Genomic DNA, 497500 nt, shown 5'->3' on the forward strand with positions numbered 1-497500 from the left:
ATTCCTTATGAATCGCTATTAAAGACTCGCAAAACGGGTCTTTGATGAATCTACCTGTTAGTCTCCCTGAACCTCCCTAAGCTCTCTGGAAAGGAGAGCTCCTCACTAGGTTCCCCCTTCACTGCCAAAGAAACCTCTACCACGATCAAATGCCTCAAGTGCAACAAAGCCCCGGGACCGGACGACTTCTCGGCAGGCTTCTACAAAGCATTTGACGCACCGCTTAGCCCCATACTATTGAAACTCTTCAACTCAATTGCCTCCACAGGAAGCGTATCTGACTCGATGAGTGAAGCTACAAATATTGTTGTCCCCAAGAATGGTAAAGATCCCCTCTTAACAAAAAATTACTGCCCCATCTCGCTTATAAATCTGGACTGCAAAATCTATGCAAAAATTTTAGCCACTAGACTCAACGCCATTCTCCCTAAATTAATCAGCAACTCTCAGGTTGGCTTCCTTTAAGACCGTATGTCCAACGGAAAAGCCAAAATTACCCCCGCTCCTTCTGTTGCCATCACCCTCGACGCGGAAAAAGCGTTCAATAGGGTGTCTTGGTCCCTTTTAAAACACTGCATGACAACCTTCAATCTGGGTGATCCCTTTATCGACATGGTAATGGCCCTATACTCCGCTCCATCCACCAGGATCGCCATAAATGGAGCCCTATCTGATTAATTCAAACTAGAGCAGGGTACAAGGCAGGGATGTCCCCTATCGCCAGCATTATTCCTCCTTGCTCTCGAACCTCTCATAACAGATATCAAACAAAATGAAGCCATCACTGGAGTTCTCTTTGGGGACTCACAGGTGAAACTGGGGACTCACAGGTGAAACTGGCGGCTTCCGCTGATGACATCCTGGTGGTCACAGAAAAACCGGAGACATCAATCATGGCACTCATGTCCACGATAGAGGAATATTCAACACACTCTGTATATAAATTAAACAGAGATAAATCGGAGGTAAACCCCTAAACATCTATGGTACCAGCGACATGATGGGTGACTTGGGCTTATCATGGCAGACCGGCTTCATTAAATACTTAGGCTTTGAATTTGCCAGCACTCTACTTGTAACACTTCACCGCAACTAGTCCCTCACATTAGACAAAATTAAATCACAACTCAACGGATGCTTCCCCCCTTTATTACCTGGTGGGGAAGGATTGAGACCATTAAAATGGTGATCTCCCCCCAAGTTAATTATCTTATTACTATGCTCCCTCCCATCCTCTCCCAGGACAAACTTGATGCCCTACTGAACAAATTCCTATAGAAGGGTAAGAGGGCGAGAATTAATCTGAATAAGCTCCGCCTTGACAGATCCTTGGGTGGAATCAACCTAGCGGACTTTGAATCGTATCAGACCGCCTTCCTCGCTAAGCAAGGCTCATATTGGCTCTCCCCCCGCTTTAGAATACTTTCCGGTTTGGCTAACCATAGAAAAAGCTCTCTTCAAAAATCTCACCCCAGCGGCCGCTCTAACTGCTAACCCTACTACTGCCTCCTGCTCTCAATCCATCTTCCGAAACACAAAACAGCACTACTAAAAATTGACAAGTCCCTGGATCATAGAATGAGACACTCACAATGGGAATCACTGTTGTACAACAATAGACTACTTTACAAAGGGAACCCACTACTTAACGAAACATGGATCAAAAAGGGCATATTATTCTCTCACTAGCTCCTCAGTGAGCAGTACCCCCTCACCTTCAAGGAGCTACAAACCAAATTTGACCTGGACCCTTTAGAATGTTATAACTTTTTGAGTTTCAAGGCAGCAATATCTAAAGCCAAGCTATCCTCTACACCCCCATCGGGGTACCTTGCTAATCTGAATAAACTGGGTCATCAGGTATCCAGACTATACAAGTTACTACGCCCACAACACTCATCTCTCAACAAAAATCTTACACAGTTTTGGGTTTCACACTCCTCAGTACCTATTTCGGACTTGGATTGGTCCAAAACCTGGGAATCAACCACAAGACACAAAATAAGCCCTATGCTCTCCCAGACAAAGTTTTGGCTTCTCCACAATGCTTTTTGGACACAGCGCGCCTCTTCTCACATAAGATATGGGACAACGCAACCTGTTGGAACTGCAACGATAAGCATGGAGATCTAGAACACCTCTTAATAAGTTGCGATTGTGTTGCTCCCTTTTGGGATGAGATTTTTGCCTTTCTTTCCACACTTTTCCACATCTCGCCCACCAGAGAGCTCTCCATCTTGGTATTCGGATTCCTACGAGACCCTACCCTTACGGACAACGACAAGGCCCTCCTAGATTTACTCCTCACTGCCACAGTAAAAATCGTTCTTCGTAATTGGAAAGACACTAGAAAAGCCTCTTTTAAATACTGGATGAACTCGATCACCAACTTGAGAGGTGCTGACATCTCCCTTCAAAACACCCCCTGGGCCCCCTCACAGACAAATGTGGGCCATTCTTGATCACTATTTCAGTTCCCATAAACTACCTTGAACCGCACCCCCATCACGCTGCCTCTAGATGCACACCCCTGATCGCAGCAGTTCCTACATACACGCCTATTTTTCTACTCACTGTACCTATTGCGCTGCTTATTTATTACACGTTGTAGGGGACTGCAACATGTGCCCACTGGTAACCTCAGTATCTACGGGATGATGCATACTCAGGACTTTAGTCTGCATTGATCATATTTAGCTTTCCCCTCTTTCCCTTATTCTTTATTATTCCTTTCACTGCGAACAAGCCGTCGTTGGACTGTTACTTTCATTCATTTATGATATGTTAGTTTTATTCTTGCTTATTGTCGACCAATAAAAACTTTTGAAATACAACAACAAACTGCAAATATCCGGGCCCAACACTAGGTGGCGATCTATGCACAGCGTGCAACTCTGCAGCTCTACATGCCAAGAACAGATGCATACTGGTAAGTAGCATTTTCTTTTTAGGTCGCAGCCTACCAGATAGCGCAACTGTGCGGTATGCAAAAGATCTTTGGGAGTTTCAGTAGTTGAAATGCATTCTGTTCATTGCTTGCCATTGGCTTTGTGGTTTGTAACTCAAGTTTTCTTGCTTTTTCATTACCATCTTCGGCGGTTCAGGATCATTTCTTCCCTCCCATGCTAAAAGCTTATTTACCTGTATCCCTCTGAGAGCTCTCTATCTGTAAATAGGCTTGTAAAACTTGTTCTTTTATTTGTCACATTTACTGTGCATTCAAAGACCAAGACTGACTTCAAAGTGAGAGGGTTTACAGACGGAATGCAGATTGCTTTACCCCATGGAGTAGGGGTTTCATGTCGTCGGAAGATAGATTGGGGATTATTTGAAGTTGGGCCGTCCTAACCTGTAGCTGTACTGGCGAGCCTTCCAGTTGTGTATGGAAGGCTTGTTTTTGTGTAGGCGGGTCCATTTTCTTATTTTGCAGTTTTACATAGTGCAAACTCAACCTGAAGGTGCTGGAGTGCTTTATATGAGCACCGGCTACATTACACAAGAACACATTAATTTTTGGTAGGCACAGGGAGATTAAGTCATTTGCCCAGAATCACAGGATGTTTAGTGGATGCCAAGACTCGAAGCTGGTTCCCCAGTTACAAAGTCGGCAGCTCTGGCCATTATGCCACATCATCTCCTTGAGTGCCACCCATACACCTTAGACCTTTTGCCCTGTTCCCATTTAACTAGCAACATAATTGTAAGCGAGTGTGTGCGGAGCAGCTCATGGGTGACAACGGCAGCAGCTAGCAGTGGATTTGGGCAGAGAACGCCTGGCACAACATCACGTTCCTGCCTTAAATTTATCGTACTCTCTCTAAGAGCATGGACTCTATTTCGAGTGGAGCAGCAATCCTGCTTCCAATCGCCCTTGTACAAGGGCTCCTCATGCGCCATCAAGGTATCTTAAATCTTCACGCTAATGGAAGCTTTTTCAATAGAGCAGTAAGTGCAGTGGCACCAGGGGCTGCAGTTTAGGGGTCTACTGCATCCCATTGCAGGTAGTATTTTACTATCCAGTTGATGGCAGGGGACCTACTCTTGTCTCCTGTACCAGGCAACTTGTTGTGAATCATTGTCTGGATACTAAAGCCACGGGAAGAGCGGGGGAGGGAGGAGCACTGTGTACACTGATAACGAATGGCAGTGTGGTGTGAGAGATCTTTGAGGGCCATCAGGGTCACAGGACATAGGAAAGAGGCACGCAAGATCAAATGCGCAGCTCCATTTCTAATTCTGGGGGCGGGGTGTGGGGGGACGCTGAGGTGTCCCATCTCTGTAACAGCCCACTGAAAACACCAGACAGTGCACACCTCCTTTTTCTTATTTTTCCCCCCCAGTTTTATACAGCGCAAACTCGACCCAAAGGTATTGGAGTACTTTACATGAGCACCAGTTACAATACAAAACTAATTTTTTTGATTTTGTGAGATTGATTTGCCCAATATCACAGGATGTTGAACAGACCCCAAGGCTCTAACCTTTTTCCCCAGTTCCAACGTGTCCGCTCTGACTGTTATGCCACATCCTCTCCCAAAGCCTTCAGCTTCTTTTTTCCAAATTCACCAGAGTATACGTTCTAAAGCACAGACCGCTCTTGTCAATTTGGCCTTCACTGAACAAGTTAATACTAGGTTCTCCCTCCTCATGTGGGCAAGCGAAAGGTTAAGTATTGGAACTTGGTATTTGAAGCATACTTCCACCGTGCATCCTCGAAGTACTGTGGCTTAGTGGAGTTTGCACTTGAACCAGATTATGGCATTTCCTGAAGAGTGGACTTTACTTAGAAGGCTGAAGTTTCCCTTGTCGTGTGCTTGTCCTTCAGCCCATGTCCTCATCTCTGCCTTCCTCTGTGTCAGTGCCTTAATGGCTCTCAAAACACATGCCAGTTTCCCTAACTTCCAGAGTCAGGTCATCTGTGTCTTGCTGCCCTTGTGTTGTTGCCAGTCTATCCATTTTTTCTGTGACTGTGCCTCTGTCTCTGTCTTTTAATTCTAGTTCGCGATATTCACATCTTGGTGCTCTATTTCCATGTCTATAGCTTCTGGTGTCTGTGTCTACACGCCTTTCTTCCCAGAATATATCTCTCCAAGTTTTAGTGTCCCTGCTTCTGTCTAATTCTCTACCTTCCAGTGTCCGTGCATCTGCTTCTGTCTGTCATGGTAAATGTGTGTCTAAATTCTTCTATCTGCGTCTTTATGACACATATCCTAGTTCTATATACTGGTGTCAGTGGCTCAATGACTTTCTCTCCTTTGGCTGATTCTCTGAGTTTCAGGGTCCTTATGACTTTCAGCCCACATACTGTAATTGTCTGTGCCAATCTGCCCCTGTCTTTATGCCCCATTTATGTGCCCTACATGTTGGTGTCAGTGTCTGTGTCCACATTAAGTTCCAGTGGCTGTCTGTCAAGTATTTTTGCCTCTGTGTCAGTAAATCCCAGTGCTTGTAACTGTACCTGTGTGTCTAAATGCCAGGGTCAGTCTATCTGTGCCCGTTACTGTATCTGTGTATCCTTAGTCCCATTCTCAGTCTAGCCATGCTGTACCTCCATGTGTAATTCCCAGTGTCCATACAGCTGAGCCTGTTACTGTACCTGTCTAAGTCCCATTACCAGTCTATCCGGGCCTGGTAATGTACCTGTGTGTCTATGTCCAGGTGTCCATGCATCCTCGCCTTTTGCTGTACTTGTGTGTCTGTCAGTGTTTCTACAACCATGTTTATAGCCGTACCCGTGTGTTTAAGTCCCAGTCTGTTTGCGCCTGTTACTGTACTTGTGTGTCTACCTCTCAGTGGCAATCTATCCATGCATGTTACTGTAACTGCGTGTTCAAGTTCCAGTGTCTGTGCATCTGCGCCTTTTACTGGACCTGTGTATCGAAGTCCCAGTGTTAGTTTATCCCTGTCTGATCTGTTCCTACTACAGCAAACAGGAATTGTGTTAAAAATGTGTTGCAGGGATTCCGCACATACACAGAACTATGTGCAGGATTATGGGACCTTGGTGTAGGAGGCTAAGCCTTCCTACTGCTTTAGTGCCCACGACCGACTAGCTATATTGTCTCACTAGCTCTCCTACTCGCTGAGAAACCAATGATTAGACACGCCAGAACACATCACTCCTGTATCTCTCAGGAATCGCGATAACAAGAGACACCTTTTCGCTCACACTCTCGTACTTGTCCACAATAAGATCTGACAGAGACACAAAGATAGTTTAAAATATTTATTTTAACTAACTTGCTCTAAAATGCAGTATACGTGCCACAACCATATGCATAATATCAATACAATTAGCATAGCAGAAAGGCCATATATCATAGAGAGATGTAATTTTATAAAGACAATGGATAAAGGACTATAAAGCCTAACCACCCTCCCCTTGGTAAGCAGAAGTATTATTATATAATAGAAGATCTCTGGGCTTTGTCAGGAGACCCCATACCTCCGGCCATAGATTGTATTTCTACATCACAGGTGCGTGTTGCTCTTCTCCCCGGAAAGGTCCCTCTCCAAGTGTGTGGGACATCCCCATAATATCAAAGTACGAGCTTCCAGCAAACCAGCTGCATTGGTATGTTTTGTCTAAGTGCTAGGGCCTGACCAGAACAGAATAACAAGAGTCTGTGTTTATCGACCTTCCTCACAATGTTCAGACTAAACTCCAGGAACAGACAGAGAACGAGCACTGCAGAGTTCTCATGTGTGAGGCATAACCAGAGCTTTGTAAAAAATAAGATATGTAGAGTTGTGTGCAAAATCAGCATCATGGCTACCTGCTCATGCTAACTTAACCCCTTCGCTGCGGCGGCAATTCCGCCGCAGCGCTCGTATGCTCGTGACGGAGCCGCTCCGTCCCAAGCCGTGGTTGCGCTGTGCTCATGATGGAGCGGTTCCGTCATGGCCCCACCCGCTCAATGGAACGTCCAGCGCAGGCGCGGAATTCGCGCCAAGCGGTCCACGACGGAACCGCTCGTCATGAGCACAGCTCAACCGAGGCTCATGACGGAGCAGCTCCGTCATGAGCATGGAAGCGGTTAAAGATGTCCACAATGACTTCAACCATGTGACTAATGTTAACACGTAAATGTAGGAGTTTGAAAATATTGTGGCAACACATCCTGAACTGCGATTTAGAGACAACAATGCATATGCACTCTCTCACCCTCGAGAGATGTGCCCGGGCCTATACTCTTGCCTGCCAAAATGGGATAAGCACAAACAGCCCTAGTACTTAACAAGCATTAGCAAAGCCAATAGGTCCGCCTCTGTGAGATCTGTTGGCTTCAATCAATCAATCAATCAATGACATTTATAGAGCGCGCTACATACCCGTAGGGTCTCAAGGCGCTTGGGGGAGGGGGGTGCCGCTACTGCTCGAACAGCCAGGTCTTCAGCTTCTTCCTGAAGGAGAGGTGGTCTTGGGTCAGGCGCAGGTCGGTCGGGAGGGAGTTCCAGGTCTTGGCGGCCAGGTAGGAGAAGGACCTTCCTCCTGTAGTCGCTCTTCGGATGCGGGGGACGGCGGCGAGGGCGTGGTTGGCTGATCGGAGGTGGCGTTTGGGAGCGTAGAAGTTGATCCGGTTGTTGAGGTAGCTTGGTCCTTGGTCGTGTAGGGCTTTGTGTGCGTGGGTGAGGAGGCGGAAGGTGATTTTTTTGTTGACGGGGAGCCAGTGAAGGTCTCTCAGATGTCCGGAGATGTGGCTGGTTCGTGGGATGTCGAGGATGAGTCTGGCTGAGGCGTTCTGGATCCGTTGGAGTCTCTTCTGGAGCTTGGCGGTGGTCCCGGCGTAGAGGGCGTTGCCGTAGTCCAGTCGGCTAGTGACGAGGGCCTGGGTGACGGTCTTCCTGGTCTCGGTGGGGATCCACCAGAAGATCTTCCGTAGCATGCGTAGGATGTTGAAGCACGCCGAGGAGACGTTGTTGACTTGCCTGGTCATGGAGAGGGAGGAGTCCAGGATGAAGCCCAGGTTGCGTGCGTGGTCTGTCGGTTTGGGTGCGGTGCCCAGGGCGGGAGGCCACCAGGAGTCGTCCCAGGCGGAGGGTGAAGAGCCCAGGATGAGGACCTCCGTCTTGTCCGAGTTCAGTTTCAGGCGGCTGGTCGTCATCCACTCGGCTACCTCTTTCATCCCTTCGTGCAGGTTGGCTCTGGCGGTGGCGGGGTCGTTGGTCAGGGAGAGGATCAGCTGGGTGTCGTCGGCGTAGGAGATTATGCTGAGGTTGTGTTGACGTGCGATGGCCGCGAGGGGGCTCATGTAGACGTTGAAGAGGGTGGGGCTCAGAGAGGATCCTTGAGGGACGCCGCAGATGACTTCGGTGGCCTCTGACTTGTACGGTGGTAGGCGGACTCTCTGTGTTCTTCCGTCGAGGAAGGAGACGATCCATTCCAGCGCCTTGTCCTGGATTCCGGCGTTGCTGAGGCGCTGTACTAGGGTGCGGTGGCAGACAGTGTCGAATGCCGCGGAGAGGTCTAGGAGGATGAGGGCCGCTGTTTCTCCGTTGTCCATCAGGGCTCGGATGTCATCGGTGGCGGCGATGAGGGCGGTCTCGGTGCTGTGATTGGCTCGGAAGCCGGACTGTGAGGGGTCGAGGGATCCATTCGTCTCGAGGAAGGCGGCCATCTGCTTGTTGACGGTCTTCTCGATGACTTTCGCTGGAAACGGGAGGAGCGAGATGGGGCGGTAGTTCTTGAGTTCGGTGGGGTCCGCTGTTGGTTTCTTGAGTAGAGCGCTGAGTTCGGCGTGCTTCCAGCTCTCAGGGAAGGTGGCGGTGTCGAAGGATGTGTTGATGATGTCTCGTAGGTGGGGTGCGATGACAGCGTCGGCCTTGTTAAAGATGTGGTGAGGGCAGGGGTCGGTCGGAGATCCGGAGTGGATGGAGTTCATCGTGCGGATGGTGTCTTCGGTGCTGATCGGGGTACAGGCGTGGAGGGTGGTGGTGGGGGGTGGTTGTTCGGTCATGGTGTGCGTTGGTTGGTTGTTGAAGCTGTTGTGTATGTCCGCGATCTTGTTGTGGAAGTAAGAGGCGAGGGAGTCGCAGAGGTCTTGCGATGGGGTGATGTCGTTGTTTCCTGCGCTTTGCCAATGTTTCTTAGCCATATTACAACATGGCAGACGGTAAGGAAAAAAAAGCTCTTACACACCCAGCTTTGACCACGTCATAGCACTTTTTAATTATTTTTTTTAATATATTTTCAGCCATGCTGCAATGAAGCCAGCGCTGCGTACTATATGGCTGAAAAACACTGACAAAGCCAATAGATCTCACTTAGGTGAAATCTATTGACTTTGCCAATGCTTGTCCATTATTATAAGATCCCCTAGGGTCGGCCCTAAAGGCTCATAGAGCAGGGTGCATGGTATTTAAAAAGTAGGATATGTGGGTTTAAGTTTTACATTTCCTGGTAGTGAAAAACTCCATAAGTCATTTTTCACTACTGTAAGGCCTAGCTCTCCAATTGGCTAACACTGGGTTCCCTTATTGCATTTATTAAGTGCTAACTTTAGATTTACATATAGAAGTATGCTGTTTGGACTCAAATAAATAGCAATTTGAAATTATCTTTAATGATAAAGTTGGATTTCAAATCAAAATTTTAAAAATGTCACTTTTGGAAAGTTGGCATTCTTGTTTCAATCATTTTGCGTGGAGTGAGTTCTAACACCTCAAGTGGTGCCCGCCCCCAGACCCTGGACACTTGGAAGTGGTGCTAGTGGTACCTGCCTAACTCTGAAAGCTGAGACTTAAAAACTTTTTTTAGGAAAAACTACTTGGAGAACTGGCAGACCAGAACGTACCTGCCAGCTGATCTCCCTAAGGTGCATCACCGGTTGGCCTGACTTTGTGGTAGCTCCTGCTACGTTCTTCTCCGCAGAGGCAAATCCTTTTACAGCAGGACCTCTTAATGAAGGTATATTGTGGAGTCCTGTTTGGCCATAGTCTGCAGCTTTGTACCACAGGAGGAGTTGGATTTCCAAAAATCAGCTAAGGTCAAAGGTCAAAATCTTCCCCACAGCCTCCTCCTGTGACTCTCCTATGAGGAGGACTCCTCCTCGGACACAGCCTGCTGTCTTGCCCCACTGAAGACTACCTTCTCCAAGAACGTTTCTGAAATTTTTCTAAGTGTGAAGGTAAGCAGAGACTGGGCCCAATCCAGCCCTTGTGTCTGACATTTGCACCATTGTGGTCAGCCTCAACGTTTGACGTTGACCTGGTCTTTTGTTACTAGATACCAGCAGTTGTCACTTTGACCTTTTAGGCATTAGATGCTATTAACATTTTTTTACATTCATTACTTGGTTCCAACTGATTGAATTTAATTTGTTTTGGTGTCATTTTATTTATTAATTAAATAATGTATCTTTCTAAATTAGTTTGGGTTTTCATATGTAGTTTACACTTTATTACTGTTTGTGTCCTGCAAAACTAGTCATTTTCTCATTTCAGTCATGTTCTGATGTATTATCTTGCTGTGGGTCTTGGCACTCCTGTAATTATAGATAAAGCACAAATCTAAGAAATCTCAATTTGTTACTTAATACCCACATTTTGCAGCACAATATGAACATATTTTTTTTAAGAGCTAACTGCCAATGATAGTCCCATTTAATAAAAACATAAGATTCAAAATAAAATACATGTTTCATATAACCATATGTGATATGTAGTAAAAGCATAGTCGTTCTGTCTTCTATGGGTATATAATGATGATATACTAGTTAGTTGGTAAGTGCACAGGAACTGCTTAGTTGTTGTTGGTTTGTTGATCCTTACAAGTACTGGTAGATGCTATGTTGCTGAACTCTACTGTAGCTGACCCATGGTTCCAGAGTGTGCAACGAGATTGTTATACAGAGTTACCATCAAAGCAATCTCCTAAAATATATGTTCAAGGCATATAAGCTGTAGATCATACGCGTTCGCATTGATTGCCATCTGGTGTTGGACTCGGATGTTTGCACTTTGTTTTTCTTCGAAGAAGTCTTCCTAGTACCGAGGTAGGTGACTCCTCCTTACAGTGATGTTAGTGCGCATGGGTATCAACTCCATCCCTGGATTGTTTTTTCCGCCATCGGGTTCGGATGTGTATTGCGCCGCGACTGGATCGTCTTCTAACCTTTTCAACGCGCAATCCTTACCCGTTGACGGTATTGTTTTCGGTCGCGGTTTCCCTTTCGGGGCGCATCGTAAAATCCAACTACTTCGATAGACGCTTTGACCCAGGTTGTGATGCCTACCCGCGCCGACCACGCCATCAGTCCATGGAACGGACTTCATTTAATAAATGCCCCATGTGTGGTGCTACGTTCCCACACATGGACCTGCACGAGATCTGTAACCTCTGCCTCTCCCCGGAGCACGAAGAAACCAACTATGTTGTTCATTCCGATCAAAGAAAATGATTTGTGCCCTTTGGGTTCGACGTCACGAGATGAGACGCGGCACTTGTTCTGTCCCAGACATCTTCGGAGAAGTGTTGGAATTCCAACCTGGCGCAGAAGAAGAGGAAGAACACCTCTTTGTGTCTGAAGCTGACGACTCTGACATGAAGGAGGACTCTAACATCATTCTGGCTCAACGAACTGCAAGTAACGAGCCCCAACAGCCCACAAAAACACCAAAGACTCCTGTTACACCTTCGCCCCCTGGCTCAGGTCAACACTGTGATACCATTTCAGATGCCCCGCCCTCGGGCCCAGCTATGAAACATGAATTCTAGTCCTCCGGCTTGGGATCGAGCAGACCCCACTCAGGTACCGAACCCACATCTTCGGCACTGAAACCAAAGACCAAGCCTGACGCTGCACTGCCATTACTGAAGAAATCTTCGGCACTGAAAGAGTCGGATCTGAAACCGCAAAAAAGCCAAGGCTTCGAAGCTGACACCAGCTAAACCAAAGGCTTCGGAATCAACACCTGCTAAACTGAAAGCTTCAGAGCTCAAACCAGTTACAGAAAAAGCTTCGGAACCAAAAACACATAAAGAGAAACCTTCGGATCCGAAATCAGGAAAAACAAAACCTTTGGAGCTGAAACATCCCAATGAAGAGCGCAGCGCCCAAAAAGCATGGCAGTCCTCTTAAACCCTCTGAATATAAACAAAGGGACAAAAACACTCCGCCCATCAGATTCTTTGGATCAAAAACAGTTCCATATTGACCCTGAAACTGGGAAACTTCGAGCAGCACTTCCTAAAAAAACTGAAGCTAGGCCTCCTCTTAAGAAAAAGGACATGGGTACTAACCCCTCTCCCCCTTACATACCTCCCTCTCCTCACATACCTCCCTCTCCTCCACCCTTTAATCCAAATTTACTGATTTCACCTGCAAACTCACCACCACCACGTTTCTCACCTGAGCCACAGGATGATAATGATGGGGATGATACTGAGGATACCATTCCACAGGACACGGACCCCCTGGGATGATTATGATAACGACCCGGATCATACTAATTACCTCTATCTTTATCTCTCCAGACCATCACCACTCGATGACAAAATTAGTTTGGCACAGCTTATCAATAGAGTGGCTCAATACCATGTGGTGGAACTTTATACTGATCCCTTAGAGCAAGATTTCTTAGTGGAAACTTTTGCTCCCTCCCGAAAAACCACGAACAATTTGCCCATGCTCAAAGGTATGATACAACATGCCAGCGAGTTATTCAAGGACCCTATTAGAGCTAGAATACTTTCGCCAAGGGTAGATAACAAATATAAAGCCGCTCCTACCGACGCAATTTACATCAGGGTTCAGGAACCATTAAACTCTCTTGTCGTTTCAAATGCACGAAAGAGGGCAAATTCTCAAACTAAAAGTACCGCCCCTCCTCCTGAAAAGGACGCTTCAGGCAAGAGAATTGCATCACAAGCATGCCAATGCACAAGCTCTCCTGGCATGATACGTTATTCAAGAGGGTAAGCGTATTACAAACACTTCTATCAAATTTGCCCTCGATGCGGCTGATAGAGCCTCGCGTGCCATTAACACCAGCGTTTTGCTACGCTGACACGCTTGGCTTCGAATCTCAGGATTCAAGCAGGAAGTACAATCAGCACTACTTAATCAGCCGTTTGACCAGGAACATCTTTTTGGCCCCACAGTCGATTCCTCATTAGAAAAGATGAAAAAAGACACAGACTGCTAAGTCCGTGGGGGGCCTTACAACTGCCTTCTAGTAGGATTTCTTTTCGTCGCTCCTTTGATAGGGGTGGCTCAAAGACAACTGCTTCAGAACACACATTATCCTCTTATAAAAGTCCCAAACAATCTTCCTCATCCAGAGGATATTTTCTGGGAGGATACAGAGGAAATAACAATAGAGGAAGATGCAGAGGTAACTCCACCTGCACTTCCCGATGCCGCCAAATAGTGACTTCCCTCCACTACCCCTGATCATTCCACTCCTGTCTGGGGACGTCTTTTACAGTTCTTACCTGTCTGGAATTCCATCACAACAGACAAGTGAGTAAGACAAAATATCCAATATGGTTATTGCCTGGAACTTACCTCCACTCCACCAAACATTCCTCCCAAACATCGTGCGATGTCCTCAGAACATCTTACTCTCCTAAATCGAGAAGTTCTCTCCCTGTTACAAAAACATGCAATAGAACCAGTCCCCCTGACTCATCAGGGCACAGGGGTTTACTCACTCCATTTTCTAATTCCAAAAAAGGACGGCTCTCTCAGACCAATATTGGATCTCAGACAGCTAAATCTCTCCATTCAGTCCGATCATTTCCACATGGTCACCCTCCAACAGGTGTTCCCGCTAATTCAGCAAGGCAACTTTCTTTCCACGTTAGATTTAAAAGACGCCTACTTCCACATTCCCATTCACCCAGCTCACATGAAATATCTAAGGTTCGTGGTGGACGGTCAACACTACCATTTCAAAGTCCTCCCATTCGGGGTAACCACAGCACCCAGAGTTTTCACCAAGTGCCTAGCACTAGTTGCAGCTCACTTAAGAAGACAACACATTCACGTGTTTCCTTATCTGGACTATTGGCTCATAAAAACCAAATCACAACAAAGCTGTGTTCAACACACCCACCAAACAATTCAGTTGCTTCACCGCTTGGGATTCACTGTAAACCTCACCAAATCCCACCTCCAACCGTCCAACACACACGTTTATCTAGGAGCTGCAATAGACATTTGCAAAGCTCTAGCATACCCTAACCCAGTCAGGATGCGTAACATACAGGCTCTAATATCACAATTTCAACCTCTGCGCTCACTATCCGCTCGAGTGTTCATGCAGCTAATCGGAATGATGGCCTCTTGCGTTCTAATAGTCCCTTATGCAAGACTCCAGATGTGTCCTCTACAGGAATGCTTAGCACGTCCGTGGAACTAAGCTCAAGGCCAGTTGACAGATCTGGTGTTGGTAGACTGCCACATCAATCGCTCTCTGCAGTGGTGGAACACATAAAACCTTTCCAAAAGGCAGCCGTTCCTCCAGTCCGTTCCACAGATAGTGCTAACTGCAGACGCATCGCTCTCCGGCTCGGGAGCTCATCTGCAAAATCCTACCATTCAGGGCCTATGGACTCAACAACAAACAGTTCCACATAAACCACCTGTAACTTCTAGCAATTTTTCTGGCGTTAAAAGCCTTTCAAGTCCATCTAGTCCACAAAGCTGTGCTAGTTCGTACAGACAACTTGACAGCAATGTACTGTATACAAAAGCAGAGAGGTACACACTCCCTACAGCTCTTGCGTCTAGCTCAAAGCATATGGAGATGGGCCATTGCTCAAAAGATATATCTCCTTGCGGAGCACCTTCCAGGAGTAGTTTGAAGTTTAGTTTATTATGCATAGTTAATTAAAACCTTTGCAGTGCGTATTACAAAATTCTTAAAACATCATTATTTAAAACCATTAAAATATATCATAAAATTGGAACTTCGTTACAAAGTAACTCAATAAGACTGATCAACACACTTTTTACACTGAGTGGTAAGCAGTGCAGATCCTCATATTAGATTGTTCCCATCCTGTTTGGCCGTGTGCTATTTTACCCACTAGCGTTTTGCATTTCTCAAGAATTACCCTCTAGTGCTGGATGAACATGTGCACTGAATGTCCCCTTAGGTACTATTGTCCGTCTGCTGATTGACCTGAGACTGTAGCGTTGTCCCCTAGTTTCGGCAGACTTGGTATTCTTCGTTCAGCCGTTGCCAGAAATTTCACCAGTCTGCAGTTTAGTTTGGTGTTTAACGGATTCAGGCAGGCGAACACCGCTTGCCTTCGAGTGTTGATCCCTTTTTGCTTAAGTTGATCTTTAAGAAGCAGTTGGTGTGCTTGTTGCAGTTCTGTGCATGAGCAGATTACATGAAGAATATCACAATTTTTTGAGTTGCATAGCATGCAGGTTTCTTTTCCGTCTTTCCTGAGCCATTGCGGTTGGTGCTCTGAAGTATATTTGTGGTGTTGACGATTTATAAGAATTTAGGGTCATCCATGCATGCGATCTTTTTGAGAGTAGTGCCTTGTCCTCCAGTAAGGGGAGTGATTTAACATTTTTCCCGACTAGTTTTTTTAAAGTACTATGCAAGAGTTGTGTGTCCTAGAGCTCTGAGAGTTTGGTGGCTTCCAATGCTGCTTGAAGATAAATTCTTGCCTCAGAAGCATCCCCACAAATCTTGGAGAAACTGCTGATCCCCTATGTCCCCTCTCGCACTCTTAGATCGCTAGGCCAGAACTTAGCAGTGGTCCCGCGTTTTAAGTTGAGCAGAATTGGTGGCCACTCCTTTCGAGTCCTGGCAGCGAGCTGGTGGAATTCTCTTCCTCCACAAATCCGGGCCATCGAGCTCCTTCAGTTTAGACGGGCTATCAAGACCTTTTTATTTGTTTAGCTCATCTGTTGTGTCTCTTCTCCTTTCTGCCCGCTTTTAATGCTGTGTTGTGTTTACCTTCTCAAAGCGCCAGGACGCCCCTTTGCTGGGGCAGCTGTGCGTGGTACAAATAAAAATAACATAACATCCCAGCTTTGTATATCCTGCCATAGCAGAGAGTTTAGTGTATCTGTAGTGGCGCTTCTAAGTTTATGCAAGCAAATGATGTATGCCCCATTCCTGGCTAGATCTTGCATTTGCAGGCCAAACTCCAGTCTTATTTGAGCCGGAGATGTATAAGACTGGAGTGAGAACATTGTTCTGTAAGCTTTGACCTGTATGCTATCCAGGTCTTTGGAGTCTCTTCCCCGCATTGCCTCACTGCCATAGGTGATCGAGGGAAGCAGCTTTGCCTTGATTACTTTCAAGAACGGGGTCAGAGTCTGGCCCATCAATTGAGTTGCCAGGTTTTTCATCGTCCAAGCAATCAATGAACCTCCTTATTTTCTGCTTCTGGGGCGTGAAAGCGCCTTCTTTGTCTAAGATGACTCCCAGATATTTGTACTCGCAAGCTTGCTCAATTTTTAAACCACAGAGACCAGCTCTTCTGTTGTTTTTTTGCTGTTGATTGACATTGTGCTGGTCTTACTGAGGTTTATTTTTAGGTTGTTTTCCATGGTATATTTTTTCATTTCAGTCAGAAGACGTTGAAGACCAATGTAGGTGTGGCTGAGTAGCACTACGTCATACAGGAGATTGCTCAGTTTTCCCTCCTATCCTTGGTGAGTGGGAGTTGCAAGCATCGAGCATTCTCGGCAGATCCGCCATAAAAAGGTTAAACAGAATTGGCGCAAGCACACACCCTTCTTTAAGTCCTTTGATAGTTCATACTTTTGAGGACAGGTGAGTGCCGCTACCTAGTTTCACCTGCACCCAGGTGTCCGTATGGAGGAGCCTCAGCATGTGTAGGGTCGACTGCAGTAGGCCCCATTGTGCCAGTTTCCCCCCATAATCTACCTCTCTCGATGTTATCGAATGCCGCGCTGAAATCGATGTAACGCAAGTGTAGCGGAAGCTTGGAAGATTTTGCTGCGTCAATGATTAGTGAAATAGCGAGGATGTTTGTTGCTGTTCCAGTTTTTTTCCGAAAGCCAGTCTGATTCAGGATATAATCAGATTAGACTCAGCCCAAAATGCGATCTCCTTTAGTATGGTGCCGGCAAAGTATTTCGCCTTGTTATCAAGAAGGTCTACTAAGCGGTAGTTGTTTGGGTCAGCCTTGTCTCCTTTTTTGTAAATAGGAACAATCGTCGACCCCCTCCAGGATTCTGGTATTCTGTTTAGTAGCCTGATATCCACAAATAAAAGTTGCATGATGTCCGCCCACTCTTTGTTCTTTGCTTTGTAGAGGGCAGGTAGGATGCCATTTGGTCCCGGGGCGCCTTCTTTCCTGCCTTTGGCTATCTGCTTTTTAATTAAGGCTGTCTGCTGGATTCTCAAATTCTCTGAGGGATTGATGTTTATGCCTAAAGAGGCCTTACCCAGAGTCTCTAATGTACGCGTTTCACAGTTTCTCTCTATCATCTTATTGGTCCTCGTTTGCGCTCCTGGATGTGCCGTGTGGTCATTGAAGTGACTGGAGAGGTATTTGATCCAAATCTCTTCAGTGATGTGAGATCCTATTTATTTATACTGTGGGCGCATGATCCCATTCACTGTTTGCCTTCCAGGAGTAGACAATCAGATTTGCAGATCTGCTCAGTCGTCTGCGACAACAGATCCACAAATGGGAGTTGCATCCTCAAGTTCTCCTTTCATTCTTTCAAATGTGGGGCTCCCCAGAAATCGATCTGTTCACCACACACCAGAACACAAAATGCACAAACTTCGCGTCCAGGTATTCAAACCCATTGTCCAAAGGCAATGCGCTATGGATGAACTGGTCAGGAACATATGCTTACGCTTTTCTGCCTCTCCTGCTCATTCCATTAGTGGTTCAGAAGCTCCAACTGCATTCGCTCAAAATTATCCTGGTTGCTCCCACATGGGCTCGACAACCGTGGTTCACAACCAGGTTGTAACTATCTGTAGTTACTCATCAAAAACTACACCTCTCACCCAAGCTTCTCACTCAGAACCGTGGAGAGATAAGACAGCCAGATCCTAATCAACTCAACCTTGCGATCTGGCACTTGATATCATAGAGTTTGGCTACCTCAATCTCCCGCCAGACTGTATGAACGTCATTAAGGAGTTAGACGTCCACAAGAGCATTCTACGCATCAAAGTGGAAACAATTTGCAATTTATTGTACAAACAATCAAACCAATCCACTAGATGCTTCCATTCAAAACATCATTTGCTATCTTTTACACCTACAACGCTGTAACTTAGCATACACATCTGTACGAGTGCATCTCGCTGCAGTAGCCGCTTATCTACAGAACAGACAACACTTGTCTTTGTTTAGAGTTACCGCTATCAAAGCATTCATGGAATGACTCAAAAGAAGAATTCCCCCTAGGGTTCCACCCTTTCCAGTTTGGAACCTTAACATTGTCCTTACAAGACTCATGGCCCCGCCGTTTGAACCTATGCACAAACGTGAACTAGAGTTCCTCTCTTGGAAAGTAGCCTTCCTTATAGCTGTCACATCTCTTAGAGTTGGTAAGCTCCAGGCACTAAACACACAAGAACCATTTTTACAAATTCATCATAACAAAGTGCTTCTTAGGACCAATCCAAAATGTTTACCTTAATTTATTTCTGCCTGTCACCTCAATCAGTCTGTTGAACTACCAGTGTTTTTCCCTCAACCAGACTCAGTGGCAGAACATGCTCTTCACACACTACATGTGAAAAGAGCAAAAATCTATTACATTGAAAGAACTAAATCTTTTAGGAAAACCAAACAACTCTCTGTTGCTTTTTCACCACCGCACAAAGGCAATCCCATTTCAAAAACTGGTATTGCACGATGGATAGTTAAATGCATCCAAATATGCTACATTAAAGCTAAACACACATTAACTATTCCCCCTAGAGCGCATTCCACACACAAACTATGGGCTTCTATGGCATTTTTAGGGAATATACCCTTGGATGACATCTGTAAGGCTGCAACTTGGTCTACACTTCACACATTCACAAAACACTACTGTGTAGATGTACAAGCAAAACAACAAGCTAGTGTGGGGCAGGCTGTCTTAGGAACACTATTTCAAACTGCTGCAACAGATGCAGGTCAGCCACCGCTGGGAAAAAAACTGCTGTATAGTCTATGCTAATGCACATGATCTACATTTCATATGCCTCGAACGGAAAAAGCTAATTACCCAGTATGCATCTGTTCTTGGCATGTAGAGCTGTATATTCATATGCTCCCACCCGCCTCCCCGGGTACCTTTATCTGCTGCAGTATTTATTCTCTTACTTGGATACAACACACATGGACATCTTTCAATTCTTACTAACTCCATCACCCTTTGTGGCGAAAACAATCTGGGGATGGAGTCTATGCCCATGCGCACTATCACCGTAAGGAGGAGTCCCCTACCTCGTGACTAGGAAGACTTCTTCGAAGAAAAACAAAGTGTGAACATCCGAGCCCAACAGCAGATGGCGATCTATGCTAACACATATGAATCTACAGCTCTACATGCCAAGAACAAATGCATACTGGGTAAGTAGCAATTTCCTTCTTAGTTTGCATCCACAGTAAATTGTGAATTCTTGGTATTTTATTGTATGGAAATACAAAACTTTAGAGTGTGAAAAGAAGTCTTAACACAGCCTTTACATGTGCAGGCTAATAACATCGTTTTATGCTGGTGTGCCAGTACAGTTTAGCAATAAAAGTAAAAACGTTAAGGACCATCTGATCAGGGCCGCACTACCATGTCCGCCAAGTACAGGCACACTCCACGATCACTGGGTGCTCCCAAGACTTAATAGGACACGCTAAATTCTGAAACTGCACTGTCTGTAGATTTTGCCCCTGCAACATGATTTATATAGGACAAACAACACAAAAAATCCGGATCAGGATCTTCCAGCACAGGAGCAGGCTTCGCTGTAAAACACCAAATGCCCCGCTGGTAGAACATTTTGAGACTTTTGGTCACAGTGAATATGATATTCGTTGGACAATAGTGAGTGTGGTAAAATTGCCCCCGAGAGGAGCTGGCCTCTCCCAACTGCTCAACAAAGAGGAATTAAAAATTTGCAGAAGCCGTTCAATATGTATTATTGTTACGTTCCGAATCGTATCAAGCCTTGGTTACCCTCATGATTTCATCACCATAAGTCACTAAACTGTTTTATTAATTTATCTAGTAATGATTTCACCTTCTGAATATCAACAGCAAGTCCTTTGATCTTTTATTCACAAAACGTCACTTAATATGGATTAAAGTTACGTCCTTAATCATACCTACCATTCATGCTAACTCCCAATATTCCAACACTTATTCCAGGTTTTTCCCTTCAGGCCCATTAACTGCCGACCCGGAAACTCTCTACATTATCAGTATAGCGAGCATCGCTCTCGCTTAGGTGGGAATCGTCTATTTCTGATCTCACATTGGCCGCACCGCACCTATGCCCATTTCTAATCACTTTTCCCTCCCCTGTAGCCTTTCACCATGCCGCGAGAAGTAAGCTTTATCATCCCGATCTTCTTTCACTAAGACGCTGATTCTGCGTTGTTATCTCTTCAAACTACTTATGCTCCGTTCTCCCAGGGTAAGGACACTTCAGACCTTTTTACCCCATTTCCCTTGCTATTTCCCCATGCCCGCTAACTGTTCATCTTTAGGTCTTCAATCCGCGCTTGCAATCCAGATACACATAAGACTGCCCTCAACCATAGGGCTACACTACAGGTACAGAGTTTGATGGATACGTCGCCGCTAGAGCGCACAGGCACTGGCTGTTCCCACCTAGTTTATCACTAAGTCAAACACCGGCTTACTATGTTCACCACCTTTTTGCCACTACGCTTCGTTGCGATACCTGCTCATTGCTATATGTACGAGCTTGCACAATGCATGGACACAACACCTAATACCTAATGCATTGACCTCACCACTACCCCCACAGACACCCTGGATTTCCAGACTATAGACCCCACGCCATTCCTCATTCACAATCCTAACCAGCGACTGCTATCTGGTCGCTGTGACATTTAGAGTGATCTGTGTTTATTCTGCAATTTTAATCCCCGACTCCCCACCATTTGTTTTTCTCCCCCTCTTTTTCCTCCTTATTTCCATCATATCTGTACAGTAAATTACAGGCAAATGTTTTCAGGCACTTTATTTGATAGTCCTGGTGATGATCCAGTATCTCACAGATAAGGATCGAAATGCCGTCGACACAGTTGCCACCTAATACAAAGTGATTTGTGCATTTAATATTGACCGCTTGATATTTGTTGCTTCACAATTTTTGCATTCCTGGATAGAAACAACCACACACTGTGAACCCTTTTACTTTGTTTGTCTGTTTTATAGGTGGGTCCATGGATACAGGCTTGTATCCCTCTGTTATCTGACTCGCAATTTTGTTCTATTTTTCAACTATTTTGCATATTAAAATTGCCTTTATCCAGCTGGATATTGGCACAAATATAGTACTGACTGGGGCTATATTCATTGTATATACATCCCTCACTGTCGCAGGGACCATTCTCTTTTGAAACGTACAGATTAGCAAGGCAAAAGTCATAATAAAGTATTCCTTTTGTTCAGTTCATATTAACGAATTACAAGTTGCTCTCCGTTTGGTCGTGTAGAATAACCATATTCTTTATCCGTCCTTGCTTTGGAGGTAATTCTTCTCTCTACACATTCCAGACAATCTCTGTCTTACCATTTTGGCTCTGTTGAAGATTTATGACTGGTCCTTTCTAAATGTGAAAAACAAATATTTGTGCAGGGTTGACTAATGATCAGTGCTTCAGTCATTTGATTGAGTTTTATTGAGCTCCCACTTTCCAAAAGGAAACTTGTTTTACTCGACTGGCAATGCATGTCACTTTTTTTTATTATATTTTTTAGAGTTTTATATAGCGCAAACTAGACCCGAGGATATCGGGTATCAGAGCGCTGTACATGAGCACCAGTTTTGTTACAGATGAATACATTCATTTTTGTTATGCTCAAGGAGATTAAGTGATTTGCCCAGAATCACAGGATGGTGAGCGTCATTGTCCATACTCTAACCGGGCTCCCCAGCTTCGAGATTGACAGCTCTAGCTGTTAAGCCACACCCTCTCCCACTTGCTTGAATTTCAAATGTGTCAGTGAATAGAAAGGAGGGAAATAGATGGTGGCTATGCAGTGGTAACTTTAAGCTGTTGAAAAATTGTGACAGTTTTTACATTAGAAAAAGTACAACCATTGAAAAAGGCCAATTGCTCTTGACAGTAAAAACTTCTAACATTTGACTTTGCCAATATTTTTATGTTGGATACCACCGTAGATTTTTGCAGATCTGCAAGGGCCATTTTTTTTCTTCACAACAAATTTTATTAAATGTCTGCAATCCTGTTGTCCAGTGGACTACATCTTTACTCACAGGTATATAAACATAGTGTCATATAATATAGTTATAACAATGCAACTTTACAACAATTCATCCCCAATGCATTAGTACCATATCAGTGGCATACAATATATCTATATCTAGACCATTGTCTAGTGATCATGTCTCAGAATGTGTATCACTTCTGTGCATCATATGTCCGAATTTCAGAGTCAATTGCATCCGACATTGTTGTCTGCTGTGGTAAGGCGAGAACCTGGTAATCCGCCCATCTCTGCCAGATTTTAGAGTGTTTTCTGTGTCAGAAAAACCAGTACGTCTAGCGCCATACAGAAGTCTATTTTGTTTTCCCATGCCCTAACAGTAGGGGGTATTTTGGATTTCCATAGCCTAGCTATGTCTCTTTTAGCCAGGGTGAGGCCGAGCCATAGGAGAGGACGTTTATACCTGTTGCCACCAATCTCATACGTTATATGAAGCATTGTGAGTCTCGGGGATTTAGAAAGTTCCCTCCCAAGGATTTCCGGTAAGCATGCAAGTGCACTGGACCAAACTGTGTGTAAGAATATACCTTCGCCGTTCTGGCATCGTAATCATACCGGGGAGTTAATCTGACCGGCTCTTCATAATCTATGGTGTGCATAGTATTCCCTATGGAGTACTAAAATTGGATGACTCGTAGGCGTGAGGAGATTGCAGCTCAACGGGGGGGACTCCAAAGCCTCGGTCCAGTCATCCGTGTCTAGGGGGCCTGTGTCTGTTTGCCAAGTGTCTTTTAATGTCTTGAGTGTTTTGGCGCTATGTGTGATAGGTAGATTTTGGATATCTTATGTTCACCTAGGTCTCCCATTAAGAGTTTGCCCTCTAGTGGATTGAGTTCTGGGAGTGACTCCAGCTTGTCTATGTGGGGTGTGATAGCCGAATATATCTCTTTACCTTGAATGCGCTACAACGCATTCCATTACAACGTGGTTGTTACAACAACTGTGTTGTTACAATGCAAACCATTACATCGCAAGTCGTTAGAACGACTTGCTGTAGGGGTGCGCTGGACCTAGGAATAGTATAATTTACTATTCCAACTTCATTTTGTGCAACAGCAGGGAAGGTGTTGGATTGTAAATCCAACACAGTCTGCCCCTTACAGCAAGTCATTGTAACAACTTGCGATGTAATGGTTCGTGTTGTAACAATGCGGTCGTTGTAACGACCGCATTGTAATCGAATGCGTTGTAGCGCATTTGATGTAAACGATGTCTCTCGTGATAGCATGACAGAGCTGTAAGTACTTATAAAATTGGGAGCTGTGCATGGAAAATTTGTCTTTTAGGTCCTCGAATGATTTGAGTACCATGCTGTGCCTAACATCCCCAGTGGTAGAAATTCCTATATAGTCCCATCCACGAAAACACTGTAGCTCTGCCATATAGAGATAATGGTAGTCCCACCCAGAGTTGTATGTTGGTTCACACCTTTTCGGTGACTGCGCCTAGATTCCGATCCCATGAGATTTTGGGGGTCTCTGACAGAAAGGCGCCTAGAATTAGTAGCCCCTCTGTGGCTCGTGTCAACAAATTCTCGGCCCAGTTGTTGCGGCTCAGGGTGCCCCGTAGTGGCCAGTCGATTGACTTCTGGATATTCATATAAAGGCCCGACGTTTCCCCGAAAATCCACATTATCTGCAGAATTCTAGGGCCAGTTTTATCTGGAGCTGTTAGGAGAAATAGTATATCATCCGCGTATAGTGCTATACGATCTGAGATATCCACTATCCATTCAAATCCCCAGATCAGTGCATCTTTTCGTACCCATATGCCAAATGCTCAATAGCCAGTGCAATAAGGAGGGGGGCCAGAGGACATGCCTGCCATGTCCCAGACCCAGCTGGGAAGGGAGCCGAGACACTGTTTGCGACTCGAACTGCGGCAGTCAAATTGGTATATAGTAGCTTGATATATACTATGAACTGTGGGCCAAAGTAATAACATGTTAAATGTGTGAGTAGGTAGGTCCAGCTAATGGAATCAAAGGCTTCGTCCATGTCCGCCAATATCAGAACAGCAGGTCTGTCTAAGCAGTCTACGGCTCCTATCGCCTTGTGAGCTCTCCCAATGCTATGACTGGTGGAGTGGTGAGGCATAAAACAAGCTTGATCTAGGTGGACTATGTCTGACATGTGTGGTATTAGTCTATTCACAAGGATTTTGGCGAGTATTTTCCTCAGTTTTTAGAAGGGATATAGGGTGGTAGGAAGTGTGGTGTTCAGGTGGTTTTCCAAGCTTGGGTAACACTACTATTTAGGTGTGTCGCTTCAGGGGCCCATTTAATATAATTGTATTATTTTAACAAATCTATTTGAAACTGGCTGCAGTGGATGCTTGTGTATTCAGTTCGTCAATTGTAATTGGATTTCACACCGATTCTTGGTGCCTGCCTCTCATGCATGCACACTTTTCAGCAGCCAGGTTGAAATGCGTATTCACCTTTTTTAAAACGGACAGCCACTGACAGAGCAAAAAGGTCAAAAAAGTTTAAAATAAAAAAATAGAGTTGGGGAGGAGCGACAAGCAGGGTACAGTACGGGAACAGAGGAGCCAGGGAAGGGGATATATTGTTTTTTTTTTTTTTAAAAGAGGAAAACAAGGATGGAGAGGAAAGGGGAAGCATCGGTGAGTTGGGGGGAATTGGGGGAAACAGCAGGACAAGGGTGAGATGGGGACAAAGCGAAGGTGGAAGAAGCCAACAGGAGAGGGAACGAAAACCACATACAGGGAGTGCTTAAAGGTAAAGAAAAAAGTAGTTCCCTGAACGCAAGGAATGTCAGCAGTGGAAGTATACAAGTCAACCATCAATATACTGAAATGGCTCCTGGTCCGGACAAACAAGAACAGGGAAGAAGACGGTTGATTCAGGAGGCAACAACTAAAATAGACAACAAAACTCTGCAATCATGAGAAAGGGACTCTCCCAGAGCCTAATTTGTGTATTGAAAACAATTGGTCTGGCTAACAGACCGCTGAAGTGGTCTGTAGCATTTACCTAAAAATGAATGGTTGATTCTGAGAGTATTTGTTTTGGGTCATTCAAAAGAAAAAACATGTTCGACTGATAGTTCCTTTTAGATTTGACTTGTAATGGTACTTGTGCTTGTCTTGGCAAACGTATTCTGTTCTATGCAGTCAGGGTGAACCCTTCCACTGCCCTCTTCAAAAAAGAATTCAAAGATATCCTGATGAAGAAATTTCTGCCTCAGTCTGGCGAATCAATTAGATTCTGAGGCCTCAGCAGTTCATTTTTTGCCCAGCTGCTGGAGCCACGAGAATGCCGAACTTTATAAGACCGTATTTTTTCGCTTTGTTGATTCTGTTTTGTTTGCTTGCACCCTTCTTGATGGATAAACTGTAAAGCGCTCTCATACTCTCGGTGGTCATGTTCGCACTATATAAAACGTTCTAAATAAATGTATATAACCTATGGGGCTTTGGTTCAGCATCCTTCAGACATTTACTTCTGCTCAGATACCTTTTGCCACAGGTAGAGATATTCTCAGTCACATCTTGAATCAAACCACAGGAGTGTTTAACCATGCCTTCTTTTTATTGACTGCCTCCTTTGGAATGCATATTCTTCACACATTTGTTTCTCATTCTTGTGTTGTATTCACAAAGCAGTCTTTCTTCAATTGCTTTTCTTTACTGCTGTCAAATTATAATTGCTTTCGTCCGCATTCAAGTGCTAGCATCAAACCTTTTCACCTTACCAGTGCTTGCTAAATATTAGGCTACACAATGTCTAGGACCAGAGGACACTGGTAGATGGTTACTTACTGGCGTAAGTAGACAGAAATTTGAAGACTTTCTCGGCCAGAGACAGTGGTTTTACGTTTTTATGTCTGCACACGAACCACAAATAAGCACAACACAGACACTTGCTCTCTGCTTTGCTATTTCATTAGGAAGTAGTTTACCTAACGATTGATATCTATAATTTATGTGAGCAAATAGAAATATAAACACTAGAAGTTTCATTTATTTGTTTTCAGAATCCTTAATAACGAGAATTTTTAACTTTTATAGATTCGAATGGAGATGGATTCCTGGATGAACAAGAATTGGAAGCGCTTTTTACCAAAGAGGTAAACAGAAAGAAAATGTTTATCAGAATGTATTCTATTACAGGCTAGCTTTACTAAAATATCCTCTTTCTTCTGTCCACTATAACACACGTTTAATCAAAACAGGTCGGTGGAGCGTACCCTAATAGTTAAATTCATATTAAACTTTGACTTTAGTAAAGCTGCAGACATATAACAACGCATCATGCAAAAGATTGTTGGCAGTGTAGACAAAGCAGCATTTTGACAAAACCTCCCCTGGCAAAGTGGCTATATTTGATGATCTGAAATAGACACGTTAGTGATAGGTTCCTTACCTTAGTATATCCCCAGGCGTCAGACTGGATCCGGAAAGTTTTGCTTAGCAGTACCATTCCTCATCAGCAGGTGGCGTCCTGCGCTCCGCATCAGTCAATGGCGTTGTCATCACCGGGATGACATCATGGAGAGTATTTAGGCCCCACCCATGCGCGTTGTAGTCTGTTCTTTATTCTTCCGCGCCAGTAAGCGCAGATCCGGATTGAGTACGTACCTTGGTCTCTTTTTGACCACTATTTTGAGACTTTGTCTACCCACTTTTCTCTTGGTGCACGTAGGGATGCCCGGGTTCAAGTCCTGTGGGATCTGTCGCCGAAACATGTCTGTAGCGGACCCCACGATGTTTGCCTCTACTACCTGGAGGCCGACCAAGACTCCCGGGACTGCCGTGATTGCTGTGCCATGGCCCCCAAGGCCTTGCGAGAGTGGCGTCGGAAGTTGCTGGAGGTCCAGCATTCGTCTCGTTGCCGCTCCCGGTCTAGGGGCCGTTCCCGGGACCGCTCGCGTTGCCGGAGCCGACGCTCCTCGGATTCCAATGCTTCTCCTTCGGATTCTGGTAAGCGTCTCCATAAAGAAAGTCAAAGAAATGTGTTAGCTCTCCGACGTCCCCCCGTCGCTCCTCGGAAGCGGACGAGGGAGACAGGGGCCTCGCCCCTACAGCTCCTCTGGAGTCAGAGTCCCATAGCCTACCCACCATACCAGGGTCTGTCGGCGACTCCCGAACAGATGCAAGAATTCCTTGCTGCTTTGGACCACCTGTACAGGCCTCGGACTCCCGCTGGTGCGCCTTCGGGCCCTGCAGTCACGTGTCCAGATCCTGCTGGCCCGGCAGCTCCGCCATCGGCTCCAGCCCCGGCGCCACAGGATTCTGTGCCAATGGCTTCGGCCCCGGCGCCACAAGGTGCGGAGTTGCCGGCTCCGGCGCCACCCTCGGTTCCCAGACCATTTTCTCCTGGCCTGGGATCTGCATTGGGAGCCGGCGCCGTTCCCGACACCGTTCGTCCCATCTCCGGCTCTGCCGCCTCGACCGGCCCCGTCTACTCCAGAGGCGGGCGACAACTGGGAAGGGTCCGAGGACCTGCTTGCTCGGCAATGTGACTCCAAACTCGATTGGGTGGACGACTTGGAGGATGCAGGCAACCTCTATGTCTCTTCTGTCCCGGGGTTCGCCTCTCCCCCGCCTACCATGGAGGAGGGTGCCTCCTATATGATAGTCCTCTGTTGGGCTGCTGAGGCCCTCAATTTTGACCTCCCCACGGTGGCCCTCAAGACAAACCTCACCAGAGCCGCTAATTTCCTTTAATGAGGCCCTTACAGAGGTCCTCTTGGGCACTTGGTCACGGGGGTCCCGGTGGATAAAAACGTTGCCAGACTCCACCGACCGGCGCCCGGTGACCACGCTTTCTTGACCACTCACCCTACGCCTGAGAGCCTGGTCATTCAGGCCTCGATGTGGACATGCCCTTTGATGGCACCCACCTGTTTGGAGACAAGGCTGACCATGCACTGGAGCGCTTTAAAGACTTGTGGGCTACGGCCAAGTCCCTGGGTCTTTCTACTAAGACCTCGGCCACTCCTGGTTTTCGTTCCTTTCGTAACCAGGGTCGAGGCGCCCTGGCGCGCACTTCCACCAGGCCTGTGCAGAACCAGCCACAGCGAGGCCGCATTCGCGGTTTCTGCAGGGTTGGGTCGGGAAACCATTGTGTGGGTCCTGACACCTCCACCCCTGCTGCTTCCACCTCTAAACTCTCCTAATCTGAGCTTCAAGGAGCGCCCCACGCTGGTTGGTGGCAGGATCCGCCACCACCTCCCCCGCTGGCGCGAAATTACGTCAGACAAATAGGTGCTGCTGATAATCTGCAAGGGTTACTCCCTTCCCTTTCAGTCCCCACCTCCAGCCATGCCACCTCGGTGCCACCGCACGTCGGATCATTTGGCTCTTCTCCAACAGGAAGTTTCGGCCCTCTTGGCCAAGGGGGCTATGGAGTGCGTTCCTGGACCAGAAGTAGGGAGTGGTTGCTATTTCCACTAGTTTCTGGTCCCCAAGAAGGACAAGATGCTAACCCTGGCTCAGGTCTTGACTGCCCTCGACCCTGGAGACTAGATTGTAGCGTTGGACTTGCAGGACGTATATTTTCACATCCCCGTCCTGCCGGCCCACTGGTGTTACCTGAGGTTCACAGTAGGCCAGGAGCATTTTCAGTTCACTGTTCTCCCCTTCAGCCTTACAAGCACCCCTTGAGTGTTCATGAAATTGATGGCGGTGGTCGCAGCTCATCTGCGCAGGTCAGGGGTGTCAGTCTTCCCCTACCTCGACGACTGGTTGTTTAAGACGGGCATGCTCCAGGCCGTCGTCACCCACCTTCAGACTACGGTCGACCTCATGCATTTGCTGGGGTTCTCCCTCAACGTGGCGAAGTCGCACCCGAGTCCCTCTCAGGACCTCCTCTTCTTTCGAGCGGTTATGGATTCAACGCAGTTTCGGGTTTATCCTCCCGAGCAGCGAGTCCTGGATATTCAGGCTATGATTCCGATCTTTCAGCCTCTATCCCGGATTTTAGTCACGATGACTCCGGCTCCTGGGCCTGATGGCACCTGCATCCTGCTAGTGCGACATGCCACATGGGATATGCGGGCTCTGCAGTGGGGCCTGAAGTTCCAGTGGGCACAGCATCAGGGCAACCTGCCCTATCATGTCCAGATCTCGGAGGGCACTGCACGACAACTGCAGTGGTGGCTCACGAATTGCGATTGGGTCAATGGCAGATCCCTCTCCCTTCCCCAACCGGAGCACACAGTGGTGACTGATTCGTCCCTCCTGGGAGGGGGAGGCCACTTGGGAGAGGCGGAGATCAGATGCCTCTGGTCTCCGGCGGAGTCCTTGCTCCGTATCAACCTTCTGGAGCTGCTGGCGATCTGACTTGCACTGAAGGCATTCCTTCCCTCTGTCCGGGGAAGTGTAGTGCAGTTGTTGAAGGATAACACCACAGCAATGTGGTATTGCAACATACAGGGCCGGGTGGGGTCCTGGACCCTATGTCAGGAGGCTTTGTGCCTCTGGACATGGCTGGAACATCAAGGCATAACCTTGGTGGTTCAACGCCTGACAGGCTCTCTGAACGCCAGGGCGGACAAACTCAGCCGCCGGTGCTTGATGGATCACGATTGGTGTCTGAACTCTGACGTCGTGCAAGGTCTCTTTCTGCAGTGTTTGCAGACTCACCACCGGGTTTGGTATTGCTGGGGTATCTATTCTGAGGTAAGGAATCTATCACTACCGTGTCTCTTTCAGATGCACAAGTTACTACTTGGGTAACGATCAAGAGACATTAGTGAGTGATAGATTCCTTACTGCCCCACCCATCCTCCCCATTCTGTGAACTGATTACTAGGGTTAAGGTCATCCCCTTTTAGGGCCCTAGTTTTATGCACTAATGGTCAGTATCTTGCATGGCTCTGCTTTTCTGGCGCGGAAAGTCGCGTACAGAACTGACGTCCACGCGCATGGGTGGCGCCCAAGTACTCTCCGTGAGGTCATCTTTGTGGAGCCGCAGGACGCCACCTACTGACACGCAAGGGTACTGCTAAGCAAAACTTGCCGGATCCAGTCTGGCGCCTGGGAATATTCTAAGGTAAGGAATGTATCACTAACTAATGACAGATATATCGGTACACAAGTAGTAACTTTTGCTTTTTGTGGGCTTCTCTTGTGCTCAGCATCTGGTGTCAAAGTAGGTGTCCGTGCAGAATCTTCTCTCCATAGAACATGCTCTTCTCAATATGATTGTGGAAGCATGTGAATGCAAATATGTATTTAAGTAACAACCACACAATTGCAATAGAAAATTATCTTGAATTGACGGCCCTTGTTTTTCCTACTTCAAAAATGAGAAAAGAGAGCACCTTAGTGCAGTACTAAGAAGACTAATATGACTTCTTCCAGTAACCAGAACAAAAATGAGCATCATTTCATTAATGCCTTTATCTGTATTTGGACACTTTCTGGCCTTTCCCTAATATGGCAAATCAGCTCTTTGAGGTGTGGGCGATTTTTATTTTGTCTGGGGCTGCAACTGACAGATAAAGGTTGTCCCAGAATTAATAGGCATCTTCAAAAATCTGCCCCTGGTTTCCGGTCAAAGTGATTATTCCAAGCTATTTCCAATGTTGCATGTCACAAATTAGCAGGGTCTAGCACGTCTTAAGCAATTCCTATCGCTTTGATCCTGAAGTGTAAAGCTAACTCTCTGGATGTTGAACAAGACCAACCATAGTACTGAGGATAATACTAGGTGTTTTGAGTGTATTTCTTGACTCCACATTGTCCCCACTCTTTGGAGTCCAGTGAGGACAAATACCCAAGGCATGCTTGTCTGGATATCATCGGCTGTACCTTGCCAAACTGATACTGCCATTCACCCACCCCACTATCCCATTGGACCCATGGAGAAGCATGAAAACGCTAAGCAACATGTGTTGCCTGTAGATACACATGATAAGCATACTTATGCCATCTAGTGTTGGGCCTGGACTCTTCAGGTTAGTTTTCTCATGGAAGCTTTAAGATCTGTGCTGTGCCTTGTCTCTCCTCCCCTCTCTGTATTGCTCATGTCAAACGCTTTGTTCCTCAAAGTTTTTTTCCGCCATTGGTCTCGGACGAAATACTTTGAAGCTGTTCAGAATGCGACGCCACAAGGCCTACGGGAACACCAGAACAACAGGAATCAACTTCTACACCGGGATAGGACTTCCTGGAATCCAAACATAGTCAACCTTCGAATGATCATCTCCTGGTGATGGAGACAAAGAAATTACTTTTCAGACGGGCCCTTGGTGCGGAGCCAGGTACGCACTCTCCGAAAACCCAACACTTGTAACCTGTGCCTCTCTCTGGAGCACAAGGAAGAACAGTACACAACTTGCACACTGTTCAGAAATAAGACTCTTCAGACACGACAAGATCGACGTCTCGCACACACAATGGCGCTCGCAGCCAAGGCAGAATTCAGCCACAACAGTGATGCAGACAGCGAGACCAGCGCTCCAACAGGAGGAGGTATCGTCCTAGCCAGCCCACACTATACCTCATCCAAAATCTTCTAGGGAAGGACAGCTCCGGTGCAGCCTGATAAGACTCTGGACCGAGGACCAAGATGACGCCATGTCTTGCGAGTACTACTACTCAATCACAACTGATGCCTCACTCCTAGGATGAGGAGCTCATATGAAGGACATTGTCATTCAGGGACACTGGACAACAAAACAAGAGTTGCTACACATCAACATGTTAGAACCACTAGAAATGGCTCTCAAAGCTTTTCTCATTCACGTCCTCTCACAGTACATACCAGGTGAGGAGAACAAAATAGTGTACCTTCTCCGCAGAAAACACCAGCAGGTTCAGGAATGGGACATGCACAGTACCTTACTACAAACATATTTCCAAACATGGGTAGCACCCATAATAGATCTGTTTGCAACAAAAGGAAAACTCAAAATGCTAAAGGTTTGCATCCAAACATTCACACCCACAGTCCAAGGGCAATGCTCTATGGGTGAATTGGTCTGGGATGTTTGCGTATGCTTTTCCTCCTCTCCCACTAAGGCCCTTTGTGGTCAGGAAAATCAGACTTCAATGACTCTGATTCTGATCACACCATGGTTGTGTACCATGGCTGTTGTCTGCCATGGTACACAACAGTATTGGAGCTCTCCCTACAACCTCACGAGAAGCTACCCAATTATCTAAATCGTTTAACACACAGCAATGGCAGGGTGAGATATCCCAACCATCAAAAGTTTAATCTTGCAATCTAGCTCCTGAGGTAATAGATTTGGATACCTCAATCTGCCTGAGGAATGTATGACTATTCCGAAGGAATCAAAAATACCTAAAAGAGCTTGCTATGCAGCAAAATGGAAGCGTGTGTGCATTACTGTGCAACACAACACATTAACCCCTCTTCTCCAACAATTGATATGCTACCTGTTACATTTACAAAAATCACAGTTCACATACACATCAATAAGACTACATTTAGCAGCTATTGCAGTATATTTACAAAACAGAAAGCACCAGTCAATTTTCCGTATTCCTGTAATCAAACCATTCATGGAAGGATTAAAGAGTCATTCCCCCATGTACACCTCCAATACCAGCGTGGAATCTAAACATTGTCTTAACACGACTTATGGGTCCACCATTTGAGCCGCTACATAATTGTTAAATACAATTCTAAACATAGAAAGTAGCTTTCCTTGTAGAAAGAACATATTTATGAAGGGTCAGTGAAATACATGCCCTAACAGTTGAAGAACCTTCTTTTCATGACTTTTCAGCCAAAGTGTGTTTACACACTAATCCTAGATTTTTACTAAAGGTTATCTTGCCATTTAACTTGAACCAAACCTTGGAATTGCCAGTTTTCTTTCCAAAACCAGAAACTGTTGCAGAATGTTCATTGCATAGATTAGATGTTAAAAGGGCACTTATGTACTATGTGGAACGTACTAAACCCTTCAGAAAAACAAATCCGCTTTTTGTCTCTTTTTGTCTCTTTTTCTAATCTAACAAAGTGAAACGTTATATCAAAATAAAGTATATCAAAGTGGATTGTTAAACTCATAAAAATGTGTAATGTAGAAGCAAAGACCACTAAATGTTCCAAAAGCCCATTCTATAAGGAAAAAAGGAGCAACCTTGTGGATGTTCAATCAAGACCACAAGCTCTAGTTGGAGAAACAGTCCTTCACACATTATTTCAAACGACTGCACCATCTTATGCCTAACGCCACTGCGTGGAGGGGTACTGCTTTACAGTCTATGCATAGCATGTGTATCTGCAGCCAACACATGCCACTAATGAGTTATGCTACTTATCCTGTAAGCATCTATTCACAGCGTGTAGTGCTGCAGATTCACTTGCACCGGCCCACCTTCCGACAGGTATTAGATGTTGACAAAATTCCTAGAAAGCAGATTGTCTACCAAAAACGCTTACTACAAACACTATATCCTCACTCCTTCTATGGCAAAATACGTCAAGGGGGAGGAGAGATGACTAACGACGGCGATCATTAAGCTTCCTTGAGAAAAACAATTTTCAGAGACTGGGCCCAATACTAGATGGGAGAAGTATGCATAACATTTGAATCTGCAGCACTACACGCTACGAAGACATGCTTGCAGGGTTACCTAATCCTTCTTCGCACATTAAAAAAAGTCTGCAAACGGAATGGTTGTAAAAACCTGTTTGAGGCATGTGTGCTGTAGATTCACATGCTTTGCATAGTCCTGCCATCTAGTGTTGGGTCCGGATGTTTGCAAGTCATTTTTCTTCTGAGAAGTATTTCCCAGTCATGAGGTAAGGTGACTCCTCCTTTCGGTGATAGTGCGCATGGGATTGACTCTATTGTTATATCGTTTTCTTTCCCGTCATCGGGTTCGGATGTGTATTGCTGCACTCGGTATGAAACCATCCTTCAGGTTCCCCTCAGTGCTTTATCCACTGTACCCTCGACAGTATAGTTATCGTACGCGTTTTCCTCTCTCGAGTAGTCATTTGATTGGGAAAGTGTCTCTCCTTCAGTCGAAACATCGTGGGTGGCTTTCGGGCTAGCTGCGTTGATCTACAACTCTACAGATGGAACGGACTCCGTTTCCATTCTGACCTCAATGCCGCTCCAAGTACCCTATCACTGATCTACTCCAGCTCTGCAACTTGTGTTTATCTCTGGAGCACAAGGAAGAAGACTGCAATGCCTTTCGTTTTTTCCGGTTGAAAAAGACTCTTCGAGGTCATCAGGCTCGACAATGGGAAATGCAGGGCCAAGACACACAACAGACCCCGGACATCTTCGGAGAAGAATCCGAACATAAAGCGACAGCTGCGGAAGAAGTGAGGCCTTCTCGGTCCCAGAATTGGATTCTAACCTCCAGATCAAGTTGGAGTCAGAAGACATTCCAGCAGGACAGGGTGTTGTGAGTACTAAAACTCCCTTACCCCATAATCTATCTTTTACTAAACATAAGGCTGACGTTTCTGATGCCTTGGGCTCGTCACCAAAACAAGAGATCAAGCCTTCCGGCTCGGGATCTAGCTGAGACAGATAGTCTTCAGACCAGAAACATTCCACCCCAAAAGACAAATCTGGTTCAGAGCCAAAGTCCTCCAGTTCAAAACAAAAGCCAGTTTCGGAGCCGAAATCTTCTTCTTCCAAGGACAAGTCTGGTTCGGCACGGACACTTTTGGCGCTGACATCTAAAGATGATGTTTCAGAAGCTCCCAAACCAATCTTAGACATTATGAAGGACAGATTGGATCCAAAGCAGAAAAATCTGTATATTGATTCAAACTGGACATATATTAGCCAAAACTCCTTCCAAAAGGAAATTCAGTTCAGAAGATACTGGATACAAGATCCCCCTTAAGAAGAAGGACATTGCTACAAAATTACAGTTTTCTCAAAATACAATATTATCTTAAGTTATATATTATGTATGCCTTGGTCTTAGTTACATGCTGACAGATTTTTTGAATTTTTTTTTTTTAATTTAACAGTTTGGAAAAAAAGAAATCCTGACTTTCCATATGCTCCAATAAAGCATTTTTCTGATGGATACATCTGCCTGTGGATTCCTCACCTTTTGAATTACCCGAATGCACAGCATTCAACTGAAACTTTTCTCCTCAGCTCTCCCATGTCGACGAGGACGTCACAATGGAACTGCTTCGCTCGCGACTGCTCATGACGTCATCAGATCCACAAGACCTAGTCTGCATGTTTAGTCAGTTCCACCCCTTTTTTCTTTGCCATTGAGGTGTAACGTTTTTTTTTCAGGCTCTCCATTTCTGGGAGTTTTTTCTGCTAGTGTCACAACTTTGTTGCTGAACGAAGATAGCTACTCTGAGGAATTCGGATTTCAACCCATGCATAGAATGTGGGGGCCAGATGTCGATCACTCACCCCCAATGAAGGTTGTTTGTGGTGACTCTTGTCTGACCACGCCGGAGGGACATACACTTTTTGCAAGCACATGAATCCAAAGGCGCTGAAGGAAAGGGAGGACAAATTATTTATGGCTAAGGCAAAGAAGCAGGAGAGTGGTCGCAGGAGGGCAAGGACCCGCTCGAAGGGTCAGACTCCGCACACTTCGAGGTCTTTGAAGAAACCCAACACTAAGCACCACCATGGTTCGAAGGATGCATCTCCAAAGTCGGTGTCCCTGATTCCCAGAGGTCATCGCAGGGATGAGATCTCTTTGACTCAGTTACCGGGGGTGAGATTGCCCCGACTCCGGCTCTGAGAGCAGTGACTCCTCTGGCTCAGAGATCCAACGCCTCCACCGTTGCCGAAGTCAGCCACTCCACCTCTGGCTCCAGGGTCTCCGGCGCCGCAACCGGAACGGAATTTAGCGCCTCCCCAAATGTCGTCAAACCCTATGATACCGGATGCAATGTATACTGCTTTCCCGGCTCAGGGATCGGATCCGTCTCATTTTTTTAATGCAATGTTTGGCTTATTCGCCAGAGTGGCAAACCCTACTGGTGTTCCAGTTGGCCCCATGGGTCCATTGGTATATTCCCTGGGGGGCTTGCCACCTCACTTTCCCCAGGCACCACTCATGCTTGTCATGCCTATGGCTCCAGGGAGTTGGTCTCTTCTGACGCTGGGATTTTCGAAGCCGATGCAGTCCTTGGAGGGTTGAGCTAGTGAATCCTCTGCTACGTCTGGTTCCGAACTAGCGCCTACTCGATCGGCTTAGACTTCTGTTCTTGTGGACATCCCTTAGACGCCGATCCAGAAGTCACCAGAGGTTGCGTCTGGCACCGCCGATGCCGTGGCTGTTGGAGGAAGAAGAGAACCAGGAGGAACATGGAGGGTCTGAGGAAGGAGAGATGTTGATCCTGATCTGGATTTTGAGGGTTTGCAGGAAGCTAGTGGTCTGGACACTTCTCCTGAGTAGGAGCTTTCTTCTCCAAAAGGCTTGCCTATGCAAGAGGTGACCACTTATGCTGTATTCAGACTGCAGACTGCTTGGAGTTGCCCCTTCCTAAAGCTGTGTTGAGGTACGATATTCTGACGGAGTTGCTCCATTCCCCTTCCTCCATTTCAGAGCCTATACTTCCCCTCAGTGAGTCATTGACCGAGCCCTTCCTCAATGTGTGGCAGAAGCCAATGTCCACTTCAGCAGTTTCCAGGTTTGTGACTAGGAGGTACAAGGTGGCGCTATTAACACTAGCGTCATGCTTCGTAGACATGCATGGCTAAGGATATCTGGGTTCAAGCCGGACATTCAAACTACCATCTTGAACCAAACGGTCAACCCAGATCACCTGTTTGGCCCTGAGGTTGATACCACCCTTGAAAAGTTGAAGAAGGCCACCGACACCGCAAAATCTATGGGTGCCTTGCAATCCCAGCAGTTTCGGAGTGGGTCCTTTCGTCGCTCCAATACTAGGGGCACCTCAAGGGGTCAACTCTCGCAGTCAGCGCAGTTCTACAAAAGCAACACCCAAACTTCTTATATCAACAAGAGTCGAGGTGGTTACCGCGGCAACAACACCAAGGGCAGAGGACGTGGCAACAACCGCTCCAGGTCCTCCGCCGCCAACAAACAGTGACGCCTTGTCACTGCCCCCCGACCACGCAACACCGGTCGGGGGGAGACTCCAGCAGTTCCTGCCCGTGTGGAAGTCCATCACCACGGACAGGTGGGTCAGGACACTTGTCCAATTCGGTTATTGTCTGGAGCTCACATCCACCCCACCCAACATACCCCCAAGGCACCGTCCTATGTCCGGCGAGCACTTGCACTTATGCAGGTCACAGTCATGCTGCAAAAAGGGGCAATAGAGCTCGTGCCCTTGCAGAAAAGGGCACAGGAGTTTACTCCCTGTACTTTCTTATTCCGAAGAAGGACGGATCCCTCAGACCCATCCTAGATCTCAGGCCCCTCAACTTTTACGTCCTATCAGAGCATTTCCACAGGCTCACACTGCAGCAGGTTCTCCCACTGCTTCAACAGGGGGACTTCCTGGCAACTCTGGACCTGAAGGATGCGTACTTCCACATTCCACTACATCCTTCACACAGAAAATACCTCAGGTTCACCATACAAGACCAGCACTACGAGTTCAAGGTTTTGCCTTTTGGTGTCACCACGGCACCCAGGGTTTTCACAAAATGCCTGGCGACGGTGGCGGCACATCTCAGACGTCAAAACATTCACGTCTACCCCTATCTGGACGACTGGCTCATTCAGGCGAAGTCGGCCCAGCAGTGTGCCGACCACGTGTCCCACACCATTCACCTTCTGCACGATCTGGGTTTCTCACTGAATTATCCAAAATCCCATCTCCAGCACGCCCACATACGGCAGTATCTGGGTGCGACTATAAATACTCTGGCGGCCACAGCACAGCCGAATTCAGTGAGTCGACAGCATTCAGTCGCTGATCCAAAGATTCAGACCTCAACACTCGCTTCCAGCGAGAGTGTTCATGCAGTTGATAGGCAGGATGGCCTCCTGCATCTCCATTGTCCCGCACGCGAGACTACATATGCGTCCGCTTCAGGAGTGCTTGGCACGTCAGTGGACTCAGGCTCACAACCAGTTGAAAGACCTAGTGTTGGTGAGCGGTCGGGCGTACAACTCTCTGCATTGGTGGAATCCAAGAAACCTTTGCAAGGGCCAACCGTTTCAGGAGCCTGTGCCACAGATTATCCTGACAACGGACGCTTCTCTCCAAGGATGGGGAGCGCATGTACTCCAATACACTGTGCAGGGACTATGGACGCAGAAACAGGGGAAGATGCACATCCATGTTCTGGAACTGATGGCAATCTTCATGGCACTAAAGGCTTTCAAAGTACATCTATGCAACAAGGTCGTGTTGATCCGGACGGACAACATGACGGCGATGTACTACATTCAGAAGCAGGGAGGCACACACTCTCCGCAGCTGTCTCATCTGGCTCAGAGCATGTGGAAGTGGGCCATTCAGAGGAACATCTTCCTCATGGCGGAGCATCTCCCAGGCAAAGACAATCAGATGGCGGACCTGCTCAGCAGGCACAGCCACCAAATGCACGAGTGGGAGATACATCCATCAGTACTCCAGCCGTACTTCCAAAGGTGGGGTCATCCAGAGATCGACCTGTTCGCCACTCAGGAGAACGCAAAATGCCAAAGCTTCACCGCCAGATTCCCACACCCACTGTCGCAGGGCAATGCGATATGGATGAACTGGTCAGGCAAATTTGCGTACGCTTTTCCCCCAGCACCACTGATACCGCTGGTGGCACGCAAACTCAGGCAACACTCGATGACTCTCATCCTGGTTGCTCCAACATGGGCTCGTCAACCATGGTACACCACGTTTCTGGAATTGTCCGTGGTACCACATCAGAGGCTACGTCTCACCCCCAGCCTTCTGACGCAGAGCCATGGCGACATTCAGCACCCAGATACGCAACAGCTCAACCTGGCGATCTGGCTCCTGAAGTCCTAGAGTTTGGCTACCTAAACTTACCTCCCAATTGCATGGACATCATTCGGGAGGCAAGGAATCCAACTACTAGAGCCTGCTACGCGGCAAACTGGAAGCGGTTTGCCATTTATTGTACAAACCACAACATTAACCCGCTTGATGCTTCCATTCAAGACATCATCTGTTACCTGTTCCATCTGTACAAATGTAATCTGGCCTATACTTCCATTCGCATTCATCTGTCTGCGATGGCCGCGTATCTCCAAAATAGACAACACATTTCGCTCTTCAAGGTGCCTGCCATCAGCTTTTTTGGAAGGTCTCAAACGAGTCATTCCGCCACGGACTCCACCAGCTCCTGAGTGGAACCTCAATGTGGTTCTTACCAGACTGATGGGCCCTCTCTTTGAACCACTGCATTCCTGCGAGATTCAGTTCTTAACGTGGAAAGTGGCTTTCCTCGTAGCAATTACATCGCTACGGCGGGTCAGTGAATTGCAAGCCCTCACAATCCAAGAGCCTTTTATCCAAATTCATTCCAACAGGGTGGTGCTCCGCACTAACCCTAAATTACTGCCCAAGGTTGTGTCTCAGTTCCACCTCAACCAAACAATCGAATTGCCTGTTTTCTTTCAAAATCCTGAGTCACTGACAGAGCCGATGCTCCACACCCTTGACGTTAGACGGGCCCTATTGTATTACATTGATAGGACCAAGGATTTTAGAAAGACTAAACAACTCTTTGTCGCCTTTGCGCCACACCACAAAGGTAACCCTATTTCCAAGGCTGGTATTGCTAGGTGGATCGTTAAATGTATCCAGATCTGCTATGCAAAAGCAAAACGCACTCTTACCATTCCGCCAAGAGCCCACTCCACCAGAAAGTTGGGGGCCTCTATGGCTTTCCTTGGAAACATTCCCTTGGAGGACATATGTAGAGCAGCAACATGGTCTACCACACACACATTTACTAAACATTACTGTGTTGATGTGCACTCCAAACAGCAGGCAGCTTTAGGGCAGGCTGTTCTCAAGACACTTTTCCAAACTGCTGCAGCTGGCACGGGCGGCCGCCGTTAATGGAGGGACTGCTATGTATTCTATGCACAGATATGAATTCAGCAGCCCACATGCCTCGAACTGAATATGCTACTTACTAGTATGCATCTGTTCTTGGCATGTAGGGCTGCTGACATTCATATCGCCCGCCCTCCTCCCCGGCGCCTGTAGCAGCTGCAGTATTCACATATATACTCATAGCATGGTCATCATTCACTGAGTTTCACTCCATCTTGCCCACAATGGCTAAAAACAATCTGGGGATGGAGTTGATGCCCATGCGCACTGTAGTCCAGGGGAGGAGCCACCTTTCTCGTGATACTTCGAAGACTCTTCCAGGACAACAATGTGCAATCATCCGGACCCAACACTAGGCGGCGATCTATGCACAGATATGAATGTCAGCAGCCCTACATGTCAAGAACAGATGCATACTAGTAAGTAGCATATTCATTTTATTAGATCTGACATTCCTAGGACACATTCGATATACAAGTACAAAAAATTCAATAGATAAAACAGGAAGGGATGTTTCATATAATATTAAGGGGAAAAAGCATTTCAGTAATTGTCAGTATTCCACTCACTCCTGGACAGATCTAGGGACTTCACAAGCACACATATATTCAGGGGATTAATCACATTCACATGCATTCACACAGTTCTATCATATATGTACAGCATAGCCTGCAACAAAAAGATAGAATTATGGTTGCATGGACGTGGGTGCAGACATAAGAAGGCAGGTTAGATGGAAAACCGTTGTCCTCAAGGACTAGGGTGCTGCCATTCTTATAGATAATGCCTACAGGGGAAAGGGCAGAGGTCTTCTGTGGGGTGCAACACAACCACAGGTCTTCTCCTCCTCTTCTGACCTTCCAGCTGTTGTGGTGGGGCAGCAGCTCTAGCTCTACCATCCTAGCGCATACTTGTCCAGTGGGAAGACAGGTGTCCCATTTTCGACAGCATTGGAGTACTGTTACTATGGATCTCTGAGTGTTGAACATCTTAGAGAATGGGTATGCCCTACCCTTCCGGGAGTTCTCCCCTCCTTTCTCTCCCTGTTGGGGCTTTTGCTCGGAAGAGCATCTTCTGCTTCTCCAGCAGGAGTTAGTCATTATTGCAAAAGGGTGCGATCAAGGTGGTTCCGGCACTTCCTGATTCCCAAAAAGGACAGTCGACGACTGATCCTTTACCTTTTTTTCCTCAACCAAGAGAAATTCTAAATGTTTACCCTGGCTCAGCTTTGTCTTCTGCTGGAGAAGGAAGACTGGATGGTATCAATCGATTTATAGGATGCATATTTTTGCATTCCCATACTGAAATTGCATCTGAAGTATCTTCGTTTTACAGTGGGGTCTCAACACTACCAGTTTGAGGTCCTTCCGTTCGGCCTTACTTCCGCAACTCGGGTTTTCACAAATGTGATTGTGTTGGTGGAGGCACATCTCAGAAGGTCGGGGAGTGGCATCTCCATCCGGAGGTGGCCCTTAACATTTTCAGGATGTGGGGGCTTCCTCCATTGGACAGATCTGCCCCTCACAGGAAACGCGCACTATCCTGCTTTCTGCAGTCTCCAGTATCCGACAAGGGGAGCATAGGAGACTCATTTCAGTTAATTGGGGCTCACGGCTTCCTACGCATTTCCTCCCACACCCTTGATTCCTCGAGTTCTGAGGAAGATTTGCCTAGAACCGGTCCAAGTCATATTGGTCACCCCGGATTGGCCACAAAGGGTATGGTACGCAAATCTCCTTTGCCTCCAATTGCACCCTCTGCTCAGCTCCCTCTCAGGGCAGACCTCCTTTTGCAGTCGCAGGGGCAGGTTCTACACCCCCCACCTCCAGAGCCTGCACCTTCATGCCTTGAGATTGAACGGGGCAACCTGAGTTCTTTCTCTCTGCCACCGGATGTGGTGGACGTTATATTGTCCGCCAGAAGACACTCCACCAAATCAGTCTATTCTGGTTAAGTGGGCCAAGTTTGCTAAATGGTGTGGAGAGAGATCGATTGATCCTTTGCAGGCCCATTTATCTGAATTTCTGCGTTACTCTCTTGTCCTAGCACAACAGGGTTGTACAGTAGTTACTGATAAGAGCTACTTGCCTGCCTTGTCGACTTTTCTCTGTTTACCAGATCAGCCCTCGTTGTTTAAATCGCCCATTGTTATGTGATTCATTAAGGGTCACACGAATAGGTTTCCTCCCACTTCTTTTATCATGTCTCAGTAGGATATGAATTTGTTTCTCACTTTTTTTTTAAAGAATCTTTGTATTAAACTTTTCGTCAGTTGCAGTATACAGTGCATTATGTACAGGAGACTTGGTGTCGTAGGACCGGAACATGAACCAGCGTTAGCAACAATCATACAATGTTTGTTACAGGGGCACGTACCTGTGTCTCTAGGAGTACTTTAGAAATCTGCCTTCCGGTGATCGTACATACATTTAAAAAATCTATTGTGCAAAACCAATTCCGAATTGTATACAACTGTCCCCCCCCCCCCCCCCCCCCCCCCTGGATTCCAGTTACCTCCCGTCCTCACCCACCATATTCCCACCATATTCCGAAGGCCACTGTCATTCAGCTGTTCCATATTTTTCCTTCCCCTCTTTTGGGTGGCAGCCTCTGCTTTCATACACTATTTTGTCCATAGCGCTGCACCAATCGAAGTCAGACTTCCACTGTCCTGTCTTCGGGGGGAGGTTGGCCAAAAATGCTCGAGCAATATTTCTCTTAGCTACCATTACTGCCACCAGTAATCGGGTCTTTTGGTATCTTTGCCAAGACTGATTGCTTGTCGCACATAGTATATTCCATCTAGCCTCAGCTGGAATCTCCTGCCCCAGGACCTCTGACATCACTCTGATTACCTTTCCCCAATTCTGCTGTATGACCAGGCATCCCATTATAATATGGTAGAAGGTGCTTCTTTGATTACAGCACTGATACACAAATCTTTTGGAACCTGCCTAGCCTGCACAGCCACACCCCGGTAGAGATAGATATATGTAGGATCTGTAACTGGACCAAGCGAAATGTCGCGCTTATCGCGACTTCCCTGGGGCTTCGAATTGCCTCGACCCAATCATCGAAACTCCAGAAGCCCGACATCTGTCTCCCAAGCTTCTCACAATGCCCCCAGTGGGTCTGGTGCATCATTAATTATCTTTCTGTAGATCTCAGGTGTGGCTTTTTCCTGGATTGGATCCAGCAATACGCGGTCCTCCAGGGGACTGACTATATTTATACCTTTCCGAGGCTGCTAATTGATATTCTCTCTAAGTCCTCAAATGGGATTATTGCCGAGCCTCCCCACACATCACCCAGATGGACTATATCTATTAATTTCCATTTTTGGAATCCCTGCAGTGTTCCCACTTCTCGAAGCATATTACTATCCCATAGTGTGGTCCTTTGTGTTAATTTATTGTCCCATAGCAGAAAGTTTTTGGCCTTCTGCCATGCGTTTATTGCGGCTTGCGTGTGTGGGGGCATGCTCTTGACCGCAGTTTTATAGTACAACGCCCCTGTGTAAGCCCGGAGGGCCATCCCCAGGTGATCTGCTCTGTACGCTGGGTCGTTCCGATCTGTGTAAATCTTCTCATTTATGAATACCAATGGAGATGTCCAATAGTATTTTTGAATTAGTTTTCTCAAAATACAATATTATCTTAAGTTATATATTATGTATGCCTTGGTCTTAGTTACATGCTGACAGATTTTTAGAAAAAAAATATTTAAATTTAACAGTTGGAAAAAGAGAAATCCTGACTTTCCATATGCTCCAGTAAAGCATTTTTCTGATGGATACATCTGCCTGTGGATTCCTCACCTTTTGAATTACCCGAATGCACAGCATTCAACTGAAACGTTTCTCCTCCGCTCTCCCATGTCGACGAGGACGTCACAATGGAACTGCTTCGCTCACGACTGCTCATGATGTCATCAGATCCACAAGACCTAGTCTGCATGTTTAGTCAGTTCCACCCCTTTTTTCCTTGCCATTGAGGCGTAACGTTTTTTTTCCAGGCTCTCCATTTCTGGGAGTTTTTTCTGCCAGTGTCACAACTTTGTTGCTGAACGAAGATAGCTACTCTGAGGAATTCGGATTTCAACCCATGCATAGAATGTGGGGGCCAGATGTCGATCACTCACCCCCAATGAAGGTTGTTTGTGGTGACTCTTGTCTGACCACGCCGGAGGGACATACACTTTTTGCAAGCACATGAATGCAAAGGCGCTGAAGGAAAGGGAGGACAAATTATTTATGGCTAAGGCAAAGAAGCAGAAGAGTGGTCGCAGGAGGGCAAGGACCCGCTCGAAGGGTCAGACTCCGCACACTTTGAGGTCTTTGAAGAAACCCAACACTAAGCACCACCATGGAATGGGCCGTCCTTCCTCATACACACTCCTGAAGTTTAGCTAAGGCTATTCTGCCCCCGCCCCCATCCCGAAGAAGCTTCCTCAACTCACTATCGACCTCCCTGAAAAATGTATCTAGGATCCTGTAAGGGGTATTTTGTAGGATACAGCATGCGTGGTAGTCATTATTTTGAAAAGCACTGTTCTTCCCATCAATGAAATTGATAAAGCCCTCCAGTGTATCACATCCCATTTGAATCATTCCAATTGGGGCATTAAGTTGTCTTCTAGGAATTGTGGATTCTATTTTCCCAATCATAATACTGTAGTACTTGAATTTGTCTTCAGGTTGTAGCTGGACCTGTCCCGGTAGTGCGGGCATCGGCCTGCCCGTTAATTAGAACAGAAGCGACTTGTCCCAGTTAATTTGGTACCCTGAGTATCCGCCAAATAAGCTAAATATCTGCAGTAGTCTGCTTATTGTGAATTAGGGGAACCTTACTAACACCTAAAGAGAAGAGAGATGGTTCCTTGCAGAGGATGATTTGCGAGACCACGTTCCCCACACGGAGTAATGCCATTAGGAAGGTGATCAACAAACACTGGGGTTTGGTGTCTGAGAATATTAAACAACCCAACCTACTAATGCACTCTTTTAAGAACGCTAAGAGTGTGAAAGAGCACGTGGTTCGCTCCTTTCTTGACACTCCAGAGGCACCATCACTTCAATCCCTTTGGAATTTACCAGCTACACTGGGTCATTTCAAATGTGGCCAGTGCAAGGCATGTGAGACAAATATTCAAACCAAGAAGTTAATCTACACTGCTAACATTGACAGGATCCTGGTGGCCGCGAAGGCGGAAATGGATCGATGGCGACAACTCCCACTCACCATCCTGGGCAGGGCCGCCCTGTATAAAATGATCCTTTTACCGAAATTCTTATACGCCCTCCAAAACGAATATTACCCGCTGCCAGCTGCAACTACATCGAAAATACACGCTGACCTCCGCTCCTTCCTGTGGCTGGGGAAACAACCGAGAGTGGCACTAACGACTTTGCAGCGGCACCAATACAGCGGGGGCATCTCGCTACCCAACTTAGAGGCATACTACTGGGCTGAACACCTGGCCCCGGTCAACGAGTGGATACATGCCCCCGCAGATCACCCGACCTATGCGCTAGAAAAATCCAAATGGGGCGCAAAGACGGTGCTACACTTCCTATACGGGGGTAAGGGGGGTCGTAGGCTTCTCCCGGCAACTAGAATCACCCTAACGGCGTGGCGTAGAGCTACGGTGAAAATGGGATGGCAAAATAGACCCACCCGGCAAACCCCCCTGTGGTCCTGCAGCTGGCTGACCGAACTCCACAAACTGAGGGGTTTCAAACAGTGGGATGACATTGGCATCTCTACGATCGGGGATGTCGTGGCGAGGGGGGAGCTGAAAACCTTCCAGGCACTGCAACAGGACTTTGGTCTTCATAACACACAATACTTCCGATACCTGCAATTGCGACATGCGTGGGGCGCACAGAACATCTCCCTTACTGACATTCCCCAGTATGCACCACTTGAGGGGCGCCTGCTCCAGGAGCGGATACACAGGGGGGCGGTATCCATGATCTACAAAACACTGACAAACAATATGCTAGGTGACCTACAGGTTTTGAGGGAGAGATGGGAGGGTGATGTGGGCACATTTGAAACCCTGGATTGGGAACTCATCCTCATGCACCCTAGGGAGGTGGCCATCAAATCACGGCTTCGCCTCATCCAATTCAAGGTTCTCCACAGGGCCTACTTTGATAGGACACGACTCTTCCGGATGGGGAGGGCCGCTGATGCCTCCTGCCTGAGGTGCCAACATCCTCAGGGTGATTTTTACCATATTATTTGGGGTTGTTCCGTGATTCAGGGGTACTGGAATGAGGTCTTCACAGAATTATCAGCAGTTCTGGAGGTTGGCGTCCCCAGGGACCCTAGGCTGGCACTCCTGGGCTTGTCGACTGAGGTGGATGTCACACGATACTCACTTATCTTCCTGTTGTTGGCGCTGGTAGTCGCCAAGAGAGATATAGCTAGAATGTGGGGGGCACCAGGACGGCCGAATCTGGATGACTGGAGGCGAGGCTTAGACATGTACATGGCAGCTGAGAGGGTTACGTATAAAGCGAGGGGGTGCCCGAGGAAATTTCGAAAAATATGGGCCAAGTGGAGGCACTATCACGGACTCGAATAGGGGGGTGCACTGTGGAGGGGGGGGGGGAAATTGAGGGTTAAGATATGGCCCACAGAGGTGGTCTCATGTACGAATGTTTTGCACCTGTTGAACCTGGAGGACCCGGAGGATGAGTCGAACTAATGCTTGCGGCTTCTGCCATGTGGGGTGTGTAAGACATGAGATCCGGGGGGTGGGGGGAGGTATGGGGGACGAGCTGTTTGGGAGGGGGGGGAGGTGAAGGGCGGGAAGGGGGACCTCGGATAGAGGCCTCTCAGTTGCCCGGGGATGTTCAGTGTGGAAGTTGGGAGGGGGGGTTTGGGGTGAAAAGTTGGAACACGAAATGATCTTATCATGATAAATAACGTATGCTACTGTGTTCAAAAGTTGCGTATAACCGGGGGTTGCGGAATGTTGACGCCCCCCCCGGATTGCCACACTGCTTTTCTTGATGATCCGTATGGTGCAACAATAAAAAGAAATTTACAAAAAAAAAAAAAAAGAAGTTAATCTACAAACATCATACGATTGACTTGAAATCCTTTAGAAATTGCAATGCTACCAATGTGATTTATGGAATTGTTTGTCCCTGCATACGATTATATGTGGGCCAAACACAGCAAAAAAATAACAGCTCGCATACTTCAGCATTGCAGCCGAATACCATTTGGTGTACAAGGGGCACCACTCGTCGAACACTTCAGAGCTGTCGGACATACCCCAGATAAGCTCCAGTGGGTTGTTCTTGAGAAAGCCACCTTGAGCTTAAGAGGGGGTAGTATCGGCTTAATCCTCAACACAAGGGAGTGTAAATGGATGTCCCGCCTAGACTCAATACAAAATGGTTTAAACGAGTTAGATTCTAGCCATGCCCAACTAGCCTGCCTCTTAAAGCGACACTTGCCATTATGTATGCCTACAACTACTCTGTATGAATTTCCTGTTACTGACTTACAACATAAATCTTCACTTATGGACGGAGTATGCTATGATATACAATGCACCCATATTTTGTGACACACAGCGACCACACTATCTTTCATATGATGGACATTATGCTTACATTGTGAATATCTACCTCAAAAATGCAGATTCCTCCAATCTTGTATATGACGTTTGTGTCACGAACAGGTTTGGTTTTTATACCTACTATGTGAATATCTACCACAGATGTGTACAGAGTCCTCCAATATCGTGTATGATGGTTGTGTCACTAACATGTTTGAATTCTAATCCCCGGTTTGACTACATTGTGACTCCCTTAGGGGTTTGTTGACAAATTGAGAAATCTATTACTCTTTGCTGGCTTTTTAAACAAACCTTCTGAGCTGCGCGCTCTCAATATTATTTGTAGACCCTCCTGCGAGAGGGGTATTTGTGTCATATAGTGGTTTGTATTCGACTTCATTATATTAATTCTCTAGAGCAGTGTAATACACTTTTAACCTACGATTTATTAGTAGGCCCGTTATTTTTATCTCATTGGAGCAAATGGAAGCCTATTTTCCCCTTTCTTTGAAGACACACGATGCTCTGACACGTTTTTGACGAGCATCCAGCGTCTGCTGGCCCACGTCACGCACACGTCGTGATGATGAGTTGTCCTATTTAAGCCGTAGACTGGGCATTGCACCGGTTCCCTCCCCATACCCAGAGTCATCCCTGCGAGTAGCGGTGAGTACTTGGAATGTGCGCCTCTCGTCTTTTCCTTTGTGAAATAGTTATGAGCTTTGACCATACTCCTTTTTCAGGGCATTGTTAAACTGCAGCCTTTGCTTTATCTTGGTCTAACTGTAGATAATGCACCGCCGGGTCGCCTGATTGCTCCTTGGCATCCCCATATGTAGCGGTGAGTGTTTTTTCCTTTTTAGAGCTTCAAGTCATTGGACAGATTATTGAGTTCCTGTACCCGTGTTATTAGGCAGGCTTGTAACACTTGAATTTCTTTTTCTCTTTCACCTCATTTTCAGACTGTGCGCCAAACGGGCTTTTTCAGTAACGTGAGGAACCCCACAGGTGGTACTTCACATGGCTCATGGTGCTGTGGTTTTTTGCTATCACGCATATGCTGGTTTCAGGGTCAACAATAGTACTAGTTTTCTGTCCTCTGTTTTTTCAGATTATGTAAATTATGTGGGAATTCTGTATTTCACAATTCTTCTCTCTGTCTCTCTTTTCTAGCCACGCAATCATTCTGTTTGCTGTGTCCCCAAAATCGTATAACCTCCTTTGCGTCGCTAGCACTAGGGATCTTGCTGTATCGTTCGCTAGGTCTCTCATTTCTCTTTGTTTAAGCCGTATTTGATGTGAGATTGGCAGATCACTTTTTCCCCTGATAGCGCTCTCGCTTCCAGGTTAAGTACTTCCCTTTACAGGCTGTCCCATTGGATATGTTTTTCTTTTTTACGCTTCCCACCCAACAATAGTGCTTGCATATTCCCTTGTATCACCGGTTTAAATGCTTCCCAGGGAGTGCATGCTCACTCTACAGACCCTTCATTTTCCTGGAAGTATTGATGTGTCCTTTTCCCTTACCTGCTCAACTATATCTTTGTTCTTAAAAACCCAAGGGTCTATTCTAGGGGGTAACACCGCTATCCACTTCCACTGGAGAATAGTCCGAAATCCCTCTCGCTTTGATATGTGCATTCTGGAACACTCCGTTATTCTCAGTGTGCATCAGGATGTTGTTGAGGCGGGAATAGCTACCATGTATCGCTGAATAAAAAGTATATTGCCGTTCTCTACGATTGTGCAGGCACAATAGGTCCATCAGCGCCATTTCATGCACAGTGGCTCCTCCCCCCTTCCCCTAGTCACTCTGGAGTCCCTGTCTCGCTCTGGCGCCATAGTTTCATTCATATCCCCCAAAGTATTAGGATTCACAGCGATAGATCCACAAGCAGGGAGCCTAGTCTCACCATTGTGTCAGAGTGTAGGTCCGGTGGTACGTAAACCAAAATGATGTTCAGGACCCGCCCCTCCCATGTCCCGGAGAGTGCCACGTATCACCCAAGTGGGTCATGCTTAATTTTTTTAATGGCAGGAGGAAGGGCAGTCTTTGCAAATATTCCAACAGCTCTCGATCCCAATGTATAACCTGCATGTGGCACCAATTTATATCCATACTAGTCTAGCACCTTGTAATGGTTACCCTTTAGGTGTGTTTCTTATAATAGTGACAGATCAGGAGAGTGCCTATGTAGGTATTGTAGTACCACTGTGCGATTGATTCGATTACCCAACCCATTGACATTCCAAGTGAGGATCTTCATTCTACTATCACTGAGCCCCCTGTCTGATTCGGAGTTCCTAGAGTCAGATCTTCCTTTCTTCTGTTTCGGCCATCCTGCTGAGTGGAGCACCATGCCATGTATTGAGCCCTGTAAAGTGTTTGCATTTTTAAGATAAAGTAACATATAACAAACCATCTCTTTTAACTTATAACAATATCTCATCCCCAGTAGCTATAGAACTCCCCCCTCCATGCTACCCTGCTAGGCGGGTTCAATAACCACCCACCTCTCAAACTTGCAGAGCGCGTGCCGCCCTTTAACTGTGTTCACTAAATAGGGGTAGGCCGGTGCCTGTCTGTATGGATGGCCTTCCTCAACAAATCCCATCCCCACTGGTTTTTGGTCCAAAAAAGTGGGATCACTCCTGCGACTAGCAACAGTGTTCAGTTGGATGACTGTCCTCCATAACCACATAATTCTTCCCCAACTTTTACTTAAAGGATATATTTGACAATGTCATTCAAACACTGAAGGTGGTTTGTGGCCCCCAGTGCCTTTTCGATTATGCTCCTGCCCGGGGTATCCAGTCTTTGCTTTCCCGCTATCCATTTCCATCGATTGAGGTTGCCCCGACTTCTGTTGGACTAGGCAGCTGTCCTGTCTGCTTTCCTCTTTTATGGTCTCTTTGTGCGTTGCCTCCCAAGGTCCGCCATCCCTCTAACCAGTCCCATGCTTCCTCCGCTGTGTTAAAGTCCCTTCTGCAATAACCCATAGTCTTGCCGAATAGAACATCATGTATTTGATTTCGTATTCGAGGTCACCATGCACACGTGCAGCCTGTTCAATGGCATCTCTGTCGTGATAGTTAAGTATCCGGCTATTATCATTCTGGGTGGCGGGCCTGGTTTTGGCTTAGGAATAGGGGTTCTGTGCGCCCCCTCTATTGTGAAGTAGTTGGACAGTCTCTTTGGTTTAAGATGTTGTAGTATTCGGTCTTCCAGGAATAAGTCTATGCTAGGCCCTTTTATGCCTTCCGGGGCCCCTACCACACTGGTATTTCTTCGGGCCCTCCCTTCCTGGCCCTCCAGTCTCACAGCCATGGTCTCTTGTTTCTTCATAGGGTCTAAAACTGTTCCTCAAGGCACTTTGTGTTGGTTTGTAGCTTCGCCACTTAAGTTTCTGTCGTCGCAACTCAAGGGTGCTCATCGCCAGTTTCGGGACTGCATATAAATACATGTTATTGGTCTTGGACCCTGTCTGACTTCAAATTTGGGATGCGCACTTACTGCCCGTCTCTTTTGCCTCTTGATGGCCAGGTAGGCCTCCCTTCTCGGCCGCAAACCTTGATGGTGTCAGCGGGCTGTTGGATTGGCCCCGGGTCTGAATGTGCACCTTGAGGATGGCAGCCGGTTGCTTACTCCTGCTTCATGCCCTGGGTTTGAATTAGTGTGCGCTCACCGCTCCCCCTTGGTGCCCATATACTGCCCGCTATATCCAGGCTTTTTTGATCATGCGTTGGTGCCTGAAGAACCAGCATTAATTAATTCCATGTGCAGAAATCTTCTTCGAGACGAGGGAGTTGAGGCCTGACTCTACGATTGAACCAGTGCCTGGGCTGGCACAGAGCCTTCCAGAGTTTCCAGTAGCCATAGCGACCCACGCCCAATTGAGAGAATTTTATGAGGCTCTGCACCTCCTATTTGGGCAGCTCGTTCCCTCTGATGCTGTCCACGCCGTCAACTCTAGCCGCGGTGGTAGTTGAGGCACAAGGATGTACAGATGGATCGACACCGGTCATGCCATCTCGATCTTCCCCGGCGCTGGTCTTGAGACCTAACTCTCCTGGCAGCACCGTCCCCATTTATATCACTGATTCTGACAAGGAGCCGGAGGGACGTCGCCCAATGCATATTTGAGCAATGCCTCCGAAGCCACAGCCTGAGCCCTATTCTTATAGGATACAATTCTGGGAGGCATAGAAGGTGTAGCTGGACCATTAAGAATACCAACCATAGGATACCAACATGGACTGGTGTGAGGATTTCGCGGACGCCAGCGGCATGGTACCTATCCAGGTACTGGCATGCTTTCTTCTCCTAACATGGCTACGAAAGAGGGACTATCATTTGCAGTGGTGGTGAGGGATGCTTCTAAGTTCACCATTAGATGTGGACTGGACACCACCCACTCACTGGGCAGAGCGGTTTTGTTGACGGTGGCCCTGCGGCGTCATTCCTGGTTGAGGATAACTGGCTTTTTTGTAGATGTCTAAACATCACTTATGGAAATGCCAATTGATGAGTCCCCTTCTTTTTGGAAATAAGGCAGATTCAGCCCTGGAGTGCTTTAAGGACAGCAGGGTTACTGCCAGATCCTTGGGCCTTTTTCATGACCCCTTGTCACACCCATTCGCCTTTTGCTACTTTTGTTGCCTCTGAAGGGCCAACCAGCTGTGTCTCTTCCCTCCCAGCCAATGTGGTGCACAAGCTTCTCAGCTTCTGCATGGCCGAGGATGTGGTACCACAGATTTGGTGGATTGACCAGCCAGAGAAATAGGGCCAGTCCACGAGTCCCCTGGCGGCCGCAGACTCCAAACCTTCATGGTCTGTCCTCTTATCACCACTAACCGACTGAATTGGCCATCACCTGCCCCACTGGTGGGTTTTGCAGATCGAACAAAGGGGCTTCTCTCTCCCCTTCGAGACTACTTATCTCGCCATGCCACCAAATTACAGGCTGATGAAGAACCGCCTCTCCCTTCTCCGCCAGGAAGTGATGACTCTTTTGGCCAAAGATCCATAGAGAGAGTGATGGTGCCAGAAGTAAGACATGGTTGCTTTTCCTTCTACTTTCTGGACCCCAAGAAGGACCAAGGTCTTCATCCTATCCTCGACCTGCACTCTCAAATTCTGCCTCAAAAAGAAGTTCAAAATTCCCACTCTCACTCCGGTCCTATCTGCCCTGGACCCAGGAGTCTTGATGGTAGTGTTGGAAGTATATTTCCACATTCCCATCCTGCCTGCCCACAGCGTTACCTACGGTTCAGGGTGAACCTCGAGCACTTCCAGTCATGCTCCCTTTTTGCCTTACCAGCGCCCCTCAGGAGTTCACTAAGTTAGTGGTGGTGGTTGCAGCTCATCTGCAGAGATCAGAGGTGCCAGTCTTCCCCTATCTTGATGATTGACTGTTGAAAGTAAGCTCACCCGATGCTGTTGTCTTCCACCTCCAGACTACAGGGTACCTCCTGCATTCACTGGGGTTAACTAACAACGTGCCGAAGTCACACTCCGGCACTTCCTTTCATCTGAACTGTTCAGGACACTGTGCAGTTTCAGGACTATCCTCCCGAAAGCGAGCCCAGGATATTCAGGCTATGATACTGATATTTCAGGCTCTATCCTGGATTTCGGTGAGACTTGACTCATGGCCTCCTGTATCCTGCTTGTGATGCATGCTCGCTGGCATATGCAAGCTCTGCAGTGAGACCTTGAAGCTTCAGTGACCGCAGCATCAGGGGAATCTCTTCAACATGCTCCAGATCTCAGAAGAAACTGCAAGAGATCTTCTTCAACCAGAACTGATGGTAGTGACAGATGCATCACTCCAGGGATGGGACGGCAATCTCTGAGGTGGAGATCAGAGGCCTCTGGTGTCCAGTGTAATCCAGAATCCACACCAACCTGTTGGAGCACCGGGCAATCCGTCTGCCACTGAAAGTCTTTCTAACCTCCATCAAGAGAAGGCTAGCCTGGGTGTTCACTGACCACACCCCCGGCATGTAGTTCTGCAACAAAAAGGCTGGGGTGGGGTTGTGCATCCTTTGTCAAGCGGCTCTACGTCTCTAGACATGGCTGGGACATCTGGGCATTTCACTGGTAGTTCAACATCTGGTGGGCTCTCTGAATGCCAGAGCGGACAATCTTAGCTGAAAATGCCTAGTGGATCATGAATGTCGTAGTCATCGGTGGTTGTGCAAGATCTCTTTCAGTAGTTGGTAGAGCCATGATTAGATCTGTTCACCACTGCTGAAAGTGCAATGTCAGTAGTTCTGCGCGCTGGAGTTTCCAAGGTGGCTCTCGCTCCGAGACAGTTTTCGACTCTAGTGGAACGCGGGCCTCCTGTGCACCATCCCACCCATACCACTCCTGTCCAGAGTTCTCAAGAAGATTAGGTACAACCGGGCCCAAGTCATCCTTGTGGCACCGGACCCTGTGAGGAGAGTCTGGTATCCTGAGCTCTTTGGAGGACTGATGCCCATGCTGATCAGTCTGCCCCTTTTGGAGGATCTTCCATCGCAGCAGCAGGGGAGGGTTCTCCATCTGAGCCTGTCAATGCTTCGCCTTCTTGGGAGAGATTGAGCGGCAACAGTTGACATCCTTTGACCTTCTGCCCAAAGCCTCCACATGTTATTCTGGCAGCCAAGTGTCCCTCTGCAAAAACAGCATACGCCTGTCGGTGGAGCAAGTTTGTGGCATGGTGTGCAGAGAAACAAGTTGACCCTCTTTCTACTCCCCTCTCTCAGGTTCTTCTGTTTATTTTTTCACTTGCCAAACCGGGGTCTGCTCTGGGCACTGTTAAGGGCTATTTTTCAGCTATTTCTGCTTTCCTGCGTTTGCCTGATCAACCCCTTTCTCTTCCAGTCCTCTGTTGTACATAGGTTCTTAAAATGTTTGCAACGTGTTTCCTCCTTCTCCCTTTATTAGGCCTCAGTGGGACCTTAATCTGGCCCGGAAGCTCCTGATGTGCGCTCCATTTAAGCCTTTGCGCAACTGTCCTCTCAGGCTTCTTAACATCAAGACGGCCTTCCTGGTGGCAATAACATCTGCCTAGAAGATTAGTGAGCTTTAGGTCTTGTCATCCAAGCCTCCATACCTTAACATCTACCCAGACAAACTGGTGATTCGTATGAGGGCTTCCTTTCTCCCAAAAGTGGTCACTCCCTTTCACGTAGGCCAACCCAACACTCTGCTTACTTTTTATGCTCTGCCTCATACCTCCAAGGCAGATGAGTCTTCACTGTCAATACCCCAAAAGAGCGTTGTCTTCATACCTTGACTGCCTACAAGAGTTCCTTGTGGATGACAAACTCTTCGTAGGGTATGTCAAAGCGAAGCAAGGACAGGCCGTACTGAAGAGGACCATCTCGTGATTGATCGCGCTCTGTATGAAAATCTGCTACGCTTTGGTTAAGAAGCAACCCAGTGAGTGTTTGCATGCCCATTCCACCAGGAGTAAAGCTTCAACCACTTGGTTAGCAAGCAGAGTTCCATTCCTGGACATCTACCAGACTCCTGGTTGAGGACTACTGGCTTTTATGAGGATGTCCAAAAATAACTTAAGGACATTTCCTTTGGTTCCCATCTCTTCCGAGACCAGATTCAGCGTTGGAACGCTTTAAGGACAGCAGGGCTACAGCCAGTTTCTTCGGTCTTTCCATGGCCCCTCATCACCTCCAGTCGGCAACGTGGGCTACCTTGCTTTTATTTACCAAGCACTACTGCCTGGACAGTCTGGTCTGTAGGGATGGCCACTTTGCCTGTTCGGTCCTACTTGAATTTCCTTATCTGAAATCGGTCCGCAGACCAACCTCCGGAGAGGTATTGATTGAGTATTGATTCAAAGGAAGAAATCTGTGGCTAGAAGCTTCTATCAGATGAACAAGTTACTCACCTTCGGTAATTCCTTATCTGGTACAGACTCTGTCTATCCGCAGACTCCTTACCAACCCACTCATCCTCCTCACCAACCCACTCATCCTCCTCACCAACCCACTCATCCTCCTCACCAACCCACTCATCCTCCACCAACCCACTCATCCTCCTCACCAACCCACTCTGCAAACGCATTTCCAGGGGCGAGTCTTCCCCTTTAAGGGTACTAAAATTCCACACCAGTGGTCGGTGTGCTTTGTAGCTCTGCACTTCTGGCGTGGAAAGTCACAAAGTATCACTGACATCAGGTAGCGCCTGTATAGGCACAGTGCATGTCACTTCTGGAGCCTACATTGCCAACAACGCCACGTGGACCGGAACGACACCACCGGGAAACACGCAAGGGTACTGCTCATGAAAAATATCCAGATCCAGGTTGATGCCTGGGGATAATTCTAAGGTAAGGAATCTTCGGCTAGATGTACCCTTCACCAGATAAGGCGTTATTGAAGGTAAGTAGCTTGTTCTATGTGTCCAGAAGAAGCACATGTACTACAAAATTATGACCGAATGGTATATGACAATATAGGCTGCATGCAGTGTACCCTGGGTTTCTAGACTGTATTGGTGAAATCATGAATGCCCCCCACCCCCATTCTTGGTGTGCATTCCCCAACATAGAACTACTGAAAATTAGTGCTGTTTGTCATCAAGTGCAATAAATTATTCACTGTGCATGTAGATTATGGGTTTGTAATACTGAAATTTGATCGGATACTCTGTAGGTCACTAGGAGGCACTCGAATGTGATTTGGTGTTGCAGGTGAAACAACCTTGCTTTATCTACAAATCATTGGCCATACAGTTTGTGAGCGATGCTCATGTGAGACGCTGTACAGCGGGCTAATGTTAGGTTACCGGACCAATTAAGACACTATAATATAGCATACCTATAATGTCAAGTCAAACATGCTTTATTCGAGTTTTTCTCATAAAGGCAGATACAATCACAAATATAAAAACATCGCTAAAAAAAGCACCAATACCTTCAAAAACCATTGATACATATATAAAATGTTCACAGTATATGCAGATAAAATAAAATACAGACGTTCCCTGCATACAATAAAACAATCAGTTGCCTAAAACCCTCTGTCTGATAGTCCATGCCCATCCAGGATATTTAGCTGTAGCTATGACTAAAGGCAACAAAGTGCTAGTGCAAATAATTCTTAAGGCTACTACCACTTCTAGTGGTACCTAGGTTGTTGCACACTGGTGTTAACCAAATGCGCCTGGGTTCAGCATAGGATTTGCAAGCAAGCAAACAGAAAATGACCAATTGTTTCCTTGTTTGATCCACAGGCTGGGCAGTTGCTGTTGGTTGTCCCCCCCCACCTGCCTGTTAAAGACCTAAGGGGGAGAGCACCAGCTCTAGTTTGAAAAAAGAGCTTCCTGTCCCTGGGCGAGGTTATAGTATCCCAATAAAGTTCTAGGCTGGGGTACAATTTAGCTTCTAAAAAACCTTCTGGCATAGAACCAGCCTTGGTGGCTCTCCAATTCCGGGTAGCCACATATTCCCAATAAATTTCTTTTAAAGCTTTTTTACTTGGGAACGGGACACCTGCCGGGTCATCCCAGAGTGGTTGGAGACCAAGATCACCCAGCATGGTTCTAAGGACTTTTAGCCAGCCTATTTTGTGGAACACATCCGCTTTAATTATAGCTCGAAGTCCCTCCGCATAATGATGGAGGTCAGGAGTGGTCCAGAGCCTCCTCCAGTATAGAATTGGACGGAGCCTCGCTAGATCTACTACAACCTTTCTACCCAAATCGTACCTAAGTGGGAGTAAAGGAACCTTTTGGGGAGACCTGTAATTGCCCTGAGAAACTTGTTTTCTGATTGTAGCGGCCCAAGCTTCTCGAAGCCCCACAACTCGGCACCATATAGTGCAGAGCCAAGGGCCTTGACCTCGTAGACCTTCAGAGCTGGCTTAACTGGTTTGGTCCTAGATTTTCTGTGCTCTGAGCCAAGAGCACCGGCCAATTGTCTATGTCTTAAGACTGCAATATTTATGTGCTGAGACCATTTAAAATCATCTGTTATAAAAATACCTAGATACATAAAGGCATTGACTATCTCTAGAGGGCGATCGTTTATACTCCGCTTTGATCTAAATCCTCGATGGGAATTAAAGGCCATTAGTTTAGTTTTCGCAACATTGACTTCTAAACCATGCTCCCCACAAAAGTTATCAAAGATGAGTAATGCACGCTGCAGGCCGCTTGGAGTCTTAGATAAAATCAGGGTATCGTCTGCAATTATTAAAATCTGTATCTTAGTACCAGCCAAAGAGGGGGCATCCACGTTTGCAGACAACATGCGGGTTACTACACCGTTAATAAACAGGGAAAAAAGTGTGGGGGCCATTGAGCATCCTTGCCGGACTCCCCGCTCCACTGGGAAGTCTGTGGTGACTACGCCTTGCCGCTCCCCCATCCTGGATCTTGTCAAGATTCACTTTGTGCAATCGCATTCTCATTGTCAGTAGATCTTCCGGTAGACCCAGGTTCCTCAGTACCGACCACAGTTTAGTCCTTGGCACCAGGTCGAAGGCAGCCCGTAGGTCGACAAAAGCCGCGTACAGGCCTCCCTCGCCCAGCAACACAGTTCTCCACTGCAGTAAGGTAAATCTGAATACCTGGTCCATCGTACTAGTGCACTTCCGAAACCCGGCCTGGAACGGAGACAGGACGTTGTTCTCCTCCACCCAAATCAGAAGCTTATTGACAACCATCCTCCCCACCACCTTTTGGATGGTGTCTATTAGGCTTATAAGCCTATAATTCCCGGGTTTGGATCGATCTCCCTTCTTGAATACAGGTATTATGATTGCACCTTGCCAGGATGTCGGGACAGGAGCACCCTGTGCCACTGCATTAACGAGAAGAAAGATATATTTACACCACAGCTCTTTGTCATTGGTGAAGAGATCCGCAGGGACCCCATCCAGGCCTGGGGCTCTGCCACTAGTCACTGAGCTGAGGGCCACCATTACTCTAATCTTACTAAAGGAGATGTCTTTAAAATAAACCGGCCTAAACCCAGCCATCTCCCTACCGACTTGTATTTCAGCGTACTGGGGCTTAAAGTAGTTAACCCAGTCCTCCTCCGAAACATTATTTTTGGGAGGTTCAGGAACTCCACCCCTGCCCCATTTAACAATGTTCCAAAAAAGCCTGGAGTCTTTCTTCTCACTCGCTTCCTTTAGCTCTTTCCAGTGGAGCTTGTCCCACAATTTCTTGGCTGCAAATCTGTTATCCTTATAAGTCTTTCTAGCAATGCGAATAGCCGTCAAATCTCTCCTCTTAATTGCAGGGCCAAAAGCCAGACTGGCATTCCTACACTGAGAATTATAACAATTTGCCGGCTTTATAGTCATCCTACTAATCCCCTTAACTGATTTCAGAAAATGTTTCCTAATTTCGGAAAAACAATTATCATGGATTTCCGTTACTGTATTTAAACATGGAATATTTGGATTGACCTGCTCCATGGCCATTATCGCTTTAACTGCCTCAGCCTTAATGAGATCCATAGACCGTTGATTGTTAACATTAGGCCATTTTAGTCTACGCATGTCATTTGTAGGGACAACCGAGGGAGCACTATCCCCCCCTGAGGTCAAGGTTTCATTATCAGGTGTCCACCATTTATGCTCAACACACAGCGGGTTATGGTCACTTTCAATCCTCCATTTGACTTCCATGTTGCACACCAGTGTCCAACGTCTCAGGCTGCACAGGATGTAGTCTATTCTACTCTTGTGGCGCCCATTATCAAAGGTACATGCCCCCGCCCTGTCGCTCTTGGTCCTCCCATTTAGTGCCCTTAAGCCCCTTTCGAGGCAAATGGCATTTAAATGGACAATATCTTCAGACCATCGGGTGACAGGGTTCAGTTCTAATTTGGGGACCCCCATTGCCTGTCCTCTTCCTCTCCTGCAAAGTCGTCGCAAATGGCCAAAGGTTCAAAAGTGCGGTTCATGTCATCGGCTATGATAATATTATTGTCCGGCGAATGGGTTTCAAGGAGGTGGGCCAAGGCCACTAAAACCTCTGACCACCCCCGCCCCCCATGTTGCCTCTTGTATAGACATTATAAATGTCAAGCCAGCCTAAGGAGCCCAAATCCACTTTAATATGTTGAATGTCTTTACTTCCAACTTCGACCACCTTGATAGATAGCGACATACTTTGCCTGACCCAGATAGTCATACCACCCATAGGGCGACCCTTAGGGCCTTTCGTTGCTGGGAGTAATTCAAATACCCCAGGGCGAAAGAGGGTTCGCACAACCACGTCTCCTGAAAGATACACACGTCAAAGGTGTTAATGAATTTTAACCAGTCCTGTGATTCCTGTTTAAGGCGCATGCCAGCTATGTTCCATGAAACTAGTTTTCCCACACCGACCCTTTCACCATAGGAGAATCCAAATTGGATATCTACAGGGGGCATAGGAAAAGCAGTTTCATTGCCAATGACTGCAACAGGATAGCTGTTTCCTTTTTGTTGTATCAACCCCGCTTGAAGAGTAAACATCAAGGGGATTAAAGTCTTCCTGCGAGTGGCTGCTAGCTTGCTTATTACGCAGTCAGTCGCAGTCATTGAGGCCTGAGAGGATGTTGAATCTATTTGTAACCTCAAGATCTGAAATATGTCCTGGGTCTCCACTATACCAAGTTCTATTTAATTTCATGGGTATTGCATTCCACCCTCCTGTTCACAAAGGAAAGGGAAAATTGTTTACAGACATCTTATTCATGAGGTTCCAGTGGTTAAATTTACCCTCGTTTCTGGGTCTGTAAAAAAAAAACCAAAGGCAGGATTTCTATCCCCTGTCCATTTGTACTTCGCTCTGATTCCCTAAGGATCCTAGCTACCGATTGTGGGCTATGAAAATTTATAACTATACAGTCGCCCTCTCGGTTTTTCCTGGAACTTCCCAGCCATGCAACTCAACGGGCCATAATTATATTATGGCCTACCATATGCCCGCCCTCAATATTTCGTGAGAACCAGTGGGTGACCTAATTTTTTAATTTAAAGTAGTCCTCTCTTTCCCCTTGGCGGAGGGGGGGGGACTTTAGCCAAAACCACCACTAGAGGAGTACTTTGAGAAGTTAGATCTAAAGTAGGTAGGTTGCCTATATCATTAGCCGACTTATTGGAGTAGATGGGGCCCATGGCTGGTTTGGTTGGCTGAGCACCGACTTCCTGATGGGACAGGAGATTCCCTGTGAGGCACTTGCTTACCTCGGTGCCCAGATCTCTACCCCTCTGGACAATTACTCTGTTAACACTGTTTATCATAGGCCCATTTGCTATATGCGGAGCAGTTTTGCAAGGTGATGTTAATTGGGGGTTGTTATGAACTTCCAGTTCGACTGTTTGTAGAGAATCAGCTCCCACCTTCTTATTAGCAGATATGGAGTGTAACATTTTTGAATTGTCGGTGGTGACTTGTTCCAACTTGCCTAAACTAACAGTGATTATTTTCAGTCTCTCTATTAAAGGCAGTATCAGGGATCTAATTGTGTGTTCTAGTTGCCCCAACAAAACCCCATCCCCTTGTGCAACGACTATTGGCTTAAACATCGGGTGAGGTTGCACTGGAGTAACAGGCTGCATATGAGTCGGGGAGCCCTGAGATTTACCCCCTTTATCCATTAACTTTGGGATTTTAGTTCTTTTACCTTTCTGTACACCTCCCCCTCGCTTTCTTTTGCCTGTAGGTAAGTTGCATGGAGGTGGAGAATCAACTATATGGCTGACAGGAATAATCGGGGGAGGAGTTAGAGGGGACAGTCAGCACCTGAATAGCTCTAGCTGTCTGTGAATTTTGGGAGCTATTTCGCAAGGAAATGTTACTGAGCGAGTCTAACTCTATACTAGTCTGTGGGAGTCCCAGGTCACTTAAACGTTGGCTTATTCGATTCTCTGGGGTAGTGCAGTGCTGGATTAGACCCAGAGACGACCTTTTGGAAAAAATTTCAGTCGACAGTCTTTTTTCAGCGTCAACTATTTCTTGATCCAGAACAGCTGCAACCCGAGTGATGTAATTATCTAAAGTTCCCATTAGACTTCCACTGGTTGGTTTCAGGCCAGTCTTACCCCCTTTATCCGACTGAGCAGCCATGTTGGTAAGACAAGACTCTAGTTAATGGATTAACGTGTAGGGAATTTGTACACACAACAACAAATTAACCCGTAATGGTTAGCAAAACAATTAGTACCCCTAGATATGGGAGAAAATATTAGGCAAGATCTTAAGGGGGTGGCCCAGCCCGGCCTCGACCGGCCCCGGACGGCCATAGACGGCCCACCCTTTGCCTGGGCTTAGCCCGAGCGTCCCGCGTGCTGCGGAGATGGGCGTGTCTAAATAGGCAAGGGAGGAAACGGGAAGAGGCCCCCAGCTGCGGCAGATGACGAGCCGCTGTGCGAGCTGGTCCTCGAAGTCCCGTATCAAATGCGATAGTAAGTATGAGCCCCAAATCAGCAGCAATCGCCCTTTCTTTCAGCAATCCTGGCGAGTGGCTAAGAAAACAACCAGAGTCCTTGCCTACGAGCGGCATACCAATAATGATTGATATGATATGAGATGATATGACTAATGATCTTTGACTGTGTCGAATAAATAATGGATAGTCTGATTTCTGCTATTTTCATGCAAGTTGAATTTGAGATACTATCCTGAATATTGCCTTTAGAAGGTCCATGTTGGTTCGAAGCATTTAGACTGTTAATGAGTTGTCTGACATGGACAAACAGGTTACTGGATTCTAAAAAGAATAATGAAGGACTGAAATTTAATCTACCTTGATTCCATGGAGTGCTTATAGACTTTTGTTATTTGGAAAAATACACATCTCGTTACTGAGTGCATGCTAAAGAAGATAAGACTGTATTTTTTCGCTTTGTTGATTCTGTTTTGTTAGCTTGTACCCTTCTTGACGTATAAACTGTAAAGCGCTCTGATACGCTCGGTGGTCATGTTCGCGCTCTATAAAACCTTCTAAATAAATTAAATATTCTAACTTTGTTGTAAAAATACTGACAACGCCTCACAGTGGAACAAAGAGGGTGGAACAAAGTTTAGGCATCAGGGAGGTTAGAAAGAGATTTAACAATTTAGATGATTTCTCTGTTATTGTCAGAAGCTGTTTTAATATGCATGGCATGAACATTTGCTCAAACAACTTGAATTTATTTTTTATAATTGTGAAGAGTGAAGCGAAACAGTCATCACTTGGATGGGGATAAATGCCTCTGCCAGTCCTTTTCGTCTTGATTTCAGTGAAGTTTAAAGTTGCGAAGATCTTGATTTAAACCTAGGGGCTGTAGGCAGGTGGTGATGGCTGATTCAATGCTTTAAAGGGTGAGTGAGGTCAAAGAATTTGAAATCCAATTATTAGTCTACTCTTCTTTCTCAGACATAGGTAGGCAGGAAGAAGGTTGATTTCTTATGGCGCAAATCTTCCAGGTGTGTTGGGTTACGTTTAGACCAGAGTCTTTTTAACAATGAATAGGAGGAGGAGGGGACCTATGACTAGACAGTGGTTGCTTCCAGCTGAATACAGTGACATACCAATCAGACTAAATCAGAGGTGCAAAGTAGAGAAAGGTGAGTTTGTCAAGTGGAGCCACAATTAAATCTAATGCGTACAGTGCATGTTATAAGTCAAGCCCACCACATGTTGGGAAAGGCTGAGTGCAGTGCAGAATATTGTAGGCATCCAGATCCAATAACTATTAAACCTAGATGTTAAAATCACTTATTACAACAAGCAAAACCCTCAAAACAAGAGCCAGGTAGTCTATGAAACAAGATATAAATCAAGGTGCTGAACCAAGTGGAGTCCTTTAGGACCAGTGTGTACCAGTGTCATTTGCATCACAGGAGGGGCTGCAACCTCTTCTGTTAAAATAAAAAGTGCTTTGGGGGTGAAAAAACATTCCCACACACATGTTGTTGTGTTGGTACACGGTCTGTAATATGGTCCTTTATCTCCCTCTCCTATCCCCCCCTTGCCCCCCTAACCCCTCTCCACCCCGCATGCTGTGTGGAAACATACCTGTCATACCTGTCATAACTGTCTAATGGCCATGAAAAAGAAGTTTAACTCATCTGTAGATTTTAAATTGTTTACCTCGCTATACTCTAACATTAGCATGTGCACATACAACTGGGAAATTTTATAATTTTAAAGAATCTTGTAACATGAGTTTGCGTGGTGATGCTGATGACCTTCATCATGTGAAAATATTCATGTTTCTCACAATCTGTTAATTGTTGTAAGTGTCGACGGCTGATTGTCTTTTTTTTATTTTCAGTTGGAGAAAGTTTATGATCCAAAAAATGAAGAGGATGACATGGTAGAAATGGAAGAAGAAAGGCTTCGAATGAGAGAGCATGTCTTAAATGAGGTAAATTACTGACTGTTATGGTACCTACATAAAGGGGGCATATTTGTCAATTAAGCATTATTCTATTTGTAGCTAGAGCTCTAATACTGTTATGACCACTACCTACACCAAAATTCATAACCAGGGGCCCGATGTACAAAGATCAATTTACAAACCAGAATGCGCCATTTGCACGTGAACTGTCTGTAAATTTAAATGCATGTTGATATGTGATCTACATGCGATTGGAAATGCAAATTGCGATGTGAACTATGTGCAATTTGTACATTTGCAGGGAGTTGTAAATGGGCCTACCCAATAAATATAAATTGGGCAAGTTGCAATTATCAATCCCCTTTGAATGGCTGGGCATGCATTAATGGTTGCCTGCAAGGAATAGCAGGTCACCATCCTTCTGTTTGCTTTCCCAAACTGTTTTCTTCTTCTTAAAGCAGCCCACTTGTCTATTTGGGACCACATATTTAAGAACAAGCAGCGGTGAACTGGCCCCCTGCTTGCTCCTCACTGAGGTTGTTTGACATGATTCCCAAAGGGAAAGCTGTCCCACAGGGAAGACTTGATTTTTCTGAGTCACACACCTAAACTTTTTAGGTGTCTGTATCTGATGAATGGTTTTCAGTCACAAATGTGGTCTCAAAACATTGATACATTCGACTGGACTCACTCATGAGAGGGAGATGCTACTTTCATGACCCATCCTATATTAAATTTCTAAATGGTTGCACAACTCCTATTATAAGTCGACAAGAACTATCCCAACTTCTAACAATACAAATGTATGCTCGCCTGACTTTGTAACCACATCTATCATTTCCAACTCCTGGATCAATGCAAATCTGTTGTCCGCCCGGGCCATAGTACAGAATCAGCGTTAAATCACATTATGGATGATGCGCTAAGAATGTTGAACCATAATGAGTCGTGCCTACTGATCCTTCTTGACCTTCCGTCAGCATTCGATACTGTCAAACACGATAACCTAACTGACCTTCTGGAACACAGCATGGGACTGTCTGGGCCTGTACTAAACTAGTTCTCCTCCTTCCTTCATAACAAATCCCAAAGCTTCAAGGTGAACCAATCCCTGTCCCATCCTGTGCTGGTCACTCTGGGGTTTCTCAGGGCTTAGCGCTTTCACCCACACTCTTCAACCTGTTCATGGAGCCTCTGACAGAAATTCTGAAATCATCCAGCATTCACTATCACATGTATGCGGATGATACCCAACTATACCTGAAGATCGCCTCCCCTGAGGACATTCAGTCCCTCAACACAGTCTTTCTGGAAACACAAAGCTGGCTGACACGTAACCACTTGAAGTTAAATGCTCTAAAAACGGAATTCCTCCGAATCGCACCCCACAAGCAATCTCCGGTCATAGAACAATGGTTGAATCAGCTTACTGCTCTGAACTATAGACCTCACCTTATTGATTCGGCCACCTCTCTGGGTATTATGTTCGACAAAAGTTTGAACATGCAGAAGCACTTCAGTTACCTCACCAAAGGAGTGAACTTCCAACTCCGCATCCTAAGGAAACTCACACCTTATCTCCCTGCTCTTGACCTAAAGGTTGCAGTACAAGCATAAGTGATCTCAGAGCTAGTCTGTTAGCACACCGCTTTGCGGCTTGCCCAGAGTGAAGACCGCTCATCATAGGGTTGCCCTCAATTCTGCTGCTAGGCTCATAACTGGCACTAAATAATACAACCATATTTCTCCGGACCTGCTGGCTCTGAACTGGCTTCCTTATGAAGCTCGGATTCAGTTAAAAACTGCATGCATGGCACACAAAGGCATCCACTTCAATAAACTGCTGTACCTTTCTCAGAAACTGGAGCTCTCATGTGGTTTGAGAGCCTCCAGAAGCGCCAGTACCTTATTGCTCAAACCACAAAAATTCAAGAAAAGAAAAACCTACAATCAAGCATTATCCGGTATCGCTCCGAGGATTTGGTACTCCTTTCTCCTCGAAGTCAGGGTGAACTCTTCCACTGCCCTCTTAAAAAAAAAAAAAGTCAAAGTTCTCCTGATGAAGACATTTCTGCCTCAGTCTGGCGAATCCATTTGATTCTGAGGCCTCTGCAGTTGATTTTTTGCCCAGCTGCCGGGGTCACTAGAATGCCGAACTTTATAAGTCTGTGTATTTTTTTGCTTTGTTGATGTATAAACTGTAAAACGCTTTGATACGCTCGGTGATCACGTCCGCGCTATATAAACGTTTCTAAAAAAATAAATAATAATAATAAAATACTCTTTAAATGTTACAACCCCTTTTTCGTGATTGGCAGGGTTTGTTATCATAAGATTGTTTTCTACTTGAGTCCCATAGTTCCTTGCTACACACAGTGCTGGGAAACAGTGGACTAATACTTAAATTAGAGGACTCACGTGAGAAGTGCCTGTTATCCAACAATAGAGAATTATGATTTCATAGTGAACGGTGACATTTTACCTCACTTTGGCCCTCATTATTAGTGACCCAGAGCAGTGTCCCTAGAGGGGCTATTGCTCAGGGCCATTAGTAGAACTGTGGTATATCCAAGTCTGGGATTAGCAGGTCTCAAAATACCAGACCTGCTAATGCCAGGCGCATAGACACTGGAGTCTTGTGTGATTCTGCAGACAGCTGCTGCACCTGGCCCGTGCCTGCCTTGCTCCTGCACAACTGAGGAGCCGCAAGTGCTCTACCAAATCTGCCCTCCCCATAAAACTCACCACCCACATGCCGACATTTAATATAACACCTAGACCCATCAGTGTCACTCTGATATCCATGCATAATCACAGCATTCCTTTTCAATACTGGGGGACTTCCGCTGGTTCCGTTCTTTGGGCACTGAGATTCAAGAGTTGAGTAGAGTAAGATATTGTTATAATTCTATGACCTGTTGCTCCTCTTCTAGAAGCCTTACAGGTCTGAGGTGAAATCAGTAGTGGCAGATGAAACCCGCTGAATGACAGTTAGGTCTGTGGCAGTCCATGTCGATTCTCTCTAGACCCTTATAAAGTACATTTTATACACTGCTTTGAAAAGCAAAATTAAGGCTCACCCTCATTTAAATATGCAATTACCCAAGTCACTAAAATCTTTTTCTCTGCAAATCTGGTTGAAATTTGATGGCTAGACCATAACCTTTCCAAAATTGGAGTAAGCTAAAGTGTCCAGGGGGTGTGGCCAAGAAGTCGAACTCTATCTGAAGCTCCGAGGCAGTGGCGGCGCTGGGCCTGGCCAGGCTTGCTTGCTTCTGCCCCCCGAACCCCCTGTGGACAACCTGTCGGCCTCCCTGCTGGGGGGCTGACCTGGGGACTGGAGGCATGATCTGTGAGCCGGGACACCATCTTCGCCCGCAGGCGAGTGGAGCATGCTGCCCCCTGGGTCCTGGTTTCCCTCTGATGGCAGTCGCGGAGCTGATCATCAATCCAGCTGGCCCATACCATGAGCGTTCCTGTGCCTGGCTGATTTTCCTATGGTCCTCATCCGACTGTCACATGATGGACTAGGCCGCACATCCAGCTGCCTACTTCCTGACCTGGTCCTGTGGTCTCCCTTCAACTGCGAACTTACCTGCGTGTCTGGCTAAATGTATGTGTCTTGTAAAGCGCACTGCTGCCCTGAGGCGTTGTGGCGCTGTAGACCGCTGGGGAACCCGTCCTGGCTATCCCTGTGAGATGGTCCCTACTGGGTATCTCCAAGGTGAAACCAGGCATCCCCGGCAAATGTGGGGGGCCGTTGTAGAGATGAGGCAAGCTAATGCCCAGAGTTTCCGAGTGTGATCCCTGGTTAGAGTAGGCACCGAGGCGAGAATTATCGAGTACGCTGACCCTGGTCCATGACCCTGCCGCGTCGGGAATTGAACCCTGGTCCCGGGCCGTTCTCTGCTTCCGGGTCTGCCGCCTCTAAGCAGTGAGCCACACCACTCCTATCTCTGGCGTATCCAATTCTGCGCACTTGCCGCTGTTCACAGCCCGCTATATGCTTTTTCTGTGACTCTTGGCGCTGCCAACTCCGAGATCCGGCCCCCCTGCAGTGTTCCTTGGCCCTCAGTTTCTCCGGCTGCTGCACCCATGCTGGTCACCCACTTGACCGCTCTTCTCTGGCTGCATCACGGGGAAAAAGAACCCAAACCAGCGCAAACTACAGTTTGATAAGGCCCCTGGCTCCACTACAGATGGCGCTTTGTGCGCCACCAGTACGGATACCCCTGCTGCATTGACCACGGCCATGCTAAGCGAAATGAGGGCTGGCTTTAAGTGCCTGGATAACAGATTTGATGACCTGGACAAGAAATTAGCGGATATGGGGGCAAAGATTCAAGTACATGATCGGAGACTTGATGTGGTGGAATCCAGGGTATCGGACATTGAGGACGGTTCCTTTAATACGCTGAAGAGGCTGGACAGGCTGGAAAAGATCCGTAAGGATTTGGCCATCAAGAATGAGGACCTGGAAGCCCGTAGTCACAGAAACAACATCAGGATTGTGTTATGTTATGTTATACTTTATTTTTATAGCGCACGGCTACTCCAACTGAGTGTCCCGGCGCTTTATTTTGGCAACTCAACAAGAGAAACATAGCAGAAGAAAGATTTCCAGAGCAACAAAATAACATAACTAAAGAGTAAAAAGCCAGGTTTTTAAATTTTTTCTGAAGAGCAACAGATCCGAAGTACCACGTAGAGCTAGTGGCAAAGAGTTCCAGAGCTGGGGCGCCCTCACACTAAAGGAGCGTCCCCCCACACGGGCCTTCCTGACCCGGGGTACCACCGCAAGAGACAAAGACTCTGAGCGAAGAGCTCTAGTTGGACAATAGAAGGCAAGTCTGCGCTGAAGGTATTTATCTCCCGAGCTAAAAAGCGCCTTATGGGCCAGCGTCAGTGCCTTAAAAACTATCCGCTTCCGGATAGGCAGCCAATGAAGTGACTGTAGCAAGCCAGACACTGTCTCGCCTGCGGAGGCCAAAAATGGCGCGCGCCGCCGAGTCCTGCACAACCTGGAGCCGCTGCACCAGATAATCCGGGAGACCCAGGTAGAGAGCGTTGGCATAATCTAATCTAGAGCCAATCAAAGCTTGTGGGCGTTGGCGAGACAAGATCCACAGGACGCATGGACATTTTTGTTGAAAAACTCCTCATAAACTGTTTGGCAGGGATACTTTCACACACAGCTTCGTGATTGAGCTGGCGCATCGATCGTTGGGTCCCCGGCCTCTGCCGGGCCTTCCCCCACGCCCTATAATCGCTAGGCTTATGAACTTTAGGGATAGAGATGTCGCTCTCCAATCGGCTCGCGACATGGGAGATATCCAGTGGCAGGGGTCCAAGCTGTCCTTTTACCTTGACTTTACCCTCATGGTCCAAGACGCCTGTCGCAAGTTTAATGGGGTGAAGGCTACTATGAGGAACTTGGGACTTAGATATGGCATGTTATGTTATATCCGGCACGTCTGAGGGTCGACGTCAATGGTAGAGCTCGCATCTTCGACACCCCTACTGAGGCGCAGGAATTTTGTCGGTCCTACAAAGGGAGTCGCTCTGGAACTCCTGCTGAACCGAACTCTGAATCCCCGCCTCTGGGAGATTCGCAGGCCAGTGTGGAATTATTTTCGGAGCCTGGGACAGGTTGATCGCCAGGATATATTGTCATTGCATTCTGCTGTGTTGTTTATTGTTCGCACCGTATGAATTGCATTCTGATGCTACATTGCTCGTGCCTGACCGGCATCGCGTTGCCTCGTCCTACGGTGAACACCACTGGTTTTCTGCTTATTGTAATGTTTTTGTTTTGTGCTTATCAATCTCCTATTGTGAATGGTGTATTCACTTTGCTTTATTGTTGCTTCATGACAAACAGGGTTTGCCTCTTTGTGGTTAATTTGAGGCTGGGAGGTGGGTGGTGGGGGGGTTATTTGTTTTATTTCATTGCACGACTAGTACCATTGCTTATGTTGTCAGTATATGGCGAGGAAAACGCATCTACATTGCATTTCAGTTTTTCTTATGTTAATTTGGGTCATCAGCCCGGACCGTCCAGACCATCTTTGATGTCTTGGAATGTCAGGGGGCTGAATCACACTAAGAAATGTAGACAAGTCCTCAATTACATAGTCCGACACAACATTGACATTGTATTTATGCAGGAGACGCACCTGTCCGTTCAGATCCTTCCCCTGTCGCTAAAAGCTGGGGGGTCTCACAGATTTGTATCCAAATACAGCCGCTATGCTAGAGGGGTGGCCATTTTCATACACAAACGTGTCCCTTTTGCATTGCACAAGACGTTCACTGATGGTGACGGTCAGACGCTGATTGTCACTGGTACACTTTTGGGGCATAAAGTTTTGTTTATTGGGTTTATGGACCAAACACAGACTCCCCCCCCCCCCCCCCTCCTTTTTCCACGACCTACATGTTCAGCTTCTTTCACTTGAGCCTGGATTATTGATAATGGGGGGGCGACTTCAATTTGCTACTGGACCCCTCTAGGGATAGCACCTCCACTTCCTCTGACGTCAAAACACGCTCCCGGCAAGCCCTACGTGACCTATGCACTCATTTCTCCCTGATAGACATTGAGAGACAACTACACCAGAGTCTTCCTGCATTTACACATTACTGGGGGTTCCACAATACTTGGACTAGGATTGTTTATTGGTTGGTCTCACTGGGACTCTCGGGCTGGGTGGATGGTCTTCTCACCCTTCCTCGTACGCTTTCAGACCACTCCCCAGTTGTTCTTACGTTAAATATTCCCAGGCCGGGTGGCTTTGAACGGCAGTGGCGTTTCCCTGGGAAGGCATTAGCAGACCCGGTTTTTCTTGAGGGAGTCCGTGAATCCATTGAAGAATATTTTGAACTCAACACTGGCTCTGTGGAAACCCGGGCGGTGCTCTGGGAGGGGTTCAAGGCCTACATCAGTGGTTTTTGCATTGCCAAACATGCTGGAGTGCTCCGTGAATTGCGCGCAACGTTAAATCGCTTTGAAACAGATATAACCGCTCTAGACCAGGAGCTACTTACTGCCACCTCTGATATTCTCCAGTCTAGGCGACTGGACTTGATGACTGAATTTCGTGACACATCTGAACGCAAATGACTATTTTTGCAGAGACCGATCACAGTGCGGCGGTATGGGGAGGGCGAGAGGCCTGGAAAGTTATTGGCTCAGACTCTTCGGCCCCCCCAGGGACTCCTCTTACATCACGGAGCTCATCGGCCCTAATGACACCTTGTTACATTCGACCCCGGACATACGCGATTCCTTTCTCAAGTTTTATAAGGAGCTATATACTTCCAGAGATATGCGTGAGCAAGGTGAATATTTCGCTGAGATAGCACTGGTCTATTTAGAGAAATATATGCAGGATTTTCTCGCAGTCCCCATTACCCAAGATAGCGTTCTGGAGGCTATAGAGGCTTTACGGGGCTTGTCTGCTCCCGTCCTTGACTGCTTCTCAGCAGACTTTTATAAAACTTACAAATACATCTTGGCTCCCCGCTTGATCGAGGTTTACGCGGAGGCATTGGAAGTGGGCTGGCTTCTAATAACATTCAGGGAAGCGGTCATTATCCTCTTGCCTAAACCTGGCAAAGATCCCAATTTATGTAGTTCTTATAGGCCATTGATTGTCCTTGTTGAACCTTGATTAGAAAATTCTTGCTAAGGTTATTGCGATACGCCTGTCCTTGTTGATGGAATCCATCATTTCCCCAGTACAATCAGGACTTGTGCCACATCGCTCCACTTCCCTCAACTTGTAGACCCTCTTTACTGTTTTGCATCGGATTGACCCAGACACGCCTGCCGTTGCTGTTCTCCTGGATGCAGAGAAGGCATTTGACTCCCTAGAGAGGCCTTTCATGATGCGTATGGGTATGCCCGAATGCTTTGTCTCCACGGTGGCCTTTCTCTACACTCTGCCTACTGCTAGGCTACGGCTGAACGGCACCATTTCTGTCCCTTTTTCTTTGACCCGGGGCACACGTCGGGGCTGCCCCCTGTCCCCTCTGCTTTTCATTTTGGCTGGACCCACTGGTGCGCCACTTTCAAGAAAAACATTCACACCATGGCATTCAGTTTCGCACGGGCCCTCTGTTGGTCTCGCTCTATGCTGATGACACTATTTTATATGTTAGGTCACCTCGGCTTAACCTTGAACCACTCGTATTCGAAATTATCCGCTTTGGTAAATTTTCTGGGCTTCAAATTAATTGGCATTTTTCCGCTTACTGCCAGCACCACTGCCTGGAGCTGCACGTTCCCACTTGAATGGTGCCATGATTTGGTTAAATACCTTGGTGTCCATATCCATCTCGATACTCCCACTATGATCCGACTAAACTATGGTAGTGCAATTAGTGCTCTTGAGCCGCAGATCGCAAAGTGGCTGCGCCTGCCGTTATCCATGGCCGGGAGAGTTGCAATTATTAAAATGGTGGTCCTTCCGCGCTTTTTATACCTGTTCAATAACATCCCTGTCCCGCTTACCAAAACTTTCTTTTCTCAGCTGCGCTCGCTGTTGCTACGCCTGGTTTGGGCGATAGGCGCCTAGGGTTAGCTGGCGGACTCTGACTCTGCCATATGCTAGAGGGGGCTTCACAGTCCCAGACTTTTATTTGTATTATCTGATAGCGCAGTGCTGCTACGCCCACGCATGGTTTCATCCAGACGCCCGTATCCCTTATTTGAAACCTGAAGCAGACTTGGTACTGCCTTGCCTTCTCTCCGAACGTCTACCTACGGGATTTCCCCGGGATCCCCAGGACATTCAAACAGTATCGACTACATGCTGGGCATGGGATAGATTGCGTAGACTGTTGGGCCTTGAACGTTTGTATTCTCCGGCACTACCCCAGCCCAATCCCTCACTGTTCCCCATCTCAGGGGAGACTCTGATTCGACGCACTCTAGTAAAATTCCACTTATGCAGTGTTGGCGACCTATTTCCTGAAGGCCATGTTTTTTCAGTGTTAGAGGATACCTGTTTTTCTGAACGCACATTCATGGATGCCTTCATTTTGACTCCCTTGCACTCCATGCTTCGATCTTCGTTTTCTTCCTACTGAAATGCCCTAAACCTACTCCACCATTGACATTGCTGATTCAATCCACTAATGGCGTGCACTTGGTCTCCAAGTTATTTAGGCAGTGCAGTGAATCCATCCCCTTTTCGGACGTCTGGGTGCGAGCGGCATGGGAGGTGGACCTGGGTAATCCCATAACAGATGACCAGTGGGAATACTACTGCAGGGCGACAGGGGAGGTTTCTTTGAACAGTAGACACAAACTCCTACATTTTAAATTTCTTTGTAGAATTTACTTTACTACTGCGCGCTCACACAGAATCGACCCCAGTAGACCCCATCACTTTCAGAAATGTGGAGCTCCTTTCGCTGATTTTGCCCACCTATCTTGGACCTGCCCGAGGATGCACCTCTATTGGTCTGCGATTCATGCCACGCTTGGCGACATGCTTTCCATGCGGCTGGAGCCTGTCCCAGACATCGCATTGCTCGGGTATGTGGCTAACTTTCCTCGAGCTGTCAGAAAATTTGCTGCACTGGGTTTCCTGCTAGCCAAAAGGGAAGTGGCCATTCTGTGGGGCAGTAGTAGGTCCCCAACTCTGGCGTCATGGCTGCGTAGTTTGTCATGCTGCAATGTGAGTAGCGAGGAATATTCCACCATGATGGCTGGCCCATCCAGTGGATATTTGGGGCCCATATAGGATCTACATTGCTAGGGCCAGCACTGTTCAGCCTTCACAGACTTCGCAGGGGATTACTGCAGAGGGGATAGGCTAGATAAGTGGCTCCCCTTTTTGTTATCATTTATTTCATATGCTATTATGCGTATTTGCACCCTTTCCTAGGAGTTCACCACTGGTGTAATGGTGGTTGGTGCATTATATGAGTTTCTCAGAGGAATAAGTCATTTAATTGTTGCTGATTCGCGTTTGACATATATTGGATGCATTATTGAGTATTGTCTGCTAAACATCATTCATGTTGCAATCAACAAAAATGGACACTTGTTACACTGTTCGACTTTTGGTTCAGTGCAAATAAGGAAACCCTCATAGAAGTCAATGTATATTTGAGATTAGCGGTATATTAGCTTCATCCGCCCCACATTGACATTCATGCAGTTATCATCGGGTTTTTCCTCTTGGTGTGTACTGCTAGCCTCATCCAGAGGCACCTCCAGTCTCGAGTGCAGTGTCCAGAGACAAAAAGGATTTTCCAAAAGGATTGGATAAAAATGAAGAAAGAGAGCCCGAATTTTTTTTTAATATTGGGCAAACTTCACATTATTAAAAAAAAATTTAATACTCATTCATAAGCCAAGTTACGGGGCTATATAGTATTACTGGGGTGATATTGTTGACATGTTTCAGCTCTAATGGGCCAGGCGGTCTGTAGAGCTTTCGTCAGGACTTACAAAGGGGTTGATACAAACAAACATATAAAAAGTTACTCACACGAATTGTGCGGTAATCCCACAACTCAATGCTTTGATTTGAGTATTGTATTCTTCTTGATCTATAAAAGAATATACATATATAAGCTATGTTAAGCTGTGAGCAGTGAATCCTTAAGGGGGGGGAGTGCAGTAACATAGATAGTGATTAATAGTGACACTAGTGTAGGTCATGATAGGATTTTATCATGCAAGTGAGCGTTTTGAATTTTCGGGAAATAATTACTTTCCACTGAAAATCGCTCTTGAACTGTGGAAACAGGAAAGTGGCTATCGCTATAAATGCTTTTACGTTTATAGGTGCAGGCGCTGATCAAAATATGGCTCAACTGGAAAATCATAGATAGTCAGAAAGTTTTCTCAGCCTCGCGTCATATGTCATAGTGCAGATCGTTCACATTCAACAAAGTTACCCTTTCATGCCATTTGTAATATTTGTTATAAACCATGGTTGATGCTAAAGCTCTCGCTAGGATGAAAGCGGCATCATGGCTGGTATTCACATTAATTAGTCCGGGAAGGCGCTTTGTAAAGATCGAGGAAACAAAGTCGGCTATTACAGCATACTGTTGGATCTTACCTGTTGATTAAGTTACAAACATCATTCATGTACACATGTATCTGCTCTCCTGAATGTATATTACTATGTTTGCTACTTTTCGCCATTGCTGATATTCTTCGATGCAATGTACTGCACCTCTTTGTACTCCTGTATGTAAAATTGGGAAAATAAAGTTAAACAAAGTGTCCAATGGAAAACCTGCTGATTCTTAGAATTGTTTTTACATATATTTCACTTAAAACAGAACTTGCATATGAATGATCTCAAGACGGTCATCTCAGTGATATACGGGGAACCTGAAGTTAGCCCCAAATGAATAAATGACGTTACAACGCAAAACATTACATTTCATGCTTTTAGAATGCAGTTTTTACAACACAAGTACAATTCCATCGCATGTTTTGACAACGCATACCATTACAATGCAAAATTCTATTTCGATTCCATGTCCCATAATCCATCGCTGAAAATCCATCTTGAAAAAATGTAATTCGCACATCCAAAAAGAGGATGTAGGAATATCAAATCATCTATTTTCCAAAATGGAAATCTTTTTTTTTTTTTTAATCATATTAAAAATACTATCTAACCGCAACGACGGTGAATCCTTTTTTTTCTTTTTTTAACTGTTGCAAAAAGAAAAATGTGCACCTTTTTTGAAAAACTTTGGTTTATGGAAGTTTTTAATGTATATATTGTTAGTAACTTTATTAAACAAAACTTGTTTCCTAAAAACCAGACCGGACTTGGGCCTACTACTGCAACCTGTAATGGAGTGAAATTGTTGGTTAACACACAACAAAAGTACCTAAAAGACATTTACTACATCGATCTACCTCCCTCCTCTCTCCTTAAAATAAACATTACTACTACACTATGTATTTTAATAATTTACCTTGATGGAGCGCTCCCTTGCATCTGGTCCGTAGCTCAAAGATCCCCGTAATAACGAAAGTTACATTTACGCGGCAACGTCATATCTTTATGTAAAAATGAAAGAAGGAAATTTTCTACCATTGACTTCAATGCGAAAGCATGGGGAAAATTATCAAAAAATGTGTTAAATAATGTAAATGTACATAATCAATTGGCAATTTATTTTTGTTAATTATTTAAGTATTTAAACTATTTTTTGAATATTTTTTTAAAATGTATGTGTGTAATATGAAAACATAAAAAACGTTATTATTTAATTACGTCTTGAATTTCTTTCTTCAGGTTGTATTGTATTGAATGAGTATAAACAGTACAAAATTTTTTCTTATACAGTCTTTTTTTATAATTTTTTTTAAACTTTATAAATAGTGTCTTTAATTTTAAAATATCTTTTCAAATATTAAATTCCTAATTTCATTATAACTTTTGATATATAATTTTGAATATTAATTCCTTACCAATAATTGCACAACAATTTAGTTATATTTTTCAAAAATCTTTAATCATTCACCCGTTTATATATTTATAAATTAATATCTTTTTTTGTATTATATAAATACTTTAATATTTACTTTAATACCCAAGTATTAAAATAAACAATGACAACCTTTTTTTGACATCTTAAATATTTTTTTAAATTACCGGAGTATTAAAATAAACATAAAAATAAACATTTACCACATTTTTTAAAAATTACTTTAGTATTTAATTTATTACCAGAGTATTAAAATAAACAATACCCACCTTTTTAAAACATATTACATATTTAAAAAACATTTACAAAATATAAAATAATATACATAAAAACAGATTATTAATTAAAAATGAATACAACTACCAAACAAATACTTACCAATGCGTTGTAATAGCATGCATTGTAATGGCTTACGTTGTAATGGTATATGCGTTGTAATGTCATGCGATGTAATGGTGTCTGCATTGTAATGGTTGCGTTGTAAAGGCATTGCGTTGTGATACCTGCATTGTAATGGATGTCTCCCACCCCTAACTATTCTGTAGTGGATAAAGCCTTGACAGAACACCTAGAGATGGAAAGCCCTTCCAAGTCGACACCAGATTAAAATCATTCTTTGCAACCTGAAGATGAAAATTTGGTAGATGTCAAGGTTACCTTTCTTGTGAATAGTCAGTTGTTCTAAAAAGTCCAAAGTCTGTACTGCTTTCCAGGAGGAAAGCAAGCAGTCACCATCTGAAGTCTTAAAATGCTTAGGCTGGTAAGATGTTTCCGTTGTGGATAGCAACCACCAAGCTTATGTGCAGAAACTTACAAATATCCAACAAAGTCCACTAGCTGCAGTGGTATGATGCAGTGCTAGCAAACAATATTGTCATTTGGAAAGCAGCAGAAGATGATATTTGTAATTAGTACTTGAATCATCCAGAAATTTTGGCAACATTTTTTTTTCAATTTGTCATCAATATAAAGGAATTAAAAAATATATAATAGTCCCATGGTTACGGAGAATGTCATTAGGATTTCAGCAATCACAATGCTGTTTCTAGTTTGGGATAGAATAGCTCGGTCATGCACATGGTTGGGGTGTTTTTGGAGTTAGCATGGAAAATACATGAGACGCCAAGATGCCAAAAAGTGATATGAGACGTTACCAATAGGGACTTTCGGATGATCATAAAATATTGCTTAAAGTTGTGTTTTTGACTATATACCCAATGTAATAAACAAGACCTGAGAAGGAGACCTACCACTCACCTTCACTGAGGACCTCAAATTTTAGAATCAAACATTTTTTATTATTTATTATTATGTGGTTAGAGTATTTTATACCCAAGCCCAGGTGCCTACATCTACTCGCCGGCAGGGCGGATGCTCATTAAAATAGAACACAGCTTCTGGGTCTACATCCCGTAGGCCGACCCCGCGCATGTGAGGAATCACCACCACCTCACCGGAAGCATAGAAACTGCATTTAGGGGAGAAAATCAAAAGGATAAAAAGAACAGGACCCCCCTTACCCTCCCCCCCCCCAACATACATCCCCCACCTCCCCCTCCCCACTCCCCCTCTGCATCAGCTCAACCAGGCGACATTTGCCCCCCATGTTTCAGACTCTCGCTGCTCGTTACAACTAGGAGGCCTTCAAGTGCGCGGGAAGGCCCCGGCAGGTTCCAAGGGAATAAGTTGTAGTGTCTGCAGATATTTCGGGCACATCACTTCCAGCAATTCTTTAGATACAATTGCAAGAACGGTACCCAGAGGGTAGCAAATTCAGAGCCTTTCCCATCAGTACTCCAGGAAAGGTGTTCTATAGCAAGGGTGTGCCACAATCGCTGAAACCAGTCCCTCACATAAGGCAGTGCCGGGGAGCCCCATTGTGCTAAAAGGAATTGCAGCGCTGCCAATAAGGCCAACGCTATTTGTTTGCCACTGAGGGAGCGCAAGGGAAAAAATTTAGGGTGTGGAAGCCCCAGCAGTGTATGTTCGGGCAGTGTAATCTGAAAAGCAGCATCAAGCTCGTCAAGGACTGTTGCCCAATAGCGTTCCAGGTTCGGGCACCTCCACAGAAGATGAACTAGGTTCCCCGACATCCCACAGCCCCTCCAGCAGACGCCCGACTTCGCTTTGTCCCAAGCTTCGACGCGCCCTGGGGTGTAGTATCAATAGGTCGCTGTTTTATAGGCCGATTCAGTTCCTGTAGTGTTAGAGGTAGTGTGCTGAGCCCGGTAGAGCACTTGTTCCCATTCCTTGGTCGATAATGGGCGCCCTAATTCTGTCTCCCACCATACTTGCGCCTTTGTACGCTGTTTTCGGGGGCCTCGCATAATCATGGCGTAGAGCTCTGAAATAAGGCTGCGATCGTCCTTTTTACAGACCAACCAACGCTCAAAGGACGTCAGTGGTCTCGACTTGAGGGCCGCATTAGCCGGCCGGGTTACCCAGTGCGCCACTAGCGCATGAGGGAACTCCTCTTCTGGACCCAGCGGAAAGTAGTCAGATCGTAGTGTCGAGAACGGGATCAGTCCTTCTAGGTCAAAAAGCATGCCCACCCGCTTACAACCCTGCGATGAAAGACGGAGGATGAACAACCCGGGGGGGGGGAGTCAGGATTATCCACTATTGGCGTCATTGGGGAGGGGAAGGAGGTCCAACCCTTGCGGAGCGCCAGTTGATCTCATGCTCGTAGCGTCGGGGACGTCACCGGGGAGGAGTACAACCCCCACGCTCTGCATTTGCGCGGCAGCCAAAGCTCCCTCCAAATGTTACAGCCGGCCACCGTATGATCCATAAACAGCCAATGTTTACTGGACATAGGCCTATTCCATTCCACCTCATATCTGAGACGGGACGCCTGGAAGTACGCAGCTAGTAGGGGGAAGCCCAGTCTGCCCATTGCTTTTGGAGAGGTGGTTACTGTGAGCGCAAAGCGAGGTCTCTTATTGTCCCATAAGAATTTATTAAGGCAACCCTACAGTAGTTTCAACATACCCGGCGGTGGTGTCAGGGGCAGCATCTGAAACAGATAGAGTATACAGGGAAGCACCGTCATTTTAATCGCGATTAGTCGGCCAAACCATGCCTAAGTAAGACGCGACCAGTCGGAGAGGGACTTAGCAACTTGCTCAGCCAGCGCAAATTAGTTTAGAGCAAGGGTTTTGGCGAGAGTCTGTGCTAAACGCACTCCCAGATAAGTAATAACCAAATGCACCCATTGAAAGGCAAAGTCTTTCTGTAAGTCTACTACGTCAGAGGCTGGTACCGAAATGTTAAGGATTTGTGACTTGGCGAAATTAACCTTAAACCCCGCCGCATCGTGAAAGGCAAGGAGTTCATTGGACAAGCACCGTAGGGAAGGATGGGGGTCAGTCAGTGCTAAGAAGACATCATCCGCATACATACTTATTTTATGGGCGTCCGCTCCAAAGCCGATACCCGAGATAGCGGCGTGGGCACGAACGCGCTGGGCAAAGGGCTCCATGTTGAGCGCCAAGAGCAGCGGGGAGAGGGGACACCCCTGCCGCGTTCCTCGAGCAATGGGAAAAGGGGCAGACCTACAACCATTCACCCTCACCACCGCTTTGGGCGCTGCATACAGGCACCGCACCCAGTGCAAAAAGTTGTCGCCAATTCCAAAGGCCTTCAGCCACTCAAACATGCAGCCCCAGTCCACACGGTCGAAGGCTTTCTCCGCATCTATAGACAGGAGAAAAGCCTGAGCCTTAGATCAGTGGACTAGGTCCAGCAAATGGAGCAGCCTCTTGGTGTTATTGGCCCCTTGCCTAGTTGGTATAAACCCAGCCTGGTCAGGTTCAATCACTCCGTCCATTAAAGGGCTAAGCCTTGCCGCTAAAACTCCTGCAAATAATTTGGCATCAATGTTAAGAAGCGAAATCGGCCTATAAGAGCCGCAGTCCGTCGGTTCTTTCCCAGGCTTGAGAATAACCGTTATGGCAGCCTCAGTCATGGACGGAGCAACCACCCCCGTATAAAGAAAGGAATTAAGGAGACCGGTCAAAAGGGGAGCCAGCTCCCCACAAAATGTTTTGTAGAATATAGCTGAGAACCCGTCTGGACCCGGCGCCTTAACCAGTTTGAGCCTGGAAATGGCCAATATAACCTCATCTATGCGGATCTCCGAGTAGCGCTTCTACCGAGTCCGGGTGGAAGGGAATGATGTGCGATGTTGCGAGGTATTGTGTTATGTTTTCATGCATTGTCCCCTCCCTTGTGTATAGTGACTGATAAAAGTGATGAAAGGGATCTATAATGGCAGAATCAGTGGTGTGGAGGTTCGCCTGATTAACTTTGATTTCAGTGATGGCGTAGGTCTGCACCCGCGCCCGAAGCCTATGTGCGAGCATTTTGCCCCCTTTATCACCACAGAGATAGAATTAATGCCGCAGACGCAGCAGGGCAAATGCCGCTCAATCTAGGTCCAGGTGCTTGAGCATGCGCCTCTTTGTCTCTAATTCTCACCACACTGGGGCCCCGTCCTCTTGTGGATCGCCTCCAAACCACAAACCTCTCCCTCCAACTCCTCGCGCTTCTCCCTACGCAGCTTAGCATGTGTGGCCGCAAGCGCAATGAAGTCCCCTCTGACCACTAACTTCAGGGCCTCCCATATTGACGCCAGCGCTGTGTCCCCCACACAATTTTCTGCGAGATAGTGGGTAATAGTGTCCCGAATCTTTTCCACCACGTCATCCGAGTGTAACATGGAGTCCCTAAGCCACTAGCCGGCCGACGGCGGTCTATCACCGAAGAACGATACCTTTACATATATAAGATATAAGATAAGATAAGTGAGGTAGGAAGGCTGATGTAGCTAAAAAGTGGTCAAGACGCGCATATGTCTTGTGTGCCGCGGAGTAGTACGTAAAATCTCGTTCCTGAGGGTGCTGAATGCGCCACACATCCTGCAACCCTCCCTCAGCCAACCACCGTCTCCCCTCTTGTGACCAGGAGCCAGTTTGGTGCGAGCGCTGCGCTGACCTATCCATCCCCCCCCTCCATCACAAGGTTAAAGTCCCCCCCCCCCCACCATAATCAACGCGTCCGGGGACGCAATTGACTTGCGCGAGGGCATCGCGCAGGAAGGGCTCTTGCTGGGCATTGGGCGCATACATGGACCCTATTATGAAGGTCGTTGCACCCCATTGAACCCGCACTGCCAAGAATCTCCCCCTGATGTCCACTACCTGAGATAGCACTTTGCAATTCATACGACTATTAAACAATAGCGCCACACCATTCTTCTTGTTAGGACCTGAGGCCCATAGCTGCAAAGGATAACGCTCGTCCTGCATGCGTCGGACATCTTTATTAAGTAGGTGGGTCTCTTGTAACAGACACACATCGCTATCTGCATTTTCCAGAAGCGACAGGATCGCAGCTCGCTTCACCGAGCTATTTAAACCACGCACATTCAGGCTCACCACTTTCAGCTCTCTAGTCATCACAGTCTAGTCGCACTCCGTCCGCTCCTGTGAGAGAAGACCAAACCCCTCTTGCCTCTAGAAGCCCCCCTTCAGCTGATGCGGAGCCCCCCCTACCAACCCTCTAACCCCCCCTATCCCTCCTTCCCCCAACCCCCCAACAAAAAGAAGACCAAAAAGTGTCAGAACTAAACAACACTAGAATTAGGGATAGACGACAGTCCATCAAACAGGCCCCAAAGGCAAGGGGAAACGGCACCCACCAACCCTATACCCGTTTCCTGATGCAGGACATACCCTTCGGCAACGACACTCACAAATGACGCTGGTGGTCCTCATCCGGACCCCTCCGGCGCCAAGCAGAGTCGCTAAAAGGCCCAGCTACAGGATGGGAGCTTCAGGCGTCCCCAGGAGCGTCCGTCACCAAGGCCACCGATGCCACTGCGTCTCCTCTCTCCTTCAGGCTTAACGACCGGTCCGGTTTCAATGCCGGCGCCCGACTGCCCACTTTCTGCCATTCCGCTGAGCTCCGTCGACGTCTATCAGGGGAGCTGCCGGTCTCAGACGGGGTAGCAGGTCTTTCCAAGCCCAGAATGGTACTAGCTGCATCCAAGGATCGAACCTGCACCAGTTTGGCCTTCCACTTGAAGATAAGCCTGAACGGGTGCCCCCAGGATTAGGGGACCCCTTGCTCCCTCAGGTAAGTAGTGACTGGCTTAAAGTCTCTCTGTTTGAGCAATGTGGAGGCTGCTAAGTCCTGGTACAACACAGGATGGTGATCCCGGAATTGAAGGGGAACGAGGTCGCGCGCCCGTCTCAGGATTCTCTCTTTAAGTTGAAAGTCATGCACACAGACCAGGATGTCCGGAACACACACGGTCCAACTTAATCTCCTGCATATCCTCCTCATTCAAAACATGCTTAAAGAGGGCCTCCACATACTCTCTAAGGTCTGCACCTTCCCCCTTCAACGGGACCGCCCTGATCAGAATGTTATTGCGCCGTGACCTGTTCTCCAGGTCCTCGGCATGGGACTGGAGGTCTAAGTTCTGTTCCGTGAGGCGGAGCACATCCTGTTGCAGCCGGTGAATATCCTCCGCCGTCCCCAAATCATGTTCCTCTAAGGTTGCGACTCGCTCCCCCACATCGTCTACATCCTGTCGCAGTTCTCTCATATCCGAGGCTAGCTGGGAACGTAGCTCCGTTATATCTCCCTTAATGGCCGCAAATAGCTCTTGCATGAATGCCTTGGTCGCTGGTCATCATTGTCATCCTGGCATGGAGATTTCTTAGTGGTTGGCGAGGCAGATTGCAGAGAGGACTTTTGAATGTTGTCCTTTGGTAGCTTATCTTTTTTGAGCCTGGCTGTCGCCATCTTAACTCCGCCTGTGGCTCACAACGGGGGCACTGACGTGTCTTGTACTTATCAATTATTCGCTTTTGGGGTGCCTAACGGCGTCGACAGCCAACTCCAGCCGAGTAGGCTGCTCCGCACCCTGTCGTTCCGCGGCAGCTCACCACCTCACTCGCCGTCAAGGGGGCCACAACCTCACAGAGCCAGGCAGCGGCCTTGCCGCCTCATGGTCAGGGCTCTCCGCTGGATCACCAAGCAGACACGCCTGCACAACGGTAGCCAGGAGCATGCATGGCACCACTTCCAAGTCCAGCCAGGCCCAGGTACTAGGGCGCAGATCTAGTTCCTTTGGCTAGCAGATATGCCTCATAGATCGCTACCGCGAAATGGAAGCAGCAGGACTTGCAACGGTCGGTGGCGCGGTTCCCGCCAAAATGCGGGCCGAGTAGAAACTCGCGCTCAGACAGTAGTGGGGGTTGGGGACGCCAAGGAGCACCTCCGGCCCTGCTAATGGTCAACCCCACCCGAGTTCAGGAAAGCTTCACGCCACAGACTCCGTCCTCCACTCAGTCGCGCTCCGCTCCAAGCCTCCCCATCCGCCGAAACGCAAACCGAGATACTGCAACCCCTCAGGGCCACCCACACGTCTCTCACCTTCACCGCTGCAGGCAATAGAGAGAAACTGCGAGGGAGCACTCACCCGAAAGCAGGGATCTCGACCACCGCAACCGCCCTGAGTTGGCAGCCCGCTACTCTCCGCACCTCCGTCTAGGCCGCTGTCACTGCTTCAGCGTCTCGGGGCAGCTCGCACCTCCCACCTCGCTCAGCACTGGCGTCCGGCGGAGCCCCTGGCTCGTCTCACGCCTAGGCCGTACTGCGCCGCTCCTCCTCACTCGGGCCTCTCGATATCTAAAAGGTTCCGCTCGCCTCCACACAGCACCCGGTGCCTCCCAGGCACAATTTCAGGCTTGGATGGGTGCAAAAGAAGGGGCTAAACAAAGCTACGAAGTTTTGGTGCCGGAGGGACCGAAGACACGTCCTACTCCGGCGCCATCTTGGCCACGCACAGGACCTCAAATTTTAGAGTGCAAAAATCATAGTTGTTAATTGCATTCTACTGTAATGAAGTATTTAAGGTATTGTAGGATTTAAAAATGCACATTTGAAAAGCCCCCTGTTCCTGCCAGAATAATATTAATTATGTGTTATGATCTTATACAGGTTTTTTTTATGTGTTTGTATAGCAAAAGTCATAGTGTTTAATCTAATCAAAAAGTTTCAATTTTTTTCACGCTATAATTGATGCACAAGTTGCAGTATTCACGAACTTGATTAGTGTTTGGTCTGAAAACTACTTGATCTGTGATTTGATTAATTAATAGTAGTTGGTCTCTACTCTTTATAGTACTGTTACACTGATCCAGTCATCCTTTGGGAAGCAAAGTACTTTGTACCCCGCAAGACTCTGGATATTAAAATAAATAAGTCTTTAACTTCTTTAGTGCGTAGAAAGAGATGAACACGTCCTCTGCACTACAAAAACAGTGTGAAGAACGTCAATGTCTCGTCTTACTGCTACAATGAGGTTGTCCCTCTGGTGCACACACCAAGGGGATTGCATTTTTTGACTTTCAGCTTGGGTTGCTTGGAAAAAGGTTCCCCAGGTGCCCGAAGCTTTCTTTTCTTAACAGTCAGATCACATGATGCGCTGATATCTGGAATATAGAAAATAAGCGCAAAAAAAGAACAGTTAGCCTCCTTTTGCTTTCACTGTCCGCTTACCCGCTACCCCGTGGCAACGATCATCAGATTTTCTCCTTTCCATTGATGCCTCTCCCTAATGGATCCCTGCTCTGTGTGCGCCACATGGGGGCTGTCACTGAGCATAGGCGGTGCCCCCCTGTTATGTTCCAAGTAGGTACCCAATATAGGCCCGGGTAATACTGTACCCCTTCACCTACATTACCTCCCCTACACCACACAGTAACAAGCCTATCTGAAAGAGACACGTTAGTGATAGATTCCTTACCTTAGAATATCGCCAGGCGTCAGACTGGATCCGGAAATTTTTGCGTAGCAGTACCATTGCGCGTCGGTAGGAGCCGTCTGCGGCTCCACGTCCGTCGTCAGCGTCGTGGGCGCCGTGATGACATCGTCGGAGTACTTAGACGCTTCCTCTGCGAGCTGATGTCCGTTCTTCTTTTTTCCGCGCCAGCAAGCGCAGATCTGGAAAAAGCAGTACTTTAGTCACTTTTTGACTAGACTTTTTTTGATCCCTTTTGATCATTTTTCTTGAGTCTTGCGACTCCGGCAGTGCCGATAGGGATGCCAGGCTTCAAGCGTTGAGGATTGCGACCGACTGATGTCGGTCACCGACCCTCACAGTCTGTGTCTCCACTGTCTCTGCGTCGACCACGACGACAAGACCTGCTCCGACTGCCGGGCCCTAACTTCGAAAGCTAGGCGGGAGTGGTCCTGCAAGCGACTCGAACTCCGGCAGTCGGCCACGCGCCGAGAGAGGTCCCGATCCCAACGGAGGTTCAGGGACAGGTCGCGGGGTAGGAGCCATCACAGCTCCGGGAGTCGACATCACTCCTCCGGGTCGAAGTCATCGTGAGGTAAGCACAAGAAGTCGAAGACACTTTTTCGCTCTTCCGACTGTGGTGTTGATGAGGGCAGCCAAGGCCTTTGACCTTGAGCTCCCCGTCGCGGCTGTGAGGACTAACCTCCTCACTGTGGTCCTTAAACCGCAGTCCAGCTCGGCCGAGCCTCTGCTGCCGTTTAATGAGGCCTTGACCGACGTTCTTTTGGGCACTTGGTCCAGGCCCGCTACGGGTTCGCCCGTAGATAGGAACGTGGCCAGACGCCACCGCCCGGCCCCGGGCGACCCATGTTTCCGGTCCACCCACCCCACCCCCGAGAGCCTGGTCATCCAGGCTTCAAATTCCCAGAACGCATTCCCGTCGGCCCCGCCGGACAGGGAATCCAAGAGGTATGAGCAGTACGGCAAAAAGGTATTCTCCTCTCTTAGTCTTGGACTGCGGTCTTCCAACACCGCATGCCTCTTGGGCCGCTACACCCACTCTCTGTGGGACACGGTCGCGGAATTGCTGCCCGAGTGTCCGTTGGAGGTACGGGCCAAACTCGGCCAAGCCCTTGTGGAAGGCCGGGATGCAGCAAAATATTCTATCCGGTGTGGGCTGGATACCACCGACTCACTGGGCAGAGCAATGGCAACGACGGTGGCGATTTGTCGCCATGCCTGGTTGAGGTCCGCCAACTTTTCGGCTGATGTCCAGAATACACTCATGGATATGCCGTTTGATGGCCGTCGCCTTTTTGGCGACAAGGCAGACCATGCGCTTGAGCGCTTTAAGGACTCCCGGGCTACGGCCAAGTCCTTGGGCCTCTCGGCCCCGCGCCAGCAAACGGGAGCCTTTCGCTCCTTTCGTGGCCAAGGAAGGGGCGCCCCACACGTGCTGCCAGCCACGCACCGCAGACTAACATCCAGGGCGGTGGCGGCCGTGGAAATCGCCGTGGAGATGGTCGGGGAAAACGGCGAGGCCAGTCCACACCTTCCCCCGCAGCATCCGCCTCAAAACCCTCCTAGTCCGTGCTTTCAGGCCCATGTGACGCCAGTGGGGCGCAGATTTCGCCATCACCACTCCCACTGGCACACTGTCACATCGGACAGGTGGGTGCTGCAAATCGTCCGAAGGGGCTACTCCCTCCCCTTCGAGACTACCCCTCCAGCCATGCCACCGCAATACCACCGCGTATCGGGGGAGCACTTGCGGCTTCTACAGGAGGAAGTTACGGCCCTCTTGGCCAAAGCGGCTATAGAGCGCGTTACTGGGCCAGAAGTAGGGTGTGGTTGCTACTCCCACTACTTTCTGGTACCCAAGAAGGGCAAAGGGGGCCTACGCCCTTTCTTGGACCTACGGAACGTCAACAGCTTCCTCCGGAAGGAGAAGTTCAAAATGCTGACACTGGCTCAGGTCTTAGCTGTCATGGACCCAGGAGACTGGATGGTAGCGGTGGACTTGCAGGACGCTTATTTCCACATCCCAATCCTGCCGCCCCATCGGCGCTACCTGCGGTTCATGGTAGGCCACGAGCACTTTCAGTTTACCGTGCTCCCCTTCGGCCTTACCAGCGCCCCACGGGTGTTCACGAAAGTGATGGTGGTGGTCACAGTTCATCTGCGCAGGTTAGGGGTTTCAGTCTTCCCCTACCTCGACGATTGGTTGTTGAAGGTGGGCTCGCCCCAGACAGTCATCAGCCAACTCTAGACGACGGCAGATCTCCTGCACCTGCTGGGGTTCTCCATCAACGTGCCGAAGTCACACCTGTGTCCCTCTTAACAGCTCCTCTTCATCGAGCGGTTCTCGACTCAGCGCTGTTTCGGGTTTATCCCCCCGAGCAGCGGGTTCGGGATATTCAGGCTCTGATTCCGATCTTTCAGCCTTTATCAGGTTGACGCTGCGGCTTCTGGGGCTGATGGCTTCCTGCATCCTTCTGGTGCATCACGCCCGTTGGCGGATGCGGGCTCTGCAGTGGGACCTGAAGTTTCAGTGGGCCCAGCATCAGGGCAACCTGTCCGACCATGTCCTGATCTCGGAGGGCACTGCGAGACAGATGCAGTGGTGGCTCACGGACCGCGATTGGGTCAGCGGCAGATCCCTCTCCCTTCCCCAACCGGAGCACGTAGTTGTGACAAACACGTCCCTCCAGGGCTAGGGAGGCCACATGAGAGAGGCGGAGATCAGAGGCCTCTGGTCTCCGGCAGAGTCCCCGCTCCATATCAACTTTTTGGAGCTGCTGGCGATTCGTCTAGCACTGAAGGCATTCCTCCCCTCTGTCCGGGGGAGTGTAGTGCAGGTGTTCACGGACAACATCACCGCCATGTGGTACTGCAACAAACAGGGTGGGGTGAGGTCGTGGACCCTCTGCCTGGAGGCTCTGCGCCTCTGGCAGTGGCTGGCACATCAGGGCGTGACCCTGGTGGTTCAATACCTGGCAGGTTCTCTGAACGCCAGGGTGGACGAACTCAGCCGCAGGTGCATGATGGATCACGAATGGCGTCTGAACTCTGACGTGGCGCAAGGTCTCTTTCTGCAGTGGGGAGAGCCTTGGTTAGATCTATTCGCCACCGAAGAGAACACGCAATGTCATCAGTTCTACGCGTTGGAATTTCCAAGGCGGCACTCGCTCAGAGACGCTTTTCATCACGAGTGAAGTTGCGGTCTGTTGTACGCCTTTCCGCCTATATCATTTCTGCCCAGAGTGCTGAAGAAGATCAAACGCGACCGGGCCCAAGTCATCCTTGTGGCTCCGGACTGGGCACGAAGATACTGGTATCCAAAGCTACTCAGTATGTCAGTCGATCCCCCGGTTCGTCTGCCTCTTCAGGAGGACCTTCTGTCGCAGCAACAGGGGACGGTCCTCCACCCGAACCTGTCCAGTCTCCACCTCCATGCTTGGAGATTGAGCGGCGACAGTTGAGGCCATTTGACTTGCCTCCTGAAGTCTGTAATATCATTCTGGCAGCCAGGCGTCCCCCCACAAAGTCGGTATACGCCTGCAGGTGGAACAGATTTGTGGCATGGTGCACAGCAAAGGCTGTGGATCCTCTCTCTGCCCCTCTTTCTGAGGTTCTTCTCTTCCTTCTTTCTCTTGCCCAGCAGGGCTCTGCTCTGGGAACTATCAAGGGCTATCTTTCTGCCCTTTCAGCCTTCCTGAGGCTGCCTGATCAAACATCTTTGTTCAAGTCCCCTATTGTAAATCGATTTCTGAAAGGCATGCCACCTGTTCCCTTCGTGATGCCTCAGTGGGACTTGAACCTGGTTCTTACTTTTCTGATGTGAGATCCCTTTGAGCCACTTCACAACTGTCCTATCCGCCTTCTTACTCTGAAGACTCCTTTCCTGGTTGCCATCACCTCTGCCAGGAGAGTGAGTGAGATCCAGGCTCTATCCTCTAAACCTCCTTTCCTTTCTGTCCATCCGGACAAGGTTGTGTTGCGGACAAAACCCTCTTTCCTGCCCAAGGTAGTCGCAGCCTTCCACATCGGACAGTCCATCACCTTGCCCACCTTCTTTCCGCCTCCGCAACCCTCAAAGGAGGAAGAGCGGCTCCACCGTCTGGACCCAAAACGTGCGCTTTCATTCTATTTGGATCATACACGGCAGTTCCGGGTGGATGACCAACTCTTTGTTGGTTATGTGGGCGCTAAGAAAGGACTAGCGGGGCACAAATGGACCATCTTGTGGTGAATCGTGTTGTGCCTCCAAGCGTGCTAATCTTTGGCTAAAAAGGAACCTCCTGTTGGGCTGAGGGCCCATTCCACTCGGGCCACGGCAACTACAACTGCCCTGGGCCGGGGAGGCCCCTTACAGGACATTTGTCAGGCAGCTACGTGGGCCTCGCTGCACACGTTTGCAAGAGACTACTGCCTGGACAGCCAAGTCCGGAGGGATGGCTTCTTTGGCCGTTCCGTCCTCCAGGACTTCTGGTGTGATTATTGGTTCGCAGACCCACCACCAGGGTAGGTATTGCTGGGGTATCTATTCTAAGGTAAGGAATCTATCACTAACGTGTCTCTTTCAGATGCACAAGCTACTACTTCTGTAAGAGACATTAGTTAGTGATAGATTCCTTACCGACCAACCCATCCTCCCTGTTCTGCAAACCGATATCTAGGGTTAAGGTCATCCCCTTTCAGGGCCCTAGTTTCAATGGCACCAGTGTTGGTTTTTAACATGGCTCTGCGTTACCGGCGCAGAAAAGCTGTGTCTAAGAACTGACGTCAGCACACAGAGGTGGCGTCTCAGTACTCCGACGACGTCATCACGGCGCCGACGACGGACGCGGAGCCGCAGACAACGCCTACTGACGCGCAAGGGTACTGCTACGCAAAAATTTCCGGATACAGTCTGACGCCTGGGGATACTCTAAGGTAAGGAATCTATCACTAACTAATGTCTCTTACAGATATATCGTTACACAAGTAGTAACTTGTGCTTTAGGATTGAACCTCATAAGGGTTTTTGGAAACCTGGCACGGGCTAAAACCACCTGCATAATATCTACGTACAAGGTTCATCCCATATCTCATCCTCCAATCCAACAATGGCTAATACAAGAAACAAGGGACAAAGGAACCCTAGATACTTTTTGTATAAATGCAGCACCTCTTGCTAGTGTTAGCTAAAGAGAACGGATACTTCAAGGCCGACACACTGCATGTAGGAGTCTCAGCGTCTCTGGTCAGACGCTCCAGCCGACAGTGGTCTGACACCTCGAGACCAGGACGGGGTCCCAGACTCTCTCTTGCTTCAGGTTATGGGTTTAGACTAAACCTAGAGGGATTATTTGCTTCACACCTACTCATATGCTAAGTACACTTAGGTACATCTAGATAGGCATCGTAGGAGTACGCGTGCTTTCTTTTATCATGCATTTTATATCCATGTACGTGTTCATGAGTATTGCAAAATGGTAGAACTGTACTATCCTTTTATATTCACTGTACTGCAGATCATATATATCTGCTACTGTCTAACGGTTGTTGCAGCACATCTATTTTACACTAGAAGAACAACTGTGCGATAAATTCTTATTGTAAAACGTCCAACTGTTTCTTCTGTGTTACTCTCTGACACCAAATATGTGAGCACGAGTGACTGAGCGAAAGGTAGTACATTGTTTCCACGATCCTGGGGGATCAGGGTTGTCCTGTTCTAAGGTTGCCAGAACCTATTCTCTCCCCGATAAGAGGAGATTCTAGTGGCACTGTGAGCTAGCTAATGCAAACAGGCAAACATGCTCGGTGGGGGTGCTCAGAGTTATTCGGCCACCAATCCTACAGTTGTTATCCAAACGTGCAGATCCTGTATGGGCAATGTAGGGACTACACGACATGGTGGCTCCAACGTTGGTTGGGTACTTATTCAACCGTAGTATCGGAGTACAGTCGTGCTATTCTCAGAGACCCCTACTCACAAAACGCCAGAGATTTCTGTAGTGGGTGGGCACAAACTCCACCGCAGCGGAGTAGGCGAAATATCCTATTCATTGGCTGCTGGTTAATCAAGCTTGAAGGACACTGTGTTCCTAAAATTGTGCAATTAAACCTTATCTTAGTTCCCTTGAACAAACTTCTTCTTGGTTACAAAATGACTGAGGGCGAAAATAACCCAGTAGTGGCTCGACGCCTCTCAACAGGATAAGAAGATGTGGGCGCAATACAGATTGCACATAAATTCAGACATACAATCGCCCTGAAACTATTAGAAATTGGATAACAAGCAAGGGGTGGATTAGTAGCTTTCTTGATTGAGGCACCCGAATCAAACAAAACAGAGGTATTTTATTCGTGGGTTACATTCCCAGCAGCAGATGTAAATGTAAATGTAAATGTAAGGTGTTTTGTAGCGCGCTCAATTACTACCGGAGTATCCTGGCGCGAATGACCGCTGGGGAACCCGTCCTGGCTTTCCCTGTGAGATGGTCCCATGGTGGGTATCTCCAAGGTGAAGCCAGGCATCCCCGGCGTCTGTGGGGGGCCGTTGTAGAGATGAGGCAAGCTTAATGCCCAGAGTTACCGAGTGTGATCACTGCCCAAAGTGGGCACCGAGGCGAGAATTATCAGTCCGCTGACCCTGGTCCTCGACCCTGCCGCGTCGGGAATCGAACCCTGGTCCCGGGCCGTTCTCAGCCTCCGGGTCTGCCGCCTCTAACCAGTGAGCCACACCTCTCCACAGATGCAAGAACACAGACATTTCACTACTATACAGATTGAGATGCACCATTGGAATATTGTTCGTTCGAGGCCATAGAGATTCAACTCACGTACCAGGAACACCAATACTGGTTTAAAGGCGCCCTACCCCATGTAGAAGGTGGAGTAAGGCTTGGTCCGTTAGGAAGACCTGGAGCAACATGGCCTATATGAGCAGCCTACACACCTCATCCTGACATTGAAACAATGCCACAAGGAGACTTACTTATCCAACACAAAGTTTAAATTAAAATCTACAGAAACTTGACACAATTAGTCATGAGGACGTTCACAGTCCAACCAGGAACAGTTGCAACAAATGGGAATCAATCTCAGAGTACAGCAACTAATATCACTCCACAAACGTTACACTCGGTAATGGTCAAAATGCCCATGAAACGCAAACAAATGCCATTCTGGGTAGTTCAGAAAATACCACTGTTCGAGGCAGTATTGCCTGATACTACCCCATTTGAAGAAACACTGAATGCTAACAATCTTCTTGCCCATGGTATAACACCACAATTGGAGGTTTACACCACTAGGGGTACAGTCTTTGCTGCCATTTATACCAGGACTCGTGGTATTCCTTCATTAGCGGTGATACCGGCTGTATTAAGACAAATACAGAACAAATATGGGCCAGAGCCTGCTCTGAACTTAGGGATGAAAGTACTAAATAACTATGACCAGAAATCAGCCAAAATACTTGCTAATATTAAAGGGAAAGCAGCGTCAGTGGCTATTCCTAAGGGAGTTCAGTCTGTTAGATCAACAACATGAACTTCCCAAAATAATTGAAACTGCGTATGCAGAATTAGGCAGAGACAGTTTGGGTGGAAAAGCTTTATAACCCCAACTGATGAGCAGTCCCAAAAAGGACACTTCTAAGCAGACACCTGCTCCTTCTAAAAAGAAATGGGATAATAAAAAACAACCCAACTTTACAGAAAACAGATCTAAGTCCTGAGGTAGATCTCCTGGACAGGAGCACTCTGAAAAGAGGTACAACCTTAGGAATAGGGATAACATTAGGAAACCTGACAGGTATCAGGATACTGATACACGTTCCTCCCATTCCTTACAGGGTTTGACGAAAAACTCGGAGAGAAGGACTGTTAAAACACAAAGAAGAGCGTTCTAAGTCCAGAGAAAAACAGCACGCTCATGAATATACTTCCAAGAAAGAAGAAAAGCCAAAATCAAAACCTCAGTTTAAAAAGAAGAAAGTTGCAGGCCTTAAAATCAGGCATGCCCAGAATTCTGAGGACACAACTTCTGAACAGGGAATGAGCTCAGTCGATGCTAGACAGTGCGGCAGAGGTAACAACAGCGCGCCAGAACCTGATGGAATTTCTGGTGACAGCAGACTTGAATGATTACATCACGGTGAAAACACCAGATACCAGAGTGAGCGTCCCACATAAGTTACATGGAATACCACTCCAGATGGAGGGGGACAAGCCCAGGAAAGTTAAAGGTCTCTTTTTGGAGAACCTGTCATCTGGTTATGACATCCTATTAGCTGAACAAGACTGGACGCTAGCATTCGTTATGGAGTACCCTAGGAGAGAAGATCAAATTTTTCCAGCCATCTCCATTCTCATTCCCATTCATATTAAACCCACATATGCCCGGAAGTGGGCATTCGCCCTAGCTCCAGCATTATACAAACATCATGCCGGATGGGATGAAAATTCAACCCACCACGTGATCCTGTTAAATGTTTTACCTTGGCTCAGAGGCAATATCCAATAAAGCAAGAAGCTGAAAAACAGGTCAGGGAGATTTTAGATCAACTTGAATATCAGGGGGTTATTCAAACATGCACCTCACCAATGAACAATCCTTTGTTTCCCGTATCAATACCGGACAACTCGTATCGTCTAGTTTTAGATTACAGACATTTAAACACCTGCACAAAGACATTCGCTGTCCAAAATGCACACAGTGCTGCATTAATGAATAACATTGTGCTGAAAAAATACAAAACTACACTTGATATCTCAAATGGATTTTCTGCCAAAATATAGCGCCTGAAAGCAGGTATTTGACTGCATTCTCAGCGTTAAGCTCCCAGCGTCAATTTTGTTGTCTCCCACAAGGGTATAAGAACAGCCCCGGGGTATTTTCAGCAAGAGTACCTGAGTTACTCCCAAATTTTGATGAAGAAGCATTGTCCTATGTGGATGATATTTATCTGACGGACAATGACTTCGAAAGGCACTTGACCAGGGTGAACACCATAATTATGGGATTTGCCTCTGAGGGTTACACGTTTTAACTTTCAGAAATCAAAAATCGCCCATCTCAATGTCATGTTTTTAGGATATGAGCTGTCAAGTGAAGGGATAATTCTGGCAGCTAACTATTTTATAAAAGTGTGCGCTGCTCCAACCTCCAAAATCATTTAAAAAATCTACAATCAATACTGGGATTCTTACATTTCAGCAGAACATACATTTTGGATTATGCAGAAAGAGTAAAACCTTTCCACGACTTGACAAAGCCTGACTCAGTTAGACAATGGACACAGGATCACACAAACATCCTACGTTCCATACAGGAAGACGTGATAGCTTAAAAACTCTTAGACACGTGTAAACATACGCAATTTAGTGATCCGTGTAATAGCGGGTAATGTGGGTACACTTACTTAACCTTCACCTTCAAAGAAGGCGAAAAAGTACCAATAACAAATCACACCTGTTCACAAATGCAGAGATGCGTTTTACTTCACCAGAGAAAATCCTGACAGCAGTTCAGACCTCTGTAGCAGGAGAAAGAGCACTGGCTCAGGGTAAAAGCATAATTGTCATAAACCCGGTACCAGCTTTAGAGGCTGTTACAAAGGCTAGCATGCCAAATGCAAAAGCCTCATATCCTAGATGGATACAATGGGCGAATTATTTTACTGTTGTGCACGTTGAATATAGAATTATCGAAGTCTAAAAACGCAAGCATTCCTGCAATACGAACAAGAATATCCTCTACCAAATGAAATCCTGTCTCTCGATCAGTATGAATACATAACCCACACTGAAGGATCTGCTCAACCGGCCATAAGGAAGTAAGTGCAGCAATTGCTATAGTTAGATATTGCATGCGGGATGGAAAGTTCTCTCTGAGTTGCACCAAGACGCAATATCTAGGAGACTGTGCGGCACAGTTGGCAGAGTTAAAAGCATTAATACTGGCACGGGTGAATACGGATCACGAATTCCCCACATCAATCGTGTGTGATTCCTTTTACTATGTGCAATCGTACAATGAATATTTATATCATTGGGAACAAAACGGGTTCAAAGACTCAAAAAGTGGCACAATTAAGCCTAAACTGCTATGGGAACAGGTAGTTGAGTTGAAAAACAAACTACCAAGTGCTCACGTGATGCATACACTGAGTCATCAACGTGATGACGTTCACGTTGAAGGGAATTTATTTGTTTGAGGAAGCAGCGAAGAGGGCTGTACGCACAGCTTCCGTAGCTGCAATCACTCGTTCAAATCGAGAATAGACGGTGATATTATGGTTGCTGTAATTGCGTTTCGCAAGGGCAGCTCAGCAGTACCAAAGAAATGTCCACTCAAGTACTCCTACAAGTTAGATGCAAACAGCATTCCATATGCTCAGATTCCTGGAGTGGGGGATAGGGTAATATCAAATATGGATCGTAGACCAGGTTTTATCGTTCCAGCACACAAGGGTTTGCGCTTTGCGTACACAGGCGTTACAGCGATAATTTCATTGTTGAAACAACGCTACTGATGGCCAGGTCTATCAAAACAGACTAAAGACTTTGTCCTGAAATGTGTCATCTGTCAGCAGATGAAAGGCTCCACCATAACACACCCGGCACAGACACCATTATTAAAATTAGACAAACCTCTTGCTTGTGTGTATCTGTACTACTGCAGCACCTTACAATTTGATGGGGCTTACAAGTATTTCTTGGTGGCAGTGGATTCATGCTCAAGATTCCTATGGGTTTGGCCTCTGCGCTCTGCTTACGCTTGAATTGTTATCAAAGATTTGCGAGTCTTTATAGGGACATATGCAGTTGGCACGTTACAGTCTGACCGTGGCCTGGTGTTTAGCTCTCTGGCTTACAAAGAAACCATGGGAAGTATGGGCATAGCATTGCGGTACTCCTCTCGATACCATCCTGAGGCAAATTTGGTTGTGGAGAGGAAAAACCAGGACTTCAAGCAATCTTTAACAGCTAGAGTATTAGGCAAGGGCGGTAGTTGGGTCAATCACTAGATCACTATATGGGGTACAGAGATCCCTCAACAACCAGCCAAGAAGTTCTCTAGGGGGTGTCACTCCTTACAAGGTTCTATTTGGGACAAGAATGTGGGTACCTGATCTTGATTGTGAAGGCGCAGTGGCGGATTAGAAACCATTTGATATCCATAACCGTTTGGCCGTTTTACAGGATTTAAATGAATCCAGGACACAATGTCCAAATGAAACAAACCGCCTCTGGGGAAGTCAAGGCAGTCACGGCAAGACCTGTCTGGATCCCAAAAATCGGTGATCTGGTCAAAGAGAATATAGCAGACATAAAAGAATTTGGACCATCATACAAAAAGCCTGTACCTATCCTAGCAATTCAAGGAACAAGAACTGTACTTTTGCCGGCTCTTGCCAGGAAAAAGGAGAAAAGATTTGTCTCAATCGACTTAATCAAACCACACTATGTGGCCTATAGGCCATGTGGACTCTAAAGTAGCAGAAACCCTCGCCTCTCTACAATTCAAGAAGTTCAAACAGAAAGACTCATCTTGTTTGAAGATCCTCCTGTACAGAATGAAGCACTATGCAACAATGCTATGGAACTCGTTCCCCTTGAACCCGAAGTTCAACTTCAAAATCAAACTCAAAATAACAACCAGGTTGCAATTAGACCTAATACAGACATCTACGTCAGCATGCCTCAACAAGAGCAAAATACGATTTCAACAAATCCCAATGCAATTCCAACAATTGATTGAACTGCTTCTGGCTACTTCATGAACTTTGATACGTTTTTCTTGTATCCAGGTGGACCAAAAATGAGGCCAGCTCAACAAACACGCAAGCAACAAGTCAAGAACTTTCTGCACTTTCTTAAAAAGACATACCTGGTATCGCCTAGGGTAGAACTCTGGGTAATTACTGGGATACTGTTTTTTCTTTTCTGGCTAGGCTTAGTTATAACTTTTAGCATGCTTATTAATGGACGATACCTTCAACAAAGCTCTACAGCCGAAAAGGTAAACCTGATTCTGAAGCCGCACCAATCCTCTCATCATGAGCAAAGAGGTTTGTCATCAGCGAACATTACAGCAGTTCCTATACTGGAAGGTGTAGTTTGGGATAAGGTTAATTTCAACATATTCGGCCCGACCAAACTTTAAAATATTTCTCATGTATTTAACATTTCTTTAAGTGATATCATTACCTCCAGTACATTTTCTGATGATTGGGACTCTGAAACCGTTAATAACATGTCTGATTTAGAGAAAACTGCTGCATTTCCAAATACTGAAATGTTAGAAGGTACTTCAGACTATGACACATTGTACTGTTGCCAACATTATGGTCATTATTTCCTGCACAAATCTATAACACCTAGAAATATTTTTGAGTACCATGAAGGGGAACATTGCCCTACACCACCAATAAGTAGTTCGCAAACATTTGCAGCAAAATTTGCATATTTTTCAGGGTTTAACACCACTGACCCGACCTCATATTATTATAAGGTTACACCAACATCGGCACTGAAAATATTGTCGACCAACACCAAACAGGTTTACTCTTCTTCCTTTATTACCCAATTGTCTGAACAGGGTTTTGACCTATGGAAGGACACAATAGACTTAAAATCAGTCTTGGGTTCTAGGGACTGGCAAGTTCAGGGAACAGAAGCGCTATTTATAGCATGCCTCATTCCACAGCAGATGATATTTCTACATGACACTGTGCAACAGACATCCTGTCTTGGACTAGCTAAGAACAAGGGCCTGAACACACCTCGGTTTCCACCACCATCACAGATGGAGGGGTGGCAAAATTCAACTTCAAAGGAAGGGGCAACAGTAGATGACATTTTACAGTACAATAGATCAGACCCTAATTGAAAAGAATGGTTGGTTTGGCCCTTAGACATGAACAGATATCAGAAAAGATTCTTGGATGTCACACTTGCTAGAAACCTCAACACTCACAAAAGTGAAACAACACTTATCCTTACTCACACAAGACCTGGATCTTAGGGATTTCTTTACAAGGCCCAAGGAAACCCCGTCCGAAACGTTTCATATATGCTGGTATTTATGCTGCCTATAACAAAATTTGGAAAATATCCCAACATGAAGCAGCTGAGAGAATACAGGAAATAGACCGTATTAACTTAGAAAAAGCGTTAACTGTGGTAGATAATGGGTTAACAACTTTGACCTCTAGGATATATTCCTTAGGCAACATTGTATCTTCAGCAATAGACATACTGGAACAAGATTTGGCCATATTACAACATCGGCAATCTCATTTACGTTCTATTATGTTATTAAGCTGGACTCTGCAATCATTGCGTAGAGGCTATTTGCCTTGGCGTTTTATCAACAATACATCTCTGTTTTCAGAATACAATCTAACAGATAAACCGGTAGAAATGGCATAAACGGAGGCTAAATATACAATGCTGCATATTGGAAAAACTGGATAGGCTACTATTTACAGTGATGGAATCCCCATCAACAGAATGGCTAATCAATGGCCACATAACTCTACCGGTCACTACTTTTCAGTTTCAATATTACCTTGAGCAATGGCAGGCAGGCAAATATGAAAAAATGGGTAAGGAATTTGATGGCGGAGTGGGGATTGAGATGTATTTCTAAGCGGTACAAACTGCAAGAACGCTTTAAGAGGTTCTCTCCTGTGCCAGGACATTTCACTGCACGGTGCATGTAATGGTTTGGTAGCGAATTTGTCCTGCCACATGGAAGGGACTCCAGCGGCTGCGATTACTCCGGTATTCAAGCTGCTCTCGAATGGGAGTTACTTGATGCTGAAAAGTCAAGGTTGCTGTGGGCATTGCCTATCTGGTCACTGTGAACTCCAGGGTTACTTGCTGTATGCAAGTATTGTCACCCCCTATGAATACAGTCAGGGAGGCGCTGTGATGGCCTTTGTTGAATGTTTCCTTTATACAGTTTGATACTTTCAGCAGACTGAAAGCCATACTTTTACTGCAAACCGGACACTTAACTTCCGCTCAAGAGACCTTTGATCTTCGAATCGCAAGGACCTCGACTGAGATGCAGGCACTTATATGTACAAACTGCTCCTTTCATTTCGTTGAAATGGTGGGTTGTATCTTTAATATGTCTGATACGAGTGGTATTGTACACCTATTTAAGACCATTGGGTCAGGATTTCTAAGCACCTTTCAGACCATCCTCGGAGTTATTGCAAATGTTATACACTCCGTATTTGGAAGAATTTTTGGAGGTTTACCACTAATCCTGCTCTCAGTAGCGGGAATCCTGATTGTCATTTATCTATTACGCAATGGACAGCCCAACCACCAACGAGATGGCGAAAGCTCTCCTGGAGTGAAAATCCTGTGAACTCATGGTACAACTTCTGGGCATACCTCGCCTACGGGAACTGAGCGCCCCTTGGTTCCTATCATTTAGACCGGTCTGGATGGACTGCATCTTACCTGTTCTTCGATGCCTGTTTTGCAGAGAAGAATGCGTGTTGGATCTCATGCCTGCAGACTTGAATACCAGGCTGGAACCCTTGAGGTCTCATGCTCTGCAATGTGCCCAGCATATTCCTATACTAATGGCTGCATTCCTCAAGAACCTGCAGGTGCCTTTTGCTACAACTGGGTTGAGCATCCACTCCTCCACTATAACGACCCCCAGCACCCAGGCATCGAATACAGCACCAGCTGCCTCGGCACCTGCTATTGGCCGTTTTGAGTATCATCTGTGCTCCATTGATGTACTCTTCAAGGTTTTACAGGGACCGTCCCCTGAAGCAGCACGCAACGACAATGTTGCATCTCCCAGCCAGGACACTTAATCTATAATTGGCTCATCGTGTGCTGGGAAAGAATTCGGATTTTCCTTTTAGTTTAAAAGCTCAATTAAATGTGGAACATTTCCTAAAATTGACACTTTCGCTGAGAAAAGCATGGCCTTCTGGCGCTTGTAGTGGTTCGACGTTTATAAATAAACTCAACTAGGACTTTGGCTTAAGTGACCATTTCAATACTGAATTTGAAATGTCTTTTTCCCCTCTTAAACTGTTTTACATTTTTTTTTTAAGTGTTTTTAAGAGGCTCACTGATAAGTTTTATGCGCTGCCACCTAGTACGTAAGTAGTTCGCTATAATTGTATTATTGTTGACTATTCGAAAGAGGAGTGGATGTTATGTTCCATATAGGTACCCTAATATAGGCCTGGGTAATACCATACCCCTTCACCTACATTACCTCCCCTACACTACACAGTAACAAGACTTTTAGGATTGAACCTTTACCTAGTGCTAGTCCTGGGTGATGAAGGAGGGTTTTCCCTGAACAATAGTGTTCTATAACTTCGTCAATAGACTCACACAGTATGAATGAATATTCATAAGGGTTCTTGGAAACCAGGCAGGGGCTAAAACGACCTACTTAATATCTACCTACAAGGTTCATCCCATACTTAATCCTCAAATCCAACAATGGCTAATACAAGAAACAAGGAACAAAGGAACCCTGGATACTTTCAGTACAAATACAGCACCTCTTGCTAATGTTAGCTAGAGGGAACTGAGACTTCCAGGCCGACACACTGACCAGAGTCGCTGGCGCTCCTGCGTGCAGAGGCTCTAGCTGACAGTGGTCTGACACATCCCTTGCGGGGTGTCCACCTCTCTTGCTTCATGTAATGGGGTTAGACTAAACCTAGAGGGATTCTTGGATTCACACCTACTCACATGCTAGGTACACTTAGGTACATCAAGATAGGCATCGTAGGAGTATGCATGCCTTCTTTTATCATGCATTTTATAGCCTTGTATATGTTCATGACTAAAATGGTAGGACTGCACTATCCTTTTATATTCACTGTTCTGCTGATCATATATATCTGCTACTGTCTAACGGTTGTTGCAGCACATCTATTTTACACTAGAAGAACAACTGTGCAATAAATTCTTATTGTAACACGCCCAACTGTTTCTTCTGTGTTTGCTCTCTAAAATCGAATAAGTGAGCACGAGTGACTGAGCGAAAGGTAGTACAATGTTTCCACGATCCTGAGGGGTCAGGGTTGTCATGTTCTAAGGTTGCCAGAAAATATTCTCTCCCCGATAAGAGGAGATTCTAATGGCACTGTGAGCTAGCTAATGCAAACAGGCTAACATACTTGGTGGGGGTGCTCAGAGTTATTCTGCCACCAATCCTACAGTTTGTTATCCAAACACGCAGATCCTGTATGGGCAATATAGGTACTACACAACACCCCCCATTGACTGGCAATACAGTCTTTTTGCCCTCCTAAGGAGGCTGATTGAGTGGTATACCCCCAATGTGCCCTGCCTAGGGAGGCAGAAAGGCCACTAAACCCCACAGTTTGTTTATTTAACAGAAGTAATGAGGGAAAGCCTGACCTGTTCTGACATTGGCCCCCATCTCCACCCCTAAAGCCCCAAAAGACTGTCAGCTTTTCCTGAGGGGTGGCAGGCAGGATTTGACATTTTACTCCCATTTGCCATGCCCTGAAGGTGGGGAGGGGCAGAAAACCTAAAATACACTAGGGATACACATACGAACGGGCAGGGATGAAGAATAGCCCATACTGACATTTGGCTGCATCAACCTCCCTTAGTGCCCACTCAGACTTTCTTCCACCATATCCCAAAGTCCTATAATGGCTGCCACAACATGTTGTCAATGTTGCGGCCAGCCTATCGGGGGAGGAGGGAAGTGGGGAGGGGCAGGGGGGGGGGGGGGAACCCCTCCCCCTCCTCCACATGCCCTTGGAGGTCAGGGTGTGCCCACTCAGTCACTGTGTTCTGAAAATAATACATATATCATGGGGGCCCTCTTGCTGTTCCTTCTTCGTGACCCGTGGACCGATGGATTTTTGTTGCGACCCACTGTTGTGCCGAGGTGCGGCAGGAGACGCCACTGTAGTGCCCTGTGTGTTCCTGCCCTGGTGGGACTCGTGGTCCCAGGGTGCACCAGCCGCCTGGGAGGCCAAATAACTTTTACCTTTTGCTGCTGGGGGAGGCGCTGACATCGTGCTTAAAGCGTCACCTTCCCCCACGCAGCGTGGGGCCCTCTTGCTGTTCCTTCTTCGTGACCCGTGGACCGGTGGATTTTTGTTGTGCCCCTCTGTTGTGCCGAGGTGCGGGAGGAGACGCCACTGTAGTGCCCTGTGTGTTCCTGCCCTGGTGAGACTCGTGGTCCCAGGGTGCACTGTCGCAGGGATTCCGTGCTCAGACAGAACTGTGCATAGAGGCTTGGAACCTCAGTGAATTATGGTGTGCCAAAACTCACCTTAGTACCCAAAAATCCCCTACCAGACTACCAATCAGTGTCTCATTGGTCATCATAAACTCTCAATGCTTCGACAAACCAGAACATGAACTTAGTACACCTCAGGTAACGTGGAACACATGAACACTCTTTCGTTATACAATCATTTCAATCCAGAACAAGGAGTAAAAGAGGACACGTGCATATTTGAAATGTTTATTCACTAATGCAGTGCTCTCAAGCGCAATATCTTAGCTAATACAAGCAAACATATTATAAGAAACAAAGTAATCAGCATAGTCACTAGTCCATAGAACACAAAAGGTCCAAGCATAGTATTATGCTAAAATGAATAGGGTTTAACAAAGCCTAATTCTCACCCTCCCTAGCTAGTATATTATATCTAAGAAGGTCTCTTTTGGGTTTTAGCAGGGCGGCCCCATACCCAAGATCCTAGTGGTAAGGGATCACATCATCAGCAACCAGCTCTCTGCATGCGAAGAACCATCAAGTGTGTTCGTATGCTCTTGTGCAAAGCAATATAAAACGCACCTAAAGCCAGAACTTGGCTCCAGCTGCATGTATGCTATGTCTAGGAATGTGCGAAGATCAGTGCTCATAACAACTACTGTGTTGAGATATCCTTGAAGGTTTCAGCACTCACTGTACAGACACAGCTCGCCAAGCAAGACTGATATCAGTGCAACAACATATTATTTTCGTATGAATCAAAAACATTTTACTAGACTCAAAGCTAAAGCAGTAGATATGTGTCGTGTGCAAAAGCAGCAGAAAGGTAAAATGGTGTTTAAACTCCTAAAAAGCTCATGTTAACTTAACACAGTATTCAGGCTACATATATCCAGCCGCCCCTGAGAGGCCAAATAACTTTCACCTGTTGCTGCTGGGGGAGGCTCTGACATTGCGCTTAAAGCGCCACCTTCCCCCACACAATGCGTGACGCGCGCGGGCGACGCCGGGAGAAGCCCGGGACAAGGGCGGGGCCATCTGTGGACGTCCGGGTCGGTCGAGGCTGGGCCTCCCCACTATTACATGTGCTATTAATATTGAGCCTTGTTTTGTACCTCCCTGGCTTTGTCTATCATCCATTTTATATTTTGGTAGCTGTGGTACCTTTTAGTCTTTCTATTTAGTTTCACCGTCCGTTTTGGAGTAAAATCTGTTCCTGGCTTCTCCGTGTACTTCGCCATGGCCCTCCGTCTCAGAAATGGGAAGAATGTTACACTAAGAAGGGTTGGGGGCTCTGTGTCCGGAACTCTGGACCAGTTTATTTCCAGAGCAGCAAATGTTCTCGAAAAAGAAATACTGCTCACCGAAAAAAGGTTGTCACTAGAGATATCATCAAAGCGCTCTTCCCTGGGCTCAATTATGGCTGCTGCTTCCCCAAAACATCATCAGGCCAATGGCACTTCATGCCCTGGCATAAGTGGGCAGCCGGCGGGAGTGTATTGGTCTCCTAATACCAGCCCTAGTACCTTTCTAGACACCACCACCCCTAACACCTCCATAGATACTACCACGGATAGTATATCTATACTAGCGAATAGCCTAGCTGAATCTAACACTCCCACACCCCTTCCAAAAGCAATAAATGCCCCAAAATTGGGATTGGCCAAAAAAGTTCATCAACCAGCCATTTCGACTGTAGACAAGCAACTATCCAAAGGCACGCTCGTAGTCCTAGAGCAACTACTTAAATCTTTGTTACTTCCACTTCTTGAGAGGGTAAAACTCATCAATGAGACTGTGGCGAAACTGGAAAATGCAGTTAAGCATTACTGGCCAAAGCATTGGAGTCCCCTGGTGGCTCTGGGACTTCACTGCCCCCAAGAACGGCTGTTGACCCCAAGAGTGTCCCAACAGTAACCTCACAGGTTTTACAATCTAACCCAAATACCCAATTAGGTCCTATTGCATCTGTAAATGGCGCAGTGCAGGCATCTGTTGGTGATCACACTAGGAAGGGTGCTGTAGCAACTGGCAGCGAAGGTCTGAAGAAGCCAGCCACCTTTGGTAGTAGTGCGCTATCAAAAGCTAGAGGGACCAACAAACCTATAAAGGAGGTTTTGCAAATGAAGCTCCCTAGCATCAACCTCCCCCCGGAGTCCGCTCCATACACTGTTATCTTGGGTAGTGTCCCAGGGATCCAGTACAATAAACTAGATTCCCACGATGAACTCAAGAACAAGATCACTTTCTGGATCAACAGAAATAGAACGCTCCCACCCCGTGTGAATGCGGAGATCTTACATGTTAGAAGGGTGAGCTGGCTGGGAACAAGACCGAAGGACTTAGAAGGAGATTGTATTATCGTAAACTTAAGGGACACCAGAGCAGTTAGGTATATATGTTTGACTGGGAGAATCGGGGGGCAAATGGAATTCATTCCCTCGGCCTAAGCTATTTTTACCCAAGCCAGCCATGTAGAATGACCCCTGATCAGCTGAATGGGTGGGAAACAATAACAAGACCCCGACACACCACACGCAGCTTGGAGTTCCGCCTCCCCCTGACCAACCGTTTTGAGTCATTCTATGGTCTGGAGGGGGTGGATTGACTGGGTATCCAACAAGGGGAAAGGTTCGCCAATAGGTGTAAGGAAACAACTACAATAGATCAAGTTGAGACTCTATTTAACACCAATGCAAACGGGGTGATTCTTAGGGAATGTAGCGAGGTACCATCAACAATTCCCTCTTTGTTTTCCCAGTTTCCAACTAGAAAGAGCGCTCTTCCTGTTCCTGCCTCCACTAAGGGTGTTTACGCTTCCATTTTGCTCCCCCAAACCTCTACGATACTAAGGGTAGTGGCACGGGCAGGGACGGTTATGATGCTAGAGGGTGGAATTAAGAATAGGCCCACAGGCCATGCAAGTTTGGTAGCCTCAGTAAGAGCAACATAGGCCCCTTGGCCACACAAATGGCCCTGCCTCCCCCTCCTATGCGTATAACGGGTGACATACACTCGTCGCGAACCATGGTTTCCTGGAACATAGCGGATCTAAAGAGTAAAATCTCAGTAGAGTGGTTGGACCTGGTGGAACAACATGACATTCTAGTGTTTCAAGAGACCTGGGCAGTAGACCCCATTTTGCATCCAGGGTATCTTAATTTTTATAAAGCTGCAACTAGAGGGACAACCGGAAGACCTTCAGGGGGCCTAAACATTTGGGCTAGACGATCTACCAATTGTAGAATTACAGAACTACATGTTGATAGCCCAGATATTCTAGCTATAAAGCTGCATCAGCCCGAACACCACGAGATCTTTATTGTTAATGTGTATAATAGAGGTTTGCCTGGTGGGCGTGGCACTGCTATTTTTTTAATATTGGACACCTTCTAGGACTCTCTTAGCCCCGACTGTAATGTATTAATTGCAGGTTATCTCAACTGCTCATTTGAGCCCTTAAATTCTGAGGGGGAAACCCTACTGACGGAAGAGGATGTTGAGTGGAATATCCCCCTACTCGACCTCCAGCCGATAAAGAAATGGACCGAATCTGCTCTGCAGTGGATGGGTCTTTGCCTTGAGCTTGGCTTTAGGGCAGCCAAAGGATGATCGGCCTCTGACAAAATGGGTAGGCCGACCTTTGATAATGGCTCCCACAAAAGCAGACTAGATTAAGTCCTCATTAAAATAGAGCACTGGTCCATGCTAGAGTACATGGTGATTGTGGATCGGCCAGAGAGTGACCAAAACCCCCCTGGTTGTGAGTCTTCATCTAAATTATGGCGGTGAGCGTAAAAATCAAACCGACATTGTAACCGCTCATGCACTGGTCACAAATGACCTACGCAGGGTGCGTTGGGCAAGGGTATCAATTGACCACAGGGTTTTGGAGTAGATCACCTCTAAGGTAACCAGGGTTTTGGGAGTTTTGCGCTCACTTGCAACACAAGAAGAAATAAACAGGGACATAATTCAACTTTACAAAGACCTATTTAACAACCTTAGATCCCACTTTTCTAAATCTAGCACACAAAAGAAACCCACTGGCCACCCTCCGCGCCAATCTTGGTACAATAAAGCGTGCCGGGAATCTTTTGGAAAGCTGGCCCTTGCCATCAAATCTAAAAGGATACCCGATATTAGGGCAGCCAGGCGGAATTATTGCAAAGTTAGAAAAATGGCCAAACAAGACTGGCATAATGAACACTGGCAAGATCTTCTTGATGCCAGTAAGTTAAAAAAACTTGACCAAGTTCTGGCATATTGTCAAATGGGGAAATAACCACGACTCAATGGTCCCTGTAAATCATGTACCGGTAGAGGTTTGGGTCGAGCATTTTGAGTCTCAGTTCTCTGGGCAAAATTTGACCAACAATAACCCCCCCTCTACTCTTTGCTCTACGCCCCCCTTACACTGAATAACATTTGATAGCAGTGAAGCCAAGGCTGCCCTTAAAAAGATCCCCTGCGGTAAAGCCCAGGGTATGGACTGAATCCCCGCTGATCTCTTTAAGCATGACCAAGACAGCTGGGTCCCCTGTATTGTTTTTCTAGGAAATGCAATTTCAAAGGGTGCTGACATACCCGACTCTTGGCGTGGAGCCGAGATTTTGCCAATTTTTGAAAAGGGGGATCGTTCAAACCTGGGGAATTATCGACCAATCAGCTTGATCGACTCTATACAAAAAACCATGGCTAGGATGGTCCTGGCAAGAATCCAGAGTTGGATCGAGTTGGAGGACATACTATCTCCACTCCAGGCTGGGTTTAGATCCTGCATTAGCACAATCGAGCAGGTCCTTAGGTTCCAGCTGCTCTACTGGAAAGTAGTCCGCTTAGGTGGTGGAACTATTTATGCCGCCTTCGTCGACCTCAAGTCGGCATTCGACTTAGGACCGCCCATAATTAAGGGACTTGGGGATGCCCCAGGAGCTTTTGAACATTGTGATAAAGTTGCACGAGGCTAACTTTGCACAAGTTCGTTGGGTTAAGCAAGGGCAGGTGACCAATAGATTTGCAGTGGCCCGGGGTATCAGGCAAGGGTGTGTCCTAGCGCCAACCATGTTCTTGTTATACATTAACATGGTTGTGCAGTACTATGCGGCCTACCCGACCGACGCCCCAACTTTGGGTGGGATTAAATATCCGTTACTAATGTTTGCGGATGACACCCTTTTATTATCGCAAACACAGGTGGGCCTGCAGGCGGCTTTGAATAAGTTCGAGGAATTCTGCCAAGACCACGATTTGCAGGTCAACGTGTCCAAAACAAAATTCATGATTCTCAATAAGGGTAGACCAGTGGTAGGCCATGTCACTATGAACAATATAAAACTAGAGGAGGCTAATGTCATGTCCTACCTTGGAATCCTCCCCGAGAGTAAACTGAGCTAGAAGCCACAGATTGAAGCCCTATGCCTAAAGTTTGCCCAGCTCACAGGGTCCCTGGTTAAAGAGCAGAGAAAGTCAGACTAAAAGGATAGGCCCAGCAATAAAGGTCTACAACTCCAGGATTGGTTCAGCGATCCTGTTCGGTGCGGACCTTTGGGGGTTTGCAGACCTGTCTTTGCTGGTTAAAGCTCAGAATAAGTTTTTAAGAAATCTAACAGGCCTTCCCTGCTCCAGTCCCTTGTTGCCGCTAAAATTGGACCTTGGTTGCCACGCAATAGATGATCTTGCTCATTTAAAGCCATTGGCCTTATGGAGGAGGATCTGGACCATTCCCGAACTTGCCCCATTTGCAAGATATCATGGGGCAATGACCTTCACTCTTGTAATGGCTGCCATAACATACTGTTCAAGTTGTGACCAACCAATCGGGATTGACTAGTCCCCTTTCAAATGGCCAAATAAGGCATATCTGTACATGTCCAACCCAGATATGTGTATTTTTAGCTTAATTTCTCAAAAACTACCAAACTGATTTACGTCTAGCCACACAAACTTTATTTCCGAGTAAAGACCTAGCTTTCTGCCAAATTTAGTGTAATTCTTTTCAGCTATTTGCTCTGTATCGCTGTTCAAAAATCCCCCTGCTAATTGCATGGGGAAATTGTGTTTTGCCTCCTCCTCCCTTTTTTGTTGCTTTCTTGCTAGCAGATCAGTCTCAAATTTACCAGGAAGGAAGCGGAGGTGGGTTAACTTTTCTGGGGAAAATGTTTGTGAACATGTGTCAAATAGTGACCAGGTTATTAGTGAGACAAAAGACACTATTCCTATGGAAACCACAATTAAATAGTGATGATCTATATACTGTTTTTGTAGGAAGAAAAGCTCACATACATAAAATGCTATTGACTTTGCAGCCTAAATAAGGCTAGAAAGGGCCACATTTGATTTACTTTTTCTTTTTAGAAATAACTTAAATCATAGGAAAATAGACACTTCACCCAAAGTGACTGGAGATATCACAAACTCTTACCTCTTTTGAAAAAAATAAAGGGACTGCAGAGCAAAGCTAACTGGTAGGCTGCACACGCAAAACTGAAAACTGGCACAGTGCCTTTAAGAGGCTGACCCATTCTCCTGTGTCCTAGTGTGCCTTAATTTTTCTGGGTCCTGGCTGCAGGTTTCTGGAACACTAAGCTTGCCTTTTCTTTGCGTTTTTCTCTCAGAACCTTTTGAAAGCTGGTGTTCGAGGCATGTGTGGCTGTAGATTCATGCCATTTAGTGTTGGGCTCGGATGTGTGCAAGTAGTTTTTCTTCAAAGAACTCTTCCTGAGTCACAAGGTTCTGTGTCTCCACATCTTGTTTGCAATGTGCATGGTCATCAGTTCCAATATTGCATTGTTTTCTTTCCGCCATCTGGTTCATATTTATTCCCCCGTTCTCCAGATCAGTGCCATCATGGTGTTGTTTTCATACCTTGTGGTTCCTCTCCTTCGTTCAGTATTGTATTTGATAGCTTTCCCTCCTTTTTTTCTATCTTGTTGATGCCTGCAGCTTTGTCTGGGGTACTTCAGTTGACTTCAGCCCAGGGTGGGAATTTGCCTTTCTGGACTCTTTCCAGACTTCCACCATGCCTCACGTCTGATGGAAAGGACGCCCTATCGATGCTGCCCTTGGTGTTGTGAAATACCCCTGGGTCAACCTCCACCAGATCTGTTTCTTTGTCTATTAACTGAGCTTGACTAGGCCTCTTCTAACACTTGCCGGTCCTGCTGGTCGAAAAAGACTCTCAGAGACCACCGCACCCATCGAATTGAGATGTTGCACATGAACGGCAATAATACTCCAGACCTCTTTGGTACTACTCGAGGAGGAGCATTAATGAGTCTTTGGCTGGTGAGTAGGAGGCTTTCTCGCCCAAAAAGAGTTCGGTCTCTGACCCCAAGATCAAAGATCTCCCAACGGGTGTTGTGAGGACAGCTTCCGCTTGAAGGGGCGTTCAGCTGCTCACGACTCACAGACAAGCTTCTGGGCCACCACTGTCTTCAGGCCATGGTCGGCACTGACTCTTGATTTGGGATACCACGGCCAGATCTTGTCTAGGCGCTGAAGAAAATCTTAAAGCCGACTCCTTCTGTCCTTACCACTCCCGGCGTGGAGCTGGTCTGCCTGTCTGATCCGAAGCGGTCGGCTTCAAAACCCAGGTCGGCGATGGCACTGAAACCTTAGGCAAAACCTTTGGTGCCAACTGGAAAAGCAGCCTTCGAACTAGTCTTCCAGAAACTACAGGATGAACTTGACGCTCACCATAGTCAAATAGTCATTCACCCCCAGATGGGCTGAATCCTCACACAGCTCTGGCACCAGCCACATGGACAGCTAAGAGTCAGCTCTGCTTTGAAGAAGCTCTGTAGACCCCCTCCACCAAAACATCGGAAGAAGCAGGATAAAGCCACCAGTCCTCTTGCTGAGCCTGGACAGCCAACACGCTCTTCTTCCAGTCCACCCAGACCTCCATCACGTGCCTCACCTGCTTGTCTGCATGACCCACTTTCCTACACTCCACAGGGTTCAACACACTCTGACACGGGGGGACACATTTGACATTTCCCTAATAGAAGATCCCTGTGACTCTTACTATGTGGATCCGAATCCTGACCTATACCCTGCCTGCCCCTCCCCGCCTTACAACACCACCTCCTAGGTAGCTTACCATAATGTGCGAATGCAGAAAGAAACTTTATCCTCCACCCATTGCTCCATGCAATATTTGCCCATGCAAAAAGAAAGTCAGAAAAAAAGGAACCCGTCAAGGCCCAGTTATTATGCCCAGCGTTGAACAGAATTATAAAGCTTCCCCTGCAGATCCCATTTGAGGAGAGGTCAGTTACCAGCAGATTACGTAGTGGTTCATACAGCGTGCAAGTGAGCAATGCTCAGGGCACCAGGGAAGCATCACCTCCGGACAGAGAGAGAAAAAGGATAGACTTGTGCATGCTTAGCGTGTCAGTCTGCTAACCACTGGTGCATCACCAGTTCCACTCGTCTGCTCTCTAGGTATGGCTGGGCCCACTTGGACCAAATGGAGTTGCTCCCCCAACAGCTCCCAGAGGAGCACACTGTAAGAGAGGGTGTGAGTTGGTCACCAAAGGCAAACTGATTTCCAATTCAACAATCAGGGGTGCCCTGGATGCTATGGACACTGCTACACAGGGGAATAATTCCAGCGTTGTCCTCCATTGAAGTGCCTGGCTCTGTGTCTCCAGCTTCAAGCCGGATGTTCAAAAGCATCTCCTCAACCTGCTGTTTGACGGAGAACATCTATTTTGGCCTCAGGTTGAAGAGATGCTGAAAAAAATCAAGAAAGACGCAGAGATGGGTGCTCTACAGACTCCTACCCCACGTGGGTCCTTTTGCCCCTCTCTTATCGCAGAGGTTCCAAGACTATCTCCCATGAAGCCCCTGCGACCTTCCAGCATCAACCTGCTCAACTGAACTCCACAAGAGGCTACTTCAGAGGTGTCTACCGTGGAAACTGCGCCAAAAGTCGAGGCAAAGGTAGCACTCCTACCAAACAATGACTTGCTCCTCCATCCCCTCCTGCCCACACACCTGTACGGCTTCAAAAGTACTTCCCCGCTTGGTTACACGTCACCTCAGACCAGTGAGTATTAGACATCATTCAACATAGTTATTTCTTGGAACTACCCTGCAGACACATCCTCTCCCCAGAACACCATTCCCTGGTTCGGGAAGAGGTTCAAGCTTTCCTTTACAAAGGAGCTAAAGAGACCCCTGAACGAATAGATCCTCTCATAAAACTTCACATGGTCGCTCTACAGGATGTCATTGCACTGCTACAGCAAGGTAACTTCATGACTGCACCTCACCTCAAAGACACCTACTTCCACATCCCGATTCAACCAATGCATTGACACTACATCTGGTTTGTGGTAAGGGGTCAACATTGCTATTTCAAAGTGTTGCCCTTTAAAAGTCACCACCACACCTTGCATATTTACCAAATGCCTTGCAGTAATAACTGCGCACCTGTGACAACAGGGCATCCATGTATTGCCATATCTGGACGAGTGGATGATTAACAGAACAATGCACCAGCAGCGCAGCGCACATACTCAAGCCACAATAGACCTCCTTCACAAACTGAAATTCACCATCAGCAAAGTTACATCTTCATCCCCTTCAAATTCAACCCTATCTAACCACCATCCCCAATGCAAATGTGGGCAAAGCCTATTCCAGACCAGTATTTCCATGCATTGTTCCCTCCTTTTCAGCTAAATCAACCGGTGACAGTCCGAATAGTCCTGTGCCTCCTGGGCATGATAGCCTCCTGCATTGCCATAGTATCCCATGCAAGATTGCACATGTGCCCACTGCAAGAAGGCTTATCACATTAGTGGTCCCAGGCGGAGGGTCATTAGGAAAATCTGGTGTTGATCAACCACTGCACGCATCGCTCTATGCAGTGGTAGAACACCAACAACTTGTTGCAAGGGAGGCCTTTTCTCAGCCCAATACAACGGACGCATCTCTCAGTGGATGGGGGGCATATCTCCGAAACCTGATTCTCCAGGATCGGCGGGATCTCGATCACAGGGGTCGCCACATCAACCTTCTAAGCTGGTTAGTTATCTATCTAGCCCTCAAGGCCTTCCTATCCCTCATAGTGGGCAAGGTGGTCTTCATCCGGACGGGCACCAGGATAGGCTTGTATTACATACAGAACCAGGGAGGACCGATCTGAACTTTCTCTGCTAGCTCAGTTAACCTAGCGCTGGAGACTCCACCACAGGATCCACTTGTTGGTGGTGTACTACTCAGGAGTGCACAATAACTTTGCCAACCTTTTCTGAGGGCGGAGCTTGCCGGCATCCATGGTAGACGTGTGAGCGCTGAGCTCCTCGCCTGAGCCCCATTAAAATCCGACAAATTAATCCTACGAGGTGCCAGACTGCCTTTAACGGCTACTATTCAACCCCTAGTGGCCCCCAGGTGTGAGCGGCGGAGTCTTGGCGTCCCGTCCGACAGTTTATCGAGGCGTACTGCAGAGCGGATCCTGGCGGTGGCGGACCAGGCCTGCATCCCCGGCCTGGCCTGAAGAGCAGTCCGAGCGACGTCACTCGACGTGCGGCCTGGGTGGCGCCGGACGTACCGGCAGCGCGACCCCTGACAGTGGGCTTGGGACCCCCGGAGCTGCGGCCTGCGGGACTCCTGCCGAGGTGGACATTGCCCTGGATACCTTGCGTGGCTCCACAGCGATCCTTGGCTTGTTGCTTTGGGGGAATGTGGCGCTGGGAGCCCGGGAATGCTCCTGGCGGCTCCTGGGTCCCTGGAAAGAGGTGTTTGGCGCAGAGGGGCTGCGACATAGCTGAGATACTACGCGTCTGGCTTGAGGAACTCACAGTTGGCTGCCAAGTACTGTTGAGGGGAGCGGTTCAACGGATCACTGGAGCGGCTGCCCACACACTCAGAAGTGCGCTAGTGTGTATTGGGCTCTGGTGCTTGGGACTGGCAGTACACCTTAGGTCAGGGGAGGATACTAGTCCGTTCCGACTGGATACGGGAACCTGCGACACAATTCGCTTTGAGATGGCGGGGGGGAAGATGGCGGCCGGCTGAGACGCTCATCGCGAGCTCCGTAGAAGTCTCCAGGTAAAAACGAGCTGAAAATGTTTCCCGACTGATAACCTTGCCGGAAATCATTGATGCGTCTCTGAATACTGTAGCGGAGTAATTAGTAAGCAGCAACCCCCTATGTGCTCACATTAATCGAGATATTCGAGAACAACAAACATTTGGACCCATTACCGTAACCGTTACCGTCACCTGATTGATGCGTACTGAGAAGCCGAGGGGTAGCGGCAGCAGGCAGACGCGGTAGCGGCGGAGGCGGTGTGATCTCAAGCCCCGCGTTGTGTGTCCCTCACCTTAGCAGGGGGGCTGAACCGAGTGTGTGGAGGCACCAGAACCACATGACGGGGTGGGTCGCAGCTCTAGTGCGGCAAAGCCCGGACCCGGCAGTCGACCCGGCAGCCGATCCTTCAGGCGGATTGTGGGAGAGAGCTCGGGAAGCTGCTCAGAGCTGTAGGAGGAAGCTCCTCAGGATCGGTTTTCTCTTCCGGGGCAAGAGCGGCAGCGGCAGAGAGCTCAATACTGCTGTGCATGTAAGCGACTGCATAGAGGAGACTGGAATTAGAGCAAAGCATTTGGTGGGAGCACAGCAAGGCGATAACCACGAACTCTTCTGTGTGGGGCATTGGGAAAATCGGACACCCATTATTTTTGAAAACCTTTCTGAAAACCTCAATCAAGGGATTATACTAGGCGAGAAGTGTGGAAGAGGACACTGTCAAAGTGTCACAAAGATAAAACGGTCAATAATTCCCTGCTGGATGAGTGAGAAGAGAGGTGAAAGTCTCCCTCCCAATACAGTAGTGGAAAAAGAAGGTTACATACACAGTGAGCAACGGGGAAGTACAGAGACAGAAACAGAAAAAGCTGGAAAAGCTGAAGTAGAAAGTCAAGAAAATCAAGAAAACACAGATTTATTATCACAAAGCCCAGGGAAAACTCACAATAATCACATCACTCTATTGTTGGGAGAAAATAAAAGCAGTAAAAAGAAAAAAGCCCACTTCACTTTAATTATTTCACAAGATCTAGAACAAGGAAGATACAAGGAGCTGGAACCTTTTTCTCTGTACCATAGAGATCAGAAGAGGGAGTAATAAGATCAGCATATTGCCTCAGGAATCAAAACCTAAGCAAACAGAGCCTTCTACAGCCAATTAAAAAAAACTGCATGACCCCTAGAAGCACAAAAAATCCCTGAAAAATCCCCCACGTTCAGAGGAATTGACAGAGTATAAAAAGCAGAGGATCGAGGAAAAACAAAGAGCAGAAAATAAAGATTACTCCATCATTAAGGTCATACTTTAAAATACAACAAGTGGTACAAGTAAGAGGAGGAAATCACGGTCTAGCAAATAATACGACCGACGCAACAGACTTAAAAAATACATCGGACACAGCTCCCACACAATTTTTAGCTCTAACATCAGGCAATCGGAGCATCAGCCCCATCTATGAAAAAGAAGTGGAAGAGTCTGCAGACATGGAAACACTAACAGGAGGGAACATGCAGTCGTCGCCTCCTCCAGACCCAATCACAAGTGTGATTTCCCCAATGAAACAATCTTTATTACTAAACTTGTCATCACAACCAGGCTATCTATCGCAAGCAAGCTCGAGTGCCACACCACAAATCGAAATTGATCAAGAGACCCAAGAAGATGAGCCTGAGCAGGAATATATAGACAAAGGCAAGACAGAAAATTTTCTAGAACTGTGCTTGGATAAAATGATGGAAAAAATAATGGGGGAAATGAGAGAAAAATTTGCAATCTCTGAAACAAACCAGAACAAAATACAAGAGGCTGTAGAAAGTTTAGACCAGAAATTAAATGATTTAGGGGTCAGAGTCACAGCGGTAGACAACGAGTTGGGCTCCTTAAGCAAAAAAGTAGATACAAACCAAAGAGAAATAAGACCGTTAAAAGACAACGAGAAAGCAATCAAGGAGAAACTAGAATCTTTGGAAAATCAAGGAAGAAGGAATAATATTCGCGTGCTGAATGTCCCCGAAAACTCAGAGGGAGCAGATATTAAGACCTATGTAATATCTCTACCAGAAGAATTTCTTCCCTGGACAAAAGTCTGTGATTTAGCGGCAGACATCCAACGAGTCCATAGAGACCCATTCAGAAAGAGTAAAGAGAAGAAAACCCTGAGGAAAATCTTGGTAAACTTCAGAACATATTCTCTGAAGGAAAAAATACTGAGTGAGGGTCTAAAAATCGGGACTTTCAACAAAATCAACTGGTCATTTCGTATCCGATCAGATATCTGTAAAGCCACGCAAGACAGGCAATGGGAGCTGGGGCAGTATATGCAGGAGCTGAAAACTCTCGGAGCAAGTGTACAATTAAAATTCCCCGCCTCCCTTAGAATAATGTGGCGAAATAAAATGCACAACCTAAGTGAGCCAAAAAAGGTAGAAAACCTAATTCAACTAATAAAAGATCAAATTGAAATCGACAAACTAAATAAGGAATAAGCTAATGCAGGAGTTGAAGGACCAAACTCGTTGCACTAAAAACAAGAATGAACTAAGAAAGTTCTCAGAGACAAAGAAAGACTTATAATAGAACAATTATTGGGAAGCACTTACACATTAAAATCAAAAGAATGAAATACCTGGAGAAACGGAGCACGAAATCGGGTGTAATAACACCTGAAAGAAGAAAAAGGGAGGCTTCCACAGGTAGGGAACCCAAAGTAACTCGCAAGTGCAAAATGCAACTTTGTAAATACACACGGGTGGGGAGCAAAGTAGGGAAAAATGAAAAAAAAAATCCTCAAAACTGGAATATAAAAAGATCGGTAAGGGAGTTAAGGGCTGCCTCAAAAGAAAAAATTATTTAAGATGGTAAAAGAAAAATCAATAAAAATTCTAACATGGAATGTTAACGGGCTTAGAACTCCAAGAAGAAGAAGAATTATGGAGTATTTGAAAGAAATAGAAAGTGAAATCATTATCCTTCAAGAAACTCATTTAATAAATGCAGAGTGGACTCAACTGGCAAAAAATCTGAACTGGATTGGATCAAGCATACATATAACACAAGAGTGCATTATAAAGGGGGTGGCAATTATCATAAAGAAATCCCTCAATGCTAAAATAGAAGTTGATAAAGTGGATAGTAATGGTAGATGGGCAATTGCTAAAGTCAGAATTGAAGATCGCATTCTCACAATTGTGGGATATTATGGCCCTAATAGGGATGATTCTGAGCCCCTTAAAAAACTATATTCTGAACTTTTAACATACCCAACCCCAATAATTATGGGAGGAGATTTCAATCTCATAGAAGATCCTAAAATAGATAGAATCCCGCCAACAAAACAATGGAATCTACCAAAGATGAGGGAATGGTTAGGGATCTACAAAAAAGATTTAATGTTGGAAGACATGTGGAAATTAAAAGGTATAAAAAAACTACCCATATACCTTCCATAACAAAAAATTGGGACATAAATCTAGAATAGACTTTTTTCTATTAAACAAAAATCTGCGAGATAAGGTTAAAAGCATTGAACACCTACCCGCACACCTATCGGACCACTCTGCAGTCCAGCTAAATATAACACTTCCTCAACCACATCTGGCTAATAGGTGGACAGTTGATCGCACAATTCTTAGAGACGAGCGATGTGTGGAGGAACTCATAACAACCTCCCGACAATATTTTCAAGATAACGCAGCTGGTACACCAAAAAGAGTGACGTGGGATGCTTACTAAGCGGTAATAAGAGGCAAACTGCTCAGCTTGGGTGCTTACAAACACAAAACAAAAAAACAGGATATTAAGAAGCTGGAAACAGAAATTAAAGAAGTTGAATTACACCTAGAATGTGATATAATTCAAGAACTGAGGGAAAAACTGGAAGAAAAGCTTCGCAACTCAAAAGAGAACCTGACAAATTATCTGGAGAATATAGTTAAAGAAAAATGGGAGAACAGTAAACTAGCAAATCATGAATATGGAGAAGGTTGTGGGAAACTGCTAGCCTGGAAAATGAGAACAGATCAGACTAGAAATAATATACTAAACATCTACAACCAAGATCAATCAGCCATCTGCTCAGATGATGTTTCAATAAGGAAAGAATTTTCCAATTTTTTTTCCTTCAATATATAAAGAAGATACAAATCCAACAGATGAAGAAATTAAGAATTATCTCAAATATCCAAATCCCAAGTCTGACAGAGGAAGAAGTGAAACTCGTGAACTCCGAAATAACACCGGAAGAAGTAAGGAGTGCCATAAGTAACCTAAAGAGAGGAAAAGCTGCGGGGCCAGATGCGTTACCCAATGAACTTTATATCACATTAAAAGAAATACTAATTGAACATCTAACAGAAATAATGAATAAAATTTATCTGGAACATGAAATGATACCAGACTCATGGAATGATGCGACGATAAGCATACTACTAAAACCAGGCAAAAATCCAAAGAACTGCGCATCATACAGGCCAATATCGCTCCTTAACTGCGATTATAAGCTGTTTATGAATATAATAGCAAAGAGGTTATCAAAGGTTATGGCCAAATTAATTGATCCAGACCAAAAGGGTTTTATAAAAGGCAGACAAATCCAGGAAATTACACAAGAATTAGTAGCAACAATCGACATAGCTGTATGTGAAAAGCTACCTCTTACGATTATCACATATGACGGTGCCAAAGCTTTCAACCGTGTCAACTGGGCATTTCTAAACAAAATCATAGAAAAAAGTAAACTAGGGACTAACTTTATCCACATGGTAAATGAAATATATACGAACCCAAGAGCGAGAGTAGCAGTTAACGGTAATCTTACAGATAATATCGAGATTCAGAGAGGCACACGACAAGGTTGCCCTTTGTCTCCATTACTTTTCAATCTATATATTGAACCCCTGGCCTGCTCTATCAGAAATCAAACAAGTATAACACCTTTTAGATACCGAAATTGGATAAGGAAAGTAGCGCTCTACGCAGATGACCTAATGGTGTTTACGGACAACTATAACTCTTCTAAACTAGCGATTGAAGATGCAATGAACAAATTCGGCAAAGTTTCAGGTTATTTGATAAATGTTGACAAAACAGAGGTAATGAGCTGGAACTCGCACTTAAATTCATCGCTTTTAAAGGATAAAATAAAATACTTAGGAATCATTATAACACATGATCTTGGAAAACTAGCGGAAATAAATCTAAACACAGTGGCGAATGAAATGAAAAAACTCCTTAAAATTTGGTCAGGCCTGCCGCTAAGTTTCTTAGGCAAATCCAATATAATTAAAATGTCAATAACCCCTAAATTCACTTATCTCTTTAATAACATTCCGTTAGAATTCAAAAAGGAAACCCTAAAAAAAATACAAGGAGAAATATCTGGCTTTATTTGGTCATCAAAGAGTACAAGAATCTCATGGAACAAACTCAGGAGAAAGAAAGAACAAGGAGGTATAGCAAGTCCTGATATATATGAATACTACAGATCTTTCCAATTCAAAAACTTCAGAGCTTTGCTAAAGGTGCATCAAGCATATCCAATCTACTTGCAACATTTAACAAACGGTGAAGATCACTTCCTTTTCAAATTTGGTCACCCAAAATTTTTCAAAAAAGTTAAACTAAGGTTCTGAATAATGCCGTTAAGACTTGGAATCAAATAAGAGCTGCCACAAAGATTCCATATTACAGTAGTATGGCTCCAATATGGGACTCACCAGGCACCCCAGACTGCTTAAAGGACTCTCTCTATCAAACCCACTCAGACAATCTGGAATTGAAAAATGGGGACAACTTCTGTCTGGAAACTCTTTAATATCATGGGAACATTTGCAAGTTATTACAGACCGAAAAATCTCGAAGTTTAAATACTATCAATTGAGCAGCTGGGCAAATAAGATTCCGAAGGGAGCATCAGATCCGGAAAACCTAGAATCAGAAATGATGAATGAAACGGTATTAAAAAAAGAAGTATCAAAATGGTATTGGACACTAATTGAATCGGGAGAAGAAGATCTTACAATCTCTGAAAAAATATGGAGGAAAGACCTGCCTAACGAAGACTTGGATCTATGTCAAATTTGGAAAAAATCAGTAGAGAAATGTTGGCTATGTGTACAGGCTGCAGCATTAAAAAGGAACCACCTCTTCTCTATACATAGAGCGTACTGGTCACCCAAGAAATGATCAAAATTTAAAGGATCTGCAGTAAAATCGTGCAGTAAATGCGGCGAGGAAAAAGTGGATGATATCCATATGTTTGGTGGTTGCCCTTCCCTTACACGATACTGGCAAGAAATTGGTAAGACACTAACTGCAATACTGGCAACACCGATAACTGTGAGTATTATCTTAATTATTTTTGGGATACACTATACTACTCAACCAAATCAGATTAAGCTAGACAAACACCAAGAAAACTTACTGTTTGTTATGATCCTATTAGCATGTAGAGAGATATGTATTAATTGGATAAAACCAATACCACCAACCCATGAGAACTGGTTAAATGCTGTAATAAGAACTAGTAGTTTGGATAGAAAAGGGAAACAACTTAAAAATATGAAATATTGGGAGATCCTGGAAAATTATATCACCTCCAGATGATAAACTATAATCTCTCCTCGTCAGAGGTCTCTTTGACTCTTTTTCTTTTTTCTTTTTCTTTTTGATTCCAATGATTAAGCGGAACAATAATTCCTGGCATGACTTGAAGTCTGTCAAACATCCTAAGGGTCAGATCTCCCGAAACAAAGGAATTATTGAGCAAGATAAAGGTGTGCGGAAGAAAACTGATTGGATCGAGAATGAGACATACCCCTTGTACTCTCGATAGACGATTAGGGGCAGTTTTGAGGTACAACCGCTCGGATACTGTCGGACTCCCAAACACCTTTCTTTCTGCACAACCCGCAATATGAGGATAAAAAAAAAAACAAACAAAAAAACAATTCGCTTTGATGTCCATCAGACTAGCCATGGGCAAAAACAACAGGACGCAATCAAAACTCACCTTCGAGCAGCGACGGACCAAGGGGACTGAGGTGCCAGCCACGGAGGCGTCCCCGCGGGGGGCCACCTCTGACGGTTCCATGGGTGCTGACATCCGCAACTTGCTGGTCTCAATGGAAAAAGGCTACAAGACAGTATAGCGTCAATTGGAACTAAAATTGATGCCCTGACATATCGTATGGACCGCATGTCGGAACGAGTTGACAAGCATGCTCAACGTCTTGACATGGTGGAGAGACGACTGACAGAGGCGGAGGACACACAGTCGGAGTGGGACAAAGACCGTAAGCTATTCGGCAGACTTTTGCAGGTGATCCAAGACAAATCGGAGGATTTGGAGGCGAGATCGCGTAGATCTAACATCCGCATAACGGGTCTGGCGGAGACCACACAAACTGGCAAGATGGAGCTCTTTGTGGAGAAACTCTTGAAAGTGCTACTAGGAGATGAGGTCTTTTCCCCTATGTTTATAGTGGAGAGGGCCCACCGCACGCTGGGACCTAGACCGAAGCCTGGTGCAAACCTGCGTCCCATAATGGCGAAACTGCTAAATTACTGAGATAGGGACACAGCACTCCGTCTAGCCAGAGACAAAGGCAATCTACAATATGAAGGAATGGATATCTCACTCTATCCGGACTTCACCGCGAAAGTGCAAGAGGAGAGGAGGCAATTCGCTCCTTACAAAAAACAGCTGCGCGAACTTGGGTTGGACTATGCCATGATGTACCCTGCGAATCTCCGGATAAATCGGCAAGGGCATTCACATTTCTTTACCGACCCCAGGGAGCTGCAAAAATCTCTGAAGGAATGGTCTTGTGAGCGCAGGAACAGCCCGAGGAGTGACCGGGACGACGCTCAGGCCTCGTCGCACCTGGATGAACAGGAATGAACACTAACTGATTGTTTGATTTGGCCATAATGTCGATATGGACGGCAAGTCCCCCCCCCCCCCCCCCCCCCCCCCTGGATTGCTCAAACTCCACGTTGTGTTGTGCGCTGCGAGGACGCTCTGCGACGTCGGCTCCCCACTGATGGAGCCCTGGCAGTACTCTGAAGAGGCCCGACTGGGTGAGATCTTACTAGTTTGTCTATATGCTGTGAAGGGCTTGAGGGGGCTCCTTACCAGGGGCTGTTGCTTCGCATATGAGGGTTCTGATACTTGGGTTTGTGGAGCAGGTCGCGGGTGGCCCTAGGATGGGAGCTGGGCTATGAGATGGGGGGGGGGGGAGGGAACATGACTATGCATTTCGTGGACTGGGACTCATGTGGGCACCGAATGCTTGGCAGGGGCATGGTACTGGGACGCTTCAGCTTTGCGGTTTCGGACTGGTAGATAACTGCTCTTGGCTGGCAACATCTGCCCCTGCGCTTTCGGCCCTCGGGCTCCGGTGAGAGCCGCTTAAGGGACTGTTTACATTTGTTTTTCAGGGGAGATGGAGGGTGGTACTGAGCTCTGTCTGACCAGGTTGGGGGTGGTCGGCTGTGGGTGGGGGGAGGGTGACTGTGCTTTGATCAAGTTGGGGTTTGATGCCTGGGGAAAGTGGGGGGTTTGGTTTCAATGGAGTGTTATGCCTGGTATTGTGCAAATCGTTGTTGCAATCGTGGTCCTACCTGCATTTTTTAGATGTTCCAGATATCCTGCGGTAGACTGCCCTCACGTATTGCTTCTAGATGGAGGACCATGATGATATTAGTATGGACAATGGTCCCGGTCTTGTTAGAGTGTTGACCTGGAATGTTAGGGGGCTCAATGACTACCGCAAGCTTCGGAAAGTAATGAACTATCTTCACAGACACCGTATTGATGTGGCCCTCTTGCAAGAAACACACCTCCCTCTTACGAGTAAAATGTTGTCTGCAAGAGGTCTGCGAGGTAACTGTGTGGCTGCTGGTTTCACTACCCACTCTAGGGGGGTGGTGACATGGGTTAATCCCCGCTCGCAGCTAATGTTGACACCTCTCTCCACTGATCTGGAGGGTCGTTTCACCATTTCACGATGTACAGGTAAAGGTCAAGACATGATTGTGGTGAATGTCTATGGTCCTAACTACGATGACCCCGCTTTTTACTCCTCCCTGGTGGATGCATGCAGGACGTATGTTGGTTTTGGAATGGTGTGGGGAGGGGACTTTAACTTTGTGATGCACCCGGATCTGGATCGGTCAGCTGGGTCGGCCCGCAGCCCTGCGGCAGCCGCCGTTCTTATGCATTCAGAACTCATCAAGTTAGACATTGTGGATATCTGGAGACCCAGTCACCCGGGGAAGGGAGGGTTTACACATTACTCGGCCTACCACAATATACATACGAGGATTGATTATTGGTTTGTGTCTTCCACTCTCCTGAATTCAGTGAAAGGTTGTACAATTCTCCCACGCACGCTGTCGGACCACTCACCACTGCTTCTGTCCCTCTCAGACCCTCCTAAGAAAATCCCCCCGTTTACTTGGAGGTTCCCGCCATATTCCCTTCTAGACGAGGTTTTCAGAGGGAAACTAGCAGAAGACAAAGGCACATTCTTCTACACTAACCTGGGGTCTGTGGACAGCTTTCAGACCGTGTGGGACACCTTTAAGGTTTACATCCGGGGAATGACGATGGCGAAACATTCTGGGGTGCGCAAATCTATTAGACATAGACTCAAAAGCCTTGAAACACAATTGGCAGATCTAGAAAAGCAACACAGGCGCACATCGGACACTGACTCGGAAGAACAGATTAAAAAACTGATCATAGAATTCAATGAGGAAGCTGACAGAGAGGTTAAACCTATGGGGAAGTATGCCACTGCACGAACATATGGGGAGAGGGATCGCCCAGGCTCACTGCTGGCCAGATTGATGCACAATAGTAGACCCAGACTGGTTGTGGAGGAATTAGTTACATCCACAGGAGAGGTGGTTACTGAGGAGGCTGACATCATTGCTGAATTTAAGGATTATTACTCTAAACTTTACAGGTCTAGATCAGAGCATATGGAGGAGGAGATTGATGACTACCTTAGTTATATTAAAATGCCCTTCCTGGAAAATTTCCAAAGGGAATTTTTGATGATGCCCATACAGCGAGACGCTTGAGGGAATAAGATCAGGCAGTGCTCCGGGTGCGGATGGACTCACAGTAGCCTCTATAAGGCCTTCAAAGATACCCTTGTACCACACTTGATGTCTCTTTTCGATGATGTATGTCAACAGGGTAGTATGTCAAAATCTATGAGAGAGGCCCTCCTTATCACCATTCCTAAACCAGGGAAGTCCCCCAGGGAATGCGGCTCCTACAGGCCACTTTCTCTTCTAAATGTGGATGCCAAGTTGTACGCGAAAGTACTAGCTGCGAGGTTGGCTATAATTGTCCCGGAAATGGTGGCTCCGGAGCAGGCGGGTTTTGTTCCCACAAGGAACTTAACATATAACCTCCGTACTGTCCTAGGCACAACACGTGAAACCAGAAAACCAGGCAATTGCGATATTTCTAGACATGGAGAAGGCCTTCGACTCAGTGGAGTGGCCCTTCATGCTAAGGGTACTGCGGAAGTATGGGCTGGGTGAGCCTTTCCTACAGATGCTAGGTGCACTTTATTACAAGCCCTCGGCTCGCCTGAAACTTGGAGACGTTGTCACTGACCCCATTGCAATAAGTAGAGGCACTAGACAGGGTTGCCCCTTGTCTCCTCTTTTATATGCGCTCGTGGCAGAACCCCTGGCGTGTGCGATCAGAGAATACCACGAACACGAAGGGATCAACTTCCCTGCGTATAAGATCGGTATATCCACGTATGCGGATGATACCCTGCTATATGTCAGAGAACCAGAAGTCAACCTTGCACCAGTGTTGCGGGAGGTGGTGAGACTTGGAGCACTATCTGGGCTGCGCGTGAATTGGGACAAATCGGTTGCTTTTCCGCTGACGCCGGTGACTGTCCCGTTTGCGGCGGAGTATCCGCTGCAGTGGACCTCGGACCCCGTACGATATCTGGGGATCCGTCTACACACCGACCCTGAGTTACTGGTTCGTGAGAATTACGGGAGGGCCTACAGTAAACTGGTAGACGATGTGGAGGTCTGGTGTAGACTACCTCTATCGCTGATGGGGCGGTTAGCGATTATGAAAATGGTGGTACTACCTCGGTTCCTGTTTCTCTTTACCAATATACCGGTGGTTCTGTCTAAATCCTTCTTTCGGCGCCTCACGCAAATTCTTGTTAGGTTGGCGTGGGGTGGTAAACAACCTAGAGTCCAATGGAAGATTTTGGCACTGCCCTATGAGCAGGGAGGTCTGGGAGCGCCGGATCTCGAGCAGTATTACCGAATTGCGCAGGCGTCGCACCTACACACATGGATACATGGCGATCCTGACATACCGCATGTAAAATTGGAACGGCTGTTTGCGGATCCGGTACCACTCCCTGCCATGATATGTCACCCGGTGGACCGCAGAACCGGGATACTGGATTCCATTAAAGCCACGAATCATGCGTGGCATGAGTTGCTGAGATTACAGGACGGTGACAGACTGTACTCTCCTATTATGCGGGTGGAGTGGGCTGTGTGGATACCCCCTCTGGTAGAGAAAGGGGTAACGAAGGCACTTCAGGAACTGGGTATTACCAAGATGGGGGATTTGTTCCTAGACGGCACTATGAAAACTCTCCATCAGGTTCTGCAATCGCAGACAGGGAAATCGCTACTCCATAGCTTCCAATACCATAGGGTGTGCATTGCCCTGCTGGAACTTCTTGGTCCGGAGTTGGCTGAACCTCCGGAAATGCCGGAACTCACCTATGTTATTAAGAACCCTGCAACCGGTAAACTGGTGTCCGGACTTAAAAGAATGGGGATCGACATAAGTCTGATCTGCAATCTAAGGCAAGAGCGGCCTGGCAGGTAGATCTCCAGACGCAGATCACTGACGAGATGTGGAGCTACTGTTGCACCAGGACCAGGAAGATATCTCTGAATAACAGACATAGGCTAATCCATTTCAAATACTTACAGCGTGTCTATTATACCCCGGAGAGACTGCACAGGTATGGCCTGAGAGGATCCGCGGAGTGTGAACGCTGCCGTCTCCCGATTGCGGACTTCCTGCATATGGCTTGGTCCTGTCCCGGGATTTACATATTCTGGACGGAGATATCCTCCGACCTGGGGCTGATTCTTGGGGTGGATGTCCCGCCCGACCCGGCCCTGGCACTGCTGGGTTATTCCAAACCGCTACAGGTAGCGCTGAGGAGGCTGGCAGATATAGGCCTGCTGACTGCTAAACGTATCGTCGCGTTGTGCTGGATGAGAGGGCCGCTACCGACTAAAAAAAAGGTGGGAGGCGGACCTGCTATACTGCTGTACACAGTCGGAGACATACAGCGAACTACTACCTCCCAGGAATCGTCCCAAGAATTTCTGGGGTCTGTACAGGGCCTATCTGGATGCTAGAGGAAGCGCAGACACAGGATCTGACCTGGAGGGCGCAGAGGAAGGAGACACTCGGGATGAGGTTACAGATCACCAGGGGTGCGGCACCTCAAGCATTTAGGGATGCCCCAGGCGCAAGGCGTAGGCTCCGGACACATGGTATCTGGCAGTGTACAGAAGGGGAGGTCCCTCGTAGTGACTTGAGATATAATTGGCGGGAGGGGGGCAGTGCAACCTGGGGCCCTGGTTCCAACTCTGAATGTTTGCGGATGGGTGGACGGTTGGAACTGACACCACGACACACGGGCAGCACACGCAACTATAGCACATACTAGAACGGCAGGCACACTTTGGGTTGGGGGGTGGTTGTTGGGGTGGGGGGGTAGTTTAAGGGGTAGGTGTTTTGAAGAGTTTCTGAAAGGGTACTATTATTGGCCTATAACCCTGGGAGCTCCGATGTACTATATTACCAACAGCAGTTTGGTCGGTGGCAGTCTGCTCCTCCAAGGCGCACAAGACGCGGCGAATGTCGGATGGGGCCCCACTACAAGCATTGCATTCCTAATTGTCCCTCTAGTACTCGACTTGCCGCCAGGCCCCAGGGATGCTGGCATGAAGGCTGTGTACGATGCATCTGAACTGAAGTGCTGTGTTAAAAAAAAAAAAAAAAAGGACTGCTGCCGGCCTCCGGGTTGTCGGCTATAAGAGCTGTGTGATAATTGTATATCCAATAAAGTATAACGTTAATAAAAAAATAAAATAAAAAAATCTTTGCCAACCTCTTCAGCAGAATGCAGCAGCAAGTCCACAAGTGGGAACTCCACCCAGGATTCCTCTTCCCTGCTTCCAGCCCTGGGGGTTTCCAGGCATGGTTGTTTTGGGAGATTGGGGCCCCTGCCTAAAAGGATGAACCCTAGCAAGGTAAAGAACTTTTTTGAAAAGAGTGAGTCAGGTTATACACATTTATACTTTTTTGAGTAAACTAGACGTTGTTTATAGGTGAATCAAAATTCTACCAAATCATATCTGTTCAGTATGTTTATTTATATTTTATCTTTTTTTTGATGTCTTTTCCTTCTTTTTTCTGATTTCATTTCTGTTGCTTATACATATATCCACATTTTTTTCTTTTTTTTGTACAAACACTTTTTACATATAATACATTGTGATTATTGCTTATCAAAAAACTCTTTAAAACATTCAACAATACGCAGAGAGTATTCCTTTCAACGCGTTTCGGCCGTTCGCCTTCCTCAGGAATTCTGCATTTTTCTTATTTAAATCAATTGTAGCTTAACTTTCCCGACTTGGATTGCAGTGGATTTGACCTGTAGTATGTTGCCTAAGCGTGATTCAAAGCCAATACGCTGCTCCCTGAATATTGGCGTGGCTGCCCAATGTATTTTCTGCTCTATTTTCTCCTCTTGGTCGACCGCATCAAGAGGAAGAACACGATTCAATGCCCGATTAAAAAGCTTAAGCTAAAAGAATCGAAGCTTAAGAAGCCAAATCGTTACAGCTTTAAAAGAGCGAAAGCATCAGTATTTGAGACACCGACCGCATCGAGAGGAGGAACACGTTTTAATGCCCGATTAAAAAGCTTAAGCCAAAAGAATCGAAGCTTAAGAAGCACAACACGAGTCTACACCCAGCACAAATAAAGCAACTACGATGTCAACAGCTTGACGAGAAGAACCCTACTCGGAGCTGACTTTTTTTATATAGAAATATTACCAAGAGGACATCCAAAATTGAACAACCCCATTGCTATCAACCTCGAACTGAAGCAGAAAATACATTGGGCAGCCACGCCAATATTCAGGGAGCAGCGTATTGGCTTTGAATCACGCTTAGGCAACATACTACAGGTCAAATCCACTGCAATCCAAGTCGGGAAAGTTAAGCTACAATTGATTTAAATAAGAAAAATGCAGAATTCCTGAGGAAGGCGAACGGCCGAAACGCGTTGAAAGGAATACTCTCTGCGTATTGTTGAATGCTTTAAAGAGTTTTTTGATAAGCAATAATCACAATGTATTATATGTAAAAAGTGTTTGTACAAAAAAAACAAAAAAATGTGGATATATGTATAAGCAACAGAAATGAAATAAGGAAAAAGAAGGAAAAGACATCAAAAAAAAGATCAAATATAAATAAACATACTGAACAGATATGATTTGGTAGAATTTTGATTCACCTATAAACAACGTCTAGTTTACTCAAAAAGTATAAATGTGTATAACCGGACTCACTCTTTTCAAAAAAGGTTTCCAGGCATGGACCTCTTTGTCACTCAGAAAACGCAAAATGCCCAAACTTCGCCAACATATTCCCACGCCCGCAGTCCATGGGCAATGCTCTATGACAATGCACTATGGATTAACTGGTCAGAGATATTAGCCTATGCTCTCCACCCCTCCCCCTCATCCCATTTGTGTTTGTAAGCTGTGGCAAACATCTCAACCTCATCCTGGTGGCTCCCACTTAGACAGACAACCCTGGATCACCACTTATCAAGATCTCAGTGGTTCCGCACTAGAGCCTTCCCAACAGTGTGGACCTTCTTGTGCAGACCGTGGAAAAATCAGGCACCCCTACTCCAAGATTCTTCACATTGTGATCTGACTCCTGAGGTGTTCGAGTTTGGTTACCTTAATCTTCCTTCTGGATTTATGTACATTCTTAAGGAAGCATGCAGACCCATGATGCATGCTTGCTGTGCTGCCAAATGGAAAAGGTTTGTCCGCTACTGCCAGATTACCCCCTAGCAGTCACTGTTCAAAACATCGTTTGTTACCGACTACACCTCCAGACATGGGAATTCGCCTCGACTTCCATTCGGCTACACTTTGCTGCGGCGACTGCTTATCTCCAGAATAGATGACATGTCTCCCTCTTCAGGATGTAAAGTCATTACAGTTTTTATGAAGGGATACATAAGAGTCATTCCTCCCAGAGTTTCACTGGCTCCGGTGTGGAATTTCAGCCATACCCTTACAAGGCTTATGCGTCTCCCGTTTGAACCCCTCCAGTCATGATCATTACAATTTCGCTCTTGGAAGGTAGCTTTCCTAATAGCCATCAAATCACTAAGGCATTTTGTTGACCGTTAAGCCTTTACCTTGGAAGAGCCTTTCTTTAAGGTTCATAGAGATTGGATGATCGTTGGGACCAACCCGAAATGTATTCATAAGGTGGTCTCCCCATTCCAACTTAACCACTCTATAGAATTCCCTTTCTACAATCGGGCTTATTTGCAGAAAGGGCCCTTCATACCTTGGACGTCAAATGACATCATAAAGTCCTTTTGAAATATTCAACAACTATTTGTTGCTTTTTCTGAACCACATAAACGAAAGCCCCTATCGAAATCTGGCATAGCAGATGGATAGTTAAATGCATCCAACCCTGTTACGCAAAAGCTAAGAGTATTGCCTGCTCCTCCTTTGAACCAATCTACTAGAAAGAAAGGGCATCTATTGCCTTCCTTAAGAACATCCCAAAAGCAGACATTTGTAAAGCAGTTACTTGGTCTACACCACTTACTTTCAGTAAGCACTACTGTGTAGACTTATTAGCCGCCCAAAAAGCAAATGTTGGTCAGACTGTACTACATACCCTTTTCTATTCCTCTACAACATCCATAGGCTAGCCACTGCTTAAGGAGAGGCATGGTTTACAGTCTGCACTGCATGTGTTTCTGCAGCCACACATGCCTCAAACAGAAACTATTACCCTTTAAGCATTCGTTTGTGGCATGTAGTGCTGTAGATTCAGATTCGCCCACCCTTTTTCCTGGATGCCTCAGACTGTTGCAGTTACTAATCCTTCTTACTTTCCTTGCGTGAACATCTTTCTACTCTTCTGTATTGCTTTGTTTCAATCTCATTCTCACCTGCTGTGCAGAAAACAGTCTAACAATGGAGCCGATGAACATGCTCATTGTGCTTAGAGAAGAGTTCTTCGAATAAACACCACTTTCACACATCTGGGCTCAACACTAGTTGGCTGGATTTCTTGTAGGGTATGTGGCAAGTTTTTCCTCCCATTCGGACCCCTTCTCCGCTATGGGAATTGAATATTGTACTATCAAAGTTGAAGGCATCACCTTATGAACCTATGTAGAAGATGACTCTGCAGCATTTCTCATGGAAGACAGTGTTCTTGGTAGCTATTCTTTCTGTGCGCATGAAATCCAGGCCCTGTGTACACATAACGTTATTTATAATGTAGAAAGCAGATCCCACCCACCTTTCTTCTGAAGGCGGTGTTTTATTTTCGTGCACAGTTTTCCCATCAGTTAATTCACCTTAAAAAAGTCACTGAAAAAAACAAAGGTTACATGGACATTATAGTTAGGAAATAGTATTTAAAAAAACTTAGAAATTCACTAAATAAAAGAAAGGTTACAGGGACATTATAGTTAAATTCTGATTTTGCACATACAAAACCATAGAAATTCAACAGTTCTAGTTATCTCAAGTAACTATAACTTGTGCCCTAAGGTAACTATAACTTGCGCTTTTGCCATGCAATGCTAATTACCTCACATTATATCACTCATAACATCATCTATGAAATCACATTGCAGTGAAATTATTGATGAGAAAACTGTGCATGGCAGGGGGCGAGTTATAATTACTTTAGGTCATGAGTTATATTTACTTGAAATAACTATATCTACAGAATTTCTGTGTTTTTGTGTGTGTAAAATCTGAACCGAACTATAACGTCCTGTGACTGATGGGGTTTTTTCCCCAGTGAATTTCTAAGGAATTTTAATTCAATTCCACACATGGGCTGGGCAATTCAGTGTTTATGACTTAGAGAAGTAGGATTACAGGTAAGAAACCTTTCCTTACTTGGCTCAAAATAATAAGATTTTACTTGGACTTGGAAATGTTTTGAATTACCTATGATTGGTTTTATTTTTTTAGGTTGACGTAAACCACGATCGATTGGTAACCTTGGAGGAATTCTTGAAAGCGACAGAAAAGAGAGAATTTTTAGAGCCAGACAGTTGGGAGGTAATCTAAAATGTAGCCTATTACTATGTATCTTGATGCGCATATTAGTGTGCTTTTTGTTTTACTCCAATCCGAAAGACAAGCATGCCTCCCAGAACGTAAGGCTGTACTACTGGCTAGCTGGAAAATTCCCTCATCCTAACATTTGATTCGAATAGGACTAAAATATAATGCTTAATTCTCCCATGTTTCCTGGAATAAAATGTGGAAAGTTCAAACAAATAATGCTTATGAAACTGTCATTCAATATATTTTTTAACATTTCAACCGCAGGCATCAGAAATGGTCTTTCACTGTTGCACCAATATTAAGATTTTAACATTATCATGCAAAGCGATTTTCCCTGTCAGTGATTGCATCATTTTAACACTTTTTGCTTCTGGTTTTTACAGTTTAAAAATTGAAGTTTTTAACCTGACCATGATTGCCTCATTCGTCCCCTGTTTTATTTAGAAACTTGTGGTTTTTACTTGCCCGTGACTGTTTCATTTGACCTGTTGAACTGCGGAATTTGCAGTCTAAAATCTGGGGGGGTAGGGGGGAGTTGTCCCACATTCCCTGTGACTACCTGTTTTTCCTCCTTATTTCTCCCTTGCTCTGTGCTCAGACCTGTATGTTAAGCAATCCACCCACATCTCCCATTTTGTGTTAGCAAGTGAGTAAAACCAGATTTCCACCCTCCTTCCCCCTTAGCAACAGGGCTAATCTACATCAGAGAGTGAACAGAGGGTGCTCTGAGACAGCACTGCTGTGAGCTGTTTTATAAGGATTGTGCACTTGCTTTTTGGCTAGGTAAGTGAGTAAAGTTTTATATAAACAGTATTGTTAGAGGGCAAAGTTTGTTAGGCCCTTACCTGCAGAAGTACAAAGTGTGCATGGAGCCTGTCTGTCTCCTAGGAGATTCTTAATTGAGGAGCAGCTTCCAACTCCCTGGCTAGCAAACCTTGCCTGAGGTTATATAGTCTGCTATTGGATGCATATTGGTGGTTACAGCTGGTGTTGTTATTGGATTAGGGTTAGTGTTCTCAATGGTTGGGTATACTGATTGGTTCCTGGGTGAGTGGTTCTATTGACGTAGGGCTTAGGGTTAGTGATTGGATAGGTTTAGGGTTTAGGATGGATTCCTGGGACTGGGCGTTCTATTGGACATAGAGCTTAGGGTTTCCTGTGTAATTGGCTGCTGGGACTAGGGTTGGGACTTGGGCCTTCTATTGGATGTAGGGTTTAGGGTTTTGTGTCTGAGTGCTTGGACTAGGGCTATGATTGGTTCTAAGGTCTTGGTCTCCTTTCCGATTCTCGGATTTAGGGCTAATGTTTTGATTGGTTGAGGTTAGGGCTAGGGTTACCATTGGCTGAACAGTTCTCCTGATTACTAGGGCTATATAAGTCCATGGCTTAGGGACTCTCAGCTCAGGCGTCAAGGCTATGGCTTGAAAGGACAAGGGTTAGTGCCTGTTTGGACCTGTTCAAGACTGGTCTGGACTAGGGCTAGAAATGCTGCCTATTTTCTCATTCACCAGCACCCACCCTACCCCATCCACAACCAGAGTAACACATTTGCAGCATGTGTTCTCCACTCATTTACTACAAACTAACCCTATTCAAAATTCAAGTCTCAGCAGCCACTACAAAACCGCACACACCACACCTTTATACCCTACTATCCCAGCTACCACACATTTGCATCAACATCTACAAACAGTACACAACTCTATCCTATACCACTAGCCAATCCACTCTTGACTAACCAAACCCAATTCCACACCACACTGAACTATATCCCAGCAAGACACACACTCCCTGTTCTAATTACACCTAACAGACCCCTTTGTCACTAACAAACCTAAACTCATCCTTCTGTCATTTCTCTAACCAACACCCTCCTCTTCTTTTAACCACAATAAGACAACCACACAAAACAAAGTCACACTATCTCCAAAGCACATTCTCTAAACTGTCTACTAATAAATGCTAGATCTCTCTTTAAGAACAAACATTACATCCACAAACTTTTCAATAACGCAAAACAAGACCTACTATTCATGACTGAATCATGGTTGGGAGATATGGCTCCAGTCCTGCATGAAGCTTTCCTCTAGGCTATAAACCTATCACCCAAAATCAGCGGCAAAAATGGAGGTGGCCTAGCTGTTGTGTTCAGGCAAAAATTACATATCACTAAAGTTGACGATGTGTCAATAGAAAATTGTGAGGCCCTTTTCACCACCAGATGCAATCCTACACAGTGTTCATCCTGTAACTTCCTGCTCCTTTACAGACCTCCACCTAGCAACCCTGATAACACTATAATCCAGCCTATGTGTTCTGGTTGACCTCAACATTTGGTTTGACAAACCAAATATGCCCCTTCCAAAAACAATCATGACTGGACTAGAAGAACTGAACCTGGATCAGATTGTCCACTAACCCACACGCATCGCTCGACACATCCTAGATGTCATTTTTGCTTAATACAGAACTAGTTGCCTGTCAAATGATGATTCCAGTCACATGGTCAGACCACCATTTGCTTGCCTTCCACCATAAAACAAAACTAAGCGACGCACCTAAAACCATCTTACATGCAGCTGCCTTTCTGCCGTGGATCAAACTCAATTTGAAACACTTAAAAACACAACTAACATCAGGTAGAGATCTAGAAACAATACATTCTGTTAAACTGAGTGGCTACAAGATGCTTTTGATATCCTGATACCACTAATAACTCTACAACAGAACAAAAGAAAACAAGTAATCTTGTAGAAATACAGAGAGAAAACCACAAATTAGAAAGCAGCAACATGCCTGGCTCCAAACAAATGCCAACCAATACAAACTCCTTCTACACAAAATTAACAGATTATACAAGTCCGCTATCAAAAAGGGGAGAAAAAGGCTATTCAGACAGAATTCAAAATGCTAAATGTGCAAATCAAGTTTTCTATAAAATTCTCAATAAATTTCATAAACCAAATTGCCTAGAAGCATCTTATCCCATTACTCAAGAGTTCACAGGCAAACTGGCAAATCATTACACGAACAAAGCAGACACCTTGGACTCACACTTAAAACAAAGACAGAGAATCTGCACTAACCCTTTTACAAAGCTACAATCCAAGAATACTCTAACCCAGCCTCTCCGTTCGTTCCAACGCATTTCACACAATGAATTTATGGACCTGGTCAAAGCAAGCAGGCCTGCCTGCAGCCCTTCTGACCCATGTCCACCGCAAACTTTCAAGAAAATTGTTTTAACACCCTTTGCTGCCACTCCGGTAAGGAGAATCATCAACAATTCCTTAACTACTGGAATATTTCCAGAAGAATTCCAAGTCATACATACGCCCATTACTGAAGAAAACAAACTTTGACCCGCTGAACCCTGACAACTACAGACCTATTTCAAATGAAGCTTTCCTGGACAAACTGATAGAAAGAGCAGCTTTCGCCCAGATGTCGCAATTCATTGAAGAGCATGCAATACTTTCAGACACAAACAGGATTCCGTCCATCAAGAGGCACAAAATCTGCCCTTCTTGCCATCTGAGATGAACTGAAGAACACAGTTGACTACAACGGAGTTGCTGCACTACTTCTCTTGGACCTCTCTGCTGCCTTTGACACGGTTGACCGCGACACTCTTGATACAAAGACTCTACGCATTCTGCATAGAGGGGACTGCTCTAGACTGGATCGCGTCCTACCTTCGCAACAGAACTAATGTCATCCATATCCCACCTTTCTAGTCCACACCTTACTTCACAAAAGCAGGGGTCCCTCAAGGCTCCATTATCTCCCCCATGCTTTTCAACATCTACACAAAGTCATTACCTGCACTGATCAATCAATTTCACCTCATGGGCTATAACAATGCAGATGACCAGCAAATACTATTTCAACTGCAATACACCAAAGACATTGGAAACTCGCCAATTTTCAGTTGTCTCCGAGCCGTGGATCAATGGAAGACTTGGAGCTATCTCAAATTGAATGCTTCCAAAACAGAAATGCTCTAGTGTGGCGATTGGAAACATTATAACCCGTTCGCCATGTGGTCTGATATCAAAGGAAGTAAGAAACTTTGGAATGGCCAAGGACTCCAAGCTATCAATCAATGCTCAAGTGGACAAACCAGCAACATCAAGCTTTCTTAGTATTAAAACTCTGCGACAAATCTTCCTGCATTTGAGATTTCCACACAAGGTCCAGGCTACCATCTCCCTTGTTTTGTCCAAACTCTATTACGCCAATATCCTCTACCATGGATCACCTTAAACGACCATGAAAAGACTACAACGGATTCCAAACTTGGCTGCCAGACTACTCTTCCATGTAAAACCGCAAGACCACATCTACCCTGCCTTTAAAGCCCTGCATTAGTTACTGATTACCAGAAAATCCACTTTAAAGCTGCTTTGCATCATCCACAAAGTGGTACATGGAATGGAACTGCTCTTCATCAGCAATAAAATCACCAAACACATTCAACAAAGAAACGTCCGCTCTAGAGTGGCACCTCGCCTCAAAATCCCATGATACAAGAAAAAAAACAATGGGTGGCACATCATTCTCTGTTCAAGCAGCTAAACTATAGAACCCTTTACCCCCCAACATAAGATCCACAGATAACCACGTTATCTTCAGAAAGCTTCTCAAGAATTGGCTCTTCCCCACATAACCACCATACACATAAAGATAGAAACATACAGCATATCTCTCTGTATAGAAGCATTTTTTTTGCACTATAGATATGTACCTACATATGTGTATTGCTTTGTATAAACCTATAGAATACTTATGTTTAAAATAAAATAATTATATATTGATATTCATTAGTTCTGCTTAAGAAATTTACATATTACTGATAGTTATAATATTCTGTTTTTAACTTGCATATAAGTGACTGCATAAATAAGTACATCTTTGTATCATAACTATATATCCACAATTGCTTCACTATTGATCTACAAAAAATAAATATATATAAATAAAAAAAGTAATTTAAAGTACAACAACACTTGAAAGCCAGGATTTATTTAATGCATCTTTAATCTACATATACTACCTTCCTTTATGCATCTATATACCTTCCATGTACTTATGGATCTATATCTTTATTACTTTTGGATCTAAATATTTTTCTAAACCCTCCCTCTGACTTCCCCCTCCACTTCCCTTTTACTCACCCCAAGCCTCCTCCTACTGCTATGAGCTCCAAAACAAACATGCACAAAATTCGAAATCCTTCCCTTCTATCACTCCCCCATCCTTTTCAATCCAAATAACAGACTAACATGTCCACTACTCAAATTGATTTCATATTTCACTATACTAATTTACCACTAATCCATTATGTGTTCTGGAGTAGCGTGCTACTCACAAAAAAGCAAGTTGACACCTCATCAGGGTTGTAATCGCTATATAAATACAATTGCAATACAAATACAATGTTTTGAAAATTAATTTTGTTGTTCTGGTCTTACTCGGTTAATGGATTATACTCATAGAGCAGAATCACTTATTTTAATTTTTAAGGTAATATATTTTAGGATCCATTCCTCGCACTACACTTCAGGTGCATTTCTGGCTTGGGTATACTTAAATATTTCCTAAATAACATGAGAAATAACAACAGCTAAAATGAATGTTGCAGCACTGATTCCATGTGTGGCACATATTCACCAGCTAATTGGAGCATATTGAAATTCAACATTTATATTAGTTCCCCTTTTAACTTTTTGAGCTCTTTTTTTGCGATTGTACATAAACAATATGACATTACTTGAACATGACTATTTGAAATGCTTCTCCTGTTTGACAATTGTACAAATCATTGAACATAAACCCAAGCATACATATATAAAAATGAATTAAGTTAAGTAAACACTTACAAATATGTATTTAAATATGTGTAGGATTAACTCCATGCTTCCAACGTAATGCAAAAGCCTACACATATTTCAAAACAAAGGGCATTATTACGATGGCGCCACCGCAATGGCAAAGGGGACCGCCCGCCATAAGTGCCGCTGTCCTGCCATACCAATCAGGATGCGACCGTCACCATGGCGGTCGCATCCCGCATGCTTTACATTACGGCGGGCGGTGCTGTGAGCTGCACCCACCGCAATGTGAGTAATGCATGTTGTGCATTTGCATGCACAGCGTGACAGGCACCATGCGGTGCCTGCCACCTTGTGCATGGAAATGTAGGGGGTACCATGGGTTCCCCCCAAGTCCACCCGATATAAAAGACTGTATGCCTTTCCATTGCTGCATCTCCGCCATGGAAAGGCCCTCTCCGCCATGCATTATGATATGGATGGCAGTGTCTTCCAGACACTGCCTCCATTTTAGCCCTGAGATCCGCCCGGCAGGCAATCGGAGGGATTGCCTGTAGGCGGATATGCGACGGACGGTCTTTCAGTCCGCCGCTGCGCCCCAGCCATTATAATATGGCTGGGGGGTAATAGGAGGGCTTGAGGGGATAGATGTCGGGCGGACCGACACCGCCCCACCGGCATCCTAATGGACCCCAAAGACTCCAAACCTGAAAACGAGGAGCGATAAAATAATTGCAATTACCAGCTCTTATTTTATTCCAATATTTATTATGTGTACATGGCCACATTAAAACTATTCATATACTATTGCAGTTTAAAATGATGTTTAGATCTGAAATCCTTAGCTAAGTAGACTATTGGTGATCTACATTAGATGTTGTAAGATTTAACTCTTGTCCAAATGTACCCCCTGTTCATTTGTGACTAGGCCAAAAACTGTAAAAACTGCATACACTTTTGTGTGGTGGAGTAATTAGTAGTGCAGCAGTGTCCGTTTTATAAATCTGATTCTAATAGCGATTTGCTCTTGCAGATCCATTAACTGAATCCTTGTGCCAGGCAAGAGGCTTGATCTATATTTTTATCAAGCTATTCTTCATCACTGGCAACAGAAATCAGCCAATGAAATCATACTTGCTATTGTGAAAGTTCTTTCTATCCATGCATCCGTAGATTCAAGATCTGAAGCCATTGGTCGGTTCTTTACCATTGCTTTATTTTGTTTGTTTTTACTTTCCTTTGTTGAAAGTTTGCTTTTTTTAAAAGGTCTTCTCTGGAATCTTCAGGTCTTAATCCCTGGGGTACTAATCACCAACTGTTGTTTGTAACTGATCCACAATGAGTTTGTATGTTTTTAGTGTTCTCAGCTCAACGCCAAGTGTTGTGAAATGTGTCTTTCCATAACTCCTATGGCTGTTAGGAAGAGGGAAGATAAATTATTGATGGATTCTTTAGCGGGTCCGTCGAGGTCCCCTTCCAGGAAAAGAACATGGTCCCATTCTAGCTCCACATCCTTGTTTCAAACCAAGTCACATAAAAAGGCCGACAAAGAAAAAGTTCTGATGTACAGTCTTTCAGGGACTCCATATTGACCAATTTGCGAAAGATGTTGAAACACAGATTTCAGTCCGTTTGGACACTGGCTGACACAACCCTACTTGACTCCAGGTGAAGCTGTCAACTGTGGTTTTGGTTCCAAATATCCCTTCTCAGAATGCAATATTGAGGAAGTGTGTCACCTTTTGGTGCTGATTGCTTGTTCTAAGATACAGAGAGTGTGGACCTCCGTTCTGGTATCCGCATCATCAGTTCTGTCTAAGACTCTCGAGATTCTTGAGGAGGAAAGTCAAAATTGAATTTTTTTTTTCATCTTGGCAGAACTTTTTGATCTTCCTTCTGTCTCAAGGATGTCATCTTCTTAATGTATGCAAGACCTATGTAGGTCAGAATCGAAGATGATGAAAATAAAGGAGATAATCTTCTTCCACATTCGGTTTTCAACGTACAGCAGCTATATATCCCCAGTACCCGAGTGGCCTGCAAAGGTGTCTAGATTATGGGAAGTGACTTAAGCATCTCCCATGAGCAGAAGATCTGCAATTCTCAATGGTGTTGTCAGCAACCAAAGTATCTATTCTGGTTCATGTAGCAGATACAAAACATCTTATTTAGGTTTTACCAGGCGCCTTTTAATAATGCACTTATGTATCAAGTGTCTCAAACTTGTAAGAAACCTCAATCTTCTACTGCAGTCTCTAAGAACCATTCTAGGGGGTTATAAACCTGTTCTATCTGAGCCTCCTTAACTCAATGCTCACTCTACAACTTAAACTTTGGTGCTTGAGTCTGGCCCTGCTTTCTTTTTGTTCCACTGGATAGAGAATGAAAACAGATCGATAAGCTTGTCATATGCCAGATTACCTGTTTGCAAAATTGTGCCGAAATGGGAAAGACGCTGCTAAGCTCAATATATAGTCAAGTTTAAACACAGTAGATGCAATTTCAAGTGGCATGAGTTGAGAAAATACTTTTAGACCACACTTTAAGGTGAGTACTGGCTTGTCAGTGGACATGAAAGACGACTGGATTTAACTTTCTATGTATCATGTCTTTTTGATGAGAATGCTGATGATTTATTGAAAAGAGTCAAAGTGTGTGTATGCTGTGTAGGTTATTACTTTTAGAGCGCAGCGTTTGCCAAAGCTTTTTGGTGCCGAATTAAAGCACTGTTCTAGATCTAAAACATTAAGCAGGTAAGTCATTAGAGAATTCCTGAATTGCATAAGGCTCAATTCTGCTCGAAGGTAGAAAGGAAGACTCCTGTTATTTTGCAACTACCTCAGAGAATGTTATGTTGCTGAATTTGACCGTTTTGTCTTAGTAATTGTAACAATTGATAATGAATTGGATTGTAATGTACGGTTAGACTTATGCCGGGAGAATAAAAGAAATTCTGGATTTTGAAATATGTGAAGTATAACTGCAAATTTAAAAACGACTTTGTTTGATGGGTATAGAATAAAGCTATTGTAATGCAAGAATGATATGGCTACCACTTGGAGCTATTGTAATTAGGCGAGTGGATGCATTTCGAACCAACTGTAGCTGACGTGCATCTGCCTGGGGACGCTAGGTAAACGGAGTAGCCATAATCAAGCCTCTATTGGGTGAGCGATTTTCCCACTGGATTATCATATTATTTTTCTATAAAACTGACGTGTTTTAAAAATCTTACGCTGCAAATAACATATCTTGGCAGCTTTTGTTGCCTGCAAATGTAGGGGAAGGTTTTTCAGTATTGATGCCTATGTTTCGTACCAGATTGGCAGACAAAGATCTTGGTTATACAAGAATCATCTAGAGTAAGCAGTACCGATTTTATTTGGATTCATTTGAGCACATCTTTCGACTTGCAACATCTAGTGAACAATAAGCAGTCTTTCTAACAAGGAATAGATAGATTTAATGTACTGGTTTTCTTAACTAAACTAAAAATAAGCTGGGTATAATCGTCATACTTGTATAAAGATGCTGTCAGTCTCAGGAGCCCAGTGCCAGAAGCCTCCCCCTATGTAGATTTTGAAAAACAATGATGATAAAATAGAACCTTCTGGGTACCATATATTTATGCAGTTTGGGGTCAGCATGGAATGAGGAAAGATACACTGATTGTAATCTATCTATCTATCTAGAATTAAACCATTCCAAGACATTTTCTTTGATCACTAGAACTTTCCAATCAAGATTGCATGGCCACTCATGTCAAAGGCTGTGGATAAGTCAAGCAAAACTAAAACTCCCTCTTCGCCTCAGTAGACGGTTCTTTTAAGATCTTCTAATACTGACAGTACCACGAGTTCAGTGCTTCGGTCTGCTCAAGATCTGCTTGATGAAAGTCAACAAATAGATTCTTTTCAACATAATTTTTTAATTGACTGTATGCAACATTTATTAATAATTTACATAGTGATGTAAAGAAATTGGCATGCTCATGCTCTGTTCTCATACTTTTAAAGTAAAGAAGCCTACTGCATGAGCATTAGTGTTGCCTCTGCCTATCAGACAGTTTCATCATCAGTACATGAATTCTAAAAGCTACAGTCCTCATTTTTGCTGGCAGCAGATGCTAGCTTTTTATATTGGTAACAGTACAACAGGCAGTACATTGCAGAGGCCCTTCCAAGAGCAAGCGGTATCTGATTCCTTCGGCTTCTGCCTTCACTACCTCTGTAATAAAGCAGGTTTGACTTTTGTGACCTGACCACAAGACTTCAGTGGCGGCAGATTATTCCAATTTCTTCAGGAAATTTTAATTTCACCTACACACGGTTTTGCACGCACATCGCCAGTATTGTAGCAATTCAGAAAAACCAGATGTCTCCCACACTGTAAGTCCTGAAGAGACCCTATATCCATATTGGGGTCGAAATGCCGTCGACAATTAAGAAAAGCGAACCTTTGAAAATAGCACTCTATGACTGTATAGATGTTATGCAATATGATGAAAGAAAGTGATCGCTTTTATGAACAAAAATCTATCTGAAACCTTGCACAAAAAACTTTTTCACAAATGTTATCCTAAAGCTTTGGTTTATATTTTTCACTTGGGACAATCTTACACAACTGTAAATATTTGTCATTATATGTCTGAATTTATTCATCATAACTTTATATTTTTTCAATACAAGCTATTGAACAAACACATCAGTGTATCGGCAATTCTTTATCTGACATCTCATATAACCCCTGTCTATATATGCGATTTACGCTGTGTTCTCTAAAATTATTATTGAGTATCTATTCCACAGGAACCACTGTTTTTCTTAGAATACATCTGCACTAAGGGCATTGTTCGTGTTTCTGTTTGTATTAGTAACTTCTCTGCACAGGAAAAAAGAGGAGTATCAGTATTTTGAGAACTGGCTTTTAAAGGGCACAACAGCCTGCTAAGCAGTTTGTGCACTGCAATCACTCTTTCTACACTGTTAGGGATTCTTAAAAAATCAGGAGAAGTATTAATTGGTTCCAACACAGTTGGTGAAAAATGTAAGTGCTGTACTTAGAGGATGAAGACTTCGCCTCCAAAGGAGAACTCTGTTTACTTTTAGCAGATAGTAACTCAATGTTCGAGGGATATGAGCTGCAGATTACACACTATGCATAGATGGCCACCGAGTGTTGGCCCCGAATGTTTGCAGTTTGTTTTGTTGTAGAAAAGTCTTTGGAAGTCACGGGATAGGTGACTCCTCCTTTAGATGATACTGCGCATGGGCATCGGCTCCATCCCCAGATTTCTTTTTCCGCCGGGCTCGGATGTGTTTCCGGCGCTCCGTGTTGGAACCGATTTCCTTCGGCGCGTAATCCTCACCAACTTACAGAAATTAAGTTTCAAACGCTTTTCCAGTCGACGCTACTGTTCAACACCGAAAATTTCGATTATGGTCGTCGACGGCCTTCGGGTCTAACTAGGCCTCGACTCCAGCTCATGGAAAGGACGCCATTTAAAAAGTGTCCTCAATGTGGGTCGAAGTTTCCCCACACCGACCTTCATGAAGTGTGTAACCTTTGCCTCTCCCCGGAGCATGAGGCCAGAGACTGTTCCGCTAGTGCCTCTTTCCGCTCCAAGAAGACTATACGAGACCGAAGAGCGAGGCGAACAATGGCTCGATCTTCAGCTTCCATTCCGGACGACATCTTCGAGGAAGGCGTCAATGTTCCAGAACAACACGACGTCGACAGCAATTCAGAGGTAGAAGACTCCGAAGTCGAGGACCTCACTCCAGCACAGCGGGTCATAAGTAAGACCACAGACCCCGACCCTTCCTCGACACACCCAAAGAAGGCCCCGGTCACACCCTTGCCCTCGGGTGCACACCGACACACTGCTTCTACTGCCCCACCTTTGGGCCCGGCTAAGAAGCTAATGAAGCCTTCAGGCGACTCATGCTCGAGTCGGCCTTCGCACAGTGCCGGCGCACACTTACCGGCACCGAAAAAGGCAACTTCACCAGCCACGCAGACATCAAAACCTCTGCGCCAAAACATACCACTACTCCTTCGGCACCGAAACCCAATGTAGAACCAAGCAAACCCGCTTCGGATTCGAAAAAACCACCGAAACCGGAAAAAACATCGAATCAAAAAACATGCCGGAACCGAAAAAGGTTTTGAGCCGAAAAGACTCCTGCTTCTCTGGTTAAAGACATTGCCAAAAAGCCAAAACAGATGCTTCAGTGCCAAAACCTTCCTCCACACCAACAGATCGGCCTCCTGCAGAGGACTTACCTTATCCAGACCCTGCTCAAAAGACTCTAGCTAAAGATCCAATCACTGGACAGCTGATTTTGGCTTCAAAAAAGCGACCACTGGACACACCAGCTCCAGCTCCGCATTCAAAGAAGGACATGGCTACCTCTCCCTTAAGACTGCCTTCCGCTTCTCTTTCCCCTGTACCATCACCACATCCTCCCACACCACAACATTCCCCCGCATCCTCTATCATACCAGACAATGACAACAGGGATGATAGCTCTGAAGACATGGGGGGTAACATGCCTGATCCAGCTACTCCTACAGGATCACCTGACCCAGATGTCCCAAATATCCCGCAGGATGACATATACCCCTCAAGGCCTTCCACACCAGAAGACACTATGAGTTTCAATCAATTAATTCACAGGGCTGCGCAATATCATGGGGTAGACATGCATACAGACCCAGTAGATGAAGACTTCTTAATGGATACCTTTGATAGTACACAAAGGTCCTCATACATTTTACCAATGCTTTAAGGAGTGATGAAGCATGCTCCTGAAGTCTTCAAAGACCCAGTCAGACCTCTGGTTATTAACCCTCGCATAGAGAAAAAATATAAAGCTGCTCACTCAGTCCCAGCATATATTAAAGGTCCTGTACCACTAGACTCACTTGTAGTTTCCAATGCACGCAAGAGAGCAAACTCACAAACATCAGGTGAAGCTCCACCACCAGATAAAGAGTCTAAGCTACTTGACGCATCAGGGAAAAGAACAGCGTCTTAAGCAGCAAACATGTGGCGTATCGCTAATACACAGGCATTATTAGCCAGATACGACAGGGCACATTATGACGAATTAGAATCATTAATGAGGCACCTTCCTGATAAGTGCAAAGATAGAGCAAATGAACTTATCCAAGAGGGGAAAAACATCACAAACACCTCTTCGGTGTGCACTGGATGCAGCAGATACTGCCTCTAGGGCAGTTAACACCAGCGTCCTATTACGTAGACCTGCCTGGCTACGCATATCAGGGCTCAAACCTGAAGTACAAAGTGCCATTCTTAATTAACCCTTTGATGACCAACACCTATTCGGACCTAACGTAGATGTATCCCTTGAAAAGATTGAAAAAGGATACAGATACCGCCAAATCTATGTGAGCACTACTCAGACAGGAGGTAATATCCCTCCTGCAGAAAAATGCCATAGAAATAGTTCCAGAGCATCAGAAAAACAAAGGAGTATACTCACTATATTTCCTAATACCAAAGGACGGCTCTTTAAGACCCATCCTAAACCTCAGGCCTCTAAACATTTACATATAGTCGGACCATTTTCACATGGTCACACTCCAACAAGTCCTTCCACTTCTGATACTAAACAACTTCCTGGTCACCCTAGATCTCAAGGACACCTACTTCCATATTCCCATCCACACAGCGCACAGAAAATATCTCAGATTTGTGCTAGACGGTCAGCACTACCAGTTGAAAGTGCTCTCCATTCGGAGTCACAACAGCGCCAAGGGTGTTTACCAAATACCTAGCAGTAGTAGCAGCACATCTAAAAAGACAACACATTCATGTCTTCCCATATCTAGACGACTGACTCCTAAAAGCCAGCTCATACAGCCAGTGTGTACAACACACTCACGCTACTATTCAACTGCTTCACGACTTGGGATTCACAGTAAATCACACCAAATCGCATCTGCATCGCTCGCACATACAACAGTATCTCGGCGCTACAATAAACACCCAACTAACAATAGCTTATCCCTCTCCAGCCAGGATAACAAGTGTACAAACTCTCCTAAAAAAATTCAAACCGCAACATTCGCTACCAGCTCTAGTGTTCATGCAGCTCATAGGAATGATGGCATCTTGCATATTTGTAGTACCTCAAGCAAGACTGCAAATGCGTCCACTTCAAAGGTGCCTAGCACACCAATGGAACCAGGCTCAAGGTCAACTAACAGACCTAGTGTTAGTAGACAGACAGACTCATCGTTCTCTGCAATGGTGAAACACCAAAAACTTTTCCAAAGGGCGACCGTTTCTAGTGCCAGTTCCGCAAATAGTCATGACAGCGGACGCATCGCTCTCCGGCTGGGGAGCTCACCTACTGCATCACACCATGCAAGGCAGGTGGACACTGCAACAGAAGTTACTCCGCATCAATCATTTGAAGTTGCTAGCTGTGTTTCTAGCCCTAAAAGCATTTCAAATGCAAGTGTCAGGCAAAGCTGTCTTAGTCCGCACAGACAATATGACAGCGATGTACTACATAAACAAACAAGGGGAAACACACACTCTGCAGCTTTCTGTTAGCACAGCAGATATGGAGATGGGCTATACCGCTAAAGATCTTCCTCTTAGCCCAACATGTCCCAGGAGTACAAAACACTATGGCAGATCTGCTAAGTCGACAAACACAGCAGATCCACGAGTGGGAACTTCATCCGCAAGTTCTTCATCCGTTCTTTCAAATGTGGGGACAACCTCAGATAGAACTCTTTGCCACCCACGAAAACGCAAAATGCCCAAGCTTTGCCGGCAGATACCCACACCCATTGTCCAAAGGCAATGCGATATGGATGAACTGGTCAAAACTATTTGAGTACGCTTTTCCTCCTCTCCCACTACTTCCGTTAGTGGTACACAAACTACAACAACATTCCCTGACGCTCATTCTAGTCGCTACAACTTGGGCCAGACAACCGTGGTACACCATTCTGTTGCAGATGTCTGTAGTACCACACCAAAAACGAAACCTATCTCTACGCCTATTAACACAGAACCATGGAGAGATCAGACACCCGACCCAGCTCAGCTCAACCTAGCGATCTGGCTCCAGAGGTCATAGTTTGGTTACCTCAACCTTCCTCCAGAATGTACATTATTAAAGAAGCTAGACGTCCCACTACTAGAGCATGTTATGCTGCTAAGTGGAAACACTTTGTCATATACTGCCAAAATAACCAGATGAATCCCTTAGACGTGTCTATTCAAAACATCATAGGATATCTGTTACACCTTCAAAAGTGTAATTTAGCCTATATGTCTATCAGACTAAACCTTGCTGCCATTGCAGCATACTTACAAAATAGACAACATCTATCTCTTTTTAGAGTACCAGCTATAAAAGCTTTCATGGAAGGACTCCAAATAATAATTCCTCCCAGAACGCCACCGGCACCAGTGTGGAACTTGAACATTGTTCTTACAAGATTAATGGGTCCTCCCTTTGAACCATTACATAAATGTGAATTGCAATTCCTAACCTGGAAAGTAGCTTTCCTAGTAGCAATTACTTCTCTCAGAAGGGTTAGTGAACTACAAGCATTTACCATTCAAGAACCTTTTTTGCAAATGCATCATAACAAAGTGGTCCTTCGTACTAATCCTAAATTCCTTCCTAAAGTCATTTCACCATTCCATGTAAGTCAATCAGTTGAGCTGCCCGTCTTTTTCTCGCAGCCTCAAACAGTCGCAGAAAGAGCTGTACACACCTTAGATGTCAAAAGAGCATTACTGTACTATATCGAAAGGACACAATCTTTTCATAAAACAAAACAACTTTTTGTGTCTTTTTCACCGCCACATAAAGGCAACCCCATATCAAAATCAGGGATCGCCAGATGGATTGTTAAATGCATACAAATATGTTAGCAGAAAGTCAAACGTACGTTAACAATTCCTGCAAAAGCCAATTCAACAAGAAAGATAGGGGCTTCAATGGCATTCTTGGCGAACATTCACCTAGATGACATATGCAGAGCAACTACATGGCTTACACCGCACACCTTCACAAAGCATTACTGTGTAGATGTGCAAACTAAACAGGCCACTGTGGGCCGGGCTGTACTAAAAACACTGTTTCAAACAACTGCTACAGATACTGGTGGTCGCTGCTAGGTGTTAATGTTAATGTTAGTGGGTATTTATAAGGTGCACTTACACCGGGTGGCTTTATGGCGCTGACCAGAAACATAATATGCTACAAGGCAGACTAAACAGACAGCAATGCTTTCCACTATACCTTAATGTATGCTTGCCGGAACAACCAGGTCTTAAGAAGCTTCCTGAACTGCATAGTATCAGTACAAGACCGAATTACCAAAAGAAAGGAGTTCCAGAGTTAAGGAGCCAGGACCGCAAATCTGCAGGCACCTTGACGGACTCGCTTAAACTTTGGAATAGATAGCAAAGAAAGATGGGCAGAGCGGAGGCTTCGGATTGGGGCATACCTAGATAACAAGTTGGGGAGCCAATGTAATTTTTTGAGCGCGGGAGTGACTCGTTGCCATCTTGGTTGTCGAATGATCAGCTGAGCTGCCTGATTTTGTACCAGCTGCAGACTCTTGAACAAATAGAGTGGCATTCCCAGGTACACCGAGTTAGCATAATCTAGATGAGATGTAACAGTAGCGGTTATGATCCGGATCAGAGCATCATGGGTGAAGAAACAATGGATTTTCCTAATCTTGCTCATCTGGAAAAAACACTTCGAGATCACAGTGCCTACCTGGGTCTTCAATGAGAGTTCATTATTGAGAGAAACTCCCAATGTTTTTGCCGAGCTGGAGTGGGAAGGTGGTAGGCCCAGCTCAGCAGGCCAGTAATGTGGACCCCAGAATTTATGGCTGTCCCCAGTCAGAACAAGCTCTGTCTTACCCAGGTTCAGTTTCAAGTGGTTATAGTCCATCCACTGTTGTATGTGTAACATTGTTCCCTGAAAGTCTGCTACAGAGCGGTCGGAGCCATCTATCTTGAAGACCAGCTGTAGGTCATCTGCATAATTAAAAACTGTCACATTTCTTTCCTTCAAAGATCGAATCAGAGGGGAAATATAGATATTAAATTTATGGGGGGACAGTGCTGATCCCTGCGGAACTCCACATGTGATTTTATGGGGGGGAGCCAAGAAGGGCCCTTGTCGGACCGCCTGAGACCTATCCTCCAAAAAAAGAAGAAAGACAACAGGCGGCAACGCCCCAGACGCCCGCAAGTTTTACACGGTCGACCAGAGTTGCATGGTCGACCGTGTCAAAAGCGGCAGATAGATCTAAAAGCACTAATGCCCGGGGGAATCCTTATCAGCATGGTCTCTGAGAGTATCCAGCACTGCCACAATGACAGTTTCTGTAGAATGGGCCGGCCGAAATCCTGCCTGATGGGCATCAAGATATTTAGAGTCTTCCAGAAAGTTGGAGAGGCTATTGGCTACATGGGTCTCCAGTAACTTTGCAAAACAAGGAAGCAAAGAGATCGGGCGATAGTTAGATAGAAGTGTAGGATCGGCTCCGAGTTTCTTTAATAGGGGGACAACTATAGCCTTTTTAACCCCTTGCATGCTTATGACGAACCCCAGCCGTCATGCACTACAGTGCTCGTGTGCTGATGACGGCTGGGGTTCGTCATGGCCCGCCCCTGTTCATTTGTTTACAGCACAGGGGCGGAAACGGGCCAGCAGTGAAGGGGTTAAAGGCCGTAGGAACTTTGCCCGAGGTAAGGGTCTCATTTCAAAAAATGCAAGTACCGGGCCAGGAAGGGCAACAAGACAATCTTTAAGTATATGAGGCGGACAACAGTCGGACGGAGCACCTGATTTGACCTTCACTAACAGCTTTTGAAAGGTTTCAATGTGAATACTAGGGAATTGACTTAAAGTATTGTTGTTTTTAAACTGATCAGGGGGACTAGACATGCGAGGAAGCTTGGGAATGTTGTTTTTAATAGTAGTAATTTTGTCGATGAAATAATCATTGAGGGAATTACACAGTTCCTGAGATAGAGAAGCCTTTAATAGTATTCTCTCCGGATTAGAAAGTTCATTGACAATATTGAATATCTCTTTGGAGTTATTATTAGAATTAATGATGCGTGTGGAAAAATAAGCAGCTTTAGCTGTGAGGATGTGTTTTTTATATTCTTTCCTGACAGCTATATATATGATTTTGCTTTCCGGGCAATACTTCGATCGCCATTGTCTCTCCAGTTTACGGAGCCGCAGCTTCTGATTTTTAAGTTCAATAGAGAACCATCTCATTGCAGTGGTACGCCGAGCTGTTTTTAGTCTGGTAAGGGGGGCATATTTATCACTAGCATTCATTAACCAGTTTGAGATGTTAGTTTCTGTCGTCTCCATATTCGTCCCAACACAAGGAGCAGGGTCGGCTAAGAAGTGAAAAAAGTCTTCCTTGTTCGCGGTATTCCATTTCCTAGCAGAACCACCTTCAATGGTGCTAGGTTTCTCAGTTGACGGGAACCGGGGAGTAAATTTCAGCAAATGATGGTCAGACCAAGTGCAGGGTATAGTGATTGGAGTAGAAGTAACCATTCCATTAATCCATTAATCCAGACATTAATGCAGGTACTGTTATACAATCTATGCATAGTGTGTAATCTGCAGCTCATATGCCTGTTGTTCTTTTGTAGCATTTTCCGTATGAGTTGTATGAGTGGGTTGATTGTACTGGTATGTGTGAATGTTTTTGCTTTCTGGGTGTTTATGTATATAGTATAAATTTGTGCATAGAGAACATTCATAAAATATTAGTTTCATGGTCTTATGATTGAGTTATAATGTTTTAATTTACCAGAAAAGTATGTAAATAAAAAAAGACCATGTTTTTCAAATAATTTCTGCCCATGTGCAGTATCATCAAAAGGAGGAGTCACCTATCCTGTGACTTCCTAAGACTTTTCTACAACAAAACAAACTGCAAACATCCGGGCCCAACACTAGGTAGCCATCTATGCACAGGGTGTAACTCTGCAGCTCTACATGCCAAGAACAAATGCATACTGGTAAGTAGTATTTTCCTTTCACTGCGTCCATATCTGTCCGCAAGAATGATTCTCAGATTCCTGTGTCCAACTGTTTCTTCTTTCTTTTTTTTATCTTGCCCATATAACTCTATCAGCTTCAGTGGGCTCTGTGCAACCACTGTAATCATTTCTCTGGCAATATTCAGGTTGAGATGCTTTTCATAACTATTCATTCTATGGAGTGGTGAAAATTTCTGGATCGTCCATTCGGGATCCGTTGTTTGACCCATCTTGTTCCCAAGAAGAGATGAGAACTGATGCCTTCTTTTCTGGGGCGGTGAACATCAGGTTGCACAAGGCCAAGCTCGGGAGCCAGGGGTCTGTAGCATCCCATACTGTTACAGTTAGCTCGGGATACCCATAGTAATCATCTATGCAGGGAAGATCTCATATCCCTTAGCAGTCAGTTGCTGCATCTGAACATAATGTCCCTACACCTTCATTGATGCTTTTTAAAGGTTAACGTTAGCCAAGTTCATTTTAGATGTGAGTTGGTAGATAGGTTTCCCACTTCTACTAGGGACACTCTGTGAATGCATGCATGCGTCTTGAAACTGAACACAGAGAAGACAGAAATAATAATTGTAGACAATTCCAGGCTTCAAGAGACCGTATGGCCTAATGTGTGGTGGCCACAGGAACTTCCCAAACCCCATACCAGTAGTCTGTTCTGTCTAGGTTATCGAAGTCCCGCTTTCTACATCTGAGAGGCTTAAGGCAAATTTCCTATTGAAATCATGGAAATCACTCGAAACAGTTAATTTGTGCTCAAGCTGTGATGAATTGCATGCAAAAGACCAAGGTACAATCTTGCCCCAGCTATTATTTTCAGGGTGCTGAAAATAAAACGAGATTTGGTGGACAATCTTTTCCTGCTCCCAACCTCTATATTTTACTCCCTTAAACTTTACAGCTGACTGAGGATTTGTTCTTATTTATGAAAAAATAAAGGCTTGACTTTTTGAGAACTAGCCTCAGTGCTGTCTCTGTTCTGTCATTTTATTTTTTAGCACCACAACGCCTTTAATGTATCTAGTTCTCTTATAGAACTATGAAAACAAAAGAATAGAATAGGAAGGTTTACTTTAGTAGATAGAGTAAAGTAAATGTTTCCTATCCCTGAGGAGATTATGTTAATGTAATTCTCTTGTTTACCTTGCAGTAGGCAAAAGGCCCTAACTATCTAAAAAATCAAGGGTTACCCGGCAGCCAGTCTGGGGTGGCTGGTCCAGAATAGAAAGTCACACTTCAAAATGCCATTCATACTTAAGAGTTTTTGAATGGTCTTCTGTACACATTTAGTCCTGCACCTTTTTGTTGTCTGTCAAAGGATCCTAATCTGGTGTTAACTTTTCTAATGGGCCAGCTATTTATGTCTTTACATTCTTGTGTGTTATAAATTTCTATCTGAAAGAAACCGGTTAGGATTAGATTCCTTACCTTGGAATAAGCCCAGGCTGGATCCGGAAACTTTTGCGTAGCAGTACCCCTGTGTGTCAGTAGGCGTCGTTTGCGGCTCCGCGTCCGTCGGCGTCGTTGGCGCCGGGATGACGTCGCTGGAGTACTTAGGCACCGCCCTCGCGCGCTGATGTCAGTTTCCGAGCCAGCTAGCGCAGATCCGGAAAAAGTGGTAACCCTTAGTCAATTTTTGACTAAAACGTTTTAGATCATTTTTCGATCCTTTTCGAAGTCTAACGACTCCGACTGTGCCGGTAGGGATGCCCGAGTTCAAACCCTGCACCGACTGCGACCGACTGGTGTCTTCATTGACTGGGCCTTGACCACAACGACAAGGCCTGCCCCGACTGTCGAGCCCTGACGTCTAAAGCTAGGCGGGAGCGGTCCCGCAAGCGACTCAAGCTCCAGCAGTCGGCCCCGCGCCGCTAGAGTTCCCGGTCCGCGAGGAGGTAGACGGACCGGTCGCGGGGTCGGAGCCACCATAGCTCCGGGAGTCGTCCTCTAAGGGCTCGAAGTCCTCAGGTAAGCACAAGAAGACGAAGAGACGTCATCACTCTTCCGACTCCCCCCTACGCTCGCGTGACGCGGCCGGGGGTTCGGGCGACACCGCCTTTGCGGTTCTGCCGGAGTCGCGGGCGTCTCGGCCTGCTTCATACCCAACGGTCCCTGGGCAGAACGCGACGCTGGAGGAGATCGAGGCGTTCCTCTGGGCCATGAGGTCCCTCACTCCTCCGTCGGGCTCCAAGGCGCCTCCGGGCCCAGCGGCACCGACTGGGGGTCCCAGCGGGTCGAGCGCTTCGGCGCCGTCTAGTGCTTCGGCCCCGGCGCCGCTGGTGACTTAGGTCCCGGCGCCGCAGGCCCCCGCAGGATCCGGGTCCGGATCCGGCTCATCGCCTGTCGACCTCATGACCTCGCGGCGCTGGCCCCAAGGGTGTCGACCCCGGTGCCGCCTCCGAGCGGCGCCGTCCCCGATCCCTCCCTCGATTCGGGTCCGGCGCCGGCGGCGCCGTATCAGACGCCGATGGGAGATTTTTACTTTTATGACCCGGCCTCATCCTTTGGTCCTGAATCTCAGGAGGTGGGTGGCGAGGGGGATTGGGAGGGGTCTGAGGACCCTCAGACACGAGAGTGTCAGTCTTATCAGGACTGGATAGGTGAGCTAGGGGAGGCCAGTGGTCTGGATACCTCGCTGGACACTGGTTTTGTCTCCCCTCCTACCGTGGCATCGGAGGAGGGGGCTGCCTATAGTGTGGTACTGACGCAGGCAGCAAAGGCCTTGGGGCTGGAGCTCCCCGTCGCGGCCATGAGGACGAACCTCTTCACTGAGGTCCTTAAACCGCAGGCAAGCTCGGCCGAGCCTCTGCTGCTGTTTACTGAGGCTTTGTCTGACGTTCTTCTGGGCACTTGGTCCAAGCCCGCTACTGGTCAGCCTGTAGATAGGAACGTGGCTAGACGCCACCGCCCGTTTCCGGGCGACCCTTGCTTCCTGTCCACCCATCCCACCCCCGAGAGCTTGGTCATCCCGGCCTCTAATTGCCAGACCGCTTTCCCGACGGCCCCCCTTGGATTGGGAATCCAAGAGGTACGAGCAATACGGAAAGAACGTATTTTCCTCCCTAAGCTTAGGGCTGCGGTCATTCAACACCGCGTGCCTCTTGGGCCGTTGTACCCACTTTCTGTGGGACATGGTCGTGGACTTGCTGCCACAATGTCCGGTGGAGGTCCAGACTAAACTCACCCAAGCCCTTGCAGAGGGTCGAGATGCAGCACGGTACTCTATCCGGTGTGGACTGGATACCACGGACTCATTGGGCAGAGCGATGGCAACGACGGTGGCGATTCGTCGCCACGCATGGTTGAGGTCTGCCAACTTTCCGGCTGATGTCCAGAACACACTTATGGACATGCCGTTTGATGGCCGTCGCCTCTTTGTCGACAAGGCAGACCATGCGCTTGAGCGCTTTAAGGACTCCAGGGCTACGGCCAAGTCCTTGGGACTCTCGGCCCGCGCCAGCAAACAGCTGCCTTTCGCTTCTTTCGAGCCAAGGAAGGGGCACCCCCACATGTCCTGCCAGCCACGGGCCGCAGACTACCGTCCAGCGGGGTGCCGGACGTGGAAACCGCCGTGGCATCCGCCTCGAAACCCTCCTAGTCCGAGCTTTCAGCCCCATGTGACGCCTGTGGGGGGCAGGGTTCGCCATCACCTCCTCCACTGGCGCACTGTCACATCGGACAGGTGGGTGCTGCGGATCGTCCTTAGGGGCTACTCCCTCCCCTTCGAGGCGACCCCTCCAGCCATGCCACCGCGATACCACCGCGTGTCGGGGGATCACTTGACACTTCTACGGCAGGAAGTTACGGCCCTCTTGGCCAAGGGGGCCATTGAGCGCGTTCCTGGGACAGAAGTAGGGTGTGGTTGTTACTCCCACTACTTTCTGGTACCCAAGAAGGGAAAAGGGGGCCTACGCCCTATCTTGGACCTACGGAGTGTCAACGGCTTCCTCCGGCAAGAGAAGTTCAAGATGCTGACACTAGCTCAGGTCCTTTCTGCCCTGGACCCAGGAGACTGGATGGTAGCGTTGGACTTGCAGGACGCTTATTTTCATATCCCCGTCCTGCCGGACCACCGGCGTTACCTGCGGTTCACGGTAGGCCACAAGCACTTTCAGTTTACCGTGCTCCCCTTTGGCCTTACCACTGCCCTACGGGCGTTCACGAAAGTGATGGTCGTGGTCGCAGCTCATCTGCGCAGGTTAGGGGTTTCGGTCTTCCCCTACCTCGACGACTGGTTGTCAGCCACCTCCAGACTATGGCCGACCTCCTGCACCTGCTAGGGTTCTCCATCAATGTGCCAAAGTCACACCTGTGTCCCTCCCAGAAGCTCCTCTTCATCGGAGCGGTTGTAGACTCGGCGCAGTTTCGGGTTTATCCTCCCGAACAGCGGGTTCGAGAGATTCAGGCTCTGATTACGATCTTTCAGTTGTTATCCCAAGTATCAGTCACGGTTTACGCTGCGGCTTCTTGGGCTGATGCCTCCTGCATCCTTCTGGTGCATCACGCCCGGTGGCGGATGCGGGCTCTGCAGTGGGACCTGAAGTTTCAGTGGGCCCAGCATCGGGGCAACCTGTCCAACCATGTCTTGATCGCGGAGGGCACTGCAAGACAGTTGCCGTGGTGGCTCACGGACAGCGATTGGGTCCGCGGCAGATCCCTCTCCTTACCCCAACCGGAGCACGTCGTCATTATTATTATTATTGACATTTGTTAAGCGCACAGCTACCCCCAACGGGGGTGTCCCGGCGCTGAGATTGCAGAATTGCGAGAGAGTCAACATGGGAAAGCTAACAGCCAGAGAATAGGAAGGTCTTTAGTTTACCCCTGAACTGGGATTCAGTGTCGGTGAGACGGAGGCTGATAGGAAGGGCATTCCATAATTTTGAGGCAATTACAGCAAAAGCTCTACCACCTTTCCTTACCCGGCGGAATCTGGGAGGGAGTAGGAGGCGGAGATGGTTAGACCTGAGATTGAGGGAAGAGTGGACCAGTTTCAGTCTGTGTCTGAGATATCCAGGGCCCTTTCCATTCAAAGCCCTGAAAACAAGTACCAGGGCCTTGAATTTGATGCGAGCGGAGATCGGAAGCCAATGTAGTTTCCTCAGAGAGGGTGAAATGGAGTGCCGAAAGGGGACTTTACAAATCAGTCTAGCCGCAGCATTCTGCACGATCTGCAGCCGATGCAGAAGATAGGCCGGAAGTCCCGTATATAGGCTGTTCGCATAGTCCAAATGCGACGTGATCAAAGCGTGTATCACCGTTTTCAGTGATTCCGTAGGAAGAAAGGGAGCAATTTTTTTTAACATGTGGAGCTTACCAAAACATGCTGAGGTAACTTTCTGGATCTGAGGTTTAAAAGAGAGTTCAGTGTCGAATTGAACTCCCAGGTTACGTGCTACTGTGACTGGGGCAGGTGCTGGGTTGAGTTCAGACAGCCACCAAGTGGTCGAGGACATGGGATTCATTTGGTTAAAAGACAGCACCTCGGTTTTGTCTGTATTAAGTTTTAGCGTATTGTGGGTCATCCAGGCTATGATATTGGCAAGACAAGTCCTAAAATTTGTAAAGTCAGTGGGCGAGTGATCTTTAAAAGAGAAAATCAGCTGTGTATCGTCAGCGTACGAGAGCACTCTCACCCCGGATGACTCAATCAGTTTCGCGAGAGGGGCAAAGTAAACGTTAAACAGCGGGCTGAGGGCAGATCCTTGGGGCACCCCCCAACCCAGCGTTTTTTTTTGTGACGGACGCTTCCCTCCAGGGCTGGGGAGGCCACATGGGAGAGGCGGAGATCAGAGGCCTCTGATCTCCGGCGGAGTCCCGGCTCCACATCAACCTTCTGGAGCTGCGGGCGATCCGGCTGGCACTGAAGGCATTCCTCCCCTCTGTCCGGGGGAGTGTAGTGCAGGTGTTCACGGACAACACCACCTCCATGTGGTACTGCAACAAACAGGGCGGGGTGGGGTCGTGGACCCTTTGCCAGGAGGCTCTGCGCCTCTCGCAGTGGCAGGAACATCAGGGGGTGACCCTGGTGGGACAACACCTGGCAGGTTCCCTGAACGCCAGGGCGGACAAACCCAGACGTCTGTGCATGATGGATCACGAATGGCGTCTGAACTCGGACGTGGCGCAAGGCCTCTTTCAGCAGTGGGGAGAGCCTTGGTTAGATCTATTCGCCACCGAAGAGAACACGCAATGTCATCAGTTCTGCGCGTTGGAATTTCCAAGGCGGCACTGGCTCAGAGACGCTTTTCGTCGCGAGTGGAGCTGCGGTCTATTGTACGCCTTTCCGCCTATACCACTTCTGCCCAGAGTGCTGAAGAAGATCAGGCGCGACCGGGCCCCAGTTATCCTTGTGGCTCTGGACTGGGCATGAAGATACTGGTATCCCGAGCTACTCAGGATGTCTCTCGATCCCCCGATTCGTCTGCATCTTCAGGAGGACCTTCTGTCGCAGCAGCAGGGGGCGGTCCTCCACCCGAACCTGTCCAGTCTCCACCTCCGTGCTTGGAGATTGAGCGGCGACAGTTGAGGCCATTTGACTTGCCTCCTGAAGTTTGTGATGTAGTTCTGGCAGCCAGGCGTCCCTCCACAAAGTCTGTATACGCCTGCAGGTGAAACAAGTTTGTGGCATGATGCACAGCAAAGGCTGTGGATCCCCTTTCTGCCCCTCTTTCAGAGGTTCTCCTCTTCCTTCTTTCTCTTGCCCAGCAGGGCTCTGCTCTGGGCATTATCAAGGGCTACCTTTCTGCCCTTTCCGCCTTCTTAAGGCTACCTGATTAGCCTTCTTTGTTCAAGTCCCCGGTTGTTAACAGATTCTTAAAGGGCATCACTCGTATGTTCCCCCCTGTTCCTTTCGTGATGCCTCAGTGGGACTTGAAGCTTGTATTTGCTTTCCTGATGTGTGCTCCCTTCGAGCCACTTCACAACTGTCCTCTCCGTCTTCTTACCCTCAAGACTGCTTTCCTGGTTGCCATCACTTCTGCCAGGAGAGTGAGTGAGCTCCAGTATCTTTCATCCAAGCCTCCTTTCCTTTCTGTCCATCCGGACAAGATTGTGTTGCGGACAAGACCCTCTTTCCTGCCCAAGGTAGGCTTGTTTGGCCGTTCCGTACTCCAGGACTTTCTTGTGTGAATATTGGTTCGCAGACCCACCACCGGGGTTGGTATTGCTGGGGTATCTATTCTAAGGTAAGGAATCTAAGACTAACCTGTTTCTTTCAGATGCACAAGTTACTTACCTTTGGTAACAATATATCTGTAAGAAACAGTAGTTAGTATTCCGTACCGCCCCACCCATCCTCCTCGTTCTGCAAACCGATATCTAGGGTTAAGGTCATCCCCTTTCAGGGCCCTAGTTTCATGGCACCAGTGTTGGTTTTTATCATGGCTCTGCGTTTCTGGCACGGAAAAACTGTATATAAGAACTGACGTCAGCGCGCGAGGGTGGCGTCTAAGTACTCCGGCGACGTCATCCCGGCGCCAACGACGACTGGCGCGGAGCCGCAGACGACGCCTACCGACGCGCAGGGGTACTGCTACGCAAAAGTCTCCGGATGCAGTCTGACACCTGATGATATTCTAAGGGAAGGAATCTAATACTAACTACTGTTTCTTACAGATCTATCGTTACCGAAGGTAAGTAACTTGTGCTTTTGGAAGATACAAGTCTTGCTGATGTTATAGCCAGCTGAAAAGCTGAGCTTCAGGCTTTGTCGGTTTCTACTCCCTTTGTTGTTTTTTATAAAGAAGGGTTATCTTTGAGTGTGAGACCCCCTTTTTTCCCAATAAGGTTTACAAATTTCATATTTTGCAAGTGATTTCACTCCCTTCTTTCTTTCCACCGCCTCATACTACAAAGGAAGGGGAGCAGGATACTTAATTATCCTCATGGACCCTTAAATCAACAAACTCGTTTTATGTAGATATCTTTGATGGAGGCTACGTTTATGAATTAGCAAACACGCTCTGCATATTTTTATGCTCTTTTGAGGGGAGTCCCTGCTGATCTATAATGCATTAAATAGGTGAAAGATTCATTGTCAGGCTAAACTTAACAGTTTAATATCTGACATTGAGGAATGTTCTAGATTTGAAGTTTTGCATTTCTTCTTATGATCAAAGGATCATCGACCTGTCACCACTGCACAGGTTTGGGTGGCCCTCCACCGCCGCCCCCTCCCTCCTCGTCAACAAGAAAAAGACTTAATTGGCACCTATTTAGTTTTTTCTGCGGCAACGCCTAGCGTAAACTGTAGGAGAATACCGGGTCAGTTTAACACTAGGCTCCCCATGTTGGGTGCTCTGGCTCCTTTTGTTTCATCGCCTCCATAGAATGAGAGATATAAATGATAATGAAAGATATGCTCTTTAAAATGTTCCCTCGATGTTATGCGAAATACCACTGGGCTGTCTGGCACAGGATGTCATTTTAGCTTTTCCCCAGATCACAAGGACATGGAGTGTGCCTTCTACTTCGTTTTTTGCTGTAAAAATACCCTTCAGCAGTGTAGAGATCGATGCCTGGCAGAACTCACAATGCAGCAACTATCCATAGATACCACGCCCAACATCTTTGGTGAGGCCAATCCCCTTGGGCCACAGAAGACTAACAAGAAGATGCTGTGCATCAGACTACCCCAGAGGTAATCAAATCAGATGCCTCCGAGACAGAAAAACTCAAGCAGCAAGATGTTCCCTCCACATCCTGGTCTTGAATCAAATCAATGCCAAGAGCTGTATGTTTGAACCCCATAAACCTAATGAACAGCTTCACACTGAGGTGGAGCACCACCCCTCTGGGGGCAGCCATAAAGCCCACCACATAAAATTTTTCTGCCTTCAGAGCCAGCTTTCGGGCTCTGGTCGGCACCAAGGCAGGGCATCAGGTTAAAAGCAGAAGGCTACCAAAGGCCTAGACAGGGCTCGAAAATTCCACTCGACCGCTCGCATAGTCGAGCTAAACTTAACAAGGTCGAGCTGTTTTTAGGTCCTACGCGCCCTTTTTGGGGAGTAGGAAAACAAACCAAATTTTGTCCTCTGTTTGTGAAAACGGAGCAAATGTGACAAGATAACAAGATTTAAAGGCATTTTTATTGCTCACAAAGTTAATGAGCAATAAAGATGCCTTTAAATCTTGTTATCTTGTCACATTTGCCCCGCTTTCAGAGATGGAGGTCAAGTAGGTTGCAGTTAGGTCGAGGACATTTCTTACGGTACTAGTCCTGCAGGACTAGTACAATTTTTGGGATTTTTCGAGCCCTGCTAGATCCTCATCTGCCTCCCAGTACAGATAAGCCTAAGCAACCATTGAACCCAAAAGACGTATGGGCACCCAATTTGGACCCAATAAATGCAAGAACCTTGAAGCCATCCTCAAAGATGGCACTGGTGCCAAAAACAGTCGGTCTGAGACCTCCCTCCACCACTGACTCCGATGATTCTGAAGAAACGGCATGAGAAAATTGATGATCCTCAATAGAAAGGGCAGATTTGGCATAACTTAATTATAGAAGAAACACAAAGCACCAACTTATTATCTATGCAATTGTTTTTTTACAACAGAGAATAAAAATGCTTAATTAGTTAGAAAGCAGCATCAGCATTGATTAAGAATCGTGTGTTACGTGCCAAGTGAACACATTGTGCTTGTTAGAGAATATTAAGTGGTGCAAGTGAAAGATCGGGGAAGTGAAAGTAAAACAGCAGCTCGTGAATGTATTTCAATAATTGTTATGCATGAGGTGGCGTGGCCAAGAGCATGACCGGGTAAGACGTGCCCGACATCGGCTCCGGCGAGCGCCAGTGATGCTTCTGTAATCCTAGGCCAAAAGGGCTTGCTTTGATCACCATTCGTCGCTCCTGAGGCCAAGAACCCCTCTGGCAGAGCACGGTCTGCGAAGAAACCCGCCGAGATCCGTCTTTTCGGGCCAAAACGGTCCCAAGTTGTAAGACCGCGGGAGATCCAAAATGGCGGCCGCCGTCTCGGAGGAGCAGAAGAGACAGGCCTGGGCCTACGGACAGCGGTGTGGGGCTACACCAGCAGGAGAGACAGACAATGACCCCCAACCCGAGCATCCCGGTGAGCCGACCCGATCGCGGCCCGGTGGATTCCGGAGCGGCGGCAGACTGAGGCCGAGCAGAGAGACCTGGGACCGGCGGGGGTCCGCCTCTCTGGCGATCCAAGGAGGACCTTAGCCTGTGACCGTGTGGCGATCCTGTAGGGCTCGAGTACGGGCGGCAGGTGAGAGTGACCGGAGGAGTGGCTGGGGGCACTGCGAGGTGGCGATACCCTGAACTGGACGGCGCACCCGGGAAGGCCCGCGCTGCAGGGGGAACAAGACGACACACGCAGCAGCCACCAGGATCCACCGGGCCCCTGGCTCCCCCGCCGGTGGGCAGAGTAGGAGGCCTGAGACGCGGACTGAGCTGCGGGGCCCGAGGCCCCCCCTCCGGGGCCGGAGAGCATGAGACTGCGACGTGGACGTGAGGCTCTGTTGCGCTAGCGGCCTCACCACTGCTTTGGAGGCTCCTCTCTATCGTCCCCTCCAGCCTACCTTGGGAGACGTATATATTTACAACAAGGGGTGGTGAGGGACACAGTCTCTGAATTAAGTAGAAAGCTCTCACCCAGTCAAGAGATCAGGGCTAGATCCAACACCGTTTTTTAGCTCACTGCACCATCCCAGTTTCAAAACCTGGCTGTATGCAAATTAGTCTGTTCCTGTCCCAGTGCATGATGGGAACAGGGCAAACCAAACTACAAAAGCCAATTCTTACACTGGGAAGGAAACAAGCTCCCGGGGACCGGTTTCTGGCATTACAGCCGTCTTTGGCCCGGTTTGCTTGAATCCTGATGGTGCAATGAGCAAGGGTCTCACATCTGAGAATACCCTTCCACGCTTAGGGTGGACAAAAATATTTACAACAAGGGGGGTGAGGGACATAGTCTCTGAATTAAGCAGAAAGCTCTCACCCAGTCAAGAGATCAGGGCTAGATCCAACACCGTTTTTTAGCTCACTGCACCATCCCAGTTTCAGAACCTGGCTGTATGCAAATTAGTCTGTTCCTGTCCCAGTGCATGATGGGAACAGGGCAAACCAAACTACAAAACCCAATTCTTACACTGGGAAGGAAACAAGCTCCCGGGGACCGGTTTCTGGCATTACAGCCGTCTTCGGCCCGGTTTGCTTGAATCCTGATGGTGCAATGAGCAAGGGTCTCACATCTGAGAATACCCTTCCACGCTTAGGGTGGACAAAAATATTTACAACAAGGGGTGGTGAGGGACAGAGTCTCTGAATTAAGCAGAAAGCTCTCACCCAGTCAAGAGATCAGGGCTAGATCCAACACCGTTTTTTAGCTCACTGCACCATCCCAGTTTCAGAACCTGGCTGTATGCAAATTAGTCTGTTCCTGTCCCAGTGCATGATGGGAACAGGGCAAACCGGTGATGGATCAAGCCCTGATCTTTGGACTGGGTAAGAGTGGTCTGCTTAATTCAGACACTCTGTTCATCACCACCCCCTTTTCTGAATCGTTTTTGGCCACTATAGGTGTGGCAGGGTATACTCAGACATGAGTCCCTTTCTCACTGCACCATCAGGATTCAAGCAAGCCGGGCCGAAGACGGCTGAAATGCCAGAAACCGGTCCCCGGTAGCTTGTCTCCTTTCTGGTGAAGAATTGGCTTGGTAGTTTAGTCTGCCCTGTTCCCATGATGCACTGGGCCAGGGACAGACTGATTTGCATATAGCCAGGTTCTGAGCTGGGATGGTGCAGTGAGATAAATAACGGTGATGGATCAAGCCCTGATCTTTGGACTGGGTAAGAGTGGTCTGCTTAATTCAGACACTCTGTTCATCACCACCCCCTTTTCTGAATCGTTTTTGGCCACTATAGGTGTGGCAGGGTATACTCAGACATGAGTCCCTTTCTCACTGCACCATCAGGATTCAAGCAAGCCGGGCCGAAGACGGCTGAAATGCCAGAAACCGGTCCCTGGTAGCTTGTCTCCTTTCTAGTGAAGAATTGGCTTGGTAGTTTAGTCTGCCCTGTTCCCATGATGCACTGGGCCAGGGACAGACTGATTTGCATATAGCCAGGTTCTGAGCTGGGATGGTGCAGTGAGATAAATAACGGTGATGGATCAAGCCCTGATCTTTGGACTGGGTAAGAGTGGTCTGCCTAATTCAGACACTCTGTTCATCACCACCCCCTTTTCTGAATCGTTTTTGGCCACTATAGGTGTGGCAGGGTATACTCAGACATGAGTCCCATTCTCACTGCACCATCAGGATTCAAGCAAGCCGGGCCGAAAACGGCTGAAATGCCAGAAACCGGTCCCCGGTAGCTTGTCTCCTTTCTGGTGAAGAATTGGCTTGGTAGTTTAGTCTGCCCTGTTCCCATGATGCACTGGGCCAGGGACAGACTGATTTGCATATAGCCAGGTTCTGAGCTGGGATGGTGCAGTGAGATAAATAACGGTGATGGATCAAGCCCTGATCTTTGGACTGGGTAAGAGTGGTCTGCTTAATTCAGACACTCTGTTCATCACCACCCCCGTTTCTGAATCGTTTTTGGCCACTATAGGTGTGGCAGGGTATACTCAGACATGAGTCCCTTTCTCACTGCACCATCAGGATTCAAGCAAGCCGGGCCGAAGACGGCTGAAATGCCAGAAACCGGTCCCCGGTAGCTTGTCTCCTTTCTGGTGAAGAATTGGCTTGGTAGTTTAGTCTGCCCTGTTCCCATGATGCACTGGGCCAGGGACAGACTGATTTGCATATAGCCAGGTTCTGAGCTGGGATGGTGCAGTGAGATAAATAACGGTGATGGATCAAGCCCTGATCTTTGGACTGGGTAAGAGTGGTCTGCTTAATTCAGACACTCTGTTCATCACCACCCCCTTTTCTGAATCGTTTTTGGCCACTATAGGTGTGGCAGGGTATACTCAGACATGAGTCCCTTTCTCACTGCACCATCAGGATTCAAGCAAGCCGGGCCGAAGACGGCTGAAATGCCAGAAACCGGTCCCCGGTAGCTTGTCTCCTTTCTGGTGAAGAATTGGCTTGGTAGTTTAGTCTGCCCTGTTCCCATGATGCACTGGGCCAGGGACAGACTGATTTGCATATAGCCAGGTTCTGAGCTGGGATGGTGCAGTGAGATAAATAACGGTGATGGATCAAGCCCTGATCTTTGGACTGGGTAAGAGTGGTTGCTTAATTCAGACACTCTGTTCATCACCACCCCCTTTTCTGAATCGTACCTTGGGAGACGGACCGAGCAGAGGGGGAGCACACAGGACACCTGTGGCCTGACCCCCTGAAAGTACATCGCGACGCTGCCCTCCTTGGACAAAACACAATCCGCCACTGTGCAGGGGGCCCGCCCGCTGGAGGAAGTATTCCGGGGTTCAATCAGCCTGACACCGGGGCCCCTGGAACGCGGGTATAGACCCTCCTGACCGCTGGTGCCCGGGTCTGCCTCCAGCGCCTAGCCTATTTGACAATGACCAGAGACAAAGCACCTAAACCGCCTAGGCAGGCCAAAATTGACAAATTCACCACGCAGCACCACCCACCGGCCCTGGACACCCAGCTGCGTAGCGGAGACATGGAGACCCTCCTGCACGCTATTAGGGATTCGCGACAGGCCCTGGAGGGGAAAATAGGGGAGGTCAGCACGGAGGTGTCGCTCCTGTGCCAGGACATGAGAAATATGGAGGCTAGGGTGACCGAAACTGAGACAAGAATTAGCGAGCCGGAGGATGGAATGCGAGACCTCAGAGGAAACCTCACGACGCTCCAGACCACCACTAAAGACCTGCAATTGAGGGTCGACGATGCCGAAAATAGGACGTGACGGAACAACCTCCGCTTTGTGGGATTTAGAGAGGAAATTGAGGGGTCGAACATGGCGGCCTTCCTGTAGAAGTGGCTCCGGACCACCTTCCCTGTGGAAAAGTTTTCCGCCTGTTTCATGATAGAATGGGCGCACAGGGCACTGCAGGCAACCCCCTCCGGGTGCGGCGCCACGCACGATCATAGCCCGCTTCCTGAACTTCCTAGACAGAGACATGATCCTTCAAGAGGCCAGAAAACTGGGGGACATCAAAATTGACAATTCACGTATCATGATCTTTCCAGATTACAGCAGAGAAGTGCAAGCTAACAGAAAATCCTTCCTATCGCTTAAGGCAAAATTGCAAGAAAAAGGCATTCAATACATGTTACTTTTCCCAGCCAAGCTGAAGGTAATCTTCAGAGGCAAAGCGCACTTCTTCCCTTCCAGTCCCCAGAAGCGGCTTGGGAATGGCTCGAGGAGCGCCCGATCCTCAAACGGACTGAGGAAAGGAGAAGGCGAAGGACCCCCCCCGGGTCGACCCCCGAGCCAGCAGGGAGCGGAGCAGGGCATGACCTTGGGACCACGGGATGCCACGGGACATTGGAGGATTACAACTACACCCGGTCCGCCGCAACACGCAGATCGCCTGATGCCGGTTGACGACCAAGCTTTGAATTCGCAGCCCAGATTGCGCTCCAACTCCATGCCGCTCCTCACAACACCTGACGGCAATGCGGAACTGGAATTGTAAAAGAGTATGTCAGAGGACGAAACGAGTGTGGAACACGAAGAACAAAGCACGACCTCAACACATCCCTTGGTAGCGGAGATTGCCGCAATGGAGCAGGATACCAACACGGAACACTCGCAAGCTGAACTACCGGACTCACATTTATGAATCAGAGGCGCAGCCTGGATGGCACAGACACAACCTGCCCGTCGGAGCTGATCAAGAAGAGACACACACGCCCCCTCTTCTTTCCTTTTTCCTATTTTCTCCCTTTCCCTTCACGGCTCTCACCTTCTTTTGCCCTTCCTTCTTATCCCAATTCATCTCTTTCTCTACGTTCTTGTCGGCTGTCAGACAGCTCCTGAACTGGTGCCCGTTTCACGGGACTTTGGTTTTATAAAGTATGGGGACGCAAGGCAGAAGTCCTGTTGACACTGTAGTGCGAAGGGTCACCACCATGGGTGGGCGACAGGCCACACCTGCCACTGTGAGGGACCGGCACCGGCTGGAGCCAGAGTCCCTACGGAGGGCCGGTGGGGCGGGGAGGGGTCCAGGGTGGTCTATGGTTTGTTTGTTCAGAAATGTTGTAATGTTCTATGGGTTTGCAAAAGGTGAAGTCATGTTAAAAGCTGTAAATGCATGGGTTGCCAGAAGACCGCTACTGACACAACGTCAGAGTACAAATCCCCCCCCCCCCCGGCATCACTTGATGGGCAACACCTGGTGGCCCCTTATACGGTATACACCTGGAATGTAAATGGCCTGGGAGACCGCATCAAGAGGAGTTTGGTGCAGGCAAACATTAAACGGATCCACCCTGATATAGTGCTCCTACAGGAGACCCATCTCCGTGGCAATAGGTGTGGTTTCCTGGGAAGAAAGCCTTACACCGTCCTGGCGCACGCGGGATACACGACAGGGTCCAGAGGGGTGGCTATTTTTATAAAGCGGTCCCCACCCTTCCAGGTTCTGCGTACATGGGTAGAAGAGCAGAGCACGTATGTAGGAGTCAATGGGAGGTGGGGAAAGACTGAACTCACGATCATATCAGTGTATGCCCCCCCCTCAGCTACAAGCCAGGACTTTAAAGGGTGTCACCGACATAATGCTTGAAACCCCGAACGCTACACTAGTGATAGGTGGTGACTTTAATGACGTAATGTGCCCAGAGGTTGACAGGACTGCGAACGCCACAAGAACTGGGACCGAAACACACTTGGCGCGATTCGCTCACTCCCTAGGCCTTGTGGATGTCTGGAGGGCAGCGCACCCGCGAGACTCCTGCTTCTCATACTTCTCAGGGGCACATCAGGTGTATTCTAGATTAGATTACATTTTCGTGATGCTGGGTCTCAAGGGACAGATCAGAAGGGCGGAATATCGCGCCCGTGGTCTATCTGATCACTCACCGCTGGAAGTTAGTATAGGGAGGGATAGAGCTGGACCCAGAGGGGAATGGCGCCTTCCGGCGTGGGAATTGCAAAAAAAAAATTACGCCAGGGCCTTAGGGCAGATACAAAAATTTACTTCACTGAAAACACGGGTTCGGTCCAATAAGGGGTGGTGATCTGGGAAGCATACAAAACAGTCCTTAGGGACCGGGCGCAAAACCGACTATCCTGGGCCGAGAAAAAGGAAAGGGAAGAGATGGACGAATGCGAAACCCAGATCCTCGCCCTTGACTAGCTGTGCCTGACCCAACAGACTGACCAATATAAGCGTCGCGTGAGAGACGCCGATCTTAACTATAGGGCCCTAGCAACCCAAGCGTCCCCATTTCATCTTCACAGCCCTGGCCCTAGTGGTAGCTAAAAGAGACGTTGCCAGGAAGTGGGGCTCTGCACAGGGACCACAAATAGAGGAGTGGAAGACGGGGATGGACTTATACATGGCAGCGGAGAGGGTCACGTATGAAGCTAGGGGCTGCCCCAAAAAATTGTTTTAAAGTATGGGGTAAATGGAGAACGTATTACGGCATAGATGGGGAGATATATCACCAGTCACAGGGAGATGGACAGGCGCCGTGAGAACGTGGGGCGGGATGGAAACAAGTCTCACTAACCGGCGAGAGGGATGGTGGGACCAAGACGCGAATGAGGTAACGAGTGAGGCGGGAAAGGGTAATGATAGACGAACAGTTCATGGAATTCCTGTTGTATGGCGGGGGTCGGATGGTAATGTAATGTATTCAGCGCAATTGACAGACTTTAATGGTTTGTTATGCAAGGTGCAGAAAAAATCAATAAAAATATATTTTTTTAAAATAATAATTGTTATGCGTGAATGTTTTGGATACAATATTTCTGGTACATGTCGACTGCGTTTTGACCTATATGAAATGAGGTCATAAGTACAATAATAACCCAAACAAGCATTTGCAATGCAATAGGACTCACATTAATTAGGTTTGAGCTATTGGCATTGCTAAATATTGCAACACCAATCGCAACAAAAGTCTACAAATTGTAGGCCCAAAAAATGTGTATTTATTTTTGTAGCAATGGTGGCATGCTCCGCTTTAGATGAATAGGTTTAAAAGTAAAGTGAGCTATACTGCGATTGATGCAATAGTTTATTGTGGATGCGTTACCAATTGATGTGTGCACTAATGTCTGGTGGTGTGTGCGCCTGTAGAAATTGTGCACTGATGGCAGGTGGTGTGTGTGCCTGGTGGAAGTGTGCACTGCCGGCTGGTGGTGTGTGCCTGGTGGAAGCGTGCACTGACAGTTGGTAGTGTGTGTGCCTGGTGGAAGCTTACACTGACGGCTGGTGGTGTGTGTGTTCCTGGTGAAAGCGTGCACTGACGGCTGGTGGTGTTTGTGTGCCTGGTGAAAGCATGCACTGACGGCTGGTGATGTGTGTGTGCCTGGTAAAAGAGTGCCCTGACGGCTGGTGGTGTGTGTGTGCCTGGTGAAAGCGTGCACTGAATGCTGGTGGTGTGTGCCCGGTAAAAGCGTGCACGGACGGCTGGTGGTGTTTGTGCCCGGTGAAAGCCTGCACTGACGACTGATGGTGTTTGTGTCTTGTGAAAGTGTGCACTGATGGTGTGGTTGTGTGTGTGTGTGTGGTTGTATGTAATGCATAGATGGGAGTCATGCATTGTTAGTAAAGACACATACAGGTGACAGAACACGAATAGTGATTCCCGGGATGAGCATACGGGATAAGTCACAAGCATATACACAAGTCAGAAGGAAATCTGAAGGTCGTAATCCATTTGTATTCACTGTGTAGCGAGACAATGCAGGGGAGGCACACGAAGACATGGGGTACACACAGTGTGGTACATATATGGGTACACAGGATTCAGAGATACAGAGAGGGGTACACGGGTATGCTCACAGTTTAAAAGGATACTTGAAGGTCGTGTTCCCTTTGTATGCTCAGAGTGTGCAGTCACTGAGCACACAGACCTCTGGCTAAATAAACAAGAAATTCGGTAGCTGTGCACTGTGGTGTGCAACATTGCAAAGTTTTCACCTGTGAAGTTTCTAAAAGATTTTCACAAACCTCCAGGCTTCACGAACTTTGAAAAGTTTGCAACATTAAACAAGGTGAGGAAACTAACTTTGAAACGCCGATCTACTACGTTGTCTGACGAGGTGCCCTCAGAGTGAGGAACATGTAAACACAACAAAAATGTAGTGACCATTCAGACACTACTGTGGACCGAAGAAGAAAACAGTTAACAGGGGTTGCCATATTTGCAAAATGCTTACCGACTCCAAAGCGTAACCTAAGCTTCTCCAAATGTAAACGACGGTTGCACACCACGACGGTTGCACACAACGTTCGTAGAGAAACGCTGTGAAACACACATACGATGAACGCCCGAAATGTACTCCACATCATGGGCATTAAAAGCGGACTACGGGAGACATGAGAACACCATCTTGGAAAAGACTACAACAGTCACTGGTCACTAGCACGATACATAGTATCTAAGTAAACACGATAAATCAAAAACTGTACTGGAACAACAGAAAGCAAGATAAAAATGTATGAAGTAGGTCAGTGAATTCACAATGATATAGAGAAAGGCTCATAAGTACTCCCGGGTGCGAAAAAAGAAAACTGATTCGAAAGGTGTCCATATTTGTGTTAAAAAAGCTCTCGCCATTGCGTGGTGGGGGCGGGGGAGCGGCATTGCATGCGGATGGGCACGCGCCTGTCTCACAAACTGTATCCGATCTGCAGTTTGGGTAGACTTTTGAAAGCCTTGCTATAATCTCGACAAACAAGCAATGCTGTAGTCGAGACCTAAGAAGAGAGAATTGCTGCCTGAATGGTGTCCCTGGAACGCAAATAGAATATATCCCACTGGTGTGTATAGACCAGCTGGTCACCAGTTGAAGTACAAATAAGTACTTGGTCAGAAAAGCAATCATGGAAGAGCTAAGGCGCTCAAACCCCAAGGGATGAAGGGGTAAATGAATCCCAAGACAAGATGCCTAGCCATTTTGGTGGCGAGAGCGTGGCCCCAGGTGATGCAGAAATTATAGAGTACTTTCTAATTGCTATCCGGTGCAAGGAAAATCAGTTATCCTCATGGTGCTTGCCCTGTGAAATCAGGATGAATGTCTTCGGCATCAACATTACTGATGCCAAAGAGATTCAATCCTGATTACACATGGAATGATTCTGGATGCCGAGAAGGTGTAATCACTAGTCTTTGGGCGCATGTGTCTCCCAATGTGAAAAAGCCCCAGATCCTTCAACCACTGAGCTCCTTTAAGGGAAAGGTCACCTGATTGGGCCGCCCTCTCGAACGAACAAACTATATATTTTGCCATTGGCTACTACGTTAAAGTCCCCCCTGAAAAATGTCTCCACTATGAGGAGATGCACCATATATATGGCTTTACGAACTAATTATTCCTGTGCTTCAGGGGCATATATACAGTGTTGCCAGTGTGAAGTAGTAGGATGCATTGGAGAGCTGTAAAGTGAGACACCTGCCTGGAATCTCTATAGAAGACTGCTGTATCTACCCCTGCAATTTGCGAACGATGAAAATAGCAACTAGTGTTTTCTTGTTGGCGCTAGAGGAGAAGAATTGCCTGGGGAACCCCCTAGACCTAATTCGGTCCCAGTCCAGTTTCAGAAGATGTGTCTCCTGCAGGCAGCAAATGTTGCTGTCAAAGTTGTTAAGCATTTTCAGGACCGTAATACTTTTGGTTGGCACATTGAAGCTCATTATCATTCAAACTGGTGATCTTAATAATTAGGTGTACGTAGATGGTTAGCTGCAGGAGAGGCTGCTTAGTAGGGTCCGTAGGTTATCTTTGTGGCCTGGTCCACATTTGGGTGGGGCGTTTGGATGGAGAGCGCAGCCTTGCTTTGGAACCTGGAGCAAAGGTGGTTGCAAACAGTGGAACCGGAGTTTCAAGAGCACCGCTCTCCCCATGAGAGCAATCGAAATGAGTCCAAAATGGAGTGAAGCATCAAGCCCTGCACTGGGCCATTCGCACTGTGTTGAGCCATGTTAGTACCAGAGCCCTGGCCCTCGCAAATGAGTGATTGACTTTGTGGGCCTTCCTGGCCCATACCATCAGTAGATTGCGCCCATTTAGCCAACATCTGTCCCTGCACCGCTGCGGGGCCTAATTCTCATCTTTCCAATTGTCAGGATTTATCATTGCTGAATCTTGGGTTTCTAGCTCTTGTAGAAGGGCTGTTCTGTCACAGTGGCTTTCCTCAGATGTGGGTTTATGCGAAATCTTTTTGGCGGTGCTTCTGGGTCAGCGACCCTGCTGGCAACGCCCTCCTCACCCTCCTGTTGGCGGGGTCCGTCATCGGGTGTCTGCTATAGACAGAGGAGGGCCTAGGCCTCCAACAGAGTGCGAACTGTTTGTTTCCTGATTTCACTGTAAAGTGAGCCTGAAGGGGCGCCCCCATTTATACTGAATGCCTTTGTCATTGAGGTAGGGTGTGATGCAGTGCAGCATGTCCTGTTTATACAGAGGAGCAAGTGACTGGTCCTGGTACAACTATCTTTTCTCCCTCAAATGCAGTTGACCCTGTATCCCTTGCAGCCACCATTCACATCTTGTTGTTGGAAAAGGTAGCAGGTTAGGATGTCCGGGCTGGGGCTGCCGGACCCGCAGACCTCCCAGCGCTGTGGGTTCTGTCCAGTCTCAAGTCCACTGTCATTAAGCTTGGGAGGAGTTGTGGGAGCAGTTGCACCATGTAACCCTCGATGTCCTCTTCCTTGGCTCACAGGGGTACCCTCATCATGCGAATATGGGGTGTTTTCCAGGTCCTCCAGGTGTGGCTGCTGCATGAAGGTGGAATATTATGTGGTAATGCTGGTTAGGCTTCACCATGCAATAATGTCACAAACCCCAAAGATGGTCTTTGGAGTCACACTGATCAATCTTTAGCTCAGGCTTGGTAGGATGGCAAAGAGCATTCAGATTTTACTAAAGGAACACGTGTTAAGCATTTCAAAGTACCAACATGGACGATAAGTAATTGACACGACTCCTCGAGGGGAATCCGACTCCTATTTATACAATATATAGAGTGTATTTTTATTGTAATTTAGACACTAAAACAATCAGAATAGCATACATATAACCACAGTTATAGATTTTTGAAGCAATTTTAAATTAGTGCAAAATACTATGGTGAAATGTCATTGCGGTAATTGGGGAAAAACACTAGTGACAATCGGTCATTTGATGGTTGAGTTGCATGGAACCCTTGCACGCTAAACGTGATGTGGGTCCCATTGACCAAGCCACAACAGTCAGTTCAAATTGACCAGGCTTGTGGAATGAGTGCAGTGTTGTCCCGGCTGTCCCTAGTGCTGAATGGGAGCCCCAGGAGAGCTTATCTTACAGCTGAAAGGGTGCTGCGAGGGAAAAGATGCTAAAACACAAAAATGGGGGGGGTGGGTGCTGAAGTCGATCAAAGATCAGCTGGAGTTCCGTCTAGGTGCAGCGTGAAAGGGTCAGTTACCGAACTGGCAGTCATCAAGCCGTGTCACAGTAGGTAGAGCAGAAAGTTACTTCGATGTCCGGTGGTCCCGGGGACGCAGTATAGCTGCTTGTAATTTCATGGAATGGAACCAAAAAAAGCTTGAGTCTGTGTGCTAACTGGCCTAGACCACTCTATTTTTAAACAACAACAAGATGGCCAGCTAGATTGTTCGAATATATTCACACCACACTTAGCCAAAAAATCCTAAGCGGGCACACTTCTCATTTAGTGATTTTTACTTGTTTCATAGTTTTTTGAAAAGCATTTACATATATCCAAGCATCAAGAATACTCAAGTAGAAAAATTCACATACACACCATACTACAAATAAACATATTACAAACAATGTAAATGAAAAAACATTCATGGAAACACCATATACAAAAGAGGGAAAGAAACAATGCCTCTAGTCATTCAATTCATGGGGCACCAGTCCTGATATCATAAAAACAGACAAGCGGCCATTCACTTCTTTTTTGCAGGCCTGCTTGTTTGACTGTGCTGAAAACTTTTTCTTCCAAGTGTCCAATATCAGGTAGACAATGTCCTAAATTACAATCCTGAAACACCCTTCCTAAATCCTGTTCCAGCACAGAGTCAACGCGTTTCGAACCTGGACACTGTTTATGGGTTCTCCTCAGGACATGGACTGGAAAGTGGCCTGTACTGTTATTCTTAAAGTCTTCCCAGGGCAACTGTGTTGATTCTTGGGGAAACAATGGTTTTCTCACAATAATTTTCGTAGCTTGACCGTGGTGCTACCCGGACCTATGGGCTTTTTGATGGAATCTATCCGAATTCACTCGTGATTGTCGAAGTAATGTCACTTTAAGTTCTTTAATCTGGGTTTGTACTCAGTTTGTTATCGCTCGATTCACCGGCTAGCTGGCAGCTTCCGCGTAGAACGTCGGTGCACGTCTCCACTGACGTTCTACGCGGAAGCTGCCAGCTGGCCGGTGAATCACGAGTGAATTTGGATAGATTCCATCAAAAAGCCCGTAGGTCCGGGTATCATACCACTGGTACCATATACTAGTGACTTATGGGGGGTAATTGCTAATTTATACATCAGTTTTAAGGCAAGAGCTCTAGCACTGGAGCCCGGGCAGCATAGTCATAACCATCAGCATTGGAGAAAAAATTGGTGGGTGGGGTGACCATACAAACAAGCATTTGCAATGCAATAGGTCCCACATTTACGCAGGTTTAAGCTACTGGCATTGTAAATGACAATGCCTTTTATTTATGTTTTGAAAACTAAAAACATAAATAAAAGGCATTGCCATTTACAGTGCCAATAGCACAAACTCGCGTAAAGGCGAGACATATTGCCCCAGTATTGGAACTTTCATAGATTCCCATGCTTTGTATCATTCCCCGTCGTCGGAATGAGAGCCTCGGTAAATAAAAAATTCCATAGCAGTAAGCACAAAGTGAAAAAATAGGCCTAGGCCTCATCTCATTTTGTAGCTTATCCATCTCTTTTTGTAAAAGAGACCAAATTCTTGCAATAGCCAATCAGAGCAGCCTCACCCCACCGAACCTTCCTGAGAGAGCCTCAGATTTTCTACTGCACGTTGTGCAAGGGAGTCTCCATTAAGCTCTGCTCAATTTTCTTCACTTCTGAGTAGATATCTACAACTTTTAGCCTATTTTTCGTCATGTCTGACAAAGAGAAGAAAGCACTTTCTAGAGCCTGTGCTACCTGCTCAAAAAAGAGGTTGTTTGTTGAAGACAAACACGAAGACTGTATATACTGCTTGTACCCGGACCATAAGGCCACTGAGTGCAAGATTTGCAGGACTTTCTCCACTAAGACCTTGAGGGACAGAGAAGGCCGTCTGCTGACTTGGTTGCAAAAGATGAAGGATCACAAGGAGGTTCTTCTTCTGCTGTGTCATCAAGAAGATCGAGGAAGAGGGGTAGGTCTTTCCCTTCAACATCTAATGAGCCCCATGTGAAGGCCTTGCCTGGGACCTCTGATAGGCCTGCTTCCCTAAAATCTCCTCACCACGGTGAAAAGGAGAGGCAGGGACAGCCTGAGGAGTTGCAACCTACAAAGAAGGCTAAGAAAATAGTCTCTGTGACTTCACCAACTTCAGAGAAAGGAAGAGGGGTGAAAAAGCCTTCGTCTACTCCTCAAGACATTGCTTTAGACAACAAAACAGCGTCCCTCGACGGTGAAAACTACAGGTACGTCGACGATTCCTGTCAAGAAAGACTTGTTCTGAAAAGGGCCTCGTCGACAATAGCTACGTCGACGGCATCTACACCGTCGTCGATGTTTAAGACGCCTGATTCCTGTTCGTCGTCGACGAAGCTGACATTTTCCACGCCGACGACGAGAGTAGTGTCGACTGCGACGACGAGAACGTCGACGACGCAAGCTGCCATGATTCTGACTAGCTCGTCGACGACGCCGTCAACGATCCAACCATCGTCGACGAAAGCCATCTCACAGTCGACGACTCAGCCTTCGACGACGAGCACAGTCTCTTCGTTGGCGCTTCCGTAGACTAAACAGTCGACGAGGATTCAACCGTCTACGACGTTCCTGTCGACGACGACTTCGACGACTGGGGAAAATCTGCATTTCTCAAAGGAAGAGACGTATAACTCCAGAAATGACATCTCCACGGCAGGTTACGCCGTTGCCTCTTTCATTACTGCTTGATGATGACTGAGGAGGAGAATGACCGCACTTACGGGCCAGCTCATAGCCCATCTGACTTGCAGGTCAAATTACAGGAGGTCAGTTCTGAGGAAGGCGAGACGGAGCAACACCACTATGCTCCTCCGCCAGACTGTTATGACCAGCAAGAGGGGCCTAGCATGCATGATCATTCGCAGAGATCTCCACGAAGGTCTCAACAGGAGATGGTAGCGATGCCGTCCTCAGTCATCTCAGACCTGCAATTAATGTTGTAGGACTATCGGAGGCGGTTTCCAACTGAGGTTCAACACGTACGTCCTCCAACACCTCTACCTCCAGTACCGCAAGCAGTGGCGGACGCCTCTTTGCCCTTAAGGGTGCATGACCCAGAGCCCGTAGAACATCCTCAGGAGGTGGCTGCCACTCTGGATGATGATGATGATGATGCCTCATCAGATGCGGATCAGCAGGGGGACCCTGACCAAGATCGGAATGTGGACTGGAATCCGGATGGCCTTCAAGATCCAGATGTAACAGGGCCTGATACCGCAACCTCTCCTCCAGCAGATATTATTAATAATAATAATAATAATAAACCATTTTTAAAGCGCCTGGCTACACAGAAAACAGTGTGTCCCCGCGCTGAATGCTGCTAATTCTCGAGAGGCAGATGTTACAGAGAGAGCCATAGGAGGTAGGAAAGGTGTGAAGGTTACACAAGAGGGAACAAGAGCGTTTTGAGCTTTCCACGGAACCTAGTTTCAGAGGGTTCCATTCGGAGATGGAGCGGGAGTTCGTTCCAAAGTTTGGAAGCCAAGTATCTGAAAGAACAGCCACCCATCCTAGCTCTGGTGATTCGAGGGAGTTTTCACAACCTCATGGAACGAGCATCTAAGAGATTTGGTCTTCCCATTACCACAGTTCAATCTGACTGTTTTTTGTACGACTTCAAATAACCATTCCGGAAGTCAGTTCGTTCGATCCCCATCATTGAGCATGTTTGGTCAGAGGGAATAAAGGCTATGCAAAATCCAGCCACGGTTCTCCCAGTGCTTCCCAGACTGGAGAAAAAATATAATGCGCCGGAGGGCAGCCCCGCATGTCTTACAGGTCAACCAAAACCAGACTCTGTTGTCTCCCAGGCCGCACAGAGTAAGTCCAAGAATCCATCAACACCGCTAACGACACCACCTGATAAAGAGGGGAGGCATCTGGATAATGTAGGAAAAAGATTCTCCACAATGCCCAGTCTCCTCGTTAAGACGGCTAATGCTCTGGCTATTCTGGGGAGATATGATCGCCAGATGTGGTGTGACCTATCCCCGTTTGTGGAAGAACTTCAGGATGGGTCTAAGGACGAGGTCAGGAAAATCTTGATGGAAGGTGAGCGCGCCTCTTTGGAGGTAATCGACTGCGCTATGGATATAGCAACTGTGAGAAGTTGGCCTAATATGCAGTGTTCACTATTCTAGTGATCACTATGTATCAGTCCAAACAACCCTTATGGTGATTGGTTGTAAGTCAACCTTATAGACCAGCTATCCTAGTAGCGTGGATACGAGCAGTCTTCGGGCTAAACTCTAGAGGGCGTGTTAAGCCAGCTGTTATAACATCACATATACCCCTTGAACACCAAGTAAAATGACACCACACAAGTGTTATGAAAATAAACAGTGTATTTATTTAGATCACAACAGCCCTGTACTCTTTATGAGGACATGGTACTAAGCACACAACAAAACTCTTACGAAAATACTTTAAGTTGCACAATTTACACAAATGCCCGAGGGGCACGAAAAACCATATACTATGAAAGTGGAATGCGAAATTACTAGTAGGTAAGTACTGAACTAATAGGCTTTGGAATTTGAACTTGAATTTGAATTTAAAAATATTTGTATAGCGCGCTTCTACCACGCGGTTTCTAGGACTACGTTACTGAACCTTCAGATTACTAGTAGGAGGCCTAGGGAACTCTGGTGCAAAGTGTGCACTCTCACGCGGGATGCGGGACAAAGTCTATGGTAGCTAGATTTCACAAAGTTAGTGTTATCGGGCGAACCCGACTAGATAGGCTGAAAAACGAAAAGGATCTGGACCCTTGGATAGTGAGGCTATGCTGGGGCACCGAAATGCCGAAGTTACCTAGCCCAGGGGCTGCAGCTGCATAGGTCTGAAAAGACGTCGGGAATCCTCGTTGCAGTCTATGGAGCCTGAAGAAAGAAGTTGCTGGCAGGCGACCAGTGAAGATAGTTCGAAGTGATCCAAGCCTGGATCGAAGATGGATGACACCTGAAAGCAGAGGGGACCAAGTTCGTGACCACTAGCCAGTGATCAGTTGGCACCAGGAGGGCACCGGATGGTAGTCACCTCGACCAGGTGAGTGGGCGACGCTGGGCTCTGCAGTCTCACGGACCAGGAGGCGTTGTCGGCGACCAGGATGGAGGTGCGAGCTGTCCCACGATGGTTGATGCTCTCGACGTCGCTGGACCCAGGATTGGGGCAACAAGTCTTGGCAAATTCAAGCCCACGCGGTGGACTCAAAATGACGTCTGGAGTGGATCAGGAGGGTCCGGGGTGCTCCTCTTTTGGAAGGGAGCAAGGGCCAGTCTGGAGCAACCAGACCAGCAGTGTTGTTGTCGTTGATCGTCGTCGGGAAGGCCACAAGCCAGCGGGCTAGTAGCCAGACAATGCGGTGAGCAGCAAAAAGCAGAAGGGCCCCACGCAGATCGTGGAGATGCTGGGGGGCTGGACTTCGGTGCTGGAGCTGCTCAGGGTTGGGGCTTCTCGGACCCCAAAGCACTCACCAGAGGATCCCTCGGCGGTCGTGCTGGATAGAAGTCGTGCAGTTCTGATGATGGCCGGTCCCTCGAGGTCTCGTCGCACCTACGGTTCTCAGCTTAGTTGTAGAGGTAGGTAGAGGTCAGAGGTGCCAGGGAAGCCGGGTCTCGTCGAGCTGGTCAGTCGGATTCCGGAGGAAGGACGTGCAGCAAACCGCAGAGTTCTTAGATGGTGCCTGCGGATGCAGGGTGACTACTCCTTAGTCACAAGGGAGAAATCTTGAGAAGAGTCGAGAGTTCCTTTCGTGGAAAGTAGTTTCTTGATTCAAAGATGATCTAATTTGGAAGGGTCCCCGCTCCTGCCTTTATCCTAAAGAAAAGGGTGGGTACGCGACTAGGTTCTGCCCTAGGGGTGGGACCAGGAAGGGGGGTCGTTACACCCCTCTCCCATGCCGGACTTTCCCCAGGCCAGGGGCTGGTGTGCCCCTGGAACTGGTTCTAGCCGGCAGATGCGTAGTGAGCACCGGGGTGCCACTTGCAGTCCCCTTCCTGAAAAGCCCTGCCTACCCAGGATACACAAACCCTGTCTGGGATGGTGCGAGCACCGCCCCTGACAGGAAACCCTTTGTCCAAGCTCCCCTCGCTGGAAGGACTCCCAGCTGCAGGGGGTCAGACTTGTGTCTGTGGTGGCAGCATCCATTTTGTGATGCTGAGGCTTGAGTTAACTTTAACCGGGGTTCACAGTTACGTACATGTCGTGTCCCTCTAGAAGGGTGGAATGCTATCCCCGTCGCCAGAATTGGCGAGGGGTTAGTATTCCAATTCGTATGACACCTTACTCGACATGTTTTGATAAAGCGATACCAAAGATAGCATTTAACCGCAAGGATTATAATGCACTTAAGAGTATATGGTATGCGTTATCATGGAACAGCTATTAGGACTTGGTTCCGCAAGCTGCAAACGGGCTCAGCTCATGCCAGAGCACCATCTCACACGATTCCAAGCACTCTGCCTTCAGGATTGTCAAGGCCTGCAATAGGAGTGACTGATAGGAATCTGTGTGTCCATTTTAGGGTTAGATATAGGTATACTATATCTAAAGCAAAGGGTGATTACACCACCTTGCCCCAGCTGTCGTGCAGCCAGTTGTGTCAGATTTAGATGGCCAGCCAGGGGTGGCATAATACATGCTTCAGCCCCTGGTAGGCCCTGGGTACACCTATGCCCTGAGTTACAGGGTCTGATAAGGTGGCCCAGTCCCAATTGGATAATGCACCTAAGGTACACACGTCAATTTAGTGAGAGAACAGCAAGGCTGTGGGTCTGATTGGCAGGCCCACAGCCAGAGAAAGTCGTAAACCAGTGAAACAAAAGCAAAAAATCTGGGTGATCATAGGATTGCAGACCCTACTCTCCTACAGCAACGACGGCCTTCCAAGCGCTAGCAGGCTTGGCTGTTTTGAGACGCCAGGGCTGACTGCGAGCCACGTGGTTTAGACAAGAAGTACAGAACAAAATTCTGGACTTACCTTATGACGGAGAGATGTTATTCGGTAAACACGTGGATGACGCCCAACAAGGCATAAAGAAGGATACTGACACGGCTAAATCCTTGGGAACATTACAATACCGCAAACTTCCTTTTAAGGGGGCAAGAGGGAGAGGTTTCTCATCCTACAGAGGCGGCAATCAGCAATGCTACTCTTCCTACTCTCAACCTGGTCAGTCATACAAACCCCAATATTCGCAGAGGCAGGGTCTGTCGGGGTCTTTCTCTCGCCAGCCGCCAAGCGGACGTCAGGGGCAACAGAGGAGAGACAATTCTAAGAGACAATAGCGGCCATGTGGCTCTTTCTACTGTTCCTGTTCCCTCGTTAACACCAGTGGGGGGGGGCAGGATTGCCCATTGCCTAGCTGGAAGGTCATAACATCAGACCAGTGGGTCCTGAACATCATCAAAAGAGGACACACGATGGAGTTTCAGCATCTTCCTCCAACGAGAGCTCCAGACACCATTACACCCAAACATCTAGGACTTCTTCGTCTCAAAGCCCACCAACTCTTCATCAAGGGGGCAATAGAGCCTGTACCTCACTCCCAAAAGGGAAAAGGGTTCTATTCCAGGTTCTTCCTGGTTCGCAAAATGAAGGAGAAGTGGCGTCCGCTTTTAGATCTACGGGAGCTCAACACTTATCTCATCAAGTTGTCTTTCAGGATGGTCACCCTTCAGGACATTCTCCTTCTTCTCAATCCAGGGGACTACATGGCAACCCTAGATTTGGAGGATGCATATTTCCATGTGCCCATTCATCCAGCTCACATGCAATATCTTCGATTCACAGTAGGCAAGAGACATTTTCAATTCAGAGTACTACCTTTTGGTCTCTGGTCCGCACCGAGGATCTTTACAAAGGTACTAGCTCCTGTGGCAGCTTTTCTCAGGAAGCAGTCTTTCGAAGTCTTCCCATATCTGGACGATTGGCTAGTAAAGGCTCCTTCGTTCCAAGAAGCGTCCAGGGCAGTCACGAGCTGCAGTCAACTGTTCGAGCTGCTGGGCCTTCGGCTCAACAAGGAAAAATCGATTTTGCGCCCCTCCAAAACAACAAAGTTTTTGGGTGATATCCTGGACACTGATTGCTGCAGGGCTTTCCCTTCGGAAGAGCGCCAGACCAAACTGATTCTCTCAGCTCGCCTCCTGCAAACAAGGAAGTCTGTCAGTCCGCCAATACAAATCGCTTCTCGGATCCATATCATCCTGCATACCATTGATACCGCACTGCTTCGAATGCGTCCACTGCAGGAACAGCTGGACAAGCAATGGCGTCAGTTGACAGGCTCCTTCAACGGCAAAATCGTGATTACACCAGGAATGCGGAAAGCAAGCAGCTGGTGGTTGCTAAAAGATAATCTTTCAGGAGATTTGCCATTCCAACTTCCACCATCTCCCATGGTGTTGACAACAGATGCTTCCATGGAGGGGTGGGGAGCGGTCCTCCAAGAACTGAAAGTCAGTGGTCATTGGAGCACCGTCCAAGGCAAGTTCCACATCAATCTGCTGGAACTTATGGCCAACCGCCTAGCCTTACAGGCTTTCCTTCCAAGGATCCGCAACCGTTCAGTGCTGGTTCGTACAGACAACACCACGGCCATGCACTACATAAACAAGCAGGGCGGGACGAGATCCTGCACCCTTTCGAAGGAAGCACAGAAACTTTGGAATTGGGTGATCCAACACAATATCACTCTCTCAGCGGAACATCTTGCGGGCACACTCAATGCCACAGCGGACGCTTTGAGTCGCCAAAGGACTATCAGCCACGAAGGGGAATTGGATCGGACCATTCTAGAGGAACTGTTTTCACGTTGGGGGACCCCAACCATCGATCTGTTTGCGACTCCTCAGAACGCCAAATGCCAGTGCTACGCAAGCAGAGATCACCATCAGGGATCCTTTGAGAATGCGCTTTTGATAGCCTGGTACAGCACATTTGTTTTCGCCTTTCCACCAATTCCGCTGATCCCGAGATTGATCCGCAAGCTCAAGGCGGAGCCGTGCAGAATGATTTTGATTGCACCAGCATGGCCCAGGCAGTTTTGGTACACAGATCTTCTTCTTCTCTCTCAAGATCAACCAATTCTCCTGCGGCCTGTTCCATCACTATTAACAATGGCTCACGGGCAGGTTCCGCATCCAGATCTGAATTCACTCCTATTGAAAGCGTGGCTCCTGAGTTCAGAGAGTTCCAGGGTTTGAATCTTCCAGGAGAATGTAGAGACATTTTAGCCCAGGCCCAAGCGCTGAGTACGAATAAAACCTACCGGGTGAAGTGGAAGAGGTTCTGCCTTTGGTGTCAGAGACCAGGTCTACATCCTTATACTTCTGCACCGCACCAACTCTTGCCTTACATCCTTTCTCTTGCAAAATCTGGATTGGCTCATTCTTCTGTAAAGGTTCATCTGGCGGCCATTTCTAGATTTAGACGATCATCATCCGGTCCTTCCCTTTGGTCTGCGAGGATTGTTAAACAGTACCTGAGAGGCTTGTTCACGGTTTTTCCTCCAGTCCGGCCTCCACCACCAGCCTACTTTTTAAGAAACAATGGTTCAAGGTAGGCCTAATAAGGTCCTAAAGGAAAAGAGTGAGAGTAGCGAGTATTTAATAAACGCTAGGGAGCGAAAGATGTAGGTACAGGTAGGAACTTTTATTTACTCTTTCTTTTTTATATATACACAAATCTTTATACTGTATTTCAGGTGCTCAAGTGAATAATACGGTGCAGGACGTGACATAAGTGATCAAAGTGAACGAACTGTCACACAACAACAACAAGGTTAAAAACACAACAAATATATACAATGAAACGAGTGAATTTCCTTGGGTGGGTCGACGGCGTTTCGATCTATATAACTTTAGATCATCATCAGGACTGTTGAGCCTCCTGAAACTTGCCAGTGCGTTATCAGGCAAGGAAGACTTATTTCGACAGGGTAACTGAATTTGCTGTAGCTTTCCAGAGAAAATATTGGTCTAGTCAAGCATAATCTTTCAATGGGTTGGGATAGATCGGTGTCCTACTGGGACTGGGTTTATTGGTAATGGTAGAAAATGATCCAAGTAGCGCTCTGTCACTATTACTTTGGACGAGGGTCCTACTTGAGTTGTATATTTAAAAGTAATGGCGGTATAGGGGGTTCTGCTAGCACGGTCGTCGCTATGGCGATATTTTGATATCGAAGCCTGGAATTAATCCTGGCGTGTAGACGTGGCAGAAAAGGGGGTCCGAGTGCCTCGCTAGTAGCTGCTCACCAGGTGAAAGCTGCAGCAAATTCAGTTACCCTGTCGAAATAAGTCTTCCTTGCCTGATAACGCACTGGCAAGTTTCAGGAGGTCACTTTGATCACTTATGTCACGTCCTGCACCGTATTATTCACTTGAGCACCTGAAATACAGTATAAAGATTTGTGTATATATAAAAAAGAGAGTAAATAAAAGTTCCTACCTGTACCTACATCTTTCGCTCCCTAGCGTTTATTAAATACTCGCTACTCTCACTCTTTTCCTTTAGGACCTTATTAGGCCTACCTTGAACCATTGTTTCTTAAAAAGTACATTTCTACCCCAGGTTCGCTTTATGGGGTCCCCTTGTTTCTAAATAACTCCACCACCAGCCTGGCATCTTAATTTGGTCCTGTCACATCTGATGAAGGCTCCGTTTGAGCCTATTCACAGGGCCGATATGAAATTTGTATCATGGAAACTGGCTCTTCTCTTGGCCCTGACATCGGCTAGAAGAGTTAGTGAGCTCCAGGCATTCACAATTGAGGAACCCTTTCTACAATTAAAGAATGATGTTGTCATCCTGCGGACAAATCCTAAATTTATCCCAAAGGTCCCCTCAGAATTCCATCTGAATGAGCCGGTGATCTTAAAGTCCTTCTTCCCGCGGCCCTCCACGCCAGCAGAGTATGTTACATTCTTTGGACATTCATAGATGTCTCAAATTCTACTTGGAGCGGACGAAACTGTTCAGGAAGTCTTCCCAGCTTTTTGTATCATACAGTGCTCCGCGAAAGGGTTCTCCAATTTCTAAACTCTGTATTTCCCGCTGGATATCAAGTGCAATCCAGCTTTGCCATCGAGATGCAGGCAAGCTGCTTCAGCGAGCAGTTCGTGCTCATTCTACGAGGTCGATGGCTTCATCGGTGGCTCTATTCTCAGGTGTCCCGATCAAGGACATATGTAGAGCGGCGACATGGAGCAGTGTCCACACCTTCACTCGCCACTACTGCTTGGATTCTTCTGTGAAAGAGGATGTGGCAGTGGGCTAAGCGGTCTTGAGGAACCTTTTTCAATAAGTCGGTGAGCTTTCCTTTCTATCCCGCCTTCCTGTATTGAATATTTAGTATTACTTGTGGTTGTTCTGCTTTGTGGTGCCAATGTGTATCTGTTTTTTCTTATCAGGATTATGTATGACATTTACAGATCTACAAATGACAAAATATGCTTTCTCTTTACTGCTAGCTATTCTGATATAAAGCATGGGAATCTATGAAAGTCCCAATACTGGGGCAAGAAAACAAGTTACTTACCTGTAACTTTGATTCCCTAGTATTGGCAACTTTCATAGATTCCCATGCGCCCACACTCCTCCCCTGGGAAAGCTCAACCTTATTGTACAATGATGTTGCTGTTCACAACGGCTACGAAAATCTGAGGCTCTGAGGCTCTCTCAGGAAGGTTCTGTGGGGTGAGGCTGCTCTGATTGGCTATTGCAAGAATTTGGTCTCTTTTACAAAAAGAGATGGATAAGCTACAAAATGAGATGAGGCCTAGTCCTATTTTTTCACTTTGTGCTTACTGCTATGGTATTTTTTATTTACCGAGGTTCCCATTCCGACGACGGTGAATGATACAAAGCATGGGAATCTATGAAAGTTACCAATACTGGGGAACCAAAGTTACAGGTAAGTAACTTGTTTTCTTACTTTGCAAATGCTTGTTTATTTATGCGTTTTCATAGAGTGAACGAGGCAGCCTCTTTATATTTGCATCACGCTTTCAAGCGCGATGCAAAAATAAATATGCACCGCCATTTCCAAAGCCCCTAATGGAAAGAAAAGTGCTTACACGACTAAACAAATATATATAAGTATAATACCGCCAGTACACGATTCAGTCCGGATGGGCCAGCGAAATAGGCGAAAGCGGTAACTAAGAAGAATGATTTCCAATTCGAGCCAGCGTTTAGCATAAATGATGACGGCAGCCAATCAAACATATGGGCGTGGCTACAAGTCAGCTACAGAAATGTTATCGATTACAATAAGAATTGCTGAGTGAGGAGGGCATGCGCGCTCCAGCCCTTGGTCTGCGAGACCAAAAAAGGGCACTTTTCTACAACTGCATGTCCTCATTTCACAGTGCAGGCCATCTAGATCCTTCTCTCCTGCGTCCTCCAACGTGGATACTGCCTAGCCTTGATATATCAGGGTTGAGGTGCATGAGGTCGGATTTCCCCTCCTGCCGCAGTGAGCTGAGGTCTTCCCTGAATTGATCGAAGAGGCCTACCATGAATTCCCTAGTTTGGGGTGCTTCCATATCCCTCAGAGGGTTGCTGTCACCTGGATTACACCCAGCGCATCTGTATTCCTGTGGAATGCTGTAAATCAACATATCCTTGAGTGTTGAGTCCCATCCTTCTTGGACTTGTGAGATGCCATGGTCGCCCGCCATTGGGATAGTCGTCCCGTTGGCTGCACTCGTCTCTTTGACATGTTGGCTGCGTCACAACCTCTCAGGGTGCCACCTTGGGTGCCTAGAGCACCACTGCCCCCATGTGAGTATTGGGGCAGGAGAGGGCACACCCATCAGGGATATTCCTAGTTGCCTGCAGCGGTGCTGTGACCAGTAGGTTCTAGAGGGAAAGGGACCCAGCCCCCATGTCGTGCTGCTCGCCGCGGCCAGTCCTGATGGGAGGTGGGGGACGCCACTCCATTAGCCAGTGTCTCTAATGCTGACATGCGACCCCCCGCCTGCTCCCTTGCTTGGCCCCCGTTGTTGCCATCCGCTACTCCCTTGCTCTTCATAGTTTTAGCGGCCCTTCTTCTCCGCCCTCCACCTAAGTGCCATAGTCACCTTGTGTGGGATGGCAGGGGAACCCTGGTGCAGCTGCACGACTTCATGAGGCCGTGGATCATGGGTCTCAGGCTCACCGCTTCTCTGTTTCAGCGATGGTGGTGGCCACATCTTGTGGGCTCAGTGTGTTGAGCTGCTATGGGCTTTTACCCTGGGTTGTTGCTCACCCGGGGCTGGAAAGGACCCCGGACGTTTCATGCCTGGTCCCCGACCACCGCCACTATTTATAGGGCCAGGAAGGCTTGCTATATTACGGGAATGCAGAACTCCTGGAGAACGCTCCTTGTCATCTGCCATCTTGGCCACTCCCGCTCCACACACTTTTACCAAACATTATTTTGTGGATGTTCTTACCTTTCAAGAGGCTAAAGGTGGCCAAACAGTATTAAGAACTCGTTTTAGACATTTGCATCTGCCCCTCACTGGGGATTACTGCTTTCCAGCCTGTGCAGAGCATGTGTATCTAAAGCCATGCATGCTATGAACAGATTGTTATTTACCCAGTAACCATTTATTCGTTGTAAGATTCACATGCACCCACCCTTCTCCCCGGCGTCAATGTGTTTTTTGCACATCTGTACAACATTAAGTACAAGTATCATCTTCGACACAATTGACACTGTCCCCATATTTTATTTATTTATTTATTTTATTTAAGAAGTTTTATATAGCGCTAGCCTGACGGGAAGGTATCGGAGCGCTTCACAACAATTACAGAGCAGTGCAAAAGAAAGCAAAACATAATACAGTAAAGCGAGACATTCAGGATACGAATCGTAGTAAAGAGAATGATGATGAATTCCATTACAGGGTCTTGGCAATCCGCATCCAAGAGAGGAGCAACGTCACTTGAAATACTCCGAACTGCTCTTGTTTTCAGAGGAGCAAGATGAGTTTTGGCTATTCCCGAGAGGATTGTGTTTCCATAGTCCAGCCTAGACAGCACCAATGCTGTGGTGGCTTGTTTGAGATCTTTGGAAGGAATGAAAGGTTTTATTTTGTTTAGTAGCTTCAGGTTAAGGAAAGCGCTCTTCGCCGAGATCTTAATGTGTTTGGTCAAGTCTAGTTTGGAGTCTAGCGTGATGCCTAATGATTTAACGAGTCAACCAGGGTGAGGTTACCCTTGAGCACATCGATATCTTTTAACCACTTGACCATTTGTGGTTTCTCTTCTTTGTTCGAGATGAGGAGTAGTTCGGTTTTGCCCGGGTTCAGCTTTAAGTGGTTGCTTGACGGTCAACGTTGCACTTCCTTTAGTGTTTCATTGAGTCTATGAATGTCTTTAGAAGAGGAGATTTCCAAGTAGATTTGGGTATCATCAGCGTAGAGGTGGAAGGGGATGTTCGCTTTTCTGAGTAGGGTGGTGAGGGGTTCCATGTAAATGTTGGAGTTGAGGGGAGAGCACTGAACCTTGGGGCACTCCCCTCTTGACTGGGTGAAGGTCGGAATCTGAAAGAGACACGTTAGTGATAGATTCCTTACCTTCAAATATCCCCAGGCATCAGACTGGATCCGGAAATTTTTGCATAGCAGTACCCTTGCGCGTCGGTAGGCGTCGTCTGTGGCTCCGCATCCGTCATCGGCGTCGTGGGCGCCGTGATGACGTCATCGGAGTACTTAGACGCTGCCTCCGCGTGCTGACGTCAGTTCTTCTTTTTTCCGCACCAGCAAGCGCAGATCTCGAAAAAGCAGTACTTCTAGTCACTTTTTGACTAACTTTTTGGATCATTTTGATCATCTTTTCGAAGTCGTACGACTCCGATCGGTGCCATAGGGATGCCTGGATTCAAGCACTGCGAGGATTGCGACCGCACGATGTCGGTCACGGATCCTCACCACCTGTGTCTAACTTGTCTAGGCATCGACCACGACGACAAGGCCTGCTCCAACTGCTGGGCCCTCTCTTCGAAAGCCAGGCGGGAGCGAACTCCGGCTCGACTCGAACTCCGGCAGTCGGCCCCGCGCCGCGAGAGGTCCCGGTCCCGGTCCCACAGGAGGTCGAGGGACAGGTCGCGGGGTCGGAGCCACCACCGCTCCGAGAGTCGGCACCACTCCTCCGAGAGTCGGCACCACTCCTCTGGGTCGAAGTCGTCGTCAGGTAAGAAACACGCGGCCGGGAGTTAGGGTGACACCGCCCACGCGGCTACGTTGGAGTCGCGGGCGTCGCGACCAGCCCCACACCCTCCGGTCCCTGGCCGAGACGCGACGCCGGAGGAGATAGAGCGATTCCTCATGGCCATGAGGTCCCGCTCTCCTCCGATGGGCTCTGCGGGGCCTTCGGGCCCAGCGGACCCGTCTGGGGCCCCTAGCGGGTCGGGGGCTTAGGCTCCGATGCCGTTGAGTGCTTCGACCCGCTTCGGGATCTGACGTTGCCGGCGTCGGTCCGTCAGGTTTCACCTCCGGCGCCGTCCTCGGGTGGCGCCGTCCCCGATGCCTCCTTCGCTCCGGTTCCGACGTCGGAACGGCGCCTCTGGGCACCGCTTTCGATGGCGCTTGGGGAGTTTTACTTCAATGAACCGGCCACATTGGTTGACAACCCTGAATTTCAGGAGATGGGTGATGAGGAGTATTGGGAGGGGCCTGAGGACCCTCTGATCCGAGAGTGCCAGCCTCTAGAGGACTGGACAGGTGACCTTGGGAATGCCAGTGGTCTGGACACCTCTCCATACACTGGTTTTGTCTCGCCTCCTACGGTGGCTTCGGAGGAGGGGGCAACATACGGTGTGGTGTTGATGAGGGCTGCCAAGGCCTTGGGCCTTGAGCTCCTCGTCGCGGCCGTGAGGACTAACCTCCTCACTGAGATCCTTAAACCGCAGTCATGCCCCACAGAGCCTCTGCTGCCGTTTAATGAGGCCTTGACCGACGTTCTTTTGGGCACTTGGTCCAGGCCCGCTACGGGTTCGCCTGTAGATAGGAACGTGGCCAGAAGCCACCGCCCGGCCCCGGGCGACCCAGTTTTCCTGTCCACCCACCCCACCCCGAGAGCCTGGTCATCCAGGCGTCCACTTCCCAGACCGCATTCCCGTCGGCTCCGTCGGACAGGGAATCCAAGAGGTCTGAGATGTACGGGAAAAAGGTCTTCTCCTCCCTTAGTCTGGGACTGCGGTCTTCCAATGGCGCTTGCCTCTTGGGCCGCTACACCCACTCTGTGTGGGATACGGTCGCAGAATTGCTGCCTGAGTGTCCGTTGGAGGTACGGGCCAAACTCGGCCAAGCCCTTGTGGAGGGCCGGGATGCAGCCAGATATTCTATCAGGTGTGGGCTGGATACCACTGACTCACTAGGTAGAGCGATGGCAACGACGGTGGCGATTTTACTCCACGCCTGGTTGAGGTCTGCCAACTTTTCGGCTGATGTCCAAAACACATTGATGGACATGCCGTTTGATGGCCATCGCCTTTTTGGCGACAAGGCAGACCATGCGCTTGAGCACTTTAAGGACTCCAGGGCTACGGCCAAGTCCTTGGGCCTCTCGGCCCAGCGCCAGCAAACGGGTGCCTTTCGCTCCCTTCGTGGCCAAGGAAGGGGCGCACCCCACAAGTGCTGCCAGCCACACGCCGCAGGCTAACATCCAGCGCGGTTTCGGCCGTGGAAATCGCCGTGGAGGCGGTCGGGAACAACGGCGAGGCCAGTCCACACCCTTCCCCGCAGCATCCGTCTCTAAACCCTCCTAGTCCGTGCTTCTCGGCCCATTTGACGCCAGTGGGAGGCAGGGTTCGCCATCACCACTCTCACTGGCGCACTGTCACTTCCGACAGGTGGGTGCTGCAGATCGTCCGGAGGGGCTACTCCCTCCCCTTCAAGACGACCCCTCAAACCATGCCACCGCAACACCACCGCGTATCGGGGGATCATTTGCGGCTTCTGCAAGAGGAAGTTTCGGTCCTCTTGGCCAAGGGGGCCATCGAGCGCGTTCCTGGGCCAGAAGTAGGACGTGGTTGCTACTCCCACTACTTTCTGGTACCCAAGAAGGGCAAAGGAGGCCTTCCCCTATCTTGGACCTACGGAATGACAACGGCTTCCTCCGGAAGGAGAAGTTCAAGATGCTGACTCTGGCTCAGGTCTTAGCTGCCCTGGACCCAGGAGACTGGATGGTAGGGTTGGACTTGCAGGACGCTTATTTCCACATCCCCGTCCTGCCGGCCCACCGGCGTTACCTACGGTTCACGGTAGGCCACCAGTTTACTGTTCTCCCCTTCGGCCTTACCAGCGCCCCACGGGTGTTCACGAAAGTGATCGCGGTGGTCGCAGCTCATCTGCACAGGTTAGGGGTTTCAGTCTTCCCCCTACCACGACGACTGGTTGTTGAAGGCGGGCTCGCTCCAAACAGTCTTCAGCCACCTCCAGACGACGGCAGACCTCTTGCACCAGCTGGGGTTCTCCATCAATGTGCCGAAGTCACACCTGTGCCCCTCTCAGAAGCTCCTTTTCATCAGAGCGGTTCTCGACTCGGCGCAGTTTCGGGTTTACCCACCCGAACAGCGGGTTCGGGATATACAGGCTCTCATTCCAATCTTTCAGCCTTTATCCCGAGTCTCGGTCAGGTTGACGCTGCGGCTTCTGGCTTCCTGCATCCTTCTGGTGCATCACGCCCATTGGCGGATGCGGGCTCTGCAGTGGGACCTGAAGTTTCAGTGGGCCCAGCATCAGGGCAACCTGTCCAACCATGTCCTGATCTCGGAGGGCACTGCGAGACAGCTGCAGTGGTGGCTCACGAACCTCGATTGGGTCAGCGGCAGATCCCTCTCCCTTCCCCAACCGGAGCACGTAGTTGTGACGGACGCGTCCCTCCAGGGCTGGGGAGGCCACATGGGAGAGGCGGAGATCAGAGGCCTCTGGTCTCCGGCGGAGTCCTGGCTCCATATCAACCTTTTGGGGCTTTGGGGGCGATTCGTCTAGCACTGAAGGCATTCCTCCCCTCTGTCCGAGGGAGTGTAGTGCAGGTGTTCACGGACAACACCACCGCCATGTGGTACTGCAACAAACAGGGCGGGGTGGGGTCGTGGACCCTCTGCCAGGAGGCTCTGCGCCTCTGGCAATGGCTGGAACATCAGGGTGTGACCCTGGTTGTTCAACACCTGGCAGGTTCTCTGAATGCCAGGGTGGACAAACTCAGCCGCCGGTGCATGATGGATCACGAATGGCGTCTGAACTCTGACGTGGCGCAAGGTATCTTTCTGCAGTGGGGAGAGCCTTGGTTAGATCTATTCGCCACCGAAGAGAACGCGCAATGTCATCAGTTCTGCGCGTTGGAATTTCCAAGGCGGCACTCGCTCTGAGACGCTTTTCGTTGCGAGTGGAGTTGCGGTCTGTTGTACGCCTTTCCGCCTATACCACTTCTGCCCAGAGTGCTGAAGATCAGGCGCGACCGGGCACAAGTCATCCTTGTGGCTCCAGACTGGGCACGAAGGTACTGGTATCCCGAGCTACTCAGTATGTCAGTCGATCCCCCGGTTCGTCTGCCTCTTCAGGAGGACCTTCTGTCGCAGCAGCAGGGAGACGGTCCTCCACCCGAACCTGTCCAGTCCCCACCTCCATGCTTGGAGATTGAGCGGCGACAGTTGAGGCCATTTGACTTGCCTCCTGAAGTATGTAATATCATTCTGGCAGCCAGGCGTTCCTCCACAAAGTCGGTATACGCCTGTAGGTGGAACAGATTTGTGGCATGGTGCACAGCAAAGGCTGTGGATCCTCTCTCTGCCCCTCTTTCTGATGTTCTTCTCTTTCTTCTTTCTCTTGCCCAGCAGGGCTCTGCTCTGGGCACTATCAAGGGCTACCTTTCTGCTCTTTCAGCCTTTTTGAGGCTGCCTGATCAACCTTCTTTGTTCAAGTCCCCTATTGTTAACCGATTCTTGAAAGGCATCACGCATACGTTCCCTCCTGTGCCCTTTGTGATGCCTCAGTGGGACTTGAACTTGGTTCTTACTTTTCTGATGTGCGCTCCCTTTGAGCCACTTCACAACTGTCATCTTCGCCTTCTCACTTTGAAGACTGCCTTCCTGGTAGCCATCACCTCTGCCAGGAGAGTGAGTGAGCTCCAGGCTCTATCCTGTAAACCTCCTTTCCTTTCGGTCCATCTGGACAAGGTTGTGTTGCAGACAAGGCCCTCTTTCCTGCCCAAGGTAGCCACAGCCTTCCACATCGGGCAGTCCATCACCTTGCCCACCTTATTTCCGCCTCCGCATCCCTCGAGAGAGGAAGAGAGGCTCCACCGTCAATATGTCACTATCTACTCCCATTATAGAACCCTGCATCTGGTCTGACCACTTTCTCATTCACTTCTCCTGTACAGTGGACGGGAACCATAAACACACCCTTGGGGCTGGTGGGAACGTCAGGAAATGGAAAGGCATCGATACATCTACCTTTCTCGAGACTCTGGCCTCCACTCTACCACTGTTGTCTACATACACAGACATTAACAGCATGGAGGAAACCATCTCGCACTGGCTTTTAGAAGCAGCTGACATCCACGCACCCTGGGTGAAATTTTCTCGCTCTCGTCCCAATGACGCTCACAGATGGTTTACCCCAAAATTCAAAACCTTGAAATTGGAGGTACGCCTAAAGGAAAGAAAATGGAGGGCTAACTACCTACCCTTAGATAAAGAGAACTATTGTATAGCCCATAAAAATTATCAGAAAACCATTTTGATTCATAAAACTGAATACTTCTCAGATATTATCACGAGCTCCACAAACAAATCCAGGGACGGTTTTAAAATTGTAAATGACCTTAGTAATAGTGAAAGGACCGCCCCCTCTGTGACTCCTACGCAGGAACTCTGTAACTCTCTTAACTTGTTTTTCACGGACAAAATCAATATTATAAAACAGAGTATTCTGAACTCCCCACCATCTGTTCCTATGGATGATATCTATTTCAACCCTATTACACTTGACACCTTTTCCCCTATTGACACTAAAACCCTTACCAATCTTTCGAGCCGTGTTAAATCTGGGTCACCCTATGATGTCTGCCCCTCTTACATCATTAGGGAAGTGATCCAAGCTATCCCACAGGGCATTCTTTCCTTACTAAACGAATCACTTTCTAAGGGCAAGGTGCCTGGCAAATTCAAGAATGCACTACTCATCCCGTTAATAAAAAAACAAGGAGCAGACCCTTATAACCCGGTCAATTACAGACCCATCTCCTTACTCTCCTATCTTTCCAAATTACTAGAAGCCCATGTTGACAACTGCATGTCTAAGTTTATCGAAGACTCCAATTACTTAGAGCCTAACCAAGCCGGTTTCCGTCCCTGTCACTCGACGGAATCCGTGATTTTGGCCCTCCAAAATACTATGCAATCCAACGCGGACAAAGGTACACATCAGGCGTTGGTGCTTCTTGATTTATCGCCGGCGTTCGACACGGTTGACTATTCTATTCTGATCAACCGTGCCGAACAGGCCGGTCTAAGAGGCCCCGCACTAAGTTGGATTGCTTCCTTTATCCCTGGACGCACACAAGCAGTTAGGCTTGGCCCCTTTACAGCACCTAAAACTTCATCCACTTGTGGGGTCCCACAGGGATCCTCACTATCACCTTTATTATGTAATCTTTATCTCCGCCCTCTCCTACACTCCTTAAAACAATTTAATGTTATCATTTACAACTACGCAGACGACCTTCAACTCGTGTTCACGCTTAACACCTCAGACTCTGTTGCGCAATTTCAGAACACCATGCAACACATTCAGAGGTGGATGAGTCTTAACCATCTCAAACTTAACCCAGGCAAGACAGAACTGATCTTGCCTGGGAGAAGCGAGCTGAGTTGGGGTCCACACTTCTGGCCACCTGATCTGGGAAACCCACCAACGAAATCCATTTCTGTCAAGAGCCTGGGCGTTATTCTTAGCGCCGATCTCTCACTGAAAGGACAAGTTGATGCTGTTGTTTCTGCCAGCTTCTACCAACTGAGAAAAATTTAAAAAATCTCTCAATTTCTAACTCATACCACACTCATTCAGGTTATAATAGCCCTTGTCCTTTCCCGGTTGGACTTTTCTAATAGCCTTTACCTAGGACTCCCAGTTGGTTTGTTGAAAAGACTCCAACTTGTTCAAAACCAAGCAGCCAGATTGATCCTCAAACAGCCGAAATGGCAGTCTATTAGACCCAGCTTAGAACATCTTCACTGGCTGCCGGTGGAACAGAGTCTTATTCAAAACTGGCTGTATCATTTATAAAACCGTACATAACACCGGTCCTAAATTCATTGCGCAACTCGTGTCCAGATACAGCCCCTCATTAAACCTCCGCTCTGCTAAAAAAGAGCTTCTAATTATCCCGTCTTTTAAGAAAATACGGCTGGGCGGCAGCTCCTTTCACCATCTAGCAGCCACCCTTTGGAGTTCTCTCCCACTATCTTAGAGACAATGCCCAGACCTCCTCACATTTAGGCATTCTTTTAAGACATGGCTTTTTAGACAAGCTTACTATTAGCTTCACTATCTTGTGTTATGTTCCTCTTTCGATAGCGCCATGAAGCCCAAGGGCGTACGTGCGCTGAATAAATAAATTTTAACATAACATAACATAACCGTCTGGAGCCAAAACGTGCGCTCTTGTTCTATCTGGATCGCACACGCCAGTTCCGGGTGGATGACCAACTCTTTGTTGGTTACGTGGGTGCTAAGAAGGGGAAAGCGGTGCACAAGCGGACCATCTCGCGGTGGATCATCTTGTGTATTCAGGCGTGTTACTCCATGGCTAAGAAGGAGCCCCCTGTTGGGCTGAGGGCTCATTCCACTCGGGCCACAGTGACTACAACTGCCTTGGGCCGAGAAGTGACCTTGCAGGACATTTGCCAGGCGGCTACGTGAGCCTCGCTGCACACCTTTGCAAGACACTATTGCCTGGACAGCCAAGTCCAGAGGGATGGCTTTGGCCGTTCCGTCCTCCAGGACTTTCTGGTGTGATTATTGGTTCGCAGACCCACCACCGGGGTTGGTATTGCTGGGGTATCTATTCTAAGGTAATGATTCTATCACTAACGTGTCTCTTTCAGATGCACAAGTTACTACTTGTGTAACGATATATCTGTAAGAGACATTAGTTGGTGATAGATTCCTTACCGACCCACCCATCCTCCCCGTTCTGCGAAGCGATATCTAGGGTTAAGGTCATCCCCTTTCAGGGCCCTAGTTTCAAGGCACCAGTGTTGGTTTTTAGCATAGCTCTGCGTTTCTGGCGCGGAAAAGCTGTGTCTAAGAACTGACGTCAGCACGCGGAGGCGGTGTCTAAGTACTCCGACGATGTCATCACGGCACCCACGACACCGACGACGGACACGGAGCCGCAGACGACGCCTACCGACGCGCAAGAGTACTGCTACGCAAAAATTTCCGGATCCAGTCTGACGCCTGGGGATATTCTAAGGTAAGGAATCTATCACTAACTAATGTCTCTTACAGATATATCGTTACACAAGTAGTAACTTGTGCTTCAAAGCTTCTGATTTTTATTCTTTGGGAGCGGTTGTGCAAGAATGAGGAGAACCAGTTGAGGACCACTTTGTCTAGTCTGGTCCTTTCTTCGAGAGCTTTGAGGAGAAGATGGTGATCAACTGTGTTGAATGCCGCCGATAGGTCTATGAGAATGAGGAGGCAGCATTGGTCTAAGTCCAGTGATTTGTGTAAGTCATCAATTACGTTGAGGATTGCGGTTTCTGTGCTGCACCATTTCCTGATTCCCGACTGATGTGAGTCGAGGAGGTTGGTATTGTCCAATTGCTGAGTTAGTTGTTGGAGTACACATCATTCTAGGATTTTGGAAAGAAGAGGAAGGTTAGAGACGGGTCTGAAGAAGTTTAAGTCAATTATGTCCAGGCCTGGTTTTTTTTAGCAGTGGGGTGACTTGTCCCACTTTCAGCTTGTTTCCGGTCCAGGGAAGGCATGGCTTGGCAGTTCGGGCTGGACTGTTCCCATGAGGCACAGGGTCAGACTGATTTGCATATAGCCATTTTTGAACTGGGGTGGCAGAGTGGGCTAAAGAACGGTGATGGATTAAACCCAGATCTTTTGACTGGGTGTAAGTGTTTGATTGGTTCAGATGCTCCGTCCATTACCACCCCCTTTTGTACCGTTGTCCCACTTTCAGGCACTCTGAGACGATTCCGATTTTTAGGGAGCTTTTAATAAACCTGCACCACAGTGGGGCAAAGGAGAGTTTCCGTTTTTTGGTGAGTTGAGCAGGAAGGGGGTCTAGGGTGTGAGATGAAGATTTAGAGGTGGAGATAAGTTTGACTGCTATGGGGAGGGGAAGAGCAGTTGGTGACCAGGGAGCGCTCGATCTTGGAGATCATGGATATCTTATCATTGAAGAAGTTGGCGAAGTTGTTGCATCGTTCTTTGGAGGCCTGCCCCAGGGAAGTATCCGTTTTGGAGGTTTGCTGTCTAATAATACTGAAGAGCTCCTTGGGTCTGTTTTTTGCACTATCCAGAGCAGAGCGGATATACATGGATTTTGTGTTCTTGATATGATTGTTGTATTTCTCCCGGATAGTTCTGAGTTTGTCGCGATGGAAGGTAGTGGACAAGCTCCTCCAGTGTCTTTCTGCAGCTCTTAGTTGTCTCCTTTCTTCATTAGTGTCAGAGTCGAACCAAGATCTGGGCGGAATGGCTTGATTTTTTTTCTTCTTAGTTTCAAGGGTGCTAGTTGGTCAAGAAGGATTACCATATTCGTGTTATAGAGCGAGGTGAGGTCAGTTGTTGATAGATCTTTTTCGCTGGGTAGGAGCAACTTCAGTCAATTGTCCATGATGTCCAGGGGATCTGGGTGAGATTTCTGGACCATTTGGTCCAGAAAGTCCAAAGGTCCAAAGGGTCTGCCTCCTGGCAGGGATAAGACTCTTTAGTTGATGTGGAATAAGATTATGTGATGATCCGACCAGTCCACTGGGAGGATGTTGTCGATCGTAATTGCGTCATGGTGGGCAATGATGGCATCCAAGGTCGCTCCTATGTTGTGAGTTTCTTCAGAACAGTGTTGGGAAAGGTTATTGTCCTAAAGGAGAGTATTGAGAGATTGAATTGAGAGATTGAATTAGTGTGTTGTTGGCCTCATTCCAACGTAAGTTGAGATCACCCAGGATTATGTAGTTCGTGTCTTTGAGTGCGCAGTGGGCAATCAAGATAGGATAGATGTTCACCAAAAGTGGGGGTGTTGCCAGGTGGGTGATAGAGAAGGTGACCAACTAAAGGACTGTTATCCTTACTCTTTATGGTGACAGACATTCAAAGGAGATATATTCGTATGAGTCCATTACAGCGATGTCAATGTCATCTTTACGGATGATGGCTACACCTCCCCCGCTTTAATCTTTTCTGATTTTATTGATGATGGTGAAACCTGGGGGCACTAACATGTCTAAACAAGGTAGGGAGATCTCATTTAGCCATGTCTCCATGATTAACGCAATGTCTAAGTCCTGAGAGAGGATAGCTTCAGCTAATTCTGTTGCATGCTTGGGGGCTGATCTACAGTTAATGAGCATGCAGTTAGTAGATAGATTATTTTTGTTCTGATGCTTTCCTGAAGGGGGCCCTTGGTATGGAGGTGAGGGAGGGCGGGGTCTTGTGGTTTTCACAGGAGGGAAGTCTCTTCTGAAACCCGTGATCACTTGAATACTGGAGTTAGTGGAATTTGGGAGGGGGAGACATAAGTGGAGGCTAGGACCATAGCTTCTTCATCGGACATTGCTGCTATAGTTCTGGAAGGTCTTTGTGTTTGGATCTCCACATCTTTACTAGTGTGGCTCTGAGCTCCAAACGCGGGGGCTTTGTAGTGGGATCACAGCGTCGGTTCTAGGGGACCTCAGCAGCCGGTTCTTGAGGGCGGGTGGGTTCCCGAATTGGGGTTTTAGAGGGGTAGAGTCAGTCGGATAGGAAGCTTTGAATTAGGAATGTTGGGGCTTTTGGGCCTTGTCAAAGTTAGAAAGGATTTCATCAAGGCCGCTGAATATAATTTCTAACTGACTTTTTAGTAGGGCCAGCCGGTGCTCCATATTTTCCGGGGCTGGTGTTGTGCAGTTTTTTTGTAGGGACATCTCGTGAGGTGGGGAGCAGGGTCGAATTGTGAGGTCTAATGCTGAGTAGGTCAGCCCGACTGTCTGTTAGCGACCCTCGGTAGGGGGTTTAGTGGTGAGCTCGACCTCAGTGATTCTTTTGGAGTGATGAGGTGGTCAATAGACCGAGCCCGAGGGATGATGTTATGCTGTTGAAGAAGATGAGATTGAGCGGGCGATGGGGATTGATCTTCTTCGGAAGATTGAAGGGGGTCAGTGGACCGAGCCCGTGGGATGATGGAGTGATGTTGAAGAAGATAAGATTGAGGGGGCTGTGGGGACTGATCTTCCTTGGAAGATTGAAGGTCATGGTTCGTGGGGATGGAGGAGTGGGAGGAGTTTCTGGGGGGGAGGCTGTGTGATCTCATCAGGGGAGTGGAAATAGATATTCGCTTCTCCTGATGGGGCAGGTTTATCGGGGAAGGAGGCTGGGGTGGAGCGGGACGAAGAGAGTGAAGATATGCGGAGCAAAGAGTAGGGAAGAGGGAGTCAAAGGCCTCGAAGTTCTCGTTGTTGACCTGTATCAAAACTATGCCATTTGAGTAAATGGTCACTGATGTGTTCCCTTTTCTCGTTGCCTGGCTGGGGAGAGAGGTCGTCAGTTCACAGCTATGTGAGGTGGTCGTCGTTTTAGATATGTGAAGTTGCATTCTTAATGTAGTGTTCCAGCTCTCAGGTCTATCTGTGTGGAAGATGAGATTCACCTTTACCTGCCCTTTGGAGGAGCAGTTGTACGTGTGTACAAATAGCGTTTCTGGGTGTTGTCTGATTGAGTTATGTTTGTTGTTTCTTCTCGCTTTTAGAGAGAGGTTAGTGGGGAAGCTAATGGCGAAGGCATTCGCTCCGATCGGTTTCATGTATATCGACATGGGTGGTTTGATGGTAGATGGCAAGCCTGGTGCCATTATTGCGAATTATGTAGGAGAAACGGGATGAACTGTTGATAGGGAGGCGGGACTCCTTTGGTCAGGTAGTATCAACTGTGGGAGACTGCCCACGATGAATGTTTGGTGGGCACTTAAAGGTCCACCCTACTATGGGAGCCGTGATTGAGGGGGCACAGAGTAGACTAAGGTATAAGAGTGGTTGCTGCAGTGGGGAGAAAGCGTCATAAAGCATGTAGTGGGGGCACAGAGAAGGCTAAGGTATAAGAGTGGTTGCTGCAGGAGGGTGAAAGCGACGAGGAGCAGGTCTGGTGCCTTAGAGTGGGCCAAGAGTCACTAGCGTCGTTGGAGCAGTGGAGGGTAGTCATTATTGGTCGCCATCAGAGGGTCTCTAGGCTTCAGGAGGCTGGCCTGATTCGTCATCAAGACGGGAAATGTGAAGATCAGGTCGCGCTTGGCTTAGCGTCCTGGGTATGCCCTTAAATTGTGTGGGCATTTAGCTTAGCGTCTAACCGCACCATAGTTATACTCACCCCCTTTGCGTAAAACTGCCTAACAATGGAGTTGGTTATAATCCCCTCAAAAGTATTTAAATGGCTGGACTTGTTATTGATGGAATTAATATGGGGTACTGGGAGATGAAGGATTGGTTTAAAAAAACTACAACTTCCAACTAATGCCAGGGGGTTGGGGGCCCCAGACTTCAGGGCTTTTTGTATGGCAAGCCTACTACAGTGGCTCTCATAAAGGCTGGCCGGCTGTAATCTACATGAAATTGACTACATGCCCAGCATGTTAGCCAGAGGGAAACTACACAATAATACACTATCAGTCACAGGAGGCCTGTCGCCGTTATTGCGGTTTGCTTTGCAGTACTGGAAACCGGCATTGAGGTATACAGCATCAAAGCTACCATAGGCACCAAACATTCCATTGCTGGGGCTTCTCATTCCCACAGGCACCTGCGACTAAGCACCAATGACCAAGTGGGAGGAGGAGGGAGTAGCTACAGTAGGTGCACTATTCAATGATGGTACCCTGCTGTCGCACACAGATTTCACACATGCTTAGGGTCTGCTGAACAACCTGTTCCTACTGGATGCTGGCATTTCTCACTTCTTTAGGAATACGTGGGCCCCTGATGGAGTGGTACACACGATAAACTTAATAAGGACAGGTAGGCTCCTGACGAGGTGGCTGTATACCGGTATACGAGTAATAATGCCCTCTCCCCTATACCCCCTGCGCGCAAAGTGGAATACTGACTTAGGAGAAGAACTGACAGATAACAAATGGACATCTCTCATAGCCTACCAGAAAGCGGGCTTGTGCAATGTATGCTTTAAATTCATCCAGATCTGAAAGAGACACGTTAGTGATAGATTCCTTACCTTAGAATATCCCCAGGCGTCAGACTGGGTCCGGAAAGTTTTGCGTAGCAGTACCCTTGCGCGTCGGTAGGCGTCGTCTGCGGCTCCGCGTCCGTCGTCGGCGTCGTGGGCGCCGTGATGACGTCGTCGGAGTACTTAGACGCCGCCTCCACGTGCTGACGTCAGTTCTTCTTTTTTCCGCGCCAGCCAGCGGAGATCTGGAAACTTTTGAAACTAAACTCCGACGGTGCCGTTAGGGATGCCTGGCTTCAAGCATTGCGACGAGTGCGACTGTACCATGTCGGTCACGGATCCCCACCGCTTGTGCCTGATGTGTTTGGGCGTCGACCATGACGACGAGGCCTGCTCCGACTGTCGGGCCCTCTCGAGGAAGGCCAGGTGGGAGCGGTCCCGCGGGCGACTCGAGATCCGCCAGTCGGCCCGCGCCGTGTGAGGTCCCGGTCCCACGGGAGGTCGAGGGACAGGTCGCGGGGACGCAGCCGTCACAGCTCCGGGAGTCGGCGCCACTCCTCCTGGTCCAAGTCGTCAGGTAAGAAGCATAAGAAGTCGAAGAGACATCATCGCTCTTCTGACTCCCCCCGACGCTCGCGTGACGCGGCCGGGGGTTCGGGTGACACCGCCCACGCGGCTCCTCGTGAGTCGCGGGCGCCGCGTTCGGCTCCATACCCCCCGGTCCCTGGGCTGAGCGCGACGCCGGAGGAGATAGAGCGCTTCCTAGTGGCCATGAGGTCCCTTTCTCCTCCGACGGGTTCCGCGGCGCCTTCGGGCCCATTGAACCCGTCTGGGGGCCCTAGTTGGTCGGGGGCTTCGGCCTCGACGCCACCGGCGCCTCCGGCGCCGGCGCCGCAGGGCTCCACGATCCCGATGCCGCCGCTGCCCTCGGGCTCGGCGCCGCAGGGTACAGCGGTCCCGGCGTCGTCGGTGCCTTCGGGCCAGACGCCGCAGGGCACCGTTCGGCCCTTGTCGGGCGCTGGATCGTCCCCGGTGGACCTTACGACCCCCCCAGGGTCGGTCCGTGTGGTGTCCCCTCCGGCGTCGGCCTCGGCCGACGCCGTCCCCGATGCCTCCTCTCGATCGGTTCCGACGTCGGGACGACGCCTGTCTGCGCCGATCTCGACGCCGTTCGGGGATTTCCATCCCTATGAACCGTCCTCATTCACTTATGACCCTGAGTCTCAGGAGATGGGGGAAGAGGAGGATTGGGAGGGGTCTGAGGACCCTCTGACGGGGGAATGTCAGTCTAACATGGACTGGACAGGAGACCTTGGGGAAGCCAGTGGCCTGGACACCTCTCCAGACACTGGATTCGTCTCTCCTCCTACCGTGGCTTCGGAGGAGGGCGCGACATATTGTGTGGTGTTGATGAGGGCTGCTAAGGCATTGGGCCTTGAGCTCCCCGTCGCGGCCGTGAGGACTAACCTCCTCACTGAGGTCCTTAAGCCGCAGTCATGCTCCATGGAGCCTCTGCTGCCGTTTAATGAGGCCTTGACGGACGTTCTTCTGGGCACTTGGTCCAGGCCCGCTACAGGTTCGCCTGTAGATAGGAACGTGGCCAGACGCCACCGCCTGGCCCCGGGCGACCCATGTTTCCTGTCCACCCACCCCACCCCGAGAGCCTGGTTATCCAGGCCTCTAACTCCCAGACCGCCTTCCCGACGGCTCCCCCCGATCGGGAATCCAAGAGGTACGAGGCCTTTGGCAAAAAGGTGTTCTCGTCCCTTAGCTTGGGACTGCGGTCTTCCAACACCGCATGCCTCTTGGGCCGTTACACCCATTCTATATGGGAAACGGTGGCAGAATTGCTGCCAGAGTGTCCGTTGGAGGTACGGGCCAAACTCGGCCAAGCCCTAGTGGAGGGTCGGGACGCAGCAACGTATTCAATCAGGTGAGGACTGGATACTACTGACTCGCTGGGCAGAGCGATGGCTACGACGGTGGCGATACGACGCAACGCCTGGCTGAGATCCGCCAACTTCTCGGCTGATGTCCAGAATACACTCATGGACATGCCGTTCGATGGCCGTCGCATCTTTGGCGACAAGGCAGACCACGCGCTTGAGCGCTTTAAGGACTCCATGGCTACGGCCAAGTCCTTGGACCTCTCGGCCCCGCGCCAGCAAATGGGTGCCTTTCGCTCCTTTCGTGGCCAAAGAAGGGGCGCCCCCACACGTGCCGCCAGCCACTCGCCGCAAACTGTCGTCCAGCGCGGCGGCGGCCGTGGAACCCGCCGTGGAGGCAGTCGGGGGAAACAAGCGGAGCCAGTCCACACCTGCCCCCGCAGCATCCGCCTCTAAACCCTCCTAGTCCGTGCTTTTCGGCCCATGTGACGCCAGTGGGAGGCAGGGTTCGCCATCACCACTCTCACTGGCGCACTGTCACTTAAGACAGGTGGGTGCTGCAGATCGTCCGAAGGGGCTACTCCCTCCCCTTCGAGACGACCCCTCAAGCCATGCCACCGCAACACCACCGCGTATCTGGGGATCACTTGCGGCTCCTGCAGGAGGAAGTTTCGGCCCTCTTGGCCAAGGGGGCCATCGAGCGCGTTCCTGGGCCAGAAGTAGGACGTGGTTGCTACTCCCGCTACTTCCTGGTACCCAAGAGGGGCAAAGGGGGCCTACGCCCTATCTTGGATCTGAGGAACGTCAACGGCTTCCTCCGGAAGGAGAAGTTCAAAATGCTGACACTGGCTCAGGTCTTGGCTGCCCTAGACCCGGGAGACTGGATGGTAGCGTTGGACTTGCAGGACGTGTATTTCCACATCCCCGTCCTGCCGGCCCACCGGCGTTACCTGCGGTTCACGGTAGGCCTCGAGCACTTTCAGTTTACCGTGCTCCCCTCCGGCCTTACCAGCGCCACACGGGTGTTCACGAAAGTGATGGCGGTGGTCGCGGCTCATCTGCGCAGGTTAGGGGTCTCAGTCTTCCCCTACCTAGACGACTGGTTGTTGAAGGCGGGCTCGCCCCAGGCAGTCGTCAACCACCTCCAGACTACGGCGGATCTCCTGCACCAGCTGGGATTTTCCATCAATGTGCCGAAGTCACACCTGTGCCCCTCTCAGAAGCTCCTTTTCATCGGAGCGGTTCTCGACTTGGCGCAGTTTCGGGTTTACCCGCCCGAGCAGCGGGTCCGGGATATACAGGCTCTGATTCCGGTCTTTCGGCCGTTATCCCGGGTCTCGGTCAGGTTGACACTGCGGCTTCTGGGGCTGATGGCCTCCTGCATCCTTCTGGTGCATCACGCACGGTGGCGGATGCGGGCTCTGCAGTGGGACCTGAAGTTTCAGTGGGCCCAGCACCGGGGCATCCTGTCCGACCATGTCCTGATCTCGGAGGGCACTGCGAGACAGCTGCAGTGGTGGCTCACGGACCGCAATTGGGTCAACGGCAGATCCCTCTCCCTTCCCCAAACGTAGTTGTGACGGACGCGTCCCTCCAGGGCTGGGGAGGCCACTTGGGAGAGGCGAAGATCAGAGGACTCTGGTCTCCTGTTGGAGCTACGGGCGATTCGTCTGGCACTGAAAGCATTCCTCCCGTGTGTCGAGGGAATGCAGTGCAGGTGTTCACGGACAACACCACCGCCATGTGGTACTGCAACAAACAGGGTGGGGTGGGGTCGTGGACCCTTTGCCAGGAGGCTCTGCGTCTCTGGCAATGGCTGGAACATCAGGGCGTGACTCTGGTTGTTGAACACCTGGCCGGTTCTCTGAACGCCAGGGCGGACGAACTCAGCCGTCGGTGCTCGATGGATCACGAATGGCGTCTGAACTCAGACGTGGCGCAAGGCCTCTTTCTGCGATGGGGAGAGCCTTGGTTAGATCTATTCGCCACCCAAGAGAACGCGCAATGTCATCAGTTCTGCGCCTTGGAATTTCCAAGGCGGCACTCGCTCGGAGACGCTTTTCGTCGCGAGTGGAGCTGCGGTCTGTTGTACGCCTTTCCGCCTATACCTCTTCTACCCAGAGTGCTGAAGATCAAGCGCGACCGGGCACAAGTCATCCTTGTGGCTCCGGACTGGGCACGAAGGTACTGGTATCCCGAGCTACTCAGCATGTCAGTCGATCCCCCGATTCGTCTGCCTCTTCGGGAGGACCTTCTGTCGCAGCAGGAGGGGACGGTCCTCCACCCGAACCTGTCCAGTCTCCACCTCCATGCTTGGAGATTGAGCGGCGACAGTTGAGGCCATTTGACTTGCCTCCTGAAGTTTGCAACATCATTCTGGCAGCCAGGCGTCCCTCCACCAAAACGGTATACGCCTGCAGGTGGAACAGATTTGTGGCATGGTGCACAGCAAAGGCTGTGGATCCCCTCAATGCCCCCCTCTCTGAGGTTCTTCTCTTCCTTCTTTCTCTTGCCCAGCAGGGCTCTGCTCTGGGCACTGTCAAGGGCTATCTTTCGGCTCTTTCAGCCTTTCTGAGGCTGCCTGACCAGCCTTCTTTGTTCAAGTCCCCTATTGTTAACAGATTTCTGAAAGGCATCACTCATACATTTCCTCCTGTTCCTTTCGTGATGCCTCAGTGGGACTTGAACCTGGTTCTAACCTTTCTGATGTGCGCTTCCTTTGAGCCACTTCATAACTGTCCACTTCGCCTTCTTTCTTTGAAGACTGCCTTCCTGGTAGCCATCACCTCTGCCAGGAGAGTGAGTGAGCTCCAGGCCCTCTCTTGTAAGCCTCCTTTCCTGTCAGTCCATCCGGACAAGGTTGTTTTGAGGACTAGGCCCTCTTTCTTGCCAAAGGTGGTCACGGCCTTCCACATTGGGCAGTCCATCACATTGCCCACCTTCTTTCCGCCTCCGCACCCCTCGAGAGAGGAGGAGAGGCTCCACCGTCTGGACCCAAAACGTGCGCTCTCGTTCTATCTGGATCGCACACGTCAGTTCCGGGTGGATGATCAACTCTTTATTGGGTACGCGGGCGCTAAGAAAGGGAAATCGGTGCACAAGAGGACCATCTCTCGATGGATTATCATGTGCATTCAGGCGTGTTACTCCTTGGCTAAGAAGGAACCACCTGTTGGGCTGCAGGCTCATTCCACTCGAGCCACGGCCACTACAACTGCCTTGGGCCGAGGTGTGCCCTTGCAGGACATTTGCCAGGCAGCTACGTGGGCCTTGTTGCACACTTTTGCTAGGCACTACTGCCTGGACAGTCTAGTCCGGAGGGACGGCTTCTTTGGCCGCTCCGTTCTCCAGGACTTTCTGGTGTAAATATTGGTTCGCAGACCCACCACCACGGGGATGGTATTGCTGGGGTATCTATTCTAAGGTAAGGAATCTATCACTAACGTGTCTCTTTCAGATGCACAAGTTACTACTTGTGTAACGATATATCTGTAAGAGACATTAGTTAGTGATAGATTCCTTACCGACCCACCCATCCTCCCCGTTCTGCGAACCGATAGCTAGGGCTAAGGTCATCCCCTTTCAGGGCCCTAGTTTCTTGGCACCAGTGTCGGTTTTTTGTCATGGCTCTGTGCTTCTGGCGCGGAAAAGCTGTGGCTAAGAACTGACGTCAGCACGCGGAGGCGGCGTCTAAGTACTCCGACGTCATCACGGCGCCCGCGACGCCGACGACGGACGCGGAGCCGCAGACGACGCCTACCGACGTGCAAGGGTACTGCTACGCAAAACTTTCCGGATCCAGTCTGACGCCTGGGGATATTCTAAGGTAAGGAATCTATCACTAACTAACTTACAGATATATCGTTACACAAGTAGTAACTTGTGCTACAGGATTACACAGCGAGAATACCTTACCCCGCACTGACTGCACAAGATGTTCCCTACAACTGCAGCGAGCTGTCCTAGGTGTACGGAGGCTGACGCAAACTTTATCCATATGCTTTGGGCTTGCCCGTACTAGAAGCATACTGGGCACAAACTGCGCAGACATTAACAGGAGTAGTGGGGGTTCAAACGTGGTGTACAGTTAAAAGCTGTTTGTTGGGAATCTCTCCGCTCCCGAAAGGGTTTATGGTGCAGGCGCTCTTCGCAGACTTGGCAATGCTAATCGCAAAAAGATTGATAACCAGACGATGGAAAGCAAAGAAGCCACCAACATTTGCTGTATAGAGGGAAGTGGTGGTGCGATGGGGCTCGACCAAAAGCGGGGAAATCGGCCGAGAAAAAGCAAGATAGCTCCGTAATATCCCAACAACGTTGAAAAAAATTATTTAGAAGTGCAAAGAAATGCCAATAAGATGCGTCATTCTTTCTACATATTTTGGGGTGTTTAAAACAAAACTAGTAAGTAATATTGGCTGAAAAAACATTAAATTAAACTCTTTCTAAAGCTCTATTGGGCTAGGCGCACACAATGCTAATTTGTCACAGCACTACTAAGGAATTCTAAGGTAACCAGTGCATGTTTTGTGAGGCTGTGCAATTGTTCCGCTCACCTTGAAGGATCTCATTCACTGCTACCATTTCTAAAACGTATTTGATCTGAAAACTTTCAGTTGTTTATTTATTTTTGTGCATCACTCAACATTTTATAGCGTCTTTTTCATTTTGTCAATGCAAGTCTTTTTTTCCTGTTTTTTCACAGGCATTTCTCCTCACCTCAATCTCTAGAGTCACCATGCCAACTTTCTTTGAGAAATGCCTTAAATGTGGGTGGAATTAAGTCCTGGGTTCTGAGTTCCACCAAATACAAGAAGTACTTAGCGATACCATACTTGTGCCTCAGGGAGGGAGTATGTCGTAGGGGGAAGCAAAGAGAAGTTTGCAGTTCAGCTCGTGATCCACCAGCTGCAGAGAGGCAAGAGTGCTCTCATCCTCTTGTGCTCCTGGTGACCAGGAGTGACCCACTACATGTCGTACCCCTTTTAGGGCCCCGCGGTGGTACTTCTAGTCGCCAATGTTTGCTCTCCCGTCCACCTACTTCCATACCCTATGTCTGCTCTGCAAGATCTTCAGGTGGCTCCAAGTCAACACCAGTATGACTGTCATGCAGGTCCTTGTCACCAGTAGGCTGGACTATGAGAACATACTCTACGTAGGAATCATTTCATGACTCCTGAAGAGACTGCAGACAATACAAAACTCAGCTGCAAGACTTATCTGAGACCGCCTGTATGGACCCACATCACACCCCACCTCAAGAAGCTACACTGGCTCCTGATCCAGAAGAAATGCCAGTTCAAGGTGTTGACCTACGTATATAAAGCCCCGCAGAACTGAGGACCAGCATACATCAACAAACTCATGACCTTCCACCAACCAACCAGACACCTACTATCTGCCTCCCTCTTCCTCACAGACACCCCCCTGCCCCAATCCCCCGAAGCAACAGCAGAGTACCCTTCTCCACACACCTGAAAATAAAAGCCTCATTACCCCAGCAATTCAGAAAAGGTCCAGGTGACTTTTCGAGTGAACAGATCATCATGTAGCAGTTAGCACTCCAGTGCCTTGAGACCCTCACAGGTGATTTGCTGCGCTTTATAAATCCTTGATTGAGTTATGTGGAGGCACTTGGCAACTTCACATTTAATGTTGAATTGTTCGATGTTGAGGTATTAGTCATCAAGAGTATTAGGAACTCTGACTTCCAGTGTCTTTTGTTTTTTACTGCCAAGGTCACTGTTGAGGTCAAGGGCATCCAAGTTTATGAGAAAAGAAAAGGATCGCCACTCTTGTTGTTCTTGGTAAAGGAAAGTGTTGTCATTACAACTGTTAGACCGGTCCGCCTTAGGGTGGTCTTCCCCAAAAACATTTTGTCTTCATCCATTTATTTTCTATTCTCATGTTTGCTGGCCTTAGGACTTGGTGTAATTTACCACTGCTAACCAGTGCAAAATTTAATTAAACCATGGTAACATTGTCATATCCTCAATTGTCACATTTAATTTACCTAGAAGTCCTTAGTAAAGTGGCACTACATGTACCCAGGGCCTGTAAATTAAATGCTTCTGGTGGCCTGCAGCACTGATTGTGCCACCTGTAGGAAGGTGGATATCTGACTATGGTTGCCCCCAACTTTTTGCCTGGTGTTTTGCTGGTTTTTCGACTTGGTTGACCTGGGGCCCTGCTATTCAGGACCCCAGGCCTCCTGCTCTCTCGGTAAAATGGATTCCATGTACCTTAGGTGCATTTATCAATTGGTACTGGGCCACCTTATCAGTCCCTGTACAGTGTACTATAGGTACCCGTTCGCTCGGCAAACACAGCCAAGACATCCATGAGCTGATCCATGATCACAAAATAGACCTACTGTTTATGACAGAAACATGGATGGATCAGGCGTCCGACCCAGATCTAGTTATTGCCATTCCTACTGGGTTTGCCACACACAGATTGGATAGGCAAATAAAGAAAAAAGGCGGCGGCATTGCCATTATTGCCAGTGATACCTTCGCGGTAAGGACCAAAACTATCACTCAAACCTCCTGTGAAGCCCTAGAATTTGCGATCAAACTGTCCCCATCCCACACATTCAAGGGGATTCTTCTTTATCGACCTCCTGGGCCCAGGAACGATTTCATCGCTGATCTTAGGTCCACTTTGGAAGCATCTGCTTTGGACAACTCCTCACTATTTTAGGTGATTTTAATTTTCATTTTGACATACCAGACAACTCTGACACCGCCACTCTCCTAGCAGACATGTCCACCTTTGGTCTCCTCCCCCTGGTTCACTCCCCCACGCATGAAGGAGGTCACACGTTGGATGGCATCTTTACCAACGCCCCGGGTTTTCAAGTCACCCAAATACTTCCTCTTACTTGGTCTGATCACCATCTTATCCTGGCATCCCTGTCGGCGCAGGATTCCCTGGCTGGCAAATCTAGCCCCAATCCCCTCCAACCTTATTTAGCCTGGGACGACATAGACGTAACAAGGCTGGAAACTCTGCTTGAGGACACTTCTCCTACACTATCTACCGATCCCAACATTGCTACCTCCCAATTCTACAACCGGGTGAGCTCTGCGGCCACAGACTTGGTTCAAGTCAAACAACGGTCCCGCAACAGATCGACCCCGTCGGCCCCATGGTACTCAGAGGTACTACGCACACAAAAGCAACAGTGCAGAAACAGAGAGAGACATTGGCGGAAAGATTAAACAGACGAAGCCAAATCCAAATACAAAGAATCAGTGGCAAAATACAAAACCTTAATCTCTGAGGCAAAGAAAAAGTATTACTGTGATAGAATAGAAACTGCTAAAAACTCGAATAAATCACTATACGAGACCACTAAACAGCTATCTGGTCTCTCCGTCAATCTGACACCTCCCCCCTCCCAAGCTCTCTGTGACGCTCTCTCCAACTTTTTCTTCAGCAAAGTCGAAGACATCTATCGGGTCTTCGCCAATAAAGCTACTACCTCCCTGAGACATCTAACTGACCACCAGGGTCCCACCTTTTTTCAGTTCAAAGAGGTCACTTGCTTGCAGGTACAGAACATCGTGTCGTCCATTAAATCGGGCTCGGCCCTAGACCCATGTCCCTTGAAGGTCCTACATCCGATTATGGAAGCAGTTCTCCCGGCCATGACTGCAATCTGTAACTCCATGTTCTGCACAGGCATTTACCCAGAGACATTAAAAAAGACCCTCATAAAACCTCTCCTCAAAAAACCCAACCTTGACAAGGAAGAACTTAAAAGTTATCGCCCTTTTGCCAGTCTCCCACTGCTGGCGAAAATAGTAGAAAAAATCATGAACTCCCAACTTTCATCCTTTATCGAGGAACACAAACTCCTGGATGAATCACAGTTTGGCTTCCGCCAATTCCACGGAACTGAGACCGCCCTGGTCAAAGCGGCGGATGACATCAGATCCATCCGGGATGCGGGAGGAACAGCTGTTCTGATCCTGTTGGACTTATCGGCGGCCTTCGACACGGTCGACCATGCCACTCTGGTCGACCGTGTCGAGAGCGTAGGCATCCGAGGCAATGCTAAGAATCTTCTTGCCTCTTTCCTGGCAAACAGGTCCCAGGTCGTCACTGTCGGACCTTTTGAATCCTCCCCCCTGTCACTGCCATGCGGAGTTCCTCAAGGCTCATCCCTAAGTCCGACACTATTTAACATTTATGTGTCGGACCTTGCCAAAGTCAACAGGGCACACGGGATGAGCCTCACTTCCTACGCAGATGACACTCAACTGGTCCTTGCCGTCAAGAATGACGGGCTCAAAATAGCCAACAATTTCAATCAAGGTATGTTGGCAATTGGGAGTTGGATGGCTCATAACTGCCTAAAATTAAACTCCGATAAATCGGAAGTTGTAATTTTTGGCAACTTATCCCCGGAGTGGTCCCCCCTTTGGTGGCCATCATCTATGGGCCAGCCCCCGGACCCGATCAGCAAGGTGAGGAACTTGGGAGTCATGTTCGACAATCGCCTGAACGTTCTACCACACGCAAACCAGATTTCCTCCTCAGCCTTCCACAAATTAAGGCTCATTAAGAAAATTCTGCCTTTCCTACCCGAGAGTGCCGGCAAAACGTTGGTGAGCTCCCTGGTCTTCTCTACCCTAGACTATTGCAATGCCTTGTTTCTAGGTGCCCAGGAGAGAGTGCTACTGAAAATGCAGCTATTCAGAATGCAGCCGCCAGGCTCCTAGGGCGCATTCCCAAATATCAACCGGTGTCTCCCACCATAAGACAGCTTCACTGGCTACCGGTGAGAAAGAGAATCAAGTTCAAGTCTCTTTGCCTGGTATACAAGGCCCTACATAATGTCGGACCTGCATTCTTCACCTAAAACATCATTCCCTACTGTCCCTCAAGAACGTTACGCTCACCCAGCTCACAGGAACTGGTGGTACCCCGAACCAAATCTGTCACATGGGGTGACAGAAGATTCCTCGTAGCCGCACCTAAACTGTGGAACACACTGCCACACTCAATCAAAACCAGCCCCTCCCTTTTGTCTTTCCGCAAGCAACTTAAGACCTGGCTTTTTAATCAATGAACTTCAGCCCCCCTTGGTGGTTAAACACTGCAGTAACTTCAGCGCTGAGATGCCCAAGGGCCTTCGTTCGCGCTTTATAAGTGCTTTTATAAATAAATAGGTGTACCCAGGGCCTACCAGGGGCTGAAGCATGTATTATGCCACCCCTGGCTGGCCATCTAAACAGACACAACTGGCTGCACGACAGCTGGGGCAAGGTGGTGTAATCACCCTTTGCTTTAGGTATAGTATCTCTATATCTAACCCTAAAATGGACACCTATATTCCTATCAGTCACTCCTATGGCAGGCCTTATCGATCCTGAAGGCAGAGTGCTTGGAATTATGTGAGATGGTGCTCTGGCATGAGCTGAGCCCGTTTTCAGCTTGCGGAACGAAGTCCTAATAGCTGTTCCATGATAACGCATACCATATACTCTTAAGTGCATTATGATCCTCGTAGTTATTTGCCAACTTTGGTATCGCTTTATCAAAACATGTCGAGTAAGGTGTCATACGAATTAGAGTACTACCCCCTCGCCAATTCTGGCGACGGGCGTAGCATTCCACCCTTCTAGAGGGACACGCCATGTATGTAACTGTGAACCCCGGTTAAAGTTAAACTCGAGCCTCGGCATCACAAAATGGATGCTGCCACCACAGACACAAGTCTGACCTCCTACTGCTGGGAGTCCTTCCAGTGAAGGAGGCTTGGACAAAGGGTTTCCTGCCTTGGGAGGTGCTAGCACCACCCCAGACAGGATTTTGTGTATTGGGTAGGACATGGCTGAAAGGAATGAGACATGCCTGGGGCACACAAGGTGTCCCTGTGCATACACCGGTCAGAACCAGTTCCTGGGGCACTCCAGCCCCAGAGCTGGCGCAAGACCGGACAAAGGAAAGGGGGTGTAACCACCCCCCTTCCTGGTCCCACCCAGGGGAGGGACCTAGTCGTAGTTCAGCCCCCTTTAGCTGAATAAAGGTAGGAGCTGGTCCCATTCCAGATTAGATTTCTCTTGACAACTTCTACGAAGAACTCTTGACCTTCTCCCTCCTGAACCGTCAGAAGACTGAAGAATCTCCCCTATGGTCAGGGAGTGACCATCCTGCTTCGCAGGCACCATCAAGCTCCTGTGCGGTTTGCTGCAAAGTCCTTCCATCTCGGAATCCGACGACCCAGCTCGACAAGACCCGGACCTCCAGACCTCTCTGACCTCTACCCACCTCCGCAGCACAGCTGGGACCCGTGGGTGCGACGAGCAACGTGGAGACGGCCATCTTGCGAAACCTGCACAGCGCTTCCAGCACGACCGCCGAGGGATCCTCGAGTGAGTACATTGGGGTTAGAGAAGCCCCACACCGATGCAGCTCCTGCACCAAAGACCAGCCCCCCAGCATCCACGAGATCTGCGTGGGGCCCTTTTGCCTGGTTGCTGCTTGTCCTATTGTCTGGTCACTTGTCGGCTGGCTTGTGACCTCTGCGACGACGATCCGAAGAATCCAACACTGCTGGTCTGGTCCCCCAGACTGGCCCTTGCTTCCTTGTAAAAGAGGAGCACCCCGGACCCTCCTGGTCCGCACCAGACGCCATCTTTGTTCCACCACGTGGCTTGCATTAGCCAAGGCCTGTTGTCCAGATCGACGATCCGACACCGCCGACAGCAGCAGACTACGTGGGACAGCTCGTGCCTCCAGCCTGGTCATGAAGAACAGCTCCTGGTCCGCGCAGCTACAGAGAGAAGCGACCCGTCCTTCACCTGACTGCGGCGACAGCATCTGGTTCCCTCCTGGTTCCAGCAACGTCACTGGCTAGTGACCGAGACTCTGTCCCCTTCCCTTTCAGGTCTTCTTCCCAGTTGCATCCTTGGACCCACCGGACTCCTCCATCTGGCTGCCTGCCAGCAACTCCTTGTTTCAGGCATCACCGGGATCAATGCAGCAAACCCGACGCAACTTCAGCCCTATGCACCTGCAGCCTGTGGGCTAGGTAACTAAAGCTTCGAGGTGCTGAAGTCTGTGTACACTATCCTAGTGTCCAGGTCCACTGTTGTTTTCCCTCCATCCAGCCGGGTTCGTCCAGAATCCGTAACTTTCTAAACTGTAAGATCCATAGACGTTGGTACACATCCCGCGTGAGAGTTCCCTCTCTGCACGTGAGTCCTGTGGGCCTCCTGCTCCTTACTTACCTAGTTTGTAGCGTAGTCCCAGCGATCCTCTAGCCTCTGGATCTCCTTACAGTATTTTCTTTCCTCGCATTCCATTGTTTTGAGTATATGGTTTGTCGTGCCCCTAAGGCGCACTTGTAAATATTGTGCAAACTCTTATTTCCTTTTTAGTATTGTCATGTGCTTAGCCCTCTGACCTCATAAAGAGTTCAGAGGTATATGTTAGTTAATAAATATCTGTTTATTTTCATAACAACCTGTGTGGTGTCCTTTCACTTGGTATTCAAGGGGTTATATGTGGTAAAACAGCTGGCTTCACATGCCATTCAGAGTTTAGCCTAAAGACTGCTTTTGTCCACGCTACTAGGATAGCTGGTCTATAAGGTTGACTTTACAACCAATCACCATAAGGGTTGTTTGGACTGATACAAGGTGATCACTAGAACTAGTGAGCATCATATATCAGGCCAACTTCTCACACCACCCACTTAAGTAGCCCCTTTACACGGGTCTCTGACCAGCCATTATGCCTTGTGTGTGCAGTTTCTAAACTGCCAGTTTGGCTTGGCAAAATAAAACATTTGCCAGGGCCAAACCTCTCTTCTTAATAAATGTAAAAAACCCATAAGGCAGGCCCTGGAGAGCCCAGAGAGTAGAGTACTGTTTATTTAAAAAGTAGGGCATGTAATTTCAAGTATTACGTGTCCTGGTAGTGAAAAACTCATACATTTGTTTTACACTACTGCAAGTCTGCCTCTCCCAAGGGATAACATTAGATGTACCTTATTACATTAAATAAGCTGTAATTTCTAAATGGAAGCAGGTACAAGTGCATGTTTGCTGTCTTTCCAATTTTATTGAAAAATTCTCTCTCATGGTGAGTCTGATTTTAAAATTACAATTTTTAAAATGACACATTTAGAATGCTGGCATTTTCCTTCCTTGGTCATTTAGTCTCGCAAGCCTTTCCCTTGGTCACTTGACTGGGTGTAGTTAACAGTTGGACTTTGTGTATTTCTCCTAGACAGCCACACACACAATAGAAAGCTTAGGTGTGCCTGGATGGGCTATCATTGGAAGGATGCAAGCGCAGAGCTGGGTAGAGTCCTACTTACGCTTGAGTAGGCAGTTTCATGCCTCCACACAAAGAGCTGCATACTCCATGTAGTTAGTATGGATCCAGGGCCGGAAATGCAGGATGCCTGGGGACTTCAAAGGGAAAACCTGTAGAAGCTACTCCCACGTTTCCGAGGAAGGGCATCGGATATAAATATTGGACCTCAGACGCCACCCCTACAGTGCTCTTCCTGACCTGTAGATACTCTGTCAGAAAGAAGGACTGCTATGCTGCTGAAATGACTGCCATTCTGCTGGACTGCTGCTCTGAAGGACCTGCTGACCTTCTGTCCTGTTGCCTGGATGAGAGTGACTGGACTTGTTCCTGTAGAACCCAAGACCCCAAGGTGACTCCATGAGCTAGTTGACTGGCCTCCTGACCAGAGCCTCTGGGACAGAATGCTCCAATTACCTCGAACCCAGCACCTGGACTCTGCCATCTGTAAGTCCTACCCTGCCACATGGTGCCACCTCAGTCCTGGTTGGGAGGGGGCCTGAAGGTCCTCTGCTAGCCCATCTGTGGATGCATCAGAACTGAGGCGTCTCCTCTACAATGCTTTATCCAGCAGAACTGGAGCATTGCATTCATTGTTTGACGCATTACCTTCCAAACCAATAAATTCCCTCTGCTGCAAAGGTTCTTCTGACACCAAGGACTCTGCATCAATCCCCTTAGCCGCATTGGAATCGCCGCTGATGCAAAGCTTTCCAGACGCAGGCCCTCGCCGCTGTGGTAGACAGCCGCCTTGATGACGGCGCAGGTTCTCACACGGGTTCTCACACTGCAGCCTCACAGCTTCTGGAACCGGCACGTTGCCTTAAATGCCCAACGCATCGACGCCGGACTTCGCATCACAAGCCCTCATCATTTGGATCCTTGACTATGACGCAGGATCTTGCATCGCAGCTTTGCATCACCTCAGAACCACGCATAGTCTTGGCTGCATGACACATGCTCTGCACGGAACCTCGCAAAGTTCCGTAAACCAGGATTTAAGGTACTCTTGTTCAGCTGGCCTAATTGGGTCCCTGAAGCCAGCCCGCACTCCATCGCGGTCAGCCTGAACCTCTGACTTTGTCCTAGTCGAGCACTACCAGTTAGCTGCAGTTGGCCCTTTGTGCTTTTTTGTGCTGTTTCAACTGAAATCTTTACCCATGCGTATCTCCAGTTCTACTAATTGGATTTTTATCTTGTTCTGGCCTTGTTTTATTTATTAAAATGAATCTATTTTTCTAAACTGGTTTGGGATCCTTTTGTTATGTGTTTTCACTGTGTTACTATTTGAAGCGTTGCACAAATACTTTACACATTGCCTCAGAGTTAAGTCTGAATGCTGTGTTCTAAGCTACCAGAGGTTGAGCACAGGTTAATTGAGGGTTTACTTGTGACTTCACACTCAGAAAAATTGTGGTTACTGCTTGATAAGGGTGTCGGCTCCCTCAACCAGTGTCTCAATTTCTTACAACAATGATACATGTCACGTACTCCTTCTAGAAAACGTTCAACAAGCCAGATCTCCAGAATTGCTTCCTCAAGAAATTTCACCTGAAGCCAACGACATTGCCTTCCATAAGGTCTAAAACAGAGCTGCAAAGATGCTTAATGTATAGATTTCGTCTCCAGATTGACATTTCCATCGTTTTGGACCTTTGTTTCCTAACCCGCAGACTAGACCCATTGTAACCTTGGTGACTCTGAACCTGTATCAGACCTCGGAGTAGATGGTGGAAAGGGAAATACAGAAGAGTCTCCTCTCTTAGACTTTCGTTGTTTCTGTAGCTTAGAAATGCTTTGATGCATCCGCCTCTATTTCTACTGCTCCTGTGGGAAAAGAAAGCAAGTAAATAGATGTGGTGGGAAGGACACTCAGCGTCACTTCAGCCTCTGCCCTAAGGGTTGCTAATTGTCCAGCCTTATTGGGTCGCTACAGTAGAGAGCTGCAGGTTTCATTGGAATGCTTCTCTAAAAAAACTTCCTAAGGAAGATGAAGAAGAATGTTCTGAGATACTGAAGGAAGGAACACCTTACGCCGCCATTTTTAGACGCGCTTTAGTTGCTCGCTGGCTTATCCACCGCAGCTTCAAAACCTGCTGATGGTGCCGACGCGCAATGTAGAGAAGCACAGGTGTTTGACGAACCTTGCGCTTGGTGTTTGATGTAACGAACAAACCAGTGTATTTTAAACATACTTTTTAAAACTGTTTATGTTGCTCAATTGTGGTTTTTAACTTTTTTGGGCATTGCGGGCTAAACTCACCTACCTGCTGTACGCCGATCTCCTCTCCCCGGTCCACCGCAGCTACAGAGTGCTGTTTGAGTGGAGGGAGTACGGGTAGATGGTTACGGCCTCCTTGGAACACTCACTTCCAGTGAGACACCTTATGCCGCCATTTTTAAACGTGCTCTTGTTGCTCACTGGCTCGCCCACTGCAGCTTCAAAACCAGCTGATGGTGCAGACTCACGCAGCGGACACGCCAAAGGCAAGCCTGTCTGTGCCCGGCTGGGACCAGGGGCCAGAACCCCTAATCCTCCGTTGACGTACATGGCAGAAGAGTTACGGATCATTGCCACTAGTAAGTACACCCTAGATGTTAATGCTTTGGTCAAGCTGCAGGCTGATAATCTACTGAGGAATAACAGCACTGAGGTGATTTCGAGGCCATCACACTTATTGGCCCAGGGAAATGCTTATCCTCCTACAGCACTAGTCTTGAAGGTAGCGGTGTTAAACACACACTCTTTATAAAAAGCACCATCTTGAGGTCTTCTCCTTGCTGCAAGATGGTGATATGGACATTTTGGCATTTACGGAACCTTGGTTAGGGGATATGTCAACCCCATACATTATCGCAGCACTCCAACAGACTTTGATGCCCTCTGGCAAAATAAACCAGGGGACACTAGAGGGGGGGGTGGCTATTCTTTTTAAAAAGTCTAATGGTTACTAAAATAATGGCAGAAAACTGCGATAATGCAGATATTTTGGGGGTTAAAATTTCCTTTAAATCATCCTGCATCTTACTTATGATGGTCTATCGGCCCCCGAGGACCACTCCCAGTTTTAATGATCTTTTCTTGGAACTTATCACTGACTTGTGCTCCAGATATAAACGTCTTTTAGTAGTTGGTGATTTTAATTATCATTGGGGTAAAGCACAGAGAGAGTTCAGCTGGTCTATTTGGGACCGCTATGCTCTCAATAGACCTTCAACAACTGATCAACACCCCCACCCATGTAAAAGTCCACACTCTTGACCTTATTTGGACTTCACAGCCTTGGGCAGATATAACAGATATTAGCTCTTGTGCCTGGTCTGATCATTCGCTACTTAGATGTTGGGTCCCGGGTGATAGCCAATTATTGCAGCTCCCCACCTATGTGGAGAAAGGTGAGAATTTGGAAAAATATTGAGGCAGATTGTTTAACAGCTATTCTGCACTCAATTCCGCCCCCAAGGACTAAGATAGCAAATATTGACCAGGAGTGCGAAGCATTACTGACCCACCTACGTCAAGCTACAGATACAGTGGCACCAGAAAAGAAAGAAAAAGTCAGAGACAAAGGAAAGGGGGCCAATATCTCCGCCAAGCTGAGAGGCAGTGGCGGAAAAGCTATGATCCAGCAGAGCTGTATGCCTACAAAGCCCTTTTTTCCTCCTACAAATCTGTCATTTTAATAAGTAAAGCGGAGTATTATGAAGGCAGGATTGTCGCTGCAGCGAACCGACAAAGAGATTTTCGCATTTTCGAAAGAATTGAGCCAAAAGACGGAGAAGAAATCTACAGTCGCATCTCTAGACTGTGATGTCTTCCAGGATTTCTTTCTTCAGAAAGTCAAAGACATCGTTTTGGAAATTGCTAACACCCTGACCGACCTCTGTTCCCTCAATCAGACCCAAACCCTCCCTGTCTTCGCAGTCAACTCACTAATTTCCCTAAAATTGACTCAGTCACCCTATCATTATTAGCGAACCACACTAAATCAGGTTCACGAGCAGACCCCTGCCCTCGGAGGATCTTTCAAATGGCCCTGCCAGGGCTGGAAAAGCTGATCTTTGAACTACTAAATAATTCTCTGGATACTGGCTATCTACCGACTAATCTAAAAGAAGCCAGGGTCACCCCTCTGCTGAAGAAACCAGGTGCAGATGCTTTGACTCTAAAGAACTATAGACCCATTTCACAGCTCTGGCCAAGGTGATAGAAGAGCATGTACTAAAGACACTCTTGAATTACTTGGAGGACCACCAGCTACTCCAAGCTAGACAGGCAGGCATTAGAGCTCATCATAGCACTGAGCTAGTGATGCTGTCCGTTCTTGATGAGCTCAGAGTTATGGCTGACAATAAACAGCCGAGTGCCCTGCTTTTATTAGATCTATCAGCGGTATTCAATACGGTCAGCCATAACATACTGCTGAACCGTCTCACCAACCTGGGAATCAGAGGGCTAGCATTCCAATGGCTAAAGGCATTTCTTTCTGACCGTACTCACAGGGTTCAGCTGGGTGAGCACACATCAGACTTGGGCTCTCTGGCCTGTGGTGTACCCCAGGGCCCCGCGTTATTGCCACTCCTTTTTAATATCTATCTCCAACCTCTTGTGAAGACTTTGCCACCCATGGACTGTCTGGTTTTTAATTACACGGACGATACTCAAATTCTTATCCGGATTAGCAACTCCCGCCAGGCTCAGGAGTCTGCCAAAAAACTGCTCAGATTCACAGTGAACTGGATGACGGCCAATTCACTGAAAATAAATCCTGATAAGGCCGAAGTGCTTGTCATTCCAACAAGTAATAGTACCTGGTGTGATCTTTTTTGGCCTCCGAAACTAGGTGTAGTCCCGGTACCAGTCCCGGTTATAAAAAGCTTAGGTTTGAAAATTGACTCTGTTATCTATATCCAGCCAGGTCACCATGGTGGTAGGAACGTGTATAGGACTACTAAGGCAGTTACGGAAACGTGCTCCTCTCTTATCAACATCTTCATTACAGTCAATTGTTTCCGCCACTGTCATCTCTAGGCTGGATTATGGGAATGCTCTTTACATTGGCCTTTCCCAGAAACTTATCAGGAGATTGCAGGTAGTGCAGAATAATGCGGCTAGGCAAATTTTTAGACTTCCTAGAAAGACACGTGCTACCCCTCTGCTATATAAACTACACTGGCTTCCCATTAAACAGAAAGCTCAGTTTAAGGGCTTATGCATTGCTAACAAGGCAATTTACGGCCAGGCACTTGGGTATATAAAAGATCGCCTGGAGAAATATGTTTCTGGCCGGACATTGCCATCATCCGAGGCCTGCTGTTTAACTATTCCCCCCCCCCACCCCCAGGTAAACCACTAAATCTAAAGGGGGTCAAGCATTTTCTGCTTTACTTCCGCAAACCTGGAATAATTTACCTGAGTACCTGCGCAGGGAACCGGTTGTCATCACTTTTAGGAAACATTTTAAAACGTTCCTATTTAGAGAGGTGTTAACTACTGTGTAATTTCTGCCACCCCTGCTGCCTTCCATCTGCCCTAGTGACTTACTCACTTTTCTCTATAATCACTTAGAGACCTGAATGTGATTTGCGCTATATAAAAGGCATATAACATAACATAGTGAGCGGTAGTTAATACAGTCAGTAAAATATGCGATGTTCTTAACAGAATAACAAAGAGTAAATGGATTGAAATAATTTAACCCAAGTAAACCATTACTGAGCATTTGTCAGTGTAATGTATTTTCTGTGCAACCACCACCGCCACAGCATTATCAATGATATCACTGTTGACGACTACTTCATCAACGAATAACTAACAAACATCTCCTAAGCCCAGCAAAACCACAAAAGCTATCCTTATCTCAGGAAAGGGTGCCCCATCTCCTTTCATTCCAGAGCATGCTTCTCCAAGTAACGTGTCGCCAAATCCTCCCACACCTTTTGTTACTCTGAAGACTATTTTGGCCAGTATATACTCGGATCCAGATGACAATGGTAATGGAGAGCCTCAGCTGAAATATTTCTATGAGAAAGAAGAGCAATTTGAAAGGGAACCTTACACCCCCTACCCACCCTATGTAGAAGGTACCATTAAACCCAATTAAGGACCTGCAGATGATGGCAGACTATTACAAATGTTTTCCTGAACCTGTTTCTCAGTTGCAAAAGAAGTATATTCCTCTGCCACTTCCACGTTCAACAGTGGTACCTCAAACGCAGCCCACCACTCCACAGACACCTTGGGTCTTCCCCTCCTATTAGTTACACCAATACAGCTTTCAGCAGCATACCTTGTATAGCATTTAGATCTTCCTGACCGGGTCTATGCTGATGAACAGAAAGGAGAACTCCTGTCCTTTTTCTCCAGCTGACACTGCTTGTGAATGGGATGACTATATAGCTCTAATTGAAGAGGTAAGAACACCAACTCCATCCGACTCACCCCGGACGATGTAGGTGGCTTCCATGGCCTGTTTGAAAGGGCATCTATCAATCTTCATTAAAGAAACCAATTGTTTCCTATATCATTTTAAAGAGTCAACCAGAAAAAGTATACAAGCCATACCAGTAACTGATCATATCTGGTCAGCATGTCTTAAAACAATGATAAACCTGGCAACAGAAGCAGATGTTATGCCAATACCTCACAAATTATGTAATGCGACGTATGCCTGTGTGACTTATTGGACACCCCCATGCATATTCTTTAGTAATGTAAGCGGCTTCAAGAAAATCTTGCACACCAATGTCACCAATTTCTGCTTCACTGGACAGACTAGGAAGAAGGCAGGATAATATTGGTAAATGTTTTTTAGCAACTCCTGCAGCACTGCACCTGCAAACAGGTCTTAGGCCGAATACATTTTGGCTCAGTTGGATAAGCAAATGTGGTTGGACATTGTACCCCCTACTAGAAGATAGAAGCTGAAGTCAAAGCCATTTTACATGAAGGTGTAGTGTAGTTCCTATTTCCCTTATAGGCGCTGCGCATTGGAATAATATACACTATAATTTTTGCATAGGACTGAGGTCAGTTGAGTATATGAAACTTAATTTGTGTGCCAGCTAACTCGGAGGTCAATAAAAACTACTTGAATAAACAAGAAGGGAGTGGTTTCTGACAACCGCATAAAAATAACAACTTTGTTTCCCTTAGTATGGAAACAGTTCTCAGAATCGTGGAAACAATAGATAAGTTTCACTCAGTCAATCGTGCATGCTTACTTTTTTCAGAGTTACACAAAAATAGATAGACAGGCGTTTCAATAAAAGGATTTATTGAACAGTCTTTCTCGTGCAAGAGATATGAGCTGTTACAATCGCAAGACAGTATGCGAAATATAATACGTACAGCGTAAGCAGTAAGAAGAAATAATCTGCAATAGCATGGTCTTTTAGCTATGACATATATTCATATAAACATACATCAATAACACAGGCTAAAATGTGAATACTTGCCTGGTGCTTCTAAATAGTTCTACCCCAGTGTACCTAACCTAAGTGTAGTACGAGGTAAGAAGTAGGTGCTGTTTTCTATAGTATAGTAAGCTATAGTTTGTATTGCGTTTGCATGCCAAGAGTCCCTCTAGGTTCCAGTCTGCTCCATACCTTAGAATGAGAGAGGTGGGAATCTCTTTCAGGATCTCAATCCCTAACACCCTGCGAAAGGAGTCCGGACACTGGAAGCTGGATTCTCTGCAAGCAGGATGACAGCGCCAGGTCAGTGTGTCAGGCTGGCACTTGAATTCCTTCGGAACTTGCCATGGCGAGCCGTATCGAGCAGTGTAGCCGAGCCATGGTTTGCCATGGTAAGTGAAGGTATATTTATACCTGGAAGGTGCCTAGGAATGCTAGCATTGATGTAAAGTCGGGCAGAGGAGGACGTCATGAATGAACCCCTTAGGAATAGTTGTTCATGCATAATAATTGAGTTCTTGGATAAATCAATAATCCAAGCAGGGAAAGTCCCAATGGCTTAAGGGTCTGGTTTCTAAGAACTCGTTGTGACGTGGGATAGACGGATGCAGGTGACCATGCCTGTATTTGGATAGCATGGCTGATGCCTAAATAAGGACTGGGATACTATACCTAAATAAGGGCAATGTGAGTTGTGCCTATATAAGGGCATGATTCGGGAAACCTATGTACGGGTATCTAAATCGAAACACAACAAAGGGGAAAGGACATCTTCCCTCATCATTGTTAGTATCTGAAAGAAACAGGTTAGTATTAGATTCCTTTCCTTAGAATATCCCCAGGCATCAGACTGGATCTGGAAACTTTTGCGTAGCAGTACCCTTGCGCGTCTGTAGGCGTCTGCGGCTCCGCGTCCGTCGTCGGCGTAGTTGGCGCCGGGATGACGTTGCCGGAGTACTTAGACGGCGCCGTCGCGCACTGACGTCCGTTCTTCTTTTTTCCGCGCCAGCAAGCGCCGATCCGGAAAAAGTAGTACCCATAGTCTAGTTTTGACTAACTTTTTCAATCATTTTTCGAAGTCACTCAACTCCGGTAGGGATGCCCCGGTTCAAACCCTGCGTCGATTGTTGCCGACTGACGCCGGAGGAGATCGAGGCCTTACTCATGGCCATGAGGTCGCTCACTCCTCCGTCTGGTTCCGGCCCGACTGGGTCCCCAAGCAGGCCGGGTGCTTCGGCCCCGGCGCCGTCAGGTGCTTCGGCTACGGCGCCATCAGCGACTTCGGTCCCGACGCAGCAGGGCCCCGTTGGATCCGGTTCCGGATCCGGGTCGTCGCCGGTCGACCTTACGACCTCGCCTAAATGGCCCCAAGGGTGTCGCCTCCGGCGCTGTCCCAGGACGATGTCGTCCCCGGTCCTACCCTAGATTCGGGTCCGGTGCCGGAGCGGCGCCGCTCGGCACCGTATTCACCACCGCTAGGAGAGTTTTTACTTCTACGACCCGGCCCCATCATTTGACCCCGAGTGTCCGGAGATGGGTGGCGAGGAGGATTGGGAGGGGTCCGAGGACCCTCTTGCACGTGAGTGCCAGTCTTCTCAGGACTGGGCAGGTGAGCTAGGAGAGGCCAGTGGTCTGGACACTTGGCCGGACACTGGTTTTGTCTCCCCTCCTACCGTGGCTACGGAGGAGGGGGCTGCCTATCGTGCTTACGTGGGCTACCAAGGCCTTGGGCCTTGTGATCCCCGTCGCGGCCGTGAGGACTAACCTCCTCACTGAGGTCCTTAAACCGCAGGCAAGCTCAGCTGAGCCTCTGCTGCCGTTTAATGAGGATTTGTCAGACGTTCTTCTGGGCACTTGATCCAAGCCAGATACAGGTCCGCCTGTAGATAGGAACGTGGCCAGGCGCCACCGCCCAGCTCCGGGCGACCCTTGCTTCCTGTCCACCCACCCCACCCCCAAGAGCCTGGTCATCCAGGCCTCTAACTCCCAGACCGCATTTATGACGGCTCCCCCCGATCGGGAATCCAAGAGGTACGAACAGTATGGTAAAAAGATGTTCTCCTCACTTACTTTGGGGTTGCGGTCAGTCAACACTGCGTGCCTCTTGGGCCGTTACACCCACTCTCTGTGGGACACGGTCGCAGACGTGCTGCCACAATGTCCGGAGGGGGTCCGGACTACACTCACCCAAGCCCTTGTGGAGGGTCGAGATGCGGCACGGTATTCCATCCGGTGCGGGCTGGATACCACGGACTCGCTGGGCAGAGCGATGGCAACGACTGTGGCGATTCGTCGCCACGCCTGGCTGAGGTCCGCCAACTTTTCGGCTGATGTCCAAAACACCCTTATGGACATGCCGTTTGATGGCCGTCGCCTCTTTGGCGACAAGGAAGACAGTGCGCTTGAGCGCTTTAAGGACTCCAGGGCTACGGCTAAGTCCTTGGGCCTCTCAGCCCCGCGCCAGCAAACTGTTGCCTTTCGTGGCCAAGGAAGGGGCGCCCCCACACATCCTGCCAGCCACGGCCCGCAGACTAACATCCAGCGCAGTGGCGGACGTGGTAACCACCGTAGTGGCGGTCGGGGACAACGGCGAGGTCAGTCCACACCTACCCCTGCAGCATCCGCCTCAAAACCCTCCTAGTCCGAGCTTTCAGGCCCATGTGACGCCTGTGGGGGGCAGGGTTCGCCATTACCTCCTCCACTGGCGCACTGTCGCATCGGACCGGTGGGTTCTGCAAATCGTCCAAAGGGGCTACTCCCTCCCCTTCGAGGTGACCCCTCCAGCCATGCCACCGCAGTACCACCGCGTGTCAGGGGATCACTTTAGTCTTCTGCAAGAAGAAGTTACGGCTCTCTTGGCCAAGGGGGCCATCGAGCGCGTTCCTGGGCCAGAAGTAGGGTGTGGTTGTTACTCCCACTACTTTCTGGTTCCCAAGAAGAGCAAAGGGGGCCTAAGCCCTATCTTGGACCAACGGAACATCAACGGCTTCCTCCGGAAGGAGAAGTTCAAGATGCTGACTTTGGCTCAGGTCTTAGCTGCCCTGGACCCGGGAGACTGGATGGTAGCGTTGGACTTGCAGGACGCTTATTTTCACATCCCCGTCCTGCCGGCCCACCAGCGTTACCTACGGTTCACGGTAGGCCACGAGCACTTTCAGTTTACCATGCTCCCCTTCGGCCTTACCAGCGCCCCACGGGTGTTCACGAAAGTGATGGCGGTGGTCGCAGCTCATCTGCGCAGGTTAGGGGTTTCAGTCTTCCCCTACCTCGACAACTGGTTGTTGTAGGCGGGCTCGCCCCAGACAGTCGTCAGCTACCTCCAGACTACGGCCGACCTCCTGCACCTGCTGGGGTTCTCCATCAATGTGTCGAAGTCACACCTGTGTCCCTCTCAGAAGCTCCTTTTCATCGGAGCGGTTCTAGACTTGGCGCAGTTTCATGTAGATCCTCCCAAACAGCAGGGTCAGGATATTCAGGCTCTGATTCTGATCTTTCAGCCGTTATCCCGAGTCTCAGTCAGGTTGACGCTGCGGCTTCTGGTCTCCGGCAGAGTCCCGGCTCCACATCAACCTTCTGGAGCTGCGGGCGATCCGGCTTGCACTGAAGGCATTCCTCCCTCTGTCCAGGGGAGTGTAGTGCAGGTGTTCACGGACAACACCACCACCATGTGGTACTCCAACAAACAGGGCGGGGTGGGGTCGTGGACCCTATGCCAGGAGGCTCTGCGCCTCTGGCAGTGACTGGAACATCAGGGCGTGACCCTGGTGGTTCAACACCTGGCAGGTTCTCTGAACGCCAGGGCGGACAAACTCAGCCGTCGGTGCATGATGGATCACGAATGGCGTCTGAACTCGGACGTGGCGCAAGGCCTCTTTCAGCAGTGGGGAGAGCCTTGGTTAGATTTATTCGCCAGAGAAGAGAACGCTCAATGTCATCAGTTCTGCGCGTTGCAATTTCCAAGGCGGCACGCGCTCGGAGACGCTTTTCGGTGCGAGAGGAGCTGCGGTCTGTTGTACGCCTTTCCGCCTATACCACTTCTGCCCAGAGTGCTGAAGAACATCAAACACAACCGGGCCCAAGTCATCCTTGTGGCTCCGGACTGGGCACGAAGATACTGTTATCCCGAGCTACTCAGCATGTCTGTCGATCCCCCGATTCATCTGCCTCTTCAGGAAGACCTTCTGTCGCAGCAGCAGGGGAAGGTCCTCCACCCGAAACTGTCCAGTCTCCACTTACATGCGTGGAGATTGAGCGGCGGCAGTAGAGGCCATTTGAGCTGCCTCCTGAAGTCTGTAATGTGATTCTGGCAGCCAGGCGTCCCTCCACGAAATCGGTATAATCCTGCAGGTGGAACAAATGTGTGGCATGGTGCTCAGCAAAGGCTGTTGATCCCCTTTCTGCCGCCCTGGGTCAAGGAGCCTCCTTGCAGGACATCTGTCAGGCAGATACGCAGGCCTCGCTGCACACGTTTGCAAGACACTACTGCCTGGACAGCCAAGTCCGGAGGGATGGCTTCTTTGGCCATTCCGTTCTCCAGGACTTTCTGGTGTGCTCATTGGTTCACAGACCCACCACCGGGGTTGGTATTGCTGGGGTATCTATTCTAAGGTAAGGAATCAAATACTAACCGGTTTCTTTCAGATGCACAATTTACTTACCTTTGGTAACGATATATCTGTAAGAAAATGTAGTTCGTATTAGATTCCTTACCGCCCCACCCATCCTCCCCGTTCTGCGAACCGATATCTAGGGTTAAGGTCATCCCCTTTCAGGGCCCTAGTTTCATGGCACCAGAGTTGGTTTTTATCATGGCTCTGCGTTTCTGGTGCGGAAAACCTATGTATAAGAACTGACGACACCGCGCAAGGGCGGCGTTTAAGTACTCCGACGTCATCCCGGCGCCGACGACGGACGCGGAGCCGCAGACGACGCCTACTGACGCGCAAGGGTACTGCTACGCAAAAGTTTCCGGATCCAGTCTGACGCCTGGGGATATTCTAAGGTAAGTAATCTAATACTAACTACTGTTTCTTACAGATATATCGTTACCAAAGGTAAGTAACTTGTGCGTCACATACATCGTAACCACTGTTTTTCAACAATTGGCTGGTAATACAACGGCAAGGGTGGTTGAAGGCAACCTCTTTTCGACCACAGACAAAGCAGAATGTTGCAGATAGTTCTTATTTAGTGTATTATGTTGATGAGGCTCTCCAGTTCATACAAACGGTAATGGCACAAGTGGTAGGTTAATTACAGCAGCACTGAACCTTCAATGTTCAATGGGCTAGCCACTATGCTTCTAGAGAGGGTTAGAGACACAAACCATATCAACTGCGTTAGCCATCCCATCATGAACAATAGATCTTGTAATATAGACCACCACCAAGAGCACCCAAACAAGGGAAAAGTCAAGCAGCTTCCAGAACATAGTGAAACCTTTTTGGAGGCTTCCACACCATATCGGACAGCACCGGTAGGCAGAAAGATCTTGCCTTACTACAATCAGTGGCAACGGATCAGTGCATCCTAAAACCCATACTTCTGGATCATACATTGGCATTCAACCTCCCGCAATGTTACTGTTCATAAAATTACATCTATAGCTTTTGCAAGCAGTGGTCTCCATAATTTCAAAGAGCGGGGTCATTGAACTAGTCCCCAAATCACACTGAAATGTAGGATTTTATTTTGTTTTTCGGATAATTTAGATCTTCGGCAGTTGAACACATTTCTAAACAAGCAGACATTTCACATTTTTAAACAGCAGGACATTTTACAACTGTTGCTGAAAGGACATTTTATGTCCACCCTATGCCTACAGTATGCCTACCTTCCTATGCCCATCCATCCCGAACATAGAAAATATCTGCGTTTCGAAGTCATTGGTAGCCAATATCCATTCTAAGTTTTTTCATTCGGACTCAACTAATTTACAAGAATCGTCACAAAGTGCATGTCTCCAGTTGCAACTGAAAACACAAGGACATCAAGTGTTCCCTACTTTGACAACTGGCTAGTTCAGGAAAGGTTATTCAATCAGCAGAAAACTCTGTGAAGGCTGCTAATGAACTATTTCAAAAATTATGTCTAACGTTAAACAACTCCGTGGTAATCCCCACAAACAAAGATTCAATTCTTGGAAGCTGTTGCTACAGACACAGACCAAGTCTTACCATCCAAAGAGTGAGAGGCGCGTTTAACCAGTTTCTTGATGACAGTAAATGCCTCCCTAGATGGTTGGGGAGGCATCTACAGAATTTGGCAGTAAGAGGTCTCTGGTCAGTGGACAAAGCTCGCCTGTACATCAATATTCTGGAGATGAAAGCCATTGCTTCAAGTTTGCAATCCTTCCGTACAAGTATACAAGGAAGTTATTTGTTCAGCTACACTGACAATATGACAGGCAGGGAAATACTCAATCTCTTCCACTATCAAAAGAATCCAAAAAATAATGGAATTGGGCCATCAAGCATCATACTCTGTTAACATTTCAGCATATTGCTGTAATGGACAGTGCATGGCAAACACTTTAAACAGAACATATAAGGAATGCTACGATTGGGGACTTCATCAAGCTCATCTAAACCAGAGGTTTCAACTCTGGGGCAAGCCGAATTTGGACTTGTTTGCAACAAATCAAAACAAGAAATGCCACTATTATGCCAGCAAGCATATCCTACAAGGCTGTGAGGGAATTCCTTTTTGATAGCTTGATCAGAGGCCTTTGCCTACTCTTTTCCCCTACTTCCACCTATTCCTACAGGTATAAACAAAGTGAAGCGAACCAGTTCAAATAATTCTAATTGCACCATGGTGGCAAAGACAGTAGTGGTTCACAGAGCTTCTTCTCCTTTCAGAGCAGCTGCACATGCCATTGCCACGTGTCGCAAACCTGACGTGGAACACGCATTTCTGAATTTATCAACATGGCTCTTGAATACAATGAGTTTTACTGCTTAGAATTCCAGATGAATGCCTAGAGATGCTTCTGTTTTTTGTATAGTCGTCGAAATTCGTGACCCGTTTGTTACACTTCTGCTGCTTCTTCCGTATCTCTTATACTTGGGTCTGAGTCATACTATTAAAGTTTACCTAGCTGATATTTCATGTTGCAGAAGAGGATCAAATCAACATGCTCTCTAGTCCAAAAGAATTCTACAAAAAATTCTAAAAGGACTATTTAGGGCTTTCCCATGGGGGAAATATCCACCAATTTCTTGGCTACTGTACTTTTGCAACTTATGAAAAGTGATTTTGAGCCGACACACAAAGCAGACAAACTTTCTCTGTTGGAAACTAGTTCTTTCTTTGGCTTTATCTTCTGCAAAAGGAGTAGGAGAAATTCTAACTTTTACAGCAAAATACCTGTATCTACAGTTTCTTGGCAATAGTCATCTTAAGACGTAATCCACACTTCATACACAAAGTACCATCAGGTTTTCTTATATATGGGGCTGTAATATTTAAGACTTTATTTTTTAAAAATCCTAGCATTGCAGCAGAAAGAAGTATAAATTAGGTAAGTAAAAATAAGTATACATCCATATTGGGCAGCTTGCTGTGGGGATATGTGTGTGTGTGTATATGTGTATATGTATGTATATATATGTATGTTTTATTTTTGGGAGGAGAAACCACCCCAATCCCCCTTTATTAATTACCCCTACCTACCCAAACCCTTAAATGTACCCTTATCACACAATACTCTTACCCACCCTAGACAGTATCCCCAGCAAGAACACTTAATCCACTGGATATCAGATTATGCCTAAAATTTGGTTTAGACAGAACAAGCAATGTTAGAAGCTAAATATTGCATAGCTTAATGTCCTCCTAGAAAATCAGTCTCTGCTGTCTATGTATACTGTCACACCCAGGCTGGCCATCCTTTGCAAGAAGAGTTTCAGCACAGTCAACAAGACATGTGTCAACAGTTTTGTTCACTGTAGTGTCTATAGCGAACATCTGCAGTGTGGCTACCTGAAAGAACAGGCACATATTTACTTGACACGATTTCCCGGACTCCATGGCACAGAGGAATGCTGCAGTTACTCAAGCGGTTCTACATCTTTTTCAATAAAGGTGAACCTTTATCTGCAAATAATTGTACTACAATAATGATTGCTTGTCATTCTGATCCAATTCTGGGGAAGACAAAACTTACCTGTAACTGTAGCTTTCTAGAATTGGTATCTTTCATAGATTCATATGCAACCCACCCTCCTTCCCTTTTAAAGACTCACTTAGTTGTACGATTCCTTCACATGAATGCTTTGTGACATCTGAAGGACAATGGCCTCTCAGGGTGTGTGGTCTCAAGATGATTTCTCTGATTTCAACTTAATGCTGACATTTCTTAGGTGCACACGTTTGGAGCCGAAGCACAGCTGTTCACTGCGACTAATGTCTCTCAAAATAGTTTTCCTGATTGCCATCACCTCTGCACTCCACATAAGTGCAAGTGCAACTTCTTTTCCTGCATTCGCAGCGTGCCACCTTCTGGACAAATTCGTGCTGAGGACTCAGGCTTGCCCAAAGTTGTGACCTTTTCACTTCAACCAGTCTATCACTCTACTAAAGTTTTTTGTTTTTTTGCGCGAAGCTCAAATACTTGTTAAATTATCCATTAGCAAGGTATCATTCAAGTACATCTTGATATCAGTTGTGCAAACAGATGGCAGTTGTTGTAGATATCCTACACAAAGAGAAAAAAATATGGTTCGTATTTAAGTTTTGGGAATTCTGATCCCTGCTGAGAAATCTCATGTGCATATGTTTACTCAAAGGCAAGAGGGTGAGACTAGAAGCAGTTCTGCTGCACTAGAGCCTTTGATGCCAGGCCTGCTGTTCAACACTGGAGCAACTGACTCTCAAAAGAGAACAGAGTTCAAAACAATGCAATCAGTTGACAGTCTACCTCCTACAAGGAGGTCAATGCAACCTCTGTACTTGAAAATTGAATTAGTGTGCTGCCACGATTTCTCTACGCCCTCAAAAACTACCTGGACTTGGTCCCACAAAGGTACTTTGCTGCAATCGAGGCCACACAGAGAGACCTCCTCTGGAACGGAATGCCCCGGATCTCCTTGCAAAAACTCACGCTCGGTTGGTTTGACGGGGGATAGCGCTCCCAGACATCCGGAATACTACTGGGCGGCACATCTCTCGGCCATTAACCAGGGCACCTACTGTGCTGGGAATGACCCGGGGTACGGGATGGATAAATGGCTCCTCCTGGGCGGGAACTATGAGGCCACCCTCTACTCCAGACCGGGTAGGTCATTCTGTACAGCTGTGGTACATAGTTCAAAAGAAACTGGGTTGGGCTGGCAAACTTACACTAGCAACGCCACTCTGGGCCTCTGAAAAACTGGGCACACTTAGCCGCACGAAAGGATTCCGCAACTGGGACCTGATAGGAATATCCCAGATCAAAGACCTGTGGGGCACCGGATGGAATCGTACCATTTGACACTCTCCAACAACATTGTGACCTAGCCCGGACAGAACACTCCCGCTACATGCAGGTCAGGCACGCACTTCAAGCCAATATCACCCCTGGGACCCAACTATCAGAGTCCTCCCCTCTCGAGGACAGACTGCTCGATGGCCACCTCCCGGAGAAGGCAATCTCGCTCACATATAAAAAACTCATTATTCACACCCCGGACCCGTTACTAGCCCCCGAAGGGAAATGGGAGGCCGATGGTCTCGAAATCGATGAGGAAGAATGGCGAGAGGCGCTCGCATCCCCCAGGGAAATAGCAATCTCGGCGAAACTAAGACTGATCCAGTTGAAGATCCTGCACTGAGTTTATATCTCCGGCACAAGGCTGGTCCTGATGGGCGCAGTGACAACAGACTGTCGCAGGGGGTACGGGGAGGTGGGTACCTTCTTACACATAATATGGGAGTGTCAAGTGATACAAGGCTATTGGACATGGGTACTCAGATGCATGTGTGAGGTGTGGGGTGTAGAATTGCGCCCAGAGGCTACGAGATGCCTTCTTAATATCTGGGAGCCCTCTGACCTACCATTGAAAGGGAAAATATGGGTGACGCTAGGGCTCGGGATTGCAAAGAGAAACATAGCGAGATTGTGGGCGGCTGCCGCGCCACCAACACTCAGCTCCTGGAAAAAGGACATGGACTGGTGTATGATCAAGGAAAAGACAGTGTATGTGGCACGGGGATGCCCTCGAAAGTGGGTTGCAGTGTGGTCAAACTGGAACGCATACCGGGGCAATATATGTGTACCACCCAGCGTTACCTCCATTGACGAGCTAACTGAACTGTAACCTCATATGAAATTGATGTAATCCCGATATGAACTGTAATAGTGATGATCTGTCTAACCTTTGATCTTCCGGCAGATGCTATGTAACAAATGTTTCCTTGCATGTGGTGACCTCTTTACCTAATTCGTTTTGCAAATAAAAAGATTGTTTTTAAAAAGAAAATGTAATTAGTAGTTTCCCCCTACCAGATTTATCTGCTTTGTTTGTAATTCCAACATGCTGTGAATAGGATAGCATTAAAAGTAAGATGTTAAAGAATATATTTTCAGTATTCCTACTCTGGTGTGCTATAAGTGCTAAGTTTTAATTGAAGACCCTTCACTAGAACAGATCGGTTAATCTAAAGAATATCTTAAAGATTTCTGAATCATATGTAGGTTTGCAAATGATGAATAGATAGTAAAGGGCAATGGATGTATGACGGGGACCATGATGCTAGCCGGTCACTGCTTGATTGTATTTGTGTGTAGTATTTCTCTACCACAAATCTAGCAAAAAGGTAGCAGAGTGCTGTACAGGGTCAAAGACTAATATAAAGTCAACAAGCAATTGGTTAAGTACCTGCTTTGTGGGCTGTTAATGCATTGTGTTCGAGTTTTCTATAAACGGATGGGTCTTCAACTCACCCCTAAATTAGAGCATCATTGGGATGGTCCTGATGTTCCAGATCATGGGTGCATAGGCCTGCTACATTGTTTTTTATTTTTTTACACTTTTACAGTCTGATGGTGTCTTGGTTGCAGGGGTGCTGAGAACAATCAGATGGTGAGCTTGCATGTAAGATAAGGGGGCTGCTTGGTTTTGAACCTAGTGCAGCCCAGTAGTGGAAGCCAATACAGTTCCGTCCGGTTGGGGGTGACATTATTATAATTCTTCAGGCCCTGGATGAAGAATGTAAGATTCTTTTAAGGGATGCCAGTGAGGAGCCTGGGAGGCCAGGGAGTAAGGTGTTAATCTCCATGCAATTGTGAGAGTTAAAGGGTTTCAACAGCGGTTTGGAAGTCGCTTTCTAGAACAAATGGTTTTACAGAGAGCTGGTGCCAGGCCTGCTTTGCTTTTTGGCAATTTGTTCCTTGAAAATGTGGTTGGTTTTCAGGATGAAATATTTTTTTTTTTAATAAATCTTTTTTATTCACAGAATTTTTTTTAATTTTTTCCCCCTCCGGAGCACAGAAGGGGCATGGAGCAAATAATAAAGAAAAACAATATTGCCTACTCATATGAGATTTACACCGTATGTTTCATCTAAAGTAAACAGGAAGAAACTTCTTCTTAATACCAAAATAATATATCACTCCATATTGGGATGAGATCACTCTCCTTATACATGCACATTAATATCAATTATACATTCTATATATGTTATACATTATTATACTTTTTTTACACATAGTATACACATTAATACAAGTTATATACAAGTTATATACATATACATTTCCTATGCACATCATTCTTCTTCCTTCCATTTCGTTATTGTCTCCCATATTTCCAAGCCTAATTTCCTCATCCTTTTCCCTCTTCTGGAGTAGATCGCTTTTTCTAAATTGTATATACTCAACAACCTGGCTAGCCATTGTTGGAATGATGGCGCCATTTGATCTAACCATGCAGTAGCGACACACAGTCTATACACTGCCATGGCCACAAAAACAAAATAGTTCCCTGTCTCAACGTCATTATTTCCATCTACGCCTAGCAGAATAGTCGCAGGTGTTAAGTTAGCAGGTAGTTTTAGTGCCCTTTGTAGAAACATTTCTATCTCTTTAAGTACAGTAATTAAACTTGGACATGTTGCGAACATATAGATGGCATCTGCATCTGCGCTCGTGCATCTAGGGCAATTTATACCAGTTGTCGCTCCCCATTGTGCCAATTTAGCCGGGGTGTAATATAGCCAATACATAGTCTTGTAATGCTGTGCTTGTAATGACGCAAAGCATAGAATATTCATCCCTAATTCTAATGAAATATTAAAACGCTCTTGTTCTATGCCCAGCTTCGTTGACCAGATTTCCCCCCATTTAGCCATGTCGTCTGGTCTTTGTTCATTTAGCTCGAGATAAAATCTTTTAATTGTGCAATCTACTCCAGTCTCTATTATCTCTAATATGTTAATTTTTTCAAATCCTCTTGTTCCCCCTCTTTTGTTTTGTAGAAAACTTCTGACTTGTAAATATTTGAAGAAATGATGTGCCGACAAATTAAATTTTTTCTGTATTATTGCAAATTGTTTCAACCCTTGTGTCCCCATTACATCCCCTAGTTTTATTATCCCTTTCCGATACCATTCTGTAAACACTGAATCAGAGAATATATCTCCCGGAAATAACATATTCTCGTGTAACCTCGTATACCTATTAAACTTCCCCAAACCAAACTTTTTCATAAAAGCCTTCCAAATATTATGTGCACCCAGTAGAGTCTTAAAGCGTGTTCTTTTAAAATATGCCGTATCAAAATTTTTCTAAAAGATATTTTTTGTTTCTTCACCCATCAGTATACCATATATCGCTAATGACCCTAAGTGATCTTCACCTTCTGCTTCAGCTCCACCTATTAATCCTACCATATACTGCAGGGCAGCGGCCCAGTAATACAACTTAAAGTCTGGTAACGCCCATCCTCCTCTTTCCCGTGGGAGTGCCAGGAATCTCGCCGCTCTCCTAGTTTTACCTTTGGACCATATAAATTTGTTAATCATATTTTCAATCCTTTTAAACCACGTGTTATCAAACCATAAGGGAATTGTTCGGAAGAGATACAAGAATTTCGGCATGATTAACATTTTTATAATATTCACTCTTCCAACCAAGGTGAGATGGAGATTATTCAATCTGTCTAGTTCCCCCCCAACTCTCCGTACAATAGGATCAATATTTAGTTCTACTATCTTGTCTAATTCCGAAGTTATGGTTATTCCCAAATAGGTTCCCGTCCGTGCCACCCGAGGATCCTGGCATAAGGCCTTACTATTTTTTATAATTTGTGTTTTTCCCGTGTTCAAAGAATACCCGGAGACCTTCCCAAAATTCTTTGCCTCCTGCTCCACGTGTCTTATAGCCTCTGTGGGTGATGATGTTATGACCGCCACGTCATCGGCATAGGCCAAAATCTTACACTCCCCCCTAAGTGTAACAATTGGGGAGATATTCCTATTTGACTCCAGTCTCCTAATTAATGGGTCTAGATATATCGCAAACAATAACGGGGAGCATGGGCAACCCTGCCTTGTGCCCCTGTTAATTTTTACTTTATCCGTTAAACCGGCATTAATTCTAATTGCCGCCACAGGCTCTCTATACAATGTCTTTACCGCTGTTAAAAAGCCACTCCCAAATCCCAATTTTTCCAAAACACTCCACATATATATCCATGAAACACGGTCGAAAGCTTTTTCAGCATCAAGTAATAATACCGCGAATGGGTCCCCATCAGCCTCTGTTTTATCCATAAGGGTGATTAACTTCCTTACGTGATGTGTAGTCCCACGACCCGGTATAAAACCGTGTTGGGTGTTAGTAACTAAAGGTGTTATTACACTGGCGAATCTTGTTGCCAGTGCCTTTGAGTAGATCTTTGTGTCCGTGTTCATGAGTGTGATCGGTCTGTATGACCCCGGGTTAGTCGGCGTTTTCCCTTTCTTAAGAATAACCACAATTTCGGCCTCAGACCAAGTGCCTGGTATTGAGCTTCCCTTCTGTGCCTGTTTCATAGTATAAAGCATATCTCCACCTATCTCCTCCCAGAACACCTTATAAAACTCTAGCGGGATTTTGTCTGGACCAGCCGCTTTTCCTGATGGTAAACTCTTCATGGCTGTTTTTACCTCCTCTAAGTCTAACAAGTTGTCAATCCTCTTCTTCTCTGTTTCCTCCAACTGCCTCCCCTCATAATAGTTCAGATACTCCAATATGTCTTCAGGATCTTTTATATCACTTTCAGAATATAAATCCATGTAAAAATTCCTGAAGACTTCCCTTATTTGTTGTACATTAGTAACGATCACTCCTGAGCTGTCTTTGATTGCTTTTATCTCCCCAAAAGATGCCTTCTGTCTAGTTCTAGCTGCTAACATTTTGCCCACTCTTTCATTCATCTCATAACAGTTCTCTCTATTCACTGTATATTGTTTGGCTGCCTTTTCTGCTATATGTTCTTCCTCCTCCATTCGCAGTTTCACGAGTTTAAGATATGCAGAGTCCGTTGGAGCTCCGTTACCAGTTTGGTCTGTCCTACTATTCAATTCCTCCTCTGCCCGCAGTAGCTCCCTCCTTACCCCCTCACTTCTTTCTTTCTCCTGTTTCCTTTTCCTAACCCCATAGCTGATGGTCTCACCCCTCACTCCAGCCTTAAAGCAATCCCACACTATCCCTACGGGTGCTGTATGCCTATTTATGTTCAAAAAATCAGATATCCATCTCCTCATATGTTGGATATATGCGTCCTCCACTAGAAAAGCCTTTTCAAAAGACCACTCCGAAGCCTTCCTTACCGCTGTCATACCTTTTAAGGTGACTATAAGAGGAATATGGTCCGATAACAACCTTGGTATCCTTTCGATGTCTATCCCATCAATGCCTTGGCTATTAACTAAAAAATAATCTAATCTGACACTTATCCTATGGGGTGCTGAATAATATGTAAAACCATCTTGACCCGGGTTAAGGGTGTCCCAAACATCAAGCAAGCCATTATTTCTAGCTAGGTTAACAATTGCTTTATAGACTTTTTTCTTCCTTCCCTTATATTTAACTGGGGGCCCCAGCCCCAGCCCCAAACCCCCTGCTCCATTGATATTAAAATCTCCTCCTAACAATACAAATGGAGCCCAGGTTGCCAATTCAGTATCGATTTCTTCAAAAATCTCAGGATCGTCTCCTGTAGACCCATAAATAGACCCGAGGGTGACCCATGTTTCTCCAATCAAACATTCTATCAAGGCCCATCTACCCCATACATCCTCCCATTTTTTCCTAGTGGTGACATCTCTTTGCTTTGCCATAACCGCAACCCCCCTGTTCCTACTTCCCTGCCTAGAGTGTGCTAAAACAGTAAGACCCAGCTGGTCTAGCAGCCTAATTTCAGACAGTTGTATATGAGTCTCTTGGAGTATAAGAAAGTCTAATCTTAAACTTTTGATCAAGACAGCTGCCTTCTGCCTTTTTATCTTATCATTAAGACCGCACACGTTCCATGTCATTATACGTATACTCATCCTGGGTTTTTAACAGATACGATCATAATTTTAGTCATTTAAAAAAAAAACACATTACACATTATGACTACGGCTTTATATAACACAACCAACACAAACCTTCCTTCTGTTTCATTATTCCTCTTATTCCATACTGTTTCCTGTATTATACATTTCCTATATGCTTTGCGCTCCTTGCCCCCCCCCCGTGTCTCCCACCCTTCCCCCCAACCCCGACTATCCCACCCCCCCCTACAGGCAAATAGGTCCATCGGACCTATATGTGACAGCTGTGTCTGCTTGGGTCCCACGCCCCCCCCCGCTCCTACTGTGTTCCTAGCCCTCTACATAGAAGATGCTCACTTATTGTTACCAATCTACAGGGTTATATAACAATACGCTACACTTCTCTGTTCTTGTGCTTCTATAAAATTTCAGAGATCTTAACTTTATATCCTGCTACCTTTAGCTGGTAGATCTACCACTAGATCCTGAGATTGTGTACTGTTCTGCGGGGTCCTTTCCTTAAGCCATGCCAAAAATTCAGCTGCTCTGACCTCAGAATGAAAGATTTTAAACTGGCCATCTTTTACCACCTTCAGCCTACTAGGGAACATTAGGTATGCCTCACACCCAATTCTCTGAAATGGGGCTATTAGCTCCCGCAGTCTCCACCTGCGCTCTACAGTTATGTGACAGAAGTCTGGTCTAGCGAAGAACTCTACCTCCTGGTATCTACACTTTGCCTGTGGTCTTGCTTTGGCCATTATTTCTTCTCTCAGTAAGAAATTGCCCACATATATTAGGAATGCTCTAGGCTTTTTTGAACCATCCCCCTTTCTCTGTATAAAAGGAAATCTATGAGCACGCTGAATCTCAGATTCCCAATCCCAGCCTTTTATGTCTGGAAGTGCGCCCTTAAGAAATTCAATTATGTAAGCTCTTGCGTCCTGTCCCTCCCTTCCTTCCGGAATACCTAAGAGTCTAACATTGTTTCTCCGCTGCCTATTCTCAAAATCTTCGAGCTTCCATAAAACATCACTGTTAATTTTCTCTTGGTCTTGCCTGAATTCCTTCCATCCCTTCATTTCGTCTTCCAAGCCCCCCGTTCTTTCTTCTACCTCTGTGACTCTCCCTGCCAACTCTGTGCACACTTTATTTACTTTTCGAAGAGCGTTTTGTATTTTTTTACTTTCCTGTCTGGCTCTCTGGCTCTCTACCCTTGCCTCAGTCTGAATTTGTTTAAGCATTGAAAACATCATTTCAAACCCCAAAGGTGAATTTTGGCGTCGGAGTTGCTCCTGATTTTGTATCTGAGTTTCGGGTAGGCCTTGCCTGGCTCTCTCCTCATTCAACCGTAAAGAACCCAAAGTCTCATCTAGACTCCCAACACCCTCTTTATACATCTGAGATGTAGCTGCATAGTCCCAGTCGAGTCTCTTTGCAACATTAATAGCTGCTGGACTTATAGATCCTTTTGTTCTCCTCCTTTTTTTAGTCAAGACTTTAGATTTACGCTTTGCAGCTAAGTCTTTATCAGAAGGCTCTCCAGAACCAGAACCAGATGTAGATATGGTCTCTGTTACCAGTCCTGATAATGTCTGGTCACTTCCCAAGTCGGCGATAGAGGAATCCTCTGACTCGTCCCCCCCAACAGCCCCCAGCTCTTCTCCTTCCTCCTCACCCTCATTAACAGAGAAAAAACATTCGTCAGAAGGGGAACCAGTTAGGGATATCACGACCTTCGGGTCGATATTAATCATTTTACTCATTTTACTCATATTATCACTTCCGTTTCCATTACCATTCCCCTCAACAATTCTCCCCCTCTCAGGCTGTTTAGATGCGTTAACATCAATACTGTCTCCCTCTGTAGTAACAAGGGAATTAGAAGCATTAGTATTACTCTGCTCCTCCCTTAATGACTCTGTCAGAGCCTCCGTCAGAGCTAAAATGTCGTCCGAGCCCGGGTTTGGGGGCGGAGTACCCTCTACAGCATGGTGCAGGGCACTATCATTCTCTATAACACCATGGTTAACATTTGTATTAATTGGAACATTGTTATCATTTCTAACATTCCCAGTAACATTCCCAGTATCGGGTACAAGTTCGCCCCCTTTCTCTTGACTCTGTTTAACCTGTCCAGAAGAAATCTCCACAGTCTCCACGTTCTCCGCATTCTCCTGTATCGGTGCGCCTTGTGGCGGCTTATCGACTCCATACACCTTCTTGCTTAGGGCTCCCAAATTATCTGTCTGTGCTAGATAGCTGGTTGCCAGAGAGTTGCTGTCTATCTCCCCTGCGAGGGATCCATAATCAGGGTCTAAGGCCACAGCTTCACCAGAATCTTTTTGGGGTATAGCAGAGCCAGACGTTACGTGAGAGCTAGTTGTAATTACAGGGAAAAAAGCCTCTGAAACTAATGGCTGTCTCAAATTCCCCTGTTCCGTTACTTTTCCCTTGTTTCCTTTTATTGTCAGTGCTGCCTTCGTTTTATCTTTTTTTTTCAGCCTCTCCCCCACGCTGTTATCAGCCTCCTTACTCCGTGTTACACTCCTTACTTGCTCGGCAGTGCGAGGATCTTCGCTCATCTCCTGTGTCCGCGTCAGCTTCTTTGTACGGGGGTTAGCCGCCGGAGCATCTGACTCGCTCCAAGCAGCTTTCTCCTCCCTTGAAACTTTCGAAATCTTCGGTGCCATTAGGCGCCAACTCGTGGACAAAGCACCCGCTGAACTCTGCTGCCGCTGCCGATAACGCTTCAGCTGCTGCCGCTGCCGGTACTGGTTCCTCCAGCCACTCGCCTTCACCATCAGCTGACGAGCATTAGCCAATGCTCGAGTCAGCGCCGCTTCCACCGTCGGGAGGGCTAGTACCTCAGCTATCGCCTTAGTGATTATCCACATAGACCACACTTCACCCCGTTACGTCTCGCAAATTAGGGGCTGCTGCACAGAACAGATAATCGCTGCCAAAAAAACACCGCCGTTTTACGATTCCATTCTTCTCCTTTGCTTATTCCTTACGGAGAGACACGAGCGGGGGAGCAGGTAGGAAGCGTCCTCACCCTACAGACTGACAGCGGCCATCTTGCCCCCAACACAGTAGTCTGTTTTCAGGATGAAATCTAAGTGACTTGATTATCGGTGAAAGTTGCAGTCAAGGTTTTTGTATTGATCCAGGGGTATACTGTTTCTTGTTTGTTGTTTATGGCAATTAACATAAATTCAGTCTTAAGACGGTCGAGCTTCAGGTAAGCACTGGACATCCAACTCTAACTAATGTGCAGGCGGTGTTTGAGACGCTGTAAGTCTGAAGGAGTAGCCTTTCATACAGAGTTATGTATCATAGGCATAGTGGTGAATCTTGATGCTGTTGGCTTTGAATAAGTACCAAGCGGCTCCATGCAGATGTTGAAGATAACTGGGAACAGTAAGGAACCCTGGGGGACTTCGCAGCTTATTGGGATCTTTTGGAACCTGGAGGTGCTCCTGTGATCAAAGTGGTGTTGGTTGGGAAGGTAGGCAGGTAGAGAACCAGTGAAGGACATCATCGGAAAATACCATCAAGGCTCAAGGGTGTTTATGTAATATTAATATGTATGTTAATATAACAACTTTGAGAAGTATCTGTCATCCCTGTAACAATGTGTAGATCTTTCCATTCTTGTTCCTTTTAGGAGAGGGCCTAGGGGTGATACAATGAGTTTCTGCATGCCATAAATTAAACTTAAAGGAACCGATGTTCTACTATTTGTTGTGTATTTCAGTTTGCTACAGCTGACAAATATCTACATAAAAAGCTGCTGTGAGAGTGTGCCAAACAAGATTTATTTCACTGCAACCCACTTTCCAGCAGTTCATAGCTTTTAGATCCAGTCAAATTATGTGCCTGAATAATGAATTTGAAATACAAGTTGTGATTATCTACACTAAAGTATTCATTTAGGTGTATTATCATCATAATCTTTGTTTTAGAATGACTTGAAGCACCTTATATTGCTTGCTCAGTTGTAAACAATAAGGCTCACATAAATGAACCGACCACACAGCATTGTATTTTTGGTGACTAAAACATGTTCTGAAAATCTAATGTGAAAGAGTGGAAATATTCAAAATATTTTGTTGTTCCAATGCTATTCACTATTATTTTGTCTGTAAATTGGAAAAAGTAAACCATTTGTAAGCTATAGATGCTAAGTGATAAACTGCAAAAATAGTTTATTGAATAACTTTAAATGTCCCTTTAGTTGGGGACCTGTCTCCAAAACAGAGTTCATTATACAGTGAATAATTAGGGTGCATTTCTCAAAGCTTTTTGTCATCTATTTTCTATATTATTTGTTTACTTTTCTAACCAAATCTTACAGACACTGGACCAACAACAGCTGTTTACAGAGGAGGAGCTGAAGTCGTATGAAAGTCATATTGCCCAGCAAGAATATGAACTTTCAAAAAAGGCAGAAGAGCTTCAGAGACAGAGGGAGGATTTACAAAGACAACATGACCAGCTTCAAGCGGCGAAACAAGAGCTTCATCAGGTATTACTTCTACGCTGTGAAGTATTTCAATCCAATACACTGCAATTCCTATAATCATTGTACACTCTGCTTGTTTTCTAATGGAATGTCTGTCTTGTTGGAAAGTGCACCAGAAGGATTCTGTACTACATAACAAGCAGCAATGTGTTGCTGGCATAGTGCCTTCTGTTCCCACCTCTTCCACCCATACAGATTCTCATACCGTATTTTCCGGCGTATAAGACGACCCGGCGTATAAGACGACCCCCTACTTTCATGGACAAAATGTAGGTTTCATGATATATTCGCCGTATAAGACGACCCCCACTTCCTAACGTCCTACAGTCCCCTTTCTATCTCCATGGACTGAGGAGATCATGTGGTACTGACGCTCCTCTCCTTCCGATGAGCGTAAGAATTGCGGAAGGAGAGAGAGATCAGCACACGTGGAGGAGCGCCTCGTCTGCCTGGGGGATGTGCAGCTGCAGTCCAGGTAGGGTTCACGGCGCCATTTGTTTTCTTTTAAAGCTTGCGCAGTGTTTGAGTTGCCTCTGGCTGGCGAGGGGCTGATATCGTGTTGCACAGTGCGATCAATTTATTTTCAAGACCGCCTACGTTCTTTGTTCTGTGCTGGAGTTCCCGCGCCATTTGTTTTCTTTTAAAGCTTGCGCAGTGTTTGAGTTGCCTCTGGCTGGCGAGGGGCTGATATCGTGTTGCACAGTGCGATCAATTTATTTTCAAGACCGCCTACGTTCTTTGTTCTGTGCTGGAGTTCCCTAAGCGGCACCCATTTCAATTGAGACGCGGTCTGACACCTTCGGGTGAAGTCCGCGCTATGTGAAATAAACCGCCAATTTTTGTATCCGGCGTATAAGACGACCCCCGACTTCCCAGAAAATTTTAAGGGGTTAAAAGGTCGTCTTATACGCCGGAAAATACTAGTTCAAACCCTATTCATTTATCATTCCAAACACATTTCTTTTACAGTGTTAACTAGTTCTGCTCATCCACATTCTTTTTTTGTTTCTTTTCAGTACCTTTTCCTCCCTGTCTACTCGATAATATTTGCAGCCTGGATGACTTTCTTAGCACAAATTACTGGATCTCACTCATTACTGGTCCCCAGTTAAATCACCATAAATTCAGTGGAGCCTTAGATTGAGTTGTTTTATTATTTTTGTAGCACTACAACCACAATCTCATTCAAGACCTGTGGTGATATTGGTAACAGCACACTTAATCCAGCCATAGAAGTTCTTCACACTCCTGTCTCTAAAGCACTCAACGCCACACAGAAATAAAAACTGTCCAATGACTTGGGCCCTCTACTTAAAAAAAAAGAAGTAACTTCTTCAGTTTCTGCTGCGATTTCTGTAGTCCAAATCAACACTCTTTCCATAGTGAACTATTCTACTCCATTGTAGAGGAAAGCACATAATGTGTACACTATGGTAACAAATGTTTGTGCAGCTACTGTTTTCAGTAACATCATTTTTTTTATCTGCTTTTGTTTACATTTGATCAATTCACTATACATGACTAAAGAAGGATTACATGCCAAATACAGAAATATGACCCCATAATTTGTCAACATTGAAAGTTGCATCTTCCGAGGTCACTTCCAGAGAAGGTGAAGAGCATAGTCTTGAGCCTATTCCTGGAAATATAATCTTAGATAAAGTTTTGCAACTTAAACGGCCTCAAACAGAGAACTTCAAATCTGATAGAAGGGGGCAGGGTCAACATGGTGGACGCAACTTGTTGAGCTCTGTCTGCCATTGTCCTGTGACCGTGCTTGGGCGCTGGCGTGGACATTTTAGATGGCAGAGCTAGAATACAGCCTCCTGGTCCCTGTGGTTTGGCACCGGAGTGGGATTCAGAGGCTGAAGAGCGGAACGTTAACATAATTAGTGTATGGGTTGGCCGACCGTGATGAGCATCATGGGGCCACAGACACTCGTTCCTTGTTGGCGAGAGGGCCACAAGTGCTGGTGACTGCAAGGGCGGGAAGAGCTTTGTGGCCCTCAGCCCGTTGGCTGATTGCTTGGGGAACTCCACTACCTCCATCTGCTGATCCGGTTGTGTAGGGAGTTTTGCGGAGCCCCCCATCCGAGGACCCCTTCCAACTTTGTTCCTGGGATCTGAATCTTTCTTCCACCTGGCTATTCGGTGTTACTGGTGCCTTTGCCCACTTCTATGACCCGTGCCCTTGCTTGGACTCGATGGGGTGGCTCAACCTGGTGAAGGGAGTAGCACTCTGATGTGCTGAATCGCTCTCCCCGCACCCCCTGTGACGCATCCAACTGGGTCACTTTGGGGTCCCGGGATTAGGGCCGGCTGCTCGTACTGCCCGGGCCTGCATCTGGAGCAAGCGGGTCGGTCCTGGGCAATTCATCCGGACTGACAGGCCATAGGCGGGCCATAGCTTTCACTTGATGGAGCTAACAGAGGATGCCCATGTGTTGCTCCCCCCTATCTGGCTGCAGTTACCACAGAGCATCATGTGCCTTGATAGAGCCCCAAAATCGCAGGTGAAAATGAAGAAATTATCTGTCCCACCTCGGAGGAGCAAAGGGAGGACGCAACAGCTGGAAAACAACAAGGCCTTATCATCCAGGCCATTCAAGAATCCAAGGCGGAGTTGGATGTGAAATTTGTAGAGGTGAGGTACGACCTCTCCCTTCTCAGACAGGACTTGAGACAAATGATTGAAAGGGTTTCTAAGGCAGAGGGGAGGATCTCCTGCTTGGAGGCCACCTTGAAGCATCTCTCCTCTGAGGTGACCCTCCTGACTTGCGATGTAAAGACCCATCAAGATCGTACAGAAAATGTCGGAAATTGGACCCGGCGCAATAACCTTCACTTTAAAGGTTTTCCAGAAGATTCAGAGGATCATGATCCATGCGAGTTTCTGCAGCTTTGGCTACACGTTTGGATGGAGCCTGCGCATTTCGCCTTCTGCTTCGTTATTGAGTGGGCACAATGCTCCTTGGCCCACAAACCTTCTCTTGGCGCCCCTCTTAGGCACATGATTCCCTTTTTTTTAATTTTAACGATAAAGACCATATTGCAATGCTTGAGGAGCCTTCCAAGCCAAAAACTTGATGTTTCAATTAGGCCATATTCTGATTTTTTGTGATTATATGCAGGAGTGCAGAACCAATGCAAATCCTACTACCAAGTCATGGCGAAACTCTGCTCCATGCACTTCTGCTACATGTTGCTCTACCCTGCTAAGCTACAAGTGATTCAACATTCCAGGATTATGTTTTTCGATTCCCCGTCAGAGTCCTGGCAGTGGCCGACGGAGCAACGTCCTCTCTTAATTCTCCTTCCCGTGGGGGTCTGCCAATCCCCACTGCTCTGGTGCTGGGATCTCAGGAAGATCGAGGAGTGGTGGAAGTCAGAAGAGGTTCAGACGCATGTGGCTAGAGCAACAGTGGCGGACACCGCTTCTGAGTCAGATGAAACTGCGTGGCTGGCAGAGGGTCTGAATGCCCCATTGAGGCCCACAAGGATTTGTACTTGACTGTAACGGAGCCCACAGTGTGACTTTCTTTTCTGCTGTAGTGAAATGTTTAGCATGCCAGCACCAGGATATCTTTTGACCAGGTTTTGTGTTGAATGCGGTTGGAGGTCGTGGGGTGGGTAGGTCCTCTCTTGTGCCTAACACCTCCATCCCTCTAAGTTCATAGTTGACTCCAAGTTTAATTTGGGATGGGTGACAGATACTTATTCGGGGGGAGGTATAGGGAGAGGGAAGTTGGGGGGTGAGTTTGAGCTCTTTCCTTATTGTCTTGGGCCTTACTTAACCAAGTTGTGCCTTCAGTTTAGCCGCTCACCTGGCTTCATGCCTTATCAGCCCGTCCTTAAGAGCCATCACTTCTCTCCACGTTTGGTTATGACCCGCGTTCATGATCTCTTGAGCACACTGGCGTCTGTCTATGCTTTATTTCCACCGCACCCCCACTGCCTCTCTTCAGGACACTCCTGACGTGGAGCATCAATGGTCTCCTGGACCGCAGGGGGCAGTCTTCCAGTTCATACAGCGACATGCCATGGGGGTCTTCCTCCTCCAAGAGACGCACTACAGGGGCAGCACTGCTATTCCTGGTCTGTAAAGGGTGTGACTGGGTTTTTTATGCGGGACACACTGGGGAATAACCGGTGTGGCCATTCTTCTTCTTCACAAGTCCTTCCCTTTGCTGTCACAATGGTGACCAGAGACCCACAGGGGCGATTTATCGCTCTGGAGAGTTCTGTGGATGGTTCTTCCTACAACCTAGTGAATGTACACATCCCCCCAGCATTGCATCAGTCCTCACTCAAGGCTGTCAGTGAGATACTTATTGCTCTCCTCCAATGGAAGACCTTCATGGGAGGGGACTTCAATGACATTATGGAGACCAGGGATTGGTTTGGGTCATGGGTAGCACTCAGCAGTGCGGCCATGGCTTGCCGGAATGGGCTCTAGCCTGGGCCTCCACAGCTCCCGGTGAGCTTGGCACCCTGGTGCTCTGGAGTACACTTATACATCGCCTGCACACGGGTCCCTCTCTCGTATCGATTACTAGTTTCTTCCAGCTTACGATCTCAATTGTAGCTCAGGGGCAGAGATTTCACTGTGGGGTATCCGATCACGCTCCAGTCCTGATCCGATTTGACACCCTCTCTACTTTGGGGGTCTGACCGACCCAGTGCCTTAATGCCTGGTTTCTTCAGGATGAAAAATGTTATGAATATCTGACCTCAGAATTGACCTACTTCCTTGATTCCGATGTGGGCTTCATGAAGTCGGCGGCCACCCTGTGTAAAACCCTTTAGGCACATATGTGGCTTGTTCCTTTTTAAAAGGCGCACATCGGAACAGACTTAGCATAGTCACTGAACTGGAATCATCGATCTTGAGCCGAGAGCGAGAAGATCCTAGCTCCCGCTCTGAATCCTAGTGGTGCCAATTAGAACTGGACAGAATATCCAATTATGCATGGAGGAAGCCTGGAAATGCTGGATGGCGTCAACACGCCGGGGGTACGAGTAGGGCGACAAATTAAGCAAATTGCTGCACCGGGTGGACTACTCACCAGGAAGCCGCCTGTGTTGTCCCCCACATAGAGACCGAATTGGAAGAGTGGATTGAGGTCTCCACTAAGATCACAGTGGCCGTTGCTCATTTCTATGAAGCTTTATAAGCCCCCTCCTTCCTCGTCCAGCTGTAGAGCTGGAGTCCCCATTGGTTACAGAGCTACCCTTGGCTCACCTGTACCCCTCACAGTCCAGCGTTAGAACATGACATTTTAGAGGTAGAGATAGGAGCGGCCATTTGGGACTCTAATCCAGGTAGAATCCCGGGACCCGATGTGTACCTGTTTTGAGTTTTACCAGTCTGATTTCTCCCCAGCTTCCTTTTTTTTTTACGGAGGCGATCAACAGACTGTGTGCCAACACAGCACCCTTGAGAACCTGGTGGTCCAATACTCTATATCCCATGGCGCATTGCCTTCTGCAGCCCCGGACAGGGAATCCAACAGGCTGGATAGCTGGGGTAAGAAAATATTTCTTCCACCAGCCTTGTGGTCTGCGAACACCGCATTCTTATTAGGATGTTATTCCCACTCCTTGTGGGGAAACTGTTGCACAAGTGCTACCACAGGTCACAGAGGAGGCCTGGCCCATCCTCTCAGATGGGAGAGATGCAGCAAAATTCACCTTTTGTTGTGGACTTGACACCACCGACTCACTGGGCAGAGCCATATCATCGGTGGCCGTTTGACTCCTCGCCTGGTTGAGAACTTCTGGCTTTTCTGGGGATGTCCATGCTTCCCTCATGGACATGCCCTTTTATGGCACTCGTCTCTTTGGAGACAAAGCAGACATGGCCCTAGAGCACTTTAAGGACTCACAGGCTATAGAGAAGTCCTTGGGCTTTCCAGACGCCACACATCCCCCTTCTGGTTTTTGCCTTTTTCGTGGCTACAGAAGGGGCTTTCAGCTGCACCAGCCATACCCTAGCCACGAGGCAGTGCAAGTTCAGCAACCTCTGTGTGGTAGTGGACGCGGTTCATTCCGCCCCGGTCATTCAGGCAGTCAGTCCACCATCACCCCCCCCTGCACCCTCAGCCTCCAAACCCTTCTAGAAACCTGCCCTTCAGGATCATGAGCAACCAGTTGATGGCAGGATCCGCCTTCACCTCCACCAGTGGCAAAACATCACTTCGGACAGGTGGGTTCTTCAGATGGTCCAAAAGGGCAACTCCCTCCCCTTAACCTCTTCGCCGCTAATGACAAGGGTAACTCGTCATGGACTTTCCATTGATTTCAATGGAAATTACATAAAAGAAGGAAAATAGCCTTAGCAGTAAAGGGGTTAAAGACTACCCTCCATCCATGCCTTCAACTTACGACTGGCTGACCGTGGATCACCTGACTTCGCTTCAGGAGGAAGTCATAACTCTCTTGGCCAAGGGAGCTATAGAGAGGGTTCCGGCTGCAGAAGTAGGCTGAGGTTGTTATTCCTGCTATTTTCTGGTCCCGGAGAGAGAAAGGGGCCTGGGCCCTATCCTAGGTCTACAAACCCTCCACTAGTTCTTAAAAAAGGAAACGTTCAAGATGCTTAATCTAGCTCAGATCTTCTCTGCCCTGTACCCAGGATACTGGATACTAGTATTGGACTCGCAGGACGCCTATTTTCAGATTCCCGTCCTGCCTGCTCATCGGCGCTACCTGCAACTTACTGTAGGCCACACGCACTTTCAGCTTACCTTGCTCCCCTTCGTCCTTACCAGCACCCCTCAGATGTTCACGGAAGTGATGGCGGTGGTCACAGCTCACCTGCTCAGATGAGGGGGTCCGTCTTCCCCTATCTTGATGACTGGCTGTTGAAGGCGAGCTATCCCCAGGCTGTCGTTTCCCACATCCAAACTACAGGAAACCTCCTGCATTCACTGGGGTTCCCTATCAACATGCCGAAGTCACTACTGACTCCCTGTCAGACGTTCCAGTTCATCAGAGCTGTTCTGGACACACTGCAGTTTCGGGCCTATCCTCCCCAGTGGCGAGTTCAGGATATTCAGGCTACAATAGCGACGTTTCAGCCTCAATCCTGGATTTTGGTGAGAATGAATCTGAGGCTGCTGGGCCTCATGTCCTCCTGCATTCTGCTTGTGACACATGCCAGATGTCATATGTGGTCTTCAGTGAGACCTTAAGTTTCAGTGAGCGCAACATCAGGGGAATCTCTGCAACATGTTCCATATCTGAAAGAGACACGTTAGTGATAGATTCCTTACCTTAGAATATCCCCAGGCATCAGGCTGGATCCGGAAACTTTTGCATAGCAATACCCCTGCGCGCCGGTAGGCGTCGTCTGCGGCTCAGCGTCCGTCGGCGTCGTGAGCGCCGGGATGACGTCGTCTGAGTACTTAGACGGCGCCCATGCGCGCTGACGTCAGTTCTTCTTTTTTCCGCGCCAGCTAGCGCAGATCCGGAAGAAGCTCTACCCTCTTGGGCCGCTACACCCACACTCTGTGGGACACGGTTGCGGAGGTGCTGCCAAAATGCCCGGAGGAGGTCCAGGCTAAACTCAGCCAAGCCCTTGCGGACGGCCGAGATGCAGCACGCTTTTCTATCCGGTGTGGGCTGGATACAACGGACTCACTGGGCAGGGCGATGGCAACGACGGTGGCGGTTCGACGCCACGCCTGGTTGAGGTCCGCCAACTTCTCGGCCGATGTCCAGGCCACCCTCCTGGACATGCTGTTTGATGGCCGTCGCCTCTTCGGCGACAAGGCAGACCATGCGCTGGAACGTTTCAAGGACTCCAGGGCTACGGACAAGTCCTTGGGCCTTACGGCCCCACGCCAGCAATCGGGTGCCTTTAGCTCCTTTCGTGGCCACGGAAGGGGCGCCCCACCACGGACCGCCAGCCACACGCCGCAAAATGTCCAGCAGCGCGGTGGCGGACGTGGGAACCGCTGTGGCGGTCGAGGCCCGCGGCGAGGCCAGTCCACACCTCCCTCAGCAGCACCTGCCTCAAAACCTTCCTAGTCCGAGTTTTCAGGCCCATGTGACGCCTGTGGGGGGCAGGGTTCGCCATCACCTCTCCCACTGGCATACAGTCACTTCGGACAGGTGGGTGCTGCAGATTGTCCGAAGGGGCTACTCCCTCCCCTTCGAGGCATCCCCTCCATCCATGCCACCACAATGCCACTGTGTGTCGGGGGATCACTTGCAACTTCTGCAAGAGGAGGTCTCGGCCCTCTTGGCCAAGAGGGCAATCGAGCGCGTTCCTGGGCCAGAAGTAGGGTGTGGTTGTTACTCCCACTACTTTCTGGTGCCCAAGAAGGGCAAAGGGGGCCTACGCCCTATCTTGGACTTGCGGAACGTCAACGGCTTCCTCCGGACGGAGAAGTTCAAGATGCTCACTTTGGCTCAGGTCCTGACTGCCCTGGACCCGGGAGACTGGATGGTAGCGTTGGACCTGCAGGACGCCTATTTCCACATCCCCGTCCTGCCGGCCCACCGGCGTTACCTGCGGTTCACGGTAGGCCAAGAGCACTTTCAGTTTACCGTGCTCCCCTTCGGCCTTACCAGCGCCCCACGGGTGTTCACGAAGGTGATGGCGGTGGTCGCAGCTCATCTGCGCAGGCAGGGGGTATCAGTCTTCCCCTACCTCGACTACTGGTTGTTGAAGGCGGGCTCGCCCCAGACAGTCGTCAGCCACCTCCAGACTACGGCCGACCTCCTGCACCTGCTGGGGTTCTCCATCAATGTGCCGAAGTCACACCTGTGTCCCTCTCAAAAGCTCCTCTTCATCGGAGCGGTTCTCGACTCGGCGCAGTTTCGGGTTTATCCACCCGAGCAGCGGGTTCGGGATATTCAGGCTCTGGTTCCCATCTTCCAGCCGTTATCCCGAGTCTCGGTCAGGTTGACGCTGCGGCTTCTGGGACTGATGGCCTCCTGCATCCTTCTGGTGCGTCACGCCAGGTGGCGGATGCGGGCTCTGCAGTGGGACCTGAAGTTTCAGTGGGCCCAGCATCAGGGCAACCTGTCCGATCATGTCCTGATCTCGGAGGGCACTGCGAGACAACTGCAGTGGTGGCTCACGGACCGCGACTGGGTCAGTGGCAGATCACTCTCCCTACCCCACCCGGAGCACGTAGTTGTGACGGACGCGTCCCTCCAGGGCTGGGGGGGCCACATGGGAGAGGCGGAGATCAGAGGCCTCTGGTCTCCGGCGGAGTCCCGGCTCCATATCAACTTGCTGGAGCTTCGGGCGATTCGTCTAGCACTGAAAGCATTCCTCCCCTCTGTCCGGGGACGTGTAGTGCAAGTGTTCACCGACAACACCACCGCCATGTGGTACTGCAACAAACAGGGCGGGGTGGGGTCGTGGACCCTTTGCCAGGAGGCTCGCGCCTATGGCAATGGCTGGAACATCAGGGCGTGACCCTGGTGGTTCAAAACCTGGCAGGCTCTCTGAATGCCAGGGCGGACGAACTCAGCCGTCGGTGCATGATGGATCACGAATGGCTTCTGAACTCGGACGTGGCGCAAGGTCTCTTTCAGCAGTGGGGAGAGCCTTGGTTAGATCTATTCGCCACAGAAGAGAACGCGCAATGTCATCAGTTCTGCGCGTTGGAATTTCCAAGGCGGCACTCGCTCGGAGACGCTTTTCGTCGCGAGTGGAGCTGCGGTCTGTTGTACGCCTTTCCGCCTATACCACTTCTGCCCAGAGTGCTGAAGAAGATCAGGCGCGACCGGGCCCAGGTTATCCTTGTGGCTCCGGACTGGGCACGAAGATTCTGGTATCCCGAGCTACTCAGCATGTCAGTCGATCCCCCGATTCGTCTGCCTCTTCGGGAGGACCTTCTGTCGCAGCAGCAGGGGACGGTCCTGCACCCGAACCTGTCCAGTCTCCACCTACAAGCTTGGACATTGAGCGGCGGCAGTTGAGGCCATTTGACTTGCCTCCTGAAGTCTGTGATATCATTCTGGCAGCCAGGCGTCCCTCCACAAAGTCGGTATACGCCTGCCGGTGGAACAGATTTGTGGCATGGTGCACAGCAAAGGCTGTGGATCCTCTCTCTGCACCCCTTTCGGAAGTGCTGCTCTTTCTTCTTTCCCTTGCCCAGCAGGGCTCTGCTCTGGGCACTCTTAAAGGGTACCTTTCTGCTCTATCAGCCTTCTTGAGGCTACCAGATCAGCCTTCTTAATTCAAGTCCCCTATTGTAAGTAGATTTCTGAAGGGCATCACGCACATGTTCCCTCCTGTTCCCTTCGTGATGCCCCAGTGGGACTTGAATCTTGTTCTCACTTATCTGATGTGTGCTCCCTTTGAGCCACTTCATAACTGTCCTCTTCGTCTCCTTACTCTGAAGACTGCCTTTCTGGTTGCCATCACCTCTGCCAGGAGGATGAGTGAGCTCCAGGCTCTTTCTTCTTCTCCACCTTTTCTGTCTGTTCATCCTGACAAGGTGGTGTTACGTACACGACCTTCCTTTCTGCCCAAGGTTGTCACGGCCTTCCACATCGGGCAGTCCATTACCTTGCCCACTTTCTTTCCGCCTCCGCAACCCTCGAAAGAGGAAGAGAGGCTCCACCGTCTGGATCCAAAACGTGCTCTCTCCTACTACCTAGATCGCACACGCCAATTCCGGGTGGATGACCAACTCTTCGTTGGTTACGTGGGGGCCGAAGAAGGGTAAGGCTGTGCACAAGAGGACCATCTCTAGGTGGATCATCTTGTGTATCCAAGCATGTTACTCCATGGCGAGGAAGGAGCCCCCGGCTGGATTGCGGGCTCACTCCACTCGGGCCACGGCGACAACAACTGCCCTGGGCCGAGGTGTCCCCCTGCAGGACATTTGCCAGGCAGCTATGTGGGCCTCGCTGCACACGTTCGCAAGACACTACTGCCTGGACAGTCAAGTCCGGAGGGATGGCTTCTTTGGCCGTTCCGTCCTCCAGGACTTTCTGGTGTGATATTGGTTCGCAGACCCACCACCGGGGTTGGTATTGCTGGGGTATCTATTCTAAGGTAAGGAATCTATCACTAACGTGTCTTTCAGATGCACAAGTTACTACTTGTGTAACGATATATCTGTAAGAGACATTAGTTAGTGATAGATTCCTTACCGACCCACCATCCTCCCAGTTCTGCGAACCGATATCTAGGGTTAAGGTCATCCCCTTTCAGGGCCCTAGTTTCATGGCACCAGTGTTAGTTCTATCATGGCTCTGCGTATCTGGCGCGGAAAAGCTGTGTGTCAGAACTGACGTCAGCGCGCATGGGCGCCATCTAAGTACTCCGACGACGTCATCCCGGCGCTCACGACGCCGACGACGGACACGGAGCCGCAGACGACGGCGCGCAGGGGTATTGCTACGCAAAAGTTTCCGGATCCAGTCTGACGCCTGGGGATATTCTAAGTTAAGGAATCTATCACTAACTAATGTCTCTTACAGATATATTGTTACACAAGTAGTAACTTGTGCATCTCGGAGGAAAATGCACAGGACCTGCAGTGGTGGCTGACCAACCGCAAATGGGTCAGAGGCAGACCCATCTCCCTTCCCCACCAAGATCACACAGAAGTGACAGATGCGTCACTCCTGGGATGGGGTGGCCATGTGGGAAAAGTGGAGAGAGGAATCCGGACTCCACATCAACCTGCTAGAGCTTTGTGCGATTCGCTTGGCCTTTTTAGTGTAGTGAAATGTTAGCCTGTTTGCATATAAGCTACCTCACAGTACCACTAGTGTCTCTTCTTATCGTGGAGAGATTAGTTTCTGGCAGTCTTAGAACATGACAACCCTGATCCCTCAAGATCATGGAAACAATGTACTACTTTTGCTCAGTCACTTGTGCACTTTTAGTTTATCTCAGAGATATACAGAATAAACAGTCTGGGCATTTCAATAAAGGTTTATTGAAAAGTTGTTATTCTCGTGTAGAATGTATGAGCTGTAACAACCATTAGACAGGAGCAGAGATATATGATTAGCAGTACTATGAGTATAAAAGGATAGTACAGATTTACCTTCTGGCAATAAGCATGAATAAGTACACGAATATAAAATGCATGATAAAAGTGTGCAACTCCTACGATGCCTATCTAGATGTATCGAAGTGTACTTAGTATGTGAGTAGGTGTGAAAGCCAAGAATCCCTCTAGGATTTAGTCAAACCCCATTACCTGAAGTATAAGAAATGTCGAAGCCCTTCTTGGTCTCGAGTCGGACACCCCGCACAGGATGTTCAGACCACTGTCAGCTGCAGGAGCCTCAGTGTCTCGTGTCAGTGTGTCGGCCTGGAAGTCTGGGTTCCCTCTAACTACTGCTAGCAAGAGGAGCTGTATTTATACAGAAAAGTCCCTTTGTCCCTTGTTCTTGTGTTTAGCCATTGTTGGCTATGAGGATGACGTGTGTGATATTCGGAAGGTGGTGTATAGCCCCTGCCTGGTTTCCAAGTAGCCTTACGAATATTCATTCATACTGTGTTATCTAAACATGAAGTCATAGAACACTATTGTTCAGAGAAAACCCTCCTTCTGCACCTAGTCCTAGAACTAGGTAAAAGGTCGAGTCCATTAAAGGTGTTCAATCCTTAAAAGGCTTGTTACTGTTTAATGTAGGGGAGTGATGTAGATGAAGGCATATGATGTTACTGGGGCCGATATTAGGTTACCTATATGAAACATAACATTATCCAGTATTAGGGGTGTCTTTCATAGATTCACATGCCTGAATCATTCCCCGTCGTCGAGACGGGAGCCTCCGGTACATAAAGTAATGTCCTATAGACATACATAGAGAAAATAGGCCTAAGGGCCTCACCTTAGTAGCCTTTCCTTGTCCTTATGCAAAAAGGACCAAACTCTCAGAGTCAGCCAATCAGCTCCGACCTCCCTCTAGAACCTTCCTGGGAGGAGCCTCAGTCCCTCAGATTTTCTACCGCACGTTGTGCTAGGGAGTCTCCAGCCTGAGCTCTCCTCAGGATTCTTTCAAAATCATCTACTGAGCCTTTGGAAGGGATTTCTTCACTCTACATCTCGTCAGGGATTACTTCAGTTCACTTTTGTCTGCAGTAAGTGTTTTCTTTCCACTGCTTTCTACAATGTCTGAATCCCAGAAGAAAGCCCTTTTCAGGGCCTGCTCTTCATGTGGGAAGAAAAGGCTCCATGTGGAGGATAAGCATGCCTTATGCTTATATTGCCTTTATCCAGACCACGTCCCTGCAGACTGCAGAATATGTAGGTCTTTCCCTAAAAAGACAGTAAGGGACAGGGAAGGTCGCCTTCTCATCTGGCTTGACAGGCTTAAGGACAGAGACAACCTGGAATCTTCAGAGGGCAGTGTTTCTAAGACCTCAGAAGTCTCTCAGAAGAGGCCAAGGGTAGCTTCCCCTGGCCCCTCAGACACTCCTCCTAGGAAGGCACAAAAGAAGTCTTCAGAGGCAAGATCTACGACATCTTCAGTGTCTGTCAAAGATGCCCAAACCTTTAAGAAGCCTGCTCAGTCATCTAGCAGACATGCCCAGAGGACTACCTCAGTGACAACCACTGTGTCGGCGACGACAGCGTCGTCACCTTCACCGTCGACGACTCCATCATCGTTGTCAGCAGGTAGACCTATTTCATCTGTTATACTGCTAAAATCGTCGTCAAAAACCTTGTCGATGACGAAGACTACACCGTCGACGACGACGTCGTCGTTGAAGAGCCCACTGTCGACGGTGACGTCGATGAAGAGCCCGCCGTCGACGATCCCGACGACGAAGGCGTCGACGAGGGCTTCGACGGCGAAGACGTCGACTATGAAGACATCGACGGCGAAGACGTCGACGACGGGGTCGACGGGTGCACCGACGACGACAACATCGACGTCGAGGTCATCGTCGACGACCAAGATGCCGTCTACGGAGATACCGTCGACGAAGACCTTACCGTCGACGAAGACACCGTCGACGGAGGACTCGTCGACAATGGCCCTTTCTGAGCCATGGAAAAAATCCAAGCTCGTAGAAGTATCGTCTCTCTCGCTGCCACCGTCGACGACACCAGCAACGACGACAGGAACTTCCACATCAAGTTCTGCGTCTGGCAAGATTGCCAAACAGCAAATTACGCCGGAAACCACGTCTCCGAGCAAAGTGGAAACACAGCCACCTTCAGAAATCTTCCAGAGTGAAGAATCTGAGGAGGACGACGTCCTGGGTCCTGCTACTTACATCTTGGACCTTCATGTCAAATGCCAGAGCACTGACGAAGAACAGGAGGAGTTCACTTACCAAGAACACTCCGTCCACACTAGTGTTCACACGGAGGTCACCCCCATGGTATGCCTGCCGGTCTCTATTGTCAATGACCTGAGATACCTTATACAAGATTACAAGCAACGCTTCCCGGAAACACCAGCAACGGAAAGTGGGAATCAGACGCCAGTAGTAAATAACCCGGCGTCAGCTTCCGTCCCAAAACAGTCTTGACCTATCCCTCAAACCCACCGTGAGAGAATCCAACCTCAGGTGGTAGTATCGTCAGACGAAGATGACGACGATGATGAATTGGAAGAAGGGGAGGTCCAGGAAATACACTCTGCCCATGATGAAGAGGATGAGTATGTCGCATCTTCCCCAGCTTCACCTCAGCCACGCCAAGCAGATTCGCCACCTGTGGATATCTGCGGCTTCCATAAAATTGTAGAAAGGGCGGCAAAACCATTCCATATGGTCATGGAATCGACGGAAACTGAATGGTTCCTACACGATTTCAAGGAGCAGACGCAGAAGTCAACTAAATCTATTCCGATAATAGAATTCCTATGGGAGCAAGGCAAGAAACTAATGCTGACACCCGCTTCTGTGCCTGCGGTTGTCCCATGCCTAGACAAAAAATACAAAGCCCCCCTTACAGCGGCAGCTTGCCTCAATGGGCACCCCAAACCAGATTCGGTGGTTACACAGGCGGCCCAGAAGAACTCCCGCAACCCTTCCTCCCCTCTGTCAGCTCCTCCGGACAAAGAAGGCAGGAAGTTGGACACGATAGGGAAACGATTCACTACAACATCGGCCATGACCATCAAGGTGGCCAACTCCATTGCTCTGCTGGGGCGTTACAATCGCCAACTCTGGGAAGACATAGCCCCCTATTTGGCGGAACTGCCTGACACAGTCCAAGGTGAAGTCAAGGCACTGCTCATGGAGGGTCAAAGCTCAGCAGCGGAGATAATTGACTGTGCTATTGATGCAGCCATGACCGGCTTCCGTCAACTTGCTGGAGCAGCAGTCCTGCGCCGTCAAGGCTGGCTTAGAGCGACGTCGTTCCGACAGGAGATGCAATCAAAAGTGCTGGACATGCCCTTCGACGGCCAGCACCTTTTTGGGGACAAGATCGATGAGGCGCTACAAACCATAAAGAAGGACACCGATACTGCCAGAGCACTGGGTACCTTACAGACGCGGAACCAGTACTTTCGAGGCAACAGATCCAGAGGTCAGTCCTCTTATCGAGGTTCCTATCAGAATAGGTCCTCGTATTCCTACAATACCAAAAATCAATACCAACACAAACAACAACAAAGTCGTCAGTCTTCCTACGGAAGATCAAACTTCAGGGGCAAGAACCAGAAGAGGGGCACTGGCGGCCGCCAGTGACCTATTACTCCAGCCTGTCCAGCCACCCTATCCCTCATTACAAATGTGAGGAAAATTGACCCATTTCCTCACCAATTGGCAACACATCACCACGGACCGGTGGGTTCTCCAAATTATAAGATTCGGCCATTCCCTGGAATTCACCACCATCCCTCCTACAACACCTCCCCGCAGACGGACACACAAACACCTACGCCTGCTTCTCCAAGAAATTTCTGGATGCTGCAGAAGGGAGCAATCGAGCGAGTTCCGACACCTTTAAAGGGGAAAGGCTTCTATTCACACTTCTTTCTTGTACGCCAGAAAGAGGACTAATGGAGGCCCATTCTGGACCTCCGAGCGCTCAACGCTTTCCTACGGAGCCAATCGTTCAGGATGGTGACGATTCAAGAAATACTTGGCATTCTAGAAAAAGGAGATTTCATGACATCCTTGGATCTCCAAGATGCCTACTACCACATCCCCATCCTCAAGCGTCACAGAAAATTCCTAAGGTTCGAAGTTGCAGGACAACATTATCAATTCAAGGTCCTCCCGTTCGGCCTCAAATCCGCGCCGCGGATTTTCACAAAGTGCCTTGCACCGGTGGAAGCTTTCCTGCGTCAAATGGGCCACCAAGTCTTCCCCTACCTAGACGACTGGCTGGTGAAGGCACCCTCAGCAATAGGCGCAGCCGAATCCTCCAACGCCTGCACCAATCTTTTTCAGAGGCTGGGATTAACTCTCAATCTCAAGAAATCCTGCATTATCCCTACAACAAAAATTACCTTCCTCGGGGCGACCTTGGACACAGAGTGCGCAAGAGCCTTCCCCTCGAAGGAAAGGACAGACAAAATATTATCTCTGGCCACGTCCGTGGCGTCAAAGAAAAACCTAAAAGTCCGGACCTACAAGTCCCTCCTGGGCATGATGTCTTCCTGTATACTCCTCATCCCTCACTAAAGACTCAGGATGCGCCCATTGCAGGAGGCTCTCACGAGCCAATGGACTCAAAAGTACTGGCTCTTTCGAGGACATCGTACGGATAACACCAAAAATATCCAAAAGTCTGGACTGGTGGAGACGCCGCAAGAATCTAACCGTAGGGCTGCCATTTCTCCTTCCGGTGACACCTCTGGTGATCACCACGGACGCCTCCCTGGAAGGATGGGGCGCTGTCCTCCAGGACCTTCGGATAAGCGGCAGGTGGGACACTCAGGAAAAACAGCTCCATATAAACCTTTTGGAGCTGAGAGCTGTGTATCTGGCACTGCAGGCATTTCTACCACGCATCCAGAACTCCCAGGTGCTCGTCAAAACGGACAACACCACGACGATGCACTACCTCAACAAACAGGGAGGAACGCGTTTGCTCACTCTATCACACGAATCGCAGAAGATCTGGAACTGGCTGTTACTACATGGAATCACGCTCAAAGCGGACTATGTACCAGGCAAGGACAATACCATTGCGGACGACCTGAGCAGGCAAAGATCCCTCTCCCACGAGTGGGAACTAAGCGAAAGCGCGCTGACTCACATCTTCTCTCAATGGGGAGTCCCAGGAATCGACCTGTTTGCCACCAAGGGGAACGCCAAATGCCCAAACTACGCAAGCTGGCATCCCCAACAAGGGTCACTGGGAAAAGCTTTTTCCATCGGTTGGTTCAGCGTGTTTGCGTACGCTTTTCCTCCGTTTCCGATGATCCCAAGACTCCTCAGGAAGATGAAGGCGGAGCCCTGTACCCTGATCCTGATCGCCCCGTTCTGGCCGAGACAACACTGGTTCTCGGATCTGCTTCGACTCTCCATCAGGACACCGATTCGTCTGAGGCAACACCCGAACCTTCTAACGATGTCCAACGGGCAGGTACAACACCCGAACCTACAATCGCTCAAGTTACAAGCCTGGCTCCTGAGCACAGAGAGTTCTGTAGCCTGAATATCCCGCAGGAATGCAGAGATGTATTGGCAAAAGCGAGAGCAGACAGTACCAACAAAACCTACTCTCTCAAATGGAAAAGATTCTGCATTTGGTGTTCAGAACAAGGCCTGCGACCACTGCACGTCACACCCGAGCAGATATTGCCATATCTCCTGCATTTGGCACAGTCAAGACTGGCACATGCATCCATAAAGGTTCACCTGGCGGCTATCTCACGGTTCACCAGAACTTTCACAGGACCTTCTCTGTGGTCCAGTAGACTGGTAAAACAGTTCCTAAAGGGACTTTATAGATCCTTCCAGAGGCCTCGGAAGGTCCCTCCGACATGGCATCTCAATCTAGTCCTCAACCAACTCATGAGGCATCCTTTTGAGCCCATTCATCGAGCATCCATCAAGTACATCTCATGGAAAACGGCGCTCTTACTCGCTTTAACATCTGCCAGGAGAGTAAGCGAGCTCCAGGCTCTGTCCATTCAGGAACCATTTATGCAGTTCAAACAGGACAGGGTGGTGCTGAGACCGAACCCTAAATTCATACCGAAAGTGCCTTCGGACTTTCATCTCAATGAACCGATAGTCCTTCGGTCTTTCTTTGCGAACCCTTCCACCGCTGCAGAAAGAGCGCTACATTCTTTGGATCTCAAGAAATGTCTAAAGTTCTACCTAGACAAAACTAAGACTTTCAGAAAATCTTCCCAACTGTTTGTGGCCTACAGCAGACCGAGAATGGGTCTGCCTCTCACGAAACAAAGCATCTCGAGGTGGATCTCCTCAGCGATTGCATTCTGCCATGACAAGGCCGGACGGCCTTTGAGCGATCATGTTACTGCACATTCCACCAGGGCGATGTCCACATCAGCAGCACTGTTCGCTGGAGTGCCGATCTTGGACATATGCAGAGCGGCGACCTGGAAGTCACCGCACACTTTCTCCAGACACTACTGCCTGGATATCGAACTTCAGAAGGATGCAGCAGTGGGCCAGGCGGTGCTTCGCCATCTCTTTCAGTGAGGTGAGCCTTCCTACATCCCGCCATCCAGGTATGCACATTCTTTGTTCTTGTGATATTCTGCTTATGCTATCATTCCCATGTTGTAAGATAATCTGTGTATTGTCTGACATGACTGCAGAACAACTTTGCGTCACAAATGTGCATATCTTATTGCTAACTACTCTGATTCAGGCATGTGAATCTATGAAAGACGCCCCTAATACTGGATAAGAAATGCGTTACTTACCTGTAACAGCAGTTACCCAGTATTGGTGTCTTTCATAGATTCACATGCAACCCTCCCACCTCCCCTGGAAGGACTCGCATCCCTCTCTAACACTATTACGTCTACCTAGCTGGGTGCGTACGAAAATCTGAGGGACTGAGGCTCCTCCCAGGAAGGTTCTAGAGGGAGGTCGGAGCTGATTGGCTGACTCTGAGAGTTTGGTCCTTTTTGCATAAGGACAAGGAAAGGCTACTAAGGTGAGGCTCTTAGGCTTATTTTCTCTATGTATGTCCATAGGACATTACTTTTTTATGTACCGGAGGCTCCCGTCTCGACGACGGGGAATGATTCAGGCATGTGAATCTATGAAAGACACCAATACTGGATAACTGCTGTTACAGGTAAGTAACGCATTTCCTGTCATCTAAGCCTCCGCACCCAACCATCTTCACTGATAAATTGGTGCTTCGCACTAGGGCCTCTTTGTTTCCAACAGTTGTAATACCATTCCACTTGTTGCAATCTGTCACCTTGCCCACATTCTGCGCTCCTCCGCACTCCTCTAAAGAAGAGGAGCGACTCCACCGCCTGGACCCAAAAAGAACATTGTCATTCTACCTTGACTGCACAAAAGAGTTCTGGGTGGACAACCAACTCTTTGTGGAGTATGTAGGAGGGAAGCAGGATCGTGTGGCGCAGAAAAGGTGACCTCTCAATGGGTCATCCTTTGTATTCAAATATGCTAAGCTGTGGCCAAAAAGCAGCTTCCTCAAGGCTTAAGACTCTTTCAACCAGAGGTAAGGCTGTAACGTGGAGTTCCAGTCCTCAACGTTTGTCAGGCAGCAACGTGGGCATCACTCCACACATTCAGCAAGAACTTCTTCCTGGACAGACAAGTCTGCAGAGAGGGCCTTCTTGGCCACTCTGTCCTACAGGACCTCCTGGTCTAAACTTGTATGCAGTCCCTCCTCCGGGGATGGTATTGCTGGTGTATCTATCCAAAGGAAAGGAACTCCCTACTAGATGCATCTACCAGATGGACAAGTTACTTACCTTCGGTAACTCCTTATCAGATAGAAACATGTTTTAGCCGCAGATTCTTTTCTGGCCCAGCCTGTGAGAAGCTGGCCTGGTATATGATGTCCTCTAGTGTAAGTTGTGAGAAGGTGGCCTGATATGCAGTGCTCACTATTCTAGTGAACACTATGTATCAGTCCAGCAACCCTTATTGATGATTGGTTGTAAGTCAACCTTATAGACCAGCTATCCTAGTAGCGTGGATACGAGCAGTCTAAGGCTAAAGACTCAAGAGGGCGTGTTAAGCCAGCTGTTTACCACACATATACCCCTTGAACACCAAGTGAAAGGACACCACACAAGTGTTATGAAAATAAACAAGTTATTTATTAAGATTCACAACAGCCCTGTACTCTTTATGAGGACAGGGTACTAAGCACAAAACAAAACTCTTACGAAAATACTTAAGTTAGCACAGTATATACAAATGCCCGAGGGGCACGGAAAACCATATACTCTGGAAGTGGAATGCGAAATTACTAGCAGGTAAGTACAGTACTAATAGGCTTTGGAATCGCTAGATCTTGACTATAGAATCTTCAGATTACTTCTAGGAGACCCAGGGGACTCGTGTGCAGAGTGTGCACTCTCACGCGTGATGCGGGACAAAGTCTATGGTAGCTAGTAAAGACAAAGTTAGTGTTCTCGGGCGAACCCGACCTGGTAGGAGGAAAACGAAAGTGGATTCTGACCCTTGGATAGTGAGGCTATGCTGGGGCACCGAAATGCCGAAGTTACCTAGCCCAGGGGCTGCAGCTGCATAGGTCTCAAAAGACGTCGGGAATCCTCGTAGACGGACCAGGAGCCTGGAAGAAAGAAGTTGCTGGCAGGCGACCAGTGAAGAAAGTTCGATGGATCCAAGCCTGGATCGAAGGAAGATGACACCTGAAAGCAGAGGGGACCAAGTTCGAGACTACTAGCCAGTAGTCGGGTGGCACCAGGAGGGCGCCGGATGGTAGTCACCTCGACTAGGTGAGTGGGTGACGCTGTGTTCGCAGATCTCACGGACCAGGAGGTGTTGTCGGCGACCAGGATGGAGGAGCGAGCTGTCCCACGAAGATTGAAGCTGTCGGCGTCGCTGGACCCAGGATTGGGCAACAAAAGCCTTGGCAAATTCAAGCCCACGCGGTGGACTCAAAATGGCGTCTGGAGTGGACCAGGAGGGTCCGGGTGCCTCTCTTGAAGAAGGAAGCAAGGGCCAGTCTGGAGCAACCAGACCAGCAGCAGTGATGTCGTCGGGCGTCGTGTAGAAGGCCACAAGCCAGCCGGCTAGTAGCCACACAGCGCGGTGAGCACGCAAAAGCAGAAGGGCCCCACGCAGATCGTGGAGATGCTGGAGGGCTGATCTTCGGTGCTGGAGCTGCTCAGGGTTGGGGCTTCTCGGACCCCAAAGCACTCACCAGTGGAGCACACGGTGGGCTTGTTACAAAGAAGTCGTGCAGTCTTGGCGATCGTCGGTCCCTCGAGGTCTCGTCGCACTCACAGTTCTCAGCTTTGCTGTAGAGGTGAGTAGAGGTCAGAGGTGCCAGGGAAGCCGGGTCTCGTCGAGCTGGGTCGTCGGAGTCGTGAAGAAGGACTTGCAGCAGACCGCAGTGTTCTTAGGATGGTGCCCGCTTGATGCAGGGTGACTACTCCTTAGCCACAAGGGAGAATCTTGAAGAAGGAAATCTTGATGTCTTTCGCAGAAAGTCGTGTCTTGATTCCAAAGATGATCTAATTTTAACAGGGGACCCGCTCCTATCTTTATACTAAAAAAGGGGGCTGACCCGGTGACTAGGTCCTGCCTATGGGTGGGACTAGGAGGGGGGTGTTTACACCCCTCTCCCATGCCGGACTTTCCCAGGCCAGGGGCTGGTGTGCCCCTGGAACTGGTTCTGACCGGCCTATGCGTAGTGAGCACCGGGGTGCCACTCAGCAGTCCCCTTCCTGTAAAGCCCTGCCTACCCAGGATACACAAAACCATGTCTGGGACGGTGCTAGCACCGCCCCTGACAGGAAACCCTTTTCCAGGCTCCCCTCGCTGGAAGGACTCCCAGCTGCAGGGGGTCAGACTCGTGTCTGTGGTGGCAGCATCCATTTTGTGGAGCTGAGGCTTCGTTTAACTTTAACCGGGGTTCACAGTTACATACATGTCGTGTCCCTCTAGAAGGGTGGAATGCTAACCCCGTCGCCAGAATTGGCGAGGGGTTAGTATTCCAATTCGTATGACACCTTACTCGACATGTTTTGATAAAGCAATACCAAAGTTAGCATTTAACCGCGAGGATTATAATGCACTTAAGAGTATATGGTATGCGATATCATGGAACAGCTATTAGGACTTGATTCCGCAAGCTGCAGAAAGGCTCAGCTCATGCCAGAGCACCATCTCACACGATTCCAAGCACTCTGCCTTCAGGTTTGTTAAGGCCTGCCATAGGAGTGACTGATAGGAATCTGTGTGTCCATTTTAGGGTTAGATATAGGTATACTATATCTACAGCAAAGGGTGATTACACGACTTTGCCCCAGCTGTCATGCAGCCAGTTGTGTCAAATTTAGGAGGCCAGCCAGGGGTGGCATAATACATGCTTCAGCCCCTGGTAGGCCCTGGGTACACCTATGCCCTGAGTTACAGGGTCTGATAAGGTGGCCCAGTACCAATTGGAAATGCACCTAGGGTACATGGAATCCATTTTAAAGAGAGAGCAGTAGGCCTGGGGTCCTGGTTGGCAGGGCCCCAGGTCGAATATGTCAAAAACCAGCTAAAACACAGGGCAAAAAGTTGGGGGCAACCATAGTCGGGATGTACCTTCCTACATAAGTGAACACCTTGCACCACTCCACACAACCCTTATGATGATTTAAGAGGTCTCAGACAACCTAAGAAAGCTATCCAAGTGCTAGCTGTGGAGAGCAGCCTTCAGGCTTATTATTAAAGGAGCGTAAAGTAGCTTGTTTTACCAGAATGCAATCTTCTAGTATAGATTAAATGAACCACACAGAGTATTTATAAAAATATGTATTTACTATATAACACTTTCTGATGGATACATCTGCCTGTGGATTCCTCACCTTTTGAATACCCCCTGCTCCAGCATTCTCAGAAATTCTTTTCCTAGCTCTCCCACGTCGATGAGGACATCATAATCGCATGCCTCTGCTAGCGACTCCGTATGATGTCGTCTGAGCCATAAGAAGACCTCGTCAGCGTGCTGGCATCAGTTCCCTTTTTTTCGCGCCGTCGACACATAATCTTTTTTTTCCGGCGCTCTCCATTTTCTTAGTGATTACTTTGTTTCCTTAAGTGTTTTGAGAAAGGGCTACTTACAAGAAGTCTGGATTCAAGCCCTGGAGGAAGTGTGGCGGTCATATGTTGATGACTGATCCCCCTTTGGTGTTTGTCTTCCGACCATGACATCGAAGGATGTTTGTGCTGCAGGAAAATGAATCCGAAGGCTCTAAACGAACATGAGGCAAACCTCTTCATGGCTAAAGCTAAAAAGGAGAAGAGGGTTCGAAAACGTTCAAGTCGTCCACTTCGTACACTTCAAAATCCAAGAAGCACAAGAAGTCGAAGAAAAGGCATGGCTCTTGACGTCGCTCTTCAAAGGGCAAGACTTCGAGATCGCATTCACCACCTCAGCGGCGTCGGAGACAAGACTTTGTGTCTCCATCACCTTCTTCTCCTCAAACAACTCTGGTTAACTCACAGGCTCTGAGGTCGCTGGCGTCGAGGGGCTCTTCGACACCTAAAGAAACTGCGACGCCCAGGAGGTCTCCGACGCCCAGGGAGTCTTCTCATGTTCCTGTAACGCTTTAAAGATAGCAGAGCGACTGCAAAATCTCTGGGCCTTCAAACTCAGTCTAGAGGGTACGGCTACAAGCGGTATCGAGGATTTGGAAGGGCAGCTTCCTTTCGTGGCCATCAGCAACCTCAGGAGAGTCCGCAGCAGAACCCTTTGTCCAAATCGTACAGGGGTAAAAATAGAGGCCGTCTCCAAGAAGCCACTCGGCAGCAGTCCTCCTCCTCTTCTCCTCCCCCCACCGGTGGTGCCTCAGGAAAGCAGCTCTAGATCCCCCATCTTAGAGCAGGTTGGTCCTGTAGGGGGTCAGGTGTCCCACTTTCAACAAAATTGGAAATAGATTACTTCAGACTGTTTGGTTTTTAATTTTGTAGAGAATGGGTACAACCTCCCTTTTTTTTAGAGTTTCCTCCTCCTTTCCCTTCTCGCCAGGGTTGGTGTTCAGAGGACCACTTGCTGCTTTTGCAGCAGGAGGTTCTTGCCTGCTACAGAAAAGTGCGAGAAAGGTGGTTCCAGAGCAGGAAAGGGTTCAGGGGTGCTACACCCGGTATTTCTTGATACCCAAAAAGGACGGTCGGTTGAGACCGATCCTGGACCTCAGGATTTTGAATCTTTACCTGAGACAGGAAAAGTTCAAAATGTTGACCTTGGCTCAGTTTCTTCTCGCGCTGCAACAGGAAGAGTGGATGGTGTCCATCGATTTGCTGGATGCGTATTTTCATCTTCACATTCTGAAGTCGCATCCGAAGTATCTCCGGTTCACGGTAGGATTGCAACACTACCAGTTTGCGGTCCTTCCGTTTGGTCTGACTTCCGCCCCTAGAGTCTTTACGAAGGTGATGGCGGCAGTAGCGGCACATTTCAGAAGGTATGGGGTTCCTGTTTTACCTTATCTGGACGACTGGCTGTTGAAACCAGAGTCTCCGGAGTTGGTGTTGCGCCACTTGCAAGCAACAACGCAATTGTTGGTCAATTTGGGTGTCTCGATAAATGTACCCAAATCTCACCTGGTGCCTTCTCAGCGCAGCCTGTTCATGGGCAATACTGGAAACTACTGTATGTCGGGCATTTCCGCCTCCACAGAGGATTCTCGACATTCAGGAGATGATTCTTTTGTTTCACGATAAGCGGTTGTTCCAGTCCTGAAGGTTCTACATCTGTTTGCTTCCTGCGTACTGTGGGTCAGTCATGCATGCTGGCACACGAGGGCACTCCAGTGGTGCCTCCGCAGGCAGTGGTATCAACACAACGGAGATCTCAGGGAGAAGGTCAGGATCTCCAGAGACGCTGCAGCGAAGCTGACTTGGTGGGGTGTACAGGGCAACCTGTCTCAAGGAAAGCCTATCAGCCTCCCCCGCCGGTGGCCACAGTTATCACTGATACCTCCTCTCTAGGGTGTGGAGCTCATCTGAGGGATCTGGAGGTCAAAGGTCTTTGGTCTCCAGAGGAAAGGTTGCTTCACATCAACCTTCTAGAATTGCGGGCGATACGTTTGGCACTAAAGGCTTTCCTCCCTTCCCTTTGCGGTCAGTCAGTTCAGGTCCTGACGGACAACACTACCGCGATGTGGTATATCAACAAACAGGAAGGTGAAGGGTCGTGTCCTCTGTCGAGAGGCTCTGTGTCTCTGGTCATGGGCTCACGGACATCGGATTTGTGCGTTTGCAAATCATCCAGCCGGTGTGTTGAATGTTCGTGCGGACAGCCTGTCGGCGTTATTCGGCAGATCACGGGTGGCGGCTTCATCCGGAGGGGGTCCATCACATCTTCAAGATTTGGGGGTCTCCTCCGTTGAACCTGTTTGCCACTCACCAGAACAAACACTGCCCGTTGTTCTGCAGTCTCCAGTAAACGATGCAGGGAGCGCTGGCGGACTTGTTTCAATTGGATCTGGCAACTACTTTACGCGTTTCCTCCCATACCCTTGATTCCTCTGAATCTGAGGAAGATTCGCCATGACTGGTCCCAAGTCATATTGACCGACCCGGATTGACCAAGAAGGGTGTGGTACACAGATCAACTTCACCTCTCATCGCACCCTCAGCTCCGTCTCCCTTTCAGGACAAACCTCCTCTCGCAATCAGGTTCTACACCCCCACCTCCAGAGCCTGCCACTTCATGCCTGGAGATTGAACGGGGCAACCTGAGTTCTTTCGCTCTCCCTCCGGATGTGGTGGACGTCATTTTATCATCCAGGAGACACTCCACTAAATCTGTGTATTCTTCCAGGTGGTCCAAATTTGTGAAATGGTCTGGAGAGAGGTCCATCGATCCTTTGAAGGCCCGTTTGTCAGATGTGCTAAGTTTTTCCCTTTCCTTTGCCCAGCAGGGTTGTGCTGTGGCTACTGTTAAAGGTTATTTGTCTGTTTTGTCGGCTTTTATTCCTTTGCCTGATCAGCTGTCTTTATTCAAATCTCCTGTAGTTATGAGGTTCATTAAGGGCCTTTCAAATAAGTTTCCTCCCACTCCTTTCATTATGCCTCAGTGAGATTTAGATCTCGTTCTTACCGTTTTAATGGGTTCTCCATTTGAGCCTCTTCATAGTTGTCGTTTGAGGCTTCTCTCTTTTAAAACGGGTTTCTTAATTGCCATTACCTCGGCCAGGAGGGTAAGTGAGCTTCAGGCTCATAGTTTTAAACCTCCATTCTTGACCATTCATGCAGATAAGTTGGTTCTTAGGGCCAGGGCTGCTTTCCTTTCTTCAGTGGATGCTCCTTTCCATTTGGGACAGTCCATTACCTTACCTACCTTCTGTCCTCCACCTCACCCTTCCAAGGAGGAGGAGGAGGCTTCATCGTTTGGATCCTGAGAGGGCTGTCAGTCTCTATTTGGACAGAACCAAGGATCTGAGGCTGGACAATCAGCTCTTTGCGGCTACGTTGGGCAAATGAAAGGCAAAGCTGTGCACAAGCAGACTCTCTCCAGGTGGATCTTCTTGTGCATCAAGATCTGCTACGCCTTGGGCAAGAAGGACCCGCCTGAAGGTATCAGATCTCCTTCTACCAGAGCTAAGTCATCTTCTGCTTTGACTAGAGGTGTTCCTGTTCTTGATATTTGTAAGGCAGCAACTTGGGCCACCCTCCATACTTATGCGAAGCATTACTGCTTGGATTTGGAGGAACGGCCATTTTGCACGTTTTCTGCAAAATATTTTGGTCTAGTCGGGTGGACACCCTCCTGCGGGCGAGGCACAGCTTTGGGATTCTATTCAAAAGGTGAGGAATCCACAGGCAAATGTATCTATCAGAAGAACAAGTTACTTACCTTCGGTAACGCTTTTTCTGGTGGATACAGTATCTGCCTGTGGATTCCTCACTGTCCCACCCGCCTCCCCGTTGTCCACCTGTTTTTGCCAAAATGCTATGACCGTTTGACATGAATGTTTTTGAATGTCTTTTTTTTGCTTACGATTTGAAACTGGAAAAATGCTTGGTTTGTTGCCCTTTTTCCATGCTTTTATTGGTTAAGCTATGTGTACTTGCATTTGTGTTTGTGTATATATATATATATATATTTTGTATACTGTGTATGTGTGTGAAAATGTTGTTGGTCCGTCCGTTTGCCTCGAGGGCACGGAGGGTGGAACTGACGTCAGCACGCCGACGAGGTCTTCTTATGGCTCTGATGACGTCATACGGAGCCGTGCTATTATGACTTCCTAGTCGACGTGTGAGAGCTAGGAAAAGAATTTCTGCTGAATGCTGGGGCAGGGGGTGAAGAATCCACGGGCAGATACTGTAGCCACCAGAAAAAGCGTTACCGAAGGTAAGTAACTTGTTCATCTAGTACGTTACAGTATCTCCTACACAGAGATAGACACAAAGCACACAAAACTTAAGCAAAGAAATCACAGAAATAGCACTAATACACAGTGGGCCCCAGGGAGGGACCAAACCATATACTAAGAAAGTGGTATAAGAACCACAACTCTAATCAGGACAATGTGGAGAGGACGTAGAATTGCTGTGGACCAACAGAACCACCCAAGGTAAGTAGATAGGGACCCCACAGAGAGCATGTGCAATGTGTGAACACGACTGAGACTTGCACATAGACTTGTGTCTATGTGCAAGTCTCAGTTGGAATTTTGAAGTTTAGGGACCCTTCCCAGCGGACCCTGAAGAAACCCAGTGGAAGACCAAAGGTTGGAGAGCCACTCCAGAGTGGTTACCTATCCCAGTGGAGCCGGGTGCAATGGGGTGAAGTGGCATCGGAAACCGCCGTCAAACCAAATGGAGGACTTTAGGAAAGTGCCGCTGCTGGAAGTGGAGAAAGTGTCCGGAGTAATCAAATGTGGATTCTTGTGGAGGAGTACCTAAAAGCTGGGGGAACAGTGTCTGTCACTCAGGAGTGACCAGGAGACTTGGAAGACAGATGCCGTTCTGTCGAGTGCTTCAGGTAAGATGACGGTGCCCTTGACTCTGCAGCTGATATGGCCAGGCGATGCTGAGGATGACCAGGACCCAGATACGAGCTGTCCAACGAAGGATGTTGGGTGCTGAGGGGTCAGTATCCTACGGGAGCACCAACAACCCTTGGCAAAGGCAACCCACACAGGAAGTCAAGAAGGTTTACGGTTGGGACCAGCAAGCTCCAGGAATCTCACCCCAAGCAGGGGAGTCAGGGCAGGCCCTGAGCACTCAGCCCAAAAAGGTGACCCTCAATTGGACCCACAGGCTGGAGTCACAGGGATCACGAGAGGACCTCGAGCAGCTCACCAAAAGGAGCAGGCCACGGTACCCACGAGGCGGTGTGGCTGAAGATCTTGGTGAAAGAAGTTGCTGAAGGTTGGAGATACTTGGAGCCCAGTGCAGTTGGCGCAGAGTTGCCAACAAGCATATGCACTTGCAAAAGTACGCGGGGCACAGGGGTTCGGTTAATGCAGTCCCCGTGAGGGATTCAGACCTTAGACTTGATGAGAGGGGATGAGAGGGCAGCTCAGGCCTCGGAAGACTTACATGACCACCACCTGTATGTGTTGTTGAAACCTTCGGAGTCCGCAGGAGCTCGGGATCAGCAGACCGGTCAGCAGTGTTGAGGTGCCTACGAAGATAGGGGAGTGACTCCAAGTAAGATGGGGTGGGCGGAATTTGCGTAATCCCGTTACGCAAATCTCTGTGAAACAGTAAAAAATCTCTGCGAGCACGCAGAAATTCCTCAAACACGCAGAATTTCTTGTTCGCGAAGCTTTCTTGCTGTTAGCAATTGCTGTTTGCGTACTCTGGGAGAAATATTTTGCGAACACGCATTTTGAGAACGCGAACAAGCAAAACATTTCGCGAAGTCGCGGAATACAGACTTTAGAGCAATTTTGCGTTCTCCGCGGAACGCGTAATTACCCAAATTCCGCGAGCGTACCGGAATTTACTGGCCAGGCCTACAAGGGAGATTACTTCTGTTGTCATTGATGCTTCACAGGCCTCGGAAGCTTCCTGTATGATGCACAGACAATGCAGCATACTGGAAGGGAGACTAAGTCAGGTCCAAACAAAGTCAAGCGAATTCCAGAGTGCCCAGACGGTAGAAGTGAAGTGGTTTCAGTTCTAAATAATATCCTGTGACAAATCTAGAGACCTACACCCACGTAAGCCCTTAAGTACCCTACAGAAAGGGTTGGGAAGATTCAGGGGAGAGGCTACTCCCATGTCCTTTAACCAGTTTTCCGCCAGAGTGGGAGCCAACGGCTCCCAGGACTGGTTTGAACTGGACTATGCACAGGGGCACCATATGCGTCCCTCATGCAGACTTTCAGGCGCTGGAAAGTGCACCCACCCAGCCCTAATAGATGAAATCATGTCTGTCAGGATGCCTGATGTTCTGCCTTCCCTTGCCCGAGCTTGGCTCAGCTGCAGGAGGGCAGAGATGTGTTTCTGGTCAGCAGCAACACCAACACCGGGTATGATTTCAACATGTTTGATACCAATCATGATAGGATTTGTTGCAGCCTTTCTAATGGCAATAACATCTGCCTGGAGGGTGAGTAATATGCAGGCTTTATCATCTAAGTCTCCAATCCTGTCAGTTTTTTCAGAGAAATGGGTACTTTGCACCAGGGCCTCCTTCCTACCTGAAGTGGTACCACCATTCCATGTGGGCCAGTCTTTTACGTTGCCCACTTTCTACACTCCTCCACATCCCCAAAAAGAAGAGCAACTCCGCTGTCTTGACGGAAAAAAGAGCGTTGTCGTTCTAACTTGACCACACACAAGAGTTACTGGTGGACGACAAACTCTTCATGGGGTATGTTGGAGGGAAGGTTAGGGCGAAACTAACCATTTCGCACTGGGTCGCTCTCTGTATTAAAATTTGATACGTACTGGACAAAAAGTAGCCCCATCAGGGCTTAACCACATGGCTGCTGCCATGATTTTTCCCGTATGCTGGAAATTGCACTTCTGCTGCTTTCATGACGAGCTCAGCTCGTCATCAGCACACGACACCCGTGGGTGATGACGAGCTGAGCTCGTCATCAGCAGCGAAAGGGTTAAGGGCTGTTTCCACCAGGGCTAAAGCTGCGACCACTGCAATAGCAGGTGGAGTCCCAGTCCTGGACATCTGCTTGGCAGCTAAGTGGGTATCCCTGACACTCTCATACTGTGTTTCTTTCTTTTTAAAAGCTATGCTGTAAAACATGACTAGAACCTGTGGCAAAGTCGATCGGTCCCAAGGTGAGGCCTGTTTTCTTAGCCAATACTTGTATAACATTATCAGTGAAGAAGATACTACGTGTACGACAGAGTTATTACTTGTGAGTGATGGAAAATGTTGGAGGGTTGCACAGTGGGATGGGGTGAATCTTTGTATTATCTGTAAGAGTTTTCAGCAAGTGCTGATGGTGGTCTTTTTGACAACATAATTTAGTTTGTAGTAGTTAGTACATATATTTGTGACTGTTTTTTTGAAAAAGGGTTTCGGTTTTGCCTCAGAACCATTTTACTGTCATTTCAACATGTACCATGAACAGATGCAAAGTAAACCAGTAGCGCCCTCTGAACCATCCAGACATCACTGGCATAGTACTAATCTCTAAAGGGATACAGCTGTTTCATCACAGAGAATTGTGGGCACACGCACGTGTATTCACAAAATTGCTCATGTGCCATTAATACGTCCTAGTTTCTACTATGTTTACATCTTGATCGCCGTATTTTCTTTAGTCCTATCTTTATTTCTACTATCACGTTCACGTGAACACATCACTGCATGATATTTGATCGCACACTGTTTCCGTAGTAATCAGTCCTGCGAAGATGCCATTTAAAACTTTCCCGTTTCACAATCTAGTAAGTAACCTAGATCCGTTCACTTTTTACTTTTCACTTATTTTCCTGGCCGCTCTATACCTTGTAGCTGTCTGTCACCTTGCTTTACCGTGTCTATAACGCTCTTCGCGTTTTTCACTTCTGTTTAACTACACGTTTTTCACTTCTGTTTAACCACGCGTTTTTTACTTCTGTCGAATCACGACTTTTACTACCGTTAAGCCACGGCCGACACACTCTTGGGACCTTGTGGAATTTTTAATTTTCACCTATTAGAGCACGTTTTACCTTTATTATACACTGCATGAACACAATCACATACCGAATTAGGTTTATAGATTACGTGAATCTCTTGCATTCACAGCACTTTGTTCGTTTTTTAGATGAGCACCAATCTTAGCATGTGTAGTAGTATATGATTATATTCTTGGTTTAAGTAGTGATTTAACAGAATATTTTTGTTCATTACCATGGTGATTTTGTACTTAGAACGACATATGTCGTTTTGTTTAGATGCTCCCCGACGAAGGGCAATGCCCGAAATGCATTGGAGCGAATTTAAACATATATGAAATGGAATGAAAAATATGTTTGACCACATAAATGTCATCGTTTTTTTAAAAGAATACGATATATCTGAATTAAGGAAGAATAAAACCTTGAAAACGAATTCATGTCATCCTGTAATGAATAGAGGAGGATTATTTCCCAAATATTGGAGTGCCCTATGGGATGTTATCAGTTTCCAACTGACCACACTTCATTCACATTTGTTCTTATTCGCCTAAAGGGTGGAGGGCGATACCAAAGGAGCACCCTTTGAATAAACACATTGGAGCATTGAACTTCATTTGAATTAGGTGTGCACGGGTCAACTAATATCACAACATATCTTGACTACATACCTACACGGTGACTCAAACAATCAAACAATTACTTTATTTATCCAAACGACGAGTAAACCAAAGGTTACACGCCAATACGCTGGTAAAATATCACAAATCTCAGCGCATTCCCCGAGGCCTACGAATTGCACTTAAGCCTTCTTTATGTAAAAATTCCAAATCTTTCCAAGATCGTTGGTACGCTATATTGAACAAGTGTAACTTGGACCTAATTCTTTTGATCATCGAGGAGCTATTGCACATACTAATAGAGTTGGAAAAAGAAATAATAGAGACCACAGAAGAACTCAGCAAAAATATGACAGCAGAAGAGTTAGACGCATTCATTGTGGATATGAAGCTTCAACTTGAGAAACACACAAACGACTTTAATGACCGCAAAATAAGAAAATTTTGTTGCGATACCTTAGATTATAAATTAGGTGAAGTGTACACCTGGGCAGAGGTGTATGCCCAAAAAAGAAGAAACCGCCCGTACACACAAAACACAGAGACCTCTTCTTCTGATAGCGACACCAACCGACCAAGGAGATCTGGAATGCAACAGACTCAAAAAACACAAGATCTGCAATCTGGTGACAAAAATGTACAAACTCCAAGCACTTCAACTAATTCCTTGAATAGTGATTTTTTAGAACAGGTCGTAGAACCAGAAGACCCAGGAGGAGCAAAGCAAAAAGGACCTCCACAAACGAGGAGTACCACACAGCCAAAGAAAGACAACAAGAAAAAACAAAATGTAATCTAGTCATAAACATTTCCAGTCACACGTTGACAGAACAAGAAACAAAATTACTTCAAAAAGGCACATCATTTGTACCTACGACAGTCAGATTTATTGGAATTGGAGATAAGCACATTTAAATTGACTAGAAAACTCAGATTACGACACTTTTTCACTAATGTTGTACCTCCTCAAACAGTAAAGGAACCAGACCCTTTAATGGGTTTAAAGACTTCTAGCTCTTTTCAAGCACCAGTGAGCCATAAGAGCATAGACCTATTTGAACAGTTGGTCAAAAAGGATATACAATCCATCAACTTCAAAAAAAGCTCATATAGAAATATGACCCAAAAGGATCGTGACAAACTGCTAAAGATAGCAAATGACAAAAACATTGTCTGCATAAAAGCGGATAAGGGAGGAGCCCTAGTTGTTATGAATTCCAACATGTATCAGCAAAAATTGATGGAACATTTATCGGATGAACTAACTTACATGCGATTACCTGGGAATCCAACAACAGAATATGCTAGGATTTTGAAAGAAATTGTGGAAAATGCATTAACCTTGGGTACAATCAATCAGAAAACGAGGAACTTTCTGATTAAAACTAATCCTAAAAGTCCATTTATCTATGCAGCTCCTAAAATACATAAAAACCTAATGGATCCACCTACACGACCAATAGTATCGACTTGTGGCAGCATTCACCAGCCGGTAGGACAATTTTTAGATCGCCATCTCCAACCAATGGTACAATCTCTTACCAGTTATATTCGATACACAACAGACTTTTTATGTAAACTACATGCCATTGAAATTGAACCTAAGGATCAACTATGGTTGCCCACCTGTCTCAAACTTGTCCCGTGCTATCTAATGATACTGGCCCGATAAGCTCTACGGGTTGGTAGCAGACTGGCTCACGACAGCCAGCGACATCTTTGCCCCCCTAACCAAGTTCCCCCAATCCCGGCATAGCCATTCCCACAAATGGTTCACCCCTCATCTCAAATCCCTCCACATGGAACTCCGTCAACTTGAGCGCAAGTGGAGGAGAGATTACCACTCCTTAAGCAGAGATGCCTATGTGGCCGCCCGTAATAGGCACAAACTTGCCATTCTCACAGCAAAAAAAGCTTACGCATCAGGAAAAATTTTATCGGCCCCATGTCAACCCAAAGAAATCTTCAAAGTCCTCAATGAATTCACCTCCGACTCCAGGACGCTCCCCACTCAGGTTGCCACACAGGAAGCATGCAATGCTCTCAGCACCTATTTTGTTGAAAAAATTGTATTGATCAAGGACACCATTCCAGCTACCCCTCCTGGCGCTGGTTCTCCCCCCCCCCTCCTCACAATCTTGCTTCATTTGCACAACTCCCTCTCTTAGACTCCACCTCTCTAGCCACTCTTGCCACCCGTATCAAGTCTGGATCTCCTGACGACTGCTGTCCCCCGTCCATACTTCGGGCTATCTGCCACTCCTTACCCAACTGCATTCTACCCCTGTTAAACTCTTCTCTTTCTTCTGGCACGGTGCCTGGCTCCTTCAAGGAAGCCGTTCTGGTGCCCCTCCTGAAGAAGCCTGGGGCGGATTCTGCCGTTCCAGCAAATTACCGTCCTATCTCCCTCTTACCTTTCTTTTCTAAAATCCTGGAGGCCCACGTCACTACCTGTCTCTCACAGTTTATCGAGAGTTCCAACTTTCTCGAGGCCAATCAGGCTGGCTTCAGACCCGGCCACTCTACGGAGACTGTGATCTTGGCGGTACTGGATGCCTTGAGAGACAGGGTCGACAAGGGTACCCCCCAGGCGCTGGTACTATTAGATCTGTCTGCCGCCTTCGACACGGTGGACCATAACATCCTCCTCCACCGTGTCGAGCAGGCTGGCATCCAGGGCCAGGCGCTGGCCTGGGTCAAATCCTTTCTGACCGGCAGATCTCAGACCCTCAGCCTGGGTACTTTCAGGGCTCCCAGGGAGCACTCGCCCTGTGGGGTTCCCCAGGACTCTTCCCTTTCCCCTCTTCTTTTCAATCTTTATCTTCGCCCCCTTCTTTTCTCCTTGAGGCAGTGGGACGTCACCGTGTTTAATTACGCGGACGCCCTGCAACTCATCTTTTCTCTTAATTCCCCTTCTGCTATTCCCAATTTTCAGGCAGTCATGTCCCACATTCTCCAGTGGATGGGCCACAACCAGCTGAAATTGAACCCCGGGAAGACGGTGCTCCTCCTCCCCAGTAGGAGCGCCACCTCCTGGGGGCCACAATTCTGGCCGGCGGAACTTGGTCCCTCCCCCACTCCCGTGGCCTCGGTGAAGAGCCTAGGGGTCACATTTGACTCCGGCCTATCCCTTGGGCCACAGGTGGGGACGGTGGTCTCGTCCTGCATCTACCAGCTGCGCAGGATCAGGAAAGTGGCATCCCTCTTTACACCCGATGCCCTCCTGCAGGTCATCATGGCTCTCGTCCTCTCCCGCTTAGATTTTTCTAATGCGATCTACCACGGTCTGTCTAAAACATCGGTGGCTAGACTGCAAGTGGTGCAAAATCAAGCGGCGAGATTGGCCCTAGGGATCCCGAAGTGGCAATCCGCCAGGCCCCTCCTTGTCAAACTCCATTGGCTTCCCGTCACCGCCAGGTCGGCCTTCAAGACCGGCTGTCTTATTTTCAAATCGCTAACCGGGTCTTGTCCCGCGTTTGTGAAATCTCTGATTATACCCTATTGCCCGCCCCGGAATCTGAGATCCTCCCATCTTCACCTTCTGACTGTCCCCTCTTACAAGCTCTGTAGATCTGGAGGCCGGAGATTCACATACCTGGCCCCCAAGCTTTGGAACTCTTTTCCTTCTTCTCTTAAAGTTTCTAACTCTCTGACTCTTTTTCGCAAGTCTTTAAAAACTTGGCTTTTCCCTCAATCTGGTTAGTCTCTCTGTACCCTCTATCTCCATCCAGCGCCAGGAAACCCATGGTGTCAGTGCGCTCTATAAGCACCCCTTACAATACAATATGGTTATGTACAGCAGATGTTTCTTCCCTGTACACTTCGATCCCGCACCAGGAAGGTATTGAAGCTATAGAACAGGCTATCTTGAAACTGGAAGTGGAAGAGACAATGAAAGTGTTCCCAATGGAATTAACGATGTTTACGCTGTATCACAGCTACTTTAAATATGAGAACGATTGGTTCTTACATTTGGCAGGCACTAGCATGGGAAACAGCGCAGCGCCGATATACGCTAACACCTTCATGGGTGAGTTTGAAAAGACTCACATTTGGACCAACCCAACGTGGAAAAAACATTTGAAAATGTACGCATGTTACATAGATGATTTATTTTTTCTTTGGAAAGATACCAAAGAGATTCTGGAAGAAGCTCTTATGAACTTAAATTCAGTCAACCAAAGAATACAATTCACTTGGACAATTGATTCCAAATCTATTACATTCTTGGACACACACATCACTATAAACAATAACCAACTCATCAGACATTTTTCGAAAACCGACAGACCGAAACATTCTTTTGCATTATACCAGTTTTCACCAACCATCTTTGAAAAGACACTTGCCCAAATCTCAATTACTCTGAGTGAAACGAATTACATCTGACCCCGAGACAGTGGTGATAAGAATGGAGGAAATGCTTGACCGATTCAGAGAAAGAGGTTACCCGGAACAAATATTCAAAACAGCGAAAATGCAAGTACAAGAAATACAAAGAAAGGATTTGTTCAAACCAATACAAACCAAAACTAAAGATGACCGGATGGTTGTTGTATCAAAATATTCTAATGTGAGCCAGCTGTATAAAAACATCATACTAAAACATTGGCCAATGTTGCAAGTGGAACCTGACTTTAAAGACATGTTCAAATCCAGACCTTTATTTGCCTACACGAGAGGTAAGAACGTAGGAGACATTTTAAAACAGCCATACAGGGAACAAGTGGTCTCAAGAGGAACAAGACCCTGCAACAATTGTAACAATTGTCATAATATCATTCCAGGAACAAAAGTCACTCATCCTATGAAAGGATATGATATTCCATTAAAAGTTACAGCCACCTGTGATACCAATAATCTCATATATTTACTGAAATGCCCTTGCGGCATGGTATATATTGGGAAGACTGAACGTAAGCTGAAGACCCGTCGAGCATAAATCTAACATCAGAACTAAAAACTTGAAATCATCAGTAGCAAGTCATTTTGTTGAAATGAATCACAATATTTCTCAACTCAAGTTCATGGTGTTGGAAACCATTAACAAAATTGAAGGTAGAGACAAAAACAGGACATTGTTACAGCGTGAGAATTATTGGATTTACAGACTCAATTCGATAAAACCGAATGGGCTCAATGAACGCATTGAGTTTGCTTGTTATTTATAAGTTATCCCACTACATTGTGGGCTTCCTGTTCTGAATATCCGTTTGGCCCGTTGTTCACAACTTTGTTTTTTCTAATTTTGTGTTAGGACGTAATTTATCTACTTTGAGATATATACATTTGTGTTGAATACAAATTTTCGCTGATTACATTGTTCATTTAGGCTCAATTTATGCTTCAATTTACATCATGTTACATTCTTTTGCAGTTTCTACTATGTTTACATCTTGATCGCCGTATTTTCTTTAGTCCTATCTTTATTTCTACTATCACGTTCACGTGAACACATCACTGCATGATATTTGATCGCACACTGTTTCCGTAGTAATCAGTCTTGCGAAGATGCCATTTAAAACTTTCCCGTTTCACAATCGAGTAAGTAACCTAGATCCGTTCACTTTTTACTTTTTACTTTTCACTTATTTTCCTGGCCGCTCGATACCTTGTAGCTGTCTGTCACCTTGCTGTACCATGTCTATAACGCTCTTCGCGTTTTTCACTTCTGTTTAACCACGCGTTTTTTACTTCTGTCTAATCACGACTTTTACTACCGTTAAGCCACGTCCGATACACTCTTGGGACCTTGTGGAATTTTTAATTTTCACCTATTAGAGCACGTTTTACCTTTATTATACACTGGATGAACACAATCGCATACCGAATTAGGTTTATAGATTACGTGAATCTCTTGCATTCACAGCACTTTGTTCGTTTTTTAGATGAGCACCAATCGTAGCATGTGTAGTAGTATATGATTATATTCTTGGTTTAAGTAGTGATTTAACAGAATATTTTTGTTCATTACCATGGTGATATTGTACTTAGAACAACATATGTCGTTTTGTTTAGATGCTCCCCGACGAAGGGCAATGCCCGAAATGCATTGGAGCGAATTTAAACATATATGAAATGGATTGAAAAATATGTTTGACCACATAAATGTAATCGTTTTTTGAAAAGAATACGATATATCTGAATTAAGGAAGAATAAAACCTTGAAAACGAATTCATGTCATCCTGTAATGAATAGAGGAGGATTATTTCCCAAATATTGGAGTGACCTATGGGATGTTATCAGTTTCCAACTGACCACACTTCATTCCCATTAATACGTCCGCCATCAACCCCACCGATCCCCACCCCCTTCTCGTAACCCCCCAGACCCCCTCCCCACCCCCACCCCACCCTGGATCTTTTGGTGCCTCCATGGTCTGCCTCTGGCTTCCTAGATTGGCACTTCTAAAATTCTGAGTGATCAAGTCCCATCTTACACTTTTCTATGCTCAGGACCTTTACAGCGCTGCTGTTTTGGGCTATATCTTTTTATGCTAGGACTATGCTCAGGCCAGTATAGCTCATGTCATATCTATTGTGATATAAATAAATAATCTAAAATATTCAGAAGAACCATTTTAGGATGAGTACAACTTAATTGATGGGTACCGTTGAGAGAACCAGTGGCAATGCTTACCAAGAATTTTTGAGGATCCTACAACCCCATACTGTATGCATGAAATCACCTTTTTTCACTTAACATATCTGTGAGGCATCTTGTTCATATCCCATAGTATGGTTCTAGTTTAATCTATTTAAAGGTACTTAAATTGGCTTATACGAGATTTGGACAAATTGCCTGATCTCTAGGGGCCATGAGGGCTGATCTTGTTGTCTGAAAATAGTCATGACTGCCAGGGGGTGTTAAGCTTTTCAGGGTGTCCAGTAGAATGAGGTTTGACAACAAAGCATACCACATTTGTAAATAACTGTAGAACTGTGAGGTATTCCTCTTATAGCTCGGAGACCGATTCCTTATAATTTTGTCATTCCAGAAGTTTAGATCCCACAAGACATCCCATCCTCCAAACACTTTGTATTGATACTTTGGGCACATAGATACCCACCGACTGCAGGGTCTCTGTGAGCTTACTACATCAATACTGCTTTCATGAAATCTCGTCACACCGTAAGGATCTTGTAGTAAGAAGAATGGCACCTGTGGGCCTTTCACCGTAAAGGAAGTGGGGGATTCTTGCCTAGTGGGCACAACTTAGTCTTGTATACTGTATCTGACCCGTCCAACATACAGTCATTAATCATGCTGAGGCTCCATAATAGGAGAGGATATCTGACATTCCTAGGCTTCCATCAAATGTTGGATTGCAGCACTTTGCCATAGTTACCTTGTGAATACCATTGCTCCATGCATACGCCCTCAACATCAACTTACTAGGAAAAGGGGCTGTGTTTTATTATTGATAGTCCAATAGGATGTCAAGGACTCTGGGGTGCTATCCCTTTTTGATCAACCTTCCCTTAAAGCATAAGCTGAACCCACGAAAGTAGGTCCCTTATCGCCTTACATTGTGTGGGGGCGGTTATGGGGCGGGGGGATATTTTCTTAAGCCTCTAATCCGGTCCTCACCGTGAAAAAAACAAGATATTTAAGTCCCTCAGTTGCCACCTTCAATGGGATACCCATTCCTCCACACAACTAACCCTTGGCTTTAGATACAGTGACCTGCAACATTCGATCTTGAGTGGGTTTGTTTGTGTAGTGCATCACTAATCCAGGGGTTGTGGATAGCTCTGTTCTTTCCCTTCTTTGTACACATCATATTCCTGTGATGAACATCTTAAAGAGAAGTTGTGGTTAAGTTCGAAGTTAACCTGGGTGAGGCTGTGTGCAAAACATGCTGTTTGTTGAGTAAGAGGAGGGTGGATTTGTGTTCATTCTTCTCGGCCGGTAGGACGCAGGGAGCATTGTAGTAAAGGGTTGTTATTAGTGGTCAAGCTAAGTGACTGGTTGGAGCCTATTTTGTGGACATACGGTCTTTGTTGGTGGGCTGTGTCAAGGCAGTGCCTTTTGCTGGGTGTAACGTTTAGACATGTGCACATGTTAAGACATTACTTGGCCGCCAGGTAGGAGAAGGATCTTCCTCCGGCGGTGGCTTTGCGAATTCGTGGGACGGTGGCGAGGGCGAGGCTGGCGGATCGGAGCTGGCGGGTGGGTGTGTAGAATGTGAGACGGCTGTTGAGGTATTTGGGTGCCATGTCGTGGAGAGCCTTGTGTGCATGGGTGAGGAGTCTGAACCTAATTCTCTTGCTGATGGGGAGCCAGTGCAGGTCTTTCAGATGGGCGGAGATGTGGCTGTGACGGGGGATGTCCAGGATGAGTCTTGCCGAGGCGTTCTGTATGCGTTGGAGTCTTTTCTGGAGTTTGGCTGTGGTTCCAGCGTAGAGTGTGTTCCCGTAATCCAGACGGCTGGTGACGAGGGCCTGGGTGACCATTTCCTGGTTTTGTTGGGGGTCCACCGAAAGATCTTTCGGAGCATTCGCAGGGTGTTGAAGCAGGAAGACGAGACAGCGTTGACTTGTTTGGTCATCGTGAGGGAGGAGTCCAGGATGAAGCCCAGGTTGCGTGCATGGTCCGTTGGCTTGGGTGTGGTGCCCAGGGCAGGGGGCCACCAGGAGTCGTCCCAGGCAGAAGGGGGTGGTCCCAGGATGAGGACTTCCGTCTTGTCTGAGTTCAATTTCAGACGGCTGAGCTTCATCCATTCCGCGACGTCTTTCATTCCTTCCTGGAGGCTGGCTCTGGCGGTAGCTGGGTCCTTGGTGAGGGAGAGGATCAGCTGGGTGTCGTCGGCGTAGGTGATGATGTTAAGGTTGTGTTGGCGTGCGATGGCTGTGAGGGGGCTCATGTAGACGTTAAAGAGGGTGGGGCTGAGCGAGGATCCGTGCGGGACGCCGCAGAAGATTTCGGTGGCCGCGGATCGGAACGGTGGGAGGCGGACTCTCTGGGTTCTTCCGGCGAGAAACGAGATGATCCACTCCAAGGCCGTTCCTTGGATTCCGGTGTTACTGAGGCGCTGTATCAGGGTGCGGTGGCATACAGTGTCGAAGGCTGCTGAGAGGTCCAGGAGGATGAGGGCAGCTGTTTCCCCGTTGTCGAGCAGGGACCTGATGTCGTCGGTTGCTGCGATGAGGGTGGTCTCGGTGCTGTGGTTTGCTCGGAAACCATACTGCGAGGGGGTCGAGGGAACCGTTAGTCTCGAGGAAGGTGGAGAGTTGTTTGTTGACGGGCTTCTCAATGACTTTGGAAGGAAAAGGGAGGAGCGAGAGGGGGCGGAAGTTCTTGAGGTCTGTGGGGTCTGCAGTGGGTTTCTTCAGGAGGGCGCTCAGCTCGGCATGTTTCCAGCTCTCCGGGAAGGTGGCGGATGCGAAGGAGCTGTTGATGATGTCCCAGAGTTGGGGTGTGAAGATGGAGTCGGCTTTGTTAAAGATGTGGTGTGGGCATGGGTCGGTAGGGGAGCTGGAGTGGATGGTGTTCATCGTGCGGGTGGTGTCTTCGGTGCTGACCGAGGTCCAGGCGCAGAGGGTGGTGGTTGGGTGGACTGGTTCGGCGGTTGGGGCGTGGTCTGTGCGCTGAAGCTGTTCTGTATGTCGGCGATCTTGCGGTGAAAGAACGAGGCGAGTGAGTCGCAGAGGTTTTGTGAGGGTGTGATGTCGTTGTTGCAGGCGCTGGGGTTGGTGAGTTCTTTGACGATGCTGAAGAGTTCCTTGCTGTTGTGGATGTTGTTATCCAGTCGTTCTTTGAATGTTGTCCTTTTGGTGATGCGGATCAGCTGGTGGTGTTTGCGGGTGGCGTTCTTGAGGGCTGTCATGTTTTCTGTAGTTTGGTAGTGGCGCCAGACTTTTTCGAGGGTGCGGCAGGTTTTCTTGGAGTTTTTGAGGTCGTTGGTAAACCATGAGGCTTTCTTGCTGTCGGGTCTGCTGGGTGGGTTCTTCAGTGGTGCGAGGTAGTCGGCGCAGATGGAGAGCCACTGTGTGAGGTTGCGGGCTGCTTCGTTGGGGTCCGTCGTGTTGGTGGGAGGGTTCTGGCTGAGGGAGGTGGTGAGCTGGTCGGCGGTGAACTTGCTCCAGCTTCTGCGGGGAACCAGTTGTGGGTGGTGGTGGGTCGTGGTTTTCCTGAAGTCGAAGTGGACGCAGCTGTAGCCAGTCCAGTGTAGTCCGGTGAAGTGGCTGGAGGAGAAGATGGGGTGAAGCCTGTGGCCGGCGTAGTGGGTGGGGGTGTTCACCAGTTGCTTGAGTCCGAGGTTGGCGAGGTTATCCAGTAGGGTGGTGGTGGTGTTGTTGTCATTGTTGTTCTCAAGGTGGAAGTTGACGTCCCCTAGGAGGATGTAGTCTGAGGAGGTGAGGGCGTGCGGGCTGAGGAAGTCTCCGATGGCTTCGCTGAATTGTGTGCGTAGTCCCGGGGGTCTGTAGATGAGTGCCTTTGAGGGTGGTCTTGGGGTCGGTGTGCATCTGGAAGTGAAGGTGCTCGGCGGCGGTGAGGGTGTCGTCGGAGATGGTCGTGATGCGGATGGTGTTTCTGTGGACAATGGCGATGCCTCCTCCGGTTTGGTTAACGCGGTCCCTCCGGGTGATCTTGTAGCCATCCGGGATGGCTATGGCGATGTCAGGGGCTGAGGAGGCGTTCATCCAGGTTTCTGTGAGGAAGGCGACGTCTGGTGCTGTTGTGTCAAGGAGGTTCCAGAGTTCGACGGCGTGCCTGTGGACGGAGCAGGTGTTGAGCAGGATGCACCTGAGGTGATTGTTGCTCGTGCTGGACTTGGCGGGTGCGGTGCAGGTTTGGAGGCAGGTGAATTTGCAGTCTTGGCAGGTGAAGGGTCCGTGTGTGCGTTTCGGGGTGGCTCGGTAGCAGGTGGGGTTCCGGCCAGCGTTGAGTGCGTGGAGGATGGCGGCGTTGTAAGTCCGTCGGGTGGGCTGCATCGTCGAGGGCCAGGGTTCCTGGTGCTGGGCATGGTCCAGGCGTGGACGGGCGAAGACGGGCTTGCTATTGGCGCGCCTTCGGCACGCAATCGGCACGCCCGCTGCGCGTGGCCGCTGCGCGTACACACGGTCCCCGCCATTTATGGCGGAGTGGGAGGGAGGGGCAGCTGGGAGGCGGGAGCGGGGCGGCGAATGGGGAGTGGGAGACAGGAGAAGGGTGCGGGGCCACAGGAGAGCAGCGGCGGGGAGCAGAGGGGGGGGGGGGTTGGAAAGAGCGGGAAAGCGGAGCGGGGGAGAGCGGCGAGAGCGAGGGCAAGCCTGGAGAGCAGGGGCCCTAAGGAGAGGCGGTAGCGCAGCAGAATCCGGGCACACGGGCTCTGCAGTAGTAGAGTAACCGGGTCAAGGGTCACCTTGTATACTAACCCAATGGCTGGACTTCGTATAAATGGTACTCTTTCGCCTCCCTTTTCTTTAGAATCCGGCATGTGGCAGGGATACCCTGTCTCCCCCCTTTTATTTATATTAGCAATGGACCCGCTGATCAAGCACTTCCCGAAAGGCATCTACATCGTGGTCTACAATTTGACACCATTTTATATGTGCCCCACCCTCAAGAGAATCTTGAACCAATAATAAGGGAAATTCTTCGATTTGGCCTCTTTTCAGGTCTAGGCATTAATTGGCACAAATCTGTCATTTTTCCATTACCAGGAAACACCTCCCACCGGGACTGTGGATATCCTTTGGAGTGGTGCCGCGACTCTGTCAAATATTTAGGCATCCACGTACACTTAGACGTCGCTAGAATCATTAGCTTACATTATGGACAAGCGATACCCAGATTAGAGGCTCAGGTGGAACCCTGACAGCGCTTTCCGTTGTCGATGGCAGGCAGGGCCACCATAATTAAAATGATAGTACTTCCCACATTTTTATATTTATTCAGTAACATCCCCATCCCGCTCACTAAGGTTTTTTTTCACAATTACGCACGCATTTGTTAAGACTGGTCTGGGGGGAGGAGACCCTGTGTCCGCTGGCAGGTACTGACTCTTCCGAGTGGTAGAGGGGGCTATGGAGTACCAGATCCTTATCTATAATATTTAGTGGCTCAGTGTAGCTATGCATATGCGTGGTATCACCCAGTTGCCCGTATTCCGTTTTTAAGAACGGAGGCGGACTTCATCCTACCCCAGAAATTATGTTCTGTGTTGCCGACAGGCATACCCAGAGACCTGTGCGATATTTAAACCGTTTTAACTGCTAGCTGGGCGTGGAACAGATTGCGGAGGCTCCTTGGGCTTAACACAATATATTCTCCAGCTCTACCACTTCCTAATTCTCTGTCTCCCTATCACAGACGAAATATCAGTACTTCGCATGTTAACCAAATTTAATATTACAAGGATAGAGGACCTATACACTGACGAGCATATCTTCTCCGTGACAGAAGGGGCCCAATTCCAAGATAGATAATTTATGGATACCTTTGTATTGCAACACATTCGTACTGCATTGAAAGCAGCGCTACCCACTTATCCAGTCGCACCTGCCCCCATGGCCCCACTGACATTGATTTTTGAGAGTGACACAGGCACTCACCTAATTTCCAAAATGTATAAATCATGTGCTAGTCTGCGACCAGTGACGATGTTAAAATACGCGCTGCATGGGAACAGGACCTAGATTGCCCCATCACAGACGATCAATGGGAAAAATGCTGCATGGCAAGTGAGAGAAGTATCCCTAAACAGTAGACACAAACTTATTCATTTTAAATTTCTATGCCGCTTATATCACACGCCTGCCATGGCGCATAAAATTGATCCCTCCAGACCCCACCACTGCTTGAAATGTCTTGCCCCACACGTGGATTTTGCCCATCTTACTTGGACATGCCCCAAACTACAGACATATTGGGAACAGATACATGATACATTAGGAGACATGGTGGGGATAACACTTATTCCCACACCGGAAATTGCGCTCCTGGGCTATACAATTAACTTCCCAAAAAAGGTCAGGAGATTTGCAGCACTAGGGCTATTACTGGCTAAACGGGAGATAGCGTTGCTTTGGGGCCAACGCACTGCACCTATTCCTCAGAACTGGTTACGTAGTTTGTCCTATTGTAATGTTAACTGCGATTTATATTCTTCTCTAATGCCAAGTTCGTCGCACCTAAAGGACATATGGGGACCATACAAGGCACACATTGAACGTGAACGCCAGAAATCTGCTTCCCAGGTTGAAAGCGGGATAGTCCCAGAGGGGGTGGGATGAGTGTGCAAATGTCTATTTGTTTATAATGTTTTAAAGTTTTTCTTTCTGTGACTTGTTGGAGATTCCCCCAAATTGCAGGATGTGTTTTTTAATCACTTTGTTTCCTTTGTTTTTTCTTTTTCCCTTATTGGACGTGGTATGGGTGATGGCGGCCCTCTTGGCTCGGAGGGCGGGGAGGGGGAGACTGACGGGTCCGACGTAGTCCAAATTTAATACTATGACCACTATGCCCATGTGCTTGACCCTCATTACATGAGAATTTCTGTATAAGACGATTGTTATGTGAATGGATACCGGACAATGTACCACCTTAAATCATTTGTGTTTAAGAGATGTATGAGTAAAATTGAAAATAAAGAGTTTAAAAAAAAAAAGTTTAGATAGCAAGTTGGAAAAGGGAGCCAGGGATAATTAAGCTGCTCTGAATGGGTGATGATAAATCCGCATTTTATCACTGGTGTGTGATTTCTAGTGTACTAATTCTTTTATTCATGCAACCCTCCTTCCTCCAGAGGACCGACCTTTCATCCTAGCTGTTTAAGCTTTATGGTTGTGTTTTTCATGTTGACTGAGAGAAAGAAACTGAACTAGACAATCTGATTCAGGCACAGCCCCTTGTTCCATGGAATGGCAATTAATGTTTTCTGTGCAAAGGGTGCTACACTATTCTCCTCAACTGTGAACCTAGCTCATCAGTCTAGGGGAATAGAACCTGTAAAAATAGGAACAGATTATGTACAAGATGAGCAACTGTTAATATTTTAAATCAGTCATGATCTATTATTCTACAATACTTTAAGAGGTAGTTTGTGCATTATGAAGAAATATACAAACATCAATTTCCCTTAATAAAGTTACACGTTCATATTGTGAAGTAGAAAAGTGTGTGCCTCACCATGTTCAGATTCTTTTCCCTGGTATTCCCCAATTGTACATTCGACAGGTTTAGTTCATTTGTATGGGCCAAATCCTTGGATTAACTTAAAATGAAGTGAAGTAGTGTGGCTCACTGGTTAGAGGCGGCAGACCCGAGAGCAGAGGACGGCCCGGGACCAGGGTTCGATTCCCGGCGCGGCAGGTGCGGCAGGTTTCTGGACCAGGGTCAGCGGACTCGATAATTCTCTCGCCTCGGTGCCCACTCTGATCAGCGATCACACTCGGCAACTCTGGGCATTAGCTTGCCTCATCTTCACTAACGGCCCCACCAGACCGTCGGGGATGCCTGGTCTCACCCTGGAGATACCCATTAAGGGACCATCTCTCAGGAAAGCCAGGAAGGGTTTCGCAGCGGTCGAAGCGCCTTGGGACCCTACGGGTAAGTATTGCGCTATATAAATGCCAATACATTTACATTTACATTTACAAAATGGTCAGCCTCTAATCACAGCAAAGCCTTATGACAGCACGGGTTTCACAACACGTACTTTCGCTGCTTGCAACATTCTATTGGCTAACATCCATATTCATGGGCCTTAAAAACAGTGGGATAATCAGTAACTTTATTTTTTCAAATGTAAGGGGTCACCCCTTTCCGCCTGTAAAATAATAATGTTAGCACTTGGCAGTGACCGCGTATCTGATGCCTAATTATTCTCTGACACATTTCAAGTAGAATTTCAAGTTTGTTTCTTTATGTGGATGCTTTGGCAGGATTGTAAGTGCTCCACACAAAAGAACTGAGATAAGAAGGTAATGAGATCTGGCATTGTTCCTAACATGTGAAACAATATCTGTCTTCTTAGCACATGGATCAGAAGAAATTACAGCAAGGAACACCCTTATCAGGACCTGCTGGGGAACTCAAATTTCACCCACGTATGTAGAATTTCTCAATTAATGTGTGAAATTTTCCAGGAAACCATCTATGTCCCCTTTACCTTGTTTTCTGAAATGTAACCTTACAGAGTACTAACGATGTATTTGCAAGCTTACTGTCCCAACACATTGTTCTATGTAACATGTATTGGTGTAATTACTGCAGTATGTTCATTACACAGTGTGTGTATGTGCGTGCGTGCGTGAGTGTGACTGACTCCCTGATTAATCGCATGGAGGGTAAAGGGCAGAAAAAACTAAAGTAGTCTTCTTTGTTCTTTATTCACGTGGGAGCAATGTGGAAATTTAGTGCATTGGTTATAGCGTCATGTTAAAAACTGCCGGTTTTGCGGGCGAAAGGCGTTCAGTATGGCAACCTGCATTTCAATAAAGACGAGCAATGGATTGTCCGAGCTGTGTCGGTCCTGTTGTCTGTTGTGGAACAGGCTGTAGAGCAATGTGGATTCGAGTGGCTGACGCCGGAAACAAATGCGCCCCCTTGTTCTGGTGCACCGTGGCTGTCGGCTCTAAATGCGATTTGTAAATAGCTACAAACCACGGCGCCCTATATATCTGGAGTGTCGAGGCACACCCAAGCTCACAGGTGAGCAGAGGTTCAGGCAATTGGGAGAGTGCTGGAAGTATTCATACTGCTTTACGGAACCCAAGACACGCATGTGTTTAAATTAACTGGATGCAGTGTGGGCTGTACCAGGGTGCTGTCGCAGGCAAAAGTGACTGTGTAACTCGCCGGACTGATGCGCAGTTGATGAATTCAAGGCAACATTTGACTTGGCTTATGGGAAGTGCAAGGCGAACATGTTTTACCTGGTACACCTAAATGACTTTGCATTGAGCGCTAGTTAACAGTAAGCTTTAATCAGCACCAGGGGCGGCTGGTGACATTTGAAAGTGGTGAGGCGTAAACTAATTTGCATATTGCACCGCAGCGATCGAGCGCAGCGAGCGAGCCCGAACCACCTTGCATCCATCCATACATCATTCATGCATCCACCCATCTATCCACCCACCCACCCTGCATCCATACATCATTCATTCATGCATCCACCCATCCATCCATCATGCATCCACCCATCATGCATGCATGCATTCATACATCATTCATACATCCACCCATACATCCACCCACCCATCCTGCATCCATACATCATTCATGCACCCACCCATCCACCCATCATGCATCCACCCATCATGCATGCATCCACCCACCCTGCATACATCATTCATTCATGCATCCACCCATCCATCATGCATCCGCCCATCATGCATGCATCCATACATCATTCATCCACCCATCCATCCACCCAACCAACCGTCCTGCATCCATACATCATTCATTCATGCACCCACCCACCCACCCATCCATCCATCATGCATCCACCCATCATGCATGCATGCATCCATCCATCCATACATCATTCATGCATCCACCCATCCATCCATCCACCCACCCATCCTGCATCCATACATCATTCATGCACCCACCCATCCACCCACCCATCCATCATGCATCCACCCATCATGCATGCATCCATGCATCCATCCATACATCATTCATGCATCCATCCACCCACCCATCCATCATGCATCCACCCATCATGCATGCATCCACCCATCCATCCACCCATCCTGCATCCATACATCATTCATTCATTCATGCATCCACCCATCCACCCACCCATCCTGCATCCATCATTCATGCATCCATCCATCCATCCATCATTCATGCATCCATCCACCCACATGCATGCATGCATCCATGCACCCATCCACCCACCCATCCACCGAACAATCATTAATGCACCCACCCTGCATCCATCCATCATTCATGTATTTTTATGACCATATGAAAATAAATTATGGACTCTAACAAGCCTTTAGGATCGATGTTGAAGGATGTGCCAGTTTACATATTGCATCACCCCTACCTTTTTATGCTGGAAACCTTCTACCGCCCATGTATTTGCCATCCTGTAAGCCCTAGGTATGTACTATACAAATTCACATACAAACATACACCAGCATGCATGCAATAATAAATGCATATATCATGCTATTCCGCCTCTACCGTTTGTTAACATTTTGAAATTGTATAACCTTAGTTCAAAGAGTACATTATATTTGTGGTGACAGTTAACTCATTTTCTCGAAAATGTTTATAAAATGAAATCTGTTGAAGGCTGTTGCTGCAACTATCAAAAAAGAAATTCTGAGAATGTTTACATTTCCAAAACCCCATGCCGTGAAATAAACGGGTGACCTGGAATAGACGCACACATTTCTGCAGCAGATGCTTTAACACACTGAACTATCTCAAGTCATTTGTGCAAGCTGGTTTACTGGAACACCGAAAAACACACACTCTTACCTTGCTGCCGGTCCCGCACACGTCACAGGCTCACAGCGCCCCTGGCCAATCCTGGCGCCAGGGGCACAGGTACCCTCTCGCCCGCAGCACGCCCATTAGGGCTCCTGATGGGCATGCGCAATGCCGCCAAAACACAAGTGCGCATGCGTGGGCAAGGGTAAAAATTCACCCTCCGTCCCCACGCATGCGTACTTGTGTTGCCGTCTGTACAATCATGTCAATGAATCAACATGACGCCCGCCCGGCGGTCTGACGTCATGTTGATTCATTGGCATGATTGTCATGAGGGAGCTGCAGGCGGCGTCGGGCAGGGGGGGCTACGCCCCCACGCCCCAATGGACGAACCGCGCCTGATCAGCACCATGATCTATGAATGGTTTAACAAATATTGGGTATGAGATTTTTCATAAGTTCAATTCCCACTCCCATGTCAGTGACTGTTTACCATTGAGGATGTTAATACTTTAACCAGTTTATGTATTTTAATTGCCATTGCACCACATGTGGATGAAAAACTTCCACTGGTAATGTTCCCTTGGGGTGGGTGTCCATGCGAGTCGTGCACTATCCATCAGGGGTTTTTAATTTTGACATTATGCATCAGCATTGTTCTGTTTTGCACCTTTGTGGTCTCATGAGGGGATCCAACACTGGTCGATAGTATTTTACTGGTCCCCGATCTTTAGTATCGCATTCGTGCTTGTTACTGAATGTAGTGCATATGCTAAATGTTATGCTGTTCAAATTTAGTAGTCGGACTCCCTGATAAATTGTATGGAGGGTTAAGGGCAGAAACATCTTAAGTAATCTTCTATGTTCATTAATCACTTGGGAGCAATGTGGTCTAAATAGTGCAATTGATATGGCGTTAGTCATGTTGAAAAAGGCCAGTTTAGCTCCATCTCAGTGGTGGTGGCCAGTGGGATTTTATAGTTAAGTTCGTGTTTCCATAGGAAATGTTTTTGTTGTGTTGCTAATAACTTTGGCGACGTTTGCCAAATCTCCTCAAAACTTTCCAGAAAAGTGCAACTTTTTGACTGGTTTGTGCATGGAAACTTTTGGGGTAATCCCGTATAGCAGGGGCCCAAAAAAAACAAGTGTTTTAAAACACGTTTTCCCAATTCATTTTCCCATAGTAACTTTAGATACATCTACACCTTAATCCCCTTAACGGATTTATACTAAGTTTGACCGAAAGCTAGATCTTGGCCCAGAAAGAATGCTTTTTGATTGTGGGGGATATATAGGGTTTGTTGATTCTCTAAGAACCCGAGGTACCCGGAGCTAACAACATACAATGGGTTTTCATTATGTACTGAGTATAGACCAATTTATAACGTGAAATATGAGAATGAAAAATGGGTAACGTATGTATTCCTGAAATGGGCACAAGATATGGAATTTAGGAGTAGTGGTTATTTGTTATTTGTACATGCCTGAATTTGTGTGTACTCGTATGATATGGAGGGTATTTTTCAAAGTGTCTTTCTTACACACCTGCTTACATTTGGACGGCACAAATGCATCAAAATTCAATTGTTTTTTTGTTTTTGTCCTCATCTCACCTTTAAGCGTAGTGCAGAATATTACAGCCGTTTTTTTGTATACCTAGGCTCCCTCCGACCGACTGCAGATGCTTAGGTCCCCAGACCAACTCCTTGTACTGGAGTCTTAAGGTGTAATCATAGGACTGGGAAGCCGTTAGTTTTTCATTCTCTACGTAGTCTCAATTCTTTACCCATGTTGATAAAAGGGTACCAGAGGCTACTTGAATTATTACCAACACTGGCCACATCCAGGCGAGCCATCACAAATGCAGAGTTCAGCCACTCCTCTGTTCTTGGGGGGTTGGGGTCTTTCCATTTCAGGCAGATTTCCCTGCGCGCCAATAAAATCAGACACAGTAACATACCTCTGTCCCTTACTGCAAGGGCTTTTATTGATACACGGTCATCCGCAAAGAAGACTAGAGTCTCATTAACTACGATGTTAATAGCAAAAGTCCTGCGAAGATATCTTCCCATCCCCTCCCAGAATGCTACCAGTTTTGCACAGTCAAAAAAAACATGAATATCGTTTGCTTTTGGGGGCATGCATCTATAACATTTCGGTTCCGGGATTTGGGCGAATTTTGCTATTTTAGCTGGGGTATAGTAGATGCGGTTGGGTACTGTAGAGAGCCACTCGGACTCTCCACTACATTGTTGCTTTTCCCCCACGCACGCACGTACAACCCCGGGGCGGGCTCGCGCCGGGGTATAAATAAACAAGCGGAAGACTGCTCGTGGTCTTTCCAGCTAACTGTTATCTAGTGTCTGTGTGCCCTTATTGCTTGCATTGTATAAGCACGTGGTAGGCCTCACTTACCACTTTACATTGGCGACGAGGCGGTCGTATGCCACGCGTGCCTGCCGCCTCCTGCTCATCCTGCTGTGTGTGATCCGGCCGCGGCGCCCAGCCGCTCCTGCACGCGGCACCCGGAGACCGAGACCCGCCCACGCGTCACCCGTGAGGGTGCGCCTTCAGCCGGCGGGACTCGTGGTGCTGGTGCGCAGCCTTCGCTTCCTGCGGGTGAGTGATCCTTCTGCCCCGCCTGCGCGCGCTCACCGCGCCCCCGCATCTCGCCGGCCGGCGAGAGGATTAAAGGCACCGGCGGAACCACGTGTTCGCGGCCCGGAGCAGGCCCGCCTCTTCTTCTCCTTCGGAGACCCCAGGGAGACGCCTCCGCCACGTGTGCGCGCTGGGCTCCGCGCGGCTCTCTCTCCCTCGGCACGCTATGTCAAGCATTGGCTGCTGCAATTCCGGCACACCTCTGCCTGGACACGGAACGCTGAGAAACAAACAAGCGTTGGCCAATGCACTCCGAGCCCCGCTCCTGCCCCTGAACAGGGGTTTCTATAAGGCCTGCTGCCCTGTGGACACGGCGATTAACTGAGAAAAGGGACAAACACTAGAGTCCATCACTACACCCAAGGTTACCAGCGTGCAGCAGACCCCGGGCACCCTGCTAGGTGCACCAACACGACCCCGGAAAGCACCACACCTCCTCAACAACAGCGCCACCATGAGTCAGGACGCTGGCGCAGTACAAGATGGCGTCGTCCAGCCTCCGCCACCTGCTATTCCCCCACAGGCCAACGCCCAGGCGGGGAACCAGGCCCCTGCTGGGCCCACTACTCCTGCACAGCCTGCCCACCTGCACGCCGGCGCAGCGCCCATCCCGCCATTCAGCGAAACGTCGGATCCAGCCACAGCTGCCCTCCGATGGAGAGCGTGGGTCGGACGCCTCAATCTATACTTCAAGGGAACCAGAGAAACCGATGGTACGGTGAAGAGGTCACTACTCATCCTCTATGGGGGTCAAGAAATCTACGACCTATTCGAGTCGCTCCCAAACACCGGTGCCGAGGACGACTACGACGCCGCGGTCGCGGCCCTCAACGCCCATTTTGATCCGCAGCTAAACAACGACTTCGAGAAGTTCAAGTTTAAGCGCGCCTGGCAGACTGAATCTGAATCCGTCGACATGTATTATGCCCGGCTCCGTCGACTTGCGAGCACATGCCCGTTCACAGACCCCAGGGAAGAGATCAGGGACCAAATAATTGTCGGATGTAAGTCAAAGCTTCTACGCAAATTGATCCTCAGGCAGCCAGGAATTTCGCTTGACGAGATCCTCGTCCTGGCCAGATCACATGAACTGTCGGATGCGAGGGCTGAAGAGATGGAGGTGGCGTTGCGCACTCCAGTCATCGTTCCAACGATGGCGCGAACCCCGACCATCAAGGAAGAGCGGGTGGACGCCATTCACCGACGATTCCCGCCAGCGAGGCAGAGACAAGGCCCTCCACGGACAAACCGCTGTGGGTACTGCGGTGAAGATCACCCGGCCGCCGCCACGTGCAGCGCCAGAGGCAAGACGTGTCTCAAATGTGGGCGTCTCAATCACTTTGCCGCCGTTTGCCGGGGAGGCAAATTCAAATCGGCAGGCCCACGGGCCCGTGCGGTGACGCAGCGGATTCACCAGCTGTCGCTCGACCAAGACCGGCCCCCGCCGGATACCGAAGCACAAGACCGTCGGCCCAGGTATGAGGACGACGAAGACGACGAGGTATACATCGTCTCCTATGTCAGCCGAGCATCTACGAAACGACGGCCTCCACCCATGTGCTCCATCACCGTCGACGGGACGAACGTCAATGCGCTGATAGACACAGGGGCATCCATCAACGTCATGGATTCGGAGCAGTACGACAGTATGTCCCCGAAGCCGACGCTGTCACCATCCACGGCAAGAATATACACATATGGAAGTACGGTACCGCTCCCGCTCCGAGGGGTAATCCAAACCACGGTTGTCAATGGAGACTACTCCACAGAGGCCAAGTTCCACATCACTGAAGGCAAGAAAGGCACCCTCCTGAGCTGCCATACCGCGGAAGATCTCGGCCTGGTTTTCTTCGCCAACCAGGTGCACCAGGCCCATGCTGACTTTATGCTCAAAGACTTCCCCGAGTTGTTCAAGGGCCTTGGCAAGCTCAAGGGGAGGAAGTTCAAACTTCACATAGACCCAACCGTGAGGCCAGTCGCACTCAGGCATAGGCGGGTACCCTTCAATCTACGGCCACAAGTAGAAGAGGAGCTACGGAAGCTCGAAGAGCTGGGGGTAATAGAAAAAGTGTCGGGACCGACACCTTGGGTCTCCCCGCTGGTCGTGGCCCCCAAACCGAAGCAGCCAGGAGCCATTCGCCTATGTGTGGATATGAGACTCCCAAACACCGCCGTCAAGCGCGAGAGGCATATCACGCCCACCATGGAGGACATCATAGCGGACCTCAACGGGGCGAAGTGGTTTTCGAAGCTGGACCTAAACTCCGGATATCACCAGCTAGAGTTGGAGCCGGCCAGCAGGTACATTACCACGTTTTCGACACATGTGGGGCTACGTCGCTACACCCGGCTCAGCTTCGGCGTGTCATCGGCAGCTGAAGTATTTCAAAACGCCATTCGGGAGGTGCTGTCCGGACTGACGGGCGTCATCAATCTGAGCGATGACATCCTTGTCTACTCATCAACCCTAGAAGAACATCACACCCACCTACGAGCAACCCTACAGAGGCTTGCCGACAGCGGGCTGACCTTGCATCGGACCAAATGTGCCTTTTACCAGGAAGCAGTGGACTTCTTCGGGTACACCTTCACCAGAGAGGGCCTCAAAGTAGACCCAAAGAAAGCGGAGGCGATCAAAGCGGCCAGCACACCTCGGAACCCAACGGAAGTGCGCAGCTTCTTGGGCATGGCCACGTACTGCGGCCGGTTCATCCCGAACCTGGCTGCCATCGCGGAACCACTCCGAGCCCTCACCCGCACTGATCAGAAGTGGGACTGGACCGCGGCCGCCAACAAGGCGTTCCAGAACATTAAAGCCGGTCTTCTGGACAACACCACCATGGCCTACTTTCAGCCAAGAAGGAAAACCGAACTGATTGTGGATGCCAGTCCCGTGGGGCTAGGAGCCGTTCTTTTGCAAGAGTATGGTCCGGAAGAATGGAGACCAGTCGCCTATGCCAGCAAGGCGCTGACGGACACGGAAACCAGGTACGCACAGATAGAGAGGGAGGCCCTGGCCATCAAATGGGCCTGCCAGCATTTTCATCTCTACCTCTGTGGACAGGAATTCACCGTGGTCACAGACCACAAGCCGCTCCTACCTCTCTTTGCTGGAACCTCAAGACTAGCCCCTCCACGGATCGAGCGGTGGGCCGTCCAGCTACAAGGCTATCGCTTCAAAGTGGTATTCCGGCCTGGCGCTCATAACCCCGCCGACTACCTGTCGCGGCATCCGGACATTGCCACACAACTGCCATCCAGAGAGGACGGAGAAGAAGTGGAGGAGATAGTGCATATGGTCACGCAGGCCGCGTGTCCCGAAAACATGACCCTTAAAGAAATCGGGGAAGCCACGGCGGGGGATGAAACCCTCACGAGAGTACGCCGAGCCCTCGAGGAAAATCAATGGGCCCGTTTCCTCGATGGTGCCTCGAGCCTTCGTCCGGAAGTCAGCCATGCGAGGCAGCAGCTCTGGCACGTTCGCAGTGAACTCAGTGTAGGAGAAGAAGGAGTAATCCTGCGAGGACACCTCCTCGTCATGCCGGAAAGCCTTCAACAACGCGCGTTAAGCCTAGCACATGTGGGACACCAAGGCATGGCCAAGACAAAGGCGCGCCTACGCAGCAAGGTGTGGTTCCCCGCGATGGACAACCAAGTGGAGGCGATGGTCCGGTCCTGCCATGCATGCACGATCACCGGGGGCGAACCCCATCCAGCACCAGTGATCACGGAAGATGCGCCCCGGGCTCCCTGGACCCAACTCAGCATTGATTTTGGCGGCTTCCCAGACGGGAGGCAGATGTTGGTGCTGGTGGACTCCTTCTCGAAGTTTCCCGTCGTGGAAGTCATTGCGTCCACCGCTTTCCCGCACGTCAGAAAGGTGCTAAACAAAGTGTTCGCAACCATGGGACTTCCGGAGGAACTGAAGTCAGACAACGGCCCTCCCTTTCAAGGGCGGGAGTTCCAATCATACCTGGACTCTCTCCGAATCAAACATAGGAAGATCACTCCGCTGTGGCCTCAAGCCAACGGAGAAGTGGAGCGACTGATGCGGACCATAAACAGAGCCCTGCGGATAGCTATGGACAATGGGGAAGATCCGGAGGCAGCACTGGATCAGTTTCTAGGAGCCTATCGGCAAACGCCGCACTCGACAACAAAGTGCGCCCCAGCTCACGTATTGTTCAAGCGGGCCCCCAGAGACGGCATACCCACAGTGAGCGAGTGGATGCCGGCAGAAAGAGATGCGGAGGCCACGCAAGCCAGGAGACGGGTCACCAATACCAAAGCAAGCCTGCACCGCCATGCCAAAGAGCCGGGCATCCAAGAAGGTGACGCAGTGGTCGTCAAAGATCGTTACCCAGGATGGAAGTTTCGAACACCGTTTGAACCAGAGGTGTGGAGAGTTGAAAGGGTGCACGGGACAATGGTCACGGCCAGGAGAAATGGACAAACAGTCACACAAAACATCTCCTGCTTCAAAAAGGCCACTGAAGCAGCCGTGGGACACCAGCGAGCGGAGGAAGCTGCAGAGGAAGAGCTAGTGCTAGGGGAACCAAGCTGTCCTAGGTCCCCGAGTCCTCTGCCAGGACCGGCACGTGGAGAGAGTCAACCGAGGCCAATGCCACCTGGCCTCAGCACCGAGCGGAGTCAGCCAAGGGCCTCAGAGGCGAGCGAAGATTCGAGGGCAACCCCGGCCGGGGCTGCCGAACCATCAGGGATCCGGAGCCGGCGATACAGCCTGAGGCCCAATCCGGTGCCCAGCCAACGGCTGAGGGACTTTGCATGGACATCTCCGTGAACTGTCATTCGAATGCCCGAGGGCAGAAAGAACTAAAACAAAGGAGGGATGTAGAGAGCCACTCGGGCTCTCCACTACATTGTTGCTTTTCCCCCACGCACGCACGCACAACCCCGGGGCGGGCTCGCGCCGGGGTATAAATAAACAAGCGGAAGACCGCTCGTGGTCTTTCCAGCTAACTGTTATCTAGTGTCTGTGTGCCCTTATTGCTTGCATTGTATAAGCACGTGGTAGGCCTCACTTACCACTTTACCGGTACAAATAAATGTTTTTTCTTTAAACTAGCTGATTTAGTAAGTTTATATAATAGATTTAAAGAGGGCTCTAATAACTCCTCAATTACTGCTTCAAAAGGAGTTTGTCTCCACACATTTTTACCCCCAATACTGACCTGTGTTTTTTGTAAAGTGGGTAGCTGTGGATTTTGGGCCTTAGCTCATCCAGCACATAGGAAAACATAATAAACCTGTACATTTTTGAAAAGTAGACAGCTAGGCGAATCCAGGAAGGGGTGACTTGCATGGCTCTCACCAGGTTGTTTTACCCAGAATCCCTTGCAACCTGAAACTTTGACCAAGTATTCAGATAAAAATAGTACGTAACTGAGTGGCTTGCTATTGGCTTTGTGGTTTGTAACTGTTTTTCTTGCTTTTGATGTGCTGGCTTTACGTGCTTTAGGCTGCACAGCTCAAGTTTGTACCTCCCATGCTAAAGCTGTGTTTCCAGTATTTTTCCATGAACTCCTTTTCGGTAATAAACAGGCCCTTAAATCGTGTTCTTATCTCCTCACATTTGCTGGGCATCCAAAGACGAAGGTCAAATGTCAAGCTGTTTTTTGTGGGAGCCTGGTATTTATTTTGATTTTAGCTGACTTCAACGTGAGAGCTTTGATAGGAAAGACCAATGCAGCGTATTTATTTATTTTTATTTGAAAGGTTTTATATAGCGCTGGCTAGACCCGGAGGTATCAGAGCGCTTTACATGAGTATCAGACCATTGTTGCAGGTTACATCGTTACAAAGGTTACACAGTTATTAGAGTATAGCTACATAGTTACATGTTCAGTCAAGACAAACAATAAGGGCATATGCGTAAGGGGAAAAAGCAGGCAAGGGGAGCGATTCAGGGGAAGGGGTTAGGAGCAGGGGAAGTAGACAGAGAATGAAGGAGGGAAAGAGGAGGGGGAGGGTGAGAGACAGCATGAAAAAAGAGTGGGGAGGGTGACGGTGACACAAATCGGTACACGAGTAAAAGCTGCATCCAAAGTCCAGTAAGCTGTGATCCCAGGTGAAGTGGTATCATTCCCCCAACTCAGATGCGAGAGACTCCCTTTACACACTGGACTCTCTCAGAGGGGTCTCTGAGGCTCCAAGGACTTCCTACTGGGTCCTTCCCAAAAAGGGGAGAGGGAGTGCTTTGGCAAGGGGCGCCATACCATTACTCAACTGTAAGTGGCTCCCTTAGCGCTGTGGACTCTCTCAGAGGGATCTCTGAGACACCAGAGTATAAGTAGTTGGATCTTTCCCCAACAAGGGGAAAAGGAGTGCTTAGTTAAAGGGCACAAGGGACAGGCGGCTAGGGGGCGTAGCAGGCAAGGTGAGAGATTAAGAGGGGAGGGAATAGGACCTGGGGAAGTGGACAAAGAATGAAAGAGGGAAAGCGGTTTGGGAGGGTGAGAGAGAGCATGAAAAGTGTGGGGGGGGGGGTTGGGTGCTTTACGCGGTTGATTCTCACAGAGGGGTCTCTAAGACTCCAAGGTCTACCTACTGGATCCTTCCCCAAGGGGGGTGACCCGGGGGGTGAGGATGTGAAGACAGCTAACAAGAACCTGAATAAGCGCATCATGGCTGCTCTAGACCAGGTTGCCCCGCTTGCCCCGGTTAGATCAGAGGGACGTGCCTTGAAATCGGCATCCTGGTACACAGACGAGATGCGAGTGGCCAAGAGTGCATGTAAACGCGCAGAAAGACAGTGCAGATTAGACTATGGTGCTCAAACCAGGATGGACTATCTTGTAAGTAGGCGCAACTATCCTAGACTAATCAGAAAGGCTAAAAAGCAGTATTTTGATACAAAGATCAAGGAGGCAGAAAATTCCTTGAAGGAACTGTTCTTAATTTATAAATCGCTCTCGGTCGGAAAGCCTGCAGCAGTCCCAGAGGAATTCTGCACGGTGGATAGCTGTAACCGAGTAGCAGAGTTTTTTGCTAATAAAGTGGCAACTATTTACTCTGCCTTTTCTAGTCAAGCCACCACAGCCTCCGAGATTGTAGAGGATTGTGGGGTAAGAGGGGGAGACCAGGTGCTAACTGCCTTTGTCACCCCGCCTACTGAAAATCTCATTCAGATCTGTGATTCGATAAAATCAGGCTCCCCAAAAGATCCTATTACCCCTAGGCGCCTGATGGACAGTTTGCCTACTTTGGAGCCGTACATCCGCCACCTGCTGGATATTTCTTTTGGGACTCATTCTGTCCCTGAGGCCTGGAAGCGGGCGGTAGTCCTCCCGCTTTAAAAGAAGCCCAATATTAGTTATGATAGGCTGGACAATCTGCGCCCTATTTCTCTTTTGCCGTATAGGGCAAAGGTTGCTGAAAAAATTGCGAACCTTCAGCTTATGGACTTTGTAGAGGAAGCGTCCTTGCTCCATGACTCGCAGTTTGGTTTCCGTCCGCGGCACTCGACGGAGTCAGCACTACTAATGGCAGTAGAATCCTTACGGCAGGGAGTGGATGAGGGCCAGACTATGGCTCTGATCCTCTTGGACCTAAGCGCAGCATTCAACACTGTAACTCATTCCATCTTGCTACAGTGTCTGAATGATGGAGGAGTTTCAGGGGCTGCGCTTGGATGGATCCGATCCTTCCTGACAGGCAGATGCTTCCATGTCCGCCAGGGAGAGTGTTACTCTAGGGAGATTGGGTTGGGCCAGGGTGTGCCGCAAGGCTCGTCCCTGAGCCCGACCCTGTTCAATTTGTATGTCTCCCCGCTGGCGGCTATAGTTGAAAGCTATGGACTTCGTCTGGAGTCCTACGCCGATGACACGCAGCTGGTCATCTCCCTCTCGCGCGCACCTGGTCTGTTGACGGACAATTTCAGAGTGTGTATGCAAGAACTGGCAACCTGGATGTCCGCCAACTGCCTGAAACATAATGGCAGCAAGACCGAGGTGCTCGTGGTGGGGGGATGTCCATCTGTGTGGACGTCGGCGTGGTGGCCGCCCTGCCTTGGAGAAACGCCTGTTCCCCGCCAGGAGGTTAGGAATCTTGGGGTGTAGTTTGATACCGACCTAGCCTTGGGCCCCCAGATTGGCCGCGTGGTGGGGACATGTTTCGGAGTTCTAAGAACTCTGAGAAAGGTCTTGGATTTCCTGCCCATTTCTGCTCGTCGGACGCTGGTGCATGCTTTAGTCACCTCACGCCTGGATTACGGCAATTTGTTGTATCTGGGGGCCACGGGAAAAGCTCTCAATCGCCTACAGGTGCTACAAAATGCGGCTGCCCGCCTTATTTTGAGGCTTCTTAGAAGATCTTCCTCTAAGGCAGCACTCCAGGCTCTGCACTGGCTTCCTGTCATGAGCAGGGTGGAATTCAGAGCCCTGGCCACGTGTCACCGCATCCTGGGTCGCAAAGCCCCTGCCCCGCTACAGAGCCTGGTGACCAGGTATGAGCCTACTAGGTCTCTGCGCTCCTCCTGCACAGGTCTTCTGAAAATTCCTAAAATTAGGAAAGCGCGTATGGGGGGAAGGTCGTTCAGGTATCTGGCAGCGAAGCAATGGAACGACCTTCCGCCAGAGTTACGCTTGGAGTCATCTGAACTCATGTTTAGAACAAAACTTAAAACTCACCTATTCAGACGGTAGACGGTTGTGCTGGCTGCTGGACTGCTTACCCCACTTTTTAAAGCGCGGGGACACGCCTGTAGGCGTACACCAGGGGCTTTACAAATATCCCTAATAATAATAAAAGGGGGAGCGGGAGTGCGTTGGCAAGGGGTGCTATACCATACCATAGCTGTGTGCGGTTCCCTTGATGCTTTGGACTCTCTCAGAGGGTTCACTGACACTCCAGAGTAAGAATATTAGATCTTTCCACAACAAGGGGAGAAGGAGTGCTTAGTCAAAGGGCAATAAGGGACAGGGGGCTAGGAGAAGGGCCGGAACTGGCAGGTCAACAGAGGTGGGAACAAACGGCAAAAGAAAATCGCATTAATTACAGAAAGATGACACATACAATACCCGGTTAAATTAGCGATCCAGAAAAGACAATTTCCACGAAAGGCAAGGGTCAGGGAGGACAAAGGGAGGGAGTCAGCGAGTTGAACAGACCCACAAGGAAGAGATACGGATAGCAGAAAAGGAAATGAATACGTTGTAGAGTCACTCAGGAGATAAATGCAAACGCAAAAAGCTCAGAATCACAAAATGGTGATATCAAGTACAAAGAACTACTACATATACTAGTGGTTATTTTTTTATTTTTTTATTTTTATTTTTTATATATTTTATTTGGAGTCAAAAATACATCACAGAAAAGAAAAGATTTTTAAAAGTACATATTTTGATCATTCAGGACATAGGCTTAATAATTAATTCTCATATTCTTTAAATACAAAAGACAAATACTCAATCCAAACGTGTATTAGATAAATAGTTAAGACTTCTAAAATGGAAAAGCTCATGTAAAATCATCAGAATATAAATCGGAGGGGGAGACAAGGTGCATAATTATATTTCCAATATTAATAGACAACCAAATATGCGGATTAACAATTCATACATCTTTTACATAAGTCTCCCTCCAATTGGTTACCGGGGCCCAGAACCTTCTTCCGAAGTCCCGTACTTCCCCCTCTTATATTCATATAGGCAGGTCTCAATATTATGTATACCAAGGAATCTAGATAGCCACATTTGAAAGGATGGTGCAACAGTGTCCTTCCAACCCGCAGAAATCAAGATCCTAAGAACGGCAACAGAGATAAATACCAATGCTTCTTCTTCCTTGCCCAAATTTAAATTCGAATCTGTGCCCAGAATCATCAGGGTAGGGGATAGATCGATCTTATGACCTAGCAGCCCCTCCCATAGCTTTTCAATCTCTTTTTTCACTGGAGTCAAGAGAGTACAAGAGAAGAACATATGCAGTAGGTCTGCTTGACCCCCCCCACATCTTGGGCAATTATCATCCGCTCTAGCCCCCCATGTGTGTAGTTTTGCCGGGGTATGGTATAGGTTAAATACCGTTTTATAGTGTTGAGCTCTTAGGTTTGTAGCTTTGAATATTCTTTTATTCAATGCTATAGCCTGGTCAACATCTACATTCGGGTTCCCTAATTTGTTAGACCATGCAACCTCTGTTTTATCAACATCATCCTTGATCTCAGCCCGGAGGATGTTGTATAAAGGCTTGATTTTACTGCATCCTTTGGACAATGCTTCCAAGAGGGGGCTATTTTCAGGGGGTGGTGGCTTTGGTTTAATGGACTTCAGGGAACGGTCAACCTGGGTATAGGCGAACCAGTGATTATCTGGGATACCGTGCCTCTTTTGTAATGCCTCAAAACTCATGAATCCTTCTACCTCCATTATGTCTCGAAGTGTATTAATGCCCAGTTCCCTCCAAATTTTTAAAACCCTTCCAATCCCAAGCCTCGAAAAGAGGCTGAATCTGTAGATGTGGATACAAGCATTAATTTTGGGGATATTACACAGTTTTCTACTGGCCTTCCATACCCTCCAAGCGCTATCAATAATCTTGTATCTTGCTTTTTTATAAAATCTTCGTTCTACTTCACATAACATGATACCAGTAGCCTTTCTTCCCAATAATAATTCATAAATGGAGGGGGGTTGATATGCTTCTGGTCTAACATTATCAATGTTAACATCTAATTGAAATAATATTTTCATTTGTATTAGAAGACCGGTCCAATGGTATAGCCTTAGGTTGGGGAGATCCAAGCACCCCCTTTCCCGCTGGAGAGATAAAAGACTTGTTGACCTTCTTACTTTGCCATATTGCCAAATAAATTTGATGAAGACCGATTCCAATTTTGACTTTATTTTTTTCCTCTATAAATAGTGGTATGGCTCTAAAGAGATATAAAAGCTTCGGGAACATAGTCATCTTGACTGCATTTATCCTGCCAATCAAAGACAGGTGTAGTCCATCCCATCTTTTTAGGTCAGTCTCTATTGATTTTATCAGTGGTAAATAATTACCCTCCACTATCTTCTCTACAGAAGCCTTAATTGTGACCTCCAGATATACTGCTGCATCCACATATCTAGAGTCTGCCTTTACCACATTCCCTGTGCAAATTATCTGGGTCTTTGCTTCGTTTAATAGGTAACCTGACTTGGAACCAAATTGTTTTGTCAGATCGACCAACGTTGACATTGCTTGTTGGGGTTCTTCAGTAAAGACAGCCAAATGATCGGCATAGGCTAATATTTTATTTTCAAATCCATTTATTACCACCGGTTTTAACCTAGGGCATCCCAGTATTGCCTGAATAAGTGGGTCAATATATAGGGAGAAAAGAATAGGGGAACACGGGCATCCTTGCCGGGTTCCTCTTTTAATGTTGAAAGTATCAGATTTCTCACCCATGACCGTGACTCTTGCCACAGGATTGAGATACATCGCTTTTAGAGCTCTGATAATTTTTTGCCCAAAACCTCTCCCTATCAAGATTTCCCACAGATAGCTCCATACCACACGGTCGAAAGCCTTTTCCGCGTCTAGCAGGATCATGGCGACTTTCCCCCCCCGTGACAGCATGGGCGTCAAATATGGCTATTGCTCTGCTTGCATGATCGGTGGTGCCTCGTCCAGGGACAAACCCATGCTGCCACGGAGAGACCAGACCGCCAATGACCCTGCCCATTCTAGAGGCCCATATTTTGGAATAAAGCTTTGTATCGGAATTAATCAAGGACATCGGCCTATAAGACCCCGGATTCTCGCTGGGTTTCCCTTTTTTGTGGAAGATAATGATGTTTGTCTCTTTCCAAGATTCCGGGGTTTCTCCCTTGTATACTATCCCATTAAAGAGGTCAACTAATAGGGTTATGATTTCGGATTCAATACATTTGTATACCTCCAAGGGGAGGCCATCCGGGCCGGCGGCCTTCCCTGAAGCCAACTCCTGAAGGGCAGTTTTAACTTCCAGTTCGGTAATGTCTCTGTCCAGTTCCTCTTGAAGGGAAGGATCAAGACAGGGACCAGAATCTTCTAAATTCGTATAATGCCCCGATCATTGTTTCTTCGTCATATAATTTTTTTATAAAAGTCTCTAAAGACACGAAGGATGTCTGTTGTTTCTGTGTACTCTCTACCCCTTTCTTCTATCTTTTTAATAGTGTTTTTTGACCGTTCCTGCCTAAGTCGCAGGGCTAAGGCTCTGCTGGCGTGTTTTCCAGTTTCATATCGACTGGATCTTGTAGCCTGATATTCACCCATCGCTTTCTGAGTGGAGATTTTCTGGAGATCTGCCTTAATTGTCGTAAGTGCTTTATGGCTGCTGCTACCGTCTCCCCCTGATGCAATGACTTTTACATGCTCTTCCTCGATATTCATGAGTCTATCAAGTAATTTTTCTTCTTTTATTCTATCATCTTTTCTTATTTTGGTCGAATAGCTAATAGTTTCTCCCCTCAAAGCTGCTTTAAAACAATCCCACACTATGTTCCTGGTAGAGCTATATCTATTGGCCGAGAAAAAGTCATCTGCCCAGCTCTTAATATGGGCAGTAAATCTGGCATCCTCCAGCAATCTCCTCTCAAAAGACCATGGTGGTCTATTTGTTCTACGGTAGCTCCTTTGATAAGTTATTACTAAGGGGTTATGGTCAGATAGTATTCTTGGTAGTTTAGTAATAGTTACCTTATTTATCTCTGGTGTAGAGATAAAAAAAATAATCCAGTTTAGAATGCTTCTGAGCAGGATTGGAAAAATATGTGAAACCAGATTTATTAGGCTCCTTGACCCCCCAGATGTCCACTAGACCTATTGATTCTTTCAGGGATTTGATTGCCCTGTAAACTCGTGATTTTCGGCCATTATATTTTACATTATTCTCCCAGCTAGCAGAAATATTTAGATCCCCACATATTATTACAGGTACAGCCCAACCTGCAAGTTCGATCTCTAAAAAATCAAAGATTTCTGAGTCGTCGCAATTCGATCCATAAATTACACAAATGGTAAATCCTAATTCCAGCTCGGCAATCACCCATCTGCCATAGCTATCCGCTTTTACCTTCTTAATCCCCCCCAAGGTTTTCTTTATCAGAATAGCTACCCCTCTGACCATTGAGGTTTGCAGTGAGCACACAACCAGGTCAAATCCATTTATTGACATGAGATTTCGTTTTGCCCATGGGAGGTGCGTTTCTTGGAGGCATAACACATCAATTTTATTAAATTTGACAAAATGATTCATCCTTTGTCTTTTCCTCCAGTCATTTAGCCCTCCGATATTCAATGTACATATTTTAATGTCTGACATCTTTTATTTCTAATTTGACCTTTTGTCATCATCTGCCTCTTAGATTTGGTATTATCTTTCGACTGAATTAAGTGGTTCCTGTGTCCTAATATGATCTTGGCCATAGCGATGCATCCTGAACTCCATTTTATGTCTTTTTTTCATTTTTTTACCCCCCCCCAAGCCCACCGACCACACCCAACCCCCTCTTCCTCCCACCACCCCCCACCCTGTCCACCCAGCACACCCACCTACACTGTGAAGCGCACAACACTTGTTTGTGCGTGTGATGGTCATGCAGTTGCAAATGAGGATACCAAAATTCCATGATTAGTTACAAAAAAGTTATAGCCGGGAAAAAAGAACAACTACCATAATTATGGCAAAACCAGCTTAAACACCTCCTAACCAAGCTGACCACACATGAGGAACCCACGCATTACATTCCCTTTTTTCATTCTGACCATTTACTATTATTTGTCTAGGCTATCCAAATATTCTTTGGCCTTAATCTCAGATGAGAAATATAAAGTCTTCCCTTCATTAATAACCTTAAGCTGGGCTGGATTTATTAGAAAGGCTTGAAGTTTCTTATCTTGAAAAGGCTTTATTAGCCCTCTTAACCGCCAGCGTCTTTCCACTGTCACATGGCAAAAATCAGGGCGGACAAAGAAAGAAACACCATTGCAGTTCTTCTTTGCATCTGGTCTTGCCCTTTCCGAGATTGCCTGTCGGAGTACAAAGTTCCCCAGAAAAATCAGCACTGCCCTGGGTTTATCTCCTTCTTTAGTATTTTTTCTTATTTTAAAGGGAATACGGTGGACTCACTGTATCTCTTTGGTCCAATCCCATCCGGGCAATTCAGGGAAAGCCTGTTGGAAAAGTTTCACAATATATGCTCGGATGTCTGACCCTTCTCTTCTCTCCGGAATTCCTAGGACTCTAAGGTTATTCCTTCGGAGACGATTCTCCATCTCCTCCAGCTTCCATTGTATGTCTGTAACTTGGGAGCATTGAGCCTCGACTTTTACCGTAGCAGCTGCCATCTCAGTCTCTGTAGCGACCACCCTCTCCTCTAGATTTGACACTCTGTCCCCAGTGGTGGCGCAAGCCTTGGAGAGCTTTCCCACTACCCCCTGCATTTTTCTCATGGCAGCCTGTGATTTTCTGCTGTCTTGGCGTGTCTCCTCGCGGTGTGCTAATATCTCCTGATGGATTGTCTCAAGTAGTGACATTTGAGCTTGTTCCAGATGAGGGCTTCCTAGTAGCGGTTGTGTGGAGGAATGATCCTAGGTGCGCTCCTGATGCTCCTGATGCTCCTGATGTTCCTGGTATTCCATCTCTTGACTCCAGTCGGCTTTTTTTTTCCTCAAGGCTGTGGTCGGGATATTATCCTCCAGATCAGTGTCCGTCTCCACACAGGAGCTACGTTCCTCATCCTCATCAGACCATTCTCCTCCGTCGGAGACCGAAAAGAATGCCTCACTGGGGTCATTTTCTTTGTCGCCGCCGCCCCCTCCTATAGCACCATTTAGTATCAATTCATCTTTAGTAGTAAGGGGGATTAAGGGTTCAGATAATGCTCCATCTGTATTACTAGTGTCTCCCCTAGTAAATTGGGTGCCTGTGTCCAGCCCCTGTGCCTCAATTATAGCATCACCGTTTTTGTTTAATATAGGGGCTGAATTTAAACCCACTGCCTTAGTTACATTCTCCACTTCATTCTCGACTTCATTTATCTCAATAGTCTCGATCTCCATTAATGTTCCTGCTGTTGATAATGGGGTTGGCATTTGGGTCTTGGGGGAACATGGCTGGTTCAAGTCATTTATAATCTCATTCGTTTTACTCTCAGCAATATCTTTGCCCCCCTTCTCCTTACCCGCTTTTACCAGGAGGTCCAAAACTGATGCATTTGCCAACCAGGTCTTGGGGGCCCCCTGCTGACGTTTTTTTTTGTTGCACATCGGGTAAGGTGGTGGTCTCATCACCGCAAGAGTTGTCGGGGGCTGCATTACCAGCTTCTTCTTTTTGCATTTTCTTTCTCTGCGTTGTTTTGAGCCCCTGATTAACTTTGGGCGCCATTACAGACAGAGTAGTCTGCCTAAAGTGCTTCACTGGTTGACGGGCTTGTCTGCAATCACTGGGCGCTGCTTCGCTTTCTTTTTTCCCCTTGCTCCTGCTTCTGCCACAGCAGCCCCTCGGTCGCGCTTGTTTCTGCTCTGGCTGCTGGTGTAGAGCGGCACTTCCCCAGCCGCCTCCGTTGTTCAGTGTCAGGGCTCTCCTCCACGGCTGACTCCGCGCTTGGCTCCGCAGCTGACTTCGCAACTGACTCCGCCTCTCAGCAATGCGGAAGGCGAAGGTAGCAGGTAGAGACCTCCGGGTCAGCCGAACCGCCCGCAGAATCAACTTGGCCACCACGGCACAGGTGAGAGTCAGCATCCCACCCAGCCCTCCGAAAGCCGGTGAATGTTTTTTCCGCGAGTATTATTCAACCGCGGTTCTTCACATCCGATAGCATGCTACATCAGAGTGCGGATTCCCAGTGCATGTTGCTTGGTCCCGGGCGGGTTTCCCGTCTGTATCCTCACAGCTGAACTGCACCGGCTGTTCAAGCGGCCGCCATCTTGCCACCTATACTAGTGGTTATTGTTGTAACTATGCAAAATAGTAAATTCATTCAGAGTTCTATTATCACAACGATTAGGATAAAAAAGATTGGATGCTACTTTTCAACAGATTGAACGGATAAATAAGACATCCAAGGGGGTAGAGAGGGGGAGGGAGCTGAGATAGGTTATAGGACAGACAGGGGCCTGCGGGGTAGAAATAGATAAGGCTGTCCAGCCGAGGAGTAATTTCTGAGGGTCGGCAGGATGAAGTCCGACGGACCGAGGGAGAGGACAAGAAACAACAAAATTGTAGCTCCATTCGCGCTCCGCCATTTTGCGCCATCTATGGGTCATTTAACAATTCGGGGATTTGGGGTTAGGTAACATTCTTTGGATGCTGCGGTCCCCTCTTCAGCCAAGCGTACTTTCTCCATGAAGCCTGCTTGTGCCCTTTTTAGTACGCGCGCCTAGCGTTGCAGTGTACAGCACTGCTCGCATAGCGTGAGACCTCATGTAGGGGGTTTCAAAACGTAGCTAAGAATCACACATGCTCGTGTGAGTGCTTTTTCTTTTCTCCTACGCTATTGGCCTTTGCGTGCGTCTTTTTAACAAAGACAGCACGCAATTGGCCAAAGGCGGGCGCATTGCTCCGCCCATGGCCTATTTGTGTCGGTTACCCGCACAGGCCACATCTGTTTTCAATTATCGTGCCCAGACATGGGCGCCATAATTGAAAACAGATCGCTCTCTGTGGCGCGCGCGCACCACTCGACTTTTGTTTTCAATATCAGATCACTAATATTTTGGCAAATATAATCTCCGATTTCTCATATGTGAGGTGCGTTTTTGAGCTAAACAAAACTTTTTTTATGGATACTGCATGAAAAACAACATTTCTATGCAAAATATCTGCACACATGAAAAATAAATTAAAAGAGAGTGGTATTTAAAACAATCTGTTTAGGAATGGAGCATAAATATCTTAAGTACAGCATGGGAGCTCTCTGCACTCTAATTATGGGGTCTTATTTACTTACTGGTAGCCAGAATGCCAATTTTCCTTGTTTGCATGAGAGCCTGTGGCACAGCATTGACGTTGCCATGCTGCTTCAGTTCCTGAGGTTTCAGCGCACCCCGTCACGTGACTTCACCTTATTGCTTCCTCGTGCGTGCAGATTCCGGGTTTGCTGACGCATCTGGAAGCTTTGTTTTACTAACCTACGCCAAGCTCAGCTCTGTTATCTGACTGAACCTGTACACATTCAGTAACTGTAGAGAGAGGGATTGCTTTTCTATGAGGCACCTGAGTGCCCGCCCCATTCACTGCGCACCCCTCCCAGCAGTGAAAGATCCATCAAGGAAGCAGGTCAACCCGGACTCTTGAAACAACAGAAGAACACACACTTCAAATTAATCACAGACGCAAACTCAGCCGCACAGGCCTTTACCACTGTTCTGTCTTTTGAGCCCTATGAAGCAAATTTCCATCAACGTTCTCTTTGTACAGAAATCAAATAAATGAAATAAGTTCACCAGCCTGGACTTGAGAACTGAGTCCTAGAGCCACGGTCCATGTACAACCTCAACCAGCAATATCTCCACAACCAAAAGGGCTACAATGGAGTTGCAAACAATTGCGGAATCGAGGTGGCCACCCCCAGATAATAAAACATTAGCATATCGCCCAGCGTCGACAGGAATGAATCTGTGCACCTATGGAACTAGAAATTGGTCATTGTGCACTCCCACAGGCCCCAATAACATTTAACACAAGTCAGAGAAGTAAGAAGCTTATTACATTCTCAAAACTGCAATGCCCTCTGCTGGTCATCATCCCAATTCATACGTCAGTTTTGGCCAGCTAGGTTGCAAGATCCTCGACCCTATATGTGGCTCCCTTTCTCAATACAATTTCCATTCATACAGAGTGTGATCTACTAGGTCCTGGTCTTCCTGGTCTAGGGTATATGCATAAAAAGGCAGTCAGTTTCGTCTTTTTCCTGGGCAGGTCGCAACAGTTGGGCATCACTGCATTCTCTGCGTGATCCCAACTTCAGCTGAAACAGTGATACACAGTCATGATCCTAGTGAAAAGGTTGCTTTGCTTGGGCCACAGAGCATCTCTTTGAAGTCCACAATTTATTAGGTTTAACTGGTGGCTGCCTTTTACTGCCGGACTGCTCTGTAGCGCTCAGATACCTTCGGGTCGAGTTTGCGCTATATACTTTTTCATTTACTTAAAATGTCTTTGTCCTCTGTTACTCCTGTGTCCGCTCCCCATTGCTCCTCTCTCCCCCAGTGTTCAATTCCCCACTCTTTCAAAGGTCTGTTGCTTCCTTCTTCTTTCCTCAGTTTTCTGGCTTTTATTTAATTATTATTAAAAAGTTGGTTGTATTACAATTTAGTAGGTTTAACTGGTGGCTGCCGTTTACTGCCAGCCTGCCCCGTAGCGCTCTCATACCTTCAGGTCAAGTTTGCGCTGTATAAAAACTGCGAAGGGGAAAAAAAAGCATTTGCAAAGCAATAGGTCTCACATTACTAAATGTTTGCGCTATTGACGTTGCATTGTTTGTAGCAATGCCAATAGCTCAAACTTTTACAAATGCGAGACCTATTGCATTGCAAATGCTTGTTTTAGGTTGAGCCTAGTGGCAGCAAGCGTCCACTGCTCGCTCTGCAAGACTGCTGTAGTAGAGTATGGGAGAGAAGCCGCACCCACTCTCCTCCCATATTTTTCATTGGCTCTTGTCATTTTATTTCGTAAATGCTGCCTTCGGATTCGTTAATAGGCGTCTTGTACAGTCTTGTCTTCATTTGTACCCTCCCATGGCTACTTGCCCCATTACTTTGGTTGTTACACCGGACCTGTTGTTTAGTCTGTAAGCACTATTTACATTATTGAGTTTCTCTTACTGCAGGTCTGATATGCGCTGCTTTAGCTGAAACCGCTTGTGTTTTTTTAAGCAGCATGGACGCCCTGTAACACTGGCTCCTGCTTTCAATCCCTTTAACCATGCATTATCTTGCATCTATTTCAACCCACCCAAGTTAAATGGATTTAGAAATGATTAGCGAATTAAGTCATGTGAATTCCAGGTAGCACATTATCGTGTGCTAATGGCCTGAAGCTGACAACAGCACATCTGTGTTACATGTCATCTGTACTAAAGCCACCTAATGGGTCGTTTTCAAAAGCCTGTTTATTAAACCACCACCTATACCACCAATACTACCAATACCACCACCACCTCCACCAATACCACCACCTCCACCAATACCATCACCACCGCCAATACCACCACCACCACCACCAGCAGCTTGCTACAGAAAATGGTAACTATTCTAATTGTTCAATATGTAACAATGTGTAAGTGGCATCTTTCATGGACATTCATTTCTGTTTGTCAGTTAAATTAAATGGCAAAAACAGCGGCGAAGCATTCAAATAAAAACCCATGGCACTTTTCCATTTTTGAGCATTTGCAGCATCCAAGCAAACTGCATTACAGAATGTAACTGATTTTGACCAGGATACAAAACTGACATTTCATGTTGAACAATGTCAGTGACAGACAATACAATATTATCCAAAGTATGTATACTGGAAGACAGTGTATTAATGCGGTTATCTACCCCAGCAAGGACTTTTTCTTAATTTGCCTGGTCAATCTGGCAGGAGACACACCGCAGCTTCCATCTGCAACAGTTTCGAAAATTCATTATATGCAGAATAAATCAAAAGTTTTGTTCAAGGGGACTTGGAACCTGAAAAATTCAGCCAAATCAATGTCACCTGACAAATGAGAAAGGTGTTGTTTCACAGTGTGGAATGTTCCAACCATTGCTGACATAACTTACCCACTGAATATGTGCATTTGGAAAGCGTGGATCAGGTCTATTTTGTTAAAAACCTTTTTTAGTATTAAAAAAGAACGTAATTGACACGCATTTGAAGTTTTCGGCCACACTAACCATCCCAAGGGGTCAATATCAGAAGAGTTAATTAAGTGTGCCATTTTGAAATAAGACAGCCAAGTCTCTATTGTGTTTGCCATGTATCATATGGAGCCAATACATGAGGGAATATTTAGATTTTTGGCCGTGGCTAAACCAAAACCAGTAGTATTTTGTACCGTTTCCTTGAAAAAAAAAGATTTGAGATGGTATCAGACATGCACGAAGTAAAGCTTCAGTGCCCTGCACTTGCCAATCTCTAGTACTCCAAATGGATTTTAAATCAATCGTATCCTTCCAGTGCTCATAACCCTTTATGGACAAAATCATCCCTAAAGGACAAGGAGTAAATCAACTTAGTATGTGTCAACATAAATTTTAGTTTGGGACAGCATCTTTAATTTTTAAAAATAGGACTGTGGGTTAGACAGATTGTAACCAGGAAAATACACAAATTTACTTTGTTGGGTCTTCGAACCTTCCTTTAACGGTGGTGGGCAATGCTCCTATTGGATATAATTAAAAAAGGGTCTCAGAGTTTTAGTTATGTGTAAAAAAAAAAAAATGATGGCCATAATGTTGATAACTGAATACATCTGCATAATTGGCCGAATTCAAAATACAAATCTTCAGTGTCAAAAGCAGCATAATATTTCAAATCCGAGATCAATGCATGAACTGCATGAACATCCCAGTCATTTGAATGTATGTCGGGCAAAACCACATTTCCCAAGGAAACGCGGAAGACGTATAGATTGTTAAAAATTTCGGTTGGGCCATGGATATTTATGATACTTTATCTCAGACAATGCCATCAACAGGGAACGCTGATATATTGACAAGGGCTTGGTCTCTTTTCACGATATGGGATGACGTGTGAGGGGCCAAAACTCCCGTCAACAAAGTTCACAGCAGAGCATTCCTGTAAATAATGGGCATAATGAGTAGGAAATACAGTCACAAATCTGATCCACATGAAGAAGAATATCCATCCAGATATATGTCCAGGGTGGGACCTAGTATATAATAACCACTGGACCCCAGCTGAAACAATAGGGGATGTGCTGCATCGGATGTTTCAGGCATGGTACTCTCAGGAATGTCAATTATGACTTCAACTGGAGGAGAAGCATACTCAATATACGCAGATGTAGAAGGAAAAACAGGCAATAAATCAATTGAAGTTTCCATCTCCACTTTGGTTTGCTGGGGAGCAGTCGAAGAAACAGAAGCCATCGGATTCAGCGGAAGATCTCGAAGTGGAATGCTTGGAGGCCTACTATTCAGTATCGGCCATATGGTGTAGCTTGGCGTGTTCGATTGAAATGTAATTCTTCTCCTTATGACCAGGTAAAGGAGGCAGGATCACAGTGCGAGTGCCTTTCAAACCAAGGACAAGGACTTTGACCGTTGCCCGGTAAGATGGACCAAATTCTTTCATATTATCCACCTTTTCTCAGACCAGATCTCCAACTTTAGGAAGCCAGCCAGGAACAGCAATCTGCACCACTGGATCCGCGGAAGAGGGCAACTGGGCTCTTGCTTGTGAGTCACAAGCTTTTTGTAGATCCTGTAACATAGCACAATGATTATCTACATCAAAATTTGCGGCAGCCACCACAACGTCTAGACCATCAAGGTCTGGCACAAACATTTTAATGCCACAGAGCATTTCGTATGGGGTCTGCCCACCCAGAGATCTTCTAGGGAGATTATTTAGTTCACATTGGACTCCATATAGATGAGTTAGCCAACCCCTGCAAGTACCTAAGACTCTAGCTGCCAAAGATAGCTTTAAGTCACGGTTCATCCGCTCCACATCTGAATTGCCCTCTGGCCGGTATGAAGACCAATATTGTACCTGCACCCCAGAGACTACATCGCATTGCGGTGCGCCTTAGAGGCAAACGCAGAACCTTGGTCAGAACGGAAGGTGCCACAGGCAAATGTCCTGACAAAGACATGCTAACCTTTAATGACCATTCGAGAGTCAGCACTAGGTTGGGGCCAAACCCAAAGGAAGATGTGCTTAAATGCAGTGTCAGTTGTCAAAGGACCACAGTGATCAAGATATATACAGCCAAATGGCTGACTAGAGATGTAAAGCTGAGTATGTGGTGGGCGTGCAACTGTAGAAGGCTTAATTTGTTGACAGATGTCACAAGAAAGGACATATTTACATGCCTGTTAGTATAAGCCACGCCAGCAAAAACGTTGCTGCAAAAGGGAAACAGTCGCATTTACTCCAGAATGGGCAGAAGCCACACCTTCATGAGCTGCAATGATCAAAGAAAGTCTGCGGTACTCGTTGGGAATCAGCTGATCCCAAGCAGACGGAATAGTTAGAAATGGAACTTGATCAGACAACAAGTGGTATGTGTAACGTGAAGGAAAACCTTGGGAAAATTCTGTCCTCCCCCTTTGTCGCAGCAATAGCCACTAAAATATCATCATCAATTTTAGTCATGAACCTTGTGACTGCTGCTAGAGAACATGTGGCTACTGCAGATTTGGCTGCCTCATCAGCCAGTGAGTTACCAACAGTGTGTGCTCCCACACGTTGATGGCCCAAAGTATGGATAACGTGTGGGTGGCCACCTGGCCCCAAAGCTTCTTATGCTTAATTGTGCTACCTTTAGAATCATGGAAATCATTTTGTTTCCAAAAGTACAAGTTGTCATTGAAGGATCGTACACAGTAAAACGAATCGCACTCTACAAGACTCTGAACATCTGGATCAGCAAATTCAGGAGCAAAAACCAAAACAAGTAGCTCTGCCAATTGAGCTGTGAAATCAACAAGAGACTGTATTTGCACCAAGGAGAATTTAAAATCATCATCAACAATTTTCACTGCCACAACTGCGCATGCTGCCGAATAATCATGTTTAGAACCAACGTTTGGCTGCGCAGATCCATCAGTGTAAATAATTCATTTATACTGATCAAGAGGAAGTAATGACCGAGGACGCGGGTGAAGATGTTCATTTTGTAAAAACTCCTGTGTCTGGAAAGACAGGTCAAATATAAAGTTGACATCAGAGAACTAGCCCATTGAATACAACATGGATGATGGTCTTTGGAACTCGGAACACTAGCCTTTGTAACTGCTTCTAAAGCAGGTACGGGCGAGACCATGAAAATGCCTTTACCCGTAGCCAGAGAGCTTTCTTTTAGATTCGGCATCTGGGCAACGTCACATACTTTTCTGTAGAAGAGAAACTCATCTCAGCCAAAGTGTACAAGTGCAATTTATATGCAATGGTGACCGTGCCCTCCTCATTGAACTTAAAGTAAGTGATACCTAACGCGCCTGGTACAATCCTTATGACCAAATTTGTAGAATTGTCACGTGTTAACAAGAAGTTGGTCGCAAGCAGATCAGACTGCAGAGACCGAAGAATCGCGGAATGTTCCAGAAGCCAAAGGAATGGCGAAAAAGAAGTGTATCAATGAGTACAGTGGGTTTATACGCTGGCCATAATCAGGAATGTATGGCTTCCCGAAATTAAAAATGGCAGCAACAATTGTAATTTTTTTTAGAGTAGAGGGAGGTCGCAATTGAGCACATTTCTCCAGAAAGTCCGGGGGGGGGGGCAACCAGGCAATATGCGACTTGGCAAGTTGAATTTGTACCCCAAGTCTGCAAAAGATCTTACATTGTACAGTGCTGCTGAATATCTGAAGTGTAACAGTCCATTTACATATGATTCCCATTGATGGGCCATCGAGAGAGGAAAGGGTAATTTGTAATACGGGGATGCATGTATAGTGATGTTGAACACTTACTGGAATGATTTCTGACTTTAGTGTGGATATACTAAGAGAGTAATGTGACTCTGATGTGGTAGTGGTCCTTAAAATAACAGAAGGGTAGGTAGCAATGTTCCCATTACTCTGACCATTTAAAGGAGCAGAGGAGAGTCTGGTGAAGGCTTTCCTGGACTATTGCAACATGATTTTCAACAGGGTGCTTTAGGAACACACAGGCAGATTTCAGAGGTTACAGAACAAGACAGGTAGAACCTGATGAATGTAACGATTTGAACGTATCCTGCACGGTATGCCACTGTCTACTAGTGAACACAAGGACAGAGTGAAAAATTTGTAAGGATTACATAATGAAATTTGGAGCAAAGGAATAGGTCAGGTACAGCAATTAATTAAAAGTAACTAACTATATGTACTTCATGAAACAACAGAAAAGAGTGATTCAGGTTGGGCTTAAACTGAATACCACGCGGCGTGGGAGTTGGGAATGTGGTTTACTTGATAAGGACTCTGAGATATCTTATTAGATTTGAACTTTGAACTGTTTTGTCTGTGATGTGACAGCGGGTTGCATTGATATTAGGAGGATGGTTGTCAGGGCAGGGTGTAGTAAGGTGGGTGTAGGGGAAGCAAAGCATGTGCAACTAGTGGCTGGATTGTACATTGTGAAACAAGAAAACCTGAATCATTCCTGGTTTCCCCATGTCATCAAATTGTGTGATCATGGACAATTGTTTTAATTCATTTTCCCTCCTTTTGCTTTGCTATCGCTTATAAGGGGGCCACCAAATACATGACTTGGTGATGTGTGTGGTACAACATCTTCTCCTGTACTTCATTTAAGGAAGTATAATGTTGTTTCTGTATAATAGGAACCCAAGTCACCCATGGGTGCACACAACAACTGACTTGCCTCTTAATTCACTATTGTCATTGTTGTCTTGGTTAGGGAAGCATGAAGGTTTATAAATTCATATTTGGAAACTATCAGTTGTGAAAATTACTTCCTAATGCATTAATATAATCTGATGTTTTAAGGTGAAATGGTTCAGCATGTTAATGAAATACAGTTTTTGAATTTACTTTATCATATTTGTACATGTTTGCTGTAAGAGGTCTTTGAAAATAAAGGTGTTGCTACAGTAAAGCTTTGCAGGCCAACCTTTTTACTTCCTTTCTTTAACTTCAATTAACACTTAAAGAAATGCTTGCCCGTTCATTCAACATATTTTTAAGTTTAGTGCTAAGTCACGTAAAAACAGCAGCCCAGTGCTGCTGTGAACCAGGGTGCTGTATGTAAATTTCAGGAGGGCAGTGTGCGCCCTCCCCACCCCCTGCCAGCCGTACTTTGAGTATCACTGCTCTAACTGCCAAATCTTCACCACATATGGGAAAGACACTTAACAACCAAGGAGCTTGATTTATTGAAGGGTAGCCTGGGTAGTTCCAACCATTGTTGTGACCAGTTAAGTGTAAAATACAGTTTGCGTTTGTGATTGATAAGCTTTGCTTAGTCTTTTTGGGGTGAAACAGAAAAGAGTAGTACGAATATTAAAAGTTATGATGTTTAATCGGCAATTTGCGCAACATTCTGAGTTTTCAGACCTTAGGATGTAGGATAACACTCCCAACCCTCCCCAGCCCACGCCCCCCTCCCCACTTTCGAGCTGCACACATTTTTAGGTTTCGCCTGTCAAAAGCTGCGCACTGCGCAGCTTTTCGCGCAGGCGAAATCTTATGTCTACTGTATGTGTGTGTTGTCCCGCCGCTCTGTTCCATTGGCTAGGTCCATAAATGAAGGGTAGCCATTGGAACAGAGATCTGTCCGTCAATGCCGGAGCAGATTCGTGGGCGTTCCCGAGAATTTTAGGCTTTTGCCGACTTCATGCAGCGGTGGGCATGTTTATTTATTTTTTTCCGGTCGTCATGTTTGGTCATTTTTGGAGTGTCTTTTGCAGGAGTGGGCTGCGCGATTGTCGTCTCCGTGGCGTTTCCGTCTTTGCGAGCTCCTCATCCCCCCCCCCCTCGTTGCTTGTGTTCAAGGATAGAGAGTGATCACATAAGGCCTGCCTGCATCGAAAGTAGAATTATCTGCGAGGACCAACGTCGCGCAGGCTCTGGAAATCCGTACTGATGGCAGGTCGTGCTCCCTGAGCGGAGGGCGTTTCTAGATACGAGGAATGCTGCCCACGACCCAGCTCTCTCTACATAAAGAAGTGCCTTGAAGTTGCGAGGGTGGGTGGAGTGGGGGGCGCCGGGCAATCTTGGGCTTTCAGCTGTACTCGTGAAAAGCTGCACTAATCCACTCGGAGGCTGCACTTCATTAAAGGGCACGAGCAGCCACACGACAATCCGGGTCTATAAGCAAGCGTCTCATGCACGCTTTAAACAGCAGTCCTATGCTCTGCTGCTTTACGTTCCATTGCGATATGTTTAAAGCGCTAGGTTGCTTCACGGCACTTCTTGCAGTTGTGAATGCGAATGGAGGGGCAGACTTAGTTAGCTGGGAAAAGTGATGCAGGAGTCGGTTGAGATATGGAAACGGTGCAAGAGAACCTATGTCTGGATGCACAGTATGCTCGAAGCGCTGTAAGTGTCGAGTTGTTTATATCGTGTTTCTTACCAACCCTTAGCCCATTTCTGAACCTACTCTCCGTTTTCAGAATGGGAACTGACTTATGGGAAGAAAAATTACCCAAGTCCACACAATGCAGCAAATGGGACACAGGATTTTAGAACTCTTGTTTCTTGAATACTGTAGTCATTGTTTTTGCAGTCGGACCAAACATGAAAGACATTGTCATCCTGCCTTTTTAAACCCCGCCCCCAACCAATCCTGTTCAAAACACGCCCCACTGCCCTCCCCACACTTAGTGGTGCCCCCCTTCCCCCTTATACTCTCGCTGATAAATCACAACACTCGCGCAGACATAGCAGCACTGACCTTAAGCTGCAAAGTCGCTTTGTGTTGAGCACGTCCCTTGTGGTACAGTAAGTGCCACGAGGGAACGACGAAAAGCGTATACAAACACAATAAAACAAAGGCAGACTCTGAAGAGAGCTGTGTCTGCAACGGAAGAGTGGTTGGATTTGGGAATTAACTAAAAGAATAATCCCTGGTTTAAAAGGGGGGGGGGGGAGTCCTCGGACTGACCTTTGCAGGCATGTTTTTGGGTATTTATTCTGCTGTAACAGCGACACTGTACACTAGCACTTGTGTCATCAGACCCCGGGAGCCCAGCTGTGTTTCATTCTTCCTTCAGGCGGTTCCTTTACTTATTACACCCCCCCCCCCACCCACCCACCCAAAATAAATACCTTCATCCCGGTTTATCCCTCTTGTTTACTTTAGTTACAAGATTTTGCTGCTTTCAAAGACACCTGGGGCACTGTCCTGCAAGCTTACTACTTTTAGTTATTTGCCAACTACTTGCTGGCCAGCACGACTCCCACTCATGCGTAGCGATCTCCGCACCCGGAGACACTGCAACTGTGGCAGAGAACTCTGCACACCTAAGCATAAGGAGTCAAACTCCGTATGTAGTTCCTGAACGCCTACAAGTATTACACTTAGAGGAACGTGCACGTTTACCTTTGTGAATCAAGGGAGCAAAGTCTGTAATCCGATGTGTAGAATTGACGAGGAGCCCCCATATCTCACATATGTTTACCGGCTTTCCACCGACTGGAGCACCCCTGAAGGTTACCTCCCCCGCCTTCCCTCGTGGGCTGCATGGGTCCAGCCCTGCAGAGCGGTGTATGTACACCTTTGTACAGCGCAGCACACACCCAGGTTGCTCTAGGAGCTATAGATAAGAGTTTACTCAGTTAAAGAGACTTTGCACACGCGTGCTGGCTATTTATTGATCTTTATATGGATGGCACCGGTTGCAGCCTCTCGTTCCTCCCCCTTCTTCACAGTTTCTGCCTGTTCCCCCTGTCCCTGTTTGCTTTCCGCATACCGCCCTGCCCATGTTTGTGACTGCACTCACTTTTACCTGCATCTCTGCTCTTCTCTATTGCCAACTCTTCGCAATGCCCGACTCCCCCCCCCCCCCCCCACCACCACCTGTTCTCCCTCTCCCTATTAATTTCTTACTATCCCTTGCCCTCAGGTCTCCGCCTTCTTTCTCGTGTGCTTGCATCTTTCTTGCTTCGCCCTGGGTGTTTTCCGTGTTCTCCCATTCAGTACCTTCTGGTCCGCGCACTTGCTTGCTGTCCAAGCTCCAGCGCTCGCCGCCTCTATCATTGTACACTCTCCCTGTGTTTTTTCCCGGCTCCATCCTTCTGCGCTTTCATAAACTGAACTCGCTTTGTAGCGCCTAATCCTGCGTGTTCTTAGTGCACCTGTATTCCCTTTCCTAATATGACCTTATATGACCTCAATGTCTTTACTCGTTATATCCTGTCCACTTCTGGTACCCATTTTATTTCCTCCTGTCACAACCACTCCCTGTCCTGGCTTGCTTACCTTCGCCATGCTTTCCTTGCCCCTGCTTATGTGCCCTGTTTCTGTTTTTCCTCCACTCCTTCATCTCCCAGTTTCCTTTTTGTATCCAACTTGTTTGCCCTGTCGCTGCCTACTATGCCTGGTCCAGCTTTCCCACTCCTGCTTGCTTTCAATGCTCGAATGCCCTGTTCCATATTCCATGCCCTGCTTTCTTTCTGTGACCCTCCTCTGTCCCTGTTTGCTTCTCCGGTCGCTGCTTGTTTTCCCTGCGTGCCTGCTCTTTCTCAGATTCCATGCTCTGCCCCTGTGCCTGTTTTCTTCCCATGTCCCTGCTTTCACATGCTGTCCCAGGCTCCTTGCCCTGTCTCTGCCTGCTTTCTCTGAGCATCCTGCGTGTTCTTAGTGCACCTGTATTCCCTTTCCTAATATGACCTTATATGACCTCAATATCTTTACTCGTTATATCCTGTCCACTTCTGGTACCCATTTTATTTCCTCCTGTCACAACCACTCCCTGTCCTGGCATGCTTACCTTCGCCATGCTTTCCTTGCCCCTGCTTATGTGCCCTGTTTCTGTTTTTCCTCCACTCCTTCATCTCCCAGTTTCCTTTTTGTATCCAACTTGTTTGCCCTGTCGCTGCCTACTATGCCTGGTCCAGCTTTCCCACTCCTGCTTGCTTTCAATGCTCGAATGCCCTGTTCCATATTCCATACCCTGCTTTCTTTCTGTGACCCTCCTCTGTCCCTGCTTGCTTCTCCGGTCGCTGCTTGTTTTCCCTGCGTGCCTGCTCTTTCTCAGATTCCATGCTCTGCCCCGTGCCTGTTTTCTTCCCATGTCCCTGCTTTCACACGCTGTCCCAGGCTCCTTGCCCTGTCTCTGCCTGCTTTCTCTGAGCGTCCTCTGTTCTTGCTTGCTTCTCCTGTCAATGCTTTTTTTCCTTGTATGCTTAGCTGCCCAGATTTTCTGTGAGTCTATCCTATCCATGCTTCCATGTCCCTCTTTGCCTGTCCTATCCAGGATTCCTTGGCCTGACCCTGCATGCTTTCTCCGGCCCTCCACTGCCTATGTGCTCTCTCTCTGAACCCCAGATCCCCGCCACCCCTGCCGGCCTGCCCTGTTGCTCCCTGCATGCCTCTAATTGCTTGCCATGTCCCACAGTCCTTGCTCTGTCTCTGCTTGCTTATTCAGACACTTTTCCGACCCTGCTTGCTTCCCGTGTGACTGCATGCTTGCCCCAAATTCTGTGCCCTGTCCCAGCCTGGTTTTCTGACTTCCTCTGTCGTTGCTTGATGTCTGTGTGCCTCCCCTGTCCCTCTTTACTTTCGCTGACTCCCTCTGACCCTCCTTGTTTCATTTGTCCCTGCTTGTTTGTCCAGGATTCCTTGCCCTGTCAGTGCTTGCTTTCTCTCACCCTCGTCTGTCCCTACTTTCCTTCTTTGACGATCCTCGGTCCCTGCTTGCTTTCTGTGCTTTCCCCAGATCCACGCCCTGTCCTTGCTTGCTTTCTCTGACTCTCCTCTGTTCCTCCTTACTTTCGCCGAGTCCCTCTGACCCTGCCTTTTCACCTATCGCCGCGTGCCCTAGATTATTTGCCCTGTTCCAGATTCCTTGCCCGGTTTTTGCTAGCTTTCTCTGACTCTTCTCTGTCCCTTTTTGTTGCTTTCTTTATCAGTTTTTGCTTTCTTTGACCCTCTTCTGTCCCTGCTTGCCACAGGTTCATTGCCAAGTCTCCAATTGGTTGCCTTGTCCTTGTTTGCTTTCTCTGACCCTCCCCTGACGTTGCTTGTTACTCTTTACGTTCCCATTTTACTCTCCCATATCCTCAGTGCACCTTCTGTGTCTGTTCTCTAAACTCCCTCCACCGCTTCATCCGTGTCCCTCGCACTATCACTCACCTATTTCCCATACCGCTCTCACTGCCTTCTGTTCTCCCCCCCCCACTGCTTTACTACTACTCCTGTTCTTTCAACTTCCTCTGAGCTCTGCCATTCACTCCTTTCTTAGCTCGTTTCATCTCCTCTTCCCTTCTTTTCTACTTCCCCCTGCTCCTCCTATTTTCTTGCCATCGCTGTTTGCACTCTCTCCTCTGTGCTGCTAGTAATACTCGATGCCTGCTGTCCCTGCCCCATCCCTTTACCTCCCACCTTGACTGCTGTGGTTCATGCTCCCAGTTCCATCTTCCCCTGCTACGTCACCACTTCCCCCATTGCTGCAGGCGATGCACCCCGCTCGCATTTTGCTCTAGGTAATGGCCCAGGGCACCCAGTTGTGCCCCCTCCTCCATTGCTACAGGTAATATCTCCCGCCTCTTTGCTCCATTTGCCCCTCCCCATTGCTGTCTGCGCTCTGATGCTAGGATGCATGCAATTTAGTCTCTCCAGTGATGGGTGCATTAGTGCGCTGAATATGTAAATCTGTGGGCTGGAAATCTTGCGGTTTCTGTCCGGTTGTCCAGTGTGAGGTCACACGGAGTGCTATTGCTGCTCCTTGCCTTCTGTGTCGCTTCATCCTGAACTTCAGCCTGGGCTCCTTTCTTCCATCCCTAACAACTTTCATTCCCACTCTGCAGATGCCACCCATTCCTTAAAACCCACTCAGCCTTTTTACCTCATAACCTGTTGCCAGACCTCTTCATGTGCCACACACCTTTTCAATCTCTACTAATATTCCTGTACCTCCTTTATATTACCCAGTTACTTTTTATCTTCTTTGCAGCCTTGGCTGGCTCTGTGTGTGTTTGTGTGTGTGTGTGTGTGTGTGTGGCTGGCTCTCTGTGTGTGTGTGCGTGGCTGGCTCTGTGTGTGTGTGTATGTGGCTGGCTCTGTGTGTGTGTGTGTGTGTGTGTGTGGCTGGCTCTGTGTGTGTGTGTGTGTGTGTGGCTGGCTCTGTGTGTGTGCCTTTGTGTGTGGGTGCAAATGCAATAGGTCTCACATTTGCGAGAGATTTAGCTAATGGCAATGTAAATGACAATGCCATTTATTTATCTGTTTTCAAAACCAACACATAAATACACATTTTGTCATTTACAATGCCAATAGCTCTAACTTTTCCAAAGGCGAAACCATTGCATTGTAAATGCTTGTTTGTATGGCCAGCAAGGTTTGGACAATGTTTGAATCTTGATCTGGGACTAAAGATTTAAATGCCCTAATTTGGAATGTGGCCAACTCTCAATGATCTCTTATCTGCAGCGAAAACCCGTAGATTGTCATACAATTCAGTGCCTGTTAACGCTGGTGATCCAAAATAGATTATTAGATGTCATAGGTCCATTTATTAATTCAAGGGAATGTTAAAACGTAACTTTTCTTTCATTACTTTTTATTAACTTAAATTAATCGTTCTTTATTTGAACTGTTTTCTACTTTGTTTTACAGCTGGGGAACATGCAGTGGGACAAGTGGAAGGCCAACCTGCCAGAAGTGATCAACCTCTCCCTCCTGGGCACATAGCAGAGCTACAAGCTGCGCCTGGTGCTCAGCAGACACAAACCCTCCCTTGACGACAGATTCCTCCATGTCATTACTTTTTATTTTGCCGTGTTATCAGTTTCTTATAAAAGAAAGTTTTTATCAAACGTGCGTGGTAACATCATGGACCTGAGTTTTAAATGGAAACCAAAATGTGTATTACACTGTCTCGTTTCTCTGTTCCCCTTGAAAGCAAGGCAGCATTGAATCTAAAACCAGCATCTCTGTTGCATTCCCGGACCTGTGGATATTATACATTCAATTACATTATTATTGCACTATAGCACTTCAAGGATATGAATGTGGAGACGGCATTACAAAATTTGCTGAAAGGCAATAATACATTTTCTGGAAATTGAAATTGCTTTCACCAGAGCTATCTTTGGGGACCATCAATATACTGCCAACTGCTGGAAGTGTTTTCATTTTTGCTGCAAAAGATCAGCACAGAGGTAGAACGTAGTCCAATCTTTCTGTTTTACTTTCTGCTCATTTGCTGATTCATGGATTCTGCAGAACTAAACTCTTCGACTTCAAGAACTCGGCCTTCCCCTCTATCAGCCCTAATGAGATAATTAAACGTTTGGCCATTTCAACATTTATGATTTTAAGTTTGTTCCAAAGTAGAGCCATCTCATGATCAAAGTGGAGTTGGTTACTATTTGCAGACACTGAAGAAGTTCACTTGGAAAACTTAGTCTACACCGATTTATATAAATGGACCAATTATTACTGTAGCATTCCAATGCAGTACTCGGTCAAAAAGTAAAATCAGTCTGTGCAATTTGTGGCAAACTTTTGTAATGAACACAATTCCCTATACTACGTTATTGTTTGGAAATTATTTACACTCCATTCTGTGTAACATTTTCTCTTACAGCATCAGAATCTTCTGAGAAAGCAAATCCAGTGGCTAATCAAAAGTAGATTGATGCATTTTTTCACATACAGCTGTTGCAAAGAAGATCTTTCCATCCATACAGTTAGGATAGTATGCTGCTAATTCACTGTGCTACTGATGTTAAATGGTTACTTGCATTTTGCTTTGATGTGGTGTTCCTTGCTCTCTTTTTAATGCGTCTCACTGTTGTGGATGCTGTCCAGTGTTCACAGACACCTTTGGTGAGCTGTCATTTCATACGTGTGTTTTTCAGTATTCTTCTCTCGTGATCCATACTTTTGCCACAGATTGTGTATGCCTTTTAGCACAGATACACACATACAGGTGATGCTGTTTTGCGAATATCATTGACGGTTCTCACTGTAGTTCTCTGCATTTATAAACTTAAGCATAGCTGCTAGCAGTTGAGAGACCAGAGGGTTTACCCGGATCAAAGACTTAGTGTAACGAAACAAAGCTAAACTAAAATAGCAAGTTTCAGACGTTTTTCTAATTACGTTTTTTTTCTGAGCAAATGCTGGCAACTGGGAAAGCCATTGAATTATTTCCCAAAAAAACTGTCCTTTATTGAACAGTATGAATGGATACATATTTCAAAACCACTGTTACAGCATAAGCAGATGAAGAGAACATTGAAGCTGAAGTGATATAAAACGTACTGAAGCCAGAAGTTAGATATCTATTAATGTGTCATTATTTAGAAAACAAATATCAAAGTGGTAATGAAAATGTTCCTAGCTAATGTAACTGAAACTTTCAATTCTATTTAGGACACGGCAGCGAGGATTTTGCTCCACATTCTCCATTTATTACAACAGACTTTAACATTATAAACTACCTTTCCCAATATGCAATGGAAAGGAACTGCAAAAAAATGCCCATGAATCTACATCAAGGTCAATCTTTCATAATAGTTCTTTCTTCGTCTCACTTCCCCTTTTATTTATGCGACAGAACAAGTCATGAATATTCCGTATTCTCTTTTGGTCGATTCAGAACCTGAAATACAAACTTAACAATGAACGCCATATCCAGGGATCCAAGTGTACAGAGTCAGACTAAAAGCGAACAAATGCTACCATCCTTGAACAATAAAGTTGAATAAAGAACTTTGTAGCATCTAACAATAATTCAGGTATCGAAGTCTCAGAACAAATGGTTCTACTTATGCTTTACGGAATCTACCTGGTAGTAATCACTGATATACCTGAAACAATCTATATCTGGGTGGGGTGATTTCCCTGAAATCCTTGGGTGGATAGAATCTTAGCCTCCATGTACCTAATTGAATTGAAAGTTTCTGTTACATTAGGTAGTACATTTTTCCTTCTATGTCCGGACTGAAGGCGAGGATTATGCCAAGAATGCCAAGTCCAAAACTGGTTTACAATAAAACCTTTTAAATATGGAGTCCAAAGACCAATCTGCTGCATTAAGGATGTCGTCTAGTTTGGCCCCCAAAGAAAAATCTTTGGAAGCCACGGCTCCAAAATTGCGAAACATCAATGTCCAAAAGTTGCAGAACCTTGTTAACATCCCACAACATTCAGTACCGAGGTGCTGGGGGTAAAGCCAGAGGAATTCTCCTCATCAGCTTGCTTACCAGAGGGTCACCCCACACCTGATACCCTTGTATCAGGACATGCCCAGTGGGGATGACCGATCTGTATGTATTCCCCGTGCGGTGAGCCAAAGCTTGTGATGCCAAGAAGGCCGGAAAATAAACTACTTGGACAACTTCGCACCCCAAGGTAGCTTCACCATTCACCAGCGAACCCATTTTGAGCAAACTGCTGCCAACATTTGCTCAGTTTCCTGTGAAAGTCCCGGGATTCGTCATCCATCTCTGTAATCCTCCTGGCCATGAGACTCATCCATTCTTGGAGGATGAGCGAGTGAGGATTGTCAAGAGGGTACCAAAGGAGATCTGGAGCAATGGGGTAGCAGGTTTGGAGAATCCCAAGAAAGTTCCAGAAGAACTGGTAGCCAAACTTGAGACCTTCAAAATTGCTTGATCAGGGCATGTTTCATCCTTGGATGCTGTGCTTGTGCTGATAACCTCGTGATCATCGCAAAGGGAGGAAACTCATACCCCTGTACCACAGACAAGTCTTGCAGGAACTCATCTGACGCCACCGCTAGGGTATCTGGCTTCCAACTGAAGTATCTGTCCAATTGGTGGTTCAGAAGGGAAGCAAAGAGATCTACTGTATATAAAAAAAACAAATAACTGGCAAGCAGATTGAAGATCTTCAGATCTAGTTGCCACAAACTGACATCCGACCATTCCCTCATGTACCAAGCTGCTATTGGGGTAGAATACTCCGGGGGGGGTACTCCAAAATGACCTAGATTTTGTTGGACAGACCGAACATCCAAAAGTCTTTGGCAAGGTTCACCAAGAGTTTTGATCTGGTTCGCCTCTGGTTGATGTATCAGACTGCTGAAATGTCGTCCATCTTTAGGATTACACAACAGCTCACCGTCTCTTTAGTCCAGCACTGAACTGCAAATTACCCCAACCCCATCAACTCTAAACAATTTATGTGGAGCTGCTGCTCGTCTGTGGACCACTTGGCTCCTGTTAATGAGTTCCAGCAGCACGCCCCCAAGGCAGACTTGCTGGCATCGGACTCAATGATATTATATGATCCGAAAATGTCTCTGCCAATCCAAGCCTCCATGTGGGTCATCCACTACCTCATTTCTACTTTGACTTCGTCCGTCAGAGGAATTGTTTCTGAATACTGGAAGCCCGACGAAGATGTAAGGTTTTGAGCCACTGAAGGGCCCTGTAGTGCAATAGACCCGGAAAGATCACCTGTATGGACAAGGACAAGAGACCTTCACTCGGGCATTCTGCTGGAATGAGATTTTTGGCCTAGCCAAAGTTTTTCTCAGTTCTTTCCAAACTTTCGTAATCTTCCTGAAGGGAAAACTTGAGGTCTTTTCTGGGAAATCTCTGATTTTCTTCGGCTGCCAGATCATCCTTCCTTATTCAAGTCTCCCATCGTCAAAAGATTCTCTTAAGGGCCTTACTCATCTGTTCCCTCCATCTCCCTTTGTAATGCCCAATTGGACTTAAAAATGGCTTCTTACCTTTCATATGCGTACTCCCTGTGAGCCTCTTCATATCTGTCCCCTCCGGTTGCTGGCTCTCAAAACTTCAGTTGTTGCCATCTCCTCTGCTCGCTGGGTGAGAGAGCTGTAGACTTGATCTTCTAAACCCCCTTTTCTATAGGTATATCCAGATAAAGTGGTCTTCAGATGAAGCCTTCATTCCTTCCTAAGGTTGTCATGCCTTTTCATGTGGGACAATATATCACACTGCTCACCTTTTATCCATCCCACATCCTTCTAAAGAGGAGAGACTCAACTGTCTAGACCCAAAATGTGCATTGTCTTTTAATCTTGAGTGCACAAAAGACCTCCAGTTTATGATCAACTCTTCATTGGCTATGTAGGTGCCAAGAAAGGTAGGGGTGTTGAGAAACAGACCATCTCCCCGATGGGTTGTCCTTTGCATTAAGATATGCTATGCTTTGGCGAAGAAGGACCTTCCAGTGGGGTCTTGTGCTCATTCCACCAGAGCAACAGTGGCAACCACAGCTTTAGCCCGTGGAGTTCTAGTCGACATTTTTTAGGCAGCAATGTGGGCGTCTTTGAACATTTTTACCAGGCACTACTGCCTGGACAGCCAAGTTCAGTAGGATGGGTACTTTGCCCGTTCGGCCCTCCATGACTTTTTTGGTATGATCTTGGTTCACACACCCTCCCCCGGGGATGATATTGCTGGGGTATCTATTCAAAATGTAAGGAATCTACGACTAGTCTCTATCAGATGAATAAGTTAATTACCTTTGGTAACAATGTATCTGGTCTAGACATATTCTAGTTGTAGATTCCTCACCGCCCCACCCATCCTCCCAGCTCTGCGAACTGATGTCTAGGGATAGGTATTCCCCTAAAGGGCCCTAGTTTTGACGCACCAGTGGTCAGTGACTTTCATGGCTCTGCGCTTCTGGTGTGGAATGTTGTGTTAGGAACTAGCGTCAGTGTGCATGAGCGGCGTCTATGTAGATCCCGCAACGTGATCCTGGTGTCCACGTCATTGACGACGGACTCCGAGCTGACCAATACCACCAGGCGACGCGCAGGCGTAATGCTGAAGAAAAAATCTCCAGATCCAGACTGACGCCTGGGGGGAAGTTCAAAAGGGTGGGAATAAGAATCTACAAATAGAATATGTCTCTACCAGATACATTGTTACCGAAGGTAAATAACCTATTCTTCCAGGTTGCAGTAGGAAAAGCTTTTTGCGTGTTACTGGGTGTCACATATTAAAATCTTTTGCTGAATATAAATTGTATGCACATATTGTTGAAATTTTCAACAGATATTGTTTTCAGAGATGGCAGCAGGCAGTATAGTACTGATTTGTCTTCAGCATGCACTTACCTTTTTAAGCCTGACTCAAATATGTTGAAAGCCTTGAGGATACCAATAAACTGGACTAAATGTGCTAGAATGGTATTTCTTCTAAATTAGGGAATAGGTGGGTTTATGGATATTAAACCTATAAATGGTAATAAACAAATTTCTAATGGATACATCTGCCTGTGGATTCCTCACCTTTTAAAATACCCCATGCGCAGCATTCCACGGAAATATTTCTCCATAGCTCTCCCACGTTGACATCACAATGGAACTGCTCCGCACGCGACCTAGTCATCGGAGAAATAAGAAGACCTCTTTGGCGTGTTAATGTCAGTTCCCTTTTTTCCACTCCGTTGAGGCTTAATAGTTTTTTCCAGGGATCATCATTTCTGGAAGTTTCTTTGTTGCAGGCTCTGCTTCTAATCTTAGCAGCGACCATGGGTACTCAGAGGAAGTCCGGATTCAAGCCATACATGAAATGTGGGGGTCAGATGTCGATTACTGACCCCCATGAGGATTGTTTATGGTGCTTCTTGTCGTTGCAGCAGGAAGACCGGATAGTGTTGATCGATTTGCAGGATGCGTATTTTTGCATTTCCCATCCTGAAGTCTCATCGGAAGTATCTCCATTTATCGGTGGGTACCAACACTACCAGTTTGCGGTCCTGCCGCTCGGTCTTACTTCAGCACCTTGGGTCTTCACAAAGGTGATGGCGGTGGTAGCATTACATCTCAGAAGGTCGGGGTTCCTGTTTTCCCCTATCTGGGTGACTGGCTGCTCAAAGCAAAGTCACCAGAGATGGTACTTCATCTTTTGCAAGAGACAATGCATCTGTTGTTAGACTTGGATTTTTCAATAAACATACCCAAATCTCACCTGGTGCCCTCTCAGCGCATCCTGTTCATAGGAACAGTACTGGACACTACTGGGGGTCGTGCCTTACATGCCTCCGCAGAGGATTCAGGACACCCAGGCTATGATTCCACTTTTCCACAATGGAGCACTTGTTCCAGTCCTGAAGGTCTTTTGCCTGCTTTGTCTGTTCGCTTCCTGCATACTGTTGGTCAACCATGCACGCTGGCACATGAGAGCCCTCCAGTGGTGCCTTCACAGGCAGTGGTTTCAACACAATGGAGATCTCAAGGAGGTGGTCAGAATCTCCAAAGACACTGCTGCAGAGCTTTTATGTTGGGGGGGAGAGGGGAGGGGGGCGGGGTGTCTCGGACAACCTGTCTCAAGGTAAGCTGTTTCAAGCTCCTCCACTAGTGGCCACAGTAATTATGGATGCCTCCACTTTAGGGTGGGGAACTCATCTGGGGGATCTGGAGGCCAAAGGCCTTTGGTCTCCAGAGGAAATATTGTTTCAGATCAATCTTCTGGAATAGTGGGGGATACTTTTGGCTCTGAAGGCCTTTATTCCCTCCCTTCGCAGTCAGTCGATTTAGGTCCTGACGAACAACACTACAGCGATGTGGTACATAATCAAACAGGGAGGAGTGGGGTTGTATTGTCTCTGCATAGAGGCTCTGTGACTCTGGTCCTGGGCTCAGGACCGTCAGATTTGCATGATTGCGAATCATCTGGCAGGAGTGTTGAACCTCCTCGCGGACAGTCTCAGTCAGCTGTACTCTGCCCATCAGGAGTGGCGTCTCCATCCAGAGGTAGTCCATCGCATTTTCAGGATGTGGAGGTTTCCTTGGTTGGTGGACCTATTTTCCACTCAAGAGAACTGGCACTGCGCGGCGGTCTGCAGTCTCCAGTATCCGATGCGGAGAGCATTGGGGGGGCGTGTTTCAGTTAGATTGGGGCTCACAGCTTCTTTCCACATTTCTTCGCTTACCCTTGATTCCACGAGTTCTGAGGAAGATTTGTCAAGACTGGGCCCAAGTCATATTGATCGCCCCCGGTTGACTACAAAGGGTGTGGTACACATACCTTCATCTCTCATCGCACCCTCCGCTCTGTCTCCCTCTCAGGGCAGACCGCCTCTCGCAGTCGCAGGGCCAGGTTCTACACCCTACCTTCATACCTGGAGATTGAACGGGCAACCTGAGCTCTTTCTCTCCCGCCGGACTTGTTGGATGTAATTTTATCGGCCAGAAGACTCTCCACCAAATCGGTCTATTCTGGTAGGTGGGCCAAGTTTGTAAAATGGCGTGGGGAGAGATCGGTTGATCCTTGAGAGCCCATTTGTCTGATATTCTGAGTTTCTCTTTCCCTAGCACAACAGGGTTGTGCAGTAGCTGCGACTAAGGCTACTTGCCTGCCTTGTCAGCTTTTCTCTGTTTACCAGACCAACCCTCTTTATTTAAATCTCTCATAGTTATAAGATTTACAAAGGTTCTCACCAATAGGTTTCGTACCACTCCCTTTATCATGCCTCAGTGAAATTTGAATTTGGTTCTTACTTTCTTGATGGGGTCTCCCTTTCAACCCATGCATAGTTGTCCCTTGACATTCTTAGCTTTTAATACCATATTTCTGATTGCAATCACTTCTGCTAGGACAGTGAGTGAGCTACAGGCTCTTAGCTCCAAGCCTCCATTCACCTAAATGCATGCGGCTAAGATGGTTCTTGGGGCCAGAGCTGCTTTCCTACCTAAGCTGGTCACTACCTTCCACCTAGGTCAATCAATCACTTTACCCACATTCTATCTTCCCCCTTCTAAGGAGGAGGAGAGACTTCACCGCCTGGACCCTAAGAGGGTGGTCAGCTTCTACCTGGACAGGATTAAGGACTTCATGTTGGGTGACCAAGTTCATCAGATATGTGGGCAAGATGAAGGGCAAGACTCTCCACAAAAGAAGGCTGCCTAGGTGGATCATTGTGAGAAGCTGGCCAGGTACATGATGTCCACTAATGTAAGTGGGTACCTTGCATCAGTTCAGACAACCCTTATGGTGATTTACGAGGTCTTAGACAACCTTAGAAAGCTCTATAAGTGGTAGCTGTGGAAAGCAGCCTTCAGGCTTAGTCCACAAGGAGTGTAAAGCAGATTGTTTTACCAGAATGCAATCTTATGGTATAGAATAAGTGAAAAAGAAGCACACCAAGTATTTATAAAAATATGTATTTATTATATAATACACTAGTCCGTTCCAATATCTCCAACACGGAGATAAACACAATACTTTAGCAAAGAAACACAGTAAATAGCACAAAATACACAGTGGCCCCAGGGTGGGAGCAAACCATAATACTAAGAAAGTGGTATAAGAACCACCACTCGAGTCAAGACCGCATCGAGAGGACTGGGTGAGTAGGCAGGGTACCCACGGAGAGCGTGTGCAGTGACGGAACACGACCGCGTGCTCCGTACAACTCTATGTGCAGTTGCAGTTGGATTTTGAAAGATTGAGGACCCTTCCAAATGGACGCTAAATGATTTAGGACCCTTCCAAGTGGACGCTGAATAAACCCAGTGGAAGACAGATGGTCGGAGACCCACCCCACCCGTGGATACCCTACTACCCACGTTACCAACACCAGGGAAGCCAGGTGCATACGTGTGAAGTGGTATCGGAAACCACCATCCAACCCATTGGAGGACTTCAGGAAAGGTGCGCTGCTGGAAGAGGAGAAAGTGTCTGTTGGAATCCAGATGTGGATTCTTGATGAGGAGTACCTCAAAACAGAAGGGGCAGAGTCTATGACACTCAGGAGAGGCCTGGAGACTTGGAAGATGAATGCCTTCCGATGTCTGATGCTTCAGGGAAGATGACAATGACCTTGACTCTGCAGCTGTGAGTACCATGTGACGCTGAGGAAGACCAGGACCCACAAAGGATGTTGAGTGCTGAGGGGCCTGTGTCTGGCGGGAGCACCAATAAGCCTTTTCAAATGCAACCCATACAGGAAGTCGAGAAGGTGCAAAGTTGGGACCAGCAAGGTCCAGGAGACTCACCAAAGGCAGGGGAGTCGGGCCGACCCGAGCAATCAGGGGAGCCCTAAAGTAGCAAGTGTGGCCCTCAAGTGGACCCACAGGCCGGAGGCACTGGAGTCGCGAGAGGACCTCAAGCAGCTCACCAAAAGATGCAAGCCACGATGCACTTGATGCAGTGTGGCTAGAGATTCTGTCACAGGAGATGCTCGAGGTTGGGGCTACTTGGAGCCCGAAGATCTTCTTGCAAAGAAGCCAACAAGCCTTTGCAACTGCAAGTTGCTCACGATACACAGGGGTTCGGTTATTGCAACCCCCACGAGGGATACTAGCCTCAAACTTAGTGAGACGGTACAGCAAGCCTCGGGAGCTGTAGAAAACCATCACCTGTTTTGCAGAGCCCACGAAGTCCGGAGGAGCCCAGGATCCACAGAGCGGTCGACTTAGTTGCGGTGCCTGCAAAAGCAGGGGAGTGACTCCTTCACTCCAAGGGAGATTACTTCGGTTGTCTTTGATGCTTCACAGGTTTTGGAAGGTTCCTGTGTAATGCACAGGCACAGACAATGGAGCAGACAGGAAGGGAGGCGAAGTCCGGCCCAAACAAAGTCCAGCTAAGTCCAGAGTGCCCAGATGGTAGAAGTGCAATGGTTTCAGTTCTGAATCTTATCCCACGACAAATCTAGAGACTTACACCCAGGTAATCCCTTTAGTACCCTAGGGAAAGTGTTGGGAAGAATCAGGGGACATTCCCAGGGGAGGGTCAGGACAGGGGGGAGGTTACACCCATGTCTTTTGTCCAGTTCGCACCGGAGCGGGAACCAACCGCTCCCAGAAATGGTATGAACTGGGACTATGCACAGGGACACCAAGTGTGCCCTTCATGCAGACTTTGTAGCACTGGCTGTAGGAGAGTAGGGTCTGCAATCCTATGATCACCCAGATTTTTTGCTTTTGTTTCACTGGTTTACGACTTTCTCTGGCTGTGGGCCTGCCAATCAGACCCACAGCCTGGCTGTTCTCTCTCTAAATTACAACATGTACCCTAGGTGCATTTACCAATTGGTACTGGGCCACCTTATCAGACCCTGTAACTCAGGGCATAGGTGTACCCAGGGCCTACCAGGGGCTGAAGCATGTATTATGCCACCCCTGGCTGGCCTCCTAAATTTGACACAACTGGCTGCATGACAGCTGGGGCAAAGTCGTGTAATCACCCTTTGCTGTAGATATAGTATACCTATATCTAACCCTAAAATGGACACACAGATTCCTATCAGTCACTCCTATGGCAGGCCTTAACAATCCTGAAGGCAGAGTGCTTGGAATCGTGTGAGATGTTGCTCTGGCATGAGCTGAGCCTGTCTGCAGCTTGCGGAATCAAGTCCTAATAGCTGTTCCATGATATCGCATACCATATACTCTTAAGTGCATTATAATCCTCGCGGTTAAATGCTATCTTTGGTATTGCTTTATCAAAACATGTCGAGTAAGGTGTCATACGAATTGGAATACTAACCCCTCGCCAATTCTGGCGACGGGGTTAGCATTCCACCCTTCTAGAGGGACACGACATGTATGTAACTGTGAACCCCGGTTAAAGTTAAACGAAGCCTCAGCTCCACAAAATGGATGCTGCCACCACAGACACGAGTCTGACCCCCTGCAGCTGGGAGTCCTTCCAGCGAGGGGAGCCTGGACAAAGGGTTTCCTGTCAGGGGCGGTGCTAGCACTGTCCCAGACATGGTTTTGTGTATCCTGGGTAGGCAGGGCTTTACAGGAAGGTGACTGCTGAGTGGCACCCCGGTGCTCACTACGCATAGGCCAGTCTGAACCAGTTCCAGGGGCACACCAGCCCCTGGCCTGGGGAAAGTCCGGCATGGGAGAGGGGTGTAACCACCCCCCTCCTAGTCCCACCCATAGGCAGGACCTAGTCACCGGGTCAGCCCCCTTTTTTAGTATAAAGATAGGAGCGGGCCCCCTGTTAAAATTAGATCATCTTTGGAATCAAGACACGACTTTCTGCGAAAGGACATCAAGATTTCTTCTTCAAGATTCTCCCTTGTGGCTAAGGAGTAGTCACCCTGCATCAAGCGGGCACCATCCTAAGAACACTGCGGTCTTCTGCAAGTCCTTCTTCACGAATCCGACGACCCAGCTCGACGAGACCCGCCTTCCCTGGCACCTCTGACCTCTACTCACCTCTACAGCCAAGCTGAGAACTGTGAGTGCGACGAGACCTCGAGGGACCGACGATCGCCAAGACTGCACAACTTCTTTGTAACAAGCCCACCGTGTGCTCCACTGGTGAGTGCTTTGGGGTCCGAGAAGCCCCAACCCTGAGCAGCTCCGGCACCGAAGATCAGCCCTCCAGCATCTCCACGATCTGCGTGGGGCCCTTCTGCTTTTGCGTGCTCACCGCGCTGTGTGGCTACTAGCCGGCTGGCTTGTGGCCTTCTTCACGACGCCCGACGACATCACTGCTCCTGGTCTGGTTGCTCCAGACTGGCCCTTGCTTCCTTCTTCAAGAGAAGCACCCCGGACCCTCCTGGTCCACTCAAGACGCCATTTTGAGTCCACCGCGTGGGCTTGAATTTGCCATGGCTTTGTTGCCCAATCCTGGGTCCAGCGACGCCGACAGCTTCAATCTTCGTGGGACAGCTCGCTCCTCCATCCTGGTCGCCGACAACGCCTCCTGGTCCGTGAGATCTGCGAGCACAGCGTCACCCACTCACCTAGTCGAGGTGACTACCATCCGGTGCCCTCCTGGTGCCACCTGACTACTGGCTAGTAGTCTCGAACTTGGTCCCCTCTGCTTTCAGGTGTCATCTTCCTTCGATCCAGGCTTGGATCCATCGAACTTTCTTCACTGGTCGCCTGCCAGCAACTTCTTTCTTCCAGGCTCCTGGTCCGTCTACGAGGATTCCCGACGTCTTTTGAGACCTATGCAGCTGCAGCCCCTGGGCTAGGTAACTTCGGCATTTCGTTGCCCCAGCATAGCCTCACTATCCAAGGGTCAGAATCCACTTTCGTTTTCCTCCTACCAGGTCGGGTTCGCCCGAGAACACTAACTCTGTGAAATCTAGCTACCATAGACTTTGTCCCGCATCCCGCGTGAGAGTGCACACACTGCACCCGAGTCCCCTAGGCCTCCTAGAAGTAATCTGAAGATTCTATAGTCAAGACCTAGCGATTCCAAAGCCTATTAGTACTGTACTTACCTGCTAGTAATTTCGCATTCCACTTTCAGAGTATATGGTTTTCCGTGCCCCTCGGGCATTTGTATATACTGTGCTAACTTAAGTATTTTCGTAAGAGTTTTGTTTTGTGCTTAGTACCCTGTCCTCATAAAGAGTACAGGGCTGTTGTGATTCTTAATAAATATCTTGTTTATTTTCATAACACTTGTGTGGTGTCCTTTCACTTGGTGTTCAAGGGGTATATGTGTGGTAAACAGCTGGCTTAACATGCCCTCTCGAGTCTTTAGCCTTAGACTGCTTGTATCCACGCTACTAGGATAGCTGGTCTATAAGGTTGACTTACAACCAATCATCAATAAGGGTTGCTGGACTGATACATAGTGTTCACTAGAATAGTGAGCACTGCATATCAGGCCACCTTCTCACACTGGCAAGCACCCCCACCCGGTCCCAATACACTAAATCCTATCTGGGAGATGGGCACACCTCCCTGTGACAAGATGCCTATTGTTCCACCATTCTCTGCTCGAGCTGGGCTCAGAAGCAGGAGGCAGAAATGGGTCTCTGGCTGGCAGCAACCATTTTGTGCTGTGCAGGTCTGGAAGACCGGTACCGGGAACACTGAGAGCCTAACGGAGGGCTCTTTCAGTGCTTGGATTCATACCTAACACAGTTTATGGTGTGGGTGTATGATTCCGACATGTTTGCTTGGAATCATACTCCCACACCGTTTATGGTGTGGGGGTATGATTGCAACATGTTTGATACCAAACATGATAGGATTCGTTTTCGAGATGGTCATTGCCCCTCTATATAGTATATGGCTGCTTTAATTACAACCCGGTAGAATGGACTCCGTAGGCTGCAGGGGTGTCCTGCCCATGTATGGGGCACCCTCTCTCTTAGAACCAAGCACCCTGCCTTCAGGATTGCAAAGGCCTGCTATAGGGGTGACTTATAGGTTTTGAGTGCAGTGACCCTTAGATATAGTAAACCTATATCTTTAGTAAGTGGTGCATGCACCAACTTACACAGGCTATCATGGCAGACCTGTAGTTCCATTTTGCATGGTCTCCAATAGGTGGCATAATGTATGCTTCAGGCCCATGGGAGACCTCTGGGGTACCTATTCCCTGGGTACCTTTTCCCTGGGTACCTTAGTACCATATTCTACGGACTGATAAGGCTACCCCAGTATCCAATCTGGAGTGTACTAAAGTACTCAACACAGCAATTAAGGTAGAAAGCAGATAGACTGGGGTCCTGATTAGCAGGATCCCGGTCAGACTGGTCAAAATACAGCTTAGCAAAGGGCAAAAAGTGGGGGTAACCATAGAAGTAGATCATACTTTCCTACAATCATCCTCTGTATCAAGATCTGCTGCACTTTGGCCAAGAAGGAGCCTCCTGATGGTATTCAAGCTCATTCCACCAGAGCGAAGTCTTCTTTTTCAGCTTTAGCTAGAGGTGTTACTATTATAGACATCTGCAAGGCAGCAACTTGGGCCTTCCTCCATGCTTTTGCAAAGCATTATTGCTTCGACTCGGAGGTGAGGAGTGATGGCCACTGTGCACGTTCTGTGTTACAAGATTTTTTGGTATGGTAGGCTGGCACCCTCCACCAGGAGTGGGACTGCTTGGGGATTCAATTCAAAAGGTGAGGAATCCACAGTCAGAGGTATCCATCAGAAGAACAAGTTACTTACCTTCGGTAACTCTTTTTCTGGTGGATACTGGATCTGTCTGTGGATTCCTCACTGACCCACCACCTCCCCATTGCCTGCCTGTTTATACCGAAAAATAATTTACATGTTTGATGTATTTTATTGTTGGAATAATTGAAATGGTGTGATACTTGTCACTATAAAATGTCTATATTTTTTGAATTTCCGGATTTAATTGGTTTTCTATCCTGTGTATACTTGTGGAAATGTTTTCGGTTGACCCGTTGGCCTCGAAGGCCCTGAAAAAATGGGTTGAACAGACATCAGCACACCGATGAGATCTTCTTATGGCGCCAATGACGTCACAAGCGGAGCTGTTTCATTGTGCTCGTCAGCATGAGAGAGCTATAGAGAAAGTTTCTGTGGAATGATGGGCATGGGGTGATTCAAAAGGTGAGGAATCCACAGGCAGATACTGTATCAACCAGAAAAAGCTTTACCGAAGTTAAATTGTTCACATTGTATATAGTTTTCAAAACCAGTATCTTGCTAAATTTTACGATGGAAATTAGAAAAATATGATGAAAGAAATTTAATTTGGTACCCAAAAACCAAACCAACTATAAGGACAGTAAACTGAATATTCTATTCTGTGAAGGTTTTCAGCTTCCTTAATCCATAAGAACATTGCTGAACACCTATATTATTGCAGGCTGATGATTGGATTCCTTTGCCCAATCCATTGATCTTCAAATGGATGTACATTAAGAGATGTGCTACTCTGTTTAAAATTATTTTCCCATGCTATATCTTCAGACACTTTTTCTTAATTGGTTCTTCATTTAATCAGGCCACATTTCATTGATAATCCTCCCTCACTTTCAGGGCCGACTTTAGGGTGGAGCGACTTCGGCCACCCCACCGGGCACTGACCGCAGGGGAATGGGGGGGGGGGGGGGGGGGGGGGGCGAGTTTTCAAATATATTTTTTTACTTAAAAGCACCTGCTGCAGAGTGCTTTGCCTTCAGCAATCTTCAGGTAACAACAAAAATGTCAAGATAACTCTAGTGATAAATGGGCCTGCTGGTAAGAGATTGGAGTTTTGTCTAGTGGAAGTTTTGACTCCAAAAGTAGCTCAGAGGGTTAATAATGCCTGATGCAAAGGATGCAGTGGGTTACTGCTTCTGTCCGAGAGATGCTTTTTTTTTATTGCAGTTTATAAATCACAATCCTAATATAGCACAGTTGGCTGTTAACGGTTTTCAAAGAGCTGCATGCAAAATGCAAGGTATAGGCAGGGCCACATGAATTATGCAGCAGGGCCACATGAATTATGCAGCAGGGGAGGATCAAATTATGTGTCTGGGTTGAGTAAAATGTGTGGCAAGCAAAGGCAAATTGTGCAGGGTAATGCGGCAGACATTGTGATAGTATTACTTAATTATTTTGGTATTGTTAAACTTACTAACACTGTCTGATGTTAGCATATGTTGCACCTCAATAGTATCAGTTTAATACCTAGATATAGCAACAAGAAACAGAAAACTGACCGCTCTTTTACTGTGCAACAAAATGTGTTGCTGCATTTTGAGTAACGTTTGAACCATTTGAGATAGAAACAACTTTTTTCTTAATCTGTAGGTTATGGATTATGATTAATTATGTGGCAAATGCAGCAAATCTATAATACGAAAAATGCTGCAGCCGCACAATCGCATAATTACTGGGTGTAGGTTAAAGCGTTATAATTTTTCCCATTTCTTTCATTATTCTAATGTTGCTAAAAAAAAGTTCTTTTGGGTTATAATCAGTTCTTATAAGTAAAAGCCTACCCCTAACCCCGTGTTAATTCCTGTTTTTGTCCTCCGCCAGACCAAGCTCTCTTTACTTTGTCTTAATGTAATATGCCCCATGCATTGATTTACACACATTTGACTTGTCTCTGTATGTATGTGTGTGTGATGTAAAGGGCTCTGACTCCCTACACTGGTTGAGTAGTGCTATAAAACAAAAGCAATGCATGCGAGAGAGAGAGAGAGTGGTTATGGAGACTTTAGCAGCACTGTTTGAGGGTGGTATTGACGGAATTTGTGGAGAAGGAGGTCATTAGGGGGCACCAGCAAACATTGTTGCTCTACCTGCATTGTTGCACTAACTGCCGCCAGTTCCTAAGCAGTCCCTACTTAGTTTTGTGAAATACAAAACTTTGACCATATGGTAATTATTATTTCAAAGCAACACATTCTTAATATTATGAATCTGAAAGAGACCGTTAGTTATAGATTCCTTACCTTAGAATTTTCCCCAGGCATCCGACTGGATCCAGAGAATTTTTTCTCAGCAGTACCACTGCTCGTTGGTAGATGGCGTTGGTCGACTCCACGTCCGTAATCGGCGTCATGACCGCCAGGATGGTGTCCCGGTGCCTACTTAAACCGCGTCTAAGTAGGTACCGCGATGTCATCCCTGCGACCACAATGCTGACAACAGGCGCGGAGTCGACGAACGCCACCTACCGACGCTCAGGGGTACTGCTGAGAAAAAAATCTCCAGATCCAGTTTGACTCCAAGCGGAAATTCTAAGTTAAGAACTCCATAACTAACCTATGTCTCCTACAGATGCATTGTTACCGAAGGTAAGTAACTTGTTCTTTTTGCTTTGCCAGGTTTCTTCTTCTTATGACATATTATCATTAAATTGTTACTTGAACACTTTTAAGGCTTCACAGCAGCGGCTCTTTAGTAAGAGCTAGGGGGTGCTCCCCGCCAATTATAATAGCCCCCAAAAGCCTCAGTGATGAAAAATAAAATGATTATAAAGTTAATTTATTACCATTTTATTTTTCTTCTACCTGTCCTGGACCCGACTTCTTTTCAAAGTAGCATCTTCCTTTGGCCGGCTTGCGACGGCCCGTCAGACATGCGCACTCTGAAACCTTTCTAACCCAGCTATCTTAAGACAGCTGAGGTAGAGCAAGCGTAGGTCTCCAGTACCCTCCGGAGTGCCGAGAGAGGCTGCTCCCTTCAATCCTGGTGCTTCTCTCCTGCTGGTTAACAGCAAGAGAGCAGCACTAGGATTGGTCAAGGCAGTTGGCTGGGCCCACGCTGAACACTGGACTGCAGCAGGAGGAGGACGTGCAGTGAGACGTGTCGTTTAGTGAATTTTCATTCTTTGATTTATGGAGCAATAGTGTTTTGCTATTTGCCCGCCCACCACCTACAATAGATGTCATCTGCCACTGGAGCTTCATGTGATCTAGAACTTAATATCTTGTTTATGCCAATTTGGCAATATTATATGCTTCCTACATCTTTAGGTGTGTTTTTTAAGAACACATTTCCTACTGCAATCTACTTTCTTTTGACATATTTTAATATTTCCATATAGTATGCTAAATGTATACCAGATGAAAAGATATTACCATCCTGGTGTCCTGATATTTTCCTAACTATAAACTTAACAGTTCCCACTCACGCTCACCCATCTAAAAGATAATAGAAAGGTACTAAGATGTCAGTAGTTGAGCGCACTTGAAAAAATTAAGGTTGTGGTTGTACTTCAATGATAATAGGTGGTTAATTTTTGGGGTTGACCAACCGAAAATAGTGAGCATCCTGCAAACATACGATAACATTGCGTGGTCTGTAACTGATTCTTTTTATTTCAGTGAATACTGCAAACCACACAATCAGATAGACAACATTGTTATCAAATGGATGCTTGAGACCTATCCTTATTAAGTGTCCAGCAAACCTGGGACAAGAGTGTGACTGGCCAAGATTAAGGACTTGCGTACTGTTCAAAACCATGTTTTTTTTAATGTGTTATATAGTTAATCAAAAAGAAAACATAAAGGTATATAATTGTTTGTTAGATAATGCCATTGTACATATCTCATTGTACAGTGTGATGTTACAACGTATGAAAGAAAAATGAAAACACTTGCTAAGCATAGTTCGTAAACAGTCTTCAGAGGCACCAATGGAGTTTTTCTGTATTTTATCTATTGTCTGAAACTATGGTTGGAAACATGGCTGCAGTTTTCCTTCAAGTGCTTTATTTCTGTACCTCTCTCTGCAGAGGTAGGCACCAGAGCTGCTTAGATTTCGTCAGTTTTCTTCAGATTTTTCTACACTTATTCTTATGATCACTTCTGAAGTTATGCTTCAAGACTTCCCAAATCGCTGTTGTAATTATATAGCCTGAAACCAATGATGTCTGGACGGTGGCTCCGCCCATTACACCTGTGGAGAGGAACTGGCAAGCGACCAGGAGCGGACATGCTCCAAGCTGCTGGGGGCCATACAGGCGGTGAGTGATTGGCCCTGGAGCGCTGGATGTGTGACGAAGTGCAGCCTTTTCTGGGATTTATTCCGCCTTCCGGCCTTGCATGAATGAACTGTGTGAAGCGGAAGACTGTGAGTACCATCCCCCTGCCTGCCTAACTGAGTGTCCCTGAGCCGGCTGCCCGGGATGGTGGGGGCTGCCTGACCTCTGGCAAAGGGGTCCACTGCAGACAGGGCGCATTTGCCTGCTCTTGGCGCAGCGGAGCAGGGCCGGTTAGGAGCCTCTTTGCCCTGATAGCGGCAGACCGCCCCTGAACTCAGATCGGTACACTGGGGGGCTGGAATGTACAAACCCGGTTGAGCATACTAAAGGCACCTAATCTACAAAAGCTGCACGATTGTTAGTAATGACGCAATTGTATCCCTGCTGGCTGTGACTAGGGCAATCCCATGGAGCGTTCTTGGCCTGTGTGCCTCCCGGGCTACGAGCTTGGCAATTGTTGATGTGCACATGAGCGGAGAACCTACATACTCCAGGCACTGACTACACTATGGAGCGTACCAAGGGGAAGCTGCTGGAGTTCGCTAGTACGTGCTGTAAAGTTCCTAGGGCAACTTCAATACATGTTAAACAAGCATTTACAATGCAATGGTCTCGGCATTATTAAAGGTAGAGCTATTGACATTGCTCATGACATTTTTTTTTTAAATCCTAAATAAATGGAATTGTCATTTACATTGCCAATAGCTTAATCGTTAAATAAATGGCATTGTCATTTGCAATGCCAATAGCCGGGCTGGGGGTCCATGGCGCTCACACCTTCGTGTGTGTGTGGTGGCTGTCGGCTCGGACAATGTTCTTATTTTCTTTTATCGTGCAAATTCTGCCTTAGTGTTTTTTGCCATAGTTTAGACGGCTTTGACATACTTTTGAAGCATGTTCTTCTTTTTAATGTGTTGCTTACATTTTATATTTCAAATGTGAAACATACCAACATTTGCTGAATTTTCAGAGCCTTTACATAAAAATACTGTTCATGTCTATGAAATACTGGCCAGGAGGCAACCTTCTGTCTCCGAAACGACCCAAATGGCGTCAGAGGCAACAAAGCTGTTGCTAGTGTATTCTTCTCGGTGTCTTGGATACCTGAAGAGACCCCCCCACCCCCCTCGTACACAGCGCCACAGATACAATGTTATTGTGTAACTAGTAAGATGTTTATAAATGACGCGTGTGTGTGTTTTAGCTGTTTTAATTGCACCCTCACAATTTCAGGTCATATGTGAAAAAATTATTTGCCCTTAATTGACACCTTTAACCATAGGTGTGAGAAGGATGTATATTTTAGGAACTAGGGCCTAGCTAAGGAAGCCCTGGGATGTTCGAGTTGGGAAACCCTGGGTTTTGTAACACTGTACTCTTTGCAGGGCCGGGCTACCCCGAGAGGGCTGGGACTTCTCCGAGCAGATTTCGCTTGTTTAATTGGTCAGCTCAGTTAGTTAGAGCTTAGTGCTATGAACGAGAGGCTCGCAGGTTCGATCCCTGTACTGACCATTGTTTCACACGATTTATTGTATTGACCGCCTTAAACAGAGGAATTAAAGGCAAGCCTCGTACTTTGTCCCTTAGCGAGCTCCAAGCTTTTAATCTACTATTTTACTAGGATTTAGACTTGAGACGAAGGTGGTGGTTGGGGGAAACACATTCAGCTCACAGCTTTTACTGGCGAGCACTGCACCCCTGTGCACCCCTGTGCACATTCCAATTTCCCTTGTCTTGACGGGGGCCCCTGTTAACTCGACGCCATCTTAATGGTCGTCCGAGGACTCGTGTGAGGTGTCTAGAAGGTAGCGTAGACCCCCCTCCCACCCCACACAACTTACCACATCTGCCGTCGCAGATGTCCTGGCCCCGGGAAATTCCCAGGAGGGGCCCGTAGCCCCTCCTACCCAGGGAGGGGCCTTGACCGCCTTCCCTTTCCTTTCGGCGTCCCATCCTTAGAAGGGGCCGCCTCCCCGTTGAGGGGCCAATGGCCACCTCCCCCCGGGCGCTCCCATCCGTAATGGGTGACGCCCCCCCTAGGGATCTTCCAATTACTGCTCACCGATCATGACCTTACCGCCCGACCAAAAATAAATACGACAAACTAAGTACTAAAGAGGAGAAAGACAATTATAGTTTAAGCAATTCAAAGTATGAACTCTCTAAAACATCACTGACCAACTCTGGTGCCATTACTTTTGTTTAATAAAGCATACTGTAAAGAAATTATCCACTTTACTGCATACTAAATCACAAACTTTATTCAGAACAACCTGTAAGAAAACAATTACCACGTCACATGACTTTATTTCAAAGCAACTTGCTGTCCTCAGGGGCTGGTGGGTGGGTCAAAATTGGCTCTTCGTTCCGTCTCGAGCACGTGCAACGGGGAGGTGCAGCTTCAGAGCACAGGAACAAGAGGATGCTTCCTTGGCTTGTCGCTCCTTTTATCCTTCTTCGGGCGGGCGTGAACCCGCCTCCATCCGCCTCCGGGGGCGTGGCTGGCGGCTTCAGTGTCTAGGACAACCCACTCTTGGGCGGGAAAAAGCGCGCCCCCGGCTACGCCACTTCGGGCATACCAGCCGAGACTCGCCTCCCGCCCAAGATGGCTTCCCGGGGGGTTCGGGGCACTTCACCATACGTTCGGGGGGACCGAGTGGTCGCCCCTTTCCATATGGCTGAGATACCCGCCACCCCCTCTCAACACAATCCCCAAGAATGGGAATACGGAAACAGTTCTGAACTTTTGGAGGCAGGAGGGAGTTACCCTCCCGGCCGTATTTATTAAAAATATGAAACAAAATTAAAACATTAAAATAACAGTTTCATATCATGTACAATTTCATTTCCACATTACGATGTTTTGGCTGACCTTAACACATCTCTAATACAAAGGTTCTCCTAGCCGATACTAACATCCTGCAAATGCATTTTTCAAAATTGAAATTGTACATCCTAACGTTATGGGCCAACGGCAAGGTCGTAACCGGTGTCAGATCCCTAAACCAGAACTCCCCCCTCACTTGTGAGGGGCGGCCGCACAGAGGACTGCACCCCTGTGCACATTCCAATTTCCCTTGTCTTGACGGGGGCCCCTGTTAACTCGACGCCATCTTAATGGTCGTCCGAGGACTTGTGTGAGGTGTCTAGAAGGTAGCGTAGACCCCCTCCCACCCCACACAACTTACCATATCTGCCGTCGCAGATGTCCTGGCCCCGGGAAATTCCCAGGAGGGGCCCGTAGCCCCTCTTACCCAGGGAGGGGCCTTGACCGCCTTCCCTTTCCTTTCGGCATCCCATCCTTAGAAGGGGCCGCCTCCCCGTTGAGGGGCCAATGGCCACTTCCCCCCGGGTGCTCCCATCCGTAATGGGTGACGCCCCCCCCTAGGGATCTTCCAATTACTGCTCACCGATCATGACCTTACCGCCACAGGCCGGATAGTTGACCGGCTATCCGGACCCCCCACAAAACTCCTACCTAAAGGTCATGCTGTAAACTCTTTAACCAGGCTACGAGGTCTCCTATGAGTAAGGAATTCCCAACCCGGGACAAATGGACCCCATCTTCTAGATACATATGATCCCCCCTGATACATCCATGAGGAATCGAATGCAATGTACTTGTACGGAACAATCTACCAAGTTTGTTATTCACTTTCTTCACCGACTGATTGATAGCATTCACAGAATTAGCCCCCCGCCACACCTTCCGTGGAATCATATGGGACCATGCAATCGTGCACCCCGGAACCCTTCTCGCCAACCAACTTACAGTGGATAGTATCAACTCGAGAAGTACTCGTCGACCAGTGGTCACCAAATCATTGCCCCCAAGATGTACTATGATTATAGCTGGCGGTGACCTTGTCCGCCCTAACAAACCCTCCATAAAAGTCTGAAACTGGTCAATACAGAGCCCGCCCCTTCCGTAGAAGGTCACCCTGTACCCGTATTCCCCAGCCATGTGAATCATGTCACCTGCTTTGAATACGTCCGCGGCACGCCTCACGTATGAGTGGCCCACGACCCACACCACTCTTTCCTCAGCCGGTGATCTTTGACCGCTGGTTCCCAGGTGTCGGGTCGACTGCACAGTCCGCCCCGCCTCGTAAGCTTGCGAAACTGTAAACCAAACAAAAACAAGAAGCGTGAGTACATGATATCAGCTTCACAACATGTGCAACCGCACATACCTTTTGTAACAATTCGAGGACCAACGCCCCAACTGTTTTACTTTTTCCGTACTCAGACCCCTGGCTGTAGCCTCTGTAGCAGCCCCTATCCGGAAGGAATGGGTCCCGGGTTCAAGCCCGCGGCCGAAATTGCCATTGCAAGTACCCGCTGGAACTGAAACCTCGTCAGTGGGGTGGCATCGGCGTGTCTCAGCAAGGTCCCCCCCCCATGATGCCGCCCTTTGCGCCAAATATTCCTCAACGCATGCCACCGGGCACATGGGAGATCCGGGAATCCGCTGGACCACTACACTGTCCCCGATCGCTCCCTGATCGGTCTTGGACCTGGCAAACGAGACAATCATCGTCTCCCCCTTAACTTGAATGTGCTCTCGGCACAGACCACCCCCGTATCCTGCTTGTTCTTTGCCACCAGTTCGCTCACCCGCATAGCCCCATGGAATGCTAATGCAAAAGCGGCCCGGAATAGTACTGTCTCTGACTGAGAAGAACATGTTGCAGGGAGTACGGACAGCAACCGGGCCAACCTTTCCAGACCTATCGGGTGCCTTTCATCCACTCTGCGACCCTCAAGGCGTTGCCACCCACGCAGCCCTTTCTGTACTACAAAAGACGCCGTGGGGTCCTGGATACCATGAGCCCGTGCCATAAAAGAAATGGCGGCCCGATGCCTCTGGGCCGAAGCTACTGATTTGCCTGCCTGATGTAAAGACAGCAAAAAATTTCAAGACATACTCCTCTTGGCCCCAAAGCTCCCCCCTAGCAGAACCCAAAAAAGACCAATAGGAACGGAACGCCCCTTCATATGCCTTCCTTGTCCTGGGTGCTAAACTCTCTCCCACGAGGTTTTGTAGTTCGGGGCACCGAGAGACCAGAGAGCTTCGGGAAATGGTGCCACCACCGGGTCCGCTGTGGGCAGAAAACCCCAGAAGGCCTGCATACGGAAACATGAAAGCGCATCAGCAGCCTGATTCAGCACCCCTGGCACATGTCTTGCCCTAAAAAGCACGTTCAATTGCATACATAGCAAGACAATTTCCTTGAGCAATCTCAGAACCCATTTGCATCGTGCTGCCTGACTATTGATACACTCAACCACCGTCATATTATCCGACCAGAATACCACAGAGTGATCCCGAAACCCCTCAGGCCATGTTTTCAAGGCCACCAGAATAGGGAACAATTCGAGAAACGCAATGTTACCTGTAAGCCCACACTCATGCCACCATGACGGCCATGTCTGAGCTGACCAGTGATTACCAAATATGGCGCCAAAGCCCATACTCCCTGCCGAGTCTGTCCACAACCCCAGCTCCTCGGAGGACACCGCCGGTTTGTTCCAGACAACACGACCATTGAAATCTGCCAGGAATGCCAACCATATGCGCATGTCCTGGCGAATCTCTGCCGAGAGCCTCGTGCGGTGGTGCCCCTCTTTAAGGCCGACCATGGCTTGTGCAATCGAGCGGGAAAAAGGGCGAGCCATTGGTATCACTCTAAGGGCAAAATTCAGCTGACCCACAGTCTGTTGTAATTGATGCAAATTTAACTTTGTCTCGCTAATACATGTTTCGAGCGAGGCCTTGAATTTTATTACCTTTTCTTTGGGCAACCGGAAGCACCCCTCCTCGGAATCGAGCGCTATTCCAAGAAACTCGAGCGAGGTGGATGGCCCCACAGTCTTACCTGGCGCCAATGGCACACCAAAATGTCTCATGAGATCGCAAAACTTATTCAAAGCCTGTGCACATTCAGAGTCCCCGGCTGCCCCCAGGAACAAAAAATCGTCAAGATAATGCATAACATGCTCAAACCCCGTTATTCTTGTGAACGCCCATTGAAGAAAACTACTGAATTTCTCAAAATACGCACAAGATATGGAGCATCCCATCGGCATACATTTATCCATGTAATAGCGTCCCTGAAACATAAAACCAAGGAGACGCTGATCGTCTGGGTGTACCGGGAGCAACCGGAACGCTGACTCGATGTCTGACTTGGCCATCAGCGCTCCGGGCCCCAGGCGATTCAACATGGCGACGGCCTCATCGAAAGATGCGTACCGCACCGAACAAACTCCCGGGTCAATCGCATCGTTCACCGAAAGACCTCTCGGGGCTGACAAGTTATGTATCAACCTAAATTCGCCCGGGTCCTTTTTGGGGACCACTCCCAGGGGTGAACAAACAAAATTAGGGACTGGCGGTATGTCAAATGGTCCAGCAACCCGACCCCGGGTCACCTCTTTCCCAATCTTTGCTTGTACCACCGCCGTATTCTGCAGGACCGACAGTTGGTTCCTACATTGTGTTTTACCCTGAAAATTCCCCGCCGGGATGCGGAAACCATACGAAAAACCGTCTCGCAACACCCCAGCGGAGACATGATCCGGGTATTCATTGAGCCAAGGAATCATTGCCATGGTATCAACCGGGGTAGGTAGAGGCGCCCCTCGGACTATTTCAGACCTGTTTGGCGCTTCCCCTACTTCCCGTGTCACCCGTCTTGGCTCTGCACATGGTCTCGGGATGCGAGGACTGTCCACACCCCCCACATTCGTGCCTAAACTTGCATGACCCCTGGGGCCTTGTACACTTGCCCCTGTTAAAACTCCAGCAGACCCCTTTTTTCCTGTATTGCCATTAGACCTTGAATGGTGCTCGTTACCTGATCCCGCTCGAAAGGGCGCCCCAGATGAGTGGCGGGAAAACTCGCCCCCGTTCCCCCCCAACAATGGCGACTTTGCCATGCCTGATTTCTCCATTTTCTGCCAGGAAATGGAGTCGTAACAATCCCACGTCAGCGATGTGTCGAACTCCTTGGCCTTACGAAATATGTTATCGTAACAAAACCACTGATTACCCTCATATGTCTGAGAAAACTCCATAATACGTGTCTGATACACGGGTAACTCGGCCAACAGTTCAGGCCTTCTTTCCCCCATAATTGCAGTGAATATCCCAAACGCTCTGCCCCAATTACCTATCGTTTCATCAACTCTGAAAGCGGCCATCTTAGCGCGCCAAACACTAGGGTGCAGAAACTCCTTTTGAACTTTCACATGCTCAATCTCGTAATGATCCGTTAATAAAGAAAACATGTTTATATATTTCTCAGCCCATATCCTCTCTTTGATTTCCATCGGAATATGCTGAGCAACTTTCTCCCTTCTCGAGGGTACTGACCCCTCCCCCGCAATCGGCAATAGCTGCTTACCTGTACCGGTAGCTGTGGCCGTTGTCGCTGCCGAACTCACGCCCGCTGCGGGTTGTCCTACTGGAGCCTGCGGAGGAACAAAAGGACAAGGTGCCTTCGCAGCCTCTCTTGATTGCCGCAACTGCCTCATCACTGCCCTGGCGTCCTCTGCCGTGGCCCCCTCGCTATCTTTCCCCAACCATGCTGCCAACTGCGCAGCCAGTTCGGGAGGCATATCCTCCCCATTCACTGGGGTGACTACAACCGGAATTGGTTGCCCTTCCTTCGGGACCGGGATCGGGGCCTCGGTCGGTGCATTAGGGTGCGCCGGCGGCACCTCGGGAACCGGGGCCTCCCCCCCCTGACGCTCCCTTCTTGGCCCTTCTACCTCTCCCGTTAGGGACTACTCCCGGCAATGCTGGTCCGAAGACTCGCTTGGGTCCTCCCACACCGTTCATTGCCGCCATCTGCTTCTTCATCTCGGCCATGTCTTTCACGAGCATGGGGAGCATCTGATCGGTACCGACCCGCTTTCCGACCTTCTTGCCCGGCATCGTCCAACGCTGATTTTCTGAAAGAACAAAGACAAAATTAAATCGTTCAAAATTGGCTCTTCGTTCCGTCTCGAGCTCACGTGCAACGGGGAGGTGCAGCTTCAGAGCACAGGAACAAGATGATGCTTCCTTGGCTTGTCGCTCCTTTTATCCTTCTTCGGGCGGGCGTTAACCCGCCTCCATCCGCCTCCGGGGGCGTGGCTGGCGGCTTCAGTGTCTAGGACAACCCACTCTTGGGCGGGAAAAAGCGCAAACCGGCTACGCCGCTTCGGGCATACCAGCCGAGACTCGCCTCCCGCCCAAGATGGCTTCCCGGGGGGGTCGGGGCACTCCACCATACGTTCGGGGGGACCGAGTGGTCGCCCCTTTCCATTCAGCTCACAGCTTTTACTGGCGAGCATTGGTGCCCCTGCCCCCGTTTGCGAATCACATTAGCACGGCGCCAGTGACCAAGCGGGGCTGTTGCTTTGAACCCCGTCACTCACCATTATGCGAGTGCTTTGGCCAACGGGATTTCTAGCTTGGGATTGATGTTCAATCTAGATGTCGTGTCCGTTGACTGCTCCGACTGCAGTCTTTTGCGTGCAGACAGGCGGGGGCGTGTTTTTGTTTTCACGTCAGTGTGGTGCCTCGGGAGAGGGCGCAGCTCCTAGATCCTTTGTCCCTGTGTGCTGGGACAGCGTCAGAGTGCTCGGCGGGTTTCTGCCCGCATGTCCCCTCCGCGGACTGCGGCGCGTTTCGGAGCTGGTCTTGGTTTAGTTTCGGAGCCGCGAGTGCCCACCCTTGCCTTTCAGCTGTATTCCACTGCGGCAGGCAGAAGGTCCCCAGTGGTACCACCCCCTCCCCCAGATGTTAAGTGGACATGCCTAGGAGAGGCGGGGGCGGGCCATCAGACCTCGACATAGCTGCCATGATTAAAGATTGCTTATGTGTGATGTTTTCTTCATTTAAAGCTAATGACGACTGACCTATTGTGTTGTGAGTAAAATCGGTCTTTGTTTGTCAAAATGTAAATTAGGAGCAGACTACATAGGAGACTGTGTCCCGACTTTGAATTCCAGCGGTGGGGGCTGAATGGACGAGTAGGTGGGGAGAGGCGATGTCTGAGGCTTCTGTGAGCTCCCAGCCTGTCGTTTCCAGTGGTGGGGGCTGCAGTGAGCAGCAGGCTGGGAGAGACAATGTCAGAGGCTTCTGTGAGCTCCCAGCCTGTTGTTTCCAGTGGTGGGGGCTGCAGAGAGGAGCAGGCTGGGAGAGGCGATGTCAGAGGCCTTTGTGCGAGCGCAGCCTTTCTTTTCCAGTGGTGAGGGCTGCAAATGGAGCGGTGCGGTCAGAGGCCCCTCTGAGATCTCCGCAGGGGATTCCTGCGGTGGGGGCTGCAAAGGGAGCGGCGCTCCGAGGCAAAAGTGCAGGCGGTCCGGCTGAGCGGTGGGGGGCGGCTCAAGGCGCAAGGCGATTGGGATGAGAAGCAGAGCGCTAGGGAGTCGCGTCCACCATCATGGCGAGCTTCGGGCAGAAATGGCTGCCTCAAAGCTCAGAAATGTTCGGACTCAAGGGCGTGTTTTTATGTTTGAGTGACGGATGGCGTCAGTCGAAAGAAGGCAAAAAAACACGCCCCCGAATCCGAAAGAGACGAGGCTTTAAAGGAGTGACGCCTGTCTCCTCCAATGGCTGGCCTCCGTTTAAGAAGCCAGCCAATGGAGGAGAGAGGCGGGTTCAAGCCCCCCTAACCTAAAAACCATTAACTCTTCGGACTCCTCCAGTGCGACGGTCCTCGACCTAAAAATACATAATGGTACTGTAATCAAGGGAAGAGGCCATCAATTAATATTAGAAAAATACAAAATTGTGTTTTATTTAAATACTTTCTTCAATAATTATGCAATATTTTTATATTTATAACAGATAAATCAACATTTCAGTCTACTAACACACCACATTAATCCATTTATCCATACATACAAATCCCATACATGTTAAGCTTATTTTACATGCTCTGTGCATCTAGTATGTAATGATTGTAAACAGACCACAATACAGTGCCAATTATAATATCACGTTTATACTATTTATAAATCCAAACGGGAGATGCACCAATGAGACGGGTGGCTATAATTCATCATTCTACGCGCATTTCGGCAGAGAACTGCCTTCTTCAGGAAAGCCACTTCCTAAATTTTTTCTGTGTAAATTGAATTGATTAACATGAGTAAGTGTCTCTTCTCACAAAGATGGGCCAATGGCCTTAATCAATATATACATATGCTACATAGACTCCCCACATTAAAAACCTGGATTACCAATCCAAGAATCAAAAGAATGTAGACTAAAGAAAAAGATGCAGAAAAGGAAAAACAACAAGATCCAAACTTTCCCCACACTAAATAGTGAAGAACTAGTGATGAGAACATTGATTGTGTGGAAATGCACCCACTGTCTTAAAATGTGACTTATGATCTCTCTATATTGTGCCAAGTTTAGTGTATGAGCCATGGCTCTAACCATATCTGCACTAGCCTTTTATAGGTAGCTTACCAAATAGTGCTGGTCACATGTAGTAGAGAGGAGTATCCGCCATGTAAAGCAATTGCTAGATTAGAGTGTTCCTAGGTTTTGATAAAAGAGGATCTTGCATTGATGAATGGAAATGCTCTATTAGTCATAAGTCAGCAAACTGCAGCCGGACATGATCCTATCTAAGTTAACCAAATGTTGTGCTGCTTCTAAAAATCATATTCCATTTACACGTGTCCATCACAGCAGTAGGACTTGGACAACTCCACTCCGATGCCCCAAATGAATTGCATCCTGCCGACCAACATGGAGGCCTCACTGGACAAGCTAGACCTAATACTACAGAGGTGAGGGACTCTCGCAGGGCAATAGAACGGCAAATAAGCTCCCTGACAGCCGGCTTCACACTAGTCAAGGCAGATCACGACCAACTAGCCTCCACAGTAAAAAATAAGCATCTCCTAACAGAGCAGAACTGCAGCGTCAAATATCCAGCCTGCAGGCAGAGTCGAAGATGCGCAGGGCAGGGCTAGTAAGAACAATGTCCGAATAGTAGGATTACCGGAACTCTTTGAGGGCCCTAACCCCACTCACTTTGTGGATCAATGGTTGTGTGAACATGTAACCCCAGAGGGCCTGTCTGATCTCTTCTGTGTGGAGAGAGCCCATCGGATCGCTACAAGGAAACCAATAGAGGGTGCGCATCCACGCCCAATGATCGCCTGCATACTTAATTATAAAGACCGGGATACGTTGCTCCATCTCACTAGGGAGAAGTTCTCTATTCAGTACAAAAACCACTAGATTTCACTATATCCCGACTTCACGGAACTGGTGCAACGTCAGAGTGTCTCATACCAATTTATAAAACAGAAACTTAGGGCCCTGAACTTGCAGTACGCCTTGCAGTTTCCCACCCGCCTAAAATTCATGTATGAACAGAAGTCCTATTTCTTCGATAGCCCGTAGGCAGTCGGAGACTGGCTGGATGTCACATTCCCCCCACGTATGTCAGAAAGATCGTCACAGACCAGGGACCGCGGCTGAGAGAGGAACACGCCGTACCAGGTCGACTCGCAAACTGGGATCAAAGAGCCCATCCCGGAGCAGGCAGAGAGGCAGTGCTCGCCATGGCGGCAGCCTTAAGAGACTGTGACCCCCCACTCCGCTGGAGTCATCTGAAGATACCACCATGCATTCAGACCCAGAGAATAGCCTTGACTTGTTTCCCACTGTCACTCCACAGACCGCAAATGATCTTTAGAGCCGAGGTCTCCCATGCACAAATACCTTGCTGAGTCAATAGCAGTTTGCTTAGTATGTGGGTTGCAGTCCTTCATATTCTCCCAGGTTTTCTATATCCTTCATAAACAATCAAGGTCTGGTCAACCACACTACCGTCCGCAACAGAGTTACGCAGGGCAAGGATAAGTTATCCAGTATTTGGGTGTCTTTCATAGATTCATTCCCCGTCGCAGAGACGGGAGCCTCCGGTACATAAAAAGTAATGTCCTATAGACATACATAGAGAAAATAGGCCTAAGGGCCTCGCCTTAGTAGCCTTTCCTCGTCCTTATGTAAAAAAGGACCAAACTCTCACAGTCAGCCAATCCTCTAGAACCTTCCTGGGAGGAGCCTCAGTCCCTCAGATTTTCTACCGCACGTTGTGCTAAGGGAGTCTCCAGCCTGAGCTCTCCTCAGGTTTTCTTCGAAATCATCGAACTTTCTTTGAAAGTGCTTCTTCGATCTCAATTCTTCAATAGATTGATTCACTACACTGTTCTTACAGTACGTGTTTCCCTTTCACTGCCTTATTCCATGTCGGAATCGCAGAAAAAGGCCTCCATGTCGGAATCACAGAAAAAGGCCTCTTCCATGTCGGAATCACAGAAGAAAGCCCTTTTCAAGGCCTGCTCTTCATGTGGGAAGAAACGGATCCATGCGGATGATAAGCACGATCTGTGTTTGTATTGCCTGTACCCAGACCACGTCTCGGACAAATGCAGGATATGCAGAGCCTTCCCTAAAAAGACTGTGAAGGACAGAGAAGCTCGTCTTCTCGTATGGCTCGACAGGCTTAAGGACAGAGACACTCTGGAATCTTCCGAAGGCAGTGTTTCCAAGTCCTCAGAAGTCTCTAAAAAGAGGCCCAGGGTAACTTCCCCTGGCCACGCAGACACTCCTCCTAAGAAGGCACACAAGAAGTCTTCAGAGGCAAAATCTACGACGTCTTCAGTGTCTGTTCGAGACGATCAAACTTTTAAAAAGCCTGCTCCGTCAACCGCCAGACATGCCCAGAGGACTACCTCGGTCACGACCACAGTGTTGTCGGCCTCGTCGCCCTCAGCAACGACAACGACAACTACATCCTCGTCCTCAGGTAGACCTGTTTCCTCTATCACTCTACTGAAATCGTCGTCAAAGACGAAGACCTTCTCGACGGCGGAGTCCCCGCCGACGACGTCAGTGTTGACGAGCCCATCGTCGTCAAAGTCGCTGCCGAAGGACCCACCGTCGACAACGAAGACGTTGACGGGAGGCTCAAACACAAAGACGTCGACGAAGGAGTCGACGACGAAGACGCCGGTTACAACGGCAATGTCGACGAAGGCGCAGATGACGGGCTCACCGTCGACTGGTGCATCGCCGACGACAACGACAACGTCGACGTCGAACTCGTCGTCCACGACAAAGGTGCCGTCAACTACCCGCCCTCGGACAGGTCTTCGTCGACGGCGGTATCGTCGCCGGCAAAGAAGAAGGCTCCGTCAAAGAGCGAATCGTCGACGGAAATGGCACTGACTGCACCCTGGAAGAAATCCAAACTGGTCGAAGTGTCAGCCCTCTCGTTAACGCCGTCAACGGCGCCCTCGACTGCAGCAGGATTACAGGCCACGTCTGGCAAAACCGCCAAGCCGCAGATTACCCCGGAAGCAACGTCTCCGAGCAGAGTAGAAATGCAGCCACCTCCGGAAGTGTGGCTCAGGGGTGGAGAAGTGTGGCTCAGGGGTTAGAGGCGGCAGACCCGGAAGCTGAGATCGGCCCTGGACCAGGGTTCAATTCCCCGCCTCGGCGGGTCTTGGGCTCAAAAATTCCACGGACTCGATAATTCTCGCTCCGGTGCCTTCTCAACTCACAGGTTCACACTCTGCGACTCTGGGCAATAGCTTGCTTAATCTCCACAACGGCCCCTCGCGGCGGGATGCCTGGCTTTCACCTTGTGGATACCCTGCCGGGGTTATCTCACAGGGGAATACCAGGACGGGTTCCCTAAGCAAGCGCCGGGAAACCCTTTGTGGGTAGCTGTGCGCTATATAAGCTCAAATACATTTACATTTACATTTACAACTCTTCCAAAGTGATGACCACCCGGGTCCCGCTACCTCTATCTCGGACCTTAACGTCAAATGCCAAAGTACTGATGAGGAGCATGAGGAGTTCAGCTACCAGGAACACTCCGTCCACACTAGTGTCCGCACGGAGGTCACCCCAATGATATGCCTGCCGGCAACTCTGGTCAATGACCTACGGTACCTTGTACAAGATTACAAACAACGCTTCCCAGATGCGGACAGTGCGAATCAGACGCCTGTCACACATACTCCGGCGTCTGCCCCAAATCAACCTCCCGCTCAAAACAACAGCGAAAAGTTCCGACCTCAGGTGAGACCCCGTGACAAGGTCCAACCTCAGGCGGAGGAATCCTCGGAGGAGGAAGAGGAGGAAGAAGAACTGGAGGAAGGAGAGGTCCACGACGTCCACTCCGACCAGCATGACGAAGATGGCTATGGAGCGTCATCCCCAGCTTCGTCGTCTCCAGCTTCGCCACACCCACGCCACGCAGACTCGGTGCCTGTGGACATTGGTGGCTTCCACAAACTGGTGGACAGGGCGGCTAAAAGATTCCATATGGTCGTGGAATCGACTGAAATGGAATGCTTTTTGCACGACTTCAAGGAGCAGAACCAAAAGTCGGCTAAATCAGTTCCGATTATTGAGTTCCTATGGGAGCAAGGCAAGAAATTGATGCTAACGCCCGCTTCTGTGCCCGCGGTGGTGCCACGCCTGGACAAGAAATATAAGGCCCCGATGGCGGCGGCTGGCCTCAACGGCCCCCCCGAACCGGATTTGGTGGTTACTCAAGCGGCCCAGAAACACTCCTGCAACCCGTCCTCCCCGCTGTCCGCGCCTCCTGACAAGGAAGGCAGAAAACTGGACACGATTGGTAAAAGGTTCACGACTACGTCAGCCATGTCAATCAAAGTGGCCAACTCCATTGCCCTGCTGGGGCGTTACAATCGTCAGCTCTGGGAGGACATAGCCCCTTACGTACAAGAACTGCCCGACGCGGTCCAGAGCGAAGTCAAGGCTCTCCTGGTGGAAGGTCAAAATTCGGCTGCAGAGATCATCGACTGTGCTATAGATGCAGCCATGACTGGGTTCCGTCAGCTCGCTGGAGCTGCTGTTCTGCGCCGTCAGGGCTGGCTAAAAGCTACATCTTTCCGCCAGGAGGTTCAATCGAAGGTGCTGGACATGCCTTTCGACGGCCAGCATCTTTTTGGAGAAAAAATCGATGAGGCACTACAGGCCATAAAGAAGGACACAGATTCCGCCAGGGCACTGGGCACGTTGCAGTCACGAAACCAGTCCTTTCGAGACAACCGCTCCAGAGGTCAGTCCTCCTATAGGGGTTACTATCAGAACAGGTCCTCGTATTCGTACAATAACAGAAATCAATACCAGCACAAGCAGCAACAGGGTCGGCAATCTTCTTATGGCAGATCTACCTTCAGAGGCAAAAATACCAAGAGGGGCGCTGGCGGCCGCCAGTGACAACTTACTCCAGCCAGTCCTACAACCCTCTCCATCCTTTCAAATTGGAGGAAAACTGACCCATTTCCTCAACAATTGGCACCAAATAACCACGGACCGGTGGGTCCTGCAAATGATACGATTCGGACATTCTCTCGAATTCACCAACATCCCCCCCAATACACCTCCCCAGAGACGGGCGCACAAGCACCTACGCCTCCTTCTCCAAGAACTGTCTGTCATGCTACACAAAGGAGCCATCGAACGGGTTCCAGCATCCTTAAAGGGGAAAGGATTTTATTCCCACTTCTTCCTGGTGCGACAGAAGGAAGACAAGTGGAGACCCATCTTGGACCTCCGGGCGCTCAACACCTTCCTACGGAGCCAATCATTCAGGATGGTGACAATCCAGGAAATCCTGGGCGCACTGGAAAAGGGGGATTTCATGACTTCCCTGGATCTCCAGGATGCCTACTACCACATCCCCATCCTCGAGCGTCACAGAAAGTTCCTGAGGTTCGAGGTGGCTGGCCGACATTATCAGTTCAGAGTCCTACCGTTCGGCCTCAAATCCGCGCTGCGGATTTTCACTAAGTGCCTTGCACCGGTGGCGGCTTTTCTACGTCAGCTGGGTCACCAAGTCTTCCCCTACCTGGACGACTGGCTGGTAAAAGCACCCTCACCCGAAGGCGCTGCCGAGTCCTCCAACGCCTGCACCACTCTTTTTCAGAAGCTGGGATTGACCCTCAATCTCAAAAAGTCCTGCATTACACCTACGACGAAGATTACCTTCCTTGGGGATACTTTGGACACAGAGTGCGCAAAAGCCTTCCCCTCGAAGGAAAGGACGGACAAGATATTGTCCTTAGCCACGGCTGTGGCAGCAAAAACAAAACCTCAAAGTCCGGACTTACACCTCCCTACTCGGAATGATGTCTTCCTGCATACTCCTCATCCCTCACTGCAGGCTCAGGATGCGCCCCTTGCAGGAAGCTCTCACGAGACAATGGACTCAAAGTACTGGCTCGTTCGAAGACATCGTAAGGATAACGCCAAAAATTTCCAGAGGTCTACAATGGTGGAGGCATCGGAAAAATCTAACGACGGGCCTGCCGTTTCTTCTTCCGGTTGCACCTCTGGAATTCACGACGGATGCCTCCCTGGAGGGCTGGGGCGCTGTTCTCCAGGACCTCCGGATCAGCGGCAAGTGGGAGGATCAGGAGAAACTGCTCCATATCAACCTTTTGGAGCTGAGGGCGGTCTATCTGGCTCTGCAAGCCTTCCTGCCACGCATCCAGAACTCCCCGGTGCTCGTCAAGACAGACAACACCACGACGATGCACTATCTGAACAAACAAGGGGGAACGTGGTCGCTCTCTCTATCACTCGAATCGCAGAAAATCTGGAACTGGCTGGTGCTGCACGGAATCTCGCTCAAAGCGGACTATGTTCCCGGAAAGGACAATACCATCGCGGACGCCCTCAGCAGACAGAGATCCCTCTCCCACGAGTGGGAAATGAACGACGACACTCTGGCTCACATCTTCTCTCAGTGGGGTGTCCCGAAAATCGACCTGTTCGCCACCACGGGGAACGCCAAATGCCCAAGCTACGCAAGCTGGCATCCCCAAAAGGGGTCGCTGGGAAATGCTTTTTCCATCGGTTGGTTCAGCGTGTTTGCGTACGCTTTTCCTCCGTTTCCTATGATCCCGAGGCTCCTCCGGAAGATGAAAGCAGAGCCTTGCACCCTGATCCTGATTGCTCCGTTCTGGCCGAGACAACACTGGTTCTCGGATCTACTTCGCCTCTCCCTCAGGCCTCCGATTCGCCTGAGGTAGCACCCGAACCTCATAACGATGTCCAACGGACAGGTACAGCACCCGAGCCTCCACTCGCTCAAGTTATCGGCCTGGCTCCCGAGCACAGAGAGTTCTGTGAACTAGATATCCCGCAGGACTGCAGGGAAGTCCTGGCAAAAGCGAGGGCAGGTAGTACGAACAAAACCTACTCCCTCAAGTGGAAAAGATTCTGCATTTGGTGTTCGGATCAGGGCCTGCGGCCGCTTGATGTCACCCCTGAACAGGTATTGCCATACCTCCTGCATTTGGCACAGTCAGGACTAGCACACGCATCCATTAAGGTCCACCTGGCAGCTATCTCTCGGTTCACTAGGACCTTCACAGGTCCTTCCCTGTGGTCAAGTAGGCTGGTAAAACAATTCCTAAAGGGGCTCTACAGATCCTTTCCGAGGCCTCGGAAGGTCCCTCCGACCTGGCAACTGAATCTGTTGCTCAACCAACTCATGAGACATCCGTTAGAACCCATTCATCGGGCATCTATCAAACACATCTCTTGGAAAACAGCGCTCTTGCTCGCTCTGGCATCGGCCAGGAGAGTTGGCGAGCTACAAGCATTGTACATTCAGGAACCATATATGCAATTCAGACAAGACAGGGTGGTGCTGAGACCGAACCCTAAATTTATACCTAAGGTGCCTTCGGACTTTCATCTCAATGAACCGATTGTCCTTAAGTCCTTCTTTGCGAACCCTTCCACGGCGACGGAACGGGCACTGCATTCTTTGGATCTCAAACGATGCCTAAAGTTCTACTTGGATAAAACCAAAGATCTAAGAAAGTCTACACAGCTCTGCCCCTAACGAAACAGAGCATCTCCAGATGGATCTCCTCAGCGATTGCTTTCTGCCACGACCAGGCCGGACGGCCTTTGACTGATCGTGTCACTGCTCATTCCACCAGGGCGATGTCCACGTCAGCGGCGCTTTTCGCTGGAGTGCCAATCTTGGACATATGCCGGGCGGCGACCTGGAAGTCTCCGCACACTTTCTCCAGGCACTACTGCCTGGATATCGAGCTTCAGAAGGATGCAGCTGTGGGCCAGGCGGTGCTGCGCCATCTCTTTCAGTGAGGTGAGCCTTCCTACATCCCACCATCCAGGTATGCACATTCATTATGACTGTAAGATTCTGCTTACGCTGTGTTTCCCATGTTATTGATGATATGTATATTGTCTGACATGACTACAGAGCGACTTGCATCACAAATGTGCATATATAATTGCTGGCTACTCTGATTCAGGCATGTGAATCTATGAAAGACACCCAAATACTGGATAAGAAATGCGTTACTTACCTGTAACAGCAGTTATCCAGTATTGGTGTCTTTCATAGATTCACATGCAACCCTCCCGCCTCCCCTGGTAGGACTCACATCCCTCTCTGACAGTATTACGCCAACCTAGCTGGGTGCGTACGAAAATCTGAGGGACTGAGGCTCCTCCCAGGAAGGTTCTGGAGGAAGGTCGGAGCTGATTGGCTGACTGTGAGAGTTTGGTCCTTTTTTACATAAGGACGAGGAAAGGCTACTAAGGCGAGGCCCTTAGGCCTATTTTCTCTATGTATGTCTATAGGACATTACTTTTTATGTACCGGAGGCTCCCGTCTCGGCGACGGGGAATGATTCAGGCATGTGAATCTATGAAAGACACCAATACTGGATAACTGCTGTTACAGGTAAGTAACGCATTTCTTACTTACATGTAATCCTAGTTCTCTTCCAGGGGTATCCTCATCAAATTCATATGCACTGAATATTCCCGCCCATGTGCGGGACCCCGGAAACAATATAAAAATATATATGTAAAAAACACATATATCTCGCTCCACATATATGTATGTACATATATTATTTTTCTCACAACAATGCAGCTCCATAACTGAGGGTAAAAACAATGTAAACACATATACATGCACAGCAATTATTTAGGAAGCAAAAGAAAGCAAACACATTAGGTCAAATAATCTTTGAACTTTGTGTTTTAATGAGTAAACCACTCATAAATCCTGAAAATTGCTTATAAATAGACATTTTTAGCCCTCAGGCTGCATTGTAAAAACAATAGCATAGAAAATGAAACCATTTTCAACAAAAACTGGCACCGTGCCTTTAAGGCAGCCATGACCCCAGGCTTCCCATCATGCCTCAGGGGTGACAGTTAGGTCAGTTGTTCTTTGCATAACCCTGAAGACAGGGCTCAACCACAAGATTGAGAAAACAGTACCAAAATCTCATTTACCTGGGGAGGCGGGTGGGTTGCTTATGACTTTGATGAGGATACCCCTGGAAGAGAACTAGGATTACAGGTAAGTAACTTATCCTTCTCTTCCAGGGGATCCTCATCAATAGTCATAAGCACTGAATAGAATAGCAAGCCCATCAACCACCTGCAGGTAAATGAGAAATACATGACCCAACCAAATTATAACAGCCAAATCCTCAGCTGCTAAACAGATTCCTCAGGGAGGCATGGCCCACCTGGGTATCTGCTCTCGTGTCAGAATCTAGACAGTAATGTCTGGTAAATGTATGGATGGACCTCCAGGTCGCCGCTTTACAAATCTCAGACATGGGCACATCATGCAGATAAGCTGCCGTGGCTGCTCTACCTCTAGTGGAATGCGCCTTAGGAGTACCCCCTAACGGCTTCTGCGCCAATTGGTAAGCAAGCTTGATACACGAAACGATCCACCTGGAGATAGAACATTTCGAGGCAGCATGACCAGTCCTGATCGATCCGTAGTTAACAAACAATTGATCAGAATGTCGAATAGACTTGGACCTGTCCAGATAGAACTTTAAAACCCTTTTCAGGTCCAAAGAGTGTAAAGCCCTCTCAGCTGGTGTAGAGGGATTTGGAAAGAAAGTGGGTGAAGAGATAGACTGGTTGACCTAAATATCTGATACCACTTTCGGCAGGAAAGAAGGGTGCTTTCTCAGCACCACTCTGTTCAAATGAAAAACTGTATATGGTTCTTTAGTACAGAGAGCCTGAATTTCGCTCACCCTACGGGCTGACGTAATCGCTACCAGAAAAGCCGCTTTTCAGGAAATATGCTGTAAAGTAGCTTTATGAATGGGCTCAAAAGGAGGGCCCATCAATTTTGATAGGACTAGGTTCAGCTCCCAGGGCGGAGCAGGAGGCCGTACAGGAGGGTACACGTTTTTCAGACCTTGCAGGAAATCTTTTACTGCTGGAAGCTGAAAAAAAGAAGTTTGTGAAGGTGATCGCCTATAAGCTGTTATAGCGGCTAAATGCACCTTAATGGAGTTAAACTTCAAACCTGCTTTAGTCAGGTACAACAGGTATGGGAGAACTGCTTCTTCCTGACTCTTTACCGGATTGTGACCATTTAGCATGCACCACATATAGAATCTCTTCCACTTGCATGCATAAGAATGTCTTGTGGAAGGACGTCGTGCTTCTTTCAGAATGGACATGCAGTCCTGTGGCAGTCCTAGATGGCCGTATTGAATGACCTCAGGAGCCATGCTGCCAAGTTCAGTGACGGAAGGTTGGGATGGTGAATCCTCCCGTTCATCTTCGATAACAGGTCCTGCCTGCACGGAAGCCTCTTGTGAGGAGACACTGACAGGTCAAGTAGGTCCGTGTACCACCATTGTCTCGGCCAGTCGGGGGCAATCAGGATCATTGTTGTGCACGAGTGGTTCAGCTTGCTCACCACCTTCGGGATCAGAGGAAGGGGCGGAAAGGCGTACACAAACTGCCCTGACCAGTCGATTAAAAGAGCATTCCCTCTTGTTCCTGGTCGATAGAACCTGGAGGCGAAGCTTGGGCATTTGCTGTTTGCGTCGTCCGCAAAGAGATCTATGGAAGGACGACCCCATGACTGGAAAATGTCGTGCAGCACTTCGTCGTTGAGAACCCAGTCTTCTTTGTCTTCGAAATGCCGACTTAGTGCGTCCGCCCTCACGTTCTGCTCTCCTGGGAGATAAACTGCCTGCACAGACAACTTGCGAGCCAGAAGCCAATGCCAGATGCGCTGAGCTTCCAGAGACAGTGTCCTCGAGCGAGTTCCTCCCTGCTTGTTCAAATATTACATCGTGGTGGTGTTGTCCGTCTGTACTAGAACCATTTCCTCCTGAAGGGAGGGAAGGAACGCTTTGAGAGCCAGGTGAACCGCTCTCAATTCCAGCAAGTTGATGTGATATGTGCTTTCTTTGGAAGACCACAGACCCTGCACTTGCAGAGGACCCATGTGCGCCCCCCATCCTTGTAACGATGCGTCTGTGATGATCGCTTGTGTGGGAGGAGGTTGATGGAACAGAATCCCCACCTGCATGTTCTGTCTCTTCGTCCATCACTGGAGGGAAGATTGAGCTACCTCCGACAAAGTGATCTGATCGTCCCATCGATCTGAGTATTGGTCCCATTTGTCCTCCAGATCCTGCTGAAGAGGACGCATCCGAAGTCTGGCGTTCGGAACCAGGAAGATGCAGGAAGCCATCGACCCCAAGAGTGAGACTATCTTCCGCACCTTCTGAGACCTGTGGTGAAGAATTGTCTGGCATTTGAGGGCTATCGAAACTGTCTCTCCTCCGAAGGAAACACTTTTCCTACCTCGGAGTCTAGCAGAGCTCCTAGGAAGTTGATCTTCTGAGTGGGCTGAGAAACAGACTTGCTGTAGTTGACATGCAGTCCTAGACGCTGACACAGTTCTATGCATGTCTGGAATTGATTCCTTACGTTGTCTGGAGTTGGACCTTTCAACAGCCAATCGTCTAAGTATGGGTATACGAAGACTACCCTGCGGCGTAGAGCTGCCGCCACCACTGCGACACACTTCGTGAACACCCTGGGAGCCGACTTCAACCCAAACGGAAGGACTTTGAACTGGTAGTGAGAGGTCCCCACCCGGAACCGAAGGAATCTCCTGGGATCGGTCCGTATAGGTATATGAAAGTACGCATCTTGAAGGTCCATCGAACACATCCAATCCCCCTTCCTGAGATGTGGATATATTTGGTGAAGCGCCAACATGCGAAACTTTTCCTTTCGTACGTGCAGATTGAGCGTTCTCAAGTCCAGAATAGGTCTGTATTCTTCCTTTTGGCCCTTTTTTCTGACCAGAAAATACCTCGAGTACACTCCTTTCCCCCTTTGAGAAACCGGCACTCTCTCGATGGCTTCTTTTTCGAGGAGTGTAGCTACTTCCTTCTTTAACCTTTGTAGTTGGTGGCTTGATGTTGACATCGGGGAAACGGGTGGAGGTAGACGATGGAAACGAAGACAGTACCCATTCTGCAGCGTAGACAACACCCATTGATCTCTTGTAATGGCCTGCCACTCTGTCCTGTGATGCGCAATGCTTCCCCCCACTGGAGTGGGTAATGGCGCTGGGGGAAGTGAATATTCATTGCTTCTGCTGAGATTTATTGAAGTTGTTGCCTTGGCGCTGATTTCCGTTTCCTTTGGAATTGCCCTTGCCCTTGTATTGAGACTTTTGTTGGCTCTGCTGGTTCTGGCCTTTCTGCCAGTGAGGGGTTTGAACCCTCTGTTTCGAGGAACCTTTGTTGTTCGAACGGAATTTTTTCCTGAATTCCTTTTTCTTCTCAAGCCCCACGGCTTTGAGGGTGTCCAACTCAGTCTTCATGCGTTGCATCTCCTCATCCGCACTTGCTCCAAAAAGAGATGTGCCTGAAAAAGGAAGGTTTAGGATTCTGGCTTGAGCCTCTGGTTTCAATGCTGTGAGGCGTAACCAAGAGGTTCTCCTTGCTGTGATTCCATGTACATAGCCATGCGCAGCCAGCGTTGCCCCATCTGCCGCCGCTCCTATCATCTGATTGGAGACTTGACCACCCTCCATCAGAACCTCCTCAAAGTCCTTTCTATCTTCCTGAGGAAGTTTAGCAGTAAATCTCTGAAGCGAGTGTGAGAAGGTGGCCTGATATGCAGTGCTCACTATTCTAGTGAACACTATGTATCAGTCCAGCAACCCTTATTGATGATTGGTTGTAAGTCAACCTTATAGACCAGCTATCCTAGTAGCGTGGATACGAGCAGTCTAAGGCTAAAGACTCGAGAGGGCGCGTTAAGCCAGCTGTTTACCACACATATACCCCTTGAATACCAAGTGAAAGGACACCACACAAGTGTTATGAAAATAAACAGTTATTTATTTAAAGATCACAACAGCCCTGTACTCTTTATGAGGACAGGGTACTAAGCACAAACCAAAACTCTTACAAAAATACTTAAGTTAGCACAGTATATACAAATGCCCGAGGGGCACGGAAAACCATATACTCTGAAAGTGGAATGCGAAATTCCTAGCAGGTAAGTACAGTACTAATAGCTTTTGGAATCGCTAGGACTTGACTAGGGAATCGTTAGATTATGTCTAGGAGGCCTAGGGGACTCGGGTGCAGTGTGTGCACTCTCACGCGAGATGCGGGACAAAAGTCTATGGTAGCTAGGAATTAGAAAGTTAGTGTTCTCGGGCGAACCCGACCTGGTAGGGAGAAAACGAAAGTAGATTCTGACCCTTGGATAGTGAGGCTATGCTGGGGCACCGAAATGCCGAAGTTACCTAGCCCAGGGGCTGCAGCTGCATAGGTCTGAAAAGACGTCGGGAATCCTCGTAGACGGACCAGGAGCCGGAAGAAAAGATGCTGGCCGGTGACCAGTGAAGAAAGTTCAGTTGGATCCAAGCCTGGATCTCGAAGATAGATGACACCTGAAAGCAGAGGGGACCAAGTTCGAGACTACTAGCCAGTAGTCAGTGGGCACCAGGAGGGCACCGGATGGTAGCCACCTCGACAAGGTGAGTGGGTGACGCTTGACTCGAAGATCTCACGGACCAGGAGGCGTTGTCGGCGACCAGGATGGAGGATCGAGCTGTCCCACGAAGATAGAAGCTGTCGGCGTCGCTGGACCCAGGATTGGGCAACAAAGCCTTGGCAAATTCAAGCCCACGCGGTGGACCTAAAATGGCGTCTGGAGTGGACCAGGAGGGTCCGGGGTGCCTCTCTTGAAGAAGGAAGCAAAGGCCAGCCTGGAGCAACCAGACCAGCAGTCGTGAAGTCGTTGGGCGTCGTTCAGAGGGCCACAAGCCAGCCGGCTAGTAGCCAAACAACGCGGTGCACAGCAAACAGCAGAAGGGCCCCACGCAGATCGTGGAGATGCAGGGGGGCTGATCTTGGGTGCTGGAGCTGCGCAGGGTCGGGGCTTCTCGGACCCCAAAGCACTCACCAGTGGAGGACACGGTGGGCTTGCAGTAAAGATGTCGTGCAGTCTTGGCGATCGTCGGTCCCTTGAGGTCTCGTCGCACTCACGGTTCTCAGCTGGGCTGTAGAGGTGAGTAGAGGTCAGAGGTGCCAGGGAAGCCGGGTCTCGTCGAGCTGGGTCGTCGGATTCGTGATGAAGGACTTGCAGCAGACCGCAGTGTTCTTTAGGATGGTGCCTGCGGATGCAGGGTGACTACTCCTTAGCCACAAGGGAGAATCTTGAAGAAGAAATCGTGAAGTCCTTTCGAAGAAAGTGGTATCTTGATTCCAAAGATGATCTAATTTGAACAGGGGGCCCGCTCCTATCTTTATACTAAAAAAGGGGGCTGACCCGGTGACTAGGTCCTGCCTATGGGTGGGCCTAGGTGGGGGGTGGTTACACCCCTCAGCCATGCCGGACTTCCCCAGGCCAGGGGCTGGTGTGCCCCTGGAACTGGTTCAGACCGGCCTATGCGTAGTGAGCACCGGGGTGCCACTCAGCAGTCACCTTCCTGTAAAGCCCTGCCTACCCAGGATACACAAAACCATGTCTGGGACGGTGCTAGCACCGCCCCTGACAGGAAACCCTTTGTCCAGGCTCCCCTCGCTGGAAGGACTCCCAGCTGTAGGGGGTCAGACTCGTGTCTGTGGTGGCAGCATCCATTTTGTGGAGCTGAGGCTTCAGTTAACTTTAACCGGGGTTCACAGTTACATACATGTCGTGTCCCTCTAGAAGGGTGGAATGCTAACCCCGTCGCCAGAATTGGCGAGGGGTTAGTATTCCAATTCGTATGACACCTTACTCGACATGTTTTGATAAAGCAATACCAAAGATAGCATTTAACCGCGAGGATTATAATGCACTTAAGAGTATATGGTATGCGATATCATGGAACAGCTATTAGGACTTGATTCCGCAAGCTGCAGACAGGCTCAGCTCATGCCAAAGCACCATCTCACACGATTCCAAGCACTCTGCCTTCAGGATTGTCAAGGCCTGCCATAGGAGTGACTGATAGGAATCTGTGTGTCCATTTTAGGGTTAGGTATAGGTATACTACACCTACAGCAAAGGGTGATTACACGACTTTGCCCCAGCTGTCATGCAGCCAGTTGTGTCAAATTTAGGAGGCCAGCCAGGGGTGGCACAATACATGCTGCAGCCCCTGGCAGCCCTGGGTACACCCATGCCCTGAGTTACAGGGTCTGATAGGGTGGCCCAGTACCAATTGGAAATGTACCTAGGGTACATGGAATCCATTTTAAAGAGAGAGCAGTAGGCCTGGGGTCCTGATTGGCAGGGTCCCAGGTCGACTATGTCCGAAACCAGCTAAAACACAGGGCAAAAAGTTGGGGGCAACCATAGTCAGGAGGTACCTTCCTACACAACCCCCCCCCAAACGAAAGGAGATAAGGCTATCCTTGTCCAGGTAAGCCTCTATTACCTAAGTGGCCATATAAGGAAGTACCAGCTCTGGCTTGGTTTCCCCCTGTGTCATGGTCCACTAGGCAACCCCTCACCCTAAGGGTATCTGAGGGTCTCCACCATAGGGAATCTCTGTCTCTGGTGTGTCTTGGGAAAGAAGAAGGCTGATGCTGGGATGGAGTACTGAAGTGAGGCTCCTCTACCTTTGGGCTCAACTTCCTCCAATCACCATCCATCATGTGTGCCTTTCTTTCTTTAGCTGAGATGCACTGAGCTCTCAGGGTCAGCCTCTGGCTACCTAAAGCTGGAGGCTGAGTCCCTCTGTTTGGCTTACTGGAGGGACAGGTCAGGTCTGGGGTTTTTAGGCCCCATGTTTGGCTGTGCCCAACAGTGTCCAGCTGTGGGAGTTCCCTAACTACTTTTAAGGGGGATCCCTCAGGAGTCTGCTCTATTTTCACTTGGCTAGGTTTACCAGCTTCAGTGTTCCTAATCTGCTGATTAAGGGGTTCTTTTGGACAGGGGGCCCTTTGGGGTCCACCACTGGCCTCCCTGGTCTCTTCAGCCCTGGGCTGACTGAGGCAGGGTAGAGAGGTGCAGGTTACCTGCTCCAGACTGGGTCCCACCTGGGAAGGGTCCACTGCCATCAGGGGCTCTGCCAGGCTAGGCCTGACTACCTCTGGGGCAGTTCCTTCAACAGGGGTAGAGTCAGTTCCCTGAGGAGGCTGGCTCTCACCTAGTGTCTGGGAGGGGGAAGACTCTTCTTCCTCCTCAATGCTCTCTGTTTGAGTGGAGTGATCCATTGTTTCAGGCTTCACAACCTCACTATCTGTCTGAGTAGAGGCTGAGACCATTTCAGCCTTGCCAACCTTTTCAGGAGGGCACTCAGTTTGTGTTTGGGCTGTGACTGTCACAGCCCTCCTATCCTGTTCTGGAAAGTCTGTCTGAGCCTGGGCAGTGGCTACCACTGCCCTTCCAACCTTTTCAGGGAGGAATGGTGCTTGGACTGGGGCTGTAGCTATTACTGCCCCACTAACCTGTCTGGATAGGCCTATCATTCTGGAATGAGTTTCTTGTTCCACCTCAGCCCATGCTGAGAGTTCTAGGTCATTCCCCAGTAAGCAATCTACAGGTAGGTTATCTGTCACTGCCACTCTCATGGGCCCTGTGACATTACCCCAGCTGAGCTTGACTACTGCCATGGGATGCCTTCTCTTCATTCCATGAATGTCTGTCACCTGATAAGTAAAACCAGGGGTCAGTTGAGCAGAGGGGACCAGATGGTCACTCACCATGGTGAGGCTGGCCCCTGTGTCTCTGAATGCCTCAACTTTCTGACCATTCACTAAAACTTCTTGTCTATACTTGCCCAAAATGTGGGGTCCAGTAGTGAAGTTGGCAAACCCCATGCCAGTCTCACAGACAAGAGTGTGGTCAGGGAACCTGGCTAAGCCATAGTCCTCCTGATTGCCCAAAGTAATGCCCACCACATTCTTGGGGGCACTCCCACCACCTGGGGGATTACCACTAGTGGTAACAGGAGGTTTAGGAGTATTACCTGGGGGTACATTTCCCTTATTGCCATTTTTAGGGCAACTGGCATCACTTTTGTAATGGCCCACCTGTTTACAGGTATGACAATAAGGTTTCTTTTGCTCTGAAGGAGTGTTCTGGGACCCACCACCCTTGTTGGAATTTTGGGGCCCTTGGGAAGTCTTCTCTGTGGATTTATCCCCACCCTTCTCTTGAGGCTTGGTTGATTCCTTTTTCTGGTCACCACCCTGGTTTTTAGGCCTAACCCTGGTTCTGACCCATTTGTCTGCCCTCTTACCCAATTCCTGTGGAGAGGTCAACTCAGAGTCTACCAGGTGCTGATGTAATAGCTGGTTCTGACAATTATTTAAGATTTGCTCCCTCATAATTAGATTATACAATCCTTTGAAATCAGTAACCTTACTACCCAGTAGCCAGCCTTCAAAAGCCTTAGTGGCACAATCAACAAAGTCAGTCCAATCTTGAGACTGAGTTTTCTGGGTGTCTCTGAACAGCATCCTGTATTGTTCAGTGGTTAAACCAAACCCATCAACCAGTACATTTTTCAAGACTTGGTAATTGTTAGCATCCTCCACCCTTGTGGTGAGGAGCTTATCTCTACCTTTACCATCAAAGGAGAGCCACAAGATAGCTGCCCACTTACTTTGGGGAACACCCTGCACAGTGCAGGCTCTCTCCAAAGCAGTAATCCATTTGTGGATGTCATCCCCTTCTTTAAAGGGGGGCACTATCTTATTCAGGTGCTTTGTATCAAAACTCCTTTCCCTATTGCTAGGTTTATTGCTGCCACCAGTGGGAACTAGCCCACATAATTCTTGCTCTCTAGCAAGGGCAAGTCTCTCTTTGGCCAGGGCAAGTTCTTCCCTTTCAATCCTCAGTTTGACTGCCCTTTCTTCAGCTTCATACACTCTCCTCTTAGGGGAAGACATTCCTCTGTGAGAAGAGTTGAGAGAGCCATTGGTTCGAAAGGATCTGCTAGAGCCTCTTGATAGAGACCTAACTCGTCCATTCCCAATGTTAAGCTGACCTGAGAGTGGGCCCAGGAGTCCCCAGTACCAAGCTCATGTCTGCTTAAGTTGGACCTGCTTAGTCTGCTGACTTCTACCTGTCCCTTATCTGCCTCATCCCCTGATAACTCATCCTCATCCTCAGCAACATCTGCCTCAAGGAGGGGATGGATATCAAAGGGACCCTGTAAGGAGGGCAAACTTCCATCTGGATTAGAAGGGTCTGGGTTACCAGCCCTACTGGCATCATAAGCCTCTAAGAGACCAATCAGAAAGGAAGTGGTGGGGTTAGACCCCTGTTTTAGTTTCCTGAGAGTACACACTTGTCTCATCTCATGGAAGCTAAGAGCAGTATATTTTGAAGGGATGACCTGTGGAGGGTCAACTGACACAAGGGGAGACTCAGTGTTTCCTCCTGTGGCCGACATACTGCTTCTAGTGTGGTGTAAGTGATGCACCTACCTACACTATGTGTTACCTACTGATCCCTTGCTAAGAGTTGCAGCCAAGGTGTGCTAAGCCTTGAGGAGCTACAACAGCTGGTTCAGTAGAACTCAGAGTATTCTAAGCTTTAGTTATGTGTACCTAACAGTACTTATGTGATCTTTCAACAAGATATTCTTAGGATACGTGTGGTAAAACAACAGCAAGCTCAAATCCCAACCGCTGCTCACCAATGTGAGAAGGTGGCCTGATATGCAGTGCTCACTATTCTAGTGAACACTATGTATCAGTCCAGCAACCCTTATTGATGATTGGTTGTAAGTCAACCTTATAGACCAGCTATCCTAGTAGCGTGGATACGAGCAGTCTAAGGCTAAAGACTCGAGAGGGCGCGTTAAGCCAGCTGTTTACCACACATATACCCCTTGAATACCAAGTGAAAGGACACCACACAAGTGTTATGAAAATAAACAGTTATTTATTTAAAGATCACAACAGCCCTGTACTCTTTATGAGGACAGGGTACTAAGCACAAACCAAAACTCTTACAAAAATACTTAAGTTAGCACAGTATATACAAATGCCCGAGGGGCACGGAAAACCATATACTCTGAAAGTGGAATGCGAAATTCCTAGCAGGTAAGTACAGTACTAATAGCTTTTGGAATCGCTAGGACTTGACTAGGGAATCGTTAGATTATGTCTAGGAGGCCTAGGGGACTCGGGTGCAGTGTGTGCACTCTCACGCGAGATGCGGGACAAAAGTCTATGGTAGCTAGGAATTAGAAAGTTAGTGTTCTCGGGCGAACCCGACCTGGTAGGGAGAAAACGAAAGTAGATTCTGACCCTTGGATAGTGAGGCTATGCTGGGGCACCGAAATGCCGAAGTTACCTAGCCCAGGGGCTGCAGCTGCATAGGTCTGAAAAGACGTCGGGAATCCTCGTAGACGGACCAGGAGCCGGAAGAAAAGATGCTGGCCGGTGACCAGTGAAGAAAGTTCAGTTGGATCCAAGCCTGGATCTCGAAGATAGATGACACCTGAAAGCAGAGGGGACCAAGTTCGAGACTACTAGCCAGTAGTCAGTGGGCACCAGGAGGGCACCGGATGGTAGCCACCTCGACAAGGTGAGTGGGTGACGCTTGACTCGAAGATCTCACGGACCAGGAGGCGTTGTCGGCGACCAGGATGGAGGATCGAGCTGTCCCACGAAGATAGAAGCTGTCGGCGTCGCTGGACCCAGGATTGGGCAACAAAGCCTTGGCAAATTCAAGCCCACGCGGTGGACCTAAAATGGCGTCTGGAGTGGACCAGGAGGGTCCGGGGTGCCTCTCTTGAAGAAGGAAGCAAAGGCCAGCCTGGAGCAACCAGACCAGCAGTCGTGAAGTCGTTGGGCGTCGTTCAGAGGGCCACAAGCCAGCCGGCTAGTAGCCAAACAACGCGGTGCACAGCAAACAGCAGAAGGGCCCCACGCAGATCGTGGAGATGCAGGGGGGCTGATCTTGGGTGCTGGAGCTGCGCAGGGTCGGGGCTTCTCGGACCCCAAAGCACTCACCAGTGGAGGACACGGTGGGCTTGCAGTAAAGATGTCGTGCAGTCTTGGCGATCGTCGGTCCCTTGAGGTCTCGTCGCACTCACGGTTCTCAGCTGGGCTGTAGAGGTGAGTAGAGGTCAGAGGTGCCAGGGAAGCCGGGTCTCGTCGAGCTGGGTCGTCGGATTCGTGATGAAGGACTTGCAGCAGACCGCAGTGTTCTTTAGGATGGTGCCTGCGGATGCAGGGTGACTACTCCTTAGCCACAAGGGAGAATCTTGAAGAAGAAATCGTGAAGTCCTTTCGAAGAAAGTGGTATCTTGATTCCAAAGATGATCTAATTTGAACAGGGGGCCCGCTCCTATCTTTATACTAAAAAAGGGGGCTGACCCGGTGACTAGGTCCTGCCTATGGGTGGGCCTAGGTGGGGGGTGGTTACACCCCTCAGCCATGCCGGACTTCCCCAGGCCAGGGGCTGGTGTGCCCCTGGAACTGGTTCAGACCGGCCTATGCGTAGTGAGCACCGGGGTGCCACTCAGCAGTCACCTTCCTGTAAAGCCCTGCCTACCCAGGATACACAAAACCATGTCTGGGACGGTGCTAGCACCGCCCCTGACAGGAAACCCTTTGTCCAGGCTCCCCTCGCTGGAAGGACTCCCAGCTGTAGGGGGTCAGACTCGTGTCTGTGGTGGCAGCATCCATTTTGTGGAGCTGAGGCTTCAGTTAACTTTAACCGGGGTTCACAGTTACATACATGTCGTGTCCCTCTAGAAGGGTGGAATGCTAACCCCGTCGCCAGAATTGGCGAGGGGTTAGTATTCCAATTCGTATGACACCTTACTCGACATGTTTTGATAAAGCAATACCAAAGATAGCATTTAACCGCGAGGATTATAATGCACTTAAGAGTATATGGTATGCGATATCATGGAACAGCTATTAGGACTTGATTCCGCAAGCTGCAGACAGGCTCAGCTCATGCCAGAGCACCATCTCACACGATTCCAAGCACTCTGCCTTCAGGATTGTCAAGGCCTGCCATAGGAGTGACTGATAGGAATCTGTGTGTCCATTTTAGGGTTAGGTATAGGTATACTACACCTACAGCAAAGGGTGATTACACGACTTTGCCCCAGCTGTCATGCAGCCAGTTGTGTCAAATTTAGGAGGCCAGCCAGGGGTGGCACAATACATGCTGCAGCCCCTGGCAGCCCTGGGTACATCCGGAGGTACCGTGGATGAGGAAGCTACCGCCTTGGAGCTTCTAGCCGCCGCAATGATTACTGAATCAGGCGGGGGATCAGCTTTGAGGAACAGAGGATCCTCCTCCGGAGGGCGATACTTTTTGAGAATCCTCGCTGGAACGGACTTCACCGTTGCCGGAGTGAGGAAGACTTCGTTCACAGGTTCCATTATACCCGGAACCAACGGCAACAACGGTTTGGGTGCTGTTCTGTGTTGCAGTGTTTCGAATATGACAGTTGTCTTGATTTGTGGAGCTGTCATTGGTACTCCCAGCTTCAGGGCTCCCCTGCCCAAGATATCTTGGAACGAGAAAATATCTTCCGTTGGAGATAACCTCGAGCGTGGGCTGCTTGTAAGGGTCGGAGAGTAAGCTCTGTGAGATCGGGTTCTCGATGAACTTGAAGAGCTACGTGTCCTCCTGGACCTAGATCTTCTGCTTGAACGTGTCTTAGAACGAGATAGCTCTCTGTGGCGAGAATGTCTCTTACTTGAGTGCCTAGAACGAGACCGTTCCCTGCGGGGAAGAGGTTGGTCTCGATATCGTCTTAGGCGATCTGCCGTCTCCTTGTCCTTTGCCCAGTGGTGAAGAGGTCTATTCCACCTCGGAGAAAGGTGAACAGTAGGAGACTTGTGGATGGGATCCTTCGCTGGAGAACGTGACCGTGAAGGTTGATCCTTTCGATCCTGTCGTGATCTTGCAGGGGATTTGGACCTCTCCCTATTCGATGCGCAGCTCTGCCCATCCGAGAATCTGCCACTCCGAGATGATGAGGAAGATGAGGACAGACTCACTAGGGATCTAGAGGAAGACCTAGACCGAGATCTCTCTTCTGCAACCCTTCATCTCTTGGCAGGAGGATCCTACACTGGAGATTGTTCCACTTCCGCAGCCGATGCTGAACCTGGAGAACCCAACTGTGGTCCTAGGACGTGAGCCTGGCCCAATGAGTCACTTTCCTTGTCCTGAGGAACAACCACTTGTTTCAAAGGTGACCTCTCCTTTGATCTTGCAGGAGAAAAGTTCTCTGGTTGCGAAGGGCTCCGTTCCCTGGATCTTTGCTGATCCATAGATGGTGGTCGTATCGACGCCGAACGCCGAGCAGGTAGACGCTCTCTCGACGTCGACCTTGATTTCTCCAACGTCGACCTCGGGTGGCGATGACTGTCCTTCGACGTTGAAGGCTGTCTGCTCGACGTCGATGGAGGCTGTTTCGGCTTCGATCGCCGTTGTTTTGTCGGCGACTGGGCGTGCCTCGACTCCGAATGCCGATTCGACGTCGAACGCTCTTGTCCAGGCGTCGACGTAGGCTGCATCGACGTCGACCGATGATGTGTCGACAGAGGCTCCCTCGACGCCGAACGACCATGACTAGTCGTCGACGGAGGATGACTCGACGCCGAACGCCGATGGCCCGGCGTCGACGGAGAATGCCTCGACGTCATAGCATGACGATGCTGCTTCGAAGTCATATGGCTCGCCGTCGAGCTCTTCCGCTTCGACGGTGACCAATCCCTCGACGCTGAATGTCCCGGAGGTACCTTCGATTTAGACGCTGAAGACATCTTCTTCGTCGCCGTCGACTGCTTCTCCAACGCCGATCCCGACGTCGAATGTGAACCAGTCGGGGCTTCTCTCGACGTCGACCGCGCCTTCCGACTTTTCTGCTTCTTGGGAGACCTTCCTCTCTCAGAAAGCCCATAAACTCGAATCCTCTCACGTTCTTTAAGAGTCCTGGAGGTTAAAACCTGGAAGTGTTCACAGGTTTTAGAGGAATGAGATTCTGGAAGGCACAGGATACAGACTGAATGAGTGTCAGTCTTAGCCATCTTCCTTCCACACGAAGGACATTTGTCAAAGAGAGAAGGCATCTTTGACAGGAAAAACACCTTTTTTAAGCCTAAAAAAGGTTTAAGTTACACCCTATGTCTGAAAGACGTCGAGTGAAAACAAAAAATTGTAGAATACTTGGATTATTTTTTGACAGAAAGTCAAAAAGAAAGGAGCTGTTTCACCAGGGTCCTGACTGAAAGAGCCAGAAAGAACAACTGGCCTAACTGTCACCCCTGAGGCATGATGGGAAGCCTGGGGGTCATGGTTGCCTTAAAGGCACGGTGCCAGTTTTTGTTGAAAATGGTTTCATTTTCTATGCTATTGTTTTTACAATGCAGCCTGAGGGCTAAAAATGTCTATTTATAAGCAATTTTCAGGATTTATGAGTGGTTTACTCATTAAAACACAAAGTTCAAAGATTATTTGACCTAATGTGTTTGCTTTCTTTTGCTTCCTAAATAATTGCTGTGCATGTATATGTGTTTACATTGTTTTTACCCTCAGTTATGGAGCTGCATTGTTGTGAGAAAAATAATATATGTACATACATATATGTGGAGCGAGATATATGTGTTTTTTAGATATATATTTTTATATTGTTTCCGGGGTCCCGCACATGGGCGGGAATATTCAGTGCTTATGACTTTGAGGAGGATACCCCTGGAAGAGAACGTAATTTACTTCCCCACGGAGAATGTAAACCACGCTCAGCGTGCTGTTTCAAATATTGTGTATTTTGTTTGGTCCAGCATAGTTTTTAGGTTGGACCTTGTATTGGGTGTTAATATGGTTTTTTGGGTTTGTGGCTCACCCCTTCCTACACTAGGGGTACTACCCTGGCCGAGCTCGGGCAGATCTCAGAACTGAACACACGCACATATAGCTGCACAGGCAAAATATACCAGAGTCACTTGGAATGTCAGGGGGATGGAGCCGGTACACAAGTGCCATAGAATACATGCTCAACTAAATAGATGTAAGGCGTAGTTTGCCCTGATACAAGAGAGACACATTACTGACTCCTGGGCCATCAAGCTACGCAAGAAATGGAGGGGCCAGGTATTCACCACTCCACCTTTGCGAGGGGAGCAGCTGTCTGGGTTCGAAGTGGGGTCCTATTTGTAGCCTTGGAGCAGCGCACAGATGCATTGGGCAGGTACGCCATTATTCACGGCACACTTGATGGCGCGCACATAGTCATAAGTAGTATAAATGCCCCGAATTATGACCAAGACAAGTTCCTTACCAGTCTCAAAACAGTACTAGGAGATTGGGCAGGATACCCATGGGTGTTAGGAGGAGACTATAATGCGGCTCTGGATATCCAATTGGGACGCTCTCACCCCCCCTTCAAGGAGCGGTCTCTATTAAGCAAGCGAAGGCGCTCCGCGGGGTGGGCGGCGGGCTGGTAATTAGAGGACGCTTGGCGCCTCAAGAATCCAAACAGTCGGGAATACTCATTTCATTCATCGCCACACCAACTACATACACGACTGGATAGAATATTCTGCCCACTCGCCAATACAATGCAGGTGACCCACGCCACTTATCTGGGGAAGACCTTCTCCGATCCTTACACCCTAGAGGTCACATTGGCATGGGGGAGAATCCCTACGTCTGTCCCTACCTGAAAGTCATGGCCAGAAATGCTCGAGGACGCTGTCTTCCCAGCCACTATGGCATCGGCCATTACCAATTATTTCGACAAAAATGCCAAAATGGCGTCTTCATACCTCATAGAGTGGAATGCGTTCAAATTGTCATAAGGGTTACTGTTGTTAGAGCCACTGTGGGAGCCAGGCAGAAAATCCATAAACGCCTTAAGTCTTTAGAGGGCACTCTGAATACATTAGAACAAGAGGCATTTAGCAACCCCACTAAAAAGGAGAAGCTACAAGACTCATGCATACAACTGCTGTAGCACCTCGGAGTAATGGATTACCAATCCTATACTCAACTCAAACATTCAGAGGCCGATAAATCTGGAGCGCTTCCTGCACGATTGCTGTGAGATGTGCCGTTCCCCACTTCTGTGCATGAGTTAGCCTTATCAGATGGCGACTGCTCCCCCTCCTGCCACAACCTATCCACACTGGCCAGAATGGGTTTGTTCCAGCCCGTAGTAGTTCCCTGAATATCAGACGTCTCTACCATGTTATGGAAGCATCTCTTAATACCTCTATGGGTACGGGGTGCATTACTCTTGATTTGCACTAAGCCTTTGATACCCTTAACTGGGAATACATGCTTAATGCCATGGGCCGGTTTGGCATCCCGCTTAAATATATGAGATGGGTCAGGCTGCTTTACACCACCCCCACGGCACGGGCCCGATCCGGAGCCCACATCTTGCGGCCCTACTCGGTGAGCAGAGTCATGCAACAGGGTTTCCCCCTGTCACCACTGCTCTTTGTGCTAGCAGTTGAGCCCATAGCCATTAGACTCTGGAAGGAAGCAGAGGAAACTGGAATCCGGGTGGGCGACACAATACATTTAATGTCAGCATATGCTGATGACCTCGTTCTTTACATCCATAACCTAGCTAGTGACTTGGAACCCTTACTACGTATTTTCAAACATTTCGAACGCATCTCAGGCCTAGCTATCAATGATAAGAAATATCATGCGTTATTTTTCCGTCCAGGAGGGCATCCGGAGGCCATTAGCTTTGGACAGCTATCTCGCTCAGTAACACCAAGCACCTTCAAATACGTAGGGATTCAAATATATATGTCCCCACAGGACTAGTTCGAGGCCAAACTTATGAGGGTGATTAATGCGCTTCGCACCCAGATATCTTTCTGGGTTTCTCTGACCCTTTCGGTAATGGACAGAATAGCCATTTCCAAGATGGTCATGCTTCCACGCTTGATATATTTCTTTACAATCTTACCAGTACTGATCCCTACCTCCCTTTTTAAAACTCTGGAGACGCTGCTCATGGACCTTGTATGGGGAAGAGGCAGCAGAAGGGTGGTGCTTACCAAATTACAGTTGGGGACGGACAGAGGAGGCTTGGGGTTGCCGGATTTGAGGCCCTATTTCTACGCAAGTCAGCTGCAATGGCTGCCGTACTGGCTGGTGGGGCGCAACCTACATGAACTGGACTCACCACAGCTCCTTTCCTATAGCACCCTTCACACTTTACTGTTGCCACAGAGTAAAATCCCTCTGAGACCCCCCCCCTTTTGCTGCGTACAGAACTCATTTATCGGACGCGGGCACTACAAACCACGAACCAAACACTCCCCTACGCCCCTAACATTCCCCTGTTGGGAATTACTACACCCACTGGCTTGGTCACAAGGCGTTGTATTCGTAGATGGACTCGGGAGGGGGTCTCCACAGTGGGAGCATTATTTGCAGATGGGATGCTGATGGACCACAAGAATTTCTCCAGGCAACAAGGTGTCCCACGCTCCCTCTTTCTTTTAGATGAAGCACTAGTAAGAAACACTGGTCACCAGCCGGCAAAGAGCCTCCGATGCTGGAGTTGGCCCATGCAGTGTACTTTATGGGTAATGGACGTCACCTGATTAGATGGCTGTATAGGGGTACCGAGCACATGCAGAGACCCCCCTTACGACACTTAGAGAGAAATGGGCAGGCAGTCAGGGTAGGGATTTATCGAGCAAAGACTGGGCCTCTTTTCTGGAATACCCCAAATGAGTTTCCCGTAATGCCAAATTCAAGTTAATACAATACATAATTCTTCACAGGGCCTACCTCACCCCACACCATCTCAACTGCATGTTCTCCACTGCCCAGATTTGCTGCTCAAGATGCCAGACAGAGAACGTAGACATAATGCACATATCTGAGAGAGACTTCTAGCTGCAGATTCCTTACCTTTGAATTTCCCAGGCATCAGGCTGGATCTGGAAACTTTTGCTGAGCAATACCCCTAGCGTGTGACGTCGGGTGGCTCCATTCAGCTCCACGTGACGTAGATGGCATTAGTTAATACGTCATGGTGCCTACATAGGCGCCACCCAGGTGCGCGGACGTCAGTTCTTTTCTTTCTATGCCAGTTAAATGCCGATCCGGGAAGAGCTACCCCTCTGCCGCTTTTTTGCAGACTTTTTCTTGACTTTTGTCGATATTTTTGTCGACTTTGTGTGCGAGGGTTGTCTGGTAGGAAGACAGGTTTTAAACCGTGTGGGACTTGTCTGTTGTGTCTTGAACGTGACCACGGTTCGAAGTCGTATTCAGACTGCCGGGCAATCACTCCGAAGACCTTGAGGGAGCGGGCGCTGAAGTTGCTTGCAGCCCGGCAGTGACACCGTTGAGCGAGACTCCGAGGAAATCACGATCCCGTTCAAAGAAGAGGAGGTCGCAGGATCGCTCCCAGAGCGCTAAGTTCTCTTCCTCCCGTTCGAGGTCTTCTGGACACTCGGGGAAAAGGCACAAGAAGAAGTCTAAGCGGACTTAGACTTCACCTCAACTGGCATCCACCGTCAAAAGAGGTAAGGAGCACCAATGTGCTAGGCACGGTTCTGCGGAGGCAGAGTCGACTTTGCGCCTCCCTACATGTCCGGGAACCGGAGCGACTCCCGCTCAAATGAAGGATTTTTATGAGGCCATGCACCGTGTTTTTGAGCGGAACAACCCCGTTGGTGAGCCCTAGGACCCCGCGGGGTCGGATGGGACCCCATCGGGTTCAACGCCATCTGCTTTGGCTACGGCACCGGTGGGGCCTCAGGGATCTGATCTCGGATCCGTTTTGATGCTGGTCGTACCAACGCGCCCTTCCCCGATGTCAAACACGAAGTCTGTGCCAGTGCCGTCACAGGCGGCTGTCGGTGGCCCAAGCCCCATTCTCATCCCTTACGACACGGAGCCGGAACGGCGTTGTATGACATCAATTCCGATGTTGACAGAACCAAGGGGTTCTATTTTGTCGCCTGAGCACTTTGTGGACGTGCTAGGTTTAGGAGAGGAATGGGGGGAGTCTGGAGACCCTCTAGAGAAGCAGACAATGGACTGGTATGGGAACTTGGGGATTCATGCCCTTATGTAGGTACAATTCACGTTGCCCTAATATAGGCATAGAAATCATACCCTTATTTAGACATAGCCCACGCAGTCCAAATACAGGCATGGCTACTTCCATTCGTACCAAAACGGCTTAAGCAGTAAGGGACCTTCCCTTGCTTGAATATGGATTTGTCCAAGAACTCATGTACTTTACAAAGAACTACTATTCCCTTGGGGTTCTTTACTGACGTTAATATGCCCGACTTTAGTGTCAAACTAGGCACCATCATGGTATAAATATGCCTTCACTTGCCCTAGCAAGACACAGTGGTTCGGAGAAGTTCGACTATCTACTTGCCCAACACAGCTCGCTACGGCAAGCGCCGAAGGAAGCCGACCCTCCAGCTGAAGCACTGATCGATAAGCTGTCCTTTCTCTCGCTGAGAATTCAGCTTCAGTGTTTCCAAGCTCCCCTCGCGGGGTGTTGGGAAATCGAGATCAGACCTCCTTCATTCTAAACTAAGGTTTGGAGCTGATTAGAACCTAAGAGAAATCTTGGGTCGATTCTTGGCAAAGAAAACTAAACCTATGCTACACAATACTTACTCCCTACCGCGTACTATACTTAGGTTAGGTACATTGGGGTAGGTGTATTTTATGAAGGACCAGTTGAGTATTTTAGTCATTGTTATTTATGTATGTATTTTTATGGCTTAGAAACCATACAATGCTTATACAGTATTATTTCATAATACTATTCTTGCTGTACGCATTATACTTTGCAGCCTGCAATACGATTGTAGCAGTTCATTTCTTTCGCATGAGAAAGAAGACGGTTCAATAAACCTTTTATTGAAAACTCCAGTCTCTCTATTTCTCTGCACTTCTGTTGAAACAAAGCATGCACGATTGACTGGGTGAAAAACGTATCTATTGTTTCCGCAACTCTAGAGATACATTTCTTATTCTTGGGAAACAAAGTTGTCATGTTTATGCGGTTGTCAGAAACTAAACCCTTCTTGTGAATTCGAGAACGTTTCTACTGACCTTGAGCTAGCTGGCACTCACTATTACATTTAATCTATTTGATAGAGACCTAGTCGATCTCAGTCCTACGTCTAATCTATAGGATATATTATTCCAATGCGCAGAGCCTATTGGGAATATAGAAACTACACTACATGGCACCCAACGTTTGATAAGGCACTAATTTAACGTTAGACACTAAAGTAACTCAGTCGTGCTTTTCTCAGAGACCCCTTTTTTCCCGTAAATACTCCAATAGACGTCTGGAGTGGGTAAAAGGATAAAATATGCGCCATAACTGAGTAGGACGAGAATCCTATGTATTAGTTTTTGGTTTTGTTTAACGTTGAAGGATACAGTGTTTCAAAATATTGTGTACCTTATCTTTGTTTCTGTTGTAGGGGAAGTTCACTTGTTTTTTTTTTATTTGCATCACGGGGAACAACTAAGAACAAAAAATTCTTACATACAGCAAAAACAGATACTGAAACAAATCCTCAGCAAAGTAATAATAAAATAATAATAGAATAATTAAAGAAACAGTTTTATGACATAATTAATCCCCACATTCTATCCACTTTCCGCTTAGTCTGTAGACCCCTTGTACTCGCAAGAGAGTACTCCATGTTATATATTTCCTTGACAAGGTTCCACCACTCAATAACCATTGGTGGATTTTTTTTAACCCAAACTCTAGCAATAGTCAGCCTAGCACATGTAATTAAAATGTTCAGCAGATCACATAGCACATTATTTTCCCCTGACACTCCCACAAATACATCCTTTAATGAAAGTATAACAGGTCTAACGAGTCTAGTAGACACAACTTTAGTTACTCCATTCCAAAATTCAGCAAGATGTGGACAAGAGAAGAACATGTGAATAATATCAGCCCCCCTTAGATCGCATTTTGGGCATTTCGTACGGTCACTGAAGTTATTATTTGTTGCCATTTGAGAATCCTGTCCGGTGTGTAATACAATTGACATATAGTTTTAAATAACTGCAGTTTAAGATTTGAAGATTGAACAGCAAGATTAAGGCTAGTTAAAGATGAAGTGATCAAATCTGGCGCTTAGAGACCCCGGGGTTATATAGCGCTATATAAATCGAAATAAATAAATAAATAAATACTTCCATTGCCAACTTGCTAGTCCATTTCTCTGCCAACTTAGAAATATCATTAATGTTGTACCCAGAAAATATTTTGTACCCAATACTGATCAGTGCTTTATCTGCTTCTGTGTAAATACAATTCCAAACTTCAGAATCTGTCAGAGAGGTAAGTTCAAACTTCCTCAGAAAATAGTCCCTGATAATGTTAAAACCTAGCCCCCTCTGACAGATTATAATAAACCTTCAATCTTTCAAATGCTAAAAATCCCCTATGGTCGTATAGATCTCCCAACAATTTAATTCCACACTCTGATAGTGTGCGACCAGCTGGATCCAGAAAAATTTCAGGGAAACCCGGATTGAACCATAAAGGGGTTTTATAATGAAATAAAGATGCTTTACTCTTGAACGGAGCGCCCTGTGTCTCGTACGTCTTGAACTTTACACATTTAAAATAATTGGGGTCATTTAGTCTGTAAAGAAACATATTTGCATCTACTCCTAACAGAAATTTGTGAAAATATAAACATTTATCAGGGATCAGCAAACTACCGAAAAGGGTCAGAAAAGCGGACCAATAATAATGTTTGATATCTGGAAGACCCAGTCCACCTAGATGAAAAGGAAGTTTGAGAAGTGAGACAGCTCACCGTGCTTTCTTATAACCCCAGATAAAACTGCTAATAATACCTTCTAATCTATGAAAATAAGAATTATTTACCCGTAGGGGAATAGAACGAAAAAGATATAAATATTTTGGTAATATTTTCATTTTGACCAAATTTATTCGACCAATAATACTAAGCGGTAGTTTATGCCAATTCTTAAATAATATAGCAGTCTCCTTTAATAACGGTTCATAATTTAATGCCACAATTACATCAATATTTGAAGTGATTTTTACCCCCAGATAAGTTGCTACATCACATATCCCTATCACCGAAGCTGGTAATTGATGACTCAAAATAATTTGAGTTTTACTGGTATTAAGTCGATAGGCTGATACTAAGCCATATTTCCCTGCTTCTGCTAAAATGCCTGTCATAGTTTAGGACACATTAGTAGAATAAACAGCAACATCATCCGCATAAACAGTTATATTAAGAGAATTTGGGCCATTTACAAAGGGGCAAATAAGAGCCTGGCTCTGAAGTGCAATCAGGAAAGGTTCCATTCCTAAAGCAAATAGTAAGGGGGATAAAGGGCACCCCTGCCGCGTACCTCGCCTAATCATGAAAGTAGAGGAGCATTTCCCCATATAACAGACCTTTACCAACGGCTTATCATATAGCGATTGAACCCATTTCAGAAATTGTACTTTTATACCAAACGCCTGCAGCACTGCCCATATAAAGTCCCACCCCACTCGGTCAACTGCTTTCTCTGCATCTAATAAAATCATACAGAGTGGGGTGAGCTTTGTCCGTGCCACAACAAATGCAGAAATGGCCATATTAATATGTGCCGTAGTGTCTCTTTTTGGAATAAACCCATGTTGTTGGGGTGACACCATATGAGACATTAGTGGTGCCAACCGGGTTGCCAATATTTTTGCAAAAATGTTTGCATCGCTATTAATAAGCGAGATTGGTCTGTAAGAGCCTCTCTCCTGCGGTGGTTTGCCCTTTTTAAAAAAAAGATAATTTGAGTGAGGTTCCAAGACTTTGGAGCTTGCTCTCCATTGCCGACATCTTGGATAACTTTAATTAACAGCGGTATCAGCTCTTCCATACAGTTTTTAAATAGCTCCAAAGGATACCATCCTCTCCTACAGCTTTGCCAGCTGCTAAGGAATTAATGGCTATTCTAATTTCCGCTGTTGTAATGTCAACCGCATTTAACCAGCTGCCGTTGTGTTGGCAGCCATAGAGCGGAGTCAAATGCCTCGAGGATCCAGGCATTCAAATATAACCTCAAATATGCCAGAGCACGTATAACAGTGTGTAATATTTTATATTGCCTATTGTATCAAAAAGGGAAAAAAAAGGAAAAAGAAAATAGCATTGAGTCCCTATATAAACACCCATGTTCCATACATAGATCTCATGCTGCATCATTTGTTATAGCATTATTGGGAAGAAAAAGACAAAAAAAAGAAAAGAAAACCAAGAAATATAGAAAAAGAAAAGAGCATTATTCAATGTCAATTTTTTTCCGATTTCCAATTAGCCAGTGCTCGTTCCATCTCGTTTTCGTCCAGAAAATAGTGCGTGCGGCCACTTTTTAACACTTTCAATTTAGCTGGTTCTTGCAGGAAAGCTTGGCCACCCAGCTCCTTTATCGGATCGATATACTGTTTCAGTTTCCATCATCGTTCCATAGAAAGTTTACTTAAATCAGATCTTACAAAAAAAGTAGTTAAGTCAATAGTGACTGGAGTATTTGGTCTTGCTTTTAATGAAATTGCCTGATGCAGCAAGAAATTACCGAAACAAATCAAAATTAGGCGAGGATATTTGCTGCCCTTGTTTCTTTGGAAGAGTGGAAGCAGATGGGCACGTTGTATCTGTGAATCCCAATCGGATAATTCAGGAAATGCTTTCTGAAATAGTCGGACGATAAAGGCTCTAGTATCAGCTCCTTCAGCCCCTTTCGCAATTCCAAATAAGCGTAAGTTCTGTCTACGTTGCCGATTTTCTAAATCTTCCAGCTTAGCTTGCATTTGACACATCTGGGCCTCATGTTTATTCACAGCTATTTCAGAGCGGAGAGATTTTTCCTCTGTTAAAACCACTCTTTGCTGAAGCTCTTCTATATCCTGGGAAATAGCACCAAGTTTACATGACATTTCCTGCAAGGAAGATTGAGTCTTGCTACTATCTTCCCTCATCTGCTGATAGTGAGACTGGGCTTCCTGCTTATGCTCATTTAATAATTGTAAGATCATCTGAAATGATGACGATACCTCCCCTTGAAGGGTCCAATCCACAGGCAGAGATGCATTTTTCTGAGAGGTACTCGACAAATGTAAATTATTTTAATTCTTTAGCCCAACTACACCAGAGTCCTTTAAAGATCCTGTGCTCAAAGCTGTCTCACAAACAACCGTTGTTGTTATTGCAGCTGTTGATGTTGTTGTTGATGCTGTTAAACTTGCTACAGCCTGTAAGGTAGTAATGGGAGGGAGTGCATTAGAGACTTCCACAGACGCTATTGGTGCTAGCATTATTGTTAGCTGAGGATCCAAACGGGGAGGAGATGAAATTTCCATTGAAACTTCCATTGAAGGACCCGGTTCAGCAATCCCATCCAATATAGGAATAGGAGTAGAAGAGGGAATAGAAGTAGCACCCACGGACCCTTCGCCTGCCAAGCCTGCAAATTTACTTTCTCTGGACCGGCACCACCCCGCCAAGTCGAACACCAGCAACAACCACCTGAAGTGCATCCTGCTGAACACCATAGGCATGCCGTAGAACTCTGGGAACTGCTCGACGCGACAGCACCGGACGTCGCCTTCCTCACCGAGACCTGGATGACCGCGTCCTCAGCGCCCGACATCGCAATAGCCATCCCGGGTGGATACAAGATCACCCGGAGGGATCGAGTCAACCAGACGGGAGGAGGCATCGCCATCATACACAAGAACACCATCCGCATCTCGACTAACTCCGACGAAACCTTCACCGCCGCCGAACACCTTCACTTCCAGATACACACTGACCCCAAGACAACCCTCCGAGGCACCCTCATCTACAGACCACCAGGACCACGCACACAATTCAGCGAAGACATTGCGGACTTCATCAGCCCACACGCCCTGCCCTCCGTCGACTACATCCTCCTAGGGGACCTCAACTTCCACCTGGAAAACAACAACGACAGAAACACCACCACCCTGCTGGACAACCTCGGACTTAAGCAACTGGGGAACACTCCCACCCACTACGCCGGCCACACGCTTGACCCCGTCTTCTCATCCAGCAAGCACATCTCCTTCAGCCACGCCACCGGACTCCACAGGACCGACCACAGCTGCATCCACTTCAGCTTCAGGAAAACGGCGACCCACCACCACCCGCAACAGGTTCCACGCCGAAGCTGGAGCAAGATCACCGCCGAGCAGCTCTCCGCCTCCCTCAGCCAGAACACACCCACCTACACAGCGGACCCAAATGAAGCATCCAGCAACCTCGCCAAGTGGCTGACCGCCTGCGCCAACGATCTCGCACCACTAAAGAACCCTCCCAGCAAAACTGGTAGCAAGAAAACCCCATGGTTCACCGACGAACTCAAGGAATCCAAGAAGAACTGATGCACCCTTGAGAGAGCCTGGCGGCTCTACCAGACCACAGTCAACAGGACCGCCCTCAAGCACGCCACCCGCAAACACCACCAGCTGATCCGCGCCACCAAGAAGGCGGCACTCAAAGAACGACTGGACAACAACGCCCACGACAGCAAGGAACTCTTCAGCATCGTCAAAGAGTTCTCCAACCCCAGCGCCGGAAACAATGACATCACTCCCTCGCAAGACCTCTGCGACTCACTCGCCTCATGCTTCCACAGCAAGTTCGCAGACATACAGAATAGCTTCGACGCACAGACCACGCACCCTACCGTCGAACCAACGCCCGCCACCTCCACCCTCTGCAACTGGACCCCGATCAACACCGAAGACACCACCCGCACGATGAACTCCATCCACTCCGGATCACCAACCGACCCCTGCCCATACTACGTCTTCAACAAAGCCGACGCCATCATCGCACCCCAGCTCCGGGACATCATCAATGTCAAGAGGACTAACCTGAACTCCTATGGTCTGTGGGGGCGTTCAACGAGGGCCTTCAGAAGATAAGTTCCCAACTCCCAATTGCCCCTGCACCCAGAGAACTCTGAGCCCAGGAACGAAAGGGAAAGGGGAAGTGGATAACAAACAAGAGAGGCTGCCACACCCTGGTGTCGTCTAGGCTTGATGGAATTGGAGACACCTGCAAGAGTAACCACAAATTAATACGTCCCTTCAAGGAGTGGAATTACCATTCACAGTACAGTTCAAGCAACTTTACACTTTTGAGATATCACAGTTCCAAGTTGTACCTGATAAGAGTGTGGGTTGAGCTGCTCTCCTTGGACAATGGTAACGGCGTCTTATTCTGCTGATGCTAGGACCTTGCTTGGTGTGTACGTGAGTAAGGGTATAACCTATATGCGCATATATTATAACCCCTAAACACTTCTCCGACTGGATACAGTTCAAGGATGAAGTGGAAACACTTGATGGCTTTGAACATCCCAATTAGGTCTGATAGAATAATTCTTATGTCTTTGTAGGTTCGGTTGAAGCTCAAGTGAAATGAACAACTAAGTCTCCAATGACTCTAGACACAGAGTTCACGAATTGGCTGCTGACTGGAAGCTGAAGGAACAGAACTGGAACCCTTGCTGACAGGAATTGACTAAGCAAACAGTTCCAACAAGTCTCTAATTCCAAATTGGCAATATCAGTTTGATGTACAAGACGAACTTGGTCGAGGGACCAACCAACGCTGAAGGATCTTCCGCTAGGAGCTGTCCGTAGCGGCTTACCTCACAACTACTGAAGCGGAGGGTCAAAACAAGGCAGAAGCTGTGAATCCGGAAAGACCAGAAACAGGATGCGAGGAGCTGTCCAAAACGAATCCTCTTCGGAAGGACAAAGTTCTGAGGAACGACAACCAAAATGAGAATCTGAAGAGACTCTCCGGAATGCTGCCGCTCGCTTCTGTATGACGGTTGAAGTGCGCAGTACTCAGGGATGGAGCGCACGAAATGGCCGCCCGCATTGTGAAAGACTAGAACGCTAACCTTGCGCTAAAGCGGCACAGCGCTGCCTTGACCTGCCGGGTATACCGTTCTCGCCTCAATGAATTTCTGCACCCCCAGGAACGGTAATACCACGGAAATTCTTTGAGTCTTATTCCTGGCAGTGGGGAACAGCGGGTTGACACCAGGGCGGGCTTGACAGTACCCCCCACCAAAACCCCCCTTCCAGGTTTCAACGGGAACGTCTTGTGGAAAGCTGTCACTAATCTGGGAGCATGCACGTTATCACTGGGCTCCCAAGACCTCTCCTCAGGACCATAGCCTTTCCAATCTACTAAGTAGAACAACTTTCCCCTCTTAATCTTGGAATCAAGGATTCTTTTGACCTCAAACTCTTCAGAAGACTGGATTGAAATGGGTGCTGGAGGGGTTTCCCGCCTTAGTTGGGGCGGACTTTTCTTGACCAAGGAAACATGAAAAGTGGGATGGATTTTCATCGAGCTGGGAAGGGAGACTCTAACACTAACAGGGTTTATCATCTTGACCACCGGGAAAGGGCCTACAAACCTCGGTTGGAACTTCTTAGTCCCCCCAAGCCTCATGTGTTTGGTAGAGACCCAAACCAACTCTCCCGCTTTAAACTGAGGACTGTCCCTTCTTTTACGATCTGCTGACCTTTTATAATTAGCTTTAGCTTTGGAAAGATTAGCAAAGGCCTTCTGATAAGCTTGTTGTAAGTTCGATAGTACCTCTTGAGCCGCTGGGACCTCAACATCAGCTTTTCCTACCCTCATGTTTGGATGCCTACCGGAGTTCAAAAAGAACGGGGAGAAACCTGTGGCTGAATGGACAGAATTATTGTACGCAAATTCCGCAGTACTGAGTAAGGAGGGCCAGTCGCCTTCCCGATCCATAAGGTACAAACGGAGGTATTGCTCCAAATCTTGGTTCACCCGCTCAGTCTGTCCATCCGTTTCCGGATGGAAACTGGTGGACAGGCGAGATTCCACCCCCATTCCTTTTAAAAAAGATCTCCAAAAACGGGACACAAATTGAGGTCCACGGTCCGAGATCACCACCTTGGGAATCCCATGTAACCTGACTACATGTTGGACAAACAACTCTGCTAGTTGAGGAGCTGTTGGTAGGGATTTTAACGGAATGAAATGACTCATCTTGGAAAACTGATCTACCACCACCCAAATAGTTGTGCTACCTTGACTGGAGGGGAGATCAACGATAAAATCCATGGAGATGGTATGCCAAGGAGAAGGGGCCACAGGGATGGGTTGGAGCAGACCTTGTGGAAGTTGTCTCATGACTTTGCCTTTGACACATTGCTCACAAGTGGCTATGAACTGTCTTACCTGAGCTTCCATGCCGGGCCAAATGAATTCTCTCTTGATCAACTCCGACGTCTTCGCTACTCCCTTATGGCCGGCTAACAGATGGTCATGAAATTGCTTAATTATCCGGACTCGAAGATCTTCACTGGGAACGAACATCTTCCCTGACTGGTAAGGCTTCCCTTCTTTGACTTCACGATCAGGACCTCCTTTCACCCAACCTTCAAACTTCTGCTGTGAAAATTCCACCCGAATCTTGTTTTCCAGGTCGTCTTCAACTGCGGTGGCCACGATTTTCTCGGTGGGAATAACAAAACCTTTTTCCTGATGCTCAGCCTCACTTCCAAACTCCAACCGAGACAAGGCGTCTGCTTTCGCATTTGCAGCTCCAGGCTTATAGGTTAGGACAAAGTCATAGTCTGCAAAGAATAGAGACCATCTTAATTGTCGCGGAGTCAAAGTTCGAGCTGACTTCAAAAACTGGAGATTTCTGTGATCTGTGAATACTGTAATGGGATGCTTGGCTCCCAAAAGGTAATGTCGCCAAACCTGGAAGGTATCCTTCACTGCTAATAACTCCTTATCAGCAATCGAATAGTTAATCTCAGCAGGAGTGAGTTTTCGCGAATGGTAAGCTACAGGATGGAGCTGACCCGTGTTCTTGTGTCGCTGGGATAAAATCCCTCCAATGGCCAGATTCGAGGCATCTGCCTCCACGAAGAATGGAACATTTAAATCAGGATGCTGAAGGATCGGTGCGGTGGTGAATGCCTCCTTCAAAGATTGAAAGGCCTCTTCAGTCGCTGAATTCCACACAAATTTTTCGTTCTTCCGTAACAGTTTAGTGATTGGGCTCACCTTGCTGGAAAAATCATGGATGAACCGTCTGTAGAAATTTGCAAATCCAAGGAAACTTTGTATCTCCTTGACGGATCGAGGAGCTGGCCAACCCTTGATGGCTTGCAATTTGGTGTCATCCATGAACACTCCTTCCGGAGACAGAATGAATCCCAGGAACTCTACCTTGGATGAGTGGAAGACACACTTCTCAAGTTTCACAAACAACTGATTTTCGAGTAATCTGTTCAGAATGGCTCGCACATGGGTGACATGTTCTTCTCGGCTGTTAGAAAAAATCAAAATGTCGTCAATGTACACGACTGCGAAGCGATCCAAATATTCCCGAAGGATATCATTCACAAAGTGTTGGAACGCAGCCGGTGCATTACAGAGCCCGAAGGGCATCACTTGATATTCAAATAGGCCCAGCCGGGTGCGGAATGCAGTCTTCCATTCTTCTCCTTCTGCCATGCGAACCAAATGGTAAGCTCCTCGGAGATCGAGTTTTGTGTAAATACATGCTTCCTTGACCTGGTCCAAGAGCTCCGAAATGAGGGGCAAAGGATAGCGATTTTTCTTTGTGACCAAATTGAGTGCTCTATAGTCAATGCAGGTCCGCAGAGATCCCTCCTTCTTAGGAATGAAAAAGAGCGGAGACGACACCGGGGACTGGGATGGCCGTATGAATCCATTGGCCAAATGCCGCTCAATGTATTCCTTGAGGTGTTCGTTCTCCGGTTCTGAAAGGGCATAAATGCGACTGCACGGAAGTGCTGCTCCAGGCTCCAATTCTATGCGACAGTCGTAAACACGATGAGGAGGTAACTTCTGTGCCTCCTGTTCATTGAACACCTCCTTCAAGTCTAGATATTCTTCCGGAATCTCAGGTATCTCCAGAGAACAAATTGTTTGGACTTGACCCGCCAGACTAGAGGACAGGGACTGCTGAAGTTCCCCCGGAGAGGATGCCTTACAGTGTTCTAGACAATATTCCGATGACATCTCCAATGTACGCTTGGCCCAATCGATCTTGGGATTATGTTCGGTGAGCCAAGGCAGACCAAGGATGAGCTGAAACTGCGGGGCATCAATCAAATTAAATCGCACCAAACTCCGATGGCTCCCTGGACCGAATACGGTAATGGTCTCTGTATCTGCTACGATGGGTCCTGAAGACAGGTTAGTTCCGTCAACTGCTCGCACCAACTCTGGCTTTAATTTCTTCTCAAATCGAATTCCCAGAGATTTAGCAAATTGAATATCGCAAAAATTCCCAGTGGCTCCAGAATCGATCATAATTGAGACGTGCTGATGAACATTTTCTCCAAACTGAATCCTACTGGACAAGATAAGATGTGGTGCTGCACATTGTAAGGTATTTGCCAAAGACTGCGATTTTGGGGCCGACTCTTGTGTCGCTTCCACCAGGGCAACCCCGTCTACTGGTGGAGCCGATCTTTTACCGTCGTAGACTTCTTCAGTCTCTTCGGGCACTCACGAACAAAATGGCCCGGTAAACCACAATACATACACAGTTTTCCCGCTCGACGCTTCTCTCGTTCTTCCATACTGAGAGGGCCTCGTACTGAGCCGATTTGCATTGGTTCCTCGGCCTGGGTGCCTTCAAGGCTCTTACTGGCCTCAGTTCGAGCTCGGTCCAACCTTGGCGGGGCTGATCGGAAATCCTTGCGTCTCTCACTCCGCCTCTCAGACTGGCGCTGGTCGATGTGTAAAACTAAGTCGATCAACTCCGACAAATCTGTGGGTCTCTTAGGAATTTGAGCTAAACCATCCTTGAGCTCATCTTTAAGTCCTCTGTAAAAAATAGCTGCTCTCTTGGCCGCTGGCCAACTGGTTTCTACGATGAGTTGATTAAATTGTGCAATATAAGCAACTAACTCCTTATTGCCCTGTCTGAGATCCAGCAATTCGTTGTCGGTGGCCTGTGAAATGGTCCTCCTATCGAAAATGCGTAAGAATTCTGCTTTGAAATCTTCAAACTTGTAGAGTACCGGATCATTAGCAGAGACCAAGGGTAGGGACCACGCTGCTGCATCTCCACTCAGATAAGACAGAACAAAAGCCACCTTTGACTGGTCTTCCTTAAACAAAATGGGTTTGCACAAAAAATGCAACGAGCATTGTGTCAGAAAAATTTGGGCCTTATGTGGGTCCCCTTGAAACCTCTCTGGAGGAGCTAATGGAATAGTGGGTGACATGGCATGTACCACTTGGGTTGTTAACTCTGAGGAAGATGAGGGGGAAGCAAAACTCTGAAACTTCGATCTTTCAAAACTGGGGTTGGTACTAGTAGCTAACTCATCTAATCTTTGCCGTAGATAACTAGTCTCTTGATTGGATTTCTTAATCTCCTCCTGAGTGTCGCTCAACTGTTTTTGCATTCCCTCTAGCACTGAGGTCAAGGCCTTCATATCCAAACCCTCAGTCATCTCGCCCAGACAGAAGGCACAATGTGTCTATTGGCACTTCAATCTGTCAAGAGGACTAACCTGAACTCCTATGGTCTGTGGGGGCGTTCAACGAGGGCCTTCAGAAGATAAGTTCCCAACTCCCAATTGCCCCTGCACCCAGAGAACTCTGAGCCCAGGAACGAAAGGGAAAGGGGAAGTGGATAACAAACAAGAGAGGCTGCCACACCCTGGTGTCGTCTAGGCTTGATGGAATTGGAGACACCTGCAAGAGTAACCACAAATTAATACGTCCCTTCAAGGAGTGGAATTACCATTCACAGTACAGTTCAAGCAACTTTACACTTTTGAGATATCACAGTTCCAAGTTGTACCTGATAAGAGTGTGGGTTGAGCTGCTCTCCTTGGACAATGGTAACGGCGTCTTATTCTGCTGATGCTAGGACCTTGCTTGGTGTGTGCGTGAGTAAGGGTATAACCTATATGCGCATATATTATAACCCCTAAACACTTCTCCGACTGGATACAGTTCAAGGATGAAGTGGAAACACTTGATGGCTTTGAACATCCCAATTAGGTCTGATAGAATAATTCTTATGTCTTTGTAGGTTCGGTTGAAGCTCAAGTGAAATGAACAACTAAGTCTCCAATGACTCTAGACACAGAGTTCACGAATTGGCTGCTGACTGGAAGCTGAAGGAACAGAACCGGAACCCTTGCTGACAGGAATTGACTAAGCAAACAGTTCCAACAAGTCTCTAATTCCAAATTGGCAATATCAGTTTGATGTACAAGACGAACTTGGTCGAGGGACCAACCAACGCTGAAGGATCTTCCGCTAGGAGCTGTCCGTAGCGGCTTACCTCACAACTACTGAAGCGGAGGGTCAAAACAAGGCAGAAGCTGTGAATCCGGAAAGACCAGAAACAGGATGCGAGGAGCTGTCCAAAACGAATCCTCTTCGGAAGGACAAAGTTCTGAGGAACGACAACCAAAATGAGAATCTGAAGAGACTCTCCGGAATGCTGCCGCTCGCTTCTGTATGACGGTTGAAGTGCGCAGTACTCAGGGATGGAGCGCACGAAATGGCCGCCCGCATTGTGAAAGACTAGAACGCTAACCTTGCGCTAAAGCGGCACAGCGCTGCCTTGACCTGCCGGGTATACCGTTCTCGCCTCAATGAATTTCTGCACCCCCAGGAACGGTAATACCACGGAAATTCTTTGAGTCTTATTCCTGGCAGTGGGGAACAGCGGGTTGACACCAGGGCGGGCTTGACAATCAACTCCTCCTTCCACACCGCCACCTTCCCGGAGAGCTGGAAGCATGCCGAGCTTACCGCCCTCCTGAAGAAACCAACGGCGGACCCCACCGACCTCAAGAACTACTGCCCCATCTCACTCCTTCCCTTTCCAGCCAAAGTCATCGAGAAGACCGTCAACTGACAGCTGGCGCCTTCCTTGAGACGAATGGATCCCTCAACCCCTCACAGTCCGGGTTTCGGGCCAACCACAGCACCGAGACCGCCCTAATCGCAGCCACCGACAGCATCAGAGCCCAGATCGACAACGGGGAAAAAGCAGCCCTCATCCTCTTGGACCTCTCTGCGGCGTTCGACACAGTCTGCCACCGCACCCTAGTGAAGCGCCTCAGCAACATCGGAATCCGAGAGAAAGCACTGGAATGGATCATCTCGTTCCTCGCCGGAAGAATCCAGAGGGTCCGCCTCCCCCCGTTCAGATCCGAGGCCACCGAAGTCATCTGCGGCTTTCCTCAAGGATCTTCACTCAGTCCAACCCTCTTCAACGTCTGCATGAGCCCCCTCGCAGCCATCGCACGCCAACACAACCTCAACATCATCTCCTACGCCGACGACACCCAGCTGATCCTCTCCGTCACCAACGACCCCACCACCGCCAAGGCCAACCTACACGAAGGGATGAAAAACGTCGCCGACTGGATGAGGAGCAGCCGCCTTAAACTGAACTCAGACAAGACGGAAGTCCTCATCCTGGGATCATCACCCTCCGCCTGGGACGACTCCTGGTGGCCCCCGGCCCTGGGCACCGCTCCCAAACCAACGGACCATGCACGCAACCTGGGCTTCATCCTGGACTCCTCCCTGTCGATGACCAGACAAGTCAACACCGTCTCATCCTCGTGCATCAACACCCTGCGCATGCTCCGCAAGATCTTCAGATGGATCCCGACCGAAACCAGGAAGACCGTCACCCAGGCACTCGTCACCAGCCGACTGGACTACGGGAACACCCTCTACGCCGGAACCACAGCCAAACTTCAAAAAAGACTCCAGCGCATCCAGAACACCTCCACACGACTCATCCTGGACATCCCCCGACACAGCCACATCACCAGACACCTGAGAGACCTGCACTGGCTCCCCGTCAGCAAGAGAATCACGTTCAGACTCCTGACCCACGCACACAAGGCTCTCCACGACCTGGGCACCAAGTACCTCAACGACCGCATGACCTTCTGCCCGCCCGCCAGCTTCGATCAACCAGCCACGCCCTCGCCACCGTACCGCGCATCCGCAGAGCCACCACTGGAGGAAGATCCTTCTCCTACCTGGCAGCCAAGACCTGGAACTCCCTCCCCACCCACCTTCGGCGAACCCAGGACCATCTCTCCTTCAGGAAGCAGCGCAAGACCTGGCTGTTCGAGCAGTAACTTACCCCCCAGCGCCTTGAGACCCTCCCTATAAATGCATTGATTGATTGATTGATTGATTGATGGATCGTACATTTTGAGTTACAGTAGCTACATTGACCACCTCTTTTGCAGGGCCCTCAGAGCCTGTCAGATCCGCCACAGCATTAAGGCCACTGATATCCACTGATGTAACGCCTGACTCAATAAGGCTATTTCCAGAGAGCCTCATGGCCATTGATTTTACACCACCTTTAGCTTGCACCCATTGTCTAACAGGACTATTTTCTGCTATTGACTTTATAGTAGTGGTTTTAGGTTTATTTAAAACCTTCTTGGTCTTATTCTTAATTTTACCTCTCCCCTTTTTAATGCTAGTAACTTTATCTTTAATTGAAGATGAGGGTTTAATATTGCCCATGTCGGAAAAGTCACAGTACTCCTCATCTGTTTCTGCACCATCCGTATGTTCCAGGTACCCCGTCCCTAGAATCTCCTTTATTTCCTTTACCCCCTCTGTTTCATGGCTTAGCTCCACTTCAGTCAGCCTTTCATCTGCTACTGCCAATATGGGTATAGTCTGTATAGATTGCATATCATTCACACTGTTATTTTCAGCATGTTGTATCTCCGATTGCAATAGAGCATCACTAATAATCACTGCTGGTAATATGAGTTGAGTAGCCATGGCAAGAGTATTAGCATCTGCTATAGTTTGTGTATGGGTGACGGTATCAGTATCAGTGTCAGCCATTAAAACACAGTCACTTAATATGTTATTCAGACTCATAGCATTGTTCACTTTAGCTCCCGAAGCAACATTCGCTTCCTGACTCTTCCTACTAGCTACACTGTTACTCCCTGCTCCAGAAAAATCATTTAAACCTGAAGACAGTGGGTTAGCTTCCGTCAATAGCAACAAAGTATTATCGGGTGTTAAGTTAGATTTAGCAACATTGGGAAGTCGAGGGAGCGGTTTGCCAGCGGTTGAACAGCCCCCAATCTCTCCCTTAATTTCTCTTGCCTACCGGTGATTTTCTTTCCTGCGTCTGGAACCGCCTCAGGTATTGCCGTTTGAATTTCCAAAGTCATTGCTGCACAAACGACATTCCCAGCAGGAACCGAATCCGTAGTGTTAGTTGTCACTGTTTGTTTAGCCACCGTCGTCGTCCGTGTACTCCGTCCTTTGAGTTTAGGCGCCATCTCCCCGCACTCCGTTGCCGTTATCGCTGTAGCCGTTAGTGAACTGGAGCGCCGATGAGCTTGTAGACCAACCAGCTGATTACCGTCCAGCCCTTCGATGTTACAGGGATAAGGCGTTGCAATCGTATGGAGCGAAGTAATCCCCTCACTCGGCTCTCGATCAGCCGAAGTCGCAGCATCCGCCCTGGCTCCAGCCACGTTTCAGTACCGCTCACCCTCAGGTAAGCCGCTCTTAGCCTGATCCGCCCTGCGTTTTTGTAATCGGCACAGCACAGCCGTATCAGCTCAGCTCAGCACAACCGGCATAACCTCGGTCAGATTTGCCATCCGTTGATGTAGATATGCCGCAGAGCACCGTCTGGTTTAGTCTGTTTTTTTCGCCAGCATTGTACTACGAAATCATCTAAATTCTCTTCAAAAAGCAGCAAAAGACGTGGTCCGCCGTGACCAAAGCCCAGACCTCAAACAGCGTTCCTCCGCACTGGCGGTGTCAGTCCGCCATCTTGGACCCCCGATCAAGTTAAGATGGGGAAGTTCACTTGTACAAATGATTAGTAGATCAATCATTATATTCTTTTATTGAGCAACAGAGAATAGTTGGTGTTCCCACACAAGCTAGTAGGTAACTGACACCAGAATCTCCAAAACTAACATTGTACAGAATCTACATGGAACATAGCACTTAAAGTGAAAGACACAAAACAAGCAATATGCGAATACAAGAGTTTCGTTGAAACTTGCTCTGCAAACTTTCATTAAAAAATGTCAAATACCGACAACAACGCAACCGGTGGAGCTGCAGCAGCTGCAGCCCAACCAGGCTTAGATGCTTCAGGCTTTCATGAAGATGACCCGGATGCTATATTCATCTTGGAAAATGTAAGGAAAACCATCACTATAAAACTTATAACAAATGGCCTATCATCAAGAGGTGGTAGGGGGATTTTTGTCATAGAGGCACATGAATATCGGCAGACAGAGGTATTCTATTCATGGATTATCTTCTTTGAAGCAAATCCCATAACACATGTGTTTCACTTCTACAAAGAAGAGGAACCTCCAACGGAATACACTCCTTTTGAGGATGTTGAAATTCCACTAACATACCAAGAGCAGGCGCTTTGGTTTAAAGGCGCCCTACAACATCAAAATCACACTACCAGGCTCGGTCCACTAGGTAGGCCAGGAGCAACATGGCCGGTATTAGCCAGCTATACACCACATCCTGCCATTGAAGAAATGACAGATGTGGATCTATTAGTTCAACTAATCAAAAATACATAGACAATTAATTCAATAGGTCATGTGGACTCTAACAGTCCAACCTCCTATAAGGATTCCACAGCACACCCCTTACCAGGGGAACACAAATAAAATTACACCACAGACTATACAATCAGTCATTGGTAAATTGCCCGCAAAAAGGGAACAAAGTTCATTCTGGATAGCTCAAAAAATTACTCATATCGAGGCAGTATTTCCTGATACTGCCCCTCATGAGAAACACAGGATTTTAACAATCTGTTTACCAATGGGGATCACACCACACCCGGAGGACTGTGACCCTTGGGGTACAGTCTTTGCTGCAATCTGCACAAAAACACATGGCGTTCCGTCCATGGGGTTAATACCAGACGTCCTGAAACAGATTCAAAATGAATATGGGGCAGAGCCTGCTTTAAATCTGGGTATGAAACTACTGAAAGATTTCAAACAGGTCGCAACAATAATATTAGCTAATATTAAAGGTGAGGCAGCATCTCTGGCGATCTGCCAAAAGTTAAGAGACTTTGATTTAACTGAGCAACCGTATGAACTGGTCAGCATAATTGAAAAATCCTATGAAGAACTAGGCAGAGACAGTTTGGCTGGGAAACCAGTTAAACTCCAACTAACCGAAAGTCCTGAAAAGTTCTTTATTAAAAACACTCTTACTCTTCCAAAGAAGAAGTGGGAGAACACTAAACAAACTTCTAAAGAGAAGCCTTCTCAATCCAGAGATAGGTCTCCTCAAAAAGAGCCCTCGGAAAAGAGGTATAACCTCAGGAACAGGGATAATTTGAGAAAACCTGATAGATATCAAGATACTGATACGTTCCTCTTGTACCTTTCAGACTTCCTCGCAGAAATCGGAAAGAAGAGGACGATCAGAACAAAAAGAAGAATGCGTGAAGTACAAAGACAATCAACACGTTCCAAAAAATAAGAAAACTCAATTCACCAAAAAGAAGGTAGCAAGACTAACAATCAGACATGCAGAGGATCTTGATGTGTTTTATCTAGGAACCCGATCAATATTGTGACCTTATGCCCCTATACGGCATTAATCAATACATATCCCTATAATGGTATAATAATCAGAGCCATATTTCAGTAACTCGCCTCTGCAGTCCTTGACACAGCAGAAGTTACTTCCTTAGATTCCTAGAGAGCACACCGAGTTCTTTCGACTCACCAAAACCCCCAGCAACCTGGGAAAGCCCCGCTTGCTTTGTTTTGATTAGTAATCGAACTCCTGCGAGCGCTGTAAGAACGACCAGTTGTTAGTGACATCTTGATTGACGTCTTATGTCCAAAAACTTACGTCAAACTCGGCACCTTTCAGGTATAAATATACCAACGTTGCCTTAAGCAAACACACGGTGGTGAATACTGGAGCAGAACAGCTGTCCCCTTGCAGAGAGCCCAGCAGTTGCGAGAAGCCCACGGACGCTGCCCCTCCTCTTTGACGCGTTGAGAAAGACGCTATCTTTTCTCCTGACGAGAAAATCCAGCTCTGGCGTTTCCAGCCTACCCTTGGGGGTGACTGGGATATCGGGTCCTGAGAGGGAGATACCAGACCTCCTACATTCTATTCCAGAGGTACGGTGCTGACTAAACCCTTAGAGAGAATTCTTGAATCAAACTCTTGGCAAAACCAACTTAACTTAAACTGCTACTTACTTACTCCCTCCGACGTATTAGGCTTAGGTCAGGTACACCGGGGTAGGCGTAGTTAGAAGCACCAGTTGAGGTCGTTAGCCAATGTATATATAAATGTATATATTGTATATATTTTATTCATTTTAAGTGTCTTATGGCTAAGAAACCATATCAATGCTTTTACAGTATTATTTCATAATACTCCTTTTACTGTACGGACTTTACTTGATATTAAGTATTGCAATTGTGGCAATTCATTTCTCTTACATGAGAAGGAAGACTGTTCAATAAATCATACCCTTTATTGAAAACGCCCGTCTCTCTCTTCTCTGCACTCTGGTGAAACTAAGAACGCACGTCTGACTGAGTGAAATATCTGTCTATTGTTTCACACGACTCTAGAGATTGACTCTTATTCTGGGGAGCAAAGGTGCCATGTTTATGCGGTTGTCGGACGCTGAATCCCTTCTTGTCTGAGCCAGGGAAGCTGAACACAGAAGTGTGGCTCAATGGTTAGAGCGTCAGACCCTGATGCAGAGGTCCAGCCCGGGACCAGGGTTCAATTCCTCGCCTCGGCGGGTCTTGGGCTCAAAATTCCACGGACCTGATAATTCTCGCTTCGGTGCCTATTCCAATCATGGAGTCCCACTCTGCAACTCTGGGCAATAGCTTGCTTAATCTCCACAACAGCCCCCGCAACGCTAAGGAGGCCTGGCCTTCACCCTGGGGTTGCCCAGGAGTGGATGCCTCACAGGGAAAGCCAGGACGGGTTCCACAGCGGTATTCGTACAAGCGCCTTGAGACCCTTGCGGGTGAGTAGTGCGCTATACAAGTATCAATTTACAATTTACATTCAGTCAAGAAAGTTTCCAGTGACCTCTGAGCTAGCTGGCGCAAACCTAAATTAAGTCTAACATAGTCAGTAGAGACCTAGAAGACCTCAGTCCTACGTCTACACTGCTGTTTATGTTATTCCAATGCGCAGGGCCTATAGGGAAAATAGGAACTACACTACATGGCGCTAAACGTTTGGTAAGGCGATAAAACTAACGCAAGACGTTAGAGTAATTCAGTCATGCCTTTTCACACAGACCCTTTCTCCCGTAAATACTCCAATAAACGTCTGGAGTGGGTGAAAGTTTAAAATCCGCCGGAACTTAGTAGGAAGAGATTCCTATGTAGAGTTTCTGGTTTAGTCAACGTTGAAGGATACAGTGTTCCAAAATATTGTGCACCTAATCTTTGTCTCCTTGGAAACCTGCTTTGCAAACTTTCATTAATACAATGTCAGAAAATGGCAATAACAACGGAACCAATGAAGTCGCAGTAGATGCGAATCAACAGGGTTTCGATGTTACAGGGATTAATGAACCGGGTGCAATTATCATCCCGGCAAACATAAGAGAAACTATAACTTTAAAACTTATAGAAAATGGACTGTCAGCACGAGGTGGTACAGTCATTTTCGTTATAGAGGCACACGAATATCGGCAGACAGAGGTATTCTATTTATGGATAAACTTTCAAGCGGCAAACGCTACAACACACAAATTCCACTATTACAAAATAGAGGAACCTCCAGAAGAATACGCTCCTTTCGAGGAGATTGAAATTCCATTAAAATACCAAGAGCACCTGCTCTGGTTTAAAGGCGCCCTAAAACATAATGATCACATCACCAGGCTCGGTCCACTAGGTAGACCAGGGGCAACGTGGCCGGTTCTAGCCAGCTACACACCACATCCACACATTGATAAAATGTCATGAGAAGAACTTTTAGCACATCTAAAATTATTAATTAAAATACACAGACAGTTAGTCCAATATGTAATGCGGACTGCAACAGTCCAAACAGCTGTTAATATTCCACAGCTGACCCCTCATCAGGGGAACACAAATAAAATCACACCACAGAACATACAATCATGTCTTGGAAAAACACCCGCAAAACGGGAACAAATTCCATTCTGGTTAGCACAGAAAATAACTCAGATATTCCCAAATACTACCCCTATTGAGAAACAAAGAATTCTGACTATCTGCCTTCCAATGGGGGTCGCACCACATGTGGAGGACTGTGACACTTGGGGTACAGTCTTTGCTTCCATTTACACAAAAACACATGGTGTTCCGTCCATGGCGGTAATACCGGATGTGCTAAAACAAATTCAGAATGAATACGGTCCAGAAGCTGCTTTAACTCTTGGTATGAAATTGCTAAAAGACTTCAAGCAGGTCTCGGCTATATTATTAGCCAACACAAAAGGAGGAGCAGCATCTGTGGCGATCCGCCAGAAATTGAAAGAAACAGATATAACAGATCAACCAATTGAGCTTGCCAGAATCATAGAAAAATGCTATGAAGAATTAGGTAGAGATAGTTTGGGTGGGAAAACAGTAAAACCCCAACTACTCGAAAATCCGGAAAAATTATTTATTAAAAATAATCTAAACACTCCTAAAAAGAGCTGGGATGGAAATAAACAATCCACTCCCAAAGAAAAAGTTTTCCAGTCCAGAAGAAGGTCTCCTCGGCGGAGGGAAAGAACTCCGAACCGAGAACACCAGTCTCCCCAGAGGGAGCACTCTGAGAAAAGATATAACCTTAGAAATAGGGATAACTTGAAAAAGCCTGATAGATATCAAAGTATTAATACACGTCCCTCTCGATCTTTTTCGCAGAAATCGGAAAGAAGAGGATGGTCAGAACCAAGGGAAGAGCACACCAAGTCCAAAGACAAGGAACCTACTCAAAGTAAAAAATTACAATTTCCAAGAAAGAAGGTAGCCAGTATTAGAGTAATCGAACATGCCGAGAATACTGAGGACGCAGCTGAAAAACGGAGAGTGGGCACAGACAATGCTAGACAGCGCAGCAGAAATCAGCATAGCTCGCAAGATACTGATGAGTCATCTGGAGACAGTGGACACAAATTAATACATTCAAGTGGAAACTGCAGATACCAGAGTTAGCGAGCCTCATAAGATATACGAAATAACACTGCGTATAGAGGGAGATAAGACTAGGAAAATAAGGGGTCTGTTTTGGGATAACCTCTCAAAGGGCCATGATATCCTGTTAGCCGAGAAAGATTGGCCCCCAGATTTTGTCAGGGAGTGCCCTCATGGCGAAGAAATGATTATGCCTGCCTTCTCAAATCATATTGCTATTCACACTAAATATATATATGCAAGGAAATGGGCAGTAGCCCAAGCACCTGCACTATATAAGAATCATGTAGGATGGGATGAGGACTCTCCTCCTCACAAAATCCAGTTAAAATGTCAACCAACTGCACAAAGGCAGTACCCAATTAAGCAAGAAGCAAAAAAACAAGTCAGGGAGATTTTAGATCAACTTGAATACCAAGGGGTGATTGAAACATGGACGATTCGTATCGTCTAGTCTTGGACTACAGACACCTTAACTCATGTTGCAAAACATTTGCGGTACAAAATTCGCACAGTACGGAACTAATGAACAACATAGTTCGCAAAAAATACAAAACAACATTAGACATATCTAATGGGTTCTTTTGTCAAAATATTGCACCTGAAAGCAGGTACTTGACCGCTTTCTCAATAATGGGGTCACAGAAAAATTTCTGTAGGCTCCCACAGGGATTCAAGAACAGCCCAGGATTATTCTCAGCCAGAGTAACGGAGTTACTACAAATGTATGATGATGAGGCATTATCTTATGTCGATGACATCTATCTCACAGACGACGACTTGGATACTCACTTGAAAGGAGTGAACACCATAATACTTGGGTTCGCAGCAGAGGGTTACAAATTCAACTTTAAAAAGTCACGAATTGCCCATCTAACAGTCCTATTTTTAGGATACGAATTATCAAGTGAAGGCAAAAGCCTAGCAGACAACTTCTTAGAGAAATGCGCTGTACTCCAAGCACCGAAAACGCAGAAGAACTTACAATCGATTCTAGGCTTCCTGAATTTCGGAAGAACTTACATTCTAAACTATGCAGAGAGGATTAAACCTCTCTACGAATTAATAAAACCTGATTTTAAACCAATCAACTGGACTCAAAAACACACAGAAATTTTGAGATCACTGCAAACAGACATGTAGCTAAAACAAAATTAGAAACACGTGACAATACACGCAACCTTGTAATCCGGGTCATCCCAGTAAGATGCGGATTCACGCACCTGACCTCTAATGAGGGAGAAACGGTACCAATAGCTTACAAATCACATTTGTACACACAAGCAGAAAAAACATTCAGTCTTACAGAAAACACTGTAAAGGCAGTTCAAACTGCTGTAGCAAGAGAACGAGCCCTAGCCCAAGGCAAAAGAATAACTGTTTACACAGCAGAATCAGCCTTCGAGGCGCTATTCAACCCAGTAAATCTAAAAACAGTGGCACTAGATCCGAAATGGATACAGTGGGAAAATTCTCTTGCTGCAGAAGACGTGACATACTATTTTGTCTCGAACATGAAAAAACTGAATGATTTAAAATATGAAAAAGAATATCCTCTGCCAATCGAAATTCTGCCTCTTGAACAGTACTCTTGTATAATCTATACAGACAGATTTGTACAGCATTACAATGTAGATGATAAATCCTACAATGCAGCCCGCGCGATTGTTAAAGGTCGCTGGCTCTGCGGTAAATTCAGACCGAAAATAACAAAAACGGAATCACTGAGAAAATGTTCGGCTCAGCGAGCTGAAATCAGATCTTTAAAGATGGCGCTTGAAAATGCCGAACTTGATTTCCCGACACTAATTGTGTGCGATTCGCATTTTTGCGTCAATTCTTACAATAATGACTTGCAGAACTGTGTTCAAAATGCAACACAGGTGCCACAATCAAGCATAAAATGCTTTGGAAACAGGTAGTTCTTTGACAGAAAGAACTACAAAAGACTCACGTGATACACACTCTGAGTCATCAACGTGATGGCGTTCACGTTGCAGGGAATTCATTGGCTGATACAGCCAAAGCGGAAGCAACTAAACCGGCTTCCGTAGCCACAAAAAAGCGTTCAGAAAAATACATAGACGGGGAAACCAAGCTGGCGGTAAAAACGTCTTCAAAAGACAACTGTGCAGCACTACCTGTGAACTATCCCCTCAATTATACATACATAATTGATGCAAACTCCGTTCCTTTTGCTCGAATCCCTGGAGTGGGGGATAGGGTAATTCCAAACACGAACCGGAGAGTCTTATTAATAGCAGACGCACACATGGGTGAGGGTCCGAGGCACAAACAGATGAAGGAATCTCTGACAGAATTACAATCAGAATACTGGTGGCCGGGGATGAGCCTGCAACATTATACATTTGCAAAGAGCTGTCCAGACTGCAACAGAGACCGCAGTAACGAGCCAACCGGAGTAATGCCATGGCCATTTCTGTAGGTCGCATAGGGCTATCTACACATGAAATCCAGCGTCCTATTAATTTCTTTTAAGACTATATTCACCTAAAAATGTGCCCCCAGCGCTCGTCTGACGCCAGAACTGTTATAAAAGATTTGTGAGTCTTTTTCGGCACATACACAATTGCCATGCTTCATTCTGACCAGGGTCCTGCTTTTAGCTCTCGAGCTTATAAAGAGGCCATGACCAGCATGGGCATTGGATTGTGGTTCTCTTGTCCCTTCCATCCTGAGGGAAATGGGGTAGTGGAAAGAAAAAATCGAGACATAAAGCAATCCTTAACGGCAAAGGTATTAGGTTCGGGTGATGGGTGGGTCCAGCATTTAACAAGTGTCCAACGTAGTCTTAACAACTTGCCAAGAAATTCTCTAAAAGGTTTCAGCCCGTACAAACTATTGTTCAGAACTAGAATGTATGTTCAGGACTTAGATAGTCATGCTTCAGTGGTAGAAGATAAGAAAAAATGCTTTGACATCAAAGATCGTTTGGCTGTTTTACAGGACTTAAATGAAACAAGAAAAGCCCTGAGCAACATAAAGTTAAAGTAACAGCCAACAACCACTGAAGACACACCACCTGTCCCAGCAAGACCTGTCTGGATTCCAAAGATTGGGGATCTGGTCAGAGAAAAAATAGCGGTGAAGAAGGAATTTGGGCCTTCTTACAGAAAAGCAGTACCTTTCTTAGCAATCAAGGAACAAGATCAGTAGTACTACCGCCCCTTGCTGGTAAAAAGGAGAACCGAGTTGTATCCATCGACCTGGTAAAACCACAATCATGTGGCCTATAATAAATAGTAGGCCCAGTGGACTCCCAAGAAGTAACAGAATACCCAAATTTGCTAGTATCCAAGAGGTTCAAACTGAAAGACTAATCACATTTGATAAACCTGCAGTGAATAAAAAAGGACTATGCAGAAATGCTATGGAACTTGTGCCTCTTGAAACCCAAATTGAAACAATTCGTCATGAAACACCAGCCTACAATGATGTAGCATCAGAATGTGCTAATGAAAGGCAAATTGAGGAAACAATTCCAACAATTGACAGAACTGCATTTGGCTACTTCATCAATTTCGATAACTTTTCTGAAGATCAAAGCGACCCTGAAATGATGCCAGCAACAAAGACTTTTAAAGAAAACTCAAAGAAATCTATCCTATTTCTCCATGGTTAGAATTTTGGATTGTACTAGGTGTATTTTTCCTCCTGCTTTGGCTCATCATGGTACTTTGTTTGGGAAAATTCATTTAGGGAAAATACAGTACAATAGACACAGCAAGTCAGAACATCAACTTAGTTCTGAAGCCTCACAAGTCATCTCACATCGAGAAAAGAGAACTATCATCAGTGAATGTCACAGCCATTCCAATACCCGGCGGGGTAGTTTGGGACAAAACAGATTACGAAATATATGGCCCGGTCCAACTCTTGAAATATCTTCATCAGTTTAAGGTTTCATTAGGTGACTTCGTAAAACCAAGTGCATTCTCTGATGATTGGGACTTTGAAAGTATAAATAATATGAATCGGATTTAGTTTTGTCAGCAAAATTTACTGAACATGATTATTTGCAATGTTCATCGAATTATGAACAGATGTACTGTTTTACTCATTATGCAGACCACTATTTGCATAAATCTGCTCAACCTAGAAATGTTTTTAAATATAACCAATGGGAACATTGTGCTACTCCACCTAAAAGTAGTTCAAAAACATTCTATGAGAAATTCCAATGCTTCTCAGGGTTTAACACAAGTGATGCAGAAACATTTTATTATAAACTGTTAGACAAAACAGGGACAAAGACCATGCTGACAAATACTAAATTGATATATTCAGAAGCATTTTATGAAAAAATGATTACATTTGGTTCTGATTTCTGGAAAAACAACACTGAAACAAAAACCATCTGGGGTACAAAAGATTGGCAGGTACAAGGCCTAGAAGCATTATTTCGAGCCTGCATGATCCCAGAACAAATAATGTTCTTGAATGACACAATTCAACAAATGACCTGTCTTGGCCTAGCCAAGATTAAAGACCTTAACAAACCGTCTATTCCAAAGCCAATACCTGATAATCCAACCACAGATATTGATGTAGACGTATCCCAAATTTTACATGAAAACAGAACACATCCTGATTGGAAAAAGTGGTTAATCTGGCCTACAGACACAAATAACTGTCAAGATAGATTCCTGAACAAAATACAGGGGTTAAAAATGACCAGACCAGACCCTAGATACTCCCAGAGACAACATCCAGGGATAGTAACAACAAACAGTGTAGGGAAACTATGCCTTGAATGGCTACAAACATCCACACTGGCAGAAATTAGGCAACACTTATCTTTACTTAAAGATGATGCTGACTTGCGTGATTTCATAATGGGACCACGCAAACAGCGTCAAAAACATTTCATAGTGGCCAGTATATACGCTGCTTACAACGAGGCATGGTAAGTGACTCAAATTGAGACAGCAGAGAAAATACAAGAAATTGATCGTATTAATTTGGAAAAATTACTTTCTGTTGTGGACAACGGGTTAATGACTGTCCTCCAGAATATATTCACTGTACAGTATTGTATCATCTGCTATCGATATAATAGACCAGGCTTGCTAATGTTACAACATGGCCAGTCCCAATTACGTTCTATTGTACAGCTAGGCTGGATGTTGCAAAACCTGCGTTCAGGCTATGTGCCATGGCGTTTAATCAACACAACGTCATTGTTTTCTATCTTTAACCTTACTGATAAACAAATCAGTTTGGCACAGAAAGGAGCAGACTATACGATTCTGAGCATTGAAAAACTTGAGAGATTACCATTGACAATGTCAGAAAGACCTGTCATTGAATGGATACTACACGGAATAATCACAATTCCGATAACAACTTTCCAATTTAAAAAATGCCTAAAGTATATACCAGCAGGCCAGTATGAAAGGTTGGGTAAAGGATACATTAAGTCATCATGGAAATTACCTTATACACATACATGTTATAGTGACAATAACAAAAATGTATTTCTTAGTGGTAATGAGTGTAAACAATCACTAAGTGGTATACTTTTGTGCCAAGGTATTAACTTGCATGGGGCCTGTGAGGGGACTTCAAATAACCTTTCATGCCACCAGCACACCTGCAACAAAGATAGTGCCATTCTTTAGACAACTTTCTAACGGGAGCTACGTTCTAATAACGGACCACAGCTGTTGTGGCTTTGTGCCAGGGAAAGCATATCTCTTAAGCGTCAGTTCCATGGTCACTTGCTGTATGCAAGCATTGTATCCAAATGGCCCTGGAGACTCAGTGGCTCCGATTTGGCCTCCGTTGAATATCTCTTCTGTACGAATTGATACTTTAAGCAGAATGAAGTCTGTGCTTTTACAGACAACAGTGCCCATCACGTCATCAAAAGAGACGTATGATCTCCAAGTTGCAAGGACAACTGCAGAGATACATACACTTTTATCAACAAATTGCCCCGTACATTTCGTAGAAATGTTAAGCCAAATCCTAAATCCTAAATATGTCAAATGCCAGTGATATCTCGAATGTATTTAAGACAATTTTTTCGGGACTGGTAACACCCTTCGAAGCAGTCCTGGGCATCTTTCCCAATTTTGTCCATTCGGTCTTTGGCGGCCTACCACTACTTTTGGGACTCGTAGCAGGGATTTTATTTTTGACCCTTCTGCTCCGATATGGCAAGCCAAAACGCAGACATGACTCCGGCAAGGATGGAAGAAACGATCCTAGCAATACGCTACCGGGACCGCATAACTATAGTCCTTGGACTAGCTGAATATGACCTGGTTTCTTTCATTCAGACCTATATGGCAGACCTGCATCTTACCTGTGCTTCGATGTATGCTATGCGGAGAGGAATGCGTGTTAGACACCTGTCTTGCACTACAATCAGCAGTACCAATGGATATCGATACTTTGCTAGGTCCAGTAACGGCTCATGCATCGTGTTGTCCCCAGCGGTTACCAATCCTGATGACAGCATTCGTTGAGACTCCTGCGCTACGATTAGGTGGTGGCAGTGAAGCAAGAAATTAAAGCAACATCACCCAGGTACGACCCTCTGTGAGCATTGCTGATCCTGAAATCGATGATAGCAATCATTCTCACAACTGCCAAGTTACAGCATTATCAAACTTGGTCGAACTGTCACCTGAATATGTAGACCAATTTTTTTGCGAGTCTGTCTGAAATGATGTTTTCCCCTGAACAGAAGCAATAACTTTTTGGAAAACAATCCGGCACACAGCGTTCCCATGAACTCTGAATTCGGCCTTCGGTTTTGATAAACAAGAGCTACTGAAAAGCGTTTGGAACTATTTTTTCCCCCGCTCATCATGAAATTATTTTTTCCAAAATTCCAAAATATTTACCTTTTTTCTGGCACACGTACTTTGCTTAAAGTAGAAGTATTCATAGAGAACAGAGCTTCTATTTTTAGTAGATCTAGAGACAAAATATTACCTCAGCCTCTAGCACATGTTACAGCAACTGTATTTATATGTGATGAAATAGTCTCGCCCTTCTTTTCTGTATTGAGAGACATTTCATATGTAATTTTTTCGCAAATCGTTCAACTGAATATATATGCAAACATTTTTTGGGAATATTTACACTGCTTAAAACGTACAGTACCTATTATCATTTTCATGTATTTCGTATACACCATTTCAAATGCAAAATGTATTTTGGGGTGGGTTGGAATACACATGCATCTTTATTGCTTAAGTTTTTAGTAAATGATGGACATAAAATCGTGGAGTGGGTGATGTGTTTTATCTAGGAACCCGATCAATATTGTGACCTTATGCCCCTATACGGCTATAATCAATACATATCCCTATAATGGCATAATAATCAGAGCCATATTTCAGTAACTCGCCTCTGTAGTCCATCACACAGCAGAAGCTACTTCCTTAGATTCCTAGAGAACACACCGAGTTCTTTCGACACACCAAAACCCCCAGCAACCTGGGAAAGCCCCGCTTGCTTTGTTTTGATTAGTAATAGAACTCCTGCGAGCACTGTAAGAACGACCAGTTGTTAGTGACATCTTTATTGACGTCTTATGTCCAAAAACTTACGTCAAACTCTGCACCTTTCAGGTATAAATATACCAATGTTGCCTTAAGCAAACACACGGTGGTGAATACTGGAGCAGAACAGCTGTCCCCTTGCAGAGAGTCCAGCAGATGCGAGAAGCACACGGACGCTGCCCCTCCTCTTTGACGCGCTGAGAAAGACGCTGTCTTTTCTCCTGCCAAGAAAATCCAGCTCCAGCGTTTCCAGCCTACCCTTGCGGGTGACTGGGATATCGGGTCTTGAGAGGGAGATACCAGACCTCCTACATTCTATTCCAGAGGTATGGTGCTGACTAAACCCTTAGAGAGAATTCTTGAATCTAACTCTTGGCAAAACCAACTTAACTTAAACTGCTACTTACTTACTCCCTCCCACGTATTAGGCTTAGGTCAGGTACACCGGGGTAGGCGTAGTTAGAATCACCAGTTGAGGTCGTTAGCCAATGTATATATAAATGTACATATTGTATATATTTTATTCATTTTAACTGTCTTATGGCTAAGAAACCATATCAATGCTTTTACAGTATTATTTCATAATACTCCTTTTACTGTACGGACTTTACGTGATATTAAGTATTGCAATTGTGGCAATTCATTTCTCTTACATGAGAAGGAAGACTGTTCAATAAATCATACCCTTTATTGAAAACGCCTGTCTCTCTCTTCTCTGCACTTTGGTGAAACTAAGAACGCACATCTGACTGAGTGAAATAGCTGTCTATTGTTTCACACAACTCTAGCGATTGACTCTTATTCTGGGGAGCAAAGTTGTCATGTTTATGCGGTTGTCGGAAGCTGAATCCCTTATTGTCTGAGCCAGGGATACTGATCACTTCCTATTGAGTCGAGAAAGTTTCCAGTGGCCTCTGAGCTAGCTGGCGCAAACCTAAATTAAGTCTAACATAGTCAGTAGAGACCTAGAAGACCTCAGTCCTACGTCTACACTGCTGTTTATGTTATTCCAATGTGCAGGGCCTATAGGGAAAATAGGAACTACACTACAATCTTGAGGACACAACTCAAGAAAGGGGAGTGGGCTCAGACAATGCTGGACAGCGCAGCAGAAGTAATCGTAGCTCGCAAGATCTTGAAGGATCATCTGGAGACAGTGGACTTGAATGAGTATATCCAAGTTGAAACTGCTGATACCAGGATAAGTGTACCCCATAAGTGATATCAAGTAACACTCTGGATGGAGGGGAATATAACTAGAAAAATAAGAGCACTTTTTTGGGAGAAGCTCTCTAAGGGTTATGACATTCTTCTAGCTGAAAAGGACTGGCCACCTGAATTTGTCATGGAGTGCTCACATGGCAAAGACATCATTATGCCAGCCTTCTCCAATCACATTTCAATTCATTTAAAATACACCTATGCCAGAAAACGGGCTGTAGCCCAGGCTCCAGCATTATATAAAAATCATGTAGGATGGGATGAGGATTCTCCTCACCATAAAATCCAGTTAAAAACTCAACCAACTGCATAAAGGCAGTACCCAGTTAAGCAAGAAGCTAAAAAACAGGTCAGGGAGATCTTAGATCAACTTGAATACCAAGGGGTAATTGAAACATGCACCTCGTCAAAGAACAATCCTTTCTTTCCCGTCTCCAAACCGGTCTAGTTTTGGATTAAAGACATTTAAACTCTTGTTGCAAAACCTTTGCAGTACAAAATGCACACAGTGCAGCACTAATGAATAACATTGTGCATAAAAAATATAAAACCACATTAGATATTTCTAACGGTTTCTTCTGTCAAAACATTGCACCAGAAAGAAGGTATTTGACCGCTTTCTCAGTTATGGGGACACAGCTTCAATTTTGTCGTCTCCCCCAGGGATTTAAGAATAGTCCAGGGTTATTTTCAGCCAGAGTAACAGAGGTACTACAAACCTATGATGATGAAGCATTATCATACGTCAATGACATCTATCTAACAGACGATGACTTGGACGGGCACACTTGAACAGAGTGAATACCATAATACTTGGCTTTGCCTCTGAAGGGTATAAATTCAATTTTAAGAAATCGAGAATTGCCCACCTCAACGTCCTTTTTCTGGGATACGAGTTATCAAGTGAAGGCAACAGCCTGGCAGCCAACTTTTTAGAGAAGTGTGCGCTGCTCCAACCTCCAAAAACGCTGAAAAACATAGTCAATTCTAGGTTTCCTGAATTTCGAAAGAACTTACATTCTAAATTACGCAGAAAGGGTTAAACCTCTCTACGAATTAATCAAAACAGTTAATTGGACTCAAAATCACACAGAAATTTTACGTTCAGTGCCAACAGACATGTATGGTGTCCCCCAGGGATCCTCGTTGAGCCCCACCATGTTCAAAATCTACATGAGGACCCTGGCAGACATTGTACATCCCTGGGGGGTGCACTTGGTAACCTACGCGGATGACACCCAGCTGGTAGTGTCACTCAGCCAGCTGGACCAGACTAATATTAACCTTAAATCCTGTCTGGTCAACGTAGCGGAGTGGATGGATGCCTCTTTTCTAAAGCTTAACGGCTCCAAGACTGAAGTCATGTTATTGGGCCATGCCTCCCCTACTAATCTTGATCCTAGCTAGCCAGCAGTACTAGGCCCTAGCCCGCTGCCGAAGAGCCAGATTAAGAGTCTGGGCGTGTGGATTGACCCCGGTCTCAGTTTTCTGGTAGAAGCTCGCAAGGTCGCAGCCACCTGCTATGGCTTAATCAGAACGCTGAGGAAGATCCTCCCTCTTCTCCCTTTTGATGCTAGGTGCACGTTGGTGCAAGCCCTCATTCTATCACGACTTGACTATTCCAACGCGATCTATTTGGGCGCTCCACAAGGGACCATTAAGACCCTTCAGCTGGTTCAGAGCTGCGCAGCATGTCTACTGCTAAAGGTGGCGAGACGTGACTCTGCTAAGCCAGAACTTCGTCAGCTTCACTGGCTTCCTGTACAACAGAGAATTGTGTTCAAATCTTTGTGTACTGTACACAAATCCCTCACTGGTAATGGGCCATCGCTCCTTCTACCGATGTTTTAACGCCTGCGAGTACTGCGAACCCTCAGATCCAACCATAAAAGGATTCGCCGGGCTCGCTCTGGCGGGCGCAGATTTGCGCTACACGTGTCAAAACTTTGGAATCAACTCCCTGATTCGATCCGTTTTGAACCTAACCACCTACAATTCAGGAAACAGCTGAAAACCTTCCTTTTCCCCTGAATGGCTATGACATTCTGGTTATCCTAATGCGCTGGGATGCCTACGGGTAACCATGCGCAATATAAGTGCATATTCCATTCCATTCCATTCCACATGTTAGCACCAACACATTTACAGGCACGCGTAAACGTACGCAACCTTGTAATCCGAATCATTCCAGGAAGATGCGTATTCACGTACTTATCCTTTAATGAAGGAGAAAAAGTACCAATAGCTTATAAATCACACTTGTACACAGAAGCTGAAATGAAATTCACCTCTACGGAAAAAATTCTGATAGCGGTTCAGAGTGCAGTAGCAAAAGATAGAGCTCTCACACAGGGTAAGCGCATAATGGCCGTTAGTCCTGTACCTGCCTTAGAGGCAGTGACGAAAGCGATCATTCCGAATTGCAAAGGTTTTACATCCGATATGGATACAATGGGTTAATTCTATTGCTCCAACAGACGTTGAATACGTTTTTGACCCTTATTTGAAAACACAAGAATTTCTACAATACGAACAAGAATGTCCTCTGCCCACTGAGATTTTGCCTCTACAACAGTATGAATGTATATTTTATACAGTTGGATCAACACAGCCCGCAATTGGGGGTAAACAAGCTTATAGTGCTGCATGCACGATCGGTAAAGTTCGCTGGCGCGATGGTAAATTCTGACCTAAGGTCACAAAAACCCAATCTTTCGGAGATTGTACAGCTACAAAAGACTCACTTGATGCATACACTGAGTCATCAACGTGATGGCGTTCACGTTGCAGGGAATTCATTGGCTGATGAAGCCGCGAAGGCAGCTGTACAAACGGCTTCCGTAGCTACAATCACTCGTTCGAAAACTAAAATAGACGGTGAAATAATGCTAGCTGTCAATGCGAAAAGCAAAGACAGCGGTGCATCCTTACCTCAAAACTATCCACTCAAATATTATACATAATTGATGCCAACTCCGTTACTTTTGCTCAAATCCCTAGAGTGGGGGATAGAGTAATTCCAAACAGGAAACGTAGAGTAGATTTGATACACAAAGCACATTTGGGAGAGGGTCTGATACATCAGGGGATTTCTAAATCTATACTAGAATTAAAAGAGAGGTACTGGTGGCCAGGAATGAATGCCCACATTCACGAATTTGCAATTAATTGCCATGACTGCAACAGAGATCGCAGCAGAGAACGCCACCAGATCCCTGACTACAGTGTAGCCCGCCCAGTACAGACACCATTGTTAGACAGCATTAGACTATCTAGACGCAGGTGTCCCTATGGACAAATGCGTTCCCAAAATATTAAGACGAGATTCATTTGGATATGGCCTCATCCTTCGGCTGACGCTCGAACTGTTATAAAAGATTTGCGAGTCTTTATCGGCACATACGCAGTCGGCATGCTATATTCTGACCAGGGTCCTGCGTTTAGCTCAAAGTCTTACAAGGAGGCCATGGCCAATCTGGGCGTTGCATTGCGGTATTCTAGTCCATTCCATCCTGAGGGAAATTTGGTAGTGGAGAGAAAGAAACGGGACATAAAGCAATCTATAACAGCTACGGTATTAGGCTCGGGTGATGGGTGGGTCAAACATCTAATAAGTGTAAAAAGTAGTCTTAACAATCTGCCAAGAAGTTCTCTGGGTGGAATCACTCCATATGAAATCGTTTTTTGAACTAGAATGATTGTCCAGGACCTTGATCGTCACACTTCAGTGGTAGAGCAGAAACCTTTTGATATCAAAGACTGTCTGGCTGTTTTGCAGGACTTAAATGAAACCAGGAGAAGTCAAAGCAACACATTGCAGAATCCAACAACCACTGAAGGAGAACCACCCGTCCCAGCAATGGCCTGCCTGGATTTCAAAGATTGGGCATCTAGTCAGAGAAAAGATCGCAGACAAGAAGGAATTTGGGCCTTCTTACAGACAACCAGTACCTGTGCTAGCAATCCACGGATCAAGAACAGTGTTACTGCTGCCCCTTGCTGGAAGAAAGTAGAACAGGTTTGTATCTATCGACCTGGTAAAACCACATCATGTGGCCAATCATAAGTAGTAGGCCAAGTGGACTCCAAAGATGTAGCAGACGACCAAATCTGGCTACTATCCAAGAGGTTCAAACTGAGAGACTCATCACCCTTGAAGGATCTGCAGTGCGAAAAGAAGGACTATGCAACAAAGTCATGGAACTTGTACCTCTTGAGACCCAAATAATAGTTCGTTAAGAAACACCTGTATACAATGATATAGCTTCTGACTATACTAATATGACAAGTGATCAAGTAGCTCCAGCGATTTCAAGTAATCCTGATGCAATACCTACAATTGACAGGACAGCCTCTGGCTATTTCATTAACTTTGATACGTTTTCCGAGAATCCCAGTGAACCTGAAATGACACCAAATAAAAGAACTTTTAAAGAACAAGCAACAGAACTTTTTCATGAACTAGAAAAGACTTATCTGGTTTCACCATGGATTGAAATTTGGATTGTGTTGGGTGTACTTTTTCTTCTACTTTGGTTGACTCTTGTACTAACTTTGGGAATTCTGATAAATGGAAGATATAGTAGAAAGGACACAGCAAGTAAGAACATCAACTTACTCCTTAAGGGGGCGTGGCTTGGGCGCCGATGGCGATGGTCGCCTGAGAGCTCGGCTCCGGGCCTGAGCCCGTGATTATCCTGTAAATCGGAGGCTGCGGGGCACCCCAACCCCCGCATTCTGTTGATCGGCCCGACGGAGACCTGCCGGGGCCCTTGGCGCAGTCCGAACGAGTGGTGACCCGGCGGAAAATCGAAGTTTGTGGAACTGCGGAGTGCGACCCAACATGGCGCCCGGACTTCATTGTCCCCTTGGCCGGGTCCATTAGACTGGAGGAGCATCACTAGCAGCGGCGCACCCCCTGCTCTTCCGTCTCCCAGTGATGTGAGGGTCTGGACATCGGTCTGATCGGACTCTTTCAACGGGGATCGCACCTAGATGGGCAGATGCCCTCGCTATAGTGGATCCCGACACGCGGACACCTGGAGATCCCGACAGTAGCCCCACTCCCTACACCGCACTTGGCTACTTTTTCCTGGCCGACCCACTTCCATGGGAGGCGCAACCCTTTGGCGCCGCAAATCATCCGGTGGAGTTGGTGACCCGCATTCCGGGACTTTATCAGCCGCACGGGCCTGCCCGGCCTGGCGCCGATTGTCTCCACCTCCTCCTCGGTGCCCTCAGACGATGTGGTGGTGGCGCGAGTCGAAGCTGAGAAGGTCCAACAGGCCCTGGAGACGGGGATCTCCGGCACTCGACCTGAGGCCCAGCAACCGGGAGAGTCATAGCCGGCGCCCGCACTCGGGGGCGCCTGCTCCTGGATCCGCACTGTGTGCTCCCGGCGACATGGGGAAACCTAGGGGAGCCAAGGGGACTACCCCAGCCGCCTCAGACTCGGAGACCCAGGACAAAGAGGAACGTGTGGACCCGGAGAGTTCTGGTGGTGCTCCAATGCAGCAGCAATTTGACCGCGTCTTGGAGGCGATTGCGACCACGCGCTCGGCCCTCCAGCAGGACATTGCCCAGGTAGCGACGAGCCTAGGCCTCCTTAGAGCGGATCACGGCAAACTTTCGGACAGGGTCAAGGAAGTGGAGAGTTCGGTGAAAACCTTGGAGCCGGCGCAGCGAACCTTGGCCGCGACTATGAAGGATGCCCTGTCCCGGATTACGGCCCTGGAGCAGCGAGCGGAGGATGCGGAAGGCCGTAACAGGCGAAACAACATTCGTGTGGTGGGCCTGCCGGAAAAGATTGAGGATGGCGACATGGTGGCATACTTGGAAGCCTGGCTCCGAGACACGGTGGCCCCGGAGGGTCTATCCTCCTTCTACACCCTGGAGCGAGCCCATAGAGTCCTAGCGAGGCCACCGCAACAGGGACGTGCCCCGCGACCGGTGGTGGCACGGTTATTGCACTTTCGAGACAGAGACCTCATCCTCAGTGCCGCCAGACATAATGGTCCATTCAAAGTGGCAAACAGCCAGGTGAACATCTTCCCGGATTACACCTATGAAACTCAACGCAGACGGTTTTCCTTCTTGGCGGTCAAGCGCGAGCTCCGGAGCGAGGGCATCCAATACTCGCTCCTATTTCCTGCAAGGCTCCGCATAATTGTCGATGACAAGACTCAATTCTTTGATACCCCGGAGGAGGTCTGTAACTGGCTTGAACTCTATAGAGCAGGGAAAGATGGCTTCGGCTCCTCATCTCAGCTGGCGGCGGAGCCGGAGCAGAGACGGCGGTCCAAAAGGATTCGGAGTCGCCGTGGCCGCTCAGGCGGACCCTCAACTGCGGAGACATCGACGGAGCGGAAGGGAGTGCTAGAGGTGTTATCTGCGCTGTCTGGCTCACGGGACGGTGCCATTGAAGAGGAAGCGGACCCTGGTGACGAGGGGGTACCGACGGACTCCGAGGAATCGGTGACTGATAGCGTCCATACGCCGGTGATCACACCGAAATCGGTGGAGGACCTTCTGGATGGACAGGGTTAACGGGGTGAGCTACTTCATTTTGGGTGGGGGCCCGGCACGGGGGTGGCGGGTGCCGACGATTGATGCTGACTCCCGGGGAAGGGGGGGTGGGGTGCCTTGCTTTTGCCCCGAGGGTTTTTGGCACTGTTTTGGGCTTGCCTTAGTCCTGGTGGCCTGGGCATCGAGGGCCCACTGCCAACGCCCGGCCCGCACCTGGCCCTTAAGGCCTTCCTACGGTGGCGACCGCAGGATTAGTCGGGGACAGTGGGTTTTTGGAGGGTATGGTTTGGATGGGAACTAGATGGTGCTATTTGGGTCCTGTTCTGGGGAGGGTGGATGGGGGTTTGGTTTGTATTTGGGTTGTTAAGTTTTGGTTGGGGAAAATGGCCGCCATCAGTGCTGGGTTGATTGATGCCTTTTCTTTGTTGGGACCCAGATGGGGAGACTTTGCGCGAACGATATGGGACAATGGCTGATGTTGCTAATCTGAAATGTATTACTTGGAACGTGCGGGGGCTTCACACCATGTCTAGGCGTCACAAAGTCCACGCTTATTTAGTGCGTAGGGGGGTACAAATGGCGCTGCTACAGGAGACCCATCTGAACAAGGCGGAAGGGGCGGCGCTACAGCGTAGGTGGAGGGGGCAGGTCTTTTGCACTTCGTACTCCGCGTATGCCAGAGGGGCGCTGATTTGGGTTAGAGCTGGGGTTCCCTTCCAGGTCACGAAAACAGTGATAGATCCAGAGGGGCGATATGTGGCCATTTCGGGCACTTTGGGAGGGAGGGACCTAAACGTTTGCTGCGTATACGCTCCCAATATAGACCAGACTGCCTTCCTTTCCAGGTTATCGGGCTCGTTGGCCCACTTCTTCTCCGGGCCCCTCCTGCTCGGTGGAGATTTCAACTCAGTAATGGATGTGGACACTGACCGCTCGCATCCGCCCCTCCCTGATTCTCCGGTTCGCCGCGTGGCTAAGGGTCGTAGGGACTGGCAGACTCACTGGGGTCTAACGGATATCTGGAGGGTGCAACACCCCACAACTAGGGACTATTCCTATTTCTCGAGCCTCCATGAGTTGCACGTTAGACTGGACGGATTTCTTGGCTCGCCTGAACTGGTTTCGGCAGCGGTCCGGTCTGAATATTTGACCAGGACCATATCAGATCATAACCCCCTCCTGCTGGACCTTCGTTGGTTTCCCGGGGTGCCTGCGGTGCCCACCTGGAAGTTACGGCCCGAGATCCTTGAGGATAGTGTTTTCAGAGCGGACCTAGGCGATAAGATCTCGGAGTACTTTACGTCCAACGGAGGCACCGCGAGCTCGAGAGCGCTAGAGTGGGACGCTTTTAAGGTGGTGGTGAGGGGATACTGTATTTCTAAAAAGGTCGGCATGAGGCGAATTATCCTTGCTGACCTAGATACAGCGGACCGGAAACTCCTCAAGTTGGAACTCCGCCGCCCCGGGCGCCCTGAATTACAGGAACGCACAGCGGAGGCGAAGGAGGCGGTAGCGGCGGAGGTCGAACGGCTGCGCTGTTTTCACTACAAGGCCTATACGGTTAGGTCCCTCGCAGAGGGGGATAGGTCAAGCGCGTTGCTGGCATGGCTAGCCAACCCTACGCGCCAGTCCTCATTGACGACGTCCATGTGCATGGCAGACGGGACTGCAGTATACACTCAACCTGAGATTCTGAGCTGCTACCTGCAATACTACTAACGTTTGTACCGCAGTCGCTCTGTCCGAGACCCTGACCTGCTTGATAATTATCTACGGCCTCTGGAGCTCCAAACAGTGGAGCAGGACGTGGCGAAAGCCCTGGGGTCCGACATAGAACTGGGAGAGATCCGTAGCGCCATTAAAAAGATGGCGAGGAATAAGACCCCGGGCCTGGACGGCCTTCCTGTGGAGTTTTATGCAGCTTATGCTGATCTCCTAGCCCCTAGGTTATTAATAGTATACAGAGAGGCGAAGAGGCTTGGGCGACTCCCAGGCTCGATGTGCGAGGCCTTAGTGGTTCCCCTCCTCAAGCCCGGAAGGGACTCAGCCGATCCGGGGTCTTACCGTCCCTTATCGATGTTGACGGTTGACTATAAAATACTGAGCAGCATCTTGGCTTCGAGGCTGCTGGGGCACATGAGCTCTCTGGTACATGAGGACCAAGCTGGATTTATCCCCAGGCGTAACACGACCATGAACATTCGCAGGTTGTTCCGCTTGCTAGGAGAACCGCTCGTGGACGCCCCGTGCCCGGTTGTCTTATCGGTAGACTTAGAGAAGGCTTTTGACAGCCTGGAATGGGACTACCTTTGCACTGTGCTACGGAGGTTCGGCCTCGGCGAGGGTTTCATCAGATGGACCACGGTCCTGTATGCCTCCGCATCGGCCAGGGTTCGGGCGGGCCCGCTAATTTCCTCACAATATCCGGTGGAGAGGGGCACGAGGCAGGGATGTTCGTTATCCCCGCTTCTCTTTGCGCTGGCGGTGGAGCCACTCGCGCTGCATCTCCGGTCGGGAGCCCATTATACTGGCCTGTGGACTCCTTCGGGCCCACACTACATTTCGCTGTATGCAGACGACCTGCTGCTCTTCCTTGAGGACCCGTTTGCTGCCTTACATGGAGCTGCGACGGCGCTCACGGAGTTTGGAGAGGTCTCGGGCCTCCGGGTGAATTGGGCTAAGATGTCTTTTCCCGGTTCGCAAAGGCACCCCTAGCCCTGCTCTCAGTAGGGAGATTAGATGGGAACCCGACTGCGTTAAGTACCTGGGGGTGTACGTCTATCATGAACCATCTGACCTCCTGGATGGGAACATTGCCCGCGGCACTCGAGCACTTCGGGGCAGTATGGACTTCTGGGCTACACTACCGCTCTCGGTGGCAGGGCGGATCGCTTTGCTCAAAATGGTGGCGCTTCCCCGGTTGCTGTATTATTTCCGGACGCTACCGATCTGGGTCCCACCGGCCACGTTTCGACTATTACGATCAATGATAGTCGGATTCCTCTGGGGCTCGGGCCGCCGAAGGGTGGCCCTCAAGACCCTGATGAGGCCGAAAGCTGAGGGTGGGCTTGCGGTGCCGGACTTTGAAAAGTATTATTTAGCGGCGCAGCTCCAGACCTTCACCCAGGAGATCGCCCGGGAATTCCGGGGCCCAGAAGACAGAAGGGGTACGGGTATGGCCAGGCATGTTCTCTCCTTCATAGCGCTGCGACAACGTTTGGCCTTACAGGACTTGTCGCTTGAGGAGCGGACCGTTCGCCTGTGTTGGAACCGAGCTCACGCCCGGGGCCACCTGAGAATACCGTATGCGCCCGAAATACCTTTGGGGATGCTGACGGGTTTGCCCCATGGCGGCGATTGGTCACGGTTGGCGAACTGGGAGGACGCAGGCTTACAGTTGATAGGTGACCTCTACGAGGACGGGGCGCTCTTGCCCTTTCAGGAGCTCATTGATCGCTTCGAGGTTCCTCGCGGCGACTTTCTGTTGCACTCGGCCCTAGTCCGAGCGATCCAGGCGCACTGGAAACGCGGGCAGGAGGAACCCCCTGTATCTCCGGTGTGCCAATACGTCATGATGTCTGCGGGCACGGTGAAGGCGGTCACTTGCCTCTACGGCAGACTGATCAATGAGGGGCTGGCTCCCCTCACTACTCTGAGAACCCGTTGGGAGGAGGACATCGGCAAGGAGATCCCGGAGACGACCTGGTCCCAACTGGTGCGGCGAGCCTGGAAGGGCACACGCCACGCCCGCTTTCAATTGGTCCACTACTACGTGCTCCATAGAGCATATCTGACCCCGGTGAAAATCAGGCGCTATTTTGCTACGAGCTTGGCGGACTGCCCCAGATGCCCAGCGCAGGAGGCGGACCTTCTCCACATGTTGTGGTCCTGCCCGGGATTGTCCTCCTATTGGGTAGAAGTGGGGAAGACCCTGGAGGAGGTGACGGGGAGATCCTTATCGTTTGACGCGGCGGTGGGACTCCTGCACTGGTTCCCTCATACCCCCAAGAACAAAATTTCTAGCAAGTTCATCGATTTGGGGCTTCTCCTTGCTAAACGAGAGGTGACCAGGAACTGGAAGGCACGGGCTGGTCCGACAGGAAGCCGGTGGCACAGCGAACTTTTGAAGTGGGCAGCGGGAGAGTGCACACTGAGATACCAGCTAGCTTGGAGGCAGCGTAATGAGAAGGCACAGGAGGCAGCGCTAGAGTGGGAGACGCTAGTGCAGGCCCTCAGGGATTATTGCGCCCCCAGCGACTCTGAAAGTGAGGAAGCAGCTCGCCCCATGTCCCGATAGACGATTGCACTTTTCAGCTCTGTTGCTTTCCCCATGGGTCCTTTCGCAGATCCTGCTGCGGTTGTTACCGTGCACTGATGGCGGGGTTGGGTAGGGTTTACTTTGGTTCATAGCGTTTTGAGGGTGGGGTTTTCTTTCTGGGTTTTATAGGCTTGTTTGGAAAAGCAGATGACGGACAGTGGATCATCCGGACCAGCTTCGCCTTCCTGCTGAGCCCCCATTGAATTTCGCCGCCCGACCGCAGGGTTGTGGGCTGAATGGCTGTGTACGAGAACTACTGCTGGGGGACGGAGGGTTGTGTTTCATTGATTTTGCTTGTTCTATAATGCTGGTCGATTATGTAACGATTTACTGATTCCTGCAATAAAAATATATTTTAAAAAAAAAATAAAAAAAATCAACTTACTCCTTAAGCCACACAAATCATCCCATCGTGAACAACGAGACTTGTCATCAGTGAACATCAAAGCCGTTCCTATACCTGGTGGTTTAGCTTGGGACAGAACTGATGATGACATCTTTGGTCCTGCAGAGCTGTTGAAGATTCCACACCAATTCAAGGTTTCCTTGAGTGTCTTTGTTTCAACCAGTGCCTTTTCTGATGATTGGGACTTTGACACTATTAATAATATGATGTCAGACTTAGAAATGTCTACAAAATTTACAAATCATGACTACTTAGAAGGTTCATCAGATTATGGACAAATGTACTGTTATAATCATTATGGTCAATATTTCTAGCACAAATCTGCGAATCCTAGAAATGTATTAACTTATAACCAATGGGAACATTGTCCTATGCCTTCAAAGGGTAGCTCAAAAACATTTTATGACAAATTTCCATACTTTTCAGGTTTTCATGTTTCAAATCCTGAAACAATTTACTTAAAAAAATGTTAATAAGACAGTAATGAAAAGTATGTTGACTAATACTAAGCACATTTATTCTGATGCCTTTTATGCTCAGCTGTCTACATTAGGTTTTGACTTTTGGAAAAACAACATTGAGACAAAAACTGTCTGGCGGCACAAAAGACTGGCAGGTGCAGGGATTAGAAGCCTTATTTAGAGCCTGCATCATCCCTGAACAAATAATGTTTTTGAATGACACTGTTCAACAGACATCTTGTCTTGGCCTGGCTAAGATAAAAGATTTAAACAAACCGTCCATACCTTCACCTACACCAGATAGTAAGAGCACTGCAGAGGGGGGGTCGACGTAAAAACTATTTTACTTCAAAACAGAACAAACCCTGATTGGAAAAAATGGTTAATCTGGCCCACAGACACAAACAACTGTCAAGATAGATTCCTGAATAAAACACAAGGGTTTACCCTCACTAGGCCAGATCCAAGATATGTCCAGAGACAACATCCACGGATAGTAACAACATACAGTGTAGGAAAACAGTGCCTTGAGTGGCTACAAAAAAAACACACTAAAAGAGGTAAAAAACACTTATCTTTACTTAGAGATGGCGTTGATTTAAGGGACTTCTTACAAAGATCTGCAAAACCTCGTCATAATTGTTTTATATACGCTGGTATATATGCCATTTATAATGAAGCTTGGAAAGCAACGCAAGCAGAGACTTCAGAACGAATACAAGAAATTGATCGTATTCATTTTGAGAAATCACTCTCTGTAGTTGACAATGGGTTAACAACTCTGTCATTCAGAATTTATTCTTTGGACAGCATAGTATCCTCTGCCATAGACATAATGGAATAGGGCATGGTCATGTTACAACCTGGTCAGTCACAATTACGTTCTATAATGCTTTTAGACAGGACGTTACAAAATCTGCATTCTGGCTATGTGCCATGGCGTCTAATCAATACCACGTCATTGTTTTCTGAATTTAACCTTACAGATAAACAAATCACTTTGGCACAAAGAGGAGCAGACTATACGGTGCTGAGCATTGAAAAACTGGAAAGATTACCATGAACTGTTTCTGAAATGCCAGCAACAGAATGGATAATACACAGAACAATCACTCTGCCTGTCACAATTTTCCATTTTCAGTATTATTTGAAACATATACCAGCAGGCGTATATGAAAGGTTGGGTAAAGAATACATCAAGTCAACCTGGTATTTATCATATACACACAGATGTTGGAGTGGGGGAAAATAAGTATTTTCAGTGGCGCAAACTGTAAAAACCCACGTAGCGGAACACATTTATGTCAGGGTATTCACTTACATGGGGCCTGCGATAGTTCTTCGACCAACTTATCCTGCCACCTGCAAGGTTCTGCAGCTGCAGTGATAGATCCAATTTTTTTGCCAGCTTTCTAATGGAAGCTATATTATATTGAATGATTACAGCTGCTGTGGCATGTTGCCAGGAATAGCCTATCTCTTAACTGTGTCAGCCAGGGTCACTTGCTGTATGCAGGTATTGTTTCCTAAAACAAAGACAGACGGGGAGTTGCTGCTATGGCCTTCACTGAACATCTCTTCTATACGAATTGATACTTTAAGCAGAATGAAAGCCATTCTTTTACAAAAAACTGTACCACAGACCTCGTCTAAAGAGACGTATGAACTGCAAGTTGCAAGGACTTCTGCAGAGATACGTGCCCTTTTATCCACAAACTGCCCTATACATTTCTCAGAAATATTAGGTCGTATCTTAAACATGTCTGATACCAGAGGTATTGTACATGTATTTAAGACAGTTTTTTCAGGACTGTTAGCACCCTTTGAAGCATTCCTAGGAATATTTCCAAACTTTGTGCACTCTGTGTTTGGCGGCCTTTCTCTCATTTTGGGACTCGTTGCAGCGATACTATTTTTGTTCCTTCTGCTCCGATATGGCAAGTCAAGTCACCATCGACACCTAGATTACCTTAGAGAACACTCTACTGGCAATGAAGTGTTGTGAGCGCATGGGACAGATTCTGGCCTTGGCTCATTTAAGAGATCTGAATACCACATGGTTTCTATCATTCCAACCAATCTGGCAAGAATGCATCTTACCTGTTAAGTGATGCCTGCTATGTGGAGAAGAATGTGTGCTAGACATCTGTCGGACACTCCCATCAGTCCTGCCAACTGAAGTAGATACTTTGCTTGGACCAGTAACTGCTCATGCACTGTGTTGTCCCCAGCGGCTACCAATCCTGATGACGGCATTCGTTGAGATCTCACAGACGGAAATTGCAGACGGTGAGATACGTGGAGCGACCGGCACACAGGTACCATCTACTGTGAACATTGCTAATGCGACTGCCGCTGATGGCGATGCTTCTCATTTTTGGGCAATCGATCTGCTTAACGGGGTAGTCCAACTTTCACCTACTGTCCTAGATTAATTCTTTACCAGCTTAGAAGATGATGTTTTCTCCAAACAATGCGACTGACTTTTGAAGTTAGCACACAGTGTTCTGTGAGACTCTGAATTCGACCTTCACTTTTTCAAAACAGACTTCTAACTTTGGAACTCTATTTTTCTACTTTTTTCCCAATTTTTTTTTTCTTTGGCACAGAGTAATCTGCTTAAAGTAGAACTATTCCTAGAGAACAAGAATTCTTTGAAATACTTCCAAGAGACAGTATTTGACCTTGTCGACACTAAAACAATTTATATATTCTGCCATGGAATGGTCTCGACCTTTTTTCTTCTGTATTTGAGAGCCATTTTATATATGTATTTTAGTGATGCATTTGGATAGCATTTTTAATATCATACTATATGCTTTGAATGAAAACATTGCTTTTAAAATGCGTACAGCACAAACGCTCTTTTCATGTACAAACAACACCAATGCATTTTTGTTTTGTATTTTGAGTGGGGTTTTAACACTTCATGCTTTAGATATGTTTTATGTGCTTAGAACTTAGTAATGTTGTACATAATAAAGTGGAGTGGCTGTTGTCTGGCGTTTTAAGATCTGAGCGAAATTTCCTGATTTATGCCCTTATATAGGTACAATTCACATTGCCCTAATATAGGCATAGAAATCATACCCTTATTTAGAAATAGCCCATGCAGTCCAAATACAGGCATGGCTACTTCCACCTGTACCAAAACGTCACAACAATGCCATGACAATTTCTTGGAAATCGGTTTAAGCAGTAAGGGAGCTTCCCTTGCTTGAATATTGATTAGTCCAAGAACTCATGTACTTTACAAAGAACTACTATTCCCTTGGGGTTCTTTACTGACGTTATTATGCCAGATTTACATCAAACTAGGCACCTTCAAGGTATAAATATGCCTTCACTTGCCCTAGCAAGACACAGTGGTTCGGAGCAGTTCCACTATCTACTTGCCCGACGCAGCTCGCTACAGCAAGTGCCGAAGGAAGCCAACCCTCCAGCTGATGCACTGATGCAGAAGCTGTCCTTTCTCTCGCTGAGAATCCAGCTTTAGTGTTTCCAAGCTCCCCTCGCGGGTTGTTGGGAAATCGAGTCCGAGACTGTGATACCAGATCTCCTTCATTCTAAACTAAAGTATGGAGCTGATTAAAACCTAAGAGAAATCTTGGATAGATTCTTAGCAAAGAAAACCAAACCTATGCTACACAACAGTTACGCCCTCCCGCGTACTAGTCAGAAACTAATCCCTTCTTGTGAATTCGAGAAAGTTTCTAGTGACCTCTGAGCTAGCTGGCACTCGTTATTAAGTTTAATCTATTCGATAAAGACCTAGTCTACCTCAGTCCTAAGTCTAAGCTATAGGATATATTATTCCAATGCGCAGAGCCTATTAGGAATATAGGAACTACACTACAGTGGACTGGATACTTTCCCATGCTCTCTCCACATACAGTGGCTACGAAGGTAGGTGCGTCCTATGCAATGGTGGTCAAGAGGGCAGCTGAGGTCCTTGGACTGGAACTGCCCTCAGTGCAGCTCAGGACTAATCTCCTGCCCCCAAGTGCTTCATCCTTGAGCTTCCACCTCTGAAGCCCTTTTGCCCTTTATTGAGGCACTTACGGACTTCGTACTCGGAACTTGGTCCAAGCCTAGCGCAGGAGTTCCTGTGAACAGGACGGTTGCACATTGCTATTACCCAGCACCGCGTGACCCAAAGCTCCTCAGCCAACACCCCACCCCAGAAAGTTTGGTGGCGCAGCCCTCTACTTCCCAGGGCAAAGTCCCTTCCTCCCCAATCCGGATAGGGAATCCAAGGGACTGGGCTCATTTGGGAAGATATTTCTTCCTACAGTCTGGCATTGCGGTCGGTGAATACCGCATGCTTATTGGGACATTTTTCCCACTCTCTTTGGGAGACCGTTGCGCAGGTGCTGGCACAAGTCCTGGAGGAGGCACAGGCTGTGCTCTACTAGGCTGTCAAGGACGGAAAGATGCTGCAGAATTCACCATACGGTGTGGTTTGGATACAACCAATTCACTGGGCAGGTCTATTTCAACAACAGTGGCCTTGAGGCGCCATGCCTGGCTTCGCACAAATGGCTTCTCGGGGAATGTCCAAGCCAATTTAATGACAAAAGATGGGGGGGTGCACAACGGTTAAGGTAAATGCCGTTCAGGTGAATTTCAAGAAGTTCTGGGTGCTCTCAATAGGTGGTGTTATCCGTCAAAACACCTATGAATATCAGTGAAGTAGTGTATGCGGAAAACCGCTGATACATCCCCAAAGAGGCACACCGATATGGATCACAAAAAGTGGTTCAAAGTTCGTTAAGCAATGATGTTTATTTTCTTCAATTCATTCTTTTCATGTTGCATTGGTTTGATATTAATAGCATATCAGAAGACAACGTGTTCGTTTGGAGTTATCATAAGAACATTTGACTCCAATTCATTTCGGGCTTGAGAGCCCTTGATCAAGGAGAGCTGCAGAGGAAGAGCAGAAAACGGGTGTCAGGGAGTGAGTAATCTGGGGGAGCGTGTGGGCGTTTACTCGTGCTGCTAGTGTGTGGGCTGGGTAGTAAGCTGACAGTACTAACCGTGCACGGAACTTTAGTGAGGTATAGGGATAAGTGCGAGGAATATTACCGTGTGTGTCTCTATACAACGAACGTTATACTAAGTACATGCACGCGCTTTTAAATGTGAAAAACCAAAGCTTACTTCATGGTGACGGGTAGCGCAAGGCTCCGCTGTCCACTGGTGTCAGGCTCGTTGTCAACAACGTACATGCGGGCGGCTGCCGTGTATGTAGGCAGGCGAGTGATGACGGACTAACGTCAGGGGTAGATTCATGCAGGTGGGAGTGGTTAATGGGAAAATGTGGCGGCCATTACAAAAGGGAGGGTTATAACGTGAGGAAACAGTGAAAGAGTGTGAAATACACAAAATAATACCAAAGGAAATCGGAGGATGGTGAAACAGACAATTATCACAAGTCATAAAATACATCTCAGCAAAATATCTCACAGAAAACAGCCAAATTCAGTGCGAACATTGAGCCCATGGGGCTTAAGAGTCTGCAATAGGTAAATCCATTCCAGTTCTCTCCTTAATAGCAGTTTGGAATTGTCGATGCCTTCTTTCCTAGAAACAGTTTCTAAGACAATGAATTTAAGTTGGGCGATGGTATGGCGTGCATCAATGAAGTGCATGGCAATGTTGGATTTTTCCAGTTTCAATCTGATGTTGGATTTGTGCTCGTTTAAACGAGTTTTTATTTTCCGTTCAGTCTTACCAACGTAAAGTTTGCCGCATGGGCATTTTAGGGCATAGATTAAGTTGGAGGAGTCACAGGTAGCATCGACTTGGAGTTTGATGTTGTGTCCTCTCATTGGATGCTGTATAGTGTTACCTTTGATGACATTATGGCAATGATTGCAGTTCAGACAAGGTTGAGTACCACGGTGAGATTGAGGTTCATCAGTAGGCCTGTCAAGGATCTCTTTAATGTTTCTACTCCGGGTGTGAGCAAATATCGGAGGCTTGTCAAAGATGCCCTGAAAATCAGGTTCATTTTGTAAAATGGGCCAATGTTTCCATATGATCTTCTTGTAAGCTGGACTGGCCGTAGAAAATTTTGAGACTAATACCATGCGTTGTTCTGGGCTTTTCAGGATTTTGGCCAGGCTATTGGGTCTAGAAATGGTGGCTACACGCGATTGTGCATTTTGTAAGACAGTGTCGGGGTAACCACGTTCACGGAATCTGTTATACATTTCCATGATGCGTCTGTCAATCATGGTGTCATCAGATACAATACGTTTGACTCGCAACATTTGAGAAAACGGGAGGTGTTTCTTCAAGGAGCCTTGGTGGAAACTGGCATAGTGGAGAGAGTTGTTGTGATCAGTACTCTTTCTATGAAGATCCGTGATGATTCCTTCTGGTGTGTTTTTGATAAGGACATCAAGAAATGCGATTTCAGTTTCACTGATTTGCCAAGTTAACTTGATGCGTGGATCTTTACTGTTAATGTCTGTCAATAAGTCATGTAGTGATTCCTTGGTGTCAGACCATAAGAAAAATAGGTCATCGATGTACCGCACGTACAATTTGGAGTGATTTTGAAAGCCTGCATTGGTGTATAAGTAATTTCTTTCGAAGTTCTCCATGTATGTATTCGCATATGACGGGGCAGCACAGTTTCCCATAGCCATTCCGGAGAGTTGTAAGAACCATTGGTCATCAACTTTGAAATAGCTGTGGTACAAGATGAAAATCATCAATTCCATAAGGAACGTTTGCATTTGTGGATCAATGTCACTTTTAAGTAAGATCTGCTCGATGGCTTCAATTCCCCCAAGGTGGGGTATTGATGTGTATAATGAACTCACATAAGCTGTGCAGAGAACGAACGACTCATTATTCAAGCTTTGAGCACTGGATAATTTTGTGAGGAAGTCCGTGGTGTCTTTGATATAGCTCACTGACTGGGTGACTAGAGGTTGCAAATATTTGTCAACAAATTTGCCAGTTGTTTCGTGAATGGATCGTTTGGTGGAGACTATGGGCCTAAACGGAGGGTCCATGAGATTCTTATGGATTTTGGGACACATGTACATCGTCGGGCTTTTGGGATGGTCGAGGATCAAATACTTCTTGGTCCGTTCTTCAATCACACCGGCTTGGTGTGCTTTGTTGACTAGATCTTTGAGAAGGCCTTGATATTCATTGGTAGGATTGTAGTTTAATGCCATATAGGTCGATGTGTCTTGAATGTGTTCATATAGCTTCCGTGTGTACATCTCACTGTTGAGTATGACTAAGGCGCCGCCTTTGTCTGCTTTAGTCAGTTTGATCTTGGGATTATTAGCGAGCGATCTTAATGTGTCACGGTCTTTATTGGTGAGGTTTTGCAATCTCCTAGGCACTTTAAAGTTAATGTTAGCTAGGTCTTTCCGAACTAGTGTCTCAACCAAATCAATGCACTTGTGGCTAGTAGGTGCTTGGTACGTGCTAGAAGGTCGTAAACCTTTGAGCTCATCATCCTTATTGATGGTTGAAGGAGGCAGTACATTATCAAAGAAATGTCTCAGTCTCAACTTGCGAGTAAACTTAAAAGTGCTAACTTCGAGTTCCAAAAGGTTGGTAGGTGTAGTGGGAATAAATGAGGTACCCTTTTCAAGAAGATTCATTTGATGACTGGAGATTTCTGTCTCAGATATGTTGATTACGAGACTGGTTTCTTTTTTAGATCCTTTTTGGCAACCGTGCTCCTTGTTGCTGGTGGACTTTTGTCTCTGTCTTTTGACCTTGCTCCGCCTGAGTCTTCGAGTTGGTCTGGGCTGACCTCTAAAAAAGGACGTGTAGATTCAGGTGGGCTTTGTTCTTGGCTGGTACCAGATGCACTGGCCTGTTCGTTATCGGGTGGACGTCTAGTGGTTGGTGGTCGTCTAGTTGGGCGGTTGGTAGAGTCTGTATCAGATGATGAGGTGTCCGTTTGGGTATTAAACGGTCTGTTACGGCGTCTTTGGGCGTAGATATCAGCCCATGAGTAAACACGCTTGATTACAAGCTGGATGAGGTTTACTCATGGGCTGATATCTACGCCCAAAGACGCCGTAACAGACCGTTTAATACCCAAACGGACACCTCATCATCTGATACAGACTCTACCAACCGCCCAACTAGACGACCACCAACCACTAGACGTCCACCCAATAACGAACAGGCCTGTGCATCTGGTACCAGCCAAGAACAAAGCCCACCTGAATCTACACGTCCTTTTTTAGAGGTCAGCCCAGACCAACTCGAAGACTCAGGCGGAGAAAGGTCAAAAGACCGAGACAAAAGTCCACCAGCAACAAGGAGCACGGTTGCCAAAAAGGATCTAAAAAAGAAACCAGTCTCGTAATCAACATATCTAAGACAGAAATCTCCAGTCATCAAATGAATCTTCTTGAAAAGGGTACCTCATTTATTCCCACTACACCTACCAACCTTTTGGAACTCGAAGTTAGCACTTTTAAGTTTACTCGCAAGTTGAGACTGAGACATTTCTTTGATAATGTACTGCCTCCTTCAACCATCAATAAGGATGATGAACTCAAAGGTTTACGACCTTCTAGCACGTACCAAGCACCTACTAGCCACAAGTGCATTGATTTGTTTGAGACACTAGTTCGGAAAGACCTAGCTAACATTAACTTTAAAGTGCCTAGGAGATTGCAAAACCTCACCAATAAAGACCGTGACACATTAAGATCGCTCGCTAATAATCCCAAGATCAAACTGACTAAAGCAGACAAAGGCGGCGCCTTAGTCATACTCAACAGTGAGATGTACACACGGAAGCTATATGAACACATTCAAGACACATCGACCTATATGGCATTAAACTACAATCCTACCAATGAATATCAAGGCCTTCTCAAAGATCTCGTCAACAAAGCACACCAAGCCGGTGTGATTGAAGAACGGACCAAGAAGTATTTGATCCTCGACCATCCCAAAAGCCCGACGATGTACATGTGTCCCAAAATCCATAAGAATCTCATGGACCCTCCGTTTAGGCCCATAGTCTCCACTAAACGATCCATTCATGAAACAACTGGCAAATTTGTTGACAAATATTTGCAACCTCTAGTCACCCAGTCAGTGAGCTATATCAAAGACACCACGGACTTCCTCACAAAATTATCCAGTGCTCAAAGCTTGAATAATGAGTCGTTCGTTCTCTGCACAGCTGATGTGAGTTCATTATACACATCAATACCCCACCTTGGGCGAATTGAAGCCATCGAGCAGATCTTACTTAAAAGTGACATTGATCCACAAATGCAAACGTTCCTTATGGAATTTATGATTTTCATCTTGTACCACAGCTATTTCGAAGTTGATGACCAATGGTTCTTACAACTCTCCGGAATGGCTATGGGAAACTGTGCTGCCCCGTCATATGCGAATACATACATGGAGAACTTCGAAAGAAATTACTTATACACCAATGCAGGCTTTCAAAATCACTCCAAATTGTACGTGCGGTACATCGATGACCTATTTTTCTTATGGTCTGACACCAAGGAATCACTACATGACTTATTGACAGACATTAACAGTAAAGATCCACGCATCAAGTTAACTTGGCAAATCAGTGAAACTGAAATCGCATTTCTTGATGTCCTTATCAAAAACACACCAGAAGGAATCATCACGGATCTTCATAGAAAGAGTACTGATCGCAACAACTCTCTCCACTATGCCAGTTTCCACCAAGGCTCCTTGAAGAAACACCTCCCGTTTTCTCAAATGTTGCGAGTCAAACGTATTGTATCTGATGACACCATGATTGACAGACGCATAATGGAAATGTATAACAGATTCCGTGAACGTGGTTACCCCGACACTGTCTTACAAAATGCACAATCGCGTGTAGCCACCATTTCTAGACCCAATAGCCTGGCCAAAATCCTGAAAAGCCCAGAACAACGCATGGTATTAGTCTCAAAATTTTCTACGGCCAGTCCAGCTTACAAGAAGATCATATGGAAACATTGGCCCATTTTACAAAATGAACCTGATTTTCAGGGCATCTTTGACAAGCCTCCGATATTTGCTCACACCCGGAGTAGAAACATTAAAGAGATCCTTGCCAGGCCTACTGATGAACCTCAATCTCACCGTGGTACTCAACCTTGTCTGAACTGCAATCATTGCCATAATGTCATCAAAGGTAACACTATACAGCATCCAATGAGAGGACACAACATCAAACTCCAAGTCGATGCTACCTGTGACTCCTCCAACTTAATCTATGCCCTAAAATGCCCATGCGGCAAACTTTACGTTGGTAAGACTGAACGGAAAATAAAAACTCGTTTAAACGAGCACAAATCCAACATCAGATTGAAACTGGAAAAATCCAACATTGCCATGCACTTCATTGATGCACGCCATACCATCGCCCAACTTAAATTCATTGTCTTAGAAACTGTTTCTAGGAAAGAAGGCATCGGCAATTCCAAACTGCTATTAAGGAGAGAACTGGAATGGATTTACCTATTGCAGACTCTTAAGCCCCATGGGCTCAATGATCGCACTGAATTTGGCTGTTTTCTGTGAGATATTTTGCTGAGATGTATTTTATGACTTGTGATAATTGTCTGTTTCACCATCCTCCGATTTCCTTTGGTATTATTTTGTGTATTTCACACTCTTTCACTGTTTCCTCACGTTATAACCCTCCCTTTTGTAATGGCCGCCACATTTTCCCATTAACCACTCCCACCTGCATGAATCTACCCCTGACGTTAGTCCGTCATCACTCGCCTGCCTACATACACGGCAGCCGCCCGCATGTACGTTGTTGACAACGAGCCTGACACCAGTGGACAGCGGAGCCTTGCGCTACCCGTCACCATGAAGTAAGCTTTGGTTTTTCACATTTAAAAGCGCGTGCATGTACTTAGTATAACGTTCGTTGTATAGAGACACACGCGGTAATATTCCTCGCACTTATCCCTATACCTCACTAAAGTTCCGTGCACGGTTAGTACTGTCAGCTTACTACCCAGCCCACACACTAGCAGCACGAGTAAACGCCCACACGCTCCCCCAGATTACTCACTCCCTGACACCCGTTTTCTGCTCTTCCTCTGCAGCTCTCCGTGATCAAGGGCTCTCAAGCCCGAAATGCATTGGAGTCAAATGTTCTTATGATAACTCCAAACGAACACGTTGTCTTCTGATATGCTATTAATATCAAACCAATGCAACATGAAAAGAATGAATTGAAGAAAATAAACATCATTGCTTAACGAACTTTGAACCACTTTTTGTGATCCATATCGGTGTGCCTCTTTGGGGATGTATCAGCGGTTTTCCGCATACACTACTTCACCAAGCCAATTTAATGGACATGCCTTTTGATGGAACCCGTCTTTTTGGGAGAAAGGCAGACTCTGCCCTGGTCAGGTTCAAGCACTCTCGCGTTACGGCCAGATCCTTGGTCCTCTCCTCCACTCCTCGTGGCCAGTCTTCCTTTCGCCCCTTTCATGGCAATGGAAGGGGTTTCCAGCTGTGTCCGTCCTATCCTAGCCACCATTCTGCACAGACTGCCCAAGCTGTGCGCGGACGCGGTACATTCCGTCCTCGGAATGGAGGCCAGAAGTCGTCTACCAGACTGCCCCCGGTAGCCGCAGCCTCCAAGCACTCCAAGGTTGATTCTGCAGGACCACACTACTCCAGTGGGTGGGAGAATTTGTCATCATCTCCCCTGCTGAAGATCTATTACAACAGACAAGTGAGTCTTGCAGATCGTCCACGAGGGCTATTCTCTTCTTTCCTTTCTTTTCCTCCTACTATTCTCCAGAGTCAGGAACAACTGGCGGAGGATCACTTGAAGCTACTCCAAGAGGAATTTACCGCTCGTTTGGCCAAAGGAGCTATAGAAAGGAATCCCGTTTCAGAACAAGGCATTGGCTGTTATTCCCGCTACTTTTTGATTCCAAAGAAGAACACGGGGCTTCGGCCCATTTTTGATCTTCGGACCATCAATCTCTTTCTCAAAAAGGAGAAATTCAAGATGCTCACATTGGCTCAAGTCTTGTCTGCCCTAGACCAAGGAGACTGGATGGTGGCGTGGGACCTGCAGGATGCGTATTTTCACATTCCCTTCCAGCCGGGCCACAGGCGTTACCTGCGGTTCAAGGTAGGCCATGAGCACTTTCAGTTTACCATGCTCCCCTTCGGGTGCTCACCAAGCTGATGGCGGTGGTTGCAGCTCATCTGTGCAGGTTAGAGGTTTCAGTCTTCCCCTACCTCAACAACTGGCTGTTGTAGGTGTCCTCGCCCCAGGCAGTCGTCTCCCACCTTCAGACTACGGCGGACCTCCTGCATTCGCTGAGGTTCTCTATAAACTTGCCAAAGTCACACCTGACTCCTTCTCATATGTTCTCTTTCATCGGAGCTGTTCTGGACACAGTGCAGGTTTGGGCTTATCCTCCCGAGCAGCGAGTCCAGGTTATTCAGGTTATGATCCCAATATTTCAACCTCTATCCTGGATTTCGGTGAGGTTGACTCTAAGGCTGTTGGGCCTCATGGACTCCTGTTGGTAAGACACGCAATATGGCGTATGCAGGCTCTGCAGTTCCAATGGGCACAACATCAGGGAAATCTCACCAACATGGTTCAGATCTCGGAAGGAACTGCGAAGGATCTGCTGTGCTGGTTAACAAAGCGAGATTGGGTCAAACGCAGACCGCTCCCTTTTCCCCAACCGGATTTCACAATTGTGATGGGTGCGTTACTTCTGGGATGGGGCGGCCACTTGGGAGAGATGGAGATCAGGGGTCACTGGTCTCCGGTGAAAACGTGTCTCCACATAAACGTGTTGGAGCTCTGAGAGATTTGCTTGCCATTGAAATTATTTCTTCCCTCTGTCAAGGGGAAGTTGGTGCAGGTGTTCACGGACAACACCACGGCCATGTGGCACTGCAACAAGCAAAGCAGGGTGGGGTTATGGACCTTTTGTCGAGAGGCCATGCGTCTCTGAACATGGCTTGAACAACAGGGCATAACCCTGGTGGTTCAACACCTGGCAGGTTCTCTGAACTCCAGGGCAGACGATCTCAGCCGTCGATGCCTAGCGGATCACGAATGGTGTCTCCAGTCAGAGGTGGCGCAAGGTCTCTTTCAGAAGTGAGGCAAACCTTGGTTAGATTTGTTCGCCTCCAAAGAGAACGCGTAATGTCAGCAGTACTTCGCACTGGAATTTCCAAGGTGGCTATCGCTCGGCGACGCGTTTCGTCGTGAGTGGAGCTCAGGCCTGTTGTAGGCCATTTCGCCCCTACCACTCCTGCCCAGTGTTCTGAAGAAGATCAGGAGCGACTGGGCCCAAGTCATCCTTGTGGTGCCGGACTGGACAAGGAGAGTCTGGTATCCAGAGCTTCTGACCTTGAGTGTCGATCCTCCGATCAGGCTGCCCCTTCGGGAGGATCTTCTGTTGCAGCAGCAGGGGAGGGTTCTCCACATGAACCTGTCAACTCTGCGCCTCCATGCGTGGACATTGAGCGGCGGCAGTTGATCGCTTTTGACCTTCCTCACAAGGTCTGTAATGTTATTCTAGCGGCCAGGTGGCCCTCCACTAAGTGCAGGTGGCAGAAATTTGTATTATACTGTACAGAAAGGTCTATTGACCCTTGTTCTACTGTCCTTTTGTTCATTTTGACCCTTGCCCAGCAGGGCTCTACTTTGGGAACTCTCAAGGGTTACCTTTCTGCTCTGTCTGCTTTTTTGCGGCTGCCAGACCAACCTTCTTTTTTAAATCTCCTATTGTAAATAGATTTCTAAAAGGGCTGGTTCACTTCTTTCCACCCACGCCCTTTATTATGCCACAATGGGACCTTAATTTGGTCCTCAATTACTTGATGTGCACTCCTTTCGAGCCTTTGCACAATGGTCCCCTCCGGCTGTTGTCAAAATCAATGAGGAATGGATCACTTGTACCTGCAAACCATGGTCCGGGAGTTCTGGCCGTCAATGCTTTAAAAACACTCATTCATGTAGACAAGTCGTAGGGTGGTTTATCTTGATTCTCCGCCTTTTTTTTAGATACGTGACAGCACCATCATTGGGTTTCTTTTTTTCATGCTTCCTCCACCTGGAGGGAACCACTGTTTTTTTCAATAGTGATCAGTGATAAGGAAATAGTGAAAGTGCTCGAGTGGAGTGGGTTTATCAAAAATAATCCTCATACTACTTAAACTGCAACTTTATTCAGTTTGGAGCATGGGGAAAGTTAAAAACAGTATTGTGCAAAAAGGACCTATTATGTGTCCACTGCACTTATTAGTCCAGATAGGTGGTCGACATGTTTCAGCCCCTTTGGGCGCCCTAAAAGGGTCGGGTCTTTCTTCAGGAACTCCGGCTGTTGACCATCAAAACAGCATTCTTGTTGGCAATTACATTGGCCCGAGGGTGAGTAAGTTACAGGCGTTATCCAGCTCGCCTCCTTATCTTATGTCTTTTCCGGACAAAGTGGTGCTTCGCACCATGGCATCTTTGTTATCAAAGGTTGTGACTGTGAGAAGTTGGCCCGATATGCAACGTTCGCTATTCTAGCGACCGCTATGTATCGTTCCAACGACCCTTATGGTGTTTGGTTGTAAGTCAACCTATAGACCAGCTATCCTAGTAGCGTGGATACGAGCAGTCTAAGGCTAAAGACTCGAGAGGGCGTGTTAAGCCAGCTGTTTACCACACATGTACCCCTTGAACACCAAGTGAAAGGACACCACACAAGTGTTATGAAAATAAACAGGATATTTATTAAGAATCACAACAGCCCTGTACTCTTTATGAGGAGAGGGTACTAAGCACAAACCAAATCTCTTTAGGAAAATACTTCAAGTGCACAATTAAAACAAGTGTCCGAGGACACGGAAAGTTTAAGGTCTCGGGCGGACCCGATAAGGCAAGTCAGAAGCGAGGGACTCGGGACCCTAGAGTAAAGAGGCTATGCAGGCACCGAAATGCCGAGTTACCTAGCCACGGGGGCTGCGGCTGCACAAGTCTTACAGGCGTCGGGGTCTTCGCTGACGAGCCAGGAGCCGGAAGAAAGGAGTTGCTGGCCGGCGACCAGTGATGAATAGTTCGTAGAGATCCAAGCCTGGATCAGGGATTGTTGATACCTGAAAGCAGAGGGGACCAAGTTCGTACTACTAGCCAGTAGTCAGAGGGTACCAGGAGGGCACCGGTTGGCCGTCACCTCGACCAGGTGAGTGGGCGACGCTAGGCTCTGCAGTCTCACGGACCAGGAGTTGTCTTGATTCCGCAAGCTGCAACCGGGCTCGGCTCGGGCCAGAACCTAGTTCACACGAGCCCACGCACTCTGCCTTCAGGATTGTCAAGGCCTGCCATAGGAGTGACTGATAGGAACCCGGGTGTCCATGGTATGGTTAGATATAGGGCTACTATATCTAAAGCAAAGTGTGATTACACGACTTCGCCCCAGCTGTCATGCAGCCAGTTGTGTCAAATTTAGGAGGCCAGCCAGGGGTGGCATAATACATGCTGCAGCCCCTGGCGGCCCTGGGTACACCTATGCCCTGCGTTACGGGGTCTGATAAGGTGGCCCAGTACCAATTGGTAAATGCACCTAGGGTACATATCGTAATTTAGAAAGAGAACAGCCAGGCTGTGGGTCTGATTGGCAGGCCCACAGCCAGAGAAAGTCGTAAACCAGTGAAACAAAAGCAAAAAATCTGGGTGATCATAGGATTGCAGACCCTACTCTCCTACAGTGACCCCATTCCATCTGGGTCAATCCATCACTTTGCCTACCTTCTTTGTTCCCCCACATCCCTCTAAGGAAGAGGAGCGTCTCCACCGACTGGACCCAAAGAGAGCGTTGTCGTTTTACCTTGACCCCATAAGAGAGTTCCGGGTAGATGACCAACTCTTTGTTGGGTATGTGGGAGCAAAGAAGGGAAAGGGAGCGGGGGTCTGTACAGCCACCAGAGATCGGGCGTGTCAGCAATGGCGTACTGGGCCGCAGGGAAGAAAGTGGATTCCAGGCACCCCGCACAACTTAGCGGGGGGAGGCCGGGAGGACGCGCCAGACTGGGGTGATCACGGCGGGGAGATGCGGTGGGCACGCCTCCCCCAGCACCAGTCCCAGGCACACAGAGCCACTGCAGCAAGCAACAGGTGATGGGGAAAATGGTGCCAGCGGCTCAGAGCGGGCCGGGCGGTACAGTCCCTGGGCCCCCAGCCCTGCCGTAAAAGACCCCAGCGGTAGCAGCACCTACCGGGCGAAGGAGGGATTTCCTGCAGTCTTTCAGGCGATCCGCAGCCCCAGGGTGCCAGCCCGACGGCAAGGTAGGAGGGCCTTGCCGATAGCGGAGTATGGGCCCAGCACAGCGATTGGGCGGTGGATCTCGGCACCCACAAGCTGCCGAGGGTTGGGAGCAGCACAGGGCGATGCCGCAAGTGAAGCCAGAGCTGGAAAACCAAGTATTAGGCAGCGTACTTGACGTTGTCTGCAGGATTCTTTCGGATAAATAGGTGGCCGGCAGGGCCCACTTAGAGTGCGGGCCTGTAGCCAGACAAGCCACGCCCCCTCTGTTCTGAAGAATAATAGGGTGAATCAAAATTTCAATCCACAGATGCAGAATGAGGTGACTGTGAATCAACAACAACAACAGCAGCAGCAGGCAGTTACTCCACAGTTACGGGTGCCACAAGCTCCTATGCCAAATAATATGATTGCTCAAATGCATAGATACAGTGCGAACACTGGATTTCATGCGGGTGAACAAGTTGGTAAGAATCAAAATGTGCAAATGGTTTCACAGTACTTGTTGCAGTGCAATGAAAGTGATTCAGACTCATCTCAATGACAGTGCCTGAGGGGGAGGAAGGGTGTGTGCTTGGTGCAACTCTAGAGGTAGATCAGTCAGGTCCATTTGTTGATGGAAAAGTAGAAGGTAATGATTTTACATTCCTAGTGGATACTGGTGCTACCCGTTCTACAGTGAGAGCAGCAGAAATTCCAAACCTACCCCTCTCGGGAGAAACTATCCAAGTTGTAGGAGTCTCCAATAAGTTTATTAAAACTCCAATCACAAAGCCAATGGAAGTTCATACTGGAAGATTCAGAGACATGCATCGGTTCGTGGTATGTGAACCGAGCCCGGTGAATCGTTTAGGGGGAGATTTGCTTTGTAAGAGGAACTGCACCATCTATTATACACAAGATGGTATTGCTTTCCAAACACCAGATGAGGATGTTGCGTTTAAATTGATGTTAGCGAAGCAAGGTACAGAAGTGGATGAGTTGTTTTCACTTCTCACTGAAAAAGATTTGCCTGTAGAGTTGAGAAATTCAGTAAGGTCTGATGTATTGGACTTTACAGGGAAAGAAATTAGGTTGATGAAAGGTGTGGATCCTATGCAGGTTATGGTGAAACAGGGTGCAACATATCCAAACACAGCTCAGTACAAGATGAGTCCTGAAATATTAGCAGGAGTTACTCCTGTGTTTGACCAAATGATTAAGCAGGGTATTTTAAGAGAAATACTAAGCAGCCCTTGTAATTCGCATATTATGGGAATTAAAAAGCCTAATGGAAAATATAGAATTGTGCAAGAATTTGCGCAAGATTAATAAGATAGTGGTACTTTGTAGTACAATAGTGCCAAATCCAGCAGTGATCCTTTATCAAATTCCTTGTGATGCAGAAGGGTCCACAGTGAATGATCTGTGTCAAGCATTTTTCTCAATTCCTTTACATCCGGATAGCCAGTATTTGTTTGCTTTCCGGTTCAGAGACTGTGTTCTGGCATGTTGCCAAGTTCCTCAAGGGTACACAGAAAGTCCTTCAATTTGAATCAAATTTTGAAAAAGTGTTTGGAGACTTTGGTCATGCCAGAAAAGTCATTTTTGTTTCAGTATATGGATGACCTACTGGTGGCATAAAAAACACGAGAGGCATGTGTGACAGATACAATTGTCTTACTGAACCATTTGGCAGAAGGTGGGCATAAAGTGTCAACACCAAAATTACAATTTTGTAAAAGGGAGGTCCAATATTTGGGACACAAAATAGAGAAGGGAGTCAGGAAAGTGACACCAGAATGGATCAGTGTGATTCAGCAAATGAGCCCTCCTAATAGTCAGAAAGAAGTTCGAATGGTTTTGGGAATGGTTGGATATTGCGGACTGTAGATCAGTGGCTTTTTACTGATTGCAAAATCACTACAGAGGTTGACACAAAGATGTGACTGATCCGATTGAGTTGGATGATTAAAGCATGAATGCTTTTATTGAGTTGCGAAACAGTCTTTGTCGAGTACCTGCATTGGGAACGCCAGATTATGCAAAGGATTTTGCATTGTACTGCTGTGAGAAAGATGGATGTGCACTTTCAGTTCTAACTCTAAGACATGGAATGGCTCGACGTCCAGTGGCATATTTTTCTGCTACTTTGGATTCAGTGGCTGCAGCATTACCAGGCTGTTTGAAAGCAGTGGCTGTGCCTTGTGTGAGTCTGGAACAAAGTGAAGTGATTGTGATGGGACATCCAGTCAAATTATGTGTGCCACACTCTGTTGAGATCCAATTAACCAGAACTCAGACTCAGCACATGACCTATAGTATGCTGACTAGGTATGAAAGAATAATATTGAGTGCTGAAAATGTGACTGTGGTGAGATGCACAGCAATAAATCCGGCAACCCTGTTGCCTAGTCCATTTGGTGAAGAAGTGAAAGATGAAGCAGATCATGATTGTTTAGATGTGACATAATTATGCACGAAACCAAGGCCAGATATCAAGGATACTCCGCTAAAGGAATCCGATAGTGTGATGTTTGTTGATTAATAATCCTGAGAAATGAAATAGGTGTATTGAGTTCTGCCTACGCAGTATGCACAGTGGCTGCAGTTCTAGAAGCATCCTGTCTAAATGGGGTAAACTCTGCACAAATTGCTGAACTAATAGTTCTGATTAGAGCATATAAAATTGAAAAAGATCTGAGAGTAACCATATTGATGGATAGTAAATATGGTTTTGGGGTGGTTCAGGATTTTGGCCAATTATGAATGCAAAGGGGATTTCTGACTTGAGGTTCTCTGATTAGGAACAGTAAACATTTTAAAGATTTATTAGATGCTTTGCAATTGCCTAAAAAGATTGCAGTGGTCAAATGTTCTGCACATAAGTTAGAAAATTATTATGTGACGAACTGTAACAGATACACTGATCAAGTAGCGAGTTTCTGTGCACAAAATTCAATTGCCATCAACAGAGTGGTGGAGAAGAAAAGTACTAATTGCTGCCTGATATTTTCCTCCTAGGAAAGTTGGGATGAAATTAGGCAGTTGCAAGAAGAGGCATGTGACAAAGAAAAAGAATTTCGGATGAAATCAGGCTGCATAAGGAGGGCAGAGGATGATGTATGGGTGTATGAAGATGAAAGACCAGTTATGCCATATTGTTTACTTTCTCAAATGGCAGGGGTATACCATGGAATTGCACATGTTGGAAGAGATACAATGATCAGGCTCTTCAAGCAGTCCTGGCATAACCCTAAATTCAGATTCATTGCAGAGAGTCTATGCCAAAGGCGTGTTGTATGTCAGCAGCAAAATCCAGGCAGATAGACAGTTGTTAGTTAGGGATGAATTGGAAAAGCAACAGGGCCATTTACGAGGCACCAGCTCACTTTTATTGAGCATCCCCCATGTAATGGACTAAAATATGTGTTGGTTGTTATTTGTTTGTTTTCTTGTTGGGTAGAGGCCTATCCGACAAGAAGAAATGACAGTCTTACTGTTGCAAAATTGCTTCTGAGATAATTAATACCAAGATACGGATTTCCAGTATCTTTAGAAACAGATAGGGGATCAGACCTGCCTGTGATTGCATATGGTATCACCTGTTTTGTGTTTTAAACTTGTGGTGTTACCTGCCCATGATTGCTTGCATTTAACGTGTTGAATTGTGGGATTTGAAGTCCAACCTCTGTAGTTTGTCCCTCTCATTCCCTGGTGACAAATCTGTTTTCCCTCCAAATTTCTCCTTTGCTCTCTGCTAAGACCTGTGTGCACCCCCAAACACCATTTTGTGTTCACAACTTAGTGAGGCCAGCCCCCCTGCCTCCCCCCAGCAACTGGGCTATTCTACATCAGAGGGCGCTTCGGTGAGCTGTTTAAACTGTATTTACTGTGGCCTGTGCACTTTGTTTTTTGGCCAGCAGGGGGAGTAAAGTTCTATTCAAACAGTATTGTTAGATTTCGAGTTAGTGAAGCCTTTACCTGCAGAAGTCTAAAGTGTGGATTGAGCCTGTCTGTCTCCTAGGAGATTCTGAACAGGAGAAGCAGCTGGCCAGACCCCACCCCCAGGCCAGCAGACCATTGGCTATTCAGCTACCAGGCAAGTCTGACCCCTCCTCTCACTTCTGCTCAGGCCCCTTAAGGTCTTGCTGGGTGCACCCCAAATCATTCTCCTCCATCTTGTGAATTGCAGCCTACCTGTGCCCCAGATTGCAGTGAGCAGAGTCCAGGAAGTGGTAAGGAGACAGACTAGTGCTGTCTCTTCCCAAAACAAAAGTTGTTTAAAAAACGATTTTACCTTTCTGTGATTACTGTCTTTGCATGTGGTTGTTACAGTTTAAAATTGCAGTTTTGACCTGCCTGTGATTGCATATGTTATCACTTGTTTTGTGTTTTAAACTTGTGGTTTTCCCTGCCCATGATTGCTTGCATTTAACGTGTTGAATTGTGGGATTTGCAGTCCAACCTCTGTAGTTTGTCCCTCTCATTCCTTGGTGACAAATCTGTTTTCCCTCCAAATTTCTCCATTGCTCTGTGCTAAGACCTGTGTATTAAAACAGTGCACCCCCAGCCACCATTTTGTGTTCACAAGCCAGTGAGGCCAACCCCCCTAAACCCCCCCTCCCAGCAACATTGATATTCTACATCAGAGGGTGCTTCTGTGAGATGTTTAAACTGTATTTACTGGGGCCAATGCACTTCATTTTTGGCCAGCAGGGGGAGTAAAGTTCTATTCAAACAGTACTGCTAGACTCGAGTTAGTGAAGCCTTTACCTGCAGAAATCCAAAGTGTGGATTGAGCCTGTCTGTCTCCTATGAGATTCTGAACAGGAGAAGCAGCTGCCCAGCCCCCACCCCCATGCCAGCAGACCATTGGCTATTCAGCTACCAGGCAAGTCTGAGCCCTCCTCTCACATCTGCCCAGGCCTCTTAAGGCCTTGCTGGGTGCACCTCAAATAATTCTCCTCCATCTTGTGAATTGCAGCCTACCTGTGCCCCAGGTTGCAGTGAGCAGAGTTCGGGAAGTGGTAAGGAGACAGACTAGTGATGTGTCTTCCGAAAACAAAAGTTGTTTAAAAAACGATTTTCCCTTTCTGTGATTACTGTCTTTGCATGTGGTTGTTACAGTTTAAAATTGCAGTTTTGACCTGCCTGTGATTGCATATGTTATCACCTGTTTTGTGTTTTAAACTTGTGGTTTTCCCTGTCCATGATTGCTTGCATTTAACGTGTTGAATTGTGGGATTTGCAGTCCAACCTCTGTAGTTTGTCGCTCTCATTCCTTGGTGACAAATCTGTTTTCCCTCCAAATTTCTCCTTTGCCTTGTGCTAAAACCTGTGTGTTAAAACAGTGCACCCCCAGCCACCATTTTTGTGTTCGCAACCCCTATTTCTCATCCTGTGCCTCTATCAATATATTTAATCTAAATATACTTACTCCCTTTATGTATCTATATACTGTCAATGTACTTATGGATCTATATCTTTATCACTTTCTTCTAATTTAGCATTTCCAATGCACTAGCCTATTTCTCAGCCTATACTTCGCTCAATATATCTTCTAGCCCAACCTTCTGACTCATCTCAAACTTCTTTCTACTACTCCTTCCAATGCACTACCCTATCTCTCATCCTATACATCTATCAATATATCCTCTACATCCACTCTCTCATTTATTCCAAACCCAATACCACTACTATGATCGCCAAAATAACCCTTTCTAGACTCTCTCCTGCTCTACCCCTCCTTGCATCATCTGACACCATTTTACTACACAGATCCCCTAAAATAAATCTTTCTAAACTCTCCCCTCTGACTCCTCCCCTCTAAAACTCCTTTTTACTCATCCAAAAGCCTCTTCCTACTGCTAAGACCTAAAAAACAAAACACAAAAATCCTTCACTCTTTTATCCCTCCACTATCCTTTTCAATCAAAATTAACAGACTAACATGTTCACTTCTCAAATTCCATATTCAACTATACTAATGTACTGCCCAAATAACTGAATAACATATATTCTACCCACATTACTTCATATTTATACTATACTAATTTTCAACACTAATCCTTTATGGGTTCCGGAGTGGCGTGTTACTCGCCAGAAAAGCGCTTCAACACCCATCAGGGGTAACAAGTGCTATATGAATGCAAATCTTTCTTCCCCTTTTATCCCTCCGCTATCCTTCTCACTCCAAATAACTGACTAACCTATCCACCACTTAAAAAGTACTTGCATGTTTCACTATGCTAATACAACACTAATCCTCTTTGGGTCCCGGAATAGCGCGCTACCCGCCGAAAAAGCGCTTCGACGCCTCGTCAAGGGTAGTAAGCGCTTATAAATGCAATTACAATACAATACAATACAATACATTTCAACAATGAGATAATTCGGATGATTTGTGCAGCATTACAAATTAAGCAAACGCTGCATTGTGCCTATCGACCAGAAGCAGCTGGAGTCGTTGAGCAAATTAATGGCAGTATAAAGTCTAGATTGGGAAAAGTATGTGCATCCACAACCCTGAAATGGCCTGACTCTTTACCTCTGGTATTGATGAGTCTTAGAAGTATTCCTGATAAAAAAAAAGACTGGATTAAGTCCTCATGAAGTTCTGATGGGAAGACAAGCTATTGTATCAGCAAACAAACTGATGAATATTGCTGATGATCTAGTCCTTGATTATTGCAAAGGATTGGCTGATCTGGTGTGTTCTGTGTCTCATCAGCAGAAATTGCAAACACCACGGCCCCCGGATCAAGCTCATGATCTGAGTCCAGGAGAGTGGGTTTGTGTCAAGAAACACGTAAGGAAGTCTTGTTTAAAACCCAGATGGCATGGACCTTACCAGATTATACTGGTAACAACAACAGCAGTGAAGTGTGGTGGCTTGCCAAATAGGATTCACGCAAGCCATCCAAGAAAAGTCCCAAGTCCACTTGAAGAAGGTGAGCAACAACTGGTCAATGAAAAGAAGAAACCAGAAGCTAGAGGTTGTGAAGCTAAAGAATCTAGAGTGACCGATTCTGATGAACATGTGAGTGATGAACAACCAAGCACAAGACAAGTAGAGTGGGCACCAGCTATTGGGTCTTATAAGACTGTTGTTGAGCAAGAAAAAGAGAAAGTTACTGAAAATAAAGAGCAAGTACAACTAAGAGAAGGGCTGAATAAAAGAACTTGTGAACCAGAAAAAGAAGGTGAAGAAGATGTTCAAGTTAAGAGAACGAAAAAGGGAGACATTGGCCAAGTGGAGTGAAAAGACTGAAATACACCCTTGAAAAGAAAAAAAACCAGAGCAAATAAATGAAGTTTCAAGTCAAACTAAACAAGAAGAATCTGAGAAAGAATTAGTGCAAAAAATAAAGAGGATAAGAATTCCAATCAAGAGATACATAGCTCCAGAATGGACATGTAATATTGGAAAAAATTGAAAGCACAGATCAAATAAAGAGAGAAGCTGGTAATGGTACTGAGCAAGTTGATGAAAGCAAATTGAAACCGCCTTAAAAAGAACTGTGAAAAGTTAAGGTGTAACAACTCCAGTCAAAATTAAATTGATAGATCAAGAGGATCTGAAGAAGACTTTGAGAAGATTTTAAAAAAAGAGGGGGGTAAAGAAGAAAGCCTTGAAGTGTAAGATGCACTAATTTGGTTATTTTTAGTGAGTTATTAGAATTTTTATAGCATACAAAATGGCAGAAGCTACAGTGACTGGACATCAAAAACCTGGTCTAAACCGTAGATGTATTAAAGCTTGCTTATGTAGGGTCTTACTACTAATGTTGATGTGGTTAATGTTAACTGTCATTGTGCCTGTTGTAATGGTAACTAATAACAAAAATATTACTAATAATGTAATAAGTGCAAGAGTGAATTCTGTTACTAAAGAAACTCCTAACACTAATATAGAACAGATATATGAAAGTATTTATCATCATCATATCAATTTAATGCTTTCTCGTCAAATGTCTTTACAAAATTACTGTATGAATATGTTGAGACAATGGATGTGCGGGATTGTTATGTGTACATGCAAATACCTTTGTTTGTTTCATAGGGTATGACTTACAATCACTTACCTTTAATGTATGGTGTGTCGTGTAGTATATTAACAAGTCTTTTTTACGTGACGGGGAAGTTACAGTATTATTATTCAAACATGGATTTAGTATTATCAGAAATTCGTATTAGAAAAGACATGAATAAGGTGTATAGTAACAGAAATGCAGAATCCATGGGAGAATCTTTCCATATTACTCAGACACTAGATATAGTATAGGCTCACAGATATAATCTTACCTGTAGTCTGCAGACTGAAGAAAAGGATGTAATTACCATGGTAGAAGATAGAAGACAGGATTTTCAAAGAAAAGCTGCTGAACAGAAGTCACATGCACCACCATGGGTTTTCAGAGAGCGAATTTATAAAAAGAGTGAGACGCTGCAATGTCTCTGGATTGGTATCATAAAGGGAAACTTTGCTTGCTTAGACTAAAAACTGACTATAATAATTATTTTATTGGTGATAGCGAATGTGAGCATACCTTTTTTTTATATTTCTTTTTATTAACAGCTTGGCTGCTAGAGGTTGTCCCACCCAGTGCTGGACTCACAGAGTTGCCTTTATTCATGACGAGCTCAGCTCGTCATAAGCACAGCTCAACCGTGCCTCATGACGAGCTGAGCTCGTAATGAGCAGCGAAGGGGTTAAAAAAAGGCAACCACAGAATACATGAGTGCATAGAACATACGAGGGTCATCCACAATATCAACATATGTTACAATTAGTGATGAACTGAGGGGGGGAGGGGAGAGGAGGATAGGGTACTGAAGAGATACAACGTCAGCGTCAATAATAAGGGTTTAGGGGGAAAGTGGGACATCAAAGGTTGCAGTCGCAGGTGGTACACATATATTCCCCCTGTATCGATTCCACGGGCCCCATACATTATTCCATTTCCTCGGGCGACCCCGAGCCAAATACACAGTTTTCTCCCGGAACATGCACCAATCCATGTTTTCTATCCACACCTCAATAGCGGGTGGCCGCTGGGACCCCCACTGCTGTGCTATGTTCCGTTTAGCAATCATGGCCCCCAAAGTTACCCACTAAGTCTGTGCCGTATTGAGATCAGTCGGCTCCCAGATATTCAACAAACATCGCCTAGCTTCTGGCAATAGAGCCACCCCTGTCACTTCTTGCATCACCCCGTGGACCCTGCCCCAAAATTCAACCACATATCAACATTCCCATATGATCACATCCCCGCTGACACAGACCGTCTGTCGTGAAACCCATTCGGACCAAACGGGGACCCGTGACATATACTCTGTGTAGTATCTTAAGCTCAACCAATCTCAGTCGTGCTGGAATCGCGACCTCTTTTGGTGAGGAGACCGCCGATTGCCAGTCCTCATCATCAAGTTCGAGGCCGTCTCGGGTCCATTTATCGCGTAATTGTGTCAAAAGGTCCGCTCTATGATTAATCAGCTTCTTATAGACAAGGGAAATGGTACTATCAGGCAGATAACCATCCAATATAGGTCCTCCAATGGGGTTGTCTCCGGTATCTCCACCCCCTCCGGTAAAACCGATGTCAGTGCATGACGAACCTGCGCATATCGAAAGTATTCGGACTCTCCTAATTCATATTCAATCTGTAAATCTACAAATGATTTAACCTTTCCTTTCACCCAGAGGTCACCTACTGCAGAAATGTCAATAAGATCCCATTTGTCAAAACCCTTTGTATTCCACAGTCTGCCGAACATCTCAGAGCTGAAAAGCGGGGTCGCTAAAGTCAAACGGTCTTTCCATCCAAGCGAGCTAGTAGCATCATGCCATATCCGCACTGCCGTCCTAGTCAGCCCAGTCAAACTCTTCTCCACAGACCTAGTATACAACGCTCTGTTATAATTGCCTCCAGGAAGTATCCATCTATCCATGGCATAGCTGGGATCCGACACTGGCCCGTACGTACCATGATTAATAGCCCCCAACGGCGATGCCCTATAATATCTTTTGATATCAGGGAGAGCAATCCCCCCATCATACCACGGGAGCGTCAATTTAGCCAATGCTATACGCGGTCTACCATTCCACAACAACTTCCGTTGCAAACCCTCCAATTCGCCAAAATCCATGCTGGAACGATATCAAGAGTATTTTGAAGGGCATAGAGAAAATGAGGAAGCAACATCATTTTAAAGAGGGCAGCCCGACCCAACATAGACAGTGGAAGCTTCTGCCAGCACGCAACATCACGCTTCAGCGGAATCAACGGGGGGAGAAGGTTAGGTTCGTATCTGACGACGGGATCCATAGAGACATATATCCCGAGATATTTGAACCCATCCTTTGTAATTTGAATCAGACAATTACGAGGCAACAAAGGTGCATCACCACACAGGACATACAAATAAGATTATGCCCAATTTATAACCAATCCCGAATTTCTACCATAGGAAACCAGAACATCACAGAGAGCATTCAACGATTTCCTGGGAGAGGTCAGATACAATAAAATATCGTCTGCATATAATGAAATGCGATCTTCGAACTGCGGAGACCATCGAATACCTTTGATCAAAGGCTCACAGCGAAGCCAAGCTGGGAGAGGTTCAAGGGCCAAAGCAAACAAAAGAGGGGAAAGGGGGCAACCCTGTCGGGTGCCCCTCCCAAGATAAAATGGTGCCGAAACACAACCGTTAACCACTACTTGAGCGAGGGGTGCGGTATAGAGAAGACGCACCCAACTAATGAAGTCCGGGCCAAAACCAAACTTGGTCAATATTGCCCATAGATACGGCAATTCAACTGTATTAAAAGCCATCGTGGCATCTAACGACGCCAAAACGGCCGGCTCTCGTAACGTAGAGGCCCTCGCAAGAACCCCATGTAGACGCCTAAGATTCAACGCAGTATTCCTGTGCGGGATAAAGCCAGATTGATTTGGATGGATAAGCTCACTAATGACCTTAAGCAATCTAGTAGCTAACTATTTAGCCAAAATCTTGGGTTCCGCGTTCAACAACGAGATCGGCCGATATGAAGCACATCTATTCCTAGGCTTCCCTTTCTTATGAATCACCACTATCAACGCCAGTCTCTGATCTCGAGGGAGAAGACCACACTCCAGAGATTCTAAGAACATGTCTCTCAGATAGGGAGCAATCTTGTCTGGCCTAAGCTTGTAAAGTTCAATCGGGAGACCATTGGGGCCCATTGCCTTACCCGAATTCAGGGAGCGCACCACTAAATCCACTTCCTCCGCGGTAATCCTACCATCGATGAGGTCACAATCCTCGACAGATAGACACGGAAGCGCTATGTCTCGTAACAATAAGCGAGAATCCTCCTCTGGTCTATCAGATACAGAAGAGTAAATAGAGCAAAAGTGATCGGCGAAGCAGTCCACTATCCCCTGCGGATCAGTTATACTAACACCACCCTCCGCCTCAACCTCAGGAACTACACGACTAGCTCTGTCTTTCTTTTCCAGCCAAGCAATCAATTTGCCAGCCTTGTCCCCAACGTCATAAAGACGCCCTTGCTGTTCCCGACTAAGGGCCTTCGCCCCGTCTGTAACCAACGTTCTGTATTCTAGCTGCTTCAACTACAGGACATGTAGTCTAGCACGGGTCACCTCTTGCTCAAGCTCCCGCTCTAAGCTGATGATATCGGCCTCAACCCTAACCACATCCTCATCTTTCTTCCTTTTGACATCAGTAATAAGGGACAAAGCCTGGCCTCTAAGCACCGTCTTAAAAGCCTCCTATAGAGAGACCGACGAGGAGACTGAGCCTTCATTATCCTGGAAATAATGCTGCAACGCTTTTACCAAATCATTCCGAATCTTAGGATTGCGCAGATACCAAGGGTTAATGGGGGCTATCTTCCGCCAGGAGCTAGTTCAAATCTAAGCCAAAGCAGGGAATGATCCGAAACACCCCTAGCCATATGACTGACCTCAGCGACATACGACGCCTGGGCCGCAGGTACTAAAACATAGTCTATCCTCGAAAGACTGCCATGGGCGCCCGAGAGGAATGTATATTGCTGCTGATTGGAGTGGAGCAACCTCCAGCAATCCATCAGGCCCATTGTCTCAATGAAGTCAGGCAACCACCTATGGGTCCTTCCGACATCCCTAGATGGATATCGATCCAACACACCGGAAACTACTGCATTAAAGTCACCACCTCGGATCAAGACACCAACCAGCAGATCCAGTATAACCCATCCCAGGTCAGCAAAGGTCGCAGACTGCAAGCCAGGAGGAACATAAATAGACACCAGAGAAAGCGTAGAGCCCTCCCAGTGTCCCGATACAGCAGCATAGCGCCCCCTATCATCCAAAACAATAGATTCCACCTCTAATGGAAGAGAATTTTTGAGAAGGATGCCAACTCCTCGGGAACCAGTTGTAAACCCAGCATGAGCCACTGCGATACCCCTTCCTATTCAATCGCTTTGCACGTATTCCCTATCAAGTGTGTTTCTTGAAGCAGTACCACATCAGGAGAATGCTGTTTAAGTAGCTGCAATACTACACTGTGTTTAATCTTATCGCCCAACCCATTTAGGTTCCAGCTCATCACCCTCAACCCCCTAACCCACATCATGAAAGAGGAAGAAGACCCAACCCTCCCTTGAGTCTAGCACAGTAATGAAAAAGTCTCAAGATATGGTGCCTTGCAAGAACATGAACAAAACAAAACAAAGAATCAATGCCCCCCATCCCCCCAAAACTTCCCGTTACAATACCCCCTCCCTGCACCCCTGCTTCCGACTATAAAGCCACCCCAACTCTCAGTGTGCCTGTCGCCCCCCCAAATCTAAACTAAACATCAAGAATTAGATCACAGGAGGAGAAAGACCCCCCCAATTGCCCGTTAACCCCCCCCCCTTACTGCATGAATCAATAGCCATCCCGGACGCTTACAAGATCATCCGAAAAGACCGCACCAGCCAAACAGGAGGAGGCATCGCCATCGTCCATAAGAACACCATCCGAATCACGACCAGCTCCGACGATAACCTCGCAACCGCCGAACAACTTCACTTCCAGATCAACACCGACCCCAGGACCACACTTAGAGGCACCCTCATCTACAGACCACCAGGAACCCGCACACAATTCAACTAAGACATCACTGACTTCATCAGCCCACATGCCCTCACCTCCGAGAACTACATTCTACTGGAGACCTCAACTTCCACCTGGAAAAGAAAAACAACAGCAAAACCACCACCCTTCTGTACAACCTAGCCAATCTCGGACTCAAACAACTTGTTGACACCCCCACCCACTTTGCTGGACACACACTCGACCCTATCTTCACCTCCAGCAAACACATCTCCTTCGATCACACCACAGCTCTCCATTGGACGGACCACAGCTGCGTTCACTTCTGCTACAAAAAGACCACGACCCACAACCCCCCACAATCTATTCCTCGAAGAAACTGGAACAAAATCACCACCGACCAACTCTTCACATCGCTTAACCAAAACCCTCCTGCCATATCATCGGACCCAAACCAAGCTGCTACCAAACTCACACAATGGATCACCCACAGCGCTGACGAATTAGCACCCTTGAAAAACCACCAGATCAAACAAGGTAGCAAAAAGGCCCCCTGGTTCAACGATGACCTTAAGAAATCCAAGAAGTTATGTTTTTCTCTCGAGAAAACCTGGAGAAAAAAACCCAACCACTGACAACCTGACCACCTTCAAGGATGCCACCCGCAAACAACACCAATTGATCTGATCCACCAAGAAATCAGCATTCAAGGATCGACTGGGCAACAACGCCCACAACAGCAAGGAACTATTCAACATCGTCAAAGAATTTACCAACCCCACCGCCGGCACCAACGACATCACTCCCTCCCAAGACCTCTGCGACTCTTTATCCTCTTTCTTCCACAACAAAATCGCCGACATACATAACAGCTTTGAAAACCAGTCCGAAGAACAGTACACTCCACCCACCTCCGAACCAAAACAGCACTCTCACAACCTTTGCGCCTGGAACCCAATCACTACTGAAGACACCATCCGCCTAATGAACTCCATCCACTCAGGTTCACCAACCGACCCATGTCCCCACCACATTTTCAACAAAGCAGACTACATCATCGCACCCCATCTCCGCGATGTCATCAACTGTTCCTTCCACTCCGCTACCTTCCCGGAAAGCTGGAAACATGCCGAACTCAGCGCCCTTCTGAAGAAACCCACAGCAGACCCCTCTGATCTTAAGAACTACTGCCCCATCTCACTCCTCCCATTCCCTGCCAAAGTCATTGAGAAAGCCGTCAATATTCAGCTCGCCGCCTTCCTTGAATCCAAAAATTCCCTCGACCCCTCACAGTCTGGCTTCCGAGCCAAACACAGCACCGAAACCGCCCTCATGGACCTCTCTGCCGCCTTCGACACAGTCTGTCATAGCACCCTCATACAACGCCTCTGCAACGTCGGAATACAAGGAAAAGCTCTGGACTGGATCATCTCGTTCCTCGCCGGAAGAACCCAGAGAGTCCGCCTCCCCCCATTCAAATCAGAGGCCACCGAAGTCATCTGCGGCGTACCACAAGGATCATCACTCAGTCCCACCCTCTTCAACGTTTACATGAGTCCCCTCGCATCCATCGCGCGACAACACAACCTCAACATCATCTCCTACGCAGACGACACCCAGCTGATCCTTTCCCTCACCAAAGACCCAAACACCGCCAAAACCAATCTACACGAAGGAATGAAAGAAGTAGCCGAATGGATAAAGAACAGCCACTTAAAACTAAACTCGGACAAAATAGAAGTCCTCATTTTAGGATCATCCCCCTCTTCCTAGGACGACTCATGGTGGCCACCGGCCCTGGGTTAAGCACCCATACCTACAGATCACGCACGTAACCTGGGCTTCATCCTAGACTCCTCCCTCTCGATGACCAGACAAGTCAACGCCGTCTCATCTTCATGCTTCAACATCCTACGCATGCTCAAAAAAATCTTCAGTTGGATCCCCACCGAAACAAGAAAGGCAGCCACCCACGCACTGGTCACTAGCCGACTGGATTATGGAAATACCCTTTACGCCGGAACCACAGCCAAACTACAGAAAAAACTCCAACGCATCCAAAACGCCTCAGCCAGACTCATACTGGACATCCCCCGTCAAGTTTACATTTCCGGTCAACTGAAAGACCTCCACTGGCTTCCCGTCAACAAGAGAATAACGTTCCGTCTCCTCACCCACGCAAACAAGGCCCTCTATGACCTAGGACCCGAATGCCTCAACACAAGACTGTCCTTCTACACACCCACCCGCCAACTATGATCATCCAATCAAGCCCTCGCCGCAATTCCGCGCATCCATAGATCCACAGTGGGAGGAAGATCCTTCTCCTACTTAGCGGCCAAAACCTGGAATTCTCTCCCCACTCACCTCCGCCTTACACAGAACTACCTCTCCTTCAGAAAGCAGCTAAAAACCTGGCTATTCGATAAGTAATGCACCCACCCTCCCTCAAGCGCCTTGAGACCCTCTGGGTGAGTAGTGCGCTATACAAATTCCTGAACTTGAACTTGAATATCATAAGATCAGAACCATCACAACAATCAGCACCCACAGTGTCCCCAGATACCAGAACCACAGCGCTCATTCCTGCTCCTGTGATCCCCCCTCCGCACCACCACTCTGTCCCTCTGGCTCCTGCTGGGCCGATAAAGTGTCCAACCAGTCAGCCGCAGTCCCCCCGGCTTGTCAAAGAAGTAGGCCCACTCACTGTGTTTGATACGCAGCCTAACAGGAAAAAGCATCACATATTTGAGTCCCATATCCCGAAGTTTTCTCTTCACTCCCAGTCTCTGTTTTTGAATAGTCTGTGTGAAATCCGGGTAGAAACTGATGGACGCATTCTCATACTTCAAGGGCCCACCCGCTCGGGAGGTCTGGAGGATGGCATCTCTGTCCCCAAAGTTAAATATTCAAGCTATCATAGGCCTAGGCGGGGCGCCCACTCGCGGCTTCCCGCCAGGGACCCTGTGTACCCGCTCGACAGTGAAGAACTGGCTCAGGCCTTTGGGTGCAAGATGGTTGACAATGAGATCCTCGACAAAGAGGTCTGCTGCCTGGTCCTCCGCCTTTTCCGGTCCTCCGATGATGCGCACGTTATTCCTCTGGGCCCTCCCCTCGAAATCCTCCAGGCGACGGACGACAAGGTCATTCAAGGCCCTCAGATTCGGACTTCGGTCTGCAATTCTGTGACGTCATCCGTGAGACTTGAGGTTTTAATGTCCAATGATTTGACCTTTTCACTAGTTTTCGTGAGGTCTGTACAAATCAAATTCACCTCAATGGACACTGTGTCTGGCTTATGAGCAAGAGTCTCCATTTGCTTCCCAATGGAGGATTTAATCCCATCAATGGCGGCCATTACATCTTGTAACATTGGCTCAGTTACCGGACCAGAGGAATTCCTTGCCTCATCCCGTGATCCACCCGGTCCACTAGGCGATACCTTAACTTGGGCATAGCGGTCCATAACATTAGATTGGGTGTATCCTCCCCTTCTAGTGGTCCTCAATTTCTGCTTATCCTCTTCCGGTTTTTTTGCCATTTCGGTACAATCCACAGTTCGTCGTACAGTTCAGAGAGGGGGTAAGACTTCCAAGTGCCCGCGAGAAGCCTCCGATCTGCGGAACGCGCTCACACCGTTCCCACGGAGGTAGGGTACAGAAAGGCCTCGAGGCAGAGCACCGGCGATGGTCGGCCAGAAACCCAGCTCTCAAGGCAAGAATTTGTCCCTCATTGGACTGTGCAGTCAACCATCTCTTTTAACAGCGATTGGGTCGTCCGTGCTAGTGAAATGCACCCAGGTCCGAAGTCGATGTCGATTGATGAAATCAAAACCAAAAGTAGGGCCAGACCGGCCACTTCCGGTAAACAGCACCGTTGTTGTTGAACTACACCTCGGGCACTCGGCCATCTCAAGCGCCGGGCATCCGGGAGGTAGAGGCCGCAAACTCTCTAACCTCACAACTCTGGCATCAAGGGTCCATTCAGGACACGGGTTACAGCGTTCGATTCTCCTGTGGTACAGCAACACTGAGAGTTCAACGACGAACAGGATAAGTGGCAGGATATATTCGGGGGGCTACGGGGGTCTCGGGAGCCCTGGGCTCACGCGGCCATCTTGGATGCGCACGAAGCTCCTCCGAGCATACCTTCTTAATAACTGGAGGGTGGGGATTGAAAGCAGGAACTGATCCTGTTTTTCCAGGAGTTTATTATGTGTTTGGTAAAAATGCTTACTATAGGTTGCCTGCACATTTGTATGGTAGTTGTTATTTTGGAATTGTTTTCCCCAAGGTATATCATGTGGATAGAAATAATAAAATCAATTAAATAAAGCATGTACTAATACGCAAAAAGAGAACAAGTATTTCAGAAATAATTGGTGATATTTTTGGAGCACTGATACCTTCAATTGGAGTCGTTCTGAATTCGCATAAATTTCGAAAATTGTCTACAGTGGTTGATCGTTTATCAACAGATACTGCTGGTGGGTTCTTGATGATTGATAGTGAAATGGTTGCAAATAGAACAATGGTTTTGCAAAATCGACTTGCCCTTGATATTTTATTTTGTAACCCTAAGGAGTTAGGTCCATCGGGGCATGAGTTAGGTTGGACCCTTTTTCAAGCAAACAACACAAAACGTGCCTACACCACCCTTATTTCTCCACAATACTATTTATATAGGTCAAACAACCACTTTTTTAGCTTGACCAGGTATTTTTATTTTATACCAATCATTTTTCTTTTTCTTTAAAGACTTTTTTATCAACACATTGATGTCAAAAAGGAACAACTGTACATTCATATATTTACACTACTGTACATTACAATTTACAGACATAAGTAAAACAATACATACATACACTAAAGTAAATTTACAACATCATCCATCCCAAAAAGAATTCTTAAACAAAGACAAGACATAATATATTCATATATGTTTGATTTCAGGAAATACAAAATCAAAAGACGAGGAATACAGCCAGTAAATGAAACTAATAAATAGTCTTTGAACTAGCTACTGCCAGTTTATACTGCAATTGACCATTTACTCCTCCAAGTTTGCCGACGAGTTTCGAAACCAGGAAACCAGTACCTGGAATCTCATCAGGGCTTTTTCTTTTGTCTATATGTGCTGTAAAGAAAACAATAAAGTTTTATTTACAAAGTTCAATTCTCTTCTCTATTTTAGTTACACAAAAATACTTTTGAAGTCCTCTGACTCTGAGTACATCAACCTACCAAGTTCTTATGGGGCGCGAGGCTGTGGGGAATGCTTTCCTTATTCTCAAAAAACCTTCGATCTTAAATTCAAATCGGTGTACACTGGCTCCTTGGTATGTACTCCACGCAAAACTCTACCAAAGAAAATGACGAGTATTGGTCATTTCCATAATCATACCACTAGTTGATTTCTAAAAACGCCCGTATTTTGACATACCTTTCTTTTAGTGCTTCTCTTTTAGGGATGTAAGAGAGTTCTTTTTCGTTTGAACATTGGCAAAAAGTCGGTTCACCGGACATGCTGCATCTCGAAACTGTATCAAAAAAGAGAATGCAAGGAAACATTTGTAACTTCTCTACATTCCTCTCCAAGTTATCCGACTCTCCACCACTTATAGAAACAAAAGGGGCGTACCTGTCTGGTTTTGTGAATTGCTTCGGTCTTGTGTGTTATAAGAGAGCCCTATAGGAACAGTAACGAGTGTTTAGATTAATGTTTTGAAGCGCAATTGTTTCAACACAACCAAATTAATCATCTGTGTTGCAAAGCGCCCTGTTACCTTTTGCTCGTGTGCCTCTGCAGTCTAGATCTCAATCGAATCAAGATGGCTGCCCGCTGATAGTTGCTCATTTTATTCGCCAGTAATGTGTACAGGAATTGTGGGATATGTAGTCACCCATTCTGTATTAGACGCGACACACCCGTGAACAGTTCGGCTGATTCAGTACACTCAGCTTCTAAAACGTATTCAATTTGTATTCAGTTTTTATGTAGTGGCATTTTTAAATACCTATCGGGCAAAATCGCACTAAACATTTGCTATGCAAAATCCTGAAGGCATCTCAGCCATGCAATTGAATTTTATTTGCACTCTGGGATAAAGATAGGAGATCATTTATTAAGCTAAATCAAAGGTTGTTCTACACAATGCCAGATGTACATATACTGACAACCAAGTCACCTCAAAAGAAATAAGAGTAACTCTGCCAACTTTTTGGGTAAATACTATGACACATCATGTAGAGGCATTACTTATTGCGATCTAATATGGTCAAAAGGCACCTGATTCTTTGAGGTTCACAATCTCGCTACTTCAGACAGATTATTCAACCCTGTCTGGGTGCTGTTAAATTTCAGAATTAGTTAAGCTTCTTTTTGTAGTAGCATTCTATCTACATCTGAGGGACGATTCATGTGGTTCATTGTAAACAGAATGGACCATTTAAATCGCTCTCGTCATGTCCTTTTTCGACGAAGTGCTCTAACATAGGGGCTGTCATCACTTTCTTTTTTATCCATGATGAATGTTGGCTGATTCACAAATTGGCCTGCTGGCTTGTCTTGCCAATATAGGTCATCCTGCAGAACACAGTATCACGTAGACTACATTTTTTATCTTACAATTTGAAAATTCCAAATGTTTCCATTTAATCCCCAAATGGCAAAATTCTTTCCTTTCGATGGTACTGGGACAGGCAACACAATTCCCACATTTGTGGTGACCCTCGATGGGTTTCATATTCCAATGTGATAACAAATCACTCTTTGTTCTTGGCAATGCCACGTCCGCCCTAATGATCTGTTGCCCTATACTCTTGTTCTTTTTTTAGGCAAAAATTGGTTTTGGAAAGGGACATTCTAAACCTTCCAAAAGATGCCAATTTTTCAGAACAGCCGGTCTCAATTTGTGTGTGTCAGGGCCAAAAGTCGTTACACACACTAATCTCTCCAGTGCTGGTCTCTTTTTCACTTGGAGGAGGCATTCACGAGGCATAAAGCGTGCTCTTTTGAACGAAGGTTTCAAGAGTTTTTTGGTGTACCCTCTCTGTTTCATATCATTGCAAAAAGTATGGGCTAGTTCTTCATAATCCCTCACATCCGAGCAATTCCTCCATATTCGTAGTAATTGCCCGTATGGGAGATTTGCTTTTAGGTTTCTTGGATGTGCACTTCTATGGTGCAAGATCGTATTTCTATCAGTGGTCTTTTTGTATAGGGATGTTTTTAATTGCCCTTGGACGCATGTAAGTTCTACATCCAAAAATGTCATTCTGGTATTACTATGTTCAATGGAAAATTTGATATCTCCATGTCTGGTATTGAGCCATTCGTGGAAGGCCAACAGATCGGTCTGGCTCCCCTGCCACAGGAGCCAGACGTCATCTATATAGCGATACCACATGGAGATATGTTTTTTGTACGGATTGTTAGTCTCCACAAATTTTTCTTCATACTGTGCCATGAAGAGGACTGGCAGATCCCTTCACTTGCATAAAGAATTCACCATTAAAGGTGAAGTAGTTTTTTTTTAATGCAACCTTTTTTGCTGAAGGTAGAGGGGTCCCAGTTTGATCCTGAGTCACAGATAATGGTCACGATGGATGTGACATCCCTCTACACGCAGATCCCACAAGAAGAAGCACTTGAGGTGATGGAGTTATACCTGGACAAAAAAAGAGAGGCCCCATAGGTTATTCAACACATAGAACAATCTGGTGGTCTGATAAAAGATAAAACACTACAGAGGCTAAGGAAAAAACAGATCACTCTTCAGGACTAAAGACCGTGATCATTGCAGTTACTGACCCACGTACAACTCTGCGACAGAAGAAAACCCACGAGGAGGGGAGAAAACAGTGAGGATTTCCATCAACTGCCCTTCGTGGCCAGTGTCATCATTTGGAACTCCCAGAGTGCCCCTGTCACCTCAGCTCTTCTGGCAGCCAGCCAAAAGCTGGTGAACTAGGGGTGAGGAGAGACCAATGGAATAAGCAATTGACCAAATCAATCCAATAATGCAGTGCAAAAGAATACGTGGAAGTGATGTTAAAAAAGTTTCAGCAGCAATACAAACAAAGTTATTGATGACTGCAGCTGAGCTTGCTAAAAGAACAGTATGTCGGCATTTGAACAAATATGCCAGATGTAATGGTCTACTAGTTTCAGCCGTTCAGGGCCAAAGGACCCCAGCTTTCTTCAGGACCTTTAAATAGAAGCTACTGCATTCAGTGCAATTTTGACAAAAGGGAGACAAAGTGCAAGAAAAACAAAAAAGTATAAAAACATCACAGTACCGCTGCTTGTGATCTTATACAGTACCTCTACACAGGTCGGATGGCTATTCAAACCTGTTTAGATAAAGAAAGCAAGCAAAAAGTCAATGCTCTAAGTGTAGCTAACAAAGACTATACCTTACTGCACGCTCTGTAGTTACTATTAGTTTAATGAAAGTTATGATTCACTCACCTATCCTGTGTTAGGTATCAGATTTACCTCACCTCACCTGGCTCAAGGCTCAGGTACAGGGAGGCACCGCCCTATAATAAAAACAACAAGCCACAGAAACAGCCACTTAGTACTATATGCACATACTACCACATAGATGATATTGGTATAAACGGCTGTTCTGTAGTTTTTAATCTGCCCAAGAAAAACTCCAGAATGATACCTTGTTCTGTTTAGATAACTCATATTAGTAACGGGGGCTCGAACTCCCTTCGAGTGATTCAAAAGCACGCTACTGGTGAAAAAACACGGCTCACAGTTAAGATAGCAAATGAATACCTCCTCATATTAAGATAACTCTTAACAAGTGAGAGCCTGGAATGCCTCCGTATAATCCCTAGGATGCTGCTGTAACCGAGGCGAGACTTGTAAAAATGACCCCATCCACACGTGTACAAACAGCCAGTGGTAACCGGGCTGTTATCGGATAATCTGAGTCCATAAATACACTAGCTTAATAATGATAGAAACTAGGCATCCTAAAAGCGCTTAAGAGGATTCTCCTCCGGTAAAAGTACCATGCTGCCATTCAAAACGGAAAGGGTCCCCCGCTTACCTCTCCGTCGGTACCTCAGGCGATGTGCTGAGGCTAGGGGAGGTAGCGTTTGCTCGCCGAGCTGCGCCATTAGAGTCTCGCTGGCCGGACCACGTGGGGAAGGATGTCAGAGCCCCTGTGTCCAATTGCCAGCGAGAACTACAGAATGACGTCAGCCGCTGTATCCGAGTAGTTCGTTTACTTACTGGTAAACGCGGTCAGCTTACTAAATGACAAACTGAATACCCATTGCCCAGTGATGTATTCCGGTCACACTTATACATAATTAGCATTATTACAAACATGGCAGCTGAGAATAGTGTGCTGCCATTAAATAGAGTCATGGACATGTACGGTATGGGGGAAAGAACAGGGAGGGGCCGTTCAATTGTCTACAAATGACTAGAATATACTGGCATTCCACAGTGCGGAGGACAGATAGTTTTAAAGCAAAGTCCAGGGAATGTCATCATTTAAACCCTGTGTGTCACTTTTAAGTTTGAACACCCACCTTTGCTCTTTCAGAAAGAGGAACTTGGTCCTGTCCTTTACATGTGGTGGTATGAATGGTTTATCCAAAACAGTCCAGAAAAAATCTTCTGGCTTATGATTCATTTCTGCAAAGTGTCTAGTGAGCCTTGTGTTGGTTTTACCACACCGGAAGGTACTCTTATGCTCTAGCATGCGCTGCCGTACCTTCCTAGTTGTCATCCCAACATAGCGTTCCCCGCAAGGGCATTCAATTAGGTATACTAAATGATCGCTATTACAGTTGGAAAAGTGTGTCTGAATCCATGGTTTATGTGTGCCAATGTCTACAGTTTTAGACTGCTTCGTTTGTGGACACATGGAGCAGTTACCACAGGGAAAATGCCCTTGGACAGGAGGTAAATCCCAAAGGGTATTAGTCGCACTAGGTTTAGTAATTGGTCTGGTATGTACCAAAGCATCACGGAGATTGAGCCCTCTCTTAAAGTCGAACAAAGGCATAGGAATTTGTTCTTTCCTAGTGTTGAGAAAACGCCAGTTCTTTCGGATACATTTCTGTAAACCATTTCTCAAAGTGCTGAAGGTGTTCACACATGTCATTCATCCCAAAGGTGGTTTCTCTATTTTAGGCTCGAGCAAAGCTTCCCTATGGTTGTTAGAAGCCCTCTTACAAGCTCTTTTCACCAACCGTCGAGGATACATTTTGTCACTCAGTTGTTTGGACAGGTTGTCAAAATGATGTTTGTTAGAGTCAAGGGTGGAGCAATTGCGCCTCAAACGCAAAAACTGACCAAACGGAAGATTTTCCCTAAGGGCTCTTGGGTGCTGGCTGTCGAATCTCACGAAGTAGGGAATTACACGCCATGGGTTTTCGGTACAGTTCACTAGCCAGGCCCGTAGGGGTCACAAAGATGGAAAGATCCAGAAAAGATAGTCTGGACCTACTCATTTCTAGAGTGAATCTGAGATAGTTATTCTGTGTATTAAGCCATGCGTGGAAAGATCTCACTGATTCCTCATCCCTTCGCCACACCACAAGGATGTCATCTATATACCGCTTCCAAAGTCTAATTGACTTTTGGAAGGGGTTAGTGGCGTTAAGGACAACGGTTTCTTCAAACCTGTTGTAATGGCCGGATTTTCTGTTTAGATGGGATCAGCCCCCAGGGGCCCCTATGACCCAGCCAAAACGTACTCACCTTCCCTCCTCAGATCGTATTCATAATGGATAGATATACAGATATATACAAATCGCACCTAAGGATGGGGAATGACAATATACACATGTATGGATTTTCTACAATATCTTATTCACATCAGTTGGTCTCGCGGCCACCCCGACCCAGACCGTTCTACCCTAGGGCAGATATGACACACAATCCGGTGCGTCTACACACGGGCCTACAGAACCCAATGCTCCCTTTTCCAAAGTGTTTGCAATCCTGCAAAACTACACACTAGTTCGACCTCCTAGTGCTCTCATTTATTCAAGCCACAATCCAGTGGGTATACACACCGATCTCCTACTCAGTGCTCTCATTAACGCCGCATATCAACGACGACCACATTCCTATGAACAGTTATCGGGATAATATCTCAGTTATCTGCTCGGGATAAAACTACAATAATAACTTTGAATATAGTTCCAAATTATATAGTGTACTCCCTGCTCTTGGCATCAAAGGTCCACTCACTCCCTCTTTATTTGATCACCATTTACCTGATCGGGATTTCCCATCCGTTCACATAAACAATTCCCAACTAGGAGTTGAATTTACCAAGATTGAACATGAACACCAGGTACACAATAATTCTATAAGAATTAGGGTATTTATTAACAATAGACACGAATCACATTACTATGCAACATAACTTCTGCAAAGAAAAGGTAAAGATTAGAGTGCACATTCTATTAGAGTTGGGCGGACTTCACCTTATTAATAGGAAGTCTGGACTCGGCAGTCATCTAGGTTCCCTTCTCGTCTCTGTATCCTGGCTCGCCTTGCAGTCACCCCCAGCCGTCACAAGTACACGTCTGCACCGCTAGGCTCAACCTCGTCTGCTTCTCTTCAGGACACCGGAACCCTGCTGATTATTAGCTACCGTCTCTCTCTCTCTCTGTATCAGTGCGCTCCGCGCTGCTTCTCGTTCAGTCTTTCTCAGAGAGTTTCGGTCTTAAATCTTTCTCAGACTTCAAAGATGGCGACTTGTCCACCATAAGATGAATAATGGCAGAGATGCTAACGGCTAGATGCCGCCTACGGACTAACTGACAAACTGACTAACACCTTCGCTAATATCAAAGCCCGTTCCTTCATGGAAATTCACGGCCAGTAACCTGCCGCCCACCAAATTCTTGTACCTCCCCGTACCAAGGACACTTTCCCAGCCGGCCGGCCTGAAGTTGTGTCTTCGGAGTGGAGAAAAATACATTCCTTCGATAAGGGTCAGCCTGAACCGGTTCTCTCCAAGCGAACAACAGCTTGAAACTAAAACACTACATTTGACCTAGAAAGCCTTCTCGGCTACCGGGCAGAAAGCAAAATGGAGTCTGTCTCGTTTAAGGCCTACGGAGCCCACAATATGCATAGCTCCATGGAAAATAGCCCAGCATGTTAGCAAATGAGCAAATCATAACTAATACTTATATATCTATCCCCTAACTTAAATTCATAAGCCTTACTTTAAGGAAAATGGCACGAAAATGCCCTAATATATGTAAGACAGGGTCCCTGTCTATAGTCCTAATCCCTATGCTATGGGGGTGATAGGCTGGAGTCACTCTCCATCATTCTCCTTCTCCAAAGAGCCAGCAAAAAGGCAGCCATTACATTACACCCCTTGACTCCAGTCTATTAACCACAAACTAAATGGAGCTAACATCAGTAGAAGAATAATATGAAACAAAACTAACTGATCTACGATCCTTACTAAGTCTAAAAAATTGGAGCAGGGAAGGGATGCATTGAATAAAGCAACAAATAGCTATCAGGACACAAATAGCGACAATAACCCCCCCTAAAATCTGTCGTAAGGAATGCAAGTCAGGCAGCCAATTAAAAAGCCAGTCAAAGAAACCCTGATCTATATGTTGTCTAATTTCTGCAGTCAAGTCGTGGAGTTTGTCAATATGGGATTGGATAGCTTTAGAATGGTCAGACAAATTAAAACAGCACAGACCTTCAAAATCAGAACATTCATGTCCATGTTTCAACAAAAGATAATCAATGGCGGCCCTGTTTTGCAAAATAGCTCTACGTTCACCTTGGGCGTCTAATAAGAGATCAGATAAAACAGTAGATGTTTGGTTAATGGACTTAACCATCATGCAGGCCATTTTGCCGATTGTTTTGGCATTATAAACGGCCAATGCAGGCACTCCAATATTAGAAAAAGCTAAACCAAGATATTCTGATTTGGAATAGAGATGAACAGAGGAATCACAATCTTCATGCAATGACATAGAATCACGTACAATACGGGAATGTGAAGTAGGATGTGAGGAAAACATTAGCAAACTCAATCTAGTGATGGCACATGGGCCACCAGAAATATTCGCAGGAATATAGGGCCAAGATGAATTCCCACAGGAAAAGAGCCATCCAGCTGGTAATAGCATTGAACGATAATGGCTAGTGGCTACTAATAAACGTTTACAGGTCATATTATTTTTAACTGAAAGACATGAATTCGGAAGTCTCTTTGAACATAACAAACGTTGATGAGCTGAAAAGGAGGTAGCGGCTTGGAGCTTCAGCTTCAAGCACTCAGTAATAGCTTTAGGGTCACAAGTCATGATGAAACATAGGTCTCCAGGGGTAATATTAAAAGTAGTAATGCGGGAATGAATAGGGACATCAAGGTCTGGAAGAGCAGTACATGAGGGACAAAATTCGTGGGCCGCAAAATCACCCAGAATAACATTAGGTCGGGCATTAGATATATTAAAAATATGACGTAAAGTCTCAGTGGATGCAGGGACAGCAACGAAACAGGTCGCTAAAATGTCAGTGACTGATTTCATGGGCGTAAGACAGAAATGTGGAGAGTTTGTCACCCGCTTTGCGAGTGTAATCCAGAAATTGGTCGAAGTTGCCCACGCAGACCGCGGGGCTCGAATTATCCCATCAACCGGCGTCGGTGGATCCTCTCCTCTCCCGGCGTAGCAGGCCAAAAGGAGTCCAGCGCCGACACATCCTACAGCAGCAATCCAAAGAATGATCTGAAAGAATACAAACACAGACCTTAATCATTCTCGTAAGTAACATTTATCAGCTGGGACAGCTTCCCAGCCATCTTTCCCTGGCTTCATCACCAAAACGGTGTTGTCATGACCGGTCGCAATAATATCAGCCTGTTCAGGAGGATTTTTAGGCGATTGCACCCATATCTTAGCTCCAGGAAGATCAGACGATCCGAAGCCTTTTTGTCCTCGCACAGTTAGCAACGTTGGGGCAGAGCCTTTTTTGATCTCACCACTGAAGACAGGCATAATCAGTAACTGAGCAACACGGTCAGACTTTTTGATGAACAAATCCGTCTCACTGCTATTAAGCAGGAGAACTTTAATCTCTCCCTGATAATCACTGTCAATTACTCCTCCGAGCACTTGTAAACCTTTCAGGGCCAGGCCAGATCTAGGGGCAATTAATCCAAAGCTACCGGCAGGTATACAGACACCAATGCCAGTTTCAACAATGATTCGATCCTTTCCTGGAAATTTAGCATCATTTAAAGCATGCAGGTCGAGGCCTGCGGAACCTGGGGTTGCTCTACATGGAGCCAAAGCACCGGGGGTAATTTCCCAATACATGACAGTGTTCGATACAGAATTTGGTTTCGCATCAACATTTGGAGGAAACAAACGCATTAAAGGAGATTCAGCATGTAACAAAGGGCGATTATTTAAAATCAATAAAGCTTGAAGTAGGACATCTCTCCACTGGCTGTAACGGTCATCAGTCAACTTGCGCAACTGTTCTTTCAACAAGCCATTCATTCTCTCAATCAGTCCTGAAGCCTGTGGATAATATGGAATATGAAACACCCAATCAATATTATTTTCCTACAGAATTCCTGCACCAATCTTCCACGAAAGTGGGATGCGTTATCTGATTGAATTTGGAATGGGACACCATAGTACAGAATAATTAGCTCCAGGGTTTTAATTGTATTCACTTGGGTAGCGTTCTTGCAAGGGAAAGGGACCAAAAGGCCACTATAAGTATCAACCACTGTGCAAATATATTGACAATTTCTGCTCATAGGGAGCGGACCAATATAATCAATCTGCCAAATTTGGGCGGGCAATTTACCTCGATGTAAGTGACCTCGAACAATCTGAGGCACCTCTTTTTTCCTAGAATGCTGACAAATGGGACAATGTAGAATGACATCTTTTATTAAAGAAAAGGGAATATGAATTCCTCTATCGGCAGCCCACCTGCTAGTGGCTTTCTCTCCAAAATGTCCTGCTTTTTGATGGGCCCACTTCGCCAATCCCGCCAAATCAGAATCCTGCATGTCCACCACTGCCTCAGAAATTTTAGACTGTTCATCTGCAATATTATGGAAAAATTTGTCAAGGGAGTCAATTGGAGTATGAGCATCCACGTGAAAGATTGTTACAGTACTCTGCGGGAGCAATTCCCAAATTTCTTGCCACAGTTCTCTGCCCCACAGTTCCTTTGAATGCAATTCCCAATTATGAGAATGCCATGTCGGTAACCATACCGCTAGTCCATTCGCAGTGGACCAGGAATCAGTGAAAATATGACATGTACCAGGTAGTTCCTGTTTCAAAACTTGGTAAACTGCATAGAGTTCAGCATATTGGCTACTCTTACCATCTCCAGTTGTGCTCAACAATTTCTGTGTAATCGGGTTATATGAAACAGCTTTCCAATGTCTTTTGTCACCAATGAATTTCGCAGAACCATCCGTAAACCACACATGTTTTCTATCCTCCGCGGACAGATCATCAAATGATTTACCCCACTTCACGGGAGACTCCTGCACTACGGGAACCGAACACTCACTTTCAATCTCATTGGAGGGCGCCTGCGCCACTCGCTCATGTAAAACCGCCACACCTTTCGGACCCACACGTGCCCTGTCCTGAATGTACCATTTCCATTTAATCACACTAGCCTCCTGAGCATGTCCAATTCGATGGGACTTTGGTGAACTCAAAACCCACTGCATAATGGGAATTTCGGGCCTTAAAATCACAGCATGGCCTAGGGTCAATTGCTCGGTATCCACCAGAGCCCAATAACAAGCAAGCAACTGTTTTTCAAAAGGTGAGTAGCGCTCACCAGCCTCAGGTAACTTTTTGGTCCAAAAACCTAATGGCACTTTTTGTCTGCCCTGCTTTTGCCACAAACTCCAATTGGCATACAGGCCTTCCACGGACACATTCAAATCCACATCACCTTCACTCACGGGCCACAAATCCAAAGCATACTGAATAGCTTCTTTAGCCAAATTAAAAGCAGTCTGTTGAGGTTCACCCCATTCAAACGCATTCTTTTTACGAGTGACTCGATACAGTGGAGCTAAGATTTGACTCAAATGGGGAATATGCTGACGCCAAAATCCAAACAAACCAATAAAGCATTGAGCTTCTTTCCTGTTTCTGGGAACAGCAAAATCAAGTATTTTTCGTTTAACCTGTGGAATCACCTCTCTGTGACCCTCATGCCAATTAATTCCTAAAAATTTCACAGCTTGGGATGGAGTTTGTAATTTGTCAGGATTAATTTCCCAGCCTTTCGCTCGCAAACAGTCAATGATCTGATCTAAATGGGACTGCACCTGGTCTTGCGTTTCACCTTGAATCAAAATGTCGTCAATATAATGACAAACCTGAACTTGTGGATTCGTGGGCACTTCAGACAAATGTTCCGCCACCAGCCGGTGACAGATCGTAGGACTATGTACATAGCCTTGAGGAAGACTCCGGAACGTCATTTGACGTCCATTCCATGTAAAACTGAATTGTTCCTGACATTCGGGGGCAATCGGAATTGAAAAGAATGCATTAGCAATATCAATGGAAGCATACCACGTACCTGGATGCTTTTGATTCTCTGAATCAGTGTGACAATGTCAGGCACCGCAACAGTCAATTTAGGTGTATTTTTATTCAATTCTCGATAATCAACAGTCATGCGCCAAGAATTATCACTTTTGCGCACGGGCCAAACGGGATTATTCCAAGCAGATGTGACCGGAGTTATGACTCCCGCGTCAACCAAATCCTGAATCGTAGCAGTAATTTCTTCATGACCACCTGGGATGCGATATTGCTTTTGAGAAATCACTTTCGTTGCTAAAGGTATTTTAATAGGTGGCATGCGTAAACGGCCAACCCGTACGGGTCTGGTCGAAATGTACTGTTGTGTACCAAATTGATAGTATCCATCATCCAAATGCAAAGTCATACCTTTCAAAATGTCAATTCCAATAATGTATTCCAAAAGTGGCACAACCAACACAGAGTATTCTCTACGAGGAATCCTACCAATTTTAATTTCGAGTGCAGTTTGAACTGCGGGTGTCTCTTTACCACCCAAACCAGTAATCGTAAAAGACTGTCCATGAAATTTTCTCGACTTACCATGAATTAAAGTGGCCTCCGCCCCAGTATCAACTAACGCTCGGGCCCTTTGGATATTACGATGTTTCCAAAAAATCTCAATATCTACATATGGTCTGTAATCTCTGTGGGCCCACTTGCGTACCGGAGCTTGACCTATTTCCTAGTCATTTTTCTTGCGGTCTGTCAACCAAGACAAATCAGGGTAAATACTCTCGGTTTTCTTTGGTATTAGAATGTCTTGTTCATATCCGTCTCCAGTACGAAACGGATTAGTGTCAGGTTCAAAAAGTTGTGAGTTACGGTCAGAGAGTCTGTTACGATCCTCCCTCTTTCTTACGTCAAGGGAATAACTCCTTGCATCTCGTCGTCTGTTAGAAACACAATCATCTCTTCCCCTTTCACGATCATCCTCTCTCCCCCTCCCATCATTACGACGAGGGGATACATCATGTTCATAGCGCCGATCATCACGGCGATCAGAATTCACACGTCGCCTCTCATCACCACTGTCATCCGAACCACGATCATACTCATTCTTTCGCACACGACGGGCACCCTCCTTTCGATCCAAACCACGCTTACGAAACATTTCCCATAAGCGATTATTAGGCTCACCATCAATGTCTTCCCTTTTGACACCATCAGCAATGAGAGCAAGAAACATGTCACGTCTAGAGAACTTATAGTCCCCACTAGTACGACCCTCAGGTCGAGATTGTCTTTCAGGTTTAAACCATTCACCCAGCTCACCAAGCTGACGAACAGACTCAAGCACAACAGACAAAGGATTGCCAGTTTGGTTAATCAATAGTGTCATCATGACCTGCTTGTAAGCAACAGGAGAAGAACGGATAATGCGATTGCGCACAGACGATGTTAACAGACCATCCAATAACTTGTCAGCAGTACTAAGGAAGATAGCCGTTTTCATGACTTCCTCTTTTAAACGTTGCGACGCATCGCGCAAAGTGTACCATGGTTTCTCATCAATAGGCCAATCAGATTCAGTTGGATATTTATGATTACAACCGTCAGACGCAAGCTGGAGCAAAGAAATTTGACCAGCACCATTATAATTCCGAAAATGATCCTGAATCGTAGAATCAGAACTCAAAGAGCAAAATCGTAAGCAATCAACAGCATCGAGCATAATACCGGCAGCGCCAAGTTCATAAAGACGCACCATCCAGGTAAGCAAGGCCTCACCAGGCCGTTGTCGAAATCGTTGTAAAATATCACTAACTTCCTGCTGAGTAAAGTCTTCAATACAATCAAGAGCTATACCACCCGGATTACCAGGGGCCTGTTGTAACTTTCGTCGAAAAATCGGGTGAGCAGAAACTGCAGGAAGAGCTTCCGAGGAAGCCCGCATCTTAGATTTAGCAGCACAATCAGGGCAAGCTACGTCATCCACACGGGAAGAACGAGCACGGTCACAATCAGGACTTAAATCGATACATGAAGCAGATTTACAATCACGTCCGGAGCGAGAAGACTCGCGTTTGTCACCCTCCTCTGCCGAGGAGTCAGAAGTATGAGAATCCCAGATATTACCGTCCCACTCATCGGGGTTCCAATCCATTCCAGCTTTTGCTACAACCATACGCACTTTGCGTGAAGACACACGTCCACGACGATGTTTATACTTATATCGTGCAATACGGACCGCAGCCCTTTCGGCAATGGTCTGATATGTTTCAAGTTTGTCGGCAAGCAATTTATTTTGACAACGCAACAAAGTATGCGCATTTTGCAACTCAACACACTGTCCTTCCGTATCTTTAAACTGTTTCTGTAGCTGAACAAACCTCTCATGCAATATTCTGTATGCATTAAGAACAATCCACCCTCTGCGTCCTAAAATAGGAAGCTCATCACCCTTCACTACTGGCGCTTTCTGCAAGCACGATACCACATCGGCAGGCTCCGCCTGCTCCAAGCATGAAGACCAATTTTCACTCAAACCAGTAGAATCAGCCCACTCACGGGCCAAAGCCTCATAAGGCGTAGACTCCCAGCCGGGAATCTGAATCAGCAGTTTAAAAACCGACGATGATTTTTTCGCAAACATATTAACACCAAAAATTTATATACACAAATTATAAACAAAATTCAAAACTTATAAGCCGAGCGCAAACCAACAAGATAAAATCAACACAATGCACACAGGCTTCGTAAACAGTTCGTGACGCCAGATGTAATGGCCGGATTTTCTGTTTAGATGGGATCAGCCCCCAGGGGCCCCTATGACCCAGCCAAAACGTACTCACCTTCCCTCCTCAGATCGTATTCATAATGGATAGATATACAGATATATACAAATCGCACCTAAGGATGGGGAATGACAATATACACATGTATGGATTTTCTACAATATCTTATTCACATCAGTTGGTCTCGCGGCCACCCCGACCCAGACCGTTCTACCCTAGGGCAGATATGACACACAATCCGGTGCGTCTACACACGGGCCTGCAGAACCCAATGCTCCCTTTTCCAAAGTGTTTGCAATCCTGCAAAACTACACACTAGTTCGACCTCCTAGTGCTCTCATTTATTCAAGCCACAATCCAGTGGGTATACACACCGATCTCCTACTTAGTGCTCTCATTAACGCCGCATATCAACGACGACCACATTCCTATGAACAGTTATCGGGATAATATCTCAGTTATCTGCTCGGGATAAAACTACAATAATAACTTTGAATATAGTTCCAAATTATATAGTGTACTCCCTGCTCTTGGCATCAAAGGTCCACTCACTCCCTCTTTATTTGATCACCATTTACCTGATCGGGATTTCCCATCCGTTCACATAAACAATTCCCAACTAGGAGTTGAATTTACCAAGATTGAACATGAACACCAGGTACACAATAATTCTATAAGAATTAGGGTATTTATTAACAATAGACACGAATCACATTACTATGCAACATAACTTCTGCAAAGAAAAGGTAAAGATTAGAGTGCACATTCTATTAGAGGTGGGCGGACGTCACCTTATTAATAGGAAGTCTGGACTCGGCAGTCATCTAGGTTCCCTTCTCGTCTCTGTATCCTGGCTCGCCTTGCAGTCACCCCCAGCCGTCACAAGTACACGTCTGCACCGCTAGGCTCAACCTCGTCTGCTTCTCTTCAGGACACCGGAACCCTGCTGATTATTAGCTACCGTCTCTCTCTCTCTCTGTATCAGTGCGCTCCGCGCTGCTTCTCGTTCAGTCTTTCTCAGAGAGTTTCGGTCTTAAATCTTTCTCAGACTTCAAAGATGGCGACTTGTCCAACATAAGATGAATAATGGCAGAGATGCTAACGGCTAGATGCCGCCTACGGACTAACTGACAAACTGACTAACACCTTCGCTAATATCAAAGCCCGTTCCTTCATGGAAATTCACGGCCAGTAACCTGCCGCCCACCAAATTCTTGTACCTCCCCGTACCAAGGACACTTTCCCAGCCGGCCGGCCTGAAGTTGTGTCTTCGGAGTGGAGAAAAATACATTCCTTCGATAAGGGTCAGCCTGAATCGGTTCTCTCCAAGCGAACAACAGCTTGAAACTAAAACACTACATTTGACCTAGAAAGCCTTCTCGGCTACCGGGCAGAAAGCAAAATGGAGTCTGTCTCGTTTAAGGCCTACGGAGCCCACAATATGCATAGCTCCATGGAAAATAGCCCAGCATGTTAGCAAATGAGCAAATCATAACTAATACTTATATATCTATCCCCTAACTTAAATTCATAAGCCTTACTTTAAGGAAAATGGCACGAAAATGCCCTAATATATGTAAGACAGGGTCCCTGTCTATAGTCCTAATCCCTATGCTATGGGGGTGATAGGCTGGAGTCACTCTCCATCATTCTCCTTCTCCAAAGAGCCAGCAAAAAGGCAGCCATTACACCTGTGTACATACAGGTTCGCCAAGCTTGGCGCATAAACACTGCCCATGCTCGTTCCGGACACCTGAAGATAGTAGGTCTCTTCAAACTGGAAAAAAAAATTCCTTCATGGCCAAATAGGCCAGGGTCATGATAAAGTTCACAGGGGTAATGGAATCCAATCCAGTGTGCTGGAGAATATCTGAGATGGTCTCTAATGTCTCATCCTGCGGTATCGAAGTGTACAAAGATTTGACAACTAGATGTCTAGATCAGGGTTAAAATCTACTGTCGGGAGAAGTCGTAATATATCTTTAGTATCTTGTAGATACGTCGGCATCTTTTGTACAATTGGGCGTAGAAAGAAGTCAACAAAGGTGGATAAAGGTTCCAAACATGAACCAATCCCCGATATTATCGGTCTCCCTGGTGGAGGCTTTTGGACTTTATGTATTTTAGGGAGGATATGGAAATAGGGCATGATAGGATGGGTAGTCTGTAGATAGGCCGAGTCAATGCATAGGTTGCCAACTTCCTTCATCCTAAATTTGGCTGAGGTCCCATTAAAAAAGAACTACTTCACCTTCAATGGTGAATTCTTTATGCAAGTGAAGGGGACCGCCATGGGGTGTCCTTACGCCCCAGAAATGGCAGTCCTCTTAATGTCACAGTATGAAGAAAAATTTGTGGAGACTAACAATCCGTACAAAAAACATATCTCCCAGTGGTATTGCTATATAGATGACGTCTGGCTCCTGTGGCAGGGGAGCCAGACCGATCTCTTGGCCTTCCACAAATGGCTCAATACCAGACATGGAGGTATAACATTTTCCATTGAACATAGTAATACCAGAATTACATTTTTGGATGTAGAACTTACATGCGTCCAAGGGCAAATAAAAACATCCCTATACAAAAAGGCCACTGATAGAAATACGATCTTGCACCAAAGAAGTGCACATCCAAGAAACCTAAAAGCAAATCTCCCATACGGGCAATTACTACGAATAAGGAGGAATTGCTCGGATGTGAGGGATTATGAAGAAAACGCCCATAATTGTTGCAATGATATGAAACAGAGAGGGTACACCAAAAAACTCTTGAAACCTTCGTTCAAAAGAGCACGCTTTACGCCTCGTGAATGCCTCCTCCAAGTGAAAAAGAGACCAGCACTGGAGAGATTAGTGTGTGTAACGACTTTTGGCCCTGATACACACAAATTAAGACCGGCTGTTCTGAAAAATTGGCATCTTTTGGAAGGTTTAGAATGTCCCTTTCCAAAACCAATTTTTGCCTACAAAAAGAACCAGAGTATAGGGCAACAGATCATTAGGGCGGACGTGGCATTGCCAAGAACAAAGAGTGATTTGTTATCACAGTGCAATATGAAACCCATCGAGGGTCACCACAAATGTGGGAATTGTGTGGCCTGTCCCAGTACCATCGAAGGAAAAGAATTTTGCCATTTGGGGATTAAATGGAAACATTCGGAATTTTCAAATTGTAAGACTAAAAATGTAGTTTACGCGATACTGTGCCCCTGCCGGATGATCTACATTGGCAAGACAAGCAAACAGGCCAATTTGCGAATCAGCCAACATAGATCACCGATAAAAAAGAAAGTGATGACAGCCCCTATGGTAGAGCACTTCGTCCAAAAAGGACATGACGAGAGCGATTTTAAATGGTCCATTCTGTTTACAACGAACCAAATGAATCGTCCCTCAGATGTAGATAGAATGCTACTACAAAAAGAAGCTCACCTAATTCTGAAATTTAATAGCACCCAGACAGGGTTGAATAATCTTTCTAAAGTAGCGAGATTGTAAACCTCAAATAATCAGGTGCCTTTAGATCACATTAGATCGCAATAAGTAATGTCTCTACATGTATGATGTGTCATAGAAGTTACCCATAAAGTTGGTAGAGTTACTCTTATTTCTTTGTTGGTTGTCAGTATATGTACACCTGGCATTGTGTAGAACAACCTTTGATTTTAGCTTAATAAATTATCTCCTTCTATCTTTATCCCAGAGTGCAAATAAAACTCAATTGCATGGCTGAGATGCCTTCAGGATTTTGCATAGCAAATGTTTAGTGCGATTTTGACTGATAGGTATTTGAAAACGCCACTACATGAAGCCGAATACAAATTGAATACGTTTTAGAAGCTGAGTGTTCACGGGCGTGTCGTGTCTAATACAGAATGGGTGACTACATATCCCACAATTCCTGTACATATTGCTGGCGAATAAAATGAGCAAACATCAGCGGGCCGCCATCTTGATTCGATTGAGATCTAGACGGTGGAGGCACTCGAGCAAAAGGTAACAGGGCGCGTTGTAACACAGATGATTAATTTGGTCGTGTTGAAACAATTGCACTTTAAAACATTAATCTAAACACTCGTTACTGTTCCTATAGGGCTCACACTCATCTTATAACACACAAGACCGAAGCAATTCACAAAACGAGACAGGTACGCCCCTTTTGTTTCTATAAGTGGAGGAGAGTAGGATAATTAGGAGAGGAATGTAGAGAAGTTACAAATGTTTCCTCGCATTCTCTTTTTTGATACAGTTTCGAGATGCAGCATGTTAGGTGAACCAGCTTTGTGCCAATGTTCAAACGAAAAATAACTATCTTACATCCCTAAAAGAGAAGCACTAAAAGAAAGGTATGTCAAAATACGGGCGTTTTTTTTAATCAACTAGTGGTATGATTATGGAAATGACTAATACTCGTCATTTTCTTTGGTAGAGTTGTGCGTGGAGTACATACCAAGGAGCCAGTGTACACCGATTTGAATTTAAGAACGAAGGCTTTTTGAGAATAAGGAAAGCATTCCCCACAGCCACGCGCCCCATAAGAACTTGGTAGGTAGATGTAGTCCGAGTCAGACAACTTCAAAAGTATTTTTGTGTAACTAAAATAGAGAAGAGCATTGAACTTTGTAAATAAAACTTTATTGTTTTCTTTACATCACATATAGACAAAAGAAAAAGCCCTGATGAGATTCCGGGAACTGGTTACCTAGTTTCGAAACGCGTCGGCAAACTTGGAGGAGTAAATGGTCAATTGCAGTATAAACTGGCAGTAGCTAGTACAAAGAGTATTGATTAGTTTCATTTACTGGCTGTATTCCTCGTCTTTTGATTTTGGCTTTCATTTCCTGAAAACAAACATATATGAATATATTATGTCTTGTCTTTGTTTAAGAATTCTTTTTGGGATGGATGATGTTGTAAATTTACTTTAGTGTATATATGTATTGTTTTACTTATGTCTGTAAATTGTAATGTACAGTAGTGTAAATATATGAATGTACAGTTGTTCCTTTTTTTACATCAATGTGTTGATAAAAAAGTCTTTAAAGAAAAAGAAAAATGATTGGTGTAAAATAAAAATACCTGGTCAAACTAAAAAAGTGGTTGTTTGACCTATATAAATAGTATTGTATAGAAATAAGGGTGGTGTAGGCACGTTTTGTGTTGTTTGCTTGATATTTTATAGGGAAAAGAGGGTGGAGTCTGTGGCATGTTGAAAATTCAATACTGCTGTACTTATATCCCAGATAAAAGTCTTGAGGGATATATTAAAAACATCACGAAATTACATGAAGATTTGACCCAACTGGCGGCTGATAGTGTTTGATAGAAACTTGGTAAAGGTTTTTCCTCTGTAGGTAAATGGTTTTCTACATTTGGGAGTAGCTTATTAGGAAAAATATTAATACCAATTATTTCAATAGCTGTAGTGACATTATCAATAATAATGGCATGTAAATGTTGCAAGTGTAGATATGGAAAGAAGGAGATGACAGAGTCAAACTAAAAACGTAAAGCCAGAAAGAGAAAGAGAGATGAGATAGAATTTGAAGATATCAGAGGAAACTATTATGAAATGATGAAAGATTTAGATGAGAGAATGATGAAGAGAGAAAGAAGTACAGATCTATAGATAAAAATAAAAGCGGCAATTGGTATGATGGTTATTTTTATGATGGCTCATAAATGCCATCAAAGGGGGGAATTGATGGAGCGGGGTTTTGAGAAAATAAAACCTGCTTGGATTAAGTCCTCAGTAATATTTACTAACAGTGTGCTATGGAAATAACATGCAAAAACACAAAAAACATGGGGAAATGCTTTGCGCATGCGTGCATTAATACGAAGACTAATGCATGAAAAGACTAGGCAGCATTTTCGTTCTGCTTTCAAATAAAATAAAATAATGCTGCCTATGCACATTAATGCTCTTGCTAGGAATATAACGTGGGATAGTGCAATGGTTGGTGGTAAACAGTGAGAAGTACATTTCGTGAAATTTATAAAGTCTGTGTTTTGTTCATCGTAGTGAAGCAAGCATGGGCCTACATTTCTGCATGCATGTTAAAGGTTAAAGAAATACATTTGTATAAATACGCTGAAAATCGAGCTCTGATAGAGAATGGAGGACACAAAGGCTCATAACCTTCACTGAAATATTGTATCTCTGCCAAGTAACGGAAGGATAGCAGTGAGATCGAGAAGAAAATGTACAAACTTCTTCTGCAGAAGCGGCAGAGATGAACAATGGAAGTGTAGAGACTTGCAACATTAGAGGAAATGTGTATTCATGAGCTAACGTAATGCAAAATGTGTAAGACAAAGAACGCTATGAAAATTATGAACATGACTATGGGGGTGTGATAGAACTCCCCCTGAATCAGCCAATGAGAGACTGAGTTTCTGTAAATGTTTCAACAAGTGTGGGTTGGACATGTAGGTTTTAAGGTATACTTGAGGTGTCCTAGGGGGTGTGGTTAGGAGAGTTGGGTATCGACTGGGAAGATATGCTTAGAGGGAGATCAATGTTGTCCATCAGTTTGCTGAGTCCTATCTGTTTCCTGTTCCTGTCCTGTATCCAGTATCTTGATAGATCTTTGTTTCCTGAATCTGTCTCAGGGGACCCCTGCTATCCCTGAGGCCAGGGGGTGGTACTTCTCTATATTTCCTTAGGTTACTATAGCTATATGATCCGTACTTTTCATAATAATTTGCAAATGTTATTTTGTCTCTGAAACTACTGTCTTTTTACCTATCCACTCCCTCATTTGCATGTATTCATTTGATATGAGTTTGACAGTGTTTGCATCGATAAATGTTCCCTCTCTCTCTGTTGATTGATGCTTTGTTTGCCTTGTGAACCTGTACATGTGGAGCTCCTATTTTCTTCACATTATTTGGTGATTAACATTATTAACCTTACACTGAGTTTGTGATTATTTAGAAATATAGATAGATAGTTCTATTATCACCATCAACTTCTCAACGGTAGGTCCATTGACCAGAGGAAAGGCGTTGATATGCAGGCTTAGCTATGTATTTGAGTGTTAGATACAAGTCTGTATAATTGTAGTGCTAGAGGCACCCTTGTGGTCTGACACCCTGTGATGACCTTTGACTACCATTATTTTAATTGACTTTGGTGTGTTATTTTATCCTAGCCTGAATGTACAATGTCCTGCATATGCCTCGCTCCTCTTAAAAGTTTCTTTCTTGTAACATTCCTGTCTTTCAGTGGGAGCTGTCACGGAGTAGGACAACCTTGCCAAGAACAGAATGTGTGGCATGTGCATTTGAAAGCATGAGAGAGAGTGAGGCGTGGAATGTAGTTTTTAGTCTTGAAGTGCAGTGTCATGAGCAGCGGGTCACAAATGTGCTCTGTGTTGTACATTGAGAGATGAAGTATGTGATGCTATAAGCAGTGGTGCACAAATGTGCATTGTGTTGTACATTGGACATATTATGAAGTTCCAATATTGGCTTTGACATGGCCTCATGTCATCCTGAATTCTCACTCTGCCTGGCTTGAGCTTTATCTGCTCGCACAGCAACGCTTGCAAGTTGTTTGGGTTAATCACGTTCAAGGATTGTTTTTGTGAGATATTGTTTCATGTACCCTGTAAGGCTTTCGTGAGCTTCCTCAAGATAAAGGCTGGAACATGCAAGATTGTAGAATGAATGTGGGAACTCCTTCCTGCCATGGAATGCTTGCTTGGATGCTGGCCAGTCCTGGTAAGGTTCCTCTGGCGCGGGGGAAGTTTTCTCCAACTTTCTAGTGCGAGTTTTGAGACTATAAAGCTGGTGTTTGTTGACAGTTGAGTTGGGTGCTCACTTAAAGAGTAGACGTACTGCTGTAAGACAAACAAAACTTGAGTCCCGGTCAAGAGTCCAAACCAGCTTTGAACGGTCCCCCCAGTGAGAAACAGCAAGGATGTAGAGTGAATGATCGGGTGAAGTGATTTGTTTCTGAGTAGTGCCATTGTGATGCGTGGTTCCAGTGGCTGTCGTCATTTGAGGTGTCTGTGGAGAAGTGTGGCTCACTGGTTAGAGCAGGCAGACCCTGAAGCAGAGGTCAGACCCGGGACCAGGGTTCGATTCCCGACGCGGCAGGGTGTTGAGCTCAAATGTCCACGGACTCGATAATTCTCGCTTCGGTGCCTGACCTAATCATGGGTTCACACTATGCAACTCTGGGCATTAAGCTTGCTTAATCTCCACAACGGCCCCCCGCGGCGGGATGCCTGGCTTTCACCTTGGGGATGCCCTGTAGGGGCTATCTCACAGGGAAAAACCAGGACGGGTTCCCAAGGCAAGCGCAGAGATACCCCTTTGGGGGTCGATTCTGGCGCTATATAAGAAATGCAATAATTTAAGCTTTGATTATTGCCATTGTGATGTGTGGCCAGTGGCTTTGATCATTTGAGGTGTTCTCCTTGGGTTGTGTGACTGAGTGAGGTACTCATCCAAAGTAATCATTTGATGTATCTAGTGTTTGTATCTCTTTCTGATCTCTTACAGGACATCCATCATATTATATTTGCTTGAGTCTTATCTCATATTATTTGCTGCTGGTTTATTCATGGTATTATTCATGCATTTAGCTGTTGCATTTACACAGTGTGTTATTATTGCTTGTATATATATATATATATATATATATATATATATATATATATATATATATATATATATATATATATATATATATATATATATATATATATATATATATATATATATATATATATATATATATTCACTGAAAAAACCGTGGGTTATAGACCATATATAGTTAGGGATTAGCATTTACAAAACCTTAATTTACTCGCACAAAACCATTGAAAATCGCATATATAGTTAGTTGCACTAACTATATATCGCGCACCCGCAATCCACTGCTGATGATGTCACATATTACATCATTCATGACATGGTCAGTGACATCACTGATGACATCACTGATGACATCTCAAATGACATCACTGATGACATCACTGATGACAACACCCAGTGACTGTATGTTTCTGTAAAGTTAAAATATGTCTTACATATTGAAGAATGAGTGGATGTATAAGTGTCTGGATGAAGGATTTAGTAGGTGCATGACTGACTGTATGAGTGAGTGATTTAATGTGTCTCACTGAGTGCATGGGTTAGTGACTAAACTGTCTTAATTTGTGCATCATTATGTCTGTTGTTCTGTAAACTGCTGCATGTGTTGATCAGTAGCTATATGAGTAACTATATGGGTTATTGATTAATTGTCCACGCATTTGTATGGGAGACTGAGTGTGTTTGGGTGGCTGGGAGGTGTGTGACTCTGTGCATAGATGTGTGAGTAGTTGATTCACTATATGTTTGGGTTCAAAAGGGCATGTGGAAACAGCTGTATGGGCGGTTGACTGTCTGCATGAGTGTATTGGTGAGTAAATAGATTTCTCAGTGCTACATGTCAAAGTAAGTACATATGTAAAACACAGTACATGTGAGAGTTGACATATATAAATAACTGTGCATAAGAGCCAGTGAATGTGTGAGTGGCTGTATGGATCATTGTGAACATATATCAGGGATTGTATAAGAGAGTAAATATGTGTTAGTATATGTTTGAATAAGTAAGGTGTGTATAACTGTATAGTTGAGAAAATGGAGGTGTGATTGATTCTTTGCATGACTGACTAGGTGTGTGAGTAACTCCATGGATAAGTGACAGTCTGTGAGTGTCTGTTTATACTGATTGTATCTAAGGTTATATTAGAGTCTGAAGATGTTCATTGTATTATCACATAAATGATATCATCAGTGATGTGATCAGTAATGTCAAATGAGATGTCATCAGTGATGTCATCAGTGATATCATTTGAGATGTAATCAGTGATGTCATCAGTGATGTCATTTGAGATGTCATCAGTGATGTCATCAGTGATGTCACTGACCATGTCATGAATGATGTAATATGTGACATCATCAGCAGTGGATTGCGGGTGCGCGATATATAGTTAGTGCAACTAACTATATATGCGAATTTCAATGGTTTTGTGCGAGTAAATTAAGGTTTTGTAAATGCTAATCCCTAACTATATATGGTCTATAACCTACGTTTTTTTCAGTGAATTTCAATGGTTTTTTAATAGCAAATATCAAAAGCTGTAAAATGTCAAGTACGTGGTAGGTAAAAACATTTTCGTATTTATGCACGCTGATGTGCTTTGAACGCTGCCCCCCCTTCTCTTTTCTTTTAGGAGTATTCTCTCTTTGCAGATAGTGAAGGGTAGGGAACGTAAGCCTTTGCCCCCATTGTAACCCGTCGTGCCTGCTTCCCTCTACATTTGATTGATTGTTATCGAAGCATTTACTGTTTTAGAATTGGGTGCTCTCATGCTGACGCCAGCTTCAATCTGAAACATCCAGAAACACTGTAGACTACCAATTCAATCAGTTCCGATGGAGCCCCAACGTGACCCGGTAGAGAAGAACTTGCCCTCCCCTCTTTGACTGATTGTTCTTGTTGCCTGTCCCTTCTGTTGTCATTTAACAGAACTTTTTGGACTGCTGAAAGGGGTTGTATTCCGACCGCTGGTTGGTGGACACATTTTGACTATATTCTGGACCTGCGTTGTCTCGTAATGCATCATATGACGCGCCGCGTTAGCGCACCCGGAAGTGCTCCGGTGCGCAAGGCGCAGCTTCCTGGAAACGATCCAGAGCGCGGCGCTCAGCGCGTAACGTAAGCATAAAAGGTCATGTGACTTGTTAATAAAACTTTTCATTGGTTCATTTTACTTTTGGTTTCCTAATGATGGAAGGCTTGATCATATGACCTAAAAATATCACTTTTCATTGGATTAAAACATTTTTTTTTCCCAAACGATGAAAGCCCCACCTTGTTTCTAGATGTTTCAGACTAAAGCTGGCGTCAGCCTGAGAGCACCACCATCTCGTGGCTCCGTCGTGGTCATTCCGCGAGCAATCATGGCAGCCGCTCCCCACCGGAAGCCTGCAGGAGTCGGGAGCCCCCAAGACTTTTGTAAAATCTTCAAGGCTCAGGGGACGTCCGAGTTCCAAGGTGTCCCAGGGCCATGTTAGTGGACCAGGCCCAAATCCGAAGAGCCGGCCGCCATTTTAAGACTCCTGTGGCAGCCGCCTATCGCTGCACCGCAAGAGTGGGAGCAACTCAACTACATGGTGAGCGAGACGCTGTAGCTGCAAGAGCGGGCGGTAAACAGCTGAATGGCGGATGAGGCACAGTGTAGCAAAAGCGGACGGAATGGCAACTGAAACGGTAAAGGGGCGCCCCACTAAAGCAGACGAGCCTCCACCTGGGGAGGCCCGTTCACGCTGCCTCCCCCCCCCACCCCCGGGGCGCCCCACACCGTTTTTCGGAGCAGCATTGTAGGATACCAAAACCAGTGCGGCAAATACTGGACATCACCTGGGTGCCGTCCAGATCACAGCGCGTTCTGCTGCCTTGGGACTATTCGCACAACAGACCGCTACTGATGAGGCACAGTGCAGCTAAAGCGGGCAAGTACCATGAGTGACGTTAATTCGATCTTTCAATAGTACAGTAATCAATAACACATCAGAACTTAATATCAATAGGGATGTCAAAATGTTCAATCAATTCTCGTCCCTGCTCGCCATGTGCTTCAAAACTGCATACGTATCTCGTGATATCAAGGTTGGGCAACCAGTACACAACAAGGAGTTACGAGTCCCATTTATACCGGCTCCATTTTGGGCGCGGCCGGGCAGGTCCAGGCTATAGTCAAACATAACAAATGAGGCTGACGTCTCTGAAGCAGTTGACGCACAGCAGGACATAGCAAATAAACATGAAGTCTCTGAAGCTGTTAACTCACTGCAGGACAAAACAAGTGAACCTGAAACCTCTGGAATAATTGTCGCTCAGAAGAACAACACACAAAACTCTAGTGTCTGAGGAAAGTAAAACAGAAGGGCACTGTAGTTTCAGACACACTTAACACTAATGACTTAACAAAGATATCGTCTGTCTATGAAGCAGCTGTCATGTTCACAGAATTGACAAAGAAGTGTGCAGACACCAATGCTATTAAGAAACACAAGGAAATCCCTAACGCATCAGCATTCTCGGAAGAGGTTGACACAGATGACATCTTAAGGAACAAAGAAAGACAAATTTAAGAATGAGGAAGTTGTCACTTTAGTTTTTTCATGGCGTTTAAAGACGGGATGGTTCTTCACCTGGGTGCCGTCCACAACTCAGCACGTTGTGCTGCCTTGGAACTATTCGCACAACAGACCGCTACTGACCATTGTTGCTTCTGTTTTAATAAAAAAATGTTAAGGTGTTTACTGTTTTTGTTGCGATGTATATATTTAAAAGTTATTAAAGTGTTATAATCCTACTTTGTTGGAGTACTATATATTTATAATGTGACACATAATTGTAAAAACTTTGATGTACAAAGAGGGCATCCCTGGAATCTTCCGCTTCAGGCTCGGTCCCACACACCCTCACAGTGAGAATCCCCTCCCCAAGCACAATACAGGATGGTTATCAGATAGTAGGAACGCGTGTGGTGTGACAGATCTACTGTAACTCCTTTGAAGAGGGGTGATTCTCTACAGCTGGGGCCATAAACTACATCTGCAGGGCTAGGTGATAGCCTGGGACCGGCCTGAACAATCGGACACAGAGGAAGAAGAGTGTCAGAGGGTGCGGTAGTGAATAGGGTGAAAGGGCGGTGTCAGGCGGGCACAGGGTGTGATTCTCAGGGAAGAGCAGCGCAGATGGGAGGAGGTTTCTGGCCCATGCATGAGAAAGAGAGCGGGAGTGACCAGTGCGTGGGGGAGATGCTTGCGAGGGTGCAGACAGTGGGTCTGGTCAAGGCATCTAAAATGGCTGCTGTGCTCGACAAAAGTGTGGCAAGATGGCGCAGACAATGTTTATCAATAATGATTTATTTATAACAAATAAAATATTTACTCGCAGTGACAAAATGGCGGTCAACACTTCCTGATTTCCATCGAATCGAACGTTAACAGACGTCACGCAGCAAAAAAAAAAACAGCTCACGCACAGCCGCTGGAAGACATGTATCAACATATATGAGCCTCCTCAGCCACCCTCAGAAAACAAAAGGGGTCAGGATACGTCTCCCGTACCCCCTTATACCTAGTAATTTAATGAAATTGAAACACAAAATTGCGAATTCACGTTTCGCTACCAGTTTGCGAACCGAGAAGCGCTTCTACCGCGAAAAATCAAATTTTTTTTATTTGCCCCACGGGACCCTTTAATAACCCCAACATCATTCCTAGGGGGTCAAGAGGGGTCTACCTAGCCCCCTTTCATTAAATTCCCCCTTCGTTTTTCTCATCCTCTTGTCTCTCGATCCTACCGACAGACAAGATGGCGGCCGCACCGGACTGTTTAGAATGTTGACAGACACTGGACAGCCAATCAGCTTCGCTACGCAAAGCTCCGTTACGCGAAAAGGACGCGATCTGGAGCGCTATCTGGGACGCTGTCACAGATATATCTGTTTTTTAAAACGTTAATTTCTCAAAATCCACTGGAGCACATATATTGAGACCCAGCAAAGGCACATCGGACTAACAGTCCCTATAATTTTGCCAAGTTTCGTGCAAATCCATTCAGCCGTTAGTTTGCGAACCGAGAAGCGCTTCTACCGTGAAAAATCAAATTTTTTACATTTTCCCCACGGGACCCTTTAATAACCCCAACATCATTCCTAGGGGGTCAAGAGGGGTCTACCTTGCCCCCTTTCATTAAATTCCCCCTTTGCTTTTCACCTCTTCTTGTCTCTCGATCCTACCGAGTGACAAGATGGCGGCCGCTCCGGACTGTTTAGAATGTTGACAGACACCGGAGAGCCAATCAGCATTGCTTCGCAAAGCTCCGTGACGCGAAAAGTACGCGATCTGGAGCGCTATCTGGGACGCTGTCACAGATATATACATTTTTTAAAACGTTAATTTCTCAAAATCCACTGGAGCACATATATTGAGACCCAGCAAAGGCACATCGGGCTAACAGTCCCTACAATTTTGCCAAGTTTCGTGCAAATCCATTCAGCCGTTCGAGCTAAAAGTGAGGCCAAACGCCCTATGGAAATTAACATGGGAAAAACGCGTTTTGGGACCCCCCTTTTTTCTCGGCCCCTCCTTGACGAACCCCCCCAAATTTTCAGGGGCTGCTCAGAAACAAAATGTGCCATTTTCCTGAAAATTTCAGCCGATTCCGTCCACAAACGCCAAAGTTATTAGACATAGAATTTTCAAAAGTCCCATAGAGAAAAAATCCTAACTATATATACCTACTGGCGATATATATATATATATATGTGTGTATTTGAATGTTCTGCATTTGGCATCTGGGAAAGCCTTTCTGTTAGAGAGCATTGTGTAAAATAAAACCCCACGCCTTATTCTAAAAAGATAGTCTTTGCCTTTTTTAAAATAAAACCCTTTTCTAAAGGTGTTGCTGTGTTATGTCTCCTGCTTCGCCGAGTGTTGAGCCACCATGTGGGAGATTCTGAATTATTTGAAAGGCGAAGTAAGACAATAATGAACAACTGATTTATTGCCAAACTTTGAATCACAGCCCATTTATGGATTTAGCATGTTTGTTTGGGTAAATGTGTATGGGCATGTGTGACTTGTGTTATTAGTGATTTTTTGATCCGATTGGCGCTGGATAAATGGCGTCCACCCACTTTTTTCACAGGATAAACGCCATCCACCTGAAGAACTGGGATATCAAATACCCAGCAGCGCCAGGGACACGCCCAAAGTCCTGTGGGTTCCCTTGCCTTGGGATACAGAGACACGGAATACTTCTAGGTGGCGTCAGAGATCAAATGTATTAGCTGCAGCTAGTAGCAGAAATCCCAGCAATACAACACGGTGTACAACTCAAGAAACTGCTCAATTTTACTAAGGCGAGACATCCCTATTTATACACAAAAAGGTACATTTAAAATGCACGCCCCTGCACCAAAATTCAACCAATAGAAAATACATGACATCACACAGCATCATAAAGTAAAGCTCATTTTACAGTGTCCCAACCCACAAGTTAATATTTAGGCATATCTAAATAATAATCTGGAAGGCCCGGACAAACCCTTAATTGAAAGTGTAACCCATGAAATGAAGAAACAGTAAAGAAAAGTAGTTTCAGATAACGTACAAGGTAACAGAAACTTAAAGAAACTTAAAAGTTAACAAATGTCTTGAATGGTGATTGGGAAAAACTCGGACACCGATCAGCTAGTGAAACTGGTTTTGCATAAGGTCAGTTTCAGGTGAGAAGGGTCACTCTCTCTGCAGTTCATTCAGAGTCAGAAAAACCCAAGTTAATATATGCACGAACTCAGAAGGCCAGGCCACTTGTTCGTTGGGCCTACTTCACAGGCCTACGTGAGGACAAGACTAAAATGGAGTCAGGTTTGAGAATTACAGAACCACAGCCCCTCCTTTTGCCATTATGTAGGTAATAACCTAAACTCATGTTAATCTGAATCTAGGTCTATATCTATTCCCATCAGGTCATCAAGGTGTTGCTGTAACATCATCTAATTATCCTTCACTTCTCTCGGGACTGGACTTCTCACACAGATCATAGCACAAAGACTACAAATGGCGGGACCACACTGGATGCATAAACAACATGAGAAAAAGATAGCTAACGCCATACCAAGGAACATCACAATCTTCCATCCCCATTTGGACAGCGATTACCATAACCATCCCATCAACGACCAGTTACCTTCGTCCACATGAATAGACTCAGAGATCTTATGTAGTCTAGAGATGGCTTGGTACACTGTCTGGGCATTATCTGGTATGAAAACGCAGCAACTAGATCTAATCAATTTGCATACCCCACCTCTAACTGCAAGTATAATGTCTAGAACAAAGCGGTTCTGTAATGTCATAAGGCGATCCGCTTGAAGCTCAGCTGTAATATTGCTAAGGGCACCTGCAGTCTCATTTATAGTGGCCTCAACCACTCTCGTAAGCTGACGAATATTCCTACTCTCGCCGCTTCCCTGAGCCAGCACCCACCGGCCAGCTCAGCGAACCCCAGCCAGGCCGCCGACAACCTCTCGAAGTGGATTAGCAAATGCGCAGACGAACTCGCCCCTCTGAGGATCCCGCCCAGCAGACCCGGCAGTAAGAGAGCCCCATGGTTCACCGACGAACTCAAGAGCTCCAAGAAGAACTGCCGAGCCCTCGAGAAAGCCTGGAGAAAGGAACCCATGCCGGACAACAGGACCACCCTCAAGCTCGCCACCCGGAAACACCACCAACTGATCCGCACCGCCAAGAAAACGGCCTTCAAGAACCGACTGGACAACAACGCACACAGCTGCAAGGAACTCTTCAACATCGTGAAAGAGCTCTCCAACCCCAACGCCGGAAACAACGACATCACCCCATCGCAAGACCTCTGCAACTCCCTCGCCTCCTACTTCCACAACAAGATCGCGGACATACACAACAGCTTCAGCACTCAACCGACGCACGCCACGACCGCAGCAACGCCGCCCACCACCACCCTCCGCGCCTGGACCCCGGTCAACACCGAAGACACCGTCCGCATGATGAACTCCGTCCACTCCGGATCTCTGACCGACCCCTGCCCTCACCACGTCTTCAACAAAGCCGACGCTGTCATCGCACCCCACCTGCGGGACATTATCAACACCTCATTCGACACCGCCACCTTCCCCGAGAGCTGGAAGCACGCCGAACTCAGCGCTCTACTCAAGAAACCTACAGCAGACCCCACCGAACTCAAGAATTACCGCCCCATCTCTCTACTCCCGTTTCCAGCCAAAGTCATCGAGAAGACCGTCAACAAACAGCTGGCCGCCTTCCTCGAGACGAATGGATCCCTCGACCCATCGCAGTCCGGATTCCGTGCCAACCACAGCACCGAGACCGCCCTCATCGCCGCCACTGACGACATCCGAGCCCTGATGGACAACGGAGAAACAGCGGCCCTCATCCTCCTTGACCTCTCCGCAGCTTTCGACACGGTCTGCCACCGCACCCTAGTGCAGCGCCTCAGCAACGTCGGAATCCAGGAGAAGGCACTGGAGTGGATCGTCTCCTACCTCGACGGAAGAACACAGAGAGTCCGCCTACCACCGTACAAGTCAGAGGCCACCGAAGTCATCTGCGGCGTCCCTCAAGGATCCTCGCTGAGCCCTACTCTCTTCAACGTCTACATGAGCCCCCTCGCGGCCATCGCACGCCAACACAACCTCAACATAATCTCCTACGCCGACGACACCCAGCTGATCCTCTCCCTGACCAACGACCCCGCCGCCCCAGAGCCAACCTGCACGAAGGGATGAAAGAGGTAGCCGAGTGGATGACGACGAGCCGCCTGAAACTGAACTCGAATAAGACGGAGGTCCTCATCCTGGGCTCCTCGCCCTCCGCCTGGGACGACTCCTGGTGGCCCCCCGGCCTGGGCACCGCACCCAAACCGAAGAACCACGCACGCAACCTGGGCTTCATCCTGGACTCCTCCCTCTCCATGACCAGGCAAGTCAACGCCGTCTCCTCGTCGTGCTTCAACATCCTGCGCATGCTTCGGAAGATCTTCTGGTGGATCCCCACGGAGACCAGGAAGACCGTCACCCAGGCCCTCGTCACCAGCCGACTGGACTACGGCAACGCACTCTACGCCGGAACCACCGCCAAGATCCAGAAGAGACTCCAGCGCATCCAGAACGCCACAGCCAGACTCATCCTCGACATCCCGCGACACTGCCACATCTCCGGACACCTTAGAGACCTGCACTGGCTCCCTGTTAACAAGAGAATCACCTTCCGCCTCCTTACCCACGCACACAAAGCTCTCCACGATCAAGGCCCGAGCTTCCTCAACAACCGCATCAACTTCTACGCTCCCAAACGCCACCTCCGTTCTGCCAGCCACGCCCTCGCCGTCGTCACACGCATCCGCAGAGCCACTGCAGGAGGAAGGTCCTTCTCCTACCTCGCCGCCAAGACCTGGAACTCCCTCCCGGCCGACCTGCGCCTGACCCAAGACCACCTCTCCTTCAGGAAGAAGCTCAAGACCTGGCTGTTCGAGCAGTAGCGGCACCCCCCCCCCCAAGCGCCTCGAGACCCTACGGGTAGGTAGTGCGCTCTATAAATGTCTTTGATTGATTGATTGATACTCTTAGCCATAGGACCCCAAAAGGGTAGGAAATCCTTGAAGAAGTCTCCAGCTTCTTGTGCGACAGTATCTTTCGCATCGATTATACCTCTACCATATCTTGTCTTATGGTAGTTGAAAACAGCAGTGTATGTAGGGGGAAGCAAAAATGCCACGTAACATGTGCCGGAAAAATCAGATGGCAACCATGTGTATGCTCTATTGTGACAAACAAAATACGTGCCTTTAGCTGGCACAAACGGAGGAGATTTCTGGGACGTATAAACGTATGTGTGAACACACACACTCCTGCCAAGCTGAGCTCTCGGATTCTGACCATTACCTTGCAAACAGAGATGACCTCGGTGGGGTGTAATCCAAATAGGAGGAGACCTTTGCTGCCTTTCTTTCTTCGTCAAGCTAACACTATATGTCATCTTATTCCAACCGACATATGCTCGTACCTCATCTCTAGGGATAGCGGTATACGCATCGATATCGCTAATCATATCAACTATTCCCCGTATCAAGGCATTATTACTTGCATTGCCTTTGACGGAACCTACAGGAGAGGCTTCATTCGCATAGATAAACATTGATTGGAGTGCCCAAACTGACCCGTTAGGCGAAAAAGGCAAAACCAAATATGGCATTCCCTTATCTGTAGTATGTGGCATAAGACCACACACCCAACAATTCGTGGTATTTATGACTAGCTGATGCTGATGCAACATCTGTATAAACGAACTGTTCACAAATTCTGATCTTCGTGTCTGTTCATGTTCAGGTAACATATGAAACTCATGTGGAGAAACAGTAGAAAAAGAAAGAGTAGGTTGGGAGGTAGAAGTAAGTGGCAATTGTGTGACATAGAAAATCAGACCCACACAAGCTAACATAATATTCACAAGCATAAGCAAACACATTATTAAAAAACATTTGCTATGAATCAATATACATATTCGGGCTTTAGAATCCACTTTCCTAACACATTTATCAGACTCAAGAAACTCCATCCTCTAACGTGCGGCTCACGGAAATTTTCCTTCTTCACTTAAGTTTGCGCCTAGATCGCACTAACGACCCTGAACCACAGACCTTGTGTCAATACGCGGCTCACCCCTTAAGAACTTCCTACCGTGACCCTGCAACTGAGTCTGGATGGTGACTCGAAAAAGGAAAAAGCAAAAAAGTCTCCTGATCTGACAAGGTGTATTTCACTTTATATAAAAATTTGGTTTTATTTTTCCATGGCAATAGGCTTTCTTGGCCTTAAATCGTAGCGTTCTTAATCAGGTACAGTTGGATCCTTAAATAAAAGTTCTGGATTAGTGGTGTCAATCTTTAGATGAGGAGGCACAGCAGCTTGCAGAACATCATCATCCTCGCGTTCTGACCGTGTCCATGTCAAATGAGCATCACTAAAGGGCACAAATGTGGGGACTCTCTCGCAATCTGTGTCAGCTATACCATTCCTCACCCACTGATCATACGGTAAAGGCAAAGGAACTTTTTTCGTATGGGTGGCATGCACCCAGTTCTTTTTATCAGCTACTCTAACAGCAATTCTAGTGACCAGCAATACCAAATAGGGACCAGTCCATCTCGGTTCCAAATTCTTGGATCGCTGAAAATTCTTCGTCAAGATAAAATCACCAGGTTGGATCGTGTGCCCTGGATCTGTAGTAGCTGTCGGCAAACTGTCATAGACCTGTTGGTGGAGAACACGTAATTTAGCAGTCAAGTCATGTAAGTAATCCACCAACATAGGGTACTCAATACTGCTGTATTCTTTAGGATGAGGCACACCCCAAACATTCGCAGGACGACCAAACACAATTTCATACGGACTAAGTCCCACTCAAGAATGCACAGTCGTCCTTGTTGACAAAAGAGCCAACGGCAAGGCATCCGGCCATGCAAGACCAGTGCTCGCTTGTACCTTAGCTAATTTCAGCTTCAAGGTACCATTGTAACATTCAACAAGTCCAGCAGACTGGGGGTGATTCGCTGCATAGAACTTCTGATTTATTCCCAAACCAGCACATACTTTCTTCATGATTTGACCCACAAATTCACTCCCATTGTCCGACCATACAATTCTCGGCAAACCATACCTAGGGAAGTACTTTCTCAGCAAAACCTTGGCTGTTAGCAAGGCAGTATTATCCTTTAGAGGGTAGGCCTCTATCCACCTGGAAAAGGCGCAAACAACCGCAAGGACATACTTCAAATTATTGCATCTCTCCATGTGAATATAATCTAGCTGTATCACCTCAAACGGATCCGTCGGAGGAGCAAAATGACCAGCTAGAGTTGGAGTTCCCTTACCAGGATTATACTTCAGACAAATCATACAATGTTTCACCACGTTCTCTGCACATTTCGGAATTCCAGCATTCTGCCAAACTGGAGCCAACAACTTGCATATTCCCTTCGAACTTATGTGAGCCATTCCATGAGCCATTGTAACCACTGGGAGCACATACGCATCTGGCAAGAGCCATCGCTGGTGTTCTGACAACTCAACCCAACAACCTGTCGAATCCAACATACCTGTAGTCTCTCTCCAAACACTCACTTCTTTCTCAGTCACTTCAGCCTGAATCATTTTCACACTTTCTATTGTGTCTTCGCACATTCCACCAGCCATAACCCAATTAGCTGGGCCTGCAACATACATACAGCTCATCATGTCTTTCACCGTTTCCTTCACAACTTCATCTGCAAACGCATTCCCTCGACCAACATCGTCCACAACTTTCTTATGCGCACTACACTTCATAATTGCAATCTGCTTTGGGAGAGTGAGAGATTCTAAAAGTTCATTCACCAACTGCCCATGCTGTATTTTTGTCCCATGCGAAGTAAGGAACCCACACTCTCTCCATAAACGCCCAAAACTATGGGCAACACCAAACGCATACTGGCTGTCGGTGTAAACATTGACTCTCTTTCCTTCTGACAACACACACGCTCTAGTCAGTGCAATCAACTCTGCTGCTTGCGCAGAATTCTGTGGTATGCGTGCTGTCTCAACAACTGTATGTAAAGTTGTAATAGCATACGCTGCAGTCGTTTCACCATTCGAAAGCTTAAAACACGAACCATCTACCCATAGGGTACCATCAACATCCGTCAGGTCAACTCTAGCCTTCGTTTCTTCCTCTGTACGAAGAAAACAATTATGCTGTTCCTGAGGATCCGTCTCTGTAGAGATCGGTAACAACATAGCTGGATTCAAAACATTACATCTTTTAATGTGCACATGACTAGCCAACAATGTCAACTCATAACCTGACAGACGTGCACTAGTAAGGTGCTGTGTCTTAGTCCTGTTTAATAATGTATCCGCTGCATGTGGGACCATCACAATCAACGTATTATCCAATACCAAAGCAGCAGACTGTCGGATATAAACAGCCGCTGCAGCTGTAGCTCTCAGACAACTCAGCAACGCCCTAGCAACTGGGTCTAACGTTGCTGAAAAATACGCACATGGACGCTGCTTGTCCCCAAATGGTTGTGTCAACACTGACAGCGCACAACCTTCTCTCTCGTGCACGTACAATGTGAAAGGCTTACTATAGTCTGGAGTACCCAACACAGGAGCCGAAACAATGCATCGTGTAGTTCAGAAGAAACAGTAAAGAAAAGTAGTTTCAGATAACGTGCAAGGTAACAGAAACTTAAAAGTTAACAAATGTCTTGAATGGTGACTGGGAAAAACTCAGACACCGATCAGCTAGTGAAACTGGTTTTGCATAAGGTCAGTTTCAGGTGAGAAGGGTCACTCTCTCTGCAGTTCATTCAGAGTCAGAAAAACCCAAGTTAATATATGCACGAACTCAGAAGGCCAGGCCACTTGTTCGTTGGGCCTACTTCACAGGCCTACGTGAGGGCAAGACTAAAATGGAGTCAGGTTTGAGAATAACAGAACCACACACCCTGCCAATAATTTGGGCCCCACTGAATAATGTGCTGAACTCGTCCCGATGTAATTTCCAAACACCGGGACACTTTAAGCAGCGCCTGCACTTTGTTGTCTGCTTTCCATCTTCAACAATGTGCAGGCGGCGACGGGGCTTTTTTTATTTTAGACTCCTGCTGGGCTCATAACCACGCCGAATTTGAGGGGTCATCAGGCCTCCTTTTTTTCAAATCTCTTGTCTGAGAGCAGTCAGTAGCCTCACACCTGATGCAAATGAAGCGGAGGGGAAACAAAGACTCACTCCTTGTTAGCAATTTACACATACTTAAGAGAGGCAGCTTTTCGCTTTGTTCAGTCCCTGTTTAGGAGATATGCATGCACTGTAAGAATGTCAGATGTGTTGGTCTTTCCCAGTATTTACACAAAGCAAATTCCATTTATATGGAGCTTACTGAGGAGGCGTTGAAATAATGTAAGTACCACTATTTTTTCTTGTATAGCTCTACTCATCCAAATGCAGGGTGTCTGAGCGCTTTACATCAACACGTGCATATTACATGTACAATAAAGTGTATACGTTTGTAAATGAATGTACAGGATGTGTTACATAAAACTGGGGGATTGCAAGGAGTAGAAGTCACATATCATCTTCCATAGAAATGGGAAATCAATTTAATAAGCTGTAGCTCACCCCTGTAAAAGTAAGCAAGGAAGCGCCAATGTGTTAAAATACATACTAGCCCTATGCGAAAGTATCCCTGAGACACTAGGGCGCAAGTTGTGGTAAATGCAGTATAGGGGTGTCTACCCTCTATTTTTACAGGGTTGACGCCATCCAATCTGCTAAGAAGTTTGGCCGCAGTGAAATAAGCAGAACTTGCTTTGGTGTCATTATCTGACATCGGGACACATTCATCGGCGCCTGCCCTGTTGCCTGCTTTTCCCTCCAGCTGGGCCCAGGAGAAAGGGCTGATTTAAGGGCCCTCAGCTCTCCTTTTGTAGGAGAATAATGCTATCTGGAAGCTTTCTGAAGCCTCTCACCTAGGTGCCAGAGCAATGGAGGGAAATAAAGGCGCACAGCTTATCACTTCACAAGCATTTAAGAGAAACTACAATTTAGAAGGAAGCTTTTGACTGTTGAATGCCTATAAAAACAAGCATTTGCAATGCAATAGATCTCCCATTTGCAAGAGTTGAAGCTATTGGCATTGTAAATGACAATGCCTTTTATTTGTCTGTTTTGATAATTAACACATAAATAAAAGCCATTGTCATTTATAATGCCAATAGCTCAAACTCTTTTAAATGCATGACCTATTTCATTTAAAACAAAATGTGGCTGCCATTGTCCCGGGCTGCTTGAAAAGTGAAAGCAAGCATGGTGCACTGAATGTTGCAGGAAGGCATGTTGTGCCTACAGTAGGAAAAATTCATTAAAGAAAATAGAATTTACAGATTAAATAAGACATACTGTGTAACAACAGATGTAAAAGGGCCAGTCCTCATGGAAGATTACAAATAAAGACAAGGCGGTACTAAGGAGGGACTAACAAGCCCATTAACGAATCAGAAGCCAGCATTTACAAAGGACAATAACAAGAGCCAATCAAAAATATGTGCGGAGAGTGGGTGGTGCTTCTAGCCAAATCTCAAATACAGCATGCCTCGCAGAGCTGCGCATGCGCTGCCCAGGCTCAACCTAAAGAGCATGCACTGTAAGAATGTCAACTGTATCAGACAGTGTGAGAATTTACATGATTAGCCATTTAAATCTATATGTTTTTGTATTTTATTCTTTTACAGATGCCACTTTCTGTGATGGCACTTAATGTGATGCCACATGCAATGTCTTGCACAGTGATGTCACTCGCCGTGATGTCACTTACACTCTATCTAACATTAGCTTAGTCCCCCCCACTTCTATTTTTAGGACCTATGCCCTTGAATTGAATTTGAATTTTTGTGTTTTCCTTTTGAGGATGGTCAATGCGAGTCCTCCCACATAAGATCAAGGGCTTAAACAAAAGGATAGAATTACTTTTCAAGGTGATTTTATTTCCTGAGAGTCTTAGGGTTCCCCACTTAAGCCAATGGCACAGTATGCTAAAAAGGAATAGAGTGGGAATACTAAAAATCTATGGGAAAAATAAGAGCCACCCACAGATATGAAAGGAAAGGAATACCCAGATAGTTTCAAAGACTGAGAATAGAAAAGGGGGGGGGGCAGAGTTGCATAAAGGCCTGTAGTGTTCTTTTGAGGGTGTTTTTTCTCATTTTTCTTTTTACTGAAACTTCTAGTTTTCTATCCCAGAGGTCTGTTGTAAGGGCGCATCCTGCAGCAAACATCCCACTGAACGTGAAAAAGAAGAAAAAAAACACTCAGATTACCTGAATCAAAATCATTGATATAAATTACTTCGGATTAAAACCTCTGTGAGATTTACTAACTGTTCCCTTTTCTATAATGCTCCAGTTTTCTTGCAACATATGTGTGAAAATAAATCAGCTGCTCCAACATATAACACTGCGGTCTGACTGTGACTTACTAACCACACCCCATACTCCAGTGGGTATGTTACCAATAGTGTCTCCGCATCATCTATTGAGTTTATCAACAAGTCTTGTGCTTGCTAGTCTGTGTATCTTTTGCCCGTTGTCTGTAAGTAATGTTAAAATCCCCGCCTCTATTATTCCATCTTAGTCCTAATGTTAGTGTATCTGACCAAGTTGTATCATTGTGGTCTCCTAAGTATTACGTTTTTTGTATTGTCTTCTTCAGACTGCCGTTTTGTTATTATTTGTGGTGATAATAACTCTAGTTATATTAGAGGTGTTTAGTCAGTTATGACTTTTGTATCTGACATTGTCTATTAACAACTTCTACTTTTACTCTACTCTTCTACTTAGCCCCTTCGG

General features: G+C 47.1%; 2 protein-coding genes across 2 annotated transcripts in view; one reads left to right on the top strand and one right to left on the bottom strand.

The window, feature by feature from the left end:
- The first annotated feature begins 13357 nt into the window (after window positions 1-13357).
- On the top strand, window positions 13358-325076 carry NUCB2 (nucleobindin 2). Its single transcript, XM_086954143.1, has 7 exons — window positions 13358-13463; window positions 26469-26527; window positions 64249-64341; window positions 131274-131363; window positions 240743-240913; window positions 287632-287704; window positions 324162-325076. The coding sequence occupies exons 1-7, from the start codon at window positions 13358-13360 to the stop codon at window positions 324284-324286; spliced, it is 717 nt and encodes a 238-aa protein (XP_086810269.1). The 3' UTR covers window positions 324287-325076.
- A 133492-nt stretch (window positions 325077-458568) lies between these two features.
- LOC147731078 (uncharacterized) overlaps window positions 458569-497500 on the bottom strand; it is a 107727-nt gene continuing 68795 nt past the window's right edge. The window contains exon 2 of the mRNA XM_086954144.1: window positions 458569-458658. Within this exon, the coding sequence (XP_086810270.1) occupies window positions 458569-458658 (90 nt within the window). The remainder of the gene's footprint in view (window positions 458659-497500) is intronic.

The sequence above is a fragment of the Lissotriton vulgaris genome, chromosome 2_1, assembly GCF_964263255.1.
Source record: "Lissotriton vulgaris chromosome 2_1, aLisVul1.2, whole genome shotgun sequence".
NCBI classification, from domain to species: Eukaryota; Metazoa; Chordata; class Amphibia; order Caudata; family Salamandridae; genus Lissotriton; species Lissotriton vulgaris.

Coding starts and splice junctions, on each gene's coding strand:
- NUCB2 (XM_086954143.1), top strand. CDS start 13,358: ATGCCGCCAAATAGTGACTTCCCTCCACTACCCCTGATCATTCCACTC. Junction 13,464..26,468: donor AATTCCATCACAACAGACAA/GTGAGTAAGACA, acceptor TAACTTTTATAG/ATTCGAATGGAGATGGATTC. Junction 240,914..287,631: donor CGAAACAAGAGCTTCATCAG/GTATTACTTCTA, acceptor CTGTCTTCTTAG/CACATGGATCAGAAGAAATT.